Below are 425,418 nucleotides of genomic sequence, written 5' to 3' on the forward strand. Positions count from 1 at the left end.
CTTAAACGAAATTAGAAAATTACAATAAGCATAATTAATTACATTTCTGTTCGAACCGAGTTTGAAAATAAGTAAATAACATACAGCATATTTCAGTGGAGCATTTCTCAGTTGTTTCCATATAAATTTTACTGGTTTTAAAGCTAGATGGCGCTGTGTGCTATGCTTTTGTAAAATCATCTACGTCAAAGTAAAATATCATAAACTAGCGGTCCGCCCCGGCTTCGCCCGTAGTACATATTTCGCAATAAAAGGTAGCACTAGCCCATGTTCTTTCTCAGGGTCTAAAGATTATCTGTGCCAAATTTCATCAAAATCGGTCCAGTAGTTTATGCGTGAAAACCATACATACATACATGCATACATACAAACCTTTCCTCTTTATAATATTAGTATAGATAAATATTGTACTGCCGGTGTCCTCTACTAAACGAATGTGGATGAAACTTTACAGTAATATAGGTTATCACAGTAATACATGAGATAGGGAAATAAATAAATTTGCCCGCAGCTTCGTCCGCACGTGAAACCGATCGACGATCTGACAGCTAGTACCTACATAATATAAAGTTTCAGAATAATCGGTCTAGCCGTTTTCGTGGAGTTTAACTACAATTATTAACCATTTTTAAATGATTATTTTTCATTCTTAACCCTTTATTAAAATCTGCAGTTATATAAAATACAAAATTGAAGAAATAAGTTCTATAAAAACTGACTTCATTCAATTCAAATATCTTCCGATTATACCTATTTAGAAATACCCGAATAAATTCCAAAGCCCATTTCTCTCTCATTCAACATTCGCACCTGCTTTGTAAAAACTATGAATGACACAGTTGCATTTATCTAGTGATAAATTATGGTAACATTACTTGCAATTCCTACCGTTTATAATTAAATAAATTATTTGATTTCGATTCACATCGTATTTAGCTTGTGTAGAAAGAAACGTCTGATGGTATACTTTAAAATGCTTGAAGATCGAAGGGACTACATAACTTTTGAAAGTTTAAAATTAGTACAAAGAATTTGCTCTACATCTAATGTCGACCTAAAATTTTAGTGAGCTAGATTTATCAATTCAAAATACCTACGTTATGTTTTCGAATTTCAGTCAAAAGGGTTCGACTTCGTCACGAGTTGAGCGTGCAAAATAATTCAATGTATAAGTTTTATTGTTGACTAGCCTATATTAAACATTTTAAAAGTAACATTATATTCTATATTAGATACCTACGAAGTAAAATTAACAAATAAATATTATATTCTGTATTACTTGACGAAGACAAAAAATAAATTAGAGGCAGATCACCAAATTGTCCATAAAGAAAATCTATTACTGCAACAGATGTGAAATACATCTACCCCACTAGGGAACACGGGAGCATTCTATATTTATTAGCAATTAAACTTTCGATTAAAAAAAATCATAAGGAATTCGGGCACAGTCGAAAATAATATATGTACTATGAGTTTCTAGGTGTGCTCCTATCACAAATTAGTTTAAGACTTATATATAGTAGGTAAATGAAAGAAAGAAATTATTTAAATAGTAGGTACATAGGACATATATCTTAGTATTTATCATACCAACAACTACATGCAATCATAGACAAAACAATTAAACACCAAAAATCCAATCTATCTTTTATCTTTCGCCGTATCTTTTTCTATCCTTCGCTAAATACCGTTGACAGAAGTCAGAACATGTCAGCAAGGGGAGAACTTGACGTATGGACAAGTTGAGACAACATTATAATTAGCGGGACCACACGAGCGGATCGGTCTTTGAGATATGCTATATAATATAACTAGCTATCCGCCCCGGCTTCGCCCGTGGTACCTACATGTTTAAACTATCCTATCTCTCAAGTTGGATCGAACTACACATGGTGTGCGAATTTTATTATAATCGGTTAAGTGGTTTAGGAGTCCATTGAGCACAAACATTGTGACACGAGATTTATAAATATATATTAAGACTAGCTGCGCTCCGCAGCACCGCATCACTACAAAAAAATCTATTAAATAGGTACTAATAAAGAAAACTCTTTCCATTTAAGTTCTGTTTATTGTCTACTATTGATCACAAAAACTACTTAATCGATTTATGGTGCATGGTACATGCGGTAGCTTGTCAAGCCAAGTTCAATCCAAGAGATACTTATTACCAAAATTTTGCTGCGTTGTGCGGTGTAGGTACCTACCTACATTGTCATTTATAGTGTGTGCTCAGGTTTCATCTAAAAATCTGCTGGACCGATTTCAATATTCAGTAGGGCTACCTATACATAATTGGCGCAGCTTACAAGAGCAGGCATTATGAACTAGAATAAAAGTTTTTCAGAACATAAAGATACTTATAGATCACTACATAAACATAGTATAAAACAAAGTCGCTTTCTCTGTCCCTATGTCCCTTTGTATAAACTACGCAACGGATTTGGATGCTTTTTTTTTAATAGATAGAGTGATTCAAGAGGAAGGTTGTATAATATAATTTATTGGGTTTTAGACAAAGCGGGCGAAGCTGCGGGCGGTAAGCTAGTAGTCTATAAGAGCCTATAAACATAATATACATAATCAAGACCACACAATAATATAATAATACCTATTTAAGTATGTAACTAAATAACATTTAAATATATTATATCGTAACTGCAACACGTCCGCTCCGCGCATGCGCTACCGCCGGCCATTTTGTTTTCCCGAATTTTTAATTACGCGCTTTTTGCAGCAAACCGCCATCGGCCGTCTGCTTTTTAGCGTTCTAAGAATTAAATTAACTAAATTTAATTTGATACATTTAAAGCGCTTTTGATTTATTAAAAAAAATAATTGTCAAAATGCCGGCGCCTTTGATGTTTTGAGTTACATTGTAGGATCCATGTCCGAATGTAACATATCAAATTACAATGAAATTGATGTATAATATCGGCATGCGGTGTTTTCCGGAACGCGTGCTTTTATGGGACTAGCGACGCGATCTGGCTTTACTCAGTATATGAATGGGAATTTTATTGCCACAAAAGTATATGAACTTACTTCTATAATATAAAAATAAATCTCAAAATGTGTTGGTAAGCGCAAAGCTCGAAGAACGTCTGAACCGATTTCGTTACTTTTTTTTATTTTCCTTAAGGTACGAGGATGGTTCTTATGGAGAGAAAACGTAAACATGTACCACGGGCGAAGCCGGGGCGGACCGCTAGTATTAAGTATTAGTAAGCTGAAGAGATTGTTTGTTTCTTTTTACGCGCTAATCTCAGGAATCACAGGTCCGATTTAAAAAATTATTTCAGTGTTAGTTAGTCTATATCGAGCAATATGGGTAAAACCGCCGGGTACAACTAGTACATAATACATGCTTTGTGACCTCGCCTTGTGCATGTATAAAAAAATCAAAATGGCCGATCAATGCACTTCATAAATCCACAGTAACCTGTGTTATAGATTTTCCTGGACTTAGTTCGTCATGGTAGAGGTAATTAAATGAGGAACATTAAAACTTGTAGTGTTGTGCTTGGTGTTATCGATAATTCTTTTATCGTAAACTTTACTAAGGCAGATTCATTCCCTACTTTCCTCACTATAAAACCTAATTGTAAGCAATTAATTCTTTGGGTCTTAAATAAACTAATCCTAAATTGAATATATGTTGTTAAATATTGAAAGCTTCGCTGCTAAAACATTTTTGGCAAAAAAAATTACATAGTTATTTTTATGTGTTCCATGAAACATAAATACTAGCAGATCAAAAATTTTCTAAAATGTATAAAAATGCATAATATAGAAAGTAAAGATTTATTTTTTGTAAATATGATGTCGCAGACTCTACAAAACATTGAATAATATAAATTACATCATTGTTCTTTTGATCATTGATTCCATTATTTATTTAATCATAAAACTCAAACGTATTTTATCGTATTTATCGACATCGAACATCACTAGCCCATAACTAAACGACTTACATAGCTTAGCAGCACATTGTTTTGTGCACATAAAATTAAGTTCAAGTTCCCTACAGTATCGGTTTACCTAATTATTGGATATTTCATTTAAAAATCATTTATTTTCATTTCAACTAATAATTTTATATTTAGGGATAAGAAATCTTATATATAAAATTCTACTGTCACAATGTTAGTCTGCATACTCCTCATATGTATATATTATTATATGTATAATGTAATGTATTCAAGATATAACATCAATAAGTGAGTTAAATTGAAGAAGCTTTCGAGAATTTAGAGGTGGAGTTATAAACAATTTTTGGTTAAATATATTTCCCTGAAATAAGTCAATATAAGTCGAAGTTAACATCGATTAAAAGAGTCAATTATAGTTGTTCATAACTATTTTGCAAACCTCCAAAATATAATATCTTAATTCATAGAAATCTATTCAGTCATTAGAAAAGGACAACGTTACGCATAAATTCACTGTCTCTTTTTTATTGATAATATTACAGCGTAAATTTTATATAGCTTTCCGCCCGCGGCTTCGCCCGCTTTGCCTAAAACCTAATAAATGATATACTAAAACCTTCCTCTAGAATCACTTTATCTATTACAAAAAACCGCATCAAAATCCGTTGCGTAGTTTTAAAGATTTAAGCATACATAGGGACATAGGGACAGAGAAAGCGACTTTGTTTTATAAATACTATGTAGTGATGTATTATTAATAGCACCCAAATGAAAAACGAATAACAAAACAATTAATAAGACTGACTCTATAATGTAGAGATATCTCTATGTCAAAAATTATCCAGACCTGATTAGCCGTTTTGTGTATGATTTACGTTCATCAATTCGTGATTCATAAATCACAAGCTTTCGTATTTTTATTAACAAAAATTTTGATGACTAATATTTAAAATGGAATTCCCCGAATTTTTTCAACAGTCACGGTAAGTATAGAAGTTCTACTCACAAAAAGTGTTGCTATTTCCTGCGTACACAATGACAAAATGTTGCCATTCATAGGTTTGGAATAAGGCTAACAACCCACATTGCGAGACGAAGCTATGCATTTCATAGAATACGGTCTAAGTATTAAAAATTACATTGGAAGTTTATTACAGAAATTGGTGAATATATTTGTTTGAAAAAAAAATAGTTTATACAATAATATCATCTTGTTAATATTTATGAACTGCTTTCCGCCCGCGAATTCGCCCGTGTTGTGTAAACATTACCAAATTATTTAGTAAAACCTTCCTCTTGAATAACTCTATCTAAAAACCCGCCTCAAAATTATTCATTGCGTAGTTTTTAAGATACACTTTAGACAGATAGACAGCAATTACAGAGACATGGTTTTATATATGTATGGTGTCTATATTCGTTTCCATATTATTAAGAGAGCGAACAATTTGTTTTCTCTCGTCTTACTTACGCTATGATATAATAGCAGAATATGATTGTAAACCCCCAGATATATATATGTATACTAAACTAGTAAAACTAAATTCATATTCGAGTATAATTAAAGGTTTTTAATTTAATAACAATGTATGAAAATCAGTTCTCAAGTTATAAATAGTGTAACTCGATACATTGCTTGTTTAAGTTAACAACAGTTAAGTAACATGTTTTCATGTATAATGTTTTAAAGAGGTAAAGATTATATTTTTGTATTTTTTATTAACTAGGGGGCCGATTTTAAATGTTCTGTATGAGTAGAAGCTTCATAATTTCTAAGTAAAATAGATTATACCTATTTTTTAGCTCCGGTTCGAACCAGGCGCAAATGCATATATATTATGTAGTTTCATTTATTGTATATGAGTATGGCCGCCAAATATTGTACAATAACAGTCGTGAAATCGTAACACACCGTAACATACGTGACTGATAGTAACATACGTGATTTTGTTAAGCCTCGTGTACATTACAACTAATAATGCAGGAGATTTTTTTTACATTTCTGTTTTATATTGTTAATTAAATTATTTGATTAAATTACTTTAAAACTCAATAAAACAAATTTAAATATTAAAGAAAAAGTTTTATTTCTCAAATTTTGTATTTCTATAATACTTACAAATGCAAGAATCATTCACAACTTATGATATTAATTACGAATACGAATTATTATAGTAAAAAGTTACTAACTTCCGAAACATGATAGTTTTTGAAGTGGGTTCTCTTTATGTAAAAAAGTAAATTTTTAACTTTAGATTCTCTAGTGAGTACTACCCCTAAGAGCCGCTCACGGATGTTACGTAACACAATAGTAACACATGGTATCATTCGTGAATAAAAATATGGTTGGACATAACCTAAAAAGCCTTTATTCGCCAAAGTATTGTAGTAATAAGACGCCGCATAGTTTGATTTGTTACTAGAACACTAAAGCTACACACATAATTTAAATAATATAGTAAATTTGTATTCTTACCTTGCATAATTCTCACTCAAAATTATTAAAATGTTCTGGGACAAAAATGCCGACTACCTTTCGATCAACTTTTACAGTAACAAAATGGCGATTTTTTTTTCTAAATGTAGGCCAACATGTAAATCGGTGTTGCCCCTACTTAAAAATATTTTTGTGGCTTGGATATCTAGTTATTTAGGGTGTTATTTTATGGTAACCGTGCGTGAAGTATCATTCGTGAAAAAAAGTGAGACATACTTTTAAGTGAGTTTTATATTAATTTCTTTTATGTTATTTTTATTAGAACTTGTTAAAACTATCCACAAGTTTACAGAATAATTTAGAAATACCAAAATTTTACAGGTATCAATAGATTTTTGCATAATTTTGTGACTTCAAAGTGTGAGATGACTAAGTGGGACACATGATTTTAGTATGGAAAGGAAAATAAGCATTTCAAAAAAAAATATTGAGCTTGTTAAATGCACTCAAAATTAATTTAAATTATTAATATAATGATAAATATAACATAGTGAAGCTGAAACTATTTAAAAACTACCATAATTACTATATAAAAAAATCTGGTGCTATATAAAATGACAAGGACATTTTTTTTTTCTTGAATGTACAATTTTTGGCGGCCATACTCATATGCTATATACAATAAATGAATACGCATATATCTTATTTAAAAAAATGAATCGCAAAATGTGTTGGTAAGCGCATAACTCGAGAACGGCTGAACCGATTTCGATAATTCTTTTTTTATTATATTCCTGGAAGTACGAGGATGGTTCTTATGTAGAGAAAACGTAAACATGTACCACGGGCGAAGCTGGGGCGGACCGCTAGTATGCTATAAGAAATTCAACACATTTTTTATATTATAGCATTCACTAGACAACCAGCCTAATCAGTAACAGTGATTTATCGATAACATGACAGGCCAGCCCTTTTGACATTGTTTACTTTGAAATACCGATTCCAACCCTAAGGAATTAGAGATGTACAATAGATCAAACGAGCTTGACGGTTTTTGATATCGAGAAATGAAAGTATTTTGGTTGTTCATTAAAAAAAGTCCTTCTGAATTATTATTATATGAATTAGTTTTTTGTATTTTGATTAAATAATGAGTTCACATTTTGTTTTAATGTGTGATTTTATTAAATTGAGTTATTTGAATCTGAAAGGACAGATTTATACATATGTTTTTTTAATAGATATTATAGTGATTCAAAAGGAAGGTTTTAGTTTATCTATACTAATAATATTATAAAGAAGAAAAGTTTGTTATTATGTACGTGTGTATGGTTTTCACGCATAAACTACTGGACCAATTTTGATGAAATTTGACACAAATAATCTTTAGACCCTGAGAAAGAACATAGGCTACCTTTTATTGCGAAATATGTACCACGGTCGAAGCCGGGGCGGACCGCTAGTAGTATATATAAAAATAAAGCCGCTTTCCGTCGTCTGTGTCTGTATGTTAGATCTTTGAAATTACACGAAAGATTTTGATGTTTTTTTTAAAGATTAAGTGATTCAAAAGGAAGATTCTAGTATATCGTTTATAAGGTTTTGGACAAAACGGGCAAAGCCGCGAGCAGAAAGCAAGTTTGTTATATAATGTAACGTCTGGTTTAGATTTGAAAATAAAACTCTTTTCCAAAGGGTCAAACTCTGGTGTACAATTCATTAAATAAATAATAATTAAATAATATTTTAGAAAAAAAAAACAGTCACACACTAATTGCCACTTTATTTTTTATTTATAAATCTTTGGCTCACATGCCCACATATATTATAAGGAAGAAAAAAATAATAATCTCATGTATTTAAAAACCTATTTTGACAGCAACGGCTGTAACATTTGAAGACTCGTTCATTTTTGTTTTTTTTTTTCAAAATGGCCGCCTCATTTGCGCGGTATTGTTACGCGCCAACGCTTGAGTGTATATGAGTGAAACGGACATCACTACATAGTATAAAAAAAGTCGCTTCCTCTGTCCCTATGTCCCTTTGTATGCTTAAATCTTTAAAACTACGCAACGGATTTCAATGTGTTTTTTTTAATAGATATAGATAGAGTGATTTAAGAGGAAGGTTTTATTATTTAGACAAAGCGGGCGAAGCCGCGGGCGGTAAGCTAGTATTAAAATAATTCACGACACAACGACTGGACCGATTTTTAAGTTCCTTTGTGTATATTCTGTATATCTGGATAAGGTCGTAAACTATTATTTTTATATGCTATTTCATTGAGCAGATCTAATTTTGCCAAGAAAATGAATTAATAACAAAAAAGTAATTTTAAAATACCAGCCAACGTAAACTACCATAAATATGGATGAATATCTTGAAGTAAATGATGTATTATATTATTAAAACGACTCTTTCTGAACGCCTGCACCTGGTTTAATGCTCTTAAGCCCGTGCAACACATTGGATTTTTTTATACTTATCTGTTTTTATTGTAACGAGGAAGAATTGAACAAGAAGAAAAGAAAACAGTAATTTTCAATGCGACCGTTATAACGATATATATAGTATAGTAACTTAACAAACATAACATAAGGCTCTACTTTGAAAGCATTCCGATTAAAAGGACCGATTTCATAAGTATGTATTAATAATTTACTATTACAAAATAAAATAGCGATGTCTATTTGTAAGTACAACGATTTTCTATATATTACTAGTTTTCATGCATATTATTTAATAAATATCTCGATTCCCATGTCCGTTTTACTCCTAAGCTCGCTATATTTATTTAGGACTGCTCATAATTCTGTGCCTCCAGTGAATAAGGGAATAACTCAAAAACAGCACTTTTCAGGAGAGACAAAAAACTATATATCAATACTAAATCTTTATTAATTCAAAATTTTAAGCTTGTATGTGTAAGATATGATGTTAGACTATATTTTTACATATGAACACATATTGTAACAACCCCAGAAATATACTTTTTTCGTGTTTTTTTGTAGTTGTGGCCTTATGAACGAGTACTTCATGGAATAACTCAATGTATTCACATAATTTTTTTTTACTCTTTGCAATATAACGACTTATGCCCTTATGCACTATGTTCATAATCGCACAACACGACTTATATTATTGCCAGTTTTGGTTTTATAGAAATGATGTGACTTATTATGCTTGAAATTTGTGTACTTTATGACTCAATTGAGGCTTTTTAGTGGAAAAACTATGCACGTAGCTTGAAAAACGAATGAAATCAACGGGTTTTTTTATCGTTATTAGATAACATAACAACAACAAAACAAAACATCATTTAGGTATTTATGCATTTAACCCTAGAAGTCCAATCTACGTAAATTTGACGTATGAACTCTTCTATATTTACCATCGAATCGCTGCAAAATCCAGAACCAACTTATTAGCCGTCGAGACCTAGCAGTACATAGTTGGCTCATCCATGTAAATTCCGCCATTTGGTTGTAAAGAGGATGTTGTGCGTCATTTTGACGTATAATTGGGCTTTTCGTAACTTTTAAAATTGTTTCAAATTTTTATTTTGTGATTTATTTGAATAATTTTTTTCCAAGTCACGTTTCACATGATATCTATAGTATTATACTATAGATTGAGTATAAAATGGGATCCAGACAACTTTTATACTAGGACGAAAAACCTTCAATTTTAGTAAATGACGATTATTGTCCTCCGCTGGATTTGGACTTCAAGCAAAGGGATTGGGTGGCTGAAGATGTTGTCCGGAGTAAAACCGAATATGTTATGGGGTTTTGTTACCCATGTATAATGAAAGTCGTAGATTGTAAAATAAACCTTTAATCGATCTTTCAATAATACAGTACTATGTTGTTAATGCTATACAATGTTTCACCAGTCACCACAATGAGTCTAGTCTGTACAGGTTAGCAGGAGACAATCATTGAGTATTGGTATTAAATACGTATCAACTGCGTATTGCGTTTTGCGTATTAACTATTGTCCTAGTGAATTATTTTCACTATCGTCGAATCAATTTAAAATTCGATCAAGTGCGTTCCGTTTCGGAACGCCACAGATAATAAAATATAGATAATAAAAGTGGCAACGCTACAATGTCATGGTGGTATACATTGAGGATACAAGCACTATAAAGAGATGAGAAGCCCGAAAACCATATTCCTGTATGTTCAGTTAATACAGGAAAAGTTATAGGTGGTCAGTGGCGATATTTTACGGAATGATATAGAATTTTAAAAATTTCTATATCATATAATATCAAAATAATGTAGATAAATGCTAATGCTTCCTTCTAGGGAAGCGCGCTCCATCATAAGGCCACATCTCAGCTTACCATCAGGCGAGATCGTGGTCAAGCGCTTCCCTATCACACAATAGAAAAAAAAAATAAAGAAAATACAATGAGCCGCAAAGATTTTATGAAAAAATTAAGCACAGATTTGAAGGTGCCTTGGATGCAAATACGACTTGTGGCATGCACTTTGAAGAGACTCTACGTGACAATAGCCCAATTTTTTCAAAATATGTGGTACCAGAGTATCCATAAAATGTTTACGAAAATGCAGGACCAAAGAAGTATCGATATTGCGGATTATTTTCCTATAAAAAAGGCAAATTACCAAAGCACAGTGGCTAAAACGCTATATGCGGAGAAAACAGTATTCATAAATTGTCAAGACTGGTTATAAATACTTTTTTTTATGCGACTATTATAGACTATAGTATTATTGTCTTGATTATTGTAGTTAGATAATTTTTTTGAAAAAAGATTAAAAACGAGTTATTTTTTAAAAACTTACCCAATTATAAGAAGAAAATATAAGTTTAACATTTTTGTTGGCTTTTTTTAGATGATTCAATTATCGTTCTGTATTTATATAAACAAGGAGTATAATATCATTAAATGCACTTAATGTGTTAACTGTATTTTTAATATCTATTGCAAAAAATAGTTAATTTCCATAGAAATATATTAGAATCCCAAGTTAACTGATTAATACCTTTTTTAAAAAATATAAAGATTTGTTGTTGCAGATTTATTGAAAAAAACGATTTAAAAATAATAAGGAATAGTGTGTGTTGTTTCCGTGCAGTATTCAATTAATAGACCAATAGCAACACGGCATTAATGCCAAACTGTCTCATGTCGTCACTTGAACCAATGACACTAAAAGAGTTGTTCCTTTATGCTCATGTTAGAAAAATGACACAAATGCGTTTATACTAAAATAGTGTTAGGACTGATGGAACAAAATGAATTAAGTCTTTATTCAAAAAGTATAACTACACATACGTCTTTGTGTTCGTGGGTACTTTTGACTCGAGACGAATAGTTCCTTTGCGATTGCCTAAAATGATGGATAAGGTAACTTATACCGTTAATCACACCCTACTTATACCGTTTGGGTCATTCGAAAAAATGGGTTAGGACGCAGCTAGAGATATGACCTTTTGATATGTTGTGTATTTTGACGAGCTGAATCCAATGGTGCAATAAAAACCAAAGGGAATAACTCGTCTTACTCCCTTATTCACTGGAGGCACAGAATTATGATATTGTATGACACACGGTGGCGTGGTTACACCAGCCTTATGTAACCTATTTAAATACACTATTTAGCCGCTTGCTCGAGTTTTAAACCGACTTATATTTTACTAGCTGCGCTCCGCGGTTTCACCCGCGTGGCTCCGCTCCTGTTGGTCTTAGAGTGATGATAATATAATATAGCCTATATAGCCTTCCTCGATGAATGGGCTATCTAACACCGAAATATTTTTTCAAATCGGACCAGTATTTCCTGAGATTAGCGCGTTCAAACAAACAAACTCTTCAGCTTCATAATATTAGTATAGATAATGTGAGAATAAATGAAATAAAAATACATACATTGCAATAATTAATTTAAAAATCAGTCAGTTTTATAATTTACTAGCTTTCCGTCCACAAATTATGATATTATACTAAATAAAACCTTCCTCTTGAACGACTCTATGTCTATCTATTATTAAAAATTACCGCCAAAATTTGTTGCGAATATTAAAGACCTAGAGGTTACTTTGTTATATACTATACTAGCTTTCTGCCCGCGGCTTCGCCCGCTTTGTCTAAAGCCCAATAAACTATATACTAAAACCTTCCTCTTGAATCACTCTATCTGTTAAAAAACCGCAACAAAATCTGTTGCGTAGTTTTAAAGATTTAAGCATACATAGGGACCGAGAAAGCGACTTTGTATTATAATGATGAATAAACTATTAAAGTATGAATTTCAATTGACATTTTTATTTTTTATACATGAAAATTGATTTCATTGAAATTCGTTCAACTATTTAGAATGTGATCGACACGTTTCACATATTTATAAATTGGAAGCTCCCAACCAAGCTCCCAACCATAACAATATTCGTTTAAAAACGAATTCGTTCATCACATGACTAATTTTATTATCTGTTGAAAAAAAACCTACATCTGCCATAATCTTGACGTATTATTTGGGCTCAAATGCCGCGTTTTTTTAATTCGAATTAGGAGCTCTGTTTACGGAGAATCTCATTCTAGGTCGGATTTTGGCGGTCTTTTGTTTGACGTATACAAACTTTTCGGGCCACAGATTATACAATAGCTTTTATTGTCTATGACATAGAGTTATATTTCGTTTGACGTTTTCGTTTAGGAATGCGAAGCGTTGCGTTCCATTGTACCCGCTAATCCATAGAGAATAGATTTTTTTGGCGGCAAAATTCTTATTTCTTATTTTGAATTGCACGTAACCTAATACGCATGGATTCATTGAATGTTTTTTTTTAATTTTGCTAAAAGCGAGTGAAAGATTTATTATCTATTGTAAAATGTGTCAAGGTGAACTTTTTTTTCTTATTTCTGATGGATTATTTTCGGATGTTAACAAATGTATTATTGAATAGAGGTTTTAACACCCGACACGACGGTTGTCACTGTTATTTTTTTGTTATAATTATTAATAACGGAAAATATACAATAGCAGGAGTACAAAAATAAGAATTATCTACAATACATTGGTCAATTGTGAATCTGTAAAAGCTATATTCAACATATATATTCAATCTATTTTGGTATAGATGTAGCAAAGCCTCTGCTCCTGTTGGTCTTAGGGTGATGATATGTAGCCTATAACCTTCCTCGATAAATGGGCTATCTAACATCGAAAGAATTATTAAAAATTCCTTAGATTAGCGCGTTCAAACAAACAAACTATTCAGCTTTATAATATTATTAGTATATACAATTCAATGCCGACATGATGATAACGCTCCTAGATTTTCGTAATGAGGAAAAATACTGTAGCGATCTTGTATGTTATTCACAATGAAGTTTTCCAAGCTCTATATGACATGAATTCAGAGTAATTTATTAATAAAATAGCAACGTAAAAGTTTTTTTTTTTATTTCACGTCATAAAAATCTTGCAACAAAATTCCTTAAACAATTTTAGCTAAATATCTAGGTTTCGACTCAGGCGCAAGAAACTAAATAATAATCTTAAAATGTATATAAAATAATGAAACCCGTTTCGCGTTGTCACGGCATCACGTGTGAACGGCTGAACCGATTTCGATAATTCTTTTTTTATTAAATTTCTTGAAGTAGGTATATGATGATGGTTTTTATATACTTAGAGAAAACGTAAATTTACCACGGGCGAAGCCTGGGCGGACCGCTAGTTATATTAATATAATTAAACTAGGTATATGTATAAATTTTAATGTACATAATATATCCTTTTGAACAAACAGACAAACTGATTCCAGGATACCGTGAATTACTAGAAACAGTGTGTCGTCTGTATTATTTGTTTTTCATATTAGTATATTTGTTTTGTGTATTTGACGACAAATGTCGCGGCGCGGCATTAGTTCAAATATTAGATTGGGATCTTTTTGGTGAGATTAGATGTTGTGGTTTAGTATTTTTATAAGGTTCTATTTTATATTTAAAAGTTTATGCGTGGAATTGTGATAAAATAATTACATTAATAAAGTTTCCATTCCCTATTTCATTTTAATCGAGTTTTATTATTATTATTATAAGCCATGGCTGTCCCACTGCTGAGCAAAGGCCTCTCTTCCCTCAATCCATTTCTCCCCATTTTGAGCAATTTTGCTCCAATCCGCTAAATGGGAATCAAGCTCGTCCCGCCATCTTGTCCTGGGCCTGCCACGCAGCCTTTTGTCCTTGTTGGGGATGTACAAAGTGGTAATTTTCGCCCACAACTCCTCCGACATTCGGCAAACATGGCCAGCCCAGTTCCATTTCAGCTCAGCAGCTTTATGAGCTACATCGGTTATCTGTTTGGACGCGATCCGTAAGTTTTACGCCCTTTTTTTTATTTTCACGAAAAAAATAGTGTGGGCATACATTAAAAAGTCCATTATTTCTCATTTTACAAACGATAATATATCTGCAAAATTCTGTTAATACATTTTCTATTTATACAAAAATTCATCCAAATAGGGAATACTCATTTAACATACAGACTTGAAGCAAACATTTACATACATATGTCGTGGCCATATCGTAGATTTGCTCATTTCATGAAATGATTTATCATTTCACGAAAGGTTTCATGAAATGGCCAACATAGTTTGATCAGATCGTTGAATAGTCAATGTTTCACGATTTGGTCATCCACATTTGGCTAGATCGTATAAAATATAGAGAGTCCATAAAATAGTAAAAAATTCAGAATATTTTAAGAACTTTACGTTTTCACTTACACTTAGATTTATATTTACGTTTTCCTAGTGAAACTAGGAAAACCTGTGCGGGGTCTGCACCCGTGACTTAACTTTAATATAGCACATTATTAGGTAACTTAGCGAATAAAGCCGCATACTTGAACTAGTTTTAAAACATATTAATGTAAAATATAACAATTTTGCCAGTCAATAGTGACAGACAGACATACGGTTGAGATAAACATAAGTTACTTATGCTCGCGCACTAAGTAAGGGATCCTGACCGATTAAGTTATGGTCAAGCGTGATACTTAGGTATTTAAGATGGTTCCGTAGCTACAGAAGTTTTTAAATAACAATAGGTACCTACCTGAGTACAAGCAAATGGGAAGATAAGTTTTATATAGGTGCTTTAATAAACTTAATAAACTATTTAATAAACTTAAACAATTACTTAACGTTTAAAAATTTAAAATCGTTTAAACACCTTTAATCTATTTGTTTTATTTTTACGTTAATTAATACTTTTGCCATATATATAGTTTGTAGTATATAAATAGTTATTTATTCATGTTACATGGTTCTCGACAAACACAAAAAAAAATCAAATCCCTGTGCCATCTTTCATGAAATGAAATAAACGTTGTTTAAGAACTAAATTTGTTCTTTATAAACAAATACGAATACGCATAAAAACACTTCCAAAGGAACCCAAACCGTTGTCACCATGGCTCAGTTTTAATGGTAGGTATTTCAAGTAAAAAATCCTTTATGAATCATGAGCCTTATCACTGTGTTTAAACCTTTCGATAAATAGAGTAAAGTGCGGTCAAAGATTATGTACTTTACAGATGTGTAAAGGATGTAAAATTAAAAATATTTTTTATGTAGAGTAAGTACTTTGAATAAATTGATACTTTAAGAAGAATGATTTTTTGTCGATTGCATATTTATTTATTTAAATTTTTACGCTTTCGCTTTGTTGCCCTGAAAAGTACTGTTTCATAAAATAGGAGTTTTCATTATTAAAGGTGTACATATTTAAACAAACAGCGGTTTTATTAGCTAGCAATTACTTCCAGACAACCCTATAAAATGTATTTGCATCTGCTTGTGTAGTTTACATTTATGCGCAAAAAGTGTTTTCATGATATTGAAGATTACGAATTGAAAGAAAGAAAAGACATTTAATTCAACACACACATAAAGACTTAAAAATAAAAATAAAATAGAAATTAAATATAAAAACAGAGTGAAATTGCGTTATAAAACATTAACATTAATTAGGTGTGATTCTGTGTGCTGAACAGGGACACCACTCAGGAATTCTGCAGCTTAAGAGCTGCAGCACTGATTTTCAGTGGTTCCCATGTTCCCCTAATGACGCCTATAGTGGCAGAAAATGAAAAATACTAAAAATGAATAACTACTAAAATAAAAAGAATGATCGTAGAACAACTAACGAAAGACACAACAGCATAATTATACAAGACAATATTAAAATTAATATTTAATCGACACTCATATAACAGGCAGACAAGGCACTATTTCTTCCCAGAACAAAATTTAACGCATCTGGAATAATAATCTTTGTTATTTACATATACCGGGGGGTCCTTACAAGACGCGGTACCTGATAACTTAGTTAAGTGCTATAAGAAATATGTTACATGCATTTTTTTATTTACCCCAAATACTTCTGTGCAAAATATATTTCAAATGTCAAATGTTTGTAAATCACAAGGAGTCATTTAACTCGTGGACAAATCCACGGATAAAATTTAGTAGCTGTGTTATTCTGTTACACAACGTTTCTTATTTTAACGTTGATAAAAACAATGTCAATTTATTGAATACTAGCGGTCCGCCCCGGCTTTGCCCGTGGTACATATTTCGCAATAAAAGGTAGCCTATGTTCTTTCTCAGGGTCTAAAGGTTGTCTGTGCCAAATTTCATCAAAATCGGTTGAGAGGTTTATGCGTGAAAACGTACATACATAATTACAAACTTTTCCTCTTTATAATATTATTATAGAAAAACATCTCTAGCTTTTTTATGTATTTTTAAATATTATCATTATGCGAATAACTGCAAAAACCATTCCTTTCGTGTATTTTTGGCCACGCGGTTTCACCTGCATTGCTCCATTCCTATTAGTCTTAGCGTGATGATACATAGCCTATAGCCTTCCTCGATAAATGGACTATGTAACGTTGAAATAATTATTCATATCGGACTCATGGTTCCTACGATTAGTGCTTTCAACCAAACTATATCTCCAGCTTTATAATATTAGTATAGATTAAAATTATGACAAACTAGATTTCCGCCCGCGGCTTCGCCCGCGTTTTCAAAGGAAAACCCGCAGTGTTCCCGCTCCCTCGGGATTTCCGGGATAAAACCTATCCTATGTGTTAATCCAAGTTACCCTCTATATGTGTGCTAAATTTCATTGTAATCGGTTCATTATGTATTTGCGTGAAAGAGTAACAAACACACACACATCCTCACAAACTTTCGCATTTATAGGTAATATTAGTAGGATATTCCAACAAAATGTAGAATTTTAACATTTACTTGTAGAAATTTGAAACTGAAGTTTATTGAAATATATCATCTATTACATAATACTAAACTCTCTCCCAAACACCTAAATTTATGTATTACCAATTTTGCTAAATATATAAAAGATCACGCCATACATAGAAGTGTCGAATTTAACTGCGAAATTATTTAAATTACTTAAATTCAATACACAAATCAAGTTAATGTGATCGGGTCTCAAGGCAAGTTTGGTTAGAAGATGTTTATGCGAGAGGTATCTATTTTTAAAAGACTTCACAAAATATAGAGAAAAAATAATGATAGAAAAAAGAATGACGAATGAAATATGGTGATTTATTTCAAATTAAATAAATAATTGTGTATTCGTATTTGTGTAACATAACAACGATGTATTCATAACCTTATATCAACTTTTATATACTTACCTTTATAATGAATAGCATGTGTCCCAAAAAATGTATTTAGATACTACATAATATAATCCCACATCAAAATTCAATAAAGCATTACCATTCAATATTTTTGACCGCCTAGCGCCTCCTTGGTACAGGGTACGATTCCCGATGGAGACGAAGAAAAAAAAATGTCTCGGTCTGGCAGGACACAGAATGCTGATCACCTACTTGTACCTAAAGAAAATCGATCTGTGAAACAGATGTAGGTAAAGCATCTGCCCCTTACCCCACTAGAGGACACGGGACACTTTTTAACACTTTTATTCAATATTGAAATACTTACTACGTACAAATTAAGAAAATAAAATAAATAAATGCGTTCTTTTCAATTTATTTAACGATTATTTCGTATTGCATATCACCATCCCTATTTGAAAGCCAAAATATATTTGCTTCATAATAAAAAAATACCAACTCGGTGGGTCCACAGCCATAACTTTGTCAAATTAACGCCACACTGCGTAAAAATATGTCTAAATCTATTTAAGAAAAATAATATTTATGAGCGCAACTGGTCGTATGCAAATAGCATTTTTTGATAGATCCGTGACCATAGAGAAGTTTATTAGTCATGCATGTAAGTTATGTTATCTTGGCTAATATCAATTATATAATGGGACTGTGGAGTATTGAGATTTATTGAAGTGAAACTTCTTTATCGGGGTTGGAAAAAATTGAGTGTAACATTTTTTCGTTATGCGTGACATTTTTCCGTTAATCAGATGTTTCGTAAAAACTAGCCTATGCCACTCTCTAGAAACAAAAATCATATCAAAAATCGATCTTTTGCGACGTGAAAGACAAACACACATAGTATAAAACAAAGTCGCTTTTTCTCTCCCTATGTTCTTTTGTATGCTTAAATCTTTAAAACTACGCAACGGATTTTGATGCGGTTTTCTTCATAGATAGAGTGATTCAAGAGGAAGGTTTTAGTATATAATTTATTAGTTTTTAGACAAAGCGGGCGAAGCCGCCGGCGGAAAGCTAGTCTATAATATAATGAAGGATAAAGATGCTACTTGATCTAGGAATCGAACCTAGAATCCCACGATATACTAATTACCACTGAGCCATGGAGTTTATCCGCCGTCACGCCGACCGCCTCCTCGGTACAGTGGTTGACGCGTGAGCGTAGAACCGAGGGGTCCTGGGTTCGATTCCCGGTGGAGACGAAAAAAAAAATGTCTCGGTCTGGCAGGACACAGAAGGCTGATCACCTACTTGTCCCTAAAGAAAAATCGATCAGTGAAACAGATGTATGAATAATGCATCTGCCCCCTACCCCACTACGGGGACACGGGACTTCACTTCACATGGAGTTTATCAATTATTCAATTAAAGTGACGTAAATTAAAATCATGTGATGTACAAACAGATATATTGTAATCGTTATAATTAATGGTTTTACAAATTAAACCAAATTGCTTTTACATTATCGACAAGGTAAGGTGGCTTCACACAACACTATTTACTAACGTAGCGTTTTTTCAAAGCTTTTTTTAATGCACGCTTGTTTTATTTATTGTTATACTAGCGGTCCGCCCCGGCTTCGCCCGTGGTACATATGAAAAATAGATGTTGGCCGATTCTCAGACTTACCCGATAAGCTCAGAAAATTTCATGAGAATCGGTCCACCCGTTTCGGAGGAGTATGCAGACTAACATTGTGACACGAGAATTTTATATATAAGAAGATTAATTTGTACTTTCAAATTAATTATATTAATACACTCAAACTAAAAAATCAATGGATATAATGTTCTAATACTACATTTACACGCAAAATTTTTCACATCTTTATCCTACTAATATTATAAATGCGAAAGTTTGTGAGGATGAATTATTCATGTTTGTTACTCTGTTACGCAAATACTACTCAACCGATTACAATGAAATTTGGTATGTAGGTAGCTGATGACCCAGAATAAGACAACTTTTTATCCCGGAAGTGCCACAGGGACGGGAACTATGCGGGGTTTTCTTTGGAAATGCGGGCGAAGCCGCAAGCGGAAATTTAGTTTAGTTCAATAAATAGTACCTACTAATCAGTTTTATATTTCGTTCTCACCAATTTCAATATCAACGATTATAGCAATGGCATGTTATAACAACTATTTGTCTTGTTATGAATAAAAAATGGTCGTGTGTTTGTTTCACAGCCAATCGTGATTTTTGTTCTCATCGAAACTCAGTAACACTACTGTGTTAATTACTTTAACTATGGCATGGTGGTGTAGTGGTTAGCACTTGCTAGAGGTCCCAGGATCCGATAAGGGTAAGTTTTATTTGGAAATAATGATGATATATATTCTATACTTATACTTATTACGTATTATTATTTATTTAATATTGTAAATAGCTGAAGAGTTTGTTTGTTTGAACGCGCTAATCTCAGGAACTACTGGTCAGATTTGAATAATTCTTTCAGTGTTGGATAGCCCATTTATCGAGGAAGGCTATAGGCTATATATCATCATGCTAAGACCAAAAGAAGCAGAGCCACGCGGGTGAAACCACGGGGCGCAGCTAGTAATAAATAAATTAGTTTAGTAGAAAAACGTCGCGGTCCGCTACACGTGTGAAGAGCCTTTACATCATTTAAATAAATAATACCAGATACGCGATAAAAATGCAAATGTAACGTATTAGACAAATTATTGGTCGCAGGCAAAGGAAGAGCTTATAGATAAAATAAAATTTATTATAGGCATCAGTAAAATATTCTTATAATATACTAGCGGTCCGCCCCGGCTTCGCCCGTGGTACCTACATGTTTAAACTATCCTATCTCTCAAGTTGGATCGAACTGCACATGGTGTGCGAATTTTATTATAATCGGTTAAGTGGTTTAGGAGTCCATTGAAGACAAACATTGTGACACGAGATTTATATATATTAAGACTAGCCCGCGGTTTTACCTGCATTGCTCCGCTCCTGTTGGTCTTAGCGTGATGATATATAGCCTATAGTCTACCTCGATAAATGGGCTATCTAACACTGAAAGAATTTTTCAAATCGGATCAGTAGTCCCTGAGATTAGCGCGTTCAAACAAACAAACTCTTCAGCTTTATAATATTAGTATAGATTTGAGCTTGTTTTTGAGTTATGGATGTCGTGTGAAGGTATTTTAACCATCTTGTTGGTGTCATGTATTTTCGTCAGATGAAAAAAAGATAGTATTTAAAAATTATTAGGTACTAGCTGCTCCGCGCGGTTTCACCCCCGTGGCTCCACTCCTGTTGCCCGTAGCGTGATGAAATATAGCCTATAACCTTCCTCGATAAATGGGCTATCTAACACCGAAAGAATTTTTCAAATCGGACCAGTAGTTCCCGAGATTAGTGCGTTCAAACAAACAAACAAACAAACTCTTCAGCTTTATAATATTAGTATAGATTTGTTTTATCTGATGAAAAAAAGATAGTATTTAAAAATTATTAGGTATTTGTTTTAGTTTTTTTATAACTTTATAATCCAGTTATGGTGACATAATTTGTATTTACTAGCTTCGGTACTTTGTATTTACTAGCTTACAGGTAATGCGAAAAATAAGTAGTTTATATTATATTTTCGTCCACAATCTATCTAATTTTCAAACCTCATCAAGATTTGGGTTTTCCTTTGAAAACGCAAGCGAAGCCGCGGGCGGAAATCTAGTAGTTCTAAATATAAAGCTTCGTTCTCCATTCTATATGTCACACTAGCGACCCGCCCCGGCTTCGCACGGGTGCAATGCTGATACTAAATACACTACAGAAAAACTGTGAACGTTGTATATAAAAACATAGCGGCCCGGCCGGCCGGTACCGCCGCAAACGCTACGTCCCGCAATTTTTAAATCTGTAATATCTTCGAAAATATTCACTTAAATCATACGGTGTAAAGGGCCATATAGATCTATATTAAACGAACAATGTATTGAAGGTATTTAATTGGTTAAGGATTAATGCTGTATTGGTGAAAATCGCTTCGAAAATTAGCTATTATTTGTCGTAAAAAGTAAATGACAAAAAAATGTTATTGTGGGTTATCCATAAGAGATAGACATATACCATCGCGGACTTTTCTGTAGACCTTTTCAATGTGTATAATACTTAGTACATTATTTTGATAAAACTCGTAGGGTTCAGCCTGCGTTTGCAATGTAAGCGGAAAAAATGTAATTTTTTACGACATCACATTAGAAACCTCAAAAATAACAGTACTTCTCCACTATTTAATGGATGTAATTATACATATAAACCTTCCTCTTGAATCACTCTATCTATTAAAAAAAACCGCATCAAAATCCGTTGCGTAGTTTCAAAGATTTAAGCGTACAAAGGGACATAGGGACATAGGGACAGGGAAAGCGACTTTGTTTTATACTATGTAGTGATGATGATACTACTTTAAACAACATAAAAGTCAAAATCACTTTACAAGAATAAAAACAATCAATGCCGCGCGTATCACATAGTATGATTATATTCGCATCACCAATTTGACAGCATAGCGTGACTTTTGACGACTCCATCTTATTTTTGTTTGAATATTTCGTGTGATATATTTTTTATTGATAAATATCGCTGGTAAAAAATTAAAAGGTGAGTTGTTTTTGTTTATTTGTCTTTAATGTTAAATGTTTATTTTAAAAAAGCTTTATTTTATGATATAAAAGATATAGTGTAGGTTTTCGTGGAATTATATTCAAGGTGGTAAATGGTAATACTGTGTTATGACGATTCAAAAGTGCTTCTAGAAGTGTAATCTTCTTTTTATATATAAAAATGAATCGCAAAATGTGTTGGTAAGCGCATAACTCGAGAACGGCTGAACCGATTTCGATAATTCTTTTTTTATTATATTCCTTGAAGTACAAGGATGGTTTTTATGTAGAGAAAACGTAAATATGTACCACGGGCGAAGCCGGGGCGCACCGCTAGTTGAATTTATATACATTTTTTAGTTTTAATACATCTTTTTTCATATATCCAAGTAAAAAGGATTACTTACTAATAAAACAATAATACTTTTTTAAGTAAAATTAGCTATATTCGTTAGCTCGAAATAAAAATAAAATAAAAAGAAATAAGTACCATATACTGCTTTGAAATAACGTAGTTTTAGATGGAAACACAATTTTTAAAGCTTTTTAAATTGTAAATGGTTTTTATATAGGTTTAATAGATATTGATATCTAATAATTCAATGAATAATTTCATTCCCTCTGTAACAAAATCAGGGATGGAACTCATTTTATTCATAAACTAGCTTACCGCCCGCGGCTTCGCCCGCTTTGTCTAAAACCTAATAAATTATATATTAAAACCTTCCTCTACGATCAATCTATCTATTAAAAAAATCGCATCAAAATCCGTTGCGTAGTTTTAAAGATTTAAGCATACAAAGTGACATAGGGACAGAGAAAGCGACTTTGTTTTATACTATGTAGTGATACAGCTGTAATAACCTAGTTAACTTTAGTTTCGCATTAAAGTAGGCTCATAGTTAACAGTATAAAGAAGGCTCTATCTATTTATTCCATTCTTAATTTCTTATACAAGAAAAATATCTGTCATTCTACATTGCTACAGCGGAAAAAGCACCTTTAAAACTATGATATAGGTTTCAGTTTTGTATAAAATATAATCGTTCAAGCTTTTTAGACCCCCGTTTCGTAAGTATAAAAGAACGGAGGGGGGTCGTCTTTAATTGGACTAGTTATAGCAAGGTCGTAGAGAATTGAACGGAAAAGGGAATTTCACAGGTGGTTAACGGTTTTTTTTAAGTAGGTGTTTTTTTGTATGGTCGTTTTGGTTGGTTTGGAATTAGATATAGAACCAATCACTTTAATGTGGTATCTTATATAAAAATGAATCGCAAAATGTGTTGGTAAGCGCATAACTCGAGAACGGCTGAACCGATTTCGATAATTCTTTTTTTATTATATTCCTTGAAGTACGAGGATGGTTTTTATGTAGAGAAAACGTAAATATGTACCACGGGCGAAGCCGGGGCGGACCGCTAGTTTCATATAAATATAACAGTAGTTTTTGAAGGTATATCTTCACTACATAGTATACAACGCTTAGTCGCTGTCTGTACGACCCTGTGTATGCTTATATCTTCAAAACTGCGTGATGGATTTTGTTGTTTGTTTTACATAGAAAGAGTGGTTCAAGAAGATTGTTTTAGTATGTAGTAGTTGTGAAAAATATGAATTATTAATGTAATATTGAGTACATATTGATATGATTTTAAAAGAGCAACTATGGAGAATCTGTTCGTCTCCATAGATACTACTTTCCGAATCGGTGGTAAATGTTAAAAATAACGATTCAAAAGTGCTTCTAGAATAAGTTTTATTGAATAAATAAATGTTTGAGTTTGAGTTTTATACAATGCAGGCGAAGCCGCGGGCTGAGAGGTAGTAGACTGTATCAAACTAAAAGAGATTTCTTATTCCTATAGTTTTGCAGCTCAATTGATGGTTTTAATTATTATGAATACAGTCTACAACTCCAATATTTTCGTTGCCTATAGCTTAATATTATTACTTACTTAATATGCCTATGCGCAAAAAAAAACATTGAAAATAGCTGATAAAGTTTTATTATGAGGATTAGAATTCAACGCGCGTAACGCTGAAACAATGTAAATTTTTTAAACATAATTTTTATGAATGCCGAATCCATTGACGACGCGGTTGGCGCAGTGGTAAAGTAACTGCCTACTGAGCCGACGGTCCCGGGTTCGATCCCCGGTCAGGGCAAATATTTGTGTGATGAACTCAATTATTTGTTCTTGGGTCTGGGTGTTATTATCTATATATGTATTTATTAAATATTATATTTATCGTCGCCTAGTACTCACAACACAAGCCTTAATTGAGCTTACTGTGGGACTAGGTCGATTTGTGTAATAATGTCCTATAATATTTATTTATTTATTTATTTATTAATACAATTACAAAATAAGATTCATTTTTTTGAGCTTTAATAGGTTCTTTACAACTTACATAATTTATATCTTGGCTTAAATGTAGGCACTTATAAACTCAAACTCAAACATTTATTTATTCAATTAGACTTCTTCAAGAAGCACTTTTGAAACGTCATTACATATTTTTAACATTTACCACCGATTCGGAAAGCAGTATCTACGGAGAAGAACCGGCAAGAAACTCCATATAAACATTGAAAAATATAGTTACTAAACTAGTACAGTCTTCTTTCAATTATCTAATTATTACACTATCTCTAATTTTGTATTTCTACATAAATCGCAGCCTTTTATCACTCAACGAAATTCATCAAAATAAGTTCAACCGTTTTGTTTTATACACAAGAAAGACATATCAAATTAATAATTCCATCACACGGGAATCGAATCTGATCAAAACAAATATGGCCTGGGAACTGAATTTGATTAACGTTTTCATTTTTTTTATTTAAATTCCTCATTCATATCTGATTACGCGAATTTTTCCCAAGATAGTAAAAATAGATGATTTTTAATTAATTAGGGTCGCGACAGACAGGGGCAATTGTGCTATACAAAGGATATATATGCAAGCAAAAATCGACCTTAAAATCAAGAAATACATCTCAATTTCGCTTGATAATTTTCTTGAATGCAGCCCTATACAATGAACACATTTGACAAGCGAAAATAAATCTTATACAAAAGCGATAAAGATGATTTTTCCTTAAAGCCTTATGTTACTTGAAGGGTTGTGCCTCACAATAAAAATACAACTTTCTGCCATTGCAATTAAATCTATTTTTATTTGACAATATTTACCCTTGATTAGTATAATGTCAAGTTTGCATGTGATGTATGAAAACATGAAAAAAAAAATAACGCATATGACATTACTTGATTGGTTTGATGTTTGATTTTAGGGGTCTATAATTTCAGGCAATAACAAAAATTTATATAAAACGAATCACTACATAGTATAAAACAAAGTCGCTTTCTCTGTCCCTATGTCCCTTTGTATGCTTAAATCTTTAAAACTTCGCAACGGATTTGGATGCGGTTTTTTTAATAGATAGAGTGATTCAAGAGGAAGGTTTTATTATATAATTTATTATGTTTTAGACAAAGCGGGCGAAGCCGCGGGCGGTAAACTAGTAAATAATATGTATTTCACAAAGGCCTTGTGTCGTCTGTCTGACTGTCTAAAGAATTTCGTTGAAGTCTAAAAAAATATACATCAATGAAGGTATCCTACTATTAATATGAAGGCGAAAATTTGTAAGTATCAATTGATGTTTGTTATTCTTTCACGTAAAAACTACTGAACCGATTATAATGAAATTTAGTATGTAGCTGAAGACCCAGACTAAGGCTAGACACCAAACAAAGGCTTTTTATCCCGGAAATCCCACAGGAATGGGAACTATGCGGGTTTTTCTTTGAAAACGCGGGCGAAGCCGCGGGCTGAAACTAGTGTATTCAAACATAACTTGCATTTTTCTAAACAAGTTTAAGTAAAACATAACTCTATTGTAGTTTGTGTATCAATGGAACAGCAAGTGGAGGCGGGGCTTGAATTAATAAGTACTTAAAAGTGCACTTAAGGCACAGTTAAGTTATGATTTATTTTACTTGGAGAATAAAATATATGTTTATAAGAATATAATAATTTGGAATTATCTATACTAATATTATAAAGCTGAAGAATTTGTTTGTTTGTTTGATCGCGCCAATCTCAGGAGCTACAGGTCCAATTTGAAAAATTCTTTCGGTCATTTACCGAGGAAGGCTTATAGGCTATCTATATAATATCATCACGCTAAGACCAACAGAAGTGGAGCAATGCGGGTAAACCGCAGGGCACAGCTAGTTTTCATTATGCGATACCGTCGCCTATTGACAAATTAAGGGCTTGGGCGAGTCGCCCAGTTGCGACACTCACCACGTAGGCGGTGGGGGTACAAGGCCTGGCTGTTAACCCCTGTCGCCGAAGATGAACGGTGGCCACCGTTGGGTTTTAGTGGGTATGGCTTCATGCGAGTCCCACATACCCCCTCGAGCAGTAAAACTGTAGAGGGGGATGCGTAAATGCATTTCCCAACGATAAAGAAAAGGGCACAGCTAGTTTGTGATATTTTGTAACATATGTTATCTACATATTAATAAAAATAAAAACACGACTTTTTAGTTTATAAAGATTTTTCTAGTTATGATGTTGTGTGTATGTTGATGTCATGCGCATTTTTTTAGGCACCTAATATGTGAGTTTATTTCACCAAAAGATGCGTGTAATTTTCATGCAAGGTTTGTGATCATCTTATTTATTTACCTTGATTAACTGAATATAAGTATATTATAATAATTAAAACCTATCTTCTCTTATTATATACTGGCTGTGCCCTGCGGTTTTACCCGCAGTGCTCCACTGCTGTTGGTCTTAGCGTGAAAATATTTTTTCAAATCGGACCAGTAGGTAGTTCCTAAGATAAGCGCGTTCAAACAAACAAACTGTTCAGCTTTATAATATTAGTATTAGTATAGATTCAGACCAAGAATTACGCTTATTTAAAAACAACCCAACATTAAAAAAAATACAGTAGCACCTCGTTAAGTCGAACCTCGATAAGTCAAAAACCTCCAAATCTCGAAAAAATGTCTTGTTCCCTTCCCTTCAAACCCGAAAACCTCCGTAACTTGAAATCTTGGCCCTCTGTTAGTCGAATTAATCACCGAGTCCCTCCAAGCCATTTTGGTACATATTTTCACTCTATAACTCGAAAAATTAAATTTGACCTCTGTATCTCGAACATGGCAACATTTTATTTTACAATCTTTATAACTTGATCATTTGGACTTTAACAACTTGCCGACAGTGCAGTACACTATAATTGTTTCTTACAAAACATTTTAGGAGTATGCGATAATAAATTTATGACTCACGTAAACACGTGTTTGCATTAAGTAGGTATCTGATGACGAAATTATCGATTCAGTAGCTCAGAAAACCGATACTAATGATTAAGATGACATAGAAGACGTGAATAGTACATGCGCTCCATGCGTTTCCATCAAGGAGGCAAGAACCGCATTGAATACCTACCTTACGAAATTTTATAGAGCAAACCAGTATCTCTGAAGAAGAATTTTCTGTTCTTTATAGATTAGACAATGCTAGAGAACAACCAAATTATCTAAAGCAAAAAAAATACTGACTTTTTTAATGCCATATTTTTTATTTTAAAATGATTTGAAACTATGTTGATTTATAAGAAATAAAAACATGTTTGTCACCTCTGCAAGTTGAATTTTAATGTACTTTACCTCTCTAACTCAAAATTTATAAGAATAAACCTCAAACTCTTTATGTCGAATCAAAATCCGCCTAAGTCGAAATCCTCCATAAGTTGAAAACTCTATAACTCGAATTTTTTGGCGTCTCCCTTGATATTCGACTTATAGAGGTGCTACTGTAATATACTCTTTTATTACATGTTTTTATTTCAACTAAGAATTCATCATCATCATCAGCCCATTGCAGGGACACGGGCCTCCTATGAGGGTACAGGCCATAATCCACCACGCTGGCCAAGTGCGGGTTGGCGGATGACACATATCGTCGAACTTTTGATTCTTCGACATGTCGGTTTCCTCACGATGTTTTCCTTCACCGTTCGAGCAGTGGTGATGTTACAACATGCGCAGATAAATTGAAAAATCATTTTTATTTCCTGCGCGCTCGCCCGGTCTCGAACCCCGGACTTATCGATTCGAAGTCCGAGGTCTCACCACTGAGCCACCACTGCTCTAACTAAGAATTATGCATACTAAAAAGAACCCAGATTCTCAAAAAATAATGTTGTTATAACTTCCCCTTAACAATCTATAATGTATGGAGGCTTCTTGAATAATACACAGTTTCGAATTCATTTGTTTATTATAATTACATATATTTTACATTTATTTACATTCAAATACATTAAAGCTCTGCGGGCGGGGACGCGTGACAAATGTATATTTTTATCAATATTTTTACAAAATTATTAATTTAAAGAGCGTGTCAGAACACGTGTCAGAAGTGAAACTTCTTTGCCAAGATTTAAAGATACCAAAATCGTCGCCATACTCCATGACGTAACAGTATTGCCATGACGCGACCTTGAAATTTTACTCTCAACGCGCCTAAAGAAGTTTCACTTCAAAAAATACAATTAACAACAGTTTCAAAGTTTATATGATAAGTTTTTAGTTATTAACTAGTGGTCCGCCCCGGCTTCGCCCGTGGTACCTACATGTTTAAACTATCCTATCTCTCAAGTTGGATCGAACTGCACATGGTGTGCGAATTTTATTATAATCGGTTAAGTGGTTTAGGAGTCCATTGAGGACAAACATTGTGACACGAGATTTATATATGTATATTAAGATAAGATGGTTTCTTCTCACTAAAATTCCGCCCGCGAATTATAATATGTATTTACAAATAATTATTAATATCACCAAACATACTGGCACAATAATATATATTTCATAAATAATTAATTATATTTGGTATCAAAAATATTATCACTTTTATAAACTTTATACATTTTTACATTATGGCGTTTACAGATAAAATTCAACCTTTAATATATTACAGTATTAAAAATTGGTTTGAGAATTTTTACAATTACCTACACAATTATTTTCTTTACTCAATAATTTTTAGATGGTTACAATTTAAGAAAACATTATGAGAGAGAAAAGTTATATTTTACAAAGATTTTTCACTTGATATTAATGGTATCCTTAAAAATATTCATTATTAAGTATTTTTTAAGTTGAAGTCCACACGAGATCCTTTTAAATTTTCTCTCTAATAATTTACATTTAATTACAAAAATATTCCAAATATTAAACACAATCTACATATAAAAATAAACACAACTAAATGTTTGTTATCACAGACAACAAGTTTAAAAAATAATACAATATTCACAATCTATTCCTAACTACGATTTTTATACTATCTACCAAACGACTGTTCACACTTTTCGATTTGACTTAACACCTTTGCTATCCTATCGTGCAGTATCTTTGCATTCTTTTCTGGCAAAGGAGGTAATACATCACGAATAACTGCGTTATTTTTGGCATGAAACATGTCACTTAGTTTACCACCAATCGACGTTTCGTGCAGCGCCCTTAAAGCGTCTACCGTCCTCTTTCTAAACACACATAGATTGTCCAACATTAAACTATGATAAACATTGTATTTCTTGAGTAATCTATACCCGTGTAACAACCCTGATTCATTATCGAGAAACAGGAGTAAGCCGCTGTCCATCTTCCTTGCTAAATTATGCGCAGGACCATCCATTATATTGACATTCCATTGGTAGTTAAACAGATTATTTACTATCCTATCTAAATTGGCTGTTAGATAGTCAAAAATAATCAGATCCGACCATTGTGCCAATTCCACAAATTGGTCTATCGTCTTCTTAGTCAATTTCATGTCTATATGATCGAATGTGTCATTCGCGTCTTTTTTAATTTTAACGTCTTTCGCTTTGAGTTTATTTATAAGAATTTGTTTGTTTGTATCTGTTTCTTTTTCTTTCAACGCCATGTCCAGTACATCCATCTTGTTTAAATGTCGATTTGAAGGCTTGAAAATATCAGGAATGGTCGCAGATTCTAAGCTTGGAATGTACTGTGTTAAAACTACAGCCCTGTTTGTATTCCATTGCGCTGTAGCTATGTCATTAGCCACATTCGCCCATAGCTTGTCTTTCAAATCAACGACTTTAACAACAGAAGGCGCTAGATTGGTTAAATTGAGCAACCTAGCCACGTAGAAGCTAAATATCTCTCCCTGTATTTGATCTGTGTTTTGTCTGTACCGCACACAAGCTTGAATACCATCTTTGAAAGTGACCAGACGATTCTGCATTCTGCCACAACCAGATTCCATTTTTATAACTTCACTTTGGTCTACATATCGTTCCCATATTTCTGCTGTATTCTGACCATAGCCTTGTGGCATGGAATTCTCAATTTCTGGTCCCCAAAATATACTATCGTATAGCACAGTTTCGTCACTAGGTATGTACACAGTCCTATTTATATTGACAATTTTATGTCTGTGATGATTAATTTTGTTATCTTTTAAGATCTCCTTCATGTCCTCTGTAAGACTTTTTGGGTAAACATCTTTGTATTTGTGATTATCACCCGTAAACGAAACAGCTGAGAAGTCTTTTTCCCTCTCTGCTGCTTCTAGATCTTTTGATTCTTTGACTTTTAACGAATTAAATGTTCGCATACTGGAATTAATTTTTCTATGGCTTGTATTTGGAGAGATATTTGCCTGTGAGCCCATTATTAAGACTCCTATAATAAATCCTAATAAAAAACTGATAAATACGCTTATAAAACAGTAATTGTACAGGCTATATTCTCTCCTTAGGATTCGCCTTGATAAGTCTTCTTTGTAGAAATTGTTATAAATAATATAATTAGGTTTTTTACTGAACGTCATGTTGATTGGTCTGATGTTTATTTTTGTTTTTGTTACGTCTTTTGACGTTTCATATTCTGATATATCTCTCGTTTGATTTTCTGCCATTTTTCTTGGTCTGGTTACGCCATTATCTGTAACAAAGAAGAAATATTTGTTAGTTATGCATTTAGTTTTATTGGTACGTAGAACTTAATAATTATAATACACAGTGCAAATATTCGAGAATATTTTTAATAAAAGTAACCTGTATATATCTCAAGATCATCCACTAACTATGTATTATGAAAATATGTATCAACACAAGTTATTTAGGAATTTGTTCGTCAAACAACATCAAATATCTCTGCTTTTTACAAGAACTTATGTCTAATATTAGTTGTATTAAATTTATAGAACAGTTAAGAAAAATATTAATGAAAAAAGCAAAGAACTATTCCTATTATTATACTAGATATTTATGATTATATTAAACACTAGCTGCGCCGCGCGGTTTCACCCGCGTGGCTCCACTCCTGTTGGTCTTAGCGTGATGTTATAATATAGCCTATAGCCTTCCTCGATAAATGAGCTATCTAACACCGAAGGAATGTCAAATCGGACCAGTTGTTCTTGAGATTAGCGCGTTCAAACAAACAAACTGTTCAGCTTTATAATATTAGTATAGATATTTTACAAAAACCGGCTTTAACCGTAAACAATTTACCAAAAGCCATAAATATAATATGATTTACTCGCAGCTAGAAAGCTATCAAGTTACATACAAATGACACATCAATAAAATATAATGTTTATTAAATTTTAATAATACTTGTTTTGTAATCCAAGTAAATCGATATATTTATATTTTATAGACTAGAGTTTTAAAATATACTAGCTGTGTTCTGCGGTTTTACGCATGTCTAGCAACAATGGAGTTTCTTGCTGGTTCTTCTCCATAGATACTGCTTTCCGAATCGGTGGTAAATGTTACAAATATGTAATGACGATTCAAAAGTGTCCAGAAGAAGTCTAATTGAATAAATACAATAAACGAGTAAGCAAAAATAAAATAGATGTTATTAAAACAAATCTAGGTACATATATATGTATAATTTACATATCTTATATATAAAAATTAATCGCAAAATGTGTTGGTAAGCGCATAACTCGAGAACGGCTGAACCGATTTAGATAATTCTTTTTTTTATTATAGTCCTTGAAGTACGAGGATGGTTTTTATGTAGAGAAAACGTAAATATGTACCACGGGCGAAGCCGGGGCGGACCGCTAGTTATGTAATAAAAACAGACTCAATTTATTTATTCAATTAGACTTCTTCTAGAAGCACTTCTGAATCGTAACAGTTAACATTTACCACCGATTCGGAAAGCAGGGCAAGAAACTCCAGTTGCTCTTTTAAAACAATGTCAGTATTACATTTTAATTCTACTAATTATTATAAATGCGAAAGTTTTTGAGGATGTGTGTTTGTTTGTTACTCTTTCACGCAAATTCTACTGAACTGATAATGAAATTTAGCACACATATAGAGGGTAACTTGTATTAACACATAGGATAGGTTTAATCCCGGAAATCCCACGGGTACGGGAACTATGCGTGTTTTCCTTTGAAAACGCGGACGAAGCCGCGGGCGGAAAGCTAGTTTTACAAAAAATGTACATCTTCGAACCCACAACTAATAGAAAATAAAGCCGTCACTAATCCACACAATGATTGACGTGCATGTATGTTTGTTAATCTTATAATTACTCCGGTACAAGATAAACATTTGTGATAATGTTTTTATTGCTCGAATTTCCGGGTTTCGGGTATGTTATGCAACTAGTTTTTAGTTTGGCTTCTGTTATTTTGGGTTCCGTGGTGATTTTATTTTATTGAAATTTGTGAAGTATACCTACCTACTGTCACAGATTTTTTACTGTGGTATAGTCAAATTATACGACCTTAAATATAATATGATTTTGTATTCTTTGTATATTTTACTATACCATATTTATATATTACTAGAGGTCCGCCCCGGCTTCGCCCGTGGTACATATTTCGCAATAAAAGGTAGCCTATGTCCTTTCTCGGGTATCAAAATATCTCCATACCAAATTTCATGCAAATTGGTTTAGTAGTTTAGGCGTGATTGAGTAACAGACAGACAGACAGAGTTACTTTCGCATTTATAATATTAGTATGGATGTTTGTAAAAATCATGCTGTTCGTTTGTCTCGAGAATGGATGTATTGATTCGGAGAATTTTGAGTTTGAAATATGTGTGAGTAAAGGAATGGTTTAAAAAATGAGAAATATAATTAATAACAAGTAACAGAATATATTTATTGTTTTTTTTTTCATACTTAATTTTTTTTTATTAACCAAAAACATCTGCCAATTATTTATTTACGTTAGCAATACGAGAAACACGTGAACTTTTGAATAAAGATATAAAAAAGTCGATAAAAAATAACGATTCGTGACATATATATATAATGTGTTTAACAAAATTCTTACAAGTCGATGTTGAAAAAAAAAACAAGAAAAAACCTGACGCTGCGCTCGGTCGAACATAAAAAGTCTTGTTAAGAGTTTATCGGAATTATATAGAGCTGCTGAGGAGCTGTTAATACGCTTGAAGATTTAAAAGTAAGGAAAAAACTTGCTTTAAAAGTGACGAAAAAGATTAGTATAAGTAGATATGAAAGTTTACAGTCACGTAAAACGGCTAAACGAATTTTGATTGATATAATTTGTTCACGTTAAATTAGAATTGATTCGAACATCGGCTGTTTAAAAAAAAAAAAATAATATATTTAATTAAGTCATAAATTAACTATTGTAATAACTTCTATATTACTAATTACGAAAACAAAAATATGTTAATTTAACGATCCATAAAACATACACATTCATAACAAATAACTATACAACAAATAAACATTCCAAAGCGGTATTATCAGCTCCAAGGATTCCATCTAACAACCGGTCATGCCCGTGAAAACAATATTGTTAATTGAATTATTATAGAGCTAACTTAATAATTGGTGGGTGTTGCCAGCACTATATAATTTCCGATACATTTGTATATTTGTTTTAACGCGTGTATAATTTAACCGCTCTATATAATTATTTAGAAGCTTGTACGTTTAGTTTATTGGAATTTTAATACTGAAGCGATTTCGATGCGGTTTTTTGTTCTGTTGAATATTTATAAACAAATAGTGTTTCCGTTTGATTCTTTTTGTAAGTTTTGTGAACTTGAATTTTTAACCTTAATTTCGTTAATCATATACATTAATTAAATTACTTAAAATCTAGAAATTCAACAGTTTTGATTTACTTATAGTATTAAATCTTTTTTAAATTGAAACTTCAGGCGCATTGAGAGTAAAATTTCAAGGTCGCGTCATGGCAATACCGTCACGTCATGCAGTAAGGCTACGATTTTGGTATCTCTGGATCTTGACAAAGAAGTTTCACTTCTGACACGTGATTTATTTTTTAATTTAATTCGTTAATCGGGAATCGATCCCCACGATTATAATTATAAATTATAATCATAACCACTGCACTAGTGGGTAGAATGATAAAGGTTCTTTATACAAAATCGGTGTCAAGGGTCCTTAACCAACTTGGATGAAGAGGTATGCCCAATTTTGTCGCGTCATGCCGTGTAACAAGTAGAAAGTTATCAAAATAAGTAAGTATTAATAAGTTTTTGGGGTTCTGTAGTGGAATAAGTGATATTATATGTAACTAGCTTCCGCCCACGACTTTGTACGTGCATCCCCGTTTTTCCCCGTTCCCGCAAGAATTTCGGGAAATCCTTTCTTAGCGGATGCCTACATCCTAACATCTACCTGCATGCCAAATTTCAGCGCGATACGTCCAGTGGTTTGGGCTGTGCGTTGATAGATCACTATATCAGTCACCTTTGAGTTTTATATATATAGACTAGCTGCGCTCCGCAGTTTCACCCGCGTGGCTCCGCTTCTGTTGGTCTTAGCGTGATGATATTATATTGCCTGCCTTCCTCGATAAATGGGCTATCTAACACCAACAGAATTTTCAAATCGGACCAATAGTTATTGAGATTAGCGCGTTGAAACAAACAAAATCTTCAGCTTTATAATATTAAGTAATAAGTATAGATTAATTTAGAAGATGTAATTAAAAAACTGTATAGTATGTTGTGGAAGACAACAACTGATTTATTTATTTCGTGTCTGTCTGTCTGCCTTTATGTCTGGACGCGTAGTATAATTTTTCTTATTTATTTAAATATAGGTAGGTAGCTAATTGATGCAATCATACGTTTATTCAAGTTCGTATTGAAAATAAATAATTGTTCTAAAAAAAACTGACTTCAAACCCAAGACTTTTAAGGTTGTTTTGGTGGCCCATCCAAAAACTGACCGCGCTCAGTGTTGCTCAACCGAATTGTTATCGCGAGTAACAATACAGTAAATCAAGCAAAGATCAATCGTTATAAAGCTATTGTAGGTAACGGTAAATGTAAGGATATGTCCACATTGTTGTATTTTTCTATTGTTTATTGAAAAATAATATATTATTTATTTATTTATTTCAGGTCAAAGACAAAATGGTACACACCCATAGAATATATACCTTACAGACTATCATACACTAGATGCGCCCCGCGGTTTCATTCACCCCAGCCGCGTGACTCGTGATGATAGCCTTCCTCGATAAATGGCTTTTTAATACCAAAAGAATTTTTCAAATCGGGCCAGTAGTTCCTGAGATTAGCGCGTCCAAACAAACAAACTCTTCAACTTTATAATATTAGTATAGATAAGTATAGATATAACAATTTATAACTAAGGGCCGATTTTTCAATGCTTGGATAAAACTTATTCGTCGAATAATGTATAAAACATGTATAAAACTACCATTTTAAAAACGTATTCTAATTGCCCGTATTTGACAGTTTACGTGACATTTTAATATTATCGTGTAATACTTTATTGGACGGATAAGTTTTATCCAAGCATTGAAAAATCGGCCCTAAATCTAAGAACCTTTTATTAAACTATTAGTAATCCCTGCTTTTTTACTCCTTTAGGCCCATTTTAAACAGACAGATTTAAATAAAACTTTGTACACTTATCAAGGATCAGACTCAAACTCAAACTCAAACTCAAACTCAAACATTTATTTATTCAATTAGACTTCTTGGAGAAGCACTTTTGAAACGTCAATACATATTTTTACATTTACCACCGATTCGGAAAGCAGTATCTATGGAGAAGAACCGGCAAGAAACATCAGTAATAAAATAAGCATGTTTTTAAAGTGAAATTTCTTCAGGCGCGTTGAGAGTAAAATTTCAAGGTCACGTCATGGCAATACCGTCACGTCATGAAGTAAGGCGACGGAGTATCTTTGAATCTTGCCAAAGAAGTTTCACTTCTGACACGTGTGCTCAGCACACACGCTCATTTTTATATATTAATTAACATTAATAGATGTTATCTCCTACTACCTAACCTAACCTTTACATCCATATTTGCCCAACGCGTTTTTCCCTGCAACCCACTTATCTAGCCGAGGCATTTCCCTCCACGCTACTTCATTAAAATACCACTCCCGAGATGGTAGTGGCAACTTTTCAAAAATCCTAACAAAAAGTGTTCAGTCGTTTCTGATTAATTTAAATATTGTGATCGATGGATCTGTTTCACTTTTGTTTATAAATAAATATAAAAATATTATAGGACATTATTACACAAATCGACCTAGTCCCACAGTAAGCTCAATTAAGGCTTGTGTTGTGGGTACTAGGCGACGATAAATATAATATTTAATAAATACATATATAGATAACACCCAGACCCAAGAACAAATAATTGAGTTCATCACACAAATATTTGCCCTGACCGGGGATCGAACCCGGGACCGTCGGCTCAGTAGGCAGTTACTTTACCACTGCGCCAACCGCGTCGTCAAATATGGTCGTCAATAAATTTATGGTGTACTAGCTGTTGCCCGCGACTTCGTCCGCGATTAGGTCGTTTTTCGTAATTCGTCGTTTAAAAAAAATACGTGACACTTTATTTTTGTATGTTCTTAATTATTGTCTCTTATAAAATTTAACTACTTACATTAAAATTGAACACTCTGATAAGAAAATCTTAAAATCTGAAGAAAACATGAATGAATGTGATTTAAATTCTACATTACTTAGTATCAAAATATAATAATCTAAATTAAATGTAGATTAACAGTTTGAGCACACCATTATAGAATATGTACTTAAGTATTAAATTACGTTAGTTAACATAGTAACTTTACTAAAAACACGATGACTTTCTTTCGCGCTCGGTACCACAAACTAAGCATGTTTGTGGTAAGTGGCCCGCGTGACGCGTCACTTGACCCCCCGCGAGTTCCCCTCCGTTGCTATGCGAAAATACATTCGTTGCTCTATTTTAGGAAAAATTTGTAATACTGTGGCCTGGGCGTTATAACACGTCCAGGGAGTTCCTGAGTGCCGATATCACCATCTTGAGGAAAAGCTTCTAATGTCGATTTAAAACTGCATACATACGAATTAACCTGTTCTAAAATTGTGAAATGAGTTCAGTTTTAAATTTGAGAAATACTGATTTCTTGTATTCCACTATTCGTTGTAGTCGAATACAAAATATAGGTATTTAAACAGACTTAGGTTGGCCTACAGGCACAAGGGATCCTATCAAATGGTAAACTTGACCTTGTATCTTAAAAGTAAGCATGAACGGACCTTCTGATAATTATTGAGCACCAAAGGATCATTTGAAACGCGCTACTATAAGAGCGAATATTGTCTAATAACAGTTTACATTGCACAGTATGTTCCTCTAAAAGTAGTGATTTCAAAGGTTCCGGTGTATCTTCAAATGAAAGCCGACTCCTTACTAAACTTTAAAGCATTACAAAAAGAACATACTACGCCATTACAGAAGATGATCTGTAATCAATTGTGAGGTTATAAGCAAACCCACTTTTATATTTGTCAGACCACACCACCGAATTCGTAGATTGTTTACCTCAAGTCATTAAGACTATGACGAAATCTGTCTGCAGTAAGACGGGCCTCTCGCTATTCGTCCGTTTCCAGAGACCGAATAGTTTCAATTCTTAATCTTTCATTAAACAAACTTATTAATCGTTCTTGTCTCATATAATTGTAATATTCGCGTCCCTACTCTAGTCATTGCTTATACTCATGTTCATCTTCAAGAGATCGAATAATATTATGATGCACCCTATCATTTGTCAAACGGTCTTCATATTGAGTAAAGTTTCAGATTCTCGAGATAAAATATGACTGTCGTGATCAGTAGTGAGACGTAATTCCCTCTCAGTGAGGGTTTCGGTCTCACGGGATAGTACAATATGCCGTTTGCGATCAGCTGTGAGACGTCATACCCTCTCAGTGAAGGTCTCGGTCTCACGGGATAGTAGGGGAGACCGGGTTTGGTTGTCTCACGGGTTGGTTGTCACAGCGGTCTTAACACAAAACTGAACTATCGAATAAGTCTGTTGAACAGCGTGGCAAGAGCGATACAATGACAACGCTGTCCCCACTTCGCGTCAGACCGCCCCGATCTGCCGTGAGGGCCTCACACGTGTTTATTATTGTTTTCGCACAGATTTTTTATGATATGAGGACCGAATATGCTCCTCATAACATCACTTTTTGTGAACGAAACGACAGCGCGGTTTAATTGAATGCCAACACCATTAGAAAAAAGGATTATTATTAATTGTGAAAAAATATCATGATTTACACTATTAACACTCTTGTAACATAAAATATAAGTCTGTGAGTGTGTAAAAATAAATCCAGCTAATTACACAACACATCAAACTTATGTTTATATATATATACGACATGAAAATATATTAATTACCAAGCAATAATAATACAGATAAGCAGTGGTGGCTCAGTGGTTAGACCTCGGACTTCGAATCGATAAGTCCGGGGTTCGAGACCAGGCGAGCGCGCAGGAAATAAATTGATTTTTCAATTTATCTACGCATGTTGTAACATCACCACTGCTCGAACGGTGAAGGAAAACATCGTGAGGAAACCGACATGTCGAAGAATTAAAAAGTTCGATGACATGTGTCATCCGCCAACACGCACTTGGCCAGCGTGGTGGATTATGGCCTGTACCCTCATAGGAGGCCCGTGTCCCAGCAGTGGGAACGTATATGGGCTGATGATGATGAATAATACAGATAAATACTGAACATAAGTAGGTATAATAGATATTAAGTAGTATTAGTTAAAATATACTTTGACTGTTAGTCAAAGTTTATTTTTACTAACAACATGTAAATGAAGAAGAAATAATAATTACCAACGAACTAACCTTTTCTATAATACTTAACACGGCACATTTTTCAAATTATCTTGCTCAACCCTGCTCAAAAATTTGAGGGTTTTGTTGGAACTTTAATATGTCAAAACTATGATATATCTAAACTACGATACAACTTGCTTGCGGAAATGCTCATTACAATTGTGAATCTAAAGAATAACTAACAACATACTATTCAATTTTATTGAGCTGATGAATATCTTTTGCCTGGAAGAAATCACCGTCGCCTAATAAATATACTGTGTTTTCTTATAAAACCGTTACATAATTTATTTTATCTACTTAAATAATGAAAATGATATTATATTTATAAAATATAAAACATATTATGTAAAATGATTAAAAATAAATAAATGAAGCAACTACGATTCAAAGAAAACATCTTTTTCAGTGTTAAAATGCTCTTAGCAATCCTGGATGATGAACTGTATCATGTACTCTGATCCCAGTACGGTCGGTACCTCGATAGCCATAACGATAAATATTATAATCAGATAACCGCAAAGTCAAAATAAAAACATTACTTGTACAGTTGTGAGTGCAAAATTTACGTTTCATTTGGAATAACATTTTTTTCGGTACTAAAACGTAGTCGTTTGATATGTGGTTGGCTGCCCCTCCTCTCCTTCCTGAAAAATATCCTCCAAAATTTCCCGAGATACTTCCAATGATTGAACCATTGGACGTTGGACATTAACTTCAGTCAAAAATTGACGAAGCGGATGATTACTAATTTCCACTTAATCCTCGCTGCTACTATCTTTACCATCAAATCATCAATTTTCAAGTGGTGTTGTAAAAATATCAGCAGAAATCGTCTTCCAAAGGCGATATAATTTTATGAGCATTGAATCAGTAAATAACAAAATTAAAAGTTAACTGTAAATCTATAAAAAAAGCTACTTACAAATAAAATTTTATCAAAAACTACTGTTCCCAATGCACCTCAAAATAATAAAAGAATTCATCATTTTATTATTTCATTCTAAAAGTGTAATATAATACCTACCAACAAAAAACATGAATTACTATCATTATAAAAAATAAATACCTATAACAACTTACTTTTTGTGGGAACGCATGATGGTGAAAATTCACAAAACACGAAGATTGCATTTTATTTGATATTTTTGGTTTTATGGCATTCAATTGCTAAACATAACAACACATTAAACATCACTACATAGCATAAAAAAAGTCGCTTTCTCTGTCCCTATGTCCCTTTGTATGCTTAAATCTTTAAAACTTCGCAACGGATTTTGATGCGGTTTTTTTAATAGATAGACTGATTCAAGAGGAAGGTTTTAGTATATAATTTATTAGGTTTTAGACAAAGCGGACGAACCCGCGGGCGGTAAGCTAGTAAATTTATAAAATACGAAGATTTTTAAAATTGTAACTAATGAACGCAATCAATATTAGATTAACTGTAGATAATGGTGTCTAGTTTTACTTAAAATAATAAACATCTACCCTCATTTTAAAAAAATGTAGTATATTTATTATTTACACGAAATATACCTTATAGGGAAGGGAAGATATGGGCTAAAGAGTTAAATAAATAACATAATTATATTTAAATTATTAATTTCCAACTGTGTATTCAGTAGTGTTAACATCTAAATTGATTTGATTTTTACGAAATCTCATAGATGGCGCTGTTACAATATTAACATTATACAACTTACATATTTCTTTAAACTATGTTTCTCTTCCCAAGTTACTTAAATGGCATAATTTTTATAGTGTCAATCTAGATATTGTCAAACAACATTTATATATGCGTCATTTGATTATTAATTTCCAATAGTTAACGTGTGTTTGATTTTTCTAACACTTCATAGATGGCGCTGTTTCAAATTTGTCTTTATACTGCTAAGATTCATTTAACTGTTTCTCTGCCCAAATTACGTAAATGACATAGTTTTTATTTTGTAAAGCTAGATAATAGCATGGCTTACTCGAAACCAACATTTAATCATGAGTCTTTAGATTGTACGCTGTCGTAGTACACGGAGTATGTAAGAAAAATAAAGGCTCACAGCTCCTCCCCCGAAGGTGATATCATGATAATATGTTTAAACTATCCTCACCCGACCTCTTAGGAATATTCATGCAAAATTTGAAGTAAATCTATGCAGTACTTTTCGAGATTAGCTCGGTCAAACATACAGACAAACAGACAAACAGACAAACAGACAAACAGACAAAAATTCTAAAAACTATATTTTTGGCTTCTATATCGATTATAGATCATGGATTATGTATTCTTTTAAAAAAATATTCAATGTACAGTTTTGACTTTCCTACGATTTTATTATATGTATATAGATTTATGTGTGTGAAAGTGATAGAAAATCGATATTAATTTATTAAAATAGCTTTGGTTACTATTTTTAGCAGCTGCTAGTGAAAATAGGTCCAGCCGTTACGATTATACTGGGATCTCATTGACAAAAATAACAATAAAGAGTTGTAATATTCATAATTTTATCACAAACTAGCGGTCCGCCCCGGCTTCGCCCGTGGTACATGTTTACGTTTTCTCTACATAAAAACCATCCTCGTACTTCAAGGAATATAATAAAAAAAGAATTATCGAAATCGGTTCAGCCGTTCTCGAGTTATGCGCTTACCAACACATTTTGCGATTCATTTTTATATATAAAAAAGAAAGATCTAGGTACCTAACTATACCGTGAATAATATACATTAAGGGCTGATTTTTCAATTCGTGGTTAAAATTTATTCGTCGAATATGCCATTTCAAAAATTTATTCTTATTGCCCGTATTTGACAGTTTACGTGACATTTTAATATTATCGTGTAATACTTAATTGGACGGGTAAGTTGTATCCAAGGATTGAAAAATCGGCCCTTAATGAAATGCTGTAATTATTATGAAAAACATACCTATCCTTCGATTTTATTTCGTATTTTGCATTTAAATGTAGTAAGTATACATAATGTTGTCAAACATTAGGAAAACAAACAAATCTTTTAAAATTACGTATTACTATAGTATGTAAAATATTATATCCTACCCTTGTTACTCAGAAAAGACTATTTGAGTGTAAAATAATAATTAAAATCAGTCCAGGTTTTTGGGTGAAACCAACACAAAAACAAACAACCTTTCCTATACAAAATATCTTTAGATGACGAATTTTTCAGCCCAGACGTTCTAGATTTCGCAACTTAGGCGCCTATTCAGGAAATATTAAATTCTAGATGCGTAGGAGTTACAATGGTCGCGTGGGACAAACTGAGAAATTATTGCTGTATCTATTCGTAAATCATTGTTATTGATTTTAGATGGCCATAATAAATTTGAGAGCAGTGGTGGCTCAGTGGTGAGACCTCGGACTTCGAATCGATAAGTCCGGGGTTCGAGACCAGGCGAGCGCGCAGGAAATAAATTGATTTTTCAATTTATCTACGCATGTTGTTACATCACCACTGCTCGAACGGTGAAGGAAAACATCCTTCAAGGAAAACATTCTTCCAAGAAACCGACATGTCGAAGAATTAAAAAGTTCGACGACATGTGTCATCCGCCAACCCGCACTTGGCCAGCGTGGTGGATTATGGCCTGTACCCTCATAGGAGGCCCGTGTCCCAGCATTGGGAACGTATATGGGCTGATGATGATGAATAAATTTGAAGGGGTTAAAAACTGCTAGATTAGTCATGTATTTGGAATTATCTAGGTTTAGACTTATAGCTAATAGGCATATTATGAGAAAGATTTAAATACTGAATGAAGAGAAATGAAAACACTAATGCACATAAAAATAAAATCTATACTAATATTATGAAGCTGAAGAGTTTGTTTGTTTGTTTGAACGCGTTAATCTCAGGAACTACTGGTCCGATTTGAAAAATTCTTTCGGTGTTAGATAGCCCATTTATTTAGACCATATATCATCACGCCAAGACCAACAGGAGCGGAGCAATGCGGGTGAAACCGCGAGGAACAGCTAGTAATCTATACGTAATCTTAGATACTTTTATTAAAAAACTGAAGAGTTTGTTTGTTTGAACGCGCTAATCGCAGGAACCACGGGTCAAATTTGAAATAATATTTCAGTGAGATATTTATCGAGGAAGGCTATAGGCTATATATCATCACGCTAAGACCAATAGTGTACCTAGATATCTACATATTAGTTTCTTTTATTTATATTATGTAAAAATATAAATAAAACAAAAGGAATGCGGATTTGTAAACATTAGGTATGAATGATTTGAATTACCTAATTCTGTCACTTTCATTCGACTTTCACTTATTATTTAAATTAGTATTTAGCCTTTGATCTAAAAGTTCAATGATTTCGGCTTTCGAGTGAAAATATGCATTTTTAAATAATGTATAGAAATGTAGAATTTCGCACAAAGTACCGTTAATTAATTCATTATTTAATTTCGCTTGATTTCTAAACTGCATAAGATATTTGAATATGTATGCTATCTAATGCGAATACTCATATTAACGGTCCCTTGACCTGTTTAAAAATCAAACTTATAAGGCACTAGCTTACCGCCCGCGGCTTCGCCCGCTTTGTCTAAAACCTAATAAATTATATACTAAAACCTTCCTCTTGAATCACTCTATCTATTAAAAAAAACCGCATCAAAATCCGTTGCGTAGTTTTAAAGATTTAAGCTTACAAAGGGACATAGGGACAGAGAAAGCGACTTTGTTTTATACTATGTAGTGATAAACCAACGCAATCAAAAGATACAGCCGTAAATGCTGAAAATTTTCACAAATTTCGACATACGCAAGGGAATCATAACCTACATTGTACTTCCCGTGAACACAGTCTTGAAATTTGGTTAAAAGCAATGTCTTATATCTTAATCTTAATACTATTATAAAGGCGAAAGTTTGTAAGTATGGATGTATGGATGTTTGTTACTCTTTCACGTAAAAACTTCTGAATCGATTACAATGAAATTTAGCACACATATAGAGGGTAACTTGGATTAACACATAGGATAGGTTTTATCCCGGAAATCCCACGAGAACAGGAACTATGCGGGTTTTCCTTTGAAAACGCGGGCGAAGCCGCGGGCGGAAATCTAGTCATAAAGGAAAATTTGCTTAAAAATAAAATTTAGAGTTACAACAAAATAAAAAGGTTTGTTCGGAGCCCTCGGTCCGACTCGCACTTTGCCGATTCTTGAGGAAGGTTTTGGTACTTACACGCTTTATATTAGCTTCACCTGTATGTTTGTAACCGACTTCTTTGGGCGCGATTTTGACCCACTTTAAACGGCCAGATTTCGTTCAAACTTTGTAGATTTATTGAGGACCGATGACAATACACTAATTTGATAAAAATTTTATATTTTTTAGTTCGGTTTTCTATAAAAAGCGTGTTTTTAGTTTTTTTAAACTATTATTATTTTTCTACAAAGCGGGTGAAGTCGCATGCGGAAAGCTATGTTTACTATAACTAATTAGATAAATAAATAAAGAGTTCATATGCTGTGAATTTGAGTGTTTGAGTAATATCTCTAAAATATAGCCAATCATTATGACGTTCAATTTTGACATGTCACTGTGAATAAAGTAATAAAGTTAGATTAGCAATTACCCACAACTAGGCGGTTCGCTGTATGCCACATAAATCATTTAACTGCGACACAGGGCTTTCTAGTTCACTCATAAAGTGTTTGGAATGCGTGTGCGCACACTATGCGAATTTTTGTTATTTCTATGCGAATCATCACTACATAGTATAAAACAAAGTCGCTTTTTCTGTCCCTATGTACCTATGCTTAAATCTTTAAAACTACACAACGGATTTTGATGCGGTTTTTTTGTAATAGATAGAGTGATACAAGAGGAAGGTTTTAGTATATAGGTAATTTATTAGGTTTTAGACAAAGCGGGCGAAGCCGCGGGCGGAAAGCTAGTATACATATTTATATACATATATATTAATACTATGCGTATTGAAGTTCGATTTTAACACGCTTTTTAAGCTTTACCTGTATGTTTGTATGTAACCAACACGTTTTGCCTCGATTTTGACCCACTTTAAACGGACAAATATGATTTAAATATCCTATTTTATATCGATTTACGTAGCTGTTTTTATCACTACATAGTATAAAACAAAGTCGCTTTCTCTGTCCCTATGTCCCTTTGTACGCTTAAATCTTTGAAACTACGTAACGGATTTTGATGCGGTTTTTTTTTATAGATAGAGTGATTCAAGAGGAAGGTTTATATGTATAATAACATCCATTAAATAGTGGAGAAGTACTGTTATTTTTGAGGTTTCTAATGTGATGTCGTAAATAATTACATTTTTTCCGCTTGCATTGCAAACGCAGGCTGAACCCTACGAGTTTTATCAAAATAATGTACTAAGTATTGTACACATTGAAAAGGTCTACAGAAAAGTCCGCGATGGTATATGTCTATCTCTTATGGATAACCCACAATAACTTTTTTTGTCATTTACTTTTTACGACAAATAATGGTTAATTTTCGAAGCGATTTTAACCAATACAGCATTAATCCTTAACGAATTAAATACATTACATTGTTCATTTAATATAGATCTATATGGCCCTTTACACCGTATGATTTAAGTGAATATTTTCAAAGATATAACAGATTTAAAAATTGAGGGACGTAGCGTTTGCGGCGGTACCGGGCGGCCGCCATTGCACCCGTGCGAAGCCGCGGCGGGTCGCTTGTAGAAAATAAACTGTAAAATTTGAACATTAGTAGGAAATACAATTTAATCGTGATATCCGAATAACAATTATTAATTAGTGAAGTTCCTAGTGGGGTAAGAGGCAGATGCATTATTCCTACATCTGTTTCACTGATCGATTTTCTATAGGGACAAGTAGGTGATCAGCCTTCTGTGTCCTGCCAGACCAAGACATTTTTTTTTCGTCTTCACCGGGAATCGAACCCAGGACCCCTCGGTTCTATGCTCACGCGTCAACCACTGTACCAACGAGGTCACAATTATTATACTGACTGCTAATCTTGTTTGTTCTTGTTTCTGCCTGGAGTGAGCGAGAAATAGGCTATTTAATACCGCGTTGAAACATCTCATCTCATCATTAGCGACCTTATCGCTAATCGGTAATCTCTACCAGACTACAAATAATACAGATAAATTTATCTATTCAAATACTTAATTTCTCTATAACTTCGCGATGAAAATTAATCCAATTATAAATTTAAAAAAGCGGTCTTATCAATATATAGATATTTCTTCCAGACAACCAGATGTACGGAGAGAAATGAGAGAATATTATATATTATTATTTATGTAGAGGCACACCCCGGACACTCCATACAAAATTATCGTTTTGACAGTCACACTGTAGAGACTGCAAATGTGTGTGTTAACGCTTTATGGTTGGCACATTTTTGAAAAGCGTAAAAAAAAATTCGCGTTTTTCTGATGAAATACATCCGTAAACAGCACAATATCTAACCATTTTCTACGAAAAACGATAATCACAAATCCAAAATAATAAAATTACTTTAAGTCAATTTTATTAATGTTGTCAATCTTCGTTGCGTATCGTCCTTGCAGAATAATGTGGACCATTTTTAGCCTGATCGCGCGGGGTGAGGTAAGTGTTTAATTTTGGCGGGAGGCGGAGAGTGTCCGTTCTGTAGCGTTTAGCTACTACGTTATTATGTATTCTGTGGTAGAGTTTTAACAGATGGTATTTAAAAAAGAAAAAAATGTATGCGTGTACTAGAGTACACACGTAAGAAGTGAAACTTCTTTATGACCTTAAAAATGTCACGAGTATGGCGTAACGCAAAAATGTCACGCGTACGGCGTAACGCAAAAATGTCACGCGTACGGCGTAACGCTAAAATGTCACGCGTACGGCGTAACGCAAAAATGTTACACTAAATTTTTGTCCAACCCCGATAAAGAAGTTTCACTTCAATAATTAGTACAAAACCACCCCGTGTGTCGCAACCTCAAATCCCATACAGATTTAATTATCCCATAGCTCGCATTACTGTAACACAATCCCATGTGTATGTTTGTGAAAACCTATGGAACGGATGATTTAATATTATTGGAACTTCGCTTTATGTAGCCCGGTATTATTTATTAGTTTTGTTCTAATGTAGATGTCATTCGTTTTATAATAAAGTAGATTACACATAAAATATGCAATTTCTCTGTCTATCTATAACATTTTATACCAAAAACGGTGAACCTATTTTGATGGAATGTTAAATTACAAAATCAACGTTTCGGTGGTTAATGTTAAAAATATGTTATGACGATTCAAAAGTACTTCTAGAAAAAGTCTAATTGAATAAATAAATGTTTCAGTCTTTCAGTTTTATATAACTGTAAAGTTTCATCTAAATACGTCCAGTAGTTTCGTCTTCAAAGTGTACCAAAAAACCGGCCAAGTGCGAGTCGGACTCGCGCACCGAGGGTTCCGTACAAATAAGTTTAAAATTATTAAAAAAATATATATAATGTGATGTAACTAAAAATTTATGGTTTTCGTAATTTTTCCTTTATCTATGCTATAAGACGTTGCTTCGTACCAAATTTCAAGATTCTGAGTTCACGGGAAGCACCCTGTAGGTTTTGATTCCCTTGCAAGTGTCGAAAATTTGCGGCATAAACGGCTATATCTTTTGATTGCGTTGGCTTAGAAGTTTGATTTTTTCACAGCTTCAAGGGACAGTAGACCTGAGTAATTGATATAAATTTCAGCTTCATACCTCCACGCGTTCCTGAGGTCTTGACAGACGGACGGACGAACAACAAAGTGATCCTATAAGGGTTCCGTTTTTTCCTTTTGAGGTACGGAACCCTAATAAACCAACATATATCAATTCTCAACGTTCGCATTTATAATATTAGTATGTACTTGTATAGTATTTTATTATCTGTTATATAAGTAGGATCTATTATCCTTTTTAACAGAATCCTTAATCCCATAAAATCCCTTTTCCTATCCCATACACGCATCCCATACTTGAAAAACTTCACGACAAATCATACCGGTTCTGTGGGCCGTCATAAAAAACCCATTGACCGCAAAAAACGTAAAAAATGCACTTAACAACGAAATTTACATACTCCCAAGTCCCAATATACTAAAAATGTTAAAAAATACTGTTATTACGCCGTTTTTTATGTAATTGCATTAAAATATGTGATATTTTGTGTTAAAATGGCGCGAATTCTTTAAAATATTGAGGTAACTTTTTAAGGTTATGTAACGTCACTTTTTTTTTATTTTTTTTTTTTTATTGAATTTATGAATGAAGCTATGGTTCAGTGGTTGGAGACTCTGAAAGCACTAACTTGTCAGTTTGATTCCGAATAAAAATATATAAAAAATACAAAAATGTAATATTGTGTGAGAAATTTATTGATTATGGCATTTTAACACATGTGTCAGAAGTGAAAATTCTTTGGTAAGATTCAAAGGTACCAAAAATTGTCGCCTTACTCTATGACGTGACGGTTGTGCTATGACGCGACTTTGAAATTTTCACTTGAATAAAAGAAGTGTGGTAACGGGCAAACAAAATTCTAAAATCCATACTAATATTATAAATGCGAAAGTAACTCTGTCTGTCTGTCTGTTACTCAATCACGCCTAAACTACTGAACCAATTTGCATGAAATTTGGTATGGAGATATTTTGATACCCGAGAAAGGACATAGGCTACCTTTTATTGCGAAATATGTACCACGTGCGAAGCCGGGGCGGACCACTAGTAATTTATAAGTTTGTTTGAACGATCTAATCTCAGGAACTACCTTAAAAATGTTAAGACAAATTCAAATACCAACCCAAAAATGTCAAAACAACAATTGTTAATCTCTAAAAAAAACCACAAAATAAATAATCCAATTCTTATTTATTTTATAGCATAAAAGGTTATAACAATATATTTCAGGATAAGATATCGTCGGCCATTTTGTAGCGCGAATTAGCCATCTTGAGCCTTGGTATTGTTATTATAGTGGCATTATCGTAAAATACATGCAAACGTCTTGTTTTTGTGTTTTTAAACGATTATAGAGTCAAGCGTGTGTTGGTATCGATGTCTGAAAATTGAAACCATTCTTCTTAGTCGTAATGACTGGTTGCTCGCCCGGCGTTGTCTGTGTAGATTTTATAAGTTTTTTTTTTTTTAATTTTTAACAGTTGTGGAGCCAAATCTATCCAACTAAAATTTATTAAATAACTAGCTGCTCCGCGCGGTTTCACCTCCGTGGCTCCACTCCTATTGCCCGTAGCGTGATGAAATATAGCCTATAACCTTCCTCGATAAATGGGCTATCTAACACCGAAAGAATTTTTCAAATCGGACCAGTAGTTCCTGAGATTAGCGCGTTCAAACAAACTCTTCAGCTTTATTATATTAGTCTTATATATAAAATTCTCGTGTCACAATGTTAGTCTGCATACTCCTCCGAAACGGGTGGACCGATTCTCATGAAATTTTCTGTGCATATCGGGTAAGTCTGAGAATCGGCCAACATCTATTTTTCATATGTACCACGGGCGAAGCCGGGGCGGACCGCTAGTATTAGTATAGATTTCATTCACAAAGACAAATCTAACTACACCTTCAGTTAAAGCCCATCTGCCATACACGTGCAAAGAAACAATATACCCACTCGAAAAACCTAACCCTCTCTCGCGCAGTCGGTTACAAACGTGAGTCCATTTTGGATTCATGTTACATGTTTGACAGCTAATATTTACGCGGAATATACCAAGTTAAGTTTTATGAGACAGTATGTAGATAGAAATTGATACTTATTGCAAACTAGCTTTCCGCCCGCGGCTTCGCCCGCGTTTTCAAAGAAAAACCCGTTCCCGTAGGATTTCCGGGATAAAACCTATCCTATGTCCTTTCTCGGGTACCAAAATATACCAAATTTCATGCGAATTGGTTCAGTAGTTCAGGCGTGATTAAGTAACAGACAGACAGACAGAGTTACTTTCGCATTTATTATATTAATATGGATTGAGGTAATATAGGTAAATACGTATAAAGGTTTTACAGTGAAAGTATGGGATAACTTCCGTTGTAATCCTAGTAATATTATAAACTAGCTTTCCGCCCGCGGCTTCGCCCGCTTTGTCTAAAACAATAAATTATATACTAAAACCTTCCTCTTGAATCACTCTTTCTATTAAAAAAAAACCGCATCAAAATCCGTTGCGTAGTTTAAAAGATTTAAGCATACATAGGGACAGAGAAAGCGACTTTGTTTTATACTATGTAGTGATGATGCGAAAGTTTGTGAGGATGGATGTTTGTTACCCTTTCACGCAAATATTACTGAACCGATTATAATGAAATTTGGTATCGATTTGAAAAATTATTTCGGTATTAGATAGCTCATTTATCGAGGCTATAGGCTATATATCATCACGCTAAGACCAACAGGAGCGGAGCAATGCGGGTAAAACCGCGAAGCGCAGCTAGTAGTAGAAGATTCGGACCAGTAGTTCCTGATATTAGCGCTTTCAAACGAACAAACTCTACAGCTTTATAATATTTGTATTTAGTATAAATTAGCATACAGTTTGTAAAGAGCGTGAACAAGGCATGCCCGGGGCATGCTCTAGTCTCTTAGAAAGAGACAATAATTTAATAAAATCGATGTAAGGGCACATAACTAGTTTAAGTTTTAAAGGACGGTCAGAAAAAAACGTCAGGTATTCAAACATGAATGATATGATGTGTGGAGGGTCAGCAAAAAAGTGTTTTAGATTATACAGTGAATAATTAATTGATATAATATAGAATTTGAGTTTATAATTAGCATTATTTGATGCGATAGTTTAAATATTGATAGCTCAATGATACCACTTTAGAGTGCGCTAAATAATAATGATTTATGTCTAACTAGCTTTCCACCCGCGGCATCGCCCGCGCAGTCAAAAAAAACCCGCATAGTTCCCGTTCCCGTGGGATTTCCGGAATAAAACCTATCCTATGTCCCGGCGTACAGAGTAGCCTATGTCCTTTCTCGGGTATCAAAATATCTCTATACCAAATTTCTTGCAAATTGGTTCAGTAGTTAAGGCGTGATTGAGTAACAGACAGACAGACAGAGTTATTTTCGCATTTATAATATAAGTATGGATTAAAATATAAGAATAATTTATCTCAAAATAACTTCGTAGTCTACAGAAAAATGTAGCTAACTATTGATAGAATGTTCGGTTATGAGGTTTTCCATTACAAACATACAAATCAAATTATTCGTCTTTTAACAGCTTTAAAAATAAAAGTTATAAATAGGCAGTGACAGGAAATAAAAACATAATATTGATATGTAAGAAAATTTAAAGAATTGTGCGTCATAATGTGATCTTCAAAAATAATAATCATAAAAAATGAAATATACTACAAAAATAATAAAAAAAATTAAACTATGAAATATGTTTGTGATTTGTCTGCCAACCCTACCGGCTATCTGCGTCGGGATTTTTGGAATACCGTCCGGCGGTCGATGCTATCGCAAGTTCGATTCCCGTCCGAGCGGACGACTCTATTTAAAAAAAGTTTTATCATTTTTAGCCCAGTGAGTCATGGGGTGCGCGATGGAAAAAATGTTTGTGTTTTTTTGTTTGTTGTAATAAGTTTGTCTTGTGCTGGTTTTATAGTTTACAGTGGCGTATTGTTTTAGATACTAAATAAGAGCCTTTACCTGTGTTTTTTTAACCGGTGTTTTTACTGAATGAAAACGGCTGAACAGATTGGGATGATATATACTATTTGAATCCAAGCTAAAATCTATCACTATACGAAATTTCATACACTTTTGATCAGCTGTTTTTGTGAAACAGTATAATAACGGCCGGTATAACTTGCTGCGCCCTGCGATTTTACCTACATTTCTCTTCTCCTTTTGGTCTTGCATGCATGATGATATATATATAGCCTTCCTTGATAAATGGGCTATCTAACACTGAAATAATTTTTCAAATCAGACCCGTGGTTCCTGAGATAAGCGCGATCAACCAAACAAACTATTCAACTTCATAATATTAGTAATAGATTTTTGCATAAAAAATTAAATGGACTTATTAATTCGCACCTTTTTAGCAGATAATCATAGCAAGTATAATAAAATTATACAAAAATATACATAAATGTATAGAAAAGACGCCAAAACCGGTACAATTTATTTTATTACAGAAATATAGGTATAGTTACGACTTACGATACGCTTTATGCCTTGTGAATTTTAGTGTGGTAGATTTAGCGGATTTAAACCCGGTTTATTATTATAATTTGTTATGTTTGTCACTCTTTCACAGAAAAACTGAGTGATGAATGAAATTTGATAGAGTGCCCCGCGGTTTTACCCGCGTTGCTCCGCTGCTGTTGGTCTTAGCGTGGTGATATATAGCCTAATAGCCTTCCTCGATATTATTAAGCTGAAAAGTTTGTTTGTTTGAACGCGCTAATCTCAGGAACTATTGGTCCGATTTGAAAAATTCTTTCGGTGTTAGATAGCCTGGGCTATCTATAAAGAATTTTACAAATCGAACCAATAGTTCCTGAGATTAGCGCGTTCAAACAAACTTTTCAGCGTTATAATATTAGTGTAGATGAAAATTAATTAGTTTTCCACGCAGTTGGGTTATATTACTTTCCAAAAGTTATAATAATAATCAAGTAAGTTTATAAACTACTAGCTTCCGCCCGCGGCTTCGTCCGCGTGGTGTTTTGATAAAAGGTAGCCTATGTTCTTTCTCAGGGTCTAAAGATTGTCTGTGCCTTTCATCAAAATCGGTTGAGAGGTTTAAGCGGAGAGCGTAACAGACAGACAGACAGAGTTACTTTCGCATTTATAATATTAGTAGGGATTCAAACACATGTCAAAATTTATACGAACAAAATAGTTTGCAGTTAGATGAAGTGCAATGAACATGCCATGGAAGGACCTGGGATAAGGCTCTTTCACAAAATAGTTGCGGAAGTATTTGTCGATATGTGCGCTCCCAGCCTAACCCATTACGTACATTAATAACCAAAATTAAGGGCCAATACAGAGTGACATTCTTAAATTGATATTACAAAAAGCATGCGTCCTAATGACTGAGGTATGTCTTTTGTGAGCCACATGTCTTCTTGGAAAGGATTTTTCGCGTTTTGCCCGGTTGACATTCCGGGAATTGTTTTAATTGTTTGTCTTTTTGTCTGTTTGTCCTGTGGTAGCTAGGAACATTGTTCGACATGTTTCTATGTATATATAAGATAAAGTGTTTACAATATGTAAACGAACAGCTTTGTTTTCAAAAGAAACGACAATGATAACAAATTTTCCATACAATGTGTTTATATACTATACTAGCTTTCCGCCCGCGGCTTCGCCCGCTTTGTCTAAAACATAATAAATTATATACTAAAACCTTCCTCTTGAATCACTCTATCTATTAAAAAAACCGCATCAAAATCCGTTGCGTAGTTATAAAGACAGAGAAAGCGACTTTGTTTTATACTATGTAGTGATAGTGATGCAATGTTTAATATAATATGTAGTATACCGATTTTGACAGTGTCTTCACAAGAAGATAGCTTATATAATAAAGCTAATTTGCAATTCTAATCCTGGAGAAAGAATTAGGGTTGCCCGCAAAAAAATAACAAAGATGGTGAACGATGTCGCGGGATTTCCGTAGTAATATTATGATATAATATTACTAACTATTATATTATAATGTTATCTATACTTACTAATATTATAAAGCTGAAGAGTTTGTTTGTTTTAACGCGCTAATCTCGGGAACTACTGGTCTGATTTGAAAAATTCTTTCGGTGTTAGATAGCCCATTTATCGAGAATGGCTATACACTATATATCATCACGCTAAGACCAACAGGAGTGGAGCACTGCGGGTAAAACCGCATGACACAGCTAGTCGTATATATTTAATATTTATAGTATACTAGAGGTCTGCCCCGGCTTCGCCCGTGGTACATATTTCGCAATAAAAGGTAGCCTATGTCCTTTCTCGGGTATCAAAATACCTCCATACCAAATTTCATGCAAATTGGTTCAGTAGTTTAGACGTGATTGAGTAACAGACAGACAGACAAGATTTACTTTCGCATTTATAATATTAGTATGGATTATCTTCTTCTTTATATAAAAAATTCTCGTGTCACAAATTCACAATGTTAGTCTGCATACTCCTCCGAAACGGGTGGACCGATTCTCATGAAATTTTCTGTCCATATCGGGTAAGTCTGAGAATCGGCCAACATCTATTTTTCATATGTACCACGGGCGAAGCCGGGGCGGACCGCTAGTCTTATATATAAAATTCTCGTGTCACAATGTTAGTCTGCATACTCCTCCGAAACGGGTGGACCGATTCTCATGAAATTTTCTTTGCATATCGGGTAAGTCTGAGAATCGGCCAACATCTATTTTTCATATGTACCACGGGCGAAGCCAGGGCGGACCGCTAGTATTATTATAAACAAGATAACAGTAATTTTATGGGATTTATAACTGTGAAACTACAAAGCGTGGGATTTTGTTCTTCAGTTAAAAAGCTTTAAAAAACAAACAAAAATATGTTAATGTTGTTTACATTATATTTTTGTTGTTGTTTTATAAGCACCATATAAACTCTCAGATGAAAACTTTTTGAAGTGAAACTTCTTTATCGGGGTTGGAAAAAAATTTTGTGTAACATTTTTTCGTTACGCGTGACATTTTTCCGTTACGCGCCATCTTTTTCTTATCCCTAATACCACGCGTGAATTTGCATATAGTGAATTATTTTTTGAAAAATAAGGTCATAAAGAAGTTTCACTTCTTACGTGTGTACATATCTACTAGTACACGCACACATTTTTTTTATTAATATAGCGCATACAAACAAACTCATCTTTATAATATTAAAAAAGTGAAGTCCCATGTCCCCTAGTGGGGTAAGGGGCAGATGCATTATATATCTGTTTCACTGATCGATTTTCTTTAGGGACAAGTAGGTGATCAGCCTTCTGTGTCCTACCAGACAGATACATTTTATTTCTTCTTCTCCGGGAATCGAACCCAGGACTCGGTTCTTCTTTATTCGGCTATATTATATTAGTATAGAATAGTAGCTTTCCGCCCGCGGCTTCTACCGTGTTTGATGAAAAACCCCGCATAGTTCCCGTTCCCAAGCAATTTCCGGGATAAAACCTATCCTATGTGTTAATCCAAATTACCCTCTATACTATGTGTGCTAAACTTCATTTTAATCGGTTCAGTAGTATTTGCTTGAAAGAGTAACAAACATACCTCACAAACTTTCGCTGTTATAATATTATAGGTATGATTAGTTAAGTAGCTGGTCTAATAAATAAATAAATAAATAAATAAATAGATATAATCTAATCTCAAAGCATAAAAAGGTAGATATTCTGAAAATAGGTCGTGAACGACACAAAATCGTGATCCGTCGAAAAGTTTAAAGTTTAAAAATGACAATAGTTAATGACCAGGCCCCGTGACCGGGGCATGGACCATGGGGTCACGACAGATCGAAGAAGTATTCGATACGGTTACAATAACTATGTTCGGACTTTGGACCTCCGTGATGTGGTATAAGAAATAATTCAAAAAACACGCTAAAAATCGTGAAATTATTATCAACTAGCTTTCCGCCCGCGGCTTCGCCCGCTTTGTCTAAAACAAAATAAAATATATACTAAAACCTTCCTCGTGAATCAATCTATCTATTAAAAAAAACGCATTAAAATCCGTTGCGTAGTTTTAAAGATTTAAGCATACATAGGAACATAGGGACAGAGAAAGCGACTTTGTTTTATACTATGTAGTGAAGTGACGATACTTGATAGGTCTACAAAGTTGTAAGTCCGTTAAAAGTGGGTGAAAATCGAGTCTAAACGAGTGGGTTACATTCGAACATGTCGGTAACATACAAACATACAGGTTAAGCTAATAAAAACATGTTAAAAACCTATACTAATATTATAAATCTAAGGAACTACGGGTCCGATTTGAAATATTTCACTGTTAGATAATTCATTTATCGAGGAAGGCTATAGGTTATATATCATCACGCTAAGACCAATAGGAGCAGAGCAATGCGGGTATAACCGCGGGATACAGTTAGTTAATAAAATATTTTTTTATTTGGTTGACAGTGACCGTTACCGACCGACTTGAAAAAAGAAGGTTAACAATTTCGTATGTATGTGTTACTTATTCGTGAGTGTGTCGATATAATAAAACTGTTTTCTGGATGTTCATTGTTCATTCATAAATGTATATGATAATATTGATCAGATTGTGATACTTTATAGTGGCTTAAATTCACTTTAATAAACTGTACAAGTTTAAAATTTCAATTACAGTATATTTATAGCTCAAAAATTGAATTTTATTTCGAGAAAATATCAAAACTTAATAAAAAATATTTCAGTCTTCCACGCAAAGTTCATCGGGTCATCCAAAAAGTAAAAAACTCGATCATAATAGTAGGGGAGCCCAGGATGCTAAATGTGGATTTACTCGAGCGTCACGGGAACCTATTAGAATTGGTAGATTAGACCATAGCGAGAAAAAAAGGTCCTTTAATGTTTTCACTTTTAGCGGTGGGGAAGGGTTTTTTGATTTTTTTTAATTTAAAAAAGAAAAAAATTGGCTTGGAAATACTCAAGCGCGTTAGATATTGATATTTTGCATGCTCCAGGACGTCACTGAAAAAAAGTATACGTTAATCTGACGATTTAAGTGGCGATTTAATCGCTATGAAGAAAGGGTAAAAAATTAAAGTAATATTATTCGAGCGCGTCAGATTAATATATGGGGGGGTTAATTACAATATAAGAAGTCCCCATTTCGCTAATCTGACGATTCGAGCTCAACCTTAGGGAATTATGGATTATTCAAATTTTCCAGCGGGGCCCCTGAGCGCACCCACCAACCATAACTGCTCATATTGACTAGAGGTACTAATGAATAGCTAAGGTACCGTCCCTTATAGTAATCTGACGCGCTCGAGTAAATCCCAAAATCCCCTCTTGGGCTCCCCTACTATAAATCATAAAGACAGTGTGCATTTGAATTCCAACAAAACAAGTTTACACAACAATAATTCTATTATTCAAGTTTTATTTGACATTCGTCTAGACGCAATTAATAAAAAAAACATCAGTTTTTTAATCCTGGCCATAAAATACGCAACACATAGATTAAAAAATAAAATTGACGTTTCTTTCGCACAGATTACAAATAATTTACAATGTCATTTTGACAGCTCGCTGGCGGGATGCAAATTTGCGTTTGTTTTAGAAATAATGTTATTTAACGAGATAGCTCGTAAAGTTTGCAGGCTGTATTTTATTTTTCTTTATAATGCAAGATGTAAAATCAGGCAATGAACGTGTTTGAAGGTATGTTTGCGAATTAAAGAATTTCGATTGGAATACCTTAAGTTATGGCATACGATAAATTATTTATATAAGAGTAAGTAGTAATAAGTTATTTTGAATGAATTAAAGTTAACCATAAGTTAACGTATCTATTAATTTTTAAAACTAGAACCTAGCCATATTATAATAAGATGACATCTTAGTTGTTATTTATAAAAAAAGTAGTTCTTTTTATGTTTTTTTTTATTATTAATTTTAGAGTCCTTTTTGACATATTATAAAGTAAACTTAGATCACCTCTGCAATTCCTGGACGAATATTCTAATTCGAAAACACGAAATAATTTAACAAAATCGAACCCACGACCTACACAGACCATTAAATCGTAGATCATTAAAATATTTCTCTGACTCATGAGCAATCATTAAATCATTTATAACAATCATTAGTTTGATAAATTGAATATAACTATTTACCAATACTTAGCGTATTGCAAATATTAGACTTTAAAATCAATATCATTGTATTTAAAACTAGCTGTGCTCCGCGGTTTTACCCGCAGTGCTCCGCTCCTGTTGGTCTTAGCGAGATAATATTATATTATAGCCTTCCTCGATAAATGGGCTATCTAACACCGAAAGAATTTTTCAAATCGGACCTGTAGTTCCCGAGATTAGCGTGTTCAAACAAACTTCATATAGAGGGACACATAGGTATAGAGGGTAACTTGGATTAACACATAGGATAGGTTTTCTCCTGGAAATTCTACGGGAACGGGGATTATGCGGGTTTTTCTTTGAAAACGCGGGCGAAGCCGCGGCCGGATAGTTAGTAGTAGGGCATGCACCCGGGTTTACCCGGTTCCGAAAAACCCGGGTAAACCCGGGTTTTTTGATGATCTTGAGAACCGGGTCTGAATAGTATGAAACCCGGTTCTCCCGGTTCCGACCAAAATATTAAAATATAAAGTATTATTTATATTTTGCTGCATTATTTTAACAAATTTATTGTATCTGGCAACGTCAGACTCACGTGCATCGCGAATTTTCGTGCCACGCCTCAAGCGTGGCTCCGATTGGTTGTCTAACCTTAGATGCTATAAGTTTCCTACGGTTGTATTGCCAAAAAAAATTAGGCTACAGAAATATTTTTATTAGATTTCTCGTGAATTTGAAAAGCTGTTAATTTTACTGATTCATATATAATGATCGAGTCATGTTTTTGTTTTTGGTATTAAGCTGAAATTTATATCGAATACTCAAGTCTTCGGTCCCTTTTATGTGAAAAAGTCGAACTCACAAGCCAACGCATCAAAAGATACAGCCGTAAATGCTGAAAATTTTCGCAAATTTCGACATTCGCGTGGGACTCAAAACCTACAGCTGGGTACTTTTCATGTTTTTATGTGATATTATGATAACAAGAGCGCCGAGACAACCGTCAAAACGCTAAGAAATAGAATACGCTATCGATACAAATTGACATAAGCGTATGATGTTTTGCCTAAGGATTCGGTCACACTACCAACGACGACGACGACCACTAACAAAATTTTCATCCAGTCGAAATTAAATAAATTGTGCAAAACACAATTAAAACAATTTTTTCGAGATCAATGGATAAAAAAATAGGTTTTTCATAGAAACGGTAGCTCCTAAGAAAAAATGTATTTAACCTTTTTTATAGATAATTTTATGATGTACAATTTTGGTTCCAGGTGATTGTATGATAAACTTACCGTCTCGGCGAAAATCGCAAAAAAAACTATTTTTTTATTAATAGACCTCGAATTAATTTTTTTCCGAGTACCGTAATGACGGGAGATTTAAATATTTTATTTTGAATAAATTTTGGCAAGATTTGAATTTTGGTCGTGGTCGTCATCGTCGTTGGTAGTGTGGCCGAACCATTACCAAAATATCATGAGCTTATGTCAATAATTAGCTTTAGCAATTTCTATTCCTTGGCGATACTGACGTTTGACTAAGGGCCAAGGTACTTTTATAAGACTGATAAATAAAGAGAAGTATTGAAATTTTGTTTCTTTATTAATTTAATCAAATAAGACACAAACCGCGTAAAATAAAAGGCCTATCAGGTACTTTTACAGTTACTTTTGTTTAATTTCGTATTTTTTCCGAAGTATTATAAAAGAACCGGGTAACCCGGTTCTACCCGGTTCTGATCTCGATTTGGAACCGGGTTTCAGAAACTTGGAACCGGATCCGGTTCTGCATGCCCTAGTTAGTAGAATATAATCTATCTGTACATACAATTAGTTACTGAAATTGTTTGTACTTTTACAATAAATAATTAGTTATTTACATTTAAAATATACTGATTACATAATTATTATAGTTGAAAATATTTAAAACATAAAGATGAACAGTTTGCGCTCTAAATATTTTGAAATTGTGTCATCTGTAATCCGCCATGTTGTATTTAGAAATGACATGACTGCACGTCAAGTCGTTTTTAAACGATACTCATTTGTCAAATTATAACAAACTCATTTATCTATAATATTATCTATCTATACTAATATTATAAAGCTGAAGAGTTTGTTTGTTTGTTTGAACGCGCTAATCTCGGGAACTACTGGTCCGATTTGAAAAATTCTTTCGGTATTAGATAGCCCATATCGATAGGTTATAGGCTATATATCATCACGCTACGACCAACAGGAGTGGAGCCACGGGGGTGAAACCGCGCGGAGCAGCTAGTTATCTCACAAAGGGAGATCTTTCTATTTGCTTGCACTAAATAAGCTTAGAAACTGGTTTTGAAGTTTTTTTTTCAGTAAGAAACTTCATTATTCTTGTGTCATATCACTACGTAGTATAAAACAGTCGCTTTCTCTGTCCCGATGTAATCCCTTGTATGCTTAAATCTTTAAAACAACGCAACGGATTTTGATGTTTTTTTGAATAGATCGAGTGATTCAAGAGGAAGGTTTTAGTATTATAATTTACTAGCGGTCCGCCCCGGCTTCTCTCGTGGTACATATTTCGCAATAAAAGGTAGCCTATGTTCTTTCTCAGGGTCTAAAGATTATCTGTGCCAAATTTCATCAAAATCGGTCCAGTATTTTATGCGTGAAAACCATACATACATACACACATACATACAAACCTTTCCTCTTTATAATATTAGTATAGATTGGGTTTTAGACAAAGCGGGCGAAGCGTAGCGTATTTCCAAACTATACATAGCCAGAACGCAACCATAGGAAACTGCTCGTGTATACTTTGTAATGCTGTTTTTAGGTTTGTTATTACAATATATACACGAATTTTGCGTACTGATCGTGTATACTTTGTAACGCGGATGCTTGCTTCTTCTTTCCAAACTATACACGATCAGTACGCAAAATATGTATAACTAAATATAGCTACTACACCACTTACGCTTGAGCGAAATAATAAATATATAGGCAATCAAAGACTTGTACAGCTATATCTATCTACTTTTATTCTTCTTGATTGATTCAGTAAAATATGGAACAAAATATTATTAGGTAAGCTTAGAAAAATAAATAGGTAATAGATATAAGGGTTACCTATGGGTTAGGTTAGGTTCGTGTTTTTTTTTAACTACACACAAAAAGGAGCCCCGCTTCGCGGGGCTCCGTCGCCTTGCAACCGTCTTCTTCTGGACTTATTAGATTCTTACATTTTAGCACTATTGTCAATTGTAAGTCGTGCAGTATAGTCGGGAACGAAGACACAAGCATCCTCGATACAAAAAATATACGATCAGTAGGCAACATTATATACACAACACACATGCATTTTAATAATAGATTTCAAAACAGCAACACAATAATATAAAAGCGAGCAATGGAAAGACGCCGCGCTTACTCCGAAACATACACGATTAGTCCGCATGCGTACTGGCGCTGTATGTGTATGCTATTCCTACTTACTTCACTACAAAGTATACGTGAGTATTTGCGTACTGCTGTTGTATAGATTGGAAGAACTTTGTAAAAAAGTTATTTCCAAACTATACGTGATTAGTTTCACACCGTTGCGTACTGGCCTTGTATAGTTTGGAAAGACGCCGAAGCGTAGCGTTCGCGTTGCAACAAGCTTGCTAAAAGTATGTTACTATAAAATTCTTTTAAACAAGTAAAAAACATAACCCTCCGTTTAGTTCGCAGTTGGATAATATACTAATACAAATAGGCAATTTCTCTTAAATTATCCTTCCTACACATTTTAGCCTAGCATAAAATAGGTAAAGCATACAGATAGTATTATCATAAACATATGTTTATAGATTAGAGCTTGAAGTAGCGATATTCAATATGAATTTATTGTCTGTACGTAGACTCTAAAACACTAGTTGGACACTCGGTTTCGTCTGCATTTTTTAATTTTATTTACAAGTAGGTACTTATGACTTGGTTTATGACGTACCTAATATGAAATATTGAGGTTGGGTATATTTTGGATGTATCTTGTCTTCTTCTTTCTTATACAGGGTGTCCCACTGTTGGTATACTAAGCTCAAAGGAGGTTATAGTTTTGCATACGCTGAGTACGTAAAAAATAATTAAAAAATTCCAGACGCATTTTTTTTTCAAATAGATGAATTCTTAAAACCCATAACAAGCGAGCCGCCCAACTTTGCCACCAGCACGTGAGCTATCGTTTAAGATTATGTTTTCATAGATAAAATGCTCATATTAGAGAAGCGGTATATGCCGGCTACGCGAAGCTAGAGAAGAAAACATGGATTTTCAGGAAAAATTTAGCAAAAAATTTTTTGGACGTAATTTTTTTTTAAAGTATTTTTTACGTGATCAGTATATGCAAAACTACAAGTTCCTTCGCGCTTAGTATACCAATAGTGGGACACCCTGTATATAAAAATGAATCGCAAAATGTGTTGGTAAGCGCATAACTCGAGAACGGCTGAACCGATTTCGATAATTCTTTTTTTATTATATTCCTTGAAGTACGAGGATGGTTTTTATGTAGAGAAAACGTAAATATGTACCACGGGCGAAGCCGGAGCGGACCGCTAGTTTTAAATACAAAAAAGTTAATATTATTTTTAAAAAGAGCGATAGTACAATTCTTCTTTATTTAGAACTAGTTACGCCCCGCGGTTTCACCCGCGTGACTCCGCTCCTGGTTCGAATTGACAAATTATTTTTGTGAAGTTATATAAAAAAATCACGCTACTAATTTGGAGCAACTGAATCTTCTTATATATAAAAATGAATCGCAAAATGTGTTGGTAAGCGCATAACTCGAGAACAGCTGAACCGATTTCGATAATTCTTTTTTTATTATATTCCTTGAAGTACGAGGATGGTTTTTATGTAGAGAAAACGTAAACATGTACCACGGGCGAAGCCGGGGCGGACCGCTAGTTTCTTTATAAAAATGTAAATAAAAATTGCATTTGAGAGGAGACAAAAGTTATGTGGTAGGTATCAACTATCAAGTATTTTAGAAGAGAAATTGGGAGCTTGCATGTATTATGCTATACAAGCTTCAACACGCAGATTTTCTCGTATAAAAAAGGAATTTATCACTTCCCTGCCTTCTTACAAAATCTATTCAAGAAGGTCGCTGCGTTGCGACGTGAAAGATGGACAAACAGACAAATAAAATATGAATATAGATAGTCTGTGGTCAGATAAACATAGCGACACGGAAGTGTGGGAGACCTATCTTATTTTAGAATACCTAGAAACCTAGGGCTTATCCTACGTATAATTCTGAAAATATAATTATTTTTGTAAATTTCAAAATGAATTAATAATAATTAGACGCTAGACTAACTTAACTATGTGTAAAACTTTTTTTTTTATTTTATTTTTTTATTTATTATTAAACATACATACATACAATTACAATTACAATTTATTACAATATACAATTAATATTCATATAAAATTATATAAATAAAAAGGCTACCAAAACAATATATACCTACAAGCCAATGTTTCCCTAGCTAGGTTACTGGGCAACCTGTGTTTAGGAGAAACAGCTTGCCTCTAAAATAATTCACAAAAAGCCTCTTAGCAAGTACTTAATTATAAATTAAAATTGGTTACAATAGAGAGTAAGAGAGAAAAAAATATATATATGTATAAATTTAAGGTGTGAGAATGCGGGTGTGCCGTATCACGTATGAAACTGCCCACTTAAATAAAAATATATCGACTTTTACCTTGCGGTGAAAAAAATCTTAATACATAATATATACCTACCTATATATAAATCTCGTGTCACAATGTTTGTCCTCAATGGACTCCTAAACCACTTAACCGATTATAATAAAATTCGCACACCATGTGCAGTTCGATCCAACTTGAGAGATAGGATAGTTTAAACATGTAGGTACCACGGGCGAAGCCGGGGCGGACCGCTAGTATTATTTCTATGTTGTTTGTTGGTGAAGCCGGGTCGAGTTGGTAGTATCCTAACTATAATGTAAAAACTTACGCACATTAAAACATGAAAATTAGAGATGTAGGTTAGTATATTTGTTACTCATTACATAAACAGCTGATTGGAACTGGATGCAATTTAGTACATAGATAGATTATAGTCTGGACTCTGGATAAGCTACTTTTAACGCACCACGCAAGTGAAGCCGCGGCTTCCTACTACCTATTAGTTAGTCAGGTACCTACCTACCTATTAAAATTTTCAAAATTCCATAAGATAACTAGGTAAATATGAAAATCATTCCTTAAAACTATGTTTCATGGAGTTTAACTAGCGTAAACGCGCGTTTTCGTGCATTTTTCATAAGGTATACATATAACATAAGTTAGCTTTGGGCTGCAGCCTGCAACAAATCTATTACAACTAGATTTCCGCCCGCGGCTTCGCCCGCGTTTTCAAAGGAAAACCCGCATAGTTCCCGTTCCCGGGGGATTTCCGGGATAAAACCTATCCTATGTGTTAATCCAAGTTACCCTCTATATGTGTGCTAAATTTCATTGTAATCGGTTCAGTAGAATTTGCGTGAAAGAGTAACAAACACACACACACATCCTCACAAACTTTCGCATTTATAATATTAGTAGAATTAGGTATTCTAAGTTTTTACTTAGTAAGTAGGTAGGTATAAATATTTTTATGAATAACCGAATTACAATTTTTAACCGACTTCAAAAAAAGGAGGAGGTTATCAATTCGGCCGGTATGTTTTTTTTTTTTTTTTTTTTTTTATGTATGTACACCGATTACTCCGTGGTTTCTGAACCGATTTACGTGATTCTTTTTTTGTTCGATGCGGGATGGTGTCGAATTGGTCCCATAAAAATTTTATTCGGATAGGCCCAGTAGTTTTTATTTTATGAGCATTTTTGTCTGTATTTGTAAATGTTGCAAGTGCAAGTTTGAAGTCGGTTGTTTTTAACGCAGTTATTGACTTGTCGCTATACTGTAAGTATAATGTTCAAACAATAATTATTTAATTAACTAACAAAGAAAGTACAATTTTTAACAGGTCAAATAGCTAGAAACAATTATATTAATTAACCCTACAAATATGTCACTCTCAAGAATTTCCAACATTCCTTTATAACCTTAATGGTTTTAGAGAAATGCATATACACACAGACAAACAACAGTTATAAATAAAAGTATAATATAATCGTCTGAAGAGGCTTTTCATAGTTTACGTTGGGTTATCTGAAATAGGGCTGTCACAAATTGTCTTAAAATTACTCAGATGTTCATTTACAATATAAATATGACGTATTTAATAAAACACGGATAGTATACAAAACAAGGCTTATAAAATATTTAAATTAATGTGTGAATTTAATTATAAAATGCGCAAAAAATTTGAAGAATTTATGGCAACTTGTAAAAATTTAACGACGTTATTCATTTCACACCTGGAGTTCGATGTTTTTAATGCTATTAGTATAATTTTTAATACAAATTATAAATAAATTAACTTAAAACTAAATATTTGTGGAATAAACGAACCTTTCAATCAACAGTATCAAAATCCCAAAGTACGTTAAAAACACATGAGTTTTTCACAACACAAGAATACAAGTTCACTCAAAAAAACTGAAAAAACGATAATTCTTTGAAACGAACACAACTATTCCCGACCACGTCTCAAGACAGACTGGCGAACAAAAACATGCCTATTGCCTGATTGAATAAGAAGTGGGATGTCTCTTTCTATCGTTATCATTTACATACGCGAGAGGGAGATGGGTATAATGGCATGCATTATGGCGTTCTTTTTTCCAGTGATTTCTTTGAAAGATCGAGCGTTCGATGTGGCTATAGTATTTGGTGAGTTATGCTTCTATAGAATAGGGCCCATTGATAGGGTTACCCGATATTAAAATTATGAATCTATTATGAATTTAAACTAAATTGGGCATACAATATTGCACGCCTCATAAGCGAAGCGTTGAGGTGGGTACTACTGTCACTTCGCGCAAAACATCTGATTTTTCAAACTTAAAATGTCTTTATGTATCATACATTGCACTTGTAAGATAATACATACACACACATATTAAGAAAAAACACTATTTTTAACGTTCATGATATTTTTGATGTCATTTTTGTTATTTAAACTAGTTAAAAAACAGTTTAAAAAAGTTCTGTCTTGGACGTCCGTGTGTCTGTATGTGCGGATCCTTTTTCTTGTTAACACGATAGCGACCGAAATACTTTACTAATCGAGTCTTTTTTTTTCTCTTACGCTTGAGTATGCTCAGGAATAGAACCCTTTCATTTTTCAGGGTCTGATTCGATGTGGTTTAATTGTTATTAAATAAACAAAAATAATAATTAATAAATAATTATTAAAAAAAAATTATGAGGCGTGCACTTTTGGATTTTCCAAACTATTTATTATTTATGGTCGTTCGTATTTGTTTAAACCGTTTTGGCTGAGCAATATAGCTTTTTTATAGCTGTGTGTGTCTATGGTTTATAAAATGTCAAATGTATAAATAACGGTTTTTGCATATGGAATAAGTTTAAAAGATATATATTTTTATTGTCAAAACTGCAATGTAAATACGTTTTTTATGTTAATGTGTAAAGAATTTATGACAGCGTGTTAGGTAACTATATAAATTAAATATTAGCTGGTTTTATTTAATACTAGCTTTCCGCCCGCGGCTTCGCCCGCGTTTTCAAAGAAAAACCCGTTCCCGTAGGATTTCCGGGATAAAACCTATCCTATGTCCTTTCTCGGGTATCAAAATATCTCTATACCAAATTTCATGCAAATTGGTTCAGTAGTTAAGGCGTGATTGAGTAACAGACAGACAGACAGAGTTACTTTCGCATTTATAATATTAGTATGGATTTTGATACGAGACGCGATTTTTCCATGTGAGGAATAATCAATTTCTTTTATATCAAACGAGTTTTAAGTTATTTATTGAAGTATTATCTTTAATTTTTGTTATTTATCAAACTCAAACATTTATTTATTCAATTAGACTTCTTCTAGAAGCACTTTTGAAACGTCATTAGGTAGGTACATATTTTTCACCGATTCGGAAAGCATTATCTACGGAGAAGAATCGGCAAGAAACTCCTTGTCAGTTTTACAATTTAATTTTACAAATTATATATGTAAAATCATATATTATAGTAGTTAATATGCCAAAGAACTGTCCTGTGGTACGCGACAACCCTCCATGGGTTTTTATCGTCCATACTGTAATAGGATCTCTGAACTAGTACATTTTTTATATAAGTTTTAAATTTAGAACTACTAAACTCTTTAATATTATGAGGAATTCTGTTGTAACATGAACCTTGACCCATAAATGAATTTTTAACTTTAGCTGGCCGGAAAAATGGCATTTCAATTTTATTTCAGTTTCTTGTCAATTAAGTATTTTTATTATATTGGCATATTGGCCTTAAATACTTCACAGAAGTACTTATAAAGATTTAATTTTACGTTTTCTATACTTTTTAGAACGTAACGTGTGTCATGTTCAGTGGGTGTAACAAATATACAGTGCCACAAACTTATCTGACCCGGTGGCAAAAACTGGAACTACGTGCCGCCATTTTGAAATGTCACATTTTCACAGACTTTTCATACGGAATATTTTGTTTATATAAAAGAAAGCGACATCAGTGACACTGTCACCGGGTCAGATAAGTTTGTGGCACTATAACATGCGTATGTTTGTCAAAGCTCCTAAACGAATTAACCGTTTTCTTTTTTTTTTTTCTTTTCTAAGCTTATGTTTCAAATGGTTTGATTTCATGTTTGATGACTTTGTATCAACTGGGGACGTATTATGACCTCTTATTTCCAGACAGTTTACGCCTTGAATTGAACTGACTGGCAAATTAATATTATGAACGCAATCAGTGGTTATGGTATTACGCGGTTTCACCCCCGTGGCTCCACTCCTGTTGGTCGTAGCGTGATGATATATAACCTTCCGCGATAAATGGGCTATCTAGCACCGAAAGAATTTTTCAAATCAGACCAGTAGTTCCCGAGATTAGCGCGTTCAAACAAACAAACAAACTCTTCAGCTTTATAATATTAGTAAACTAATATTATAAATGCGAAAGTAACTGTCTGTCTGTCTGTTACTCAATCACGCCTAAACTACTGAACCAATTTGCATGAAATTTGGTATGGAGATATTTTGATACCCGAGAAAGGACATAGGCTACCTTTTATTGCGAAATATGTACCACGGGCGAAGCCGGGGCGGACCTCTAGTATTAGTATAGATATGAATTTGCGAGTCAGTTCATTTCACGGCGTAAACTGTCTGGAAATAAGAGGTCATAACTCATAATACGTCCCCTAATCTATTTAACAGTAGTTCAAATAACAAAAAATGTAGGTACCTTTTTTATCTCGGCTTCGAACCCGGGACCGTCGGGGTGTCGTTAATCACGGTACGTATGCGTCACACGATAAATAAATTGTTATTAAAGAATGCAGGAACATTTTGAGACGGTAATGCAATAAAACAATGTTATCTTTCTTAAAAGATTCTTTTACCGAAAAGATTGGTATCTTTTTGCAGGTAGGAGTCTTTTCTACATATTTGTGATGTTTTTGAGATAGTTGTTTAAGTAAATATGTGGATTATTTTGTGTAAGCTTAATTAAGGAGGAACAGAATTTGATTAATTATATAGAAACTAGCGGTCCGCCCCGGCTTCGTCCGTGGTTCATATTAACGTTTTCTCTACATAAGAACCATCCTCGTACTTCAAGGAATATAATAAAAAAAGAATTATCGAAATCGGTTCAGCCGTTCTCGAGTTATGCGCTTACCAACACATTTTGCGATTCATTTTTATATATAAGAAGACTAGCGGTCCGCCCCGGCTTCGTCCGTGGTACATATTTACGTTTTCTTTACATAAAAACAATCCTCGTACTTCAAGGAATACAATAAAAAAAGAATTATCGAAATCGGTTCAGCCGTTCACACGTGATGCCGTGACAACGCCAAACGGGTTTCATTTTTATATATAGAAGATATAATAGATATAGATATAGATAAAATAAATGTTAAAATGGATTGGTTCATCAATTGTATAAAAAAAAATACATTTTGGGAATAGAAAGTGACTAATCATGATGCTTATAGGGAAAATTAATCAATGAAATATGAACAAGATCGCAAATGTGAAGCCTGAAAAATTAATATTAAAATTGACATGAAAATAGCAACTACTGAGTTACTTGTCGGCTCTGTAGAAACTGCTTTCCTATCCGACTGTAAATATTATGTACTATAGCTTACCGCCCGCGGCTTCGCCCGCTTTGTCTAAAACCTAATCCATACTATAATATATAATCACAGATATAATATTATAAATGCGAAAGTAACTCTGTCTGTCTGTCTGTTACTCAATCACGCCTAAACTACTGAACCAATTTTCATGAAATTTGGTATGGAGATATTTTGATACCCGAGAAAGGACATAGGCTAATTTTTATCCCGGTAAAATGATGTTATCCCGGAAATCCCACGGGAACGGGAACTATGCGGGTCTTTCTTTGACTGCGCGGGCGAAGCCGCAGGCGGAAACCTAGTAAATTATAAACTTAAACCTCCCTATTGAATCACTCTATCTATTAAAAAACCGCATCAAAATCCGTAGCGTAGTTTTGAAGATTTAAGCATACAAAGGGACATAGGGAGTAGGGACAGAGAAAGCGACTTTGTTTTATACTATGTAGTGATCATCAATATGTATTCCTTGTACCTATTATAAACTGAAACGCTACAAAAAGGTAACTAATCTAGTTAAATAAATAAATGTTTGAGTTTGAGTTTGATATAAAAATTATTTCGATCCCGCGTCAATTATTGGAAAGTTGTTATTTTGGAGCAAATCAAATTTTTCTGTGAATGTTTGTTTGCGACGTCGTCGCTGTAGACTCAAGTGTTATTTAATCAACGGACAGACGGGTGGAGAAGTGGTTTTTATATATTTATTTAATTTTTATTTCTATGATGGCTATAGCGTTGAAGATTATCTAGAAAAGATAGACATTACAGAAAAAAAAACTGATCTAATACGAATGAATTTGTTTACAGCATAATTTGGACTAGCTGTGCCCCGTGGTTTTACCACAGAATATATAATGGTTTTACGCTCCTGTTGGTCTTAGCGTGAATATATATATAGCCTTCCTCGATAAATGGGCTGTCTAACACCAAATGAATTTTTCAAATCGGACTTGTATTAGCGCGTTAGTAGTGTAGATAAGAACATGTGCAACTGTTAACCAGTTAGATATCCCTATATCCCTTTTAACATTATAGAAATGTTTTTATTTGTTTATCTCTCTTTTACTACTGTAAAAGAGAGATATTATTAACGGAGCGATTTTGGCATACGATTTATAGGTTACTAAAAATCGCATAGACTTTTTCCCTTTTTACTGTCCAGTCGTTTCGGAAGAGCATGGTAACATTCTAACACGATAATCTTATATATAAAAATGAATCGCAAAATGTGTTGGTAAGCGCATAACTCGAGAACGGCTGAACCGATTTCGATAATTCTTTTTTTATTATATTCCTTGAAGTACGAAGATGGTTCTTATGTAGAGAAAACGTAAATATTATGTACCACGGGCGAAGCAGGGGCGGACAGCTAGTCTTATATATAAAAATGAATCGCAAAATGTGTTGGTAAGCGCATAACTCGAGAACGGCTGAACCGATTTCGATAATTCTTTTTTTATTATATTTCTGGAAGTACGAGGATGGTTCTTATGTAGAGACAACGTAAACATGTACCACGGGCGAAGCCGGGGTGGACCGCTAGTTGTATATATATTCAGAAGATATAGGTACCACATCACATCAATAAGCGTAAGGTTATTACCAATATGATCAAACGTGAGGGTGATCGACCGCGAGTCTACGGCCCTTTTTGGCCTTTTTCCACAAAACTTGCAATCACTTGAATGACGTGGTACCAAATTAACGTGGCCCGCATGATGGATTTTACACCTGGGTATTGTTAGGCTGCGTCCATAAGATACGAAGTTTCTTAATGATCAAAAAAAAATACGTGAGGCACTCGGGGACTGCCGCGGTAAAGCTATTGCATGCTATGCCTTCAAGCCACACCTCCGAGCCCGTCGGACTGGGGAGCGTGAGGTTTTTTCGTTACGGAATTTCTAGATAAGGTCCCCGCGCTCAAGGCCCGCGATAGAAGCTATGCAATAGCTTAAAATCAGTCAATAGGAAATTAAAGATTTTAAACGCGAACATACCTACACTTTGCAGCGAGCGTGTCGAATCTTTAATTTCTAATCATACTTATAATACCTCTCCTCAAATAAAAAACAAGAAAACACTATCAGTAAATAAGGTCATTTCGCTATTTTTATAAGATTCAAAAGCTTTATCAGTATAAATTTTTACAGAATAGAAATTTGAGCACGAGGCGGGATTGGAACCCGCTTCTTCTTCCTTAAGACACAAAACCTAAAGAAAGTCGATTGCTCTGGCAGGATCACTGGCCGAGTGGTCAGGCGTCTCTCCGGTACGGCAGAAAACATGGGTTAAATAAATCCAAAAAAATGCGGAGTGAAAAAAAAATTGTTTCAAAAGAGTAGAAGTAAGAGAAATGTCATAATATCTTTTGTCAAATTCTGATAAATACTTTCGATGTAATGCACAAATGAACATACACACAAAAACTTCCTTCCAATCCCTATAGAGAACAATAGAATAGAATTAGAATTAATTATTCGTAGTAAAAATCAAATAAATAAAAAAATGTGTGCATGTACACACGTAAGAAGTGAAACTTCTTTATGACCTTATTAAAAAAAAATAGTTTACTATATTATGCAACTTAACAGAAATACGTCAATCACGTGTGGTAGGGATAAAAACAAGATGGCGCGTAACGGAAAAATGTCACGCGTAACGAAAAAAATGTTACACTTATTTTTTTCCAACCCCGATAAAGAAGTTACACTTCAAAACATACACAAAAAAATAAGAGTTTACTATGAAAAGGCTATGGACTCAGCATATGGTGGAAATAATGTATATACGTGTATAATATATCAAACCCAATCATTAATTACACATTCATTTTACACCTACATTCTCATAAAAATCCGATACATTATGGACACAGGCTTACACATCAATCACTATTGCGGATTCCCGAATCAATGCTTGCATAATTAGATTTTGAAAATAAATAAAAAACACCGTCGTATTGTAGGCTATTGGATTTTGGCAATATTAATGCATTTTTAAGGGGAATTTTAATGAAATTCTTGATATGCGTCACTCTGATTGCAATATCGAGTAATGAGAGTGAATTATTGATGTTTTAATACGATTTTAATTATAATACAGTAGTTATAACGTTCAATCAAAAGGGGGAATCGAAAGGCGAACAACATACGGTTGGCTTGGTTGGTAGTGGCCCTGCCTTCCAAGCCAGAGGTCGTGGGTTCGATTCCCACCCGGGGCAAATATTTGTGTGATGAACATAGATGTTTGCTCGGTGTCTGGGTGTAAATTATCTATATAAATATTTATTTAAAAATGATATATGTATGTTTATCAGCCATCTGGTTTCCATAACACAAGCGAAAGCTTAGTATGGGATCAGATTGTACCGTGTGTGAAAATTGTCCTGAAATATTTATATTTATTTATTTATATTCTTATTTTGGATTTATTTTAAAACTGGCAATGCAATTGAAGCGGCCTTACTTCTGGAAATACTTATTGGTTATGCCACCATACCAGACAATCCAATAGTTCATTTATTTGCTTTAAAAATTACACAAACTTAAACTGTTACGTTCTATGCTATGAAAAGGTTGAGCGACTATAACAATCTCGTTTATAAGCTTTGTTTCAAGTCCACATCACCCCTACTCCAATCGGTGAAGGAAAACATCGCCATCATCGCCATCTGCCCACACTTGGCCAGCGCGCAGCGTGGTGGATTGTGGCTAACCCTCATAGGAGTGGAGTAAGTGGGAATTAATATAGGATGCTGATATATAGCTATAATCCAAGATATAACAAGTAAAACGCGTCACACACGGTGAAGATACTATAATATTTTATGTTAAGATTCTCTAATATAAAATATTACAGTATCTTAAGGTATCCGGTATCAGCGTTCTGACCATCATTTTTCTTTTTGTCATTGCGTACTAAGACCCCTGTAGAACCGCCATCCTGTTACAAATGACCCGAAACACTGACACAAAATTTCGGGTCATTTGTAACAGGACCGCTGACTATCATTTTTCTTTTTGTCATTGCGTCTACCTTAGTGTAGTCGTACGATAGTTGAATCCTGCCATCTTACTTCGACGTCTGAAAAATTCTTTCGGTGTTAGGATAGCTCATTTATCGAGGAAGGCTATAGGCTATATATCATCTCGCTAAGACCAACAGGAGCTGAGCACTGCGTGTAAAACCGCGGAGCACAGCTAGTACCGGATATAAGAGTGACATGGGATCTTGTTAAAACCTGTTTTGCGAAGCCCCACAGTAGAAAGGGGTGAATTTGCTATTATGGTGAAAATAGACTTTTCTTATGTTACAATTTTTTTATCCTGCACTAGGTAAACTTCTGAGCCAATTGTACGTTTTAGGGCCGATTTTTCAATGCTTGGATAAAACTTATTCGTCGAATAATGTATAAAACTACCATTTTAAAAACGTATTATAATTGCCCGTATTTAACAGTTTACGTGACATTTTAATATTATCGTGTAATACTTTACTGGACGGATAAGTTTTATCCAAGCATTGAAAAATCGGCCCTTATTTTGCTTTATGAATTTTTAATCAATTTAAATCAGGTGGAGGTTCTCAAATTGACTGTATTTTTTTGGATTTGTTACCACTTTCGTCTTGGTGAACGGATTTTGAAAATTCTTTTTACTTATTATTATTTATATTTTGACTTGTATTTGAGGTTTTGTTAGTGTTGTTTGTAAAAATGTGTTTTACTTGTTTATTTAAATAATAAAATTACTTCTGTACACAACTGTACAAATCTCAAGTATTATTTTTAATATGGCAGTGAACTCATGAGATTACTTCAGTGTGCGACTGTATTTATTATTATTATTGAAAAAATATACTTGTTTGCTACTAAATCTTTGATCTAGTGGGTTTGAATAAATAAATATTATTAGACGTTTCTCACAGCGCCATCTAGTTTCAAATTAATCAAATCTTGTCAAATCAAATTAGTCAAGAAACTAGACATTTGATAAACAGCAATACATAATATTATATTATTATCGATTAGTATGTTTCTTCAGTGTATATTATGAATGTGGATACTATGTCATAGATGATTTTCATTAGTATATAAAAAGAGCGTCTGTGCCGAGTACACGTGTCAGAAGTGAAACTTCTTTGGCAACATTCAAAGATACCAAAATGTGACGGTATTGCCATGACGCGACCTTGAAATTTTACTCTCAACGCGAATAAAGAAGTTTCACGTCAAAAAATTGCATTTGCAAGTCTGTCTGTCAGCTATCTGTTTCTGACAGCTAATTTGTGTTAAGGGTGCACTCACACACATCAGTCACCGTCAAGTCACCGATGACTGATCGGTGACGGTTTGTGTACGTATCCACAAACACCAGTCACCGTCATGTTGTCCGTCAGTCACGTCGCCGGTTTGACTGAATCATTGAACACATACATCAGGTTAGTGAGTGATTAGACGTGTGTCACGCTAGAGAACATGTAGCAATTGACGGTAGCACGACGCTGACTGAACTGAGACGTGACGGCACCGGGTGAGTGGGGATAAAAGTATGATACGTGTATGGAAAGATTATTTGACGTGCCTGACCGGGGACGTCACTGATAGATTTCGTGCCGGCGACTGTCGTGTGGGAACAGAGTCATACTAGAACTATTGATACATATTTTTTTTTAATCCTGTCCGGTGACGTGCCGTGACGGTGACTGATGTGTGTGAGTGCACCCTAAAACTTCACTAATTTGTTGCTTAGTAATTTATGACTTACTAGTGGTCCGCCCCGGCTTCGCCCGTGGTACATATTTCGCAATAAAAGGTCGCCTATGTCCTTTCTCGGGTATCAAAATATCTCCATACCAAATTTCATGCAAATTGGTTCAGTAGTTTAGGCGTGATTGAGTAACAGACAGACAGACAGAGTTACTTTCGCATTTATAATATTAGTATGGATTACGTTCAGAAAACGATCCATACTGCCCTTATACTGCCTATGAAATTCCTTTAAAACCTTACCTCTCATAACATGAATCTCCCATTTTACTTCCCACGTCTATGAAATTCCCTTAAAACTCAAAACTCAACCTCCACAAGCGCCTACGAAATTCCCTCTCAACATGACGCTAGTTATAAATGTTTGAACATACGGATCGGTTACTTTCCGAAGTGCGTCACACATTCCGTTGGGAATGTCTTAACATAGATAGTTAAGGGGAGGCTGTTTCAACCGACTGCGTAAAAGGGTGTTATGTTTTTTATAAATAAATAAAATATTCAATAAATAGATGTTCATTTCTGAGACATTATACATATTTCTAAATAACATGATTATGTAAAATTAATACGTAGCTCGTTATTATTCGATTTACAATGAAACGATCTTCTGAAGGGAAATTATTTAACAAGTGCGGCAATTGCCCTGTAGTCTTAACGAGTATGTTATATGTATGTTTCTTTGGCACGCACTCGTATTGCGAAATCGTTAGTATTTCAAAATAATGCAATAAATGTGCAATAATAGAAAAAATCAACAGTAAAAGAAAATCATTAAATCCGTTCAATTGCAAGAGCTTGTAATTAACTTGACTATCTTTTAGTTAAATCTTATATATAAGATTCTCGTGTCACAATGTTAGTCTGCATACTCCACCGAAACGGGTGGACCGATTCTCATGAAATTTTCTGGGCATATCGGGTAAGTCTGAGAATCGGCCAACATCTATTTTTCATATGTACCACGGGCGAAGCCGGGGCGGGCCGCTAGTGTAAGTATATTATTCATACTTATTAGTTATTAATATTATGTTGCTTAATATGTAAGTATGTGTGTATGTGTGTGTGTTGTAGAAATAAACATGTTATATCCTTCTAAACATATGCTTATTTTAATTGGCAATTTGTTTCTATCAATGACTACATAATCTTTTGTCGATCTTTAATAAAAAAGAAAACCTTGGCCTTAAGGGCGCATCCACACGCAGGCTTCATTCGGTGGATCTTTGAGTCGCTATCGCTCTGATTTATTGTGTATACGTCCTTATGTTGTGGTGTTTGTGATGAGAAAAGCGATTTCTAGTATAAATTCAAACTCAAACATTTATTTATTCAATTAGCTTTCTGGAAGCACTTTTAAATCGTCAGAACAGTTTTAACATTTACAACCGATTCGGAAAGCAGTGTCTATGGAGTAGAACCGGCAAGAAACTCCATAGATGCTTTTTTTGAACTAATTAATGTGACGTTATCTGTTCTTAAAAACGAATAAACATTTTCATTGATGCTTCTATTGTTAAAAGCGTGATGTTAAATATATAAGCTAGCAACACAAAAAAGAGCGTGTGTGCCGAGCACACGTGTCAGAAGTGAAACTTCAAAAATACCAAAATCGTCACGTCTCCATGACGTGACTATATTGCCATGACGCGATCTTGAAATTTTACTCTCAACGCGTCAAGAAGTTTCACTTCAAGAAAATAAAAAACAATCGCTTCTCGCTCCGCTTATGAATATAAACACGTACTATGACCACTCTTGTTTTTTTGTTTGTCCGTTTGTCATAATAGGTGGTTATCTATTTAGTGTCTCTTTTCGGGTGTTCAACTTTTATATATTTATTTAACCATCTTTACAATATGTTATTAATGATTTATTATTAGAATTTCGAGTTTTGTTGTTCGTTCAGGAATCCGATATCTTGTATTGACTGGGTACTGTTGTAAGCATTTTTGAGTACGAACTCAAACTCAGGTGCATACTCAAACTAAAATATAGTATGTTACTCTGTGTGTATCGGAAAATGAAACAGGGGCCGTATTATAACCTCTTTTTCCAGACAGATTACGCCGTGAATTGAACTGACTGGCAAATTCATATTATGATTTCAATTAGCAATATCCAGCCTTGGTTAGTTATGTTAAATTGAATCGCAAACTCAAACTTTAACTCATAATATATTGTTTCATTCAATTAGTTTCGTAAGACGTAGTGTATATCTTTTAGAAAGAGTAGTTTTCGGGCTAAATCGTAACAGACAAATAAAAATAAATATTTCGATATCCTCTTCATAATTTAATTAATAGAAAAATTATTAAACTTGTGTTATAACGGACCGCCTCCTTGGTACAGTGGTTGACGTGTGAGCGTAGCACGGAAGGGTGCGATTCGATTCCCGGTGGAGACGAAGAAAAAAAATGTCTCGGTCTGGCAGGACACAGAAGGCTGATCACCTACTTGTCCCTAAAGAAAATCGATCAGTGAAACAGATGTATAATGCATCTGCCCCTTACCCCACTAGGGGACATGGGACTTCACCTTATAACGGATACTTTGAATATTCAACAAACTATAACTAGTTACATGAGGCATTGAAAAAATATACAATTACTTTAGAAAGTGCAATAAAAGTTCTATAGAAAGATGTAGTAAATCTTTATTTCTAAACAATACATAGGTACCTACTTATGTTATTTACTTGTTAAATTGTTTTATGGTTAAAGTTAATCCTACAGTTAGTCCTAACGGTTAGTCATTTTGTAGAAACTTATCAACATTTTTATTGTTTCGTTTTTTCTTTTGTTAACTTTTTCACAAGTGAGCTATCAATGACTAATAGTTTAACAATGTTGGAACAGTAATTTAGGATAAAGGACGGAGATACATAAAAACAAGGTGTTTGGAACCGGCCTTTCTACTAAGTATTTGTTTGTTTGTGTCAATTATGGAAATGCTAAACGGATTTTGATGAAATTTGTTTCCTTGTTTTCGATTGCCAACAGTTATAAATTATGATTTTAAAACGGCATTTTTGTTTTAAAATTTTATGATGTAGGAATTTTATTATTTTGTTGTTTTACAATGAACAGACTTCAAAATAGTAGTTTACACGTTATACGTTTTTTTGTATTATACAATATTATTAAAACTGTTATATTCACCTCTGAGATTTCCGAACGAAATATGTACGATTTTTTAGGCCTTGTCTATTTTTCCAAGACATCGTTTGACTATCAAATTTTCATCTATAGGTATCTGTTATTTTATTTTTAGTCTGTTATTTTATAGATAAGTATCTACAGATAAAAAAATACCACAAAATGTTTAAATACAATTCAACATTATAATTATTTATATCGACTTCCTTCTATAATACTCACCACTCGGTCATTGTTTTCTATTTATTACAATTCGATGAAAATGTAAATAAATACACATATAAATATATTATGCGGGACCCATATGTCAAAAACCACAATATGACTGTGGTCACTAGAATAACCGACTTGGGCAAAATGTTAGTAATGATTCTCATACTTTTATAATATTACGATATACATCCTATCCTACTAAACTAATAATCCTACTAATATAATAAATGCGAAAGTTTGTGAGGATGTTTGTGTGTGTGTGTTTGTTACTCTTTCACGCAAATTCTACTGAACCGATTACAATGAAATTTAGCACACTTAAAGAGGATATCTTGGATTTACACATAGGATAGGTTTTATCCCTGAAATCCCACGGGAATGGGCACTATGCGAGTTTTTCATTGGAAACGCGGGCGAAGCCATGAGCGGAAATCTAAATTTAAAGTTAGCTATTATGATTTTAAATGAGCAAAACAAATGCTGTAAATTTAATATAATTTTAAACATTAAATTCCGAATAAAAGTCAGTCATTATCTTCACCTTAAATAACCGTCCTTAAAAACTTATTAAGACTCATAAAATATTTCATAAATAAGTAATACAAATAAAATTAAATTTAATACACCATAAAATTATCTGAACCTCGACACAAACGGCTAATAAAACCAAAAATTCGCATTATAATTAATTATTGCACATAAACATGTTAAAAACATTGCCATTAAAATAAATTATTTTTTTAAATGTTGCCGGTTGGAAATATGGTTTATTTTATCTGTATTTTGTAATGTCGTTCAGTAATAAGCAATATTTATGCAATATTTATGCTCATAATAAAGAAAAATGTTTGAAGGTTGCCTGTCTGTTTATTAGATACGATTTATATCATAAACTAAGTATTCCATATTAATTATATTCGACTAATAATATAATAGATGTCGCGGGTTAAGCTAGTCTTACAAAAAACAAAAAATGTGTGCGTGTAGGTACTAGTCTTGTACTAGTGTACACACGTAAGAAGTGAAACTTCTTTATGACCTTATTTTTCAAAAAATAATTTACTATATGCAATTTTACAGAAATACGTCGAATCACGCGTGGTAGGGATAAGAAAAAGATGGCGCGAAACGGAAAAATGTCACGCGTAACGAAAAAATGTTACACTTAATTTTTTTCCAACCCCGATAAAGAAGTTTCACTTAAAAAATTTAAACAAACTTCGTTCGTTCGTCGTAACTTCAAAATTAAACTAATAGAATTACCCAAACTTTAACATAAATAAAGCCAAGTCAAATCATTCATTTTATACGAGATTAAGATACGATCTTTCCCTGTTTTTTATTCAATAAAACTAGATTTTTATCAAAGGGACACCCAGACGTCATATACTTACAACTATAAAAAAAATAAAACGACGTATAATATCGCTTTTAAATTCTTTATGACCGGACTGGAAGCAAATATATCCGTCCCTTTCTTTTCCGTATTGTGAGAGAGAGACACACGGCGAAAGGAAACAAAACATTCTAATTTTTTATTCTTTTTTCAAAATGTTTTTTATTCGAAACGCGTCACACGCAGGGAGACAAATGCGAACCATTTTGTTCATGTATTTAGATGTTCGAATCCTTTGATGTTTTTGAACGTTTGACAACGACATTGATTATCTGTGCGCTCGGAGTTGACATGTTATTGTTTTTTGTTCGAGTTTGACATTCCTCGGTTATGTTATGTACTGACGCTTGTTTCGTTTACTTTTTTACGGTAATTTGAAAAAAAAACTTCTAGTGCGTAATAATGTTTGTGTTTTTAATTTTACAATGGAACTAAACTAATACGAAAACAGCAAAATAATGTAAGTTCAAATGTAACCTAAGTAATTATTAATATGTAATACCTTCGTTTAGTTTTTTGAAGATGGGCGGGAAGACCAGGGGCGTAGCTACCGCCGTATCTGCCGTATCAATTATACGGGGCCCCCGCGCCAAGGGGGCCCCCAACGTGCGCTTTTGCGAGAAATCTTTACCCTTCCTAAGGGCCCCCAAACAAATTTTTATACGGGGCCCCGCAAAGGCACGCTATGATTCTGGGGAAGACGTATATTTGATATGCAAAAACAGCTGATCGGATCCAGAAATTTAGTACAGAGATAGATTATATATTAATACAGTTGAACCTCGATAACTTAAACCTCGGTAACATAAAAACCTCTGTAACTTCAAAAAATAATATGTTCCCTTCCCATCAGAGCCCAAAACCTCTATAACTTAAAATACGCAACCTCTATAACTTAAACAAATAATCTCTGTATTGGCCCTCAGTAACTTCAAGAAATGTTTCCACAACCTCTATAATATAAAATTGTTTGTGAATGAGTCATTTTGAAAGATTGTCAAAACAAAAGGTTTCGGTATTTATTGCTTGCACGTGTTTACTATGTAATTGTTAACGTAAACAATACATTACCTATTGTTTGCTTTATCGAAATTCTTCAAAGCTTTGCGGCGGTTAGCTTTATGACAACAACTTACTTGCATCATAAGTTTTTGATTGTTGTCCTGGAAACATCACTTTACTTACTGTGTGATAAAACTGGCTTAAAATGAGTCCAAAAAGAAAACTAACAACCCTCACCTACGCTGATAAATTAAAAGCTATAGAAGCAGTGAAAAATGGATAGACCCTTGATAACTTAAAACCTCTATAACTTAAAATATTTTGTGTTTCCCTTGGACTTTAACTTATCGAGGTTCTACTGTAGTTGATTTAATTTCGAGTATTTATAACCCGAGTGAAGCCGCGGTATCATAATAAGTAAGTAATAATTATAACAATTTTAAATGGGTAAATATTTTGTTTTATTGTATTGTCATGTTTTAATTGATTTTTTTTGTTTATTTTGCCTAGTCGAGTCAAATAAAATTTTCTTTCTTTTTTTCTATCCGAATCCTCTTAGTTGTAGGTACTTATGATTAAAATTTTGGCGTTTCCACATACTGAACTTACTAGTCTACGTAATTTAGGTACTAATGCAAACGATAACTACAAATTACAATCTCCATAGCTAGGTATATGCAAATCGTATTTGCATCCGAATCAGTTCAACAATTTTATGTGTAGTAATTTTACGTGTGTATTCAACATACCTACATACGGATGTTAAATATCAGTAGAATATTGCAAATCATGTTTGAAAGATTCAACTTTTTGATTTCTTGGTATCGAATGACCGGTCTTGAATGTATAGCGGATAAACTTGCACGTAGCAGTACAGTGGTTAACTTTTAAAAGTCGGGGGTTCGAGTTCGAGCTTGTCATAATAAATTGCATGATTGGTGTATCTAATTTAAAAAAAAATTACGAAAATAAAATGGTTCCGACTAAGTAAACGCCGCAAAAAAATAGGTAAAATTATTTAAAATTTTACTAAGATTTGATTACGATTGTAGAGGTATAAAATAGTAGCTACGCTTCGCGGTTTCACTCGCATGGCTCCGCTTATGTTGGTCGTAGCGTGATGATAATATATTATAGCCTATAGCCTTCCGCGATAAATCAGATATCTAACACCAAAATAATTTTTCAAATCGGACCAGTAGTTCCCGAGATTAGCGCGTTCAAACAAGTAAAACAAACTCTTCAGCTTTATAATATTGGTATAGATTAACCATGGCTGGTTATTGCGAGCACAATATGAATTTGCCAGTCAGTTCATTTCACGGCGTAAACTGTCTGGAAATAAGAATAAGACCACAGAACCATATCTCGATATAGTTCTGTGAATAAGACGTCAAACTCAAACTCAAACATTTATTTATTCAAAACTTCTTCTAGAAGCACTTTTGAATCGTCATTACATATTTTTAACATTTACCACCGATTCGGAAAGCAGTATCTATGGCGAAGAAACGGAAACTCCATAGTTGCTCTTTTAAAATCATGTCATAATACGGCCCTTGGTTAGCCCGGATCCACGACGACTAGCTCGTCAAAATGTTTGTGTCTACCAAACCGCTTTAGAGCTAGGCGCTAGCGCGCCAGAGCAACTTTAGTCTCCAAAACTATTTTGTCTCTCCCATCAACTCTATAGGAAGTTGCGTCGCTACGTGCGCGTCCGTCCGATTAGGGCCCTTCTGGCCTCCTAGTTCCTACACTCAAGCGACAGCCCAAGCCGAGGTTCGAGATCCCCGTCAAGGTGGGACGCCCTTGTGCATGTCGCTACCAGGGTGAACCTTCAGTTCACCCCCGCGTCCGCGTTAAAATGTAGAAGCCCTTCTGGCTAACATTGAGACTTGAGAGACACCACAAAAAAAATAAAAAAAACGTGCGCGCACTTTCTTACTAGTCCATAGAGTTGATGGGAGAGACAAAATAGTTACGGAGACAAAAGTTGCTCTTGCGCGCTAGCCCTTACAGGCATTACAAAATACACAGTAGAAATTAATTGATACGGAATAAAAATAACACAATAACTTCGTAAGTATATCCATAACTCAGATGAGGCATTTATTTTGACAGCTCGTATGATAATATTAAAAAATAAAACGACTGCAAGGTCTGCCTTTTTGCATTCTTGACGCGGTTAAGGTAAGTTCATCGTGGATTTAAAAAATAATTTAGGATGGGAAAATATTTTTAATAGAATTATTTTTAACCGTATTGAGATATTTTTGAATTCTATGCGAAAATACCTGAATTTTTCCTATTTTGTATTCCTTATTTTTATACCGTTTGATATATGTGAGAAAGAAAGGAAGAAAAAATCTTTACTAATTATTTTAAGTAGCTGTATGTGGCTTCAATCCCTTGAACAATGTTTTATTAAAATTATTAAAGTAAGTAATAGAATACTTAAATAACTGCGTTAAAAACAACCGACTTCAAACTTGCACTTGCAACATTTACAAATACAGACAAAAATGCTCATAAAATAAAAACTACTGGGCCTATCCGAATAAAATTTTTATGGGACCAATTCGACACCATCCCGCATCGAACAAAAAAAAGAATCACGTAAATCGGTCCAGAAACCACGGAGTAATCGGTGTACATACATAAAAAAAAAAAACATACCGGCCGAATTGATAACCTCCTCCTTTTTTTTGAAGTCGGTTAAAGAAAAGTTTGTATTTATAATCTCATGACTTTATCAAAAAGTTGACCTTATACAGTTAAGTTTAACCTTTTTTGCAACCTAGAACTCCGTCATTTATAGATCGACTAGCTTTCCGCCCGCGGCTTCGCCCGCTTTGCCTAAAACACAATAAATTATATACTAAAACCTTCCTTTTGAATCACTCTATCTATTAAAAAAAACCGTATCAAAATCCGTTGCGAAGTTTTAAAGATTTAAGCATACATAGGGACATAGGGACAGAGAAAGCTACTTTGTTTTATACTATGTAGTGATTACGAAATTTACTTTTGAAATTGATATACCATTCTGTGTCTGAAAAATAATAATATTATGTGATTAAAAAAAATACTTTAACTTTTATCCTAATGACGACCGCTTCTAATTTATCAATCAATTCAGTAATCTTCTTATATATAAAAATGAATCGCAAAATGTGTTGGTAAGCGCATAACTCGAGAACGGCTGAACCGATTGCGATAATTCTTTTTTTATTATATGCCTTGAAGTACGAGGATGGTTTTTATGTAGAGAAAACGTAAATATGTACCACGGGCGAAGCCGGGGCGGACCGCTAGTTTACAAATAATATTTATTATTTCTCTAATAAAACCCAGTGTGCACCAACCCTAACCGATAAAGTTGTATCAAATAAAAACAGCCCCCCTCCGCGCTACAAGGATTTCGCACGTACAGGCGAAATATACGAATAATTTATTAGTATGTTTATCTCCTTTTTATGTGTATTAATATAAACAAATTCTTTGAAATCATTTTCACGCTACCATAAGTGTAAACTGCGGTTTTACTCGCTTACGTGAGTAATCTACAGGTATGTACCTACTTATACTAGTTGTCCCGGCAAATGTTCTGCTTTTCTCTTATCACTTAGGGGTAGTCCATTTATCGAGGAAGTCTCAAGTACATCATCATCATCATCAGCCCATATACGTTCCCACTGCTGGGACACGGGCCTCCTATGAGGGTACAGGCCATAATCCACCACGCTGGCCAAGTGCGGGTTGGCAGATGTCACATATCGTCGAACTTTTGATTCTTCGACAAGTACGGTTACATACAAATATAGAAGTGAAGGTAATAAATGAATGTTAAAAAGTCTCACTGTAATCTATCTCTGTACAAAATTTCATACAGATCAGCTGTTTTTGCGTGAAAGAGTAACAAACATAATCACAAACTTTCATGTTTATATAGCTTTCCGCCCGCGGCTTTGCCCGCGTTTTCAAAGTAAAACCCGCATAGTTCCAGTTTCTGTGGGATTTCCGGGATAAAACCTACCCTCTATATGTGTGCTAAATTTCATTGTAATTTGTTCAGTAGTATTTGCGTGAAAGTGTAACAAACAGAATAAAAAACAGTGTATAAATACATAGATATACATCTATCCTCTCAAACTTTCACATTTATAATATTAGTATGTATATTTGATACTCTCACGCAAAAACCACTGAACGGATTTCGATGATACTTGGCAGTGATGTAGCTTGTATATCAGAATGACATGAGCTCTATAGCTCATGTGTTTGCCGCGCGGTTTCACCCGCAAAGCAAGTAGTATCTATATATGTGTCGTGGTCATATCGTAGATTTGATCATTTCATGATATGAGTGGCCATTTCACGAAATGGTCGCATATCGTGAAATGGCCAACATAGTTTGATCAGATCGTTAAATCGTCAACGTTTCACGATTTGGTCATCCACATTTGGCCAGATCGTATAAAATATAAAGAGTCCATAAAATATTAAAAAAATTCAGAATAACTATATTCTAAAAACTTGTTTAATGTCATTAAAGTTAGGCTGGCGAATGCCAGAAGCGAATCGTTTTTGCAATAGAAAACAGTTAGGTTAGGTTAGGTTAGACTTTGATAAACAACGCACGAGCCGAGCGAGCAAAGCGAGCGTGCCGCGGCAGCGGCCGGCGAGTGCCAGAAGCGGATCGCTTTTTAAAAAACAAACAATTATAATAATATAGTAGTAGTTTCTTAAATTATTTTATTTAAGTCGCATTTTTTCTTCAATACATATAAGATATCCACATTTTCCACAGTACTCGTACCTCTTCGTCGTAAATTCTTTGCTATGACTTTCTTCGTAATATTGTTATTAAACGAATTATGAAGTTTTTAACTGCGAATAGTTTAATTTTCGCCAGCGGCCGCCATCTTATCACATAAACACAGAGCTTGCAGCGCCTCTACCAACGATTAATGTAACTATTTTACGATATGATCAAATAATTTTGATCATTTCATGAAAAAACCGTGCGTTAATTGGCCATATCGTGAAACGATTTCTTATCATTGATCTGCCCAAACCACATCATGATGTGGCCAAACTAAATTGGCCATTTCACGATATGCGACCATTTCGTGAAATGTCCACTCATATCATGAAATGATCAAATCTACGATATGACCACGACATATGTACTACTTGCTTTGCGGGTGAAACCGCGCGGCACAATTAGTATTACAATATAGATATGATTTGATGTCCAAAATATGTTTAAAAATGTCTTCAAAACCCGTCAGTGATTCAAAGCCTACCCTTTTGTAGATAAAGAAGATAAAAACCTTTAAGTTTAAACATTCCGCCACCGACGCTCATAAGTCACTGCAGAGTTTAAGCGATTTTGACATTAAAAGTGTCGGACGTTTATAACATGCGATATTTTGTCGTGTCGTGTTGGTTTTGAGTCGTGGGGTGTGAGTTGTGACTGTGTTATGCAGTAAGTAGTTTTTTTTTGTTATTTAATTAGGAAGTAAGGTTTTTTTAGGTAAGATTTTTTTTTCTTTGTGCAACATAATAAGTCTTTGTTAACGTTAAATAAAGCCAAGCTAATTTAAATTTAGTAAAGTATTAGTTTGCCTTTATTTTTAGTTATCAAAGTTATTTTAAACTATTTTGTACTTATTGTAATATAAAGAGAATGTTACTGGAATTGTTATTAATAACAATTTTTTATATTTTTAGCTCTAATATTGAAGATAAAGCATAAGATTCTAACACTAGAGAATTGAATACCTATCTTCCAAAGGACTGTATTTATTTCTATAGAAAATAAGCAAGTAATTATCTAAATTCTAATGGAACAAGTTTTTTCTTAAGAAAATAAACCACACTCAAAATGCTTTGACCGTGCGGGAGGTATGACGATGTAATGTATGAAAAATCAGTTTTATGTAGTGAGTTATTTTACATTATTAAGGCATTTGAATTTGCTATGTCGGAAGAGACTAATTTCCCGAAAAATAAATACACTGTGCAGTGTATATACAGTATTGAAACTGAGAACTTGTCTCAAATCTTTTACTTACGACTAACATATCGTAAGTCGTGTCGTATCGTATAAACGTCCCAAATAGTTATTATTGATGACTCCAGGGCACACGGGAAGGTCGAAGCAAAAAAAAATGTCGGACCACGCACCGTATTTATTTGTATACTTGTATAATTTATTATAATTTTTAGAGAATCTTATTTTGTAGGAATTGTAGGTATGGTAACTATTGCGCTTGACTTTGTGTTTTTGGTGTTAGGGTTATCGAAAATAGTACAGCAGTTTTGTATGTTTAAGTAATACCTAACTAATAAGTTGTAAAAAAACGTTTTTAATTCAATAAATGATGAAAATAAAAATCCAAGTGGACAGTGATCAATATGTATATGATTTTAAAAATCAGTAGAAATAAAACGCAATATTTAGAATGTAAACAAATAAAATATTCATTTCAATAGATATCCAGTAATTACCACAAAACATTGTCACCCGAGTACCCGACAACATATATTAAAAGATAATCAACATAAAATTAAAGAAAGGGATATCTCTTACAAACAGAATTAAGGCGTTTAAAATCTAATTAAATTTCGCAATCATCTTAAAAGGATTTTCTTGTATTTTTAAACTTTTGATAATTTTGTATCGCCGACATATTGTCATAACGTAAAACAGTATTTAACACTAAAGAGAAGTAAAATTAAAATAAAACATTAATTTTTTAACTAATTTACATATTAATCCATACTAATATTATAAATACGAAAGTAACTCGGTCTGTCTGTTACTCAATCACGCCTAAACTACTGAACGAATTTGCATGAAATTTGGTATGGAGATATTTTGATACCCGAGAAAGGACATAGGCTACCTTTTATTGTGAAATATTATGTACCACGGGCGAAGCCGGGGCGAGCCTCTAGTTTATGATAAGTGTGCCGAGCACACCTATCAGAAGTGAAACTTTTTTGGCAAGATTCAAAGATACCAAAATCGTCGCCTTACTCCATGACGTGACGGTATTGCCATGACCTTGAAATTTTACTCTAAACGCGCACTTGAAAAAATTAACTTTAATTTGTTCAATACAGTTAAAGTCAGGGTAAGTACTTAGTCATAAATAAAATGCTATATATACAGGGTTTCGAAAACCTCTCAAACATGATTCATTAACTAAAGATGGCGGTATAATCATTAATTTATGTCAAATTTGATTTATTTCCCGCGGTTGTAAAAATTGCAATCTTTCATTTACACTTGTCTTTTGTTATATTGTAAGTTATTGACTTCTGAAAATAATATTATTCATTTTTAATATTATTCTCATAATATTATGGTATTAATTGTTATTGAAGTGAAACTTCTTTAAGCCCGTTGGGAGCAAAATTTCAAGTCATAGCAATACCGTCACGTCATGGAGGAAGGCGACGATTTTGGTATCTCTGAATCTTGCCCAAGAAGTTTCACTTCTGACACGTGTGCTCGGCACACACGCTCTTTTTATCACAGGTCATAGTAAGTAAAGCCGAGGCTAGCGCTAGTTAAAATATATATTACTAGATTTCCGCCCGCGGCTTCGCCCGCGTTTTCAAAGGAAAACCCGCATAGTTCCCGTTCCCGTGGGATTTCCGGGATAAAACCTATCCTATGTGTTAATCCAAGTTACCCTCTATATGTGTGCTAAATTTCATTGTAATCGGTTCAGTAGTCTTTGCGTGAAAGAGTAACAAACATCCATACATCCATACTTACAAACTTTCGCCTTTATAATAGTAGTAGGATGGTACATATCGACACAGTACCACTACAGCATCAGAAATCTGTATCTAACAAAGGATATCCAGCTTCCAGCCTCGAAAAATTTTAATTACGTACTTTAAAAATGAACCATAATGATGTACATAATAATACTTAATACGGCCACCGCGGACGACATTCCTACGCCGGGTCCAACAGGGCACTGGCGAAAAAACGCATTTAAAATTGCCACCGCAAAAAAATCATTTCTTGCCATATACGAAAAACTATCTGAAAAATTTTCGACTCGCTCAAACGTCATAACTGGTGCGTGGAGGTTGGAAAGTTGGATGTGGTTTTCATTTTTGTTTAAAATATACGTATATCGTTATTTTAATGTTACGAGTAAGTACATTACGCTTCGTAATATGCAATTATCGCGGAATATTAATATGTATTCGGTAAAGCAATGTTTGAAGATCCAATATTACACAAGTTTTATTTTTCTAAAATTACTCAGGACGGAAAATGTTATATTTTTAAAGAGAAGTTCATGCATGCGAGGAATGCGCTGCAAGAAAGGTTAGTAAGTTTATATGTTGCAAGGTTTTTTTCTTCAATTTTAAATAGACTACCCATTCTAAAAATTTCATCCCATTCCGTTCAATTGTTCAGGCTTAGTTCAGTGTTTGTTCGATACCTCTACATAGAAGGATTCCTAATTCAACTGACTTCAATTTAAACTCGTTCAGAGCTATTTGACAAGCATGGTTTTATCATACTACAATTCTTTGCAAATTGGGGAAAAAAATAAAGACACAAATTAATAGAAATTGATTTATTCATTATAAATGTAAAAATCTACTGTAAAATACATAGATAATTGTTTATCAATTGCATAAAAATATACTTACGCAAAACTTTGAAAATACAAAGAAAACAATAAGCACAATATATCAACAAATATTCATCCACGAAGCTATGCTAAACCGACCATAAAAATCGCCATTACAAAAATAAAAATACAAATTACCTTCTCCATTCAACAACGCTCCGCATCCTTCGAATAACTGTAACCGAAAGAAACTGCACGTCGAAAAAGATGACATACCACCTCAGGAACAAAATATCTCTAATTACCAACAATTGGTCGCAACCGGTCTGTGTACAAAATTATTTGCCACATATAAAACCTCCTTACATCGCAACCTCGACCGTGTTCCAAACTCTTTAGAGCGAATGACAGATGAACTGTCAATTTTGACAGAACACATGTATTTTTGCGGGAAAGCCACGCCCGGCGGTGTTTTTGCCGCGGATTTTTGGCAAGGGTGGAGTCTCGTTGCGTACAACCTATATAATTATGGTGAAAATTGTTGTTTTTAAGGAAATCGTGGTGTTTAAGAATTGAGATGGGGATGGAAAAAATTAAACGTTTTTCAGCGTAAATGATTTAAACCCGTGTGGTACCTAGCTGCTGTCTGGTATTGAGTTAACATACTGAAGTAATTACTACAGTAATACAACTTGATTACTACAGCATTGTTTAATAGTGTGTGTTATTTTCCAATTGGAATATAACACACACTATTAAACAATATCATAGATTGGTTTGTATTGTATATGTTACTTTTATATTCATACTAGGATTCCGCCCGCGGCTTCGCCCGTGGTACATGTGAAAAATAGGTGTTGGCCGATTCTCAGACTTACCCGATATGCACAGAAAATTTCATGAGAATCGGTCCACCCGTTTCGGAGGAGTATGCAGACTAACATTGTGACACGAGAATTTTATATATAAGAAGAGAAGATAATCTCGATTCCTTTAGGCTTTAACTTTTTATTTTCCGGCTTCAAATCAATCTAATAGACAAGATTTTAATTTACCTAAACAACGATCCATAACTCCATAAGTAGTGTACTCAGAACTATATGCTAAACTTAACTATTAGGTGTGCAAATTAATTTTTACTGAAAATCATGACTGGTGTGATCATGCTTGAATATTTGTGTTTTGTAAAAGTAGGTATTTTATTCGAAATTGACAGTTTTGCTAAACAAACTAGCTTCTGGCCTATGTATAGAATAAAGATTCTAATTTCAGTTCCATTTTTACGAGGAAATCGGTCTTACTTAAAAAGGTTGAACTAAGTAAGGTACGTAACTATATCTCTATGTATCCTTAAATCTTTAAAACTACGCAGCAGATTTTGATGTGGATTTTTTTTAATAGATAGTCATAGAGTGATTCAAGAGGAAGGCTTTAGTACATAATTTATTAGGTTTTAGACCTGTTCTGTGTTTTAGACAAAACGGGTGCAGCCTCGGGTGGAAAGCTTGTATAATAAATGTAGTCGGGATTAAACCTTAACCATCTCAAAATTAAACAACACAATATCCTTTACCATTTATTAATCTAAATCTACATTCGATAAATCCTCTGTAATCTTCTTTACTTCTTCCTCGCTTCTCTTCTCTCCTATTTTATTAGATTCTTCTTTCTTCTTAGATTCTTCTCTCTTATTCTTAGCTTCTACTTTCTTCTCTCCGTATAACTTCTTTAAACTATCGAGTACGAATTTTGGCATATTCGGGTTCGGTTGGTGTATTTCATATTCGCCATTTTCATTCTTTACCAATTCTACCATAGATTCTTCTAGATTTGGTGGTTCTTTTTGTATTGGTGTTGGTTTTTTCATACGCTGCGCCCAGTTCTGGAGATATTTGCCCGCGTCTGTTTGTAGGAACTGGAATATGGAATAAAAAATATATGTTAATAATATTGTAAATAACTGGTGTCACACAACCCATTAAAATTCTCAAAAGGGCCTCTGCGTGTTGGACCTGTGTCCCCACGTAAGCCTTCCAAAGGACCGGGTATCTTACTTATGGTGGTACCCGTGTATTATGGAGAGTCAGAAAGTAAAGACTTTTTCATTAAGTTTTAGATTAAAAAAAAAACTATTTTTTGATGTTGTATTGGATAATCCACTTACATCGAGGACGGCTAGTCATTTAATTAAATGTCGTCATTCAATCAAATAGCAGATTCGACCACAGATGGCCTATCCAGAGGAAGTCTTATCATATTATTAGTACCTACGTATTATACTTGTGACAGTTTGAGAAATATGTATCATAGAGTAGCTGTGCCTCGCGGTTTAACCCGCGTGGCTCCGCCCCTGTTCGTCTTAGCGAGATGATATATAGCCTATAGCCTTCCTCGATAAATGAGCTATCTAACACCGAAAGATATTTCAAATCGGACCATAAATCTAAATTATGTTAGTTCCAGAGATAAGCGCGTTCAAACAAACAAACACTTCAGCTTTATAATATTAGTCTAGATATTTAATTTTTGTTTTAGTATGTACTAATAAAAAATAAATAAAATTACCTTTTCCCTATTCTTATTAACTTTCTTCACAGGATATGGAGCTTGACGTTTTGTGTTCGTCGGAAATGCTTGGCCAGCTGTAATAATAAATGTGTATGTTTATTTATCTTTCACACCGGAAAGGATGGTCAGATATGGACTGATTTATAATAATTATAATTTAACTGTATAATAATACGAAAAAAATAAAAAATAATGTTATTTTATGTGGTAGCTGACTAATTTTAAACTTTTTTTATAACCCTTAGTGATAAGGGTGACAGCAGAATAACGATTTCCTATAGGTACTGACCATGTACTGTCATATTTTTCTTTACAAAATTGTTGCTTTTTTATTTATTCCACAAATATACCTATGACCTATCTTAAATTCGTATAGGCTCACCTTTATTTCATTTTCCCAACCTTATTACTTACAGGTTACCAAAACTTCTCTAGGTACATAAAGAAAATATGTTAGAGTAAATATTAAATTTATTTTTGAAGTGAAACTTTTGGAGTGAAACTTCTTTATCGGGGTTGGAAAAAAATGTATACTTAGTGTAACATTTTTTCGTTACGCGCCATCTTTTTCTTATCCCTACCACGCGTGATTCGACGTATTTCTGTAAAGTTGCATATATGTAGTAAATTATTTTTTGAAAAATAAGGTCATAAAGAAGTTTCACTTCTTACGTGTGTATACTAGTACACGTACAATTTTTTTTTAATTATGTTTTAGTTTTAAAATGTATTTTAGTTAACTCACTCAAAGGTAATGTATTAGTTTGTGGTCCCAACTCCAACATGACTTGAAAATCAGCATGGTTGCCAAACGCGAAGCCAAAACCCACGCGGGAATCTGTCCCTGGAAATCAAAATGGAGTTATGATTAATATTAATATTATTTAAGCAGTATGCACAAATATTTAAATAAATATTTTATCTACATATATCTCGTTGTTTATCAATTAAAAATCTCGAATCTCGAAGGAGGTAAGTACACAAATTTTGTATATAAAATAATTATTGAAGAAAAAAAATCACCCAGTTAAAAAAATAAATGAGCCTGCTACAGAATATAGCGCCATCTAGTGTAAGTTTGCAGAAATATTTACAGCTTCATAAATAGAAAGAAAGATTTGAGAGTTTTTCCATGTCAGGTGCACAGAGATTGGAACCACCACAAAAAATAGCCTGTCAGTTGTCACTTAGGATTAAGATAGCTTCCTACTTGTTGAAGAATTTTCAAAATTGATTTAGCAGTTTTTAGTACCATCGAACATCTTCTATCTTCTTCTTCTATATATGTATGCTGCTCCACGCGGTTTCACCCCCGTGGCTCCACTACTGTTGCCCGTAGCGTGATGAAATATAGCCTATAATCTTCCTCGATAAATGGGCTATCTAACACCGAAAGAATTTTTCAAATCGGACCAGTAGTACCCGAGATTAGTGCGTTCAAACAAACAAACAAACAAACTCTTCAGCTTTATAATATTAGTATAGATAAAAATGAAACCCGTTTCGCGTTGTCACGGCATCACGTGTGAACGGCTGAACCGATTTCGATAATTCTTTTTTTATTGTATTCCTTGAAGTATAACAAGGATGATTCTTATGTAGAGAAAACGTAAATATGTACCACGGGCGAAGCCGGGGCGGACCGCTAGTATCATATAAAATTTGTAGCATACTGCATAGTTTACGATTCTATAAAGGACATACAGACAAATATATATTCATTTTTATGTATTTATAAGTTATAATTAACACGCTTTTATTAGTTTCATCTATATGTTTGTATGTAATCGACTCCTTGATCAGTGATATGATCAGTGATACATATCTACAATAATTTCATGAGTTTCGTGTTTCTTGAACTAGATAATATTCTATAGGTAATAATTTTATACAAACCTTTTTTTATAGGTGGTATGTTGGAATACGCCACTGACAGAAGCGAAGGTAGCTCTTCGGGTATGATGATGGAGCAGCTTCCTGGAATTATAAGGAAATAATTAAATAATATATAGCAATAACTCTTTTATTATGTCATCGTGTCAGCCCTGGGACGTCCACTGCTGGACAAAGGCCTCCCTCAGGGTTTTCCACCACGCCCGGTCACCGGCGGCCTGCATCCAGCGGCTCCCTGCCACTCGGACCAGCCCCCCTAGTCAAGTGGCTTTCTGTTAGCGTAGCGTTCAATAGAATAGACTACGAATGTATGAGATTGACGTAACCTGTAGATACGTTTATCTACAGCCTACGTCAATCTCATACATTCGTAGTCTATTCTATTGAACGCTACGCTAACAGAAAGCCACTTGACTAGGGGGCTTGTCGTCTGTCCATCTTGTGGGTGGTCGTCCCACGCTTCGTCGTCGATTTTATTATGTAGGTAATTTTTGGTAAAATATGTACTTAATATGTATCTACTTAACTATATCGTCTAAAATCTATACTAATATCATTTATGTATTGTAAAGCTGAAGAGTTTGTTTGTTTGAATGCGCTAATCTCAAGAACTTTGGGTTTGATTTGAAAAATTATTTCACTGTTAGATAGTCCATTTATCGAGGAAGAGTAGAGGCTATATATCATCACACTAAGATCAATAGAAGCGAAGAAATGCGGCTAAAACCGCGGGGTACAGCTAGTATTAGACACATAATCAATATAATAATTTCTATTATTTACCAATACCTAATAGAAAGTTGTGTTATTTACTTCTCTCATAAATGTCAACTTTAAAAGCTGATCAGATTTTAATGATTTTTATTTTGTTAGATTTGTCTTCGTTTATATTAGTATACCTACCTAATAATTAATTATGAAAACATGAAATAATTGTATACGAGAGAAACCAGAGTGAGCAACTAGTAGGTATATATATATTAAATAAAAAAAGCAAGTGTGCCTAGCACACGTGTCAGACGTGAAACTTCTTTGGCAAGATTCAAAGATACCAAAACCGTCGCCTTACTCCATGACGTGACGGTATTGCCATGACGCGACCTAGAAATTTTACTCTACTTCAAAAGGAAAGCTGAATAAGAGATCAACGCACACCCAAAAAAAAATAATATTAGAAACTTAAAATTGCATCATGCTTACATTATTTAATAGCAGTCATATTTATTATTACAATCACTAGCTGCATATTAATTTTACATTATTAGATTGACATTCTTTCAAAAAGTCGTTTTTCTTTTTAGAAATGTTGTTTATTTTTGACTACATGCTTTAATTTATTCATTCATTAATATTATATTATGTTAACTACCTACTTGTGTTTTGTTTGTATCTAACCAAAATACTCCGAAACGACTTGACTGATTTGTGTCTATCGATAGGTACACTCGGAAGTTTAAGGTCGCAAACTATTTTTTTATATCTTTAAGTGTATTCTAACCTACAGAACATGTTCCAAAAATCAAACCTTGCATACATTATATGTGGTATGTGACCTCTGATTAATGGCAAAAAAATAAGGAAATAAATTATTATTATAAGCACAAAAACAAATTACTTGTAAAAAATCAGAAAGGCTGTATTCAAGTGAATGGTAATTATTTATTCAAATATCCTTCAGATTATTATTACGTAGATAGCGATCTCTGTTCATAAAATTAAACATAACTAAAAACGGTTTAAATTCTAAAATTATTAAAATTTAAGTGTTCAATGTATTAATGAATAAATTTTAGGGTTTTTATTAGTGTCCGACCGAACTTTCGGTTTCGGTTTCGGTTTCGGCCGAGTTTCGGCCAAAAATCAAGTTTCGGCCGCAGTTTCGGTTTCGGCCAAAATCAGCCGAAACTTTTGCCGAAACCGAAACTTATTTCGCAAGTTCAGTGAACTTAGTTCACACACGTTCACGCTCGCCTAACTTCGTTTTCCTCGGCAACGCTTTGATGGACGCTGTCAAAGCGTTGGTTGACCCACGCTGGTGGAAACAATTTTTGATTATCTATGTTGAGATTGGAACTGGGTGTAATTAATAATTATTATTTTTATATAAGAGGTACCTAAAAGAGACTTATTATTCTTCTAAGTACAAATACCAATCCAAAGTATTAAAGACTCTTTAATAAAGAGAAAGATCTCAAAATACCAAAACTTAGTATTTAAAGTAACAGTAACAATTACTGATTTGATTTAGATGACTGATTTTACCGAGAACTTAATTTGAAAAAATAATAAAAATTAAATTTGTTATTATTAATATTTTAAAAATATTATTTTTTTATTTTATATTGAATAAATGATTACAACAAATTTTATATACTGCGTATTCCTTTCATGCCCTAATTAAGGCAAAATAATAGGAAAATGCACCAAAGTTCAGTATTTTTAGAAATTTCATACTAGGCCACGTGAGTTTCGGTTTCGGTTTCGGTTTCGGCCGAAACTGAAGCCACGGCCGAACATTCGGTTTCGGTTTCGGTTTCGGCCTGGAAACCAGTTTCGGTCGGACACTAGTTTTTATTGAAATATGAAAAGCTCCTGTTACTGTAAAATAAAAATAAATAGAATAAATAAAACGTTTCTTAAAATATACCTATGAACCTACTAAAATAGTATTAATATTGAATGTTAATCTATTCTATAGGTAGTAAGTAGGTATAAAACCCTGGATAAAAAATTAATAGGTATAAAAAAAAAACTTAGAAATTATTATTCCAAAATATTTTACAACTATCAATGAAATGAATAAAATAAATATGATTTTATCAATGAAATAACGTTACGCTATAAAAATATTAACGTTACGTTCCTAATTACGAAATAAAGTCAAAGATCACCCATCACGACTTTGACCGCGCTAAACATTGCATAACCGACCTCTTACAGAGTGCTAAGTCTTGCATAACTCTAAATTTTATTTTGATCACATAATTTTATAATGAGGGGAATCATAGATAATTAACTAGTATTTTTTTTTAAAGAATAATATTAACTAAACTCATAATTGACGATAAAATATAATAATTTAATTTACGTTTATTTTATAAAAAAAATATAAATGTACGTTGCCTTTCAAATCCTATTTTTTAAATAATAATTTCAGCAGTGAATTTACAACATACATAACAACAAATTTTGAGAAATAATTATAAAAGTAACTAATTATCCATCGTTATTTACGCGGAAAAAGTTTTCAATTGGTTAAACAATAATCACATGTTATGTTGACAATAGTAAAACTCACCGAATGAAAGTAGGAACAAGGAAAGTATCGCGCGGATTTCCATATTTTATTCCGTAACACTAATATGGCAATAAATCAATTAAATTAGCGCCGAGCCATTGTCACAACACAATGAAGGGATTTAAAAAAAAAATTAAAAATATAATCTGTCACAGCTGAGTTTTGCCGCCAAACTGACAACAGACACATGAATACAACTTTCACTATTGCGACAAGGATTTATCTTCCGTGGTTGCCAGCGGAATTTCAACCTTAACACGATCAAAATGAAAGCAACATTCCTTAGCAATGTGTGACGACTTGCGACATTATTCTAATGAGTCATATCCGTGAATTCGAAATTTAAAATCAGGTGGAGGTAAACAAAACAGAAAATAAAGAAAAATCAACTTAAATTCGATTGGGTAAAACTCAAATTCGCTTAAATTCTAATGTCAATATGTGTGCATGTGTGCAATCCCATTCACTAAGAAAGTAACGTAATGGGATTATCCAATGTCATTAGAAATAAGAAAGAATAACAGTCACTATTTCCTTAGATATAGAAGACATAATCGGTTGAAATATAAAGAGAGTTATGACGTTTTGTAACGCTTATTCATTCAAGTTTAGAAGAAAATAAAAGTGACCCCTCGTATTTCAACTAATATGGAAAGCTTGCACAGAGTGACAGATTAAAAATTTTCTTTTCAGAATAAAGCGCGTCACACACGGTGAAGATACTATATAAGATTAAAGATACTCTATATGACGCGAAATTTTGTGGGTCATTTGTAACAGGATGGCGGTTCTACAGGAGTCTTAGTACGCAATGACAAAAAGAAAAATGATGGTCCGAACGCTGATACCGGATGCGTTAAGATACTGTAATATAAAATATAACAGTATCTTAAGATAAAATATTATAGTATCTTCACCGTGTGTGACGCGCTTAATGGTGTAATCACAGGGTGTAATTAAATATTTTATAACGCTTTCTAGTCATAAAAGTTAAATTTTCTTAGGAGAATCTTAAAAAAGTAATACTTGCTCACTGTATCTAGGATCGATCTTTCCCTACCTATAAAAAGAATCTCCTATGTTTTTTCATTTAAATGATAGCAGAAAAAAAATATTGAAAAATATCTATCGACTGAAAACATATACATATTTAAATTGTTAAAAAGATGCTGTGATTTGTAATATATTATTTATGCGTAAAAAAGTACAAGGGGACCAATTAATTCTTTCAGAAATTACTAATAAAATATATTACTTGCAATTTGCAAAACTTAAGGCTTATACATGCGCTAATAACCTTGACCATACTTGACAGATCTCAAACCTCTCCCGCTGCACCTTCTTTTTTCCTCGAATTTTGTATTTAAAAAGATACTAATCAGTGAAACAAAAAATCCTCGTCAGGGACTGTTGTGTAACTGATAATTTATTAAACATAAAATTTTCAGAGCTCTAAGTCAGCAGGTTACGAAGTTTATAGAGTATTTGCGGAAAAATCGATGACCACGGCACATTTTTTTTCTAGAAATCTATTAACTATGGAAAAAAGTCCTCGCGAGCAATTAAAGATCAAAGACCATCCTATTTTATATATTTTTTTCGGTATTGTGCTTTATGTTGTACCAGACTTTATAGAGGTTGAACATAGTCGAAATTGCCGGGTAACGCCTTAAATGTATTCGATAATCTAATTTTATCCTATTTTCTTACCTACGCCATATTTAATCACTTTACATATTTAAAAATTTATAAACTAACAATACATAAACGTTTTCTTCACACCAAGTGTGACACACAATTGAATTAAAACAATAAAATACAATTAACATTCCGAAAAAGGGAGAAACAATTGATTTATTAACTACGCTTATAATACGGCTTTGCCTATGTGTTAAAAAATGCCAAAGCCTATATAATTATTAAACGCGGCTTTGGTTATCTGGTAAAAATATCATATCCCATTTAATTGTTAAAATATTATATAGCCTTGTGATAGTAAAAGACATTTTAAAAACGGACTTCACTTTTTTAATTGAAAATGGCCTTCTTCCTTCTTTAAGCCTCCATGTGTCATATGAAAAATACTCTATCTACATAATGTATCTATGCTGGTAATAAATAATTATTACCTACTAGCTTTCCGACCGCGGCTTCGCCCGCGTTTTCAAAGAAAATACTCGCCTAGTTCCCTTTCCCTGGGATTTCCGGGATAAAACCTATCCTATGTGTTAATCGAAGTTACCCTCTATATGTGTGCTAAATTTCATTATAATCGGTTCCGTAGTATTTGCGTGAAAGAGTAACAAACATACACACATACATCCTTGCTCACAAACTTTCGCATTTATAATATGTATTATTAGTAGGATAGGATAGTTAATAGTTGGTAGTTGAGTGAAATAATCTTATATATAAAATTCTCGTGTCACAGTGTTAGTCTGCATACTCCTCCGAAACGGGTGGACCGATTCTCATGAAATTTTCTGTGCATATCGGGTAAGTCTGAGAATCGGCCAACATCTATTTTTCATATGTACCACGGGCGAAGCCGGGGCGGGCCGCTAGTAATTATATAACCAGATCTTCCAAATCTCGTCTGTCTATCGACATTTACATATTATTATGTATACTATGTTGATTAGAAAACAACACACATTTTAGTGTAGTCGGGTAATAATTGTGTAAAAATTATACACACGGACAAACTTTATCGACAAATCACAATGACAAATTATTATTGTTATTAAAAGTACGGTTAGCAAATAGACATTTAACCAACTTCAAAAAGTGAGGTTTTTCTTTTTGATTGATACTTTATAATTGTTTTTTAATTTCTACCCAAAGTATGTAAGCGCTACTAATAATTCAACACACAGTCAAGTTTACATCAAAATCGGTTCAGTAGTTTTTAAATGATAACCAAATAAAGTAAATGACTAAGCAGAAAGTCCTTACACAACTTCACTAAAGGTAATTTTGCCAAGTAGAGTTTGACCTACTTTCCGTTAAAACAAGAATATTACACTTATTTAACCGCATAAAACTGGTTTCTAGCTAGACTTAGGTACTCATAATCTAGGTATTATTTAGGTTTCAAGATAGTACTGGATGAAGTAATAAAATCTAACAACTATAATAATGAACTAGCTTTCTTCCGGCGACTTCGTTTGCAGATTCGCAGAAATACAGAAAAAAATGCGTAAGTATATCTAAGTATACTTAATTATATTATAAATTATAATATTATAAAGCTGAAGTGTTTGTTTGTTTGTTTGAACGCGCTAATCTCAGGAACTACGGGATCGATTTGAAAAATTCTTTCGGTGTTAGATAGCCCATTTATCGAGGAAGGCTATAGGTATAGGCTATATATCATCACGCTTAGACCAACAGGAGGGGAAGCAATGCGGGTGAAACCGCGGGGCGCAGCTAGTAAAAAATAAAAACAACAAATACCTAGTACATAAAATCTTTATTCAAACAAACTTATGTCTACAAAAATCTGAAAAGCGACCTTCCTCAACCTGAAACAAATATACCTAGGTATGTAAATAACAAAATGACAATTATATGTAGTGCATTGATATCAGTAAGTATTTATAATCTAGACAACCACGGGTGAAACCGCAAAACATAACCAGTCAATAACATCAAGGTACTAGAAAATACAGCAAAATATATGATTTATTATTAATTTTTTGTTCAATTCGTACATTAGGAGTCATTCTCAACTCAATAGTGTACATGAAAACAATAGGCCTTCATTAAAATCTTATTAATTCCTCATTTACCAATCAACTTGCTAAAGAACTTGTCATATTGCTAAAACCCGCCAATTTTGACTTACAAAATGGCGGGAAAAATATTTTTCATCTGTGGCCTTTTTCTTTTCTTTTGTAAGTATTTTTATTACCATATAAGAAAATATAATAATTTCCGTCATCACATGTCTATGTGGTACTGTGGAAATATGAGTTAGAAATCAGCGTAGAAATAAATATTGTCTTCGAATGCGAGAATTCACTTCCAGAATTAGATAATTAATATTCAATTAATATTATCTAAGTAAAATATTCAAAATTAATTAATAATTTATTAAAACTGTTTTAATATAGGTATAAGGTATTGCACATATTAAATCGACATGTTTATGAAAACGCATTTTCAAGCTATTTATTAACATTCCAAACTCTATTTCTTTATAATAATATCATGTTATTAAAAAAACATGCATTTAAATATGATTAATCAATTTGAAAGGTATGTTTTTATACAATTAAATCAAGTACAATAAATACACATACTATAAAGTACATTTTATGTTTTACACATTATATTAAATTACATATTATATTATGTATAGTGCCACAAACTTATCTGACCCGGTGACAGTGTCACTGATGTCGCTTTCTTTTATATAAACAAAATATTCCGTATGAAAAGTCTGTGAAAATGTGACATTTCAAAATGGCGGCACGTAGTTCCAGTTTTTGCCACCGGGTCAGATAAGTTTGTGGCACTGTAACGTGTAAGATAACAAAACCAGATTTATAAAAATACTAAAAGAATTCAACACTGCAATACACGTAAAGGCCTTGACACACATTTTTATGCAACGCGCGTGTCACAGGTTTTTACACATGTGTGATTATGCCTTAAGTAAATATGTATTGTAATTTTACTTTTTCGGGGGCAATGGGTCTTACTTCATAACTTTCAATCGATTTTAGGGTTTTTTAGTCAACTGTATGACCTATAATACCTAATAAATGACTAATAAGTAGTCACTAACGAGAATATTTTAGTAACAATAAAGTTGGAATCAGATTTATGTGTTTAATTTCATAAATTATACACTATATTATAAAATAAATTATTTTATTAATAATTATTATCTAACCAGATTTAGCAACGTAGTCTCTTGCACAAAGAAATAATAAATTCAGTACATAATTAGAACCGTATTATTTTTACTTTCATTTATTGCTGAATACATACGCTCTACTACTTACTTTTTTTTAATTTGAAACACATGGTTATGTCTCTTTTATTAATAGGTAATACGTATTACATAGGGACACCTAGGCTAGGCTTAGGTAAATCTGTAAAAAACGCAACGGGTTTTGATGCTATTTTTTTAATAGATAGAGTGATTGAAGAGGAAGGTTTTAGAATACGTATAATTTATTAAGGTTAGGTTAGGTTATAAGTAATACGAATATTAGAATATTCTGACATATATGTTCAATGATACATCCCGTATTATAATGCGGATTTGTCGAATAAGGCGCTACCTACATGCACGGGATCGCGGATGACTCGTTATAAAACATTTAAATATCTAAATTCCTTCAGATTCTAGTATTTTGGATTAAGATAACCATATTTTGATAAAAAATGAAGAAAATTTGGTTCTCAGGTTCTTTGACAGACGCAAGGTTCTTCATAGTCCCGGAAGATGTCGCTATGCTGTTCACGACTATCTATGGATTTGCTCCACCCATTCGCAAAGGTACCGTCAAATGTGGCTACTTGACCTTTACTTGGCAACTTGACCACACCTTCCGTTTAACAACAAAATATCAAATTTTGTAGAATTGAAAGCAAATTGACCTAACGTATCGATGTTGGTAGGTTTTTAAAATATTAATTGGCAACATATTTTAATTTTAAAGCGGTAACGCTGTTGGTTCTCGCAATATAACGTATCGAAGTGTGACTGTGTCTAAGGATCTTTTGCCGGTGTCAGTATTATTATGTTTGTAGAGCTTAAACTGCACATCTCAGGTGAGTACAGTTTTGATATGTTGTGTAATAAACCCTAGAGATTGATTTTACAGTGGGAACTATCCAATTTTAGGCTCATCTGTCGAAATATTTGCTTGGGCATTGATGCCTCAGGTTAGGTCAAGTTGCCATTGACCGCTGCGTGGCAACTTGACCGACGCCTAGGGTTGACACAAAAAATAACGTGACTGCATTTTTTCTAGGGATGTAACGATACCGATACCGATGCCGATATATCGGCCGATATATCGGCAAGCCGATATATCGGTATCGCCGATAATAAATCAACCGATACCGATATTTTTTTAAGGAAGAGCGGAACCTCCTGACACAAGCATTTTATTTGCTTACTAGGAGTGTTCCAATCACAAATTTGTTTATGTAAAGGAAAGAAATAAATAATTTTGAATTTTTTTAATTTTTAACGTGATAACGTTTTTAAATATGATATGCTTTCATATAACGATTCCAATGGAAATCCTTACCTTATTTGCAGTTACTCGCCCTTAACGCTTTTTTAGTTAAGTAATTTTATTTAGGAAAAAGTCTAATAACACTTTTTTGCTTAGCTACAAAGCAGCTAACCCTCATTTTTTAGCTAAAAGGCAGTTATCCGATTCTGGTGATGCATCAGTTTTGGGGATGAGAGTGATGATGAAATAATGTCGCTCCCAAGCAGAGTACCGATTGTTTTTGATTTTCTTTTACAAAACGTATTGTTTCTGATCAGGTTTACTAAGTTTTAAACAATCTAGCAGCTAAATTACGGAAAATATAACAAGTCAAAGTTACGAAAATTTGGTAGGTAATGGTTACGACAGTGCGAACTTTCAATCGTACTTCTCTGTTTAGACTCTGATTTGTCTCTGTAACCGAGAAAGAGAAGAAAGACAGTCTGTACTATTTAATTTTTAAAACTATTTATTAATTATGTAATTTACCCCTTGGGTGGAATTAGTAATCGACTGTCAAGCAATGTACATACTAGAGATGGTGATACAAAAATTGTTAGGAGTCCATTTTGCAACTTTTGCTATTTTTTCTTATCTTTATATGTATTAGATTATTAAGATTTGTATTTTTTACATTGTAGCAAATAAAAAGTTTTCTACCTCCTGCTATTTTCCACATATTCTGGTATATTATATTTTCTGAATGTGGATGAAAGAGTCTTCTAATCATTTGATAAGCGGTTCTACATTATTTATTAAGAGCATCCCACATGTAAGCCCTATTGAAACCAGGGTGTATTTTTTCAAAAACCTTGTGCACAAGTCTTAATTTTTTTTTTCAGGAAACGATTTATGTTTACATTGTTTGTGGTTCTATATGTACTCACATATCCGTGACTCGTATGATGGCTTCGCAGAAGAATATTTATAAAATAACGTTAAAATTGCAATTCTAAATGAATATACGGTTCCAAAAAAGAAAAGTGAGAAGATTTATCTCAATCTTAACCCCTTAATGAGCCACTGTAATGAAATAAACGTGAACATGACGAGAAATAAAGGTTAATTTTATCGAAAACTTAAAAGAGTAATTTAGTAAAAGAGTTTAAAATACTTGTTACTCACAATAAGACGCTAAAACCATTAATTTAGATAGTGTTTAAATCCTTAATACTTAAACCTAAAAGCTTTTGATCCTTTTCCTTTCCATTGGTTGACCTAGAGGATGTAATTCCCGAGAGCAAAGCCTCAGACAGCAGCAAATTTTTAACATTAGTAAGATTAAAATTTCGTACAACTATATAGAATCATAGTACAAAAGCATCCAAAAACCCTTAAACGCTGATTATAAAGTTTTTGAAATTTAAATTAAAACGAAACTCATAGCTTAAAAGTAGTTATAGTAGCTTAACGACGTTTTAGGTAAGCATTTTATTACTAAATAAAATAAATCACAAAATGAAAATAAAAATACTAAATTACGGTTTATTATGGTTACGCTTGTCCAGTAAATAGTTAAAATTTTCAGATTATATGCTGAACTAAACGAGAAAAAGTGAATTTAAAAATAAATTATGACAGTTTCTGGGTAAAAACTAATATTTATATATAATAAAATGTCGATCGATGTATCTCACAATAATTATTGTAAGTGTCATAATTTTTAAGAAATAACGATTTCCGTGTTTTTTTGCCATTTACTCGAAACTCACTTCGTGGGCTTAACGGCTTTCTAGTTAAAGGATGGCAGAATAGTAAACTTTTATTAGGTACTGATTGTATGTGTATTACTTAAAGTTTAACTGACTTCGTAAAATAATAATACTAAAATAAATGGTTTTGTTGTTTTTTGATTTGGCATTTTTATTCAAAAGAATACGATTAACAGTTGTCTCTGTTAAATGTTGGTAACTTTTTATGCATAATTCACTACATATTTATTTTTCTACCAAGCCATCGATATCGGTATCGGTATCGGTATCGCCGATACATTACTAAAAATATCGGTATCGGTATCGTATCGGCAAAATCATGTATCGTTACATCCCTAATTTTTTCCTTTTTTTATCTGTTTCGAGTTTTGCATAGTAAAATCAATAAATATGCTGCATATTTCGGACAATCCAGATACTTATACTCTCTTTGATGACAACGATTTAGCATATTTCTAATGAAAAATAAATGTTTCCTTACCTATTAATAAATACCTATAAGTATTAAGTAATATACATATACATATGTATTAAATTTAGTTTAATAAATAAATAGTTCATTAAAATTTGTGTCTTATTTGTGACAACCCTATCCGACATGTAATGCTTTGTATGAAATCATTACAAATCCCGTGGCAACTTGACCAGGTAGCCAGAGCCTAACAGTTTATTGTAAAGCTTCGGGCTGCAATATTTAAAAAGTCGAAGACTTAAAAAGTAATAGCAACTTAGCCTAAAACAAGAATGTTAAGCATCTACCTATGAAAATTGATGTGCAAGGTCAAGATACCACATCAGTGTCAACTTGACCTGTATTACGTTTATTTGTAAATAATGTCAGATTCAATATATTTTAAAGAAATACCTAGTAAAAGTGAATGATGAAATCATTCATGACATGAACAAATCATAAAATGTTAATAAAAGTTTAACATAAATAAGTTAGCTAAGAAAAAGTAAAAAAATGTGGTCAAGTAGCCACATTTGACCGGTACTTAAGTATTTAATGCAAAAATATATAAATTGAGCGATTGTGTGAATAATGTTATATTTAGTTTCAAAATTAAATAAAGCGTTCAAAAAAAATATTCAATCACTTTACGTGTACAGAGATATCTACGTAGAAATAAATATTTTTGTAAAATTATAAGTAGTTAGCATCGTAACTAGTATCACAGAATAATAACTAGTAACTATTTACTAGTATATAGCTATTAGCTATGACAAACATTTATATTGTTAGTGTTATTCTGGTAAATGAGCTACAGTACCTACTGCCTAGTATCATCCAAATAGGTTCAATGGTTTTCGCATGAAAGAGCAACAAACATACTAACACATATTCTTACAAATTTCGCGTTTATAATATTTGTCAGATATTTAAGAAGCCAAGAATTCAACACAAAAGAGACAAGGGGGCCAGATAAATAAAACCAAAACATCAAAATCAAATATATTTATTCAGTAACATTTTTTTCATTTTCTGTAGTCATTGATACACTTAAACCTATTTGAAAAATTTTAAATTATGGAAAAAAAATCGATCGATTACGATTTACGAGGCAGGATTCGAACACACGTCTCATTTATAAAGCATTTTGAAAGCTATAAAAACTAAAATATCAATAATTACTAGCGAATTATTAATATTTATATTTACAGGTAACGACCACCGAATAGGGTTCGGCTACCGTTTCGGCAACCACGCTGATGTTCAAGTGCTGTACGAATTGGGTCCTCAACTTACTACTAAAAAATTGTCATCTGTTGGTTAGTATTATAATTTATAATTGCTGTTTTTTTATTCATCTACTATATAAAAATAAGTCGGGTTTTCCTTCCTGACGCTATAACTCCAGAATGCACGAACCGATTTCCACGGTTTTGCATTCGTTGGAAAGGTCTCGGGCTCCGTGAGGTTTATAGCAAAGAAAAGGTGTCTCTGGTGGCGAAACGGAGTTCGCCCGGTTTGCTAGTTTCCTATAAAATTTACTAGGAAGTATGTGTATGTAATATGTATCTTATCTATACTAATATTATATCTATACTAATATTATACCTAAAGCTGAAGAGATTGTTTGTTTGAACGCGCTAATCTCAGGAACTACTGGTCCGATTTGAAAAATTCTTTCAGTGTTAGATAGCCCATTCATCGAGGAAGGCTATAGGCTATAATATCATCATGATAAGACCAACAGGAGCGGAGACACACGGGTGAAACCGCGGAGCGCAGCTAGTCGTATCTATATAAAAAGTTTCTGAGCTTATTCTCAGACTTATAGTCTAGAATATACGAACTGAAAAATGGATTTTTTTTTCATAAAATTGCCCAGTTGTTTTGAAGTTTAATTAGTTAAAATAATAATAAAAAATAATTTTATTGATAGATAGATTATATTTTAGCCAGAAGCAAAAGAGATAGTATTTTTTGCCTTAGAAGTAGCACAGATAATGTAGTAGTCATAGCATAGATCATAATATAATACTACGTTTTCCGTCCGCGGCTTCGCCCGCGTTTTCAAAGAAAAACCCGCATAGTTCCCGTTCCCATGCGATTTTCGGGATAAAACCTATCCTATGTGTTAATCCAAGTTACCCTCTATATGTGCGCTTAATTTCATTGTAATCGGTTCAGTAGTATTTGCGTGAAAGAGTAACAAACACACACACATCCTCACAAACTTTCGCATTTATAATATTAAGTAGGATAGAATATATAGATCGAAATAAATCATAATCAATGAATAAACTAGAATAGGTATAATTAACAATAAAAATTTTACTTTAAATGTATTAATTTGTTTTCCAATTCAATGAAGTTGAAACTACAATATACAAGTACTTAGGTACCTATTTGATATCCTTGTTTTTATTTTTTGTCGTAGTATTTAAGACTAGCTGTGCCCCGCGGTTTCACCCGCATTGCTGCGCTCCTGTTGGTCTTATAATGCGTGATGATAAATAGCCTATAGCCTTCCTCGATAAATGGGCTATCTAACACCGAAAGAATTTTTCAAATCGGACCAGTAGTTCCCGAGATTAGCGCGTTCAAACAAACAAACTCTTCAGCTTTATAATATTAGTATAGATTTTAAGTTAAAAATTCGAATTTTCTATATTTTAATTACTTAAATATCCCTTTGTTCAAGGTGTACCTCCCTTACCGTCATCGGATCGCAGGATTCGCCGGCCACTAGTCGACTTGCTCGTAAGGAGAGGAATTTTGAAGGAATCTAATCATAATAAAGTACATGATAAGGCAAAACCGAAATAAATATATTTTATTTTAAATCTAGTGTTTTACTGTGTAAATCTTTATATTTTGATAAATTTTTATTAAGAAAAAAAAAGTGTGCGTGTACTAGTGTACACACGTAAGAAGTGAAACTTCTTTATGACCTTATTTTTTCGAAAAATAATTTACTATAACTTTACAGAAATACGTCGTGGTAGGGATAAGAAAAAGATGGCGCGTAACGGAAAAATGTCACGCATAACGCAAAAAATGTTACACTAAATTTTTTTCCAACCCCGGTAAAAAAGTTTCACTTCAATAAAAAAATATATATAACTACTTTGGATCATAGAAAAGCAATGTTATTTTCATAATTAAATTCTGACTTTCATTATCATAAGTCAAGTATAAGAGTGCATTTATATCAAACGAAAATAGAGTTAGAGCAAGAGCATTCTTTCGTGATCTTTTAGTGTAAATGAAACGTATTCAGTGTTGTTCAGTATTAGAACATTGCAGAGAATCTTTTCGAACGCACTAAGAACAACGAAAGAATGCTCTACCGTCTACGCCCTTAGATCATTAAGGTGATGAATTAATTTTTCTAACATTTACGGCCCTTTTTAAACCTTCGTAATTTTTATATTATTAAAGTTGTTGTGATGAAAATTCTTGACAAGAAAGTTCAATAGTAACACAATACGTCTACCGTTTTAGAAACATGATTCCATGATATTTTCTCGATAGAAAAAAAATACAAAGTTCTCATTGTTATTTTTTTTTAATCTCTGGCATCTTCAAAATAACAAACGTAAAGTTACGACTTTTTGGATATTAACTATAAAATATACAACCTATACGTCTACCGATTTAGAATTTTGAAATATGCGATGGTTTTGAAATAAACAACAAATACTTGAAATTAGCGCGCGACCAGCCAATATATCGAGAGCCGCCCTGTACCTTCCTACCCCGATCGCTGCACGAGTCATTCCCGCTACGGCCGTCACACGGGGAACTTGTGTCGCTCGCGCAATCGTAAAAAAGGGTGACAACACGATAAGACAAAATGAGACAAATGGGGACAATAAAGAAAATAAGAAGAAGAAACATAAAGGTTGGAGGAAAAAGAATGCTTACAATTGGAACAAATTAATGAAGTAAGTTGGTTTTATTTTAAATTTGATGATAATTGTATTATAGACGATGTTTGATATGTACCCCTGTTTTAAGTACATAACGAATGTGTAAGGTTTTTTCATTTATAGCATAGATAATCTTTTCAGAAATCCGGAATCCAGAAGGAAAAAAACCCACTGATTGTTCACAATGTGAACCCACTCCTTCGTAAGTACCTTTATTCAGTCAAAAATGTATGTTATCAACGCTCTACTGGTTTTATCGCATGATTCCATTTTTAGCAAAAAGCAACAAAGTGCAAAGAAATAAAAAATCATGGTGAACTTAGTGGAAGTATGGTGGACCTAATATGGAACAGGAGCTCATTGGAGTAGTATTATATTTAAAAAAAATACGAAAAAATTTCAAGAATTACATTTCTTAGTAGGTGGTAGATAAGTATGTTGTATAAAGAATTTGATGTTGATATTTATTTCATTTATACTTACTACACCTGTGCGGGAAATTGCTTAGTACTAAAACAGGTTTATATTCATATTTACATAGTAATGTGAGTTTTCATTTCGAAAAATTTTGTGTAAGTATATTAAATTGAGTTCCTGGGTGATCTGGAAACACAATTGGGCCCGGAAGATGGCGCTGCAGTCACTCCTCCTAATCACATGAACCGATTTGGATGAATATTTGTGTGTTGTCACATTTCATTGTTGTGGGATGATTGGTTGATTCGTTTTCACATTAGCTAATATTATGTATTTTTGTTGTTAGAAAGTAAACTTAATTTAATGTTTATATACATTATTATTGGTATAAATAAGCCAGTGTTCGTCTCGCTGTACCTGCCTACCTACCCTACCAGGGCCTAACTTTGCTCTGGCTATTTTATTTTGATTATTTGTAATGAATAATTACAATTATAATAGAGTGCAAAAAATAAATACATGCGTCAATATATTTTGTGTTTTTTTTAAAACAATTTTTTTATTTAAAAAAATATCATTCCGACCGCGGCTTTGCCCGCGTGGAATTAGGTTATATCGTGAATCCTGTTTTATCCCACAGAAGTGTTCAGTTCGGATAAAAAGTATCCTATGTGTAAATCCAGGCAATTAGCTATATTTTATCAAAATTGGTAATGTAGTCTTGACGTGATTAAGTAACAACTAACAAAAAAATATACAAATTAACATCCAAAGTTTTCCAAAGTTTTTGTAATAAAGTAAACATTACGAAATAATAATAATTATTAATAATGTCTAAGTATTTGTTAAAAAGAAGATTATTTGTTTATAAGCAAGAAAATAAAACCAATGAATCAACAATTAAATAAATGTATAACAATATTATAACTGTATGACGACTCCATACATGTTTGTCCCGAGTCGGCCAGCGGCAGCGCGGCGAGTTTGCAAGAATGACTTCGCGCACACCCGCGTTCGCGATAGCGAGCTATTAGACTCCGCCCGCCAGGCAGTGGATTTTTTTTTGTGTATCGTCTTAAGTAATGGATAACACACGCAGGCGTTTCCCCTTTTGCCGAGGTATAAGATTATTCGAATCGAAAAATCTTATGCTTTCATAAAAACTATTTGCGTAATCGATTACGAACACTCTGCGTATTCGTAAAACATCGAAAGGACGTCTGCGAGTGCTCCGCTAAAAATGCCGTTTTGCACTGTCAAGTCTTGCAGAAGCAATTCAAACATGTCGAATATTAAAAAAGATGGAATAACCTTTCATTTGTGTATATTTTTTTATTTTTTTAACGTACATTTCTAATTAAATGCAATTTCTAATAATCGTCGATGTATCGTTTAGCGATATGATCAAGACAAATAATCGAGTCATGTGTGTACTCGATCATTGATGCGGCCTCACGAGACTATCATGGAAAGAAAATATACAAATTTAATCTTTATGAACTAAGAGATAAAGTTGAATTTAAAACGCGATATTGAACCGCACTCCCCACGAGACTATAAAGTGATGTAGCGAGACTATCTTGAAGAGAAAATATACAAATTTAATCTTTATGAACTAAGCGATAAAGTTGAATTTAGAACGCGATATTGAACCGCACTCCCCACGAGACTATAAAGTGATGTAGCGAGACTATCTTGAAGAGAAATTCAAATTTAATCTTTATGAACTTAGTGATAGAGTTGAATTTAAAAACTCGTCGCTTAAAAGGTCGTAAATTTTTACGACTTTCTTAGTGACGTACTGCTTTTAACTTGAACGTCGATAAAAAAATATTTTTCTAAGTATAATTTGAAATGAGATGAGAATTTATCTTTATTATATTATAACTAGCTGTTGCCCGCGACTTCGTCCGCGATTACGTCGTTTTTCGTCATTCGTCGTTTAAAAAAATACGTGACACTTTATTTTTGAATGTTCTTAATTGTCTCTTATAAAATTTAACTAAATTAAAATTGAACACTGATAAGAAAATCTTAAAATCGGAGGAAATCGAAAATCTGAGGAAAACATCAATGAATGTGATTTAAATTCTACATTACTTAGTATTTCAAATAATAATCTAAATTAAATGTAGATTAACAGTTTGAGCGCACCGTTATAGAATAATATATTGTACCTAAGTATTAAATTACGTTAGTTTACATAGTAACAAAACAAAAACACGATGACTTTCTTTCGCGCTCGGTACCACAAACTAAGCATGTTAATGGTACGTGGCCCGCGTCACTTGACCCCCCGCGAGTTCCCCTCCGTTGCTATGCGAAAATACATTCGTCGCCCTGCTGTAGAAAAAATTGTAATACTGTGGCCTGGGCGTTATAACACGCCCAGGAAGTTCCTGAGTGCCGATAGACGTCCGTCTATCGGCATTTATAACAATTTTATATTAATACAGTAGCACCTCTATAAGTCGAATATCAAGGGAGACGCCAAAAAATTCGAGTTATAGAGTTTTCAACTTATGGAGGATTTCGACTTAGGCGGATTTTGATTCGACATACAGAGTTTGAGGTTTATTCTTATAAATTTTGAGTTAGAGAGGTAAAGTACATTAAAATTCAACTTGCAGAGGTGACGAACATGTTTTTATTTATTATAAATCAACATTATTTCAAATCATTTTAAAATAAAAAATATGGCATTAAAAAAGTCAGTATTTTTTTTGCTTTAGATAATTTGGTTGTTCTCTAGCATTATCTAATCTATAAAGAACAGAAAATTCTTCTTCTTCAGAGATACTGGTTTGCTCTATAAAATTTCGTAAGGTATTCAATGCGGTTCTTGCCTCTTTGATGGAAACGCATGGAGCGCATGTACTATTCACGTCTTCTATGTCATCTTAATCATTAGTATCGGTTTTCTGAGCTACTGAATCGATAATTTCGTCATCAGATACCTACTTAATGCAAACACGTGTTTACGTGAGTCATAAATTTATTATCGTATACTCCTAAAATATTTTCTAAGAAACAATATAGTGTACTGCACTGTCGGCAAATTGTTAAAGTCCAAATGATCAAGTTATAAAGATTGTAAAATAAAATGTTGCCATGTTCGAGATACAGAGGTCAAATTTAATTTTTCGAGTTATAGAGTGAAAATATGTACCAAAATGGCTTGGAGGGACTCGGTGATTATTTCGACTAACAGAGGGCCGAGATTTCAAGTTACGGAGGTTTTCGGGTTTGAAGGGAAGGGAACAAGACATTTTTTCGAGATTTGGAGGTTTTTGACTTATCGAGGTTCGACTTAACGAGGTGCTACTGTATCACCATTCACCATCTTGAGGAAAAGCTTCTAATGTCGATTTAAAACTGCATACATACGAATTAACCTGATGAAACATGTTCTAAAATTGTCCTTACTCCACTTTAAAGCATTACAAAAATAACATACTACGTTAATATCGCCTATACAGAAAATGATCTGTAATCAATTGTGAGGTTATAAGCAAACCGACTTTTATATTTGTCGGACCCCACCACCGAATTCGTAGATTGATCTTCTATGTTTACCTCTAATCTAAGTCATTAAGACTATGTCGAAATCTGTCTGCAGTAAGAGGGGCCTCTCGCTATTCGTCCGTTTCCAGAGACCGAATAGTTTCAAACCTTAATCTTTCATTAAACAAACTTATTAATCGTTTTTGTCTCAATTAATTGTAATATTCGCGTCCTTACTCTAGTCATTGCTTATGCTCATGTTCATCTTCAAGAGATTGAATAATATTATGGTGCACCCTATCATTTGTCAAACGGTCTTCATATTGAGTAAAAGTTTCAGATTCTCGAGATAAAATATGACGGCCGTGATCAGCTGTGAGACATTATTCCCTCTCAGTAAAGGTTTCGGTCTCACGGGATAGTACATGCCGTTCGCGGTCAGCTGTGAGCCGCAATTCTCGTTGTGAAGCGGTTTCAGGTTCTCGGCATAACACATGTTGTTTTCGGCCTATAGTACCTAAGCCTCTTATCTCTAACGATTCTTGAGAACTCTTATTTCTCATTTTCTTAGCTTTGCTCGATTTTCGAGATAAAGATGTTTTAGGTGGCACTGATGCATGAAAATAAAAATTGAGTTGAAACGGACTGAGAGTGTTATAGACAAATATAATCAGAAAGCTTCGAACTCCTAAGCTATCGGAAATTACACGTGTTATTGTGAGTCAACCATAAAAGATATACATTTATGATGTCGGGAGATATTTTTTATATAATAAGGAGAACATTTCTTTCATAAAATATGATTTCTGTGTAGCTTTAACTCTACTTTTACTGCTCTGCTCAGGAATATGTAAAATAATTGTACCAAGTTTCGTTTAAATCCGTCGAGTAGTTTTTGTTTCTATAACGGTTATACGGACAGACAGACGGACAAAAATTTTACTGTTTGCTTCGTTGGCATCAGTGTCGATCCCTAATCACCCCGTGATAGTTATTTAGGAAATATATTTCATGTACAGATTTAATATAAGTAAGTATACATAATATATTTAGAATCCAATTTCCATGTAACGTTAAATTCGACTATACAATAACTAACAGACAACGCAGGTTACTCTCGTTTCCGTAAGTTGAGGCGGCTACATAATATTCGGTCCTCATAACATCACTTTTAGTGAACGAAACGACAGCGCGGTTTAATTCGATGCCAATACCATCAGAAAAAAGGAAATATTTTTAATTGTGAAAAAATATTATGATTTACACTATTAACACTATTTTAATATAAAATATATGGCTGTGAGTGTGTAAAAATAAATCCAGCTAGTTTCACATCACACTTATGTTTATAATTAGCTATACGACATGAAAATATACATATTAATTACCAAGCAATAATCATACAGGTAAATACTGAACAAAAGTATTAACAGGCAAAGTTTATTTTTACTAACATTTAACAACATTTAAATGATGAAGAAATAATAATTATCAACGAACTAACCTTTTCTATAATATGTACTTAACACAGCACATTTTTTAAATTATCTTGCTCAACTCTGCTCAAAAATTTGAGGGTTTTGTTGGAACTTTAATGTGTCAAAACTATGATATATATCTAAACTACGATACAACTTGCATGCGGAAATGCTCATTACAATCTGTGAATTTAAAGAATAACTAACAACATACTATTCAATTTTATTGAGCTGATGAATATCTTTTGCCTGGAAAATCACCGCCGCGGCCGCCTAATAAATATACTGTGTTTTCTTATAAAATCGTAACATAATTTCTTTTATCTACTAAATTTTAATAAATAAGTTCTCTTTGTTATTTTCATCTAAAAATGAGCTTGAGCTTATATTAGGCAAAAGTATACATTAAAATTTCAGGACCGCACCTTAAATGGGGCGCTTGGAAAATATGCCTACGGGTTATTAATAGAGAAATGATACACAACAAAGTTATGTTGGTTCCATTTTATTTATAAAATATAATGAAAATGGGCAAATATAAAACATATTATGTAAAATGATTAAAAATAAATAAATGAAGCAACTACGATTCAAAGAAAACATCTTTTTCAGTGTGAAAATGCTCTATGCAATCCTGGATGATGAGTATATCATGTACTCTCATCCCAGTACGGTCGATAGCCATAACGATAAATATTATAATCAGATAACAGCAAAGTCAGAATAAAAATCATAACTTGTACAGTTGTGAGTGCAAAATTTATGTTTCATTTGGCAATAACATTTTTTTCGGTACTAAAACGTAGTACTTTGATATGTGGTTGGCTGCCCCTTCTCTCCTTCCTGATAAATATCCTCCAAAATTACCCGAGATACTTCCAATGATTGAACCATACGTTGGACATTAACTTCAGTCAAAAATTGACGAAGCGGATGATTACTAATTTCCACTTAATCCTCGCTGCCACTATCTTCATCATCAAATCATCAATTTTCAAGTGGTGTTGTAAAATTGTCAGCAGAAATCGTCTTCCAAAGGCGATATAATTTTATGAACATTGAATCTGTAAATAAAAAATCAAAAGTTAACTGTAAATCTATAAAAAAAGCTACTTACAAATAAAATTTTATCAACAAACTACTGTTCCCAACGCACCTCAAAATCTTGTAAAAGTCAAAAAGAATTCATCATTTTATTATTTCATTCTAAAAGTGTAATATAAAACCTTTATAAAACCAATAAAAATGTTGTGTGGTTTTATGAAACCACGGTAAAAGTGAAACTTAGGCACAAAATTATCGTATTTGTACGATAATTATCGTACGGTTCGACCGTCACGCGACATGCGCTACACAGACCAAAAAGTTTGAGACGATGTAATAAAAGTTTCACTTTAAAAAACATGAATTGCTATCATTATAAATAATAAATACCTATAAAAGTAACAACTTACCTTTTGTGCGAACGCATTGTGAAAATTCACAAAACACAAAGATTGAATTTGATATTTTTGGTTTTATGACATTCAAATGCTTTATAAATATAAATTTATAAATAATAAATTGATAAAGAATAGAAACATTCGATCACGAAATTATGTGGGTTCGAGTCCCGCCTCGTGATCGAATTTTTTCTATTCTTTATAAATTTATAAAACACGAAGATTTTAAAAATGTAACCAATGAACACAATCAATATTAGATTAATTATTGTAATATTGCTCTGAGATTGTAATGGTGTCTAGTTTGACTTAAAATAATAAACATCTACCCTCACTTTTAAAAATGTAGTATATTCACACGAAATATAAGCGCACCTTATAGGGAAGGGAAGATATGGGTTAAAGAGTTAAATAAATAACATGATTATATTTAAATTATTAATTTTCAACAGTATTTTCAGTAGTGTTAACATGTAAATTGATTTGATTTTTACGAAATCTCATAGATGGCGCTGTTTCAGATTTGTCTTTATACTACTAAATTCATTAAACTGTTTCTCTGCCCAAATTACGTAAATGACATAGTTTTTATTTTGTAAAGCTAGATAATAGCATGGCTTACTCGAAACCAATATTTAAACATGAGTCTTTAGATTGTACGCTGTCGTAGTACACGGAATATGTAAGAAAAATAAAGGCTCACAGCTCCTCCCCCGAAGGTGATATCATGATAATATGTTTAAACTATCCTCACCCGACCTCTTAGGAATATTCATGCAAAATTTGAAGTAAATCTATGCAGTACTTTTCGAGATTAGCTCGGTCAAACATACAGACAAACAGACAAACAGACAAACAGACAAACAGACAAAAATTCTAAAAACTATATTTTTGGCTTCTATATCGATTATAGATCATGGATTATGTATTCTTTTAAAAAAATATTCAATGTACAGTTTTGACTTTCCTACGATTTTATTATATGTATAGATTTTACACAACTGCATAAAAAGGAGTATAATGTTTATTTTGTAAGTCTTGTATATATTTATTAAAATTTACGCTCGGTTACTTTTAACTGGCAGAACATTTTAATGGTACGGAACCCTTCGTGCGCGAGTCCGACTCGCATTTAGCCGTTTTTTTGTAATGTTAATCTTGTAACCTTTCTATTATGTAATCTATACTAATATTATAAAGCTGAAGAGTTTGTTTGTTTGTTTGTTTGAACGCGCTATTCTCGGGAACTACTGGTCCGATTTGAAAAATTCTTTCGGTGTTAGATAGCCCATTTATCGAGGAAGGTATATAATATCATCACGCTACGACCAACAGGAGATGAGCCACGGGGGTGAAACCGCGCGGAGCAGCTACTTTGTTTATATGTATGTACGAATATTGCGTATATTTCAGATTTACAAAAAATCCTGCTTTAAGGCTAAGGTGGATTGAATGCTGTGGGAGAAAATCAGAATGGACACCTCGGTACAGAAATAATAAAAATTTCTGGACCGATATTTATTTTATTGAATATAATATGTGATGTGTTGAATAAATACATATTCAAATACAAATAAAATGGCTTTTTATTGTTTTTTCGTATGCATATAATAATGATGAAAACGTTACAAATGACCTGTGTAGTATTTTTATGAATATAATATTAATGTTATTTCTAATTTCAACAAAATTATTATTTTTGTAATATCGATATGGTTACATCCCTTTAGAGCGATTGTATTATTACGTATATGTACAGAGATTTTTCTGTGTAATCGATGTATGTGTGCAAAAACATGCTAGTCTGTCCATTTTGTAATAGTTTGAGTTTGTAAAGACACAAATTATTTTTGTGAATGTGTGATTGTGTTTCAAAGTGTGAGTTACCCTCCCCGCACCAAAACCGGCAGAAAGTTTAGTTAGAACATTTGCCAGCGTGCTCCATCCATTACTTAATGATCTAAGTCTACGCCTGTTTACACTAAAATAATTTGACATAGTGGGGTTGGAATGAGCATTCGCTCGTTTGATGAAAATGCACCTTAATAAAGCTCTGAGTATCGACTTTAAATAGTTATTGAAATATCGAAACTTATTATTACATAAAAAAGATATGTAAATTGCATAAAAAATCCAAGTAATATTGATAAATTACTTGCAAAAGAGTATAGTGTTGTCAAAAAATCTTCTTCAAGGTATTGAAATGTCATAAATCCGGTAAAAACCGGTTTTAAATCAATTAAAAGGGAAATAAAACAACAAAATTTGAAATTATATCGTGTATTATTACATTCCTACATATAAACATTAGTCTTTCGTTCATGGCATTACAATTTTGAACATTTATAAAATAATATTATTATCTACACCCTCGCTAACTTTGGGAATCGAACTTTGTCCCTTATTCATACATTAACCCGTAACTAGAAAAAATACTACAGATCTTATCTAAGATACAAAATTGCTCTGTCAAAAATGATACAGTTTCATCAAAAAGGAAGATAGCGATACTTGTTACTGCTATAGCACTATTTTTAATTCCTTTTTGATGTTTATACAATTTTTTACAATGTATAGATTTGTATGAACAAACATATCTTCTTATATATAAAAATGAATCGCAAAATGTGTTGGTAAGCGCATAACTCGAGAACGGCTGGACCAATTTCGATAATTCTTTTTTTATTATATTCCATGAAGTACGAGGATGGTTCTTATGTAGAGAAAACGTAAATATTATGTACCACGGGCGAAGCCGGGGCGGACCGCCAGTTTTCTATAATTTTAACGTATGGAATGTTTATTTTTTCAATGACATTTTCTGATCGATTTTTTTTACTTAGAATGTGTATTTTTTTATAATTCTAAGATTTTTCATAGAGATAGGTTTTCCATATCTCAAGTAGTTATTAAAGTGAAACTTTTATTACATTGTCTCAAACTGTTTGGTCTGTGTAGCGCATGTCGCGTGTATCGCGGCTGCCGAGTAGGTATACCTACTCGGCAGCCGACCGTCACGCGACATGCGCTACACAAAGCAGTGTTCGGAACCGTTCGAACAGTTTCACTTTTACCGTGGTTTCATAAAACCACACAACATTTTTTTATTTTTAAGGAATGTTATTATTCCATACAAATCCATAAATTTTAAAATAAATACAAAATCAACGCAATTGACAAAGCTACTAAATATTATTAATATTATAGTTGAGAATGTTTTAAATGATTTCAGCTGAAAATATTTCTCTTTATTTTTATCAATTACTAGCTGTGCCCCGCGGTTTCACCCGCATTGCTCCGCTCCTGTTGGTCTTAGCGTGATGATATATAGCCAGCCTTCCTCGATAAATGGGCTATCTAACACCGAAAGAAACCAGTAGTTCCTGAGATTAGCGCGATCAAACAAACAAACTCTTCAGCTTTATAATATTATTAAATATTTTTATAAAGGATTGTTGTGAGGATGAAATGCAAATGGAAGGAATATTTTCAGCCAGAAATCATGAAAATTTTTCTCAACTAAAATATATTGAGGTGATATAAAAAAAAACCTCTTGTGTCAACTCTTTTTATATTTTTGATACAATTTCTTGCAATTGCGATATTAATTAAATATATATGTATATTAAAATTAAACTTGATTATGTATATCCAATGTCAAGAAAAAAATCAATTTATTATAATTTAAATACACAATTAAAAAAAGAAATAACACCAAAAATACCATAAAAAGGAGCGACATTACCCAAGAGGCAATATATCTTTAAAATTAATTATTATAATAGTTGTGACATAAGCTTATTCTACATTGACTTATCGGACGTTAAAAACCGTTATTTTTCGGTACCGTTACCGATACCGGTATCGATATTTATTTCAGTAATACCGATATCGGTATCGGTACCGAAAGTTATGTTATCACAATATGAAATACACAGAAGATATTATATTAGCGTTAGATTATAATACTTTTAAAAATATTCAACGATGATTATTATACAAAAAATTATTTACATCACACCTCCAAGTTTCTATAAAGATAAAAGATAATCTTTCTTTCTTTCTTTCATTTCTCAAATCCCGCGACGTTCTTTAGTTCTTTGACAACGTTACTTTTTATAATATAAGTTTAGAAACCGGGTATTATCAATATTATAAGTAAAAAGGTGTAGATATGTTACCAACACAACATTCGATCTTCAAACACGGCACACTAACGCACACACGATTAGACGAAGTGAGATGGCATAATTCAACTATCGTGAGCGAAAGAGACAACTGAAGTACAATGTGGCTAATTGGCCACATTATAGAGCTAATAATCTACACCTTTTTACTTATAATATTTGGATTTGACAAAGTTACGATGTTTTTTCGCAATTTGACATTGACGTTTAAAACAAGATGGCGGATTACCGCCAAAATAAATGCACATTTTGTATTAGAAATCTATATATTTCCAGTCATTTTTTAATAATTTTCCCATCGGTGGAACATCATCATCATCATCATCGATGTATTTTTATTTATTTTATTAATATTTTAATAAGAAATATCGCATTTTGAGGTATTTTTCAACCAATGAATGGTGGGCAATTTTATTTCAACTATAGTGAAGAATAAGTTTGCCAAGACTTTGGAAGTGAAACTTTAGATGTAAAGCCTTGTCTTATTAATTATATAAGTAAATAAACATAATTAAATATAATATTTATATATTCATAACATTTCAATTCCACAAATAAATCCATGATTTTAAATTAATTCAAATGTCAAATTGGTTATTTTATAATTCAATTCCCTAAAACAATTCCTATTGTTTTTAATTCTAATTCTATTCCAATAAAAATTATTTTAAAACAGTTATTTCAAGTATATTTTATTGAAGTTTTTCACTATTTTTTTATAAAAATGATATTTTCAAGCATTGGCTATTCGTCACAGATATTTTAACTCCATTTGCAATTTTGACCATTTTTTTTTTATTATTATTGCTTACAAAATTTAAAAGAGGAAAATTATTAAATTTCCACTTTTTGACTAAGTTTTTTTTCGTTTTATAATAACCATCATAATATTCAAATAACAATGAAGAATGTATTAAAGATATTTAAATAATTACTATATAAAAATTCCTCTATTAGAAAAATTCCACTTTTTATTTCAAATTATATTCTCAAATCCAAGTTTACCATCATCTATAATCATTGAAAAACAACATCCACTTAAAGTTCACAATTTAAATAAAAACGTTCTATTTTCAAAACACCTGACACCAAAAATTGTGTAAATTTGAATTTCACCATTCCAGTTCTATATTTAAATTGGAATACGTTTTAACCCGTGACGCGTCCTATGTACAGACGGTTAATCGTAACTCAAAATGGTACTGTAGCGTCCTGCGTAACAACGACTGTTCATAACGCGGCCAATGACTTTGAAGGTCACCTGTAGTTCTTACAAGTGAATGTTTCCAGTATAAAAAATATTTCTCTATGCCTTAAACATTTATAATTCGAATCGACACGACTCCGAGACAGGCAATAGAGACCAAAACCACAAAATAAAAAAAAAAAGTGAATCATTGATTGAGTTGCGTCATCGGCCATAGTTTGTGACATTTGTCTTGTTCAACGAATATTTGGATTGTGAATTATGCCGAGAGGAATAATTAGATGAGTGATAATTGAGACGTATATTACTGGAAATTTTACGTAGAATACGTTTATGATATTGGTTTTAGGGATATTTGAAGAATACTCAGTGAAAAAGTGTCTCAACTTTTCAGTGCGGAAGACGCAAAATGGCGCTTTTTTTCTTGTTTGTGAATAATGGAGATTTGTTATTATTCATAGTGAAATACGTTGTGTTAAATGTGTGAAAATATAAGTGAATGTATTTGGCAATCGTGTAGTGATATGAAAACGTGAATATGATCATTTGATGACTCAGCATTATCATGTAAGTGTTAGTATGTAAGCAATTAAAATTAAAACAAAAGAAAATCAATTTTTTATAATTTTATAGAAAAAATATATCGTCATGATTACATTTTTATGCTATAACTAGTTTCTTCCTCTTTCCAAAAATATATCATACATGGCATATAATTATAGAACAATAGGGTAAATAAAATTTTCAAACTCGGTAGTCATAAAAAAGCTAGATTTCGTGAACTCCCTTGACACTATCGGGATCGGTGCCGGCTGTGCGCCGGACGCGTCACGGGTTAATAATTATTTATTATGTATGTATAATTAAGTGCTCATAAAATTTTGATAATATAATATTTTTAATAATATGACGAATATAATTGTGATTTTAAATTTGTAATTTATTGTAATACTTTTCGTGGTATATAATCAATGTTATTAAGTTCTTTTAATTTTTTTTAACTAATATTTTTTAATAAATTGACGAATTGTAACTAATTGTAATAAATATTTTGAACGCTGTAATTTCCTGTAATTAAAGGTGCAGAAGACCATGTACTTAAATTTAGAATTAGATGTAACAAATGTAATCTGTATCCTTTGTTGGAAATTCTAAATAAATAAATAAAACACCATTTCGAAGAACATCTAAATTCGAATGTAGACATTCCATATTCAAAATTTTGACTTTTCACATAGTCAATGTTCTATTTTCAAAATTATTTTTTCACAAAGTTTATTTTCGGTTGAAGTTCTATTTTCAAATCAATTGGAATATACGCAACATTCTATATTCAAAAATTGCCTTTTCACATAGTTCTGAGTGTCTTTCTATTTTCTTATTTCTCATAGTTCAGTGTTGACATAATTAAAAACAACATTATATTTTCAAAAATTTGCTTTTTCACATATTATTCTTATTTGATGTTCTATTTTAGCTATAGCCGTCTTTCACATGCTTCAGTGTTGCCATACATTATTACATTTAGTCCATATACTAGCTATCCGCCCCGGGTTCTCTCGCAGGAAGGCTTTGCGGGCTCTGTGAGAACTGATTGACCATTTTATTTTGCATCATGTTGAGCAATATGTCTGAGTATTGCTCAATGAGGGTTATGGCTGGGTTGCCGGTTGTTGGGCCTTCTGGAATTAAAAATATAATTTTCTATAGTATTTACTTGTTAAAATTGTATATCTTTAAAGGTAATTTATGTAAATATTGAAGTAGTACCTATAGTAAATGTAATGTAATGTCTTTAATCTTTAAATTCAAAGAAATGTGTGGATTTCTATTCTTTAAAAATCTAAGTCAGAACCAGACAAAATTTATATGTTTTTTTTTTAATGAACTATCAAAATCGGTTTATCAAAAAGTCTGAAGTAAGAAAACCCAGAAGAAACAGTCGGATTGTGATTTCATAATAATTTTTTTTGAAGGTTAAAAAATCATAAATAACATATTAAATAGATATACATATATGTATATGTACCTTTAGATAATAAATTATCTATCCTCTGTCTATTATCTGGTTCGCCGGGTATTGCAGCTCGAAGGACCTTTTGAGTTTCTAAAATGGCTGCTTCTAAGCCTGAAAAAGAAACTATTATAAGAACATTTTGCTATAGTTTAAGTGTGCATGAAGCAAAACAAGAATACAAATGTACATATGTATATGTGTACATACATACATAAAATTCTATAAATATAAACATAAATAAGTATTCATAAATACAACAAGGGCAAGTAAATCCCGTATTTATTTACTAAACCGCCCCATGCCCCACAGCGGCTAAAAACATAATGTGTCGCTTTAGTAATGTAGCCATTTTCTCACTATGTATCCCTACCTTAAATATTTCTATAAAACTGCCTCTTGCCCCACAGCCAAAACAAATGTTTTTGATACTTTCTGTCACTATTTCTTCCCTATATTTCTACACCTACCCCATATAACTTAACCCTTGCCCCACACAAATTGCCCCTTGCCCCACACAACTTGCCCCCTGCCCCATACAACATGCCCCTTGCCCCACACAAATTGCCCCTTGCCCCACACAACTTGCCCCCTGCCCCATACAACATGCCCCTTGTCCCATACAACTTGCCCCTTGCCCCACACAACTTGTCCCTTGCCCCATATAACTTGTCCCTTGCCCCATACAACTTGCCCCTTGCCCCACACAAATTGCCCCTTTCCCCACACAAATTGCCCCTTGCCTCACACAAATTGCACCCCTGCCCCATACAACTTGCCCCTTGCCCCACACAAATTGCCCCTTGCCCCACACAACTTGCCTCCTGCCCCACACAAATTGCCCCTTGCCCCATACAACTTGCCCCTTGCCCCACACAAACTGCCCCGTGCCCCACACAATTTGCCCCCTGCCCCATACAACATGCCCCTTACCCCACACAACTTCCCCCCTGCCCCACACAACTTGCCCCTTACAACATACACCCTGCCCCTTGCCCCACACAACTTGCTCCCTGCCCCTTGCCCCATATATCCTGCCCCTTGCCCCACGTACCACTAATCTCAGCCGCGGAATTCGGTTCCCTTTGCAAAGTACGATACAGTTGAACAACTTTGCTGGCCGTCTTCGTCAATTGTTCCGTGAGCGTGCTGCATTGTTGTGATGATGATGCTGGGAATTAAAATAATATTATAGTTAAATAAAATACAGGTAAAAATAATTAAAAATCGGTCAAGTGTGTAAAAATAAGCTTATAGACTATATGTTGAAAAATTTATGGGTCATTTGAACCACCAGGTGACCTATCTAGAACGATATAAGAGCATAAAATAATAAGATTCAGCACTATACTGAAGATTCAGCACTTGTAAGCTGTCCACCTGAGTGCAGATGAGAATTCGTGGTTTTGGTCATTTGATTTTGTACTTTATTCTGACTCGGACTCACACTCACAATAAATTTTTTAATATTATATCAACAAGTGAGTGTAATTATGGATGGATGTTTGTTACTGTTTAACGCCAAAATTGCTGGACGGATTTAGATGAAACTACAGATATACAGCTTATTACATTAGAATTATATGGAATCTAAAGAAATACTTGAATTTGCATGCGGGTTATAAAAATATATATTACTAGCTTTCCGCCTGCGGCCTCGTCCGCGTTTTCAAAGAAAAACCCGCATAGTTCCCGTTCCCGTGGGATTTCCTGGATAAAACCTAGCCTATGTTGCTCAGTGAAGATGTAGCTTTCTAATGGTGAAAGAATTTTTGAAATCGGTCCAGTAGTTTATGCGTGAAAACCATACAAACATACATAATTATAAACCTTTCCTCTTTATATAATTAGTTTTTCTTTCCTCTTTATTTATAGAAAACTCACAATTATTGTCAACTTCCTTCGGCCGCTGTCTCGTCGTGTTCGTCAGTCTGTTCGTCACTTCGCGGGCTTTGGCTGATAAGTCGCCATTACTGCCGCTGCGACCTGGAAAATATATTTGTTTTCATTAATTTGTAATTTTTGAAGTGAAACTTCTTTATCGGGGTTGGAAAAAAATTTAGTGTAACAATTTTTCGTTACGCGTGACATTTTTCCGTTACACGCCATCTTTTTCTTATCCCTACCACGCGTGATTATAGTAAATTATTTTTTGAAAAATTAGGTCATAAAGAAGTTTCACTTCTTACGTGTGTACACTAGTACACGCACACATTTTTTTTTTAATTTGGACCACAGTACAGAAATAAAACAATCCTTATTTCGTCCTTACAATTTTCATTATCACTAGCCTCGCCAGGTGGGTGTGACATACCCAGATGGTAATTATGTAGTTTTAATACACTTTTGTTTAAGTACTTATTTTTCGCGAATAACAAACTAATTACCTATTTTTCCCTAACAAATAGCTTTTATTACCTCCACAATCATTTTTATATAATCCTACTGGTTTGCAGCATAATCTCTACTTTCTATCTCACTTTCAAAGCTTGTTGTTGGTAACATTATCAATATATCGGTCACTGCAACACTCGCCAGAAAAATGGCTTCAGATTCTTCAAAAAGATAACTATAATCTGTATTGGTCATGTTTTTACGACATTCTTGACATAGTGAAAATACACCAAAATAATATAGGTAACCTAATTAGAAGATAAAATGTGTTTGATGAAATTCGTTACAAGCAGCGCAAGGTGGGTGTCACGTACCCATAGACCACTTCTACGTCATCCACTCCATTTGCCGGGTAATGGATAATCAAAACAGTTGCATTTAATGCTTCTTAACCTCTCGCGCAGCTACTGAGGCGCATGAAGCATAAAAACAATTCGAAGATAAAATATTAATCGATTTTCGAAGGTTGGGTGTATCACACCCAACCTTGCGCACACCGGGTTTAATTCCTAGCATCCCGCCCTTAATTTTACCCCCTATACCCATATTACCCCTATTTTTTCCCCTTAATTTTACCCCCTATACCCATATTACCCCTATTTTTTCCCCTTAATTTTACCCCCTATACCAATATTACCCCTATTTTTTCCCCTTAATTTTACCCCCTATACCAATATTACCCCTATTTTTTCCCCAATCTTACCCAATCGTCGAGTAGCTCGATCAGCGCTCGCAGCCCTCGGTCTTGGGGTCTCTCGTTCCTCGGCTTCAGAACTCGACTCCGAACGGGCGACGTTCACTGTAGTTAGTTTGTTAGTTTTAGTGTAGTGTGGCTAGACTATTTGTGATGAAGTTTGTGATAAAGCTTGAATGGCTCTAGACTATTTCAGTGATAGTGAGGCTTGACTATTAAGTGTTGTGTGATAAACAAGAAATTAACAATCACACAATAGACTATTTATGTGACGTATGTGACAATCTATAATTTCATGAACTATGAAATAATCAATTTATTCTCAAATTTAATAAAATTTTCAATATGCAACTTACATAAACTTTTAAACATTTACAATCCAAATTCAACATAAATTAATTGCCAATAACGGGTAAAATTAAACAATTACTTTCAAAAATAAATAAATAAATACACTCAGTCGAATCATCAATCAATCAATAAAACATGTTGACATGTCACAATCATCAATCAATCAAAAATTGTAACGTTACACCAATCTAAATCTTAAATAAGTAAAAATTACATTTAAAATAGTGATTTAGTAAAAGTTAAAACTAATTAGAGTAGTGTGCATTTTGCTACAACTAAATTGCTTGTAATATTAATTTTCAATGCTACTGCGTTAATAGTATTTAATATTTATATTCAAATAGAACATGTCGCAGTCAACTAAGCTCAATAAATTCAATTAATAGGCTAGCCTCTTCATTAAACCGTGTTATACATAGTATTCAAACAAAACTACCCTCATTTTGAAGTGAAACTTATTTAGGCGCTTTGAGAGTAAAATTTCAAGGTCGCGTCATGGCAAAATCGTCACGTCATGGAGTAAGGCAACGATTTCGAATCTTGCCAAAGGAATTTCACTTCTGACACATATGCTTTTTTACCTGAAAACTACCTTCGATATTTTTTTTTTCATTTTTTTTGTTTATTTACCTGTACTATACGCATTGGCTAGACCTCGCCTCCTTGCTGTATTGGTAGCTTGTTTGTTCATAGAACTTATTGTAGGGCGCATTAGCCCACCGCCGCGTTGTCTGGATGGTTGTGGATCGGATTCTGAGTCGCTCTAAATAATAAATAAATTAAATTAATATAGATAGTAATATTTATTTTCATAAATGTTGATATAACAAGTTATGATAAACTAGCTTGCCACCCGCGGTATCGCCCTCGTAGTCAAAGAAAAACCTATCCTATGTCCCGGGGTAAAAAGTAGCCTATGTCCTTTCTCGGGTATCAAAATATCTCTATACCAAATTTCATGCAAATTGGTTCAGTAGTTAAGGCGTGATTGGGTAACAGACAGACAGACAGAGTTACTTTCGCATTTATAATATAAGTATGGAAGTATGGATTTCTAGCTGTCCGGGCAAACCTAGTTCTGCCTTACTCTTATCATTTAGGGGTATGAAAAAAAAGTTATCAGATTCTCAGACCTACCCGATATGCACACAACATTTCATGAGAATAGGTAACTTGAAAGACCGTGTCACGAGAATTTGATATACATATAAGATGTCAATTATATAAATTAAAATGATATTTTTGACGAAAATTAAAAAAAATATATTGCCACAGAAAATGTCAGACACCTTTCCTGGGGTGGGATGCAAGATTTCCCCACTTACAAAAAATAAAGAAGAGGGTTAGCATGACGTCTTAAAGAAGTCTAATTAAATAAATCAATGTTTGCATTTGAGTTTTTGTGAATATTTGTGCGTATGTGCATGTATGCTCGTGGATTTGCTCGAGTTTGTGTGTGTGTCTATATTTTTAGTTACCTGGTTCAACACGCCAACACTGTTGCTCCTCGTCATGTTCGACTTGTTGTTATATCGCGGCGCCGGTCGTGTAAAACCGCTCGGCGATTTACTTGAGTTCGCGTTCGTTTGTGCGGGTTTTGTTTGGCCTGTGTGTTGAAATGGTATTATTTTTGGTGTTTTAGAGATTTTTAATATTTTTAAGAAGATAATTAATAATTTACAATTGTTTTTTAGAATATAAAAAATTTAGCATTTATCACGAGCAAAAATTTTTAAAAATCTAGTTATAAAGTTGAGAACAACATTGAAGTAAAAAAAATTGAACTATAAGTTCGAAATACAGTTTCTAAATACTTTCAAAATCAAAATTATTCCTAAAGTAACATTATAATATTAATAACTGGCTGTTGCCTGGAAGAGATCACTCTTTAGTGATAAGTTAATTTGTATTATTAACTAGCATAGTAAAGTGTTATAAATAAATAAAATAAATAATATTAGAAAGTTAAATACAAAAAAATGCATAATACAAATTCATAATGCAAAGCGCAATTCCGAAGCTTAGGTATAAATTGAAAGCAAACAGACATACATGCCAATACAGACATAATTTTATATAAGAAGCAATGACAATTAGCATAGATTTTTATCATATTTATTTGCTAATATAATATAATAAGGCATTGATTTGTAAAATGAGTTTGAAAAATGTTAGAATACAAACTAGATGGTGGAATTTTTTTTACCTTATACCGTAATTCAGGAAGATAAAGTTAAAAATATTATTATTCGAAAGAATATGTTATAACATAATAAACCGAAATAAGTTATTCATTAGTATTAAAAAAATAGCTTATCTCCATGTTATTTCATACAATTTCCAACCGGAATACCCCAAGTACCAATCCTTGGTCCCAACCTTTACCTAACATATACAAATGACCAACATATCCAAATTAGGAAGATCATTGCACCAATCTATACTAATATTAAAAAGCTGAAGAATTTGTTTGCTTGAACGCGCTAATCTCAGAAACTACTGAACCGATTTGAAAAATTCTTTCGGTGTTAGATAGCCCATTTATCGAAGAAGGCTATATATCATCACGCTAAGACCAACAGGAGCGGAGCACTGCGGGTAAAACCGCGGGGCACAGCTAGTATGCTATATTCCTACACCACAACCACAGTACCAACCTTGCGGCGTCCTCGGAGCCGGCACTGGCTTGGCCGCGAGGTCCGAGAGTGAGATAGCGCGACGCATACCTGTCTCGCTCTCTTGCTCCGGCGGCGTGAGATGCGTGCGCGCTGTTGTTATAGTAATAACGTCATGCTTTGAACCGTTACGGTTGTAATGAACGAAGTGAGTTGATTTAAAACCAATATTTTTATTAAAAGTGTAAAAAAGTCGCAAAGAGTGCGAAACGTCGGTTTTATTATATAATGAATAAATCGCATTTAAAATCCGATAAAGACTAATTTCTAAATGAATACTACACGCGTAAATTAAAACAAGAAAATACTATGATTATCCTTACCAAAAATGTAGAACAAATAAACATTAAAATAATGATTTTAATGTTTTTAGGCATATCATTTCACTTCGTCCAATACGTTCAAAATAAAGCATCCAATAGGCATGCGCATGATCAAAAATAAAAATAATCTCTATCACAAAGAAAATTTAAATTTTTGATCAAGCCTAAAATGCACACATCACTATATTAAAAAAAACGTGCAAACATTTAAAAAAAAAAAAACAATCATGCTTCTAAAAACAACGCAAGAAGCAAATGATTGTGACACTGAAAATCAACGTGACTATCAATAATAAGTAGAAAGGTGTAGAAATGTGGCTAATTAGCTACGATTGACTTTAGTTGTCTCTTTTTCGCTCACGATAGATGAAACATGCCATCTCACTGTGACGTCTAATCGTGTGTGCGTTAGTGTGCCGTGTGTGAAGATCGAATGTTGTGTTGGTAACCTATCTACACCTTTTTACTTATAATATAGACTATCACATAATATCACAACATCTGCAAACGACTAGGATTCGCACTATACAAAGCGCAAATAAAACAGAACCGTCACGACATCTATTCATGCTTTCCGAACCTGATGGCGTTGGAAATTTTGACGGCAGCACCGGGACTATAGGTAACTTTCTCGCTAAGCCCCTTACGACATTCCCTGAACAGAACGGCGGGCGCATTCTAGCTTGATTCTCTAGACATAGTCTAGGAACCGAATGACGAATTATTCTCCGAAACGGCACTTTTGGTCGGTTAAAACCGTATATTGACATGCGTTTAGGAGAATTCGTACAACTAGAACTCGTAGTTGATGATTCATAGTTCTCACTATCTAGATGAACGTCTGTTTTTGGAAACACCATTTCGTTGTAAACTCTCTGTGGTAAGGGTTTCGGTGGTTGAACCTCTTGTACTGTATTATTTAACTGCTCCTCTTCTATAATATTATTTGCACTGTCGTTTGATATATCAGCACCTCCTACTGTTAGACCTATTTGTTCCGTATCTAAAATATCTGGTAGACTCAAATTGCGTTTAATTTCTTTTGTATTTATTTGATTTTCATTATCTGTAGCTTCTTCTAAAGTGAGAGATGCAAAATTAGGTACTGTGGTCTGTTTTGTAGCTAATTTTTCAAACTTTTGAGATAATACTTTTACTACGCCTTTTCCATCATTGATATTTGCTTCTAGCGGTTTCATTCGCCACTCTTTAAATATCTTCTCTTGTAGGATCTTTCGTTCTTCCATTTCAACTAATTTATTAATAATTTCTAGCTTTCTTTCTATATACTTGTATTTCTTGACTTCGTCACTTTCAGGCGCTATATTTTCCTTCGATTCATTGTTTTGTTTACTGTGACATGGTGTCGCTGTTTCAAATTCGTTTTTCGTCATTCTGAGATTTGATATATCTTTTTTGGTCTTTTCATAGTATTTATTATCTTGTTCCGCGTAATAATCTAAAGAATCCTTTGCGAAATCATGATTGTCATCGCTTACGTCTAGAGAGTCGACGCTCATTTGTTTTGTTCTTTCCATTTTTTGCATTGCATAAACTTCAAGACTATCCAATTGCATTTCGCATTTATTATCATTAATTTCTCTTTCCTTAACAAATACGTCAAATGTTTTTTCCACATTATCTTGATCCATTGTATTTGAATTCTTATCTTCAAGTTTTTTATTGTTTGTTATGTAATTTTTGTTTTGTAAGCCATCTAGTTTGGCTTTGTATTGAGAAGATATGGATGAACTTAGACCTGATTTTTCCAAGTTACTTTTAAGTCTATTATTAGTTTTAGTGGACGATGTTCTTTTCATAGGTTTGGGAGGTTTATGGGGAACAAATTCCATCGTTATTTTGTTATTATTGTTGTTGTTGTTATTGTGCTTTTGGCCAGAATCTCTTTCCAGACTTTTAGTAGCATTATTATACTTTGTGACATTAGCTTTTTCTTTATTCAATTGATTTTTATTTACTTTGCATTGAGTGTTTTTGCGTATTTGTTCCTCGAATTTCTCCAAATTCTTTTGTACGTGAGAATTTCGTTTTTCCATCAAATTTTTCAAGGGATTCGGCTTCGATGCCGGTTCCAAGACCACTTCGAAACTACAACTCTTCGATTTGACCATGCTATTTGATTCACATCCCACCATTTCGCTTTTATATTTATTCTTTTCTGCAAACTTTGGTTGCAAAGACTTGCTTGTACTTGCCATATAGTCGTTATTCTTTAATCTCGGTATGTCATCAAAGCCTTTCTTTTCCCCAGCGTATTGTTTTACATTACTACCGTCGAAATAATACGCTATATTCTTTGGAGGCGGTGGTGGTTGTTTTGACGCAGAGTCATACAGACTTTTAGACCTTGTCACGGTTTTATGTCCAGAGAACTCTGAAGTTGGTACTTCGAAACCGTAAACCTTATGAATAGGTGGTTTTTGAGCTACAACAGGCGTCGGTTCATGATAATCGACTCTAGACGTAGACGATTCCGCGAAGTAATTATTATACATATAACCAGTTAAATACGGTACGTTATTCGGACTTGAACCATAGCTTTTCGACGTGTTATCGAACTCGTAACAGCTTTGGCTATTAGCTATCTTGGTGTGTGGTCTCTTGCCTTCAAAAAGCATTTCCAAAGGCGCACTTTTAGTACATTCCGAGTCATCTGATAAAACACTTTCTAGAGAATTACAATTTGTTCTTGAAAATTGTTGATCGTTGTCCAAAAACTCATCGGATAGTACAGATTCTTGGCTACAACTGTTCTTCATATATTTCTTCTGATTTAAAAAGAAACTAGCACTGCTGTGTCTGTGGGCTTCTAAATATCTTTCATCCGGTTCATTTAGGTTTTCGTATGAACAATTTTGCGAACCATTCAAGTTATATCGACTATCCATGTATTTAGCTTGCTGGAAAGCCACTTCGTTGCCATATTTTAGGAATATTTCGTTAGAAACACTAGAACAATTCGAATGATCGCTTAAAACGGATTCATTAGACCGTGTCACACATCTTTTTGTTAATACACTCTGACATCTGTACATGGAATAGTCTCTATGCACTTCTTCGTCCATAATATCATCTAGGTTAGAAGGCATATTCCTAGGTAATGTTGAACTTTTATGTTCTATTGTAGACTTGGCAGGTATTTTAGGCTTTTCATAAGTTCCACCGTAAATTTCATAGTTAGACACAGAGCGTCTAGCCATACCCTTTCCTTTATTGTGTTTTTTGCATATTTTCTTTGAATACAATTTATTTTTACAACTAACGTCCTGACTTAAGCTGCAATCTTCTAGCGAATCAGAGGAGAAATTACCATCCTCTTTCTCCTCTTTAGTCGGTTGTAGATCTAAATCTCCTTGTGAATTAGGTTCAAAATCGTCTAAATCCCCGTATTTTTTAGTTATTTCTGCAATCATTTTCTCCGTGTCACTTTTTATTGTATCTACTATACTTCGACTCTCTTTCATTTTGTCCAATCCAACGAAGAAACTAAGAGAGTTACGTTTTTTAGCATCTAGAACATTCTGTTTTGGTTTTTCGTTTTGTGTCTGTGGTACCTTATCTGCCCATTTACATTCTTCAGATACAGGCGAAACAGGACAAGACTTGTAATTTTTAAATATACTTCTAGCATTCGGTTTCGGCGTTTTAGTTTGAGGTTTCTCATTTAAATTTAAATGAAAATTCCTTGGCGGTATTTTAGGCGGTTCTTTATCCTCATTGGTTGGAAATAATCTATTGAAAACCTTCGAATTAGGTTTTTTCATATCTATAGTAAAAGCAGTGTTTTGCTTTTCCTTATAAATTGGTTTTGCATGTATGTTCATGCGTTTATCTGTTTGTACGTTCGGACGTGATACATAATTTTGGGAATTATCGTAATAATCCGGTATAATTTTATGATTTAAGTTCGCGGGAATGGCGTAAGGGTTTTTGTTCCTATAGTCTAGGTTTTGATAGTTAAGGCTGTCAAAGAAATTAGTGGACAGACTGTCAAAGTTTTCCTCTGGATAAACGGGGGCATTATGGAATCCTGGTCAGCGTTAAAAGTAATGGTTATGTTAGTATGACACTGTGATTTTGTAGCATTTTAATTTGTTAGTGTTGTAGCGTCGCGTCGAATATATTGAGTTTTATGGTGAAAATATTATAGAATTGAATTATGAAGAAAATTTTTTATTTATTTATTGAATTTGTGAAAATTTTAATATTGGTAAAATATTACTAATTGCAGTAATTCAAAATTTATATAACTGCATATGTCAATGTCAAGTTATATTTAAGTATAAGTATCTTATACTTGGACATAACTTAATGTTAAGTTGTTTTTCCTAATAAAAGCAGTAAAACTTAAGTAACTTAGGTTTTAGTGATTTATTTAATTTTAGTAAATTATTTTAACTCAATATATTAGACGTGAAATACAATACAATTCATTGTGCTAATGAAAAACACGCCTCCATTAAACATGAACATTATATTTACTTGTAAAATGCATGTGTGCCGAACACACGTGTCAGAAGTGAAACTTCTTTCATAAGATTCAAAGATACTAAAATCGTCACCTTACTCCATGACGTGACGGTATTGCCATGACGCGACCTTAAAATTTTACTCTCAACGCGCCTAAGGAAGTTTTACTTCAAAATTTTTAATTTTAACCTTAGACGTGTTTTCCATTTAAGTAACTAGCAAACTAAACTCTATGTCTCATACCATAAGGTCGACTATTGCTTGGCACGGCCATAGAGACTGGTCTGTTCCGTTTTGATCCATCCTTTTCGGGTATGTACGATAAATCTGTCGTAGATTGACTCGATTTGAGGTTAGAACGGAATGCCACCTGTAATGTTAAGAAAAATAATTAAATACTATCTTAGTAATATACTATCTTAACACATAGGATAGGTTTTATCTCGAAAATCCCACGGGAACGGGAACTTCCTTTGAAAACGCGGGCGAAGCCGCGGGCGGAAATCTAGTAATTTATAAATGCGAAGTCCGGGATAAAACTTATTCCATGTGTTAATCCAATCTACCCTCCATATTTATGCTAAATTTCATTGTAATCGGTTCAGTAGTATTTGCGTGAAAGAGTAACAAACACACACATAAACATAATCTATCACTCACAAACTTTCGCATTTACACATCCTTCCTACTAATATTATATTAGTAGGAAGGATGTGTAAGATAGGTGTGTAAGATAATGCATGCATGATTTTTATGATATTTTTTGGAAAATTAAAATGTTAATATGATTTGAAAAGACTAACTACAGAGTTTCTTGCCAGTCCTTAGAAACTGCTTTCACAACCGGTGGTAAATAATTATGTATTTTGGCGATTCGAACTTAAGAAAGTTTAGATGAATGAATGAATATTGAATGAATGAATATTGAATGAATGGATATTGAATGAATGCCTATTGAATGAATGAATATTGAATGAATGCATATTGAATGAATGAATATTGAATGAATGAATATTGAATGAATGAATATTGAATGAATGCCTATTGAATGAATGAATATTGAATGAATGCATATTGAATGAATGAATATTGAATGAATGCATATTGAATGAATGCATATTGAATAAATGAATATTGAATGAATGCATATTGAATGAATGAATATTGAATGAATGCATATTGAATTAATGAATATTGAATGAATGCATATTGAATTAATGAACATTGAATGAAAGCATATTGAATGAATGAATGAATGTTTATTTCATATTTTTTCAATGAATAAATATTTGAGTTCAGTTCGACTCACGCTCTCCAACTGCCGTCTAGTTTCCAATATCCTCCTTTGCAATTCTTCCCTTTTTCTGGCCGCTTCTGGGTCCGGTCGTAGTGACGGTCCTCGTAAATGCTTTGATGATAGCGAATTGTGGCCCGTTTGTGCTGGGAAATGTTATTTTAGATTAAATATATTTGAAAGGAAATATAGGACGGTGTAGTTAGTTATACTTATTTCATTATTATATCACAGTATTACCATCCTACAGTATGGCGACGAATGTACTTGTGCAGAGAAACGGAAGGGAACTGGCGGGGGGTCGGGCGACGCGGGCCGCTTAATGCAATCACGCTGAGTTTGCATTAACTATCGCGAAAGGACGACGCAGTCGTATTTATTGTGTAATAATTTTATTATACATAGGTATTTACATATTCTATTATGACGCGCAAAAACTGTTCCGTTTACGGATGTAAATCTATATTGAAATCCCAGAAGGAAACAATATTTCAGAAAGATTGTATTAATTGTATCTGTTGAATTAAAATCAAAGCTATGTATATGTTGTCCTCATTATTTTCTAATCAGATTGTACATCCCAATGCGAATGCATTACTTAGTTAAATGGTATAATATACAATTAAGAACATCCAAAAATAAATTGTCCACGTAAATAATATTTAGCAGTGCAATATCTGTAATTATATATTTATGAACAAATAATTACATCAGATTTAATAATCGCAATTATTTTGAATGTACATAATATGAATAAATGATTTCATCATAAATCATAATATTAATAATCAAAATTGTTTTATTTCCCATTTGTTGCAACCCTAGCGTATTTTCGTGTGGCAGCGTAAGTACCTACGCTGGCGGCGGCATCGCGCGACATCAAAGGCGATTCCTTACTGTAGGAAATAATATTGTAATACTGTGATTATATTATAGCTGAAGAATATTTTTGCTTGAATCTCAGCAACCACTGGCCGATTTGACAAAATTATTTCACTGTTAGATAGCCCATGTATCGAGGAAGGCTATGGGCTATATATCATCACGCTACGACCAACAGGAGCAGAGCCACGCGGGTGAAACCGCGAAGCACAGCTAGTTGTATATAAAAGGACATACAAACAAACTCACCACTACTTTCAACATCAACACCGCTCAAGCTATCGAACGCGGATTTGATATACATCTCCCGCCTCCCGGCTGTGTCTATCGACTCGCACGAACCGGACAGCGGGTTGCGATCCCCGTTGTCCCCTGAGGGGGTTGATACCTGGGGAATATTATTATTTATTAGGTTTACAAAAAAAGAAAATACAAATTTTACTTAACCCATTGAGCCCCAAGCGGCCCGATCGGTCCCAGACTCAATAGATTTTCTATTGTGTCTGTGGTTCCGGGGCCTGAGTTATTAAAAGGATATTTGACAAAAGGCGGCTTTATTGCTTCAAGCAATTTCTTCCAAGCAACCCAGCACGCTTTTTATTACTACTCTATATGTGTTATGTGCCTAAGGGAAACCCCACGCCATCTATTGAGATTATTAAATCAAATAATCAAAAATATCACTACATAGTATAAAAAAAATACGTGTGGCACTCGAGGAATGCCGCGGTAAAGCTATTGCTTCGTATCGCATCGCTGTGCTGGTTGGAGTGGGAGGTGTTAGGTTTTTCGTTACGGAATTTTTTCATTCGGACGCCGCGCTCAAAGTCTGAGATAAAAGCTATGCTATAGCTTAACAAAGTCGTTTTCTATGTATATTCTATAAATGTTTAAATCTTTAAAACTACGCAACGGATTTTGATGCGGTTTTTATTAATAGTCTCAATCTCACCTCATCATCCTCCGAATCATGCGGCGAGCCGCTCAACGAGGTGGCGGGTAATTCCAAACGCGGCGTTTCGCCCGCCCAGCGTTTCGAACGCCGCATCGATTGACGTAACTCTGTAGCGTCCATTGCTGTTACCATGAATTCGCTGCAAATAAAAAATATCATTTGTAATCGTTCTTCTTTTTGACGTGACAACGTCTTATAATTCGATAGAGCCGGCTGCACGCACGAAAAAACATGACTCATGCGGCGTTACCTCGCTCTGAGGCGTTCCATTTAAGGCTTGAAGTGCGAGCGAGAGCGCGGAACGAGCGACAAAGTAGCACAATCGAACGTTGTCACGTTCTTCTGTCGTCAGTAAACCGACTTTACAGACAACCAATTTTTTTTAACTGAAAAGTTCTTATTTAAAAACTTAATTTAAACTTACCTAGGAGTCTCATCATCGTTATTCCCAGGATAATAAGTCGGTCTATTCCCCCGTTCAGACGACGATGTCCTTTCACCGTCTGAAATGTCTTCTATATCTCCGTCGTGTTCTGTCGATTCTTGGTCCTGTTTACATAATATATTAAAAAAAAATCTTTAAAAAATCTTTATTAAAAACTCTTTTTGTACACATACAAAATCTTACAAAATTTTAATGTAATTTGCCTTTCTTAATGCCTTAGGCATAGTAAATTTTATAATATTCATAGAAAATAATTTAAAAAAATCAGATGTTTTGCGCGAAGTGACAGTAGTACCCACCTCAACGCTTCGCTTATGAGGCGTGCAATATTACTTTATATCTATTTACAAAAAGTCGTTACACTTCAAAAAATTTAAGAATAGTTGGACATATTTTAATGATATTGGTTTGTTGAGTTTTTGTGCGCTTTCATCAAAATAGTAATTCTTAAATTTGAAATTTTATAAAAATCTAGGCAAAAATAGAGCAGCTACTGGTATATTATAATAACTGGATTAAAACAGCGCCCTCTAGTTACAAACTGCTTAAAATTGTGAAACTAGGACGAGGTGTTTTGTCAATTGTTTCCTATGTAAGCTTAACCTATAAGCATTAGTATAGTATATTCTTTAGTATATTCTTTAAAATTTTCTTAACCAATTTATACACTATATTCTAAATAAGATAGATTTGAAAATAAATAGAGAAATGTTTTAGAAAAAGATGGAGATATGTGTCAAAGCGTGCGATAGTTTTTATTATACACAATTTTATTAATAAAACATTTACTACATTGTCTGTTATTTACTTCAAAATATATACTTAAAATATTTAATAAACTATCCTTTTCACATCTAAGCTTATATTTTTAAACCCAAAGTTAATACCTATGCTCGTTACATTTAGGCCATATAAAAAACAACTTTATTATACCAAAAAATAAATAAATAATACCCAAAAAATCAACATATTCTTTCGCATAAATTAACATATACCTTCGACACAAAAAATAATATATATAATAAATAAATAAATACGTAAAAAATAAACAAAAAACAAATAAAAACCTCAAACTTCAGACTGCCAAGTGAGGAGTCATCCGTGTGGTGCCGCGTACGCGTCTCCTGCGTACGCGTTTTCGATATATTTATTGTTACCTAACAAACATACAAAAAAAATGAATGCCACGTTTCGAAATACTTTTAAATTCTAAATAAAGTTTTTCTATTATTGGAGATATTTAATTATTCTATGTTGTTATTGTAAATGCCAAAACCTTTTAAAATTAAATTATTTATAATAAGTTATTAGCTTATTGTTTATTATTATATTAATATTATAAAACTTATTATACTCAACAATTTTATTTAGTAACTGAAAAAGTCATTCACCATTAAGGTTTAAAGTTAACCATTACCATTGTAAAATAAAATAAAAAGACGGGTTGTACTGGGGGAGTGCCGGCAGAAGTGAAAACTTGATTATTAACGTTGAGCATGTTTGATATTTTGGAATGGTATCCGTCTTACGCATGGAATATAAGGGCTAAAAAAAAAAAACATCCGTCTTACGCTTTTTCGATCAGGTCACGTGTCCTGACGCGAGTTTAAGATTTTATACCCAACGCCGCTAAAGAAGTTTTCACTTCAATAAATTTAGCAAAATTATAAAAAAAAGATAAAACAAAGCAGTACACACATGCAAACACACAAAGCAATGAATGTGTGATATTTGAATATGAAATAAGGCATTCTTTAAATAACTCTTATACTAATAAAAATATATTAGTAAGTTTGTCCCTATGATTTAAATCATTGCATATATGATAATTGTTGTATAACAAACTAGCTTAGGCCCGCGGCTTCGCCCGCGTGGTGTTTTGATAAAAGGTAGCCTATGTTCTTTCTCAGGGTCTAAAGATTGTCTGTGCCAAAATTCATCAAAATCAGTTGAGAGGTTTAAGCGGGAAAGCGTAACAGACAGACAGAGTTACTTTCGCATTTATAATATTAGTAGGGATTATCAAATTCTATTATATTTAAAGTATACCTTATTATTTACATGCAACATGCAAAACTATCAAAATAATATCCCTCCAAAATATACTTTTTGGTACTTACAGTAATTTAAATTAAATGATAATTTTATATAGTCGAAACCCAAAGGTAATGTTAAATGGTCAGACCACTTGAAGACTTCTAAAACAGTTACATTATACCCTCCCACATTTCTAAATATTCACTGTATATAGTGAAGAAACAATTGCTTTTTAAATTATTATTAGGGCCGATTTTTCAATGCTTTGATAAAACTTATTCGTCGAATAATGTATAAAACTACCATTTTAAAAACGTATTCTAATTGCCCGTATTTGACAGTTTACGTGACATTTTAATATTATCGTGTAATACTTTATTGGACGGATAAGTTTTATCTAAGCATTGAAAAATCGGTCCTTATTCAAATATATATTTTTAATCAATTGTAACGTTTGGATAAACTTTTAATTCAACGCCATCTAGAATGAAACCAATGGCAACAAAAAAATAAATTTAACAACACACTGCCCACAAATTTGACAAATACAACAATTACCGAACAACTTAACACATAATTGACACATAAGAAAACTTAAGTCAATTACGAGACATACAAATGAAACACCGGTTTAAGTGAATACCGGTAACGAACCGGTACCGGATATCGATATCGTAATATCAATACGATATCGTATTGGATGTAATGTGTATAAAATTCAATTAAGCTTTTTTTATGATAACGAAGGATGAAAATAACTTCAGACAACAGAAAAGCAAAAAAAGGACACGATACAATCTCCCAGGGAAACCTAAAACTTAAGAGAAGTTTTACGCATTATAGAAAAAACATCAAATAACAATAGTGTGTGTACTAAAAGATATAGAAAAAAAATTATCTAGACCTAAAAAAAGAACCTTTCCATAAGATTTTGTCAAAATCTGTAAATATATGTAGCTTATATACTAAAAAATACTTAATATATATACATATACAATATTTACAAGAAAACGATGTGAACAAACAAATCAATGAATGAATAGTTGAATACCCAACATTATTCTAACAAAAACAAGCCTATGGAAACGAAATAAACCTACTTACAATTATATTCTAATAAACAAATATATAGTTCAGGATCCATCGCCCATTTTTGCACTTGATTACTATCAAGCTAATTTTCCATGAGTAGCTTTATTTTGATGAGACGTCCAATAATTTCATGTACGAAACTCTCGATTGTGGTAGCTTACAGAGGTAACAAGGATAAAAAATGGGCGATGGATCCTGGACTAATACCCAATGATTTCAAATAGCTAAAAATCAATGACCTCATCTATCACGACCGGGCTCAGTGGCGTGCCATGACTGAGGCCTATGTCCAGCAGTGGACAAATGTAGGCTGACAATGATGATGATGATGAAAAATCAATGAAAAATATAGCAATGATGATAGTATATAAAATTAAGCTGAACATACGACACAGCTTAATCAATGAAAAACAATATAATGGTGATATTCTATAAAATAAAGCATAACATAAAACAATGCAAATAACATCAAAGTGAAACATACGCAATGAAAACTAATAAAAAAAGCAAGAAGAACAAACATGAATGGTGATGACAAAAACAAAATGAATTAAACAAATGCATATGAAACTATACAGCCTAACTCCAGTCTAACTTAATAATGTATCGTGACGAATAAATACGTTTTTAATATCCCACTTTAAGTGGTTAATATTTAAACATTCTTTTATAATGAAGTTGAGACATAGAGGACGATAAAAATTAATTATTAATTAAATAAAAAGGTAGGAAAGCTCTGTTGTGATCAATAGTAATTCAAAAAAAAATTAGAATTACTCATTTAAAATTGACGCAAATGACCTTTTAGATTCCCCAATAAATTTTAAGGAAATTTAATTCGATCAAACGGAAAGAATTGCTCACATCCTACTTAAAAAAGTATTTTAGAAGCAGCAACACTTTATTCCTCACTCACATACTTGTGCGAAACAATCATTCACACACACAAAAACGATTCTGCAGAACACGGTCATTTATTTAATATGTTTTATATGTATGTATTTACTAAAAAAAACGTATTTACACGTCACGACACAAGCAAAAAAAGTCGTAAAGCAAACAAAATAACCTTTTCCGCCCTCGGCGATATCGTCAATATATCGTACGTGGCTCGCATCGTTCGATCAAAGTTCCTGAACAGAGCCTCGACGCGCGGCAGTTGAGACAGGTTGAGCGATTTCGGCCTCTAGTTTAATACCGGTATTTAGTACCGTTATGTGATACCGGTGTTGATACCAGTATTTTGTAACAGTATTAACATCGGTATACTGATACCGGTATATTGACACCAGTATCGTATACCGGTATTTTTCTTTTGATTTTGTATCGGTATGTAATTACCGTTAGCAATTAGTATTGATACTGTATCAGTACTTGAAATGCTATATAATAATTATTGTATCGTTCGTTATTCTTAATAAAGTAACGATACTTTTCAATTAATTTAGTGACCATAACCATTATTTGTTTATGAGCAGACTTAAACTTTTGTTTGGCTATCATTTTGCAATAATTATTATATTTAACTATCGGATCGCGATATAAATTTTCTGCTGCAATTGTAAATTTTCCCTAAAGAAAAAAAATCATGATACAGATTGACAATCTAATGTCGATTTTATAAGTCGGTTAAAAATCTTCGTGTACGTTTCAGGTATATACATTTTAAATGTTCAATATTATTGCGTTAAAACTAAAACTGTGTTAACAAAAAAAACATGCAACAAAAATTTAAGTCAACTCAAAATTATAATTATCTACAATTGAAATAAGACATCCAAAAATATTTTATAACATTACAATTTACAACACACCAAAAATATATTTCACAATTAAAAAAAACTCAAACATTTATTTATTCAATTAGACTTCTTCTAGAAGCACTTTCGAATCGCCATTATATATTTTTAACATTTACCACCAATTCGGAAAGCAGTATCTATAGAGAAGAACCGGCAAGAAACTCCATAGTTGGTCTTACAATAAAATACAATTTAGATGTCTTATTTAAAATAAAAACTTATTAATACTATATCCACCACCAAAACCACTACCTTTGTGAGTGATTAGGCATAGTACAAAATGTTAAACATTACATAGTGCATACAATAATTATCTACATAATAATATATGTACACAAAAAAAATTCAGCAAAAAAAAAATGCAAAAAAAATATCGTTATTATAATACCGGTATTTCGATATCGGTATTATATCGGTATCTAAGAATTACAGCTAACTATGTTTTAAAAAGGTTTTAAAATACTATCTTTATTTTCTAAGCTTTTTTGGACAAAATACGGCACACACATATATAAGACAATTCACAATATACCCACATAATATATAAATAACTAAATCAACGTAAAATAAATCAATAAAAAAACGTATAATTCAATAATTATATAATAAAAATACTTTATCTGCTGTAAAATATACTAATTAAAATAAAAAATTATTTAATTATAATATTAAATCAAAATAGGTATTTAACTCACAAAATTTTGAAATTATTCAATCTGAACATAACCTATTTCAATTATATTCTGTACCCAAAGTATTATATTAGATACATTTCATTTTGTACCCAAATGTTGTTCCATTATAACTTTTAAATAATTAACTTGTTATCTAAATTACACGTATTCCATTATGCACCCAAAATAAATTGTAATTTGTACCCTACATTCTACATTGTAAACATTTCTAACCCAATCAATTTCTCTTTATTCATTTTGTACCCTAATAATCCTTATACCCTATATAATATAATTGTTTAATTCCCTTAGTTAATTTTCTACTCCAATTATCTTTGTACCCTACATAAATTGTTATTCTCTTTATTAATTTTGTACCCTAATCTTTGTACCCTACATAATTGTGTACCTAACCTTTATATCTATATAATACATACCTGTTTGACACCCTGTTCCCGTCGCTTTTCTATATATCTAGTGTCAGTACCGCTATCTAGCGAACTGTCTTTCGACCCGTCTGAGTCTACTCTTTTTTCTGTAAAATTAAATAATAAGATTAAAGATATGGTAATCTTTTGATGTTTCCAGAGACCATTGTAATAAGTTAAATATTTCAGAAAACACAAAAGCTATTTTGTATGTAAACTAAATTTCTGTTAAAGTGTAAGTTATTTTTTTCCAATTAATGATAGTAAATATAATCAAAGTGTTAAATCTATAATACATATGTACAAATGTGTTGCTAGGCACAAAACTCGAGAACGGCTGAATGGATTTAGTTAATTCATTTTTTAATAATATTCCTGGGGCGGACTGCAAGTAAATTCTATTTCTATTTCTAAATAAAAAAAAGATAATAAATACAATAAGTAATACCTGCAGGTAAAACCCTCGAAGCCCATTTCCCTCGTGGCGCGGGATCAGGCGGTGTGGCGGGAGTGCTGACGTCATCACCTAGACTCTTTTTAGCCCATGACGGTAGACGACCTATGCGTAACCTGAAATTATTGTTAAAAGAAATCGGTTAATAAGTATTAAATATTTTAGAATTCATTGATAAGGTTTTATTATGTGTTACTGTATTTCTGAGAAATTGTTACTAAAACCACATATTTGTTATATTATCTTTAAATGGACTAATATAACTAACTATCGTGTTTCTTGCAGATTCTTCTTTGTAGAAGCAACATTCTGTATCGGTGGTAGTTTTAAAAACTATTCATAAATGTATGTAAAATTGTATTGTGTTGTGTAGTCGATTAGAAAATTTTTGTTTTGTTTAGATAATACAGTTTAAAATTCAAAAGAACAGAAAACAATAGATATCAAACTTACAGGAAAAGATTGATTCAAATCTTGCTTTACAATCAAATATTTTCAAAACTTTCCAAAGTACTTAATTTAGCCTACTTTATAAAACTAACATTTCTTATAACACATAAATCTTGTATATAATTCTTGCTTGTAGCAATAAAGCCGCCTTTTGACTAAATATGTCCTATTAAGTAAAATTTGTATTTTCTGTTTGTGTGCAATAAAGCTTATAAATAAATAAATCTCAAACTTACGTATAATCCGGTACAACGGGCGCGGCAAATTTATCGTCATTCGGTATTTCCCGCGGCGGGGAGCCAAGGTGCGAATCGGTTTCGCTTTCCAAACCTGACATACCGTTTGACGGTGTTACTTTTCTGTAAAATAAGTTATTCGTTAATATTTATTATACATAGTAGTAGTTTTATAAGCAGAAAAACATTTTTGGTACTGTAAAAGAAATATTAAATGGCTTATGTAAACATCATGTCTTGAGTTATGTTTTTAATCGATTCTGTGAACTGAATTCGATTCCGTGCAGTAACTTTCACGTACTTACTACATATTACATACTTGTGATTATGGTTTTGTACCCTACTAAAGTAGGGTACAAATCATAATAGATATGTAGGGTACGTACTTTCTCAATTTGAACAACATTTTCCCTGTAAACAGCCGCACCCCCTAACACCGACACCCCCTCACTTGCCCATTCGTATCGCCTGTTCAGCGAGTTTCGCCCTGGCCCCTGACACAGTTTATTATGGTTCTTATCATATCATGTTACTTTCATGTATTCGCCGACGTTACGTGCTGGCAGTATGTGTAAACCTTGAAGTGTAAGTGTAGAGCGACATACCCAGTGGTGGGCTACGTGGCTAAGTGTTGGAGGGATTTGTTGTAAAATCACTAATATTTACACTAATTAATTTATTTCTAAAATCACTGCTATTATAACAATGTTACTGGCTAATGTTTAAATGTTAATGCTATCGTTAATTGTTATATTATATTATGTTAATTATTCTGTTAAATAAATGTTATATGTTCAATGTTAAAATGTTACGCGTCGCGACGGTAATATGTTATTTTGTGGACTGATTGAATTCAGGTTAAACGCCACCCGCGATACCTAGTATTGCTGACTAGGGTGTTCGGTGGTCATTGTACCGAACAGTAAGTGTAAGTGTAAGTGTAAGTGTATACCTGCCCATCCGTATCGCCTGTTGAGCGAGTCTCGCCCGCATAGTGACCACCATGTCGTGAGGTACGCGCCATACAAATATACACCCGTCGCCACTTGCTGATACCACGTGTTGGCAGTCTGGTGTAAACCTGTTAAGGTATACGTATATTTATTTATTACACTTTACGGTTTGACATTTATTTCTCAAAAAGATTTATTACTCTTTATTGTAGCTAGCTGTGTTCCGCGGTTTCATCCGCATTGCTCCGTTCCTGTTGGTCTTTGCGTGATGATATATAGCCTACAGTCTTCTTCGATAAATGGGCTATCTAACACTGAAATAATTTATTAAATCGGACCAGTAGTTTTTGAGATGAGCGCGTTCAAACAAACTCTTCAACTTATAATATTAGTATAGAAGATTTATTACACTTTATTGTACAAACATGAATGGATAAAGCAGTATACTAGATTTCCGCCCACGTTTTCAAAGAAAAATCAAGTCATTGACAAAAAAAGCGAAAAAATTCAGTCAATAATGTCCTCAATCAAAACGTCAAAAATGTTTTTGCCTCGCAAAAAATATTAAGTGCTTTTTTATCTAGGGTACAAATGGCAACTGCGTAATTTCAGTAACAACCATTAATATAATTAGATACATATCTAGGCGGGGTACGTTTAGGAATTTATTAATATTCTAACTTATAAAATTAATTGTAGACCTCTTTGCCTTTTTTTAAAGCATTGGTGTATATGAATACAGTAAAAGTTCCTTATTCGCGCTTCCTTCATTCGCGGTTTCACTATTTGCGGATGGAAAAAATGCGACCTAAATCCTGTATTCGCGGCCTAAAATTCGTTATTCGCGGATCGAATCGGTACATACATATATGTATTTACCTAAATAAAAACCATTCGTTATCCTTAGTAAACGCTTGAACTACAACTACGAATTTATAATGTCGACTAAAAAAAATGAAAAACGAGTAAAAAGTGGCAAGCCATTGCCTAAACCTGAAGATAATACCTAATTAAATGGTAATTAATAAATATGTTTGGTCAAAAACTTAAATTAAACTGGTTTCTTTATGTATTTGCTTTTTTATTTCGTCACCTAAGAATGTATTCCCTATAACCCCATACAAATTACCATTCCTTATTCACGGTTTCTCTATTCGCGGCACATTTACGGAACCTATTACCCGCGAATAAGGAACTTTTACTGTAAATATTAATTTCTGAAATTCTGTATCAAGAGTTATTTTTATCTATGTAGGGTACAAATAGGAACTCCTCAATTTCTGATAGAACTGTTATTAGACTAGATTTTAAATTAATTAGGGTACAAATAGTAACTTCTCGGTTCCTATTAGAACATATTTTAAGTAAATAATTTTTTAAGCCATTTTTTCTCACCTCAAACCAGTAACAATTTCGGAATGCCCATACATAGTTGCCATACACTCGCCAGAATAATAATCGTAGACGCTTAATATTTTATCTGTGCTCGATGTTGCGAGGTATATACCACTGCTGTCTAGTGCCACCTGAAAAATAGATTAAAATTGATTAAAAAAAGCCGTGTGTCACTCGGGGACTGCCGCGGTAAAGCTATTGCATGCTATGCCTTCAAGCCACACCTCCGCGCCCGTCCCCGTGGGGAGCGTGAGGTTTTTCGTTACGAAATTTCTGGATTTGGTCCCCGCACTCAAGGCCCGCGATAGAAGCTATGCAATAGCTTAAAAGAAACAAAAAATAAGCTTTTATATTTAAATGCGATCTATCGTCATTTTGTAGAAGTCAATATTATTTCTACGCCAATATTCTTTCGATTATTTGAATGAATATTATGTATTTTTTGAGTCACTTTTTTGAGACACAGTATCATGAAAAAAATATTGACATTACACATATTCTCACAGCTGTCAAAGTCAATGTTTTCCCTCCATTTCGATACACAGATTAAAAAGAAAAGAGCGTGTGTGTCGAGCACACGTGTCAGAAGTGAAACTCCTTTGGCAAGAAGATACCAAATACGTTGCTTTACTTCACGACGTGACGGTATTACCATGACGCGACCAATTTTACTCTCAACGTGCCTACAGAAGTTTTACTTCAAAAAAAAATTGGTTGTCTGTAAAGTCGGTTTACTGACGATAGTTGAACGTAACAACGTCCGATTGTGCTTCTTTGTCGCTCGTTCCGCGCTCTCGCTCGCACTTCAAGCCTTACACGGAACGCCTCAGAGCGAGGTAACGCCGCATGAGTCATGTTTTTTCGCGCGTGCAGCCGGCTCTATCGAATTATAAGACGTTGTCACGTCAAAAATGAATAAATATTATTTCGTTTACCTTTATCAAAGTACCATCTTCAGCGGTAGTGCCTCTAAATGTTTTAGTGTGTCGCCCGTGAGCTGCACTGTATACACGAACGTTTCTATCCTGTAATTATATAATTATTTTATTGTTTTATTTATAATTATGTGTTTGTTTTTTTATTGATTATTCTTTTACAGGTCGATAACGTGGAATTACTGAAAAATTATTTAAAAAGACATTGAAAAAGATTGGAAAAATGTGATGGAACAGACAAACATACAAAAAATTGACATCTACATCTATATAAAAAACATTTTTCTGCATATTCACGTGGAGTGTATGTATTAGGAATTTTCCTTCAAAAAACCAAAGTCGAACAACATCCAAATCACAAGCAAAATCAGTGTCCAATTCAAGCGCACTTCAACAAAGAATAATATCGTAATGACGGATTCAAGCTAAACACGCGTGTAGTTCCGAGCTATAAGCAAGTCACTGAAATAGTTGAAAGTCAAAGAAAATAATAGTGGGTTCAAGTATCGTCTATGATTGGCCAGAAACAATACAAAAGAATTCCAGCGCGCACCCATAAAGGCAATAATTCTCGGAATAACTTATTGAGTTGACTACCTGATAATTTCTAATTTGAATGTTGTACGCCAATTTAACATTTTTTTAAATACTTTATACCACACAATTATACCTTTTTGTACTTTGTATGAGATGTAGAAGTTTTTAAAATAAAGTTTCACAGGGTCACCATACATTTTTTTTACACCAGCTTTGTTCAAACTTCAGTCCGTAAATTTTTAAAACGTAAAATTTTACTTATTTTTTGGTCTAATTTTGTTGTTGTTGTTAATTATGCATGAGTATCATTTTAATTAGGAAGACTTATGTATTCTTAACAACCTTGAACAAAAAAATAATAATAAAATAAAAACAGAAATGGTAAAAGTTCACATTAAGCTTACGTGGATGATATTTTTATCAAATTTTGAAAATGAAGCATAAATCAAAAACTTTATGGTTTAGGACAATAAATTTTAGTATTTTTGTTAGATAATAAGTCCCTCTACTCCCCATAACCCGTTGGTCCACTACTTACGGGACACCCTGTATAACCTTTAGCCTTCCTCGATAAATGGGCTATCTAACACCGAAAAATTTGTCAAATCGGACCAGTTCTTGAGATTAGCGCGTTCAAACAAACAAATTCTTCAGCTTTTTAATATTAAGAATAGATTAATAAATAAACAATATTTACCTGACAAGCAGTAAGTATATGCCTGCCTCCAGCATCCACCTCCATATCATATAGAGTAGTTCGGCCTGATACATTTTGACCTCTTGCAAATTGATAACTACCGTCCTGTGTCTGAAATTGTGAATTATAAGGTATTTAAAACATAATTGTGAACCGAAAATTACTAAACGAATATATTTTAATCGATCAATATTATTATTTCATATTTTCCTCTAACTAGCGGTCCGCCCCGGCGTCACCCGTGGTACATATTTACGTTTTCTCTACATAAGAACCATCCTCGTAATTCAAGGAATATAAAAAAAAGAATTATTGAAATCGATCCACCCGTTCACGCGTGATGTACTGTGTTAATCCCTTTATTATATACTTGTAAATATTATGTACTAGCTTTCTGCCCGTGGCTTTGCCCGCTTTATCTAAAACCTAATAAATTACATACTAAAACCTTCTTGAATCACTCCATCTATAAAAAAACCGCATCCAAATCCATTGCGTAGTTTTAAAGATTTAAGCATACAAAGGGTTAAGGGACATAGGGACAGAGAAAGCGACTTTGTTTTATACTATGTAGTGATAGTGACTTGTAAATATATAAATTGATAAATATAAATTTACTTGTAAATTTTGGGGTACATTAAATCGAAAAATAAATAATAAAATCAACCTACCGTCTTCAATTGCCTAAACAGTATAGTTTTGTCCGCTCCACAGGACACCATTTGCAATCCACTGCTCGAACTCAGAAACCTCACTGCGGTTATTGAAGAGGAATGTTCGTCTAAAGTTTGGAGGATTTGGTAACCCTGAAATTGAAAAAGATAATTAAACTAGATTTCCGCCCGCGGCTTCGCCCGCGTTTTCAAAGGAAATTCCGCATAGTTCCCGCTCCTGTGGGATTTCCGGGATAAAACCTATCCTATGTGTTAATCCAAGTTACCCTCTGTATGTGTGCTAAATTTCATTGTAATCGGTTCAGTAGTTTTTACGTGAAAGAGTAACAAATATCCTGGATACATCCATACATCCATACTTACAAACTTTAGCCTTTATAATAGTATTAAGATATTTTTATTTATTTATTTATTTTTTACATACATAGATTCCTTACAGCTATTTGTATTACAATATTTATAATTAACTTTAACAAAACAATACGCCAATAAAAAGGAATACCAATAATAAGACAATTAATGTGACAGTAGTTTTACATTAATTATTATAACAATGACAAAGTGGAAAAAATTAGTATATATATAGTGGTGGTCATATAATTAAGAACGATCTGAAGTACTAGAAATTTTTATTTAAATAATGTCATATACAGAGATGTTCACCTTCTGAGAAGCAACTAGTTATGTCATAAAATAGCCACATTAATAGAGCAACTAAGTTTAATAATAAATAATAAAATCGCCAACAATATTTTTTGAAAAATAATTTATTTTACCAAAGCAACACATTCAAATAATAGTGAAGCTGGACAAATAATTAAGAACGATTAATTTATCTGCTCGGGAATTGTTTTGTATGACACTTTCATTTAAAAAAATTACAATAATACGTTGCGAGAAAAATTTGTAGAGCAAGTTAATACTAAATTACTATTTAATAGCATGTCCACGGCTTTTAATTACTGCTTTACACCGGCGAGGCATTGACTCTATTAATTTTTGACATTTTGCTAGAGAAATAGAGTTTCATTATTCTAAGAAAACGTCGTACAGCTCCCTTAAATTTCGACACTGTGTATTTGAAACCTTTTTCTTTACTTCGAACCACAGATTCTCTATTGGGTTTAGGTCAGGGCTGTTAGCTGGCCAGTCCAAAACAGAAACTGACTGCGCTGTTAGAAATTCCTTTACAGTGTGTGCAGTGTGCTTTGGATCATTGTCATGCTGGAATGTCCAAATAACCGGTAGAACTTCTTCAGCATAAGGTAACATTGTTTCTTCCAGTATATTTTTGTATTGGAATTGATTCATGTTACCTTCTATTAACTTTACAGGTCCAACACCATGTCCAGAAAAGCACCCCCAAATTTTCACATTTCCACCACCGTGCCGGTCGAATTCTGTATTCGGAGGACGTAAAACATATCGTTTTCCATCAGAAAATACTCTGTTTATTTTCGTTTAGTCAGAGAAAGTACATTTTTCCACTGTCGCACAGTCCAGTTTTCATATTTTCTTGCAAATCTAAGCCGGGCTTGCCTGTGGCAAAGTTTCAACATGGGTACTTTTCTTGCTATCTGACCGTGCAATTTTTCTTCTACCAAACGTCTTCGAATAGTGCGTGCTGAGATTGCTGAAGGGTTATTTTCGCCGAAATATTCTTTTCTCAGCCCATTAGACCCTTTAAAAGGATTTTGTTTCACCATACGGACGATGTTTCGGTCATCTTGAGGAGTTTTTTTTTTCTGTCTTGGCATACGTGGGACATCCGAAGTTGTTTGATACGTATCAAAATGCCTTAAGGTGTGTAAAACCATAGTTTGAACATTGCAGATGCACTTTTTATAAGACCAATTCTTCCCGCGAAGTTTAATTATAACTTTCCTAGTAGATTTATCACAACTTTTATTTATTTCCATTTTTTTTTATGAGAAGTAATCACCTTTAATCTTTTGCAACACTTAATGGCGTCAAAATTATACAAACAACCACAACACACAACACACAACAAATCGAGTCCAGTGTTCTCTATTGAAATTTGAATAAAAGTATAAACTATTTAGCGTTCTTAATTACGTGACCAGCTAGTAAATAGGAATACTATGTTTAGAAGTAGTGTAAAAAGTTTGTCTATTAATTTTTAGGCTAATCACGTGTATTAATATACATACAGTTATTTGTTGGAAAAGTATTTCTATATCGCGAAAAATAAAAATAATTACATGAAATTAGTTATGCATCTTAGTCTGAAAAAATCTTCCCTTTGTATCAGCGTTCTTAATTATATGACCACCACTGTATATATATATATATTTTTTTTTGGACATGGTATACAAAAAAGAGGAAAACGTACCCATTATAGAATGTTTAGTATGGATGTGTGAGTGTGTGTACTGTGTGTGTAGTGTATATAGTAGTGTAGTGTGGTGAGAATGTGTATGGTAAACTAAGAAATTATGGAATTGGTGATGTCTATTACTGCTTTTTTAAAACTGTTACGGGAGAGATGAAATATGTCAACACTTGAAAATTTCTTGTTGTAAATATCAGGTAGACGGAAGAGTGTAGAGTGTAGATATTAAGGTACATATACAGGGTGTCCCACTGTTGGTATACTAAGCCCAAAGGAGGTTATAGATTTGCATAAAAATACTTAAGAAATTCCAGACACATTTTTTTTTTCAAGTAGATGAATTCTTAAAACTCTATGTGTACACCCATAACAAGCAACCCGCCCAACTTTGCCACCAGCACGTGAGCTATCGTTTAAGATTATGTTTTCATAGACAAATTGCTCACATTAGAGAAGCAGTATATAAGGAAGATAATGTTGTCTTTGAACACCGTAACCTTTTCTAAGTAAAAATTGTCTGGGAATATTGAAGTACTAGATTTCCGCCCGCGGCTTCGCCCGCGTTTTCAAAGGAAAACCCGCATAGTTCCCGTTCCCGTGGGATTTCCGGGATAAAACCTATCCTACGTGTTAATCCAAGTTACCCTCTATATGTGTGCTAAATTTCATTGTAATCGGTTCAGTAGTTTTTACGTGAAAGAGTAACAAACATCCATACATCCATACATCCATACATCCATACAAACTTTCGCCTTTATAATAGTATTAAGATTAAGATATTAAGATTAAGATAACATTTTATCTGGAACTATAAGAATTGTATGTGTGTCACCTTATCGACCAGGAAGACATGTATCAGCCTATCCCTGGACGCTGAAGCCAGCAGCCTTGGCCTCTCCGAGTACTCCAAGCACAGAACCTCTGCATCATGGGCCTCCAGGGTGTGAGCTGGTGTTCCACTCCCAGAGCTTGAGTGGATCCAGATGTTGCCAGCTCGGTCTCCGGCTGCGATGTGCTTGCCGCACGGGGATACGCGGACACATCTGGAGATAAAAATATATATAAATATAAAGCATGATAGAATAAAAAAGAGGTGTGCCGAGCACACATGTCAGAAGTGAAACTTCTTTGGCAAGATTCAAAGAAGTTTCACTTCAATAACAAAAAATGAATGAAGTATTAGCATACCCATTTGGAAAGCAGTTTACAGAGTAATAAATATACATACACATATTGTTTTATCAAAATTGTAGTAATTTTTTAATACGACAAACAAAAATTAAAAACGCCGTAAAGTCATTACCAATTTTTATTTTAATAACTACTAGAACAATTAAAAAATAATCGATTCATAATATAGTATATTTACGTTTGCGAATATGCATATGCAAGATATTATGTGTAAACTGTAATGGTAATATAGTTAACTAGCTTACCGCCCGCGGCTTCGCCCGCTTTGTACAAAACCTAATAATTTATGTACTAAAACCTTCCTCTTGAATCGCTCTATCTTTTAAAAAATACCGCATCAAAATCCGTTGCGTAGTTTTAAAGACTTAAGCATACAAAGGGACATAGGGACAGAAAAGGCGACTTTGTTTTATACTATGTAGTGATATAATAAAATAATATAATATGGGTATATGTAGTTAAACTGCAACATACAGCCGAAAAACAACAATTAACTTCACTCATAATCACGTTCAAAAATTGTAACTCTGCCTGTGCATGTTAATCGAATCTCAAAAATTGTCTGATGCAAAACTCTGCTTACGCGTATATAAGGCAGAATTATGAGTATTGTATGGATCGACTTTGAACATTACTGCCAGGATATAAGGTGTTAATTTCAATGAATTTTTTATCCAACTGACATTTTTGACGACCTTTTAAAAGGTAGCTATTGACGACGCTTTAATAGGTGAATCTTATTGAAGTGAAAACTTCTTTAGCGGGGTTGGGTATAAAATCTTAAACTCGCGTTTTTTTTTTTTAGCCCTTATGTAATACGGATACCAATCCAAAATATCAAACATGCTGAACGTTAATAACCAAGTTTTCACTTCTGCCGGCACTCCCCCAGTGCAACCCGTCTTTTTTTTATAATTGTATGTATTGACTAACTAATACAATATATATATACCTAATTAGATAAATAGATATATAATTGTGTATTTACAAGTTATGTAATGCTTATAATTTAAGAAAAAATCCTCAAAATTAACTTACCTAACACCAATTTTATCATCATACGTCTTGGATTTATCTCGATCGCTCGTAGCCGTTAAGTCGACGTCCTTTAAGAATTTCAATTCGGGATCTATGTATAACACTTTGTTCAATTCCTGGAATGAAAATGTTTGGTTTGAACAAGTTTTTATGATTTACATATTTATCCAACATAAAACACGATTTAAAATAAAATGTGTGCGTGTACTAGTGTACACACGTAAGAAGTGAAACTTCTTTATGACCTTATTTTTCAAAAAATAATTTACTATATATGCAACTTTACAGAAATACGTCGAATCACGCGTGGTAGGGATAAGAAAAAGATGCGTAACGGAAAAATGTCACGCGTAACGAAAAAATGTTACACTAAATTTTTTTCCAACCCCGATAAAGAAGTTTCACTTCAATAAATAAATAGTAGTTAAGGCTTTTTTAAATTTACTTAGCATTCAGAATTCACTAGAAATAACATAAGTCAGTTTGTTTTTCAAAAATATTCCGTTTATCACACAAGAAATAACTGTGAGAAATGACGATAAAATACGAAAAATTTGAATTGTATCTTAATATCTTCAACCTTTGAACCTGAACATCAACTTATTTACTTAAAAGTTAAAAATATCAATCTACCCACAATAACTTGATTTGTTGTTCGATTTTTATTGTTCGAAAACGATCATTGCTGTAAATCTTCGACTGCTCTGCTCTCAAGCTTCACAATCGTCTCAATCTACCCACAATTATTCGAATTTTCTTTTCGAAAACTACCCACATTGCTGTAAATGTTCATCTACCCAAAATAATTTATTTCCTTTTAGAAATCTACCCACATTCATGTTAATGATGGTAAAAATCTACCCACATTTTTCGAGTTATTTCGATGTTTATTTTAAATACTCACATTGCTATAAATATTCGGTTGTTCCGGTCTCAAATTCCACAACCTCACTGTGTCATCGCTAGAACAGGTCAGGAACGTGCCGGCCGGTAGGGGTCCATTTGCCCCCACCATATCTACACCCCATATACAGGCTGAGTGGTATAGCGCGGAGTGAGATTTGCCCACCTGGAATAAAAAGGGGGAAAATTTAAGTAAAATGCAAGAATAAAAAAAACTTATTAATGAAATAGTTTTCATTAATAAGTTTTTTTTTATGAAGTTTCTATGAAGTTTTTTTTAAGAAGACTTTCTTGTGTTATGAAGCAAATAAACGATTTTTATTTTTATTAAGGCCGGCAAAGCACCTGCAACACTTCTAGTGTTACAAGTGTTTATGGGCGGTGGTGACCACTTAACATCAGGTGGCCCACCTGCCCCTTTGCTTACTCTGACATAAAAAAAAATTCTTTTTTTCTTCTAAAAAACAAAAACTCATTTAAAATGTGTTAACTAGGGTTTTAAATATAATATAGAACTAACTATTTAGTTGAATTGACCCGGGATAATTAAAATGGATACAGTTGCATATAGATCGTATTTCATGCTCTTATATCGTTCTAGATAGGTCACCTGGTGGTTCAAATGACCCATAATTTTTTCAACATGGGCCTGTAGTCTAATAGTGTTATAATAATCTTCATCATCATATGAACATACATGGGTTCATACAATAGTGTTTGAGCTTGCAAAAATTGTTAATAAACAGGTATTTATTTATATAAATTATCAATTAAAATTTTACTTTAAAAACGTATTAAATTAACTTAATCAAAGTGTCATACGACATAACAAGTAGCGGTAATTTCTTAAAATTCCCTATCAACATCCAACAACCGCATCAAACCCAACTCACCCGTTTGATATCTCTCACGTCCCATACATACAAGCTATGATCGTTGTACACACACGTCAGTTTGTGATTCCTCTCGTCATATGTTAGAGCGATTGCATCTGGATACCTTGCGTTTGGAGGCTGGCTGAACATATGACTGAAAATAATATCGAATGTTAATAATCCATACTTTAATATTATAAATGCGAAAGTAACTCTGTCTGTCTGCTCAATCACGCCTAAACTACTGAACCAATTTGCATGAAATTTGGTATGGAGATATTTTGATACCCGAGAAAGGACAAAGGATAGGTTTTATCCCGGAAATCCCACGGGAACGGGAACTATGCGGGTTTTTCTTAAACTGCGCGGGCGAAGCCGCGGGCGGAAAGCTAGTAATAAATATTTCTGGACATTTTTCACAAATGGCACGATCTGATCCCATACTATGGAATACTATATACCATATATGGCATACTATATACTATGGAAACCAGATGGCTGATAAACATACATATATAATTTGAAATAAATACTTATATGGATAATCAACACCCAGACATAGAGCAAACATCTATGTTCATCACACAAATATTTGCCCCGGGTGGGAATCGAATCCACGATCTCTGGCTTGGAAGGCAGGGCCACTACCAACCAAGCCAACCGGTAAGTATTATTATGGTGCATTTACATCAAACGAATGCTATAATATGTCAATATGTCAAATTATTTTAGGCTGGCTGAAAATAATATGAAGTTACTAGCGGTCCGCCCCGGCTTCGCCCGTGGTACATATGAAAAATAGATGTTGGCCGATTCTCAGACTTACCCGATATGCACAGAAAATTTCATGAGAATCGGTCCACCCGTTTCGGAGGAGTATGCAGACTAACATTGTGACACGAGAATTTTATACAATAAGATAATTAACTGACAGCTGTCATTCAAGTATCAGTGAGCTCCGGTAATTAATTAAATTAAAAATAGTTCTAGTTAAATAATACGAGTGAAAAGTGCTTCAAAATATATCTATACGTATAAAATACCAGTGTAAATGTTATCTCGATAATTAGTCAAACAGTTCCTGTGATATATAAAAATTTTAAATCGTGCCTTGATACAAAGATTATTCAAAATTCCAGTGAAGTTTCTATCGGCAAAATATACATAAACTATTGTGAATAAACATAGAATCAAAGTAATTAATCATTGCAGTGATAATAAGTGGCAAAAAAGTATTATTTTTGTTTTGTCAATATAAAAACCGTTAACTGTGTTCAAGTGTATCAACAGCTGTCAGAACAAAAGAAGATGACTCACTTATGTCATGAATCAACATCGTAAAGTATAAACTATACTAACAATTCGAGAGTAACTAATAAGCACTGATAGCTCTGTACAGTAAGTGAACAACTGAAACATTCGCAACCGTAAGGTCTGGAGATCGAATCCTACCAGTTCCTCAAGACATCATTATAATTTTTAATTTTAAAAATTTTATATTTGCAATTTTTCTGATAAGAAAAAATAATCATGGAATCACAATATGTTACATTTCGCAAACGCAATATTAATCGGAGTTTGAATGATATTTGTTTAGAGTCTAATTCACCTACCTACAACGATGATTCAAAAAGTTTACCGGATCTTTCTACAATGAACTTTGAATTAGATGAATTAAAGGAAAAAATTACTAGTTTACAGACCTTATTAGACAGCGCAAATAGTGAAATAGACCAACTTATTTTAGAAAATAACAGCCTAAAGAAAAAAATAAACGAGCTAGAAAGAAAAATTTCCGTATTTAATAAGTTATACACAGATCAAAAAACTAAAAAGAGGACCACTACTTTTTCATCGCTAAATATATTAAAAGTTAAACGAAGAATCGATTTTGATAAAGAAAACCCTTTAGAATTAACCTTAAACAATCAGTCAAAAAATTTAACAGCTTTGCAAAAACCAGATACGAGCACTAACAATAGAATAATGGAAAATAAATCTAAAGAACGTCTTTTTATTTTCGGCGGCCAACAATGTGTAGGCATGGCTGTTCGACTTCACCGTTCCACATTTAACTTAACAGCAAAATATGAAATTTCATCGATGACTAAACCTTTTGCCCACACGGAAAACATAACAGCACCATGTTACAATATAAAAACAAGACCGACGGATAAATTTATTTTAAGTTTAGGAGAACACGACGAGAACCCTTTCCACTTTATGGCCGAAACTGCGGCTATACTCCGATATTTAAAGGACACTAGTGTAATTATGCTTAATGTTGTTAAAAACAGATATTTAAATGAAAATCTTATTAACAATTATTTAAGACAAATATGTTTAAAATACCCGAACTGCAAATTCTTAAACTTTAATGACAATTATTGTAACTCTCATAGTAATTACCTTAATAGAATTTGTTATAAAATTAATACAGAACTAGAATTCCAACATTACAGTAACGAATTTTTGGTTTGTAAAGACTGGTTAAAAAAATTAAAATCAACTAATAAAATTCAATTCAATAGTACAGTTACCAACTTAAAAAATAAATATTTTAAAGATACATCTACCCAAGCTGACAATTCGTTACCATATGTTAATAATACTAGCGATAAAGCTACGCAAACCATTGACGCAGAAAATTATGTTAAAGAGACTGGGTTTTTTCGAGCAAAAAGTATATGATGGTAAATATCTTTTGCACCAAAACATTGCAGGCATACTGAATAAAATAGAGTGGCTTGAGTTGTGCTTGGCAGAAATTGAAGAAAACATTAGTATACTGTGTCTTACCGAAACTTTTATCAAAAAAGGGGAGGAATGCAATCTCATTCTAGGAAATTTTTATCTTGCTTCATCTTTCTGTAGATCACAAGAAAGGCGTGGAGGTTGTTGTATTTTAGTAGACAAGTCCCTTGATTGCAAGACTATTGACTACTGTGTCGAATATACAGTAGAAAAAATATTTGAATGTTGTGCTGTTGAGATACGAAGCATGAATTGCTTTGTGGTTTGTATATATAGAACACCTAACTCAAACATATCAAAATTTTTCGAAAAATTTGAACTTTTCCTCCATAAATTAACCGCAAACAAAAATAAAAATATCATATTGGCTGGAGACTTTAATATTGACATAATGAAAGAAAATCAGTCTTCAAAATGGTTTAAAAACTTACTTAAAAATTTCAACATTAATATAATTATTAATCAACCCACTCGTAAACTGGCATGTCTAGATATAATAGCAACAAATATACCGCGAGTAGAAGGTAAGGTACTGAAAGTATTTCTCTCAGATCATGAAACATGTCAACTAGTTAATCTTCCAAAGCAAGCTAGCCCTAAACCATCGTATTGGTTCGTAACACGAAGAGATTATTGCCAGGAGAATATAAGGAAATTTGACATGCATTTAAACTCTATTTATTGGACCGATGTTTTAAATGAAGTAAATGCTAACGTAGCTTTCAAAATATTTCATGAGTTTTTCTGCCTACTGTATAATTTATGTTTCCCTTTGTACAGAAAAAAGATATCGAATACTCTCAGTCACATGAAATGGATATCAAAAGGCATTAGAATAGCATGTGCAAGGAAAAGACAACTAAGATTTATTCATTATAAATCAAAGTCTTTTCAAAAAAAGTTAGAATTTCAAAAATACAATAAGATACTCCGATCTTGTATAGACTGCTCAAAAAGAATAATAAATAATAGATTAATATTAAATTCCAAAAACAAAACAAAAGCTACATGGGACTTGATAAAGAACAGAGGGACGCATAATATGTCTGATAGCAACTGTATTGACCTAATCTCACACAATGACGTTGATATAACAGATCCATTAGAAATTGCTATGACATTTAATAATTTCTTTACTAATTTGACATATAATAATTCAAGTAAAATAACTAATTCCATTCATCAATCAAGTAATTACAAATATAAAATAAACTCAATAAATAGCAGCATATTTCTCTCACCATGCACAGAGCAAGAGATTATTAAAATCATAAATTCTCTTAGGAATACAAAGGCTGTAGGTTATGACTCAATAGATACAAGCATACTTAAAGAATGTAAACACAGCATTTCTTATGTATTGGCTAATTTAATTAATAAATCATTCTCGCAAGGCGTCTTCCCTGAAAACCTGAAAGTATCTATTGTTAAGCCATTCTACAAAAAAGGCAGCAAAACGGATATAAAAAATTACCGCCCGATTACACTTATATCCATTTTTTCAAAAATTCTGGAAAAAGCTATGAGTGCTAGACTCATAAATTTTTTAAACAAATATAGTATAATTAAAAAAGAACAAACAGGGTTTCAAGCAAATAAATCTACTGCATTGGCTACGTTCTATTTAATTGAGGAAGTAACGAGATGCATTAATAATAAAATTCCTGTTGCATCAATCTTCTTTGACATGTCAAAAGCTTTTGACTTTGTGGACCACAAACTACTTATATATAAATGTGAGAAGTATGGCATTAGAGGTCCTGCTCTTGCATGGATTCATGATTATTTGTTTCAGAGACAACAGAGTGTTGAAATAAATAAAATAAATACCAAGCTAGAGTTCACTACATACAAGTCCCCCTATTTACCTAATAGTTTCGGTGTGCCACAGGGCAGCATATTGGGGCCTTTATTATTTTTAATTTACATAAATGACCTACCTGACATTATGGACCAAAAGTGTATATTGTTTGCAGATGACATTTCAATAATTTATTCTGACGATCACAAAGAGATAAATTATAACATGACAATTAATAAAAATTTAGAATTAGTATTGACATGGTTTAATGATAATAATCTATCGGCTAATATGACTAAAACAAAATTTATTCAATTTTCAAATTATAAAGCTCGACATACACCTCTTAATGTAACGGACAAATTCCATACTATCGAACAAACACATTACATAAAGTTCCTAGGGTTAAATGTAGATCAAAATTGCAACTGGAAAGCACATTGTGACATGATTACTGGAAAAATAAATAAGTTCGTCTACGCATTAAGAAGACTACGAAAAACAGTGTCCTTTAATGCTGCGCTTACCGCATATTACGGATACGTTACATCTGTGATACGGTATGGAATTATATTCTGGGGCAACTCGACGGACGTGACAAATGTATTCTTGGCACAGAAGAGGTGCATAAGGGCTATGTGCAATATTGGTCCCTTAGAATCTTGTCGACCATTATTCAAAAAGCACCATCTTTTAACACTCACGGGATTATACGTTTTGGAAATTTGTATATTTGTCAAAAAACATAGTGAACTTTTTAAAAGCATGAAAGACCACTCTATACTGGGACTAAGAGATCCCACACGTTTAATGATGCCTAACTGCCGTTCAGCACTCTACCAAAAGAATGCAAGTGTAATGTGTGTAAAGATTTTTAACCATATACCAAAACATATAAGGGAACTACCAAAAAATTTAATGCACAAAAAATTAAAAGCGTGGCTTATTAATCACTGTTTATATTCCTTAAACGAATTTTTTAGATTATAATGACCGAAACAATAAAAATGTTAACCTAGCTTGACAAAATTGACGTAAGAAATCAATTATAATGTAATAGAATGTAATAATCAAATTGTCATATTGCTATATTATAATTTATAATGTAAAATGAACTAATGTAAATAATATATTGCTTAAATAATAACTCACGTGAATTAGTTTAAATTATAAAATTTAAATATTTGTATGCCAATTGTTGGCGAATTGTGCGGACGTGAAATTTATTATAACTTTGCTTTGTACCACAATTCATACAAATAAATCATTTCATTTCATTTCATTTCAGATTATTACGGTGCATTTACATCAAATATATGCTCATTCTAACCCCATTATTCGTTTAGTGTAAACAGGCGTAGAGCGTTTGGTTGTAAGTATGTTCGTAAAGATATGCAATATATTATATAGCATAAAAAGTGAAGTCCCGTGTCCCCTAGTGGGGTAAAGGGCAGATGCATTATACATCTGTTTCACTGATCGATTTTCTTTAGGGACAAGTAGGTGATCAGCCTTCTGTGTCCAAACAGACCGAGACATTTTTTTTTCTTCGTCTCCACCGGGAATCGAACCCAGGACCACTCGGTGTTACGCTCACGCGACAGCCACTGTACCAAGGAGTCGGTTATATAGCATACTTACTTAATATTCATCCCCTGAGCCACATCGACCCCTAAATAGTGCGTCCGGGGTAAAGTGGTGACGTATCGTAAAGAATCCGGGGCAAAACACCGCACTATGCCTTCCGCGCAACCAACGAATATGTAGTTAGAGCCGATGGCCATGCAGTTCGCGCTTGTTGTCTGGAAGAAAAGGTAATTTGGTTAAAAGTGTTTTATGTGAAATTTTCTTTAACCCTTCAAGCAAAAAAAAAATTTTTTGGTAGGTGAAAATGAAACGAGTTCGCATTATCGACACTTTAATGTTATCAAATTAGAAAATTTAGGACTGCTCGTCTAATGTCTGTGTCTTTGTGTGATCTGTTATTTTTTTGTCGTGTCTATTTCTTTTCTGTTTGTGTTAATGTGTGTGTCTTTTTTTCTTAGTTTTTCTGTCATGTTACTGTCAGATTTTCTATGGTTCAATTATGTATCTCTTTTTCTGTGTCCGTATATGTTTTGCTGTTTCAATTGTGTATTTGTTTTGTGTCTGTGCCGTATCTGTTTATATGTATGTGGGAATAGGATAAATTAAGATGTATTTCATAACTAGTTTTTATTTTTAGTCTGTGTTTTTCTACTAAGAATCTGTGAATATGTTATCTGTAGATCGATGATTATCTATGACAGATTACTTTGTGTTTTGGTATTAAGAAATGATGGATTGTATTTTTATCACCGGTATATGGATAGTAAACTGATTGGGCTAATTTGGCGTTTTAATTTACACCATCCCCACATGTTTGTGCGTGTATCTGTGTCTATCTATGTATGCTCACCCGTAATTCCACCCACTTATCCATCGTATGGCGGACCGACCCATTAATGGGACTGGTTCTTGTGTATTTGTCTGTCTATGTCTGTGTCTGTGTCTGTGTCTGTGTGTACTCACCCGTAGCTCCACCCACTTATCGAGCAGTCTCCTCCCATTGAACTCGCACAGCAGCCCCCCGCGTGTGATCGCGTACGTGCTACCGGCGCACTCCCCCCGCCCGCACACAACGTCGCAGAACTCGTTGTCTTTCTGCTCGCCGAGTATGGCGGACCGACCCATTAATGGGACTGGCTCTTTGAACTGGAATGTTTTTCAATTCAAATTAAAAATACGCTTAAATTGGGCTGGAATGTAGTTAAAAAAATTAGTTATCTGTAAAGTCGGTTTACTGACGATAGTTGAACGTGACAACGTCCGATTGTGCTTCTTTGTCGCTCGTTCCGCGCTCTCGCTTGCACTTCAAGACTTACATGGAACGCCTCAGAGCGAGGTAACGCCGCATGAGTCATGTTTTTTCGTGCGTGCAGCCGGCTCCATCGAATTATAAGACGTTGTCACGTCAAAAAATATGTGCGTATACTAGTGTACACACGTAAGAAGTGAAACTTCTCTATGACCTTAATTTTCAAAAATAATTTACTATATGCAACTTTACAGAAATACGTCGAATCACGCGTGGTAGGGATAAGAAAAAGATGGCGCGTAACGGAAAAATGTCACGCGTAACGAAAAAATGTTACACAAAATTTTTTTCTAACCCCGATAAAGAAATTTCACTTCAAAAAACTAAAAAAAAAAAAACAAGCTTAAACTCATGAAATTATTGTATTGTCACCGACCATTGATATCGACACGTAATACAATATTATTTTATTTATTTCCAATAAAAATGTTACAATAAAAATATTATGTTCTGATCGGTAGGCGTTTGATTATGTAGTGCATAATTTTAACATAAAAGAAACTACTGGTACTGTTTAATTGAATATTTGTACATTAGATATGTTGTAACAAATCATGAGATAATATTAGAAATATTTTATTAATTCATGCTCAAATTGAGAATTACGAATTTTTTTATTATTTAATTATAATTATGAATTATCCTCAATGAATTACAAATCTTCATAAATTTTAACTCACCTTAGCATTCCTAGAATATTCCAAATACCAGAACTTGACATGCCGGAAGCCAACCGTGACGAAGTAATTTCCACTCTCCGAGAAACTGACTGCCTTTACACGGGATGATACCTGAAATGTAAAGAATTACATATTAATAAAAAAAATTGTGGATAATATGATTGGTGATCAAAACCTCGCCCTGGGGAAATACGCTAAAGTTGCGGGCTTTTGGCCAAAGCAACTACTTTTATATAAAGTACATCTTATATATAAAATTCTCGTGTCACAATGTTAGTCTGCATACTCCTACGAAACGGGTGGACCGATTCTCATGAAATTTTCTGTGCATATCGGGTAAGTCTGAGAATCGGCCAACATCTATTTTTCATATGTACCACGGGCGAAGCCGGGGCGGACCGCTAGTATACGTATATATATTATATATTCAGTCTATAGATAGGAATTTCCTTACTGATTGGTGATTTTATTATGTTTATTTGTCGCATAATTAACGTAATTGTTATTATAAGATTGGTGCTGTGAAACAGGAAAAGAAAATCAAGTTTTTCCAATATCAATTCATGCTATTATGGGTTCATATTTAGATGATATTCATGTTTTAACCAAACATTAAAAAACAAAACTTTAAGAGAAAAATGAAGCAAATGGGAAATTTCATGAATCTGTAAATAAAAATACACAAATTGACACCTTATCTATACCAATTTTATTACATACATATATCGCTGATAACAAAACTCTGCCTAATGAGAATGTGGGCAGAGTTTTGCTTTGGACAACTTTTGAGCGAGATTATTAGCCTAGTTTATTTTACGTCATACATACCTTATTGCTAGCCAATTTGAGGTTTGCCCGCCAATCCCACACATTGACTATCATGTCATGTTGCGATCCCACTGATACTAGGTATTTGGACGATGTGGAAAATGCCTGGAAAAGTGGAATTTTATAAGTATGATGGTTATGGAGAAAATTTTGTGCATGTGCGTAAATAAAATAATATGAGATTGAACTTAATGCTTCCAAACGATAAAGTAGTTTTTATTTCTAACGTTGAAAATTAAAAGGACGGTGTATTTATATTTTATATAGAGAAAATTAACGATACAAGGGAAAAATATCTATCATTAAAACATTACATAAACGTACACACATAAATTTATAAAGAATAGAAAAAATTCGATCACGAGGCGGGACTCGAACCCGCATCCTTTCACGCCATTCCGGGGCAGATGCCTGACCAACTCAGCCACTCGTGACCCGCCAGAGCGATCGAATTTATTCTATTCTTTCAGTTTTATGTGTCTGAAGGGACACACCGCGCGCCATCTATTGAGATGATTAACAACCATTTCAACCAATATGAAGCACTTTTCAGTGAATACAATATTGTAACGATGGAACACGACCTTTTTTGTAGAATTTATATTTTTGGTTTTATGGCATTCAAATGCTTTATAAATATACATTTATAAAGAATAGAAAAAATTCGATCACGCAGCGGGACTCGAACCCGCATCCTTTCGCGCCATTCCGGGGCGGATGCCTGACCAACTCAGCCACTCGTGACCCGCCAGAATTCAGCATTTGAATGCCATAAAACCAAAAATATAAATTCTAATCGTACACACAGTTTAAATACATTTTTAATATAAGTTTTTAATTGTAATGAATTTTTAATTTTTTAATGAATTTTTAAATGAAAATAAAGGTTACATACCACACAATTAACTCCATGCGTGTGACCAGGAAATTCCGCTATCTGAACTGCACCAGACTGACTGGGATCCTGTAAAAAAATATTAGTAAAAACTAAAAAGTATTAGTTTATTAATACGAGAAAAACACATACTTAACAAAAATACTGTTATCATTAATATGTTGTATGGTTAAAATATATATTTATTATTTATTGAATTAAATACTCTAACGAGATTTCAGTAAATCTGAATTATAATATTATTAACTATTATAAAGGCGAAAGTTTGTATGGATGTATGGATGTTTGTTACTCTTTCACGTAAAAACTACTGAACCGATTACAATGAAATTTAGCACACATATAGAGGGTAACTTGGATTAACACATAGGATAGGTTTTATCCCGGAAATCCCACGGGAACGGGAAATATGCTGGATTTCCTTTGAAAACGCGGGCGAAGCCGCGGGCGGAAATCTAGTTATGTTAATATAGTGACAGGTAATAAAGTTTCCATGCAGTTAAAAACTATCGCATCCACAATGTTGAAAACAGTTGCTACACACCGCTAGATGGCGCTAGAACAAAACTTCCATCAAACAATAGTAAAAACGCTAATAATATCAAACATGGTGTCCATCAATAATTTCCAACTACTCGCCGCTAGATGGCGCTGAAATAAATGCTCATACTATCACTACAATTATATTTATTTATTTAAAATTAAATACACATAACAGGTGACGATCTTGCCGGGCCCATAGGCGACATATCAATTTCTGGAGCAGATCGCAACCCAACAAAATGTGTACAATTACTACTACAATAAGATACAGCTTACAGTTATGTTACAATAAATTCATAATTAAAAATTCAATAATGAAATATTAGATATAAAAGAAAGACAATTAAAATAATTGTTTGTATATATGTATGTAAATAATTACCTGTAAATCCCAAACTCGCACGGCAGGCGCATGGCCACATTCCCCGGTCGCCAGGTACCGTCCGTCGGGGGAAAACGCGACGCACGTGACGCTCTTGCGTGACGCGTTCAGCACGTGCGATTGGCGGTTTTTGCGCACGTTATATAGTACCACGGTGCATCTGGAATTTGAGGGATTGTATGTTAGTATGAATGATGAAATAAAATTAACATATAATTAACAATGAACATGAAAAAAAAATCAAATCGAAATATATTTAATGTTTATATTGTTTTTTATATTATCGCTTTCGTAATAGGTATGCCCAGCGATCTTGCATTACTATATCACAGTATAATTTGACACAGTAAGACATACATTAAAAAAGTGAAGTCCCGTGTCCCCAAGTGAGGTAAGGGGCAGATGATGCATTATGCATACATCTGTTTCACTGATCGATTTTCTTTAGGGACAAGTAGGTGATCAGCCTTCTGTGTCCTGCCAGACCGTGACATTTTTTTCTTCGTCTCCACCGGGAATCGAACCCAGGACCCCTCGGTTCTACGCTCACGCATCAACCACTGTACCAAGGAGGCGGTCAAGACATATACATTGGATTTGTCAATTAGCCCAAAACATTACTTTACATTATTACCTCTATTCTATAGTCTATAGTTAACAACTTTAAATGTGTTAAAATACATTTAACGCTAACCAACCAACGCGAAATTCGCCAATATCTTCTACCCACAAAATTCCACACGATTAAACAAAACATTCACCATACTGCCACTATTCATAATCACAAACAAGTGTTAAGTCTCATGGTATGTAGCCGTGAGAAAGAACACACGAAATTGTCGTACATACGAATAAGGTATTGACTATTGAGGTTATGTTCATGAGCGGAAGAGTAAGCGATATACAATAATTTTATATCTTCTTTATATATAAAAATGAATCGTAAAATGTGTTGGTAAGCGCATAACTCGAGAACGGCTGAACCGATTTCGATAATTCTTTTTTTATTATATTCCTTGAAGTACGAGGATGGTTCTTATGTAGAGAAAAGGTAAACATGTGCCACGGGCTAAGTCGGGGCGGACCGCTAGTACTAGGATAGATTTTAGATACATCTACGGAATAGATCTGTTTCATATTTCAACTAAAGAATAGGAACTAGGACTTGATATAAGGTAATTTTAGACCATGTACAGTTTATGTACAGGAAGGAGCCTTTTGTTTAAGGTACATCAAGATGCTAATGATTTTAATATTTATTTTCTCTCAGCCAGAGCTAATCGCTTAGCAAAATTGATCTCTGTTTAGATAGGTTCATAACTTCTGGGTTTGTTCTAATTAGCATATTTTAATTATTATTAACAGATACTGTATGAAAATACATATAAAATTGCCAATCCGAAAAACGTATACACAACTACCTTTAAATAACTCGTTGTATTTACAAATCGCTTTGCTTATCATAGAAACCTATACCTTATCAATAACATACACCAATCTATTATTTCTTGTATTTGTATTTGTGTGTTTGTATGTGTAACAAACTTTTCTGCAAACTATTATATTATTTTGATAATTTTGTATGCATTTATATTAATTTATGTGATTGGGAATTGTGAGGAGGAATAAATAAAGGATTTGATTTGATTGATTGATTATCCGCTAATCGCTCCGCTCATCACCCAGCCCTACCTTACCCATCATAGCCCTACGTTAATATTCAGAAGCGTGATGGACATAATATATTCCTGGTACGTGGAACAGACATCGTTTACATTTCTATTGGTTCTATTGCACCATTAGTTCACTAGTGATGTTCTGTTTATCGATAAGTATTTAAAGAATGATCTTTCCATCCATACTAATATTATACATTCGAAAGTAACTCTGTCTGTCTGTCTGTTACTCAATCACGCCTAAACTATTGAACCAATTTGCATGAAATTTGGTATGGAGATATTTTGATACCCGAGAAAAGACATAGGATAGGTTTTATCCCGGAAATCCTACGGGAACGGGTTTTTCTTTGAAAACGCGGGCAAAGCCGCGGGCGGAAAGCTATTAAGAAATATTTTTACTTGCGATTTAGTACTTTTTAACACGCTTTTATTAGCATCACCTATGTTTGTATCATGTATGTAACCGACTTCTTTAGGCTCGATTTTGATCCACTTTAAACGGGCAGATTTAACTATTTCAAACTTTGCATACTTCTCAAGGATCAGTGATAATACAGTAATTTCATGAGTTAAAGCATGTTTTTTATTCTTTATAAATATATTAATCCATACTAATATTATAAATGCGAAAGTAACTCTGTCTGTCTGTCTGTTACTCAATCACGCCTAAACTACTGAACCAATTTTCATGAAATTTGGTATGGAGATATTTTGATACCCGAGAAAGGACATAGGCTACTTTTTATCCCGGGAAAATGACGCAATCCCGGAAATCTCACGGGAACGGGAACTATGCGGGTTTTTCCTTGAAAACGCGGGCGAAGCCGCGGGCGGAAAGCTAGTAATTTATGTATCTACAATGTAGATTTAGCGAATGGCTATTATAGAAGTCAGGGCATAATCGGCGAGATTATAAGTTCTAATTTCCATACAAAACTAACAATCTGTCGGTATCTATAATTAACTAGTGGTCCGCCCCGGCTTCGCCCGTGATACCTACATGTTTAAACTATCCTATCTCTCAAGTTGGATCAAACTGCACATGGTGTGCGAATTTTATTGCAATCGGTTAAGTGGTTTAGGAGTCCATTGAGGACAAACATTGTGACACGAGATTTATATATATGTATTAAGATATGTTTAGCAGTAAATAATGATAATGCAAACATTAAAACTACATCACGTGACACTACCATGCATTTGACACAGACTCTTTTGTTTATTATTGTTAACTACATTTCCGCCCGCGGCTTCGCCCGCGTTTTCAAAGGTAAACCCACATAGTTCCCGTTCCCGTGGGATTTCCGGGATAAAACCTATCCTATGTGTTAATCCAAGTTACCCTCTATATGTGTGCTAAATTTCATTGTAATCGGTTCAGTAGTTTTTACGTGAAAGAGTAACAAACATCCATACATCCATACATCCTTACAAACTTTCGCCTTTATAATAGTATTGAGATTATCGACCATTTGACATCCCCTGACGGAAGTAAATCGGTTTAAATTTCTGGAGGCTCCTCCAAACACGAAATAACTTTTCGCCATGAGTCATGGAGGCGCGGAAGTTACCAACCATGGCGGGGTGGTTGAACTGTCGCGACATTGTTTTGGGGTTCCGTATGAAATACTTTATCTATGAATTCTATGGTGAAAGGTTTTCTTATTGATTGGATAAATATGTTTTAATGTGCTTCTTACATAATGTTGAAATTAACGTATAGTCGCTGTATTTAGGTGTGTTCAGTGTTATGCTCTGCCTGAATGGATGTTGGTATTTTGGCACATTTTAATATAGTTAAATGGAACCTAGTGCAAGAGCTATGTTTAGTTTTCAAAACAACAACAGAGAAGTTAAAGAGGAGATGGTCATACCAAGAAAAGCAATAGTAGCAAAGCACGCAAGAAAAACCGGAAAGCTAGTAGGTAGGTATTGCAAAACTATCTATTGTCTACATGTCATCAACATCATCATCAGCCTATTATCACAGTATTACCATTATTTCCTACAGTAGTGCGACGAATGTACTTGTGCAGAGAAACGGAGGGGAACTGGCGGGGGTCGGGCGACGCGGGCCGCGTAAAGCAAACACGCTTAGTTTGCTTTACCTAGCGCGAAAGGATGTCGCAGTCGTATTTTTTGTGTAATAATTTTATTATACATAGGTACTTACATATTCTATTATGGCGCGCACAAACTGTTCGGTTTACGGATGTAAATCTACATTGAAATCCCAGAAGGAAACAATATTTCAGAAAGATTGTATTAATAATTGTATCTGTTGAATTAAAATCAAAGCTATGTATATATGTTGTCCTCATTATTTTCTAATCAGATTGTACATCCCAATGCGAATGCATTACTTAGTTAAATGTTATAATATACAATTAAGAACATCCAAAAATAAAGTGTCCACGTAAATAATATTAAGCAGTGCAATATCTGTAATTATATATTTATGAACAAATAATTACATCAGATTTAATAATCGCAATTATTTTGAATGTACATATGAATAAAGATTTCATCATAATATTAATAATCACAATTGTTTTATTTCCCATTTGTTGCAACCCTAGCGTATTTTCGTGTGGCAGCGTCATTACCTACGCTGGCGGCGGCATCGCGCGACATCAAAGGCGATTCCTTACTGTAGGAAATAATGGTAATACTGTGCTATTATGTTTCCTGATGCAGAGGCCGTATTATGACCATTTATTTCCAGACAGTTTACGCCTTGAATTGAACAATTGAACCAAGGCTGGTTGTTGTGATGATAATATGAATTTGCCAGTCAGTTCAATTCACAGCGTAATCTGTCTGGAAATAAGAGGTCATAATACAGCCCCAGTTGACACAAACTCCATCAACGTCAAGACGGAATAATTCTACCACTATCATAGAAAAATTATATAATATAATCAAATCTTCATTTATAAATAAAACCAAATACTAGTACAAACTAAATAAAACAACAGAACCCATAAGTTAATTCACAGCGCCGTATTAAATATTGTTTCCCTTAAACCACAGTAACGTAGACATAGTTAAACGAAATTATTGCGGTATTTTGTAAAAACAAAAGAGAACAATTTTACGTATACCTTCATAGGGTTGAAAAGTGTGTTATTACGATGATAAAGTTTGTTATTATATTTTTACTTGCTGCGCTTCGCGGTTTCACCTGCGTGGCTAAGCTCCTGTTGGTCTTAGGGTGATAATATATTATAGCCTATAGCCTTCCTCGATAAATGGGCTATCTAACACCGAAAGAATTTTTCAAATCGGACCAGTAGTTCCAGAGATTAGCGCGTTCAAACAAACAAACTCTTCAGCTTTATAATATTAGTCTGATATTAGTATAGATTTATGTCATTTGTAATGTAAACAATCAAAGGTCTCTAGACAAATAGCAGAAACGCTAAGTTTTCAACCAACAAGTTTCATATAAGTTATCCTACATGTATGAAATTTTGTATACAACATGTTTTACACATGTCTATGAGAAACGAAAACATTGCATCAAATTTGTAAAATACATGTATTATACTTTGGTGAAAACGAGGGGTAAGAAATGGAATCCGATATCGATACTAATTGAGCGAAATAACGGAAAGCTTTAATAGTTTATTTTGAACTAATTTCGACTGGATGAGCATTTTGGTCGTGGCCGTCATCGTCGTTGATAGTGTAACCGAAACATTAGCAAAACGTCATAAACTTATGTCAATTAGTATCGATAGCGGATTCTATTCTTTAGCATTTCTGCTATTTGTCTAGATGCAATACGGTTATTATGTTCAAAAACAAGTTACGCTAAGCTAGATAGCCCTTTACACGATTCTAATCGTTTTATTTATCATATAACTGCAATTAACATCACATGCTAATTTTTTAATTTATTGTTTGTCTCAGATGTACTTATTTTTACTGTCATATAGAATTTTCATTTTCAAAAAACAACAAATTTTCAATAAATACAGTAACACTTGTAAAAGCAGATAAAAGTCTATAATATGTTTAATAAACGTCGATACTTTGACTATAGTACTACAACTTACTTACTTTTTTATTAGTTAATTCCAGTCTTGTAATATTTATAAAACTTTATATCATCGTTAAATGACAAGGGTGAATTTAAAATACACCACTCCCATCCTACACTGAGAGAAAAAATTTCGGCGTAATTAATAACAATGTTATTAAATGGCGTTATTATCAAATTTTATCAATTCCTATGTATTTTTAATGAAAACTACAAAAAATTTAATTTCAAGTACAGTTTATTAATTTCGTAATATAATACCAATAAACGGGTTTTATTAAATGTCGAAATTAATATTCATTACTTGGGATTGTAGGATTTTACATGTATTAATAAATATTCCTTGAATTTGTAGGTACTGTACTAATATCAAGAGGTACAGATTTGTTATGATTATAAAGAGTTTTACTAAAATGACCGATTACAAACAACTATAATATCTAATATGGCATTTCTTATTTCTATAATTCGTGAACTTGTAATTAGAACTAGTTTTATTTTTCCCTCAAGAAGTAAACTATTATTTGTCATGACAGTTATGGCTATTAGTTTTTATATATACCTTTTATTGGAATTAGTAAAGTTTACTACTTACTAGTAACAAGATACATGCCTACTTTGATCTGCCGGCGGCCGGAGCCGCCGGGACGTTGCTGCTCAATTGCTCATTTGCTTAGCGTCAGTGAGCGCACGTGTGTTTAACACACAAGTGAAAATAATTTATGCAGTGCAAAAACAATTGAATGACATGAATAAAAGAATGGATCAATTAACCAGTCATCTCCCGCAGGAGTATGTACCCCAATTTCGTGGTAAGTACCTACCTAATCAAACTACATAAGTAGATAGTTAGAAGCTAGATAGTTTTATTTATTCTTTGCACCCCAGAACACAGTACCAAACTATTCTTTGTCAGAACAGTCGATGTATTAATGTTCATAATATTACCTTATCCATACTTAAAGTAATTTGGTACCTATATGTATTGCGTTGTCTAGATGGAAGAGTGGATTCTGAAACACAAAGAATTTTTACCAACGATGAAATAAGTCAGTTGATCAGTTAACTAAAACCGTTCTACTATAATTTCATACAAAATGTAGGAGAGTGTTTAATGTAAAAGTTTCGGATATTTTACGTTCTATTTTTTTTTAAGTTATTATTAATGCCATTTTACTCATTAGGTTAAGTACTTTCGATATCAATTTAAAAGATTTTTGATGCAATCGCCTGTGCACACTTAACGATTACACCCTGTAGATATAATGTACACTTATGGTCTTCTTTTAGTCATCATTCAAATCAGTGTTATTATTTTAGGTTCTGAAAACTTTGAAAACGTCGATTGAGGGTAGAGCAGTTGCGTAGTCTTGGAATTATCGAGAGGGCCCGTTCACATTCCTTGACAAGAACATCATCTTCGTCGTCGAATTCTGATGTAGCTCCATTAATACGATTGCCAGCAGCATCAGCAGGTAATGTATATTAACTTAATGAAAAGCGAGTTTGTTTACTTTTACGGGTATTGCTGTTTTCAATTTAAATGATAAATGATTCCTTTCAGAATCCGACGAAGAATTAAGGGAGAAAGTCGCATGGCTGCGGAATTCCATAGAGCCGTAGCACCTATCCTCCACTCAAGCGACAGCCCAAGCCGAGGTTCGAGATCCCCGTCAAGGAGGGACGCCCTAGCGCATGTCGCTACCAGGGTGAACGTTCAGTTCACCCACGCGTCCGCGTTAAAATGTAGAAACTATGAAGCCCTTCTGGCTATTATTGAGAAACACCACACAAAAAAAAGGCCAGCGCATAATAAGTGCAGATAGCAACACAAAAAAATACTTATGAAAAATGTAATGCATGTAATGGCAGTAGAAGTAGCCATGATTCATTAAAAGATATACAGGACTTAAGGGTGCTATAACAGTTTGAAGTGAGTGGCCAAAGCGGCATTGAGACTGAATACAAACTACTTGGCTGGTGGCAGTGTTGTTGCCTAAACACTAAAAATTCAGCATCGGTTGGGCAAGTTGTTTGTTATCATGAATACAAACAACCAAGGATTTTTTAGTTTATTACTTAAAATTATGTTGTCAATTATTATTTTTTGGTTAATTAGAATAAAGTTATTTCACGAAAATATCAAATTTTTTTTATTATGTCCACCTATCTGCAAATGAAGATTTCGAACAATTTTTCACTATTACTTATCTGAACAATTTGAAAAAAAAACAATTTCTAGTATTCTGTTTAATAGTAATTAGAAACGATGCTATACTTATACCGCTAAATTTAAATACCCAAAAAAAACTTCTGGAGGAGAATCTACACATGAATATGAACAAGTTTAACTATGGAACCGACTCCAAAGAGCGCGAAAAACAATCATGTTTTTTACTTAACATTTGTGCTTTTAGAGTCGGTCCTATAATTAAATTTGTTCATACTCATGTGCAGATTCTCCTGCAGAAGTTTTTTTGGGTATTTAAATTTAGCGGTATAAGTACTTATAGCAACGTTTCTAATTACTATTAAACAGAATACTAGAAATTATATCACACCTCAATGAATTTCAATAAAAAATATTAATTACAAGTCAAAATTTTTATAGGGCTTATAAAAAATTACTGGTTATAACATCACTGCTTTATTATTTCCACACATTAAATTGTGAATCCTAGTCACTAGATTCTTAAGACAAGTAACAAGAGTAGTAAAACCCAAGAAAAAAAGTACTAAGAATAAAAAATATATTACGTGTAACCAATATTTATGTTATTGGCCTTAATAAAAACATATTAACAGAAAGTATGTTGGATTACTTGCACTTAAATTAACTTTACTCGTTATTAGTAAACAGGCATTTCTATTCCAAATAAACTTGGTTTTTTGGCGTCCGTAAATGCAATAAGTAAAACTCGTTCGTAGCCATTAGAGAACTTTAATTGTCCTAGGATTTATTTGAATTTTATTAGTTGTTAATATTTTTTATTGAATTTTTTTCTCAGTGTAGGTGTGGACTGGCGCGTTATGATCAATATTTCCCCCTGATTGTAGTAAAAGGTGCGATTTGATGGGTCAATAACCTTTAATAGTTGATAACAATAGTGTCATCACTACGTAGTATAAAATAGTCGCTTTTTCTGTCCCTATGTATGCTTAAATCTTTAAAGTTTAAACTAAGCAACGGATTTTGATGCGGTTTTTTTTTAATAAATAGAGTGATTCAAGAGGTTTTAGTATATAATTTATTAGGTTTTAGATAAAGCGGGCGAAGCCGCGGGCGGAAAGCTAGTTGTGAATAATAAAGTAAATTCTTTATTTTTATTAATTGAAGCTATGACGCCTAATATAAGGCTATACTGTGCAGGAGACACTTTCATGCTATTGAACATAAATATTATGATAAAGCGCGTCACACACGGTGAAGATACTATAATATTTTATCTTAAGATACTGTTATATTTTATATTACAGTATCTTAACGGATCCGGTATCAGCGTTCGGACCATCATTTTTCTTTTTGTCATTGCGTACTAAGACTCCTGTAGAACCGCCATCCTGTTACAAATGACCCACAAAATTTCGCGTCATTTGTAACAGGATGGCGGTTCTACAGGGGTGACGCGCTTAAGGGTGTATTTGTATATTGCGATTATGCAGAAAAGACGCGCTTGCTGTTTATTCAAACTCAAATATTTAAATGATAAAATAAGATATTATTTAAACAAAAGCTAAGCTAATTAACTCAACATTTGTGTATTCTTCCAATATATTTAGATATCTTTATCTCCACTTATTACCTGCCTGATACAATTTCCAATGAAGAACTCTGGAAAATAACCAATCAGCAACCTATAGACCAACAAATCTGCTCCAGGAAGTGGGGGTGGATAGGACACTGCCTTAGGAGGCCGGAACAAAATATAGCAAAAACAGCTTTAGACTGGACGCCCCCGAATGGTCGTAGAAGAAAAGGTCGTCCCCCTGCATCGTGGAGGAGATCTGTGGTTGCTGAACTAAATAAAACCGGCCTGTCGTGGCAAGAAGTCAAAGCAAAAGCCCAAAATCGACGTGACTGGAAAAAGTTTACGGAGGCCCTATGCTCCTCGAGGAGTTAAAGGAACAATCATCATCTCCACTTATTAAATGATCCCATAAAGACCAACAACTGCAAAGTACTGAACCCAAATATAAATTCCAACTTTAAAATTAAATAGTTATTTAACCCGCAAATCCTAACACCAATTACCTACGTATCTACAATCCAATCCTCTAGTATCACATTATCTGTGCCATTCCACAGGTCACAGGTCACCGGGTCAGCCCTTGAACGAGATTGAACATTGAAACGAGCCAGTAAAATTATTTTAATCCAATCGCGAGCTGACGGCAATGCGCCATTCTTATTGTTTTGCTTTAGACTTGCGAGCTTTTTGAAGTGAAAACTTTTCCGCGTTGAGCACTTTTTTGCGGAAAATATTATACAAACTGAAAAATCGTTCTTATATCTTTTATGACTGCTTACTTTTTGGATTTTCTAACGACCTGGGACTCTGGAGACTGGAGACGGCATTTAATAAGGAAGTGTTTCAGAGGTCGTCAAGTATTCGATCCTAATCGAAATGGTTTCAGAATCCTTCGTCTGTTTGTCGTGTCGTGTTGATAATTGATATATTATGGATTATGGCTTTAAATAATTTATTTTTTGTTAAGTTTTACTGTATTATTTTCTATTTATGATATTAACATTCACGTCGTAACTAATAAGTTATAACGAAGCGATTTTTAACCGACTTCAAAAAAAAGGAGGAGGTTATCAATTCGGCCGGTATGTTTTTTTTTATGTATGTACACCGATTACTCCGTGGTTTCTGAACCGATTTACGTGATTCTTTCTTTGTTCGATGCGGGATGGTGTCGAATTGGTCCCATAAAAATTTTATTCGGATAGGCCCAGTAGTTTTTATTTTATGAGCATTTTTGTCTGTATTTGTAAATGTTGCAAGTGCAAGTTTGAAGTCGGTTGTTTTTAACGCAGTTATTGACTTGTCTCATTGCCATGGGAATTCACAGACGAAGATGAAGCTAACAACTAGTACATATAAATAAAGTTGATATTCTTATTTCGTATATTATAAAAAAATAAATACACACCCAGCTGGATACGCCACCAGTTCGGTATTCGGATCGCAGTCCAGCGCTGCATTGCTGCTCACTGTCAGGCCCAGCACCGTCTCCAATTTGATCTGTGGACAATAATAAACCCTGTTAATTATGTTATGAGTTTGTTAAGAGAAATCTCGGGAAGTGCCTGGAATTTTTCCACTATGTTATAGATTGCATGTTTGGAGAGCAGTAAATTGCTGAAAGTAATTTGAAATTTGCAATTGTTAATAGGTACGATATAGATGTACCATATAGGATTAAGCTAAAGTATTACATAACATTTATATTATATGGTATGCCATTCAGCTTTCCGTTTACATAATCTAAAGTAATGTGTAGATGGTGGGTTCGATAACAATGTTTTGAAGAGCTTCAAACCATAATAAAAACTCCAAATTATTCCATAAAAGTATAACAATAATATCACAACTAGAACCATAAAACCAGCACAACCTTGTGCCTGTATATTTATTAAAGGTTTATGACGTCACGTGTTATCGTCCATTATCAGGTGCCATGGGGGCCTTGCGCTGTTCGTGGGGAAATAAAGATAGTTATGTACCTATTAAATATACAAATAACGTTTTATTACATAACGCGGTAAAAAAAACCAGGTTTAAAATGTGGTAAAAAAAACTAAATAAAAGTTTTATTACATCATAGTGGCTATCTGCCTACATCATAGTGGCTATCTGCATGCTAAATTTCATTCCGTTCAGTCCAGCTTTTTATTATTTACTATATTCTTTATGTGTTAACTCATCATCGGCAACCTAATTACATTAGATTACTTAAGTTACATTAACATGTCAAGTTTTACACTTTTGAAACACTATTTAGCTCATTATTTTTTTGCGTCAAACCGTATAGGCAAGTTATTAACATAAGCAAGTTTTAAATAACTATAATTATTATTATAAGTGATGTTTTTGTGCTGTATTATAGGAAAAACCTATTGCGTATCAGATTTCGTGTATTAAGAGGAGGTATCTACTTTATATTTAAAAACTAGCTGTGCTCGGCAGTTTCAGCCGCATTGCTCAGCTCCTGTTGTTCTTAGCCTGATGATATATAGCCTATAGCCTACCTTGATAAATGGGCTATCTAACACTGAAAGAATTTCTCAAATCGGAACAATAGTTCCTGAGATTAGCGCGTTCAAACAAACAAACTCTTCAGCTTTATAATATTAGTATCTAAATATGATTGACGAAATATAGATATGATAGGTATTATGGTAAATAAATACTATAAACACTTAAAATTAACGTATAAACCACGCGAGTCAAACTAAAGGTTCCAGCTTATTTCCACATACATACATACATACATACAAAGTACAAACATACATTTATAATAAGTATATTATGTATGTATATCAAAATAAACCTTACACTCGTAACCCAATACTCCAATTCAAAAGTCCCTTTTGTGAAGATACGTCCTCGCAAGGACAGCTAGTTCGAGTTGTTTGACCTTGAGAAATGACGTCATCAACATGGCGGTTTATGAATGAGATTCGCAAGATACGTTTAGAAGTTAAACGAGTTTTAAATGTGATTTTTGTTTTGTTTATTACAAACAAACAAAAATACATTATTATGGACCAACAAAAGAAAACTAAATCGTCTTTTATTTTTATAATCAATAAGGTAATTGATTCTAAGAATGATCGTTTTTTAGGTTCTAATTAATACAATTATTTTATTTGAAATTATAATAGCAACCTACTTCCTACTTGTTAATACATACATTTGTTAATTCCGAAGGTTTAAGGTGGATACGAAACTATAGTCTCTCACGATAAAATTGAATGAATATCGTTAATTCAATTTTAATTGTATAGTGCCAAGATAACTTGAAATTAATTCGAATAAAGAGAGAACAAAATAAATCCCACCAAAAACATTTTCATGTAAAATGTTGCCAAGACGAGCCCATATGACTCACACTGTCAAAAAGTTATCAGATCTCATGTAGAGCCAAGCTTCTAACACTACACGCCCTAACTCTACAAGGCCTAACTTCACAAACTCTACACCTTAGTCAAAATATGTGGCTTGGCCATTTCGCTACATTCACATCGGCGTAAGGTGAAAAATTAATTCACTGTTCATTACTTTTGTGTTATACAATAGTTCTTGTAGTAACGAACGGCCAAGCCACATATTTTGACTAAGGCGTAGAGTTTGTGAAGTTAGGCCTTGTAGAGTTAGGGCGTGTAGTGTTAGAAGCTTGGCTCTACATGAGATCTGATAACTTTTTGACAGTGTGAGTCATATGGGCTCGTCTTGGCAACATTTTACATGAAAATGTTTTTGGTGGGATTTCATTTCTTTTTGTAGGTTGTTTGTAACATTTTTTTTTTAACAAGGAGTACCTATACATATATATATCTAGGGGAACCAAGTTTTAGATTATTAGATTAGACCTCTAGCGTCATCAAAATTTAATTTAAAATTACAGGTCTCATACAAACTCCCATCCCCTAGTTTAAGGGGTTGGGGGATGAAAGTTACAAGTTTTATAATTTTTTTGTTGTTTGTATGCTAATACTAGCTTACATACAAAATTTCAGCTTTCTAGGACATTAGGAAATACCTGTGGGAAATACCTTAAGAATTTTGATGATCATCAGTGAGTCAGTGACGAAATTAGCGTTTTTTAGATATAAATAAAATCTGAAGTATAAAAGCTAATGTAATTAAAACTTAATATGTTCAATAAGTCCGCTATTGACAATATATCCCGAAAATTTTGTTGATGTAGCATAATCCAAACCCAAGTTATGAGGGTTCAAAAAAACGTCGAAGCGCTTCGAGAAAAGGTAGGTAGTGCCCGTACGCGTAGTCGCTTGGCTCGTCTTGGCGGGGGCACTACCGTGCCCCCAGATACGACAACATACGTACAAACAAGAAATTTGTATTCATTTTACAAAAATAAACAAGTTGGTTCAATCCGTATTCAAACCGTCAATTTAAAACTACCTATTTGTGACAATTGCACAAAAAACTCAAGGCAAGTACTTGTCTATATAACTGTAATTTTTAAAGTAAAAATAAATAGATACGATGATTCCCACGAGGACAGGTTTTAAATGACACTTTTTGTCATAACTGTATTGTTTATTGTGCTTTTAATTTCGATTTCATTCGACTTTTTTTTTCATTCACGACTTGTTAATGGAATACTTATTATACCCCAACAGATATTACACTCGTTTTATTAACTTGCTAGATATAGAACTCCGACTTCACATGTGATAGACTGTCCAAGATTGGTCGTACTAGCTCAGAGACCTTTGTATTCATGTATGTAGAGATAAACTACGATAACATGGCGCGCCCCTCCAAATTACTGTTTCAATGTGTGTAGTTACATCCTTACGAAGGAGTTTGTATGTAGTTGTACGTATTCGTCTTTAGTACTTTACTCTCAGATTTGTTGGTCAACTAATCATAAGTTGCCGAGCGCCCAAGACAACGCACGTGTCGTTTTCATAGAATACGTCAGTGCAGCGCCATTACTAATAATAATGAGCGATTAGAGCGTGACTAGTCGAGCAACAAATCCGTGGATTTGTTTTTGTTTGACGGCCGTCTCATTTCGCACACATGCGTTGTGAATCTTGGTGGTGCATTGTAAATACTTTCACAAATACATACTTTCAAACGTTTTTGGAGGGGCGCGCCATGTTATCGTAGTTTATCTCGACAATACTTTGCTGAGGATACTATCATAATTAAATGCATAGTTTACGATTCTATATAAAGGACGTACTTACATACATTCATTTTATATGTTTTTACTAAGACATAAACTGCTATCCATCCGAAAATTGTACACAAGGGATTTTTATAAGTCATATTTTCTTATAAAATCCATTATTATCTGTCTTCTATCAAAAACATACACATTGATTAAGTATTTAAAGGTAGAGAACCCAACATAGTACATACACACACATTTTTCCCTTTACAATATTAAGTAATATTAAATGTATTAAGGTCTATAACCGATACTTTCAGCTATTTCACACATACGCAATTACTCAATATGGCCATAGAGTGAATAGACCATAGACCATAAGCTTTCAAACAGACGTCATAAAATTAATAAATCGTAACGGAACCGAACCCGCTTTCACCATCTAGTTGCAGTACAATTATTAAGCTATTGCATAGCTTCTATCGCGGGCCTTGAGCGTGGGGACCGAATCCAGAAATTTAGTAACGAAAAACCTCACGCTCCCCACGGGGACGGGCGCGGAGGTGTGGCTTGAAGGCATAGCATGCAATAGCTTTACCGCAGCAGTCCCCGAGTGCCACTCGTCTTTTTTATTGGAATATGCGTGTCTATAGGTTTTACAAGAATAAAGCCTGGTGTTACAAAACCGTGTGTATGTGCCTCAAAGTTCTATACAAACAATGTAGCACAAAATCAGAACTCAAATTACATACTCCGAAGTAATCATGAAAATTTAAGCATCAGGCTTAAAATAAAAGAGTCACATTGTTTCATATAATAAACGGACATAACGGCCGTAAATATGTTCCCATTTAATATTTTGTACATAGAATGAAATTTCTTACTACCCAAGAAAGTAAAGAGCTAGCTACTAGCTAGCCATCAACATAAGAAATTCTTTCCCATTGACACACAGTGTTTCACTTTATATTTGTTTTAATCAATAATCCGTACAAAATCTTCAACTACCCTCCAAGATGCAATAAAAGTAAAGAACTAACTCCATAGGGATTACATTCAAATACCTTCAAAAAAAGTAAAGATCCATCTACATAGGGACAATATAAAAGACTAGCCATCTACAGAAAAACTTTCCCATTCACAACACATCTATGATCATCTTATATTTTTTTATCAAAATATACGAAAAAATTTTCAACTACCCTACCTTTAAGAGAAAATTTTTCTCTCTATAGTTAACTCTATAGGGAATATATAAGACCATCAACATACAGAAATACTTTCCCATTCACAACAGATATAGCCACGACCTTTTTTTTCCGTGGGCGAACGTGTTATTTTGCAACTTAAACATAGGTGACATTTTAACCTACTTATAGATATATATTTCTTAATGCTTTACTATCAAAGATTATTGCATAGTATGTCGTGTTTCATTTGCACGATTTTTTATATATCTATATGATACATCTATTAATTTAAAGAAAGCAAAGATTTTAATTGGTACGTACTTGATCGACCTTGAAATTTTTTACCAGTATAAATTATTATTTTTTTAATTTTTATCCTATTTATATTAAAAAAATAATAATTTATACTGGTAAAAATTCCTTTAATTGATTTATAAGGAATTTAGTGATAAAGACGATGTTATTACACATCCTACTAATTTTATAAATGCGAAAGTTTGTGAGGATGTGTGTGTGTTTGTTACTCTTTCACGCAAATACTACTGTACCGAATACAATGAAATTTAGCACACATATAGAGGGTAACTTGGATTAACACATAGGATATGTTTTATCCCGGAAATCCCACGGGAACGGGAACTATGCGGGGTTTCCTTTGAAAACGCGGGCAAAGCCGCGGGAGGAAACCTAGTATTTAATAACTTATATTTATCGCGGCATACCCATCGGCAATCGTCTGATATTTTTTTATTAAAGTTATAGAGCCTTTTTGCATCCTATAAAATACCAAGTAGTACAATTTTTACTAGAATTATTTTGCATCGCTCTTCAGGATTCTTTTGTCAAAATTTTAACTAGATTTTAGCCCTAATCTCTCGGTAAAATATAAGCAACATAATATGACAGCTGAATATTTCTTGATCACAACTAAATAGCAGCTAAGATTAGATTTTAAGAGTAAAATATAACACGTTTAAATAAATAAATAATATTTTCTGCATTCATTTTTAATTAAGCTCTTAATCCTACTTAAAGATCATACTCAAGATCATAAGTAATTTTGTATTTTCATAAGTAGTTTTGTATTTTAAACCGCGAAGGTTTTCAACTTCGGAACTATATAAAATCTGCGATCTTCTAACAGTTAGACAGTTGTACATTCTTTTAGTTACTACTAAAATTCGTAAAATGGCTCCTTTTGACAAATCAACTGAAAATAGAAGGAGAAAGAAAGACGTTTTTAACACTATATGTACCAAAACAGTTTTTGCTAAACACCAATTTAAAGCAAGGTCCATTTACCTCTATAATCGTCTTAATAATATTTTGGATATACATAGACTTAATCATCGTGATTTTAAAAAAACAGTTATTCATTATTTAAAAACACTTTCCTATGAGGATACTGAGGCGCTTCTACACTACATTTTATAATATTCCGTAATAGCTTAAACATACCCAAACACACACACACACACACACACACACACACACGAACGCCCACTCGGCAGAGGTGTACTGCTACGTGGCGCGTCCCCAGGTTGCGGATAGGGGAATGCCCGAGGCTCGCATTATGCGACACAGGGTAGGGGTGAAATAAAATAGCCCCCGCGGACAAAACACAACCCGATGTCAGTGGTCTAGCGTGCCCAGGACTGGAAGGCGACAGGGTATTGTCGTCGCTAGCGCTCCCCCCTGAGGGTACCAGGTCCCACCTCAGGCGTAATTAAGTGGCCTTACTCCGGCAACCGGGGCTCTGCCGGAGCGGACTGTTTATTCCCTAGGTTCTCGTGGGAATAAAATGGAGTCAATTTCTAAAAAAAATAAAAATAAAACGATGGAAGAGGAGGATTTAAAGAAGGCATTAGAGCGACATGAACAAACAATCGTTGCTCTAGCAGAATTTATAAAAGGGAAAATGAATGTCCACGGTGAAATCCGTAAATATGTAGCCACACTAGGTAGCTCTTTCAAGAGGGTGGTTGAAAAATTGGAAGTGCAACAACCGCCAACTTCTGTCATAGAAGTTCAAACCTCGCCGTCGCTCTTCAGAACATATTCTGAAACAACAGCGAAGGATACCGAAGTGGAAGAGATCAGCAAAGCGACAACTCCCCAAAGTAGGAGAGTGCGCAAGGCGAAGAGAAAGGAGCGAACTTCACCAGAGGAGACGACTAGACAACAGAAGAAAATTAGAAGAAAGGAGACATCTCTGTTACTTGTGGACCAAAAACCAGAATCCGAAACAGAGTGGACAGAGGTAAAGAAGAAAAAGTGTAAAATGAAAAAACCAATGAAGCGAGAAAGACCTAATGCGCTCATTATTCGCCCAAAGGAGAAGGAACAATATGCTGATATCCTTAAACGAGTTAAGCGGGATCCATCAGCGAATCAAATGAGCGAGTGCATCGATAAGATCCGCAGGACCACATCCGGGGATATGCTCCTTATCTTGAGTAGAAAGGACACAGATAAAGCTCCACAACTAAAAAAGGCCATATCAGAGCTACTCGGCCAGGATGCAACAGTAGTAAGTAAAGTCCCGGAAGAAGACGTGGAAATTAAAGATCTCGAGGAGTCTACAACGAAACAGGAGATCCTGGAAGCACTCCAAAAAGTAGTAAGTCAAGCTGATGTCGATAATATCACACTCGACAACATTAAAAACATGCGCAAAGCTTATGGAGGCACTATTACGGCATCAGTAAGACTACATTCGAAGGTGGCCAAACAGATCGTAGAAAAAGGCAAAATAAAAATAGGATGGGTCAACTGTCGCATAAGAAGCACACAAAAACCTATTAAGTGCTACCGGTGCTGGAATTATGGACACCTCGCACACGGTTGCAGCAGCAAGGAGGACAAGTCAAAGTGCTGCATAAAATGTGGTGAGATTGGCCACAAAATTGCCGAGTGCACCAGGGAAGCCAAATGTGCACTGTGCCTAGAGCACGGGTCAACAGAGAGCGTTGCACATATTGCAGGTTCAAGCAAATGTCCTGTACTGAAAAGAGCACTCCAGGTGGTTAGAAAGGCGGAGCCATGCTTAAGGTAATGCAAATAAATCTTAACCACTGCGAGGCCGCACATGATCTACTGATGCAGATGGTACGGGAGCTAAACTTAGATGTGGTAATAATATCAGAACCTTATAAACAGCTTAGCAGTGCGTCCTGGCTGTCTGACCAAGATGGACACGCCGCCCTATGGGCCTGTGGTAGGAGCCCTCTGGAAAGTGTTGACCTAATCACCAAAGGCTGTGTGAAAGCGAAGATCGGCGGAATACATTTCTACAGTTGTTACGCCGCCCCTAGTCGTACAATACAGGAATTTAACGATTTCTTAGATACTATTATAGATGATGTGCAAAGCAACTCCCCAGTGGCAATAGCGGGAGATTTTAATGCCTGGGCAATTGACTGGGGCAGCAAAACCACAAATGCTAGGGGAAGGGCACTGATAGAAGCAATGTCTGCAATAGATGTGGTCCTTTTGAACAAGGGGAATGAACCTACATTCAGCAGAGGGGAAGCAAGTTCAATAGTCGACCTTACCTTTGTTAGCAGCGTTCTGGCGAAGGAAAATACATCATGGAAGGTAACTGAGGCCTACACTGGCAGCGATCATCGGGCACTGTACTGGGAGGTATCGAGCAGGCACAAAAAACCCAATCCGCTGAGGAAGAAATCCAATGAAGTTGGTTGGAAGGTCAGTTCATTTGACCCCGAAATCTTCCACATTACCCTTGAAGATCGACCTTTACAACCAGGGCATGCCTCAGAGAAGGTACGGGAAGTTGTCAAGAGGGTAACATCTGCATGTGATGCAACCATGCCCCGAAAACGAAGCAGGAACCATTTGCCACCGGTTTACTGGTGGAATGATAACATTGCGCAACTGAGGCAGAAGTGTATCCGTGCCAGAAGACTTTCCCAAAGATGCAGAAAGACACCCCACTTCGAGCAAATTTACAAAAAATATAAGGAAGCTCGCTTAGTCTTAAACAAAGCTATCAAGGAGAGCAAAAAGAACTGCTGGACAAAAATGCTTGAGGAAGTGGAAAGTGATCCCTGGGGTAGACCTTATAAAGTTGTCATGAAAAATCTTAAATATAATCGACTCACACCACCTACTGACCCAACCCTGCTGGAGAAAATTGTGACTGTGCTATTCCCGCAGCAAACTAAACTTAAATACAAGATGGCACACAATAAGAAGGAAGTTATACCGCCTGTTACAGAGAAGGAATTATCAGACGCCTGTGGCAGAATAGGAAATACCAAAGCCCCTGGATTAGATGGCATACCCAACGTTGCTCTAAAGCAAGCGATAAAATCTGTACCAGGAATCTTTATAGACGCCTTCAACGCTTGTCTCAAGGAAGGCTTTTTCCCCACAGTCTGGAAGAGGCAAAAATTAGTATTACTCCCGAAAGGTAATAAACCTCCCTCTGAGGCGTCATCCTACCGCCCTCTCTGTATGTTGGATACAGTTGGAAAAATGCTGGAGAGGATAATTCACAATCGAATTGAAGAAGCAGTCGAACCCCTCTTGTCCAACTCCCAATACGGATTCCGAAAAGGCAGATCAACCTTAGATGCTATCGGACTAGTTATCGACACCGCAAGACAAGCTATTTCAGGGACGAGATGGAGAGGAGGCTCTAAGAACTATTGCCTCGTTGTAACTCTCGATATTAAAAATGCCTTCAATTCCGCAAGATGGGATGTGATAATGTCCGCTCTTTCAAACTTGAAAGTGCCAGATTACCTTAGGGATATAGTAGCTAGCTATTTTAAAAACAGGGTCCTCATATATGACACTGAAAGTGGACCTAAAGAATACAACGTCACCGGAGGAGTCCCACAAGGTTCAGTATTAGGTCCACTTCTATGGAATGTTATGTATGACGGACTGCTCAAATCGGAGATACCAAGAGAAACACAACTGGTGGCATTTGCTGATGACCTAGCAGTAGTAGTAGTAGCCAAATACTTGGAAGAACTGAATTGGGCTTTCGATAGGACCTTCCAAGTAATTAGTCAGTGGATGAAATCGGCCGGACTGCAGTTAGCTGAACACAAAACAGAGGCAGTACTTATTACTAGCAGGAAACGGATAGAAACAACCTCACTCAGAGTCGGTAATTACGAGATCGTAACGCAACCATACGTTCGCTACCTGGGAGTAATGCTGGACACACGCCTGAGCTTCAATAAGCATGCAGAACATGTCGCTACTAAAGCAGCAGTAGTTGCAACAACACTATCCCGACTAATGCCGAATATTGGAGGCCCTAAACAACAAAGGAGAAGGCTCTTAACATCGGTGACGACGTCAGTGCTCCTGTATGGCGCCCCACTTTGGTCAAATGCGCTGCAGCTGCAACAGCCTAAACGTCAAGTTGTATCGACGTACAGAGTTAGCGCACTACGCATTGCCAGCGCATTCCGCACAGTTTCTGTAGAGGCATCATGCGTCATCTCTGGAATGCTGCCAATCGAAGTCTTGACAGAAGAGCGAAAGAACCTTTACTATCGCCAGAAAAGCGGCACCGCACTCACAAAGACCGAGCTGAAAACTGAAGAAAGACGGAAGAGTTTAGAAAAGTGGCAACGGATATGGGACACCTCTACCAAGGGAAGATGGACCCATCGCCTCATTCCACGGATTGAACCATGGGTCAATCGTAAGCACGGTGAGGTTAACTACTATCTGACCCAAATGCTTTCGGGTCACGGTTGCTACCGAGAATACCTACATCGGCTTAAGCATGAAGATTCTCCAGAGTGCCCCACCTGTGGACAAGACGAAAATGCAGAACATGTTTTCTTTATATGTCCAGCATACAAAGAAGCCCGAGACACCTGGGAAACAACAATGGGAAGAAAAGTATGTCCTGAGAACATAATCGGAGTGATGTTGTCAAACAAAGAATCGTGGGAAGCAACGAGTGCTTATGCAATGGAGGTTCTGAAAGACCTACGAAAGAAAGAACGGATGCGAAAAGCTTGACGGCATAGAAAATACGTGAGAAAAGCAGCAATGCTATACGTCCCCCCGCGAAGTAAAGCCTAACGGCCATCCCGCGGGGATATGGACGGGAGAAAGAGGGTTGTTTTAGTCGGTATGGACCATGAGACCATGATCGAGACCGACATACCAGGTCGCAGATCTTGACCTGAGATACTTAACAGTATTTTTTCCCTCTATAATAAAAAAAAAAAAAAAAAAAAAAAAAAAAAAAAAAACACACACGAACGCACGCACGCACGCACACACACACACACACACACACACACACACACACACACACACACACACACACACACACACACACACACACACACACACACTCATTCACTCACTTATACATATACATCTGCACACGTATTATATTTGTATTCCGCTCTTCCTTAACTTTAGTTAAGGAAGAGCGGGTCCTCCTGACACAGGTTTTTGTAAACTTACTAGGAGGACTCATCCACTTTCTGTATTTGAAAATTGTGTGTATGAAATAAATTTATTTTTCATTTTTTCATTTTCAAGTAATAATAAAACAATATTGTTATATAATGGAATTCATTATTAATTCAACGGGTGTCTCGATTATTGTTGTATCAAATTACGTCATTATTGAGCATTTGTAGATCATTCTAGAAATAATGTAGGTAGACGTACTTTATTCTATAAAGCGTCAGTATAAGTTTGAAGGAAAATCTATAGATGGAGAAAAAAATTCTCTATTAATTTAACTGCGAAAGCAAATCTGTCTGTCCGTCTCTTTGATAAACGAACGAAGATTTGTTTGATGATGAAGAACTGAGAACGGACATAGAATGTAGTATGGAAATAATACTTTTTTTTTTATAATGAATAGGCAGACGTTTGACCACGATCCCACCTGATGGGAAGCAGCGATGTGGTCTACTTGGATGCACGTCTGCCTAGAAGAAGCCTGTTCACCCACGATTTGAAAAGGTCCAGATTGTATTGTGCGGGAAAAATGGAGCTAGGGAGAGAGTTCCATTCCTTAGCCGTTTTCATTAAGAAAGATGACTCGAAGCGACCTGTTCTAATAGGAGGGATATCTACAACATAAGGATGGAATCCCTCGCCACGTCTCGAAGTGCGGTTGAGGAATGGAGATGAAGGGATAAGGTTGTGCAACCCGTACGCACACTCACCGAAATGTAACCTATAAAACACATACTTATTGCATTATCATTAAAAGACGTGTGTCACTCGGGGACTGCCGCGGTAAAGCTATTGCATGCTATGCCTTCAAGCCACACCTCCGTGCCCGTCGGAGTGGGGAGCGTGAGGTTTTTTTCTTTATGGAATTTCTAGATTCGGTCCCTGCGCTCAAGGCCCGCGATAGAAGCTATGCAATAGCTTAATAAACAAAAAACCTTCCACTAGTTAATTCACGGTTCCGGTAAGTCCATCAAAATAATTGTAGAAGTGAATCATACTGATAAATCAGTCTTATAGCCCAATTTAAAGAGGTCGAATCGCTTATAAATGATATCATACAAGGAATAAGAAAATTGCACATCTCGTAGGTGTCGGTTAAGATAAACAAATTTAAAACTGACGAAGATTTATTCAGGTTAAGTTTGAGAAAATAACACGTGCGTTTTTTATTGTGTTAATGTGTTAAGTTGCAATGGTTGTTTTTTTATTCTTGATAAAAATTATACAGAATTATTTAAGTCTATATTATTATATATTCTGTGTCTATATCTCGTAAGTACACAGTCAGTAGGTACCTACTATTTATTACGCTTAACCTTTTTTTTGAAAAATTCATTATAACTTCAATTTTTTTTTTCATTTACCAACACATAAATAAACATATTTCTTTACAAATACCTCTATATCTACAGACCATTCAATAGTCCATTAATAACATATATCGAAACTGTCAAGTCGATAATCAACACACTTACCTACTTTCAACATAATGTGAGTCCAGGTTTTGCTCGATTAGTGTAGAAAGGTCGATTAGTTTGTACCTAGTGCTGTTTAGATTTCCCTAATTACTTCTTTGAATAGGATATAGCGAAAGATAAACGTATCTACAGCTTACGTCAATCTCATACATTCGTAGTCTATACTATTGAACGCTACGCTAACAGAAAGCCACTTGACTAGGGGGGCTGACTTGTTCTAATCTTCACTATCACAAATATCGAATAGAGAAAACGAATCATCAGATTTTTAAGATGAAAGTAAAAGGAAGTGGGCGTACAGAAAGATTCTTTTCACATTATTTATTAAGTGCAATATTTCACATTTTGATAGATATCTTTTACTAGTGTTTTTATGATTAAACGTTGTTCTATTTATTTCTAGTTCTCATCCATTAAAATAATTTATCATTAACAATTAACAATAAATAAAAAATCCACTGAAACTTACCTCATAAGCCGGCGTGTGTATACTATCCTTAATGACTGGACCACTGTTTCTCGGCCCAATGAACGCCATATTCGCATTTTAAACAACACGCCACTATTAAATACACGCACTATTTCAAATTTGGAACACGCAGTGTCAAATTCGAATTTTGAACACGTGTCAAATTTTAATTTGGAATGTCACTTTTGAACTTCGAACTGTACGCGCCGCACTGCATTCCATTTCTCGAATTATTTTACAGCACTTGAAACTTCTTTAATCTAAGTTTCGTTGAACTTTATAAAGAAGCTTGCTCACTCACTGCACTAGAAATTATTAATGGGAACTAAAGTATGGTGTCTGCAGTATTCTTTGTAATATTTAGACTAAATGATTTAATAGCATTATAGTTCTGAATTTTATAATAATGTATGTTAATGATAGTCTATACTGTGACAGAACTAATAATATACTAACTGAATCTGTCACATTTATTTATTAATTAAGTTTATTACATACTCAATCTAGAAGCCTTATATTACTGACGCTGTATACCTTATTATACGACCGTATTACATCTATTTTAAATTTTCAAGTTTAATCATATGTATTTAGTTCCATCTATCTATTTATAAGAATTTATCCATATCCACACAGCACTTAAAATCATCCACAAAAACAATTTCAAATGTAATACTGGTACATAAGCGAAATCACTACCACGTACCTACCTATTAAAAGGTAGGTATAATGATTTGCGCGTTAAAAGGTAAAAACAACAGGTTGTCTGGCAGATATTGCTGTGTAATAAGGCCGCCATTTAATCGTCGTTTAATTCTTTAAAAATGAAGCATTAAAATTAAATATCAAGCGTATTCCATACATTCTTATAAACCTCCAGAACAGTTTAACTTCACTATCACTACATAGTATAAAACAAAGTCGCTTTCTCTGTCCCTATGTCCCTATGTATGCTTAAATCTCTAAAACTACGCAACGGATTTTGATGCGGTTTTTTTTCATAGATAGAGTGATTCTAGAGGAAGGTTTTAGTATATAATTTATTATGTTTTAGACAAAGCGGGCGAAGCCGCGGGCGGAAAGCTAGTTAAAGATAAACCTAAGGTTTATCCAGGAAGAATTTCTCGCACAGACCTACACGTTATCGCTAACACATACATAACGTTTTTATCACGACACTAAATTTTTCAACCTTGTACGTACTCGTGTATTTGGAAGGTTCCTTTTGCACGCCTCATAAGCGAAGCGTTGAGGTGGGTACTACTGTCACTTCGCGCAAAACATCTGATTTTTCAAACTTAAAATGTCTTTATGTATCATACATTGCACTTGTAAGATAATACATACACACACATATTAAGAAAAAACACTATTTTTAACGTTCATGATATTTTTGATGTCATTTTTGTTATTTAAACTAGTTAAAAAACAGTTTAAAAAAGTTCTGTCTTGGACGTCCGTGTGTCTGTATGTGCGGATCCTTTTTCTTGTTAACACGATAGCGACCGAAATACTTTACTAATCGAGTCTTTTTTTTTCTCTTACGCTTGAGTATGCTCAGGAATAGAACCCTTTCATTTTTCAGGGTCTGATTCGATGTGGTTTAATTGTTATAAAATAAACAAAAATAATAATTAATAAATATTTATTAAAAAAAATTATGAGGCGTGCACTTTTGGATTTTCCAAATTATTTTGTTTTACGTTTATTTTTGAAATGAAACTTCTTTAGAGTCTAGAGTAAAATTTCAAGATCGCGTCATGGCAATACCGTCATGGGGTAAGGCGACGATGTTGGTTGTCGGTACATATTACTACTGAACCGATTACAAAGAAATTTTGCACACATATAGAGGGTAACTTGGATTAACACATAGGATAGGTTTTATCCTGGAAATCCCACGGGAACGGGAACTACGCGGGCGAAGCCGCAGGCAGATAGCTAGTCTATTATAATTGTACGTACATTTCTTGTTGCGTAAGTAAAAGTACTCTAGTTAAACCAGTCTATAGGGACATACCTTTTGCTTTCTCTCGTTATTTATTAACTTCTCCTTTCTATATTCATCACATTTCAATGATCTATACTAATATTATAAAGCTGAAGAGTTTGTTTGTTTGTTTGTTTGTTTGTTTGTTTGAACGCGCTAATCTCGGGAACTACTGGTCCGATTTAAAAAATTATTTCGGTGTTAGAAAGCTCATTTATTGAGGACGGTTATAGGCTATATATCATCACGCTACGACCAACAGGAGCGGAGCCACGGGGGTGAAACCGCGGGGAGCAGCTAGTATCTAAATAAAAATATCAAATTTTTAATCTATCATGTTAAAAAAACGTACTGGGAAAACGAAGATTTCTACTCTTTTAAAAATGTTGAATTCCAATTTTGCAATTTATAAGCGTCTTATACTTAAAAAAAGATCGTGTGTGCCGAGCACACGTGTCAGAAATGAAACTTCTTTGGCAACATCGTCGCCTTACACCATGACGTGACTGTATTTTCTTATACGGTATTGTATAATATTCTAGCTTTCCACCTGCGCTTTCGCCTTCATCGAAAACCACGCTATCCATTGATGAAAACAGAACGAATATTAGTGCAGTAGTTTTGGAATTTACCGCGAACAATCTTACGTGGCTTTATTTAAGAACTAGCTGTGCCCTGAAGTTTTACCCGTATTGCTCCGCAGTCCACTCATGTTGGTCTTAGAGTAATGATATGTGATATGTAGCCTAGCCTTCCTCGGTAATAGGGCTATCTAACACCGAAATAATTTATCAAATTAGACCAGTAGTTCCTGAGATTAGCGCGTTCAAACAAACAAACTCTTCAGCTTTGTGATATTAGCATAGGTAGATTTACAAGTATAGAAAATTGTAGTGATAATGTAGTAATTAGGTTCTATTCAGTTAAAACAACCTTTTACTACAATATTTTTATTAACCGATACAATCTCGTGCCGATACAGCTGTATCGATTAATATCGATTATACAAGTGAAAGCTAATTAATCGATTCAATAATACGATTACTGTTTCACTGTCGGTTAAGTACTTTCCAATACTGATTGACTGTTAATTGCTTTTGTCAGTTCGTTTGTTTAAACTTTAAACAAAATAACTGTAAATAGCTAAAGAAATACTTGATTTGATTTTTTGTGATATTCTAAATGTATTGAAACCTATACAGTATGTACATATAACAGTAACGATTCATCCAAATCCGCCCATAGCTTTTTCGAGGAAAAGTAACAGACATCCATTTTCACAAATTTAGCCGCTATAGATGTGTGTCAAATTTCATGAAATTTAGTTCAACAGTTTTTGCATGTAGGAGTAACAAACATATTACAATCTTTAGCTTTTATAATATTATTTAAATTTTTAGCACCTATCTTTATTGTTAAATATTTTATTTCGTACTAGCTGCTCCACGCGGTTTCACCCCCGTGGCTCCACCCCTGTTGGTCGTAGCGTGATGATATATAGCCTATAACCTTCCTCGATAAATGGGCTATCTAACACCGAAAGAATTTTTCAAATCGGACCAGTATTTCCCGAGATTAGCGCGTTCAAACAAACAAACAAACAAACATACAAACAAACAAACTCTTCAGCTTTATAATATTAGTATAGATTTAAATTTTTAGCACATATCTTTATTGTTAAATATTTTATTTCGTATTTAACATTCTATCCGACAAACTTCGTCTCACCTTAACATCTAAACCTTATCTCAAAAACTCACTATCCAAACATCCCTTCAACAAAAAAGCCGTTGACTTTCCATTTCAAGCGCGGAAACCGCTTGCCGGAACCGCGTGCGAGCGCGGGAAATAGCCTAACGCCGTATATGATTGGTGAACTCACGACGCCATATTGGTTCCGCTGTGGATAGGGCTGGCACGATATAATTATCAGTTAGGTATATATTTTACTGGTCGCGGAAGAATTCTAACAAATACCCGCGGCCCCATCATTAAAGCGGCTCGACGGAACACAGTGGGGTTTTAGTCGGTAAGAATCCGACATAACCCACGGCTCCTTCCCCGGGGGCCGTGGGTATCTTTGGAAGATTTCCCCACTATAAAAAAAAAAAAGGTATATATTTTACTAGCTTTCCGCCCGCGGCTTCGCCCGCGTTTTCAACGAAAAACTCGCATAGTTCCCGTTCCCGTAGGATTTCCGGGATAAAACTTATCCTATGTGTTAATCCAAGTTACCCTCTATATGTGTGCTAAATTTCATTGTAATCGGTTCAGTAGAATTTGCGTGAAAGAGTAACAAACATCCATACATCCATTACTTACAAACTTTCGCCTTTATAATAGTAGTAGGATGTTACCTCTTAATGGAACTGCATTTCATCGTTCAGATTTTTAAAAAAACACACAATTCACTAGTTCTAATTTTATTTACACAGGTATATTTCGATTTTTATTGTAAAAACTACCACCAGTCTCGTTATATCACGACAGTAAACGAACAACAATTTTCGAAAATTTCGAAATATGTAGATAGTGATCGCGCCAGCGAACTCACGAGCAAGTATACTAAATCTTATGATGATGATAATTCTTTATCTAAAGATAATAAAATAATTTAAAAAAAATCACAGCAACTTAAAAAATACAATACACTATCTAAATATACGAATATTGTATTAACAACGTTTATTTTTGCAAAAATATTATATTTCTTATGTTCTAAATTATTTGGCACAGCCCTAACCACCGCCATATTAGTTTTCTGTACATGGAAGACGCATTGACTGAATTGCAAATGTCATCCGAATACAGGCATAGGTTTTACAAATAGCCTGCTAACTCTCAGACTTCTAATCGAATAATTAAACTACCGTTATTTAAAAATAAAGGCTTTTTAGATGAATATTATTACATTCTCATTTACTAATAACTAGCCGCTCCGCGCGGTTTCACCCCCGTGGCTCCTCTCCTGTTTGTCGTAGCGTGATGGTATATAAGCCTATAGCCTTCCTCGATAAATGAGCTATCTAACACCGAAAGAATTTTTCAAATCGGACCAGTAGTTACGAAAAAAACGTAGCGTAGGACGCCCTGCTACACGGTGGAGTGACGACTTCCGCAGGGTTGCTGGCCACAATTGGCGGCAGAGGGCCGTTGACCGGGCTCAGTGGCGTGCATTGGAAGAGGCCTTCGTCCAGCAGTGGACCAACAAAGGCTGGTAATGATGATGATGATGATGATGACCAGTAGTTCCCGAGATTAGCGCGTTCAAACAAACAAACAAACAAACAAACAAACAAACTCTTCAGCTTTATAATATTAGTATAGATATGACGAAATCAATAATAATAAAATGAAACACTAAGTTGGTTGTTGCACTAAGCGCAAATCTCGAGAAAAGCTGAACCGATTTCGTTAATTCTTAATTTTATAATATTCCTCGACATAAGAGGATGCCGGATGGTTCTTATGGAGAGAAAACATATAAACATGTACCACGGGCAAAGCCAGGGTGTACCGCTAGTTTATTATAAAAAAACTAGATAGGATAAATACTTATTTAAATAAAATATTATTGTCATTTAACCTCTGCTCTCAATAGTAGGTCATCTGTATCAAGAATTGAGATAAACTTTAACGGTTTAACCTCAGATGTAACTATGAGAAAATCTACTGTCAACTATATTTTTAAAACATTGTATACCTGTATACACGAACTGTATGCATGTATGTTTACTTTATCTGAAATCACCCGTAAAAAATATATTCCAGTTACATCAAAATGTATTGTGTTATAGAAAAATCTGAGCGCCTCCTTGGTACAGTGGTTGACGCGTCAGCGTATAACCGATGGGTGCTGGGTTCGATTGGACATGGGACTTCACTTTTTATAGAAAAATTAGGACTTGTAAATTTTTTATGAAATGCCTTACCCGGCTCAAACTATGTAGTTACTTACAAATTACAACAACAGCCAAATAAACAACAAATATGCAAAAATTAGCCCTTGCAAGTAATCGAACCAGCTACCTTTCACTTTCCACTTTCACTGGGTACATGAACAATGGTCGATTACGAGATGAATTGCGTTTTTGCTGAACGTCGTGCGTATGCGCATGGGTGTTATAGAGCAAGCTGCGAGATCGGTAAATTTATACCTATTGATATTAATTATAGAGGAAGCTATATCGACATGATTTTAAAAGAGCAACTATGGAGTTTCTTGCCGATTCTTCTCCATAGATACTGCTTTCCGAATCGGCGGTAAATGTTAAAAATATGTAATGACGATTCAAATTTCAAAGTTAGCTAATAGAAGAAGTCTTATTGAATAAATAAATGTTGAGTTTGAGTACATAATATAGCAAGTATTATGTTTATCTATATCTAGGTATACTTATATTATTATAGAGCCGAAGAATTTGTTTGTTTGTTTGAACGCACTAATCTCAGGAACGATTTGAAAAGTTCTTTCGGTGTTAGATAGCCCATTTATCGAAGAAGGCTGTAGGCTATATATCATCACGCTGACAAACAGGAGTGGAGCACTGCGAGTAAAACCGCGGGCCAGAGATAGTTTCACAAAAATATTCTTACTTTGCATGATTTTCGACGCAAATTTTGTTCTCACTTTAAACAAGTTTCTTTAAGTTTCCTAAAAATCAATTATGATACAAGATACTAACTTATACCTATTTAATTTTTATAACGACATATCTAATTCAATATGTTCGTAGCCTATTATTATTTATAACAATATTTACACAGCAATCGAAACCGATCACGGGCATGTTCACATCATAAAACACACATTACATAATCCTAAATCAAAATTTACAACATAGAGTTACCTCCTTTCGTAATAGGTGGTAAATATGCATTATGACGAGTCAAAAGCGCTTCTAAAAGAAGTAGAATAAATGCTTAAGTTGACTAACTACACGTAACATTAAAATTACTGGTACCTATAGCATTGTAAACTGCGCAAATGTAACAACTTAAAAGGCAACTACAGAGTTTCTTGCGGGCTCTTCTCTGTAGAAACTGCTTTCCGAAGCGATGGAAAACGTGATAACGTATTCCGATGATTCCAAAGCGGTCGTAGAAAAAGTCTAGTTCTATACATAACTAGCTGTGCTCCGCGTTTTTACCCTCAGTGTTTGGTATTAGCGAGATGATATATAGCCTATAGCCTTCCTCGATGAATGGGCTAGCTAACACCGAAATAATTTTTCAAATCGGACCAGTAGTTCCCGATATTAGCGCGTTCAAACAAACTCTTCAGCTTTATAATATTAGTATAGATAAGTAGTTATAAGTATAGATGACGATTCAACATCGTTTCATAGAGAAGTCTTAATCAATGTTATAGTTCACATAATTTACCCAAACGAATCCTGTCAATGCCAATATCCAGCTATCCAGCCATCAAAACACATATACCCAAAATATTCTAAATGTTCAGCTTAATCTTCTTATATATAAAATTCTCGTGTCACAATGTTAGTCTACATACTCCTCCGAAACGGGTGGACCAATTCTCATGAAATTTTCTGTGCATATCGGGTAAGTCTGAGAATCGGCCAAGTGCCAACATCTATTTTTCATATGTACCACGGGCGAAGCCGGGGCGGGCCGCTAGTATTAGTATAGATACATCTACCATCAAAACAATGCACACGACAAGCCAATTAACCAATCTCCAACGGAAGGTGTGAGCAAGGTCAGCCCACGCCACCTACGCCCTTATTATCATACACTTGTATTAAGAAAGTGGCCCATTCCATACCTACATACTTGAGCTTGTTAAAAATCCTTGTGAATTCTACTTGATACGTGATATGTTTTGTTATAGATTGTAACATGTTTTATTTGTAAGTTACGACTTACTGTGTAAATAGTTTTACTAGTAATTTGCATCCATGAGCGCGTTTGTAAGAACGTTTGTTACGTTTTCAAAAACAGCTGATCGGATGATAATATTTGGTACTAGCGGTCCGCCCCGGCTTCGCCCGTACATGTTTACGTTTTCTCTACATAAGAACCATCCTCGTACTTCAAGGAATATAATAAAAAAAGAATTATCGAAATCGGTTCAGCCGTTCTCGAGTTATGCGCTTACCAACACATTTTGCGATTCATTTTTATATATAAGAAGATATGTATACAGGGTGTCCCACTGTTGGTATACTAAGCTCAAAGGAGGTTATAGTTTTGCCTACGCTGAGTACGTAAAAATTACTAAAAAAATTCCAGAGGCATTTTTTTTCCAAATAGATGAATTCTTAAAACTCTATGTGTACACCCCTAAGAAGCAGCCCGCCCATTTTTGCCACTAGCACGTGAGCTATCGTTTAAGATTATGTTTTCATAGACAAAAAGCTCACATTAGAGAAGCGGTATATGACGGCTTTGCGAAGCTAGAGAAGAAAACATGGATTTTCAGGAAAAATTTATCAAAAATTTTTTGATGTAATTTTGTTGTTTATGTATTTTTTACGTGATCAGTGTATGCAAAACTACACGTCCCTTCGCGCTTAGTATACCAATGGTGGGACACTCTGTAGATAGATTACAGTCTGGATTAGCACATAGGCTACCGGTATAAAAATTAATCCTTTAAACACGATTTTACTAGCTTCACCTGTATGTTTGTTTATAAACGACATGTTTGTAGGGACAAATTTAATCCAAACTTACTTATCTGGGATCAGTATTCTATCTTCTATCTATCTATCTATCTATCTATATATTATAAAGGCGAAAGTTTGTAAGGATGTATGGATGTATGGATGTATGGATGTTTGTTACTCTTTCACGTAAAAACTACTGAACCGATTACAATGAAATTTAGCACACATATAGAGGGTAACTTGGATTAACACATAGGATAGTTTTTATCCCGGAAATCCCACGGGAACGGGAACTATGCGGGTTTTCCTTTGCAAACGCGGGCGAAGCCGCGGGCGGAAATCTAGTATTCTATATTATTTATCATTCTTTTTGAACTTTACATTCGAACCCGCGGGATCGAGCTAGTTATTTTCCGCAACTCAATTAAAAGTTTGATGTTGTCTTTAATTTCATATCGTTATATCTCTGACCTATTTACTTAGGGTCTTTCTACAGACTCGTTGACACAATTTCTGAATCGCGCAATTGACGTATTTTCACTGCTAAGTATTATTATAAACTTCCCGACAAGCGGCGGGCTGGTAAAAAAGAAATTAAAATGGTAAATTATACTTTTATTCTACTGTATTTATATATTTTTGTCCTTAAACGAGTAGGTATTTTGATTATGTTTCATAAGTTATATTTTAGGACAAGATACATTCAACATATTTCACTATTCAATTTTGTTTATAGGCAACATTGACGTTTTAAATTGTCCGAAGCCAAACTCTGCCCTAGCGTGGATTAGGCAGAGTTTTCTTCTACCGTCTATAAACACTTGTTACACTTGTAGTATCACTGGTTCTTTGCCGAACTTTTAGTGATAACCTTTTCTTAAAGGCCCCAATGCCGTAGTTGTGGATCACAAGTCACAACAGATAGTAAATCGTTCCAAAGCTTCACCATACACGGAAGTGTGCGAGTGAAGCGTACATTAGGCTACCTATCAGATCTAAAATTCCCTAGCTCACACCACTACGAACCTGTCTAGATATTTAGGTTACAATCTTGTTACCTATATTTCACCTCGAAATTTCTGCTACATCGCTTGCAAATTGCATAGCACGTTCCGCTGTATTTCACATAAGATATTTATTTAAATATGCAATATATAATTACAACATATTGAAATATTGTGCATATTTATGTCACTTTCGCATTACTGTGTGCATTTATTTTATAAGCGAATTTTTGCATGCTGTTAATTATTTTAACCGATATCATTTATATTATCTAATCTTCTATATATATAAAAAACTAGCGGTCCGCCCCGGCTTCGCCCGTGGTACATGTTTACGTTTTCTCTACATAAGAACCATCCTCGTACTTCAAGGAATATAATAAAAAAAGAATTATCGAAATCGGTTCAGCCGTTATCGAGCTATGCGCTTACCAACACATTTTGCGATTCATTTTTATATATAAGACTAGCGGTCCGCCCCGGCTTCGCCCGTGGTACATATTTACGTTTTCTCTACATAAAAACCATCCTCGTACTTCAAGGAATATAATATAAAAAGAATTATCAAAATCGGTTCAGCCGTTCTCGAGTTATGCGCTTACCAACACATTTTGCGATTCAGTTTTATATATAAGAAGAGAAGATTGCCATTAGAGTCAATGGGTATACCGGTATAATGATGTACACGATTTTTAAATTATGTTTGAAGAATTGTTATAAAATTCAGCATAATCAATTGCTATTCATAAGTCTCGCTAAAACTCGAGAACGGGTGAGCCGATTTAGATGATTTTCGTTTTATAATGTTTATCATAGTACAGGGAAGGTTTAAACGGTAAGAAACATGTAAAATAAGTAACGGGTGACACAACGATCAACTTAAGTGGTAAATATTTTTTACTAAGACAATCTATTAACAGTATTAAGTTTTCCTTAACAAAGATTTACACCTCTACCTGCTGATTAGTTAACAGTTGTGTCAATACAAATTGTATTATATAACAGTTCACGGTTAGTAACTTAACTGTGCCAAGGATATAGTTATACTGTGGTTATACGGAAAGGTGTTATGTATGTAAATGTTTTAATTACTGTTATTTCGTTATTATGGAAGTGTCATGAGTTTTGTTGGTAGTTTATAGTTATATTGGTGATATAATCAGGTCGTGACGTTATTATTTTTGCGTATGTTTAGGTATTTTGCTATAGTCGTAATTCTAAGGTTCAAAGTTATTGTGAATCTCGATATTTTATCTGTATTTGAAATTGGATAAAATTGTTTATCAAATTGAGTCTACAATATTTTGCACGATTTTTTTAACCAAATTGAAACTTATTCCTAAAAATATTAACTTTATTTTCAAAATATTAACTTAATTCTATTCCCTACTAGCGGTCCGCCCCGGCTTCGCCCGTGGTACATGTTTACGTTTTCTCTACATAAGAACCACCCTCGTACTTCAAGGAATATAATAAAAAAAGAATTATCGAAATCGGTTCAGCCGTTCTCGAGTTATGCGCTTACCAACACATTTTGCGATTCATTTTTATATATAAGACTAGCGGTCCGCCCCGGCTTCGCCCGTGGTACATATTTACGTTTTCTCTACATAAAAACCATCCTCGTACTACAAGGAATATAATAAAAAAAGAACTAGCGGTCCGCCCCGGCTTCGCCCGTGGTACATATTTACGTTTTCTCTACATAAAAACCATCCTCGTACTTCAAGGAATATAATAAAAAAATAATTATCGAAATCGGTTCAGCCGTTCTCGAGTTATGCGCTTACCAACACATTTTGCGATTCATTTTTATATATAAGAAGATAAGAAGATTTAAATACGTCCAATTGACGCATCATGTAATAAAAATTATAATTTACATAACAAATAAGAAACGGACAAAACTACCACGATCTTTTAATTTAATAACAAAGTAGTAAATTCATGGTCAAATGATTTCCCTTAAAACATCAGTACAATACCAAACATACGTCATATTCCATAACTTCTCGAAATTCATTTATTCAACAACCCAACATAGCAAAAACACACCACGTAACACCACACAACATACATAGTTAATTCATTACATCTGTTATATGCTAATTCGAGTGCGTTACGTCGAACCGGCTTCCCTCTTACGAAAGAATAATTACTGTAATTGCCCAATTTGTTACATTGTGACTAGAGCTTCCGGTAGACAGACGTACAAATTTAAATAAAAAAATAATTGATAGAGATGAGAGATGTTTAATATAGTAAATGGATGGCAAATGTTAAAAATTAATATGTAATGACGATTCAAAAGTGCTTCTAGAAGAAGTCTAATTGAATAAATAAATGTTTGAATTTGAGTTTGAGTTTGAATAGTAATATGGTATCTACATTATACGTTCATTAGCATAGAATATAAATACACAATAATAAAAAATAATCTGAATAGCTCTGTTCTCTGTTAAATAAAGTGGAATGAAATGCGAGCGTTCTATGAAATGTTCTATGACATAATACTTAAAATTTATAATAATAAAAGATTCATAAAAGTATTATTACATTTGAATTAACAACTAATTCTCAAGAAAATATAAAAAAATTAAGATACTAATGTTTTTACGAGCTCTTCAATGCTATGTTTATGTAACAAAAACTTTGATTAAAAAGTCAACGACTTCTTATCTGATGTTCTAACTTAAAAGTAACGAATAAATATAATTTAATATTTATCTTTTTAAGTTATATTTCAATGTATCTGTATTTACATCAGAGCATATAATAATAGAGGAGAATTACACTTTTGAATCTTTAAATTAAATAAGGAAAATAATTAAACTGAATAAATGTAATATTTCGTTCAGAAAAATAATAAGATATTTCGTAGATACCAGATACGGTTCCTCATATACCAAAAATTCTCAGCATTATGATTTGACAGGACGTCATTGTTCTAAAAACTACATAAGCACTCCGATTGATTTCATTTCACATTTCTACCGTCACCAGACTTGTACATGTGCTTTCTATATATACAGGGTGTCCCAGCAACGGTATACTAAGCCCCAAGGAGGTTATAGTTTTGCATACGCTGAGTACGTAAAAAATACTTATAAAATTCCAGACGAATTTTTTTGACAAATAGACGAATTCTCAAAACTCTATGTGTATACCCCTAACAAGCAACCTGCTCAACTTTTCCACCCACACGTGAGCTATCGTTTAAGATTGTGTTTTCATAGACAAAATGCTCACATTAGCGAAGCGGTATACGTATATGCCGGCTGCGCGAAGCTAGAGACAAAATTAAGCAAAAAATTTTTGGCGTAATTTTGTTGTTTAAGTATTTTTTACGTGATCAGTGTATGCAAAACTACAAATCCCTTCGCGCTTAGTATACCATTAGTGGGACACCCTGTATAAATTATAAACTTATTTAATATCAAAACATATCATATTTACCCCTATTTAAACCATCATACTCAATACAATGCGTTCAAACCCAGGAAGCAACCAAGTACTTACTTAGGTATTTGCACAAAGCAGGTGCACTCTCTAGTGCAGTGGACGGAAATCCGACACTGAGAGAAATCAGGATAGACTGTATAATATTGTATATCGCTGCTATATTGTTACTGTTAAAACCTGTTTTATGTTAGAATGTAACAGGTAGAATTATAACTAAATATTTTTGTTATAACAAGATTTAATTAACATATTAACAACAAAAAATTGTATATGTATAAGGTAAAACTAGCAACTGTGAAGGTTCAAGGACAGTGGTGATCGCTTGCACACTTTTTCTATAAAGAAAATATCTTCTTCTTATCATAACAAGCGTGCTGAAAATGAATTGCTAATGTCTTAAACCTTAATCATCTGAACAACTGTTTAACTGTGGTTTAACCTCATAGCTTAATTCATAGGATCGTCTAAAACCAGGATTATCTCAAGACAAAGTCTCGTTCAGCGAGCAGAACGAGTTACTGGGTCACCAGACCGTAGCCGACTACATTCGACACAGCATGTGCGTCTTCCGAAATCTACAAAATTTACCCTGACGAGTCAATAATTTATACTTTACAGGATGGTATTTAAACCAGGATCATCTCAATGAGTGTTTAACTGTAGTTTAATCTCTCAAGTATAATAGTCCATAGGATACTCTTAAAACAAGGATCATATCAACCAACTATGGAAATGTGGTTTAACCATCATCTCAAACTATTATGAAAACGTGGTTTAACCTGTAACATTTCGTCTTAAACCAGGATCAAATCTGGCTTATACTGCGGAACGAGTTTCTGGGTCAGCAGACCGTAGCGGTCCACATTCGACACAGCGTGTGCGTCTTCCAAAAACCTATAGCATTTACTGCCCTAACGAGAGAATAATTTACAGGAATGTGTTTAACCAGGATCATCTCAACAAGTTTTTAACTGTAGTTTAATCTCTCAAGTATAATAGTCCATAGGATACTCTTAAAACAAGGATCATCTCAAACAATTATGAAAACGTGGTTTAACCTGTAACGTTTCGTCTTAAACCAGGATCAAATCTGGCTTATACTGCGGAACGAGTTTCTGGGTCAGCAGACCGTAGCGGTCCACATTCGACACAGCGTGTGCGTCTTCCGAAATCGCATAGCATCACGACAGTCGAACTGTTTCTAACTAGACTAGATATTAGTTCAATGGAATGTTTGGAGATTTAGCAACGATGGCGGGCTTATTTTTCAGTTTTATAAATTTTTAAACAGATTTTCTATTCTTTTGCAGTCATATTTTTAACATTTAAATAGAAACTTAGCTATCTAGATGAAAATCACTACATAGTATAAAACAAAGTCGCTTTTTCTGTCCATATGTCCCTTTATATGCTTAAATCTTTAAAACTACGCTACGGATTTTGATGTGGTTTTTTTTTTAAAGATAGAGTGATTCAAGAGAAAGGTTTTTGTATATGATTTATTAGGTTTTAGACAAAGCGGGCGAAGCCGCGGGCGGTGAGTGTATCTATAATTTCTTGCATTGAATTAATGTACGATATTACCACATTTACACATTTCGCAGATGTTTAAATTGTAAATGAAGTTGAAAATCGTCCACATATTAAATAAACAAAAACTTCGTTTTTTGGCATTGGTATAGAGTTATAAACATTAAAATAAATAAATTACGCTTTAAATACATTTATGTACAACTAAATCCAACAATCACAATATTTGGGCAAAACCTTAGCAAACGACGGAATATGTACGCATTACGTAAGCCTAGAAAATCGAAGGTTACAAATAATGACCATTTGTATGGTTTACACCCACACTATGACATTTTATTTGCAACTATACATCACTCAAATAACTTTAACACAATCTAGGCATGTCTTAGCCTATTGTAATGTTTTATTACAAAACTGTGTAATTTTGTTTATAATTTGACGACTTACTGTACTGTACATATTTATTTGCTTGACCTATAGATACCTTTTTTAAGTGGGGAAATCTTCCAAAGATACCCACGGCCCCCGGGGAAGGAGCCGTGGGTTATGTCGGAGTCTTATCGACTAAAACCCCACTGTGTTCCGTCGAGCCGCTGGTATTGGTTGGAATTCTTCCGCGACCAACCTATCTTCCTTATATCCTTATTATCCTACTTCAATCGTGTATGTCTATATCAATTCAGACGAAAGCTATTTAGTATCTAAATATATTTCTTTAGCGGGTTTCCATAGAGCAAAAAGCCTCGAGAAGCGGCTTAAACTCAAACTAAAGCTTAAAGTCAATTAGACTGACTCTTTTAGAAGCACTTTCGAATAGTCATTACATATTTTTAACATTTACCTTAATTTTAGTTAGCTCATGTAACGTGAACTGTATAAATATTACCTGTTAAATATCTTTCAAAATCTATAGGAAGTACGCCCCGGATTGGCGTGAAAGGATGCGGGTTCGAGTCCCGCCTCGTGATCGAATTTTTTCTATTCTTTATAAATTTATATCTGTAGGAAGTATCCAAATGTGATCATTAGTTGTGGATTTTTTTAATATACCATCTATAATGGGCTTTTCATCAAACTACAAAACAAATCGATGCGAAAGCATAACGATATTCAAACGCGAAGTTTTCCGAACATTTATTATGTTTCATGCTACAGCTTTTGCTATAACAAATAACGTTATTTAATCATATGCACACTAATATGGCTGGCTCAGTTGATCGCATACTAAGTCAACTACGCACATGAATCGTGATGTCATATTTTATTATTCATGATAACCTGCCGATAAGGTATTCCCCAGATATAAATACATAGTTGTCATATAAATGGTGCAGTTGTTAATTATTTTACAGGTGACAGTAGAGTGTAGATGTTAAAGATTATTTTAGTGAAAATTAAAGCAAAGAGACTGTTATTAAACAACGTATATTCGTTTGTCAATGTGTTGGTAGTATAAAAAAGTATAGTAGTAGAAGTATTTATTCCAGTAGAACATGTTAGACGTTAGTTATATGCAGTCTCAAATAAAACAAAACTTTTGATATAAAATGATTGATATTTTTTCTAATATGTACATTCGAAGATGTTATGTAACTTATCTATCAGGTAATAAAACATTTATGTTGTTTGTCTACAGAGTCATTTTAGATTGAATCCAGAAATTTTTATTCTAAACTAGCTTCCGCCCGCGACTCCGTCCGCGCGGATGTCGGTCTTCGCGTGGATGGTCTCCATTTTGATTAACTCTGACAATGACATCTTATAAATATCTATTGGGCCCAAATACGGCTAGGCCTATAATAATACGCAACGTGTGTTCGCGGTTCTACAGAACAACGTCTATGGATAAAACTGAAAAATTAAGATTAATTTTTTTTCTACGTATTTTTCCAGGATAAAAAGTATCCTATTTTACGCCCAGGATAATAAGGTATAATTATACCAAGTTTCATCGAAATCGAACCGTTAGTTTTCACGTGATGTCTTCACATACAGACAGACAGACAGACAGACAGACAGACAGACAAAAAATTTTTTAATCACATATTTGGGTTTGGTATCGATCCAGTAACACCCCCTGCTATTTATTTTTTCAATATTTTCAATGTACAGAATTGACCCTTCTACAGATTTATTATATGTATAGATAATATTTACATACCCAATCACCGCACACTAAGCTTCGACATATAGTGTCCGATATTAGCATTCAGAAGGTATCTGCTAAATTCTAGCACGCTACATATACACAACGGTATACCCACACCTTGATACATAATAGTGTATTCGATCAAAAGCTGGGTCAAGAGTTGAAAAGTATTTATTGTTCTCTATTTTTACGAATCCAAAGGTCTAAAATAAGAAGTAGCAAATATGGGAGTGAATACTGGTGTGAAAATAGATCAATATAAGGGAAATGTAAAATTTAAAAAAGTAGGAGATTCTCCATTCGACTGCTTTTTCTTTGGTTTATTACCACAGAACTTTCGACTGGATAAACCAATTTTGGATATTCTCTTTTTTTTGGAAGCTATTGCCTTCTGGTCCAATATCAATGTGGTCTAATTCTGGCCATTTAAAACACGCTTATTTTTTTGTTAAAAATAATAATTATTTACTTTCATAATTAGCAATCCACTCTTCTCTATACGGACCGTCGACACACACCTTGACAGACGCGGATGCTACAATCGTCACTTCCTAAGTTGACGTGATTGACGAACCGACCCTGCTATGGTATGGTACCATAAATGTAGGCAGTTATTGATTATAACGTAATAGGTCTGTGTATGGATTGCTTCGTTTGAATTTGTGTGAGATTTCCGTAAATCCATACTAATATTATAAATGCGAAAGTAACTCTGTCTGTCTGTCTGTTACTCAATCACGCCTAAACTACTGAACCAAATTGCATGAAATTTGGTATGTAGATATTTTGATACCCGAGAAAGGACATAGGCTACCTTTTATTGCGAAATATGTACCACGGGCGAAGCCGGGGCGGACCACTAGTTGAGAATAATTACCAATATATTCTAATTACAAATGAAGCATCTGCTCTTTCTTTAAAAATGCTTTTGTTACTGAATTCTTCATTCTTAGATTTTTATTTCTGTAAACATCCAAGATCAAACTGACAAATTAATAACTTATTCAATTAGACTTCTTCTAGAAGCACTTTTTATCGTCATAACCGTTTACCACAGTTCAGAAAACAACATAACGTGTCCTAAATTAAAATCCAATTCAAACATTTTATCATTGGAAGTATGTTACCATAATTTACCAATACTTGAGACATGTATTGTTAGATCTACACTACAGGCGAACACCAATACATTTTCACTTCAACGAATCGTTAAAACAAACACTTTGACGTTTACCTACCGGTGCGGAACGATATTTTACAAAAAAAACCGCCAATTATAAACCGATCTATCAAACGAACATGCATACAGGACTATTTGACTGTTACATTGGTTACAAGCTATTATCATCGTGAAAGAGTTAATTCGTATGAAGATAATTACCCCTATTACAAGCTGGTACGAATATGATCAATAATATTGGTCCAAAAGGAAATAAATATTGATGTGGGGGTCGTATATATCCTACTTCTATTATAAAGGCGAAAGTTTGTATGGATGTATGGATGTTTGTTACTCTTTCACGTAAAAACTACTGAATGGATTTGAATGAAACTTTACCACAATATAGCTTATACATCAGAATAACACATAGGATAGGTTTTATCCCGGAAATGCCACGGGAACGGGAACTATGAGGGTTTTTCTTTGAAAACGCGGGCGAAGCCGCGGGTGGAAAGCTAGTTTGACCCATATATTTGTAAGTATAATATGTAAGCATAACATCTTAATAATACTTAACATAATAGGGTCTGGCTGATACTGACAGCGTGTGTTTTTGAACAATAAAAGCGACTAAGTACGTAAATATCAAAATATAGCTCGATTAAGGGCCGATTTTTCAATGCTTGGATAAAACTTATTCGTCGAATAATGTATAAAACTATCATTTTAAAAACGTATTCTAATTGCCCGTATTTGACAGTTTACGTGACATTTTAATATGTATTATCGTGTAATATTTCAATGGACGGATAAGTTTTATCCAAGCATTGAAAAATCGGCCCATAATAAATCTATATCAAGCCCTAAATATGCAAGTCTAGATAACTTCCCGTACCTTGTATAGACTTGTTTACTAAACGCGGAAGGCGTTTATGGTATTACTTGAAGACTTGAAGGTTGAACTTAAAATGCATCAGCCTTGGATGCATTGGAGTTTATGGTAATGGATGTTTGACGTGTAGCGTTTCTTTTATGTGGTCACTGAATAATATTTTATAGATAGACTTGGCTGAAGAAAGAAATCATAGGTTTATTTACTGCTCTGCCCTTATTTGTTTGTTTTTATTAGTATTTGTAAGAAAATGCTATTTACTTAGTTTTTCGTGGAACGTAAGATATATTATAGTGCAGATTACTTAGTTATGTACCTAAATGAAAATTCGTAGACAAATAATAATGATTATTTAACTAAATAAGCCATAAAATAAACAAGAAACAACACTACACACTTTGTGTCAATAAAAATGACCTAAGTTCGTTGCACAGATTGTTCAGTAGCCATCATCGCTTCGCTTATATTTTATCATAATTTCAGTATCACCTAAAACTAGTATAAAATATAACATATTACTGTAATGAAGATGTACATGAAGCATAAAGCGGTCACCCATCAATAGTCACACTGCACTTAAGGTTGCTTAACCGAGCATTCACTGTATGTAACGAAAATATACAGTTATGTGTTAGGTATGTTAAACATATGTAAAAAACTATTACAAGAATTGGTTTACATTGAAGTAGTTTTAAAGATTTAAGCATACATAGGAACATAGGGACAGAGAAAGCAACTTTGTTTTATACTATGTAGTGATTACGAAAAGTTTAATCAAGTAAAGCAAATGTGATATTCTTCTAATAAGTTTATACACTATATTAAGTTTTACTTATGCCTAATAAATATACCTAGAGAAAATAAACACGCTCCAATAAGATTAAATTATTGTATTGTCATTTGTCACCGATCCTTGTTAAGTGTACAAAGTTCGAACTAAATATGTCCGTTTTATAAAGTGGGTCAACATTTGTAAGAAGTCGGCATACAAACATATAGGTGAAGCTAATAACATTTCTTCCAAATCTTTTCTAATCCAACCAAATATAGCCCTTAATACTTACGCAATAAATCCTTAAATCAATAACAAGGACGAAAACATCCGAATGATATTCCAACATTGACACAGAATGGCGACCTTGCCGCCAAAACATCAGCCTACCCGAATAACTAACCCACAGACTAAAATATGAAGTTATAATTTGTCAATTAGATGACATATGCGATATTGGAAATATTTTGTGCGATTATCTATGGCGTATATACAGGGTGTACCAAAAAGTAGTGATGAACGGAAGCTGAGATGTAGAGGACCTAGAGGGCTATCCGAATAACCCCCATGTACCTATGTTATGCGATTTTTCGTATTTTCGGAGTTATGACGTTTTTTTCAATTTTTCACCTATCGCCGAGTACGATGATATTTTCACTCATGCTGACGTCAATGATTGCGGAAGATGCTTGATTTTTTTTGTGTGCTAAGCTGAAAGATAGGCCAATTCAGTATGGTAACATTTACTATCGTTAGATCTTTGAATGGAATAAAAAAAAGAATTAAATGGCAAGAAAGATAAAATTACCCAGTATGTTCACCACTTCAAGGGCCCGTAAAAAAATAAAATCACATAAAAAAAGTTTTCCGTTTGACTTTTAAAAACTTGCTCTATCTATCAGATAGCTACCCTGAAAATTTCATTTTATTATTCAGAAGGCTTCAATCGAAAAATTTAAATCTAAATGTTTTAAGTGCAAAAATTGAATTAACATGATGATCATTAAAACCAATAAATAGGTGTTTAATTACCAGAAATTTTTAAAATAACCCCGCCGTTGCTCAATGCAAGTGCGATATCACCGTAAAAAGTTGTCTTTTAAATGTCTGAATGTTCTTTTATCATTTTTAATGGTTTCGTCTGCTACTATGAATTTCCGGGTTATTTCGTCCAAATTGTAGCAGTCTCTCGTCTTTGTAGTATCCCACGGAAAAAAATCAATAGGGTTTATGTCCGGGGACCGTGCAGGCCAGGCTAAAGGGCAAAGATACCCTGAAAGATGGATTGGTCGTTGCAGCCTGCGCATGCGCCGGTGACGCCTGCCATAAAGCCTGGCCTCTACGGTCCCTCGACCTAAACCCCATTGATTTGTTTCAATGGGAATACTAAAAAGACCTCGGCTACTTGAGAGAATGCCACAATTTGGACGAAATAACCCGGAAATTCAGAGTAGCAGAAGAAACCATTAAAAATGATAAAAGGGCATTCAGACATTAAAAAGATAACTTTTTACGGTGATGTCGCACTTGCATTGAGCAACAGCGGGGTTATTTTAAAAATTTCTGGTAATTAAACACCTATTTATTGGTTTTAATGATAATCATGTTAATTCAATTTTTGCACTTACCACATTTAGATTTAAATTTTTTGATTGAAGCCTTCTGAATAATAAAATGAAATTTTCAGGGTAGCTAACTGATAGATAGAGCAAGTTTTTAAAAGTCAAACGGAAAACTTTTTTTATGTGATTTTATTTTTTTACGGGCCCTTGAAGTGGTGAACATACTGGGTAATTTTATCTTTCTTGCCATTTAATTCTTTTTTTTTTATTCCATTCAAAGATCTAACGATAGTAAATGTTACCATACTGAATTGGCCTATCTTTCAGCTTAGCACACAAAAAAAATCAAGCATCTTCCGCAATCATTGACGTCAGCATGAGTGAAAATATCATCGTACTCGGCGATAGGTGAAAAATTGAAAAAAAACGTCATAACTCCGAAAATACGAAAAATCGCATAACATACATGGGGGTTATTCGGATAGCCCTCTAGGTCCTCTACCTCTTAGCTTCCGTTCATCACTACTTTTTGGTACACCCTGTATGTTATTTTTACGTTTATTCCATGTATTATTTAATATGCTTATATCAAGAGTGTAATAGTTTCATGTTTGCTTTCTACTAAAATGCGATAGCACATTTTATTCATAGTATACAATAAATGTTCTTCAGTAAATATCACATTTGGTTTTTCATTCGATTTGAAGTTTATCTCTCCTATTCTTAATGTATATAGATTACAATTTACATACACTAGTTATGTATAGGTATAGATACCTATAACATTTTGTTTACGAAAAGTTGTATTTACGCGAATCTCCTCCAACTTATCTATAGGCAACTTATGCCAAAAATTCCACGAACCACAAAGACATAGAACAAAATAATAGTTGTACTGTATTAGTACATACTTGGTACCAATTCATGCAAACAGTGCAGACAGACATAAGGACCAATTAATGTGATTAGAAGGGTTTTCAATTGTTGACTCATAACTTAAACATACTTAGTATCTATTAACTAATTAAAAAGGGTCTTTAACATATTCTATTTTTTACCAAAAGATGTATTGTATTTTTATTGGCTGTGTGTTTGTTGAATTATTTATTTATTAACTGTACAATCTATTATTTATTTGAAATTTTGAAAGATTAAAAAATATAAAGTTTAATTATAACTTAAGTAAGTCATTTTTAAGACCACTTTTTATTCTCTCGTGTGAAAACGGATGTATCAAGGAAATAATTCATTTATTAGTAAGAAGGTACATACTTTCTTGGTAAAAATTATAAAAATGATAAATTACTTTATTTACCGACAATCGAAAATTCTTGTTTATTTAAAGGCTATTTATGAACATATAGGTAGATATAATATATTTTTCTCCGATAACTTTTACACATCTTATATTCTGTAGTTATTACTAAAGATTATTTTCCAATTAAGTGTTTTAAAATCAAATGCCTGTATTCCATATACCACTAGTAGTTATTCAAAAGTTATGGAATACTCTCGATTCCGGCCTTGCTTTCAAACATAACAAGTGTCTGAAACTCCACCTAACCCACTTTATATTTGCGAATGCTATCAATATTTACTCTCACGAATACATTATAACTCTTATCTTAAGAGAATTAAATCATCACGCTCAAAATTACTTGCATCACTAAAAAAACATGCCTACCCACCATTGTAATACGGTCGAAAATAACAAAATACGTGAATTACCGACAAATAGTTAATTACAGATAGCAAATATGCTTAAAAACTAGCGTTTCAATTAACTCAAAATGGGTCATTTGCCGCTTTTTTTTATTAAAAAAAACAATATTCAAAACACCATACCATAATTCACATTTAAAAAAAGAACACTGTCACAAATAACACTGGCCACTAACGCATCCAGAACATTCCCGCTATACACCCTGGCCACTAATTACCAAAACCACTTGCATCCAGAGCGATTTTTTGTAATTTTTTATTTTTATTTTTTATCTGTGACGATACGCGAGACTATCGCGCGCGGCGCGTCAATTCAGACTGCTTAGACGAATGGTGGGAGGCAAGTACCTACGTACGTGGGTTAATTCAAATTAAAATTGCAGTCGCTCCGTGAATTTAAAGATTGTATAATATTTTGTTATTGCATGCGACCGGTTTTATTGTGTATCATTGAATTAACGTCGAATAGTATTAGAAGCCCTAGCTGACGTCCAAATGCTGTGATTAGTGCCGCATTACAAATATATCGACCTTCGATTATTACGTTTAGTCAGTTGAGACGTGTGATAAAACGTTAAAATTGCTTTTTGCTCGTGTTTTAAATGGTTTTTGTATTAAATATAGATAGACTAGAAAACAAGCATGTTTATTTTTATTTTTTTATAAGAAAGTTTTGCACTGTAGACTAAACACATAAAAAGCGAAATAATGTTTTATTGTATATATTTATCAACGAGTAGGTACTTACTTATGTCGGAATTAACAAATTTTATATTATATTAAATTTTATTCTATGTGTGTAGTCTCGTACATCATTAAATGATATTAAATAAAACCACAAAAATAACTCCAAATGCACCTAAAACGCAGTATAATTTAGATAATAATTAATAACTAATAAGAAGAACACTCAAGTAGGCAAAAAACTCTATACCTAACCTATATCAAAGAAGAAAATAATATATTATTTAACTACAATGTAACGTTGACCTTGTCCAACCTCGGTTTTTACTAATCATCACCATTAGAGTAAATAACTATTTTGTAAAAAGCGCAATTATTTAATTAGTAACAAATGAACACTCCGCAGTTATTTTGCTAATTATAAATTAATTCAAACACCTGTAATAATACGTAAATACACATTATCTTGTATGTGTTAAAGTTTGTTTATAAGTCGATTAACTTATCAAAGAGGTACGACATTTTTGAAGTGAAACTTCTTTATCGGGGTTGGAAAAAAATTTAGTGTAACATTTTTTCGTTACGCGTGACATTTTTCCGTTACGCGCCATCTTTTTCTTATCCCTACCACGCGTGGTTCGACGTATTGCTGAAAATTTGGATATAGTAAATTATTTTTTGAAAAATAAGGTCATAAAGAAGTTTCACTTCTTACGTGTGTACACTAGTTAGTACCTACACGCACACATTTTTTAGGAATTGTATACCTAGTTACCTAAAGAAATGTTTTCGCCTTCTAGATGTAATATGTACCTATATTTTATTTGTTGGGTTACCATAATGTAATTACTAATTAGTAAGCAGTGTTTATTCCAGTGTGGGAACGTGATGGTGCTAGGTGACCAATATAGCGCTGTCATTTTTCCACACTGGATGTCATACTGCTATAAGATATCATGGTTAATCTCCAGCCCATATTATAAAAAAAAATATAAAATAATTTGCCGAAGACTAGTTTTGCTCCATATGCTTCTTGTTTAATGTAAAATAATTCACTGCGTGCAAATCTTCGTGCATTTACTTTCGAATAGTTGGAATTTGACGTTTATCATAGATATAATTCCAAACTTCCATATTTAGTATGAGTTCTTGATTATTCTATATCTAACGTGGTCTGTTACAGACACGCTTTAATAAGACAGGCTCATGAAATTATTGTATTGTCACCGATCCTTGATAAGTGTTTGAATTAAATATGTCTGTTTAAAGTGGGTCAAAATCGAGTCTATAGGAGTCGGTTACATACAATTTACAAACATACAGGTGAAGCTAATAAAAGCGTGTTAATCAAAATTAGGAGATTCATGATCGTGCGCATACTGCAGTTATATTATAACTAGCGGTCCGCCCCAGCTTCGCCCTTGGTACATATTTCGCAATAAAAGGTACTTAGCCTATTTTGTTTCTTAGGGTCTAAAGATTATCTGTGCCAAATTTCATCAAAATCGGTCCAGTAGTTTATGCGTGAAAGCCATACATACATACAAACCTTTCCTCCTTATAATATTAGTATAGAAGTATAGATTTATCATCTCTGCAGTTGGTCTCGGAAATTCAACAGAACTGTATTGGGATTTCCATTCTGTAAATCAACGTTGTTTTATCTTCAATCCATTATAAATAAAGACAATCGTAATTGCAAATAAGCTTCTATAGTGACATCATGATAAATTATCACTCAATGTCACTTTTAAACGATATGTCATATACGGTATGATGTAGTTATTTTATTATAATACTAGCTGTCCGCCCCGGCTTCGCCCGTGGTACATATGAAAAATAGATGTTGGCCGATTCTCAGACTTACCCGATATGCACAGAAAATTTCATGAGAATCGGTCCACCCGTTTCGGAGGAGTATGCAGACTAACATTGTGACACGAGAATTTTATATATAAGATAGGACGTGCTTATGTTTGCATTGTCTAAATAAATAGGTGTGGGCATTTGGAAAGGTGTGTTGTCAATGAAAGGTCTGTGTGCATAAAATTCGCATGTATTTTATTACATTTGAAGTTTATCCTATCCTACTAATATTATAAATGCGAAAGTTTGTAAGGATGGATGTATGTGTATTGTGTATGCATGTTTGTTTACTCCTTCACGCAAATACTTCTGAATTACAATGAAATTTAGCACACACATAGAGGGTAACTTGGATTAACACATAGGATAGTTTTTATCCCGAATCGCACGGGTATTGGAACTATGCGGGTTTTCTTTTGCCTACGCGGGCGAAAAGCTAGATGCATCGACAACAGAACCACGTTGTCAAGTTGTATTATATCTTTATATCTTTTTATCGATATGTGATCATCTATAGGTATTATTAAAAAGGTCGAGTCCAAATCGAGGACAATTTGGACAGATAATTACGAATGTTGGATTTGTTCCGTTTCGCGTACGCAGAATAAATATGAATACATCGAATGAATTGACAAAAACCGGTTTTAAAAACAAACTTTATACAGTAGTATTCCTCGCCTCGTGGTAATAAAATGTTATTAACATGTATTAATTTTAAATTATATGAACCATACACTGCACATGATAATTTTCCGCAAAGTCGAAAAAAGATTTTCGATGGTGCAGTACGTCTATATTCATTTACTCGAAAATCATTATTATTAACTAATTATATTGCAGTACGTCTGTATTCATTTACCATCATTATTAATTAATTGTAATATAATTAATAATCAAACTTAACTTCATTACTTAATTATCAAATAGGCAAAAATAAAGCCAAGGATCATCTTTATTACCCACATCTTTTATGGAATTACGAGAGCCTAGAAATCATTTTTCCTTCATATTATATTGCATAGATTATAAGATATAGATGTCCCAGATATCTAGAGCTTTTTGCTTGACCTATAAACGTTCTTATCCTATTCATCTGATTATGATAAAACTTACACATATTCATAAGAAATTTTCTCACTTTATCAAACCATTATCCTTACTACAATATTATAAATGTGTTTGTTTGTTCTTTATCGCTAATTATTAAAAATGACATCACATAAGAACACTTATGTACATCTTAACGCAGATCTGTTTGCCGACCTACTTGATCGTTTAGGTGTCAAGGTTATATTACAATGCGTAATTGTATGTAGGCTTATAATTTTATTTCTTATTCCTACCTACCGCCTCGTTGATTAGTTAGTTCACTGTTCAGATTAACTGAAAACAGAGTGGATAATTGAATTGTCACGTACCTAATAAGAATTAGTTTGGATAAAAATATGCTTTCTGGTCCACTTTTTCACCTTTTCTTTTTACTTCATCTTTTCTGCTTCTATTCGTAGCCTATTAGTCATACATACATGTATTCAAATTTATAATAGAAGCAGGAATGATTAGGCAGTGTAGGTACGTATTGATGGTTTTCGCTTTTTTTGAATGAAATATGAATTATCAATAAATTACTCAGATAAAACAAATCAGATTTAGTCTAAATTAAATAAATCCTAGTGTTAATAAATATTTAAATTAAAAAATGTTGTGTGGTTTTATGAAACCACGGTAAAAGTGAAACTGTTCGAACGGTTCCGAACACTGCTTTGTGTAGCGCATGTCGCGTGTCGGTCGGCTGCCGAGTAGGTATACCTACTCGGCAGCCGCGATACGTGACGCGACATGCGCTACACAGACCAAAAAGTTTGAGACGATGTAATAAAAGTTTCACTTTAATAAACACGTGGTAAAATGAAAATTCTATTAAAATCCTCACAGCTTTCCATCTCAAGAGCCGACTTCAATATTTGAAGAGCTCTTGAATCGCAAAGGCCTAGTTTTACGATCTCAAGTCTTGACATAATGAAATTAATTTAAATCTTATTTACTTATTCGAGATTAAAGCGTGTTTTTGACTAAAATATTGTGAACAAATGTTTCTACTGAACAAAGCATTTTAATTTTTAATTGAATTGTATGAATCTAATACTATTAAAAATTAAAATTAGTGTATGTTTGTTTGTTTTTCAGTTCAAGAGAATGATGTGTACCTAATATGTACCTACGGATGTGAGTTTTTGTGTTTAGATATAGATAACTGATAGATAGCGGAAGGGGAAAATAATATAGGTTACTTATATAGAAGCCGTAATTTTTCAAATATCTCATCGGAAAAATATGTTTTTTTTATAAGTGAATTATTTTTATTAAAAAAAGGTTTTACAGCTTTTCTGCAATTATAAAAATAGTAAATCAATTCACTTTAAACTTACCCTATCCGAAATCGCCTCCTCCATTTTCCCGCGCTTCAACCCAGGCGCGCGAACAACATTCGACGGTGGCGCCATAACGGCGGCCGGCGGAACGCTCCCGCCCGCGCCCGGCGAACCCACCGGTATGAAACCGGCTTCCATCGCGTCAACTTAACATCACTACTCGACGCTAGATGGCGCTGATATACAACGCGCGAACAGATCGATTATACACAACAAACATTAACGCGAAAACACAACACAACACTTCACTATTCACGATTAAACACTATTCAATTCACTTGGACGTTTTGGTTAAATCACTAGCCATTTTGAGGAACTGTTTTGTTTTTAAATGTTTGCAACACATTCACGCGCGATTTTGAGCATTTGTTGAACGGAATGTTATGTATTTATCACACGAAAAACACTGCGAATAACTTTTATCACATTAATAATTCGATGGAACGCGTTTTATTTATATATTCGGTCGTAATTAAAACAAAAACGAGTCAACGCGACGACGGTTTCAAGAATTCTGCATTTTGACTCGACACTCGCTTCCCTCTCCCTCACCGCCGAACCTGTGAAAGAGACAGACAACCATTATGGTAATTGACAAAACAACGATATGAATGGGCAGGTTCCGCTAATAAATATCTTTTTACACTATCAAAGATCAAGGTATACAGCGATAAAATATTAAATAATGTATTGTATAATAATGTGTTCGTACACGTGAATTTTTCAATAAAATATAAAACGCGGGAAACAACGTCAATTTACTTTTTTTCGCCTTGACACTGGCTGAATTGCACAATGCCTCATCGTTAAAAAAAACAAATTGTGAAACTGGCCTTGCGTCTAGCGACTTTAGTCCTAAACAGCTTATTTTAATGTCAATAGATTTTCGTAATGAACCTTGTTAATTTGCATTTATTTATTTATTTATTTATTTATTTTACAAAGGATAGCCAACAATTGTTAACACTAATTTTAGACATACAAGGAGAATGCAATTTAACAAATCAAGTGCAACAATTAATTATAGGCTAACACCACATGCCTTACAAAACGGTTATGATTTAAGAACAAAAAAAAAACTGATAGATACACAAAATAACGTTTAACAATTATCAATAAAATATCTATTTAAAAAAATAATGTCAGTCATATTAAAATAAAATCGGAAAACAAAATTACAATTTTAAAATATTAAATTAAATTAACTACATAAAAACCAACTTAAAAATTCATTTTTTTTTATATAAATAATATCTAGTTACATAAAAATAAAGTTCGACAGACATAATATATATTAATTAGCAATGTAAACATTCATATTAAAAATAAAATCGGCATTCAGATTACAATTTTAAAGTATAAAATTAAAATACATAAAAAGTAAAAACCAACACAAAAACATTGAGATAATATTAATAGGAGACGACACCGCCTACATCACTTATGTTCCACTCAACATACGTCATGTGACGTATGTTGAGCGGTATTTTTTAATGGTTTTAAAGTGAAACGCATCAAACATGCCTTCGTGTGTGTTACGATATTGCACAAATAATACAAATAATACGGAAAAGTGCAAAGGAATAACTTTCATCGTTAAGTACCTAACTAAATAATAATTTTTAAAACTTAGTTAGAGCAAAAAAATGGCGCACAGATTTTGTTCGTGGTGTCTCCTCCATACGTAGTAATATTATCTCAATGCACAAAAATTGAAATTTTTTTTATATAACTATAATAATCTCTACACAAAAATATATGTATGTAGTTTGACAAACATTAGAAAATATCTATTTATAAACAATGTAAACATTCATATTAAAACAAAATCGTCATTCAATTAATTACAATATTAAAATTAAAAAAAAATAAATAATAATAATATAAAAAGATTACAATAAAATAAATTAAAAATTATTTTAATACAATTTATATAATTACAATTACAATTTATATAATATTTAGGGAATCCTTGTGACAGATGAAAAATATAGCTGCTATTGTTTTATCTTTACGAAGGTCTAAGTGTGTGTTATTGATAGTTTACCAAAAACTTATAATCTATGATATATAAAAAAGCTAGATATGTTACCCGCTCTCTATTTTGGCAAGAAAAAACTCAGCTAAGTGCCCGAGTTTCACTTAGTCACGCACCATTCAGCGTCGTGGCTGGACGTTCTTTTTATATTTTAATCGGCAGTTGTTATTACGAAGTACATGAGTGAGATATGTATTATGTCTCGTCCGTGAGAGTGAAAGAGAGAACAACTGTATTGGTGATAATGCGTTAGTAAGTAGGTATGTATTAATTACGCCGTTTTTAGTGCAATGATGTTGGCGTATGCCGCGTCTACTAGTATAATAGAGTCATTGCTTATAATACGTTTTTTAACAATATCACTCTTATTATTTTTTATACAGTTTGGTTAACTTTAAATTATTGTTTCTTTACCACATCGTTTATTCAAATTTTATCAAATGGAGAATGGAGCAAATTGCCCAGAAAGAATCAGAAATAGAAAATAGTGAGTAATAAACGGTATCTAATCTAATTTTATTAACAAACTAGCGGTCCGCCCCGGCTTCGCCCGTGGTACATAATATTTACGTTTTCTCTACATAAAAACCATCCTCGTACTTCAAGGAATATAATAAAAAAAGAATTATCGAAATCGGTTCAGCCGTTCTCGAGTTATGCGCTTACCAACACATTTTGCGATTCATCACTACATAGTATAAAACAAAGTCGCTTTCCCTGTCCCTATGTCCCTATGTCCCTTTGTACGCTTAAATCTTTGAAACTACGCAACGGATTTTGATGCGGTTTTTTTTAATAGATAGAGTGATTCAAGAGGAAGGTTTATATGTATAATAACATCCATTAAATAGTGGAGAAGTACTGTTATTTTTGAGGTTTCTAATGTGATGTCGTAAAAAATTACATTTTTTCCGCTTACATTGCAAACGCAGGCTGAGGCCTACGAGTTTTATCAAAATAATGTACTAAATATTATACACATTGAAAAGGTCTAAAGAAAAGTCCGCGATGGTATATGTCTATCTCTTATGGATAACCCACAATAACTTTTTTTTGTCATTTACTTTTTACGACAAAAAATGGCAAATTTTCGATGCGATTTTAACCAATAGAGCATTAATCCTTAACCAATTAAATACCTTGAATACATTGTTCATTTAATATAGATCTATATGGCCCTTTACACCGTATGATTTAAGTGAATATTTTCGAAGATATTACAGATTTAAAAATTGCGGGACGTAGCCTTTGCGGCGGTACCGGCCGGCCGCCCGGCTATCTATTTTATACCCGTGCGAAGCCGGAGCGGGCCGTAATGTTTTTATATACAACGTTCACAGTTTTTCTGTAGTGTATTTAGTATCAGCATTGCACCCGTGCGAAGCCGGGGCGGGTCGCTAGTTTTTATATATAAGAAGAAGACTAGCAGTCGCCCGGCTTCGCCCGTGGTACATATTTACATTTTCTCTACATAAGAACCATCGAAATCGGTCCACCCGTTCCCGCGTGATGCCGTGACCAAGGAAAACGGGATTCATTTTTAATTTTTATGTAGGTATATAGATACAATGTACAATTTACTTAAACAGGATAATATTAGTAAAAAAATAACAATTAATCTTTTTTAAACGTCGATTTCCCGTGTGTTGCAAATCCCAAGATTTTCCTGTAATTTCTTTCAGGGATACATTTTAATTTTTATCTTATTAAAGTGAAACTTTTATTACATCGTCTCAAACTTTTTGGTGCGTGTAGCGCATGTCGCGTGTATCGCGGCCGGCAGCCGACCGTTACGCGACATGCGCTACACAAAGCAGTGTTCGGAACCGTTCGAACAGTTTCACTTTTACCGTGGTTTCATAAAACCACACAACATTTTTTTTTATAGCACAGTAATAAGAATTCTATAAAGTACCTATCTAGAATTTTTTCGAAATCATTCTCGAATGTTTTTAATTATTTTGAGGAATAAAATAAAATAGAAAGAACTAATTTTTTGTACGAGATAAAAGTCGATAAGATGGAACGTGACACTATTAATATAATAATTAAAATCTTGTAAAGTGAACATTTTTTGTAGATAATAATATGTACTTGATAAATATTAAACACATAAGAATATATTTTTCTTCAATATGTATATCATTACGATAAAAAAAGCGGGGTAGCAATGAAAAATTAAAAAAAAACATTCTATGAGAACAGAATTTAGCTGACCTTACAATTAAGTATGTATTTTAATTCTTCACAGATAAAAAATAACTAACTAATCTATACATATAATAAATCTGTAGAAGGGTCAATTCTGTACATTAAAAATATTGAAAAAATAAATAGCAGAGGGTGTTACTGGGTCGATATCAAACCCAAATATGTGATTAAAAAAATTTTTGTCTGTCTGTATGTGAAGACATCACGTGAATTATTATCCTGGGCGTAAAATAGGATACTTTTTATCCTGGAAAAATACGTAGAAAAAAAATTATCTTAATTTTTCAGTTTTATCCATAGACGTTGTTCTGTAGAACCGCGAACACACGTTGCGTATTATTATAGGCCTAGCCGTATTTGGGTCCAATAGATATTAATAAGATGTCATTGTCAGAGTTAATTGAGAAATAAACCATCCACGCGAAGACCGACATCCGCGCGGACGGAGTCGCGGGCGGAAGCTAGTTATCTGATAAAATACAAATAAAACCAGCATTTAGCACGCTGTTCAAGCTAATAAGATCCGACACGAAAGTGGCTATAACGTAGAGAAAACACCACGATTTACAATTAAATTGCTCCACATAACTCAGTCCTTTTTTGGAGATACTGCTTTCTTCTTAATTATGTTAGAGTATAGTGCAAAATATAATGTCGGATTGCTCTTTGCCATCTATTTTTTATTGAAGTGAATTCAGTGTAGTTTAGGGAACCTTGGTGGCTATCCACACTGCCCCTATTAATATTTACATATTGCAAATGCGAAAGTAACTCTGTCCGTCTGTCTTATCAAACAACTGGACCTATTTCGATGAAATTTGTTACACATAAGTAGTTTGATACCTAAGAAAATACATAGGATTGTTTTTACCCCCGAAATCCCAAGGGAACGGGAACTATAGCGAGTTTTCCGCGTGCGGAAAGCTTGTGATTGTAAAGTGATAAACATTTAAATTTAGAGATGGTAACTTGAAATTTTGATAACAATACAAATGTTAATGTTATGTTACTATCTTATAGTGGAATAAAACCGGCCAAGTGCGAGTCGGGCTCGCGCACAAAGGGTTCCGTAGCAGCAAATATAATAAATTACAGTTAAATCAACCTATCTCAAAAACTATAAGAGATACTTTGATCAAACCAAAAATCGTTGAAAGAGTTAATTAGCATGCATCACCTCTATTTTTTTTAGAATTTTATACCCCGTAGTTATAAAAATAGAGGGGGGGGGACATACTTTTTACGACTTTGAGAGCTGATATCTCAAAAACCGTTCACTTTAAGAAAAATGTTTTTTAGAAAACTTTATATCATTTTAAAAGACCTTTCCATTGATACCCCACACGGGTATGTACATCGAAAAAAAAAATTTCATCCCTCAGTTACATGTATGGGGGGCCCCACCCCCAATTCTTTTTTTTACTATTTAGTGTCATATTTTTGTAGCGGTTCATACAACACATATTCCCATCAAATTTCATCACTGTAGTACTTATAGTTTCCGAGTAAATCGGCTGTGACAGACGGACAGACGGACAGACGGACATGACGAAACTATAAGGGTTCCGTTTTTGCCATTTTGGCTACGGAACCCTAAAAACGGAGATTGTTTTAAGTAATAAGGTCGCTCTCTATACTCTTTGACTTTGATATTTTTTTCCTCTATCTTTGTAGCCACTTAATCGAAATCCATTTATACATTTATTTAAATAATCGATTAATAAATTATTTTGCATAATTATTTTTAGTCATTTAAATGTAAAACATTAAATACATGTTCAAATAAGGAAAATATTGTTTGGAAATATTATGTTACATATTTATTTGAATTTAATTTCAAACTTGATTGCTTATTTAATTATTTTATTTTGCTGCGTAATTTAATATTTACATAATACATTTTCATTAAAATATTTCACGCCAGACTAAAAAATAATATCAAAATGTGTGACATCTTTCTTAAACAAAACAAACGACATTATATTGCAAACTTTATCAAAATCTGTTCAACTATTTTACATGGTTGAGTAACATACAAACAAAAATTTATACATCTAAAATATTCGTAGATTGCTATCAATTTATACAGAGATATACTACCTTCTAATCTAAAAGCTAATGATTAGAATTATATCAAGTAAATACATACAGACAGATAAGTAGGCAGATAATTATATATATGTACATAATGTGACCACATTCCTATGATAATAATCAGTTGGTATGATATTACATAATAGATTTATTAAATTACTAGCGGTCCGCCCCGGCTTCGCCCGTGGTACATGTTTACGTTTTCTCTACATAAGAACCATCCTCGTACTTCAAGGAATATAATAAAAAAAAATTATCGAAATCGGTTCAGCCGTTCTCGAGTTATGCGCTTACCAACACATTTTGCGATTCATTTTTATATATAAGAAGATAATAGGTATATTTCGATAGCAAATTCAGTTATGATGTAAACTCAAATCGACGTTAAGGTTTAAAATCTATATCTATACTTCTATTATAAAGAGGAATTCTAATATTATACTTTTTGAAGTGAAAACTTCTTTAGCGGCGTTGGGTATAAAATCTTAAACTCGCGTCAGGAGTTCAGGACACGTGGCCTGATCGAAAAAGCGTAAAACGGATTTTTTTTTAGCCCTTATATTCCATGCATAAGGAGACCATTCCAAAATATCAAACATGCTGAACGTTAATAATCAATTTTTCACTTCTGCCGGCACTCCCGGAGTGCAACCCGTCTTTTTTTTTTTAGAAGGGGGTGTATGTAGTGTGTGTTATTATTCGCAGTAATCGAATATCGTAAATTCAGCGCTTTGTGGCGCGGCGAATGGCGACACTCCTGCGAGAGCCAGTCGCCTGCCACTCGCCTACCTAAGTGTAATAAAGTATAAATTTATAAACGTAATAAAGTAGTTCAGCATATCCGGTATTTAATTTGAAGACCCCAGCCTCTGTACACTAAATATCGATCGATCAATCGATCGATCGATCAATCAATCAATCAATCGATCAATCGATCAATCGATCTATCAATCGATCAATCGATCTATCAATCGATCAATCATTCGATCAATCAATCAATCAATCAATAATCGATCAATCAATAATCGATCAATCGATCAATCAATAATCGGTCAATCAATAATCGATCAATCAATAATCGATCAATCAATAATCGATCAATCGATATATCGATCAATAATCGGTCAATCAATAATCGATCAATCAATAATCGATCAATCAATAATCGATCAATCAATAATCGATCAATCGATCAATCAATCAATCAATAACCGATCAATCAATAATTGATCAATCGATCAATCGATATATCGATCGATCAATCGATCGACCAATCAATAATCGATCAATCAATAATCGATCGATCAATCAATCAATAATCGATCGATCAATCAATCAATAATCGATCAATCAATAATTGATCAATCGATCGATCGATCAATCAATCAATAATCGGTCAATCAATAATCGATCAATCAAGAATCGATCAATCAATAATCGATCGATCGATCAATCAATAATCGATCAATCAATAATCGATCAATCGATATATCGATCAATCAATTGATCAATCGATATATCGATCAATCAATTGATCAATCGATCGATCGATCAATCAATCAATAATCGGTCAATCAATAATCGATATATCGATCAATCGATCAATCAATAATCGATCGATCGATCAATCAATCAATAATCGATCAATCAATAATTGATCAATCAATCGATCAATCTATCGATCAATCGATGTATCGATCGATCAATCGATCAATCAATCAATAGTCGATCAGTCAATAATCGATCAGTCAATAATCGATCAGTCAATAATCGATCAATCAATAATCGATCAATCGATATATCGATCGATCAATTAATCAATAATCGATCAATCGATCAATCAATAATCGATCGATCGATCAATCAATCAATCAATAATCGATCAATCAATAATTGATCAATGATCAATCGATCAATCGATCGATCATTCTATCGATCAATCGATATATCGATCGATCAATCAATCAATAATCGATCAGTCAATAATCGATCAGTCAATAATCGATCAATCATTCGATCAATCAATAATCGATCAATCAATAATCGATCAATCAATAATCGATCAATCAATAATTGATCAATCGATCAATCGATATATCGATCGATCAATCGATCGACCAATCAATAATCGATCAATCGATCAATCAATAATCGATCGATCAATCAATGAATAATCGATCAATCAATAAACGATCAATCAATAATCGATCAATCGATATATCGATCAATCAATTGATCAATCGATCGATCGATCAATCAATCAATAATCGATCAATCAATAATCGATCAATCGATCAATCAATAATCGATCGATCGATCAATCAATGAATAATCGATCAATCAATAATCGATCAATCAATAATCGATCAATCAATAATTGATCAATCGATCAATCGATCGATCAATCGATCAATCAACGATTGATCAATCGATATATCGATCGATCGATCAATCGATATATCGATCAATCGAACATTCAATCAATCGATCAACCAATCGAGTTCCGCGCTATAAGCAAGTCACTGAAATAGTTGAAAGTCAAAGAAAATAATAGTGGGTTCAAGTATCGTCTATAATTGGCCAGAAACAATACAAAAGAATTCCAGCGCGCGCCCATGAAGGCAATAATTCTCGGAATAACTTAATGAGTTGACTACCTGATAATTTCTAATTTGAATCATCATCATCATCATCACTTTCAGCCTACACTTGTCCACTGCTGGACATAGGCCTCAGTCATGGCACGCCACTGAGCCCGGTCGTTTGCTCGCTGTCGCCAGTTTTGACCAGCAACCCTGCGGATGTCGTCACTCCACCGTGTAGCAGGGCGTCCTACGCTACGTTTACCGAGCCGCGGTCTCCACTCTAAGACATGTGTGCCCCAGCGGTTGTCCGTTCTGCGGCACATATGACCGGCCCACTGCCACTTCAGCTTGCTTATTCGTTGAGCTATGTCGGTAACTTTCGTTCTCTGGCGAATAACTTCGTTTCGGACCTGGTCCCTCAGAGAAATACCGAGCATAGCTCTCTCCATAGCTCGCTGAGCGACTTTAAGTTGGTGGACCAGTCGTACTGTCAGTGTCCACGACTCGGCTCCGTAGGTCATAACTGGTAGGACGCACTGATTAAAAACCTTGGTCTAATTTGAATGTTGTACGCCAATTCAACATTTTTTTAAATACTTTATACCACACAATTATACCTTTTTGTAATTTGTATGAGACGTAGAAGTTTTTAAAATAAAGTTTCACAGGGTCACCATACATTTTTTTACACCAGCTTTGTTCAAACTTCAGTCCGTCAATTTTTCAAACGTAAAATTTTACCTATTTTTTGGTCTAATTTTGTTGTTGTTGTTAATTATGCTTGAGTTTCATTTTAATTATAAAGACTTATGTATTCTTAACAACCTTGAACAAAAAAATAAGAATAAAATGAAAACAGAAATGGTAAAAGTTCATATTATGCTTATGTGGATGATATTTTTATCAAATTTTGAAAATAAAGCATAAATCAAAAACTTTATGGTTTAGGACAATAAATTTTAGTATTTTTGTTAGATAATAAGTCCCTCTACTCCCCATAACCCGTTGGTCCACTACTTACGGGACACCCTGTAGAACAGTTTACAACCTATTCTATGACCTACGGAATATACCCTTTAAAATTTAAAAAAGAAATCGATCCTTAACCGATTATTTCATTATATTATAGAACTTTATAATATTAAAGTAAATATATTGTTTACAATAGTGAATGGATATGAATGTGATTTTTGTGTCAATCTCACGCAAAATCTACACAGTCGTTTTGAATAAAATTTGCTATGCAGATTGATTGGAATGAAATAACCATTGGCCGTAAATAGATAACACGTTCCGTTCTAAATTTCTGATACAATGTTTATTTTATAATTATGTAATATTATGCTCATCTATCTATACTTTCTATAATAATATTATAAAGCTGAAGAGTGTGTTTGAACTACTGGTCCGATTTGAAAAAAATAGCCCATTTATCGAGGCTGCTATAGGCTATAGGCAGTAGACTATATACATACTAGCGGTCCGCCCCGGCTTCGCCCGTGGTACATATGAAAAATAGATGTTGGCCGATTCTCAGACTTACCCGATATGCACAGAAAATTTCATGAGAATCGGTCCACCCGTTTCGGAGGAGTATGCAGACTAACATTGTGACACGAGAATCTATACATATAATAAATCTGTAGAAGGGTCAATTCTGTACATTGAAAATATTGAAAAAATAAATAGCAGGGGGTGTTACTGGATCGATACCAAACCCAAATATGTGATTAAAAAAATTTTTGTCTGTCTGTCTGTCTGTCTGTCTGTCTGTCTGTCTGTCTGTATGTGAAGGCATCACGTGAAAACTAACGGTTCGATTTCGATGAAACTTGGTATAATTATACCTTATTATCCTGGGCGTAAAATAGGATACTTTTTATCCTGGAAAAATACGTAGAAAAAAAATAATCTTAATTTTTCAGTTTTATCCATAGACGTTGTTCTGTAGAACCGCGTACACACGTTGGGTATTATTATAGGCCTCGCCGTATTTGGGTCCAATAGATATTTATAAGATGTTATTGTCAGAGTTACTCAAAATGGAGAAATAAACCATCTACGCGAAGACCCACATCCGCGCGGACGGAGTCGCGGGCGGAAGCTAGTTTTATATATAAGAGATATAAATAGCCTAAGGCGCGATGATATTATCAATTATCATCGCGCTATAAGACCAACAGGAGCGGAGCCACGCGGGTGAAACCGCGGGGCGCAGCTAGTATTATTATAAACTTGCACTCCCAAGTCCCAATATATAAACAAACTAATTGAATTTTTGTAATAATTATTCATTCCTCCATTCTTTTAACTGTTCAGACATAATTTTAATCTTATATTGTTCCCCCCCCTCTATTTAAAAACTATAAACAGACAGACAATAGAATCATTAACGTATATTCATACGTAACGCATGGCTACTCCTAAATGATGCGTTTTGGGAGTGGTAATAAATCCCGATTTAAAACTGTTTCCTGTTGATCTATAAAGTTAATAAACCATTTAAATCTACGTCCTTTTTAATGTTACAATAATAACAAGTCATGTCACATGTGAATTAATAAAAATATATACGAAAACCTGTATCTACATTTCCTTATTATAAATTACTTAGGTACATATAGGAAATAATATGTAACTATATGCTCCGCAGTTTTACCCGCATTGCTCCGCTCCTATTGGTTAGCGTGATGATGTTTAGCATATAGCCAGCCTCGATAAATGGAATATGTAACAATGAAATAATTTTTCAAATCGGTCCCATGGTTCCTTGGCGCTTTTAAGCAAACAAACAAAGTCTTCAGATATAAAATATTACTATAGATAGTCTATAAGGAAAGATCTAAAATTAATTATTAGGAATTTTCAATTATAAGTCCTACCGAATATTTTTATAAACTCAATTAAAAATACATGATTCATAATTCTAAAAAAACCGGTATTCACAGTCTAAAACCGGTATAGTGAAAGTGTAGTTATCAATACATCTTATCGTTAGAAAGTAATTGCCTCTATTATGGGTGTAATGATAGATCCGGTATCTAATCTGTGAGTGTCTATCGATTTTTTTTAGTCTATGACATGTGTATAAGCTGTGGGAGCATTATTTTTTTTAGTCTTTGACGCGCAAACTTTGAAAGTCACATCAAAATTCAATAATTTTTATTTGTAGTTTTTTTTTTTCAAAATCAGAAAAAAATATTGATATCAATATAATAATAGTTTCGTATTTGTCTTTTAACTTTTTAATCTGTTTGTGCATTATCATTAATTTTTTGCGAAATATTCAAATTCTTTACTTATATCATTAGAATCTTCTAGACTCTTCCACTATGATATATAAAAAAGCTTTAGATACTCCCGCTCTCTATTTTGGCAAGAAAAAACTCAGCTAAGTGCCCGAGTTTCACTTAGTCACGCACCATTCAGCGTTGTGGCTGGACGTTCTTTTAATTAACTCAGATTCTATATTCATCTCTTTCTAATAACAGATAAGGCGTATGTTGACATCCATGTTGTTTCCCTTTCTCGGAGCGATCGGACGGAGTATAGGGCCATATAGTGCGTTAGTAAGTAGGTATGTATTAATTACGCTGTTTTTTAGTGCAATGATGTTGGCGTATGCCGCGTCTACTAGTATAATAGAGTCATTGCTCTTCCAATCATCATTATTCATTACTATGTCAATGACACTTTACAAACGGATCAGCTAATGCACTTCTATATTAAGAACAGATAGGTTAATTGGACTTTAACGTTTCCGTTGACTTTAATAATTAGTTATAAATCAAATGTTTCTGTGAATTAGCGACCCTTGTAAGGAATGATGATCATTACTAAGAATCTGTAATAGTTTTCGAAGGCATATTATACAGAAGACCAATGTTCACGAATAGCCAGTTTTTAATTCATGTTAATTTTAACAAAGTAGGTATTAAAGTTCTTTTCTTCCTTCATCTTATGGTAAAAAATTAAATTTTGAGCTTGCGGCTTATGTCACCAAGAATCGGAAAAGATATCGATAGTAAGAGTATCGTTAGTCATTTTATGCATAAGGTTCAAATTATGTACTTCTAATGACCCTTATTTTGATATCATCGGAGAGGAAATTTATTAGTTTGGAAAATCTTTAGTTATTTGAATATAAATTAATCTAATTAGGTATCCCAATTAGTACTGAATTAACCTAATTGGGTAGATATCCCAATTTTCATAATTGACCAATTAGTGATATTGCGAAGAAGTAGTAATTTAAAAAACTAAACAACTGTTTTAACTTCACGCGTTTGTCACTCCACCCGGTGTCTAAAGCGCCATCTATCGACACGTTTTCCTAAATAAAAATTAATACCCATAAATTTTAAGTTTCAAAGTCAACAATCATCTGACCTACATGCGTATCTGTGTCGGTAATTAAAACTGTACCGGAATGATCGGATAATCGATTCAGATAATCGATTTGTCGGATCATTCGTTCCGCAATCGAGTCGTTCTAATAACCTAAGTCTTAATTTGTTGGAGGAATCTTCACTGGTCTTAAAGATATTATTATTTATTATATTAATGGTGGTGGTTACAAATTGGATCATCACTACTCACTACGTCAATACATAGTACATATAAAACAAAGTCGCTATCTCTGTCCCTATGTATGCTTAAATCTTTAAAACCACGCAACGAATTTTGATGAGGTTCTTTTTAATAGATAGAGTTGTTCGTGGGGAAGGTTTTCTCTATCTATTAAAAAACCTTCATCAAAATCCGCTTTTTATAATATGTAGAGATAAATCTAAGTGGTTCTAGGTAACTAGCAATTAGTTACATTTTAGACTCCCGGTGCAAAAACGTAACTATGCGAAAGCACGCAAAACATTAACTTAAAAATAACTTAAGCACATCTTAAATGCGACCAATCAAAGCGTTAATCACAGAATTCCTAACCGTATTAACATCGTGACTAAGTTTCTTGGCACAACTCCAAAGGGCCTAACTTAGGTAGCAACTTAATGATAGGCGGCGCGGAAGCGGAAGCGATTTTAATAAACTTCGAAATTTCCCAAAAATATCTATAACAAATATATGTTTGCAGAAAGCGACTTATCGCTAAGAGCAATCTTAGACAACTCATTTCAGTTGTCTGTAAATATAAGCTTTTGCAAGCACAGATATAGCTTTAAAATAGAAAAAAATCTGTCGAAAATCAATATTATATTGACTATTATAAGCCAGTTTACATCCTCTCCTATTTAAGAATACACTAGCATTACATTTGTTTACAAAATACCCATAATACACATATTAAATACTACAATACTAAGGACATTATGACGTCACACTTCCATCAGTGTTCTATAACAATGCCTATGCATTCTTCATTCGGTGAGGGAATTTTAATTATCCTAGTATGCGTCGGGATCATACACAAGTCATATAAATAAACCATAAACGAGTTTATTAATACAATAAAATTAAGGATTTATCCTTATTATCGTTAAATGAAAACAAGGATGACGATAAACTTGCTTCAATGTGCATGTAGGAGGCTGGGGTATTTCGATGTAGGACAATTTCAAGCAGCACATTTTGTTTATATGTATTTTAAATCAAAGGAAGTGATATTTATTGGTTGTATGCACTGGCGTGCAACAACTAAATCATAATGAATTTGACTGACCGGATGGCTTGGTTGACAGTGGCCCTGCCTTCCAAGCCAGAGGTGGTGGGTTCGATTCCCACCCGGGGCAAATATTTGTGTGATGAACACATGTTTGCTCTGTGTCTGGGTGTTAATTATCTATTTAAAATTATATATGTATGTTTATCAGCCATCTGGACCATAAGGGGCCGTTCAAGTATTACGTAAGCACCAAGGGGGGGTGGGGGGGTCTCTGTTTTGCTTATTTTTGATGACATGGGGGGTGGGGGGGTCTAGATGATGATTACGTCATCGTTAGTTATTTAAGTTTTTTCGGGGATTCCTGCAAATAATACATATAATGCGTAGGCACTCGCTTTGAGAACTGGTTAGGGGAATTACCGCGCATTAGGGAAATTACCGTGCGCTATTCACTTGTCAAATCCAATTTATACCAAAAACTGTTCGAAAGTTTTAAAAAATCTCATACTGGGACGAAAGTGCAAAATGTACAAAAGTTAGTTAACGAAGTTTGGCGAAATTATAAATTACAAGCAAAGTCAGATTATGAACTTTATATTATTGTATCTAAGAAGAATTGCAAGGGGCAACTAAAAATAAATCCAATCTGCTTCATTTTTTTTTCCAAGGTGAGTAAATATAAGTACAAAGTTTCTCTTTACGTTCCGTAACAATTAAAATGACTTATGAGAAAAAATATGATGGCCTATCTCAAAGTAAAAAGGTAAATGATTGATATTTTATTTCTTAAGATTGACTCCGGCAATGAGTCACAAAATACACGGTGTTTTCAATATCTGTATGTGAAGGGTTTCTATGGGGAAAAGCTTTCAATAATATTTAAACGCTGGTTTTATTTAGCAGACTCACCCGAAATTTTGTGGGTCATTTGTAACAGGATGGCGGATCTACAGGGTCTCAGGGTCTTAGTACGCAATGACAAAAAGAAAAATGATGGTCAGAACGCTGATACCGGATACCTTAAGATACTATAATATAAAATATTACCGTATCTTAAGATAAAATATTATAGTATCTTCACCGTGTGTGACGCGCTTTAGTTATGTTCTTTATTTCTGACTAGCAATGCCCTGCGGTTTCACCCGCATAGATAGCGATATCGTTACAGTGAAAAGTCTACTATAGGTCGGACTATAGGTTTAATTTTTAATCACATGAAAATCACCTTTACCCCGTCCCGAACTACGGCCTTTTTTTTTTTTTGTTTTAGTGGGGAAATCTTTCATAGATACTCACGGCCTCCGGGGGAGGGGCCGTGGGTTATGTCGGATTCCTACCGACCAAAACCCCACTGTGTTTTGAATGCACTTCTAACACATATATATAAGGCATGGGAAAACTCAAAAAATGCTCTAGGGATATTTTGTGACCTCTCCAAGGCATTTGACTGCGTTGAACATTGTACTTTGTTACGTAAACTTAATCACTATGGAATTAAAGGAAAAGCCCAGAACCTCATAGCGTCATACCTGCATGATAGGATACAGACTGTAGTTGTTAATGGAGAACGTTCTAGCGGTGCGTCAATTAACATTGGTGTTCCACAGGGGTCAATTTTAGGTCCCTTCTTGTTCTTGGTATATATCAATGATCTTCCCTATTATTTGCAGGATAGGTGTGAAATAGTTCTGTTTGCAGATGATACCTCATTAATTTTTAATGTGGATAGGCATGACCCAAATGTTGACGAAGTGAACAGTGCTCTTTTACACATATCTGAATGGTTTACTGCCAATAATTTATTATTAAATGCCAAAAAAACCACTTGTGTTGAATTTTTACTTCCTAATGTAAAAAAGTTGAACAGAGATATTACCTTGAACGGGGAGGTATTGCATCCTACTGAGTCTACTGTATTTCTAGGGTTAACATTGGACGAGAAACTACAGTGGGGAGCCCATGTCAACACCGCTGCAGGTAAGCTCAGTTCTGCTGCATATGCAGTCCGAAAAATAAGGCATCTCACCGATGAAGATACGGCCAGATTGGTTTATTTCAGCTACTTTCATAGCATTATGTCCTATGGAATTCTACTGTGGGGCAGGGCTGCAGATACAGAAACTATATTTATCTTACAGAAAAGAGCCATTCGCTCTATATATAATTTACGTGCTCGGGACTCACTAAGAGATCATTTTAAGAATACTGGTATCCTTACTGTACCATCACAGTATATATTTAATAATATTTTGCATGTACACAAAAGCTCTGACTTACACACAAGAGTAGGAGATAGACACGATTATGGCACAAGGAACAAGAATAGAATTGAAATGCCATTTTTCCGATTAGCTAAAGTTAAAAATTCATTTATGGGTCAAGGTATACGCTTATACAATAGAATTCCTCATAATATTAAAGAGTTTAGTAGTACTAAATTTAAAACTTACATAAAAAATGTACTAGTTCAGAGAGCGTACTACAGTATTCAGGAATATATGGACGATAAAGACCCATGGAGGGTTGTCGCGTAAAAACCACAGGACAGTTCTTTGGCATATTATGTAGTTAGGTAGATATAAGTTACATATTATGTAAATTTATTGACATTATTTAAAAGAGCAACTATGGAGTTTCTTGCCGATTCTTCTCCATAGATACTGCTTTCCGAATCGGTGGTAAATGTTAAAATACTATGTAATGACGATTCGAAAGTGCTACTAAATAGTAGTCTAATTGAATAAATGAATGTTTGAGTTTGAGTTTGAGTTTGAAAAATGGAATATCCAATTCTTTTCATTTAAAAAGTATTTTGCTGGTATTGAAACAGTCTATAATAAAACATCATTTAATGGGATAAGGATTAATATATGTGTATGGATAACATGGTTTGATTACTGTCGGCACTTCTATTTACTTTGAAAACGTAAAAAAGTTGTTGTAGTAACATAACTACTGAAGATGGACATATGGTATCGCGGACTTTCTTGTAGATATTGATCCATTCTATAATACCGTAGAACATTTTTTTGTTCTATCTTCAATAGATTCCGCAGCGCACGCGATGACAGAAGTTTTATTGAGGATTTTTTTACACCTTGGGTTACATTATTGCATTTTTGGTAAGGATCTCTAATTTTTTTGAAAATGCAATATAGCCTATGTTGCTCAGTAAAGATGCAGCTTTCTAATGGTGAAAGAATTTTTGAAATCGGTCCAGTAGTTTTTGCGTGAAAACCATACATACATACATACATACTTACAAACTTTTCCTCTTTATAATATTAGTACCTATAGATTATACTTTTTTGTCATTTACTCTATGTGTATCAGTTAAACCTAATATTTTCATGTATTTTCCTATTTTAAAAATAACAATATAAAAAAACATTTATTACTAAAAAATAAAAATGTTTACGTAAGCATAGGGGGAGGGGGTAAGGGCTTTGCTTACTTTTGATGACAAGGGGGGCGGGGGGGGTAAAAAATGGTAAGAAATCTGCTTACGTAATACTTGAACGGCCCCTAACACAAGCGAAAGCTTAGTATGGGATCAGATCGTGCCGTGCGTGAAAATTGTCCTGTCCTGAAATATTTAAATAATCTTTTCAGAAATACAATTCTCTTGAGTTACCAACATGGTTCGATAACTTTAAGATATACGAATATTAGAAATTGGAGATTAAAGAAAAAATTAAGGTTAAATAAATAAATTAATATAATTATTTAACTTATTACTTCCTCAGTTCATTCGCAAGACTCGGCTAAAATATAATTATAGGTACAACTAGCTTACCGCCCGCGGCTTCGCCCGCTTTGTCTAAAACCTAATAAATTAAATACTAAAACCTTCCTCTTGAATCACTCTATCTATTAAATAAACCGCATCAAATCCGTTGCGTAGTTTTAAAGATTTAAGCATACAAAGGGACATAGGGACAGAGAAAGCGACTTTGTTTTATACTATGTATAGTAAGTAATGATAGTGACTAGTATATCTACAAAAACTTCAATAGCGCGTTGTTCGATCATGATAAATCATTTCTCACAATATACAGAACTTTTTCATATACTAATACATCCTTTTACTTTGTATACAAAGCTTTCTTTAATACATTATTTCCTTATACATTGTAAACAACACTTAACCCTCTATTAATCAAAAATCTTTAATTTAAACACGAGTAAGTATATTGGCAAGTTTCCAAAGAATAGCTAGCAAGGTAAGTTTATGGTGCATGAGAAAGCGTTTTAAACCCAAACTAGCGTTTTGCTACTACATATTATTATGTATTCTGTGCCCTCTCTTCAGCCTTTTTCCGTCCACTGTTGGACATAGGCCTCTCCTAAGGCACGCCATAGAGCTCGGTCTTCAGCTTTTCGCCGCCATTGAGAACCAGCAACCCTGCGTATATCGTCGCTCCACCTTGCTACAGGGCGCCCTACACTACGTTTGCCGAGTCGCGGTCTCCACTCTACAACGCGTTTGCCCCAACGGTTATCCGTTCGGCGACAAATGTGTATTCTGTGCCCAAACTCAAACATTTATTCGATAACTAAACGAGACTCGTTCGGTTTTGAATCGCCAAAAGGTAATTAATATTTACTTTTATATGTACCATTGATTAGAAAATGAAATCTGTCAAAATCAAAGCAAAATCTATACTAATACTAGCGGTCCGCCCCGGCTTCGCCCGTGGTACTTACGTTTTCTTTACATAAAAACCATCCTCGTACTTCAAGGAATATATTAAAAAAAGAATTATCGAAATCGGTTCAGCCGATCTCGAGTTATGCGCTTACCAACACATTTTGCGATTCATCTATACATCTATACATCTATACATCTATACATCTATACATCTATACAATTATTATAAAGAGGAAAGGTTTGATTTTTTGTTTGTTTGTTTGTTTGTATGAATTGAATAGGCTCCGAAACTACTTGGCAGATTTGAAAAATTCTTTCACTGTTGGAAAGCTACATCATTTCTGAGTGACAGGCTAGGTTTTATCCCGGAAATCCCACGGGAACGGGAACTATGCGGGTTTTTTTTTGAAAACGCGGGCGAAGCCGCAGGCGGAAAGCTAGTTTTTAATTTTTATATATAAGAAGATTATAAAGCTGAAGAGTTTGTTTGTTTGTTTGTTTGAACGCGCTAATCTCGGGAACTACTGGTCGGATTTGAAAAATTCTTTCGGTGTTGGATAGCTCATTTACCGAGGAAGGCTATAGGCTATATATCATCACGCTACGACCAACAGGAGAGGAGCCACGGGGGTGAAACCGGGCGGAGCAGCTAGTCACATATAAATTAATTGTTCGAGAACAAGACTTCATTAGGGTAGTAATTTATCTAATGTTAAGATTACCCGCAGTGCTCTGCTAATTTTAGTTTTAGCGTGATGATATATAGCCTATAGCCTTCCTTGATAAATGGCCTATCTTATACTGAGAGAATTTTTCAAATCGGACCAGTAGTTCCTGAGATTAGCGTGTTCCAAATTCTTCAACTTCATAATATAGGTATAGATTTGTCGTTCTTTGCTAACATATTATATTTGCAAACACACTGCGACCACAAAAAAACATTAATTTATTCCAGTGTTTATATATATAACTCATTCCACATTCATGTAGTAATTAATTAGTTTATTCTATAACTTTCACACCAAATATGAAATAAAACGTGTTTTATTCCAAACATAAATTAATCGAATTAAACCGCGTTGATTATATTCGCTAGCTGACCTGAACATCTGTCTCATCACATTGACGTTTAAGCCACTCGAATATTCGTAAAATCATGAAAATCAGTCAAGCCGTTTCGGAGGTTACAAACGAGATAACTACATATTATCCATACTAATATTATAAATGCGAAAGTAACTCTGTCTGTCTCTCTGTTACTCAATCACGCCTAAACTACTGAACCAATTTTCATGAAATTTGGTATGGAGATATTTTGATACCCGAGAAAGTACATAGGCTACTTTTTATCCCGGGAAAATGACGCAATCCCGGAAATCCCACGGGAACGGGAACTATGCGGGTTTTTTTTGACTGCGCGGGCGGTGCCGCGGGCGGAATCCTAGTATTTCTATACAAATGACTTATTATATCAAATTCGAAGATACAATACCCAATGTGTTCGATCCACACTAAATTTTATAGAATGTTGTAACAATGGTATCGCTAAGACAAAGACAGGATATGGAGAGCCATGAATTTTTAAAGCAAGATTGCTTGTTAGGCTCGAGCTATAATAAAGCGAAGCTATATAATATTAACAAGCTGACCCACGCTACTGTGTGTGATTTCGAGAGGAATTTATTTTATAAGTTCGTTAGTGATTATTTATTATTCAATTTTTGGAAATAAAATGGGCAATAATTATAGTACAAATTTATAGTTTTCTGTAAAGAAATGAAGATCCTTTTTATCCAAGTTTCCACCTTCGTAAGAAAAATTAACATTTATGAAAATTAAAAAAAAAATTATATTGTGTCAAATTTTTTTATTTGTTATTTGATGCAATACCTAATATCCCTACACTTTGTTGATGTGTGTATAGCATACCTACAGCCTTTGGGATAAATAGACTATCGCTATCCAGTTCTCAATAATAGCATATTGAACGAGTAGTTCTTGAAATAAGCTCCTATCAGCAAACCTTTCTGGCACATAAAATTTAAGAAGATATATATTTTTTTAAGAATATTTATATGCGTAACTACCCTCCTAACAAAAAATTTAGAAAATTCCAGTATATATCCTAGCTTGCACAGGATCACAAGCCTAAGATGCACATAAGTGATTTCCTCCGCACTAGAATGAATATTTAATGCTATTCTAAGAACAAATTACTTTCCGATGGAGCAGTGAAACTTCGTGCACGCTAACTCTATCGAATTTGCAATTATTGAATGATGTAGCATCCATCAGATCGTGAATAGTCGCTTTATGTACATCTATACTTATATCATAAAGCTGAAGACTTTGTTTGTTTGTTTGAACGTGATAATCTCAGGAACACTGGTCCAATTTGAAAAATTCTTTCGGTGTTAGATAGCCCATTTATCGAGGATGGCTAGCTATACAGGGTGTCCCACTATTGGTATACTAAGCGCGAAGGAACTTGTAGTTTTGCATACACTGATCACGTAAAAAATACTTAAAAAAAAAATTGGGTCCAAAATTTTTTGCTAAATTTTTCCTGAAAATCCATATTTTCTTCTCTAGCTTCGCTCAGCCGGCATATACTGCTTCTCTAATATGAGCATTTTGTCTATGAAAACATAATCTTAAACGATAGCTCATGTGCTGGTGGCAAAGTTGTGCAGGTTGCTTGTTTTGGGTGTACACATAGAGTTTTAAGAATTCATCTATTTGAAAAAAAAATGCGTCTGGATTTTTTAAATTAATTTTTACGTACTCAGCGTATGCAAAACTACAACCTCCTTTGAGCTTAGTATACCAACAGTGGGACACCCTGTATATCATCACGCTAAGACCAACAGGAGCGGAGAACTGTGGGTTAAACTGCGGGGTACATCTAGATGGTTAATAAATTACTACTACGATTCAACGAAGAATTAACTAAACAGTCAGGAATGAAAAAGGTGGAAGAATTATCAAAACGGAGTAAGTTGTTGTGGTAATCAAGAATTTCTTATTATTGTAGAAAAATCCCGATCAATGAAAATCACTAGGGATAAACCATCTTATTTAAATGTTTATTTTTACTGTGCTATAAACTCTATATTCATAAATATGACAAATCTACAGACATAAATAAAATATATTATGTTTAAATCCATTTCTACAATTAAAAATAATAACACAAAACACGACAGAGTATATTCGTACCGAGTACATTCGAAAAATATAACCCTTTTTGTTGCAGATGGGTAGATACAGTTGCCATAGTTTAGTGACATAGTGTTATGTTGACATTTTAATCAGAATATTGGTAAAAAAAATTGCTCTTTCACGCCAAAACCACTACACAGATTTTGATGAGACTTTCGACACCATTTTTATTTTTTATTTATTTATTTTGATGACATTAAAAACTACTTATGTAAAATCTACCATCTCTACCTATACCTAGATCCATTTAATTTAATACACAAATTAAAATAACATTTTATAAAACAGTAACAAAGAGCATGACTCAGCGGGCATCGAACCAGTTACCATAACTGTCGCACTGTGGGAGACGAAAAAACAATCGAACCACGCCGTTATACCTACCATGTGGTGAGGAAATTGTAACAGAACAAACTACAAATGTTAAGGAAACTTTTGTTTTTTAAACCGACTTAAAAACATACCTACCCAACTATACAAGATTAAAAACATACATAAAAAGTACGCTTAATTTTTTTTGAAGTGACTTCTTTGGGCGCGTTGAGAAAAGAGAAAATTTCAAAATTGCGTCATGGCAATGCCATCACGTCATGGAAGAATAAGAACTTCTTATTCTTCTCTACTTCTCTCTTATTAAGAAGAGAAGTTTTAAACTATTATTTATTATTTACTTTATTAATCGAGTGTTATAACGAGCTTTTTCAATAAACAAAAACTATGTTTAAATAATATAATATATTTATTGTTAAAATTCGCCTATTTCATAAACTGAGTTGATAGTTAAATCCTATGCAACTAGGTCATAATTCCGCTGTGTCGACTTTATTTTGTTTTATATTAATATTACGCATATTATTTTGCGAAATCTAAACAATTTAATAACTATTTATAGATATAACTATTACAGAACTACATTAATCTAATACATATTTAAAAATGAATCGCAAAATTTGTTGGTAAGCACATAACTCGAGAACGGCCGAACCGATTTTGTTAATTCTTCTTTTATAATATTCCTTGAAGTACGAGGATGGCTTATGGAGAGAAAACGTAAACATGTACCACGGGCGAATGAATAAATATTTGTCATTAAATCACGCAAGAATAGCTAACTGGATGTTGATGAAATTTGAACAGGGATAGCTAATAGCTTAGAGTCGATATTTGCTACGACGTCACGGGTGAATGGTAGAATAGTATGTATTACCTATAAGCCTATAATATTTTTGTTGAACTTTCAATATTATAAGTTAAATTGTGTAGACAGGTTCGACACAACATTCGATTTTCAAACACGGCACACGCACCCACGATTAGTAAGTAGTTATATCAGTTTACGATTATTTTAATGTTTAATTCGATATTTATTTAAACAATAACTGTAATAGAAAATCGATAAAACCTTACATAATCGATAATACGATTAGCCGGTGGAAATTTCAAGGAAGCCCAAATAATGTGCGAAGGTCGTGAAATTTGATAATCCGAATTGCGCCTAATTTAATCAAGTTATAGAGCGTTTTAAATAAGATTAGATCGATTGCCGTTTTGGTATAAATTACTAATTTTATTAGGATTTATTTAATCTTATAATAATAAAGATCCGTCCCCGCTTTGCCATTGGTAGGTACATATCTAATAAATGCAGCCTATAGCAAACTCTCAGGGATCAAATTACAATGGTAATATCATTTTTTAAATTAGTCCATCAGTACCCTAAAAACTTTAAAGAGAACATATTGAATCTACAATTGGGTTTTTGAGCATTGACTTTAGTACTTCCCTTAGTTTACGTGATCTTACTAGACGTAAAAGCTCCGAGCAGTGTATTGACACTGCATAGTGAAATGAATACCCCTTTAAATGTCAAAATTAGTTAAGCTAGATACTGTGCTAGATACCAACATTGGCTGATAAGAATTGGAGCCATATTATATATCAATTGCATATCAAACTGTGGCTTTGACAGATAAAAAAATAATTTTATAGATAACATCAGAGATATGCACAGATAATAAACAGTTGATAAATAAGGGAAAGGTAGGTCACAGATCATGTAAATATTTCATGAATATGAATATGTATTTAAATTAACTATGACCTTTATGTATAAACTAGCTGCGCTTAGCGGTTTCACCCTCATGGCTCCGCTCCTGTTGGTCTAAGCGTAATGATATATAACCTATAGTTTTCCTGAATAGATGGGCTATCTAACACCAAAATAATTTTTCAAATCGGACCAATTGTTCATGAGATTAGTGCGTTCAAACAAAAAACTCTTCAGCTTTATAATATTAGTATCAAAATACTTGAGGTATTTTGTATAAATATACATTCCTCAATTCTATGGATTTTTTTCTTATGTGTTACCTCATGCCTTACTATAGGATAAAATAATTTAATTATTCTTCTTTTCTAAGCTTTTGCCCCTATGTGGTGTATTTTTTAGTTGAATAAACTGATTTCCTGATAATTATAATGAGTTGCGTTTTTTGCTGTTTCAAAGTTTTATTGAAATCACTAAAACACACATACAAATTTTTACTACACTTCAAAATATACAAAACTCGCTTCCCACTATCCGTCTTTCTTTATGTATGGTTAAATTTATATATAGTTCTAGAGTACTTTTCGAGTATGCTTTTAGTATAAAATTAATTGTTAAGTATAAAACAAAGTAAGCAAAGCCGTAGGCTGAAATTGTCCATTGTAACAATAAAAGTAAACTATAAACAGAAATTTTCAGTTTTAACAATAATTTTACGCAATAATTACTAAATACTTTAACGTCTTTCATAGAATTGATAAAACTCAATAATCACACAATAATATTGAAATTTTATCAACACAATAGATTATAACCTTGATATTGCATGCTTAATTGACATTGCACCAAATTGAAGTAACATTTTAACTTATATCATACTTATTTTTATAAATTACAAATTTTCCATTTTTTTGGGTATTATAAGAAGCTTTTGAAGTAATAAGAAAATGTGTAATCCTAGAACTTCTTGCTGATAATCTAAACTAATTTTATAAAGAGGAAAGGTTTGTATGTATGTATGTATGTATGGTTTTCAAGCATAAACTACAGGACCGATTTTAATAAAATTTGGCACAGATAATCTTTAGACCCTGAGAAAGAACATAGGCTACCTTTTATTGCGAAATATGTACCACGGGCGAAGCCGGGGCGGACCGCTAGTCTATGCTGATATTATAAAGCTGACGATTTCATTTATTTGTTAGGTTGAATGAGCTAATGTCAGGAACTACGGTTCCAATCTGAAAAATTATTTCAGTGTTTGATAGTCCATTTATCGAGGAAGACTACAGGATATCATCTCGCTAATACAAATAGCAGCAAGAGCACAGCTAGTGCTTATATATTAATCACTATAGAAGTATAGACAGATGAGTTTTCTTTTAAAGAATTTCAATAAAATTAACTATGAATATCATTATTGCAACACAAGTAAACTGTCAAATTAAGTAAATACTGATATATAAATTAAGATAATTATTTGTGCTTAACACAAACACTAACGTAAACGATAGTTTAAAGTCTCCAATCATTTGTCCATAACTTGACATTGGCAGAATCCATCCTCACTGGGACCGGGAATTGCCATTTAAGAAAGAGAAGAAGAATTAATAATTGAAGACATTGTTACTTAAATGTGTGTTATATTCATTCAACTTAATAACGGACAAACAAATTGTAATTTATTGTAGATTGTATGCAATACATAACAAGTGTTGTCACAATATATGCATCTATTATATGCTTATCAACCAAACCTACTCTACATAGCATCTGTAACCCACTTGTTAGTCTTGTTAAGTTGTTACTCTTACGAAGATTATATTTATCTTTATAAATTCGTATCCTTCATTTGCGTATGAAATCGTATGAAAATTCTATATGCATTATGTTAACCTTAGAGCATTAAGTTGGTTTAATGCTCTAGGATGTTAACCTTGAATTAATAATTTTAATAATATTAAGTACACCTTTTCAACTTCAGCAGAGAAATCTTAACATTTCTAAATTCGCACTACACTGCCAAGTATTGGATAAAAGACGTACGATTATCTCAAATTGTATGTGAATATAATGTTTCGCAAGTACTTATAACTTTTAAACTATACACCCAAGATCAATACACATAATTATGTGAGAATTTGCATGCCTATATGACCTTTTCTTAACACTTTCACTATATTCTAGACAACGGGAAGGTTGCTTGATATGCAAAATAGATTTAGATTGATTACTATTTACTAATTGCAAAGCTCTAGTGTTGACATAAAACCACTCTGGAAACAACTCACCTGAACAAATTACGCTTATCTTACACCAGAATCACAAATAACGATAACTATTTGCGATAAAAACCTAATTATAATAGAAACGCGAAAATCTTTGTTCAAAACACTTCAATACCACAATATGTTTCGGTAATCGGTTACTCACTGTGCACACTGCACAGAATTCAAATTTCGAATTGATTGAAAATAAAAAACAACCTAATTCTCACGTTACATTTTTCAATTATCGAATTGTATTCAAATAACTTAAAAAAACACAGCACACATTACACCGCTAAACCGACGACACAAATTCTTTTAAATCCGTGATTGATTACACGGTGTGCTGCCATACCCATTCAAATTCCACATCACATACAAACAAAACAGGTAAAAAATATTTAATTTTAATTTAGTTTCCATCATTTTCAAGTACGAGTTTCCGATTTTATAATTGGATACAATAATATAATAATGTGATAATAAGCTACAATTAATTTCATATTACATAAAACGTAGTGATTATATCCTCTTTGTTACAATACATTATCTATACTAATATTAAAAAGCTGGCATCTTTGTTTGTTTGAACCTTAGTTTGAACGCACTAATCTTGGGGACTAGTGGTGCGATTTGAAAAATTATTTCGGTGTTAGATAGCCCCTAAAAGCTATATAATATCATCTAGCTAAGACCAAGAGGAGCAGAGCACTGCGGGTAAAACCGCGGAGCATAGCTAGTAATAAAATATAAATTCACGATTCACAGACATTATTTTTGTTTTTACTATTCTTTGATTCTGTATTTCTGGCATTGTGGCAGTTGTTGACAGTTGACACTTGACATATTTTGTACTTGCTAAGTTGCTGTGGTACTTACGGTATCTGTCCTGTCTTGACTCGTATTCTTTTAATTATAATTTTTATTTATATTCCTGCATCCCGATGCTAATTTAAAAATTTCTTCAATTTTGTGTTATGTTATTAAAAAACTTAAATAAAAATAACTTTAACTTACGAATAACGTTATAATAATCTAAATACCGCGATATGGAAAACACTTCAAATGAAGATTCCAAACATAGTGATAAAATTGAATTTAAGAAGCCTGTGTTGTTCGGACGGATAGGTAAACTGCCGAAGAAGGCAAAGCCTGAAAGCCAAAATGTGCAAGTTAGTAACGAAGAGAATGAACAAACGAGAAGTGATTTTGAAGCCGAAAAATCGAAGAGCGCTTTACCGCCCGCTCTCATTTTTAAAGAACTTTCGACGCCTATTCCTTATAAAGAACCGAAATGGTCAGGACTTGCTCCAGATGGTGAGGATTATCTAATGTTATACTTAATACTACACTAAAATAAAAATTAAAAAGTAGTTTACTGCCTCTCCATTATTAAGTATCATCCATACATTAAAAACAAAAAAAATGCATATCAAATAATATTAGTTACATTCTACTTTCTCACATGTAAAAGACTGCATATCAGCTATTGTTTAATCATTTTTAATTATTAAAAAGTATTTTCTATTCAATTTACCCATTGAGCCCCGAACGACCAGATCCGACCGTGACACAATAGATTTTCTATTGTGTCTGTGATTCCGGGGCCTGATGGATTAATATTTTTTGCCCTAAATATAGTAATGGTATTAATAAATAATAATTCAAATCGTGCATTTCAGGTACAGAATATGGTTTGGAAGTATTAAAATCAGGAATGATAGTGGAAAAAGTTGATTTAACTCAAAAAGCATACTTTGTTTTTGGCAGACTCGCCAATTGCGATGTAATGTTGGCTCATCCTACAATATCAAGGTAATATGCAGTTTAAAAAATTAAAAAATACATATAATATTATTTTGTATAAACTGTAGCTTGCGGAGGCAAAAATTCATATGCCCAGTAAACATTTGATGAGCAAAAAAATTTATTCCATATTTGGCAGAGTAGCTGATGATATTATGATAATATACAGTTACATATTTTGTGAAATTAAATTGTAATACTGAAATGATTTAAAAGAGCAACTATGGAATTTCTTGCCGGTTCTTCTCCATAGATACTGCTTTCCGAATCGGTGGTAAATGTTAAAAATATGTAAGTACCTATTGACGTTTCAAAAGTGCTTCTTGAAGAAGTCTAATTGAATAAATAAATATTTGAGTTTGAGTTTGAGCTGTTATACTTCTTATTGCTGATTTCATATTTTGTTGAACTTATTAGTTGGAGGAGCGACAGCATTTCAACAAATTTTCAAGCAACTTTCATACCGGTTATCAACAAAGTTGATCGACTCAACTGCTCAACAAATGTTTACTAAGAATACAAATGTTCACTTATAAATGGTTACAATTAAATTATTGATTACATCTTTGTTCTTACTTGCCTTGATTATGCCTTGATTATCACAGACATTGCAAATTTTTGAAATAAAACTTCTTTATCGGGGTTGGAAAAAAATTTAATGTAACATTTTTTCGTTACGCGTGACATATTTCCGTTACGCGCCATCTTTTTCCTATCCCTACCACGCGTAATTCGACGTATTTCTATAAAGTTGCATATAGTACATTATTTTTTGAAAAATAAGGTCATAAAGAAGTTTCACTTCTTGCGTGTTTTCACTAGTACATACACACATTTTCCAAGTATAATATTCAAAAATTATTATTTCTTGGTAGAGATCTCTTCCTAGAGATAAGGCCATCTTTTGCTTAATATTATAATATATTGCTTCACATATTGGTTGCAATAAAATTCAACAGGCACCACGCAGTACTCCAATACAAAGCATTCGCAGAAGAAAGCGAACCAACCTCCGGTTGGTATCTCTACGATCTTGGAAGCACGCACGGCACATTCCTTAATCGGGATAAATTAAAGCCGCAAACATATACGAGGGTTAGAGTCGGACATCAGATCAAGTTTGGGACTAGTACGAGGACTTATATTATGCTGGTAAGCTTTCCGTTATTCAAGACGAAGCTATCAATTTATTTTTGTAATATCGTATATTATATAGAATTATTACTATAAGGATGTACATAAAGTATTATAAGTATGAGAATTTGTTTCAAATGTCCTGTAAAATACGATTAAGTTGATAACTCCTTGTGCATTTCAATCATCAACAGTTTATTTCTCTGCCTAATAATAGATTAAGATATCATTTTAAGTTACTTGGCATCTAGGTGCATCAACCTATCATACAAATAAAAAAAAAACTTGCCATTGTGTGAAAACACACTTACTAACTTTAAAATCTATAAGTGCTATTCAATTTTCTTACACAGGGTCCTGATTACGATTGTGAAGGCGAATCGGAATTAACAGTAACGGAGATAAAACGCAGAGCGCAGCAGATGAAAGAAGAAAGAGATAGAATGATACTAGAAGCAAAGGAGCAGAGGGAGAAAGAGAGAGTGGAAGAGGAAAAGAGAAGGGAAGAGCAGGGGATTGATTGGGGGATGGGTACGTTTATTACGTGACGTTATGAAAAAAATTGTGTAAAAAATTCAGAAAAATGTCTATAAAAAATTGTAATGACTCAAAGAATTTACTTTATTTTATTTTATTTTATTTTATTAGTTTCCAAACAGCTTATACAACAATATAACAAACAAATTATTCAAGTACAATTAATAACGTTCTATGTATAAGCCTATTCTATGGATACACAAATGTTTAGAGTGTGAAAGATGCTAAAACAATTAAAAATACTGTTACCACAACAATAAAAAAAAATACAATAAAAGATATACTAGGCTAACAAGATTCGACATAAATCCGTATGCTTCAGGTGCTACGCAGAGCAGTAAGTACTAAGCGACGAAAACTGGCTAGACTATTTGAAAATATGTCAATAGTGTTATCTTTATTAACTATTTCGTTATATAGTCGGCATAACCTATATACTGGGTTATTATAAGAAATATATAAGCGAGTGGCGGGTATATAGAAGGGTTTAGCGTTCCGAGTGACACGAGCGTTACAATATAAAGAGAATTTACAAAGCATATCATACTGATACAGACTACACGTCTTACGATTTTTTTTAAATATCAGTACTCTTCCAATAGAACTGATATTTAACATACATTTTTATCCATGTAGCGGCCATATGCGAACCTTTGAAAAAAATCATATTTCAATTTATAAATTCATCACACATAAGTGTCCCAAACCCAATTCATAACCATTTTTTTTTTACAAAATCGCTATACACAATGCAAAAAATATAAAAAAATCCATTCCAAATATTTAATTTTTTCCCAAACCCAGGCGAAGACGCAGACGAAGAAACAGATCTAGCTGACAATCCATACGCCGTCACTGCTAACGAAGAATTATACTTGGACGATCCGAAAAAAACATTACGAGGGTACTTCGAAAGGGAAGGACATGAGTTGAATTATGATTGTGAGGAACGGGGTGTTGGACAGTTTATTTGCAGGTAATAATGATACAAATAAAACCGGCCAAGTGCGAGTCGGACTCGCTCACGAAGGATTCCGTACTATGGGGACCCACCCTTTATATATATTTTTTTATTATTAGTATTTGTTGTTACAGAGGCCACGGAAATACATCATTTGTGAAAATTTCAGCTATCATTTGTGAAAATTTCAGATTTCTAGCTATCACGGTTTATGAGATATAGCCTGGAGACAGACAGACAGACAGACAACGAAGTCTTAGTACCTAATAGGGTCATGTTTTACCGTTTTGGTATGAAACTCTAATATATAATATGTACTAATATTGTAAGGGGTTTGTTATTTGTGCTTATCTCAAGAGGGAGGTAGAAAGAAATCTTTATTTTAACATAGACATAAACAACTAATGATACAATGAATATTTAAAAAAAAAATGAGCATTAATATGCTAGAATTTATTGAAAAAAATGAGCATTAATATGCTAGAATTTATTGAAAAAAATGAGCATATTACGTAGATATTATTATGAATCTACTCAGGATGTATAATTGTATATTTTGAATTGTTGGCAGAAAAAAAAGTTAAAAATAATGGTATTAGTTAGTTCTTTAAAGAAACGAATCTTCAATGGCGGCGCTTATCATTCCCTCTCGCTCACACACGGCCGTACGGTATGCAAAAAAAAATGGAAAAATAAAATCACTAAAATGTATTTGATTTTCCCTATAATAGTTTTTATCATAAATTTACAATGACAATTATGCATTTGCGAAAGTAAATAATGTTTTATTGGAATTTTACAAAATATGTTCTTTGGGAAAAGTTGTTCAGTTTTATGGGCTTATTACAAGTATTATGGGGATTTTATTACATTCTGTATACGTAAATATGATAATTCATATAAATACACAAATACAATAACAAAAAAGTTTGTCAACAAACAATTTGAAATAATTAATAAAATAATTATCAATTTACGTTATTTTTATTTTCTTTTTTGATGATCCTACCATCTGTCAAAGTCAGCTTTGGCCGCCATTGAAGATTCGTTTCTTTATTGAACTGACTAATACAATGTTTTTTTTTGTCTTGGAAGGAATAATAATATTTTAATAATATTATGTTGAGCATGTTATCCTTGTTTGTACAATCTATACTTTTTTATATTATTAACCTGAAGAGTTTGTTTATTTGTTTGAACGCGCTAATCTCGGAAACTACTGCTCTGATTAGAAAAATTATTTCGGTATTAGATAGCCCATTTATCGATGAAGGCTATAATTTATATCATCACGCTAAGACCAACAGGAGCGGAGCCACGCGGATGAAAACTAAAGCGTAGCTAGTTATGTATATGATGTACTATACAAAAAAAAATGTGTGCGTGTACTAGTGTACACACGTAAGAAGTGAAACTTCTTTATGACCTTATTTTTCAAAAAATAATTTACTATATGCAACATTACAGAAATACGTCGAATCACGCGTGGTAGGGATAAGAAAAAGATGGCGCGTAACGGAAAAATGTCACGCGTAACGAAAAAATGTTACACTAAATTTTTTTCCAACCCCGATAAAGAAGTTTCACTTCAATAAATAAAACAATATAATTTTCAGAGTAGAACTACCGCTCGACGATCCGCACGGTAGACCCATAATGGCTGAAGTTATTCACAAGGGAAAGAAGAAAGAAGCGGTTGTTGCTTGTGCGTTGGAAGCTTGTAGGATATTGGACAGAGCCGGGGTGTTGAGGCAAGCTAAACATGGTAAGATAAATATTAATTAATAAGGTTTATAAAAAAAATGGTAAAAAGTTAACTATAAGGCTCATTAGCTTCCTAACTATCTACAAAAAATCTGACCATAATGTCACTCCTTTGCAACGTGTAAGACAGATAAACAAACACTCCACTGCAACAATATGCTTTTTTATTTGACAATAAACAAGTACATACACGCAATATTGAGAAATCAAAAGTAAAAACTCTGCCTGTTCGTGTATAAGGCAGAGTTTTCTAAAATTGTGATAAAACACATAACATAAAAACGTTCGTTACTATTATTATCAGGATGTAAAATGTATGTGTACATAAAAAATGTTGTATAACAAATACCAGCGATTATTAAACCATTATAACTTTTTGTTCAATATCTAAAAAAAAATTAATATTACTAACATTCAAAATTCAAATATTTTGAGCCTTTCTCTGTAAACTTAGATCTTTAAAAATATGTAGTAGTAAATACTAGAGCAAACCAAAAATCAATATGGGAAACTAGCAAGCCGGACGAACTCCGTTTCGCCACCAGAGACACGTTTTCTTTGCTATAAACCTCACGGAGGCCGAGACCTTTCCAACGAATGCAAAACCGTGGAAATCGGTTCGTGCGTTCTGGAGTTAAACCCGACTTATTTTTATATAGTAGAAGATAAATATGAATAATCATTATAAATAATTACCTCTATTCTAGAATCTCGTAGAAGAAAACAGCGCGACTGGAGCGCTGACGACTACTACGACTCAGACGAAGACACTTTCCTCGATAGAACTGGTAGTGTAGAAAAAAAGAGAAGACAGAGAATGGAAAAACACGGTGTAGTGGAGGGGGGAAGTGAAAAGGCACTCACTTATGAGGAATTGGTAAGTTTTAGAATGTTCTACAGAGGATACATCTGGAATACTATGTTCAAAATCATACAATGTTCTAATAGATAATGTTCTATATCACTGTATGTCATGTAATTTTATATTGATAAGAATTTAAGTTTCATGTTCAAAACAAAATAACAGCATTACAAAAATTATTTGACCAATGTTAAAATATCACATTTTGGATACACTATTATCTTCTTGCTTATACAATGTTATTAAAAAAAAACAAATTTATTAATTTAATACAGGTAAATTAGCTTGGAGAAATTTTTGCGTTTGTAGTAGTGTATGGTCAGCAAATAAAATAAAACAACATTTTATTTTTAGTTTTTATTTTATACAGGGTTACTTGTAAAACACCAGCAACCTCGCAGGACAAGATAGCTAACATCATAAATAACAACATTTGTTCTACGACTTTTGGCATAACGCAATAAATTATTTTTAAATGATTTTTTAAACTTTTATTGTACTCTCCTTACATTTGTAAGTCTATGTTCTATTAATTATCGGATGGACGACGCGACGCCCCCTTCCCCCTCTCGTTCGCTTTTTGTTTACGTAATTTTTGGGAGGCGTAGAGTTTATAATATTCAGACGGAAAATTAAATGAATATTTATTTTTGTATGAAAATAAAATCTAACAAATTATCAAAAGTCGAAATGTTGTTACTTATGATGTTAGCTATCTTGTCCTGCGAGGTTGCCGGTGTTTTACAAGTAACCCTGTATATATAAGGGATTTTAAATTAAACTATATGTGTTTCTCCTCTGAAAAAGATGAGACTTTATTTTAATATTTGCACATTTAACATACATATAACTTTTACATTAACAATGTTACTAAAATGAAAAATTTACTAACCTGAAAAAGAAACGACATTTAAAGTTTAATTCTTTAGTTTGAGAAGTCAAAGGCTTGCCTCGACCATGTTTTAACACTGGAGCCATATTGAATTAACAATATAAAGTTACAACACTTACACACAAATTAAACACTAGTTATGGCCCTGCCTTCATACAAAACTGCTGAATACGCCGTTCGCACGGGAATAGAATGTGGATGCGATTTCCCTTATAGCATCCAAGCTTACGTCTTTATAATTATTAAACTGTATAAATTCATTCTTTAACTCCGGTCTGCATCGTGCAGACATGGGTGTAAAAGTCTCATTTTAGCTATTAAATGTAGTTTTTAAGTACATCTGAGTTTTCATTTGGGGCCTCCGGCTGCGGGACATGTAATTCACTTCAACAAATATTATAACAATAATAACAAATAATTTGGAAAATCCAAAAGTGCACGCCTCATAATTTTTTTTTAATAAATATTTATTAATTATTATTTTTGTTTATTTAATAACAATTAAACCACATCGAATCAGACCCTGAAAAATGAAAGGGTTCTATTCCTGAGCATACTCAAGCGTAAGAGAAAAAAAAAGACTCGATTAGTAAAGTATTTCGGTCGCTATCGTGTTAACAAGAAAAAGGATCCGCACATACAGACACACGGACGTCCAAGACAGAACTTTTTTAAACTGTTTTTTAACTAGTTTAAATAACAAAAATGACATCAAAAATATCATGAACGTTAAAAATAGTGTTTTTTCTTAATATGTGTGTGTATGTATTATCTTACAAGTGCAATGTATGATACATAAAGACATTTTAAGTTTGAAAAATCAGATGTTTTGCGCGAAGTGACAGTAGTACCCACCTCAACGCTTCGCTTATGAGGCGTGCAATAATAACAACAATCAACAAATACAAAATTTATCAATTAAACTACGTACATAATAATTATAATTTTTGAATGAAATGTGCTTTATGTTCTAACGCTACCAAACGACTGCACGTGGCACCTGCGGACAGCGTAAACTGGTTTATTCTGGTTTTGTGCGTGTTTCCACTTTCCACTATCAAGTGACGATTTATTTATTTGTTTTGTTTCGTAATTATTATGGTCAAATATTAATTATGAAACAAATTATTATGGACACGATATTTTATTGTTTCACGGTAGTCGCCTTGTCGTTTGCTCAAGGACGTAAAATTGAATGATATATTTTTTTTTATAAAGTCAAAACCATTTTCTTTCAAATAAAAACTTGTTTTTATTGAAAACAAAAGTGTTGCTAGGAATAAGTATAAAGTTAAATAGTAATGTTAGGATATCGAAACATTTTTGTATAGGCCAGAACGATATAGTGGAAACGCGCTCTAAGATCTGAGTAATATACACACCACTACATATGCAAAAATTTCTCCAAGCTAATTTACCTGTATATCAGGTTGCATGGCATCGATTGTTGTCCAGCAATAAGCCTTTTGTGGAAAGTATTTGTATTTATTTTATTTTTAATGTTTTATTTAGGGCCGATTTTTCAATGCTTGGATAAAACTTATTCGTCGAATAATGTATAAAACTACCATTTTAAAAACGTATTCTAATTGCCCGTATTTGACAGTTTACGTGACATTTTAATATTATCGTGTAATACTTTATTGGACGGATAAGTTTTATCCAAGCATTGACAAATCGGCCCTAATTCGTTCAATAAAGCACTATAACTAACTTAATATTTTTTTTAATAAACCATCACATACTTAAACATCCTAATATTCCTCCACAGTTACAACAAATAAAAGACATAGAAGCGAACATACAAACAGAGGAACAACAGCTCGACCGTCTCCGCAGGACGGACAAACAGACAAACAGTGATAGCTCTGATGTTGACGCGTTGGATGAATATATGAATAGTTTGGGCAAACAGAGCATGGCGCAGAAGGCTGAGATTTCTAAGGCTAAGGTAAGAGGAATAACATGAATAACCAAAAAATTTAAAAAAGCACGTGTGCACACGTGTCAGAAGTGAAACATAAATGAATGTGAATTTCTTTGACAAGATTTAAAGATACCAAAATCGCCTTACTCCATGATGTGACGGTATTGTCATGACGCGACCTTGAAATTTACTCTCAAGTAATTTTTAAAGTGAAACTTCTTTAGGCGCGCTTAAAGAAGTTTCACTTCAAAAATTAATCATTACCTCCCTAAATCGTGAATATCTTATATTTATATCAATTTTTCTAACATTCAAGTGCTTTATACTTAAATGAGTAATTTTTAAATAACAGAAAAAATTCTTATTTTCAACAGATGAGCATTCAAAAGCTAAAATTACAATTAAACAAAACACACAGACTCGCAGACCTCGCTCGACCGGCGCACGCGCCGCCGTTGATCAAGAAAGATAATAAAATTGTTAAACAGAATAACTCTGTTGTTTATGGGAAAAGGTGAGATTTTTGATATTTTAATGATTTACTCTATATGTAATCAAAATGAATCGATAAATGTGTTGGTATGTGCAAAACTTGAACGACTGAACCAATTTAGTTGATTTTTTTATAACATTCCTTGAAGTATGATGGTTCTCACTTTCATTTTTCGGTTTATCTGACTGAGTTTCTTATACATATAAGTGCTTACAACCAATCAAACAACAGATTTGAATAAAATTTGCTTTCAGATTAAAACTAAAAGAAGACATAGAGAAGAAAACAAAAGTAAGAGAAGAGAAGAGACAAGAAGACACAGAATTTGTGGAAGAAATGGATTCAGACGATGAAAGTGAACCCCAAAAAAAACCTGAAGAAGAATTGATAGAAAGAATATCACAAAAGAAGATTGACAAAGCTAAAGAAGAATTGACTGAAAGAATATCACAAAAGAAGATTGACAAACCTAAAGAAGAATTGACTGAACGAATAACAGAAAAGAAGAGTAAAGAAGACTCTATAAGTATAGAACCTAAAAGTGAAAATGAACCTTCTGCATTTGAAATTAAAGATGATATTAAAAAAGAAAGTAAGAAAGAAAGAGTATTTGGACCAATGAGGCCTCCAGAAAATTATGTTATACCGGAAAGTTATTTTGACCAAGAGTCGGATAGAGATCTGCCGGAAATTGAGGAGAAAGAATGAAATAAATTGTTTTTTGGAGTATTTGGTGTTTTATTTACCTTTCCTATACACTGCTTTGCAGTTAAATTGCAATTTTATAATTTGAAATTGTTTTCATTGTAATACATTATCTAGGTGTCTCTTAATGATATTTTTACTGGAAATAAACCTCAGTAAAATTTATATTTATTGAATGCTATAGAACTTAATATCAATATTTCAGTACTTTAAAGTTTTTACATATACATGGAATTTAAGTGTTTAAAACTGCTACAGCTTACAACACACAGCTAACAGATTACAGCTATAAGAACTCAAATACGTGTTAAATTTCTTGTAACATCTTAATATATATAAATCTCGTGTCACAATGTTTGTCCTCAATGGACTCCTAAACCATTTAACCAATTATAATAAAATTCGCACACCGTGTGCAGTTCGATCCAACTTGAGAGATAGGATAGTTTAAACATGTAGGTACCACGGGCGAAGCCGGGGCGGACCGCTAGTTTTTCTATAAATTAACAGCAGTCTGTAGTCAAGTAGATAACCTCAAACACAAATCTCACAAAGCAATTGTAGAAACTTTAAAGGTTGTGAACAAAAACACACATATATTAAATACAAATTTTATTTTACGTGTATCCTTACAAATATTTACAGCTTCCACATCACAGGTTATGTTCATCTCGTTGAAACAGTTGCTTCTTTCCTCGCGGCATCTTGTAGCAATTGTGTATCAACCTCATCTGCCGGTAGCTGCACATAACGCACCACAGAACCGCGAATAAAACAATTCTTCACTGACAACATGTGTGGATATTTATCTGGATCTATAACGCTTATATCCGAAAGTTTTATATTTAAGTATTGATCGACGGAATGAAGCGTACCGCATATGCTTAGGTTGTTTTTCAGCTCCACGACCACGTCCTTGCCAACTAACGATTTGAAGAACGAGTAAAATAGCATTTTGATATAATTTTTAATATAAAATTCTTGTTTGTAAATGAACCGCTTTTGAAGATGCAAAAGCTGAAAACAAATGGCTGTCAAGTGTCAATGTCAAATGTTTTTTTTTAGTTATTTTTTAGCTAGTTGTGTCCTTGATGCATTACTATTAGGACAATCAAGCAGCAAGCAAAATTAAAACTTTTTGGTAGTTGATAAAAATAATTAAAAGCCACAAGAACCTAAATAATTAAGAAAAAAGCCAAAATAATGTAACATTTCGATAACATATCTGAATGAATAAAATTAATTCCACCTTGTAGGTGGAATTAATTTTATTCTGTTTATTGAATTGAATACGCTTTGAAATTATTACATAGGTACATGAAAGCTAATAAATCCCTATCAATGACCACATTTTAACAATATTCATTGTATTTTTATAATTTACCGAATACAGTTAGTGTCAATCCCAAAAGACTAGTCGGTATACTACTTTTGACCCCCAATTATGAATAATATAGACGTCAGATGTCATGTTTAATTTTTAAATTGTCAATTGTCATTTGTCATTTGCGTCGTCGTTAATGGTGGATTGCGTCGGTATAGCGTCTGCGTAGCATTCGTTTTATTATAATTTGTTTATTGTTTTACATAATCACTAACTCATTTAGTTATTTAACACACTAGTCATCATGTCAACAGACGAGAACGCGGAAATTGTAATACATGCATCCATGTCATAACCCATCTTTTCGTAGTTTTTTCTTGACTAAAAAGTTGTTTTTTCCAGGACTGGGGAAATGAGAGGTTAAGTCGTGCACAAAGAGCTGTTGAGGCGAATACATATGATGTGGATTCCTGGTCTTTACTTATACGGGAGGCTCAAACCCGGCCTATCAATGAAGTTAGGACTATGTATGAAAAACTCATTACTGCATTTCCAACTACAGGCCGGTTTTGGAAGATCTATATTGAACAGGAGGTCAGTTTGGTAGGCTAAACTGTACATTATAGGGCGTGGAGTTGAGAGTCGTAATTTTTTTTGTGGTTAGCTATTGTCCTATGGAACCTAAATCTGAAATTTCACAGCGCGAAAACTTTTTGTTTTTGAGTCACGAATTTTTGAAAATCGGAAAATTTTACTCCATTTTATCTTTGAAACGCGAACTTACTGTTATGACAGTGTCAAATTGACCTACAGCGATTGTCAAACGCGTTTCATTTCAGGTAAAACATTTCTATCTAACAAAAAAAATATTATAATTTAAATTTTATTTATGAAATTTGTATATTTTTTAACAACAACATTAAAAATAATTATTATTAAGTATAGTTTTTGTAAAATAGATTAAATAAAATAAAATTATTAATATTCGCAATTTATAATTTAACAAAAATATTAATCGAAGTGTCTAGTCGTCCGCTAAACGGATGAATAAAATAAATTAGTCGTCCGATTACCGGATGAATAAAATAATTTAATCGTCCGATTATTCGGATTACTAGATAACCTTTTAACACTAAAGCTAGTTGGGTTGGACTAAAGCAAAGGGGGCGCAGGACTTTTGATGGAGTTGGTGTTATTTTAACACCTATTTATTATTGTTTTATCGTAAAGATAACGCTAATATAAGCATGTTTTATAGGAACAACTTTTCTCTAAAATCAAAAATGGCGGAGATATTCACCCTCAATTCGTTAGGTTAGGTTTAGGTTAGGTTAGCCTTTAGGTTAGGTTAGGTTAGGTTTCTTAAAAAAAAACTACACAGAAATAGGAGCCCCGCGAAGCGGGGCTCCGTCGACGCGCAAAAAAAAATCAAGTTAGGTTAGGTTAGCCGTTAGGTTAGGTTAGGTTAGGTTTCTTAAAAAAAAAAAACTACACAGAAATAGGAGCCCCGCGAAGCGGGGCTCCGTCGACGCGCAAAAAAAAATCTAGTTTAGGTTAGGTTAGCCGTTAGGTTAGGTTAGGTTAGGTTTCTTTAAAAAAAAAACTACACAGAAATAGGAGCCCCGCGAAGCGGGGCTCCGTCGACGCGCAAAAAAAAAATCAAATACCTACGTGTGCCCTCCTCCCCCCACAAAAAACCTATAATACGTGCGGCAGTTCTCTAAAGAAACCCCGATAACCTAACTATATAGATAAATAGATGTTATCGGACGATTAAATTATTTTATTCATCCGGTAATCGGACGACTAATTTATTTTATTCATCCGTTTAGCGGACGACTAGCGCTGTCCAATATTAATTGTACGCTTTGTACCATGGAACAAAACAATAACGACGTCATTTTCAGTTACCGTTCGTTTGCTGCCTTTCAGTCGAGATCGTTTCGTGCGTACTCCTGTTAAGCCCTAAAACTGTACAAAACTATTAAACTTTTACTTTTAGCATACAAATAGGTAGCGAGGAGCGAAGCGACGAGCGTGTTAGGTTAACATTTGAACTGCCGCACGAGCCGAGCGAGCGAAGCGAGCGTGCCGCGGCAGCGGCCGGCGAGTGCCAGAAGCGACTTTAGGGCGATTCCCACTCAAACAAAAAAAAAACTACAGGTCATACTAATGTCTATTACATTAAATCTGTCATATTTCAAATCAAAGAGCTAATGCAATATTACTAGTATTGAAAACTATTATTGTAAAGTAATAATTAATATTAATTGCTTCAGATCAATGTGGAACTGGAAAAAAATACCTAAAGCAAAGGGGGCGCAGGACTTAGAAAATTTTTGATGGAGTTGGTATCATTATAACACCTATTTATTATTGTTTTATCGTAAAGATTACGCTAATAAAAGCATGTTTTGTTGGGGCAACTTTTCTCTAAACTTGATAATTACCAAGATACATGACGGATTGTAAAATGTAAATTTTTTCAATGATGGAATATTATGTATTCAATATTAAGCTGCGAAAGTCCGAATCTAGCTAAAAAACGTTACGCTAAAATAAGCATTGCATTATCATAAGACTTGCCACAGAACCGAAGCTGTCAACCCCGAATTCCACGTGGTCTTGTCTGCCCTACCCCTAGAGTGTATGTAAAAAGCCGGAGGCGCGGAGGGAGAGCAGCCCTCGCCCGCCGTGACAAAGCTCGGGAGCCGTGCGGAGCGGAGCGGCTGAGGCTGGTCGCCGAAGGCGACCAATAAGCTGAAGCTGCGAAGTGGAGTACGGGCGACCGTGCTTTGTCACGCAAGGGCGGAAGGGCTGCACTTCCCGTAGCGCCGGAGCTAAGGCAGTGTCTGAGACAATATAAAAAAGACATGAGGAGATAGGGAAAGGGTTAGGTTAGGTTTTATCATCAATCTTTGAGGGCGAATATCTCGGCCATTTTATATTTTAGAGAAAAAGTTTTTTTTATAAAACATGCTTATTTTAGCGTTTTGAATAAAAATTATGTATTTTATGATTCCTATACAATTTTCACTTTAGATCAAAAATTTTCTAAGTCCTTACTTTGCGCCCCCTTTGCTTTAGGCGGACCAAAACTTAATTTGTAAATATCTCGAAAACTATTAATTTTCGCGCCCCCCCCTTTACAGGGGAAGTTCCTAGTACCCACCCCCCCTCTCTCCACCCCCCACTACCCCCAAATTCCACGCCCTATAATGTACAGTTTTACCGTTTGGTATTTGACAAATTTTTGTGTATGTCTTTATATGGAAAACTTGAGAAATAGACGAACTTAACTTAACTTTAAAACTTTTTTATTCATTTAAACTTTTACAAGTATTTATAAATAGCTGCTAACATTACTTAGAATGTAAGATATAATAGTTTATATTGCGTTATATCTGCAATAATGTACAAAATAGATTATTTACTACTATTTAAGGTAATTTTAAGGCTTTTTTTTACTGTTTGAATGTAAAACATAATTACAGTTAGTGAAGCAGCTTAGAATCATAAACATAATGTCTCGTTTTCATGGTAAGCAAAGTTTATCAACAATGTTCCTGGAATCTTTGAACATTTCAACATGTGTTATAATCTCTTAAACTTAGAATACAAATCGCTAACTCTATTCGGCTAATGGTTTAAATGTATATTCTATCTTTGTCTAACGCAGAACGGCTTTAACTGCTAGTTTGTTCGCATATAACGCTTCTATGTCAGTTTATATATGTATTCTAAGCTCTGCAACACACAATATAACTCCACAACATGCTGTTTCAACTTTGATGTTAAAAATTCAATTACCATGAATACTTGGCTTATGAAGAATTAAATTCTTTCCTTTTAAATAGTAAGAAGGTTCAATTTAATGTTATTTCAGTTGCCAAGAAAAATAAATGAAAAGACCTAAGTTTACATTTTAAAAGCAAAAATACAATTGAAACAACTTATTCTAAGATGTATGCACATTATAATTCATATCTTATTTGCTTTTTTCACAGATGAAGGCAAGAAATTTTGAAAAAGTCGAAAAGGTTAGTATCCGTACAGCGTAAGTTAAGTTTTTTAAATTCCTAAAAGCACTGTGATATTAAATTTAAAAAAGTTACTCTATAATTTAAGTTTAGTCTATGCTTGTAATAGATGTAAGATGAAAATAAAGATAAAAATATATGACACATGTTTTTTTTCGGTTAGGGTGTCTGTGTTCAGACATGTTGGAGGTGATTTTCTGTGGCATTTTAAATAGGTCCTAGATATTTAAATAAATATTAATTAGTAGGAAGTAATAGTTTTTTTTGTAAAAACAGTTATACGGAATGCCTAAGAAGGTCACTTTTGACATGTATTTTATCCCTATTATAAATTATATTTATTTATTTATTTATTTATTTATGACACTTTATTGTACATATAACAGGAATTTAAAATAAGAGAATACATAAAATTGGAAAGTGTACAATAGGCGGCCTTATTGCTTAAAAGCAATCTCTTCCAGGCAACCATAAAAATAAAGGACATGTAAGACATTGGTAAAAAGCGAGGGCGCATCAAAAAGATTTAAAAAAAGAGTAGATAACACAAATAATTCATTACTAATTAAAGAATGGACATAGATAATTCAGTATATATGTATTAATCAAGTTATATTTATATTATACATACAAATTAAATAAAAATAATAAGTTAAATACAAATTAATAAATATATTTAAATATATATATGCATATAAATACATATTATACATGTATATAAATACATATTATACATAGTATATATAAAATTTAATACATATTTATAAGATAAAAAGGAAACTAAATACTGGAGAAAAAGTGCTCTTTTACAAGTGACTTGAAATGATGTGGTGTTTTGGCTCGTCTGATAGTCTCAGGAAGAGAATTCCACAGTCGAATCGCTAGGACGGTAAAGGAGGAGTTAAAAAAATTGGTATGGTGAATAGGGGTGGATAGGAGAAGGAGATCAGAGGAACGAAGGGAAAGGGAACTATTGGAGTTTAAATAATGAAACTGATTTTTGAGATAGACAGGAGTTTTGGGGTTAAACAGGACAGAGTACAGGAGTTGAAGGATGTGAGTATTCCGGCGAAGGCGAATAGGTAGCCAGTGTAATCTTTTGCGAAAATCAGAAACATGATCGAACTTGCGCAAGCCGAAAATGAATCTGATGCAAAAGTTTTGCAGCCTCTCGAGAGCATCAAGTTGATATTCGTGAAGATCGGGATAAGAGGAGTCGGCATAATCTAGGAGAGGAAGCAAAAGGGATTGAGTCAACGCAATTTTGGTAGAAATCGGCAGGAAGTTGCGTAAACGACGGAGAGAAGAAGCAGAAGCAAACACTTTTTTCTGCACTTCCTTGATTTGATCACACCAAGATAAACTTTCGTCCAAGTGCAAGCCAAGACTTTTCACCTTCTTACAGAAAGGAATCACTGTACCGTCTACCGCAATACTAGGTAGGGTTTCCCAGTTTATACGACCTATAAGCTGTTTACTGCCTAAAATAATAACCTTGGTTTTGTCAGGATTAATTCTTAAACCATGGTCTTTACTCCATTTAACGATGGTGGCTAGCTCAGTATTTATACGAAAAATCTCATTCGGTAGTTCTGATAATGAGGCGTGCGAATATAATTGGAAATCGTCTGCATACATATGATAAGGAGAATTAATATTACTGGATATAGAGTTAATAAAAATTGAAAATAAGAGAGGAGACAACACACCACCTTGCGGGACGCCAGCAGATACGTTGCACCAGGAAGAAGACAAGTCTTCAACCATGACACGCTGCCGTCGTCCAGACAAGTAACTTCGAAACCAGTCAATAACCGTTGGAGATATGTTGAGAGAGCGTAGCATTGCTAACAAAACATCATGATCGACGGTGTTAAAAGCGTTACTGAAGTCAAGTAGAGAAAGTAACGTTAGCTGCTTGTTGTCAAACCCCCGGCGAATGTCATCTGTGATCTTAACTAGAGCAGTAGTTGTGCTGTGACCTGGTCGGAAACCAGATTGAAAAGGATTAAGGAGATTGTGAGTATTGAGGAAGCGACTTAGTTGCTCTTGTACTAAGCGTTCTAAGACTTTGGCCAGGAAAGGTAAAATAGCAATTGGACGGAAGTCTGAAGGACTAGATGGTTTGGGATTCTTGGGAAGAGGAAAAATGTGAGCATTTTTCCAGTCTTCAGGAAATTGACCAGAGGAAATGGAAAAATTTAAAATGTGAGTGATGATAGGTTTAATGATAGGAAGGATGGGGATGATCATGTTCCGACCAATACAGTCACTTCCAACCGCCTTAGAGGTGATTGACAATATGCACTTCTCAACACCACAATCGGTAAATTGACGCAAAACAAACGGAGGAAAATCAGGAGAAGGTAAGGAGTTGAGGGTATTTAATGTTCGCAATTTGGAGTTAGCGTCAAAGTCCAAAAATGGACTAGAAAAATGAGAATTAAGAGCATCAATATTAACTGATGACGGAAAAGAATTATGCGTTTTTTTGCCAATACCAAGAGTTTTTAGGAATTTCCAAACTTTAGAGGGGTCGCCGTTTTCGACAGATTGGGATATGTGTCGTCGTTGTGCATCCCTACATAATGTATTGCATCGATTCCGAATTTTCTGAAATTTTTCACGGTTAATATCAGAATCAGAGGAGTTTAATTTAGCTTTAGCACGAGCCTTTTTTTTCAACATAGATTTAAGTTCAGCCGTCATCCAAGGAGCAGGTAGCTGCTTCAACTTGACTGGACGTATTGGAGCATGAATATCAAATAGGTTCAGTAGTAAAGAGTTAAATAGAGCCACCTTTTCGTTAATGGAATTTGCGGAGTAAATAACCGACCAATCCATCTTGAGTGCATCATCACGCAATCGGTCATGATCGATTTTACCAAAATTGCGCTGCAAGATAGTTTTGGGTTTCGACTTGGGTGGTTTTACTGTATAAGAGAGGAAAATAAGATATTTAGTTCATAATTAAAATATATATGTAAATTAACACCAAAAATAGACATGCCCTATATCCTTGTATAAAGAAAATGGGGTTGCAAAATGAAAAATGATATTATTGTTAGCTTTTAAATATATCATAATTTCTCCATAATATGTTAAATCTTTTGCAATTGTCTGACAAATTTATTAATTTAAAAATCTAGCAAGAATCTTCTGTTAAATATAACAAATCGATCAAGTACGAGTCAGACACGCGGGTTCATTACATATATAAGCTAAAGTACAATTGTAAAAAAAATGGTCACGCCATCCAATTCGTCACCGCGCCCACTGTCGCTTAACCTCGATTTTTATTATTATTTGTTGTTATAGTGGCTACAAAAATAAATCATCTGTATAAGAATGTACGTAAATTACTGGACCATACAAATAATAAGTATGCCAATTTTTTATCATATTCGTCACGCATAACTATTGACGTGCATATTATTTCTAGACACGTCTGTCTATGGAGCATATTATTAAACTATTATTTCACAAAAAAAATGGCCCGAAAATATTCTAGAACTGAAACCATATTATTAACGTTGCATAATTAGTAGTATTTTTCAAATGTAACGTAAAAATATTTAAAAAAAAAAACTGCTGGATCTGATTGAAGTCGACATATAAGTGCTAATGTTAAAGTTACTAAAAACGTTGTTAGAAATTGGAAAAAGAAGTAAGTATTAAATAATTACATTAGTTAGTAAAAAAATTAATAATTTATAAAATACATAGTGATTGGCCCAATATAATTTACTAGCTTTCCGCTCACGGCTTCGCCCGCGTTTCAAAAAAAAACCCGCAAAGTTCTCGTTCCCGTGGGATTTCCGGGATAAAACTATGTGTTAATCCAAGTTAGCTTCTATATGTGTGCTAAATTTCATTATAATCGGTTCAGTAGTATTTGAGTGAAAGAGTAGCAAATATACATACACATACATCCATCCTCACAAATTTTCGCATTTATAATATTAAGTAGGATATTGGTGATGCTCAAAATGTGGATAACAATTAAGCTAATAAGCTAAGATAAAGTACAAGTCTTCTCACGAGGTAAGATTCTTTCTTTGATAAAATTTACGTAAATTATAATAAGTTTCTTGGGTTACCTTAATTTCGACATATAGTTTAATTATGTTTAAAATTATCATGTTCCCTTACTCTGGTGTTTAATCGAGGGGTAAATAAATACCTAAATTTTAATGTCAAACCTTTGTCTGTTTGTCAGGGTCATTACGATATTTAGTTTCATAAACGCAGAATGGAGAATAATTTTCTATATAGACAGATCTTTATAGAAGCACGTGATCTTTTTTCTGCCCGAATAACACAATCTGGTATTTTATTGTAAATGTTTTAAGTGTGCTAAAATGTATGCATATAAAAAATGCAAAGAAATAAACAAGTAATTATTACAATAACAGTGTTAAAAAAACCTTACCGAAAGTTTAAAACATATCGTGTCCCTTCGTCCAGCATACTCACCATGGAATCCTGATATTTCATGAATGTCAAAAAACTGTTCTGAAATAGTGCTAAATAGTGCCCAAAGGAAAAAAATAGTGCTCTTGTACTTGCGAAGTTATAGCCATAGTTCGATGAGTATGCTGGACGAAGGTTTCGCCCAGCATACTCACCTCCGTCCGGAGAATCTGTATACGCTTCAAACATAATTCATACTTCAAAAAATAGTTCCCAAATAGTGCCAAACGGTGCCCAAAAAGAAAAAACAGTGCTCGAATAACTTCGGAGTTACAGGCTTCGTTCAGTGAGTATGCTGGGCGTAGGTTCTACGCCCAGCATACTCACCTCATGTTTAGGGAGCCAGGTGCAAATTTGGTTAACTATTTCCTCTCAAGAGATAATTCGTCAGACGCATGAGAGTATAGTATTATAAAGCCTCGTGAACGTCAGCTGGCGCTCGGTTGGGGGGGTGAGCGGTTGTAGCCTCCCACGCACATAGGAAAAAAAATACATTCATTCATTCATTTCCTCTCAGCTAAAAATTTGTCAAATTGTAGCTAACCCAATATCTCAACGAAAAAAAATAGTCAGCTGGTTACAACATGGTGTATTATACGTCAGCTGGTGTCTCGAACATGAAAGTTAAATTTAAAGAAAAATTTATTTTCCGTTATTTCCTCTCAAACAAAAATTTACCTGATGATAGCTTATATGTAACTGTGGATAAATATATATGTCAGCTGGCTGTATCTTGGTGGAAAAACCGTCAGCTGATACGGGAGGCTACAACCGCTCTTCCCCCCAACCGAGCTCCAGCTGACGTTCACGAGGCTTTATAATACTATACTCTCATGCGTCTGACGAATTATCTCTTGAGAGGAACTTGGTCATAAAATCTGCTGCTGGCTCCCGGACCATCAGTGCGCGAATATCGAACGAGCTATAGGTACAATTTACGTCTCAAAAAATTGTGCTTGAAATAGTGCCCAATATCAGTCCAATTTTTGCTTGACTTTTGACCTAGAAAACCATTAAATTTGATTGTAAACTTCTACATACATTACATTGAGTACAGTCGAATACAATATTATTAACTTTCTTTCTAACAATTTTTGTCTTGTGTAAATTATTAATTGTCTATGTAAGGGAGTATTTACTTTAGAATCGCAATATTATTAATTACACATTATTTTAATAATACTTTATAATAATATGATTAAGCCTTCGCGCGTCGCATGGGACCCCGGTAGCTAGGAACAATGATTTTATATATTTTGTCTAGATCACGGCGCTTGAAGGATTAAGATATCAAATGAAGTAAATCATGCATGAAAAATAAAGTTGCTGTTATTAATGCTTACATTACAACTGACAAAATTATTCAAAATAATCATTTTCCGGATCAAGGATGGTACCACAACGTTTACGGAATTGACCTGTATTCCTCATGTGATAAAGTTCAATATAGTGTGGCAGTAATGGATGCACGTACGGTCAATAGCTGGTATGGGGCTTACGACGCGCGGCGCCCGCGACGCAAATGAATATGTTTATGTTTAAATACTAGATGGCGCTGCCCTAACATCTTACGATTATTAGACAAGACTCATCTGTATTTTGAAGGTGATAAGGGTCCATTTTGTGTCACAAAGCAATCGAAACGAACAAGCGCTTCTCAGTTTCTTTGTTTGTTTACTTCGTCGCACATCATTATAATAACGCCGGCTTTTGAGTTTGACTACATAGTGGGTTGCAAAACCAAACATATATACAAAAAGAAACTGTATAATTTCCTTTTTACAATTTTTCAAGATATTAATTTTATTGGCTGCAAATGACTGTTTTTATTCAGACAAACACACAATGCAATGAAGTAATAGACTTCATTTACGCTTAAAGTTTCATTCATTTATTATTATTTATAAAATATATAATAATGCATTTAATCGAAAGTTTTTGACATGTGAGAAAATACCATAATTATTTCCAATAACATGAAGTCTACAATTAGAAAGTTTAATATTTTTGTCCAAAAACATGTGTCGACGACTGTACCCCATTTTACGTTAGTATGTAGAAGTTTACATTAAAATTTAATGGTTTTCTAAGTCAAAAGTCAAGCAAAAATTGGACTGATATTGGGCACTATTTCAAGCACAATTTTTTGAGACGTAAATTGTACCTATAGCTCGTTCGATATTCGCGCACTGAGGTGAGTATGCTGGGCGTAGAACCTACGCCCAGCATACTCACTGAACGAAGCCTATAACTCCGAAGTTATTCGAGCACTGTTTTTTCTTTTTGGGCACCGTTTGGCACTATTTGGGAACTATTTTTTGAAGTATGAATTATGTTTGAAGCGTATACAGATTCTCCGGACGGAGGTGAGTATGCTGGGCGAAACCTTCGTCCAGCATACTCATCGAACTATGGCTATAACTTCGCAAGTACAAGAGCACTATTTTTTTCCTTTGGGCACTATTTAGCACTATTTCAGAACAGTTTTTTGACATTCATGAAATATCAGGATTCCATGGTGAGTATGCTGGACGAAGGGACACAACATATCCTTAAGATTAATTATTTTGGCGCTACCTATCCTACCCTCTTATTTTACAAAAAAAGAAGGTTTTTACTTCAAAATTTTGAAAATTTTATTATAACAGTTTCAGCTACAGACTCCTGATGATTCGGGTAATAAAATTAACATTAATTCGTTACTACAAAATTGACATAACTCTTATTAAAATGAAAAATCTAACAATTGTTCAACAGCTTTTCCAAAGGTGCCTGATGAAAATTCTTAACATTGAACTATGGAGGCTGTATCTCAACTACGTGAAGGAGACAAAGTGCATGTTGCCGACGTACAAGTAAGTAAAATTTAAGTTGTAATGGCCCTTTTCACAATGGGCTGCGTTGGCCTAAAAAATGATCGTGGATGTTGGCCGCTTTTACGGCGATTGAATGATGAATAAACATTTACAACGATGGCCAATCATAGACATTTAGGCCCTCTACACTATCGTGATTGCCTCTACTCGCCCAACGATGCCCATTGTGAAGAAGGCCCATAACATGGTTTCTAAGTTATGAAATTACTTCAAAATTCAATCACTATATCCATCTATAGTCCATAGTTCTTAAATAATTGTGTGTATTAAAAGGTCGTCAAAATGCGTCTGAGAGAATACATTGAGATTAAAATCTTATTTCGTAGCAGTTACGTTTCAAATTCTTTATTATAAAACTCTGCCTAATAAACGTGTAGGCAGAGTTTTGCTTCGGACAATTTTTTTTGATCGTTATTAACTATGAATCTAGTTGTTTATTGTAATTACGTCAATGTGCACAATAAATGTCTATCTGTAAATAATGATTTTATTCTAGAGAAAAAATGGCTCAAGCATACGACTTTGCCTTGGAAAAAATCGGGCTCGACATTCATGCTTATCCCATTTGGAACGACTATGTGACGTTTTTGAAGTCGGTAGACGCTGTGGGATCGTATGCTGAGAATCAGAAAATATCTGCTGTTAGAAAGGTAAGGAATTTTTAAAAAATGTAGACTAAGATGTTTGTAAGTAAGATACGCTATAGGTAATCGGTAATTCAGGTAATTGCTCGACTCGTGTAGAATCTAACTGTCTTCAACTTAAATCTATCGATGTTTATTTTGAAGTATCTGGTTTTTTGTTGTAGTTATTTTTTGTATATAATGGCTTCGTAATTTTTAGGTGTATCAAAGAGCGGTGATCACACCTATAATTGGAATAGAAACTCTATGGAAAGACTATATCGCATTCGAACAAGGAATTAATACTATTATCGGTAAGTTAACGTACAAAAGTGAAGTCCCATGTCCCATAGTGGGGTAAGGGGCAGATGCATTATAGGTACATCTGTTTCACTGATCGATTTTCTTTAGGGACAAGTAGGTAATCAGCCTTCTGTGTCCTGCCAGACCGAGACATTTTTTTTCATCGTCTCCACCGGTAATCGAACCCAGGACCCTTAGGTGCTACGCTCACGCGTCAACCACTGTACCACGTTAACGTACAAGATCAATTTAAAATATAATCTGTTACTTTTTTACTTTGTGACCTTTTACCCTGAAGACAGTAATTGACTTTTGTATCATTAACCTGAATAATTTTTATTGATGTATCATTATAATCGCGTTATTTGAATAAGATCTACCTGTTTTACTACCTTCAACGACTTTTTCATGGTACCTGAATAAATAGACTTTTTGGCAACCCTAGCAATAATTTATTTGCTTTTGTTTCAATTAAATTCAATGCGTAGTTTTTTTTACAATTTTTTCAACTAATTAACCAAAATCATACCAAACACTCAACACTTATTCTAACTTATCTATATAACTAAGTATTTATTTAAAATTATATAAATATATGTGTTTATCAGTCCTCCGGTTTCCATAACACAAGGGAAAGCTCAGTATGGGATCAGATCGTGCCGTGTGTGAAAAATGTCCAGAAATATTTATTATTATTACTTACTTATTTCACACAGCGGAACGAATGGCCATGGAACGTTCCAGAGAGTATATGAACGCGCGTCGAGTTGCCAAAGAGCTGGAAACTGTAACACGTGGTTTGAACAGAAATATGCCGGCTACACCGCCTACTGCGGATAGAGAGGAGATGAAACAGGTAAAAGAACATTCTAGAATATTGCAGAATGTTCTGGAATGTGCTAGAATAGTGTGGAATGTTTGATAGAGTTGGTGAAATGACATGAATGATTAGAATGTTCTAAATATGTAGTGGAATGTGCTAGATAGTGGAATGTGTTAGAATAGCTTGGAATGTGGTAGAATGTGTTAGATTAGCTTGGAATGTGGTAGAATGAGTTAGAATGTAATTGAATTGTATGAAATAGTTGGTGGAATGTGTTAGAACGATTGGAATGTGCTTGAATAGTACAACACATAGCATTACATTTTGATTTATCGTTAGTATAATAAAGGACTTTTGTTAATTCTATACTTAGTTTTCATTTGAAAGCGTGTTTCTATGTGAATATGTTTTGACTTTTTTCACAATTAAAAATTTCACATCTTTTTTGACGTGACAACGTCTTATAATTCGATAGAGCCGGTTGCACGCACGCAAAAACATGACTCATGCGGCGTTACCTCGCTCTGAGGCGTTCCATGTAAGGCTTGAAGTGCAAGCGAGAGTGACAAAGAAGCACAATCGTTGTCACGTTTCAACTATCGTCAGTAAACCGACTTTACAGACAACCAATTTTTTTTATTTTTTTTCGCCAGGTGGAACTATGGAAAAAATACATATCCTGGGAGAGATCGAACCCGCTACGTTCGGAGGACACAGCGTTAGTTGCCCGTCGTGTTATGTTCGCGATAGAACAATGTCTGCTGTGCCTGGCCCACCACCCGGACGTGTGGCATCAGGCCGCACAGTTCCTGGACCATTCCGCCAAGCTGCTGCAGGAGAAGGGGGTGAGTTGTGCTGTTATAGTGCGTTAAAGTGTGTTATAGTGCCTTATAGTGTGTTATAGTGCGTTATAGTGCGTTATAAGATAATAATATTTTAGTGATGTTATTGTCATAATGACGGTATTATAAAAGGTGAAGTATTTTAGTTGTGTGCGTAGGTATATTGAAGCTATAAGATATGTGACATTAATTTGGATAATAAACTCAAACATGATTCTTGGACCATTTGGCTAAAACTATGTTTTTTTCGTTGTATAATGCCGGTTTATGGTGCATATTATAATGTGTGTTATAATGATATTATAAAAGGTGTAATACAAATTTGCTGTTAAATCCATACTAATACTAATAATATTATAAATGCGAAAGTAACTCTGTCTGTCTGTCTGTTACTCAATCACGCCTAAACTACTGAACCAATTTTCATGAAATTTGGTATGGAGATATTTTGATACCCGAGAAAAGACATAGGCTACTTTTTATCCCGGGAAAATGATGCAATCCCGGAAATCCCACGGAAACGGGAACTATGCGGGTTTTTCTTTGACTGCGCGGGCGAAGCCGCGGGCGGAAACCTAGTAACTTATATGGAGAAGTTACAACTTGAATCTAACATTATGAAAAGGTGGAATTTACCCCTTAAATTTACTTCTATGTGACCCATGTTTTTTTTAACCAATATTGAAAAAGATATAGTAAATTATATGTTACATCTCTTTTTATTAATTTTGACAATAACTTTCAGGATTCAAACGCAGCAAAACTATTTTCTGAAGAAGCAGCTGCAGTATATGAGCGGGCGACGAGCGGACCGTTAAAACAATCTACATTATTGCATTTTGCACACGCGGATTATGAAGAGAGTCGATTGCATTATAATAAGGTATTTAATTATTATGAGTAAAAAGGTGTAGATATTTTACTACACACACACACACACACATACACACGCTTGGCAATATTGAAAATAATATCTGACGGAAGAAGGGGCCCAAAGGCTATTATTAAAAAGAGTGACTTCAGCAATTCCGACGTCACCATCATCAGGGCAGGCGCTCATACTCGAAGTAGAACGCCTGTGGGTATTTTTACTGCCTTTTTAATCTATGTGGAAATTATAGAGAGAGCTCCGAACGCTCCAACGGCCGGCGAGTGAATGTGCTCTGTGCCATCGGGCGCTCGTATTTAAAGCAAACAATGACTCACAAGAATTAGTTTGAGTGTTGCCACTCGAATTTTTACAATGAATTTTCATCAGTTTTAACAAAGATTAATTATTTCGTTAATTTAATTATTTCATTAGTGGTTGATTAATGAATCAACCACTTATTTAAAAAGATCAAAGTAAACTTTAGCTAGTTATAATTATTTAGTAGTTTGAGGGTAGTCGTTTATCGTCGTTGCGCCGACATATCATTATAATGAAAATCGTTTGGAACCTAAGATTCATTATTAAAGTTTTATCTTAATCTTAATCTTAATCTTCTTCTTATATATAAAAATGAATCGCAAAATGTGTTGGTAAGCGCATAACTCGAGAACGGCTGAACCGATTTCGATAATTCTTTTTTTATTATATTCCTTGAGGTACGAGGATGGTTTTTATGTAGTGAAAACGTAAATATGTACCACGGGCGAAGCCGGGGCGGATCGCTAGTACTATTATAAAGGCGATAGTTTGTATGGATGTTTGTTACTCTTTCACGTAAAAACTTCTGAATCGATTACAATGAAATTTAGCACACATATAGAGGGTAACTTGGATTAACACATAGGATAGGTTTTATCCCGGAAATCCCACGGGAACAGGAACTATGCGGGTTTTCCTTTGAAAACGCGGGCGAAGCCGCGGGCGGAAATCTAGTTTGTTTATAAAATTATTATTACTAAGTTTATCATTCTTCACTTGTCCTTGAGAAATACAAATTTTTGAAAAATAGAATTTTTTTACGCACTAATAAAAATTTATGTTAAAATGTTTACATTTTTACTTTTTTTGAAAAAAAAAATGCAGATTTTTCAATCATTTAAGATTGAATTTTTTTGTATTTGAATGAAACATTTTTACTCCATTTGTAATATTTTAGGTGCACCAAGTATACACTCGCTATCTAGACATGGCGGACATCGAACCCACACTAGCGTATGTTCAATACATGAAATTTGCTCGACGAGCCGAGGGAATAAAGTCCGCTAGGACCGTGTTTAAACGGGCTAGAGAGGATCCTAGGTTTGTTTATATTTTCATATTTTTTAGTTAAAAGAATGATTTTATTTATCAAAAAGAGAGCGTGCCGAGCACACGTGTCAGAAGTGAAACTTCTTTGGCAAGATTCAAAGGTACCAAAACGTCGCCTTACTCCATGACGTGACGGTATTGCCATGACGCGACCTTGAAAATATACTCTCGACGCGCCTAAAGAGGTTTCAATAAACAGCCCGTTTTGACAGCCCCATAAAAATTCATCTGTTTAATTTGTAAGAAGTTGAAGGTAGTTTTAAAATTATTATTCATGATTTTTGTCAAAAACTCATCCTTATTATTGAAGTGAAACTTCTTTAGACGCGTTGTAAAATTTCAAGGTCTCGTCATGGCAATACCGTCACGTCAAGTTAAGGCGATGATTTTGGCACCTCTGAATCTTGCCAACGAAGTTTCACTTCTGACACGTGTGCTCGGCACACACGCTCTTTTATTTTTCTTTCTAATAACAATCCAAAGAAAAGGAGTAGGTTCTCAATGCGACTGTATAATTTTGTGTTTGTTACTTCAGAACTTTCGACTTCGTGAATCAGTTTTGATGATTCTTCTTTTATTTGAAAGCCTGGTCCATGTTTAATTTGGTAACATTTTAGTTTTCTGTTAAAATTTTTTTTTTAAGCTATTGCATAGCTTCTATCGCGGGCCTTGAGCGCGAGGACCGAATCCAGAAATTCCGTAACGAAAAACCTCACGCTCTCCACGGGGACGGGCGCGGAGGTGTGGCTTGAAGGCATAGCATGCAATAGCTTTACCGCGGCAGTCCCCGAGTGACACACGTCTTTTTTTTTTCAGATCTCGATACCACGTATTCGTAGCAGCGGCTTTAATGGAATATTATTGTTCTAAGGATAAAAACATAGCGTTTAGAATTTTCGAATTGGGCCTGAAAAAGTTCTCACACATTCCCGAATATGTGCTCTGCTATATTGATTATTTGTCGCATCTTAATGGTAAGTTATATTTACTAATATTATAAAGCTGAAGACTTTGTTTGTTTGAACGCGCTAATCTCAGGAACTACTGATGCGATTAGAAAAATTATTTCGATGTTAGATAGCCCATTTATCGAGGAAGGCTATAGGCTATATATTATCATCACGCTAAGACCAACAGGAGCGGAGCAATGCGGGTGAAACCGCGGAGCTCAGCTCGTAAAATATATTTTAAGTAATAGGTTATTACAAAAAAAGTTACTTTTCCTTCTTTTTTCGCATTTTAAAATTGCTATCTACTTCTATACTATTGTTTTGATACATTAATCACACTATAATAATTTTATTTGTATGTCCCTTTAGAGGACAACAACACGCGTGTCCTTTTTGAGCGGGTTTTGTCATCTGGTAGCTTGAAACCGGAAAGCTCGGTGGATATTTGGAATCGATTCTTGGAGTTTGAGTCAAATATTGGAGATTTGATCAGTATTGTGAAAGTGGAAAAGCGGCGACAGGCTGTGCTTGAAAAGGTGAGGTTTTTGAGAAAAGATAGTCGATGTTTATACGTTTTCTAATTTGTTAATAGTAAAAGTATGACATGTGTACGTATGTTTGATTGACGTACAATAAATAACTATATTCATAATTGTGCTCAAAACTGTCCGAAACAAAACTCTGCTTACGCGTGTATCAGGCAGAGTTCATACGTCATTGGAACTACTGTATTATTCTTTCTTAGTATTGACTAAAAAACAGTGTATTAACCCTTTGCAAATAATACATAATATATCAAATCAATTATTATTAAAATATATTTTAAAAATATAATTGAAATAGAAAAAAAAAATAAACCGCGTCATATAGCGGTATGGTAAATATTCGAGAATACAATACGTATATATTCCTAAACTAGCGATCCGGCCCGGCTTCGCCCGTGGTACATATTTACGTTTTCTCTACATAAGAACCATCCTCGTATTTCAAGGAATATAATAAAAAAAGAATTATCGAAATCAGTCCACCCGTTCACGCGTGATGCCGTGACAACGCGAAATGGGTTTCATTTTTACATAATATATAGATTAATTTTAATTTAAAAAATTCATATTTTATGAACATTTTTTATTCCTACTAAAATAATATTTATTTATTTAGATTAAAGAATTCGAAGGCAAAGAAACAGCTCAACTGGTCGACAGATACAAGTTTTTAGATCTCTACCCTTGTACAATTGCTGAGCTGAAATCGATTGGATATACTGAGGTGAGTACATTTATATTATATTAAACTAGCGGTCCGCCCCGGCTTCGCCCGTGGTACATATGAAAAATAGATGTTGACCGATTCTCAGACTTACCCGATATGCACAGAAAATTTCATGAGAATCGGTCCACCCGTTTCGGAGGAGTATGCAGACTAACATTGTGACACGAGAATTTTATATATAAGATAAAATATGATTTATAATAATTGGTATGTTTAAATAGATATTGAAGTTCAAAACAATAATTTTAAGAATATTTTTTGTCTGTATTTTGTAAATATCGTTTTAACGTTTGAACTAATTGAAAAAAACCAAAATGGCCTAGTCTTCTTGAATTAACTGTTTTTTAAACCTGTCATGTTATAAAACTAATTGACTCAAAGGCAAAGTATTTCTAAAATAAGAAACATCAAAAAAATACATGTTTTAAACATATAACTCCATAATTTATGTAATTAATGTACAAAAGACATTATAAATTATTTTTTTTCTAATTAATTAAAATAACAAAAAACTAATCTTTTCTCGACTGACCCGTTGGCTTGGTTGGTAGTGGCCCTGCCTTCCAAGCCACTGGTCGTGGGTTTGATTCCCACCCGGGGCAAATATTTGTGTGATGAACATAGACGTTTGCTCTGTGTCTGGGTGTTAATTATCTATATAAGTATTTATTTAAAATTATATATGTATGTTTATCAGCCATCTGGTTTCCATAACACAAGCGAAAGCTTAGTATGGGATCAGATCGTGCCGTGTGTCCGTCCTGAAATATTTTTTATTTGTTTCTAGGTAGCAGCGATGTCAAATAAGTCTTGGGCTTTGGGTGGAGCCTTAGCGGGTATATCGCCTGAACTAGCCGCAGTTATATTAGGACAAAAGTAAGTTTACACTTTAGATATATAACTAACAAAAGTAAGTTTACACTTTAGGAGATATATAACTAACAAAAGTAAGTTTACACTTTAGGAGATATATAACTAACAAAAGTAAGTTTACACTTTAGGAGATATATAACTAACTAGCTGTGCCCTGCGGTTTTACCCGCATGGCTCCGGTCCTGTTGGTCTAAGCGTAATGATATATAGCCTATAACTTTCCTCGATAAATGAGCTATCTAACACCGACAGAATTTTTCAAATCGGACCAGTAGTTCCTGAGATTAGCGCGTTCAAACAAACAAACAATATCAACACGCTAAAACCAACAGGAGCGGAGCCACGCGGGTGAAACCGCGGCACAGCTAGTTTTATATAATTTTAAGATTAAATTACTCTCATGAGTTAATATTTTTTGCCATTTTTCAGAGATAACGATCCAAACAAAGATATAGCGCGTCCGGACACGAGTCAAATGATCCCGTACAAGCCGAAATCGAACCCGCTACCCGGAGAGCATCCGATACCTGGTAAGTCATTTATTTATTTTTATAGTAAATGAATTTGTAAAAGTATAGAAAATATTGAAACTTTTTACTTATCTACCATAATTTATCCTTTTTTTTAACACTATTTTTCCCTCACAGATGGTTCCCATTTGTGGCCCTGGATACACATTTTTACTTTTTCACACATGTATACACTTTTTAGTCCTTTTTTGACATATCCCCCGTAGGTTTTTACGCTTATTTACACATTTATACACTATTGGTCCTATTTTTACACTTCCCCTGAGAGTTTTCACGCGTTTTTCACGCGTTTTATCCTTTTTGTACTCCTTTTTTTCGCAATTTTATCTATTTTTTGTAAATATTTATAGATTTTTTACATTTTTTTGAGCATTTTTTGTATCTTTTCTCATTTCCGTGTATTTTATATATAATATTTTCTATATATTTCAAGGTGGTTCGTTCCCCATGCCCCCGCCGTGTGCATTGCTGTGCACTATGATGCCGCCGCCCAGTTCGTTCCGCGGGCCTTTCGTAGCCGTGGATAGACTTATTGCGTTGTTCAATAGAATCTCGCTGCCGGATAAACGTGAGTATAAATATATCTTACTTTAATACAGGTGAAAGTTTGTGAGGATGTATGTATGTTAGTTCCTATTTCTTTGGAAAAATGGACAGATTTTGATACTACTTCGCAATGATGTAGCTTATGTACCAGAAAAACACTTGAGTGCTTTGACCGCGGGTGAAACCGCGCGGCATAACTAGTATGTACTATTTAATTTTGATACAGAAGGAAGAATTTATGATAACTATGATAAAAAATTCAGTTGTCAAAAGCAAGCAAAAAAAGTAGAATTTAGCACTTAGCTGTAATTTTTAATATGTTATGAATGAGATAAATATGTTATGTATGTCTTTCTGTTTATTTTTCTATCGAGAAATCGTATGTAATTATAATATCTGTATGTTTGTATGTGTATTACCCTCCAGTCTGCATATCTATATTTGTATGATTATATTTCTATATTTATATTTGTATGTTCGTATACAGCACCTTTACCAACGGAGGGTGGAGATAGCAAGCTCTTCGATCTGGCTCGTTCCGTGCATTGGATAATGGATGATGACGGTGTTACCACTGTTACTAATAAGGTAAGGTTTTTGAGGGTAGTTTGAGAAAATTTCTGCGGAAATATGAGGGTAGTTTGTGAAAAAAAAAATAATGTAATTTTTTGTTGAGGGTAGTTGTTAAAATAAAATGACGATACCCTAACGTAAAATTTTTGTTGAGGGTAGTTTTGAAAAATAAAAGCGTAAGTTTGGCTCTTGAAGGTAAGTTTTAAAGTAAAAAGGTGGTACATTAAACTGTGAATTGTGATTAGAGTAGTTTTATGAGGGTAGTGTTCGAAAAAATGGGAACTGCTTTGTAATAGAATTTAGTGTTTTCACGAAAAATAGTATGTTAAAACTTAAATATAACTTGTTTATTCAATAACTTAGAGCTACTTGTAATCAACGAAAAAAATTACCATTAGCAATTTTGTATCCATGTTGATATTTTTTTTCATCACTTTAAAATTATAATTTATCCTACAATAGTATGAATTTGTTACTTTTTTTTTATAATATTATTTATTTATTAACAGGCTCGTCGCCGAAAAGCAGGTGACGATTCAGATGACGACGATCTTGGAGTCGCTCCTCCTGTTAACGACATTTATAGACAGAGACAACAAAAACGTGTTAAATAGAGACGGATATATGGGAATGATGGGGCGTATGAAAGAGACGGAATATACTACATATTTTGTTAATAAAACATGTTGGAAAGGGATAGTAATATTGGATGGTCTGGTGTGTGAAAGAGATGGAATGACGGAATAAATCGTTTCATGTGTATCTGATTTAATTTTAAAGGAAACAAGCAGATGTTTTGCCAGAATTACAATTATTTCAAATATTATGTATCATTGTTCAGTTTTAATTGTGAAAATTAAGATAAAAATCCTTATGTATTTGGAAAATTGCGGCCTTTGCGTTTTGTTAAATGTATAATTATTATGGAAGATACGAGTGTGAGAAAGAGACGGGATGAGGTCTTAATTGGCCGTGTTCAATAATTTTGGAAAAATAGTCTTAATATTGTAAAACTATTCATTTTCGTCTGTTTGTTTTGACGTAAATAATTGATAGAGATAAAAATATTTTAAGATTAAGTAAAAAAAAAAAAATATTTTAAATAAGCATGTTTTAAAGCAATAATGTATTTGAACGGTATTAAAATAATTTTGTCACATTCTTCCTTATGTCAAATAATGTAAAAGTGAAAGAGAGAGATGATAATTAATATTGTATAAAGCTCTTTGACTATTTTAGTGTGTAATTGGTATATTAAATATTGACAGTTCAATAAACAACTTGACTCACAATCACGTTTAAAACTGTCCAATGCAAAACTCTACCAACGTGTATAAATCAGAGTTTTCTAATGAACAATACAATAGGCTTTGAACATTACTGCAACGAAATAAGGTGTTAATTTCAATGGATGGTTACAAAAAGCCGCTCAGTTATTTATTAACTAGCTGTGCCCCGCGGTTTTACCCGCAGTGCTCCGCTCCTGTTGGTCTCAGCGTGATGATATTATAGCCTTCCTCGATAAATGGGCTATCTAACACCGAAAGAATTTTTCAAATCGGACCAGTAGTTTCTGAGATTAGCGCGTTCAGACAAACAAACAAACTCTTCAGCTTAATATAATATTAAGTATAGATGACCTTTTAAAAGTTGATTAGTAAGTCTAGTTGCATATAGTACGTCAATACAAAAAAAGTTTTTATTTTTACAAAGTGATGTTAAGTTTGATTCCCAGTTATTTTCAATTTCTTACAGTGTAGAAACTTGAATCATGAAGTATTGTAATTTTGTTGATCTAGCCTTAAAATTAAATAGTATAAAAAAGAACGTGTGTGCCGAGCATACGTGTCAGAAGTGAAACTTCTTTGGCAAGATTCAAAGATTTGGCAAGAACCAAAATCTTCGCCTTACTCCATGACGTAACGGTACTGCCATGACGCAACGAAATTTTACTCTCAACGCGCCTATAGAAGTTTCACTTCAATAACCAATATAGTTTAACAGAAATACTGCCAATTGGTATCTAAATAAAAGAGTTTATTTTGTATGCATTGTAATTAATAAAATAAGTACTGTATTGTATTGTGTTTAAAATGAATTTAGTTAATGTAGGATAATGAGAAATAAATTTTTGTACCATACTTTTTGTTTCATTTTACCCTGTACCTTTAAAATCATTCACTTTCATATTCAACCATTTATTACACGTGTCACTATTCAGATATACATCGTGTATAATCAATCTTTTATTATAAAATAATAAATATACATAAAATACCACTACCATACTCCGAAACGCTGGACCGATTTTGATGAATTCGTGTGTGCATATTGGGTAGGTCAGAGAACCGGACAATATCTATTTTTTCATTCCCTATGTCCTAACTCGGAACTCCTAAGTGATAAGAGTAAGGCAGCACATCATTTGAGACAGCTAGTGTTAAATTAAATTCTCTCGTTAGTTGCCATTCTTACATTATACTCTTCGGAATTGACTGAACCCATTTTTATGAAATTTTATTATAGCTATATTGAGTAAATCTTGGAATAGGCTGTAAACTATTTTTTATACTTTTAACTCTCAATTCTCAGAAAAACGAGAGTAAACTTTATTTTTTTTATTATGACACTTCATGGTTATCAATGGTTATGTTAGAAGTGCAAAGAACAGACAAAATTGCATTTTAACGATCCTACTACACCTTGTCTATGCACATGCGGCCCCAGTATTTAGGAAATATTGTAATATTGCACTGTGATCATACTGTGTTGTGGTTATGCCCATTAGTTGTTCTGTCGCTATATAGTAGGGGAGCCCAGGATGCTAAATGTGGATTTACTCGAGCGTCACGGGAACCTATTAGAATTGGTAGATTAGACCATAGCGAGAAAAAAAGGTCCTATAATGTTTTCACTTTTAGCGGTGGGGAAGGGTTTTTTGATTTTTTTTAATTTAAAAAAGAAAAAAATTGGCTTGGAAATACTCAAGCGCGTTAGATATTGATATTTTGCATGCTCCAGGACGTCACTGAAAAAAAGTATACGTTAATCTGACGATTTAAGTGGCGATTTAATCGCTATGAAGAAAGGGTAAAAAATTAAAGTAATATTATTCGAGCGCGTCAGATTAATATATGGGGGGATTAATTACAATATAAGAAGTCCCCATTTCGCTAATCTGACGATTCGAGCTCAACCTTAGGGAATTATGGATTATTCAAATTTTCCAGCGGGGCCCCTGAGCGCACCCACCAACCATAACTGCTCATATTGACTAGAGGTACTAATGAATAGCTAAGGTACCGTCCCTTATAGTAATCTGACGCGCTCGAGTAAATCCCAAAATCCCCTCTTGGCCTCCCCTACTAATACCATCGATTGTAAGGCATAATATAGGCTTAGATCACTAAAACACAAACACGCATTTTTTTATACTTACATTTCACACAGCCGATTATCTGTTATGAAAATTTTCTTGTGGTGTAGACGGTGATGGCAGAATATCAGAAATTTATTACATAATAAATGATTTATTTCACAAAAACGACATCAATAAACCAATGTAGATCTTAACTATTTCGGACATAAAACAAATGATTGTACATTCTTACGCTTGGTTGCACCCACAGAACAGTAAAGTAGATATGTTTTTACTGTTCTGTGGTTGCACCATATTTTAGTTAAAGTTAATGTCATATTTAAAAGTAACAGTAACGGTAACTTTAAAGTTTTACAGTGACAGCGTAATGTGTTGCATCAGCCTATTTTTAGCATAGTTATGTTTGGTCATAGCAGGGCATTAACTCGTTATTCCGTAAATCGTTAATTAACGAAGTTAACATTTCGATTAAAGGATTCACTTTTTTAAGTTAACTTCAAAAAATGTTAGCGGACTCCTTAACTTCCGTTAATACCTGGACAGAAACAGTTTAGGTGGTGGAAGCAGCAAAGCGAGTAACAACGGCGATGATGAGGAAGAAGACTTTTATTTCAATTATTCACTTTTTTTTGTTATTAACCTGTTAACTACTAGAACTAACACCAACAGTTCTTAAATAATTTTCATGATGACCGGATAAAAAAAATAAAAAAATTTATTACGTGTTAACTAACAGATTTTAACGATTAATTTTAACTTGCGTTAAAAATTTTTGATAAACGGTTTAGCGATATAAACGAAGTTAAATTTTTTATTAACGGTGCCCAGCTCTGGGTTTGCCGTTTGATTGCACCATATTTTAGTTGTAATTACGATTAATGTCAAATTTAACGATGAAATGAAAAAAACCAACATATTTTTTTAGGTTTTTTAGCTTAAGTCTCAAGTCAAATGTTATTTTATTTTGTTTTGTTGCCTCTGACAGTTTTTTAACGTTAACAATATAAACTGGGTAAAATTTAAATAGTAAGCGACCTAAGGGCGCGTTCCCACTATGTCGTTACGACTAATTTAACGTTCGACGACTGTCGTTTCTACCTGTTCCCATTATAACGATTGTTTGTCGTCAACATTTTTTATCGTTTAGCGACTGTCGTATCTAGCTGTTCCCATTGGATCGCGACCACATTTTATCGTTTCCTGGGAGTCGCTTTGTCGTTTACACATCATCAGCAAGCTACAAATCTAGTCGCCTCTGCGTTCGCTTGGTGATTACTAGTGCGTTTACTCTCCTGAGTTCAATGGACGTCATAGAGTTGCCGTCCACGATTTTTTATCGTTTTACGACTGTCGTGCTTGCCGTTCCCACTGTCACGACAAAGTGTCGTCACTGCAAAAACTGTCGTAGACGACAGTAAATTGTGTCGTTCTAAATGTGAACACCTCCATTTAAACATATAAGCCACGACACTTAAAACTACACGATTATCTGTCGTCACAACACGGTGGGAACGCGCCCTAAGATAGACCCTTGCGGTACCCCTCTAGTTAATGTACAGTTACGTTTGTATGAAATTGGATTCACCACGATCTTACATAGGACTTTTTTTACCCGGCCTAATTTAAGGATAGGGATATAATTAAATAATAATAATAATTTTTAAATTCTATTTTATAGTATCATAAACTTTCAATTGCAATGAAATTTGAAATTTTCTGAGGCTACAAAATAAAAAATCGTCTGTAAATATAATTTTATTCTACGGGAAATGAAACAATACAATTAAACAATGCTTTGCTTAATAATTTATTGCTTAAACTTAATAATGTACAATCTAAGTCGATTTATTTTTCTATAAGTCATTGACGTTATAAAACACATTTTTTTAAATGTATTTTTCAAGTAGCAAAAATGTAAACAAAATTTAAACATTTTAGATAAAAATGAAATACTTACATACATGTTTTAATACAGATATTACAATTCACAAAGATCTAGTGAAATTCTTAGAAACATCAAAATTGAAAACTCTTTAACGATATTATTAAATTTCCAGATATTTTCAATACTATTTGCTTACACCCCCACTTTTTAAATTTTGACCGACACGCTGTTTATCGGTCAATTTCGCCGAACACTACATCCAGAGTACCAATGATGGCTACAATGTCGGCTAACATGAGATTTTTGCCGATTTTCTCAAGTGCCGCGAGATGAGCGAAGCCGGGCGCCTTAATCTTGCATCTGGAAAGAAAATATAATATAAATATCTTTACACATACATTTCTGCAAAATTCTTTATTGTACGAGCACAAATTGAAAAGCCAGAAAACCTTTTTAAATTATAACAATAATATAATACATTGATAAAGGCAGCCATTATCCAACCATGAAGGTGCTTTTGAAAATATAAGCGAAGTTTTAATATTCAGTTGGAGTCAAAAAAAATGGAGAGAGAACATAAACACGTTTAATCCAGTTTAATCCTATTCACCCATCATATTTCACCAGTTTAATCCTATTCCCACATCATATTTCACCAGCTTAATCCTATTCCCACATCATATTTCACCAGCTTAATCCTATTCCCCCTTAACTCACCTATAAGGCTTAGAACTGCCATCGGACACCAGATAAATACCGAATTCACCCTTCGGGGCCTCAATAGCTGTGTAAGTAGAGCCGGGCGGTACTTGATAGCCTTGTGTGAACAGCTTGAAGTGGTGGATCAGGGCTTCCATCGACGTCTGTAAGTGAATTTTAATTGTATTATAGTGATGTGTGGAGCAGGTCTTTTAGCGACGTCTGTAAGTGTTGTTGAACAGAATTAAATGGGTGTCGATCAGGTCTTTAGTGAATTTTAATTGTATTATAGTGATGTGTGAATCAGGTCTTTTAACGACGTCTGTAAGTGAATTTTAATTGTATTATAATGGTGTGTGGATCAGGGCCTGTAGACAAAGTAACAATTACAAAACGATAACGAAGTTAGAAATCGCAAAAATGTATGGGATTGACATACGCCGCGTTAGATCACGTGGTCTATCTAATGTCAATCCCATACATTTTTGCGATTTCTAACTTCGTTATCGTTTTGTAATTGTTACTTTGTCTAAGGCCCCTAGTCTTTTATCGACGTCTGTAAGTGAAAATGAACTGTATTATTAGTGGGTGTGGATCAGGTCGGTAGACGACGTCTGTAGACGAAAATATTGAGTTTTTAGTTAACAGAGAATGGAGATTAAACTTTAAAGTGATGGCAAATAGCAATATTACTATTTATCAGGTCTTTACCATTGTATTTACCATAAGCGGCAGTTTTCATAAAACTTTGGAATAAATAATGACAACAAAACAACAGAGTCTGTAAAACAAACACTTATAAGTATTAACGACAATAAAGTTGAAAGATTGTCAATCAAGAATTTCAAATGTTTTTGAAACAGAAAACCATTATTTAGTATTGATAAAAAGATAACAATATTTTAAAAGGGCAACTATGGAGTTTCTTGTCGGCTCTTATCCATAGATACTGCGGTGGTAAATGTTAAAATATGCTATGACAATTCAAAAATACCTTTAGAAGAAGACTAATTGAATAAATAAATGACTTGAGTTTGATTTTGAAACACAGTGTGGATCGAGTCTTTGTTCGGCGTCTGTACATCACGGATCATCTTTTTTTTTCTTTCTTTCGAGTCCTTCGACTCATATATTTTTTTTCAAAAATCAATCAAAATAACTACTTTTATATACGTATATAAAGTAGTTATTTTGATATAAATACCTTCATTTCCTCCCTAGAGGGTGGAGTCAGTTTGGCGTCATCAGTTTTAACTTCGCCAGCCGGCATCTGGTTGAGACATTGATCTATGATGCGGAGCGATTGACGCATTTCTTCTACGCGGATTAGGTATCTGTCAAATAATATATTAATTAAAAAATAAATAAGATTAGTTTTAATATGTGAAAGCTAAAATAAATAAAAATCTGTTTGTGTAGCTAAATCTAGCACAAACAAAGATGACCAAACGGTTATCTTCTTATCTATACTAATATTATAAAGAGGAAAGGTTTGCATGTAAGTATGTATGTATGTATGTATGGTTTTCACGCATAAACTACTGGACCGATTTTGATGAAATTTGGCACAGATAATCTTTAGACCCTGAGAAAGAACATAGGCTAACTTTTATTGCGAAATATGTGCCACGGGCGAAGCCGGGGCGGACCGCTAGTCTTTCTTATATATAAAAATGAATCGCAAAATGTGTTGGTAAGCGCATAACTCGGGAACGGCTGAACCGATTTCGATAATTCTTTTTTTATTATATTTCTTGAAGTACGAGGATGGTTCTTATGTAGAGAAAACGTAAACATGTACCACGGGCGAAGCCGGGGCGGACCGCTAGTAATAAATGTATGTTTATTTAGTAATTCTAAATGTATGTTTGTTGTATTTATTTTTTCGGATGAAATTTCATTTATATACAAGCATAAACTTATATGAGATTTTAGAAACATTTGTACGCAGCTATCTACTGACTATAGAAGTTATAATAATAATCTGATAATAATCCGATTCTGAACCTAAATCAATCAAACCTTGCCATTTAATAACATTCAAACGCTTCTATTCATCAAACTCACAATTGCAGTTTAACCTCCAATCAGTACACAAAAGAAAACAGTTTCGAACACAAAATATCTCGTTTTAAATTCCTCAACACTATGAAAAAACCCGGTTAAAACCCCGTCAAAACACTCGCCTATCATAACAATCGCCATTGGTACCGATGGGCACGTCGAAATCAACGAGATGGTACGCGTCGTAGGGCTGCGTCTTGCGTAAGTCCCATTTTATACCGGAGCCGCGGAGCATTACACCGCTGTAATAAAATAATCATTATAAATATATGATAAATCTTAATATATATAAATCTCGTGTCACAATGTTTGTCCTCAATGGACTCCTAAACCACTTAACCGATTATAATAAAATTCGCACACCATGTGTAGTTCGATCCAACTTGAGAGATAGGATAGTTTTTAAACATGTAGGTACCACGGGCGAAGCCGGGGCGGACCGCTAGTTATAAATAAATAACATTGATAATAGTACAAAAAGAGCGTGTGTGCCGAGCACACGTGTCAGACGTGAAATTTCCTTGGCAAAATTCAAAAATTACCTATTTTTATAGAAATAAATAGTTTTATATACGTAAAAATTCGAAAAGCGCTTGTCTGTATATTTTCAGCCAAAAAGACTTTTTTTTTATGTACTAGCTGTGTCTGTATCTAGATAAACATATACACAATATATGTATAAATACGTATATTATATTTAAATAAAAATAATAGCCAATATGTTGCCAAAGACTAACAGCTATACAACAACAACCAAAGACGCTCCTTAAAATACGTCCCCTACGTATTTGTGTAAAAGCATGACAACGGATTGACAAAAAATTCAAAATATTTTTTTTTGTATTATTTTGTTTTTAATCTCTTCTTAATATTTAGTTTCATAGCATTCAATGCAGGCAGGCTTATCACATTCTGCCCATTAGCTGACAGTCATCGAACTTTTGATTCTTCGACATTTTGGTTAGCTTTCCCGTTTCCAGGAGAACTTATGTTATTAAATGCGCAGATTGAGAAATTAAATTTCTAGCACGCTTGCCTGATCTCTAAGTCCGAGGTTCTCTCCATTGTTAAAGTGAAACTTTTATTACATCGTCTCAAACTGTTTGGTCTGTGTAGCGCATGTCGCGTGTATCGCGGCTGCCGAGTAGGTATACCTACTCGGCAGCCGACCGTCACGCGACATGCGCTACACAAAGCAGTGTTCGGAACCGTTCGAACAGTTTCACTTTTACCATGGTTTCATAAAACCACACAACATTTTTTTTTTCCACTAATAAGTCCTTATTTCTATCTTTTACATAACTGTAACCGCAATTTTTCTTTCTTTTCTATCTATTACACACCTGAAACCGTAATTATTATTCCTTTTCTATCTATTACACACCTGAAACCGTAATTATTATTACTTTTCTATCTATTACACATAACACACCTGAAACCGTAATTATTATTATTTTTTTATATCTATTACACACCTGAAACCGTAATTATTATTTCTTTTCTATCTATTAACACACCTGAAACCGTAATTAAGCGCGTCCTGAGCGGACACAATGCCGATATCCTTGGTCCGTTGCACCCAGATCCTGTTTGTGGTGAGCACGTCTTCAACTTCGTCGAGCCGCTCGGCGAACTTGCTCGCGAACTCGTATATATCGTCCATGAGACCGAGCGGCATGTCCTGGAATTGAATATCACTACATAGTATAAAAGTCGCTTTCTCTGTCCCTATGTCTTAATCTTTAACTACGCAACGGATTTTGATGCGGTTTTTTTTAGATAGAGTGATTTCAAGAGGAAGGTTTTAGTATATAATTTATTATTTTAGACAAAGCGGCCGAAGCCGCGGACGGAAAGCTAATATAAATGTAAAATCCATGCAGGTTCTTCAAATTTATTTTAAACAATATTTAAACTGTTATATTCTTCCAGTAAAGTGTAATCCTAACTATCGTTAGCCACAACAGTGCTATTACTTAATTTTCTTTGGCGTAAAGCGGTGGGTTTCCTATACTTAGAAAATTAATGTTTACCAAGTAAGAAGCAATTTTTAAATTCTTGATCAAAATTTATTTTTTAATATTTTTAAAGTGAAACTTTTATTACATCGTCTCAAACTGTTTGGTCTGTGTAGCGCATGTCGCGTGTATCGCGGCTGCCGAGTAGGTATACCTACTCGGCAGCCGACCGTCACGCGACATGCGCTACACAAAGCAGTGTTCGGAACCGTTCGAACAGTTTCACTTTTACCGTGGTTTCATAAAACCACACAACATTTTTATATTAAACAACCAATTAAAAAAGGCACATTTTACTGGTGACATTTTTTTTATAGTTGTATATTACTTTATTGGACAAAAAAGCTCTAATTAAGGATTGAAAATTTGCCCCATAATATAGATAAAATTATTCCAGTAGGTTATTTTAATTTGCTAAAATAAAAATAAATAATTTGCTCACCAAAGAAACACCCCCCGGGCGTATATAAGCGGAGTGCATCCTGGCCCCGCTCACTCTCTCGTAGAACTCCATCATTTTCTCTCTCTCCTCGAATAGCCAGAAGAAAGGAGTGAGAGCACCGACGTCCAACGCGTGAGTACCGACCGCCATTATGTGGTTGAGGATACGGGTTATTTCCGCGAATAGCGCTGAAAAATACGGAAGAGATTTTGAAATAAAATAAAAAAAGACGGGTTGCACTCCGGGAGTGCCGACAGAAGTGAAAACTTGATTATTAACGTTCAGCATGTTTCATATTTTGGAATGGTATCCGTCTTACGCATGGAATATAAGGGCTAAAAAAAAACATCCGTCTTACGCTTTTTCGATCAGGCCCAAGAAGCTTATATCTTATACACTGGAGATTTCGGTATGAACATTTGACGTGTAACAAGAAAATTGTTGTGTTCTATCACTTTCACACCTAACTTGGTATTGCCACTGTTAATACGAAGTTTTCCCAAGGCTACTATGTATGCTGTAATATTCTGTGCAAAAGGTTAGTTTTTGTATATGAGTTTGTTGATAAATTGCCAACAACGTCATTCAGAAGCATTGTTGGATGAGACAATTATTATTTATGCTAAATAAAATAAGTATCTGAACCAATTATTAAAAAGCGATATTCCCTGATTATGGGTAGTTACCATAATAAAATTGTAGCAACTCTCACTTTGACAATATGACGTAAGTGTCAAAAAAATTGCGTCGCTTCGAATATTTAAGTTAATATTGTTGCGTATTTAATAAATATTTTCCGAATATTAATAATGTATTGCATTGTGAAAAATTGCAGAAGTTTTTGGACACCAAATTCTGGCCTTTAATTTCACAGGCAAGTGTATATTTACGTTATTTACAATATTCCTCAATACTCATGCATTTACCTGTTTAGAATCATTTTAATGGCAAAAATCGTCAAATTTATCATCATTTTACTAAGCAATCATGTTAAATAAGTTCTTTTCCTAATACTTTCATCATTTTTCAACAAGTTTTCAACAAACAAATTTAACAAGTAAGGTAACCATGATGATGGGTTTTTACGGATAGCGACGATAATATATTGCTAAACAATATTATGATGAACATTTAGAACACCATTTTAAAAATTTTTATACTCGTAATGAAACAACACACGACATCGGTATTGCACTCACATATTGTGGTTTGTTCTTTTTTACATTGAAATTTATACTTTTTAACCTAATATTTTTTTGTTTTACGTATTTCAGCTTTCCAAAAATGAAATAAAAAGAAATAAATGGCTGTCCATAGTGCCTATCAAGGGTAAAATTTATCAACATGCCAGAATATGCAGCTTGCATTTTAAGCCTGAGGATTACGGTCCAGAAAAAAAAATACCTTTTGAAAAGTGCTATACCTTTTTATTTACCACATTCTTGTTACTGCGTCTCAACTGATAAAGTAATTTTAATTATATTATAATTAACCACCATGAAACCATTAGTAACCGTAAGTACAGCTCCTGAAAGATATACGAATTTCTGAGAACTGTAATATCGTTACCACACATCAACACTAGCGATGCAACTCTCCCTTTGGAATATTGAAAAGTTTTAGACTGAAGCTTGAGTAACCAAAACGATGTTTTAATGTATGTAGCACTCATTTTAATTAAAAAATCGTAGTATGAGATCAAAAGTTATCAAGCGTTATTTAAAACTATCATTCTCTACCAATTAAAATGGTATGTACCTATAAAGATGATAATTATTCACGTAAGTTGACCAGCCCCCCTAGTCAAGTGGCTTTCTGTTAGCGTAGCGTTCAATAGAATAGACTACGAATGTATGAGATTGACGTAGGCTGTAGATAAACGTATCTACGCTAACAGAAAGCCACTTGACTAGGGGGGCTGTAATATTATAATATAAATACTGTTAAAAATATATGTCGTTATTATTTATAGACCATGATTTTTAGTTTTTTTTATTTCGAAAAATCCTGAATATACAAACCAGTGTGGTCACCCACAGAAAGAGACAAAAAACAACACTGACGTCATTCAAGGTTATATTTTCTTGTGACAAGTTAATCGTCATAGTGCAATCTCCAGTGTATTAGATATAAGCTTCTTGATCAGGCCACGTGTCCTGACGCGAGTTTAAGATTTTATACCCAACGCTGCTAAAGAAGTTTTCACTTCAAAAGAAAAAAATTGGTTGTCTGTAAAGTCGGTTTACTGACGATAGTAGAACGTGACAACGTCCGATTGTGCTTCTTTGTCGCTCGTTCCGCGCTCTCACTTGCACTTCAAGCCTTACATGGAACGCCTCAGAGCGAGGTAACGCCGCATGAGTCATGTTTTTTCGTGCGTGCAGCCGACTTTATCGAATTATAAGACGTCGTCACGTCAAAAGAAAAAAAAAATGATTTGGTGACAACAGTAAAGTAGATCTTCCTGCGGCAATCGAACTCGCGTTCCGCTATTTACCATGTCGAATTAAAAAAGAAACATAAAACCCTGCAATATTTTCCTACTAGCTGTGCCCTGCGGTTTTGCCCGCAGTGCTCCACTACTAAGCGTGATGATACAGGGTGTCCCAAAAAGTAGTGATGAACGGAAGCTGGGAGGTAGAGGACCTAAAGGGCTATCCGAATCACCCCCATGTATGTTATGCGATTTTTCGTATTTTCGGAGTTATGACGTTTTTTTCAATTTTTCACCTATCGCCGAGTACGGTGATATTTTCACTCATGGTGACGTCAATTATTGCGGAAGGTGCTTGATTTTTTTTTGTGTGCTAAGCTGAAAGATAGGCCAATTCAGTATGGTAACATTTACTATCGTTAGATCTTTGAATGGAATAAAAAAAAGAATTAAAATGCCAAGAAAGATAAAATTACCCAGTATGTTCTCCACTTCAAGGGCCCGTAAAAAAATAAAATCACATAAAAAAAGTTTTCCATTTGGCTTTTAAAAACTTGCTCTATCTATCAGGTAGCTACCCTGAAAATTTCATTTTATTATTCAGAAGGCTTCAATCGAAAAATTGAAATCTAAATGAGGTAAGTGCAAAAATTGAATTAACATGATGATTAATAAAAACTAATTAAAACCAATAACAAGGTGTTTAATTACCAGAAATTTTTAAAATGACCCCGCTATTGCTCAGTGCAAGTGCGACATCACCGTAAAAAGTTGTCTTTTAAATGTCTGAATGCCCTTTTATCATTTTTAATGGTTTCTTCTGCTACTATGAATTTCCAGGTTATTTCGTTCAAATTGTGGCAGTCTCTCGTCTTTGTAGTATCCCCACGGAAAAAAATCAATAGGGTTTATGTCCGGGGACCGTCGAGGCCAGGCTAAAGGGCAAAGATACCCTGAAAGATGGATTGGTCGTTGCAGCCTGCGCATGCGCTGGTGACGCCTGCCTTAAAGCCTGGCCTGCACGGTCCCTCGACCTAAACCCCATTGATTTGTTTCAATGGGGATACTAAAAAGACCTCGGCTACTTGAGAGAATGCTACAATTTGGACGAAATAACCCGGAAATTCATAGTAGCAGAAGAAACCATTAAAAATGATAAAAGGGCATTCAGACATTTAAAAGACAACTTTTTACGGTGATGTCGCACTTGCATTGAGCAACAGCGGGGTTATTTTAAAAATTTCTGGTAATTAAACACCTATTTATGGGTTTTAATTTGGTTTTAATGATCATCATGTTAATAAAATTTTTGCACTTACCACATTTAGATTTCAATTTTTCGATTGAAGCCTTCTGAATAATAAAATGAAATTTTTAGGGTAGCTACCTGATAGATAGAGCGAGTTTTTAAAAGCCAAATGGAAAACTTTTTTTATGTGATTTTATTTTTTTATGGGCCCTTGAAGTTGTGAACATACTGGGTAATTTTATCTTTCTTGGCATTTAATTCTTTTTTTATTCCATTCGAAGATCTAACGATAGTAAATGTTACCATACTGAATTGGCCTATCTTTCAGCTTACCACACAAAAAAAAATCAAGCATCTAGCGCAATAAGTCACGTCACCATAAATAAAAATCTCATCGTACTCAGCGATAGATGAAAAATTGAAAAAAATGTCATAACTCCGAAAATACGAAAAATCGCATAACATACATGGGGGTGATTCGGATAGCTCTCTAGGTCCTCTACCTCCCAGCTTCCGTTCATCACTACTTTTTGGGACACCCTGTATATTATAGCCTTCCTCGATAAATGGGCTATCTAACACCGAAAGAATCTTTGAAATCGGACCAGTAGTTCCTGAGATTAGCGCGTTCAAACAAACAAACTCTTCAGTTTTATAATATAAGTATAGATTATCCTGACCCGGCTCCCACACAAAAAGACACATCGTTAAACACCTATCAGCTAACAGGTAGAAAAGTAAAGTACACAATTTTGACAGCCCTGCTCTCACACTCCGATATACATATATTATGTAAAAAAGCAATAAGCACATTCAATAAGCCAAAAACTTCCTCAGTTTTATAATATTGGCATGATTGATGTATAATAAACAACTACTCACAATCACGCAAAAGTTATCCGAACCCAAACGCTGCCAATGCATGTATTAAGCAGAGTTTTAAAATGAATGTAACAAATACAATAGACAATGAACATTACTGCCATGAAATAAGACTTCGATTTCAATAACATATTAACAACAATACTTGTACATTTTTGACCATCTTTTCATTGGCGATTTTTCGTCTTTTTGTTTATTCTACACTAGCTTTCCGACCGCGGAAAAACCCGCATAGTTCCCGTTCCCGTAGGATTTCCGGGATAAAACCTAACCTATGTGTTAATACAAGTTACCCTCTATATGTTTGCTAAATTTCATTGTAATCGGTTCAGTAGTATTTGGGTCAAAGAGTAACAAACACACACACACACACAACCTTTCGCATTTATAATATTAAGTAGGATAGGAAGGATAGGAAGTAGGATAGGATTAATAACATTATATTATACATACTAATATTATAAATGCGAAAGTAACTCTGTCTGTCTGTCTGTTACTCAAGCACGCCTTAACTACTGAACCAATTTGCATGAAATTTGGTATAGAGATATTTTGATACCCGAGAAAGGTCATAGGATAGGTTTTATCCTGGAAGTTCCACGGGAACGGGAACTATGCAGGTTTTTCTTTGACAACACGGTCGAAGCCGCAGGCGGAAAGTTAGTCTAACATAAAACTATTAAAAAACGATTTTACTCACTTCTAATATACTTCGCACGCAGCGGTATATCAATATTCAATAACTTCTCGACCGCCAAGCTGTAGCATTGCTCATTGCACATCATCGACACATAGTCCAGTCTGTCAAAGTATGGTAACGCTTGTGTGTATGTCTTGTATTCTATCAGTTTCTCTGTACCACGGTGCAATAGGCCTATGTGTGGGTCTGCGCCACGTACTGTCTGGAATAGTGAAAATTAGTTTAGTTAATATGGTTAATTTTAGTACGTGGTATATGTAGCGAGTACATATTTGCACATATCAGCTGTATAATAAGCTTGAAATAAGCATGAACATAGTATACAAGTCATATTGTATTGTAAATAAATCAGACATTATAATATAGACTAGCTTCCGCCCACGACTTTGTACGGGCATCCCCGTTTTTCCCCTTTCCCGCAAGAATTTCGGGAAATCCTTTCTTAGGGGACGCCTACGTTATGACATCTTCCTGAATGCCAAATTTCAGCCCGATACATCCAGTGGTTTGGGCTGTGCGTTGATAGATCACTATATCAGTCACCTTTGAGTTTTATATATATAGATAGATGTCATATAGACGTTATAACACTTTGACTCGTAATTTTCTCGCCATAACACAGAATCTGGCAAATGATTTCAATCATATATAAAAATTAACTTGTTTACGTGCTATTTTGTGCTATTAAATCTTACTTCCCTATTAATATTAAAAACACAAACGTTTTTAAGAATGTTTGTATAATATGTACATTTAGTCCTACTTTACGAAAAAACAACTGAATAATTTTTGATGATACTTGGCAGTGATGTAGCTTAATATGTATCAGAACAGCAGCTATAAAAAACTTGCTTTTACCTTGGGTAAAACCGTGCGAGTATTCATTTTACTTTTCATTCAAATATGACTTGCAAAAAGAGTTATTGCAAATCAACATTTTGAAAGATATACATTCTCATAGACAAACTAAAAAACATACTTTCATTATCTACACTAATATTATAAAGAGAAAAACTTTGTTTGCTTGTTTGTTTGATTGTAATGAATAGGCTCATAAACTACTGGACCGATTTTGATGAAATTTGGCACAGATAATCTTTAGACCCTGAGAAAGAACATAGGCTACCTTTTACTGCGAAATATGTACCACGGGCGAAGCCGGGGCGGACCGCTAGTTTCCTATACAATTATTAACATTACGTTTCTAAACTAACCTCTCCATCCAATTCCAAGACGAGACGCAACACGCCGTGAGCGGCCGGATGCTGCGGGCCGAAGTTGATGATCATGTTCTTGACTTGCTTCTCCGTTGGTGTTATCACACCTTGAAAATTAATGTATCGTTAAAAAAAAATCGTTAAAAATCGTTTATTTAGTACTAAGTAATACATAACACAATACAATTTGAACTCGACGATCGTATGTTTAGTAATAACTACAGTTATGCATTTTTAAATAGAAAAAAATTTCGATCATGATAAATTTTTTCAATTCTTTAAAAATATATTTTTATACAGCATTAGAATGCCATATTAAACCAAAATATCAAATTCAATACTACAGTTTCCTGCCAGCCACAGGTAAAATAAGTTATGACGATTCAAAAGTGCTTCTAGAAGTCTAATTGAACGAATAAATTAAGTTTGAGTTAACAGTGTTTCTTCATATTACATACTAGCGGTCCGCCCAGGCTTCGCCCATGGTACATATTTACTTTTTCTCTACATAAGAACCATTCTCGTTCTCGTCTTCAAAGAATATAATAAAAGGAGGATTATCGAAATTGGTCCACCCTTTCACGCATGATGCCGTTACAACGCGAAACGGAAAAGAAAATCTATATATAGAAAAAACATTTTTATATATATAGATGTTTAAACACTTATAGATTCTGACCATTACAAACAGACAGATTTAACACGTTAATTCAATCTTCATACAATTATCAAGGATCAGTGACACTACAATAATTTCATGGATGTTTACTTTTATACTGAATCAACCAAAAACAAAACAGAAATCAATAAAGCATGTTATTTTGCTGATTCTTTACATTAAACACTTTCCAAATTTGTTGTAGCTTATAAAAGCTGCCGGTGTACTGCCGCTCTAAATTTGTTTATTCACAATGAGAAGAGAAAGCCATTTAGTTCAAAAATCAATTGTATCTTTTCATTCATATAAATAAGAAATTTTTAGTAAATGTTTCTGTATCTTCTCTAAATAAATCCATAAATTTTATACTCACCATTGTACGGTGGGTGTGCAAGTTCCCTTCCAAGTTCTTCGTGGAACATCACCGGTCCCTCGAACTGCTTGATGTAAGTTGGATCTGGATGCCATCTGTGGCCTTTTCGGTCTTGGCTGAAAATACGAATTTATTTGTTAGTTGTATTAAGTATTGGCTTAAATATAGGTTTAGTTTGTTAAACGTATGATTTTCGTATTAGTTTTAGTACTTGCAATCATATAAATTGAGAATAAAGCTATTAAATCATAGATATATGTAAGTAGATCGATCTTAACTGTTTTTGATTTGAACATTGTGGTTTTTGTATTTTTCACTTTAGCAGGTTAGCAGGCGAAATAAAATTACAGAGTAACGTTGAATTTATTATATGTAGTGTAGTTAATACATACGAAATACAAAATCTTAGCTATCAGCTGAGAAATTGCGCAGGTTAACCTAAGTTATTACATAATGTTTATTAAGTTTTTACACGAAAACAAGAGAAACAAATACTTTTCTATATCGTTGGGCACTCACTTCACATTGTAAATGGCTGGTAAATTCTTTAATAGCCCTTTAGGGTTTAAATTGGCGGATTTTCGCAGCAAAACATTCACCAACGAAGCCATTATTGCAGAGACTACGTTTCGTTTCACGTAATTCTGACGTTTGAAGTTGTTATGACAGCTAAAAATGTATCTTTCAAAGCAATATCATAAATTTATAATACATGTGAAGATCCACTTATGAAGCACTAAAATAAATATCAATACATTAATTAATTCGAGTTAAATGTCTCCTATTTTTTTATAATGATTATTCTTCGACATCAGAAAAATCACTTCTACCAATCCCGTATAACGAGATACAATCAACGTAAATGTCAGTCACTCTGTGACGTCAGTAGTCACAGCTTATATTTTCAAGTATTGTTTAATATTGTGAATGGAATGGTTTTATAAAATATAATTTAGTGCACTGAAAATTTATTTTAATCATATATCAGGCCATTAGTATAGTTGTCATTTATTCCATCTGGGCAAATATAAACTATGCAAAGAACTTCAATCAACATTTCGTTTGCCCCATAGTTTGCCCCAAATTATTCATTGGCAACACTTTACGAAAGCACTTTTTTCCCTTCGTTCTATGATCTGTCTGTTTTTATTGGTTGTCTGTAAATCTACAAATCTTCATTCAATAGCAATACATTCAGCCTTCACTTGTGCATAAAAAAAGTTACGTCTTGACGCGAGTGATGCAAGGTGCTCATATTAAATGCGTTCAATGTTGTGTTTTATACTTTTAAGTGCAAGTGTACCGATTTATTGCTTATATTATTTGCAATATGTGATTTTATTGTAAATAATTATAATATCTTACAAAATGGACGTGAAATGCTATAATCGTGGGTGTAATATGTGACTTAGTGGTGTGCTTATGTTCTTTTGTGGAGAACTTTTTTGTTCTGTGCTTTCTAAGTTTACTTGTATTAAATTCCGTAAGTATTTAGTTCGTACATCGATATAATTAGCTATATTGACATGCACTTGTATGTAGGGTAGTGCATATAAATATTTTACGTTTAAAAACGCAGCATGAGTCACATCTAGCGTATCCCTTTTTATTGTTTTTATTATTTATGCAAACCATCAGAATGGCATTAGATCGCATCGGTCCTGTGGTCTTTGCAAATGTAAAAAATTAGGGCTAATTTATAGTTAGCTTTTTGAAAAAGACGGACCATTATTTGATACGTAACTTTTATTTTAGCAAGTGTAGGTATGGTTGAATGAATGGTCAGGAATAATTACGATTTACCTACTATAAAAATATTGCATATTGTTATTCGAATATGTATACTTACCTACCTAAGAATGAAATCTTAAGTTATAAAAAAATAATGTTCTGCAAACTACTAGTTAATAAAAAAAAATAAAACTTTAAATTATATTTATTTTGGTATACTTACTATAACTACATACTGGACCAAATTGAAAATTTTTTTAGATAGCCCATTTATCAAGGAAGGCGGTTTTACCTGCATTGCTCTGCTCCTGTTGATCTTAGCGTGATGATATATAGCCTATAGCCTTCCTCAATAGAATATAGGCTATCTCACACCGGTATGATTTTTCAAATCGGACCTAAGATTAGCGCAAACTCTTGGTAACAAAATGGTATATTATGAATGATAATAAAAATAAATTAAGAGCAAACAAAAGAGCCGTTTTTCCATACAAACATAGTCCCCTGTTTCCTCCCTGCATTGTGCCACTAGAGCAATATATTTTTTACTATTAATCTATGGTAACTTTAGCCATGTTCCTACGTTTTCCTTTTTGTCATATCTTAATTATTAAACAAGATATGAATCTTTCAAAACATAAGAAATAGGACAGATTTTCCGTTATGTTCCGTCTTCCATAAAACTAATTTTTGAACATTATATAAAAAAAAGCAAAACGTAGGAACATAGCCTATACTTTTCTCTACTAAATTATGAAAAAAATAATTAAATCGGTCCAGTATTGGAAGAGAAAACAGGGGACTACGGAACGTCGAATTTGCGTCAATTTCCTAGGTATTTTCAGCCTGAGCTGCATTTGTCCCTGTCGCCCTCTACGGGGGAGGCTTGAGGGCATAGCACAACAACAATATATAATAGGAAATCCTAATTTTGATTTCTCTCACTCGTTTTGTTGAACAAATAATCCAAGATGTTATTGTTTCAACATGTTTGTAATTAGTTTAATTGCTTATATTAAGATAAAAATAACATAAATGCTGCAGATTAAAATAAACAATGGTAATAGGTTTTGTTTATTATGTATTTTCCACATAATCTTTTTAAAACGGTTCCATATCTATACTAATATTATAAAGCTGAAGCGTTTGTTTGTATGTTTGTTTGAACGCGCTAATCTTAGGAACTACTGGTCCGATTTGAAAAATTCTTTCAGTGTTAGATAGCCCATTTATCGAGGAAGGCTGTAGGCTATATATCATCACGCTCAGACCAACAGGAGCAGAGCCAAGCGGGTAAAACCGCGATGAACTGGTGTTCTAATACAGAAAAACACTGAATACACTCGCGCTCGCGGGCGAAGGCGCCTCACCAGAACAATAGACAAAGAAACGATGCACTTTAGAAAATAGTTGGCACAAAGTCGACTATAAAAATACATCTGACATTGACCTGCGACACTAGTCGAGATATCATTAAAATGTATACGATTCAAATAACTAGCGTTTTATTAGTTTTATTTAATAGGTACTTGACTCTAATTGAAGTCTGTTTGGTTGACTAGGCTTTAGAATTTATGTGAATTCAATATAAATAGGGCATGTTGAAATGGATGTTTTAAATGTAATATTTTATATGCAAATGAAATGAATGTGAATTGGTTTTATAATTAGTTAAGCATGCCTTCATATCTGAAATATAATACTTGGTTACTTATAATTTTTTTTCTTTATAATTAGGAGTTATTATTATCTTCTTATATATAAAAATGAATCGCAAAATGTGTTGGTAAGCGCATAACTCGTGAACGGCTGAACCGATTTCGATAATTCTTTTTTTATTATATTCCTTGAAGTACGAGGATGGTTTTTATGTAGAGAAAACGTAAATATGTACCACGGGCGAAGCCGGGGCGGACCGCTAGTTTTGAATAAAATTTAAAGTTTTATTAATTTTGACATTATGAGATACATCCATGCATAGTTTGCATAGTTTTAATGTTACTTGAATAAGGATGTCACCTTATAATTATTTCTTCAAATCACTATAGAAATTAAACTAGTCCAGAACTTATAAATATCTACAAAGTATATTAGATCATTATTTATCGAGCGGTTCCAAAGAGAAATCTTTATAATCCACTAACGGCCCCAGCACACATTGTTCTGCCCTATTGCCCTTTACATTTCTCTCTATAAGAACCTTCCTAGTGCATTAACAATACAAAAACGTAAAAAAAAATTACCCAAATTGGTCAAGCCGTTGTCGAGTTTTAAGCTTAGCAACACATTTGGCGATTCATTTTTATGTATAGATATAGATAGATGTTTCATTTTTGTATGTATAGATGATAAATCACAGTAGAATTTGTGATGATAAGGTATCTAATATCAAAACATGGCTTATCGCTGTCAATATTAGATAGCGTCCAATTAAACATTATCAGCTATTGTTCTCTGATTAGATGTTTAATTAATATAAACCTAAATATAACAATGAGTGGCTGAATAATAAGGGAAAATACTTATTAGTTACTAGCTGCGCTTCGCGGTTTCACCCGCGTGGCTTGATATACATATAGCCTACTAGAGGTCCGCCCCGGCTTCGCCCGTGGTACATATTATTTCGCAATAAAAGGTAGCCTATGTCCTTTCTCGGGTATCAAAATATCTCCATACCAAATTTCATGCAAATTGGGTCAGTAGTTTAGGCGTGATTGAGTAAGAGACAGACAGACAGAGTTACTTTCGCATTTATAATACATATTAGTATGGATAAGCCTTCCTCGATAAATGGGCTATCTTAGCAACACTTAAATTTCAAATCGGATCAGTAGTTCCTGATATTAGCGCGTTCAAACAAACAAACTCTTCAGCTTTATAAATAATATTAGTATATTAGTATAGATTCTTTTTGTACTAGCTGTGTCTTTCAGTTACACCCGTAGATGAAATAGGCAATAGCGAGTATTTCTACTGTGTAGATCTCTCTTATTCTGGTATATAAGCAAGCGCACCACTAGTATCATCAAAATTCTTTTAGTTGTTTTTGCGTATGAGACTTACAAAGTGTTACTTACTTTCGCATTTATAATATAAGAAGGATTTTAGGACGATGTAGCTTTTTTAACGAACAACTTTTTATAACGGCTTAATCGCGTGCGTAACGTTATTACGTGATCTTTTCCGCCATTATATCAATAATTTCCACCCCCTATATCAATCACCTTCTAACTATATATATACATAATATATCTAACCTCTCTATAATTACTACATAATTATTTATTACACTATAATTTTGTGTGTTACAAATTTACAGTAAGTAAGACTTGGCTATGCATTCGTATTTCCATTATTTTATTTAAAGATACCTTATTTTCTTCTAATCTTTCATTAACTAACATAGCCGTTATGCTGACCAAACAAACAAAAATATTTAGTTCACATTGAAACAGATGTCTCATTATAATGTTTTATTTAACTCACTGTGTCTCGAGGTATGTCCATTCGAATTATTTAATTACTTTTATGATTCCCAACATCCGTTGAACCATAGTATAAAGAGAGAAGTAGGCTGACTCCCAGCGTTTAGGAGCGCACGGTACCTAACCTAAACTCGCGAGGCGCAGAACAGGCGTATTGATATTTTAAATAAGTGTATCATGAGACCGGTCCATGAGTATGAACCGAGCGGCGTTGTGTGCGTGCGTACGTACATGAACGGGGGGGCGTGGCCAAGCACTCCGCGTGCATACAAACGCCTGCATACCTTCGAACTTCGAAGATAACATACTTTTATATTTATACTATGGTTCAACAACACATGGGTAATTTGCGTCATGTCTTTATTATTTTTAATTTTTTAATGGTGTTAAGTGCTGAAGATGTGACATCATTATAAAGGGATCATAGTGGTGTAGACTTGGAAAAAAAATGCTTGGAAGTTTTCTTCTTTTGTAGGTTATTTATTAACTACTAACTTAGTAGTGTAAAATAAATGTAGAATTAATTAAGTGTTTGAGTAGTTTTAAAAGTAGGTCAATTATTTGATAAAATATATCTAACACAGAAATAATTTTTCAAACCGGACCCGTAGTACCTGAGATGCGCGTGTTCAACCATACAAACAAACTCTTCAGCTTAAAAATATTAAGTATAGTTTATTATAGTAATAAGGCTAGACGCAATCGAAATAAAACAACCATGGCCGAAATTTCGTGAGATCCATTTTTATTAGAAACTGCATTGTGAAATTAGGAATGTCACGTTGTAGCGTACATTTTGATAAAAGATACCAAGATACGGAGGCTGTATAAGTCAATGACCCCTTATCGTATTCAAGTATGGAAGCAGATGTTGGTAATAATTGCTAAATGAATTACTGCATGTGATTCATCCGGCTTCTGTGAAAAATGTTGACTTGCGTGCATGGTACTGTGATGCGGTTTTACTAGATTTTTTGGGTTAATTGTTAAGTATTTTATTGTGCATATTGTTTACGTACCTTTGAGTACATATATTATTGTATGTTGAAAATTTGAGCGACTGGTACAAAATTTTTTTTTGCTGAACATTTTCCGTGTATTCAACTGTTTTCATCTTTTAGTCACATGTCAAAGTATTAGTAAGAGTTCAATACTTAATAGAATACGTTAAGAAAGCATGTATGTTCCTTATAAGAGTTATAAGTTTTATAGTTAACATTTTTGTATATAATATATTCAAAGATGTAAGACATAAATTAATTTTAAACAACAAACTTGTACAATTTTATTTTAAATCTAACTTTACTAACAATAATTAAATTTTCAATAAAAAAAATTAAACGAAAATATAAAAAGTATCTGACAGCGGTGGGATTCGAACCCACGCCCTTTCGGACTGGTGCCTAAAACCAGCGCCTTAGACCGCTCGGCCACGCTGCCTGTATTTGATGCTGCGAAATATCGTATCATAATGTTAGCATGCCATTTGATATGAATATTTTTTGCAATCTAATTGTATGTTTGATTCGCTGTAATTGATTATTTATAAGTTTAATATTATTCGCAAGAATTTTCTATCTAATGGTGTTCTCTGGTTTTACTCGTTATTTTGTGGCAATTAATTAGACAATTTATATCGTCGTTTCAGCCATGGGACGTCCACTGCTGGACAAAGGCCTCCCTCAGGGTTTTCCACCACGACCGGTCACCGGCGGCCTGCATCCAGCGGCTCCCTGCCACTCGGACCAGGTCGTCTGTCCATCTTGTGGGTGGTCGTCCCACGCTTCGTCGCCCAGTACGTGGTCTCCATTCGAGAACCTTTCTGCCCCAACGGCCATCGGTTCTGCGGGCTATGTGCCCAGCCCATTGCCACTTCAGCGTGCTAATCCGGCGAGCTATGTCGGTGACACCGGTTCTCCTACGGATCTCCTCATTTCTGATTCGATCTCGTAGGGAAACTCCGAGCATAGCCCTTTCCATAGCACGTTGAGCGACGCTGAGCTTGTGCACAAGGCCCAGGGTTAGAGACCACGTTTCTGTACCGTATGTCATCACTGGCAACACACATTGCTCGAAGACTTTTGTCTTCAGGCACTGAGGGATTTTGGATGAAAAGATGTTATGTAACTTCCCGAACGCTGCCCATCCGAGTCGGATTCGACGATTGACCTCTTTCCCGAAGTTGGACCTGCCTAATTGGACCGTTTGTCCGAGGTAGACATATTCGTCAACAACTTCGAGAGTAGAGTTTCCAACAGAGACTGGAGTGGGCACAACATGGACATTCGACATGATTTTCGTCTTGTCCATGTTCATGCTAAGGCCCACTTGTTGTGAAACTCTGTAGAGGTCATCGAGCATTGCATTAAGGTATTCCATGGATTCTGCCATGACTACGATATCATCGGCAAAACGAAGATGAGAGATGTACTCGCCGTTAATATTGATGCCAAGTCCTTTCCATTCCAACAGTTTGAAAGCATCTTCCAAAGCAGCGGTAAAAAGTTTGGGCGAGATCACGTCGCCTTGTCTAACACCGCGCTGCAATGGGATTGCCTTTGTGCACTGATCTTGTACTCGGACTGACATTGTGGCGTGTTCGTACAAGCTTCTCAATACTTCGATGTACCGATAGTCAATACGGCACCGCTGGAGAGACCTTAATACGGCCCAGGTCTCGATCGAATCGAAGGCTTTTTCATAGTCCACGAACGCTAAGCATAGTGGCAAATTATACTCCTCGGTTTTCTGTATAATTTGCCGCAGCGTGTGGATGTGGTCTATGGTGCTAAAGCCTTTACGGAAACCGGCTTGTTCGGGAGGCTGGAAGTCATCTAACCTGCGTTCGAGACGATTCGTGATAACCCTTGAAAACAGCTTATAAACATGACTCAAGAGTGATATCGGTCTGTAGTTCTTCAATAGGGTCTTATCTCCCTTTTTGAAGAACAGAACAACCACACTCCTGCTCCATGCTTCAGGCGTTGTGCCCTCGAGCAAGGCGGAACTGAATAGCCTCTGGAGCATTCTGAGGATTGGTTTTCCACCCGCTCTCAATAGCTCAGAGGTGATTCCGTCCTCACCCGGCGCCTTGTTGTTCTTAAGCTGTTTCAGAGCTATCCTTATCTCGTACAGGCTGATGTCCGGGATATCTTCGGTGAAATGTCGGGTTAGTCGGGCTCTTGGGTCTTTCGCCGGACTATTAACAGGCTTGGCAACTGAGGTGTAAAGCTGCCGGTAGAACCTCTCGACCTCTCCTAATACCTCTGACTTGGCCGACACTACTACGCCACGGTCTGTCTTCAGCTTCGTCAGCCGGCTCTGCCCAATAGACATATCTCTTGCAAACACTTTCGAGCCTTGGTTTCGCTTAATCGCTTCCTCAATGCTTGAAGCATTAAAGGAGCGAATATCGTGTCGCAGAGATTTAGATATCCGTCTATTGAGCTGCCTATATGACTTAGCATCTTCAGATGTGCGCAGTGGCATAGAGCGCCGGTCTGCCATAAGTTTCAGAGTGTGGTCAGAGAGTTTTTGCGGGTTTACTTTACGGGTTTTAAAGTGGGACCCAACCGCGCGGATAGTTTCTACCAGCCTGTTATTTAGATCGTCCACTGAAACGCTACTGTCGAGGCAATCGAAGCGATTTTGCAGTTCCAGTTGAAAGCTTTCGGGATTTTGGATTTGTTCATGGCAAGGACGGAGCGTAGACTTCATCAGACGAGATCTCTCACGTTTGACATCGATATTCAAGATGCCTCGTACCATTCGGTGATCGCTTCCGGTTTTCACCCTGTGGATCACGGAGACATCTTTGAATATTTGTCTTTTCGTGGTCATAATGAAGTCTATCTCATTTTTCGTCTTCCCGTCGGGGCTGAGCCAGGTCCACTTCCTGTGGGTCGGTTTCTGGAAGAAGGAATTCATCATAAAAAGACCCTCCTTCTCCAGAAAGTCTGCTAGTCTCTGGCCCCTCGGATTGCGTTGTCCAAATCCAAATTGTCCCACTCTCAACTCATCATCGCCTCTCTTGCCCAACTTTGCGTTGAAATCTCCCATCACAACATTGAAGTGTGTTTTCGAGGTATGTATGGCCCTACTTATGTCCTCATACATAACCTCCACTTCTTCATCGGAGTGAGCCGAGGTCGGTGCGTAAACCTGTATGACCTTCAGCGAATATCTTTGAGATATTCTGAGTATAAGGCACGCAACCCTGCTCGACACACTCTCAATGCTTACGATGTTGTTGACGAGAGATTTGTGGACGATAAACCCGATTCCACCTTGGGACTGTTGGTCGCCCTCCCGGTAGAAGAACAAATTACCGGACGTCAACGTTACCGTGTCTTCCCCCTCTCTTCGGACTTCTGATAACCCTATGACATCCCAGCGTAATTTGCTCAATTCTTCTTCCAGCTCAACAATCTTTTCATCCGTCCTCAATGTGCGTGCATTGTATGTTACCAGGGCCAGGGGTCGTCGGGAGTGGTAGCCGGATCGCATCCGGTGATTCTTAGCACCCCTTGCCCCGCCGTTACCATAGCCGCTACCGTAGCCAGGAATAGCGGGGCTGCCGGGTACTAGGGGCCTGGTTAAAGGTGTACAATCCATGAGGGGATTTAATGCCAATACTCGCCACGCTTGGCAGGCGGGTTGGCGAGCGCAGTAGATGTGCATGTAAGTCACGGAACGCTGCTGCCCGTTCCGGTATCAGGTATCCCTTAGTCGCCTCTTACGACACCCACGGGAGGAGATGGGGGAGTGCTATTCTTAAACCGGCACCCCACGGTACAACAATTTATATAATATGTTTAAACGATATATATCGTACTTTTTTAGTAGAAGGAAAAGAAAGATGATTACTTTTCAATTACATTTTATGTGGGAAATGGAAAACCTAATAGCTGCAAGGAAATATGTTATTTTTAAAATTGTACTCTATTTAATTAACAAGATAAGTACGTGACTTTATATACGACATAGTTAATGATAGGTAAGGTAAGACTCAATTGAGAAATGTTAAAATAGTTTTAAACGTGTAAGTAGGTACTTACTTTTTAACCCATTGAGCCCCGAACGGCCCGATCGGTCCACGACACAATAGATTTTCTATTGTGTCTGTGATTCCGGGGCCTGAGTTATACTGAGAAGAACCCAAATATAATACAAACTATAATGTGCGTATGTAACTAACAGTCAAATTCAATTTTATCAAAATCTCGATTATAAAAATTCAATATCGTAATTTCCATCTGCATATTTCTTTACTATGACTTTACATCAAGTAAAATATATGTAAAAAAATGTTGTTATAGTTTTAATGAATGCAGTGTAAAATAATCCATACTAATATTATAAATGCGAAAGTAACTCTGTCTGTCTGTCTGTCTGTTACTCAATCACGCCTCAACTACTGAACCAATTTGCATGAAATTTGGTATAGAGATATTTTGATACCCGAGAAAGGACATAGGATAGGTTTTATCCCGGAAATCCCACGGGAACGGGAACTACGCGGGTTTCTCTTTGACTGCGCGGGCAATGCCGCGGGTAGAAAGCTAGTGTTTTAATAAGTCATGAATATTCTACGTGGGACCTCACTTTTCAGTCAAGTGTTGTTACATGGAGGGATGTTTTACTGGATGTGGCATATACTGATAAATAATCCAACATATAAGAAAAATGAATTGCAAAATGTGTTGGAAAGCGCATAACTCGAGAACGGGTGAACCGATTTCGTTAATTCTTTTCTTATAATATTCCTTGAGGATGGTTGTTATGGAGAGAAAATGTAAACATGTTCCACGGACGAAGCCGGAGCGGACCGCTAGTTAATAATATAAAAAGAAAGTGATGATTTGAATTAAATGTAGATGTGTATAATATTTTTTGTACATATTTTTTCCTTATAATGAATTTTAAAATAAAGGTAGGTTATGTTGCACGCCTCATAAGCGAAGCGTTGAGGTGGGTACTACTGTCACTTCGCGCAAAACATCTGATTTTTCAAACTTAAAATGTCTTTATGTATCATACATTGCACTTGTAAGATAATACATACACACACATATTAAGAAAAAACACTATTTTTAACGTCCATGATATTTTTGATGTCATTTTTGTTATTTAAACTAGTTAAAAAACAGTTTAAAAAAGTTCTGTCTTGGACGTCCGTGTGTCTGTATGTGCGGATCCTTTTTCTTGTTAACACGATAGCGACCGAAATACTTTACTAATCGAGTCTTTTTTTTTCTCTTACGCTTGAGTATGCTCAGGAATAGAACCCTTTCATTTTTCAGGGTCTGATTCGATGTGGTTTAATTGTTATTAAATAAACAAAAATAATAATTAATAAATATTTATTAAAAAAAAATTATGAGGCGTGCACTTTTGGATTTTCCAAATTTTGGATACTATGCGTGATCGTGAAAGTGAAACACGTAAAAAATGGTTTCGTATAATTATCTTAAAAGAAATGGAGAAATGTGGCATATTGATAAGATTTATGTATCCGTTAAATAGATATTTTATGTTAATCTTCATTCTGATTCACATAAAACTTCCATTAGTAAGGTAAAGAATATCTCTGAACTTTTTGTATCTTTTTAACCGACTTCAAAAAAAGGAGGAGGTTATCAATTCGGCCGGTATGTTTTTTTTTTTTTATGTATGTACACCGATTACTCCGTGGTTTCTGAACCGATTTACGTGATTCTTTTTTTGTTCGATGCGGGATGGTGTCGAATTGGTCCCATAAAAATTTTATTCGGATAGCCCCAGTAGTTTTTATTTTATGAGCATTTTTGTCTGTATTTGTAAATGTTGCAAGTGCAAGTTTTTAAGTCGGTTGTTTTTAACGCAGTTATTGACTTGTTAATAATGCGTTGCGGAATCAAATGGGTTACGGCCTATGGGACCAACTTGAAGGCAATATAGCTTCCAAATAACAAAATCATCAAAATAGAAGTTCTAAATTCGTAGATTAGCAAGCCAAAAAAAGCAGTTGAATTGAGAACCTCGAGCCACTTATATTAAGTCGGGTGAAAAAAAAAATTATATTTGTGCTAGAGATAATGTAGGTACCATCTTACCATTTCGTAACTGTCATATTTAGCTCAGTACATATTTACGTACTATGAGCCCACGTTGTGGCCAGATGTAAGTGCGTTATCGCATGTGTCTGATTGCGTGATTGTAAGGAATTTTGGTAATGTGTGGTTGGTATGCGTATGATGGAGAGGAAGGTTCGATTCTTGGGAGATTGTTTATGCAGAGATAGATGGATAAAAATAGAAAAAATTCTGTAGTATCCGGGCATGTGATTCGAGATTACTTTGTGATAATAATATCTGTGTCTCATGCCATTTAGCCGTTCTCTAGTGATGGAGTAACAAACTTTTGTATTAAAGTTCCTATAAAAAGTAGGATTAGGATAGCAATGATTAGCAAGTGTTTCTACTGCTTTGCACGCTAGATAAGTGTTAAAAGTACCTATCTAAGTTATCTCAAATCTGCAAAATTCTCGTGCAAAATTTTACCGAGTTTCGGTCAGCCATTTTGCCGTAAGTCGTAACTTACTGACAAACATTCACTCATCCACTTTTAAAATACAAGTATACAATGATACCTTAGATACATACTACATAATATACACCTAACAATAATAAATAATAATAAATAAATAAACCTTTTTTTATATAATATCAATTTTGTTAGTAAGTATAGTTACTTAAAATTTACACACCTAACAATAAGAAAGATAAATATACATCCACAGTCTACTATAAACATAGTTATTTATATATATTAACTAGCGGTCCGCCCCGGCTTCGCCCGTGGTACATATGAAAAATAGATGTTGGCCGATTCTCAGACTTACCCGATATGCACAGAAAATTTCATGATAATCGGTCCACCCGTTTCGGAGGAGTATGCAGACTAACATTGTGACACGAGAATTTTATATATAAGATACTGTATGTAACTATGTAGTAGGTACTCGTAGTGTAGTGCTACTGTCGCATCCAGCGCACCTAGCCGGGGTCGCGCGAAGCTGTGCATTAAATTTCGCCGGGGCTTCGCGTTATCATTGTGGGGTCGTTGACACTGTCTGCGCGAAGCGTGTGTTGTGAACAGCTGATCGGGGGCTTTTATTTATTTATTGATTTGCATGCTTTTATTAGCTTCATCTGTATGTTTGTATGTTACTTCACGTGTGGTTGTGACTTGTGAGTTGTGAGTTGTGACCAACTTTTATGTGATTTTGATTTTTGATCCACTTAAATTGACAGACAGATTGAATTCAATCTTTGTATAGTTATTAAAGCGATTTTTGTTTCACTCAGAAATTCGTAATTGTGATTCTTTGAAGTGAAACTTCTTTATCGGGGTTGGAAAAAAATTTAGTGTAACATTTTTTCGTTACGCGTGACATTTTTTCGTTACGCGCCATCTTTTTCTTATCCCTACCACGCGTGATTCGACGTATTTCTGTAAAGTTGCATATATAGTAAATTATTTTTTGAAAAATAAGGTCATGAAGAAGTTTTACTTCTTACGTGTGTACACTAGTACACGCACACATTTTTTTTTTCTAACGTCGAATTTCTGAGTTGTGCCTCGCTCTAATTTTGTTCAGACATAAAATAAAGTTTCTCTCTAACTTTGTAGAAGTGTTTAACTTCGTATTCGTTCATTTAGAAAAGTTTTAGCAAAAAAATAGATTGCTACCGAATACCGATACTCGCTCTGTCTTCGTTCAAGTTAAGTTTTTAACTTGGAAAAAGAAGAAGGAATATATAATTATATACAGTACAGCTGAAGCTAATAAGCGTGATAAAACGGTAGTTTAACGTTGTAACTATTAATCTGTGGTTTATCTTCGACAAATTTACATCGAATAATTTCTCTCGTGATGGGCCCTCTTCATAATAGGCAGCGTTGGGCGAGCAGAGGCAATCACGATAGTGTAGAGGGCCTAAATATCTGTGCTCGGCCGTTATTGTGGATGAATTTGTATGTTTTGTGTTTTATAACATTTAAATGCTTTACAAATATATATTTATAAAGAATAGAATGGTTGAATGGAGGATGACGCGGCTTCGAATGCCGCCTAGTGTTTTTTCTATTCATTAAAAATTAAAGCATTGTATATGTTTATTCATAATCGCCGTAATGGCGGCCAACATCAACGATCAATTGTTGGGCCAACGCTGCCCATCGGGTAGAGGGCACATTATTGCTGTAATTGCGGCCAACTTCGACGATAATTTGTTGGGCCAACGCTGCCCATTGTGAAGATTGCCCATCAAATGTACGTCAAAAGTCAATACGTACAAATCTAGGCATTACTGGGGTCTAGACGTAATCGCAGGCTTCGAGGGGTGACGCGCAATCGATATACTTTTGTGGGGTAAAGGGTGTGCTATTAGCCGCTACGTTTGATGGGGTGGGTTTCTTGATTGGTGCGTTTTATTGAACTCTGAACTTTATATGATAAATGTGATAGTAATTCTGTCTTTATGTGTCTTTTTCGTAGTTAAACTACTGCACCGATTTGGATAAAATTTGGTAAGAATGTAGATTGAAATCTGAGAACGGACATAGGATAGATATTATCCCGTAAATACTACCAAGGAGCAAGCGGTATCGCCCGCATAGTTAAAAGAAAATATACCGTTAAATATCTACACGATACTGAAAATCACATCAGAATCGATTCGATCGTTCTTACTCGGTATATCAAACGAACATACAGGATTATATTCGCGTAAATATAATACTAGCAAGTTAGCAATACAATTCCCGTGTGAGTTGAATGAAAAGTTAGTTAATATCTAGTTGTTTGTCTGTTTGTTTAAAATTTAAATGTATGAATGGATCGTATACAAGTTGCGTGGAGTGTTTTGTTCGTTGTTTGTTGTTGCGCAATGGATGTTTGTATGGAGATTTTAAAATGTGTATATTTTTGTAAAGGACTGGTGTAAGAATGGAGACAGGCATAGTTTGTATAGTGTAAGCAGATATTGAGTATGTTCCTTATGTTGAAAATTTGTGTTAAATTCAGTGTGCTAAGCCAATAGTATTGTAATAAATGCTTTTATTAGCTTCACATCCATACTAATATTATAAATGCGAAAGTAACTCTGTCTGTCTGTCTGGTACTCAATCACGCCTAAACTACTGAACCAATTTTCATGAAATTTGGTATAGAGATATTTTGATACCCGAGAAAGGACATAGGCTACTTTTTATCCCGGGAAAATGACGCAATCCCGGAAATCCCACGGGAACGGGAACTATGCGGGTTTTTCTTTAACTGCGCGGGCGAAGCCGCGGGCGGTCCCTAGTATACCTATGTTCAAACTCAAACTCAAACTCAAACATTTATTTATTCAATTAGACTTCTTCTAGAAGCACTTTTGAAACGTCATTAAGTACATATTTTTAACATGTTTCTAAAGAACCGACTCCTTTAGACTCAAGTTTGGCCCACTTTAAACAACATAATTCTAATTCAAACCTTGTACAGTGTAACTACACAAGGTGTACACCATAGAAATCTAAATAACAAGACACATACCTAGAAGTAGTAGAAGTGCTATAATGTCATAATTCGTATGAAAACCGCTGTCGCCAAAATCAACACATTCAAACCGAAAGCTAAACAGTACACACAAGTAAACTATGCCTTTCATTGGACAGCTTGATTTTAGTGAAAACTAACTTAACTATTAAATTAAGCATTTGAATATGTATCCTAACGCACGAATTTACGGTTTATTTTAGAATAACATCCCTAAGTATATGAGACTTTTTGCTCCAATACGAACAAACGTGATAATAAGAATGGTCGACTGTGTCATTCATTGTTATTTCGATTACTATGGTGACACTCGTAATACTTGTAAATATTCTATAATTTTAAGGAAAAACGGCATTATTTCTAAAAAAAAATATTTTCCGATGAAATATTATTCCTTTATAAGTATAATTACAACTTGTGGAAGAATTTCCGCAATCGGAATTGCTGAAACACACCATGTATACACTCATACGTCTCCAGAGCAACTGAACAGTGACGAAAGCACTGGTGATGTGAAAATCACCTGAGTGGCGACAAGGTCACGCACGCTTACGACTTCTAGTGTCTTGTTATTTAGATTTCTATGGTGTACACTTATCAAGGATCTATGACAATACAATAAATTCATGAGTTTATCATATTATGATCTTGATAATAATTAATAAGTATCGCCAAAATTAAATAGAGAGCAAGTAATACAATTTAGTTGACTCTATCATTAAGGGCCGATTTTTCAATGCTTGGTTAAAACTTATTCTTCGAATAACGTATTAAACTACCATTTCAAAAATGTATTCTACTTGCCCGTATTTGACAGTTTACAGGTGACATTTTAATATGTTCGTGTAACACTTTATTGGACGGATAACCAAGGATTGAAAAATCGGCCCTAAATCATGTTTTTTTATTATTTTTATTGAAGTGAAACTTCTTTATCGGGGGTGGACAAAAATTTTGTGTGACATTTTTGCGTTACGTTACGCCGCGCGCGTGACATTTTTGCGTTACGCCGTACTCGTGACTATATACATGTTATATTAAAGTGATCAGCAAAATCAAAGGGTTTGTTTTAATTCTAATTCCAGTGAATTTCTAAAAAAAGTAAATAAGTAATTACATCTATTTTTCTAATAGTTATGTACTTAGGTGTAATAATGGTATTTATTTTTCTAAGTTATTTATGATTAACCTCACTTTTTGATTGTATTTTTCAATACACTAACACGTGGGTGGAATTATGGTATCAATTTTTTCTAATACTTGAATGTTGATTGTGGTATTTATTTTTCTAAAATTGTATTTAAAGTTAACCTCAGTTTTTGATTGAATTTTTTAAAACACCAACACGTGGGCGAGATCATGTTATTTATTTTTCAAGTTATTTAAGCTTAACCTCTGTCATAATATGTATATACTATGTGCGTCATTAATTTCTGACTGTTTCGAGATTTCGACATTAGGAATTTATATTTATTACCTCTATTGTTCGAACAAAAATAAGTTACCGCCTTTAAGAACTTGCCGACAATGTAAGTACAGTATTGTTTCTTAGAAAACATTTTAGGAGTATACGATAATAAATCTATGACTCACGTTAACACGTGTTTGCTTGATTGGTGTTCAATTATGATTTTGTGAATTCAATATTTATATAAGAATAAACCTCAAACTCTTTATGTCCAATCAAAATCCGCCTAAGTCGAAATCCTTTATAAGTTGAAAACTCTATATAACTCGAATTTTTTGGCGTCTCCCTTGGTCTTTTGAACTACCGCACGAGCTGAGCGAGCGAAGCGAGCGAGTCGCGGCAGTGGCCGGCGTAAATATTCAAATAGGTAGCGAGGAGCGAAGCGACGAGCATCTTAGGTTAACTTTTGAACTACCGTACGAGCCGAGCGAGCGAAGCGAGCGAGTTGCAGCAGCGGCCGGTGTAAATATTTAAATAGGTAGCGAGGAGCGAAGCGACGAGCATCTTAGGTTAACTTTTGATTTTTGAACTACCGCACGAGCCGAGCGAGCGAAGCGAGCGAGTTTCAGCAGCGGCTGGTGTAAATATTTAAATAGGTAGCAAGGAGCGAAGCGACGAGCGTGTTAGACTAACGTATTTCTGTAATATTGTATACAAGCTGTGCCGCGCGGTTTCACCCGCGTGGCTATGCTCCTGTTGGTCTTAGCATGATAATATATAGCCTATATTACTCGTGGATAATGTAGCTTTCGAATGGTGAAAGAATTTTTAAAATCGGTCCAGTAGTTTATGAGCCTATTCATTACAATCAATCAAACAAACAAACAAACAAAGTTTTCCTCTTTATAATATTAGTGTAGATAGTAAATTATTTTTTGAAAAATAAGGTCATAAAGAAGCTTCACTTCTTACGTGTGTACTCTAGTACACGCACACATTTTTTTATTTTATTAATAACCCAGACGAAGTCGCGGGCGTCAACTAGCAGCCAATATAAATCATGATTTATAACATAAGATACATTTCTTAGAAGCGATAATGTGGCGTTTCCGTTTTAATATTGAGTTAAATTAATTGGTTTGATACACTGTGTTGTGTGAAATGCGTTTATATGTTTTACTAGCTGCGCCCCGCGGTTTCACCCGCGTGGCTCCGCTCCTGTTGGTCTTAGCGTGATGGTAATATATAGATGGGTATGTAATATGTATATTCTATCTTTGAATTAATCTAAACTAGAATATAATATTAAAAAGCTGCAGAGTTTGTTTGTTTGAACGCGCAAATCTCAGGAAGTACTGGTCCGATTTGAAAAATTCTTTCTGTGTTATAGATAGCCCATTTATCGAGGAAGGCTATAGGTGTACATCCATACTAATATTATAAATGCGAAAGTATAGGTAAACCAGAATCTGATGGCAATTAGGGAAATCAAAATTTTGAGTGTGCAACCCTAGGGAAAATGGACTGAACGATCTTGATACTGCTTATTTTTTAGTTTGTTCTCAATATCATTAGTCACATTACATAAGTGGACAATACTGTACTTAATAATGAGATATCCACTTAATATTATGTAAGTACATACTTACATGTATAATATACATATTGCTTTTATACAGGTAATACATATTATTATTTACACATACCTATATATTTGTATGTTCATTATCATTATGCCATGTGAAAATATCGATGTTATATCGATAGAAAACTAGACTGCTTATAATTTTTTATAAAATAAAATAAAAATAAAATAAAACTATGTTTATTTTCGTAAGTATTAACAGATACACACATTATAAAATTGACTTGGACAGCTTGGACTTGATGAATAGCCGTATTGGAAACTCCTGTAATAAGTTTTCATAAAATTATATTCCAATCAACAAACAATATTATAGTTACCTACATATAATATTTTTTAATTGAAAGTATCAAAGCGGGTAAGTCCAATTTACCAATAAAATCTTCTAAATTGAAAATTTTGATGTGTTTGACCCTTCTTCATCAAATATTTTTCTGTACACATTATAAACAACACCTCTTGCTTGTGATCACAGCGGCTTTTTCGATATTTTCGAAGATTTTTTAGGCAAAATCCTAAAAATTATTTATCAACTGCAAAAAAGACAAATAATTTGACAACCAATTTGATAGTTGTCAAATAAGTTGCCACATGAAAATCTTTTATTTCTTAAATATAAATATGCCATCAGATTCTGGTAGACCTATAACTCTGTCTGTCTGTTACTCAATCACGCCTTAACTACTGAACCAATTTGCATGAAATTTGGTATAGAGATATTTTGATAACCGAGAAAGGACATAGGATAGGTTTTATCCCGGAATTCCTACGGGATCGGGTTTTTCTTTGAAAACGCGGGCGAAGCCGCGGGCGGAAAGCTAGTAGTTAATATATCATCACGCTAACAGCAGTACGTGCAGTGCATGTAGTGTGCAAAACCGATTTCGTGAACTAGGTGCACTCAGGAACTGGGACGCTGCTTTTAGTGGCAAAGTGCTAGTGTAGTGTATGGGATAGTGACTATAGTGACGAGTGTAGTGTGCATTTGGTGAAGATGTATTGTGGATGTTTGTTGGAGATGAATTATTGTAAATAGTGTCCTAGGATAGTGGAGGAAATTCGTTGCCAATTGCCATGAACAAAAAAGTGCTATGTTGAATACCGAAACGTCGCGATAAATAATTTTTAATAGGTACACATTTAAAATCCGTTGTAATTGGACTTTATTCACTGATTGTTTGATATTCGTGTGGGCATAATACGAGAAAATAATACTTTTTAGACAGAAAAGACGAGAAATAAGTAATACTTTTTAGACACGTTTGTTTCGGATTTTAATTCTTAATGATTCTAATAGTATTATTATCAGTTATCACTAAGTCATGCCTTACTATAAAGCTGGACAGTTTGTTTGTTTGTTTGAACGCGCTAATCTCATTACTGGTCCGATTTGAAATATTCTTTCGGTGTTAGATAGCCCATCTATTGAGGAACGTTATAGGCTACATATCATCACGCAAATACCAACAAGAGCGGAGTAATGCGGGTGAAACCGCGGGGCACAGCTAGTAAATAATATACTATCAATACCAACATGTTGTTTATGTGAATATCTTACAAACAGTAACTAATGTAACCAACACGCATAGTGTTCCAGTTAGAAATAGGCGCTATACCTATTCGTACTGATTTATTTGGTTTAACTATCTATTTCGAGATGCATTCGAATCCGTCTCGCGTTTTCAATGGATGTGTTGTGTGTTTTATTGCATACTAGTGGATGTGCTCCGGTTGACCTGTAATAAAACCACAATCTATACTAATACTAGCGGTCCGCCCCGGCTTCGCCCGTGGTACATATGAAAAATAGATGTTGGCCGATTCTCAGACTTACCCGATATGCACAGAAAATTTCATGAGAATCGGTCCACCCGTTTCGGAGGAGTATGCAGACTAACATTGTGACACGAGAATTTTATATATAAAATTATATCGGGCATCAAATCTACGACCCACTTACAAACATAACCACTCGACCACAGGGCAGGAATGCACCCTTATCACTCGCAGACGTGTCGGTGCCGTCAATCATTGTGATAACTGATTGAACTTGCAATGCCAATTTATTTATTTTAATAATTTACAATGTACCCACATACTGTGTTAAATAAAACAAACACGTAGTAATGAAAATTATAGAATTACTAGCTGTTCCGGCGAACGTTGTTCTGCCTTACTCTTATCACTTGGTTCTTAGAGGTATGAAAAATAGATATTGGCCGATTCTTAGAGCGTATACGCACTATGCGGGTAGCCGCATTGCGGGTAGCCGTCCGGCTGACCGCAAGCACAATTATGTACGTAATATTCATTTCTATGCGCACTGTGCGGTCTGCGGTAGCCGCATCGCATCTACAGTAACAAAATTTCATAAGAATCGGTCCCCCAGTTTTGGAGTATGTTAACTAGGTAGAAATTTACATATTATAGAAGTATCAGAGCATGCTGTACATGCTTATGTCAAAAAATTGCAAAAGGCGGCCATGTCTCAAAGTAACGATCTCTATCAGACAAACCTTGATTATAATCTATCAACACCCAGTACCTATATAATCGGTATCATTCGCCTAGGTTTTAAGTAGCCTATGTTCTAATCCAGGCCATAATTTGTATCTGTATCTATAACTGTCAAGTGATTATGCGTGACAGAGTAACAACAAGACGTGATAACTGCGTTAAAAACAACCAAACTTGACTTCAAACTTGCACATTTACAAATACAGACAAAAATGCTTATAAAATAAAAACTACTGGGCCTATCCGAATAAAATTTTTATGGGACCAATTCGACACCATCCCGCATCGAACAAAAAAAGAATCACGTAAATCGGTTCAGAAACCTCGGAGTAATCGGTGTACATACATAAAAAAAAAACATACCGGCCGAATTGATAACCTCCTTTTTTTTGAAGTCGGTTAAAAATACATCCATCCTTACAAACTTTCTCGTATATATTATCAAGAAAGATTTAAACATTTATACTGTTTACGTTCGCTAGAAATCCTATCTTAAAACTCCTATTTTACTATTCTTATTTTCATAAAGTATGAAGGTACTAGATTTCCGCCCGCGGCTTCGCCCGCGTTTTCAAAGGAAAACCCGCATAGTTCCTGTTCCCGTGGGATTTCCGGGATAAAACCTATCCTATGTGTTAATCCAAGTTACCCTCTATATGTGTGCTAAATTTCATTGTAATCGATTCAGAAGTTTTTACGTGAAAGAGTAACAAACATCCATACATCCATACATCCATACATCCATACAAACTTTCGCCTTTATAATAGTATTAAGATTAAGATACCATCTACGTCAGGAAAAATAAATGCAACGATACATATTGTAGCCATTTTTCTGAATAAATAGTGTTTTATAATGGAAAACCTAGTTGTCTAGACCGCAGGCTTATCGTGTTACAGTTCCTAGTTTGTTCGCTATTGCTAACGTAGACTATAGATTTACTAGATAGCGCAAGTTTTAAATAAATAATGTTTTTTGACACGAAAGAAATGTATTTATTTATAATATTATAGTACTAGCGGTCCGCCCCGGCTTCGCCCGTGGTACATATTTACGTTTTCTCTACATAAAAACCATCCTCGTACTTCAAGGAATATAATAAAAAAAGAATTATCGAATTCGGTTCATTCGTTCTCGAGTTATGCGCTTACCAACACATTTTGCGATTCATTTTTATATATAAGAGAAGATGGATGGTCTACATCTGCGTTTGATATTTGCATATTTAACGCGAGTGTAGTTGAATTACTGTTTATACGTTAAATAAGTAGGTCGCAATGTGTTTGTTTGGTTTCGTAATTAAATAACAATTTGATGGGTCTTGCTTATGATTTATTCATTGAGTTTTAAAACTTGAAATCGATTAAATTCACGTTTTAAACATCTTGATGTACAATTACCGGTATTTTTTTATGTGAAAGAGTCGGAAATTTTTTTTAAATCCAATAAACTCCATCTACAATTTCAAGCATTTCTCTTCAATCAACAATAACTTTAAAATAATAAACGGGGAAAAACCATCCAATACTTAAAAATGAAATTCGAATTAAATCCTCCTTTTTTGAAGTCGGTTGAAGTGAAAAGCACAAAAACAATGCGGATTTAAAGTTTTGCGAATAAATTTAAAGCATTGTTAATAATAATAACACCGCTGTTTTCGTTGGGAAATTAAACTTTTGAGTTGGCTTCTGCCAGAAGTGTGGCCGGTGTTGCCAGGTTTTAACGAGACGTGCCGAGTTTTGGGGAACTATTGACCTAATATTAAATGGAGATAAGTTTTGTCAGGTTAAGTGTTGCTTAGTGGTGATTATAATTACCCGATTTTTCATAGAAAAAGGTAAATGGTAGTAGGTGAATATTTTTCGGTATTGTTATATGGTTTTTATTTTTTATAGGTAGTAGAATGAAAATAGGAGTAGATAGTTTATTTAGCATTATAATTTGCTAGATATACCTATGTTACCTACTTGAAAGTTGTCATGATATATCATCATACGAAATCACATCTAAATATATGCAGGAGTAGGTGAAAGAGCAACAAACATCTTCTACGTGTTCTCTTACGAATACATTATTATTCGCAAAAGAAAATTTAGTAACAAATACACAAATTTTCGCAGTTATAATTAACGTTTATAGAATCACAAACATTGTCCCAATTGCCTGCACTCAAAAGCAGCACAGACTATAAATTTAAATCCATTCGACACGAAATAAAAGTCATTCCCATTCAGCAAATGTAACCAAATCAAGTGCGGGTCATATTCGCGACACTAAGGGTTCCGTAGGTAAGTACAAGCATAGAATATTGAATATGAGGCTCTGGCTCTCTTGCTATTCATAGCCTGTGAATATATCTAATACTAATATTATAAAGCTGAAGATTTTGTTTGTTTGTTTGAAAGCGCAAATCTCAGGAACTACTGGTCCGATTTGAAAAATTCTTTCGGTGTTAGATAGCCCATTTATCGAGGAAGGCTATAGGCTATAATATACCATTACGCTAAGACAACAAGAGCGGAGCACTGCGGGTAAAAACCGCGGGGCACAGTTAGTATAATATATACTCTAACGCGACATTCAAGTAAGATATAGAACATGTAAAAAAATGCAGATGACAGCGAAGTCTCAGTAATATGTCAAATGTCATTTTATGTTTCGATACGGAATCCTAAAAATCCTAAGAGCAGTTAGCCATTAAAAAATCCACGAGCGCGTCTCAAATGCCCTGTTTTGTTTGACCGTGATACATGAGATTTTTTTAATTTCAACCCGAGCCTGTGTGCGCGCGTTAAAAAAGTGTAAAAAGTAAAAAGCGCGGGAAATGAGCGCCCGCCATAATGGAATGAAGACCTCATTCAAATTTCGAATGGGTTGTCTATGGACGGTTAGATGGATAGGGGTGTGTGGCACGCTTTATGTGTCGATTTTTTATGCTGTGTTAGTAGTTTTTATTTTTTAGTAATATCACGGATAATATTATAACTACTATACTAGGTAATATTATGAAAAAAAAAATACACTTCACTTTTACTGGTATATTTTGTCGAAGCGAATTTTATTTTGAAGTGGAAATCGTTTCCGTTAGATTTTTGTAAATAAAAAAAATTTAGTAATTTCACGACGAAAAGAAAATATTTAAGTTTTGTATCGTTATAATATTGATAGATACATATTATGTAAAATAAAAAAGGGGTAATTTAAAAACTTATAACTTGAAATATTAGGTGCACAAAATGTTCGTTGTTCCTAAAAAATATGGTTCCATCCCCGCATTATTATACTGAAAACCGTGATATTTATGTGCGATCGTAAAAATTAATTTTAGACGGCGAAACCGGACTACCGGTTATTATCTACACGGTTATAAAATCTTTATTGATATAGTTACTGTATGTTTTTTTACTTACAATGTACGTAAGTTGTATACAGTTAGGTAGAAGAATTGGGTGCTGTGTTTTGTAAATAAATGATGTTCTTATAAGAAAACTTGTTTTATATCCCTGAAAGATTTTCGATTAAAAAGAATCTTACTCCCGAAATGTTGAATGTAGGCTCTATAAAATACATATAGGTATTATAAGCAAAATTTTGTTTTCGTATTTGTTATTGTATTGATCATGTTAAAATATCGTCATTTATTGGATTTTCTGTATTATTTGGATTTTCTAATAAAACACCCATAAGCCAGATATTCAATCGGTTCAAATTTGAGTTTGAGTTTTTAAAAAATTCGCTAGTAATATCTCACGGTAACCGCACATTTTTTAACTGTGTCACATCAACTTGTATTCAAGCGAGGTGGCTATATGACATTAAAAAATCCCAGAGTAAATAGATAACGACTTCCTGATAAAAAAAAACATATTTGACTAAATACTGTGTCAGTGTATTTAGTCCCAAATTTTGTATGAGATCTTTGTGTGCAGGAGTCGCGATTATTTTCGATTAAGTATGTCAGTATTAATATGCTTTGCTTTTTATATTTTTATCATGCATTTTTTTATCAATAAAATTATATTATACCCCCTATTTTAAATAAGATGTACCTACAATTAGTAAAATATTAATTTAATAGAATGTAACTAATCGATGTAATTTTGTGTTAATGAGTTTCGAACAATACTGTTATTTTTATGGCATGTAAGTATGTGGGTATGTAAAAAAGTAATAGGTATTTCTTTATTTATTTTAATTAAAGTCGAAAATTAATGCACAAGCGATAAACTTGTACCTAACTATTTCTCGAAAAACCTAGCACCTTTATTCATCTTATTTTAATATTTGAATAAGACTTTCTCTGATAATCGATATACCAATTTATCGATACGATAAAATATCGATATTTAACAATGCATATTGGACATCCCTAGCTCGTTGCGACAATTCGATGTATTGTTTTCAGTTTTATTAAAGAGTGCAAATTGCATATTATTATCTAGTCTATGGTCATCGTATTATACGTTTTGTAAAAAGAAATGTGTGATTTGTGAATGTACTTATTGTTGTAAGTACATATTATATAAAGAAAAAGATAATAAGTTAAAAATAATTGTTGTTACGTCTTTCATAAAACATGCGAATAAAACAGTATCGCAAACGTGATACAATATTTCTAATTTTGTGCATTAAAGTTAAGGAAGAAAAAAAACCTAGATCTTTGATACGTGTACACGAAAACATAGATAAAGTCCAACGCGAGTCGCGAGAAAATTAAGAGTATGAAAAAAAATTCGAATAATATTGTTTAAAAATATTTGTGGTAATATAATACGCAAATTAATGAAAAAAGTAAAATATGTAAAGAAAACAAAAAATTATGATTCCGGCCAGGATCGAACTGGCGGCCTTCTGCGTGTAAAGCAGATGTGATAACCACTACACCACGGAACCCGTTGTCGGTGGAGACGAAATATTCAATCTTATGATAAGATGAGATGCTTGGTTTGAGATGTAGTGTGCTATAATAAATTACGTAACAGACAATTACAATATTTTATAATAATACTAGCGTTCCGCCCCGGCTTCGCCCGTGGTACCTACATGTTTAAACAATCCTATCTCTCAAGTTGGATCGAACTGCACATGGTGTGCGAATATTATTATAATCGGTTATGTGGTTTAGGAGTCCATTGAGGACAAACATTGTGACACGAGATTTAGGTATATTATATACATAACTAGCGGTCCGCCCCGGCTTCGCCCGTGGTACATATGAAAAATAGATGTTGGCCGATTCTCAGACTTACCCGATATGCACAGAAAATTTCATGAGAATCGGTCCACCCGTTTCGGAGGAGTATGCAGACTAACATTGTGACACGAGAATTTTATATATAAGATAATATTTACTGCAGAAACCGGCTTCGCCCGTAGTACATGCGTTTATGTTATACGCCTAAATGCGAAAGTTTGTGAGGATGTGTGTGTGTTTGTTACACTTTGACGCAAATACTACTAAACCGATTACAATGAAATTAAGCACACATATAGAGGGTAACTTGGATTAACACATAAGATAGGTTTTATCCCGGAAATCCCACGGGAACGTTAACTATGCGGGTTTTTCTTTGAAAACGCGGGTGAAGCTAGTGTATTATAAACCGTGAAAGTTTTAACTTTTAACATGAATGTTTGTTACTCTATCACGCAGAAACAGCTGATCAGATTTGTTTGAAATTTGTTGGTTATTTAAATATCAACACCTCATTACCGTACGTTATAAAATAATTAATTTAATTTATTCTCATCGAAGGCTAAAAGCACCGGAACCGATATTTTCCGCCAGGACAAAAATAAATGCAAATTGTATGCAATTATATGTTATCTGTGACATTTAAATTCTTTTATAGAGTTATGTCAAGTGCAGCTAATTGGATATTTTATTGACTGTCCATAGATAGATATCACTACATAGTAGGTACCTATAAAGTCGCTTTCTCTGTCCCTATGTCCCTATGTATGCTTAAATCTAACGGATTTTGATGCGATTTTGTTTAATAGATAGAGTGAAACTCAATACTCAATCTTTATTTATTTATTCAATTAGACTTCTTCCAGAAGCACTTGAATCGTCATTACATATTTTTAACATTAATCACCGATTCGGAAAGCAGTATGGAGAAGAACCGGCAAGAAACTCCATAGCGATTCTCGAGGAAGGTTTTAATTTTTAGTTTATAATTTATTAGGTTTTAGACAAAGCGGGTGAAGCCGCGGGGAAAAGCAATTATGTTTTATAATATTGACTTTTATTATTATAGATTATTCACCTTTTTTGGAAGTTGGTTAAAGGCCAAGTGACATTTTAAGGCGTGGGTGGATCTGTGTTTTAGATTTGATTCGAATCCACTCGATAGAAGGTCGTCTATTGTACGCATAATGTATGTCAATGCTTTTATTGATTGTAGGTTTGTTTTTTTAATATTATTATTAGCTGTGCCCTGCGGTTTTACTCGCATTGCTCCGCTCCTGTTGGTCTTAGCGTGATGATATATAGCCTATAGCCTTCCTCGATAAATGGGCTATCTAACACTGAAATAATTTTTCAAATCGGACCAGTAGTTTCCGAGATTAGCGTGTTCAAACAAACAATCAAACAAACTCTTCAATTTTATAATACATAATATTAGTATAGATTTGTAAAAAATGAATAAATTATGAATGTTAAAAGGGAATTTAGATTGTAAAAAAGACGTGTGGCACTCGGGGACTGCCGCGGTAAAGCTATTGCATGCTATGCCTTTAAGACGATACACAAAAAAAAATCTACTGCTTGGCGGGCGGAGTCTAATAGCTCGCTATCGCGAACGCGGGTGTGCGCGAAGTCATTCTTGCAAACTCGCCGCGCTGCCGCTGGCCGACTCGGGACAAACATGTATGGAGTCGTCATACAGTTATAATATTCTTATACATAATATATTTAATTGTTGATTTATTGGTTTTATTTTCTTGCTTATAAACAAATAATCTTCTTTTTAACAACTACTTAGACATTATTAATAATTATTATTATTTCGTAATGTTTACTTTATTACAAAATAATACAGGTTATAAATAATCTTTAAAATAACAAAAAATATTGTTACTCTGAAAAAATGAAATGGTACTATATGGTACGGTAATAACGCGGACTACTGAATGGATTTAGATAGAATTTGATGCTGACGTAGATATTACATCATGCCCAGAAATGAAAGGTAATATTTCTGAAAGAAGTTATAAACCCTAATTCTTCTCAGTCAAAGTCAAGAGTGGAAGATATCACTAATACAGTAAAACTGATGCGAAACTTTGGATGTTAATTTGTATATTTTTTTGTTAGTTGTTACTTAATCACGTCAAGACTACATTACCAATTTTGATAAAATATAGCTAATTGCCTGGATTTACACATAGGATACTTTTTATCCGAACTGAACACTTCTGTGGGATAAGACAGGATTCACGATATAATCTAATTCCACGCGGGCAAAGCCGCGGTCGGAATGATATTTTTTTAAATAAAAAAATTGTTTAAAAAAAACACAAAATATATTGACGCATGTATTTATTTTTTGCACTCTATTATAATTGTAATTATTCATTACAAATAATCAAAATAAAATAGCCAGAACAAAGTTAGGCCCTGGTAGGGTAGGTAGGCAGGTACAGCAATGTGAGACGAACACTGGCTTATTTATACCAATAATAATGTATTATAAACATTAAATTAAGTTTACTTTCTAACAACAAAAATACATAATATTAGCTAATGTGAAAGCGAATGAACCAATCATCCCACAAAAATGAAATGTGCACACAAATATTCATCCAAATCGGTTCATGTCATTAGGAGGAGTGACTGCAGCGCCATCTTCCGGGCCCAATTGTGTTTCCAGATCACCCAGGAACTCAATTTAATATGTACATACTTACACAAAATTTTTCGAAATGAAAACTCACATTACTATGTAAATACTAAATATGAATATAAACCTGTTTTATTACTAAGCAATTTCCCGCACAGGTGTAGTAAGTATAAATGAAATAAATATCAACATCAAATTCTTTATACAACATACTTATCTACCACCTTCTAAGAAATGTAATTCTTGAAATTATTTCGTATTTTTTTAAAATATAATACTACTCCAATGAGCTCCTGTTCCATATTATGTCCGCCATACTTCCACTAAGTTCACCATGATTTTTTATTTCTTTGCACTTTGTTGCTTTTTGCTAAAAATGGAATCATGCGATAAAACCAGTAGAGCTTTGATAACATACATTTTTGACTGAATAAAGGTACTTACGAAGGAGTGGATTCACATTGTGAACAATCAGTGGGTTTATTTTCCTTCTGGATTCCGGATTTCTGAACAGATTATTTATGCTATAAATGAAAAAATCTTACACATTCGTTATGTACTTAAAACAGGGGTACATATCAAACATCGTCTATAATACAATTATCATCCAATTTAAAATAAAACCAACTTACTTCATTAATTTGTTCCAATTGTAAGCATTCTTTTTCCTCCAACCTTTATGTTTCTTCTTCTTATTTTCTTTATTGTCCCCATTTGTCTTATCGTGTTGTCACCCTTTTTTACGATTGCGCGAGCGACACAAGTTCCCCGTGTGACGGCCGTAGCGGGAATGACTCGTGCAGCGATCGGGGTAGGAAGATACAGGGCGGCTCTCGCTATATTGGCTGGTCGCGCGCTAATTTCAAGTATTTCTTGTTTATTTCAAAACCATCGCATATTTCAAAATTCTAACACGGTAGACGTATAGGTTGTATATTTTATAGTTAATATCCAAAAAGTCGTAACTTTACGTTTGTCATTTTGAAGATGCCAGAGATTAAAAAAAAATAACAATGACAACTTTGTATTTTTTTTCTATCGAGAAAATATCATGGAATCATGTTTCTAAAACGGTAGACGTATTGTGTTACTATTGAACTTTCTTGTCAAGAATTTTCATCACGACAACTTTAATAATATAAAAATTACGAAGGTTTGAAAAGGGCCGTAAATGTTAGAAAAATTAATTCATCACCTTAAGCCACACCTCCGCGCCCGTCGGAGTCGGGAGCGTGAGGTTTTTTTCATTACGGAATTTCTCGATTTGGTCCCCGCGCTCAAGGCCCGCGATAGAAGCTATGCAATAGCTTAAAACCTGTTAAAATTACAAAATCAGTAGCATTACGGTTAAAGCGCTTTAAATCCGTCAAAAAACATCGCTAATTACCAAAACAATAGACTGCTTTACGCGTGATTGCGAGAACAAACATACCGGCGGTTTTCAGCCACTTTCGGTGTACCAACAAATTGGCAAGGGACTGTACAGAACTATATGTTATCCTCCGTCTCTGTCTAACGCGATAGATGTGAGCGAGAGAACTGTCTGCCGAGTGTTGAGTCGAGTTTCCAAACTGTCGGTTGTCTTCTGTCTCTGTTTGTTTCCATACGTGCAAGATACTAAGATAGTGGTACCTCGTGGTACCTTTTGTCCACAGACATAGATAGACTACGCAAGTACCGCGATCTGTATGAAAACCAAGCGTGTCATATTTTTTGTACTGACCTTGACGCGTTATGACGTCACGAGCGCTTTTTAGTGATGGTAATTTCATTTTACGCTAAATCGATTAGGACGCCACTCGCGCGGCGATTCTAGTATCGTCCTATCCCATCGAAGTAAATCGAAAGAAATCAGATCAAACTAGATCTATGTCTAAGAGGTAATTAAATAAATGAATATTAATCGATTACTAAATCGATTCAAGACAGAAAAATGATAATTACCATAGACAGAGGAATGATAAAATAAATTTATAAACCTTTTAATATTCTAACAAGTAAACTAATGTGTTTTAGCTTTTTCTTACATATGCCCATTGAGTTACCGTGTACTACGTACTAGAGAGGCCATCGAAAGAAAGTAATGAAACTGTCAATCAATCAATCTTTATGTCCCGTTGCATCAATCCATTTTTCTTTTATGTTCGGGTTACTTGGAAAACTGAAAAAACAAACATAGTCTAAGCAATAAGGAGTTTTGACAAAAAAAATCTATGCCTTTTTTTCTGAAAAATTGCTCCTTCAAATTATCATTTTTCTGTTCGATTATAAAATCGATTAGAATCGAGAACTGTTGCATCAAATGAACATCACTAACCACAAAATTGGACAGAAAAATGAGAACAGAAAAATGAGAAGACGCTATACATTGCTTGTTATCATACGACTCGATCTTTACCGTGCCAAGTAAAAGCCGCAATGTATTCCGAATCATTTCGTATGATTTGGTATCCGTGTTTGTCACGATCGTTTTCCACAGATATTCTTTATTTGATTTTAAAATAAATAGTGCATATTCTGATTAGAAAATTACTTACCGGTGGAAGGAAACATCTCTGCTAACTCGGCCACTCACAGCTGTGGAGTTTCTACAGTTTATAACGGCGTAATTCGGCATTTTACTTTATTCAGCTTCACGTCTTTCCTTGGCGAACTGCAAGCGCGGACTGAGTGTAGGCCAGCGTCAAGTAAGTTTCATAATCTTAGTTTGGACACGGGAAGTACATACACTCGCTTAGTCTATCTTGATACATGTCCGTGCTTTTGTCTATGTTTAATAGGCTACGTGTGAGTGAGATAGCCATAGTCTACCGAGGAACAACGACGTGTGTGTGAGTGAGATAGCTACAGTCTGTCGAGGAATAACGAGGTGCGTGTGAGTGGGATAGCTACAGTCTGTCGAGGAAAACCGACGTGTGTGTGAGTGAGATAGCGATAGTCTGTGGAGGAACAAACGTGGTACGAAACAATGGTTTACACTTGCGTTAAGTGAGCGCTTTGTTTTGGCGGAATAATTGCGGCCACGGTGTGGGCAGGGTTGTCAATCGGAAGTTTAAAAAAAAAGTTAATTTTTGTATTTCTAGGCGTTTTACATACTGGTTTATCTGGATGAATGAGAATAAATATACCTAGTCCACAGAATACATAATAGTAGCTATAACGCTACAGAACGGACACTCTCCGCCTCCCGCCAAAATTAAACACTTACCTCACCCCGCACGATCAGTCTAAAAATGGTCCACATTTTTCTACAGGGACGATACGCAACGAAGATTGACAACATTAATAAAATTGACTTAAAGTAATTTTATTATTTTGGATTTGTGATTATCGTTTTTCGTAGAAAATGGTTAGATATTGTGCTGTTTACGGATGTATTTCATCAGAAAAACGCGAATTTTTTTTTACGCTTGTCAAAAATGTGCCAACCATAAAGCGTTAACACACACATTTGCAGTCTCTACAGTCAACAGTGTGACTGTCAAAACGATAATTTTGTATGGAGTGTCCGGGGTGTGCCTACTGCCTAGTCTATGTCATTCGGTATAAGGGTGCTTTTCTACGAATAAATAATGTGCGAGGATGTGTAGCGAGGAATGTGTTTGTTAATAACCAATCATATCGCTTCGTTTAGTTTGAAGTTTGAAGCGTTTAGCGTTTGAAGCGATATGATTGGTTATTACTTATTTACAAACACATTCCTCGCTACACATACTCGCACGTTATTGGTGGAATAGCATCCTCAATATATCTTTTTAATACCTAGTAGAGGAATTTTTACAATCGGTCAAATAATTATTCAAATTGAATACATCCATACTAATATTATAAATGCGAAAGTAACTCTGTCTGTCTGTTACTCAATCACGCCTCAACTACTGAACCAATTTGCATGAAATTTGGTATAGAGATATTTTGATACCCGAGAAAGGACATAGGATAGGTTTTATCCCGGAAATCCTACGGGAACGGGTTTTTCTTTGAAAACGCGGGCGAAGCCGCGGGCGGAAAACTAGTATAATATAGGTATTAAAATCTTCATACCTAAGCTTAGTTACAAATAATAAATAAGAAATAGAGACGCCGTTTCCTTGTAGTAAAATTTGTATTGATAAAAATTGTACAGAAAGTGTCAAAAAAGTGTCAACCCTATTGAAACCCTTGTTTACGATACGTTTGCTTTTGTGATACGGGTGTAATTAATTAAAGGTAGAAAAAAAAACATTAAGGGATGATACTTGAAAATATATTGGTAGTAGGTATCTACTATCTATCTATGCACTACCTGTGCAGAAAATTTGTATTTGTATTATGTTACTACATGTCGTAAGTATTATGTTACTAAGATATGTTTTGCGGTAAAAAAAGTTATATTTAAGTATCCATCCTAACAAACTTTTTTATAATATTAGTAAGAAGGATTATTTCAATTTATTTATTTATTTATTTATTTATTTATGATAAGGTACCTTACAGCTAGTGATACAATTTTTGAGATGAATAAATACTAAGCTACCAATAAAAAGGTACACCAATTGGTAGTAAAAATAATATACGTATGTGAACAAAGACTAGTATAAGAATTTTACAAATGATAAGAGAATAGATTTTAATTCAATTTTAATTTAATTTTATACTTTTATTTATAGCGTTTACATTAACGCAACTTAGTTATTACTTATTAGTATCAATTTCAATATCTTCTTCTTATATATAAAATTCTCGTGTCACAATGTTAGTCTGCATACTCCTCCGAAACGGGTGGACCGATTCTCATGAAATTTTCTGTGCATATCGGGTAAGTCTGAGAATCGGCCAACATCTATTTTTCATATGTACCACGAGCGAAGTCGGGGCGGACCGCTAGTCTTATATATAAAATTCTCGTGTCACAATGTTAGTCTGCATACTCCTCCGAAACGGGTGAACCGATTCTCATGAAATTTTCTGTGCATATCGGGTAAGTCTGAGAATCGGCCAACATCTATTTTTCATATGTATCACGGGCGAAGCCGGGGCGGACCGCTAGTTACTTATATAATTACCTCTCATATTACCAAAGTATTATATAAACAGGTTATTTAAATAATAGATTACCTACCTACCTATGAGTAGTAGGTACTTTTGATCTGAATTGTTTATGGTTTCACAATATAGGTGCAATAAGATAAATGATAATGTTTATTCGCCTTAATTTCTTTGACGATATACTTCCATGCGATTGTCAACCTTACTACCACGAAATAAAGTCTAAATTTATACGCAACGTTCCAATTGACCCTTTAAAGTTCCGACAATTGTGAATTAAGAAGGAAACGCTTTTAATTTAATTGAAATTATGCTCTATTGTAAATGTTTGTAGGTGCCTTTTTCTTTGTACCTAAAGTGGTTCTTTGCGTAGGTGTATATTAAGGTACAGGAAGTAAAGTCTTCCTGTTTGGAATTTTTAAAATATTTTTTTTTTATTGAAAATTGGTGTTTCTTTGAAATTTTTGAATAATTGAAACAATTTAAAATTTAGAAATAACGTGTCTAGCAGTTGGGTATGACCGTTAAAGATTTAGTGATGAAAAATGTATTTTTTATATGTGTGTTCTGCTCACTTCTGATTGCACTCAATTATTTATTTTTATTTTTTTCGCATTTTTTACCTTTTACAAATAAAAGTCATAGGTAAACTACTCCTGTTCTAATCTATACTAATATTATAAAGCTGAAGAGTTTGTTTGTTTGTTTGAACGCGCCAATCTCGGGAACTACTGGTCCGATTTGAAAAATTCTTTCGGTGTTAGATAGCCCATTTATCGAGGAAGGCTATATATCATCACGCTACGACCAACGGGGGTGGAGCCACGGGGGTGAAACGGGGGTATATTAATAAATACAATGGATCACATTTGAACCGATATTCTGTATGAATATTTAGTTAAACATAAGCTTATTCATCAAAGCTCACAACTTTCAAAAACATGACAAATATAATAAAAATTTGCATCCAAATGTGTGACTCAATACAGATTGCGTAAGAATTTATTTTATGGGATGAATCGTGAAGCCATTTTTTGATAAATTTTATAAGAGATTTAATAATTTAACAAAACTATATCGGTCAATAGAGCCGAAAGTATCTAGAGTGTTAGCAAATAAATAAAAAATATAATGTTACTTAGGAATGATGTAGCTTTCTACGAGTGAAAGAATTTTCATTATTGGATCAATACTTCCGAAGATAACCACCGACAAACATACAAATAAAGTATCAAGTATAGCTTCTCCTCCTTTAGAAAAGATTTGGTAATTTGATTATTATGAACGATGTTCATATTGGTGTTTTATTTATGGTTTCTAATTACTTTTCTTGTAAGTTGATTGGTAGAAATGTCTGTTCGAGATAAGCCTATCGTTTGAAGATAAATATTAAATAACATAGAACTAGTAACTTACAAGTTTTGTTTTATTCAATACTTTATGGTGTACTTATTTAAATAAATATATTTTCATTTGTAATTCAACGATAACTTACGTAAATCTAATATCTATAATATAGATTCTATATTATAAAGGCGAAAGTTTGTAAGGATGTATGGATGTATGGATGTTTGTTACTCTTTCACGTAAAAACTACTGAACCGATTACAATGAAATTTAGCACACATATAGAGGGTAACTTGGATTAACAAATAGGATAGTTTTTATCCCGGAAATCCCACGGGAACGGGTACTATGCGGGTTTTCCTTTGCAAACGCGGGCGAAGCCGCGGGCGGAAATCTAGTTTATTAATACATCAGATCCAACACCAATTTCGTAAACCGTACCTAAATGATCGCCTCTTTTCTTCAAGGTATAATGCAGGGAAAGGCAAAGAATATTTTCTTAATTCACCCTCTTATTTAGAACATATTATTAATAGTTACTTACAAGTTTTGCTTTATTCAATACATTTGGTGTATTTATTCACAATAATATTCGTCCATACATAAGTAAACGTTAAGTCACATCACTTATATTAATACGGTTACCTTAAACCGTTCCTAAATAATCGCCTTTTCTAAAAAGTAAAATGCAGGCAAAAAGCAAAGTATATTTTCTTAAGGCACCCTCTTTTTTCGCTACGAAGACACTCAGGATGAGGTAAAATCTCCGGGCTGTATCTTTTAACATAGGTTTACAAAAGGCTATTCAGAAAACCTAGCTTCAGCTTAGTGCACGAGTGCTAGCTTGCGTGTGTTTTTTTTTAATTTCTCAAGCCTTTTGTACAAGCTGTTGTGGTTTTTATAAAATGTTGTGGTTTTGGAATAATGTGTTAGGTGTTTTTGGACGTTGGTTTTGTTGGAATGTTTTTGATACGGATAGGTTTGTGCAGATATTAAGTGGTAAATAATGATGAATGTGACTAGAAAGGGTCATACGCTAGATGTTAATTTGATACTTATACCTAGATTTAAATTACTTATTATAGTGTGTAATTCATGTTTAAATATGTAAATACTAGAGGTCCGCCCCGGCTTCGCCCGTGGTACATACTACATATTTCGCAATAAAAGGTAGCCTATGTCCTTTCTCGGGTATCAAAATATCTCCATACCAAATTTCATGCAAATTGGTTCAGCAGTTTAGGCGTGATTGAGTAACAGACAGACAGACAGAGTTACTTTCGCATTTATAATATTAGTATGGATTGGTGCCTTTATGTTATGATAATGTGTTGAACCTTATCATTTGAAATGGTATTTAGAGGACAGTTTATAGTATATAGTTTAGGGATTATCAATTATCACAAAATCTTGTTATTATAACTGAAAGTTAGTTCCTAGTTAAATTAAACGATTTTATCATAAGAAAATTTATCTACTACTCCTAATCTTTATCTTATTTCCTTGTTACAGAATCGAGCAGACAATGATATGCCACATCACTATAACGTAATATTCAGTACAAGAATGCCACGAATCTCTCGAGAACCTCACGCAAATGTGATAAATTACCACGTTCCTCTAGTTGTTAGCGTCAATTAGCCAAAGCCCAACCCTCAGAGGGATTCTATTTTGTAACCAAAGCGTATTAGCGTAGCGTAGGATGTCCCAAATGCCGATATACAGTCAGGTCGCGCCGAAACAAGCGAAGAAGAATGGCAAGAAAGCGCAGGGTAGTTCGAAGGAGTTCGATCCGTTGAATTACAATCATGGGGGCAACGTACAGATATTGAACGCGCCGCTCGAGAGTCGCGTAGAGAAGCTAGAGAGGAGAGAGGCGAGGGAGGGTAGGGAAGGGAGGAGGAAGGAGGAGGTGCGTAGGAGGACGCAGAGGAATGAGCCGGGGGAGGGGAAGGTGGAGGCGTATCTGCGGCAGAACCAAGTGAACATACGGCAGCAGCAGAATCGACATTCGGCTGTTAGGCAAGCGGAGCATAGGGTTAATTTGAGGTTAAGTAGTCATTTTTAGCTGTGGATTGATTTGAATGCATTTTCTTGCGAAGTCATTGAAGTATAAAATACCGTTCTGTCACATATTATCATAGATATTGTTATAAATCTAGAATCTAGATTTATAACAATATCTATGATCTAGATTCTAGATAATCGAGACGTCTTATAAAATTTGTTTGCCGTATTAGTCCAGAAAGGATGCGTTTATTATTGTAAAAAGAAAAAATAAATAAAACCGGCCAAGTGCGAGTCGGGCTCGCGCACAAAGGGTTCCGTAGCAGCAAATATAATAAATTACAGTTAAATCAACCTATCTCAAAAACTATAAGAGATACTTTGATCAAACCAAAAATCGTTGAAAGAGTTAATTAGCATGCATCACCTCTATTTTTTTTAGAATTTTATACCCCGTAGTTATAAAAATAGAGGGGGGGGGACATACTTTTTACGACTTTGAGAGCTGATATCTCAAAAACCGTTCACTTTAAGAAAAATGTTTTTTAGAAAACTTTATATCATTTTAAAAGACCTTTCCATTGATACCCCACACGGGTATGTACATCGAAAAAAAAAATTTCATCCCTCAGTTACATGTATGGGGGGCCCCACCCCCAATTCTTTTTTTTACTATTTAGTGTCATATTTTTGTAGCGGTTCATACAACACATATTCCCATCAAATTTCATCACTGTAGTACTTATAGTTTCCGAGTAAATCGGCTGTGACAGACGGACAGACGGACAGACGGACAGACGGACATGACGAAACTATAACAGCCGTACAAATAAAAACTTGCTTATTCAAACCTTATGCAATGCATAGATATGATAAGAATAAATAAAGAATAAGGATGTCATAATTTCTTACAAATAAATTTGGAATAACGTCGATGTATCTATGCTCACGCTATGCAATAGGCGCGAAGCGGCAACGTCGCAATTCATTCACAAAATTATGAAAAACATTGAAATTGTCTACGGTTAAGCCTTGGTGCTGTCATTTTGCTGACGCTCGTTTGACTTCGTCGAATTTGTTGTGAAGTTTCATCATACGATGTTCTGTTAATTTATTTTTTAAATATTTATTGGAAATAATTTAAATATATCATTAAATATGCAAGCAAATGATAGATAACGCGATCCGCTATACGAAGATAAACCCACCTTGAGATAGAGAGTTGCCAAATAACTGGTACTCAAAACATACAACTCCAGGCTTAGAAGATTTATATTTTCAACGAAAGTGTATATATTATTGTGATAAGTTTAGAAATAAGTTTTATGTATGTATGGTTTGGCGCATGTTGTAAATAAATAAATCATTATAAATATCAAAAGGGTTTTTCATAATTTCGTATATTTTGACATTTCATACAAAATTTTCCATTTCAATAGGTACGTAATGAAATTATTAATTTGCTCAACTTTTTCTACTTCTCGTATTACTCTCATTGCTATTATCTCAAATTTAGATTGAAAATTGCTTCTAAAACTTGTAAAACACAGCACAATGTACTAAAAGACATGTTATAACTCGGTTATGTCAGACTTATACTAGGGTGGTAGCCGTAATAAGGACGGAATAGCATTAGTATGAATACTTATTACGAAGTTATACTAGGTTACATTTATTTCGTGTTTATTTGTATGATTTTTCCTTATTCTTAGTTTATTCTTTGCATAAAATGTTATAACTCGTTTATTTGTACGGCTGTAAGGGTTCCGTTTTTGCCATTTTGGCTACGGAACCCTAAAAAGTATAATAATATCGCGTCCTTATATATGTACATTTTTTAAATAATTCTATAGTGTTTGTAAATCGTGTATTCTTAACATTGCGTTCATGCTTTTATCATGCAAACATTATAAAGAATATTCACTCATAAATAAAATCATATTATAGACATTTCATTCTATAGATGTAAAGTTTTTCTTGCCCTCTATGAAAATATCAATGCATAGGCGACTATATTTTATTTCATATTTAACAGATCTCTTCCCCTTAACGAGGTGACCGCTCGCGGCCACGACCGGACACCAACTGACCGGCACCGCGGCTTTCCTGAGCGAGAATCGCGCGACTATAGGAGAGAGCGAGACAGAGATAACTTTGACTTTGATGGTGGGTAGTTTGAGATTATGTTAACACTTTTAAGTTGTAATAAATCATAATGAATTTTTCAGCTTGGTTGTACTGTGTTATCGGTTATTAGTTGTTATACCATTTATTCGTTGTTATATAAACTGGAATAATTGCGATCCCGACGTTTTCAGGCTTCTCAATTAACCAGTTTCTAAAACAGGCAGGTTAATAATAGGACAATCGTATTATTTATAGTGAGAGAGATTATTTATGTAATCATAGCCAACTCAACCATATACATACTTATACTTTACTGTATTATACATATAATTTTCATGCAGTTTTTGTACAACAGAATGCTAATCTTATTTTTAAGTTCGTTGGTTACACTGAAAAACATAATAATATGTTCATGCAAATTAATTTAGTTTAAAAAGATGTATTATTTTCTCAGTTAGGTATAAAACCAACGTGTAACACAAACCAAATATAGGCAAGATGTTTTAATAATATGACTTCTGTTATATAGTGTCTGATTTAATTAAATGCCTATTCCAAAACAATTCCAGGCGAACCGCTCAGCCCCATAGCTGCGCGTGCGCACGACTCTACCCGTCCCGTTCGCAAGTCGACCTCTAGCCAACGTGTGAGCGAGACGACCATATCGACGGACAAACGCAGGTTCTTCTGTCGCGAGTGGGTGTTCCAGAAGATTGCGTATTGTCTCGAGCAGAGGGCTGTTAGTAAGACGTGTGGCGCGTTGATTTTGGGTATGTTTTTGTGGAGAAGTAGATGGTGTTGGATTTGTATTTTTTGGGTTAATTTTTTTGTTTGTTTTTATTTGTAGTTGATAAATGTGTGAAGATCAGGGCCCTAATTTTATTAATATTTTATTTCCTTTCTAATTAAAGAAAGGCGAAGTAACTTATTCAACAAATGTTCACCACTAAACAATCTAATTTACAGATAAGTTTAACAGAAAAAAAAAACAGCTCTTTAACAGTCGGTCTTCTTTATCTAATAATAGCTTTGAAATATTGGCTGCTTCTTTTTTGCAATAAACTCAAAACTCAAACTCAAACTCAAACATTTATTTATTCAATTAGACTTCTTCGAGAAGCACTTTTGAAACGTCAATACATATTTTTAACATTTACCACCGATTCGGAAAGCAGTATCTATGGAGAAGAACCGGCAAGAAACTCCATAGTTGCTCTTTTAAATCATTTCAGTATTACAATTTAATTTTACAAAATATGTAACTGTATATTATCATAATATGCCAAAGAACTGTCCTGTGGTAATAAATCTAATCTATAATCTTTTACAGGCGAGAAACAGTCTATTTCTTATCTTTTACCTTTCACAAAACTTTTACAGGCGAGAAACAGTCTATTTCTTACGTTTTATAACTATTTACAGGCGATGCGGGTAGCGGCAAAACGGCATTATGCCAAGAGCTCAGCCAACCCGGGCCGGGCCCGCAGGCGCGGCAGCAACGAGCGTTGAACCGCCGCTTGCTGGCTAGGCACTTTCTGCAGGTGAGTGGTGATGATGAGGATGAGGATGATGAGGATGGTGATGAGGATGATGAGGATGGTGATGAGAATGGTGATGATGATGATGAATTTCGATTTTGGTGTTCAAAAATGTTTAAAGAAATTGCCGTATTGATCGAGTACGAGTTTTACCCTTAACAACATATTTGGTGGTTCATTTTTATTTATATAGATATCTAGATGTATTCCTAATAATATTATAAATGCGAAAGTGTGTTTATTCGTTTTAATGTGACATGGCCATGGGTAACCCCATGGCCATGTCACCGGCTCAAGGTTTTGACAACTTTGACAGCGGTGAAACGACTCATACTAATGCTAATATTATAAATAGGAAAGGTTTGTATGTATGTATATACATATACATGGTTATCACGCATAAACTACTGGACCGATTTTGATGAAATTTAGCACAGATAATCGTTAGACCCTGAGAAAGAACATAGGCTACCTTTTATTGCGAAATATGTTCCACGGGCAAAGCCGGGGCGGACCGCTAGACTACAATAAAAATGATGAAGATGATAATACTGTTCATGACAATAACAATAAATAATTGTAATTCCAGGGTCCAGGCGAAAGCGCCCAACGACCAGGCGAGTTTATACGCTCACTTGCCATGCAGATACTGAGCCATTCTGCGCACGCGCGGCCTGATAGAGAGCATAGCGTACGGGATGTGGTTGGGAACAGGTATGTTTGAACTATGATTTTAGCAATAGATAGTCGGCAAAATTTCGATAATTTAGCAAAAACTTTGTTAAGTCGGGAAAATTTCGATTGGACAGGAAGATTTTGATAAGTCAGGAAATTTTTCGATCGGTAAGAAAAATTTTGAAAAATTTCTATAGATAAGGAAAATTTGTATAAGTCAGGAAAACTTCCAAAAGTCCGGAAAATTTCTATACGTCAGGAAAATTTCTATACGTCAGGAAAATTTCGAAACGACTGGAAAATTTCTATGACAGGAAATTTCCATAAGTGTCCGCGCAAATTTCATTAAGCCAGGAAAATTTCTATAGATAAGGAAAATTTGTATAAGTCAGGAAAATTTCTATACGCCAGGAAAATTTCTATACCTCGGAAAATTTTCTATACGCCAGGAAAATTTCTATACGTCAGGAAAATTTACATACGCTAGGAAAAATTTCTATACGTCAGGAAAATTTCTATAAGTCAATAAAAAATAATATTATAGATAAATTAAAAAAAAAATACGTATTTAAGGCGATAGAAACGATTCAACTATAAATTTAATATTTAAACATGGTATGCATAATAAATAACCTTATATTTCGTGATTTTCAGAAATAATTCGGAAGAAAATTTGATACAACGGTTCCGTGAGATGGGAGAGGATACGGAAGATTGTTCTAAACCGTTGTTGGGTGATTGTGAAGGTAATATTATTATTTATTTAATTAAGTATTTAATTTCATAGATAAATTATAAAATATAACCAGAGAGATAATGTAAAAAGCAGTTTTAATCCTACTAATATTATAAATGCGAAAGTTTGTGAGGATGTGTGTGTGTGTGTGTCACGTCATGGAGTGAGGCGACGATTTTGGTATCTTTGAATCTTGTCATAGAAGTTTCACTTCTGACACGTGCGCTCTGCACACACGCTCTTCTATCTTTTATCTATCTTTTACAGATCGCACGGACGACGACGACGTTGGCAGTAGTCGAAGGAATAAAACAATAGATAGATTGCACGAAAGAGACACGTATATGGACTGTATGGCGGATGATAATGTGAGATTATTCATTTATTTATTCTATACTAACTGTGCTGTGCTGTTTTACCTGCATTGCTCCGCTCCTGTTAGTCTTAGCGTGATGATATATAGATCTTGCTCGATAAATGGGCTATCTAACACCGAAAAATGCCGTAGTTACAGGTCCGATTTGAAAAATTATTTCGGTGCGCTAATCTCAGGAACTCCTGAGATTAGCGCGTTCAAACAAACAGTTTTATAATATTACGGTATAGGTTTGCGTTACGTATTTTTTTTCTAATTATAAACTCTTAGGGCCGATTTTTCAATCCATAAACTTATCCGCCCAATAAAGTATTACACTATAATATTAAAATGTCACCCGTAAACTATCAAATACGGCCAAATAATACATTTTTGAAATGGTAGGTACGTTATTCGACGAATAAGTATGAACCAAGGATTGAAAAATCAGCCCTTATAGATACTAATTAATCATTCCCTTTTCACAGTTACCAGAAATAATGCCGCGTACGAGCGCAAAACCGACGAATCCGTTTGTCGAAGACATGCGGCTGTACGAAAATCACGAAAACCTCTTTCTACGGAATATATCCCAACGCCAATCGAAAGAACTGCGCAATTCCCGCCTTTTACGACAAAGTTCCGAACCGTTAACCGAAAAAAAACCGGTATTACTCCACAAGAGCCTATCCACGGAAACAGAAGAGAAAAAACCGGAAAATTCACCGCCCAAATCGAGAATACCGGTCGCGAACTTCAAATACCCGAATAAGAGTGAGCTAAAACCGGAATCGCCGAAGAAATCGGTATCGGAAATACCGGAAGTTGAATATCAGAATGTTTTGGATAAAGAAGATCCTCCGCCCATACCTTCTCTGCCAATAAGTCAAAGGACTATAATAGCTAATGCGTATTATGAAAAATTATTATCGGATAGTGAAATACAACAAGCGTTATTGCCGCAGAATGTGGAAAAAGCGCCTGATGAGTGTTTTAAGAAGGCCATATTGTTTCCGCTATTGGAAATAGATCCGCCGAAACAGTGTTTGTTTTTGTTGGTCGATGCTATCGATGAAGGTACTACTGGTAAGTCCTATCTTATCCTACTAATATTATAAATGCGAAAGTTTGTGAGGATGTGTGTGTGTTTGTTACTCTTTCACGCAAATACTACTGAACTGATTAAAATGCAATTTAGCACACTTATAGAGGGTAAGTTGGATTAACACATTGATAGGTTTTATCCCGGAAATCCCATGGGAACGGGATTTATGCGAGCTTTTTTTTGAAAACGCGGGTGAAGCCGCGGGTGGAAATCTAGTGATTTAATATACTTGTAATATTGACCTCCTTGGTACAGTGGTTGACGCGTGAGCGTAGAACCGAGGGCTCCTGGGTTCGATTCCCGGTGGAGACGAAGAAACATAAATGTCTCGGTCTGGCAGGACACAGAAGGCTGATCACCTACTTGTCCCTAAAGAAAATCAATCAGTGAAACAGATGCATAATGCATCTGCCCCTTACCCCACTAGGGGACAGGACTTCACATTCATATTGTTTTTAGATGTACAAATACTTACGTACTTTCTTTTACGGAAGACTTTTTGGAACTGTTAAAATGAAATATTTTTATTTTGCATGTAGTGGTAAGTAAGTAAGGTGTTAGGTTCAATGTTTTTATGACATATACTACCCTTATCAATGGTGTGTTTAATTTTTATTCTGGATAGAAAGAAAACTGTTTTCTATAACAGAATTATCGGAAAATTTCAGATGTAATCCCTACTATATTATTAATATTAACATTATATTATAAAATATGCGAAAGTAACTCTGTCTGTCTGTCTGTTACGCTTTTCCGCTTAAACCTCTCAACCGATTTTGATGATCAATCTTTAGACCCTGAGAAAAAACATAGGCTACCTTTTATTGCGAAATATGTACCACGGGCGAAGCCGGGGCGGACCGCTAGTTTAAACTACTCTTAAATAATTCCAGGAATTTATATTTCTAATATCTTATTTATAGCCAATTCCAAAATCTTAAATAAAAAATGATAGATTTCTCCTAATAATTAACGACCTCAAATCCCCAAATTTGCTTGTTGTTTTTGCGAACCTTTAAATATTAACTTATTTCTAATAAATATCTAAAACTACTTAATTATACAATGCAAACATTACACATGATTTTTCCCCATATTTTCAGGTAAATCAGACAACGAAAGCGGTGTAGGCGGTCTACTATCCCGCCATCAACATTTACTACCCCATTGGTTGCTCCTAGTGGCCACGGCTAGACGACACTCAAGACATTTGACTAAAATGTTCACAGGTTAGTTGTATTTTAAGTGCAAACTAGCTGTGCTTCGCGGTTTTACCCGCAGTGCTCCGCTCCTGTTGGTCTTAGCGAGATGATATATAGCCTATAGCCTTTCTCGATAAATGGGCTATCTAACACCGAAAGAATTTTTCAAATCGGACCAGTAGTTCCCGAGATTAGCGCGTTCAAACAAACAAACTCTTCTGCTTTTTAATATTAAGTGTGAATTTACAAAAAATTTATTTCATTTATTTATTTTCATAATGTACGGATAACACAAATCCATTTGTTATTAGAATAAGAAATAACTTAATAATATTAGCAAATTAGGTCTAAGTAGGTTAAGACCATCACAAGACACTACGCGTAAACATGTGATTTTGACGCAACAAGTGTACGCACAAAGTGTCCTATGATGAGCGCAATTATACCCTCAGCAATGATCTTCAAAAATTTAATTATGTAATAATAGTTTGGATTTTAAGGTTTTTCAAAGTCAATATAACGATTATTTCGTGGTTATAATGTTCAAATCTATTGTATACGTTCATAACAAAACTCTGCCTTATGCACACAGAGGCAGAGTTTTGTATCGGACAAATTTTAAGTGTGATTGTAAATGGACTGTTCTGGTACGATTCAAAAAAAAATTTGATAATCACCACACCACAAATTTAATATAATAACATTATTTATTAATGTCACTATAAAATACTTCTACGTAAATAATCGCCTCATTTGTTAAACTCAAACATTTGTTCGACCTACTGGAAGCACTTTTAAATCATCATAAAATAGTTTTAGCATTTATTATGTGCGTTCCTTTTTATACTTATTGTCTTGTATGTTTGAAATGATTCATCTATGTAAATTTTAGGGTTCCGCAAAATAACACTTGATGAGTTACAACGCGCGCACGTTTCAGCCGACGTACAACGCTATGTACTGGCTAGATTGGATACGGAACCCAGGTTGCGGTAAGTTAGCTTATTCATAAAAAAAATATTAAATATGTAAAAAATAGACAGTAAGTTCCAGGTAAAGGTACGATGGATTTTCAACTCTATGACCTAAACAATAAAGTTGAAATTTGCTATGACTTATCTTTAATATACGAATCTTTAAGGTACGAATGATTTTCAGCTTTACTACCCACAAAATAAATTTGAATTTCACAATTACTGTTTCCACTCTGACAATACGTAGTTGTTTTTGTTATTGTATAGTAAAGTTTATATAATTATTTCTAATCAGTGGTCGAGGGTCAAGCAATTCAGTTTTAATAATAACTTATCATTACATTGATACAAGTGATTTTCAACTCTATCACCTTATGTAATAAAGTTGATTTTATTTTCCCACTAATTTCAAATGTAGTAGTTTTAGTGGTTGAGTGTCAATTCATTAGGTGTTCAGAATGATTTGCAAAGTATACATAAGTTTGAAGTATTTTCGTCTCTATTATCTACATTCTACACAATATACTTCAATCTAGTTGAAATTATTTTGAAAATAAATATTATTTTGCAAATAACTTACTAAGTCTATATAGGCCCTAATGAATTTCAGCTCTATCACCCATATAAAGTTGTTATTCAAAATGCGATCAATCTCTAATCTATAATGCAATCATTTGTATCATACAAATGATTTTCAACTCTATAACCCTTACAATAAAGTCCATTTTCCCACCAGCGGTCGAGTATCAAGCGACTCAGCTGCCGCAGCGGCGGCTGCAGCTGCGTTGGACCATTTGAGGATCAAGAGCGATGGATGTTTGCTTTATTTGGAGAAGGTGGTTAATTATCATTTTATTAATACGTCTTTTTTATGTAAGATTGAATAGTTGAGACTGAAACTTAAATTGTTACCTGCTTGATTTTTATATAAACTTTTATTTACTTCAGATCAGGTTTTATGATAGAGTTTAGCTCCCTGACCTGTTAAAGCACCTGTGAAATCTCCCTGACCTGTTACAGCACCTTTTAAAGCTCCCTGACTTGTTAAAGCACCTGTAAAAGCTCCCTGACCTGTTTAAGCACCTGTTAAAGTTCCCTGACCTCTTAAAGCACCTGCTTAAGCTCACTGACCTGTAAAAGCTTCTGTTACAGCTTCCTGACCTGTAAAAGCACCTGTTACAGCTCCCTGACCTGTAAAAGCACCTGTTAAATCTCCCTGACCTGATAAAATATCTTTTACAGCTTCCTGACCTGTAAAAGAACCTGTAACCGCTCCCTGACCTGTAAAAGCACCTGTAACAGCTCCCTGACCTGTAAAAGCACATGTAAAAGCTCCCTGACCTGTATAAGCACCTGTTACAGCTCCTTGCTCTGTAAAATCACATGTTACAGCTACCTGACCTGTAAAAGCACATGTAAAAGCTCCCTTACCTGTAGAAGCACCTGTTACAGCTCCTTGATCTGTAAAAGCACATGTTACAGCTACCTGACCTGTGAAAGCACATGTAAAAGCTCCCTGACCTGTAAAAGCACCTGTTTAATCTGCCTGACCTGATAAAATATCTGTTACAGATTCCTGACCTGTAAAAGCACCTGTAACAGCTTCCTGACCTGTATAAGCACCTGTTACAGCTCCCTGATTTGTAAAAGCACCTGTAAAAGCTTTCTGACCTATTTGAGCACCTGTTACAGCTCCCTGACCTGTAAAAGCACCTGTTATAGCTCCTTGACCTGTAAAAGCACCTGTTATAGCTCCCTGACCTGTAAAAGCACCTGTAACAGCTCCCTGACCGGTAAAAGCACCTGTAAAAGCTCCCTGACCTGTAAAAGCACATGTAAAAGCTCCCTGACCTGTTAAAGGACCTGTTTAATCTCCCTGACCTGATAAAATATCTGTTACAGCTTCCTGACCTGTAAAAGCACCTGTAACAGCTACCTGACCAGTAAAAGCACATGTAAAAGCTCCCTGACCTGTTGAAGCACCTGTAAAAGCTCCCTGACCTGTAAAAGCACCTGTTTAATCTCCCTGACCTGTAAAAGCACATGTAAAAGCTGCCTGACCTGTATAAGCACCTGTTATAGCTCCATGACCTGTAAAAGCACCTGTTATAGCTCCATGACCTGTAAAAGCACCTGTAACAGCTCTCTGACCGGTAAAAGCACCTGTAAAAGCTCCCTGACCTGTAAAAACACATGTTAAAGCTCCCTGACCTGTAAAAGGACCTGTTTAATCTCCCTGACCTGATAAAATATCTGTTACAGCTTCCTGACCTGTAAAAGCACCTGTAACAGCTACCTGACCAGTAAAAGCACATGTAAAAGCTCCCTGACCTGTTGAAGCACCTGTAAAAGCTCCCTGACCTGTAAAAGCACCTGTTTAATCTCCCTGACCTGATTAAATATCTGTTACAGCTTCTTGACCAGTAAAAGCACCTGTAACAGCTTCCTGACTTGTAAAAGCACATGTAAAAGCTCCCTGACCTGATAAACCATCTGTTACAGCTTCCTGACCTGTAAAAGCACCTGTAACAGCTACCTGACCAGTAAAAGCACATGTAAAAGCTCCCTGACCTGTAAAAGCACATGTAAAAGCTCCCTGACCTGTAAAAGCACCTGTTTAATCTCCCTGACCTGATAAAATATCTGTTACAGCTTCTTGACCAGTAAAAGCACCTGTAACAGCTTCCTGACCTGTAAAAGCATATGTAAAAGCTCCCTGACCTGTAAAAGCACCTGTTTAATCTCCCTGACCTGATAAAATATCTGTTACAGCTTCCTGACCTGTAAAAGCACCTGTAACAGCTACCTGACCAGTAAAAGCACATGTAAAAGCTCCCTGACCTGTAAAAGCACATGTAAAAGCTCCCTGACCTGTAAAAGCACCTGTTTAATCTCCCTGACCTGATAAAATATCTGTTACAGCTTCTTGACCAGTAAAAGCACCTGTAACAGCTTCCTGACCTGTAAAAGCATATGTAAAAGCTCCCTGACCTGTATAAGCACCTGTTTCAGCTCCTTGCTCTGTAAAAGCACATGTTACAGCTCCCTGACCTGTAAAAGCACCTGTTTAATCTCCCTGACCTGATTAAATATCTGTTACAGCTTCCTGACCTGTAAAAGCACATGTAAAAGCTCCCTGACCTGTATAAGCACCTGTTACAGCTCCTTGCTCTGTAAAAGCACATGTTACAGCTTCTTGACCAGTAAAAGCACCTGTAACAGCTTCCTGACCTGTAAAAGCACATGTAAAAGCTCCCTGACCTGATAAAATATCTGTTACAGCTTCATGACCTGTAATAGCACCTGTAACAGCTTCCTGACCTGTATAAGCACCTGTTACAGCTCCCTGATTTGTAAAAGCACCTGTAAAAGCTTTCTGACCTATTTGAGCACCTGTTACAGCTCCCTGACCTGTAAAAGCACCTGTTTAATCTCCCTGACCTGTTAAAGCACATGTAAAAGCTGCCTGACCTGTAAAAGCACCAGTTACAGCTACCTGACCTGTAAAAGCACCTGTTATAGCTCCCTGACCTGTAAAAGCACCTGTAACAGCTCTCTGACCGGTAAAAGCACCTGTAAAAGCTCCCTGACCTGTAAAAGCACATGTAAAAGCTCCCTGACCTGTTGAAGCACCTGTAAAAGCTCCCTGACCTGTAAAAGCACCTGCTTAATCTCCCTGACCTGATAAAATATCTGTTACAGCTTCCTGACCTGTAAAAGCACCTGTAACAGCTACCTGACCAGTAAAAGCACATGTAAAAGCTCCCTGACCTGTAAAAGCACATGTAAAAGCTCCCTGACCTGTAAAAGCACCTGTTCAATCTCCCTGACCTGATTAATTATCTGTTACAGCTTCCTGACCTGTAAAAGCACATGTAAAAGCTCCCTGACCTTTATAAGCACCTGTTACAGCTCCTTGCTCTGTAAAAGCACATGTTACAGCTCCCTGACCTGTAAAAGCACATGTTAAAGCTCCCTTACCTGTTGAAGCACCTGTTACAGCTCCTTGATCTGTAAAAGAACATGTTACAGCTACCTGACCTGTGAAAGCACATGTAAAAGCTCCCTGACCTGTAAAAGCACCTGTTTAATCTCCCTGACCTGATAAAATATCTGTTACAGCTTCCTGACCTGTAAAAGCACCTGTAACAGCTACCTGACCAGTAAAAGCACATGTAAAAGCTCCCTGACCTGTATAAGCACCTGTTACAGCTCCTTGCTCTGTAAAAGCACATGTTACAGCTCCCTGACCTGTAAAAGCACCTGTTTAATCTCCCTGACCTGATTAAATATCTGTTACAGCTTCCTGACCTGTAAAAGCACATGTAAAAGCTCCCTGACCTGTATAAGCACCTGTTACAGCTCCTTGCTCTGTAAAAGCACATGTTACAGCTCCCTGACCTGTAAAAGCACATGTAAAAGCTCCCTGACCTGTAAAAGCACCTGTTTAATCTCCCTGACCTGATAAAATATCTGTTACAGCTTCCTGACCTGTAATAGCACCTGTAACAGCTTCCTGACCTGTATAAGCACCTGTTACAGCTCCCTGATTTGTAAAAGCACCTGTAAAAGCTTTCTGACCTATTTGAGCACCTGTTACAGCTCCCTGACCTGTAAAAGCACCTGTTATAGCTCCCTGACTTGTAAAAGCACCTGTAACAGCTCTCTGACCGGTAAAAGCACCTGTAAAAGCTCCCTGACCTGTAAAAGCACATGTAAAAGCTCCCTGACCTGTTGAAGCACCTGTAAAAGCTCCCTGACCTGTTGAAGCACCTGTTTAATCTCCCTGACCTGATAAAATATCTGTTATAGCTTCCTGACCTGTAAAAGCACCTGTAACAGCTACCTGACCAGTAAAAGCACATGTAAAAGCTCCCTGACCTGTAAAAGCACATGTAAAAGCTCCCTTACCTGTAGAAGCACCTGTAAAAGCTCCCTGACCTGTAAAAGCACCTGTTACAGCTTCTTGACCAGTAAAAGCACCTGTAACAGCTTCCTGACCTGTAAAAGCACATGTAAAAGCTCCCTGACCTGTTTTAGCACCTGTAAAAGCTCCCTGACCTGATAAAACATCTGTTACAGCTTCCTGACCTGTAAAAGGACCTGTAACAGCTCACTTACCTGTATAAGCACCTGTTACAGATCCCTGACCTGTTTAAGCACATGTAAAAGCTGCCTGACCTGTAAAAGCACATGTAAAAACTCCCTGACCCGTTTAATCTCCCTGACCTGATAAAATATCTGTTACAGCTTCCTGACCTGTTAAAGCACCTGTAACAGCTACCTGACCAGTAAAAGCACATGTAAAAGCTCCCTGACCTGTAAAAGCACATGTTAAAGCTCCCTGACCTGTAAAAGCACCTGTTTAATCTCCCTGACCTGATAAAATATCTGTTACAGCTTCTTGACCAGTAAAAGCACCTGTAACAGCTTCCTGACCTGTAAAAGCACATGTAAAAGCTCCCTGACCTGTAAAAGCACATGTAAAAGCTCCCTGACCTGTAAAAGCACCTGTTTAATCTCCCTGACCTGATAAAATATCTGTTACAGCTTCCTGACCTGTAAAAGCACCTGTAACCCCTCGTTTTCACCAAGAAACAAGTGAAATACTAGTTTGATACAAAACTTGTAGAATACTTTTCAAAACATAATTATTTATTTTACACATGTATTGAGACTGTCTCAAACATTCTTTCGTTCACACTTTGTAGCCAACAAGTATTTATACAAGTATAAAACACATTTGCGTTTACACTGAAGTCTGTGACATGGTACAACTTGTCTGATCCATTGATAGCGTTCTCACCTACAAAACACAGTCGTGGTTTAGATAAGTATCGCTTATTTTATTGCAATTTCTGTATAATACTAGTAACAAACAAGTTTTAAACTTTATCCATGTTTGTTGGATAAAGTTTTCAACATACATACATATCACAAGTTTTTTTAAAAATAGAAATTATAAAAGTAGGTACGACTGAATTTGTCTCGAATTCTACAAGTATTGCTACAACAAAAACAAGAGATCATAAACATGTAGGCAACTTAGATCAGGCAACTAGAAGTTTTCAACCAACAAGTTTCATATAAGTTATCCTACATGTATCAAATTTTGTATACAACATGTTTTACACATGTCTATGAGAAACGAAAACATTGCATCAAATTTGTAAAATACATGTATTATACTTTGGTGAAAACGAGGGGTAACAGCTACCTGACCAGTAAAAGCACATGTAAAAGCTCCCTGACCTGTAAAAGCACATGTTAAAGCTCCCTGACCTGTAAAAGCACCTGTTTAATCTCCCTGACCTGATTAAATATCTGTTACAGCTTCCTGACCTGTAAAAGCACATGTAAAAGCTCCCTGACGTGTAAAAGCACCTGTTACAGCTCCCTGACGTGTAAAAGCACCTGTAACAGCTCCCTGACCGGTAAAAGCACCTGTAAAAGCTCCCTGACCTGTAAAAGCACCTGTTTAATCTCCCTGACCTGATTTAATATCTGTTACAGCTTCTTGACCAGTAAAAGCACCTGTAACAGCTTCCTGACCTGTAAAAGCACATGTAAAAGCTCCCTGACCTGTAAAAGCACATGTAAAAGCTCCCTGACCTGTAAAAGCACATGTAAAAGCTCCCTGACCTGAAAAAGCACCTGTTTAATCTCCCTGACCTGATAAAATATCTGTTACAGCTTCCTGACCTGTAAAAGCACCTGTAACAGCTACCTGACCAGTAAAAGCACATGTAAAAGCTTCCTGACCTGTTGAAGCACCTGTAAAAGCTCCCTGACCTGTAAAAGCACCTATTTAATCTCCCTGACCTGATAAAATATCTGTTACAGCTTCTTGACCAGTAAAAGCACCTGTAACAGCTTCCTGACCTGTAAAAGTACATGTAAAAGCTCCCTGACCTGTTTATGCACCTGTAAAAGCCTCCTGACCTGATAAAACATCTGTTACAGCTTCCTGACCTGTAAAAGCACCTGTAACAGCTCACTGACCTGTATAAGCACCTGTTACAGCTCCCTGACCTGTTAAAGCACATGTAAAAGCTGCCTGACCTGTGAAAGCACATGTAAAAGCTCCCTGACCTGTAAAAGGACCTGTTTAATCTCCCTGACCTGATAAATATCTGTTACAGCTTCCTGACCTGTAAAAGCACCTGTAACAGCTACCTGACCAGTAAAAGCACATGTCAAAGCTCCCTGACCTGTAAAAGCACATGTAAAAGCTCCCTGACCTGTAAAAGCACCTGTTTAATCTCCCTGACCTGATAAAATATCTGTTACAGTTTCTTGACCAGTAAAAGCACCTGTAACAGCTTCCTGACCTGTAAAAGCACATGTAAAAGCTCCCTGACCTGTAAAAGCACCTGTTTAATCTCCCTGACCTGGTAAAATATCTGTTGCAGCTTCCTGACCTGTAAAAGCACCTGTTACAGCTTCTTGACCGGTAAAAGCACCTGTAAAAGCTCCCTGACCTGTAAAAGCACATGTAAAAGCTCCCTGACCTGTTTTAGCACCTGTAAAAGCTCCCTGACCTGATAAAACATCTGTTACAGCTTCCTGACCTGTAAAAGGACCTGTAACAGCTCACTTACCTGTATAAGCACCTGTTACAGATCCCTGACCTGTTAAAGCACATGTAAAAGCTGCCTGACCTGTAAAAGCACATGTAAAAGCTCCCTGACCTGTAAAAGGACCTGTTTAATCTCCCTGACCTGATAAAATATCTGTTACAGCTTCCTGACCTGTAAAAGCACCTGTAACAGCTACCTGACCAGTAAAAGCACATGTAAAAGCTCCCTGACCTGTAAAAGCACATGTTAAAGCTCCCTGACCTGTAAAAGCACCTGTTTAATCTCCCTGACCTGATAAAATATCTGTTACAGCTTCTTGACCAGTAAAAGCACCTGTAACAGGTTCCTGACCTGTAAAAGCACATGTTAAAGCTCCCTGACCTGTAAAAGCACCTGTTTAATCTCCCTGACCTGATAAAATATCTGTTACAGCTACCTGACCAGTAAAAGCACATGTAAAAGCTCCCTGACCTGTAAAAGCACATGTAAAAGCTCCCTGACCTGTAAAAGCACCTGTTTAATCTCCCTGACCTGATTAAATATCTGTTTCAGCTTCCTGACCTGTAAAAGCACATGTAAAAGCTCCCTGACCTGTATAAGCACCTGTTACAGCTCCTTGCTCTGTAAAAGCACATGTGACAGCTCCCTGACCTGTAAAAGCACATGTAAAAGCTCCCTTACCTGTAGAAGCACCTGTTACAGCTCCTTGATCTGTAAAAGCACATGTTACAGCTACCTTACCTGTGAAAGCACATGTAAAAGCTCCCTGACCTGTAAAAGCACCTGTTTAATCTCCCTGACCTGATAAAATATCTGTTACAGCTTCCTGACCTGTAAAAGCACCTGTAACAGCTTCCTGACCTGTATAAGCACCTGTTACAGCTCCCTGATTTGTAAAAGCACCTGTAAAAGCTTTCTGACTTATTTGAGCACCTGTTACAGCTCCCTGACCTGTAAAAGCACCTGTTTAAAATCCCTGACCTGATAAAATATCTGTTACAGCTTCCTGACCTGTAAAAGCACCTGTAACAGCTACCTGACCAGTAAAAGCACATGTAAAAGCTCCCTGACCTGTATAAGCACCTGTTACAGCTCCCTGATTTGTAAAAGCACCTGTAAAAGCTCTCTGACCTATTGTAGCACCTGTTACAGCTCTCTGACCTGTAAAAGCACCTGTTTAATCTCCCTGACCTGATAAAATATCTGTTACAGCTTCCTGACCTGTAAAAGCACCTGTAACAGCTACCTGACCAGTAAAAGCACATGTAAAAGCTTCCTGACCTGTTGAAGCACCTGTAAAAGCTCCCTGACCTGTAAAAGCTCCCTGACCTGTAAAAGCACCTGTTTAATTTCCCTGACCTGATAAAATATCTGTTACAGCTTCTTGACCAGTAAAAGCACCTGTAACAGCTTCCTGACCTGTAAAAGCACATTTAAAAGCTCCCTGACCTGTTTTAGCACCTGTAAAAGCTCCCTGACCTGATAAAACATCTGTTACAGCTTCCTGACCTGTAAAAGGACCTGTAACAGCTCACTTACCTGTATAAGCACCTGTTACAGATCCCTGACCTGTTAAAGCACATGTAAAAGCTGCCTGACCTGTAAAAGCACATGTTAAAGCTCCCTGACCTGTTTAATCTCCCTGACCTGATAAAATGTCTGTTACAGCTTCCTGACCTGTAAAAGCACCTGTAACAGCTACCTGACCAGTAAAAGCACATGTAAAAGCTACCTGACCAGTAAAAGCACATGTAAAAGCTGCCTGACCTGTAAAAGCACATGTAAAAGCTCCCTGACCTGTAAAAGCACCTGTTTAATCTCCCTGACCTGATAAAATATCTGTTACAGCTTCCTGACCTGTAAAAGCACCTGTAACAGCTACCTGACCAGTAAAAGCACATGTAAAAGCTCCCTGACCTGTAAAAGCACATGTAAAAGCTCCCTGACCTGTAAAAGCACCTGTTTAATCTCCCTGACCTGATTAAAATATCTGTTACAGCTTCCTGACCTGTAAAAGCACATGTAAAAGCTCCCTGACCTGTAAAAGCACATGTTAAAGCTCCCTTACCTGTAGAAGCACCTGTTACAGCTCCTTGATCTGTAAAAGCACATGTTACAGCTACCTAACCTGTGAAAGCACATGTAAAAGCTCCCTGACCTGTAAAAGCACCTGTTTAATCTCCCTGACCTGATAAAATATCTGTTACAGCTTCCTGACCTGTAAAAGCACCTGTAACAGCTTCCTGACCTGTAAAAGCACCTGTAACAGCTACCTGACCAGTAAAAGCACATGTAAAAGCTACCTGACCAGTAAAAGCACATGTAAAAGCTGCCTGACCTGTAAAAGCACATGTAAAAGCTCCCTGACCTGTAAAAGCACCTGTTTAATCTCCCTGACCTGATAAAATATCTGTTACAGCTTCCTGACCTGTAAAAGCACCTGTAACAGCTACCTGACCAGTAAAAGCACATGTAAAAGCTCCCTGACCTGTAAAAGCACATGTAAAAGCTCCCTGACCTGTAAAAGCACCTGTTTAATCTCCCTGACCTGATTAAAATATCTGTTACAGCTTCCTGACCTGTAAAAGCACATGTAAAAGCTCCCTGACCTGTAAAAGCACATGTTAAAGCTCCCTTACCTGTAGAAGCACCTGTTACAGCTCCTTGATCTGTAAAAGCACATGTTACAGCTACCTAACCTGTGAAAGCACATGTAAAAGCTCCCTGACCTGTAAAAGCACCTGTTTTATCTCCCTGACCTGATAAAATATCTGTTACAGCTTCCTGACCTGTAAAAGCACCTGTAACAGCTTCCTGACCTGTATAAGCACCTGTTACAGCTCCCTGATTTGTAAAAGCACCTGTAAAAGCTTTATGACCTATTTGAGCACCTGTTACAGCTCCCTGACCTGTAAAAGCACCTGTTTAATCTCCCTGACCTGTTAAAGCACATGTAAAAGCTGCCTGACCTGTAAAAGCACCTGTTACAGCTACCTGACCTGTAAAAGCACCTGTTATAGCTCCCTGACCTGTAAAAGCACCTGTAACAGCTCTCTGACCGGTAAAAGCACCTGTAAAAGCTCCCTGACCTGTAAAAGCACATGTAAAAGCTCCCTGACCTGTTGAAGCACCTGTAAAAGCTCCCTGACCTGTAAAAGCACCTGCTTAATCTCCCTGACCTGATAAAATATCTGTTACAGCTTCCTGACCTGTAAAAGCACCTGTAACAGCTACCTGACCAGTAAAAGCACATGTAAAAGCTCCCTGACCTGTAAAAGCATATGTAAAAGCTCCCTGACCTGTAAAAGCACCTGTTTAATCTCCCTGACCTGATTAAAATATCTGTTACAGCTTCCTGACCTGTAAAAGCACATGTAAAAGCTCCCTGACCTGTAAAAGCACATGTTAAAGCTCCCTTACCTGTAGAAGCACCTGTTACAGCTCCTTGATCTGTAAAAGCACATGTTACAGCTACCTAACCTGTGAAAGCACATGTAAAAGCTCCCTGACCTGTAAAAGCACCTGTTTAATCTCCCTGACCTGATAAAATATCTGTTACAGCTTCCTGACCTGTAAAAGCACCTGTAACAGCTTCCTGACCTGTATAAGCACCTGTTACAGCTCCCTGATTTGTAAAAGCACCTGTAAAAGCTTTCTGACCTATTTGAGCACCTGTTACAGCTCCCTGACCTGTAAAAGCACCTGTTTAATCTCCCTTACCTGATAAAATATCTGTTACAGCTTCCTGACCTGTAAAAGCACCTGTAACAGCTACCTGACCAGTAAAAGCACATGTAAAAGCTCCCTGACCTGTAAAAGCACATGTTACAGCTCCCTGACCTGTAAAAGCACCTGTTTAATCTCCCTGACCTGATTAAATATCTGTTACAGCTTCCTGACCTGTAAAAGCACATGTAAAAGCTCCCTGACCTGTATAAGCACCTGTTACAGCTCCTTGCTCTGTAAAAGCACATGTTACAGCTCCCTGACCTGTAAAAGCACATGTAAAAGCTCCCTTACCTGTAGAAGCACATGTAAAAGCTCCCTGACCTGTAAAAGCACCTGTTTAATTTCCCTGACCTGATAAAATATCTGTTACAGCTTCTTGACCAGTAAAAGCACCTGTAACAGCTTCCTGACCTGTAAAAGCACATGTAAAAGCTCCCTGACCTGTTTTAGCACCTGTAAAAGCTCCCTGACCTGATAAAACATCTGTTACACCTTCCTGACCTGTAAAAGGACCTGTAACAGCTCACTTACCTGTATAAGCACCTGTTACAGATCCCTGACCTGTTTAAGCACATGTAAAAGCTGCCTGACCTGTAAAAGCACATGTAAAAGCTCCCTGACCCGTTTAATCTCCCTGACCTGATAAAATATCTGTTACAGCTTCCTGACCTGTAAAAGCACCTGTAACAGCTACCTGACCAGTAAAAGCACATGTTAAAGCTCCCTGACCTGTAAAAGCACATGTTAAAGCTCCCTGACCTGTAAAAGCACCTGTTTAATCTCCCAGACCTGATAAAATATCTGTTACAGCTTCTTGACCAGTAAAAGCACCTGTAACAGCTTCCTGACCAGTAAAAGCACATGTAAAAGCTCCCTGACCTGTAAAAGCACATGTTCAAGCTCCCTGACCTGTAAAAGCACCTGTTTAATCTCCCTGACCTGATAAAATATCTGTTACAGCTTCCTGACCTGTAAAAGCACCTGTAACAGCTACCTGACCAGTAAAAGCACATGTAAAAGCTCCCTGACCTGTAAAAGCACATGTAAAAGCTCCCTGACGTGTAATAGCACCTGTTACAGCTCCCTGACCGGTAAAAGCACATGTAAAAGCTCCCTGACCTGTAAAAGCACCTGTTTAATCTCCCTGACCTGATTAAATATATGTTACAGCTTCTTGACCAGTTAAAGCACCTGTAACAGCTTCCTGACCTGTAAAAGCACATGTAAAAGCTCCCTGACCTGTAAAAGCACCTGTTTAATCTCCCTGACCTTATAAAAGTAAAAGCACATGTAAAAGCTCCCTTACCTGTAGAAGCACCTGTTACAGCTCCTTGATCTGTAAAAGCACATGTTACAGCTCCCTGATTTGTAAAAGCACCTGTAAAAGCTTTCTGACCTATTTGAGCACCTGTTACAGCTCCCTGACCTGTAAAAGCACCTGTTATAGCTCCCTGACGTGTAAAAGCACCTGTAACAGCTCCCTCACCGGTAAAAGCACCTGTAAAAGCTCCCTGACCTGTAAAAGCACCTGTTTAATCTCCCTGACCTTATAAAATATCTGTTACAGCTTCCTGACCTGTAAAAGCACCTGTAACAGCTTCCTGACCTGTATTAGCACCTGTTACAGCTCCCTGATTTGTAAAAGCACCTGTTAAAGCTTTCTGACCTATTTGAGCACCTGTTACAGCTCCCTGACCTGTTAAAGCACCTGTTATAGCTCCCTGACGTGTAAAAGCACCTGTAACAGCTCCCTGACCGGTAAAAGCACCTGTAAAAGCTCCCTGACCTGTAAAAGCACCTGTTTAATCTCCCTGACCTGATTAAATATCTGTTACAGCTTCTTGACCAGTAAAAGCACCTGTAACAGCTTCCTGACCTGTAAAAGCACATGTAAAAGCTCCCTGACCTGTAAAAGCACATGTTAAAGCTCCCTGACTTGTAAAAGCACCTGTTTAATCTCCCTGACCTGATAAAATATCTGTTACAGCTTCCTGACCTGTAAAAGCACCTGTAACAGCTACCTGACCAGTAAAAGCACATGTAAAAGCTCCCTGACCTGTAAAAGCACATGTAAAAGCTCGTTGACCTGTAAAAGCACCTGTTTAATCTCCCTGACCTGATAAAATATCTGTTACAGCTTCTTGACCAGTAAAAGCACCTGTTGCAGCTCCCTGACCGGTAAAAGCAGCTGTAAAAGCTCCCTGACCTGTTTAAGCACCTGTAAAAGCTTTCTGACCTGTAAAAGCACCTGTTACAGTTCTCTGACCTGTAAAAGCACCTGTAACAGCTTACTGACCTGTTAAAGCTTCTTGACCTGTTTAAGCACCTGTTAAAGCATCCTGACCTGTTTAAGCATCCTGACCTGTTTAAGCACCGGTTTAAGCTCCCTAACCTGTTTAAGCACCTGTATAACCACCATAATTTAAGCATTTTATGTATTTAATATAATTACTTTGCCCACCCAGGTGTTAGATGGCGTAGCGGACGGTTTCATAGCGCTAAGGGAGATACGCGAAATACCCGGCACTCTAAACGGACTGTATCTCTGGTTGGCGCAGAGATTGTTCCATGGGAGGAGGTTTACTAAGGTGAGGGGGTTTTTATTTGATCTAATCATATCAAATCTGTTTATTTGCTTGTATATGGTCATGTAAAGGTGTTAATCCAACCTAATATTATAAATGCGAAAGTAACTCTGTCTGTCTGTCTGTTACTCAATCACGCCTTAACTACTGAACCAATTTGCATGAAATTTGGTATAGACATATTTTGATACCCGAGAAAGGACATAGGCTTCTTTTTATCGGGAACGGGAACTGCGGGTTTTTCTTTGACTGCGCGGGCGTTGCCGCGGGTGGAAAGCTATATTATACAATATTTATATCACATTTAATTTATTCACATTGATTCATAAGACATTTTAAATTTTAATAGGATTTCTTTACAAGTGTCTACTGACGTCATTTTAGATCTCACTCCAAAAACTCTCTCTCTTTCTATCTCGCCAAGAACTAAAATTCAAATATTTTATTCCGTGAACGTTAACAGTTACAATTTCTATGTTCGACAATCACTAATTCCAGGCGTATCCTACCCGTCAAGGCATATGAAAACTCAATATCTTTTTTTTCTTTCTCGTTAAAAAATTAGGCAAATACAAAAGAGACCATATTAACAGTCTGTTGAAACTATCCTGCTACTATTATAAAGGCAAAAGTTTGTAAGTATGGATGTATGGATGTATGGATGTTTGTTACTCTTTCACGTAAAAACTACTGAATGGATTTGAATGATACTTTACCACAATATAGCTTATACATCAGAATAACACATAGGATAGGTTTCATCCCGGAAATCCCACGGGAACGGGAACTATGCGGGTTTTCCTTTGAAAACGCGGGCGAAGCCGCGGGCGGAAATCTAGTATTTATCTAAATATCTCACTCTCTTTCTAACTCTATCTCTTATTCTTTCTATCTCTTACAGGTGCGTCTTCTCCTGGACGTGCTTTTAGCAGCACGGTGCGGCGTCACAGAAGAGATGCTATATAAATGTCTCTTGACAAAAGAGTACAGTGTCACAAGAGAGGACTTTAACAGGCGGCTGCATTTGCTCAGACGGTAAGTAAACTAGCTGTGCCCCACGGTTTTACCTGCATTGCTCCGCTCCTGTTGGTCTTAGCGTGATGATATACAGGGTGTCCCAAAAAGTAGTGATGAACGTAAGCTGGGAGGTAGAGGACCTAGAGGGCTATCCGAATCACCCCCAAGTATGTTATGCGATTTTTCGTATTTTCGGAGTTATGACGTTTTTTCAATTTTTCACCTATCGCCGAGTACGATGATATTTTCACTCATGGTGACGTCAATTATTGTGCTAGATGCTTGATTTTTTTTTGTTTGCTAAGGTGAAAGATAGGCCAATTCAGTATGGAAACATTTACTATCGTTAGATCTTCGAATGGAATAAAAAAAAGAATTAAATGCCAAGAAACATAAAATTACCCAGTATGTTCACCACTTCCCGGGCCCGTAAAAAAAAAACGTGCCCGGGTGACGTATCTATACTTTAAAAAAATCTTTGCAAGCGTTCCTACAGCTACATGATATTTCATAGCGTTACATCTGTGCTTATGGCCTTTCACGATACTTCTGAATGAATTCATGTACATGAAAATATGTAAAATGTTAAAATGTAAAATGTAAATGTTAAAATGTCATGTACTTATATGTGACATATGACGTATGAATACTAAATACATAGGTTTACGTCATGATAATGTTGTCTCTTTCAGTAATATCTTTTTATAACGAACCTTGTTGTAATTTTCGATGACCGGGAAATTAAATCAAAACTGGTACACCACTTTCTTGGCTGACCGTACCTACTTGAGTTTGGACATTATAAATAAGCATATAGTTTAGTAAAATATGACCATCACGTAATATAACTCTCTGCTACGCACAACTGTAAGCCAAATGTCACTTATTGAAAATGTGTGTGTCTGTGTGAAAATCTGTGCCTGTCGCGAGCGCAGTCGCGAGCGAGATTTTCACACAGAGATTTTCACACAGAGATTTTCACACAGAGATTTTCACACAGAGATTTTCACACAGAGATTTTCACACAGAGATTTTCACACAGAGATTTTCACACAGAGATTTTCACACAGAGATTTTCACAGAGATTTTCACACAGAGATTTTCACACAGTCATTTTCACACAGATTTTCACACAGAGATTTTCACACAGAGATTTTCACACAGATTTTCACACAGAGATTTTCACACAGAGATTTTCACACAGAGATTTTCACACGGAGATTTTCACACGGAGATTTTCAAACCGAGATTTTCAAACCGAGATTTTAACACCGAGATTTTCACACAGAGATTTTCACACCGAGATTTAAACACATAGATTTTCACACAGAGATTTTCAAACGGAGATTGTCACACGGAGATTTTCACAGATATTTTCACACGGAGATTTTCACATAGAGATTTTACCACGGTGATTTTCACAGAGATTTTCACACGGAGATTTTCACACAGAGATTTACACACAGAGATTTTCACACAGAGGTTTTCATACAGAGATTTTCACACAGAGATTTTCACACCGAGATTTAAACACAGATTTTCACACAGAGATTTTCACACAGATTTTCACATTACGTCGACGATTAAGTCACTTATTACATTATGTGTGCTTCAATCAGCAATAAAACCGATTCTATAGAGGAAAGACGTTTCATTTCAACACAAAAACACAGTTAATGCAAAAACGAGCCTTACTGCCGCAACAGCGATCATGAGTCTAGTCTATTTATTTTGTGTAGCGTACATAATAGTGAGTGTAATTATTCATGTAGCTATGTATTTCATGCAGTGTACTAGTAATGGAGCGCGGCACCGGTCACTTACGTGTATTCCACGCTTCGTTCGCGGCGTGGCTGCTAGATGTGAAGCATTGCACGCGTCGCTACTTGTGCAGCGCGCCCGACGGGCACGCGGCGCTCGCCATGTGCTACACGCTGCTGGCTAGGGGGTGAGTGGGGGGGAGGGCAAGAAAAGGGGGGGGGGGTGATAGCTAGGTGGAAGGGATGTCTGGCTCGCTGACAAAACTCAGATGATACCGATTTGATGATGGTAAGTGTCTCTATATGCCGCGCTCGTGATGTACTACACGCTACTGGTAATGGTATAAATAACGAAATAAACAAAAAAATATTAATTTCCTTTGATTTGCTATTTTTTAATAACCATTAAACTCAACCCTGTATGGGTTGTAGCAAAACATTTGAACAAAGGAGAAGCCGATCTTTTAAATGTGATCGATCCAAGCTCTCAAAGAGACTTAAAGATTTCAATAGCGCTTTTGATCAGATTGACCACAACTTCCTTATTAGAAAATTGTAGCCATCAGAGTATCACTGGCTTTTTGCCGACGAGGTTTTCATAATTTAAATCAAATAGAATACAGACAGAGTAGATGGTGGGTATACTTCTTTCTTTAAAATGTCACCTGGTGTGCCGCAGGGTTCACTACTTGGACCATTGCTTTTCGTAATGTTTATTTATGATATAGTCAAAGTCAATTTTGTTATTGATATAGATTTCATGTAATTTTTAGCACTGATTCGGAATGCAATTTTTAAGTGTGCCAATGTAAATATATGAAATTTAGAAAACTTGATGTTTTAGCAAATATTGTAAACTTCTGTTTGATAACATCCAAATATGTAATAAATTTCAGACTCAGCCCGCTTGAAATTCACCATTACGTGTATCACATGACGTACCTCGAACAGCATTTGTCATCGCAGAAGAAAAATAAAAATACGTGAGTTGAATTTGTATCATTGTAGTTTATTTCACGTTTTTATTAACTTTGCATGTTCTGGATTAACCCGATGAAAAAAAAATCTCATTAAAAACATAATCCGCCAACAATACAAGTATTAAAAGTACTGAAAACAGTTGAGACAATAAGTCACGTGTTCGTAATTAATTATTTATTTATTTAACACTTTCATGTAGTTGTTGACCGCCTCCTTGGTACAGCGGTTGACGCGTGAGCGTAGCACCGAGGGGTACTGGGTTCGATTTCCGGTGGAGACGAAGAAAAAAAATACGTCTTGGTCTGGTAGGACACAAAAGGCTGATCACCTACTTGTCCCTAAAAGAAAATCGATCAATGAAACAGATGCATCTACCCCTTAAGCTTTGGTCTGGTGATCATGACGCACAACGCTGAGGTATGCGCCCCAACGCAGCGTCACGACGCAGCATTTACCGTCCCTGCGGAGAGGTGGTCAGTTGATTTTGCCGCAGCTACCAAGGTAGACGTGAACATGAACAATTTTGCTGTAATTATCAAACTTTTATGTTTTTTGTCTTTATTATAATATATAAAGAAGGATAGAACTAATTCTATTAAATTGTCTTCGAAAAAATTCATATTGTCGCATTCATATATGCCGTGACGCATACCCGCACACCGCAGTGTTCAATCGAGAATGACGCCGCGCTGTGCGGGAGTACACCTCCCCACTCACCGCGCTTGCCCTTCGCCGCTGACGCGTACTGCGACGGAACAAGAGAACATTGTCGACGTTTTTCATATGATTGAGTGTTCGGCATCGCAAACCGCATACCTCAGCGTTGTGCGTCAAGATCACCAGACCAAAGCTTTACCCCGCTAGTGGACATGGGACATTCAAAAAAGACAGAGTACAAATTTATAATAGTAATTTCTTGATAATAATTGTCGGCCTTACCACTTATGAGTGATCTATATGATCGTAGTGTCGTTGAACTTGGTATCGATTCGTAATATGGAGATAAGTATAGTACATAGTATAATTTTAACTAAACATTCAACAATTATTTATAATTATTTCAGCGACGATGAAGTTTTAAACCTTCACACGCTTATACTCCTATGGGTTTTGGACTCCGGATGTGACGTAGAAGCGGCGTTGAAGAGAGAGACGGATATAGCTAGACGCCTTGAGTGTGACACGCAAGTAAGATATCTTACGTAACATTTACTATTTACCCGCGGTTTTGCCTGTGTGGTGGCAAACTTGTTAAATTATATGCTAATAAATAATAATATACCTTCCCAGAGAACTAAGCTTTCTGATGGTGAAAATGTATTGAAAATTGGTACAGTATGTAGTTTTGAATTTATCAGGACAAAAACAATTCAATAGAACTGATAGACTATGTTAAATATTGTGTAGTGTTTAGTTTATTTTTGATACCAACATTACTTACCGTTGCGTACAAATCCATTTTGTTTATTACATAAAATTAAATTTCAGAACGATTCGAAAACTGAAGAAAAAGATGGCGATCCAGAATCAGAAAGCAAGGAGTCAGCATCAGGTATGTTTATTCAATCTTTTTTGATAGTAAAAATAAAATAAATAAATAAGATACGCGTTGAAGTACAATAAACAATTGGACTCACAATCATAACTCACACAACACAATGACATTACAACTCACACTTAAAAATATAGCAAGCAAAACTCTGCCTACACGTCTATTGGGCAGAGTTTTCTTATGATGGACTTTGAACATTACTGCCACAATGTATTACAACATCGCTCGAAGATTTTTAATAGGTGATTGTGAGTTATTTATAGTTTGTTAGTGAAATTAGTACAATATATTTAATTTTCGCTTCTCTTAGGTACATATATCATTTCTAAAATACAAATTGCATCCAAAGTGGTTCAGCAGTTTTCGACTATGTAAATATTTTAGGTTTTATAAAAAAATCTTCTCTCTTTCTGAAATAGCAATTCCCGATCTCAGTGAAAAAAAATCATATTTAACGATATTATTAAAATGTCAAACAAAATCATTTTCAATAATGCAGGACAATTATTGTTATTTATCTGTTTTGTTATTTTCCTTACTAGGAAGTTTTGTGGAATAAACATTCCCTTTTCCTTATAAATCTGGAAATAATTATAATTATAAATATTTGTGGTTTGAAGATATTTTTTAGTGAAATCCAACTTTTTAAATAAGCATGTTATTACACGTTTTTAGGTGATTTTAATATTAAATGGATATGGCTATGGAGTTTCTTGCCGATTCTTCTCCATAGATACTGCTTTCTGAATCGGTGGTAAATGTTAAAAATATGTAATGACGATTCGAAAGTGCTTCTAAAAGAAGTCTATTTGAATAAATAAATGTTTGAGTTTGAGTATGCCTCAAATAATAGATTAATTATGAGTTTAAGTAAAAACAAAACAGTAAATGAATTCACACTTATCTAATTACGCATTAGCTTCCAATATTCGTTTCACTAAGCATCTTAATGAGATGTAATCAATAATCATACAATTAGTGTTGTATAGCTACTATACTAATAGGCATTTTATAACAAAACATTGTTTTTTTACTGTGTGTGGATTATAGTAGTTAAATAATTGACAAATTAGGAATTGATTGATTATGTTTGTGATGTTTTAAAATAAGATTTTAATGTATCTTATGATTAAAAAGATAAAATCTTGTTCTTATATCTAAATCAATGTACACTCAGTTTAATTATCTACAAATTTATGGATTTAAGATTGTTTTTCTCAATTTATTTACGACTTTTCAAATATTTGAGAGTCAAAACTTAATTAAAATAAGATAAACGTATTAAAATAAGATTTTAATGTATCTTATAATTAAAAAGATAAGATCTTGTTTTTATATCTAAATCAATTGATACTCAGGTTAATTTTCTGGAAATTTATGGATAGTTATTTATGTTTTTCTCAATTTATTTACGACTTTTCAAATATTTGAGAGTCAAAACTTTATAAATATATTTTTCCTGAATCTAAAATTTTTAAAAAGTAAACAACTAAACGAAAATTCATCAATTAAATTTAGATTAATCCATAGTACAAAGTACTGCTTTAGTTTTCATTCGAAATATTCATACCTATTCAATTTTTCCAAAAAATCTGATAATTTTTTGCATATTCTAATGCATCATTATAATTTTTAGACTATTATTCATTTCGGACTAATTCAGATTACATGATTTCCACTAATTATTTTATCAGTCGCTTCCTTTGAAATGTAAAATGACTCTTATCTATATAGAGATAAGGAATATTATAGTGTGTTGTTGGTAAATTTAGTCATATGGTATAATTTATACATGCTTTAGTTTTTAATAGATCGTCATAGAGGAAGGACGTATATTTTGTGGTAGTTTTCCTTACGTGTTTTTGTTTGTGAAATGTGCTACGAATATTGTTTAGAACTATTTTCAAGTGATTTGAAACTAGTAGATGTTTTAATTTTTAGTGTAGTAAAACCAGTGGTCATTCATTAGTTGAGCAATAAAGACTTTTAAAGTGTGTGTTGATTGTTTTTGGATAAAACAATGTTATTTTACGTGAGAGGTATATGATACATTTTATTATTTACTTCCCAATTATTTATAATAGTCTAGCAATTATGAGTAATTAAGCTTACAGGAACGCTTTTTCGAATTTGAATGTAAATATACTTATGCCTTTCCTTCGAGATTTATATTTTCACTAGCTTTCCACCCGCGGCTACGCCCGCGTTTTCAAAGAAAAACCCGCATAGTTCCCGTTCCCGTGGGATTTCCGGGATTAAACCTATCCTATGTGTTATTCTGATGTATAAGCTATATTGTGGTAAAGTTTCATTCAAATCCATTCAGTAGTTTTTACGTGAAAGAGTAACAAACATCCATACATCCATACTTACAAACTTTCGCCTTTATAATAGTAGTAGGATGTAGTTGGATAATTTTTTTTTTGAATGAATGCGAAAGATTTTTGAAGTACACACAGAACCCGTTTAACATAATTAGACTCACAACCACGTGAGAAACTCTGCGCTGCATATCTAGTTATGTATATTTTAACATATTAAAATTGATTTTCATAATTATTTAATTATAGACCTTTAAATATAACATTACAGCCGACCCATCCACGCTCGAAAGCATAATGCCAGAATTAGTGAACGGTGAAGAAACCGCCCGTTGGCCGCGAGATAGACGCGTGTTGAGAGCCCTGCTTGAACTGAGCCGAGCTGATAGTAGGGAGCCAGATGTTGATGTGGTAAGTGGGGGATATTTATTTATTTATTTATTTTTACATAGATTCCTTACAGCTATTTGTATTACAATATTTATAATTAACTTTAACAAAACAATCCATACTAATATTATAAATGCGAAAGTAACTCTGTCTGTCTGTCTGTTACTCAATCACGCCTAAACTACTGAACCAATTTGCATGAAATTTGGTATGGAGATATTTTGATACCCGAGAAAGGACATAGGCTACCTTTTATTGCGAAATATGTACCACGGGCGAATCCGGGGCGGACCACTAGTACGCCAATAAAAAGGAATACCAATAATAAGACAATTAATGGGACAGTAGTTTTACATTAATTATAACAATGATAAAGTGGATATAATAATAAGATATAGGAAAAAAATGAAAAACATATGTCAGAAGTGAAACTTAAACGCGTTGAGGGTAAAAGGAGAATGGGCATTTTACTATGGAAGTTGGGCCTGAACCCTTGAGTTGGACCAATACACATGAGATATTGTTTTTATAATAGATCATAACACATACATAACGGGAAAAATATATATAAAAAAATAATCAACCGGGTTTTTGTACAGTCACATCAAGTTTTATTTCTTTGTGTATAATATTTTTTGCAATAAATAACTGTTATAAGACAATGACAATATCTTTATGTTACTCCAATTCACTTTCACTTACAAATACGTACTAATCTTAAGCCTTCTAATAACCGAAATACACTAATATTATGTTTTGTAACAGGTACCTATACCGTGTTTATTATAATTCAACGTAGTTAGACGTTTTTTGTTGTTAAACTTAGTCACTCCAGTGACATTTAGATTTATATTTACTTCACTCGAATTAAAAACACCGTTATTGTGCGCAAAATAATAGCCAAATAAATAAAACTTTTTGCCTTGACTGTACAAGAACCCGGTTGATTTATTTTTTTATTTTATTTTTTTCGTAAGGTATGTGTAATGATCTATCACAAAAACAATATTTCGTGTGTATTGGTCTTAGCCCAAGTTTCAGGCCCAATTTGCCCATTCTCCTTTTCCGGCACGCATGCTCTTTCTTTTTAGGGTTCCGTAGCCAAAATGGCAAAAACGGAACCCTTATAGTTTCGTCATGTCCGTCTGTCCGTCTGTCCGTCTGTCCGTCTGTCACAGCCGATTTACTCGGAAACTATAAGTACTACAGTGATGAAATTTGATGGGAATATGTGTTGTATGAACCGCTACAAAAATATGACACTAAATAGTAAAAAAAAGAATTGGGGGTGGGGCCCCCCATACATGTAACTGAGGGATGAAATTTTTTTTTTCGATGTACATACCCGTGTGGGGTATCAATGGAAAGGTCTTTTAAAATGATATAAAGTTTTCTAAAAAACATTTTTCTTAAAGTGAACGGTTTTTGAGATATCAGCTCTCAAAGTCGTAAAAAGTATGTCCCCCCCCCTCTATTTTTATAACTACGGGGTATAAAATTCTAAAAAAAATAGAGGTGATGCATGCTAATTAACTCTTTCAACGATTTTTGGTTTGATCAAAGTATCTCTTATAGTTTTTGAGATAGGTTGATTTAACTGTAATTTATTATATTTGCTGCTACGGAACCCTTTGTGCGCGAGCCCGACTCGCACTTGGCCGGTTTTTTTATAAATGATTGATTTATATAATTTGCTCAAACTACAAAATATAGCAATATTTTATAGTTGATGATCGTTAAACATGCTTTATATTATATACTAGCGATCCGCCCCGGCTTCGCCCGTGGTACATGTTTATGTTTTCTTTCCATAAGAACCATCCTGGTACTTCAAGGAATATTATAAAAAAAAGAATGATTGATCACGTGTGATGCCGTGACCAAGGAAACCGGGTTTTTCATTTTTATATAATACTAGCGGTCCGCCCTGGCTTCGCCCGTGGTACATATGAAAAATAGATGTTGGCCGATTTTGGACTGAATAGATGTTGGCCGACCACAGGACAGTTCTTTGGCATGTTATTATAATATATGGTGTTACATATTATGTATTTTGTAAAATTGTAAAACTGACATGATTTAAAAGGGCAACTATGGAGTTTCTTACCGGTTCTTCTCCGTAGATACTGCTTTCCGAATCGGTGGTAAATTTTAAAATATGTAATGTTGTTTCAAAAGTGCTTCTATAAGAAGTCTAATTGAATAAATAAATGTTTGAGTTTGAGTTTGGAGGAGTATGGTAACAAACATTGTGACACGGGAATTTTTTATATACATAATATATAGATGATTAACTGTAAAACTTACATTCTGGCAAACAAATGATGATTCGATTTTGTTATGATTCGTAAATTCCCACAGCTCTCTACAGACCAGCAAGTGGAGAGCGAAGAGATAAACGACGCGACCGGTGATGAGCAAGATGATGCGTTGGTGATGGACCCCAGCACTATACACGAGCTGGCGAGTCGGGGTGATGAAGAGGCGTTGGCGGCTTTGTTGAAGGTGAGGTGGTGATGGTGATGATGATGATGATGATGATGATGACAAGGATTGTATGTTATAGCGTTGTTTAAGTTGGGAAGCATGGATGATGAATAAATTCGTAGTTAGTAAAGGTTTGAATTTAAATTTGCATAAAATTATAATGATGATATTGATTATATCTACACTAATATTATAAAGAGGAAAACTTTGTTTGTTTGTTTGTTTGATTGTAATGCTCATAAAATACTGGACCGATTTTAAAAATTCTTTCACCATTCGAAAGCTACATTATCCACGAGCAATATCTTAATACTATTATAAAGGCGAAAGTTTGTATGGATGTATGGATGTATGGATGTTTGTATGTTTGTTACTCTTTCACGTAAAAACTACTGAACCGATTACAATGAAATTTAGCACACATATAGAGGGTAACTTGGATTAACACATAGGATAGGTTTTATCCCGAAAATCCCACGGGAACGGGAACTATGCGGGTTTTCCTTTGAAAACGCGGGCGAAGCCGCGGGCGGAAATCTAGTAGGCTATATATCATCACGCTACGACCAGCAGGAGTGGAGCCACGGGAGTGAAACCGCGCAGAGCAGCTATTAATAAATAAATAAATAAATAAAATTAATGCCTTGTTTAAGTCGACTGTAAATTTTCTGACAAGTGTGTGCTTACTTCTTTACTCGTATCTAGAATGTAAATTTCACTTCTAGAATAGAACGTAAACACTTTCAATGTTAATGTAAGACTATAGAAAGATGCGACTACGTTAATTATTATTGTTATAGGAAATAATACAGAAATATATGAAAAAAAAAATGTACGCCATTTCATTAATTAAAAAATGTACGCTATTTCATTAATTAAAAAATGTACGCTATTTCAAAATTCATTTAATATTACAGAATTATATTGAAAGATAAAAAATTATGATTCCGGCCAGGATCGAACTGGCGGCCTTCTGCGTGTAAAGCAGATGTGATAACCACTACACCACGGAACCCGTTGTGTAGACTATCGAAATTTGTGAATGTATTAGAATTTCACTTACAAAGTGAAAGTTATTTTAGCGTGTGTTGAATTGAGATGTAGGTCATGTTGTGATTATAATGTACTGTGTTTTGACTTTGGATAATTATTTGTACAGTAAAAAAAATTGGCAGTCAGTGAAATTTATTCGATAGTTTTTTTGTGGGTACATTTGTTTTTTTTTATAATGTTTTCTTTGTGGTACTTATAGCAAAAATAGTTTTTTTAAAGCTGGTTTAAAAAAATAATTTTCCTTCAGTTGGTCAGGATACGAATGGACAGGCCGAATATTAAAACTTCAACTAATAATTTTTATCACATAAAGAATGGAATCCAGTAAGAGCTATGTCACATCTTAGTAGCCTTCTTTTTCGACTTTAGAGCCGTTGCTTTTACCGTTAAAAGATTTAAATTAGGTTCATCGTCTCATTTACAAGTTGTGACATCAGATTGTATTTCCTTATGTGACTTCTGATGGTCCAAATTTCGAACTAATCCATACTAATATTATAAATGCGAAAGTAACTCTGTCTGTCTGTCTGTTACTCAATCACGCCTAAACTACTGAACCAATTTTCATGAAATTTGGCATGGAAATATTTTGATACCCGAGAAAGGACATATACTACTTTTTATCCCGGGAAAATGACGCAATCCCGGAAATCCTACGGGAACGCGAACTATGCGGGTTTTTCTTTGACTGCGCGGGCGAAGCCGCGGGCGGAAACCTAGTACTATATATAACTAGTTAGCCTTAGCCTGGAAGAAATCGCTTTTTAGCGATAAGGTCACCTTTTTGTACTTTACCTCGCATCCATACAAATATATAAACTGTACATTGTAATATTAAATGGTGTGGTACAATGAATGGTTAAATAAAATAAATAAATATATAATAATAAGTATACTGTTTTTTTCCAGCGCTGTCCGCAGCTAGTCGAAACGCGCGACAGCTCAGGCAGCACCGCACTGCACGCGGCGGCCCGCAGCGGGCGAGCTGCGTGCGCTGCGTTATTGCTGCGTGCCGGCGCGTGTGCGGCCGCAGCGGACGGGGAGGGGTGGAGCGTGTTGAGAGCTGCGGCGTGGGCGGGGCACAGCGAGGTACGCGTTACTATAGGTGTTGCTATGGTAACCGTGTAAACAAATGGGAGCGTGGTGGCGCGCGACGCTACGTTGCCATAGTAACCAGCGCTGGCCACGGTGACGCACTCGGTTGCTATGGTTACCAGTACGGGTAGTATAGAACGGCGCTATTGCTGCGTGCCGATGCGTGTGCATCAGCTGCTGATGGGGAGGGGTGGAGTGTGTTGAGAGCAGCTGCGTGGGCGGGGCATAGCGAGGTACGGGTTGCCATGGTAACCGCGTAAACAGACAGCGGTTGCCATGGTAATATGCGGAGCTTCGCTCCCTCGGAGCAATTATCAAGCCTGGAGAAGTAACAATTAATTGAACAATATAGCACTAGTTTGGCCTTTTTGGCTTATGGCAAAATGTCATGCGAAAAAAGAGGACAGATATATGTCAGTTCGACAGTTTGAAATGACATGTGCCCATGTCAATTTGTTTCAGTGACCAGTCTGGTCACGGACGCATGGTGATTTTAATTATTATTTTTGAAGTGAAAAACGAGTGTTTTAGTTTAATTTGTTATTTTATGAAAAGAAAATTGACTAAAGATAAAATGGCTTGTGTTGTTCACGGCTGTAAAAGCCGTAGTACTGGGAAATCGGATGAAGATTGGAATTTGTCTTTTCACAGGTTAGTGTTTTGATCAATTTTTTTGTTAATTGTATTATAAATAAGTTAATTTACGTTATTTTCATAATCATCTATGTTTTATCTAACCGTAATCATTGAAATGAAATCATAATCAGCTTAGTTTTTAGAAAAAATGCAAAATATAACTTCCATAGTGTTGTGCAATTATCGATACTTGAGTAGGTACGAAGTACTTCATTGATAATGACTGCTTTAGGTTAGGAGAAAAAAAAAGGTATTTAAGTATGGATTTTATTGTTATTTGCAGGTTTCTGGCTTGAGAAAAATTAAAAGATGTTTGGGTTAAAGCTATAGCACAGGGAAAATTGGAAGCCTTCAAAACATTCTCGGCCTTGTTCAAATCATTTCGAATCAGACGGGAAGAAAAGTAAAGTGCTTTGTAGAGATGCTGTGCCACAAGTTTAAGGTGGCATCTATTTTAAATAATAAATACTGAAATTTGTTAATTAAGTATCGAAATAAAATGTTGTAAAAAAAATTTTAAATTTTATTTGTTTTATTTGAAGCAATTTATTTTAAACTTTTACCAATTTTTTCCTGTGAGAATGAGTTATTTTCCCGCGGTAAATTGTAGCCTATATGTTATTCTGATGTTTAATCTATAATATGTATAATTGTAAAGTTCCATAAAAACTCATTCAGTACTTATATATTTTTGCTTTTATAATATTAGTACCTAGGATATGATTATTGATTTGTAAAAAGATCAACCAGGTGGAAGTCAAATTCGCGCACGAAGGGTTCCGTATAATTCTATGAATGAATCTATGAAAACAGGAAAAAATACGTACCTTTTTACGAAACCATAAAAAACAACCTAAACCGAAATACCTAATAATATTTCTTTATAAATACCACTACCAAACAATGCAAGGCAATCAATACGCATCGTAAATGAATAGTTCCAAATTAAACGAATCTTAAAATTTGGAATTACCTATCCATAATTCAAAATTAAAAGAATCTTAAATTATATTCAAGCAATTTTATAACTTATTTTTTTTATTTATCGATATTTTAGTATTCGATAAAGTGGCAAGCACTACCTTTTTAGAACAAAAAGTGGCTACATGTGGATTTGAATGCCAAGCCGATAACAGTATGTTGTCTCTTTCTATCGCATTAATTAGGGTATTGAATAAAAGAGAGCCACTATATAAGACACGTTCAATTAATTGTTACTTCTCCAGGCTTGTTAATTGCTCCGAGTTCGCTCCGCACTTAGTCGTCGTGGTATAGTGAGGCGCGTGCGCGTTGTCATGGTTACAGTGTAAACAAATGGGGGCGGGATGGATGGATGGATGGGTGGAGTGTGCTGCGGGCTGCTGTGTATGCAGGGCATAGCGAGGCACGGGTTGCTATGGAAACCGTGTAAACAGCAGTTACTATGGAGATGGGTGCGGAGCTGCGCTCCGTGTGGAGGAAGGAAGGTGGAATTCCTCCATCGAAAAAGGGAGGATCCTCGACCAGTCTACTCGACTGGCTGGTGAGGCCCCGATGGATGATGTCGGAAAGTTGTATATATTATGCTTTGTAGCGAAAACATTTAGCTTGCGCGATTCAGAGCGAGGTGTCGCTACACTCCGCACTTAGTCATCATATTATAGCGAGGTACGCGTTGCTATAGCAACCGGAGAGGGCGGAGTAGCGACCAGCTCGTTGACTAGTCTAAGTTTTCTCGTTATAATTAATTTTTAATTTAATTTAAACTTTAAGGCTTGCTAAATGTCTAAAAGTTTAAAATTTAATGCATAATGTGTCTATTATAGGAATTTTAACTTTACTGTGTATTTTGTGGATATTTGATTAAAAAAAAAACAACAATTTCATTTAATAACACTGATTTATTTCCACGCAGGTGGTTGATGTGCTGTTGGAACATGGATGTGACGTCGACTGCGTGGACGCAGATAATCGTACCGCTTTACGGTAAGCCTCAAGATCAAACAATTATTGTAAAATTTTATGTGTAATAATTGTATTTTTTTTAAATTTCATAGTCATGACGTTTGTCAAATCGTTCGCAAATCACTAGTTATTTTATGAGTTTTAACTGTTTAGTATTTTAGGTTATAAAATTTATGTTTTCACTTTATCAACAGTCTCTATAATTATTAATTTAATTTTACTATATTATTGACGTGACAACGTCTTATTATTCGATATAGCCGGCTGCATGCACGAAAAAACATGACTGACGGCGTTACCTCGCTCTGAGGCGTTCCATGGAAGGCTTGAAGTGCAAGCGAGAGCGCGGAACGAGTGACAAAGAAGCACAATCGGACGTTGTCACGTTCAACTATCGTCAGTAAACCGATTTTACAACCAATTTTTATATATTTATGTATAATAGTGCGGCAGCATGGTCCGGCCACGAGGCGGTAGCCGCACGATTACTAGCGGGCGGCGCCGCACCTGACCGTGCGGACGCGTGCGGACGGACCGCACTCATGGCGGCCGCGTATATGGGACATGCGGATATTGTGCGCATGTTGCTTGATGCTGGGGCCGATCCGAATAGGGCTGATGAGGATGGTGAGTGGGGGGAAAGGGTAAGAAAGTCAAATGTTTTTAATCCCTGCTAACCCTACCAGGGTTAGCAGGGATTAAAAACATGCATACGTTCTTTATAACATCACGAAAAAGTTACATTTTTTGTTGACTTTTTTTCACAATTTTTTTACACCGTTTCAAAGTCGAATTATGCTATCAAATAACATAGCTATAGCACAAAATGCACTTACATCGTTTAATTTCCATGACTACAACAGGCAGGACATTTTGACCTCATGATATTTAAATATTTAGTCAAAACCTACATCTGTTACTAAGCTATTTTATAAAATACATTAACATCCCCGTTTTCCCATTTGTTATTGCCAAAGCTATTTTACAAAATAACATCGACAAATTCCCATCACTACACAGGCAGGACATCCCTAGCGGTGGCAGCCCTGTGCGGCGCGGGCGCGCAGTGCGCAGCCCTGCTGCTGGAGCGCGGCGCGGACGTGGGGCAGCGGGACAGGGATAGTGCTGCTCCACTGCTCGTGGCCGCTTTTGAGGGGCACACGTATGTATATTTAGTAAAATAAAAAAAAAATTAATACATAATTATACTCGGCACGACGAACCTTGATCCCTATGACAGTTCGTCCTAGTGATTGCTCGTATAATGGTATATGCTATGCTGCTGTTGTATTAATTTAAGTTTTTTAGCATATTTAATAGGTAAGTAAAACGAGTTTTCCAAAAAATAAATATGCACCTTATCATTTTTTCGTAATTTTTAACCCATTAAACATATTTTATCATGAAAATGGATGTCTCCCTTTTATTTGTCTGAAAAACTTTTGTTATTATAGGTAATGGATATTTTTAAAGTGAAACTTTTATTACATCGTCTCAAACTTTTTGGTCTGTGTAGCGCATGTCGCGTGTATCGCGGCTGCCGAGTAGGTATACCTACTCGGCAGCCGACCGTCACGCGACATGCGCTACACAAAGCAGTGTTCGGAACCGTTCGAACAGTTTCACTTTTACCGTGGTTTCATAAAACCACACAACATTTTTTCAGGTATAGTCTCACTATTATCGACATTTGTTTATCGATACTTTCCGCACTAGTCGATAAATACCAACGATGTAAATTTTGCAGGACGTAAACGTAAAGTCATATTGATATCATTTCTCGTAAATGTTAAGAATTGTTATAATTCCAACGGAATATCATTGTAATGGCATAAAGCTACGTAAAAAATAATAAATGCCATTTTTAGACGCCTCCAATACGTTTCTAATTTAATGGTGACGCCATTACAAGTTTGTCTCTTGAGAATAACTGTCAGTGTCATAGGAATCATCATTCGCCGAGCCGAGTATAGCTTCGTCTCTGCCGAATATTGGTCTTACAGAAAACTGTGTGGTTTAATGCACAATACTTTGCTGAAAATGATGACGATCGAATGCTTAGCATACGTCCAAAAAACTGTTATAGCCAAACAACTTAAATATATTCTATTCGATAAATGAATATATGTATTACATTATTGCCTCACATGTAATAAACTTGACCTTATATCACATACTTTCTTTAAGTTACACAACGTAATTCACAAAAGAAAGGACCCCAAATGTCTAAATTAACATGGGTACTCCAAGGTTCAATCATTGGTCCGCAACTTTACCACTCCTACAAAACTAACAAACAAATTCACACATAAAAAACCAACGCACCTATCGATTCTTCTACTCTTTCCAACCTTTTTAGCGAGATCTGCGAAGTCCTCCTCGAAGCGGAAGCGGATATAGAAGCGACAGACTCAGCGGGTCGCACAGCTCTATGGGCGGCCGCTTCCGCCGGACATGCGGCTACTGTGCGATTGTTACTGTTCTGGGGCGCGTGTGTTGATACTATGGACGCGGAGGGTAGAACTGTGCTGAGTACGGCGGCTGCGCAGGGTGAGTTTGTTAATCTATACTAATATTATAAAACTGAAGAGTTTGTTTGTTTGTTTGTTTGAACGCGCTAATCTCAGGAACTACTGGTCCGATTTGAAAAATTCTTTCTGTGCTAGATAGCCCATTTATCGAGGAAGGCTATAAGCTATATATCATCACGCTAAGACCAACGGGAGCTGAGCAATGCGGGTGAAACCGCGGGGAACAGCTAGTGTTAAACATTTTAAGTAGAATACTTAAATTTTATTCACAGGCAACGTAGAAGTGGTCCGTCAGCTGTTGGACCGCGGTTTGGACGAACATCACAGAGACAACTCGGGTTGGACGCCATTGCATTATGCCGCTTTTGAAGGTACAATTATTTATGAATTATTTTGAAGTACGGTGGTAAATGTTAAAACTACGGCCAAATATTTCACAATTTTTGTTTTTATCATATTATATTTTTTCTATTATTTAAGAAATCGAATCACGAGCCAAATATTATTTTTATTATATTTTTTGTTACCTGGAATTGTTCAATTTGTGTGTATTTTATTGTTTGTTGCTTTTTATTCGGTGTGTACTATTAATTTGTGATTCAATATTTTTGATTCATTCGTAAATATAATTACCACATTAACTCCAGACCACGTAGATGTCAATAACAATTATGTATTGTACCGCTTTCTGTATTATAATATTATCATTAAAACAAGTATGTTTTGTACTATTTTCTGTATTATAAACAAGCGGTCCGCCCCGGCTTCGCCCGTGGTACATAATATTTACGTTTTCTCTACATAAGAACCATCCTCGTACTTCAAGAAATATAATAAAAAAAGAATTATCGAAATCGGTTCAGCCGTTCTCGAGAATATGCGCTTACCAACACATTTTGCGATTCATTTTTATATATAAGAAGATTATAATAATGATCTAAACATCTACTCTAATTTGCAGGTCATATAGAAGTATGCGAAGCATTACTAGAAGCCGGTGCAAAAGTCGACGAAGCGGACAACGAGGGAAAAGGGCCCTTATTGCTAGCGGCACAAGAGGGACATTTGGATCTAGTCACAGTGCTTATAGATAGATGGAATGCGCCGGTGGATCAGAGGGCTCATGATGGAAAAACTGCGTTAAGGTAAGTCAAAGAAATTTTCGACCTTATTGCTAGAGACTTAAGAGCTACATTTGCGCTTAGGTAAGTGCATAAGGATAGTTTTGTAAGTAAAGTAGTGGTTCGTGTCAAGGGAAAAGGGCCCTTATTTCTATAGCCATAAGACATAGTTTTGTAGGTAAAGTAGTATCTTGTGTTTAGGGAAAAGCGACCTTATTGCGAGAGGTATAAGATATGGTTTCGTAGGTAAAATAGTGTTTTGTATTGAGGGAAAAGGGCCCTTATTGCTAGTGGCACAAGAGGGACATTTGGATCTAGTCACAGTGCTTATAGATAGATGGAATGCGCCGGTGGATCAGAGAGCTCATGATGGAAAAACTGCGTTAAGGTAAGTCGTAGGAATTTGTAGGTAAAGTAGTGTTTTGTGTCAAGGTAAAAGCGACCTTGGTGCTAGTAGCATAAGAGCTATATTTGGATCTCGTTACAGATTCATAAAAAAAGGAATATACGCATGTTTATGTGTAAATGTGCGTGTTCGTATTCGTTATGAGTGCGCAAAATGAATGATGTTATTTTTATTTTTATTTACTCATTCATATATATCCGACATGATTTATCTATATAATGTTTTATACATTCAGAGTTTTGCTTGTTTATTTATATTTTAATTCAGAAAATATCCATGTATTGTTCTAATCCTTGACGTTCTTATCGCGTAGAAATAGCCGTTTTATCGTTTTTAATGTTTATGTTTATTTTTTTTAATATACCCTACAGACCCACATAGTGTGAAGTCCCGTGTCCCCGTAGTGGGGTAGGGGGCAGATGCATTATTCATACATCTGTTTCACTGATCGATTTTTCTTTAGGGACAAGTAGGTGATCAGCCTTCTGTGTCCTGCCAGACCGAGACATTTTTTTTTTCGTTTCCACCGGGAATCGAACCCAGGACCCCTCGGTTCTACGCTCACGCGTCAACCACTGTACCGAGGAGGTGGTCAATATTTATTACAGACCCACATATGTCATAGATATATTTTTTCCTTTTTCCCCAGACTCGCCGCGCTAGAAGGCCAATTCGAGACAGTAGCGTGTCTACTATCTCGCGGTGCAGACGTCGATGCAGTTGACGCCGATCGTCGCAGCACTTTATATGTACTGGCGTTAGACAATAGGATAGCTATGGCGAGACAGTTATTAGCCGCTGGCGCTAGTGTGCACTGTTGTGATACTGAGGTGAGTAAGAATCCATACTTATATTATAAATGCGAAAGTAACTCTGTCTGTCTGTCTGTTACTCAATCACGCCTTAACTACTGAACCAATTTGCATGAAATTTGGTATAGAGATATTTTGATACCCGAGAAAGGACATAGGCTACTTTTTACCCCGGGAAATAGGATAGGTTTTATCCAGGAAATCCCACGGGAACGGGAACTATGCGGGTTTTTCTTTGTTTGCGCGGGCGAAGCTGCGGGTGGAAAGCTAGTTCGCTATATATTCTAAACAGGTTTCATAAATAATCGAGGAGAAGAAAGAATAAATAAATAAATCTCTTTATTTGCTTAATGTGTGTAAAAAGATAACAAATAACATTATAGGTCGAATCAACACATTAGCCATAAATGGCGTGCAAATTATATTATCAGCTCCGCAACATTATTTTATATAAAAAGTACATTATTTCATTGTCACATCATAAAAGGTGCACATTATGAATTTTATGTTTTATATTTATTTTTTTCGTCAATGGATGATAAATTTGATTATGTATTTTTAGACTTTTAAAACTGAAAAATTTTAAGACATTTTTTTTATAATTGTTGTATACGCCTGCTTTATGGCCAATTCAGTTTATGAAATAATTAATAATGTATTTCTGTAAATTGTATTAATTGAGTCATTATTGGTGTGTCTAATAAATAAATAAATAAATAAATTATATATATTCATTAGTCAAAATTAAATTAGAATGAAAAAGGGATGATAAGAAATTTCAAATTCAAATTACATTTATTTACAAGAATGTAGTTACAAAAGAGGTGTTATTACAATTTTAATACATTCGCGCTAATACATTCTACCCACTATCTGGGTGTGCAAGTGTGTGCAAAATGATCATAATAATTTCTTCAATAACTAAGAATGAAGAAGGTAAGATAAGAAATTTAAAATGTATCATATTTTTTTTGTGATTTCCAGGGTCGAACACCATTGCACGTGTCAGCTTGGCAGGGTCATACCGAGATGGTTAATTTACTCATTAAAGTTGGTGAGTTTTTTTTTAATAAATACCACGAATTAACTTAATTTGTTGAGAAAAATGAACGTGAAAAGTTAAAAATTTTGAATACTTCTATCCCGTTAATTGTTTGTGTGTACGCACGTATACACGTACGCATCCGTGTAACTTTATTTTACTTGAATTTTATTAAATTTATATTTCTTTTGCTTTCCAATTTTTTGTCAATCAATAAAGTCACGACAGTCGACGATCGCGACCATTTTTACATTTCGTTTTCTCAAAAAAATAAAGCCACATGTACATTTTTTTATTCTCGTCAATCAATAAAGCTAAATGAACACTGTCTTAGGTTGCGCGACAGTCGATCGTTCTAATATTTCGCAATGTCGTCAAAAAGTAAAGCCAAATGTACACTCTTTTTAATGCTATCCCGCTAATAGCAGTTGTAAGGATAACTGCTTGCTGTATTATCTGATTATGTATTTAATATGTACACAGTGAGACGTTGAGGGTGCAATTTAGATTTAAATACCTAATGTTCCTATAATGCTATGCTATCATTTTTGTAATTGTACCTGTGTATTCTCCAATCTCCAAATAAATAAATAAATAAGACGGGTTGGACTCCGGGAGTGCAGGCAGAAGTGAAAACTTGATTATAAACGTTGAGCATGTTTGATATTTTGGAATGGTATCCGTCTTACGCTTTCTCGATCAGGTCACGTGTCCTGGCGCGAGTTTTAGATTTTATACCCATAGAAAAAGTGCTCAACGCCGCTTAAGAAGTTTTCACTTCAAAAAACACTTCGCTTTCTAAAAAACTAAAGCCACATACACACTCAGGCGGTGCCGCGGTGGACGGGCGCGACCGCTGCGCTCGCACCGCACTGCACGCGGCCGCGTGGCGCGGACGGTCCGCCGCACTGCGAGCGTTGCTAGCTCACGGTGCGGATCCCGCTGCGGTTTGCACGCAGGGCGCTACACCTTTGGGTATGTTTATTGTTACTAGTGGTCCGTCCCGGCTTCGCCCGTGGTACCTACATGTTTAAACTATCCTATCTCTCAAGTTGGATCGAACTGCACATGGTGTGCGAATTTTATTATAATCGGTTAAGTGGTTTAGGAGTCCATTGAGGACGAACATTGTGACACGAGATTTAAATATATTAAGATAGGACCAATAGGCATTAGGCAAGACAGGTGTAAATGTATACGCAGGGGTAAGTATTTCAGCTTGTCAGTCGCGTGTCTGCTCTCGCGGGGAGCGGACGTCGACGCTACGCTGGCGTAGAGTACTACACCGCTCGGTATGTATAGTATACATATGCTCGCATGCACCAATCACGTGCGACTGGCACGTGATTGGTGCATGCGAGCATATAGACACTTGTACGCAGTGGACGGTCGTGACCGCTGCGCTCGCACCGCACACCATTGGGTATGTATACTGTCAAATTTCAGCTCGATACCTCCACGCGTTCCTAAGAAGAACGTTTGCACCGAACGCACATGTCAGAAGTGAAATTTTACTCAAAGAAGTTTCACTTCCAAAATGCGTATATAATTTTATGAATATTTTGTACGTAAGCGTATGCAAAACTATGAGTCCTTTGAGCTTAGTACGTCGACGGTGGGACACCCTGTAGGTATAATGTCATATAACACATAATATTCCTTATATGAATGATAAATAAAAAATAAACATAAACATATTTTTCTATACAGGTATAGCAGCGCAAGAAGGTCACGAAGAATGCGTGTTATGGTTGCTACAGCACGGCGCTGATCATTGTGGTAAGTTGTGTCTTTGAACCCTTGCAAGAATTATAACAATAAATACGTATTTATGCCACTAGAAGATCATTCATTTTAAGTGTAAATAAGCGTGTTCGTTAAAAAAGTAGGCCCCAAGTGTGAACCTTGAGGAACGCCCGAAGAAGCTACAAATGGATGCGATTCATAACCTTTATCCGTAACTTTTAAATTTCTGTCGCCTAAATAAGTTACAACCCACTTTAACATTGGACCATTAATGCCAACTCTTGACAATTTTCTAAGTAGCAGCAAATGATGCACTTTATTAAATGCCTTACTAAAATCCATATATTATATTCCATATATTTCTTGACCTATAAATTATGAATTTAAGTGACCAATTAGTTAAGGTAGACATCCACGTAACTCATGTTGTTCAGGTGTGAGCCTTTAGTGATGTGTAAAATATGGATTATGAATTTGAATTCAAAATATTACATCACTTTGCTCGCTCTAAATATTAATTTGTATAGCAAACATTTGATGATGGCATTCCAAAATTCTAATTCGACAATTTAACACTGCTCTGTCCAAATTTGTATTATATCATCAAACACTCGATATTGGCATTTTAATTAGACTATCTTCACATTGCCTTCTCCAAATTTAAATTTGATTATGTCTTATTCTTTTCTGTCATTCCAAATTCAAATTTTAAATTTGACAAAACTTCACATTGCTCTCTCTAGATGTAAATTTGACTTTAGAATATCCGCTATTGCCATTCCAAAGGCCTATTTTGACATAACTTCGCTGTGATCTGTCCAAATTTTAATGCAATTATGATTTTTTTCATCTACTGTATGATTTTAGGTCAATAAAATATATGTTTATTTATATTATTGTAAATTATAAAGGTCGTACACCCGCTAAAGTTGCATGGCGTGCCGGGCACGGCAACATATGCCGCTTGCTCGAGCGCTGGAGCGCCCCGTCCGCGCCCGCACCGCTCACACCGCAGCAAGACGACCTGCTGGCGCCGTTACGGACCGGTGAGTGTTAGCAACAGCAACAACAACAGCAGCAACAACAGCAACATTATCGTCTCTTAACTACATCATAATCATGAACACTACAACAATAACAGCAACAGCAGCAATAACTACATTAACATCTTAAAATTAACTGTCATCATCTCTAATAACAATAGCGACACGATTAACAACAAAAACTGCAGCAACATTATTCAACAACAGCAGAAACAACATCAACAATAAAATCGTCACAGTAAAAACAATGATGTTGATGTTATCATCAGTCAATATTTATTGCAAACAACAGACGAAACTCACAATATTTTCCACTATTATTCATTCTATTATATACATAGACAATTGAAAAATGACGACGCGGTTTGCGCAGTGGTAAAGTAACTGCCTACTGAGCCGACGGTCCCGAGTTCGATCCTCGGTCAGGGCAAATATTTGTGTGATGAACTCGATTATTTGTTCTTGGATCTGGGTGTTATCTATATATATGTATTTATAAAATACTAGAGGTCCGCCCCGGCTTCGCCCATGGTACATATTTCGCAATAAAAGATAGCCTATGTCCTTTCTCGGGTATCAAAATATCTCTATACCAAATTTCATGCAAATTGGTGCAGTAGTTTAGGCGTGATTGAGTAACAGACAGACAGAGTTACTTTCGCATTTATAATATTTAGTATGGATTATATTTATCGTCATCTAGTACCCATAACACAAGCCTTAATTGAGCTTACTGTGGGTCGATTTGTGTAATGTTGTCAAATGAAACAAAAAAAAAAATATTATGTATTCCAGGCTCGCCGGATTACAAGCGGCGCAGCGTGCACAGTTCAAACTCGACTAAATCCTCGTCAAATCTCACCGGCGGCTCCAACAGATCTCACGAACAAGACGACAATGTTGATAAGGTATAGTACAAGATAATACAATGCAACACAACATAACGCAAATTCAAAAATTTATTTGCAAGAATGTAGTTACAAATTAAAGATGTTTTAATTACAATATTATGTGGCTAATACATTCTACCCAGTGATTGGGTGTGCAAATATTAAATAAGAAAGTTGATTAGTCTAATTATTTAAATGTACACACAATTCAATTTTCACAATTACGCGAACGCACTACGGTTTACACGATTATATCACACACAATTCAGTTTACACTACTTCAAAGTCATAAATTCTTCAATGTCATAAAATTGTTTTACCATTAACCAGTTCGTCAGTTTATTTTTGAAAAGATTTACTGGTAGTTCCTTGAAATTGTCCTGTATTTTATTATATATTTTAAGCACACAACACAACACGACACATCATAACACAAAACTATACAGAAAATCACAATATAACATATTACATCGTAACATTGCACAGTACAGGACAGCGCAACAGTTTAGCACAACACAACACAACACTACACCAGACAACATTATTTATCACATACTACATCTTTTTAATATTTTCCCAAAAAAAAGTACATTAATAAAGTAAAAATAATAAAACTACCCTATTTTTAATCTCAAACATTTATTATATTCAATTAGACTTCTTTTAGAAGCACTTTCGAATCGTCATTACATATTTTTAACCGACTTCAAAAAAAGGAGGAGGTTATCAATTCGGCCGGTATGTTTTTTTTATGTATGTACACCGATTACTCCGAGGTTTCTGAACCGATTTACGTGATTCTTTTTTTGTTCGATGCGGGATGGTGTCGAATTGGTCCCATAAAAATTTTATTCGGATAGGCCCAGTAGTTTTTATTTTATGAGCATTTTTGTCTGTATTTATAAATGTTGCAAGTGCAAGTTTGAAGTCGGTTGTTTTTAACGCAGTTATTATTAACGATTACCCTCTTTTCAGCTAATAAAACCAGTGACGTCACTATCGTTCGCCCAACAAGTGGCGAGATGTGGGTGGGCGCGACGGGAACGAACTAGGGACGAACCGGCGCCTGAAATACGAGCTAGGGACAGTGACGCTAAGTTGAGGTGATGTATTTATTTGTGTTTGTTTGTTTGTTTTATTGTTAAGCTATTGCATAGCTTCTATCGCGGGCCTTGAGCGCGGGGACCGAATCCAGAAATTGCGTAACGAAAAACCTCACGCTCCCCACTCCGGGCGCGGAGGTGTACACGTCCTTTTGCACGCCTCATAAGCGAAGCGTTGAGGTGGGTACTACTGTCACTTCGCGCAAAACATCTGATTTTTCAAACTTAAAATGTCTTTATGTATCATACATTGCACTTGTAAGATAATACATACACACACATATTAAGAAAAAACACTATTTTTAACGTTCATGATATTTTTGATGTCATTTTTGTTATTTAAACTAGTTAAAAAACAGTTTAAAAAAGTTCTGTCTTGGACGTCCGTGTGTCTGTATGTGCGGATCCTTTTTCTTGTTAACACGATAGCGACCGAAATACTTTACTAATCGAGTCTTTTTTTTTCTCTTACGCTTGAGTATGCTCAGGAATAGAACCCTTTCATTTTTCAGGGTCTGATTCGATGTGGTTTAATTGTTATTAAATAAACAAAAATAATAATTAATTAATATTTATTAAAAAAAAATTATGAGGCGTGCACTTTTGGATTTTCCAAATTATTTGTATTTATCACTACATAGTATAAAACAAAGTCGCTTTCCCTGTCCCTTTGTACGCTTAAATCTTTGAAACTACGCAACGGATTTTGATGCGGTTTTTTTTAATAGATAGAGTGATTCAAGAGGAAGGTTTATATGTATAATAACATCCATTAAATAGTGGAGAAGTTCTGTTATTTTTGAGGTTTCTAATGTGATGTCGTAAAAAATTACATTTTTTCCGCTTACATTGCACACTTAGGCTGAACCCTACGAGTTTTATCAAAATAATGTACTAAGTATTATACACATTGAAAAGGTCTACAGAAAAGTCCGCGGTGGTATATGTCTATCTCTTATGGATAACCCACAATAACTTTTTTTTGTCATTTACTTTTTACGACAAATAATGGCTAATTTTCGATGCGATTTTAACCAATACAGCATTAATCCTTAACCAATTAAATACCTTGAATACATTGTTCATTTAATATAGATCTATATGGCCCTTTACACCGTATGATTTAAGTGAATATTTTCGAAGATATTACAGATTTAAAAATTGCGGGACGTAGCGTTTGCGGCGGTACCGGCCGGCCGCGTGCGAAGCCGGAGCGGGCCGCTATGTTTTTATAAACAACGTTTTTCTGTAGTGTATTTAGTATCAGCATTGCACCCGTGCGAAGCCGGGGCGGGCCGCTAGTAAATAAATAAAATAAAAATCGGTAATTGTTAGGGAAAAGGAAATAAAGGAAGAAAGAATCCCAATTTCAACAGCACAATTCGGTTGAATCGTATCATGGTATTTATTTACCAGTTCGACTTCTTTATGTTAAAATTTGAATGATCCAAGGGCCGATTTTTCAATCCATGGTTAAAACTCATCCGCCCAATAAAGTATTACACAATAATATTAAAATGTCACGTAAACTGTCAAATACGGACAATTAGAATACGTTTTTAAAATTGTAGTTTTATACCTTATTTGACGAATAAGTTTTATCCAAGCATTGATAAATCGGCCCTAAATCTTTCTAATGATATTCGTCCATTTAGCAGGAGCTACCTAGCCAACGATGATTCTTATTTTTAATTGGTTGTATTTGTTTTTAATAGTTTTTGTTCTATGAATCTGTTTTATATCCGCCACATTTATAGTTTTTATTTATTTCTGTTTCACAAATATTTCAAACTTTCATCTATTCAGCAGGAGCTACCTAGCGAACGAGCGTGACGTGGAGTTACGCGGTTGCGCGGTTGACGCGCGTCGTGAGGAGCGTCACGGCGCTACGTCACCTCTCTATGCGTCACCACCGCGTACGCCGCCGGAGAGAGATGGTATGTGGGGCATGGGGCAAATGGGGCAAAATAAATAAATAAATATTACACAAATCGACCTAGTCCCACAGTAAGCTCAATTAAGGCTTGTATTGTGGGTACTAGGCGACGATAAATATAATATTTAATAAATACATATATAGATAACACCCAGACCCTCATTGCTCATTTGTGTGATGAACAAATAATTGAGTTCATCACACAAATATTTTGCCCTGATCGGGGATCGGACCCGGGACCGTCGGCTCAGTAGGCAGTTACTTTACCACTGCGCCAACCGCGTCGTCAAATATAAACAAATAGGGAATTGTGTCCTGGGGAAGTAGGTGATGATTTTAGAATATGGAGAATGGGACATTAGGGCAAGAGGCAAATTGGGGCATAATGCGAAAAAAGTAACGTAACGGGTGCTTTGAAAGATGGCGATGATTTTAGAAACGAAAAAATTTGGGACGATTTATATTCGAACCGCTGCCGTGTTCGCAGTCGCTCGTAGCGTGCACGAACTTATTCCACAAAATTTTTAATTCATAAAGTTTTATCAAATTAAAAACAATTTTTATTTTTCGCCATAACATCTCAAGTGAGTCTTATTGAAGGAAGTTCGATTAAAATAAAGATACGCAATATTCTTGATATAGTTTTATTATATTACACGTTTATGCGCAGCATGACAGTTTTACTTAAGCGAGAAGAGTGAGAGAGAAAGCTTTTTGTCACATCTATTACATTGACATATAAAAAAACCACAGATAATGTTCCATCTTATTCAACACTTATAGAGAACTAGGTTTCCGCCCACGGCTTCGCCCGCGCAATCAAAGAAAAACCCGCATAGTTCCCGTTCCCGTGGGATTTCCGAGATTGCGTCATATTAAAAAAGTGTCCTATCTCGGGTATCAAAATATCTCCATGCCAAATTTCATGAAAATTGGTTCAGTAGTTTAGGCGTGATTGAGTATCAGACAGACAGACAGTTACTGTCGCATTTATAATATTAGTATGGATAAGGTTTATCTGTGGTTTTTTTTACACGCTTTATATTAGCTTCACCTGTATGTTTGTTTGTAACCGACTTATTTGGGCGCGATTTTGACCCACTTTAAACGGCCAGATTTCGTTCAAACTTTGTAGATTTATTGAGGACCGATGACAATACACTAATTTGATAAAATTATTCCATTTTTCAATTTGCGAAAAGCGTGTTTTTTAGTTTTTTTTAACTATTATATTTATTTTTTCTTTCAGTACCCTCCCAACCGGCATCACTACCTTGCCAACAGCCGCTCGTAGCCGACACACACTTCAACCGCGACACTCATATGCGTATCATACTCGGCCGAGACAGTAAGCAGCACGAGCGAGCTGACAGGTAACTTGCTAGTAACAATAACCGGCCAGGTGCGAGTCGGACTCACGCACGAAGGGTTCCGTACTATGCCCCCCCCCCTTAATATATTTAGGGCTGATTTTTCAATCCTTGGTTAAAACTTATTCGTCGAATAATGTATAAAACTACCATTTTAAAAACGTAGTCTAATTGTCCATATTTGACAGTTTACGTGACATTTTTATATCATCGTGTAATACTTTATTTGAAAAATCGGCCCATAATAATATATTTGTTGTTATAGCGGCAACGGAAATACATCATTTGTGAAAATTTCAACTTTCTAGCTATCACGGTTTATTAGACACAGTCTGGAGACAAACAGACAGACAAATAAATAAATAATAAAAATATTTATTGACACAACAAGACAGACAACGAAGTCTCAGTAATAGGGTTCCGTTTTACCCTTTCGGTATGGAACCCTGAAATATAAGCAACTAGGCTCACCACAGCCTTTAAAAGGTCGTCAAAAATGTACATACTGCGTTGTATAAAACATTCATTGCAAATAACATCTTATTTCGTGTTCAATTATTGCTCATTAAAAAACTCTGCCTAATACATTCGTGGGCAGAGTTTTTTGATCGCATTTGTGAGCCTAGTTGTTTATTGCACGTCAATATTTGATGTTTTTATACTGTATAATAAAATATTTAGATAATACATTAGTCTTATTTATATGTAGTATAGATATAAATATATTTTTTTTTATTAATATGGGTTTCTATGAAAAAAAAAACAACATAAATGTTTTTATATATTATTTATTACAAATAGCGCGGTGTTTTTGGCGTCCAGACTTGCGTATAACAAGTTGGTAGGCGGGCTCGGGAGGGCGAGAGGGAAGATATTTAAGAAAACGTGAGTGAAAGGGATGGGTATACTCGATGTGGTGGAGTGGTGTTATTGTAATTTTTTTTTACAATTTTTCCTTATTTTTAAATAATCTCTTTTAAGAGAGAGAAATATCTATATTGTTTGTTAAAATATTTAATGTAAAAAAACAAGATTAATATTGAATTGTGTTTTTACGTAACGTATTCCACATAATTTGACATTTTATGTTCATCTGGATACATTTTTTTTCATTTTTTGTCAAAATTTTTAGTTATTTTTGTGAAAATATAAAACTTCATTTTAAAATTTTTATGTACAACTAGCGGTCCGCCCCGGCTTCGCCCGTGGTACATGTTTACGTTTCTCTACATAAGAACCATCCTCGTACTTCAAGGAAATTAATAAAAAAAGAATTATCGAAATCGGTTCAGCCGTTCTCGAGTTATGCGCTTACCAACACATTTTGCGATTCATTTTTATATGTACAATAATATCACTCCCAAATTATCGAGTTTTGCCTGGTGGTTAGGTACATTGGTAAAATGTAATATTTCATGAAGACTTGTAACTAAAAAAATTATATTTTTGTAAAAATATTTAAAATAAATTTACACGTCTTTGTGAAATAATACATAAACATTTCACCAAGAACGGCGCAGTTGAATAAATCTCTCTCTTTTGTCATTATATATCTTCTCCTATTTTCCTATCCATATTCATCTCTTGTTAGATAGTGTTTCAAATCACAGTTTTTTTTATGTGAACATTAACTGATAAAATGTTACCCATTCGCTTTGCAATGGATAAGTTATTGCAATAACCTGTCTTGTTTTTATGATTGACGTTTCATGTGAGCAAGAGCAGGACACAGCTATGGTAGAAAATGGTAGAAATTTATCCATTGTTTAACTTTTTATTAGTAAGGCCGATAACGTAAATTATTAACCAAAAATTATTGTGCGAATTTTTTTATTAACGTTATACTTTTATTTAAATAAGTTTTTTGTCGCTACACAATTTTTCATTACGGTTAGATAAAAGAGAGATAGATATGTTGATAGAGCGAGACAGATGTATTTAACTGCTCCAATCTTTCATTCACATTCACAAATCATTCAATGATCTACCGAATGGACTTATTTTAATTTTTCCACAGTATTAACAAACGTTGGACATATTAGCCATAAATGTTTATTTCAAAACGGTATTTGATTCTCAATGCAGATAAATAAGACTGGAAATACTAGATGGAGCCTGTGGGTTAACTCGCTTATCGCTATCCGGGTTAAAAGGAGTGTACTAGTACAATATACATCCATACTAATATTATAAATGCGAAAGTAACTCTGTCTGTCTGTCTGTTACTCAATCACGCCTAAACTACTGAACCAATTTTCATGAAATTTGGTATGGAGATATTTTGATACCCGAGAAAGGACATAGGCTACTTTTTATCCCGGGAAAATGATGCAATTTTGGCTGTGCGGGCGAAACCGCGGGCGGAAAGCTAGTAGTATATAAATGTATCTAAGTATAATAATGTATTATATGGGAGAAAAACAAAAAATGTATATATGAATATCTGCAAATAATTGTAATCCATTCGGTAGCATCATAGCACATTGCACTATCAAATATTCACACTCGCACAATTTTGTTCGGGATCATTCTATTATGGATTTTTTCGAAAAAAAAATGTTTTTAATAAATGTCGGTTTGAGAGCACTCCTGTTTTTGCAATTTGTCAATAAATAAATAAATAAGTCTAGCGAGACTAATAAATAATTAAATGACTTGCGAAATTTATTGAACTTTTACTTTTGTTAAACAAAGGCAGGAAGTGTTTGAAGATGTTTAAATATAAAATTTTTAAATTTTTCTTTTTTTAATTTTAATCATATTGAATTTATTTGGTTTATACTATCATATATTATACATATATTGAAAACTAGCTGCGCTCCGCGGTTTCACCTGCGTGGCCCCGCTTCTCAACAGAATTTAAGACCAACGTCTTAGTGTGATGATATAAATCCTATAACCTCCCTCGATAAATGGGCTATCCAACACCGAAAGAATTTTTCAAACCAGTAATTTTTGATATTAGCGCGTTCAAACAAACAAACAAACTCTTCAGCTTTATGATATTAAAGATTTTCTAGGCAAAGAGACCATTTATCACCTACCATTGATCATGTTCATTGTTGAACGCAAGTCTCGATCGAATTACGCTTACCAGTCATGTTGGGTCGACTAATATTTGCATGCGTTTGATTACTAATAATACCTGAAAAAGGGGGCTTTTGATAATTTTTGGTGGGGAAATTGCAAGTAAAAGGAAGGAATAATGATGTTTTTGAAGTGAAACTTCTTTAGGTGCTGCGTTGAGAGTAAAATTTCAAGGTCGCGTCATGGCAATACCATCACGTCATGGAGTAAGACGACGATTTTGGTATCTTTGAATCTTGCCAAAGAAGTTTCACTTCTGAAACGTGTGCTCAGCACAACGCTCTTTTTTGTACATTTTTTTTTTAATTTTTGGCTTTAAAGTATTTGCAGAAATTTCTAACCTAGATTTGAATCTAGGAATATTATATGCATAAAGGGGTTGGGACTATGTAAGTCATCACCATCAGTCCATATTTGTTCCCACTGCTGGGACACGGGCCACCTATGGGGGTTCAGGCAATGAATTGTAAATATACTCCAGACTTTTCTATCCTTATGTCTTTTCAGGTATATAACCAATACAGACAAATATAAATGCATTAATTTTTATATATTATGAATTTTGTTCACAGCAAAAACAAGAGGAATGGCATAGTCACAAATCCAGCGATGCGATTGGTCGCCAACGTTAGAAATGGTCTTGGTAAGTTGGAATAACATAGCATTGAAAATGTTGTTTGCGATCTTGATTGTCTTATATTTGTCTTGATTGTCTATAAGATAGCTTTTACCTATGATTTTGAAAGCTCATTGCCCAGTTCAATACTTTAAATACAAACAAAACCAAAAAATATTATGTTTACTAAATTAATGTTAGAAACTGATAATTACTGAAGGCAGCAAGAAAAATGTAGTTTTAGTATATCCCGAAAATATTGATGTAGTTTTTAAGTTAATCCATTACCAAAAAGCAATATAAAACACATTTCTGTTCTCTTTTATTCATGAATTTTTATTTAAAATTAGTGTAAAAAACAAAAAAATAACCATAATAAACTATTTTCTAGACAACGCAGCAGCAAACATTCGTCGAACGGGTGTGGCATTGGCGGCCAGCGCAAGTTCGGCCAACCCAGCAGTTAAAACCAACGCTTTTCAGTGGAGGAAAGAAACGCCTTTGTAAACGATGGGCCAATGTGGGCCAAGTTGGCCAAACTGGTCGGGATTATGTTTGAGTTATAGTTATTAATGGGCCCTTTTCACTATGGGCAGCGTTGGGCGAGTAGAGGCAATCACGATAGTGTAGAGGGCCTAAATGTCTATGATCGTCATTGTAGATGTTAATTCATAATCGCCGTAATGGCGGCAAACATCGACGGTCATTTGTTGGGCCAACGTTGTCCATTGGGAAGAGGGTTCATCAAATATAGCTTGATCTTTGTGACAGATGTGAACAAAACCAACGAAATAATTTTAAATAAATGTTTTATTTATTTTTGCCGTATTTTTATTATTTACTTGCCAGTTTGAAAGCAATTGAAATGCAATACATTATTATCATAAAAATTATACTTCGTTTGACATATTTCACAAAGATTAAGCTACATATTAAGGACTCAAAAGATACTCCTGTAAAGTGGTAGATGTTTGGCCAATGTTGGTAGTATGACTGGAGATTATTGTAAAGTGTTTGGCCAACGTTGGTCAAGGGTGGCTATTATTTGAAGCTTTGTCATAATTATTGTCAACTCAGTTACACGTTGTGTTATATGTGTATGTATGGCCAATGTTGGCCATTACTTGGCGAGGTGTGGCCAAAGAAAACTGTGGCTTAGATTTGACAAATTTATATGATAAGTTGATGGCAATATTTGGTTGTATTTCTGTGTTTTGTTATGGATGTCTAAGTTAATGTAGATGATCTTTAAGCAATGACGAATATTTGATCAGATTTTGACAAACTTTGACCATATTGGTTAGTATTTGAACAATTTGCTGAGTCAAATTTAAATTATACGGCAATGAAAACTAGAATTTTTAAATTTTTTGAGTCCATTGATGTGATTAGTTTGAATTAAACGATTAATAGTTGATTTTACTTGGTTTAATATGATTTAACGTAGTGTCGGAAAAAGGAATAATAACAAGCAATAGTTCAATATACGTTTGGTAAAATGTTGGTCAAAGTTTGTCGAACATGGCCCAGCTTGGGCCAACGATCGGTGATATGATTGTACTCGAATAAATAGATCGATGACTGTTGCAATACTTATGCCTAGATATATTGTACAAAATAGTATTATTTTGCTTTTAATATCAATATTTCTTAATTTCTCAATATACATAAAAAGTCTCTTATGGCCGTTCCCAATATTCAAACTACGGTTATAGATAGACAGCTATCTCCGATAGCTAGTAAGGTTCTATCTATCGTAAGATAGATACGATATTGGGAACGGCCATTACTGACTGACAGCTGTCAAAACGTTATTGGGACGCTCAAATAGACAAATTCATAGAGAAATATACCTCTAGTAAGCAGTTAGTCCTCCAGACGATAGATAGCGATCAGAGATAGGTTAGCTTATCGCTAGTAAGCTTATTGGGACGCCAAAACAAAAGATAGATAGCATTTTCTATCTTTAGTAGGGTCAAACCGAAGAGAGATAGGATATTGGGAACGGCCATTAACCAACTTTAAAAAAAGAGGGTACTTCATTGAAGTAATTTTACAATTTTATGAACTTAAAAATTAACTTTCAAGGTTTGTAGCAATATTTATTGTAGAAAGAGATATGTATAGAGTCATGTGTTAGAGAGAGATGGATATATGTCTATCGTACTTCTAAAAAATATTAATAAACGAGTAATTAAAATGAACTAGAATAAAACGTTAATTTGGGATGATAATGCTATTTTTAATGTAATATTAAAAAAGGGCATTAAAAGGTGTTTTTCAAAAATACCCTCAAAATTGAATTCGGGAGAAATTTAGTATTTTAACAAAGAAATAGTACAAAATTGTAATGTACTAAAAACAAACAAAAACACTATCACTATTTCTTCATTTATGAAGATATAACACAAAAAATAAATATATTAAACAACTATTAAAAAATAAAATAAAAAGGAATCACTGACTTAAAAGTAGTTATCATGCGCTCAATGCTTAAAATGTATTTATTTATTTTATTATGTATAAAACAAATAGTATACTGTCTTTGCATTGAGAAAATCCATGTTACAAAATATCTCTGAAAAAACAAATATAAAAAATACATATAGAAAAGAAACTATACTTTTTGGTAAAAACATAGTAATAAACCATGCTTTAAAACCAGATTAAAATTCATTAATTACCTGTAGATTCGCATGAAATCTAATATGTTTATAAACAAGAAAAAATCAATAAAAATCGGTGCATTTTTTTGTATTGCCTTTTTTTTATTTATTTTAACGATCTCAAAATGAACAATATTTTTTTTTACTTGCATTTAAGCTAATACCTAGTCGATATATACGTAGGTGCCTATTCGCAAAATATATTTTAACGTAGCTGTTATTATAAAAGATATATTCAATGTTGCCAGTTTAAAAAACTATTTAATTAAAAAAAATATTTTTTGCACTGGCAACACAAATTTAATGTAAGTAGGTTATAAAATTATATGGTAACACCAATGTGGAGTAAGCTTAACTATTTTTGTGTGGAAAATGCATAAAAAATATAAGAAATAAATAATTTTAATAAATGCATAAATATTGTATTTATAATGACTTGTATGTTGGAATTAGATGGATTTTTTTGTTTAGTACTTTTAAAAATCTATGTTGTTTTTGAATCTTCCTGTTTCAAAGACTTTTTTTAATATTCGGTTAAGCAGAAATTCATGTTATTTTTTTTCATGAAATCTTAAAATAAAGATCGGATATTCTGATGTTAAAAAAAACGCACCGTTAAACGCAAAAAATGCATAAAACATATACAATTTTTTTTGTAAAGTTCTTATAAATGCGAAAAAATATATGATTTTTAAAAGTAACTTCATAAAATCCTAAACTTGAGTTTAACGGTTTGTGTCAAAATTAATGCCAAATAATTTACGGTTTAAATATTTTCTCATCAAATACTGTGTTTTTTTTTGTAAATCAATTTTTTTTGCTATATTATATAAACAAATAGGAAATTTTTGAAATTTCTCAGTGGGTAGACTTGTAGATAAAAAAATACGTATGTATGAATTTTTTTGTATTTTTTTTTCATATTTTTTCGAATAGCAATACTGACTGCGAATAAAAACGACTTTTGGAATCGAATCTTGATTTTTTCAGTCAACTTAGTGATAATTTTGTTAAATGAGGTATTTTTACCAATATCAAAGGTACAATTCAATTTTTGCGTATTTTTTTTTGTGATTTTTCTGACAAGAGGCTATAAATTTTTGATCTGTTTTTCAATGAAATTGGTAGAAATATCTCATTTTAGTAACGCCATTTTTTATTGTATAACGCTTATTATTAGAATAATTATTTATGAGACTAATTTTGTATGTTTGTGTGTGTGCAACTTGTGATTTAGTAATGAAATGTAATGTAGCTGGTGCCGTGGTATAACGTTGTGAGAATATATTGAAATATATGTATAATTTCTCTTATTTTGTCTTTTTATTTGACCTTCAAATAAAACCCTATGATACATAATCCCTTTCTACATAGTATAAATCAAAGTCGCCTTTTCTGTCCCTATTTATGCTTAAATCTTTAAACTATGCAACGAATTTTGATGCGATTTTTTAAATAGATAGAGTGATTCTCGAGGAATGTTTTAGTATATAATTTATAACGTTTGAGACAAGCGGATATTTATATGCAATCACATGTATTTTCCTTAATTTTTCACATAATAACGATACTTCATTCACAGTACCGTACAATTTATTTCTTAAAATTCTTCTTTTTGTGGTTTTAGTGAAATATTTCTAAATATCTGGACCGATTTTTGATGATATTTTTCGCTTTGTTCTCTCTGGATTATTTAAAACTAGAGGTCCGCCCCGGCTTCGCCCGTGGTACATATTTCGCAATAAAAGGTAGCCTATGTCCCCTTTCTCGGGTATCAAAATATCTCCATACCAAATTTCATGCAAATTGGTTCAGTAGTTTAGGCGTGATTGAGTAACAGACAGACAGACAGAGTTACTTTCGCATTTATAATATTATATTAATTAATATTAATTAATTAATATATTAATAAGTATGGATTTTGGTTAGATAAACTACCAGCCACCAGATGGCGCTGTTATAAATAAGGTCGCATTACCCTCTATATTTGTGCTAAATTTCATTGTAATCGGTTCTGTAGTATTTGAGTGAAAGTGAAAAATCATACACACCTTTACATGTACACATCCAACCTATCCATAGGATAGGATAGTATAAATTGTATTTAAAAGACTTGAGATTTCATTTAAGTGTAACAGCAGATTTTGTGTTATACGACATACGTTACAAAAAAGTAATTTTATGAACTGAATCGATAGCTCAAAATAAAGTAATATTAATAAAAGGTATCTCATTTAAAAATTTGTCAAATATCCATTTGAAAAATATTTTTTCAAATAAAAGTTATAAAAACAACTATTTCTATTCGCCAATAGATGGCGTTACTGTTACAGGGCACTATCGTTTATTTCTTACGGTGCACTTACGAATAATAATAATATGTAATCAAAATAGCGAATGCTCATTCTAACCCCACTATGTCAAATTATATGACAAATGAATTTTCATTTTCATTTCATTTTCACATTCGTAGACACACAACAGGCGTAGAATATTCTTTCGTTGTCCTTAGTGCGTTCGAAGCGATTCTATGCAATGTTCTAATACTGAACAACACTGAATACGAGTTTTTGTTTACACTAAACCAGCAAAATAATGCTCTTGCTCTAGCTCTATGTTCCTTTGATTTAAATGCACAGTTAGATAACTCATTAAAATTAAAACACAATAATACTTTAACACATTAAAATAACGAACCAATGATATCTAACTCGAACCGTAATCGTTCTTAATAAATTAATTAAAACCGTATTTAAAAAGATAGAACTTCACTTTAAAAATACTTTCTGAAACCTGTTTTATATTTAGTATAAAACTTCAATAAGATGAACATTATCTTTCTTCGTCATAGAATCATTTTGTACTCTATAAAAATAAGAGAAACCATATTTTTTTTTGTTTTATGCTAAGTAGCGTTTAATTAGTACAACTTGTACTAAAAACTACACAATAAAACTGACAATATTCAGCCAAAAAGAACCCCTTTAAAAACATACGGCAATTAACTTCTATCAAATAGGCAGCAAGTGCAAAACAACAATGATTGGCGTATGGTGATAAACCCTCCGTAATTTGATATGTGCTTTGCGACCCTTATAGGTTAAGAGTCAGCGACTATTCGTAGAGATATGAATGTGTTTTTTTTCTATGAAACAACCAATAAATTTAAGAGAGTAAACTACTTTTGATAGAGAAGAATTTGATACTTTGACAGGAATATAAAAAATGACCTTACGGTTATTTACCTGAGCACTGGCAGGTATTAAGTTAAGACTAGTTATTTAATTGTTTGTAAAACTTCTAACATTAAAATGCTTAATAATTGAGAAATATATTATTGGAGGAATCAAACCCGTGTCTTTCGCCTTACTGTGGCAACTGTACGTACCTACTGTTAACTATGTCATTCCTTTTTTCCTAACAATTTGCCAAATAAATTGACTTTTATTAATCATGCGTTTTATTTCGGTTACCAGCTCTAACACTAACGACACAATCTCAACACGCTCGTATACTGACTATAACAATATGATTTATGTTCAAGCATCTTTTGTGCTTACAGGAGTTTGTTTTTTGAGTTTTCTTTTTAATTATACAATATAATTACAAGATAATAATTATTAATAAGGCTTTTGTTTACTTCTGTCTGTAAAAAAATGTTTTTATTAACCTTCAACTTACATAAATACAATTTGATGCCCATAAATTAGTAAAGTTTTGTAGAAAAGTATCTAGTACATATTTGCGATTCAATTAGCCAATCTTTTCAAGTCAAATTATCTAAAGCCTAAACAACAGACTTTCATGGAGTTTCTTGTCGGTTCTTCTCCATAGATACTGCTTTCCGAACCGGTGGTAAATGTTATAAATATGTAATGACGATTCAAAAGTGCTGCTAGAAGAAGTCTAATTGAATAAATACAACACCATATCCTTACAAGAAATCATAGGAATTTATATATTTATGCAAATATAATTTAAACTAACTTGTGCTCTTAAAACTTTTTATGTTCCTGAAAATTGTAGGATCTCAAAAAAAATTCCCCAGTGTACAACTACTATATCTAGTCGAGTTCATAGCTATAGTTTTATCCCTACTTAATATTATAAATGCGAAAGTAACTCTGTCTGTCTGTCTGTTACGCTTTCCCGCTTAAGCCTCTCAACCGATGTTGATGAAATTTGGCACAGACAATCTTTAGACCCTGAGAAAGAGATAGGCTACCTTTTATTGCGAAATATGTACCACTGGCGAAGCCGGGGCGGACCGCTAGTACTTTATAAAAGCTGTGACCAACTTAACAACATCCGTAGTTTACAAGAAACTAAAATAATGAACCCTACATCTTAAGTACTTCCTCGAAACGAGGACACGCGCGCGGCACGCGGCAGTCTTGGCTTTACGTCAAATGTAACCTTACACCGTTTTAAGGACTGTCGGATGTTGGATAAAAACTTTGTTAAGTGACTTTTTGCTTTGCATTGTTTAATGCAAAGTGTATTCATATTAGAAATTTAAAACCTTGTATAGTTGGTATAGATAATTAGAATAAGGTTAGAAGATAGGAATTAATGTTCTTGAATAATTTTTTACTTAATTTAAATTCAATATTTTTTGTTTCCGTGCTGCTAATCTAGTATACTAATATTATAAAGCTATTGTATGTTTGAACGCGCTAATCTCAGGAACTACTGGTCCGATTTGAAAAATTCTTTCGGTGTTAGATAGCCCATTCATCGAGGATGGCTATTATATATTATCATCACGCTAAGACCAACAGGAGTGGAGCGACGCGGGTGAAACCGCGGAGCGTAACTAGTAAATTATAATCATAGATAAATTTAATGGTATGAAAATACATAGTTCGTTTCTTAGACCTACACGATATGCACATACAATTTTAATAGAATCGGTCCAGCCATTCTAATGGTCTACCTAACATTGTGAAATAAGAATTTTATAAATACAGAGATAGAGAAGATTACAGTTTACAATGCAATATCGATTATCAATACACAACACACGATAAAAGGCAATTACTTGAAGATTTCAAGCATTCGCAGGGTTATGTGCCAATTAGATTGAAGAATCAACCCTATGTTACTGATTGTTGATATGACACGGTTAGATGTAGGGCTACCACTGATTCGTTTTAATGATCGAAAAATGTCGTGTTCCCTAGAATAAAAGGGACGGATGCATTAGATGACTGAATAATAGTAATATTTTTTAATATTGTTTATTTATAAATAAAATAAATTATTATTCTTTGATCTGTTTCTGTGATAGATTTTTCTTGTTAGAAATGGCTGCAGAATATTAACAATGGAGGTATTTATTGATAGTCTGTATATGATATCTATCTTTCTACTAAGGATAACGGACCAATTTAGATTGTCAAACAAATTGATTGAAAAGTGTAAAACATGCATAATTTATTCACGTCCGATAGGCAGCCCTATCAAACAAGGTGTGCTAGGGTTCCCACACCTAATTATGGGAAAACATGCGCGGTCAACTGGAGAGGCCCTCGGATGCTAAATATTGAAAGGCAATTGACAACGTAACACATCAGTTTTTTGTCGACGCCATGTTCTTTTTTTATTATTCAAGTGTTTAGGGTTGAAAATAAAACAATACATGTATGATTAATCGTTTTATTGAGTGACTTTTAAATACTGATATTTATCAAAAAAACCTTAACTTATTTTACAAATAAACATATTATGGATAAGCTTTGATGATTTTTTTCGTGAAACAATAGGTCCTTGAGAGAAGCAGGAAGGTTTAATAATAATAGCCAGTCATAGGCCAGCCCAGGGCTGTATCTCTATAGTGCAGTCATGGGCAGGCTGCGGCTGGTGTCCCACAACACATTAAAATTCTCGAAAGGGCCTCTGCGTGTTGGATCCGTGTCCCCACGTAAGCCTTCCAAAGATCCGGGTACTGTCCTTCTGGTGGTACCCGAGTATTATGGAAATAGCCAGTCATAGGCCATAGCCAGTACGATAATAAGTACTGAATTAGGTAATTATAAAACTATTTATGTTTAGAGTTAGTAGTAGATATTATTTACATCATTTTCAGATTTCTTATAAACATAACTACTGAGCCTATATTGGTGAAATATTTCTTTATTATAGGTCCTAGTAAATACAAGTAATATACAATACCTATACAGGATGTCCCACTATTGGTATACTAAGCTCGAAGGGACTTGTAGTTTTGCATACACTGATCACGTAAAAAATGCTTAAACAACAAAATTACATCAAAAATTTTTTGCTAAATTTTTCCTGAAAATCCATGTTTTCTTCTTTAGCTTCGCTCAGCCGGCATATACCACTTCGCTAATGTGAGCATTTTGTCTATGAAAACATAATCTTAAACGATAAGTCACGTGCTGGTGGCAAAGCTGGGCGGGTTGCTTGTTTTGGAATTTGGGTACACATATAGAGTTTTAAACTCGAATCAAACATTTGAAAAAAAAACTACCTACGTCTGGAATTTTATAAGTATTTGTTTACGTACTCAGCGTATGCTGTATGCAAAACTATAACCTCCTTTGAGCTTAGTATACCAACAGTGGGACACCCTGTTTATATACGTTTCTGTCTATTTTTAAAGGTTTTTTTCTTCTCAAGATATATTTTCTAAACGGGTCAAACTCAAAAGCTCCCGTAGCCAAAAGCTAGTATACAATAAAGTAATTCTCCCAAGAATACACGTATAATTAAACCATAATAAATCATAACAATATGAATCCCCCTCCAACAATTAGAGCTGTCAAAATATATTTACCATAGATAATAAAATTACGTTTGATAGTCAGCGCGCGTGCTCACACGGGGCATAGATTAAATAAATTCTAGCAATTTGCAAGATTTGGCTTTCATTTGTTATTTAATTATGCGTCAAATTGAGTACAATTACTGATTATTTGTTGATAATAGTTTATTTGGAGAAGTGTATGAAGTTTTGTAGTCTATAGGCACATCTATAGGTAATGCAATGCGAGGAAAGATTAGATGGCTGTTATTTACTCTATCACGTCAGAATTAATTAATTAAACAATACTGGACGAATTAGCCCAAAAAGCTATTTACCAGCACGATGCAAGCTGCGAGTTTCAATTAGTAAATTAAAACGAGAGAGCATGACATGTAGAATCATGTAGGTAGAGCCTTAAAAAATTAAAACTATCTATAGTTAACTATGATAAAAATGAATCGCCCAATGTGTTGCTAAGCGCAAAACTCGCGAACGGCTGAACCGATTTCGTTAGTTATTTTTTTATAATATTCCTTGAAGTACGAGGATGGTTCTTATGGAGAGAAAACGTAAACATGTACCATGGGCGAAGTCGGGGCGGACTGCTAGTTCTTAATATAATAATTAATTAAAGAAATATAAAATTATTTCATAAAATACAGGTGAACCCGCGTGCTTATAATAGCTAATCCATAAACGGCGATAACACGACAAACGGCAGCAAGCGACCCCAAATCTGTGATTTTATCCCTAATTGGCGGCCTCTGATTGGTCAGAATTAATGTGATGCGCGCGCTCCATAGCTCCCATTGGTCGGTTTGAATCCACCCCTTTAGGGATTAGGGTGACATCAGGGTGGAGGGATGGGATGGTTTTGATACTTTATTGTCGTGTCGATTAAATTTAAAATTTAAAAAGATTAAGTGCATAATATGTTAGTACTGAAAGGTCTATTAAATCAGAAAAAAATGGATTCAATAGTTTTATTGGTGCTTTTGTATAAAATAAAATACTATTGTATATTACATGTTATTTCGAAAATAACAAAGTTTTTCATCAATCATTTATAAATAGGTATTATTATTCGCAATATTCATTCGCACGTAAGAATTAATATTGGGATTAAGGTTTTTTTCAACATTTTTCATTCCTACTCCGCTCCTTTTGTTCGTGCCGTGATGTTTAACCTGTAAATAACAAATTGATATAAATATGGACTATCCAACATAGAAAAATCGATAGTTCATACAATCCAATATACCTAACAATATGTGCATTGTTTTTAAAACAATTAATGACCATGAGAATTTTCTTAATTATCTCTTCTATGAGAACAAAATAGAAATTTCAAACATTTAATTGTAATACACTATCTTTCCGCCCGCGGCTACGCCCGCGTGGACTAAAACTTAACAAACTATATAGGTACACTGAAACCTTTCTGGAAAGTGACACTTACTCAAAAAAAATATCGCATCAAAAATCAGTTTATATCAGCATAGTTTTAAAGACGTGTATTTCTATTATTTAACAAATTACAGAAAGATTCAAGCATATACATATACCTACAGGCAGCGGAAAGCATCTTTATTTAAACTATGAAATTTTTTACAAGTATCAAACCTTATTCGTCCACCTACACCGATTTTGCATGGATGATCGCACATCGTTTCAAACTTATAGCTATATCTTACAACTGGATAGGGAGATGCCGTCGTTTTATGCAAGGAATAACGTTTTCAGTTATTTTTAAGGCAACTGAAAATAAAACTTTTTGTATCGTTATTTGTTATTGCGATTACATCATAAATGTCAAAATAAATTATACAATTATTAATTACTAGCTTCCGCCCGCGGCTTCGCCCGCGTGGTGTTTTGATAAAAGATCTGTCTGTCTGTCTGTCTGTTACGCTTTCCCGCTTATACCTCTCAACCGATTTTGATGAAATTTGGCACAGACAATCTTTAGACCCTTCGAAAGAACATAGGCTACCTTTTATCAAAACAGCACGCGGGCGAAGCCGCGGGCGGAAGCTAGTTTAAGAATAAACTTTTGATATATTAATGTTTTCATTTAACTAAATCTACTATTTTTCTTATTTACAGATTTTAGAAAATTTTCAGATTTCCGTCCGCACCTTCACTCGTCTGATGTAAAGGCTGTTGTTATTAAAATTTTCCTTCGTATTTATTTTTGTATAAAAAATAAAAATGACAGTAGGAAATTAATATAATAATATTCAACGCTTATTTAATTTTAGATATATTTACAAATATTTAATTGGATGCAAATGTTTCGAAAATTTTTGCACTGTAAAATTAACAAATTCCAATCCTGTATAATAAATTAACGTTACCATAATTTGTATATTATTTACCAAACAGTTACATCATAAACATTTCAAAATCGTCACCATCCATCGACCAAAAATAAAAAAAGCCCGCGCCCGCGTAAAACCGTGAATAAAAAAAAAAGAAACGTCACCTAGTTGCCGCCAACACTAAGCCACCCGAAGGGGCGGTGCCAACCCCGCTCAACCCACACTACGACCCCATTACAACAGTTTAGCGCCGTCCGCAGGCGAAATCGCCTCGTTTTGGCCGTCAACGAGCAAAACGACAATTATCCACGTTATAATTATCAATTGTTAAATTCGGAACGTTATTTTCGACGTACGCGAGATTTTTACGAACCAAGTTACGAACTCTTGTTGATGACAGCGGGTTATTTTTTATCTGTGGACATTATTAAAAAAAAAATCATCGTAATTTTTTTTAGCGTTCAATAAGGTTTTATTGTGTTTTAAATTTTAAATTCAATCGACTTTGAAATGTTGAATTATTGAAAAATGTGCGAGTAATATAGAGCAAGTATAGAGCCTACATCACAATACATAATGTAAAAAAAAAAAACAAGAAAGCGCGCCAAAATGAATCAAGAAACGCGCAGCGATTCGCCGAGCGACAAACGTCAAGAGAATTCGAAAACTTCTTTTTTAATCGAAGATATTCTTTACCGTGGGCAAAGGACACAGTTCAAACAGCCAGATCCAAGAAGGTTTGATTATGAGCGCGAACCTAAGTATTACCCCACTCCTAGTGAAGTAAGACCTCATGTGCCTAGAGAAGGCTATTTACAAGTGGCAATGGGGGCTTTGGGTGCATATTTACACACACCAAACACTTTTAAGGCTGTGGAGACACCGTACTTTTTGTCACAAGGTAAATACTGTACGAAACATTTTGAACACAAAACATTAAAAACCATAGAAATCTAAATAACAAGACACTAGAAGTCGTAAGCGTGCGTGACCTTGTCGCCACTCAGGTGATTTGCACATCACCAGTGCATTCGTCACTGTTCAGTTGCTCTGGAGACGTATGAGTGTATACATGGTGTGTTTCAGCAATTCCCATTGCGGAAATTCTTCCACAAGTTGTAATTATACTTATAAAGGAATAATATTTCATCGGAAAATATATTTTTTTAGAAATAATGCCGTTTTTCCTTAAAATTATAGAATATTTACAAGTATTACGAGTGTCACCATAGTAATCGAAATAACAATGAATGACACAGTCGACCATTCTTATTATCACGTTTGTTCGTATTGGAGCAAAAAGTCTCATATACTTAGGGATGTTATTCTAAAATAAACCGTAAATTCGTGCGTTAGGATACATATTCAAAAGCATAATTTAATAGATAAGTTAGTTTTCACTAAAATCAAGCTGTCCAATAAAAGGCATAGTTTACTTGTGTGTACTGTTTAGCTTTCGGTTTGAATGTGTTGATTTTGGCGACAGCGGTTTTCATACGAATTATGACATTAGAGCACTTCTATGTGTCTTGTTATTTAGATTTCTATGTTAAAAACACACGAGCGCACTCTCATATTAAAAAATGATGAGTGATTTTAAATGCACATTTAAAATCACTACAGGTATTTGTATATCCGGCAACAACATAAAGTAAATTATCAAAATACTATATTAAATGTATTTTGCTGGTCTATCTGACTATAATGTTTGCGTTTCTATTAAATATAATGTTTAGTACAATTTCAATTTAATTTATAATTATTGATATAATATGATTAACATTAAAAAAATTTAAACATGGAACAATAATAACATAGGAAAAATAACAACTACAAAGTTCGTAGACTTCCGTTATTCGTAGCGTCGTAGGCCGTAGCACAGAACTCGTAGACCAGAAAAATAAACGATTGTTTTTGTCTTTGATTTGATTTGTTTAATCATAATCTTCTATATATATAAAAATGAATCCATATTTCCCTTGGTCCCGATGAAATAATGTATCACTTATACATAGTATAAAACAAAGTCGCTTTCTCTGTCCCTATGTATAACTACGCAACGGATTTTGATGCGTTTTTTTTAATAGATAGAGTGATTCAAGAGGAAGGTTTTAGTATATAATTTATTATGTTTTAGACAAAGCGGGCGAAGCCGCGAGCGGAAAGCTAGTTTTTTATATAAAATAATGTTGCGGAGCTGATATAATTTGCACGCCATTTATGGCTAATGTGTTGATTCGAACTATAATGTAATTTTGTTATCTTTGTACACACATTATGCAGATAAAGATATTTATTTATTGTGTGTGTATAGTGAACGGGTGGATCGATTTCGATAATTCTCCTTTTATAATATTCCTTGAAGTACGAGGATGGTTCTTATGGAGAGAAAACGTAAACATGTACTACGGGCGAAGCCGGGGCGGACCGCTATAAAATTAAAGAATTATGTGACAAACACGTTAACTACATCATCATGGAGTTTCATCCCTATAAATTAAGTAGTTATTGCGTAAAAGAACTTCACAATTCACACTTCAAATCAGCTATAAGAAATAAAAAAAAGAAAGAAAAAAAAAATTTAAATTTAAATTTTAATTTATTTTAAATTTTCTATAGGTATTCAAAAGAATAGTGTAAGTACATTACATCCATACTAATATTATAAATGCGAAAGTAACTCTGTCTATCTGTCTGTTACTCAATCACGCCGAAACTACTGAACCAATTTTCATGAAATTTGGTATGGAGATATTTTGATACCCGAGAAAGGACATAGGCTACTTTTTATCCCCGGAAAATGACGCAATCCTGGAAATCCCACGGGAACGGGAACTAAGCGGGTTTTTCTTTGACTGCGCGGGAGAAGCCGCGGGCGGAAAGCTAGTTTTAAATAAGGTATCTAATAAGTACAGAAATTTTAAAGTTAATCTTAATTCCATCTTTGATAAAAACATACAATTTATAAATCATACTATGAGCTTGAAATAAATAAATGCATAAAAATACATACTAATATTATAAATGTGAAAGTAACTCTGTCTGTCAATCACGCCTTAACTACTGAATCAATTTGCATGAAATTTGGTATAGAGATATTTTGATACCCGAGAAAGGACATAAGCTACTTTTTACCCCGGGACATAGGATAGGTTTTATCCCGGAAATCCCACGGGAACAGGAACTATGCGGGTTTTTCTTTGACTGAGCGGGCGAAGCCGCGGGCGGAAAGCTAGTACAAAAATAAAATAAGGCAAAACACAGTCTGTCTTATAAAAAATTGAGTGTCTAATAATTAATTAAAGAACAGAAAACCTTTATAGCAAATAAATCGTTCGGGATTCGAACCCGCGTCTTTCGCGTTATCGTAGCAATGCCGTAGACCGCTACGCTACACGATCTTAAAATATGTATATGAATTACTAGCTGCACCCCGCGGTTAGACCCACGTGACTCTTGTTGGTCTTAGCCTATAGCCTTCCTCGATAAATGGGCTATCTAACACCGAAAGAATTTTTCAAATCGGATCAGTAGTTCCAGAGATTAGCGCGTTCAAACAAATAAACTCTTCAGCTTTGAAATGAAATGAAAATCCTTTATTGCTATAGACATAAAAACAAGAAGCAATAGACAATAAATTAAAAAAAGCAAAGGACGGCCTTATCGCTGGGTAGCGATAGAGCCTTCTGTGACTTGCCAGACTGAAACATTTTATTTCTTCGTCCACATCGGTAAACGAAAGCAGGGCCTGTCGGTTCTATGCTCGCTACAAAGGAGGCTATAATATGATCAACGGGTAGTAGCTAAGTATACCAAAAAAAAGAATGATAAATGTCAATTAATAATATGCAACGCTAACATAATATAATATATAATACGTCGAAAAAAGGACAGATATCTAATCTATTCTATAATATTATGAAGCTGGAGAGTTTGTTTGTTTGTTTAAACGCGCTAATCTCAGAAACTACTGGTCCGATTTGAAAAATTATTTCGGTGTTAGATAGCCCATTCATCGAGGAAGGCTATAGGCTATAATATATCATCACGCTAAGAGCAACGGGAGCAGAGCCACGCGGGTGAAACCGTGAAGCGCAGCTTTTATGCTATAAAACTAATAACAACAAAAAATCTTTATTATGCACCACAGATAGAACTGTCTCTGTACAAATAAGAATACACAATTTTTAATAAAATACCACAAGGCGGTCTTATCGCTTCGACAGCGATCTCTTCCAGACAACCTGAATAATTAAAATAAAAACTAAATACAAATTCGAATCGACTGACCGGTTTGGCTTGGTTGGTGGCCCCTGCCTTCCAAGCCAGAGGTCGTGGGTTCGATTCCCACCCGGGGCAAATATTTGTGTGATGAACATAGATGTTTGCTCTGTGTCTGGGTGTTAATTATCTATATAAGTATTTATTTAAAATTATAATATATGTATGTTTATCAGCCATCTGGTTTCCATAACACAAGCGAAAGCTTAGTATGGGATTAGATCGTGCCGTGTGTGAAAATTGTCCTGAAATATTTATTTAAATTACACAAATATTTGTTACACAGGTGTACCATACCACGCTTTATTCACGCCGTCGGAATTGTCTCTCTCAGCCTTGAAGCACTGCCGACGGAGGAAAGCCAGGACTGTGTTTTCGGACCCTCAGTTGACTGGTAAGTAGGGTAAAAAATATATCGTAGTTTTTAATTATTGTTATATTTTTAAATATCTATTATTACTTTGTAGAAATTGTCTAGTAAGTAATTTCTGACATCTTTTTTGGAAAGTTTAGGTAATTCGGTTCGTATAAACGGTCCAAAATCATTTTAATTCAACTAATAATACAAACTAAGCTAGAATTCAAGAGCAATTCCCAATCAAATTGATAATAAAATATAATCGATATCTAAATATATTAAATTTATATATTGTTACTAGGATGAAAACTAGGATATACATACTTAGTGAAAAATTGCTATTGCTATGCTATTTCAAAATTGGTTCATTACTTTCAGAATGTTTCTTACAAATATACAAACTTAATAAATTTACCTTTGAACTTTTGCGCCCATAGACCGTAGCCCAGCTACGGTAGCTTACGTCCATTTCACGTTATCACCTTACTCATACATAATTTTATTCCGGTTCACTCCCTTCCAGTGTGTATTTTTGCAATAAAGAGTAGCCTATATCTTTACCAAGGTCTAGTCTAGTCCATTCGTACACCTAACTACATCAACAACTGTTCACTGGTTTAGGAATAAAGGTGTTGCAAACCGAGTTACTTTTGAGTTGATTTCCATATTTTGCAACGTTTTTCATTCATGTTTTTCTTCTATTGGTAGCGGCATATCTTCCTTATTAAATGGCCTATTTAATCCAAGTGATTTTTTACTTCCAACCAGTTATTTCTGAAATAAGCTCGAAACAAATACTTTAGCTTCAGAATCACTATAATAGATTACGAAAATTACACGATTTATAATTGAAGTGAAACTTCTTTAGACTCTGAGAGTAAAATTTTAAGGTCACGACATGGCAACAGTCACATGATGGAATAAGGCCACGACTTTGGTAACTTTGAATCTTGCTAAAGAAATTTCGCTTCTGACACGTGTGCTCTTGTTTTATTATTATTTAACTTTATTATATTTTATTTCCCATAGGTCTAGAAAAACGCTTCGAATCCCAACGCTACCTCTCAACACCAGAACGGGTAGAACTTGCCGGAGCGCTGAACCTGTCTGAAACTCAGGTGAAGACCTGGTTCCAGAACAGACGGATGAAACATAAGAAGCAGATGAGGAAGCTGCAGCAGAAAGGTAAATTATATTTAAGCAAATAGACCAAATATAGCACTAGCTGCGCTTCGCGGTTTCACCCGCGTAGCTCCGCTCCTGTTGGTTTTAGCGTGATGATATATAGCCTTTAGCCTTCCTCGATAAATGGGCTATCTAACACCGAAAGAATTTTTCAAATCGGACCAGTAGTTCCTGAGATTAGCACGTTCAAACAAGAAACAAACTCTTCAGCTTTATAATATTAGTATAGATTTGCACAGCTCTTTTTGCTGTGTTGTATCTAGCCTTGACGAAAAGATAATGCTACTAATCCTACTACTATTATAAATGCGAAAGTTTGTGAGGATGGACGGATGGATGAATGTTTGTTACTCTTTCACGCAAATACGACTGAACCGATTATAACGAAATTTGGTAGGTATGTAAGTAGCTGAAGACCCAGAATAAGACAAAGCCTACTTTTTATCCCGGAAATCCCACAGGAACGGGAACTATGCGGGTTATTCTTTGAAAACGCGGGCGAAGCCGCGGGCGAAAATCTAGTAGTTTATAAGATGAGCACAGGTAAAAACTAGTAGTTTATAAGATGAGCACAGGTAAAAAGTAAACCCTGCTACCTTGCAAGTTCTCAATTCATAGCGTATTTTTTATTAATTTTAAAAATCTTTTATTCGTATCAACGTCTACAAGATACCTACTCATTATTGGGTCTATCTTCTTATATATAAAAATGAATCGCAAAATGTGTTGGTAAGCGCATAACTCGAGAACGGCTGAACCGATTTCGATAATTCTTTTTTTATTATATTTCTTGAAGTACGAGGATGGTTCTTATGTAGAGAAAACGTAAACATGTACCACGGGCGAAGCCGGGGCGGACCGCTAGTGTACACATAAAAACTACAGAAAAAATTTTAAAATATAAAAATATTAATACATAATATAAAAATATTAAAATCTCTCTTATTATTATTTTTCTTATACTTTATTATCCATGCTTCAAATGTGTTTTCTTTCATCATTTTCAAACTCCACTTTATATAAAGTCTAATCTAATTATTCAGATAACTAAAATTGTAGTTCATGATAATCCTACTAAAATTATAAATGCGAAAGTTTGTGAGGATGTGTGTGCGTGTGTTTGTTACTCTTTCATGCAAATACTATTTAGCACACATATAGATGGTAACTTGGATTAACCCGGAAATCCCACGGGAACGGGAACTATGCGGGTTTTTCGAAACGCGGGCGAAGCCGCGGGCGGAAAGTTAGTTCGAAATTATATCTGCACAACGCCGGGTCGTTTTACTAGTATAGGAATTTAGTTCCAAGCAATATTGCAGTTTCAAATTACTTGTGAAGTATCGTCTATCCAAATAGTTTTAGTTTGAAACTTACAAGAACACCTAAGTTCTAGAAGCTAGATTATTTGCTATCTTAGAACAATTACTTCGCAGAATTAGTAGTTCGATCTATGCAGTTTATGTTATGGTTACATAATTTAAGGGTACAATATTATGTACCTACAAAATAGTACCACAGTATTACAATATTTTCTACAGTAAGGCAACAATACTCTAATAAATATGATTGTATGTTTGTATTTAACGTACCTATTGCGTAGGTACTTACCTTTTTCTTTTGATTAAAAGATTGAATCAAGTTTATGGAATTTGATATAGGCCCAAATTAAACTTCGGTAAAGAAAAATGTAGCAAAATGCCTTATCGTAATCTATACTAATATTATAAAGCTAAAGAGTTTGTTTGTTTCTTTGTTTGAACGCGCTAATCTCAGGAACTGGTCTGATTTGAAAAATTCTTTCGGTGTTAGATAGCCCAATCATCGAGGAACGTTATAGGTTCATCATCATCATCATCATCATCATCAGCCCATATACGTTCCCACTGCTGGGACACGGGCCTCCTATGAGGGTACAGGCCATAATCCACCACGCTGGCCAAGTGCGTGTTGGCGGATGACACATGTCGTCGAACTTTTTTTTTTTTTTGTTATAGGTTATAGGAAGGTTAAGGTTATAATTATATCATCACGCTAAGACCAGAGCGATGAGACAGGAGCGGACCCACGCGCGTGAAACCGCGGAGCGCAGCTAGTTTAAAATAATTATAGAAACTACACGTTTGTCTACTCTTATTAATAAATAACATTTATTTAATTTTGTTTACCTATGTATACATATTTATTAACAGAAGGACTTAACTTCTCACAAAATTTTAATTATGTCTCAATGATTTTACTCGTTAATATACGATCAAATTAAGAAGCATTTCATCATCTCAGCTGTTGTCGTTCAAATTGATTGCTAATTTTCATTAGCCGGATAATACTGAACGATCTTACGCACACAGCGCTAATTAAATAACGTTATACTAAAAACTGTTTTATGACAATCACAATAGAGCGCAAATTCGTCTCTATTATCGTTCTCGGCACTTAATTGAGAGAAGCAAACCTCAAAGACGGGAAAATTAAATTTCGAATCGTCGCTTTCCCGCCACAACTCAAGACGTTCCAATAACTAAATTACGAAGACAAGATGGCTGACGTCTTCGTTGCTATGGTAACCGGGCGCCTCGGAATTTGTGCTAAGTGAATTTCAACTTTGTCGTTTGGGCTTATAGCTTAATTTAGTTTGAAAAGTTTACAACAAGATTAAATAGGGCGTTGTAAGGTAATGGTTGGTACTTGGAAAATAGGTATGTCTTGAGATAAAAATTTTACGGTCTATAATCATAATGATAATTATAATCATAATGATAATAAGGGCGTAGGGATGTGACGACCCCATCGCCCACGGTTGGAATATCTATTGTCCATGTGACAATAGATATTCCACCCGTGCAATCAGTCAACCCGCAGGACACCTTGTGGCGGGGTGTCGGGGAGTAGCGACCCCGCGGGAACCGAGTGCTCCCGGGGGAGGCCCCCTGTCTTCATCTCCGGCTTGCCTTCACCGGCCGGTCGGAGTGAAGCCTGACGAGGACAGGACCCCCACCTCTGGCTTGCCTTAACCGGCCGGCCAGAGTGGAGTCGCGAGAGCTTTTAGCTCGAAGGGTGGATGCGAAGCGTAAGTGGCGAGTGGGCACGTGATGCTGGACCCTCAGGGAGCGCGTGATCGTAGTTTAAAGTCCAGGGACGCCTCTCCATCCTTAGCTGCTCACAATATGTTGCCCCCTTGTCGCACTATTGCAGCGACTTATTTCGGGGGCCCATACAGTGAGAGGGCGAGTCACCACCTGCCAACATATTTTTACTTTCTTTTAGTAGAAAGGCAGGTGCCATAGTTTCCTATAGTCCCCAGTACCAGTCCATTTAGCATCCCAATCCATAGCCCAATTATTAAATTTCCATACCCTGCAATAGTCCTACATCGGCCGCGGACTGCCTAGGGCTGTATCTCTATAGTGCAGTCATGGGCAGGCTGCGGCTGGTGTCCCACAACACATTAAAATTCTCGAAAGGGCCTCTGCGTGTTGGATCCGTGTCCCCACGTAAGCCTTCCAAAGATCCGGGTACCGTCCTTCTGGTGGTACCCGAGTATTATGGAAATGATAATAATATGACGAATTAAGAAAAATGATTGTAAAGGAGAACCTTCACTATTATGAATTACCAAGTGAATTACGAATAAGAATAAACTAGCTGTGCCGCGCGGTTTCACCCGCAAGCCGCAGATGAAAGATCGAATGTTGTTATACTATCTACAACTTTTTACTTACCTATTAAATATAGGTACTTAATTGATTTACATCACTGCCAAGTATCATCAAAATCCGTTTAGTGCATTTCACGTGAAAGAGTAAAAAACATCCATACAAGCATAGGTACCTACTTACTTACAAACTTTCGCGTCTATAATATTAACACAGTATTAATATCGTATTCGTATTCGTGATTAGGTGGACTACTCAGCATTTGCCTCTCCGTATTAGAGGAGAGGCGCCGGTTTTCAATAGTCCCCTCGACTTGCTAGTTGCTACGCTTGGAGCACCAGAACGGTCTTCGGATTACAAATATTAGTATGAAATATACCGTAATTTACTTAAAACATACTACCTACAGGTTTTTAAATAGTTGTGGTTAATCTATACTAATATTATAAAGCTGAAGAGTTTGTTTGTTTGTTTGTTTGACGCGCTAATCTCGGGAACTACTGATCCGATTTGAAAAATTCTTTCGGAACACCGAAAGAATATCTAACAAGATAGCCCATTTATCGAGGAAGGCTTAAGGCCTAATATTATCATCTCGTTAAGACCAACAGGAGCTGGCTCAGCTGCAGTGAAACTGCAGGTCACAGCTAATGAGAGATAAAGACGTAGAAAAAGAGCCTCTTTAGCCATCGCGGCCGTAAGGTTCAAATTAAATACTTAATTGTAAATTCCTAAATTCATCTTTTTTTCCTCAGGCACATCAGCTGTAGATTTCACAACCAAATCAGCTACTGGCATAAAATGTACACAGGTAAGTTAAATTATTTTGACTGACTAAGGGCCGATTTTTCAATGCTTGGATAAAACGTATTCGTCGAATATTGTATAAAACTACCATTTTAAAAACGTATTCTAATTGCCCGTATTTGACAGTTTACGTGACATTTTAATATTATCGTGTAATACTTTATTGGACGGATAAGTTTTATCCAAGCATTGAAAAATCGGCCCTAAATGATATCTCAATTATCATATCTTTAGTTTCACTAATCTTTTCCATACCATTTATATTTATTTCTAAATGTAAATATTATTCTACAGGAAGACTCCAGAATATCGACAACACATACCTCCGACTCCGATTCAGAACACAGTGATAGCGATATCGATATTGTTGGCGAATCGAATTACGCACATCACTATTCGTCGACGTAAAATATCGATTGGCGATGGAATCACTATCAAACATGTTTGGTCACTATCAATCACTTTTTATTGGAATGATTGGTGGTGGAATTTGTTACAATCACAATTTGAATTTGGAATTGTCAAATACTTTTTTTTATTTTATTATATTATGGTAGTACTGACCGGAGGAAAATCCGTTTTCAATCACATTTTAATCTTATAAATTATCAGAAATTATTGGTCAGAAACATTATTATGTAAAACGGATTATATAATAGATAATAATATTTGCATTTATTAGATTGTGCCATCTTATTACAATAAGGTCAAAATGTAATACCTATAACTCCATTATTATTAGGAATCAGTGAACAAAATAACTATGTAATTCTTTTAAAATATATATTTAGACAATTGTTGCAGCTTTTTCAATTTTTACCAGACATAAAACTAGGTATACAGTATTATTTTAAGTGACAATCAACTGCAAAGGCTGTTAATTTTTATTTCTTTTTCATATTTGAATTTGTTTTTTTAGATTTTATTTTTATTAAGAAAAAATGTATAGAAATTCACTCTAGAATAATTCTAGTCACAGAATAATCTAGTCAATAATTAACCAAATAGGTATAGGTAATATAAAAATATAGAGAAAATTGAGCTGATTTTACGTATAAGAATAATTTATTATCAGTGTATCAAGACACATTTAAACATGAAACATAAATGTAATAATTACGTTAATTTTTATAACTAAATAGTAACTACATAACTTTTGCCATAAGATTTATTATTAAACCTAATTTAGTCACATTGATTCATACATTTATTGGGCGTATTCAGAAAGAAAGCTTGAAACTTATAAGCGCTTATAAGCGCTTATCGGCGCTTATCAGCGCTGGTAACCCGCGCAGGAAAATATATGAACATGCGCCGATAAGCGCTGATCGGCGCCGACAAGTTCCAACAAGTTTCAACAAACTTGTCGGCGCCGATCAGCGCTTATGGGCGCATGTTCATATATTTTCCTGCGCGGGTTACCAGCGCTGATAAGCGCCGATAAGCGCTTATAAGCGCTTATAAGTTTCAAGCTTTCTTTATGAATACGCCCATTGATCGCAGTAAATCTTTTAAAATGTTGTGTGATCAAAACAACAATTAAAAATTTCTTTACAAAACTCATTGAAACATTATCTTGATATTATTATAATATTTGACCAATGAGAGCAGAGATTAACATGAGTTTTACACATTTACCATGAGTGCCATGAGTTACGCGAATGACATGAGTGGCAATTAATGTGACTAAATTAGGTTTAATTGATAGACACCAGGATCCCATAAATAGTAATATAATAGAAATGTGCAATAATAATATATAGTCGATAATTGTAAGAATAAGTTATAACCGTTTATTTTTAATTTAATTGCATTTGTATATAATTTTAGTGACGTATTCTAACAATAAAAACTAAGGGCGGCCGTACACGGACCGCTTCAAGCAGTTGAGACCGACGGCTTGAAGCCGAGACCGTGCGGTGAACTACAGATATTCATTCACTGCCGTACACGGACTGCTCGAGCCGACGCGACCGCTTCAAGCTGTCAACTGCGTGGTTTGTAGCGACAGCTCGAGCAGTCAACAAACGACCGCCCAAGCAGTCCCTGTACGTTTTACTCGAGCAGTCCGTGTACTGCCTGGCTTATAAATACAAATATGTATAATTGATCCATTTTAACTTCATTATTTAAATAATATGTCATTTGTTTATTAACTAAAAGGTAAGATGTACTTATTCTCCATGAAAAACTTACGGAAAGAAAAATAATCTCTCTTTGTTTTTAAAAACGTCATTAACATTGTATGCAAAGCGCTTGAGTTCAACTCAACGGAAAACGGTAAAATTATAATATGTATTATACTTATAATATAGTTAATTATATATTTGAACTGATATTTAATTATGGTAGAAGTTAGAAGATATAACATTATTTATATTTACAATGTATTTGAAAACATATCTGTCTATTCAAACACCTTTTTACCAAAAATTGTAGGTATACAGTAGTTACCTAATACCTAGTTTATATTTTTTTGAAGCATTCTTAATTATTCTAAATAAAATATTCATTCCTGGAGTAAAATAAAGATTAAACAGTAATCGATTCTATAGAAACAAGTAGGTACCTATAGGTAAAATAATAAACACGCCTTACCTACTTCTAAATATATAGTGTGTGAATATTATTTAATAAACATAATCCATACTAATATTATAAATGCGAAAGTAACTCTGTCTGTCTGTCTGTTACTCAATCACGCCTAAACTACTGAACCAATTTGCATGAAATTTGGTATGGAGATATTTTGATACCCGAGAAAGGACATAGGCTACCTTTTATTACGAAATATGTACCACGGGCGAAGCCGGGGCGGACCTCTAGTATAAAATAAACTTATTTTAGAGTTCATTTTTATAAAAACAACCCACCTATTAATTTGGAATTATTGAAACCTTGTTACCTTGTATCTCTAAGAACATTTAACAATTTACTTAAAATTGACAAATCATTATTTGACCGGTTTCATAATATTATTGGAACGAAGTTCCATCGCGCGTTACGAAAGGGGGCTAGGACGAAAAGTTGTAACGACACTTTTTGCTATAGTTGTAAGCCGTGCGTCTGTCTGTCTCTCTCTCTCTTATAGAGAAAGGAAATTCGTTCCATCCGGGTGTCCCTTGACACCTCTCAAGTTTTTTCCTCCAAATGTTTGGACAAAGATCTCAATGTAACTAAAATAAGTTAGATTAAGTTAAATGTATTATGTTGTAAATAGTAGAGTAGTGTGAATGCTCAATAAACGTTAATTAAAATGAATTTGTGGTTTTTTATTATAATTTTTGACGTGACCACGTCTTATAATTCGATAGAGCCGGACGCACGAAAAAACATGACTCATGCGGCGTTACCTCGCTCTGAGGCGTTCCATGTAAGACTTGAAGTGCAAGCGAGAGCGCGGAACGAGCAACAAAGAAGCACAATCGGACGTTGTCACGTTCAACTATCGTCAGTAAACCAACTTTACAGACAACCAATTTTTTTTTATTAAGTACACAGGTTGGATTTTTATATTATTATTTAAATAATAATTATTATACTAGGTACCTCTCTTTTATACATGATTTTTTTGTTTATTTATGTTGGAAAATGAATTAATTCTGTATTTTATATTAATTTAATTTGAATGTTATATATGTAGTCATTTTTAAAGTAACTTTTTAATTTTATTTGTTTAAATTTCAATTAATTTTATTCCATTTTGATTATTATATTGTTATTTTAATTTTATCTAGTGATTATTTTAAAATGTATTTATTTAGTTAAAATGTATTTAATGTGTATATTATTTTTTTTTAATGTAATTAATTTTTGTAGTGCATGCAGTGCTCATTTTTTATTAGTTGTACATCATGTCCTATATTTTTTGTGTACTTTTTATGTAAAACAATCGATGTACTGCTGCTAATGAGCCTTAATAAAATAAAATAAAAAAATAAAAATAAAATAAAATAATAAGTACCCTGTATTTTTATTGCATCAATTCTAAGAGTCAAGGATGAAATCTTGCTAACAAACTTGATAAATGAAATGAATCCATGCATATTGCATATGGTACCAAAGCAACCTTTTTTTTCCATTTTTGTCTGTCTGTTTGTTCCGGTTAATCTCTGGAACGGCTGCACCGATTTTGTTGAGAATTTCTCTGCTGGTGATGGTGATGTAATAGGGAGTAAGTTTACTTTTGTAATTCCACGCGGATGAAGTCACGGGCACAGCTAGTTTTCCATATGAAATGAAAAAATCGAATAAATATTTAGACAAACAGAAATTTATTTCATGTAGGTAAGTAGGTATACCTATAATAAAGAACCCTTTTATCCCAGTTCAAACAAAGCAGAAACTACAAACTACACAAAGCATAATAACCAAAAATAATCAAATCAAAACGCTCCATCGAGCGCAATTACATCGAAAATTGTTTATTCGTTGCCTACCTTCGGCACGTGACTCGAATGAAATGAACAAACGTATTAACAACCCCTTAATAATATCAATTGATGTAAATAGAATGTGAGAGTTTGTATAATACATTTATTAAGTCCCGAATCTTGTTATATTTAATTGTGCGTGAAGATTTGACAACCCTATTATAGGGTTGTCGAAGTTATATCTATAAGGTTGGGTCGCCTAAGATCGGATGTGACATAAGATCGGATGCATGGAATAACTTGCAAACTAGGCAATATTCTCTACTGCTGCCAACACTACTAGATCCGCCATTTTGTTCTGCCCCTCTCTTCACTTTGCGGCCGGCCAGGCAAACTTCTTTGTCAAGTTTTTTGAGGAATTTCCTGACCCAATCATTGATGCTCAATGTATGGACGTAAGTCCAGATGGTTTCCTAATGTGAACTTTATTATTAAACGCATAGAAGTGAAGATACTACATAGTCCGATCTTCGGCCGAACTGTTATTTTCTTCACTATGGTAAGTCGAAAAAAGTCTACTTTTTAGGCTCTTAATTTGCTTAGATAGAAAGCATCTACGCAAACCAAAAAATTAGGGGTTAAACAATATTTTTTTGTCATCAATTTACAGTTGACCGCAACAGAAAAACGACATCGAATCATGAGAAATAAAATAAAAAATACAGTACGTATAAAATTTTCGGCAAATACGTCCGATCTTAGCCGACCCAACTATACTAATATTATAAAGCTGAAGAGTTTGTTTGTTTGAACGCGCTAATCTCGGGAACTACTGGTCCGATTTGATAAATTCTTTCGGTGTTAGATAACCAGTTCATCGAGGAAGGCTTTAGGCTATATATCATCACGCTAAGATCAACAGGAGCCTCTGTTCCTGTTGATCCACGCGGGTGAAACCGCGCGGCACAGCTAGTTTGAAATATACAGTATAAAGCAAAGTCGCTTCCCACGTCTGTCTGTATTTATGCTTAGATCTTTAAAACTATGCAACGAATTTTGATGCAGTTTGTTTTTAATAGATAGAGTCTTAGATCATTAAGTAAATGATCTAAGGATAGAGTGAATCAAGAGGAAGGTTTTAGTAGGTATATAATTTATTAGTTTTTAAAGCTTCGTAACATTATAACATACATAGGCAGTAACACAAAAGGCTGAGCACTTTTAAATAATTCTTTATAAAACATACTCAAATTGTGCTCAATACATAACCTAAAAAGTCCGAACATAATATTACTAGTCAAAGCCAAGGGTGAAAACTGCAAAGTGCAAAGCTTTTAGTACTTATAACACATCAAAGCAAACAATTATTATGAGATTCAGTTAATCTTCTAATAAAGCATACGGTGTAATGGAGGTATGTCACCTGCTATAGCAGCCACGCCCTCTGGATGGTGTTATGCAATAAAGTGAAGTCCCATGTCCCCTAGTGGGGTAAGGGGCAGATGTATTATGCATACATCTGTTTCACTGATCGATTTTCTTTAGGGACAAGTAGGTGATCAGCCTTCTGTGTCCTGCCAGACCGAGATATTTTTTTTCTTCGTCTCCACCGGGAATCGAACCCAGGACCCCTTAGTGTTACGCTCACGCGTCAACCACTGTACCGAGGAGGCGGTATAGGTAAGTAGTAATTGAATAAGATTTGAAATTTCAAGCTATTTATATACTAGCTGCTCTTCACGGTTTCACCCGCGTGGTTCGCCGCTCCTGTTGGTCTTAGCGTAATGATATATATATATAGCCTTCCTCGATAAATGGGCTAACACCGAAAGAATTTTTCAAATCGGACCAGTTGGTCCTGCGATGAGCGCGTTCAAATAAACAAACTTTAGCTTTATAATATTAGTAGGTATAGATTATAGCGGTCTTTGTTTACGTGTATAACTCGCGCGAGTTAACTTGACACCTGAAAAATGATCCTGTCCCTTTCACTCCATTCTATTATCACGTGAGAGTGAAAGAGACGGGTATAGGTAGCAGGTCTCAAGTTGTCTCGCCCGGGTTGTAATTATAATCTATCTATAGTCTATACCTACTAATTTTAAAGAGGTCTTTCAAATTCGAATTTAAATTGAAATTTATTTATATTTACTTGCAAGAAAAGTGTTTGTAGGTAATTTTTGGAATAAAAAAAACAAGTACTTACAATATTATGTGTTATTCTGGTAAGTAAGATATGCAACTGCCAAGTACCATAGATTTTCTTTGTATCTCATGTCATCTTTAAATTCTTACAAATAAATTGAGCTGTCACTCACTTTGACACGTCCTCTTAGCACGAAGATTTTTGAAGACTGACGGCCAGCTAATATGTTCAAAATATGAGGGTAGGAATTAGGTAACCGTTTTAGTTTGTAAAACCTACCGCTTTTTTGGGCAGTTTAGTAAAGTAATTATTTATTTATACTTATTTTAGTTGTATGAGTAAATATACATAAATTTCACAATATTTTGCTGCTTGTTTTATGTCTATAAATGATTACTTAATGTCAAAATAAATGTATATGATATTAATTAAAATAATCCTCTCTCAATCGGAAATCTGAATATTTATATATATTTTTTCTAAAACCGAAGAAATTTTTTATATCTTTGCTGCATAAAACCATCCCCATAATCAAATCACTAGAAGCTTCTATTCGCAAAATTAAAAGAGTTCGTCTGTTCGATCAAGCCCTTTTCGCGCCGATTCAACATGGCGTGCCATTGTTGATCCCGGGCCATTTTATTGAGACCCCTTCAACTGTATTCACAAGCCAAATTTATTAGAAACCAAGACTTTATTACAATGCAATAAGAGCGACAGTTGATTTTGGAAAGGTCTTCTTACACTGGTGTTCGATAATTTGAAGTTATTACGAGTCGGTATGCACCGCTTTGATTCAGTTAGTACTGGTTTGATCCGGTTATGGGACGGATGATTTTATATTGATATTTTTGATGGAATACGGTTTGCAGTATGGGGCTCTTTAGGGAGTCGTCCCACGTTTTTATATAATAATATTCGGTTTTGTCATACTGTACCTATATTATTTTTACTGGGAAAAACTGCTGATCGGATTGACATATTTTAGGATAGATAATTACCTAGTTTCTTTTCTGAGTTACTTATACTATAGAGTGGGTACTTTAATATCGTCAATTCGATTCTATAGTGGGTACCATACTAAAGCCAATTATATTATAACTGAATCAAGAAGCTTATATCTAATACACTGGAGATTGCACTATGACCATTAACTTGTAACAAGAAAATATGACGTTTAAATGACGCCTGTAAGCTATAACTTATAAGCTATATCCTATAAGCTTCTTGAACTGAATATAAGTAAAAAAATGTTGATAGATTACAAACACAACATTCGATCTTCAAACACGGACTTTGACGTCTACTGGTGTGTGCGTTACACACCAGTAGACGTCAAAGTGATGATTCAATTTTACCTATCGTGACCGAAAAAATCAACTGATATAAAATGTGGCTATTTAGCCACTTTACACCATAAATACACCTTTTTTATTTTATACTAGCGGTCCACCCCGGCTTCGCCCGTGGTACATATTTACGTTTTCTCTACATAAAAACCATCCTCGTACTTCAAGGAATATAATAAAAAAAGAATTATCGAAATCGGTTCAGCCGTTCTCGAGTTATGCGCTTACCAACACATTTTGCGATTCATTTTTATATATAAAAAAGAAGAAGAAGATAAAGTCATTGACTAAATATCTAACGTTTTTTGAAGTGAAACTTCTTTAGGCGCTTTCATGGCAATAGTGCAATACCGTCACGTCATGGAGTAAGACGATTTAAATATCTTTGAATTTTGCCAAAAAGATTCGCTTCTGACACTTGTGTCTCGGCACACACGCTTTATTTTTTATTAGTATCGCACCCGATTTGTCATAGTATGTTTTATGATATATATCTTCTATACTTAATATTATAAAGCTGAAGAGTTTGTTTGTTTGTTTGAACGCACTAATCTCGGGAACTACTGGTCCGATTTGAAAAATTCTTTCGGGCTCATTTATCGAGGAAGGCTATAGGCTATATATCATCACGCTACGGCCAACAGGAGTGGAGCCACGGGGCTGAAACCGCGCGGAGCAGCCAGTATCACATAAAGAACATCGAGCAATATTTTATTGTAGAATTAAGTTTGAGAGCTATGCATTTGTTCTAGCATCTGTTAAATACTAAATGAATCTATAATTTAGCTATTATATATCTGACAAAAGGTGACTTTATCGCCAATCTTCAAAATGGCGTCGTTTAATGACATAATGACAGTGAAATGTCAGATCCCTTGGCGGCATTTAACCTTTTTACAAAGCACAGATAATAAAGGGTGAGTTTAATATAGAGTATTATAGAGGTCCTTTGATTCGATTATAAAATTATTAAAATTTGATTAAAAGATTTGATGTACACTAAAAAGGTTAAGAAAGATATATGCATAACAATATAATAATATTATGTACATGTTAAAACAACTTTTATAAAATCAATTTTAGTTATTGACGAAAAACTAATTTGAAGGTATTGTATTGAATATATATTAATTTTTAATACTTGTATTGAAGGAGAGAAGCCATTTTTTTTAATTTTCGTTTGAATTATGTGTATAGTATGATTGTACATTGCAAAATGCAAAACGACTGCTACTTATTTATGTAGCACTAGTGGTCCGCCCCGGCTTCGCCCGTGGTACATATTTCGCAATAAAAGGTAGCCTATGTCCTTTCTCGGGTATCAAAATATCTCCATACCAAATTTCATGCAAATTGGTTCAGTAGTTTAGGCGTGATTGAGTAACAGACAGACAGACAGAGTTACTTTCGCATTTATAATATTAGTATGGATTCATTGGCACATGAAATACCTCCTAGTGTTTCTTGGTTATATTAAGTTGTCGAACTTTAATAAGACATTATTTTAAAAACCCCGAAGCAAATAGAGGAGTTTATTAGTTTGACGTGACTTTCTGTTTGTGGCGTAATATCTCACAAACGGATGAGGCGATTTGAATTTAGTGTTTTTTGTAGTTGGTAAATTTTCAATTTAGTGTGCCTACTTCTAGATTTATAATCTAAGTATTCTTCATTTGTCGTCTATTCAACAAAAACCTAAAGATGACGTCACAAAACACGAAAGTCAGAACACTAATTGGAGCGATAAGCCGCCAACACATCGTCATTAGTTTCTTGCCTATATTTTGTAACGTGATAGTGCTAGGGTTGCCAACGCTTAAAAATATTTATTGTGAAGCGGCTTAATTGCATAGGTAAGTAGTTATGTATACCTACTCTAAAATTATTAATTAATTATTCTAATAAATTTAGAGCAATATTGGACTCAATCCATTGTATTTCAAAATATTAATAGATAGTAAATTTTCTTGGATAAACTTTATCTACCTATAAACAAAAAATTAAATAAAATGTTTTTTTTTTACAATATATTGATGAATTAATGATAATTTACAATGTACGGCCTTATCGCTGGCAGCAATCTCAATCAGACTACACAATAGTTGAGATCTTTTATAATGTGGTGGTCATGGTGGTACATAATGTATATGTATATACAAAAAATATTATGTATCAAATACATAAATAAACGCAATATAAATTTAAAGATATTATATCTCACAACGTTTTTGAGAAAAAACCTATATAACTTTAAGAAATCAGTGCCTATTTCACCTTTAAATGCAAAATTGAAAAAAATTAATTGACATAAATATTAACATATTCCTCAAAAAAAATTTATATATAAAAATTAACTAGTGCCAACCCTATTCCCTTGTTAGTGTCTGTCACCATTCATAGCCCTTAACATTGTGGCCACGAAGCAATACAAAAATAAGAAGCATTTTGGAGATATTTCGCGATTTTTCGATAGTTTTTTTGCATTATTTAAAGTTCTAAGATATTGTACAAATTTACAAAACATCTTGGAAATATGTACGAAATATTATCATAACTAGGTACTTACGTTTATAGTTAACTGTAGTCGTAACCTTTGTAAACTCTTGTACATTTTTACCAAAGACTATTTGTTTGTTGGTTGATTTTCCTGCTTTCTTAATACTTAAACATTTTAGTCACATTTTTATAGCTACGTCACTTTGGAAAAATACAATAAAATGATTTATTGATCAGGAATTGATTGATCCACACTATTTAATATAATTTATAAATACCTATGATAATAGATATTGGAATTAAAAATAAAAATGTAGCTTATTTCAAATTGGTTTCGAAAATTCTAATTTTGAATTTATATTCTTCCCGGTTGCGGAGCTCACATTAGAAACTAAGTTTCTAACATTTGATTTTAAGCTCTATCTCATTAAAAATATAGTTTAATTTCGCGAATAATATTACACATCACAAACAATGAACAAGATATTCAAACCCTTATTTATATTGTAATAGAGTTCAAAATGACTTCATACAAACTATACTTGCAGAACAACATCACCATTGCGCTATTCATCGTCTTATTGCCTAGAAAATAAGGTTGAATACAGCGTAATTTAATAAAAGGAATCGATTTAAGGGCTAGTCCTCCAGTTAAAAACAATTAAGTTCCGGCTTTCTTTTGACGTGGCTTGATGGAGTTCTTTGTAGGGCCCTTAGCTTGTCAGACTTTTAAGATGGTAAATGAATAAAAAAAATATGATAGAGTGACATTTTAAAGAAGGAATTTTTAAATTGTTTACGTAGTTTAGGAATATAACAATTTTCTAATTACTTCCATATTACTAGTACGCTAATAAAATAAGATCAGATAGGTATTTAATTCTGTAACATTTTATTATGTTCTTAGACTTAGTTACAATTTTTGAATATAAAATTTAACATTACTTATTAATAATATTAACTGTACCCATCTAAATAATTTAGATACGTACCTATTTTATAAATTTGAAAGTATAATTATTTAAGTTTAAATTGATAATTTCACATATTT

At 34.3% G+C, this 425,418-nt stretch overlaps 12 protein-coding genes, 2 long non-coding RNA genes and 3 other non-coding genes across 23 annotated transcripts; 7 read left to right on the top strand and 10 right to left on the bottom strand.

Moving 5' to 3' along the window:
* Positions 1–29,007: 29,007 nt before the first annotated feature.
* fj (four-jointed box kinase) lies at positions 29,008–66,493 on the bottom strand. Its single transcript, XM_089713400.1, has 2 exons — positions 66,351–66,493; positions 29,008–31,725 (listed from the first exon to the last, which is right to left on the bottom strand). Exon 2 carries the CDS (start codon positions 31,697–31,699, stop codon positions 30,095–30,097), a length of 1,605 nt encoding a protein of 534 aa, XP_089569526.1. The 5' UTR covers positions 31,700–31,725; positions 66,351–66,493; the 3' UTR covers positions 29,008–30,094.
* A 25,352-nt stretch (positions 66,494–91,845) lies between these two features.
* Positions 91,846–98,228, bottom strand: LOC149475365 (uncharacterized). Its single transcript, XM_089713488.1, has 5 exons — positions 98,042–98,228; positions 94,747–94,827; positions 93,596–93,694; positions 92,848–92,924; positions 91,846–92,197 (listed from the first exon to the last, which is right to left on the bottom strand). Exons 1-5 carry the CDS (start codon positions 98,082–98,084, stop codon positions 91,862–91,864), a joined length of 636 nt encoding a protein of 211 aa, XP_089569614.1. The 5' UTR covers positions 98,085–98,228; the 3' UTR covers positions 91,846–91,861.
* A 3,606-nt stretch (positions 98,229–101,834) lies between these two features.
* Positions 101,835–109,372, top strand: LOC149475366 (uncharacterized). Its single transcript, XM_089713261.1, has 4 exons — positions 101,835–101,937; positions 103,461–103,553; positions 107,655–107,762; positions 109,142–109,372. Exons 1-4 carry the CDS (start codon positions 101,892–101,894, stop codon positions 109,264–109,266), a joined length of 372 nt encoding a protein of 123 aa, XP_089569387.1. The 5' UTR covers positions 101,835–101,891; the 3' UTR covers positions 109,267–109,372.
* A 10,105-nt stretch (positions 109,373–119,477) lies between these two features.
* On the bottom strand, positions 119,478–247,774 carry Wdr62 (WD repeat domain 62). Of its 6 annotated transcripts, XM_089713326.1 has the most exons (37): positions 247,462–247,774; positions 220,703–221,265; positions 179,510–179,601; positions 168,629–168,788; positions 167,704–167,772; positions 166,809–166,913; positions 165,981–166,091; positions 164,955–165,137; positions 164,046–164,206; positions 157,868–158,003; positions 156,976–157,140; positions 156,072–156,187; positions 154,675–154,885; positions 151,487–151,621; positions 150,816–150,926; positions 149,582–149,671; positions 148,647–148,777; positions 147,251–147,379; positions 146,299–146,421; positions 145,607–145,728; positions 145,168–145,265; positions 143,324–143,440; positions 140,193–140,282; positions 139,105–139,229; positions 138,678–138,819; positions 137,975–138,113; positions 136,859–136,989; positions 135,793–135,919; positions 130,718–130,828; positions 129,539–129,666; positions 128,691–128,823; positions 127,719–127,814; positions 126,506–126,607; positions 125,676–125,792; positions 124,637–124,735; positions 120,309–124,289; positions 119,478–120,110 (listed from the first exon to the last, which is right to left on the bottom strand). In XM_089713326.1, the coding sequence occupies exons 2-36, from the start codon at positions 220,841–220,843 to the stop codon at positions 124,144–124,146; spliced, it is 4,392 nt and encodes a 1,463-aa protein (XP_089569452.1). In that variant the 5' UTR covers positions 220,844–221,265; positions 247,462–247,774; the 3' UTR covers positions 119,478–120,110; positions 120,309–124,143. The 6 variants fall into 6 exon arrangements, with proteins under 6 accessions (XP_089569452.1, XP_089569447.1, XP_089569449.1 ...); XM_089713321.1 differs by lacking the exon at positions 143,324–143,440 and having other exon boundaries at positions 247,462–247,773; XM_089713323.1 differs by lacking the exons at positions 143,324–143,440; positions 220,703–221,265; positions 247,462–247,774 and adding exons at positions 192,844–193,143; positions 215,847–216,061.
* On the bottom strand, positions 131,541–135,007 carry LOC149475368 (uncharacterized). Its single transcript, XM_089713210.1, has one exon. The coding sequence runs from the start codon at positions 134,901–134,903 to the stop codon at positions 131,541–131,543; it is 3,363 nt and encodes a 1,120-aa protein (XP_089569336.1). The 5' UTR covers positions 134,904–135,007.
* Positions 159,020–160,608, top strand: LOC149475369 (uncharacterized). The gene has a single exon (XM_089713245.1). It carries the CDS (start codon positions 159,380–159,382, stop codon positions 160,538–160,540), a length of 1,161 nt encoding a protein of 386 aa, XP_089569371.1. The 5' UTR covers positions 159,020–159,379; the 3' UTR covers positions 160,541–160,608.
* LOC149475370 (uncharacterized) lies at positions 174,478–175,981 on the top strand. Its single transcript, XR_016318050.1, has 3 exons — positions 174,478–175,164; positions 175,673–175,827; positions 175,917–175,981. It is a non-coding gene; the product is annotated as an uncharacterized LOC149475370 (long non-coding RNA).
* A 519-nt stretch (positions 247,775–248,293) lies between the features above and the next one.
* LOC149475371 (kanadaptin) lies at positions 248,294–258,536 on the top strand. Its single transcript, XM_089713243.1, has 10 exons — positions 248,294–248,754; positions 249,120–249,252; positions 250,203–250,395; positions 250,731–250,908; positions 251,719–251,890; positions 253,492–253,640; positions 254,347–254,516; positions 257,165–257,344; positions 257,695–257,834; positions 258,068–258,536. Exons 1-10 carry the CDS (start codon positions 248,487–248,489, stop codon positions 258,519–258,521), a joined length of 2,037 nt encoding a protein of 678 aa, XP_089569369.1. The 5' UTR covers positions 248,294–248,486; the 3' UTR covers positions 258,522–258,536.
* A 579-nt stretch (positions 258,537–259,115) lies between these two features.
* LOC149475372 (U6 snRNA-associated Sm-like protein LSm2) lies at positions 259,116–259,551 on the bottom strand. Its single transcript, XM_089713262.1, has one exon. The coding sequence runs from the start codon at positions 259,470–259,472 to the stop codon at positions 259,185–259,187; it is 288 nt and encodes a 95-aa protein (XP_089569388.1). The 5' UTR covers positions 259,473–259,551; the 3' UTR covers positions 259,116–259,184.
* Positions 259,552–260,035: 484 nt separating this feature from the next.
* On the top strand, positions 260,036–282,946 carry su(f) (cleavage stimulation factor subunit su(f)). Its single transcript, XM_089713373.1, has 18 exons — positions 260,036–260,173; positions 260,245–260,436; positions 263,850–263,882; positions 271,113–271,210; positions 271,728–271,881; positions 272,075–272,168; positions 272,874–273,013; positions 273,634–273,825; positions 274,568–274,705; positions 275,910–276,052; positions 276,878–277,035; positions 277,381–277,547; positions 278,173–278,280; positions 279,071–279,159; positions 279,586–279,686; positions 280,120–280,254; positions 280,720–280,820; positions 281,315–282,946. The coding sequence occupies exons 1-18, from the start codon at positions 260,147–260,149 to the stop codon at positions 281,417–281,419; spliced, it is 2,175 nt and encodes a 724-aa protein (XP_089569499.1). The 5' UTR covers positions 260,036–260,146; the 3' UTR covers positions 281,420–282,946.
* Positions 282,947–285,926: 2,980 nt separating this feature from the next.
* Positions 285,927–299,473, bottom strand: ND-49 (NADH dehydrogenase (ubiquinone) 49 kDa subunit). The gene is made up of 10 exons (XM_089713526.1): positions 299,325–299,473; positions 298,806–298,921; positions 297,772–297,881; positions 296,558–296,759; positions 291,293–291,480; positions 290,350–290,513; positions 288,955–289,074; positions 287,973–288,102; positions 286,787–286,932; positions 285,927–286,429 (listed from the first exon to the last, which is right to left on the bottom strand). The coding sequence occupies exons 1-10, from the start codon at positions 299,414–299,416 to the stop codon at positions 286,300–286,302; spliced, it is 1,398 nt and encodes a 465-aa protein (XP_089569652.1). The 5' UTR covers positions 299,417–299,473; the 3' UTR covers positions 285,927–286,299.
* Positions 299,474–299,994: 521 nt separating this feature from the next.
* LOC149475375 (uncharacterized) lies at positions 299,995–393,890 on the top strand. Of its 2 annotated transcripts, XM_089713305.1 has the most exons (39): positions 299,995–300,288; positions 335,918–336,454; positions 338,448–338,578; positions 339,109–339,309; positions 339,962–340,080; positions 340,667–340,791; positions 341,407–341,498; positions 341,756–341,856; positions 342,332–342,929; positions 344,052–344,177; positions 345,043–345,142; positions 345,861–345,960; positions 358,899–359,021; positions 359,920–360,053; positions 361,825–361,983; positions 362,692–362,778; positions 363,841–363,964; positions 364,265–364,328; positions 366,921–367,060; positions 369,401–369,544; positions 371,489–371,668; positions 374,205–374,275; positions 374,700–374,881; positions 375,275–375,416; positions 376,614–376,804; positions 377,058–377,156; positions 377,747–377,930; positions 378,962–379,142; positions 380,109–380,178; positions 380,995–381,141; positions 381,877–381,945; positions 382,824–382,958; positions 383,751–383,863; positions 384,821–384,948; positions 386,758–386,885; positions 388,134–388,257; positions 389,056–389,139; positions 391,914–391,984; positions 392,349–393,890. In XM_089713305.1, exons 2-39 carry the CDS (start codon positions 336,108–336,110, stop codon positions 392,462–392,464), a joined length of 5,430 nt encoding a protein of 1,809 aa, XP_089569431.1. In that variant the 5' UTR covers positions 299,995–300,288; positions 335,918–336,107; the 3' UTR covers positions 392,465–393,890. The 2 variants fall into 2 exon arrangements, with proteins under 2 accessions (XP_089569431.1, XP_089569433.1); XM_089713307.1 differs by lacking the exon at positions 389,056–389,139 and having other exon boundaries at positions 299,996–300,288; positions 386,755–386,885.
* Positions 305,382–305,461, bottom strand: TRNAL-UAG (transfer RNA leucine (anticodon UAG)). The gene has a single exon. It is a non-coding gene; the product is annotated as a tRNA-Leu (tRNA).
* Positions 325,001–325,073, bottom strand: TRNAV-UAC (transfer RNA valine (anticodon UAC)). Its single transcript has one exon. It is a non-coding gene; the product is annotated as a tRNA-Val (tRNA).
* LOC149475378 (uncharacterized) lies at positions 327,306–329,220 on the bottom strand. Its single transcript, XR_016318039.1, has 3 exons — positions 328,663–329,220; positions 328,475–328,536; positions 327,306–328,400 (listed from the first exon to the last, which is right to left on the bottom strand). It is a non-coding gene; the product is annotated as an uncharacterized LOC149475378 (long non-coding RNA).
* TRNAV-UAC (transfer RNA valine (anticodon UAC)) lies at positions 370,469–370,541 on the bottom strand. The gene has a single exon. It is a non-coding gene; the product is annotated as a tRNA-Val (tRNA).
* A 10,435-nt stretch (positions 393,891–404,325) lies between the features above and the next one.
* Positions 404,326–414,411, top strand: LOC149475380 (brain-specific homeobox protein homolog). The gene is made up of 5 exons (XM_089713487.1): positions 404,326–404,617; positions 408,284–408,391; positions 409,385–409,540; positions 413,952–414,007; positions 414,298–414,411. The coding sequence occupies exons 1-5, from the start codon at positions 404,326–404,328 to the stop codon at positions 414,409–414,411; spliced, it is 726 nt and encodes a 241-aa protein (XP_089569613.1).
* Positions 414,412–425,418: the final 11,007 nt, after the last annotated feature.

This window comes from Colias philodice, chromosome 30 (genome assembly GCF_061535455.1).
Source record: "Colias philodice isolate Cphi_HAF_F1 chromosome 30, ilColPhil1 Martin Lab GWU primary, whole genome shotgun sequence".
Taxonomy (NCBI): Eukaryota; Metazoa; Arthropoda; class Insecta; order Lepidoptera; family Pieridae; genus Colias; species Colias philodice.

What these genes read in the sequence shown, in the direction of transcription:
- LOC149475380 (XM_089713487.1), top strand. Translation starts at nt 404,326, where the DNA reads ATGAATCAAGAAACGCGCAGCGATTCGCCGAGCGACAAACGTCAAGAG. An exon ending in TTCGGACCCTCAGTTGACTG is followed by an intron (nt 408,392 to 409,384) that starts GTAAGTAGGGTA and finishes TATTTCCCATAG; the next exon opens with GTCTAGAAAAACGCTTCGAA. An exon ending in GAGGAAGCTGCAGCAGAAAG is followed by an intron (nt 409,541 to 413,951) that starts GTAAATTATATT and finishes TTTTTTCCTCAG; the next exon opens with GCACATCAGCTGTAGATTTC.
- LOC149475368 (XM_089713210.1), bottom strand. Translation starts at nt 134,903, where the DNA reads ATGAACATACATGCAAAACCAATTTATAAGGAAAAGCAAAACACTGCT.
- Wdr62 (XM_089713326.1), bottom strand. Translation starts at nt 220,843, where the DNA reads ATGGAAGCCGGTTTCATACCGGTGGGTTCGCCGGGCGCGGGCGGGAGC. An exon ending in TGTTTAGGCAATTGAAGACG is followed by an intron (nt 150,927 to 151,486) that starts GTAGGTTGATTT and finishes TCACAATTTCAG; the next exon opens with ACACAGGACGGTAGTTATCA. An exon ending in AGCCAATGCGTATAGTACAG is followed by an intron (nt 127,815 to 128,690) that starts GTAAATAAACAA and finishes AACTAACTACAG; the next exon opens with TGAACGTCGCCCGTTCGGAG.
- LOC149475372 (XM_089713262.1), bottom strand. Translation starts at nt 259,472, where the DNA reads ATGCTATTTTACTCGTTCTTCAAATCGTTAGTTGGCAAGGACGTGGTC.
- fj (XM_089713400.1), bottom strand. Translation starts at nt 31,699, where the DNA reads ATGGCAGAAAATCAAACGAGAGATATATCAGAATATGAAACGTCAAAA.
- ND-49 (XM_089713526.1), bottom strand. Translation starts at nt 299,416, where the DNA reads ATGGCTTCGTTGGTGAATGTTTTGCTGCGAAAATCCGCCAATTTAAAC. An exon ending in GCGTGCGAAGTATATTAGAA is followed by an intron (nt 291,481 to 296,557) that starts GTGAGTAAAATC and finishes CGTATTTTTCAG; the next exon opens with CGCTATTCGCGGAAATAACC. An exon ending in GGCAGTTCTAAGCCTTATAG is followed by an intron (nt 286,430 to 286,786) that starts GTGAGTTAAGGG and finishes TTTTCTTTCCAG; the next exon opens with ATGCAAGATTAAGGCGCCCG.
- LOC149475375 (XM_089713305.1), top strand. Translation starts at nt 336,108, where the DNA reads ATGTCCCAAATGCCGATATACAGTCAGGTCGCGCCGAAACAAGCGAAG. An exon ending in TGGCTAGGCACTTTCTGCAG is followed by an intron (nt 340,081 to 340,666) that starts GTGAGTGGTGAT and finishes TTGTAATTCCAG; the next exon opens with GGTCCAGGCGAAAGCGCCCA. An exon ending in GCATTATGCCGCTTTTGAAG is followed by an intron (nt 377,157 to 377,746) that starts GTACAATTATTT and finishes TCTAATTTGCAG; the next exon opens with GTCATATAGAAGTATGCGAA.
- LOC149475366 (XM_089713261.1), top strand. Translation starts at nt 101,892, where the DNA reads ATGGCGGGAAAAATATTTTTCATCTGTGGCCTTTTTCTTTTCTTTT. An exon ending in TGCTCCACCCATTCGCAAAG is followed by an intron (nt 103,554 to 107,654) that starts GTACCGTCAAAT and finishes TTATATTTACAG; the next exon opens with GTAACGACCACCGAATAGGG. An exon ending in TAAAAAATTGTCATCTGTTG is followed by an intron (nt 107,763 to 109,141) that starts GTTAGTATTATA and finishes CCTTTGTTCAAG; the next exon opens with GTGTACCTCCCTTACCGTCA.
- LOC149475371 (XM_089713243.1), top strand. Translation starts at nt 248,487, where the DNA reads ATGGAAAACACTTCAAATGAAGATTCCAAACATAGTGATAAAATTGAA. An exon ending in GGGGATTGATTGGGGGATGG is followed by an intron (nt 250,909 to 251,718) that starts GTACGTTTATTA and finishes TCCCAAACCCAG; the next exon opens with GCGAAGACGCAGACGAAGAA. An exon ending in TCTGTTGTTTATGGGAAAAG is followed by an intron (nt 257,835 to 258,067) that starts GTGAGATTTTTG and finishes ATTTGCTTTCAG; the next exon opens with ATTAAAACTAAAAGAAGACA.
- LOC149475369 (XM_089713245.1), top strand. Translation starts at nt 159,380, where the DNA reads ATGGAATCACAATATGTTACATTTCGCAAACGCAATATTAATCGGAGT.
- LOC149475365 (XM_089713488.1), bottom strand. Translation starts at nt 98,084, where the DNA reads ATGGAAATCCGCGCGATACTTTCCTTGTTCCTACTTTCATTCG. An exon ending in CTTGTTCCTACTTTCATTCG is followed by an intron (nt 94,828 to 98,041) that starts GTGAGTTTTACT and finishes TTATAATTCCAG; the next exon opens with GAAGCTGCTCCATCATCATA. An exon ending in AACTAATACATTACCTTTGA is followed by an intron (nt 92,925 to 93,595) that starts GTGAGTTAACTA and finishes TTATTATTACAG; the next exon opens with CTGGCCAAGCATTTCCGACG.